Source organism: Notolepis coatsorum (genome assembly GCF_963971535.1).
Source record: "Notolepis coatsorum genome assembly, chromosome: 18".
In the NCBI taxonomy this organism is placed as follows: Eukaryota; Metazoa; Chordata; class Actinopteri; order Aulopiformes; family Paralepididae; genus Notolepis; species Notolepis coatsorum.
The window spans coordinates 74,243,458-74,786,799 of NC_140182.1; the positions used below are offsets into that span (position 1 = coordinate 74,243,458).

General features: G+C 44.5%; 5 protein-coding genes across 5 annotated transcripts; 3 read left to right on the forward strand and 2 right to left on the reverse strand.

Moving 5' to 3' along the window:
- Positions 1-142,596: 142,596 nt before the first annotated feature.
- Positions 142,597-275,903, forward strand: arsa (arylsulfatase A). Its single transcript, XM_084334891.1, has 8 exons — positions 142,597-142,926; positions 167,480-167,720; positions 169,125-169,343; positions 169,965-170,134; positions 181,948-182,072; positions 225,407-225,534; positions 255,587-255,689; positions 273,742-275,903. The coding sequence occupies exons 1-8, from the start codon at positions 142,691-142,693 to the stop codon at positions 274,035-274,037; spliced, it is 1,518 nt and encodes a 505-aa protein (XP_084191017.1). The 5' UTR covers positions 142,597-142,690; the 3' UTR covers positions 274,038-275,903.
- Positions 275,904-279,122: 3,219 nt separating this feature from the next.
- mapk8ip2 (mitogen-activated protein kinase 8 interacting protein 2) lies at positions 279,123-462,044 on the reverse strand (the record flags this gene model as incomplete). Its single annotated transcript, XM_084334289.1, has 14 exons — positions 279,123-279,195; positions 279,906-280,004; positions 280,091-280,161; positions 287,960-288,082; positions 288,928-289,037; positions 295,193-295,365; positions 300,024-300,099; positions 308,790-309,001; positions 312,354-314,580; positions 324,574-324,777; positions 338,652-338,730; positions 339,109-339,333; positions 388,213-388,318; positions 461,980-462,044. 14 exons carry the CDS (start codon positions 462,042-462,044, stop codon positions 279,123-279,125), a joined length of 3,843 nt encoding a protein of 1,280 aa, XP_084190415.1.
- LOC311244773 (gastricsin-like) lies at positions 394,794-430,880 on the forward strand (the record flags this gene model as incomplete). Its single annotated transcript, XM_084334460.1, has 9 exons — positions 394,794-394,849; positions 396,259-396,400; positions 397,957-398,074; positions 398,513-398,631; positions 403,945-404,144; positions 405,116-405,232; positions 406,616-406,763; positions 430,042-430,140; positions 430,716-430,880. 9 exons carry the CDS (start codon positions 394,794-394,796, stop codon positions 430,878-430,880), a joined length of 1,164 nt encoding a protein of 387 aa, XP_084190586.1.
- A 3,806-nt stretch (positions 462,045-465,850) lies between the features above and the next one.
- On the reverse strand, positions 465,851-472,416 carry LOC311245399 (zona pellucida sperm-binding protein 3-like; the record flags this gene model as incomplete). Its single annotated transcript, XM_084335242.1, has 8 exons — positions 465,851-465,915; positions 466,825-467,270; positions 467,981-468,063; positions 468,152-468,269; positions 469,905-470,082; positions 470,587-470,690; positions 471,306-471,436; positions 472,135-472,416. The coding sequence occupies 8 exons, from the start codon at positions 472,414-472,416 to the stop codon at positions 465,851-465,853; spliced, it is 1,407 nt and encodes a 468-aa protein (XP_084191368.1).
- A 28,966-nt stretch (positions 472,417-501,382) lies between these two features.
- On the forward strand, positions 501,383-506,863 carry LOC311245400 (zona pellucida sperm-binding protein 4-like; the record flags this gene model as incomplete). Its single annotated transcript, XM_084335243.1, has 5 exons — positions 501,383-501,680; positions 502,774-502,958; positions 504,555-504,699; positions 505,925-506,117; positions 506,695-506,863. The coding sequence occupies 5 exons, from the start codon at positions 501,383-501,385 to the stop codon at positions 506,861-506,863; spliced, it is 990 nt and encodes a 329-aa protein (XP_084191369.1).
- Between the last annotated feature and the right edge of the window lie 36,479 nt (positions 506,864-543,342).

Here is a 543,342-nt window from a genome sequence, read left to right on the forward strand (position 1 = left end):
CTTCATTCATCTTTATCTGTGATCGTATAGTTTTCTATTTCACCCTTCTCTCTGCATTGGTTTAGGTATTTTCAGATGTTCGGTTCAAGTGAGGGGAGACGGACAACGTGGTCAAAATCAACGGGCGGCGGTTGTTTATTAATAACACAGCTCAGGAATTAAAACAAGTACATCGTCTCTTTGGTTCAATCTAATTGTCTCTTTGATGTGGCAGTTTTGTCCATGATCTGATCAGCTAGGGCCGATCAGATCCGTTTCTCCGGTGGTGGTGTTGTTGTCTCTCGGGTTTCCCATGACAACACCGAGCCCTCTCTTAGTGGTTCGCTGGTCTGGTTGTCAAGACAACCTTGCTTTCGGATCCTGGGAGGTTTGGGAGCGCTTGGTTTTCATCTACCCTCGGTGGAGTCTGCTATGAGCCTCGGCTCGGTCATCTGGTCTCAATTGGCTCTCTGTGTCATCGGCTCTTCAGTAGCCTGAGTGGCGAGTCTCCCTCTGTCGGTGGAGGTTTTCAGCGCTCCAGCTGCGATGCGATCTCTGTCATCGTCTGTGTCTCCCTCTCGCTGTGTCAAGGCTCTGCTCTCGAGTTCTGTGTGTCTCTCCAGGTCCTTTCTGGTGTGTCTGTCTCCAGTCTCCAGGTTTCCTTCTGGTCTCCTCCTCCCGTCACCGAGTGTGTCTCTGTGTCCGTCGCCATCAGCCCTTTTTATCAGAGAGAGAGAGAGAGAGAGAGAGAGAGAGAGAGAGAGAGAGAGGGGGGGGGGAGAGAGAGCGAGTCCCTGCCTGCCTTATTTTGGTCACATTCCAGCAGAAACTTGTCTGCGGGTCTGGTGACAACATGTTTCGCTGACACAACCGTTTGGGTCTTCTGACAACGGTTTTCACAGTTTGAATCTGCTGACACTTTACTTGAAGAGGGGATCCGTTTCACTGAATAATACATCCTCATGCTTGTGACAAAATGTTTACATAGTGTAACTAGGAACCAGACTACTTTCAGACAGCCCAGACAACAAACCCTATATATCCGTCCTTTAATAGAACACTTTATTTACTGATTAAATAATGTGACCAATATTTGTATAGTTTTACCTTCTAGTATTTAAGAGTTTCTATTCTTTATTGTGACTAAGTTATGCCTACATGTAACTTTATTAGTTTTCTCTATATCCTTGATGCATTTTGAACACTTGGCCTCACTTGAGTGCTGCTGACTCATCTATCTGAGAGGCTCTTTTTACAGTCCGATTCACTCTGTCCCCTGACCACTCTGCCATGTCGTAACTTGAAAGTCCTTACTTAGGGTAAATATGACCTTTCTGATCTCAACGGCTATTCTGAGTTTGTTTTAGTTCTCAACGATAGCCAAAGTACATACCACTCCTTTCGGCCCGTCTTACTATAGTCCTGAGGGGTCAGTTTTATTGTCTTAAGGTCAGCCATCTGTTTCTGGGGAGTCAACCTGCCTCAAGCCTAGGGTCTCAAAAATAACTCACATGGGGATATCTAAATGGCCCTTCTCTCAATCAGCATTTTGTCTTTCTAATCATTACCTTGTACATTTCAATTGGCTATGTTCATGTTTTCATTTAGAAATATACGACACCCTCTAGTGGGAACAGATATATATGCAACTAAACAGTCACTGGTGGAGACAGTTATGTATGCAGGTAAACAGTTACTAGTGTAAACAGCCATATGTACAGTTAGACAGTTACTAACAATCCTACACAGAACCTCTGATCTCAACACTCCCACTTAGGTTTGTATTAGCACACTGGCTGACATCCTGGAAAAACATTTTACAAAGGAAATAATATAATCCCAAACACGTCAATAGGGTATGACAGTCAATATCTCCACATTAAAGGTGCTATGCATTATAAATGTCATTTTTCAGTCTCTAGCATTGTATTATAGTAATAGGAGTTCGTATCAATGTGTTTTTGGGCCTAAATACTATATTGGCGAATTCCTCAGCTACAGCCCATCCCCTCTTTGCCTCTAGTAAATCAGGTCATGTTGATTTGACGACCTGGTGCACGTCACAGGGCGCTGTTTATAGCGCACGGTGATGTGATTGGCTCTGTGGTTTTAGTAATGCCCGCCTCCATTCTTGCTACCTGCAGGGTGGAAGGCTTGTCCAGAAGATCACTAATCAGCGGAAGCCTGATGCGGTTCCCTCGGTCTTCGACAGACAGACCGGCGTTAGCTCTCGGGACTCGGGAGCGATCGCTAGCTACTTAGCACCAGCCGGGGCCGGCGTTAGCAACCGGGAGCGTCGTTGAGCATTCAGCCTGCTGGCTACCTAGATCCACTTCAACCAGCGTCGCGGAGCATTCAGCCTGCTGGCTACACAGCTTGTCGGTGTGCTAATAGCCTCTGCAAGCTAACGGTAGCTGGCTCCAGGCTATTAGCACATCGACAAGCTGCTGGAGCTCCCGACGCTCGGCTGGTTGAAGTGGATCTAGGTAGCCAGCAGGCTGAATGCTCCGCGACGCTCCCGGTTGCTATCATGTGCAGGTCCTCTTCTCAGACCTGTGTGGCAAAGCACTGCACACGCATCATGCAAGCTACACATCGCTGCATGTTTATCAATGGTGGCCCACTCGGTGCATCACAGTGGGCTACTATTGTGCTAACAACAACCGCGGTGTCCGGCTTGTCGGCCGGCAAGAGTGCTCGATTTGGGGTGGTTCTCTCCTCCTTGTGTGCCCCCGTTCTCGCGGGTGTCCTGCCGGGGAGCTTGTGGACGCGACAACAGCGGCGGCCGTAGCGTTAGTTAGCTCATAGCTATTGTGTACCACTAGCGTTACGGCGGGCTCGAGCACCCTACGGCTGCCGCCGCTGTCGCGTCCATGGGCTCCCCGGCAGGGTACCCGTGGGGACGGGGGTGTACAGAGAGGAGAGAACCATTTTGTGTCGGGCGTGCATGCCGGCCAGCGAGCCGGACGTCGGGATATGTTGTTAGCACAATAGCTACCAAGCTAAGCTATGTTAGCTTCTAACGGTGTATACACAATATGTACAACGACACAATGATTTACATTATTACAAATATGGTAACGTGGTTGTGGCTTTTACAAATAGTGGTAACATATATATAGATAGACAGTACTGCTACATCTCTATATTTATGACATACCATATTTGTATGTAACCTGAAACCTAATCTCTGACGGGGAGATGGGCGGAGCTATTTGGTGGGTGGCTGTCACTCAAAGCATTCTGCTAGTATGGTTGGAGCCAAGCCAATAATAGCCTGCTTTCATGAGGCTGAAAAATGCTGGTTTTGAGTACAAGATTAGAAATATAAAACAATGATTATTTTTGGAATAAAAATTACAGATGTGTTACATAGACTCACAGGAAGTGTGTAAAGTTGCCCAAATAGTGCTAGGAATAGCAGTGCATAACCCCTTTAAACATGACCCTTGCAAATCCCTTCAATTTAATTTGGAACAGGTTCCCTCATAGTATCTACTACTCTGTCGTCCATTGGACAGTAAACCGGTGTCATTCTTTCCCATCTGATGACATACCTGATGAGGTGATATTATTTATAATGACATGTTTACATCTATATTGATACATTGGGTTCCTAGCAATCACAATGGTCCCCTGGTTGTCCTCATAAACAACAGTCTCCATATATACACAATGTCCATCATTTTAACCGGCTTGAGTTCTGTGTGTCTCTCCAGGTCCTTTCTGGTGTGTCTGTCTCCAGTCTCCAGGTTTCCTTCTGGTCTCCTCCTCCCGTCACCGAGTGTGTCTCTGTGTCCGTCGCCATCAGCCCTTTTTATCAGAGAGAGAGAGAGAGAGAGAGAGAGAGAGAGAGAGAGAGAGAGAGAGGGGGGGGGGGAGAGAGAGCGAGTCCCTGCCTGCCTTATTTTGGTCACATTCCAGCAGAAACTTGTCTGCGGGTCTGGTGACAACATGTTTCGCTGACACAACCGTTTGGGTCTTCTGACAACGGTTTTCACAGTTTGAATCTGCTGACACTTTACTTGAAGAGGGGATCCGTTTCACTGAATAATACATCCTCATGCTTGTGACAAAATGTTTACATAGTGTAACTAGGAACCAGACTACTTTCAGACAGCCCAGACAACAAACCCTATATATCCGTCCTTTAATAGAACACTTTATTTACTGATTAAATAATGTGACCAATATTTGTATAGTTTTACCTTCTAGTATTTAAGAGTTTCTATTCTTTATTGTGACTAAGTTATGCCTACATGTAACTTTATTAGTTTTCTCTATATCCTTGATGCATTTTGAACACTTGGCCTCACTTGAGTGCTGCTGACTCATCTATCTGAGAGGCTCTTTTTACAGTCCGATTCACTCTGTCCCCTGACCACTCTGCCATGTCGTAACTTGAAAGTCCTTACTTAGGGTAAATATGACCTTTCTGATCTCAACGGCTATTCTGAGTTTGTTTTAGTTCTCAACGATAGCCAAAGTACATACCACTCCTTTCGGCCCGTCTTACTATAGTCCTGAGGGGTCAGTTTTATTGTCTTAAGGTCAGCCATCTGTTTCTGGGGAGTCAACCTGCCTCAAGCCTAGGGTCTCAAAAATAACTCACATGGGGATATCTAAATGGCCCTTCTCTCAATCAGCATTTTGTCTTTCTAATCATTACCTTGTACATTTCAATTGGCTATGTTCATGTTTTCATTTAGAAATATACGACACCCTCTAGTGGGAACAGATATATATGCAACTAAACAGTCACTGGTGGAGACAGTTATGTATGCAGGTAAACAGTTACTAGTGTAAACAGCCATATGTACAGTTAGACAGTTACTAACAATCCTACACAGAACCTCTGATCTCAACACTCCCACTTAGGTTTGTATTAGCACACTGGCTGACATCCTGGAAAAACATTTTACAAAGGAAATAATATAATCCCAAACACGTCAATAGGGTATGACAGTCAATATCTCCACATTAAAGGTGCTATGCATTATAAATGTCATTTTTCAGTCTCTAGCATTGTATTATAGTAATAGGAGTTCGTATCAATGTGTTTTTGGGCCTAAATACTATATTGGCGAATTCCTCAGCTACAGCCCATCCCCTCTTTGCCTCTAGTAAATCAGGTCATGTTGATTTGACGACCTGGTGCACGTCACAGGGCGCTGTTTATAGCGCACGGTGATGTGATTGGCTCTGTGGTTTTAGTAATGCCCGCCTCCATTCTTGCTACCTGCAGGGTGGAAGGCTTGTCCAGAAGATCACTAATCAGCGGAAGCCTGATGCGGTTCCCTCGGTCTTCGACAGACAGACCGGCGTTAGCTCTCGGGACTCGGGAGCGATCGCTAGCTACTTAGCACCAGCCGGGGCCGGCGTTAGCAACCGGGAGCGTCGTTGAGCATTCAGCCTGCTGGCTACCTAGATCCACTTCAACCAGCGTCGCGGAGCATTCAGCCTGCTGGCTACACAGCTTGTCGGTGTGCTAATAGCCTCTGCAAGCTAACGGTAGCTGGCTCCAGGCTATTAGCACATCGACAAGCTGCTGGAGCTCCCGACGCTCGGCTGGTTGAAGTGGATCTAGGTAGCCAGCAGGCTGAATGCTCCGCGACGCTCCCGGTTGCTATCATGTGCAGGTCCTCTTCTCAGACCTGTGTGGCAAAGCACTGCACACGCATCATGCAAGCTACACATCGCTGCATGTTTATCAATGGTGGCCCACTCGGTGCATCACAGTGGGCTACTATTGTGCTAACAACAACCGCGGTGTCCGGCTTGTCGGCCGGCAAGAGTGCTCGATTTGGGGTGGTTCTCTCCTCCTTGTGTGCCCCCGTTCTCGCGGGTGTCCTGCCGGGGAGCTTGTGGACGCGACAACAGCGGCGGCCGTAGCGTTAGTTAGCTCATAGCTATTGTGTACCACTAGCGTTACGGCGGGCTCGAGCACCCTACGGCTGCCGCCGCTGTCGCGTCCATGGGCTCCCCGGCAGGGTACCCGTGGGGACGGGGGTGTACAGAGAGGAGAGAACCATTTTGTGTCGGGCGTGCATGCCGGCCAGCGAGCCGGACGTCGGGATATGTTGTTAGCACAATAGCTACCAAGCTAAGCTATGTTAGCTTCTAACGGTGTATACACAATATGTACAACGACACAATGATTTACATTATTACAAATATGGTAACGTGGTTGTGGCTTTTACAAATAGTGGTAACATATATATAGATAGACAGTACTGCTACATCTCTATATTTATGACATACCATATTTGTATGTAACCTGAAACCTAATCTCTGACGGGGAGATGGGCGGAGCTATTTGGTGGGTGGCTGTCACTCAAAGCATTCTGCTAGTATGGTTGGAGCCAAGCCAATAATAGCCTGCTTTCATGAGGCTGAAAAATGCTGGTTTTGAGTACAAGATTAGAAATATAAAACAATGATTATTTTTGGAATAAAAATTACAGATGTGTTACATAGACTCACAGGAAGTGTGTAAAGTTGCCCAAATAGTGCTAGGAATATCAGTGCATAACCCCTTTAAACATGACCCTTGCAAATCCCTTCAATTTAATTTGGAACAGGTTCCCTCATAGTATCTACTACTCTGTCGTCCATTGGACAGTAAACCGGTGTCATTCTTTCCCATCTGATGACATACCTGATGAGGTGATATTATTTATAATGACATGTTTACATCTATATTGATACATTGGGTTCCTAGCAATCACAATGGTCCCCTGGTTGTCCTCATAAACAACAGTCTCCATATATACACAATGTCCATCATTTTAACCGGTTTTGACAGAACGCCCATTCTTCAAAAACACCATATTCAGTATAGAGAATACATTTCAATTACCTACTGCATTTTGAGCAGTATATTCATAACCTTATCTTCATCACTTCGAGCAGTTGCTCTAGATAAACACATTTGACATTGTCATAGCTAGAAACATATACTCAGCTTCACAGGCTGATAGTATCACTGTAGGCTTTAAGCCTTAAACCTTAGTTGTCTTTTCTGAAACACTGCTGTCCGTCTGCTGCACCTCTGGGATAACGAAAAACATATTGTTGACATAGTTCAATGGTTCTCTGTGGGGTCAACAAAAATACTATAACACTCTTACTCAATACAGAACATAGGTCAGGGCGAGTACAGGTAGTCTAACAAAATGAAGCTACCCACAGTTTATCTATACATCTCTTACTTCAGTCAAAACATCAAAGGACCTTTCCCACATATCTCTTCTGGGATATTTTTACACAATTGGCAGACTGTTCGAAGTCCATACCTATAAAATGGTTTAACCTGCCTAGGTCTTTCTATTGTTGTCTGGAGCGATGATCAAATCCTCCACTTCTGTATTTTAAACAACCTCTTTTGTATTTAAACACTGTAAATCACCCACCTCTGTACTTAAACATGGGGTTAACCATAAGATTCATTTCAGTATGTTAAACATGGTAACTCGTCCACCTCTGTACTTAAACATGGGACCCATTTCTATATTTTAAACATGGGATTCTACTCCTCCTTTCAGCATTTAAACAGCCATTTTCTACGAATCATACTTTGTATTTACCGTGGTCTTCAATACCCTCCTGGATTGAATACAACCATTTCCCTCCCACTGTCTGTCTGCCCTCTGGTAACTTGGTTGAATACATCCATTTCCCTCCCACTGTATGTCTGTCCTCTTCGGGGGACAATGTGGCCTCTCCAAAGGTCGGGTTTACCCCACTGACTACCCTGTAGCAGTACCCAACGGGGGTAGGTGTATTGTCCTCCTCGTCACTCCCTTTCCTGGCATAGCCTGTCAGACATTCTGGGGGTTTGTGTTCCCTTGGGGGATATGGACGTGACATCTCGTATCTTATCTTATACCTTCTCAACAGTAGGGTTGGGCATCGTTTGGATTTGAACGATTCCGGTTCCGATTCCGATTCTCCATATCGATTCCTGTTCTGAATGATTCTCGCTTCCGATTCTTTGAGGTGCAGGTCACAGCTTATTTCGCAGGAGATTTTTTTTAATTTTTTTTACTTTTTTTTCATACTATTCACATTTTCAGTTGACTTGATACAGTTTAATGTGGTTGCTGTACTGTAACTAGGGTATTAATTAACAAAGTAAATTATATATTTTTTTTTTAATAATCGAAATGCAGATATGTTACTTCCGGTTCCAGAACCGGAAGTTAGGAACCGGTTCCTAATTAGAACCGGTTTTCGGTGCCCAACCCTACTCAACAGTGATTGGAACTCTCTGTTTGCAAACTCGGTTTCGTGGTCGGATCTCAAACATCTTACTGTGCCATAAGGGGCTACGTCTGCCAGGAATTTCTCTGTGGCCTGGAGTGTGTCACTCTTTTCTTTGAGGAAGTAAACAAACACTGCACCTGTACACACGTCTGTAAAAGACTGTACATACCTAAAACCTCCTATGGACGCGTTGCTTACTGGGCCTGCTAGGTCCATGTCAATTAGTGCAAGTGGTACCATTTACTCTGTCTGTGGGATTTCTGTATCTCGGTTGGGTAAACTTCCCCGTTTTGTACATTGCACACTGACACTGCAATTTCAGTAAATCCTCGTAATTACAATGACCCATAATCTCGTGCCATGACTGAATACCGTGGCTGGCCGTCTCGCTACACACATCATTATTATCATCACACTGGTCGTTATCATTACACTCAGTTTTCAGATAATATATTCTCTGGTACATCTTTATGTCAAACCAGGTACCGTTAGGTTCTACAAGAACATTTTTACCTTTATCGAAGAATACCTTGGCGCCGCTTGCAGTAGCAGCTATTACAGAGAATAGTCCTTGTGGGAACGATGGTACGTATGCCCCTTACTGTCCGTGAGGCATACCTGTGCGTCTCCCCTCTCTTGCGCCAATCCATAGGTGCGTCTCCCGTCCGCTAGCTCCATGCAGTGCCTCTCTGGGTGGAAAGTATCGCCAAAGTTCTTGAACCGACTCCTGTTGTTGATGACATGGGACGACGCACCTGTGTCCAGTCCACGATCAGTCCCCTTCTCTTGGCCCGCTGCAGCTGGGCCGGTCCGGCGGGCATAAAAGGCACAGTCCAAAGGCACAGTCTCCTTGTTCTGTTATTCTCCGGGCGCCGTCTCGACCCGTCTCACGTTGATCGTCGTCGCCATCGATTCTCCGGGCGTCGTCTCGATTCATCTCACGTCGATCGTCGCCGCCATCGTGTCCGCTGTCGTCACCCCGTCCACAGCCGTTATCTTGTCCGTAGCCGCCATTTTGTCCGTGGCCTCCGTCTCATCTGTAGTCGCCATTTTGTCCATGGCCTCCGTCTCGTTCATGGCCGTCATCTCGTCCGTAGCCGCCATCTTGTCCATGCGTGTATCGCGCGTCCTGGTTATGTTTCTTCATGCACGCTCTGTCTGTGTGCCCCGTGGATTTGCAGAAGCTACACCAGACAGTCTTTGTGCATTCGCTTCTCCGATAACCTTTATCTCCGCATCGCCAACACGCCAGTTCTGTCGTGGTCCTGGTTCTCCGTCTTGGTGTCGCTTAGCACCCTCTCCCCCTCTTCCGCGGCGGCTGGGTGGGTGTCTTCTGAGGCCTTGAAGTTCCTTAACTTAGCCTTGAACTGTCCCAACGTCATGTCTGTTGAACCGTTGTTTTACCAGGAGTGTGAACGGTTTGTACAGCTCCGGTAGTCCTCTCATTATCATCGCCAACATTAGCCCATCGCTCGGTGCTTCTCCGGCACTCCTCAATGGTGTCGTGATTTGCTCCGCTCTGTTGACGTATTCGGTCACAGTCTCGGTGATCCCCTTCCTCAGGCCCGTTAGTGCTATGTAGAGGGCCACAACTCTGGGACTTCCTCGCCCGATGAAATGCTCTCTCAGTACCGCCAGGCTTTCTCTGCCTCTGTCTTTAGTGTCGCGTAATATCAGTCACAGGCTGGTGTCGTCGAGCATCGGCGCTAACTCACAGTAGACCTTGTCCCCCAGAGAACAACAACATGATTTGTTACGGCTAGCAAACAACTGCCTATTAGCAGAGCCCCGGGACATTTCACCAATCGAACAAATGGCAATGGATAGATATTTACATGCCCTACCTGCCGACGCACTTGGGAGAGTTTGGCGGCCGAACAACGCCTTCCCCCCAGAACAGTGACCAACAGCGCCCGGGCACGAAGGACCCGGATGTGCGGGTTACACAAGGTGGACCCCCAGGCTTCTACCGACCCCCTACCAGAGGAAGACTCCAGCCCTGTCAGCGAGGACAACGACGAGGGGGATCCCACTGCTGGCCCAGCAGAGGACAACGCTCCACCAGTCGACAACGGAGGAGAGGAGGCAGCACTCCACGGCGAGGAAAAGTCAGTCTGGGGAGATCTGTTCCCTGGCAACCGAACAATGAAACCCCACCCTTACCACCAAACAAACACTACCAGTGTTTTCCACAGACATGGTATGTCTATACTACTACCTACTATGCGAATATGTCTATACTATTACCTACTATACTAATATGTTTATACTACTACCTACTATTGTTACGTTCCACCTGGTCCTGCACACTTCCCCCCTCCTATTCCTGGACTTATCCCTCCACCTCACTTCCCTCCTCCTATTCACCCCACCTTCTCATGGACAATTCCCCTCACATACCCTTGACGCTCCTAGTGCACTTGTGTTTGTTTAGTCTGTATTCCTCTGTGTTCTACCCCTCTTGCTGACACTCCCTGTATGGCTGTTGCCCTTTGTGTTTCACTGTCTGGTTTAGGTTTATTCTTCTTGTCTTGTTAGTGTTATGTTCCCAGTATGTTTTGTCTCGTATTTGGGTTACTGTCTAGTCTTGTGTTTATCTGTTTAATCTAGTCTGTCAGTCTGTTTCCCATCCCAGGTGTCTCTCGTTGTAATCAGCCCTCATGTGTCTCGTTTGTCAATTAGTCTGTGTATATTACTCCTGTCTTCCCTGTTCCCTGTGTGCATTCATTGTTTCCTGTTAGTGTGTACTGTTTCCTGTTCCCATTCCTGTCGATGTCCTTGCTGTCGTTATTCCTGTTCCCTGTGTTTGTGCTCGTTGCTGCCTTTAGTTTGTCTTGCCTTGTTCATTTCACTCAGCCTGCTTTGCCATGTTTAGTCACTGGTCTGCCATGCCTTGTTATGTAAGTACTTGTAGTTTAGTGTTTTTGTTTGTTTCCACCTTTTGTTTACGTTTTCCCTCTTCAAGATTTTGCTGAGATGTTTTATTTTGTAGTGCTCCAAGTTTATGTTTAAGTAAAGCTCTTTTTTTAATCAATAGCCGCCGTGTCCTGCCTGCTTCCTCACGGCCCTGTCTGCGTTTGGGTCCTACCTTCAATACCACAACAACCATAACAACTATGCTAATGATAGGTATTTTCAGTTCATTACTGTCTAATATTTTACATCCAGCTCCTCTGGTCACCATGAGTACATAGGTCCCTGGAATGTGCCAGGAGGCCAAGCCAGGCAGGCACCTAGAAATACATTGACCTGTGTGACCTAACGCATGGCTGTATCCGGCCACAGGCCACTGAGGAGGAGCAAAGATGGACGTAATATCACATTCAGCAACAGCTCACATATAACCCCATATATGACCATATACGACCAAGCCTGATCATCTATTTATTAACCAGTGGCTCGCTAAATTTGGAACCCACATAGTATTTAAGCCATGATGTGTTTGTCATTCTGGAGCCTTGCAGCCCCCATGGAGGGCTGTGATCTCCAGGACTGTTCCTCGTTCTCCGTGTGTTCCTGTCAATAAATACCATCGATTGACTTCACATTTGTTTCCTGAAATCTCTGTCCAGCTGGCTCATCATATCAATCCAAATAACTCAGTTTTTATACTATCACTAATATGTCTATACTACTACCTAATATGCTAATATATACTACTACCTACTATGCTAATATGTTTATACTACTACCTACTATGCTAATATGTCTATACTACTACCTACTATGTTAACTCATTCAGCGCCATTGCTTAATGAGCCAGGGGGCTCTAGAACGCCATTGCTTTAATCAATGGGGAGACTGCGAGATTTGCGAGTGCTTAAAATATATCTTATATTATAGCTATGGGTCTAATACACCCGTCGATTGTCAGTGAGTTGCTTCCAGTCAACATGCACAAAACAGATTGTTTTTTCATCCGTACATTTCCGTTTAATACCGTTTTGAATATGAGTATAGTGTTGGTGATTCTTAGTAATCCCAGGAAAAGACGCGATAATAGCCCTTTAGTGGAATACACTAAACACGTTGTCATTTTTTGCCTGATTATCGAATGTTCCTGAAATCAACGCTAGATTATCATTATTATCCTTCCTTGTGCATACATGAAATGGCCCTCGTAGATTTTATATATAGAGTCCTTACCTGGTATCTGATGTAATGCAAAAGAAATAATCCAATTATCTGATCACCATTCCAAATACTGCTTGTGGAGGTCCGTCCCACATTGGTTTTCATTGAGGTTTGATTGACTGATTTGAAAATTGTACCTGTTCCCCCCCACAGGGTCGGTACCGACCCCTTTTGACATTATGATCATATAGGCATATTTTTATGAGTGATGAAAATAATTTGTGATTTTAAAATCAACCGTTTTCAAGTATTAACATCACTACTATGTCACAAAAGCATGTAGAATGTAAAACGTTAGGTTGGCAATAGGTTAGCAATAGGTTAAAAGTGTCCTTATATCGTTTTAAGTTTTCAATTTGCGATCGTCTATCCGACCCGGAACCGGAAATGAAAATGTTGAACCATGGGAATTGTAGTTTCTTTGCAGCCATTTTGTAGAGGAGATTCATAGCTGTCGGCCAGCGTTGAAATTTCTCCGATCTACACTTCCTGTCACATACTATGGTGGTTCAAAGTTCAGAGTTCTGAATGAATCATATCAATAATTGTTATGATTCGCGATAATAAGCCACAAAAGGTAACGTTTTTGACAAATATTGAAACACAGTCAGTTTCTCCACACTATTGTTAGCATGTAGGAACAATTAGATCTGAAATTTGTTTCAAAACGGTTACACTGTGGGGGAAATAAAAAAGTACAGTCGATTACAGTAAATATCAATATCTGTTATTATGCACGCCTGGTGATACTAAATCCAAATTGAACTTGGGCATTTGAAAGATACTATATGTATATATATATAAATGTGCGAATTGGCTATAATAAGGTAATGTATAAGCATATATTCTATATTCTATAATAATATTTCAAATTGCATTGGTCCGGATGGGAGAATTCAGTACTGTATATACAGAACCTTCGGTTTTATCATCTTCCCTTTATTAATTCCCTTAGATCTTTTGTACACATGATTTCAAGAGGGTACTGAACGAGGTCAGTGGCAGTTTTTTAAGTCTGGTCATTATTATCATGGTGTTATTCACTGTCAAAGATGAAAAGAAAAATCATAATTCATATTTTCCTTTGTTTCATCACAATTTAAGCAAGCCTAGTAATAGACACAATATTTCTGACACTGAGAATACATTCACTGAGGTCCATAGATGTACCTAGATACCAAGAATATGCAAATAGCCCTTGTAGAAGTGGAGCAATATTCCATTTACCTAGGTATACATTTTATGCAGATTTTCACCTGGGGTGGAACAGGTTAACAGATTGCAGAATGGGTACAATACAGCAGGGGTTCCCAAACTTTTCAGGCCGGGACCCAGAAAATAAGGCGTCAGAGAGCCGCGGCCCAATGCACATCGTCAGGCTTTTTTTTTCTTCTTTTTTTGCCAGGGGACCGATTTTTTAAGCCAAATATCACTTCAATCCTATTAAGTTAGTTCAAGTTAGTTATTCATTTATATGTGCTATTTATGAGAGGGCTAACTTGTTCCAAAATAATAATGATAATAATAATAGCCTCATTAAAATACTATTGTTGCTTCGGTTGTTTTCAGCGTTTTATGTGCATAATCTGTTATTTAGTTTGAAATGTTCGTTGAAATAAGTAGATTTTTCGTTTTTGTTTATTTATTAAGTTAATATAAAACTGTGGGATATTTGTGGATATCCTGATGAAGAATGTTCTCAGTCAACCGAGGCTTGGATAATAACAAGGTTTATTAACCAAACAGATAGATTACATAGAGAGAATGGCTGAGGGCTTCCCCCAGGTGATCAGCTGAAATGACCCAGGTGAGAAGACCTCGATAGATCTCGGGAGGAGATCTATATAGGTAACAATGGGGGGTGTGTGGTCCCATTTGATAGGTCAGATGGGGGGGGGGGGGTACAGGTTTGGGGAGAAAGGGGAGGGGAATGTCTTATTCCACAGAGAGGGGGGGGGGGCACAGGTAAGGGGATACAGGGGAGGGGAATGTCTTATTCCACAGAGAGGGGGGGGGGGCACAGGTAAGGGGATACAGGGGAAGGGAATATATTTACATGAGGACAATATATTATACCACAATACTCACTTTTCTCTGTTATAATGTGGGTGAGATTAATGTATAATATACCAGGATTGTTTGGAATATGTAAAAGTGAATAGGTAAAATAGAAAACAATTAAAATAATGAAAATTTTGGCCAATGTGATGTTGGTTGGCATAACAGTTTAAAATAGAATTATTTATATACATGATTCATGACATGATCGACTGGACTGCGGTCTGTGTTATTTTGATATCAGAGATGTGGGAATAGATATCACCCTTTTCTTTTATTAATCGCTCAAAATATCTATATCAATGAGTGGTCCTCAACTCTGATATCAAACAATAATTAACATAATCATTAGAAGCTATAGCTGGGCATATATCTTGGCATACCTTCAGTCGTTCATGTCGTGACTCAGGGGAGCTAATGTGATGGTTGTACATACAGGCATCGTAATAAACCAATTAAATACATGCACTGTCTCTGTGTGGTCAGAGTGCACAGGGTGAAAATCAAAATTGTGTGCATAATTATTAGGAATAGGATTTACACATAAGGCTAATGTGTACAAAAACATTTTAACAACCGTTAACCTGGTGGTTAATAAAAGTAACATGATTGATTATGGGAAACTGTTCAAAAATATATATGTATATATGCACATTTTATAATGATTCTTGATGAAATTACTTAGGATCCAGTTGTATTTAACCTGAGTTTGAGTGTCACTTTCATCTGTGATTGCCTCAGTTTTGTTGGTCTTTACTTAGAATCAGGCAATTTTCTCCATTTCTTCTCTATAAATGAGGAGATAAAACGTCTTATGCATCGCTTCTGTATGTAATTCTAGTGCATATACTATCAATGGTTCACCATACAGGTGCAAAACAACAACGTTACATGTCCTCTTCTATGAGAGAATAAACCAACTGATTCTTTCTTGTCTGACAATACAATTTTGTAACCTAAGTAATTCAAATGTGATGTAATACAGTAACACAGTAACATTTTAATAAATACATAATAATGTGGAAAATGTGGCGTTCAGATGCCTCTTGGTCCACAGGTCTCTGATGATGATGTTTCTCTTCTTGACGGTGCAGTCGGGAACATTCACTCCTCCATCATTCAGAGGGGGCTTACAGGAGGTCGCCGTCCACTCCCTGTGTACCTTGTCAAGGGTCACCGTTTTTGAATGTGTTGTGCTGGTTTCGCTGTCCTCTCCTCGTCATTGCGGTACCACTTGATGGAGGGCGAGGGCCCGCCGGTGTAGTGGCTAGTCAGTAGGACGCTCTCTCTCACCAGATGAGAAGCTTATCATCGGAATCCATCTTGATGGTCGGGGCTTTGGTTCCCATCTGCAGGTGATGGGTTTGGTCTGCCGTGGTCTGCAGTGCCGGGGTGGAGGCCGTCAAAGGTTGATCTCCTCTTCGTCAGTGTCTCCTTGGTCAGTCTCCTTCGTGGTCCCCTGCTCCACTTTCTTGGGGACGTCTGTGGGCTGGGTTGGATGGCGGCTCTCCCACGGTTGCTGTCGTCGGTTGTGTTCCTCCTTGCCTGGTCGCGCCGTCGTTCGTGGTTCAGGTCACGCGTCGTCTCACTCGTCCTGTCCTCTCACCAATTTATGATCTGAGGATGATAAAAAAAAAAACTGCCTTAGAAAACCTCCTCACATAAATGATTCAACGCCTTTCTGCTAAAGAGGAAAATCATTTAGGGTTAATTCAATTCATTGTGTAATACCATCATGCATTTGATATCGTTTGGATCCGATCTTTGCATGGAATCAGAACATTTCTCTTTATCTTTATAATCTGTGATGTCAAATTGAAGTTGATCTTACCTCAGGATGCGTGCGATGGGTGTACCTCAGGATACTTACCTCGTCACGACTTCTCTGGCTTTCCTCACACCTCTAGTGTGCTCATCCTAATTTAGCATGGGGAAAAAACATAAAATCTAGGCAGCCAGTTAATTTTGCATGAAAAACAATCATTCATCTTCTCGTCTACTCTTAAGTAGTATTAATTTAATTACCTCTAATATACCTTGTGCATTTTGATAATCATTGTGTAAATGATTATCCTGCTTTCAACTGATACAAATAAATCTAACCCTAGCTAACCTTACTGTCATTGTATTTGTCCTAATAAACTAACCTACACTGTAGCACTCAACACTTTGATGACCATTGTTACTCAGCTGATAGAGTTGTGCCCTTTTTGATGTCCTGTCATACAGAACCTGTGAGTCGCTTTTGGATAAAAGTGTCAGCTAAATGATCAATGTATGTGTATACCTTGTACATTTAGATAATTGTGCTTCAATTTGTGGTTGATATTTTGCAGTCATGGAAATGTATTAGTTGTTTAAAAGAATCATGCATGTTATTGGTTATAAGCAGAGAATAGAAGGAGGAGATTGTAAGTAAAGTTGTTTTCATCATTAATCTTTCATCTCGGGCACTTCTACTTTGTCTGGTTTTATTCAGATTTCATCTCTAATTCGTGTGCCTCTTGAAAAGAGATGATGAAAACGACTGGTTAGTTATTGTTAGTATGGGAATTAGGTAGATTTTCATGACTGCAACGTCATCACCTGTGTTTATACTATATTAACTAAGTGGTTCTCTGTTGGTCCACCAAGTCTGTGGTCAGATGTGTAGGCATACCCTGTGGGTTTCAAGTGCCCATCCTAAATAGTGTCTGCTATCGTCTCACAATTGATTTCCCTTTAGCTCCAAACTGCTTTGTTCTAATGTAGATTAACTCAGTCCCTTTCTGTCTCTTGATTGTCTGTTTGCTTCTTGTAAACACAATTTACATGTGGGTGTTTGGATGCAGATTTGTTTTAAATGGTCAATCGATTGTCTCTCAGCTCCACACCATCTTCGGTTGACATGCAAATTGTTGGAGTTTCAGTCTTTTGTGATACAAGTGTGTTTAAACACTGCTTTGTAATTCAATTTAGAGGTAAATCCGTCTGCCTCTCCTGATTGTCTGCTTGCTTCCTGTAAACACAAAAATATGTTAGTGACGCTTTGACTGTCTGGGTTGTGTTGATTAGAATCCTATTTAAAACTAGCTTTATGTGACTTATAATGTGTAAATTAAAGCAACATAAACATTCAAGTGATCTGAGATAGTTGTAATTTACTGTAACTGAGATGATAGTTGTGTATTGTACAGTTTCTACGTCAAATGTATATACTCTCTTTTCTTGACTCCTTTTGTATCACAAACAGTACTGAATTTGCAAATCTGGTATGTCATAAATGTATAGATGTAGCAGTACTGACTATCTGTATGTCATGTATGTCATATATGTCCTGATGAATTGAAAATGGGGGACCCTGATGTAAACAAGACAAAAGTCTTTCTCTGGTCTGCATCCCCTTAACAATTGTGTGTATTGAGCTGTACTGTATTGTACCCATTCTGCAATCTGTTACTAAAGTTTTCAATCAATCAATCAAAGCATCTATATGTATGATTTTCATACTCACCGGGGAAAGCTGTTCGTATATTATACGTGGACTTCATATACCTTCGGCCTCGGGCATATTAAACCTTACCGTTCGCCCAATGATAGTTTCATATTGCACTTTTGTATGACGTCATCAGCCCATGCGACGTTCACGCGTTGTCATTCGCCTCGGAAATAACGCTTTGCAATCCTGCATACTAGTTCCGCGAGCTCTCAATAGCCTGGAATTTACCTAAACCCAGCATTTTGTTACCGAATGAACGCGCCTGTGCATATGTGAAAACGTAAACAAACTGAAACGATAAAACTATACTTCCCAAATGGTCGTTCCCGTGGGCCGGTTTTGTTGGTTCCGGAAATTACTATCCTAGTTTGTCGCGTGAATTGCACCTCAATGTTATTCTCTGTATAACGGTACTCGTCTCCCTATGCTTGGCGCGATATCAGTCGGCATAATGTGCACATACAAACGAGACTTTAAACAGACAAACAAACATTAATACATATAAGTTAACGTGTGTATATATCTGACTGTTTTGGATCGCTGTTCGTTTAGTCGGCCAGCATCTGCTGCGACAAGGCATTTATCCCTTGATATATCTATACATCGTTATTAAAGTCATAACGACCGAACCTGACTTCGAAATTTACCAGCGATATATTAGATGTGAATATACCGTTTAATCATACTCTCGGTCTCTTCAACTCGCGACTAATGTCCTGTTTAATGTACTTTCTGCGACTGATGTCCCGTTTAATGTACATTCACGTACTCCCGGGACATCGCGTAATCATGTACTACTAGGACATCGCGTGATCATCTTCCCGCTATCTGTATGATCAATTGGTTAATTTAATCCAAATACATCGTTTTCAGGAATGGAAGAGATTGTGGGCTTAGTTTGAGGTTGAAACAATGAATATTATGACGCTACTCTGTTAAATCTAATTAGATTATAACAGCTTCTCGGTCCTAACTTCCCGCCTCTTTGCCAAAAGAATCACAGAATAGTTTCTAAGAGAGTAGCGTTTTCCAATGATATCACTCTAATAAGCTCACGTATCTTCTTTTGTTGCCAACAACCTTTACTGTGTGCCTTAGCTTTTGGTCGGCTCCGACTCGACCTGGAATAGCACTTCAACCTTTGTGCCTAAACTTTTGGGAATAGCACATATAACCCATCCTCTCAGAACCGCCTGATAAGGACCCAGGTGCACGCGCGCCCTGGTAACGATTCTCAATACAGATCAGATATATTAATGCACATTATTCTTACTCAGCCATGATCTCAATATTTGACAACATTCTGTAATATTCACCTGGCACAGAGAAAAGCGGGAAGGTTTTAATTCCTTGCCATACATTTTTGGTCGACCAGTCTATTATACTCACTTTTCTCTGTATAGCTGAAACAATACAGCACGCCGGTAGGACGCAAGAGTCCGTCACAAGTTCGTAGACGCCAATTGTGGGATATTTGTGGATATCCTGATGAAGAATGTTCTCAGTCAACCGAGGCTTGGATAATAACAAGGTTTATTAACCAAACAGATAGATTACATAGAGAGAATGGCTGAGGGCTTCCCCCAGGTGATCAGCTGAAATGACCCAGGTGAGAAGACCTCGATAGATCTCGGGAGGAGATCTATATAGGTAACAATGGGGGGGGTGTGGTCCCATTTGATAGGTCAGATGGGGGGGGGGGGGGGGGGGGGGGGTACAGGTTTGGGGAGAAAGGGGAGGGGAATGTCTTATTCCACAGAGAGGGGGGGGGGGCACAGGTAAGGGGATACAGGGGAGGGGAATGTCTTATTCCACAGAGAGGGGGGGGGGGCACAGGTAAGGGGATACAGGGGAGGGGAATATATTTACATGAGGACAATATATTATACCACAAAACCATATAGTCACATTTTAGAATACAATAGGATAGAATTTAATACAACTAGAAACACTGTCCTGGCCTGCTTCTAAGTTCAGTGGCCTGAAAAAACAAAACAAAAAAAAACGTCCTCCCTCCCGTGGCTACTCGCGGCCCACCTTTGGGTCGCGACCCCGACTTTGGGAACCACTGCAATACAGTACAGCTCAATACACACAATTGTTAAGGGGATGCAGACCAGAGAAAGACTTTCGTCTTGTTTACATCAGGGTCCCCCATTTTCAATTCATCATAACATATGACATACATGACATACAGATAGACAATACTGCTACATTTACAAATACAGTATTGTTTGTGATACAAAAATAGTCTAAAAAAGAGAGTATATACATTTGACGAAGAAACTGTAGCCTACATTGGAGGAGGTTGGGTAGGTCCGGTGGAGGGGGGGTGGGAAACTGTACATTGGAGGTGGTTGGGTGGGGGGGGGGGTAACTGTACATTGGATTATCGACGAAACCTTACTTGGTCCCAAGAAGAGGGTCTCGTGTATTATTGGGTTAGGACATTTACTGTAAGTCAGTGGTTCTCAAACTGTTTACACCAAGTACCACCTGAGAACGTAGCTGGCTCTCCAAGTACCACCATATGATCGACGTTAAAATACAGTCTATTCAGCTATGCACATGTAGCACCCTGAAAATATGGCTATTATTCAGAAGTGCTGACTTGCCTTTTATCTCCCCTTTGTGCACAAAGACATGTTGACTAGTTTCCATTGATATTCTCACGAACAATGACGCGGGTGTCTCCTTCTTCTACCGGCTGGAATATGGATTATAAACAGAAATTGGTTCATATTCGATCCACCCAGTTCTCTTCCTGTGGGGCTAGGTGCCAGCAGGGGGCGGCAGGTGGCAGGCGGAGCGTGGAGAGAGGCAGGCAACGAGGAAGAGGGACCTCTTCGGCGTGGGATGTAGCCGTGAACGGTCGCAGCTACAACAGGAGGTGCTTTGGAATAGCCCTGTTAAAGAAGTGAGCCAGAGAGCCCCGCCGGAGCGAGCGACGGGTGACGAGACATACTTGCTAGTGACGGGTTATTCTAGAAGTATCCGTGATAGTGCGTGAGTAAGAGAAACTGAACCCAAGGACTAACGTCCATAGGTAGCGTGTTATAGTAGCAGTGTGACAATATAAGTAGCATGCTGCTAACGGCTATATTGACTCCAGTGTACCCCGAGCGCGAGGCGCTGAAGAAGACCGGTGGTATAGTCAGCCACGTTGCGCAACAGTATAACCGTGTAGCAGGTGGGCTGTTTGGGACCCGGAGAGTAGCTTCAGTGTAAGGTAGGGCAAGTGTATGGAGGCGCGTCAACCCAGCGCCGGCTGTCAACAACCAGCATTCACCAGCGTTTCGACGTCTGCTCGGCTCCGGCGGTCGACAGCCCAGCACGGGAGTTCTTCGCCCAGCAGAGGTCGCCATCACCCAGCACACGCTCTCAGCCAGCTACTGCCCTCTGCTCCAGCCCCGCTTGCTAGCGCCCGCGACGAGAGCGTTCGACGCCATCTTGCTACCTGGACGGTGGTGGCATGGCGAGGCCGCCATTTTGGTTGAGTACAATAGGGCGTCAATGCTCCGGATCTATTACACAGTACACAGTGTGGTGCGGCCTACGGGCGAAGCTAATGGTTGCTAACTACAGTTCATAGGGGTACCCCATCAACATTACATGCCGGCATTAGCATAGGACTTTTGTTCTGGTACAGTTGGCCCACATTTTTGATTTCCTTTGAGTGTTATAACGTGTTGGTTCTTTAATAATAATTCCCATTTAAGTAACCCTTTCCCTGTGGGGAGGTTACAGACCTGGTGCATCATAAGTAAAGCCTTGGAGAGGTATTAGTCTTGCCATATAATTAAAGCCTGATAGAGGTATTACACATGGTACTGACCCAGACGTGGGTGATGAGTCAAACACATTGAAGTATATTATCCCTGATACTAACCCAGAGGTGGGTGTATAATATACGTGTCCATAAGGTATTGAGTTACACACGGAGCTATAGTAGGACTTCAGTCCATTCGACCACTCCTATTAAACCATTGTAACTGAACAGTACAATTAATATAAAGACTTAAATGGGGTTCTGTGTGCGTGTCCATTCCTGTGCCCAGTATTAACTCTTTTGGTGTGGGTAACGTATATATGATTAATCCCTTCCTACCCAACTCTCCCCTTTTCATTATAAGGTTTCTAGTGGTCATCAAGGGAGGGTACTGCTTGCGGGAGGAACGAATCTATTTATGCATATCAGTCACTAGGTGTGGGAGGGTTAACGGAGGTAATCAGGGAAGTGAGAGCGAGTTGGGGAGTACTGCTGACCGCCCCCGGAGAGGCGAGGAAGACCAGAGTACCAAACCAGGTTGGTAAATCCCGGGCCCCATTCACTCCCACTACCGGGCCCCAGGTTGACGCTCCAGGCACAAAGACGAGGGTGCAGTCAGACGGAGCTCTACTGTGTCCAGCTACCTTGTGACTGCCAGTAACCGTTCCCACTAAGCAGGGATAATCCACCCTGCTACACACAGTTCATGCAGGAGGCAAATGTATTCCTAATACCATTATTTATTGTTAACTTTTGTCAGACACAGCCACTGGGGCACCAGGGGCACGTGCCCCCCCTGAAATATCAGGTGCCCCTGAGGTGCCACCCCAGTTGAAATGTAATTTAATTGATTTTTTTTTTTTTATATATCATTTTTATTATAGTAAAAGTCAGATGTTTTCCTTTATAAATAGGCTATTTAGCCTATTATTAAACACAATTAAACAAAAAAAAAGTCTTAAAAGAAGTGTATGTTTGATTGCTGATTGGTGTGTGTTTGATGGCTAGTCAGAGCGTGACTGCGTGAGTGAGCGTGAAAAGTACAATTTATAGAGGGTCCGTTTGTCACCGTCAGGGATGGTAAAATGAAACACAAGGAGATGGACATACGAAAATTGTGGGGCAGGGGCACCTTCTTCACTGCTCCTCCAATGCCTCCTCCTGGTCCTCCAACATCTAACGTTGGAGAAACCAGCACCTCTGAAGAGCTTTCGGTAAGGTGCCATGAAGTCTGCCAAAAAGCGCCCGGTGTAACGCTTGGGTTCTCTGGCCCCGCCTGAGAACCACCCACCATTCTGACACCTGTCACTTGGCTTCCCTGTCACTTGTCTCCCTGTCACTTGTCACTTATTGTTTGGGTCTCCTGATTGGTTGTCACCTTGGTGCGCTTGGTATGTCTGGAATGTGGTGTTACTTAAACCCCTGTCTTTCTACTTCCAGTTGTCGGATCTTCTCATTCTCCTGCAGAGTACACGGCGGTACCGCAGACACTGGACGTTGCTGTCATTATTGTTATCATTATTATCTTCTCTCCTAGACGCCCTGCGTCAGTGTTACTATCTGTTGCTATTACTCTAGGTGTACCGTTCTACAAATAAAGAGAACCACCGTTAACGAGTAAACACCCTCTCTGCTTCTACTTATTACTCCACAACTGGAACCTACCTGTCTCCGTCGTAACAGCCCGGTGCAGGTGCATCTGTTAATGCAGCAGAAGCTAACGTGGCAGGTTAGCCATCATGATCCACACCGTTAAATGATCTCGGGACTGAGCAACCCAAACAAATGGTTTTACAACCATACCCTGCAAGCATTTTAGCGGGGGCAATGCCCAGTGTACTACTGACTGCGTTCAAACATGGATTAACTTTCGGCGCCTCCACCGCAATGTGAGAGAACTCGTTCTCAACGCTACGGAATGTTTTTTCGGACCACAGACGGACAATGCTCCACAAACGAAAGGCCCAATTGGTTCAGCTGCGTTTGAGAAAGATGTATAACTGAGTGGAAGGACACCATCCCGAGGAGGTTCAGTGCCACTCGCGCGCCTCCAACTCTTCTAATGGTAAGTCATAATGTTTTATTTAAGCCATGGCAGCCTTGGCCCTTATTATTATTAAGAATATTTTGACTTGTTAAGCCCAGCCTCGGGCTATTATTTAAGAATATTTATTGATGGCAATGGTGATAGTTGTACTGTAGCTACTTAAATATGCGTAGGCTTGTCACTTGTGATTTCGTTTTGCCGATGCTCTGACACGGTTGATTGAAAACTTTATTAACAGATTGCAGAATGGGTACAATACAGTGGCGTCGTTAGCCCTGGGCTTCCGGGGCTTTAGCCCTGGGCTTCCGGGGCTTTAGCCCTGGGCTTCCGGGGCTTTAGCCCCGGATGTTTTTCTCCTAGCCCCGGAGCTTTAAAAATCTTTTTTTTAAATGTGTTTACATTTTTTGTTTGTTTAAAAAAAAAGATTTAAGATGTCAGCATCCCCATTGTCTGTGCTGAATGTTTCAAAACACACAATTAGCACAACCACACACACAATTATCAGAACACCTCAGATCCTTTGCTAAATTAAACACTTGTCAAAACCATACACTAATTTATAAAAACTAAATTTTGTTACCATATGAAACACACGTTTCATATGACTTAATTCTGTTTGAACCAGTTACACACTGCTGTGCTTAACCTAAAACACATTTAGCAATTCTACTTCTCAGTGATTAGAGTACTGTAAGTGAAGTACGCAGAGAATGTGCAAATATACAATCAATTCACCAAACACTACACAAGACCAATGCTGTAGACTGATGAAAATATAATTTATTTATCTCCATATACCCAAATCAATGATGCAGACTGATGAAAATATAAATCTTCTCTCCATATAACCAAATCAGTCAACATTTCAACATGGAGAATCACAACAAAACATGTCCCGTTTTCATGCTACTATGTGCATAACTGTTAAAGTTAGAGGTTCTATGTAGGATTGCAAGTAACTGTCTAACTGTATTTAACTGTTTCCACTGACTGTACATAACTGTTTCCACTAGAGGGTGGTATAGGCGGAGCCACTAATGCTACCACCAGGTGGAGAGTATTTAAGGAGACATTATCTCTTTGCCTAGCTGGATCTGGCAAGATATTTTTTGTTGTGATTCTCCATGTTGACATGTTGACTGATTTGGGAAAATGGGAGAAAATGTATATTTTCATCAGTCTGCATCATTGGTTGTCTTGTGTAGTGTTTGGTGAATGTATTGTATATTTTCACGTTCTCTGTGTACAGTACTTCACTCTCCTTCCATTTTGGTTGAAGACAGGTGAACTCACCTGCTGCATTTTTATAGTGCTTAAACCTGATTGGTGTATCTACAATTAAGCAATGGTGTGTTTGTGCATCTGATGGCTGTGTTTAACCAATTGGCTCATATGTGTGGTAATTTGACATTCTGTGTCTAATGTAATGCAAGTGTGTTTAGTGTTTTGCAAATCACTGTGTGTATTGTTTTGCAAAAAGTGTGAGGCTGACATTGTGCTTATAGGGTGCAAATCTGGGCCTATGTTTTGCTCCTTGAGTGTAAGGTTTTGATAATTGTGTAATACTTTTGATTTGAGTGTTTATGCAATTGAAGAAAACTGTAAAGACTAGAGATGAACTGTTTATTTCTTTTGTAGGCTGTGCATTTGTTTGTTTGTTTATTTGCTTATGTGTATGATTCTTAACTGTGTTTTTATTTTGTTATTGGTGTATATGTGTGTATGTATGTACAGTATATGTATATATATATTATATATATATATGTATATATATGTGTATATATGTATATTTGTACTTCTGTTGGGGCCTCTTGGACCAGATCAATGTTTTATCTGGCTAAATAAAGGTTAAATAAATAAATAAGAAACTGATCATTTAGGCTCCGTTCCCCATACCTGGTTCAACTAAGTCGATCAAGATGTCATTATCCAGATTCAGTTAACCCGATGTTTGAAGCCGGGATTTTCCTGTTCCTCGAAGGTGGATTCAGTCTCGTTAACTCGATTCAGACTTGAGACCCAGGATAAATGCGCGCGGCCGCTTCATTTGAAAAGCCAGCACGTATCGATGGCAGAGATCCTGATTCTCTAATGGCATTGATTGATTAATTGATTTAAAACTTTATTGACAGATTGCAATACGGCTCAATCGCCTCGCCGACAAGTTAAATGCGTTATCTAGGCTAATTTTAAGTCCCTCATTACCTCAATCAATCAGATTATATTTCTTTAAACTTGCCTGCTGGATTGAATAATCAAATGAGATCTTGCTAGCGAAAATAATTAGTTAAACTGTTATACAGAATTACGATACGGCTCTCTTACTCATTGATTGATGTGTGGTCGATCTTTTATTTATCTCCACTGTGGTCTAACGGGTTGTTCTTTTGACTTTCACGCAGACGACCGGGGTTCGAAACCCTAGTCTTTTCCTTCTTTTTGCAATATAGGAATAATTCAATTTGGTGCACGTTGAGAGCTATATAAAGAATGACATCCTCAATGCATGTAGATTTATAATATTTTAACTTAAAACCAGGCTACTTTGGCGTATAATCATTAATATTATATTCAAAAAAATTATATTGGAAACACGGGGTTTCAAACACCAGTCGCTGGGTTGGCAGGGTTGAGCACTACCGCTGCGCCACTGTGCCAGATGGGATAAATTCATTGTTTATACATTAATGAACGAGAGACCCGTGTTTAGAATATTCTTTATTTTGAATGAAGTTTTATTTCTTTATCCTCATTCATTAATGTGACGTCAACGGCTCATTCAATTTCTCAAATCCGTCAAACAGCGCATCTCATCAGACATCTTAATCCCAGTTACAATTAAAATAACCACAAAGTCATAATGTGTACATCGCACCGAGCGAGCGCCACGGTATATATAACGTGCATTATTTAGGACAAAGTGAATTTAGTATCAGCATTTTGGGTCTATTTTACATTTCAAAAACCCCCTCTGGAAGAATGGAGCACAAAAACGTAATTCAGAATGGTATAATGCAGATCGTAGACTGTGGGAATAATTTCAGGAAACGGGCTGTCACTTCTTTGCGGGGGCGTGGCGATGGTTGATCCGGCTAACTTGAACTTAAACCCTGCTTTCGACCAGGCTCAAACTTTTGGATCTGTTGTCATGGTGATTTGGAAAATCCAGGTACGGGGAGCCGGAAAGTCCGGCTTAAGTCAGACTTAACCGAAAGTTATCCGGCTAAGGCTGGTCCTGTTAACTTTGAATTTTCTATGGGTACTGCCCAGATCCCTCTCATGGACATGGACCTCACTTTGAGAACCTCTAATGATTCTAGTTCTTCAGTATTCATCTCTAATTACTCTAAAATTGCGTATTTCTATGTTTAAAAAAAGAAAAAAAGAAAAGTTGTTTTCTAACCCTAAAAACGCCCCTGGTACAATACAGTACAGCTCAATACACACAATTGTTAAGGGGATGCAGACCAGAGAAAGACTTTCGTCTTGTTTACATCATTTCAATTCATAGTGACTGTTTGAGGTCTTGAATGGGAATGTATGCCCCCCCCCCCCCTGTTACCATATGCCCCCTGTTAGATTGGTTCTGGCACCGACTCTGGTCTGACAGCAGTGGAGGCAATACAATATTATGTATGAACCAATGTGTACCTTGCATTCATGCAAATACTTGAATCCCTTTCATGTCATGGGGCAACTTGATAATTGAGTGAGTGTAACCAGTTGTATAAATGTAAATAAGCACAGTACTGGTGGCATGTACAATATTTGAAACGATGCATGTACCTTTCACTCACATGCAAATACTTGAATTAATATGAATGAATAATGTCATGCCATGGCCCATGGGGCAACTTGATAGAGTGATACAATTAATTGAGTTTATTATTAATTTAATTTATTGAGTGATACAACACTTTAAAAACACTTGTACAGCACTACAATGGCTAACATGTTTTAGGTTGGTTAAGCCCTTGGGTGAACAATTATTGTTGTAATTAGGAATGTCTTTTGTAATGTCTGGCAATATAATTAAAACATTTTATTCTGTTTTTATTTTATTTATTCTATTTTATCTCTATTGTCTTGTCATTATTGTAATAAGTTAATGTCCTGTGATGTCTTATGTATTATTATTATTATTGTGTTGTTGTGTCTTTCATGTGAAAAAAAACAGCACCGTACAGCAGTGGTGCCAATAAAATATTTGCTATGAACCCCAATGGCTGAAAAGAGTTGTCTGGTCTGCTATTGGTAAAATAATGTAACCTAATATACTTACCTTTATACCTTATCTGCTACACTTTAGTCTACCTGTCTAGATAAACCCAACTTCCTTTATACTTACCGGTCATACGTAGCTATAAAAAAATAAATAAAAAATAAAAAATTTACTTCCTTTTTTTTTTCTTTTTTTTTTATATACTAGCTCAGCTCTCTCTCTCTCTCACACACAGCAAGCAATTGTCTTTCATTCTCTCTCTCTCACACTCTCACACACACACACACACACACACACACACACACACACACACACACACACACACACACCATGTTGTTGTCCATTGACAACTCACATAAGCAGGGCCGGACTGGGGAAATAATTCAGGCTGGGAAATATAGTGTGAAATATAGCTCCAGTCAGGCCACTTTCTAAGTGGGGGTGTTACTTTAAATGCCAGTGTTTGTGATGGGCATCACAAATTATTGTAAAAAAACACACAAAAAGTTAAATATTTTCAATATATCAAATGCAAAGTAATTTTTTCTGGGGGGGCATTATTACAGGCATAGGCATGTGTCAATGATTAGTAACAACACAGATTTTGATGGATTTTTAGTTTTTTTGTAATGTCAGATTTAACAACAATTCTTTTCAGAAAAGTGGAAGTATTTAATTTTGTATCTGACATTACAAAAAATCTAAAAATAAAAATGGTTATGATCAGGGCTGAAGTTGAATAAAAGATTTATGACTGTTTAGACTGCATTACTGTCACAGTGATCTCCTGGTTGTTCCCCACTTAGGTTATCTAACTATCGCGTCGCCGCAACTGGCCTGGCCTGCTTCTAAGTTCAGTGGCCTGACTGAAAAAAATTATAATAATAAATTATAATATATATATATATTTTCTCAAGTACCACCAGCAGTACCACCAAGTACCACCAGTGGTACGCGTACCACAGTTTGTGAACCACTGCTGTAAGTAAAATGATCTTATTCGAAGTAAATACACACAACACCGTGGATCCAATTATCAGTCTCTCCATTAACTCTTTCAATTGCAGGTTGACATGGCAATAGAACAGCACATCACAAGGTTACCTTAACACTTTGAGTGCCAACAACGAGATTTCTCGTTTGTTCATGCCGACTGTTGAGTGTCAACAACGAGAGATCTTGTTTTTTTTTATTAGCAATTTCCATTCATATTTCATCAATCTAGCCTCACGTTCCCACTGCAAACTCTCTCTGAGCTCCATTGGGAAAATACCGCCCCCTATCGTCTCTCCCTGTGGTACTGCACTCCTTTGGATTAGACTGAATTAAACTGTGGTACTGCTTCCACATTTCACTTCTCAGGCAAGTCACCCGAGACGATCTGATTCATTGTGGAGCCTCAGAACAGCGTTGAATCTGTGTTTCGACCACCCAGCGTTGGATCAATAAACACGATCGATATTTGGAATGGCGATCAGGAATTGGAATAATCTTTTTGGAGAACATCTGATCTAAGGTAAGGAATCTATTTGACCAGTCTTAGGATAATCAGAGCTTTTTTCACAGAGATATCAACGTGTGCCCTATGTGTGTGTGTGCGTGTGTGTGTGCGTGTGCTGATCAGGAAATCGATACTCGATTTTTCAGCCCGCTTCTATAGCGTGCATAAGTACACATATACTATCGATAATCTAGCGTTTATTTGAAAACGATTCATAAATAGGCCGAAAAATTACAACGTTTTTGTGTATTCCAGAATATTCCAGTAAAGGGCGTTTATCACAGAATCTTTATATTTCCCTGAAACTTAAAAAAACAAGAGTTTTTCAAAATGGTATAAAACGGAAATGAACCGATTAAAAAACTATCCGTTTCGACAATGTTGACTGCAAACAAGTCATTGATAAGCGACGGCCATATTATACACATAGCCATAATTTAAGATGTAGTTCATGCGTTCGCAAATATGAAAGCTCTATCATTGAAGTGGGCGTTGGCACCTGACCTCCGGCACGGAAAGTGTTAATGTGGACGTTCCCTTTAAAGGCAACAGTAGCCCAACGCATAAACATGTTACGTTATTGGTAAACCTTCGCCCTGTGGCAGCACTATAATATTATTGTGCACAACTGTGCTACTGTACTGGCGAACGCTCGCAGCACACACTTCCCAGCCTGAAAACGCTGGTAACACCATACACTCGAAATAAACAAAACTTAAGTGGGGCCCACACTTTATAAAGAATATCCACTATAGCTAAGCCGGCATTTTAAAATAATAAACCCCCCGTTGCAGCGCCATGTCATGGCTAGAGAACGTAGTGGCCCAAAACAGGACAGCCCCTTCACTCTGTCCCGAGCATGCTATCAATGTCAAAATAAACAGGTGATACTTCCCAACGCTGTAGGTGTGGAATGCACCTTTAATCGACTCCCCGCACGTGAGGGTCTATAGCCAAGGTGCTGATTAGCCCAGCGTACACAATGTCTGGGGCAGTTCAGCCGTAAAAGGTCCCGAAAGACCGTCACCTGTGGTACTCGAAGGCAGGGCTAGTCTGGCGGTCAGTAGGTGGTCTGTAGTGATGCCGTGGACGTCCAGTAGAGCCTCTTTGTGATGAGTCTTTCTCTCGCTGTAACAAGGGCGACGCGATGTTCTAAGCTAAATGCTACTTAAATACACTTTAGCTAAGCTAGTAGCCGGGTTGGCTAACCTCCGACTATACTTTCTAATACGCAGAGCTTAGCATTTGTCTTTGCATGACTATCTGCAGAACGTCCTCTTCTTCTTGGCATGGACTAGACACTATATACTTGGTATTAATAAACTTACGGCACGCTGCGTTATTTTTTCTGCTCCGGTGCACTTTTAGTATTTCCCTGGTTTTTAAAGTAGAGCTTTTTCTCCACACGTCTGCTCTCTTCCGCGTTGCTCCTACAGACCACCAGACTGACGCCAACCAGCTCCCCCTAGTGTTCGTCCTCCAAAGATGCTTTGAATGGCACAAGATGGACAGATTATTGAAACAGTCATAATGAACATAGCTGGTTCGGTTCTCCTAAGGGAACATATCTAAAAGTCTTAATCAGACACATTCAAGTGTCTACATATGCTAACAGTGGCCATTAGGGGCAGAGCCCCACCTAGTGTCACCAAAAAGAACTGCAGACAAATGTTAATCATTCTTAAAGATTTGCCTATTATTTGCTCAAATGTATTATGTATGGATATAGCATCTTACTAAATTGCATATACATTGTATTGGTATTTTAGTTTGTTTCATCTCTGCCTTGCTGTTTCAGATTGCGTCATTCTCCCGATTGTTAGGTCTCAAATAACATGAATGGGGCTAGCCCCTCTCTATCAATGCAGTGTGTACTGTACGTGGGAAAATCCAAGCGTGCATGCTCAGGGTGTTGTATCAATCACAGTAGACCACATCAATTTGATGGCAAGTGGGGCTCGGAGCCCCTAGCCCCACGTGAAACGTCATTTCGTATTTCAAAGTTGATTGGCTGGCGTCGGATTTCAATCGGCAAAGAAGCTTTTCATTGCTAACGGCAGCTACTGTAAACTACCTAGCTAGGGACGTTACGTGAAAATGAACAAAGTGGAGTATTTACTCGAGCACAGGTTTGAAAACCTGAATTTGGAGGAGAAAATGTCAATCAAACGTCTGGGTCCACACCAAGCCACTGGATATCGTTATAACTCAAATAGCTTGCAACGGTAAGCATAGGTAACCGTTAACATCCATCCATGAGAACAACCTAGAAGAGGCTTTTACTGAGACCGCCAGTCTGCTGAAAATCATCATAACAACTCCTATGATGACATCTGAGTCAGAAAGGAACTTTTCCACCTTAAAGAGGATAAAAACGTTTACTCGCAATACCATGGGACAGCCGCGACTTATCGCATTGGCCATGCTGTCCATCGAAAGCCAGTGCTGCCTTTCTCATCAAGTGAGCCCACAGCTTTGGTGAGTGATATTTTATCATCCTGATGTTATGGTCCTGATCCGTGCTTTGGCAATGCTGTTGAATCGCTTGATTATTGTAGTGTCATGTTTAACACATTCGGCGCCAGAACTCGCCAAACTAATTAACTCGGGTTGGGCGCCAGACCCGAGATATCTCTGGTTTTGGTCGTTTTTTCTTTTATTCAATATTTGTATTCATTATTCATCCACTGACCTCGGTGTTGCCATAGGAAAGGATTCTGAGTTCGCCAAAGTGCAATACCGGCCACATCCTGCTAGATGGCAGTGTCGCCCACCCTTTGAAACCTTATATCTCACCCTGTGTTACACTTAAATCCCTCCGGGCGCAAAATTTAGATGGAGCAGAGTAAAACGCTTTATCCGACCACTTCGAAACGCATCTGGCACACTCTATCCATAAGTTGTGGCACATTATGTCCGGGACCAGATGGACACCAATACTGGAAATCGCGATCAGACAATTGGAATATTCTTTTTGGAATAGCCCCGATCAAAGGTAAGGACTATTTGACATCAAATTCAGCTTGATCCAACAATGTTTTCATATCGATCCAGCTGATCAGTGTGTGTAGTGTTCAACACGAATGCCGTTACTGGCCATCAAAGCATAAAAAAATCCCCCCCCCCCCCCCCCTTTCATGCATTCATGATGAAACATAATACCTATTATATACATTTGATTTGGAAATAGTAGTGTGTCCAGGCATGAAACACCAACGCTTATAGTAGAATACACATAGCGCCCTATAATTCAGCTTTTCAGGAATTATCCCGGATCACTCCTAAACTATACTTACCGTAAATCCTCTAATAGAGGAGGGACCTCCAATAAAGGAGGGGCCTCTCATAATGGCCGGGGGTTTGATGCATTTAGACAAACACAGGCCGGTCTCTAATATAAGGTAAAAAAAAATATATATATATATTTTTCGTGCCGTGATATAGAATGAGATAAACTCTTGCCAATGGAAATCAAGTGCATTAACGTTTCCCTCTGGTTGCCTTTAGCTTTAGCGCTAGCCGCTAGCTAACGTTGTCATAATATCTAGATCTGTGGTGTCAGCTGGATGACGTTGACTTCGTTTGCAAACGTTAACGTTCGCTATCTATATGGCGTTGGCAGGAGAGGCTGGCGTTGTCCAGTTGACACATTACAGACCATGATGCTATGATAACGTTAGTAGCTAAAGCTACTGCATGTCAACAACTCGATTCGACTGAGGAAGTCGAGAAGGTACCACACGCTAAACCATCCCCGGACCCCCCAACCTATAGACAGTTCCAACTTCAGTGTGTGAATTACATTAATCCCACAATTACTCAACTGCACTCAATATTTAAATACCAATGCTAGTCTAAATAAATGTAGACAGACAATGTACGTATTAAAAAATAAAAATAATAATAATAAAAATAATAATAATAATAATAATAATAATAATAATAATAATAATAATAATAATAATAATAATAATAATAAAAATAATGCAATAAAAGTCTGAAAATGAAGGGATTATGTCCATGAGTTTTAGAAATTTTAGAAATTAAGGCCTGCCTCTTATACAAGCCTCTCTCTAATAAAGGCCTGGTGCTCTTTGCAGCTGAAGTAAATAGAAGACCTGTCCTATATTTGAGGATTTACGGTATATTCACCACGGGATAACGCGCAAACGTATGCATAAAAAAATATCTCTTTTTTGCATGTTCGACGGAAGAAAGTCACTGTCAAATGACCATAGTATTGTCTCCATAGCTATAATATAGAATATAGATATAGCTCTCCAAACATAGTGACGCACAGTGAAAATATGTTATGGAAACCTGGCACGTTAGCCACAAGGACCAGGCTAATGGCTGGCGCCCAATGTGTTAAAGACAAGGTAGTTGTCATAATGTGGTTGTCATAGAATCCATAAAAAGTTATCTATGTGTCCTTTGGTGTGGCCTTCAGTGGCGTTGAGCTCTATAATATCAGTTAATTTAATCCATCACAAAGTGCAAAAGAAATCACCAGAATGCAATAAATCAGCAATTTCATACATATACAGTAGGCAAAATAAATGTGAATAAACAATTAAATCAGCTAAGACAGTTACAAGTCGACACGGGTCGGAGATCATACTTTTAAATGCAGCAAAAGAAGGAAGAACCTTAAGATTCAGAGTCAGTTGGAAGGCATTCCAGGTGTTGAAAGCATCAAAGGAAAAAGCAGTTTTTCCTAGTTCAGAGCAAACTCCAGAAACCCCAAGAATTGTTTGGACAATTACAGAATAGAACACTGGAAATCTTCAATCTTCAATCTTCAAAAAAATCTTCAAACGGGGACTGACTTCGCATATAGACTAGGCATTTACAGCTGTTCCTATGTAAATCCGTGGTGCTTCCGCCCGCTCTGAAGTCGGACTCGGTGTGGATGACCACGCAAGCTGTTCTCGCACGAAACCTGCGCGTGTCTGCGTGCGCCCCTGGTGTGTTCCCGGCGCGAGCTGGGACTCAGGAGTGTGAGGCGAGCTGGGACTCAGGAGGGGTGAGCTGGGACTCAGGAGGGTTGAGCCGGGACTTAGGAGCGGTGAGCCAGGACTCAGGAGGAGTGAGCTGGGACTCAGGAGCACAAGGTGAGCTGGGACTCAGGCGCACAAGGTGAGCTGGGACTCAGGCGCACAAGGTGAGCTGGGACTCAGGAGCACAAGGTGAGCTGGGACTTAGGAGCACAAGGTTGCAGGTTGATATTATAACACGACTCCTCAGGCCATGGTTAGACTAGGTGTTTTTGTTTTCGTTTTGTTGCTGAATGAATACGTTTGCTGTCCCAGTTAAATAGAAATGCCGTTTTGACAGGAAAACGTGTTGCCCTACTGACAACGCTGAAAAGGTGTTTTCGTTTTGGATACTCGCCAAAACTCGCCGACAACGTGTCATGTAATCTGCACGGAGCCGTTGTTGTTCAACGCCCATGCGCAGTAGATACCGACATCTGCGTGCCCTCACCAATGTCCGGTGACGACAGAGCTGTCCCAAATAGCTGCAGCTACCATGTGTTGTCAAGTTATTGTTATAAGGACCCCAGTCCAAGCTACAACAGTCTGCATTCCCTTAACAATTGTTTGTATTGAGCCGTATTGTATTGTACCCATTCTGCAATATGTTAAATAAAGTTTACATCCATTGATTCTGCTAGCATTAACGATTGCATGAGCAGCTGGCTAAAGTGAGCTAACGTTAGCTATCAGACCCTGTTAGCTCAAAGCTCCTCTTTCAATCTTAACAAGCATTAAACAAAATGGCCCAGTCAGCTATTCACCTTTGTTTAATACATGAGGCGTTGTCTAATGTTATCTAGCTACTGATAGCTCCTGATATCATCAGTTTGGTGCTGGCTGGCTAACGTGAGCTAACGTTAGCTGCTAGCCACAATGCTATACTGTTGTACTGGCATATTCCATTCACGTTAGCATGTAGCTAACAACATCGGAGATCTTTTTGTGAGACTAAACTATCCGCTCTTGGTGGTCAATTGTGTTGATGTTAGTTTTATCAACAAATGAGAGGCAGAACACACAGTGAATGTATCCGTTTGGTTTATTGCACTTTTATTGCACTTTCTTTGTTGAAAAATAAGTGCTACATTGGCTAAATAGCTCACGGAGGCATTTAAAGATGGTGGCTTGTTGATTTTTTTGCAGGAAGTGTATTGGCACATCCAAGGTAACTACCTCCCCGTGCATGCTTGCAGTGCTGAATTCGAGACGCGATCCGTTGCGGTCTGACCACGCCTCGTTCTGACAAAACGAAAATGCTCAGGTCGCAAAAACAAATGTCTAACTCGCCTGTGCTACGTTGCGCTCTGGAAAGCGAAACGAACTAAACTAAACGAAATGAAAACACCCTGTGTGTAACCGACGCCTCAGTCTAATTGGTGTTGTCATACATATTCATGACAGGGCAGGTTAGTAGCCAGGTGTAGCACGTCTCTATTTCTGCCTTCACCTTGTTGGCCTGTACCCTGCTCTCCACCTCTCGTCTCATAGCAGCCCAATCTTGCTTAAAATATGTAAATAAAGTATGTATCAAACACAGGAGAAAGGTACATAATGTATGTTGTGTTATAGCCATAAGTAATATATTTATGTATTGTATAAGTAATATATTTACATTTTGTATCGTTAAGTCCCCCCCAAAGAACTGTGCGACCTGGAGTCAAACTAACAATGCTTGGGGTGGGGGCAAGTGTGCTCACCATTAGACCAAGCCACCCAACCTGATACAAACACAGCAATACTATGATGATGGTTTGTTTTAACGTTAAGATAGAAAGTCAGCATTTTAAGCGAGATCGGGCTGCTCAATACTACCAAGACAAACCCTAACCATACTGTTACCTTAAACTAACCATAAGCGTAACCCTAACCTTAACCACACTGTAACCTTAAACTAACCATAACCTTAACCCTAACCTAAAGACCACACTGGTACCTTAAACTAATAATAACCTTAACCCTAACCATAACTGTAATATTCATGCTTTGAATATATCTTTACTATATTATTCATGCTGTGAATATATCATTTACGACAGGCGCGCCAGGCGCACCTTGCTTATGTATACCTGACCAGGGGTCCTCACAGGCAGTTGGCTGCCAGCCGTGAATGGAGTTACACTCATGCTGAACGATGCTTACCTTTGAATAAACATATAAACGTTATCTCCTCGTCCTGAAGATTATTCTATTTAATCGAATACGACATAGTGTCAGAAGCAGGATCAACATGGATATCAACGGAGTCCCGTCGCCACGGATGAATTGGGATTCTCTGGACTTACCGGGAGAATGGAAGAAGTTCAGGCAGCACGCGGAGTTGATGTTTTCGGGCCCACTCAAGAAGAAAGGAGAGGACGAGAAATGTAGCTACCTGCTATTGTGGAGCGGAGAAAGAGGGAGAGACATTCACAACACATGGACTCTCAGTGCAGATGAAGCAAAGGTACTGAAGAGCTACTATGACAATTTCGAAGCATACGTACTTCCAAGGAGGAACACAATCTTCGCCAGGTACAAATTCCATGAGAAAACCCAGCAACCGAGCGAGTCATTCGAACAATTTGTCACTGCATTGAAACTACTGGTGAAAGACTGTGCATATGTGAACAATGATGAGATGGTTAGAGACCGCATAGTGTTTGGCATACACTCAGCAAAAGTAAGAGAGAAACTATTAAACGTAGGATCAGACTTGTCGTTAGACAACGCGATAGATATAGCTAGAGCCCACGAGCTAGCACAATCACAGATAAAGAGCTTTACTGGTGCCACGTGCAGCGCGCAGGAGCAGCTCGTGCACGAGGTGCACAGACATGAACAGAAGCATAGCGCTCAGAGATATCGCCCCAGAGCAGAGTGGACAGAGAGAGCGAACAGAGCGAGCGACACAGACACACGTAAGAACTGTGGATACTGTGGGGGTAGAGCTCACAAGGAAGGGGATAACTGTGTAGCTAGGGGAAAACAGTGCACGAAGTGTGGAAAATGGAACCACTTTGCCAAAGTCTGCAGGGCCGGTAGCTTCCAGAAAAAGTCAGTACACGAGATTAGCATGCGCTCTGAGTCAGGAGAAGAGTCAGACGAACTGTATGTAGACACCGTGACAGACAGACGGTTTGATGCAACAGAACAAGCGTTCGCAGACATACAAGTAGGAAAACAGGGCACAGAGCTTAAATTTAAGTTAGACACAGGTGCACAAGTAAATGTAATTCCTTTGAGAGAGTATCACAGTTTACAAGATAAACGCAAAATACAGCCTACCTCACGCAGACTGACAGGATATGGTGGAGAGAAGCTAGTGGTAAAGGGCACATGCACGTTAAAGTGTAAATACAAAGAGCGTGGCATGTTGTTAGACTTTTACATAGTAGACACTCAGGCACCCCCAGTTCTAGGTTTACAGGCATGCCTGAATATGGACCTCATTAAACTAGTATTGTCAGTGAATGCACACACAGATAAACAGTCCATCATGGAAGAATACCACAACGTGTTTAAAGGGATAGAACTATTCCCAGGAGAGTGTCACATCCATATAGACCCAGACGCCAAGCCAGTAGTCTGCCCACTGAGAAGGACACCGATCGCCCTGCGTGGCCGACTAAAGAAGGAGCTACAGAGTATGGAAGACACACAGATCATCATAGAATCATCGAACCAACGGAGTGGGTCAGTGCACTGGTCATTGTTGAGAAACCACGCACAGGCAAGCTCAGACTATGTTTGGATCCTAAGGAGCTAAACAAGGCTAGAGGACATCACACCCAGACTAACAGGCGCACGCTATTTCAGCGTACTGGATGCAAGGTCGGGATACTGGTCCATCAAGCTCTCCACAGAATCATCGAAGCTGACGACGTTCAACACACCGTTTGGACGGTACAGATTCCTACGATTACCATTTGGGCTCGCTTCTGCCCAAGACAAGTTCCAACGAAAAATCGACAAGACATACGAGGGACTGAACGGAGTAGCAGCTATAGTAGACGACATCCTTGTATATGGCGCGACCAGAGAGGAACACGATAAGAACCTACATGCAATGATGGTGAGATCACGGGAGAGAGGCGTTCGGCTCAACGCAGACAAGTGCACCATCGGAGCCACCGAAGTGAGCTACTTCGGGCACATCCTTTCAGCTGACGGCATGAAGCCTGACCCAGGCAAGATAGCTGCCATCAAGGAGATGGAGGCGCCAAAGAGCCGTGCAGAACTGGAAACCGTGCTAGGTATGGTCAACTATCTGGCGAAATTCGCCCCGAGCCTCTCCGAGATCAACGCACCCATGAGACAGCTGCTTAAACAATCGAATGAATTCCTGTGGGACGCGCAGCACGACGCTGCATTCCAAAAGATGAAAGACATACTTACCAGTGAACCTGGGCCAGTCCTCATCTACTTTGACCCAGATAAGGAGCTCAGCTTACAAGTGGACGCATCAAAGTATGGTCTGGGTGCTGTGCTGATGCAGGAAGGAAGGCCCATTAGCTACGCATCCAGATCACTCACGGACAGCGAGGTCAACTACGCACAAATCGAAAAGGAGATGTACGCAGTCCTTTATGGATTCAAACGTTTCCACCAATATGCCTACGGTCGCCATGTTATGGTGCAATCTGACCACAAGCCCCTGGAGTCGATCATGAAGAAGCCGATCGCCGCAGCCCCACCGCGGTTACAGAGGATGATACTGCAACTACACAAGTATAACTTCACGATCGTGCACCGCCCTGGGAAAGACATCCCAGTAGCCGACACGCTGTCCAGGAAATCACTCACCTCTCACGACGACGGTCTCAGTGAAGGGATGGACCTTCAGGTACACATGGTGTACAACAGCTTACCTGTACACGACGACAGGCTACAGGAGATCAGAGAAACGACAGACAATGACACACAGCTAAAGCTGCTCAGCCAGGCTATCCTGGAGGGATGGCCTGAGGAAAGAAAACAATGCCCCCAGAACATTACCGAATACTGGAATCACAGAGATGAACTATCCAAGACGAATGGAATAATTTTCAAGGGGGAGAAAATAGTCATCCCTACCAGCCTCAGAGGAGATATGCTGATCAAGATCCATGCAGGCCACATGGGAATGGAAAAATGCAAACTGAGAGCACGAGACATCATGTTCTGGCCTGGAATGGGTAGACATATAGAGCAAGTCGTGGAGACGTGCTCAATATGCCAAGAGCGCCGCCCATCAAACACCAAGGAGCCCATGATGCCTCATCGTATCCCAGACCGCCCCTGGCAGGTTGTAGGGACAGATCTCTTTAACTGGAACAACCAGGACTATGTTGTGACCGTCGACTACTACAGCAGATTCTTCGAACTAGACAGACTTCACAGCACCACATCGGCAGCTGTTATCCACAAGCTAAAGGCAGCCTGTGCCAGGCATGGCGTCCCAGAGACCATAGTCTCGGACAACGGACCACAATACAAGTCTAAAGAGTTCGAGGCATTCGCCAAGTCGTGGGAGTTCACACACGTCACGTCAAGCCCACACTATCCGCAAAGCAACGGACTAGCGGAGAGAACCGTGAAGACGGCAAAATCACTCATGGACAAGGCTAAGGCAGACGGAAGAGACCCGTACCTAAGCCTCCTGGAGTATCGTAATACCCCAGTCGACAACTTCAAATCGCCGGCACAACTGTTGATGAGCCGCAGGCTACGCTCAACCCTCCCGAGCACCAACCAACAGCTGCGGCCAGGGGTAGTAAGCCAAAAAGATGGACATAACAAGCGAGTGCAAAGACAACAGCACCAGAAGAAATACTATGACAGGTCAGCTAGACCGCTGCCCCCACTACATTGTGGTGAATCTGTCAGGCTACAAGAACTTGGACGCTGGAGGCCAGCAGTAGTCATACAACCAGCTGACACTGCGCGGTCATACCACGTTCGCACCCAAGATGGACGCGAATACCGCCGCAACCGCAGGCACCTGAGGGACACGAAAGAGGAACACTTCCAGGACAGCGACGGTATGCCGAGTCCAGAGAGCGTCGATCAACCGCCGGAGACCAACGACCCTGAACTGCCAGAGGACTCAGAAGAGAACTCAGCTTCATACTACACCAGATCCGGCCGAGCAGTGAAGCCTCGGGACATTTTAGACCTATAAATGTACAGGGTGCAGGCGGATCGCTGCCCTATTATAACACCATTTGCCCCAGTGAAAAAAAAAAAAAAAAGGGGTGGTGAAATGTAACAAATATTAATGTATGCTGAAATGATGACTTACTATATGTGTTGAATCTATGACCTACTTACCTTGCTTAATTGTCGATATTTTCCCATTGTGTTAGCAAGCTACTTCTACAAATAAGAACTGCATATGGTAAGAGTGTTGAGACACGACCAAATAAGCCATGAATACATACCTTATTCACAGCTGAAGTATTCAAATATTAAAGCAGGCTATCCAGAATAAGAGGGCACACAATACGAACTGTAATACCTTGATACATGAATCTTTATGTTTAACATATTAATCCTACCTGTTTACATTGCCTGGTCCTGACACAGGTAACGCACTTGTTATTGTTTACAAAGAAACTCTTACAGAGTATTGCACAACCATTCCTAATTTCAATTTTGTTCATAGCTTATTAAGCTTTCTCTAAAAGAAGGAGGATGTAATATTCATGCTTTGAATATATCTTTACTATATTATTCATGCTGTGAATATATCATTTACGACAGGCGCGCCAGGCGCACCTTGCTTATGTATACCTGACCAGGGGTCCTCACAGGCAGTTGGCTGCCAGCCGTGAATGGAGTTACACTCATGCTGAACGATGCTTACCTTTGAATAAACATATAAACGTTATCTCCTCGTCCTGAAGATTATTCTATTTAATCGAATACGACAATAACCTTAACACTTTGATCGCCATGGGTTAAATTCATAATTTACCATCCCTCGCCATATCTATTTGTCTATGGAGAAGTTCCCCTTCTTTGCAGGGCTATAACTTTTTAAATTCTATTGCTAAATTGCCATTATTATGGCCCATTCAATGTCCTATATGTATTGTTCAGGGTGTAGCAACGTTAAACTTTTTAATTCACATATTCATACTAAAATATGGTCTAAAGTATAAGTATGTTTTTATCGTTTTCTGCAGCTTTCTTCAGAACGTGATTTATAGCCCTAAATGCATTATATTGATGATCAAATACAGTTTGGTAGGAATCTGTGCGAGATAAAAAATGTCAACTGGATGTGCTTCTAGGAGTTACTACATATCATCTGATGATGACCGGATGGGCGGGGGATCGTTTATAATTCCGTGGGCAGCGTTAGATGATTCATCCAGAGTGGGTCATATGTTCATCATAGCAGTTTATATGGAACACGTTAGAATATAACGCTGAATCTTACCGTGGCTTCCTCGCGCCGCTGGCAGATGAGCGTGGAACAGAATTTTTTCTATTATGGGATGGAGAAATGCCCGATCCATTTCCAGGTTGTATAATAGTATATACGTCCAAATCATGTTGTTTTTTCGAGTTATTTGCACCGATCGATGTTCACTGTGTCAAGACGGAGTCTCTCTAACGATAGCGAGTGCCCGGACCACATATGGATGAGCACTACCAGTTCAAAGGGTCATTTCCGGTTGGCGATCTGCCGATCGGCCACCAGATGGCGCTCTTGAACCGCTAGAGAGTTGAGTGGAGCTTTGCAGTGTGTCTCAGGGCTCCGGAGGGGAAATATGATTTAGATCACAGATTTTTGAAATATTGACATCAAAGACGAGTTACGGCGTCTTCGGCAGAATGAGCATGGCTAGGAATGACGTCTAAACTCGTCATCGGCGATCATAATGTTAACCACACTGTTGCCTTAAACTAACCATAACCATATGTAACAAGTGTCAAATAAACATTGTTTTATTATTATTATGAAGGATTGAAATGTCACCAAATCCTATGTTTACAAATGTTTACAAATGTTATGATTTCTTTATACCAAAGACACTTTTATTTGAACCGTCACTTTGAGAAAGTTCACGTTCAAGAGCTTTGCCTTCCGGTTCAATTATTAGCGCGGTGTTAGAGGTAACCTTTTCCGGTTTGGGTTCAGTTTGCAACCAGCACCCAATGTGAAAGGTACATTGACTATTGTAGCGTGCAGCACTTTATGTATTATTATGTGTATATATATTCTGAATAAGAATTGAATGTTAACAAATGTATTTCCCCGTTGGTCACATAGTCAATTCATTGTTCTCTGTCAACAGACTTGACTTGGAATTGTAAATGTGACTCTGTTCCCTTGTGGTATTTCAACCACCATTTTGATACAGGTATGTGTGTTTTAAGATGTCGATCTATTGTTTAATTTGTCATTCACGTTTAATGCATTGCTAATAAGATTAGTATGTTAAATTACTATGTGAGATGTGGTTAAGCCATGCGGTCCATGTAATGGTTTTGATTCAATTTGCAACCAGCACCCAATGTGAAAGACTTGACTTGGAATTGTAAATGTGACGCTGTTCCCTTGTGGTATTTCAACCACCATTTTGATACAGGTGGCTCTCCATTGAAGAGCACCAGAAATAAATGACTGAACTGTTGTCCATTGGTTGCTGTGATTCTTCACATCACGTCACGCCCAGAACACAACGCAGAGAACACGTGTGTTAGCCAGACCTACACACAGAACATCCGTTACAGTGGTGCCTTGTGACCCGGATAAAGAAAAAGAACGACGACAGATCTTTCGCCAGGAAGGCTGCATCGTCATCTATTGCTTCAATCAATAAAAATGTCAGGTGGTTCCATGGACCGCGCCCAGGTAAGCCAGTGGGCTGATGAACAGTTTAGTGTACAGTTCACTGATTGGGCTGACATGGACATGGACAATTGGAATTGTAGAAAAAGAAAGAAAAAAAAAGTCATGTAAATAATGTTACCATTGAATGTGTAAGAAATTGATTTATTGATTGTATATAATGTGAATGTTATTGATCTGTTTGATCGATAATTATTTCATTCATTCAAGTTTTTTTTGCTACTACAGTATTGAGTATTCCAGTTTTTTTTCTTCTACTTTAGTCTCTGAGGGTTAGGAGCCTGGCAGAGGGTGGGACATACTTAGGTGATGGTGAGAATGCAGGTTAATTTGTGATGCAGGATTTATTTTTAGGGTAGTGGGTGTTGGTGGAAGATTTCTGTTTCTTCTTGATACACTCAGATGCTAGAGACCTCCTATTACAGGAGTGATGGCTCAGGAACGAGTGTGAGGGATGGAGCTAGAGACCAGAGCACTGGAGACCCAGTTTAATTTTTTTTTAAGCCAGTGGGTGTTGGTAATGGATTTCTAGTTATTTTTGATACTCAGATGCTAGAGATCTCCTATGGAGTGATAGCTCAGGAACGAGTGTGAGGGATGAAGCTAGAGACCGGAGCACTCGAGACCCAGGTACATTTTTCTTTTTGTTAGTGGGTGTCTATCATTTCTTTAATAAGTGCCAAGAATGGTGTGGCGTATCAGGCGTCGTGCTGGTCTAAGGGAATTCTGAGACTTGATCAATCTTTTTTATTCTCTGAACCTCTTATGGGGGGTGACTTTTAAGTCGACTGGGGGACTAGGTCCTTCTTTTCTTTTGTGCCAGTTTAGGTCAGTGGTAGACTATCTATTTATTCTTTTCTCTTTTTATTTCTCTCTTGCTCTGCTGACACAGGATGTTGGTGAAATTTCAGGAGGGGTGAATGTAACAAGTGTCAAATGAACATTGTTTTATTATTATTATGAAGGATTGAAATGTCACCAAATCCTATGTTTACAAATGTTTACAAATGTTATGATTTCTTTATACCAAAGACACTTGTAGTAGTTTTTGATAGAACATAAATCCTAAACTGTATTGAATCTTTTATTCCCAATAGAAAAGGTCATAAGATTAAGCTTTGATCAGAAAACAGCTGCCTTAGTTAGTCAACGCAAGAACCCTCACAACAGGTTGTGTGCCGGCTGTAAAAGATAAAGAAACTGTTTGAACAAGCTTCCTTCTTCCCCTTCGGGAGTGCTAGAACAAAGGAGCCACCTGGCTCCTTTAGGGTGGGACAGGAAGGAGTTCAGATAAGCCCTAGCTAACACAATGAGATGATGAGGTCACATGAAGTTGTTATCAGCTGCTTCGCGGCCTAGGGACACAAGGACAGTCAACTGTTCTGAGTAGTATGAAAAGTCTCAAATAGGAATTATAGTTAAATAACTTATGTGTGTTTACTGAGGTAGAATGTTTACCATCAATGTGAGACTGTTAGGCTGGAGCTTGGTAAATCATGGAGGAACATATTATTAATGAACGCTAAAGTATAAACTGTATAAAAGAGATATTGATGTAAGTAAAAAGAATGATTAGGCCTGTTAGCTATTCACTGAAAGTCAGCAGACTGTGTTACAGACTTAAATCCCCTGCAAAGTAAAACTAGTTTCACCTAGGGTGAAACTAGGCTTTATGGTATCAGACTGTGTTCAAATATGATATCTCTGTGTTTATGTAATCAATTGCAATTCGAATATATATATTGTGAGATCAATAACCCAAGTATTAGGTTGTTAGACAGTGTTTGTTCTTTGACTGGAAAACAAAGGAAATATAGAGTTGGCTGTGAAGCCAACCTCCTATTTCACATTCAAACTTAGTAGGGATTGGAGGAAAACATCTGATGATGTCACTTTGGTGACGTCACGCAGAGACTCCAGGCTTTTGATATAAGAGGGGGTGTGGTGACGATGTCGGAAAAGACTCTGAAACGAAACCACCAAGGAACCACACCCACCTCTTCACACGGGAGGAGACGACGCAGAAGCAGAGGAGCAGAACACAAAGAACATTTTGGAGGGAGAACAGACCTTTACCTTTGTTCATCAGCAACAGAACAAAGCCCATCAACAACTTATCAACTCTACTTTAATATTAGTCTGATATAAGGGATCTGTGGCTTAGTACTTGAATACCCTTATATCATTGCAGAATCCATTTTTCATTGTAATGACACTCTTAACTTTTAATTAAAACAGATGCTGTTTACCACCTTCTCCTCTCCATTTCTCCTGCTGCTCCGCTGGTCGTCAAACAAAGACCTCTTGGTCTTTGTTAAAAGTACTTTCCAGGGCTTTAAAGGTTTTAAACACAACATAGAGCAGATTAGATATTAGGTTCTGATTAAATCAGAACAATTAGCCCAGAAAAGTACTACACACTTTTATTTGAACCGTCACTTTGAGAAAGTTCACGTTCAAGAGCTTTGCCTTCCGGTTCAATTATTAGCGCAGTGTTAGAGGTAACCTTTTCCGGTTTGGGTTCAGTTTGCAACCAGCACCCAATGTGAAAGGTACGTTGACTATTGTAGCGTGCAGCACTTTATGTATTATTATGTGTATGTTAACAAATGATAATGTTAACTCGATAGTGTTGTGATGAATGGTGTGGTTAGTTTAGATGCACAATTGGATGTTTTAGCCGGTGTATTTCGCCGTTGGTCACATAGTCAATTCATTGTTCTCTGTCAACAGACTTGACTTGGAATTGTAAATGTGACGCTGTTCCCTTGTGGTATTTCAACCACCATTTTGTGTGTTTTAAGATGTCGATCTATTGTTTAATTTGTCATTCACGTTTAATGCATTGCTAATAAGATTAGTATGTTAAATTACTATGTGAGATGTGGTTAAGCCATGCGGTCCATGTAATGGTTTTGATTCAGTTTGCAACCAGCACCCAATGTGAAAGACTTGACTTGGAATTGTAAATGTGACGCTGTTCCCTTGTGGTATTTCAACCACCATTTTGATACAGGTGGCTCTCCATTGAAGAGCACCAGAAATAAATGACTGAACTGTTGTCCATTGGTTGCTGTGATTCTTCACATCACATCACGCCCAGAACACAACGCAGAGAACACGTGTGTTAGCCAGACCTACACACAGAACATCCGTTACACATAACCCTAACCATAACCACACTGTTGCCTTAAACTAATCATAACCCTAACCCTAAATACACTGTTGCCTTAAACTAACCATAACCTTAACCCCAACTCTCTATCATCATACAGTAGTATTGATATCAGGGTGGATGTCTTGGTCTAGTGGTGAGTACATCCCTCCCACCACCTTGTTAGTTTGACTCCTGATTGCTCTTTTATCCTTCCTGTGGTTGATTAAATACTTAATTTACATTTTCTGAGGAAGTCGTGTTGCATTGGAATATACTACATCATGTTTGGTGTCGTGCTGTCGGCCTGTGTTTTTACAATCTGCTCCACCGGTTATTTTTCTTTTACAAATAAAAGATTTGATGTACATATTGTACCCTACTATTTCACCAGAGATGGGACGACTCTGTGTTATCAGTGGAGTGGCCGTTGCTTTTTCTTCAAGAAAAACATCACAGCAGCCTCTATCCCCCACGGAAGTGGCTGATAACAGTGTGTGTGTGTGTGTGTGTGTGTGTGTGTGTGTGTGTGTGTGTGTGTGCGTGTATGTGTGCGTGTATGTGGGTAATGTGTGTGTGTGTTGTGTGTATGTGTGTGTGTAGGTGTGTGCGTGCGCCAAGCCATATCGTCTCTGCTGATGGCAGCTATTGATCTTCCTTGTTTGAAAGTGTCTGACTGTTGTTTGAACAGACGAGGTGTTTAACATGTAAATAGAAGCCTATTCATCACCACGCAGAAACAGGCTGCAATGATACTCAGATAAAGCACACGCACGCACACATCTATGCACAGAAACCACACACACACACATACACACACACACACACACACACACACACTCTCTCTCTCCCTCTCTCTCTCTCCCTCTCCCTCTCTCTCTCTCTCTCTCTCTCTCTCTCTCTCTCTGTGTCATGGGGAATGAGGACTGATACAGAAGTCACAGAGAGTTGTTGAGTAAACATGTATGGGTACTCCGAGTCCTCAGGGCCTTTCTGGCCAGGATGGTATGCAGAGCAGAGATAGCTGAGCACAGTGAGCGTTAGCCAAACACCATTTGTTGTAAACCCCTGGCCTCAGGAACCAGGAGTACGATATCCCATATCAGTTCACAGTGAAGGGAAGATAAACCGATGAAGGTGAACCTGAGACAGTCACAGTTTCTGTTGGTTGGATCCAGATTGTACGGCCCTTGATTGTGCGGCGAGGGGAACGGCTCCCGCCTACCTCCGGTCGATGGTCTCTAACTGCACACCCTCAAGACCCCTACGCTCTGCCTCTTCTGGCCTCAGACCCACTTCTATCCGGAGGGGGGGGGGGGGCTATTCTTTGTCCTCGCTCCACAAGGGTCCCAATTTTCTTCCATCGACAAAAAAACAAACATTGTACTGTCTTTTACTATCATGCACTTTTCTACTAAGGAATCGACCTTGCCTATATTACTACATACTATGCTAATATGTCTAGACTACTACCAGTGGCGGTCGGTGGGTGCTTCGCCACTAGGGGCGCTATACCAAACATTTTGCAAACATGTACAGTACCACGCAACAGACTCATGGCAAGACGTGAGCGATTCGACTCACGCTCACGGCAATGAATCGGCTCTTATGAACGAGTCGCTCAGCTGTTACTACAACAACACACAACCAGTCAAATAAAGTATAGTCTAGACTCTAATTCACAACTTGAAACACAATATATAAATAGAAAAGTTAGAAACAAAACTCGCCCCGTCTCCAAACACAGGCAGATCTCTCCCTCTCTCCTTCTCTCTCTCACACACAGCGCGACGTGGAATCGATTCGTTACACAATCAGACCTATTATATACCAAGAATAACTTCAGTATGAGTACAGGGCTGTACACATATTTTGCATATTGTTAAACGAGCCAAGGCTAGCTATTAAACTATCGATATGAATCGAAAATCTGGGACCCTGATGTAAACAAGACAAACGTCTTTCTCTGGTCTGCATCCCCTTAACAATTGTGTGTATTGAGCCGTACTGTATTGTACCCATTCTGCAATCTGTTAATAAAGTTCTCATTCATTCATTCATTCAAACATAGACGATATTGAACAAGCCATAATCCACGTATTTTCAATCCGAGAGAGCTGCAGTAGTTATCAATGAGCCATCGACACAGTCAGTGTGGTAACGCTATTATTGCATCCAAGATTGATACACGGCTGGCTAGGCAGTTGGTAGTCATAGTCTTGTGTTATAAAATAAATAAACAATCAGCAATGTCTCGCTTCATGAATGGCCAGCAGTAGCCTAACAGTACTGCTCCTAAAAAAAACTATTTACAAACGTTAACGTTAACCACAGAGAGAGAGAGAGAGAGAGAGAGAGAGAGAGAGAGAGAGAGCGAGAGAGAGAGAGACTCACTGTTTAGTTGACACGTCCAGGGCTTGCCTTGATAAAGTGTATAATCCACTGTTGATGTATTCCAGACCACTGTCCACTGTGTCCAGACTGCATCCGCCATATAGCTTGTTAGCCAAGTGTTAGCTTGTTAGCAGTTGGTCACACAACACAAGTACTTCATTCCTTTGTCCATTTCCGAATTCAAACTACCTGGCGTTCTATCGCCATGCTCTAAGACAAACTCTAACCTTAACCAACTTTGAAAGAGTGCCTAAGCTTAACAGTCTAAAGAACTTGCAGTCACGGCACGCTCAGCTGCATGCATCTCACAACAACACAAATCTCTACCACCAACGGAGGACCAACCTAGGAATAACCTAGAATTGGAACATTAGAAATTGGATTCGGCCAATCAGAGATTGAAATTCTGCTACGGAAAAAAATACTGGCGTCGGCCAATCAGAGAGCGTCTCCGCGAAATGCGGCTACAGAAATTCTTGACGCTACTGGCTAGACCGCTTCAAATCGCGGCCGGATTCCAACATAATAGTCATATTTCAACGCACAACGCGTTATGCACTGATTGGCTGTGACGGATACAGCGATCAAACTGTGACGCACACTCAGAGCGCTATCGTGTCTAGCCCGGGCCGAGAAATACGAAAAAATAAAAAAAACGTGATGTCACTTCCTGCTTAGGAAAACGAGTGTTTTTTTATTTGAGATAATAACGTTATATTGTGCATTGGAAATACAAACATACTTAAAATGAGTAAATAGTATTCATTTTAAACATGTTTATATTATTTATAGGGCTATAAAACAAAAAACTAAAAAGTTTTATTTTCTTCTTCTGTGATTTAACAGCAGGTGGGTCGGCGCCCTTGCGCCCCTAGTGGCAGAGCTACTACTACCTACTATGCTAATATGTCTATACGACTATCTACTATGCTAATATGTCTATACTTCTACCTACTATGCTAATATGTCTATACTACTAAATACTAGGCCATTCCTAACTGCAACCATCCACTCCCCTCTGCCCTAAAACAAGCCAGTGTCACACCGCTCATAAAAAAACCAACCATGAACCCCACCGTCTCTTATCTCCTTCCTTTCTAAAACACTTCAACGTGCTGTATCCAACCAACTCACTGATTATCTCTTACAGAATGACCTCCTAGACTCTAATCAGTCAGGCTTCAATCGGGTTGGAGGCGCGTATACAGCGATCAAACTGTGACGCACACTCAGAGCGCTATCGTGTCTAGCCCGGGCCGAGAAATACGAAAAAATTTAAAAAACGTGATGTCACTTCCTGCTCAGGAAAACGAGTGTTTTTTTATTTGAGATAATAACGTTATATTGTGCATTGGAAATACAAACATACTTAAAATGAGTAAATAGTATTCATTTTAAACATGTTTATATTATTTATAGGGCTATAAAACAAAAAACGAAAAAGTTTTATTTTCTTCTTCTGTGATTTAACAGCAGGTGGGTCGGCGCCCTTGCGCCCCTAGTGGCAGAGCTACTACTACCTACTATGCTAATATGTCTATACGACTATCTACTATGCTAATATGTCTATACTTCTACCTACTATGCTAATATGTCTATACTACTAAATACTAGGCCATTCCTAACTGCAACCATCCACTCCCCTCTGCCCTAAAACAAGCCAGTGTCACACCGCTCATAAAAAAACCAACCATGAACCCCACCGTCTCTTATCTCCTTCCTTTCTAAAACACTTCAACGTGCTGTATCCAACCAACTCACTGATTATCTCTTACAGAATGACCTAGACTCTAATCAGTCAGGCTTCAATCGGGTTGGAAGGGGGGGGGGGGTTATGGGTGGGGGGGGTTGAAGGCTAGTGAGAACAGGTGTGTTTTGAGGCGAGATTTGAAGGTGGAGAGTGTAGGGGAGTCTCTGAGGGAGGGAGTTCCAGAGTCGGGGTGCGGTGCGAGAGAAGGCCCGATCACCAAAGTTTTTGAGTTTGGATGTCGGACAGTGAGGGAGGCAGTGGAGGAGGACCGGAGGGAACGGGTGGGGCGGTAGGGAAGAAGGAGATCAGTCTGGTATGGGGGGGGCCAGGCTATGGAGGGCTTTGAAGGTGAGGAGTAGTGTTTTGAAGTTTATGCGTTGTTTGATCGGGAGCCAGTGGAGAGAGTAGAGGACAGGAGTGATGTGTTCACGGGACCGGGTGTTAGTGAGGAGGCGGGCGGCTGAGTTCTGGACCATCTGCAGTTTATGGAGGGAGCGGGAGGTGATGCCAGTGAGGAGGGAGTTGCAATAGTCCAGGCGGGAGGAGATGAAGGCGTGTATGAGGGATTCAGCAGCAGGGGGGAGAGGCAGTGACGGATTTTAGCAATGTTGCAGAGGTGAAAGTATGATGTTTTTACAATGGAGCGGATGTGGGGGTCAAATGAGAGGGTGGGGTCAAGGAGGACACCAAGGTTTTGGACTAGGGGGGATGGGGTGATGGTGGAGTCATTGATGGTGAGTGTGATGGGTCCGGATCTGCTGAGGGTGGTTTTTGTGCCGAGAGTTCAGTAATGCAGGATTCAATGTGACTGAGGGGTGGGCTGTGGGGGGATTATGTACTGATGTAGATTTGGGTGTCATCAGCGTAGCAGTCGAAGTTGATGTGGTATTTACGGATGATGTGACCAAGGGGGATAATGTAGCAGATGAAGAGCAGGGGGCCAAGGACTGAGCCTTGGGGGACCCCCTGTGTGACTGGGGAGGGGGAAGAGGTGTGGCCGGAGAGGGAGATGAATTGGTGTCTGTCTGTGAGGTAGGAGGAAAACCAGTCAAGTGCTGTGCCCTCAACACCCAGTTGGTGCAGCATTTGGAGGAGGATGGAGTGATACACTGTGTCAAAGGCTGCACTAAGATCCAGTAGGATCTGGATGTTGAGGGCACCGGAATCAGCGGAGATGAGGAGGTCGTTGATGACTTTAACCAATGCAGTTTCGGTGCTGTGAGCAGGACGGAAGCCAGACTGAAAAGGTTCGTAGAGGGTGTTGGACTGGAGATGGGAGTGGAGTTGGGAGGCAGCAATGCGCTCAAGTGTTTTGGAAAAGAAAGGTGAGAGGGTCGATGGATTTTATGTTACGGATTTTATGTTTGGAGTGGTGGGGTGGGTGAAGGGGAGCAGAGAAGAGGATGCAGTAGTGGTCAGAGGGAATGGGATAGGGTGAGGATTGGATATGGGTTGGGAGGCAGAGCAGACAAGGTCAAGTGTGTGGCCTTTGTTGTGGGTGGGAAAGTTGATGTATTGGGTGAGGCTAAAACAGTCAAGGAGGGAGAGGAAGTCAGGTGTGAGGTTTGAGTTAGGTTGGTCAACGTGGACGTTGAAGTCACCGGTGAGTAGGAGGCGAGTGGAGAGAGTGGAGGCTATAGTCAGGAGATCTGAAAGTTCAGTTAGGAAAGAGGGGTGAGGCTTTGGAGGGCGGTAAAGAAGTAGTGCAGTGATAGAGTTGGGGAGGGAGAAGGTGAGATATTCGAAGAATAACATGGGAGGGAGGTTTAGGTGCAGTTCAGTAATGGATAGAGAGTGTTTGAAAAACGACAAGGCCCCCCCCCTCGGCCAGAGAGGCAGGGCTTGGCGATGTAACTGTAGTTTGAGGGGGTAGCTTGGTTGAGGGAGTAGAAGTCCAAGGGCTGTTGCCAGGTTTCAGTGAGGAGGAGTAGGTCAAGGTTGTTGTCCAGTAGTAGATCAGAGATCAGGGGTGATTTATTTGAGAGAGAGCGAGTGTTCAGGAGTGCAAGGGAGATGGATGGGGGAGCAGGGAGGAAGGAGCGGAGGTTAGCGGTGCGGTGGGTGGGGGTGACAGGGGGGCGAGAGGTAGTCCAGGAAGAGGGGATGTTTGAGCCGTCAGGGAGGTGGAGAGTCCCGTGTCGATTTAGGCGGGGGCCTTGTGGATGTTGCTGCGGCGACAGTGAATGCCAGCGTTTCTGGCAGCAGTGGCAATGTCAGCAGGGAGACAGTAATTGTTATTGTACGAGTGAAGATCAGCATTAGTATATGAGAGTCGGCGGGGGGGGGGGGGTGAAAATGGGGGGAGTGAGAATCCAAGGGGAAAACGGTAGGAGGAGCAGAAGTCCAAGTTGGGTATAGGATAGGAGCAGGAATGGGTTAAAAATTGGTAGTAGCTGGTGGGTGTAGAGTTGAGGGAAACTAGCATTGGAGCAGGGGGGGGAGTGTGTTGTTGTTGTGATGAAGCGTGTAGTAGCCGGCTCCAGACCGAGCCCGTGTAGCAGGCCAACCTGACCGCGCCATACCAACAGCCAAGTCCAGCAGGAGAGTGAGAGCAGTAGTGTAATAAAGCCAACACTCACCCGTGTAGATGGTAACCTGCAGACCAGCATGAGGGAGTGATGACACCCTCACAGGAAGGGAGTAGTAGCACAGCACAGCCAGGCAGGCCAATGACCGCTCCTACCAAGTGTTTTACTGGGGTGTTTTAGGCACTCCAAGCACCAGGCGTACAATAATGTCCTCCCGCCTGTAATGGAGGGCACAGTCAGTAATATCAAGGTCCCCCCGTTCCCGGGTTCGTCACAATGCACAAATTAGATATCCTCCATATGATTCAGCAAAGAGAGAGAAAGGTAGTTCACAGAGGATGGAGTGTCCAAAATACTAGGTTCAAATCTTCCACAGTTTTACTGGCTTACTGTATGCCGTTCCGATAATCTTCAGCTTCACGCTACTAATAATATTCCTAATTCCAATGCAGTCACTGTTCGTCTATGTCTTCATTTACCACTCGGGAAACAGTTCGCTTGTCAGGCGCGTATTCTAATATCTTGCATCCTTTACTCACGGCGGGCGGTGTGGCGATAATGTCTCTCCTGTCTGAGGCTCCACCCGTTTCCACTGCGGGGGGAACACCGCAGTCGGCGATAGGAACTGGTTCCACTGGAGGAAAAGCACAACACAAAAGAGTCGCGTGTCCTCGTACTCCTACAGCCCCGCGTCCTCTGGTACCGTCCTCTCGACTCGCGTTTTCGTTCCAGGAAGCAGCAATAGCGCCGTGTGTACCAGCAATATCACCAGTCGGCGTCCTCAGGTTTCTCTTTCCCCCTCTGCTCCGGGTCTCGTCCTTCTGTGTCTCGCCCCCAGCTGACAATACTTGCCACCCTTTTGAGCGAGTTCGCGGGGTTCCAGGGCACCGCCCCTATGCGCCAGCCAGCCAATCAGCTTCCTCCAACGGCACAGCCTGTAACGCAAGAGAGGGAACTCCCATGGGTAGATCCCACCGCTCCATGAATACACACAGACACACACATACCCCCACCCGTGACAGTTACACACATATATTGTGATCGAAGTGAAATCATGGTTGGATCACAGCAGGATTGATACCATATAGGCCTTACCTTCACTAGGATGTACCCCGAAAAGAATATTCCAATTATCTGATTGCGAGTCCATGCAGTGCCTCTCCGGGTGGAAAGTGTCGTCAAAGTTCTTGAACCGACCCCTGTCGTTGATGACATGGGACGACGCGCCAGTGTCCACGATCAGTCCCCTTCTCTGGGCCCGCTGCAGCTGGGCCGGTCCGGCGATGCCCGCCGTCCGCGCTCCAAAAACGCAGTCTTCTTGTCTTGTTATTCTCCGGGCTGGTCTATTATTAAAAAAGGTCAGCAGAGGATCTACCTACTGAGAAAGCTGAACTCTTTTAATGTTAGTGCGAAGATCCTGAGCACTTTTTATAGTTCTTTTATTGAAAGCCTCCTAACTTTTTCTTTTATCTGCTGGTTCAGTGGCCTGTCCATTAAAGATAGGAACAGCCTACAGTATATTGTGAAAGTGTGCTCCAAAATAATTGGAGTAAAACAGAGAGACCTATGTTCTCTCTGGACGGACCAGGTGGTCAAGAAGGGGACGAGCATCACAAATCAACCCCTCCATGCTCTGTCTCAGCGGTTTTCACTGTTGCCTTCTGGCCGCCGTTATGACGTCCCACCAAGTAGGACCAACCGCTACGCCAAATCTTTTGTCCCCTCGGCTATCAGACTTTTAAACACAGACAGTAGTCATTTTAAGTAGCCTTTTGCACTTGGTTGTCTGTTTTTACTTTTACTTTTATTGCTGGATTGTATCACATGGAGTGTTTCTCTTTTTATTTGCCGTGCTGTCGTTGAGATGTTTTGTTGTTTGTTTGTCTTTGTTGCTTGTAAGCTGCAAATATGAATTGCCCCACGCGGGACCAATAAAGTTGTCTGAATCTGAATCTGAATCTGAAAGACCCCCTCCAGGTCCTGGTTGATGCGCTCCGTCTGCCCGTTCGACTGCGGATGGAACCCAGACGAAAGGCTGACGGAGGCGCCAAGACCGGCGGCAAACGTCTTCCAGAACCTGGAGGCGAACTGAGGACCCCGGTCCGACACGATATCCACTGGAAGCCTGTGGACCCGAAAGACATGCTGTATCACCAGATCAGCCGTCTCTCGGGCCGAGGGAAGCTTGGGGAGGGGAATAAAGTGAGCCGCCTTAGACAACCAGTCCACCACCACCAAAATGGGGGTGAACCCGTCCGAAAGGTGGAGGCCAGAAATAAAGTCCAGGGATACGTGCGACCAGGGCCATTTAGGAATAGGAAGCGGCCGGAGGAGACCTGCCGGTGCACGGCGAGAGGTCTTACTGCGCGCGCACACCGGACAGGCCGCCACAAAGGAACGCGTATCCCCCTCCACTGTCGACCACCAGAACCTCCTACGGATAAATTCCAGGGTCCTGGTAGCCCCAGGGTGGCTGTTGAGGGATGAGGCATGTGCCCACTGCAGCAAGCGTGAGCGTGCCGCCTTGGGCACATAAGACCGCCCCGGAGGGCCCCCACCAGGATCGGGCTCCCGTGTCAGCGCCGACCTTACCACCTTATCTATGCCCCAAGACACGGGTGCCAAAATCAAGGCCGGTGGAATAATGGGATGGGGCTTCTCCTCCCGACCAGGAAGATCAAACTGGCGCGATAACGCGTCAGGTTTGATGTTCTTGGAACCGTGCCTATAGGAGATGGAAAATCAAAATCGTGTGAAGAATAACGCCCACCTGGCCTGGCGAGCGTTAAGGCGTTTAGCCCCTTGGATGTAAGCCAAGTTCTTATGATCGGTCCAAACAATGAAAGGACGTGCTGCCCCCTCTAACCAATGTCTCCATTCCTCCAGTGCCAACTTGATTGCCAACAACTCCCGATTACCCACGTCGTAGTTACGCTCGGCTGGCGACAGACGGTGAGAAAAAAAAGCACACGGTGCACTTTCCCATCCTTTAAGCATCTCTGAGAGAGCACCACCCCCACCGCAATGTCAGAAGCATCCACCTCCACAATGAACGGAACCTCTGCATCGTGGCCAATACAGGGGCGGAGGTAAACCGACGTTTGAGATCGCAGAAGGCCGACTCCGCCCTAGGCGACCATTCAAAGCCAGGGAGAGAGGACTTAGTGAGAGCTGTTAACGGATCGGCTAAGGCGCTAAAGTTGCGAATAAAGCGCCTGTAAAAATTTGCAAAGCCCAAAAACCGTTGTACCCCCTTGAGCGACGAAGGCCGTGGCCAGTCCAAGACTGCACTCACCTTGGCTGGATCCATGTGAAGATCACCCTTCATCAACACAAAGCCCAGGAAGGAAACGGTATCAGTGTGAAACACACACTTCTCAGCCTTAACGAATAGTTGATGCTTGAGGAGACGGTCTAGCACCTCACGAACGTGCAGTTGGTGTTGCACCATATTGCGAGAAAAAATGTGGATATCATCTAGGTAAACAAACACCGACACCCCAATCAAATCTCGCAGCACGTCGTTAACCAGGGCTTGGAAGACTGCCGGAGCATTAGCCAAACCAAAGGGCATGACCAAATACTCATAGTGACCATTAGGCGTATTAAATGCAGTCTTCCACTTGTCTCCTTCCCTAATCCTGACCAGATTGTATGCATTACGTAAGTCAAGTTTAGAAAAGACCTGTAAGCACTCAAAGGCAGTGTCCATGAGAGGTAATGGATATCGGTTCTTCAATCCCCTATAATCAATGCACGGACGCTGACCCCCATCCTTTTTACCAACAAAAAAGAAGCCAGCGCCGGCAGGGGATGTGGAAGGACGTATGTGCCCCGCAAGCAATGCCTCCTCAATGTAGGTGTTCATGGCCACAGTCTCGGGGCGTGAGAGATCGAACATACGCCCGCGGGGCGGGGAGGTACCGGGTAGGAGATTAATGGGACAGTCGTATGATCTATGAGGCGGGAGTGCTTTAGCACGTGTTTTGCTAAAAACTTCCGCAAGGTCCCAATAAATCTCAGGAACCCCTATCAAATCGGGATTAGAGGGTAGGACAGAATCTGCGACGCTCCCCACCATCCTGGAGAGAGAAGAAGGAGACAAAAGAGAAGAGGGGGGGGGGGGGAATGGGCAAACTCTCGCAGAAGACCGACTTCACGTCGACCTCCGTTGAAAGTTCGCCCGTGCCCCAATTAATATGACGTCTGCAAGAAGCCAACCAGGGATGACACAACACCACAACAGAATAGGGGGAGACAATAACAAACAATTGAACCCACTCCCACCCCCCACCGCCATCCGGATGTGTACAAGAACAGTGCGTTGAGTGACGCTCCCACTGCCCAGGGGCTGACCGTCCAGGGCGTATAGGGATAGGAACCCCCAACTCCTCGACCAGGATCCCCCATTTCCTCACCAACCCCAAGTGTATAAAATTGCCCGCCGCCCCTGAGTCAATGAGAGCCTTAGTTCCCCTAACGTAACCCTCACAGTTAACCGCCACCTCCAAAAAAGTATGTGTGTCCGTAGGTAGTGCTGAGGTGAGCCCACCTGCTGGCGCTTTCTCAGGACCCGGCGGAGCACCTCCCCTTCCCAACTGGCGCCGAGTCGAGCCGGCCTGGTCCCGACAGCTGCCGAATCGATGACCGGTGCGGCCGCGCCGGAAACAGCGTCGCTCCTCAATGAAGCGCCGCCGCTCCTCGTCCGAGAGCGACAGCGCCCCAAGCTGCATGGATTCATCACCCAGTGGCCCACTCGTGTAATGCAGGAAGTTTTCAACACCGGGAGGAGAAGGGACACGTACCTGGGTAGTATCTTCACGCTCCCTCTCTCTCTCCCGATGTTGGTTGTCCATCCGAATGGCTGTGTTGATGAGCACTTCCAGCTGCTCCGGGATCTCACGCACGGCGAGCTCGTCCCTCATCCGTGCGGAGAGCCCCTGGACAAACAAGACAACACAGGGAATTTCCGGCCAAGCTGCCTCCCGAGTCACGATCCGGAAATCAATGGCGTAATCTGAGACAGTGCGGAGGCCCTGCCGGCAGGCGAGAAGCCGCCCACCGGCCTCGAAGATCGAGAGTACTCGGGAAGTATCGAAGACTCTTCTCAACTCCTCTGTAAAGGCGTCCACACTGTTGCAGATCAGGGGCGTTTTTAGGGTTATAAAACATTGGGGGCTTCAGCCCGCGGGGGTGGAGGGGGGCTCCCCCCCCCCCCCCCCCCCCTTTTTTTTATTTTTTTTTTTTAAACACAGAAATACGCAATTTTAGAGTAATTAGAGATGAATACTGAAGAACTCGAATCATTAGAGGTTCTCAAAGTGAGGTCCATGTCCATGAGAGGGATCTGGGCAGTTCCCATAGAAAATTCAAAGTTAACAGGACCAAATCATCAGTTTCTTATTTATTTATTTAACCTTTATTTTGCCAGATAAAACATTGATCTGGTCCATGAGGCCCCAACAGGAGTACAAATATACATATATACATATATATATACATATATATATAATATATATACATATACTGTACATACATACACACATACTGTATACACCAATAACAAAATAAAAACAGTTAAGAATCATACACATAAGCAAATAAACAAACAAACAAACAAACATTATGCACAGCCTATGTACAAAAGAAATAAACAGTTCATCTCTAGTCTTTACAGTTTTCTTCAATTGCATAAACACTCAAATCAAAAGTATTACACAATTATCAAAACCTTACACTCAAGGAGCAAAACTTAGGCCCAGATTTGCACCCCTATAAGCACAATGTCAGCCTCACACTTTTTGCAAAACAATACACACAGTGATTTGCAAAACACTAAACACACTTCCATTACATTAGACACAGAATGTCAAATTACCACACATATGAGCCAATTGGTTAAACACAGCCATCAGATGCACAAACACACCATTGCTTAATTGTAGATACACCAATCAGGTTTAAGCACTATAAAAATGCAGCAGGTGAGTTCACCTGTCTTCAACCAAAATGGAAAGAGAGTGAAGTACTGTACACAGAGAACGTGAAAATATACAATACATTCACCAAACACTACACAAGACAACCAATGATGCAGACTGATGAAAATATACATTTTCTCCCATTTTCCCAAATCCGTCAACATGTCAACATGGAGAATCACAACAAAAAATGATCTTGCCAGATCCATAGGCAAAGAGATAATGTCTAGTATTTTCTGTACTCTATTTACATTTTTTCAAAATTGTTTTTGTTTTACTGTAATTTTAACCTGTACTGGATACAGTATTTTATGTTTGTCTGATATTTGCTGAGCTTACAGTGTTATGCACATAGTAGCATGAAAACTGGGACATGTTTTGTTGTGATTCTCCATGTTGAAATGTTGACTGATTTGGTTATATGGAGAGAACATTTATATTTTCATCAGTCTGCATCATTGATTTGGGTATATGGAGAGAAAATGTTTTTTTAGCAGTCTGCATCATTGATTTGGGTATATGTAGATAAATAAATTATATTTTCATCAGTCTACTCTACAGCATTGGTCTTGTGTAGTGTTTGGTGAATTTCTTGTATATTTGCACATTCTCTGCGTACTTCACTTACAGTACTCTAATCACTGAGAAGTAGAATTGCTAAATGTGTTTTAGGTTAAGCACAGCAGTGTGTGTAACTGGTTCAAACAGAATTGAGTCATATGAAACGTGTGTTTCATATGGTAACAAAATGTAGTTTTTATAAATTAGTGTATGGTTTTGACAAGTGTTTAATTTAGCAAAGGATCTGAGGTGTTCTGATAATTGTGTGTGTGGTTGTGCTAATTGTGTGTTTTGAAACACCGGGCCCTGTTTTCAAAATCATGCTTAAGCAATCGGAAAAAAACTATTGTGTGTTTCATTATAATTATGTTTCAGTCTTCTCATAAAAGAAATATTCGATTTTTGGGTCTTTTCCTGCCTTTGGTCCGCTTTGCATTCACATCTCAAATGAACTGTAGCAGGGTTCACTTGCAAGAGTGAATGAGCTTTCACACCACCCCAAACCAACCGGACTATCCGAGGAAATTAACCAGGGTTCGATTAAAGCTTATTATAGTTTATCACAGTATCATGAGCATGTCTTTGTCAGTGGACACTGGACATGGGTATGGATGGCTCCAGGTGCTGCTGTGTTAAAGTGCACATCTTCAAGTCCACAAATCGGTGAATGAAAGAATGATAGGATCAAATGAAAACTACTTACTAAAAATGGATTAAAAGTACTAAAAACCAACAAAAAATACCAAACACTAACAAACATTCAGCACAGACAATGGTGATGCTGACATAAAAAAAAAAAAAGAAAAAAGAAGTAAAAAAAAAAAAATGTAAACAATTTTTATTTTATTTTTTTTTTAAGGTCCGGGGCTAGGAGAAAAACATCCGGGGCTAAAGCCCCGGAAGCCCAGGGCTAACGACGCCACTGTTGCAGATTGACGCCCCGCTCTCCCATTCGGCCGTAGCCCAGGAGAGTGCTCGACCGGTGAGGAGGGTGATGATGTATGCGACCTGGGATCTGGAAGAGGGGAATGAACGTTGCTGCAGCTGGAACACGAGTGAACACTGGGTGATGAACTCCCTGCAGGATGTTCCTCAATCCCAAGGCCATTACATATGGCCTTTGTCCTGTCATACATGTCCACTGCCATCTCTGAGGTGCGATAACCTTTGAGTGTGTCCTGCACTGTGCTTTTAAATAGTACAGATAGGTATTGAAGATGTGCACTTTAACGCAGCAGCACCTGGAGCCATCCATACCCATGTCCTGTGTCCACTGACAAAGACATGATCATGATACTGTGATAAACTATAATAAGCTTTAATCGAACCCTGGTTCATTTCCTCGGATAGTCTGGTTGGTTTGGGGTGGTGTGAACGCTCATTCACTCTTGCAAGTGAACCCTGCTGCGGTTCATTTGAGATGTGAATGCAAAGCGGACCAAAGGCAGGCAAAGACCCAAAAATCTAATCTTTTTTCTATGACTGAAACATATGTATATAATGAAACACACAATACCGTTTTTTCCCCCCGATTGCTTAAGCATGATTTTGAAAACGGGCCTGGTGTTTCAAAACACACAATTAGCACAACCACACACACAATTATCAGAACACCTCAGATCCTTTGCTAAATTAAACACTTGTCAAAACCATACACTAATTTATAAAAACTACATTTTGTTACCATATGAAACACGTTTCATATGACTTAATTCTGTTTGAACCAGTTACACACTGCTGTGCTTAACCTAAAACACATTTAGCAATTATACTTCTCAGTGATTAGAGTACTGTAAGTGAAGTACGCAGAGAATGTGCAAATATACAATAAATTCACCAAACACTACACAAGACCAATGCTATAGACTGATGAAAATATCATTTATTTATCTCCATATACCCAAATCAATGATGCAGACTGATGAAAAAATTTAGATTTTCTCTCCATATACCCAAATCAATGATGCAGACTAGTGAAAATATAAAATGTCTCTCCATATAACCAAATCAGTCAACATTTCAACATGGAGAATCACAACAAAACATGTCCCAGTTTTCATGCTACTATGTGCATAACACTGTAAGCTCAGCAAATATCAGAGAAACATAAAATACTGTATCCAGTAGGCCTACAGGTTAAATAGAGTACAGAAAATACTAGACATTATCTCTTTGCCTAGCTGGATCTGGCAAGAGCATTTTTTGTTGTGATTCTCCATGTTGACATGTTGACTGATTTGGGTATATGGAGAGAAAATGTATATTTTCATCAGTCTGCATCATTGGTTGTCTTGTGTAGTGTTTGGTGAATGTATTGTATATTTTCACATTCTCTGTGTACAGTATTTCACTCTCCTTCCATTTTGGTTGAAGACAGGTGAACTCACCTGCTGCATTTTTATAGTGCTTAAACCTGATTGGTGTATCTACAATTAAGCAATGGTGTGTTTGTGCATCTGATGGCTGGTGTTGGTGTTTAACCAATTGGCTCATATGTGTGGTAATTTGACATTCTGTGTCTAATGTAATGCAAGTGTGTTTAGTGTTTTGCAAATCACTGTGTGTATTGTTTTGCAAAAAGTGTGAGGCTGACATTGTGCTTATAGGGGTGCAAATATGGGCCTATGTTTTGCTCCTTGAGTGTAAGGTTTTGATAATTGTGTAATACTTTTGATTTGAGTGTTTATGCAATTGAAGAAAACTGTAAAGACTAGAGATTAACTGTTTATTTATTTTGTACATAGGCTGTGCATATGTTTGTTTGTTTGTTTATTTGCTTATGTGTATTGTTACAAAGGGTCAGATTAAACCGAATATATATATTTATTGTTTGATATCCCTTGTATAATATTTGTATATCGTTTGATATCCCTTGTATATTATTTGTATATATACACGGAATATCCCTTTACCTGTGTACAAACCAGAGTAATATTCGCTCTCCTATTGGACAGCGACCCCCAGGCGCCAACGACCAAGCCCCCAACGGCAAGTTCAAAGGCAACTCCGGGCATGTCGGTACATGCCCAGAGTCTGCGCAGTAATACGAGACAGAACTGAGGTTGGCACTAGATATTCACCTTACGTATAAATACGGCGCAGGTGTAAACAGCAGTAGTTCATCAAGTAGTTCAAGTTCAGTGTCCAAGCCTTCACCACGCATACAACGTGCAGTGAAGTGAGCAACCTTGCATCTAAATAGAGCATTGAGAACCGCGTGCGAATAGAATGCTAAAGTGTCAGAGTTTAACGCAGTAACGTTGAGTTCGACTTAATCTAATGTGAAGTAATAGTCGATCATTTATAGTGTATCGTGCGGCTACAGTTCTTCAGTGACCAGCATTACCATCGGTTCGTCGTGTATTTAGCTAGTGCACTTATCCAGGCTGTGCGGCCTAAATCCGTGCCCACACCCGAGGAGTCCTAGGCGAGAACCGTTGGATATGTACACAGGAGAATCTACACCGGCGACTGCAGAACCATTTCTGGTTGGATTATATTGCTTTGGGACCGTGACCACTGGAGAAGAGTACCGTCGATTCCACCGTCGTTTGGGATTTACCCCCGTGAGGATCATCACTCGGGCCCGCCTCTAGGAAGAGGCTGGCTAGCTGTCGTCAATGCTATTCGAGCATCTTGGATTACAACTGTTGCTTTGTCTGCTGATCAAGGGAGTACATGCACCGGCTCCTGTATCTGGAGCCTCGTTATTCCTCGTTGACCCAGACTTTGTACCCGAACATTCCTCTACCCCTACCGGCCTTACACCCCGGAGGGAACCCCCCAGTGTCTCCAGCTGGTACCGGTGTGGCCTATATAATTGCTATACCACAGGTGGCGTCAGCTTAGACCCATCCTAGTATTCATACTATTCTCATTGACTTATGCTCTTGACTGACTTTACGTGTGTTCTTCGCCATACAAGCGCGAGCCTAATTCTCAATCTGTAACCTAACGTTGCTTAATAATAATAAATAACCCTCCAATAGAACTTTATGTGTCAATGCCGTATTCTTGTGTGGGTGTTCACCATATATATCCATGTACTGTATGGCCAGTAATTAAAGTACATAACTAGTAGTGGTTTAATATATCACAATCTTTAATACAGTCAGGGTATTGTAACCCCTCAGTTACATGTATGATTCTTAACTGTGTTTTTATTTTGTTATTGGTGTATATGTGTGTATGTATGTACAGTATATGTATATATATATATTATATATATGTATATATACAGGGGCGGACCTTCCTGCAGGCGATATAGGCGGTCGCCTAGAGCGCCACCCAGAGGGGAGCGCCAACATTTTTTTTTTTTTTTTTTTTTTTAATTGTGCAGTTTTGGCGCCCCCCTCTAGATCTGCAACCATTATTTTTACATAAAACAAATTCTAACATAAGGGAAAATGAGCCAAAAATCTAAAACGGTCGGTCGGTCTGAGCCTCAGCTTTAGGTGTTCACAGTCAGAACATGCTAGAGCGCTGTGCATTGTTGGGTATCGGTCAAGTGTTTATAGAATTGAGTGTTGAGGAAAGAAAGACTAACGTTAGAGAACTATGAAGAGGCAAAAGCCATCTGGCCATCCAGTTTAAAAAGAGAAGAAAAGAAGAAGACGAGAAACTTGCTAAGGTGAAAGGTATGCAATTTTGTACAACTTCCAAGACATGCCACACCAAGAGCTGATGAAGCAAGCAGAGGCACTTGTACACACCTTAAACCATGGAGGGCAATCTGATTTGGATGGGAAGGAGCTGGCTCAGGAGTTGGACAATTTGATGTGATTGATGACTTTGCAGCGAGGAAGGCCAGAAGGATTGCACTGTAAATGGAAACCAGTAGGAGCTACAGGCTAACCTTGAAGTGTGATGATAGGGAGTGGAATGTAAATAGTTCTTTAGACAAAGTGAATTTGTAATTTTTATTTATTTGTTTGTTTATTTAGCATATTATATTTTGATTATATATGTGTAACATATTTTACAATACATAATTTTCTTTTAAAGCTAATTTGCACGTTATTTTATTGTTTGTTATTATTATTATTATTATTATTATTATTATTATTATTATTATTATTATTATTATTATTATTATTGTGTGTTAGCTAAGTTGTTTATTTGTTTTAATTCTTTAGTGTGCATTTTACATTTATTCTTAGCTCTTGTTCTTGCTTGTAAAAATTATAGGTGCAGTACTTTACTGTATAACTGTTAACCCTTTCACTGCCACACGACGGAGGGTTAACCCTTTACTATCACACAACCGATGGTTGTGAAAGGGTTAACCTTCGGTGTATTGTCGCAGTGAAAAGGGTTAACTGGTTGGTAGCGCGGCGATGTTTTGATTTGGGGGGGGGGGGGGGGGGCGGCACAGTGGTGAATCTCGCCTAGGGCGCCAAATGTGCTAGGTCCGCCCCTGTATATATATATATGTATATGTATATTTGTACTGTACTCCTGTTGGGGCCTCTTGGACCAGATCAATGTTTTATCTGGCTAAATAAAGGTTAAATAAATAAATAAGAAACTGGTGATTTGGTCCTGTTAACTTTTAATTTTCTATGGGGACTGCCCAGATCCCTCTCATTGACCTGGACCTCACTTTGAGAACCTCTAATCTAGTTCTATTTCATTCTGGCCTCCGCTCAGCGTCAGTTTGCACACAACTCACTCCAGTGACGTGCACTGAATAAAAACTTCACAATGTACCAGCTGGAGAATGTACCTGTCTGAAGAAGTCCACCATCATCCCTGTACCCAAAAAATCTACGCCCGCTTGCCTCAACGACTACCGCCCTGTAGCCCTCACCTCCATAGCCATGAAGTGCTTTGAGAAGCTAGTGAAGGGCTACATCTGTTCCTCCCTCCCCATCAACCTGGACCCTCTGCAATTTGCATATCGCCCCAACAGGTCCACGGAGGACGCCATAGCCCATGTGCTGCACACAGCAGCATCACATCTGGACAAGAGGCAGGGGAACTATGTGAGAATGCTGTTCATCGACTACAGCTCAGCATTCAATACCATAGTCCCCTCCAAACTCATAGCCAAGCTCAGGGACCTGGGCTTGAACTATGACCTGTGCCAGTGGGTCTTGGACTTCCTGACGGGCAGACCCCAGGTGGTAAGAGCCGGCAACTGCACCTCCTCATCCATCACGCTCAACATAGGGGCCCCCCAGGGCTGTGTTCTGAGCCCCCTCCTCTACTCCCTGTACACACATGACTGCGTAGCACAGCGGAACAACAACACCATCATCAAATTTGCTGATGACACAGTAGTGGTGGGCCTGATCTCTGCCAACGACGAAAGGGCCTACCTGGAAGAGGTAGAGAACCTGTCACAGTGGTGTCAGGAGAACTGCCTCTCCCTGAACGTCAGCAAAACAAAAGAGATGATTGTGGACTTCAGGAGGTCGGGGGTCAAGGACTACAGCCCCCTCAGCATCGACGGGGCACCGGTTGAGAGAGTGAACAGTTTCAAGTACCTCGGAGCCCACATATCCGAGGACTTGACATGGACCACACACATTGACAGTGTAGTGAAGAAGGCACGACAACGCCTCTACTTCCTCAGGCGCCTAAGGAAGTTCCAAGTCAGTCAGAAGATCCTTAGGAACTTCTACTCATGTACAATAGAGAGCATCCTGACCGGCAACATCACCTCCTGGTTTGGGAATAGCACTGCACAAGACCGTAGCAGACTACAAAGAGTGACACGTTCAGCCGAACGCACAATTGGAGGGGGGCTTCCCACCCTCCAGAACATTTACTACAAGCGGTGCAAGGGGAAGGCTAAGAGAATTATTAAGGACTCGAGCCACCCGAACAACTGCCTCTTTGAACTGCTGCGGTCAGGCAAGCGATACCGGAGTCTTAAGGCGAGCACAGAAAGACTCAGAAGAAGCTTCTATCCCCAGGCCATCAGGCTGCTAAACGAACAATAATCGCTAAACGAACAATAATCACTATGCAACAACCATCAAATGCACACAGCACACACACCCACACGCACACACTCACTCAAACAAACAACACACTGCAGCACCCACTCTCCACACTTTAGATCACACAAACACACTTACACTTTATATTTATTGATAAAGGATTTGCACTACAACTCATACACCTACTGTGAATTGTACCTAAATTGCACCTCGTCCCATTTCTCCATTTCTGCCTTGCACTATATAGTATTGTATATTAGTACACTGCACAGTATTGTATATTGTATGGTAACTACGTCTATTCTGCATCGAACATTGTACATATGTCTAAACTGAACACTGTGACCTTTTTTTTACTTCTAATTTTACTATGTTTTTATTTCATACTTATCTTGTCTTGCACAGTCTCTGGAGCGCAACAGTAAGAAGCATTTTGTACAAAAGTATTCTGTACTTCTGTATGACAACTATTAAAGAAACTTGAAACTACCTTTACATACCAACATCCATCTGACCACACCCCCATCTGCTACCTACATAAGCAGGGGTGGGGCCACACACTCATCTCCTTCTCAAATTTCATCCACAAGATAGTGCCTGTATACCAATCACTTGGCGAGGAAGAAATTATTAGCTGGAGAAAGGAAAACAGAAGAACAAGGAGATACGTTGACATTATATCTTTATTTTCTCTCTCACTATTTTCGAGAAAATATGGCGATATTGTCTTCGTCACTGGAGTGTCTGGAAGATGATGATCATTCTGACCTCCACCGGATTTTTCGTATTAGGGGCTCGCGCCGCTGATATACTCCCCGACTGCAGTCCTCCTTGCTGCGGCTGGATGGGTATTGGCCCTTCGGTCATACAGCTGGACTGTGGGAAGCACCGGCTGTTGTGAGAAATCGGTTGCTTCCGGGTGGGGTGAGTACTGTTTTGCTTGCGAGCACTGGTTGTCTGTTTATGCTATGGGGGTTAGCTGACAATTTTATGAACGCCAACCCCGGACTGGGGTCCTCTGCTCGGCTTCTTAAGCGACCATGACGCCCATGATTGTCAACCTAGTACACCCTAACGAGGAAATGTGGGCATAGGATCTTCATTATCGGGAGTTCCATGCTCATGTCGGCTGCAGCCCGGATGGGAATTTGTGCCGGCTCCGCTGTATGTCTGGTAAATCACTGTTGAAAACTGTGTTTGACATTTCTTTTTCTCTTCCCTCTTAGGATGGGGAGGGACTTGGACAGCGGCCTGTCTGAAGTGTGGCTTGTTATGTCGTTGTGTACAGTTCAGGTGATAGCTGCTTAGCTGGCGTGCTAGTTTGTGGCCTACTGTTGTTAGCCAGTCAGCTGTTAGCTGTGGCGCTAGCTCGTTGTGTTCACTAGGCTAGTAAACGTTAGCTTGTTGCTATCAGTCGGACGGCTGTTAGCTTAATGCTACACTGTTGAAACGTTACTGTGACTATAACATGCCTTAAACACTCTGACTACGACGTCATCTTTGACAGAGGATGTTAGTCGACCCTACACCCGGGTGCCAGTGCCAGCGAGGACTTCATCAACATGGAGAACGGCGGCTGGGTGGCGTAGCGGACATACCCTTGTCACCAATGCAGGAGATGCTGGGTTCAACTCTGTGTCCCGTTAACCAGTGTAGCTGTTCTCTCGGCCTGCGCTCAGGGTGAAGGTAGGAGTCCTGACCGGACTTTAAACACTTCTTCTTTTCTTCCCTTCTAAATGTTTTGTAATAACGATGTTTCCAAAACATGTGTTGCTGCAATACATTGAGGATACGACGCGTGTTGTGTGTGAATTGTCTTGTCACTGGTATAGCTTTTCTCTCTGTAGTAAATCGGCGTTGTTTTTTACGTGTGTAAAAATGAGCTGGTTTGGTTGTGATGAGAACATGTGTGTTCATGTAACGTTGTACCGTGGGTGAACTCACAACTAAGAGGGTTAATTAAACCTGTAAAGCTATGCTTAGTGACGTGATTGAGGAATGAATCTTTTTTCTCAGCCTGTGATGACAATGAACAGCATGTTCACACATTAACAGAGGTGCCTGTTCGCCTTGGTCGTATCAAGGGTAAGATAGGAGGGGTGACCCCCCCGGTTTCCCTGGGGCTTCCCCCCCCCCTCCTCTCAGACATGTTTGGTTACAATATATTGTGTCACTATGTTTGTGGGGATACGATGTAACCCTCAGCTTAAGTTGCTGGGGTTGTGCTTTCCGCTTGAGAAACTATTTTTTCCTAAAGAAAAGGTTGTTTGGTCACTTATCATGTGTGCTTAGCAAGGTCTGTGGCCATTACATAATCGAGGACTTCTGTCTTCTCTCGTTATGAAAAACGGCGTTCCTCTGTAGTAAGAGTGTACTTTTGCCATTTTTTGTTGTGATGAAGGGTTGTGTGTGTCGTTGTGATCTACAACTGGGTTAGGTTTGGAGGGAGTTTCCTGGTCCCACGCCCTGAAAGATTGGGCGCGTGCACAGCGGAAATTCCCCTGCCATAGCGTACGTCACTGAGCGCGTCTCTATTGGTAAGACTTCCGTGGGTTGTTCAGGTCCATGTTATGGATCTGTTTCAGGGAGTTGTCAGAGCTCCTCCTCACAAAGCTCCTCCTCAGGGAGAAGTGCCTTCTGTGAGTTCGGACTCTCCTCCTCAGATTGTCAAGGTGAGTAGAACTTCAAAAAAAAAAGGAGTTCTGCTCTATTGTGTGTGTATTCGATTCAATTCGATTATTGAGTGTGTATCGGTTCAGTGCCTCCTCCTCGGAGAGCCCTAACCCAAATGTTACATAGCTCAATGTTGCAATATTTCTTTTCAATCTATACAGTTCGCGTGGGAAGTCTCTCTGGGGATTCCCGTCTCCTCCCTGTGGCGAGGGTGGCGGGATGTAAAAATGCAAAAATAAATTACCCTCAGCTGCGTCACGTGGGATTCATGTCAGTCTGTGTTTCTTTCTTTTTTAAATAAAAAGAGGAGAGAACATGAAGCACGACGGCTCCTTGTCGTTCTCCCAGGCGACTTGGAGGAACAATGTCTGGTGTCTTGCTAGACTATCCATTGATGTGTTTGGGTCTCGACGCGTACATAGTGCTGGCTCGGGGTGTTTCTGATAAGAATCACGCAGGGGGCTAGTACGCCTTGGTTGCTCGTTATTAAAACAGCGTTTTTATAGGGCAACTGGGATGGAGTTTTGTCTCTTCCGAGCACCAGTTTACTAGGTTGTCTCGATGAATTCTCGTTCATATCTGGGGGATGTTAACGGAATAGATCAGAACATAGGTAGAGGGGTCTCACGCCCTTGGGGTGGGCCACTGAGCGCGGTACAAATGGGACCGTCTGGGTGGCGCCCTCTTTTCATGTTTTAGATCGACACGCATACCTACCCCCTCTCCTGGAGTGGGCATGTCGGCGTGGTTAGGGCATGGGACTGGTTCTGGTCGCGCTGGTCCAGGTCAGTTAACCCGTTGTCCGCCAGGGACGCAGATCTGCGGTTCTGGTACCCTGAGGGACTTGTGCTTTTTTCGGGGGGAAAAATGCCAGGTCGGCCCGGGTGTCACAGGGTTAGGCGTTATGGAGACCCTTTGTTGGGTACACGTTGTACCTGGCACTATCATAAGGGGCTGGTTCTCCTTTCTTTCGCTCCTCTCTCACGCATGGCGAAGAGGGGGCTGTTGGGGTGGTCTTCTGGACCTCCTCTGGTAACCCTGTGTGCTTCCCGAGCCGCCGGGGCCGGTCCGAAGTAATGTTTCGTTGAAACCGTAGGCCTGGGATAACCCTTTTTGGAAACTGTAACACTTGTACTGCGGTATAGCTGGTGTATACCTGCAGGTGTGTTTTTCGAGTTTTTCTTGGGGGGTTATAGGAACAACCACCGTCTGTGGTACCAAGAGGGTGGTTGATTCCCTGGTGTGTTGGAGCAGAGTCAACTCCCGGGTTACCCGGTTGAGTGTGCCCCTGCATGTTCATGACGTCTGCCAATCGTGTCAGCCTTCTCTGCCTCGACCCCTCTGGGTGGGTTTTTTTTGATGGAGGCTTTGTCATGGTGCGCAACAATGCCAGCATACGGCCCTTCCGCCGGGGTGCTGTTTTCAGTTGACCCCTTTGGTGCCTGTCTCGTCCGCAGTGCTCCAGGCTCGGGTCTACAGCCTGCTGCCTGGTTTCCCCGGTGCGCTGCCTGCTTCCGTTGCTTAACCTTTTGAGTGCTTTACGGCCATGCTGACTGCCTGTGTTGCAGGGTCAGTGTGCCAGGCGGCATACTAATGGGGGGAAAGGGCCCGCTCTTGGAGGGGCCCTGTCCGAATACGCTGGCGATGTGGGGGGCGGTGTCACTAAGTGACCGCCTGGTGGGGTCTTGATGCCTGGCGTCATTGACCTCTCCGGGCCCCCTTTTTCCAGGGGATCCAGTCCCTTCAGTGGGTCTGGGTCTTCCTTCGCGCTCCGCTGCTACGGCCTTGCCACAGGGTTGAGTTTGCTCTTGACCCCGTGATTTTGGGGGCAGTAACGAGGGTTGTTCCTTCCGTTCGTTCCCTGGTGGCATGCGGGTTGTGCGTGTGCGTAGTCGTGGGGTCAAGCCACGGTCTGCTCACCCTGTGCGTTGAGTTGCTTGAGTTCTTCTTCGCACGGTCAGATCCGTCTTCCTCCCGTCCTCCAATAGGGAGGGTATCCCTCCATTAGGGAGGGTCGGGGGGCTCGGTCCTCCCCGGTCTGATGGTTGTGGGGGGCCTCAGCGGGGTTAATTTGTCGAGCTTCTGGCTTCCGCTCAGCTCCTCTTGTGCAGACTGACGCTGAGCGGAGGCCAGAATGAAATAGAACGTAAGGTTATGTATATAACCAAGTTATATGAATTCTGGTGACGCTCAGCGTCAGGACGCCACTGCGGCCCTTTGATCTTTCCTTGTGGTGACATTTTTGGGAAGGAGATGATTTTTTTATTTTTTTTGATTTCACTGGAGTGAGTTGTGTGCAGACTGACGCTGAGCGTCACCAGAATTCATAGAACTTGGTTATATACATAACCTTACGTTCTTCAGTATTCGTCTCTAATTACTCTAAAATTGCATATTTCTGTGTTAAAAAAGATTACCCCCCCCCCCCCCGGGCTAAAGCCCCAGTGTTTTCTAACCCTAAAAACTCCCCTGACAACCTGGAGTATATCATAGGTTTACATAAAATCACATTTATTTTTTTCTGTGGTTGCCACCATATTTACTTGGAAGAGAAAGATGTGACACAAGTTACACAACACATTGCATCATGGGTCATATTTGGGGCTGAAGTGAACAGATGTGATCACTCACTCCAGCCTGCTCCCTCGAGGCTTGAGGGTGCGCTGTACTGAACTTGACCTCATCCATGTATTGGACAGACACTTTGTGATGTGAGAAAAACAATATCTGCTTTTGATGGAGATTCCCTGAGGAGCGAGGGGCTGAGGTGAGGGCAGAGAGGACAGAAATCACATGAATGGGTGTCTGTAAGTTTGTGGGGGCGATAGTGGCTCGGTAGGTAGAGCAGTCGCCTGGTTATCCGGAGGTTCCTGGTTTGATGCCCGCTCCTCCCGGGCCGCGTGTCGAAGTGTCCTTGAGCAAGACACCTAACCCCTAATTGCTCCCGATGAGCAGGTTGGCACCTTGCATGGTTGCCTCCGCCGTCGATGTGTGAATGTGTGAGTGAATGGGTAAAATGTGAGGAACAAATTGTAAAGTGCTTTGGATAAAAGCGCTATATACTGTAAATGCAGCCATTTACCATTTGTGTCTGTTTGCACCATATCTTGAAAAGTAATGGACGGATTCCCATGATATTTGCTGTGCACATTCATTTGGTGACCCCATACCATTTCCTATAGCTCCACCATCCACCATCAGGGCAACCTTTCCATATTCAAATGAGCAAATGGCCAAATTGGGAGATTGTTAGGCCTTGGTAACTAACAATGTTGTTTAAAATGTCTGCTGCAAATTTAAAACTATCAATAAACATTTAGGGTGCCTGTTTCAACCCAGCATTTCAACTTTGGTGCTGCTAGCCTTTCATTCTGTATGCATGCAATCTACTGTTGCCCCTTATCAGATCAGCACAATATCTAAGACATGCAGCGGGAGAAGGTGTCCTCCAGCTGATCAAGATAACTCAGATGGAAATAGTCATTAAGTCAACCAGTGTGTTCAGGTCACATAATTGACTGGAGCTGTTAACACTTTGATTGCCACGCATTATGCCCATCATTATACCCAGTCTGCCACCGCTGTAAGCCTATGGAGATGTTTACCTTCTTTGCAGGGCTATAACTTTTTAAATATTATAGCTGTATTGACATTACTATGGCCCATTCAACATCGGGTATCTATCGTTCGGGATGTGAGAACGTTATATTTTTTCATTCATACATTGTTGTGTTAATACCGTCGAGAATATAAGTATGTTTTTAAGCTTTTCTGCTGTAATTCCAAAAACGCAAGTTATAGGCCCTGAAGCATATGATAGATTATCGATTAGCGTTTCTTTCCTATACACGCTATATAAAAAAAATTCAAATGTATATGATCGGTATACATTATGCTTCATCATGCGTGAAGGAAAGGGGGGGGGGGGGGGCGTTTATATTTCCTTGATCGTCAGTAACGGCTTTATTTAGTATGGGTTGATATATTGATCAGATGGATTGCAAACAAAGAAATGGACAATCAAGCTGAACATAACGGTATATTCCTCTTACCGTTCGCTGATGAGACTGGAGGAAAGATATTCCAATTATTTGATGTCGATCTGCTAGATCCATTTCCCGTTTGTATGACGCAATAAACGCCGAAATCATATAGATGATTGCGTTTCGAAAGCGATCCCAATGCACGCGATTGTGTCTCTTGATCCACGTAACAAGATAGTACTGCCGGAGGGATTTCCTCGATGCACCAGCGCCACTTCCCGTTTGGTGTGGAGTGTAACTCGCCCGATCATCCACCAGGCAGCGGTATTGAGGCGTTGCAATATCAGACAGGGTGCCGCTGCAGTCCCCCAGGGTGGCTGGATGAATTATGAATGCCATGGCGAAAAAATGAAATATTGATCCCAACAACGAATTATCACGTTGTTGGCGACCAATGTGTTAATGATGACAGGCCTAATGTGTCTTTGCTCCGAAGTGAGCGTGGTCTGTGCCTATCAGTGTTTGAGTTAACCACATGTAGTAATTACATTTGAATATTAAGATATGTGTGTACCAATGATTGGCTTACACATCAATCAATCACCCCTGAATCATGGAACACCCTGCAGGGTATATTGACATTAGGTGCACTAGTGTCCATGGGTTGATTAGAGCACTGGTGACCAATCTGTTTTTAAATTGAGAAAAATATGAAATATATATATATATGTTTGACTGTTTTCACATTATCCTATTGTATATTATTTCTTAGTACAGTTTTATTTATTTGTATTCTTTATTCTTTTTTTTTTACGACGATTATGTGAATGTAAATGCTCGACAACTCAACAACAAAAAATGTAAGTGAAAAAAGATTGAATGAATGAAAATGTCCAAGCAAAGTGAAAAGTGATGATGAGTGAATATGACTTCTTATTCTCCTTTGTGTAATGTCAGAGGTCCAACTCCGTATCTTGTAGCAATATATATATATATGTAACGGATGGTATCGTGAAGCGCAGTCAAGAAGGGCTGGGGTGAGTAGCGGTGCTATGGGTTAAACTCACTCTCACATCCTCAAAAGACGCATAGACCCAGTACTTAAGAGTGAATTCACCTCTTGCGGTCTGTGTTGCTGCCTGCGGTGTGGGAGACTCCCACTCTGGGCATCGAAGTTTGATGAGGTGACGTTGTCACAACTGTTACATATATATGGCTCATGCACTGTATTACTAACTACACAAACCTAAAGCAAACAATCGCTGAGGTACAGTAGGTAATATTTAATTGAAAGCTCTCTTCCATCGCATGCCGCCTTTATACAAAAGTCTTTGAAAAGTTAATTTATAAACAACTGTCTAATTATCTCAGCAACAACAATATTTTATCACCTTCGCAATCTGGTTTTCGCTCCAATCATTCCACAACTACTACTTTATTAAAACTCACTAATGATATATTTTCTTCATCTTGTAATGGTAATCTGACTGGTGCAATATTTATTGATTTAACAAAAGCCTTTGATTTGGTCAACCATTATCTCCTATTAGACAAACTGTACGCTATTGGCCTCTCACGCAATGCCCTACTCTGGTTTAATTCATATCTGCACAATAGAAAACAGTGTGTTGCTATACAGGAGATCTGAATTGGCAGTACAGGAACGTGAGGTGCCACAAGGCTCAACATTAGGCTCGCTCTTGTTCTCAATATTTATTAATGATCTACCTCCCCTCAATTTTCACAGGTTGTAATACTCAACTCTATGCCGACAACACAGTGATATATACATCTCAAATTACCTGACCTCAAATTCAGTCAACACTGCAATCAAATTTCAATAAACTCGAATCATGGCTCTCGGCTAATAAACTTCTAATCAACAAAACTAAAACTAATACTATGCTCTTTGGGACCACCCGTAATCTTGCATCCAAAACCATTAATCAACCATTTAATATCACTTGTCTGGATGGTACACAACTGCATAGAGTTGATCACATTAAATACCTTGGTCTATGGCAGGGCTATTCAACTAAATTGTTCAGGGGGCCACATTGTCAGAAACCCAAGGGGCCAGGGGCCGGACTGCCACGGCGCCTCCCCGTGCTATGAATATATGTACACTTGACACAACACGCAACCACATTTTCACAACTTTTATTTAACTACATTGCAAAAGTAGTATACTTTTCAAAAAAAGTGCTTCATTTATGTGCCACATCTGTAACATCTCCTGCAAAAAGTGCTTCATTTATGACTGTGCAACAACTGCAACATCTCCTCTTCAACATTTCAATATAAAAATAAAATAAAAAACAAACAAGTGTATGATGTGCATCTGAACATTCTAACATCAACACTTGAACAAAAAAACACATTTATAGTGTAGCTGAGCTTATGAAAAAGTGCTTCATGTCTGTGCAACAACAGCAAATCACAGCATCTTATTAGCACTTATTGTCCACTCTTAACTCTCAAACATCAGGGGGGTGGGGGGCAGACAGGCCTAGCCTACATACACACATCTAATGAGAGCGATTGCACTTCTTTGACTGGGCAATGGCAGAGAAAGAGGGTTCATAGGAAGTGAGGGCTACCCGCAAACAGTGATGCAAATGCTCAAGGCACGGTTGCTTGTTTTAATGGCATTCATGTGAGAGAAACTGGATTCACAGGTGTATGTTGAGCCAAACATTGTTAGCACAGATATTGCCAGCGTTTTTATTTTGGGGAATGTCTTGACATGAATACACTTTATCCAAAATGTTGTGGTGGATTCATTCTCAAGTGCCTGCTTCAGAGCAGATGATGCTTGCATGTCAATTATTTCAAGTTGCAGGAGACCTTCATCAATGTGAAGTGATGCAAGGAACTCTTGTCCTTTTGTGGAAATAGCAGCTACATTGGCAAATGGGTTGCTCACAAAATGCATCAATTCTCTGGACATGTCAAATTCATCAAATCGACTTGCAAAGTTTTCCCTCAATTTATCAATGAAATCTGTAATTAATTGAGTGACTTTTGGCTCAATTGTGCGTGTTAACGTTGACATGAAAAGAAAAAAGTAAAAAATAAAAATAAAAAATAAATATAAAAAAATAAAAATAATTTTTTTTTAATTTTTTTTTTTATCATGTAATCTTTGGCGGGCCGGTCAGAATCATCCCGCGGGCCGGATCTGGCCCACGGGCCGCCAGTTGAATAGCCCTGGTCTATGGCTTGATTCAGAACTCTCATATAAATGTCACATTGATAATATTGTTAGAAAAGTCAACTTTAGTGCTGGTGTTCTCTACCGCAACAGAAAATGTTTCACACTCCCTGTCAGAAAGAAACTGGTTCATCAACTCATTTTACCCATCATGGATTACGCTGACTTAGTTTACCAAACTGCATCTAAAACCAACCTTCTTCCACTAAACACATTATTCAACCATCTATGCAGATTTGCTCTTGGCTGCCCATATTTGACACACCACTGCACCATGTATGAAAACCTTAATTTGCCATCTCCCACAGTAAGACGACAGCAGCACTGGTTACAGTTCATTTTTAAATGTATTCACTTCAATTATCCGCAATATCTCAAACAGTATATGGACCCTTTCACCTCTAGACATCAACTGAGACACTGTGCACAGCTATTTTTTAAAGTTCCAACAAATGTAACTACCTCAGTTGGCAAAAAAGCATTCATGTTCAAAGGTCCATCTGACTGGAATAATCTTCCAGTTCATATTCGATCTATAACCAGTGGCGAATATTTCTGGAAGCCAAGGGAAGCCAGGCTTCCCCAGAAATATGAACAGTAAAACATTTAAATAAAAATTAAAGATACAAATAAAAATTAAAATAATATTTTTTTTTATATAGTTTACAATAATAATCCAAAAAGAATCATTATTTTTTATCTCAGTGTTATAATTATTTTTTTGAATTTTCTCCCTCTTCTCCTTCTCACTCTCTCTAACACTGTCAGACTCAGAGACAGGGCCTGGCAGCGTGAATATTTGTGTTTAGCGTTTCTCTGATTGGCCAATACGCCCATGTGACCACGGCAGCGCAAGAGAGCGGCAGCGCGGAAATAGGCTGTCTATTGCCTCGCGCTGCAGCGCGGAAATAGGCTGTCTATTGCCATTCTCTAAGTCAAACTCTAACCTTAACCAGCTCCTTAACAGCGCCTAAACTTAACCCTTCTAACCTTAAGCAACTCCGAAACAATGCCTAACCTTAACCAACTCCGAAACAATGCCTAAACTTAACCGGCGAAATGAATGCACGTTAAAAAATATTGCCATTCTCTAAGTCAAACTCTAACCTTAACCAGCTCCTTAACAGCGCCTAAACTTAACCCTTCTAACCTTAAGCAACTCCGAAACAATGCCTAACCTTAACCAACTCCGAAACAATGCTTAAAGTTATGCCTAAACTTAACGGCGAAAGAATGCGAATGCACGTTAAAAAAATAAAAAAAATAAAAATTAAGGGATTCGAACTAGCCAGCAATGAGCCATAGGATCCACAGCCATGCAGCTTTGCCAATTGAGCTATTTCTGGATACTGAATAAGGGGCGGTTACTGGCATATAATGAGCTCTGCTCTGCCGCTCCGCGGCCGAGCTCCGCTCTGCTGCTGCCGCGTCGCCGCGGGGGCGTGGCTAGACGCAAGTTGGGCGTGGTTAGACACAAGTTGGTTGCCTTTAATATTTAGGCGGCCTGCGTGTCACTGCAGCTCAGGCAGAATAGAGAACATTTGCAGAGGGGGGAGGTGTCTTTTTCTAGCGTCCACATTGTGGTTCATGGTTGTGGACTCCACAACCAATTATTAGCCAATAAGATTCAAGCTTAATAAAGGGGTTGGGTTAATGTAACACGGGGCCGTCTGACAGCCAAGTAGTCTAGCGTCTTCAAATTTGCCGCTCTGGAGGCAGGCCAGTCCAGAACGTTTCCACCGATTGACCAATCAAATCACATTAAAAGCTAAACGTGACGACGTCATCGCCTCGGCCTCGCGGCCGTGTAAACCAAACGCGGAAGTGAAACTGCGTTGGGGAAAATATACACACGCCTCGCGGCCACGTTCAAATCAAAACAACAATACGTTTAGGCTGGAGGGAACCCCGGAGATAGCTAGCTAACGTTATGTGATTCTTAATGTCTAAACAAACAGCATTGTTTGATTGATTGAAATTCAGTTTTGCCAACTGAGGTATTTGTGTTGTGTGTGTAATATTCAGAAAGAGAGGGAGAGAGAGAGCGAGGGAGGGAGAAATATATTATATATATTATTTGGCTTAAATATGAAAAGAAATTATTAAAAAAAATGTATACTTTGTTTTTTTGGCATCCTCTGTTTTTTTACCCACGTGACGCCACTGTCTATAACATCCTCACAACTGTTTAAAACTGCGCTGTCCTCTCACCTTGAGATTACTTGTTCATGTTTCCACCAATAATAGTATAACAGATCTTTGAAGCAATCACTTGAATATGTGCTCTATGTTTTGTTGTTTGTTTGTCTTATGTTCCTCTTGTTTGATGTTGTTTGAACCTGTTTATTATAAATTGTATCTTATTTTGTGTTTGGTTTTTGTTTGTTTCTTTTTGTTTTGTTATGTTTAATACAGATAAGTAATTTATGTATTTTGTAAGCTGTGGACCCCCTTGAAAACGAGATGGTTCATCTCAAGGGGTAATTCCAAATAAAGAATTTCAATATATATATATATCAGACGGGGGGGTGTAGGCGCGGGGGTGAGTGGGGGGGTGGTGGGAGCAGCACATCGCCCCCTCCATGTCCGTTCCCATTACAACGGATGACAAGGCAGAATTCAAATGAGAAGAAAAGAAATTACCATTTATTTTTCAACAGCGACATTTGCATGAATATGGAAATATTGCAGTGTGAAACCATTACTTGCGCTTATACTTGTGGCAGATCATAATAAATTCAGAGTTGTTTTCCAATCGAGACGCCGCCGAGGCCTCTCGTGTCCCCGGGGGCGTGAGGATCCCAGAGCACATCTGATCTCAAGGTTAAAGGCACGGCACGCGGAGGAGACGGGCGGTAAATCTCAACATTCCTTCAGCTTTATTTCCTATCATCCCGCACAGCCACCCGTCTGGTGGAAAGATTGGAGGAGAGACGCGGTTAGTATACAGTACATTAGCTTAGCTCACATCTCGACAGATGTAGAGCGCTATAACACACAAGGGCACCGCAGCGATCCGGCGACACCTATTACCAGTAACATGTTACTGTTAATACATGTCATTGGCTTGCTGCAATGCCCTTGTGGGTTAGTTATCGTGCTACATGTATGCAAATGCATAACAGATTAGTAATGCGACCGGCAAGATCTAGAGCAAAGCCGCTTAATGGAACCAGCGTAGCATGTTGATTGCATTTAGATGTAAATAACATGGGTCTACACTAATGTAATACATTACAATATTTATGAGCGGGATATCTGAGTGGGTTATGATATAATAGGCTATGACACTTTGATCATAATGTAGCGTATGTTTTGATATACATGTTTTGATATACATTCTTAACACATTGAGTGCCAGCGACGTCATATCTCGTTTTATTAGCCCCCCCACTGAGTGCCGACGATGATTATTATCGTTTTATTTTTTTATTAGCGATCTGAATTCATATTTCATCAACCGAGTCTCCCGTTGGTACACCAGCCCCTACAGGAGCTCAGATTGGAAAAAAGCGCCCCCTATCGTCTATCCCTGTGTAACTGCAGGTCAGTCGCTTAGACTGACCTGGGATCTGTAGATCTGTAGAGGTGGAGCCAACTGGCTCCTTGTGCTGGCAAGCAGTCTGCTCAAGAGGGATCTGATTGCGGGACGGAAATTAGCCTGGAATAAATATTTACAGCAGCCAATAATCAATCAATAAGCGTGATCGATATTTGGAATGGCGATCAGGAATTGGAATAATCTTTTTGGAGAACATCTGATCTAAGGTAAGGAGTCTATGTTACCAGTCTTGGGGTAATCGGAGCTGTATTCGCTGATGTGTGATGTGGCTGTTTGGCTGTGATCGCTGATGAGGAAATAAGATAATCGATGTTTCAGCTCGCATCTATAGCGTGCATACGTACACATATACTATCGATAATCTAGCGTTTATTTGAAAACGATTCATAAATAGGCCGAAAAATGTAAACGTTTTTGTGTATTCTAGAATATTACAGTAAATGTCTTTTATCACGGATTCTTTATATTTTCCTTGAAAACGAGGGCTTTTCAAAATGCTATAAAACGAAATGTTGACTGCAAACGAGTCATTGATAAGCGACGGGCAGATTAGACACATCTTTTACGCTAACATTGAAGTGGGTGGCGGCATTCAAGGAGGTTCCGGGGCACCGAGCTCCGGCACGGAAAGTGGGGAGACCACCCACCTAAAATACAATTTTCCTGATTTGGGGCAATTTTGAGATTTCTGTATAATGTTTTCCCTTTACATGTCTTCTTTCAAACTAGTGACAAGAAAACTTAAAAAAAACACATTTAGTTACTTATTTTGCTTAATTTTGCATGATTACATCCATAAATGTGCACATATTGAATGGGGAAGTGCCTAATTTCTTTCATATATAAACATAAGATTTGCAATATATTTTTTCTTAGTTTATATGTACATAACAAACTGGGAAAGTGTCATAGTGATATCTATTCAAATATTTTTTTTGCCTATTAGGGGGTACAGTAATCGGTTGTGTTGTTTGTTACTACACTGTTACTACTACATCATTATTATTATGTTATTATGTTATTCAGTTATCAGGCATGTGTTTAGGTTGTCTATTACTAATGGTTTGATTGGGTGTTGTGTTTGTAAATAGCGGTTTAAAAAAAATTATGGCATTTTACAATACAGAACTTTGAAGGCGTTTTCCCAAAGGGTAGACATGTACCAATTCCCTAGCATCTACACACACCAAACTTTCCACATTTATTCATATCTATATCCTGCTTCTTTGTGCCATAGGGTTTGTTGATATGTCATACATAGCCTGATTTATAGACAATACAAAACTTTAAAGGCGTTTTTCTCAAAACGAGATTTTATGAGTTTGTATTACACATAAAACAAAAAATCTCAATTTCTCTAGTACCTCCACACACCAAACTGGCCATGTTTCCTCCTAGCCATATACCACAACTTTTAGCTAGAGGATTTTTTGATATATCACTCATCCAGATTTTTAGAACATTTTATACAAAAAATGTATGCAACAAATAGATTTTTTTATGACTAGGGGGTCATAAATTCCTGTTCGGGTGGCATATAAAAAAATCCTCTAGCAAAAAGTTCGGTATTTAATGTAGTAACATGAAAAACCATGAGAAAATATCTATATATCATCCATTTGTTCTAAATTTTGTCTGGGGTAACATGCAAAAAGGGGCCATTAAAATTATGCGACCAAAACATTTTTAATACTTCTTTTTTCTTTTTTTGACTATTCTAAACAATTAAGATGTTTGCAAATGATTTCATCCTTTATTATTTGTTTCCCCTATCTAGGTGGGTGGTCTCCCCTTAACACATTGGTCGCCAAGAACGACTTACGCCGTGTTTGCCCGCCATGCGTTGAACGCCAACAACGGCGTAAATAGTTTTTGGGATCAATATTTCATTTTTTCACCCTGGCATTCATAATTCATCCAGCCAACCTCTGGACTGCAGCGGGACCCTGTATGAGATTGCAACGCCTCAATACCGCCGCCTGGTGGATGGTCGGGCGAGTTACACTCTTGCCAAAACCGGAAGTGGCGCTGGTGCATCGAGGAAATCCCTCCAGCAGTAATATCTTGTTACATGGATCAAGACAAACACTATAGTGCATTTGGATCGCTTTCTAAACTTAATAATCGATATGATTTCGGTGTTTATTGCGGCATACAAACCGGAAATGGATCTAGGAGATCGGCGTCAAATAATTGGGATCTTTTCCTCCAGTCTCATCGGCGAACGGTAAGAGGACAGTAACGTTATTTTCAGCCCGATTGTTTATTCATTTCACTGCAAACCAAATCTGATAAATATATCAACCCATACTAAATAAAGCCGTTACTGACGATCAAGGAATTATAAACGACCCCCCCCCCCCTTTCCTTCACGCATGATGAAGCATAATGTATACCGATCATATACATTTGAATTTTTTAATATAGCGTGTATAGGAAAGAAACGCCAATCGATAATCTATCATATGCGTAAGGGCCTATAACTCTCGTTATTGATATGTACAATGAATCCTTCTGCTCTTTTAAATTGCCCCATACACTTACTCAGGCCACAATTTCCTTAATCTTGAAGAAGAACAGAGACCCTCTCTTATGTGGGAGCTACCGTCCTATAAGTTTGCTATCTGTGGATTTAAAGCTTCTTTCCAAACTACTATCTATGCATTTAGAATCGGTACTACCCTCTATTATTTCCCCAGATCAGACTGGATTCATAAAAAAACTGTACTCTTCTTTTAACACTAGACGGCTTCTTAATGTCATGTATAATCCCTTTTTCTTCAATATCAGAAGCTGTGATCTCTGAACATGCGGTTTACAGTCTGTATCTACTTAATTATTTTAAGTTGTACTTAAGTTATGCTTTTACATTATACTTACTTAATAAGTGAATAGTTCCAAGTCAATCAAAAACTATGAGTTTAATTTACTCAAAACATAAGAACACGTCACACAAACTCAAGACATTCAAGTTAGTAGAACTTTCATAGAATATTGAGTATACCCTACTCAATCTAATTAATTATTTTGAACATGCGGGTTTACAGTGTATCTGAGTCTTAATAATAAACACTGTTAGGACTATCTGCATCTTAATAATAAACACGACACGGACTCTGATGCAGTGTGCCACTACGGTTTGGACCATGTATACCATCATCACTATTACTACTGTCTGATTGAATCCTGCCACTCACTGCTGTTCACTACTACTACTGTTATCATTATTACTTGCACTTTGCACTTTGATGTTCTATTATTCTATTATATATGTACCTACCCTGCTGTACCCCCCCCCCCCCCCTTCATGCTGCTATGACACTTGAATTTCCCCAAGGGGATTAATAAAGGAACACTTGACTTGACAGCCCACAGTGTTTTTTTCCCTTAGTGTACAATGATGATGAGTTCCACCAGACGGTTCTCCTGCACTGCACGTCACTAGAACGATGTGCTGCGATAGGTCTGGCAGTGCGAGACTAGCAGTGGAGCTACCGTTTGTTTAGCCTGCTGTGTAGTATGTGCCTTTATTTACCCACTAGATCCTACAGTAGAACTCAGTACAGAGAGCTCAGAACATGGCTGGCAAATCGATACACACCGCCATCCCTCAAACCCGTTTTCAAATACATCTTTAGTTGAAAGTAAACTGGCCCTCAGTAGATGTCTCTACACAGTAGATATCTCTACACAGTAGATATCTCTACACAGTAGATGTCCCAAGGCATGAGGGACAACGGGGGTGAGACAGGGGTCAGCTTACAAAAGGATAAATCACTTGTGGAAAGCAGCTTTGCTCTGCTGCAGCAGATGACAGGCTGTGAGGGGACAGATGTGGGCCTGAGGGCCACATTGACTGTTTTATAAGATTACTGGGCAGCTGTGGATGAATGAACGAAAGGACAGGTCACAGTCACTAGACCTTCACAAGACTAGGAGAACCACCGTCTGGATATTATTCATGGTAAAAAAATATATAAACATTTCTTATTCCTTTCTCCCATCCCTAATTTAGTCATTATGCCAATTCCCTGATGGTTGTTGCGCTGCCCTACTGTCGGTCTTGGGAAGGTGTAGACTACCACGTGCTGCCCTACTGTCAGTCTGGGGAAGGTGTAGACTACCACATGCTGCCATAATGTTGGTCTGGGGAGGGTGTAGACTATACCATGCTGCCCTACTGTCAGTCTGGGGAGGGTGTAGTCTACCACATGCTGCCATAATGTTGGTCTGGGGAGGGTGTAGACTACCACATGCTGCCCTACTGTCAGTCTGGGGAGGGTGTAGACCAGTGATGTCACAGATTACTTGGGGGGGGGGGCTCCGGATGTAGGAGAGCCACAAGCAGCCTGCACGTTCCAGAGTGGTGACACAATCATGCTTTGACCAGAGGAGCTTAGATATAAGATATTACTAGACATGAATGAACTAAAATCAGGCTTGCCAAATTGGCATACATGGCAGATATTTTTGAGCATTTGAATGGACTCAATCGGAGTCTTCAGGCAGGGACGCGGGAAGTCAGTCAGAGTTGGGGGTGCGGAGATAAATCATATAATAACGTCATATGCGCATGCGCATCATTCGTGATTTTCCATTCATTGAAATGTCAAAATTTTACACCAGTTTTAGAACATTTTACACTACAACACACCGAAAACTTGAATAACAACATGTGGACAGTTCACACACGAAGTGCAGCAGTTTTTTTCCTAATCAGTAGAGGATGTATTGTGGATTTAGATGCTGCCGGGTAGCAACAAGGCACTTGAACTTTCGCGCAATGCATACAGGGTTGTATAACAGTTGAATATACATGAATAATCATAGGCTTCTAACAGTCAGCACTAGTGACAATTTAAACATTTAAAATGTTTTGTGACAGAATGAAGTGAACACACAGCAACCATATTAATAACGAGTAACTGGACTATATAAAAAAGCAGCCATTTACCATTTACCAATCAGGGGCTCGCCCGGGTCAGCACCACCAGTCGGAAGAGGACAGAACTGCAACTGCAAGATCCTGTTACCAGAGCTTCGGGGGAAGGCTGCCATCCAGTGCATCATCCATGGGGCAACACTGGCTCAGGAGGTAAGATTAGATACGATATTCCTTCATTGATCCCCTTGGGGAAATTCAGGAGGTAGAGCGGTCATCTGGTAATCGGATGGTTTCCTGGTTGATTCCCTCTCTTCCCGGGCAGCATGTCAGAAGTGTCCTTGAGCAAGACACTTAAACCCTCATTTCTCCCGATGAGCAGGTTGGCACCTTGCATGGTTGCCTCTGCCATCGGTGTGTGAATGTGTAAGTGAATTGGTGAATGTGAGGAACAAATTTGTAAAGCGCTTTTGCTATATAAATGCATGGTGCACCATTTACGATCCAGAGAGCCAGAGAGCCAAGGCATCAGGAGGAACCCAGGTGAGATGGCTTCTTCAAGTGAACGACGGCTGCTGATCTGGACCCTACAAAATAAACTGTGGTAGCAGGTTTGCTGCTGGTCCAGTCCAGGAACCCCTAGGCGTATGTGTGTGTGTGTGTGTGTGTGTGTGTGTGTGTGTGTGTGTGTGTGTGTGTGTGTGTGTGTGTGTGTGTGTGTGTGTGTGTGTGTGTGTGTGTGTGCGTGTGTATGTGTGTGTGTGTTTGCGTGCATTTCAGGTCTAGCGATGTTGCTTATATCAGGCTAGTAAGGGCTCTCTTCTTGCATTTTCATCATACTGTACTTAAATGTAGGATGTTGAATATGACAACAGCATTTTCACCATACTGTACTTAAATGTAGGATGTTGAATATGACAACAACATTTTTATCATGATTAATTCATAGTAGAGATTTAACAGAATTAAAGATTTAAAGCCTTCGATGCCGCCTGTACATTCCAGGGTACAATTGTCTTTCAACTCATAAGTGAGCCTAGTAGAGTTGATTCTAGATCCAAGTCCCTGCTAGATTGGATTCTCGTCACACATCCACATAGAATCTCAAACTCTGGTGTGTTACCCGATAGTTTCAGCGACCATTCTATAATTTTCTGCATTTGGAAGATAAAGCTACCACGTCTTCCACCTAAATTCATCAGGATAAGACAATGTAGGAATTTGAATACTGAGCCCTTTATTCAAGATATAACATCTATAAATTGGGACAGGTTTAAATTAATTCCGTTTGTTGAAGATGCATGGAATTTCTTCTATACTGAGCTTACTAATGTTATTGACCATCATGCTCCCTGGAAGACACTCACAGTCAAGGGTAGACACTTGCCCTGTATTAATAGTGAACTTATAAATCTGTATAAACAAAGAGATAAGGCTTGGGAAAAGCATCGCCTGACAAAGGACTCTGCCGACTTCAATGCATATAAACAAATACAGAACTTATGTACAACTAAAACAATCCAACAATTTCAAAGATTGTTTAAGCAATGATTTTAGCAATCCAAAACAGTTTTGGAAGAGAATCAACAGTATAACTAAGAAGTCAACTATAAGTCTTACTTATATTAGAATTAATAATGAAGTTGTCAATGAGCCCTCATCAATTGCACTTGCCTTTAATCAGCACTTTAATTCTGTCTGCAGACAAAAATATAATGACTCTTCCTACTCTGATGTGCCTCTTAATAACACCAGATGTAATAGCTAATTTTCCTTTAGAAGTATTCGTCCACTTGATGTTCAGAAGGTCATTGATGAATTAAGCTTGCGTACTAGCTGTGGTTCAGATGGTATGGAGATCAAGTTCATCAAACTCATGTTTTATCATATCCTTTGTCTGACTTATTTAATCTATCTTTAACAACTAATGAAACTCCATTAAGCTGGAAATGTGCCAAAGTCATTCCATTGCATAAAGGTTGTGATCCTTCCAGTGGCGGCCGGTACATTCTTCTCCATGGGGGGGCGCTATACCAAACATTTTGCAAACATGTACCACGCATTGGCATGTCACTGGCAGCGGACAGCTGACCAAGCGAACACTGACTCCCCACAACACTACCAAACCACCAACAACACACAACCAGTCAAATAAAGTACAGTCTAATTCACAACTTGAAACACAATAAATAAATAGAAAAGTTAGAAACAAACTTGCTCCGTCTCCAAACACACGCAGAGAGAGAGAGAGAGAGAGAGAAAGAGAGAGAGAGAGAGAGAGAGAGAGAGAGAGAGAGAGAGAGAGAGAGAGAGAGAGAGAGAGAGAGAGAGAGAGAGAGAGAGAGAGAGAGAGAGAGAGAAGGTTTTATGTACTGTAGAGCAATACACTCTGTACCGATCACAATACCACCAACCTGGTTGTGTGGCAATAAAGGAATCTTGAATCTTGGCAATGGTAATCATACAGTACATGTCAACAGTAAAGAACCTGAGGGCAGAGTGATAGACTACTGTGTCTAGTGGCTGAGAGAGAGAGAGAGAGAGAGAGAGAGAGAGAGAGAGAGAGAGAGAGAGAGAGAGAGAGAGAGAGAGAGATAGATAGAGAGAGAGAAGCGTTAGCTGAGTGGCTAACAGCGGCTAGCGTTAGCTGAGTGGCTAAGAGAGAGAGAGAGAGAGAAAGAGAATTAACTCACTTTGTTTAATTGAAACGTGGTCCAGCCGGAGGGCTTAATAAAGTGTATGTCCACTGACTGTCCCCCAGACTGTTGTCGATGTATATTCCACTGCCCACTGTCCAGACTCGAGACTGCATCACAACACACAGCATCGAACATCCGGCAAACTACCTGGCGATCTACCATCCACTTCTGCAAAATGCGGCTACGGAAAAGTACTGTCGTCGCCGCGTCGGCCAATCAGAGAGCGTCTCCGCGAAATCCGGCTACGGAAATAAAAAAAAACTGCTAAGGCTGCTTGCCTAGGCCGCTTCAAATCACGCCCGGCTTCCAACATAATACATCATATTTCAACGCACAGCGCGTTACGCACTGATTGGCTGCGACGAATACAGCGATGACGCACTCAGAGCGCTATTGCGTCTCGCCCGGGCGAGAAATACGGCTAGGGAGAAATGCGGCTATGCGCAGTGAGTCACTTCCTGTTCAGGAAAACGATTATTTTTTATTTGATATATTAACGTTATATTGTGCATTGGAAACACAAACATACTTAAAATGAGTAAATATTATTCATTTTAAACATGTTTATATTATTTATAGGGCTATAAAACAAAAAACAAAAAACAAATATGGTTCAAAACATACATCAGAGGGAGGAAATTCTATGTTAGACTAGGAGAGCACATGTCTGATATATTATATACGACAACAACTATGGAGTTGCACAAGGGAGTTGCTTAGGTCCTTTACTCTTCTCCCTTTACATGTTACCGCTGGGTGATATCATCAGAGAACATAATGTAGATTTCCATAGCTATGCGGATGATACACAACTGTACATATCTGCTGAACCAAATGATACAGCGATTAGCTCCATTACAGACTGCTTACTGGCAATAAATAAATGGATGAGTAAGAACTTCCTGAAACTAAATGAGAACAAAACTGAAATTCGAATTATCGGCCCCAAAACTAAAAAAGAAACGTTAATAAAGAACCTAGGAGGACTAACCCCTTGGATCAAATCTGAGGTCACTAGTCTCGGGGTTATCATAGATTCAAAACTGAACTTCAATTATCATATTAGCAAAGTAACGAAAACATCGTTCTTCCATCTCAGAAATATAGCAAAAGTACAACCATTTATTAATCAGAACGATGCTGAGAAGCTAATTCATGCATTCATATCTAGCCGGTTAGACTACTGTAATGCACTTTTCACAGGTCTCCCTAAGAAAACCACAGAGAGGCTTCAGCTAATCCAAAACCCCGCAGCCCGACTGCTAACTAGAACCAAAAGGAGAGAGCACATTAGTCCAGTCTTAGCTGCTTTACACTGGCTTCCTGTAACATTTAGAATTGACTTTAAGGTCCTTCTCCTTACATACAAAGCTCTAAATGGACAGGGACCTAGCTACATCACCAACACTCTAATAAATTACACGCCAGCAAGAACACTGCGATCATCAGCTGCTGGACTACTAGAGGCTCCCAGAAACAGTCAAAAGAGGATCGGTAATGCAGCCTTTATCAACTATGCCCCAAAACTGTGGAACAAACTACCCCAAAACATCAGGTAAGCCAACTCGCTAGACATCTTCAAAAGACAGCTTAAAACCTTAAAATCTCTTTGCTCAGGCATTTCAATGACTTACCTGCACTATTCTTACCCTGCCTACTTTTCTATGCTAATTTTATCTTATTTTACACTGCCTATCAAATTCATGTGTCGGTTATCACACTTTTTACTTCTTACTGATGACTATTTTTAAACTGAATCAACAATTTTTCACACTTTTTACTGTAACCTTGCTATTTAATTTTTTTACTGTTGTTGTATGTCCGTTCTATTTTATAATTTTTTCTATTCTATTATTTTTCTAACTTCTTACTGATGACTATTTTTAAACTTAATCATTTTAAACTACTTTATTATTTGTATTACTGAATAGAGAGCCTATTAGGATGCTAGATCCTAATGTGAAACACTGTGATTTACCATACCCTGCTATGCTCACCCATGCCTGTATTTTTACTGTTGTGAAGCACTTTGAACTGCAACCTCTGTATGAAAAGTGCTATACAAAAAAAGTTATTATTATTATTATTATTATTATTATTATTATTATTATTATTATTATTATTATTATTATTATTATTATTATTATTATTATTCTAGCCAATAAGAATAAGCAGCTCCAGAGATATTTGAGTTCCAGTAGTAGTGGCAAGTAAGGAGACGGAGAGGTGGTATAGCTATTGAACAATTGAATCCTCTTTAATAGCATAATTCAGAGCAGGCAGGAAAACAGAGTAAGCACAAAACAATATAAACTAAATAACAGGAATAGACAAGGAACAAGTACCGCCGCACTAGTCCTGGTACCGTCGAGTACTGGGTCTGCGAATCGTGAAGAGCCGACGAGGAACAGAAGAAAACAAGTTACTTAAGGTCAGCATTCCCAACATTCCACACGTACCACAGAGTGACAGCCAATCACAGGTGACATTCAATAATGCAATTACAGGGGGAAAGTGACAGGTGTCAGAATGGTAGCCGGGCTCTCAGGTCTAATAACACCAGAGAACCCAGAACGTTACAGTACCTCCCCCCGACGAACAGCACCAGACGTTCACCTAGGGGCCTCGGGATACAGCCGCCGGAAATCATCGATCAGGCTGGGATCTAAGATATCCCTTTGAGGCACCCAAGAACGCTCCTCTACCCGTACCCCTCCTAATCCACCAAGAACTGAAACCCCCTACCCCTCCGCCTACAACTCAGGATCCTCCGCACCGTGTAGACAGGCTGACCATCAATAATGCGCGGCGGAGGGACCGCAGGAAGTGGCGGGGACAAGGGCGATGAGAGGAATGGCTTCAACAGGGACACATGAAACGTCGGATACACCCTCATAGAGGCCGGAAGCCGCAGCCTGTAAGCCACAGGGTTCACCCGACGAACCACTTTAAAGGGGCCTATGAAGCGAGGAGCCAGCTTCCTGGATTCCACCCGGAGAGGGAGATCACGGGTGGAAAGCCAAACCCGCTGCCCAGGACGGAAAACCGGAGCCGGACGACGGTTGCGGTTAGCCTGCCGCTGAGCCTTAACCAAGGCCTTTTGCAGCGCCGCCCGCACCGTGTTCCACATCCTGCGACAGCGAGGCATGACTAAATACTCATAATGCCCATTGCGCGTATTAAATGCAGTCTTCCACTCGTCTCCCTCTCTAATCCTGACCAAGTTGTATGCATTACGTATGTCAAGTTTAGAAAAGACCTGTGCCCCCTGTAAGCACTCAAAGGCGGTGTCCATGAGAGGCAGAGGGTAACGGTTCTTAATGGAAACGTTGTTCAATCCCCTATAATCAATGCACGGTCGCTGGGTACCGTCCTTCTTTGCTACAAAAAAGAACCCAGTGCCGGCAGGGGATGTAGAGATATGCCCCGCGAGTAATGCCTCCTGAATGTAAGTGTTCATAGACACTGTCTCGGGGCGAGAGAGGGAGAACATACGCCAACGGGTTGGAGAGGTACTGGGTAGAAGATTAATGGGGCTTTAGCACGCGTCTTACTAAAAACATCCGCCAGGTCCAAATAGATCTCAGGCACGCCTACTAAATCGGGATTAGGAGGTATGACAGAGTCTGCAACGCTCACCACCATCCTGGAGAGAGAAGAGGGAGACAAAAAAGAAGAGGAAGAAGGGGCGGGTAAACTCTCGCCAGGGACCAACTTGACGCAGCTCCCCATTGAGAGTTCTCCCATTGCCCAATTAATATCAGGATTGCGTTCGGCTAACCAGGGGTGACCCAAAACAATTACACAGTGAGGAGACATGATGACGTAAAATTTTACCCATTCCCACCCACCACCGGCCACCTGAATGCGCAACTGTGCCGTTCTCTGGGTAATGATCCCATCACCCAGTGGCTGCTATCCAACGATTGGACCGGAATAGGCACCTTCAATGTCTCTAAGGAAATACCCCACTCCTTAGTCAACCCCACATGTATTAATTTCCCCGCTGCCCCCGAATCCACCAATGCCCTGGTTTTCCTGAAAGATTCCCCACAACCCACAGTGACCTCAAATAAGTGTGTGAATCATGGGTGAAAGGAGAAAAAAGCCCACCAGCTAATGTCTCTCCTGAACTTAGCGAGCCCCCCCGTTTCCCGACACCACCCGACAGCTGCCGAAACGATGACCGGTCCGCCCACACCGGAAGCAGCGCTTCTGCTCGATGAATCTTCTCCTTTCGGCGTCAGACAGCGACAGCGCTCCAAGCTGCATGGGCTCGTCACCCAGTGGTTCACCTGTGTACTGCGGGATGAGATCGACACCGGAAGAAGAAGGGAATCGTACCTGAGACGCTGTTGTTCCTCTCTCACGTTCCCTCTCCCGGTGCCGATTGTCCATTCTGATGGCCAGATTTATGAATTACTCGGGAAGTGTCGAATATTCTTCTTAACTCCCCGGTAAAGGCGTCCGCATCATGGCAGATCACCGACCCACTCTCCCATTCTGCCGTAGCCCGGCCGGTGAGGAGTGTAATGATGTAGGCCACTCGGGACGTGGCGGTGGGGAATGAACGTGGCTGGAGTTGGAACACAAGTGAACACTGGGTGACGAATTCCCGACAACCCTCCGGGGCTCCTCCGTAACGTCCAGGCGGCGTCAGCCTTGGCACCCGAACCTTCTCCTGGAACGCGGGATGCGTTTGCCCCCTCTCACTGCTGGAAGCCGAATCCTCTGGCGAGAAATCCGCTGTACACCGCGCCCCGGCAGCCGCCTGGCAAGCGATGTTGGCTGTAGCCAGAGCTGAATCCGCCGTCTCCTGGACAGTAACTTCACCCTCACTAAGTAGGGATAATCCACCCTTCTACATATGGTATGGATTACTTACTCTTTTTTTTGAACAAATGTTTTAAATGTTCCCTTTTTTAACATAAAACTAGACAAACAATACAGTAACAGTAAAAATCTGTGATAAATCACAGGACAATGACAGACATAATAATAACAATAATGTTAAAAAAATAAATGTAGATTAAAAGACATACAAATAATAAATACAATACAATACAATACATGTGCTCTTGCTCGCTCTTCCTCGCTCTTTCCTTCCCCTTCCCTCCCCCTCCACCCCCCCCCAGGACCCCCTCTTGGACTATACATCCACTATTCCATTTAACATCAGAAATTACAAGTTCATATGCTTCCCTTTATCTTCTCCACCACAGCTAACCAGATTGCTATGCTGGCTTCATTAACACCTAAAATTCGTGCAGTAGATATCTCTAGATAAATCACATCGAGATAGGTAAGAACCCATACCTTCCGGCGCATTTTATCCGGTTGAATCCAGCGTGACGCTATCAACTTTTTGGCAGCCGTAAGACCGGACAAAATTAGTCTCTTTACATGTACAGAGGTTAATAGCTGAGAAACATCATTCAACAACAATACAGATGGCAGTATAGGTATGGTCAGAGATAAAAATTCTGATAATTGAGTGGTTACTTTTTCCCAGAATATCTTAACAGGAGGGCATTCCCAATACATATGCATAAATGTACCAAGAGCACCGTTTAAACACAAAGAGCATCGAGGGTCTTGTCTAAGCCCCATTAGGTGCAAACGTCTAGGAGTCAGGTAAGTCCTATGAACAAAATTAAGATTAATCTGTTGGTGATCCGGGTTGCGTGATGATAGCCGAACGTTTGCCCAGACTTCATCCCAATCAAAATCTACTTCCAAGTTTGGGATATCCTTCCTCCAAACCGAGTCTAAGGGAAGGACATCATAAATTATGAGGACTTAAGTAAGTGACGATAAAAGTCAGAGACGAAGCCTCTCGATGTCTCCTTTTCATAAAATAATTTGTCAAATCTGTGGTGCTCAAGTGGAATCTTTAATGGGACTCTGTGAGCCTTTAAAGCTGCTCTTAATTGTAGATAGAAATAATGAGTGGAGCTGGTGAGGTTAAATTTGTTAGATATATCTTGATAACTGCAGAAACCATGGACATCGAAGATATCCCCCAATGTATGTATACCTTTCTTTTCCCATCTAGGAAATCTGATAGGTTGTTGTGCAATAATGAGTAAATTGTTATTAAATAGGGGAGAATGACTGTGCCATTTATGGTGGTTTGTACACTTTTGCTGTGTGTCACGCCATATCCTGATCACATGTGTAATAAGAGGGCCAAATCTCAAGTTGCATTGCTTAATTGATAAGTTGGTGTACACTATATCCTGCAGTCTATGTGGTGCCACTATGTTCTCCTCTAATGGTCTCCAGGATACAGATGCTTGAGAATCAAACCAGGTGATCAGTGGTCTTAAAGAGAACGCTTTAAAATAATAGTTGAAGTCTGGAAATGCTAAACCCCCATCGGCTTTGTTTCTCTGTGCAGTGGATCTTTTTATTTGTGGAGGTTTGTTGTTCCAAATTAATTTATATGCAGCGGTGTGTAATTTTTGCCAGTAACCAACAGGGGGGGTAACGGCAACATCGAGCTGAAGAAGTTAATTCTGGGTAATACATCCATCTTAACTATTGATGCTCGGGCCTGTAATGAGTTTTTAAATTTTGACCACCTGCCGAAGTCATTTGTGATCCTGTCTAGGAATCCGGAATAATTATACTTCACCGTTTGGCATATAGTGGGGAATATTTCAATTCCAAGACATCTAAAGTGTCCTACCATGGGTATATTTGCTGGGAGGCTGGTAGCCTTCGCAGTCACATTGAGTGGAAGGAAGGCCGATTTTGGCCAGTTTATCCTAAATCCCGATAAACTGCCAAAATCATCTATTACTTTGAGAAGATGAGGTAGGGAGGTGGTAGGGTTTTGCATGAACAATAATACATCGTCCGCATATAAGCTAATGTGATGCTGAGTTCCCTTAATTGAGATCGGCTCTATGGACTGGGATTGTCTTATGTACTGTGCCAAAGGCTCTAGGGATAGAGCAAATAGTCCGGGACTAAGAGGACAACCCTGTCTAGACGAGCGCGACACAGGAAAGTGTGGGGAGCAGAATTTACCTGTTAAAATCATGGCCGATGGATCTGTATATAGTACTTTGATCATATTAATGAACCCCTGTCCTAACCCCATCCTTCCAAGTACTGCCCATAAATAAGACCATTCCAACCTGTCAAAGGCCTTCATCGCATCCAAGGATAATACAGCTGTAGGAGGCGCGGCATCCTTGCTGGAATCTATCACATGCAGTAACCGTCTAATATTATCCGTGATCAGGCGGCCTCTTATGAAGCCTGTCTGATCAGGGTGAACTAAAGATGTCATATGTTTTTGAAGTCGGATGGCTAGTACCTTAGCGTACAGCTTGAGATCGGTTCCGAGGAGGCTTAAGGGTCTATAACTACCGCATTCGGTGGGGTCTTTATCTTTTTTAAGTAGGATAGATATGAGTGCCATATTGACATCCCTGGAGAAGTTCCCCTCTTTGACTGAGTATAAAATCATATCAAGTAATAGCGGTCCAATTACATCCCAACATGAGAGGTACAGTTCGGGTGGAATGCTATCCCAACCAGGGGCTTTACCACTTTGCAATTCAGATATAGCCTCCCTAAGTTCCTCTAGTGTAATAGGTGCATCTAACCGTTTAGCGTCTTCCTTTGAAAGTTTAGGTAAGTTAATTTGATCAAGAAATGTATCTAGTTTATTATGATCAAAGATCACTTCTGACTTGTACAGGTTGGAGTAAAACGTACGGAAAGTCTCGTTGATTTTTTTGGGGTCTGTAATAACAAGTCCCTGTTGGTCCTTAATATCAGCAAATTGTTCACTGGATCGTATCTTCATAGCTAGTAGGTGACTAGGTTTAGAACCATGAAAGTAATAATGTTGTCTTGTTCTGCGTATTTGAAATTCAGATTGTTGTCTTAAGATGGAGTTAATCTCCTTTTTCAACACTTTAATTTGAGACTCCAGTTGACACGAGTAGTTGCGTTGTAAAGAGGAGAACAACGAAGAGTGAAGCACTTCCAGCTCTACCAATTTGGATTGACGTTTCTTGTGGAGGTTGGAGGCAAAGACAGTAGTGTTTTCCTTGATAAAACCCTTTACCAATCTCCATAACGTTCTGGGGTCTTGTACCAAACACACATTAATCTGCAGGAATTCACTGAGTTTATTTTTGAATTGTAGATTGAATTCATTGTTTTTCAACAGTGTCGAGTTAAAGTGCCATCTTGGGGCTCGGGATGTCATTCTACTGAATGAGCCCTTTAGGAGTAAATAGTTGTGATCTGACAGTGCAATGGGCCCCATTTCTACGTCAAAGCTATCAAATAGTCTAGGAGATGCAAAAACATAATCTATTCTAGAAAATGTCCTGTGTCTTGCTGAGAAAAAGGAGTACTCTCGCGCCGTTGGGTTGAGCGATCGCCACAAATCATTTACTCCTGTATCCTTGGCCCAGGCCTGTAGTGCCGTAGAGGCATGTTTCTGGTCATAGGATGTGGTGATACTAGATTTATCAATCGAGGGATCCCAGATGGCATTAAAATCTGCACCAATTATAAATGAATACCCAGGGAGATCTAACATCGCTCTAGTGAGTGAAGCGTAGAAGTTAGCGTCGTAAAGATTAGGGGCGTAAGCCGCTACCAAAGCGATTTTCCTGTTACAGTAATCTATTTTAGCAATAGTTACTCGGCCATCTGCATCAGACCATACGTCCAACAATTTAATATTCAACTTCCGTTTCACTACTATAGCTACACCACAGGATTTAGTGCCAAAAGATGAGTAGCTTATGTTTTGATATATTTTATCCGCCAGCTTTACATTGTTAGCCAATAATAGGTGCGTTTCACTTAAAAGAGCCACATCAACCTGTTGTCTTTTCATCCATGTAAGCACACTTTTGCGTTTATGTTGTATATTAAGACCCCCTGTATTCAAAATCAAGATATTTAAATTAGCCATAGTCTAAACAGGTTGCAATATTCCTGTGTGTAATTCATCTGGGGTAGCCATTCATAATAGATATATATCCAACTGTTAAGGTCCTGTTGAGAGCTGAGCTTGAGTATAAGAACAAACATATGAAATAAACATACATATAATCCCCTATTCCCACCCCCCTCCCACCCTTTAAAGTACACAACCAGTATCCCCATATCGAGCAATTCAACCATAACACCCCTATGCAATTTGCCATAGGGTCTAAAACTATCAATTGTGAGGGTTCGCCTGTCCCTGGGACCTTCTCCTCTCCTCAACAGCCCCCACCCTTGCACAGACTTTCCTCTACTCCTCAACAGCCCCCACCCTTGCACAGACTTTCCTCTCCTCCTCAACAGCCCCCACCTTTGCACAGACTTTTATTCCTGGCCTTTGTGTTGTCTCCCATGTGTTTTAATTTTGTGTTATCTTTAGTCTTGTTCCCTTGTTAATTGTTTTATTTGTCCCTTGTATGGTGGTTGTTTACTCTGTCTAGTGTTCAGTCTTTTCTTGTGTGGTTAGTTTTGTTTGTTTCCCTGTTTATTTCCCCAGAGTGTTTGGTCTTGTGTTTCTCCCCATGTGTGCCTCGTTGGTAATTAGCCCTCCTGTGTCCCATGTCTTAATTAGTCTGTCTATATATGCTGTGTGTTTCCTGTCCTCCATTGTCGGTTCATTGTTTTGAGATCCCTGTATTGATGTTTCCTGATTATCCTGACCTTGCTGTTACCCTCGTCCTTGCGCTGTCATTCGTTCCTTGTCTCCCTGTTTCAGTAAGTCTAGTTTTTCAGTTTGTGTTATCATCTTTGTTTTCGTTTTTACAGTCTCGTTTTATTAGTATTTGTTTTGTAGATTAGTTGTGCCTTCCCCTACCAGCTCTGCTGTGGTTCCTCTGTTTGTTTTTGTACCTGCTCTCGTTTATGAGATTCTTTGTTTTGGTTGCTACCCTTTTTGAAGTAAAGACATTTTTACACTTCACCCCTGGCTCCACGTCTCGTTCCACTTGTCTGCCTGTTCTCTCCTCGTTCTGTTCCGCAATTGGGTCCTCAGACAACACTATCCATAACATCAATTCTACCATTAGTAGATTATTCTCAGTGGCTTGGCCACTCTCCCGTTAAATAAAAAAGGAGATACAATTTTTTAAAGATGCCTCAAAGATTAGAGTACATTCACTTAAACCTTATACGAACTTGGCTAAGTTTAAACAAACCGTAGAAATAGAAAGGAAAGGCATTGGAGCTAAATAAAAGATGCCTCAAGGAGTATTGTTATGGTTTGTAACCGACCCCAATCGCACAACACAAGACAGGTATGAGGGTAAGCCAAGAAACGGGCATTTATTGAAACAAAGGGAAACCGGCACTGTCCCGTTAAGGGAGAAACACAAAATACTGGAAATAACAAGAGGGGAAGGAACAGGCTAAGGGAACGCTAGGGGAAGGTTAAGGGAAACACTAAGGGAAGGCTAAGGGAACGCTAGGGGAAGGTTGGAAGAAACAGGGAGGAACTAGGAGGACCGGACGGGAGGACTAGGAGGAACTAGAGAGGGGAGAACTAGGGACAGAGGGACAGGTACTGGGGGAACATAGGGAACAGGTTCTGGGGAACAGAGGGCCAGGTTCTGGTGACAGAGGGACAGAGGCCCGCGGAGGCGGGCTGGGGACGAGGAGGACTAGAAAGGGGAGAACAGGGACAGAGGCCCGCGGAGGCGGGCTGGGGACAGGGAGGACTGGGAGGACTGGTGGGAAACATCAGGGCCGCTCTGCAGAACTCTCTCGGCAGACCTCCGAGGTGGGTAACGGCGGCCGAGAGGGAGAGAGGAGAGGGTTAAAGTACAAAGGGGAAAACAGAGCAGATGCAGGAGAGGTGACTAGTCCAAATACAAAAGTTATCAAAGTAAAAACTATCTTCGTGTAAAATACACAAAGAGCAAAGTTCCAAAAACAATCCAAAAGTGAATACTATCTTCGGTGTGAACAAACACACAGTGGGAGATGTAACGTCCAAAATAACTATCTAAGTGAGAACAAAAACAGAGTGGGAGATGAAATGTCCAAACCACAAACTAAGTGAGAACAAAAAAGGAGGCACCACGCTGGGTGAGTGACATCACAATCAAAACTCACCCAGGCGTATGCGTAAAGGCACAGGAACAGCAGCGGGACGGGGGCAAGAGGCATCACGCTGGGCGAGTGACATCACAATCAAAACTCACCCAGGCGTATGCGCAATGGTACAGGGACAGCAGCGGGCGAGGGCATCGCCACCGGGTGGCTGGCTGTCCGAGCCGAGGAACAGAGTGCTGGAACAGCGGCGGTGGCGACGGTGTCGTCCACCGGGTAGCCGCTGTCGGAGCCGAGGAACAGAGTGCTGGAACAGCGGCGGTGGCGAGGGTGTCGTCCACCGGGTAGCCGCTGTCGGAGCCGAGGAACAGAGCGCTGGAACAGCGGCGGTGGCGAGGGTGTCGTCCACCGGGTAGCCGCTGTCGGAGCCGAGGAACAGAGTGCTGGAACAACGGCGGTGGCGAGGGTGTCGTCCACCGGGTAGCCGCTGTCGGAGCCGAGGAACAGAGTGGCGCGCCACACCTTGGTGTGCGCGTCGGAACCGAGAGACGCATCGGGGTGCGTCTGCGAGGAGGAGTGTGCCAAGCACGAGGATCTTTGGAAAATGCGCGTTGGAGACTGGAGAGCGTGCCAAGCCCTTGAAGATGCGCGTTGCGCGCTGGTGACTGGAGAGCGTGCCAAGCCCTTGCAGATGCGCGTTGCGCGCTGGTGACTGGAGAGCGTGCCAAGCCCTTGAAGATGCGCGTTGCGCGCTGGTGACTGGAGAGCGTGCCAAGCCCTTGAAGATGCGCGTTGCGCGCTGGTGACTGGAGAGCGTGCCAAGCCCTTGCAGATGCGCGTTGCGCGCTGGTGACTGGAGAGCGTGCCAAGCCCGAAGGTCTAGGAGATGCGCGTCTGCGCGCTGAGGTCTGAAGTGGAACACTGGAATACCTCCCGTAGAGGATTAGAGAGCGCAGTACAGTGTCTCCCTCCAGGCAAACGGCGACAGGTGGCGAAGGCTTGAGCGCATCTGGCGCGCTGGTCTGGAGTGGAACACTGGAATACCTCCCGTAGAGGATTAGAGAGCGCAGTACAATGTCTCCCTCCAGGCAAACGGCGACAGGTGGCCAAAGCTTGCACCTCGTCTCACGCCGGAGATAAAACAGCATAGGCAGACAGAGGATCTCCCGAAAGAGTCTAGATGTTTAGAGAATATGACTCGGCAAGTATACAACACGACCCCACGCCGAAACGAGGGGAAGCGCCCTGGTATTTAAAGCCCACAGGGGAACTAATTAGCCTGCCACCACAGGTGCGAGAGGTAATTGATAATCGAACAGGTGTGGCCACTGAGAGTAAAGAACGAGAGGGTGGGGGCTAGAGAGAGTGAGTAGGGAATTCCTAACAGTAGGCTTAAAGAAGACAGAGAAAGTTGGTGAGCAGCGGACAAAACCTCACAGTACCCCCCCCCTCAACGGGAGCCACCTGGCGACCCAAAACAAATACAGACAGAGTGGCAGGGGGCAAAACAAGACAAAAACAAAAAGGTACTGGCCAAGCCAGCAGGGGAAGCCACCACAAGAGTGGGGCTAGCAAAAGAAACAGGGTCGCCGAGGGGTAACTAGGGTAGCAGAGGGGCAACAGGAGGAACTGGCCTAGAGGAAACCGGGCCTAGAGGAACCGGGTCAGGAGGAACTGGGTCCAGAGTACTAGTCTAGAGGAACTGGTCTAGAGAACTGGCCTAGAGAACTGGCCAAGAGAACTGGTCTAGAGAACTGGTCTAGAGAAACTGAGGGGCAAGCAGGGTAGCTAAGGGGTAACCATGGTAGCACCGGGAAAGGGCTCGCAGAGGGAAAGTTAGCTGCCAGGGCACTGATAGCTACAGGGCCTATGCTAGCTGTACTGCTACATCAACATAGAGGCTGCGCAAGCTGCCGAGCTAGGCTAGCAGAGGGAAAGGGTAGCTGCCAGGGCACTGATAGCTACAGGGCCTATGCTAGCTGTACTGCTACATTAACATAGAGGCTGCGCTAGCTGCCGAGCTAGGCTAGCAGAGGGAAAGGGTAGCTGCCAAGGCACTGATAGCTACAGGGCCTATGCTAGCTGTACTGCTACATCAACATAGAGGCTGCGCTAGCTGCCGAGCTAGGCTAGCAGGGGGAAAGGGTAGCTGCCAAGGCACTGATAGCTACAGGGCCTATGCCAGCTGTACTGCTACATAAACATAGAGGCTGCGCTAGCTGCCGGAGCTAGGCTGGCAGACAGGGCTGGACCAGCATGAGAGAACAAGCTAGCTGGAAGGACAGTCCTAGCTGTGTGAGATAAACTGACCTTGCTAGCTGAAAGGGCAGTCCTAGCAGTGGGAATACTGACCTTGCCAGCTGAAAGGGCAGTCCTAGCAGTGGGATAAACTGACCTTGCTAGCTGAAAAGGCAGTCCTAGCAGTGGGAGCAAACTGACCATGCTAGCTGAAGGGGCAGTCCTAGCAGTGGGAGAGAAACTGACCTTGCTAGCTGAAAGGGCAGTCCTAGCAGTGGGAGATAAACTGACCTTGCTAGCTGAAAGGGCAGTCCTAGCAGTGGGGATAAACTGACCATGCTAGCTGAAGGGGCAGTCCTAGCAGTGGGAGAGAAACTGACCTTGCTAGCTGAAAGGGCAGTCCTAGCAGTGGGAGATAAACTGACCTTGCTAGCTGAAAGGGCAGTCCTAGCAGTGGGGATAAACTGACCATGCTAGCTGAAAGGGCAGTCCTAGCAGTGGGGATAAAACTGACCTTGCTAGCTGAAAGGGCAGTCCTAGCAGTGGGAGATAAACTGACCTTGCTAGCTGAAAGGGCAGTCCTAGCAGTGGGAATACTGACCTTGCTAGCTGAAAGGGCAGTCCTAGCAGTGGGAGAACACTGACCCTGCTAGCTGAAGGGGCAGTCCTAGCAGTGTGAGATGCTACACAAAAAAGTGGAGGCCATGCAGAGGGAATTGGGTTAGCTGCCTGGCATGGCTAGCTACAGGGCCCATGCCAGCAGCAAGGGCTGCATAAAACATAGAGGCTGTGCTAGCAGCCGGGGCTAAGCTAGCAGACTGGGGCTCTGCTGAGGGACTGGGTTAGCTGCCAGGGCAAGGCTAGCTACAGGGCCTATGCCAGCAGCAAGGGCTGCATAAACATAGAGGCTGTGCTAGCAGCCGGGGCAAGGCTAGCAGACAGGGGCCATGCTGGTAGTAGAGGCCTAACAAGCTGCAGGGGGGTCAAACAGGGCTAACAGGGAAGCCAACAGGGCTAACAGGGGAGCTAACAGGCTAACAGGGGAGCTAAACTGGGCTAACAGGGAAGCTAACAGGGGAGCTAGAGGGGAACTAGAGGGAACAAGAAAAAAAAGGCAAACTCAACATACACCGTCTGTGCTGGCTGGGGTCGTCGATTTGGTGGGGTCGTACTGTTATGGTTTGTAACCGACCCCAATCGCACAACACAAGACAGGTATGAGGGTAAGCCAAGAAACGGGCATTTATTGAAACAAAGGGAAACCGGCACTGTCCCGTTAAGGGAGAAACACAAAATACTGGAAATAACAAGAGGGGAAGGAACAGGCTAAGGGAACGCTAGGGGAAGGTTAAGGGAAACACTAAGGGAAGGCTAAGGGAACGCTAGGGGAAGGTTGGAAGAAACAGGGAGGAACTAGGAGGACCGGACGGGAGGACTAGGAGGAACTAGAGAGGGGAGAACTAGGGACAGAGGGACAGGTACTGGGGGAACATAGGGAACAGGTTCTGGGGAACAGAGGGCCAGGTTCTGGTGACAGAGGGACAGAGGCCCGCGGAGGCGGGCTGGGGACGAGGAGGACTAGAAAGGGGAGAACAGGGACAGAGGCCCGCGGAGGCGGGCTGGGGACAGGGAGGACTGGGAGGACTGGTGGGAAACATCAGGGCCGCTCTGCAGAACTCTCTCGGCAGACCTCCGAGGTGGGTAACGGCGGCCGAGAGGGAGAGAGGAGAGGGTTAAAGTACAAAGGGGAAAACAGAGCAGATGCAGGAGAGGTGACTAGTCCAAATACAAAAGTTATCAAAGTAAAAACTATCTTCGTGTAAAATACACAAAGAGCAAAGTTCCAAAAACAATCCAAAAGTGAATACTATCTTCGGTGTGAACAAACACACAGTGGGAGATGTAACGTCCAAAATAACTATCTAAGTGAGAACAAAAACAGAGTGGGAGATGAAATGTCCAAACCACAAACTAAGTGAGAACAAAAAAGGAGGCACCACGCTGGGTGAGTGACATCACAATCAAAACTCACCCAGGCGTATGCGTAAAGGCACAGGAACAGCAGCGGGACGGGGGCAAGAGGCATCACGCTGGGCGAGTGACATCACAATCAAAACTCACCCAGGCGTATGCGCAATGGTACAGGGACAGCAGCGGGCGAGGGCATCGCCACCGGGTGGCTGGCTGTCCGAGCCGAGGAACAGAGTGCTGGAACAGCGGCGGTGGCGACGGTGTCGTCCACCGGGTAGCCGCTGTCGGAGCCGAGGAACAGAGTGCTGGAACAGCGGCGGTGGCGAGGGTGTCGTCCACCGGGTAGCCGCTGTCGGAGCCGAGGAACAGAGCGCTGGAACAGCGGCGGTGGCGAGGGTGTCGTCCACCGGGTAGCCGCTGTCGGAGCCGAGGAACAGAGTGCTGGAACAACGGCGGTGGCGAGGGTGTCGTCCACCGGGTAGCCGCTGTCGGAGCCGAGGAACAGAGTGGCGCGCCACACCTTGGTGTGCGCGTCGGAACCGAGAGACGCATCGGGGTGCGTCTGCGAGGAGGAGTGTGCCAAGCACGAGGATCTTTGGAAAATGCGCGTTGGAGACTGGAGAGCGTGCCAAGCCCTTGAAGATGCGCGTTGCGCGCTGGTGACTGGAGAGCGTGCCAAGCCCTTGCAGATGCGCGTTGCGCGCTGGTGACTGGAGAGCGTGCCAAGCCCTTGAAGATGCGCGTTGCGCGCTGGTGACTGGAGAGCGTGCCAAGCCCTTGAAGATGCGCGTTGCGCGCTGGTGACTGGAGAGCGTGCCAAGCCCTTGCAGATGCGCGTTGCGCGCTGGTGACTGGAGAGCGTGCCAAGCCCGAAGGTCTAGGAGATGCGCGTCTGCGCGCTGAGGTCTGAAGTGGAACACTGGAATACCTCCCGTAGAGGATTAGAGAGCGCAGTACAGTGTCTCCCTCCAGGCAAACGGCGACAGGTGGCGAAGGCTTGAGCGCATCTGGCGCGCTGGTCTGGAGTGGAACACTGGAATACCTCCCGTAGAGGATTAGAGAGCGCAGTACAATGTCTCCCTCCAGGCAAACGGCGACAGGTGGCCAAAGCTTGCACCTCGTCTCACGCCGGAGATAAAACAGCATAGGCAGACAGAGGATCTCCCGAAAGAGTCTAGATGTTTAGAGAATATGACTCGGCAAGTATACAACACGACCCCACGCCGAAACGAGGGGAAGCGCCCTGGTATTTAAAGCCCACAGGGGAACTAATTAGCCTGCCACCACAGGTGCGAGAGGTAATTGATAATCGAACAGGTGTGGCCACTGAGAGTAAAGAACGAGAGGGTGGGGGCTAGAGAGAGTGAGTAGGGAATTCCTAACAGTAGGCTTAAAGAAGACAGAGAAAGTTGGTGAGCAGCGGACAAAACCTCACAAGTATAGTACATTCACTTAAACCTTATACGAACTTGGCTAAGTTTAAACAAACCGTAGAAATAGAAAGGAAAGGCATTGGAGCTAAATAAAAGATGCCTCAAGGAGTATAGTACATTCACTTAAACCTTAAAAGAACTTGGCTAAGTTTAAACACATAGAAGAAATAGAAAGGAAAGGCAATGGAGCTATTGCAAAAGAAAAGAAGGAGGTTTAAATACGTATATGCAGTACGTCCACCAGGCCAGGGGTAGGCGATGTTCCGCTGTGAAGACTGTTATTTCCTCCGAAGGTGACCTATGCCATGTGTGTAGTCACAGAACACATGTTAAAGATCTAGAATATTCTATTTAATTTTAATAAAAGTGCCATTAGTCCATTGTATCAGGAGAGGGCGCTGTGCAGCAGCTCGTCTGATATTCTAGTATCTTCTGTAATGTTCATTATGTCTGACCGAAGCCTCCAATATGTCAACAACATGAACATGCTCGAAATGTCAATAGATCTCGAAGTCCATACAAATGTACACACACGGGGAAAACATCAAAATAATAATAAAAAATAACCTCCGGAGGTTGCCCAGTTATAGCCCAACACAATGACTTGCATAAAAATCATAGATAATTAAACAGAGCTAACGTTAATCTCCCCAGCCTTGGTGGACGTTCTATAGTTTATCAAAACAATTACAACGGACCAAACCCCCCTCATATCAGATGTAGCGAACCATTAAAATACGGTATCTAGACGATATCCAGCGACACATAGTTAACGGTCTAGGGTGACCAAACGTCCTCTTTTGGCCGGACATGTCCTCTTTTCACGCCCTGTCCGGGCCGTCCAGGGGGGGTTTATAAATGCATGAAAATGTCCGGCTTTCACGGACCGTTTGCATATACTTAAATTGACTGGCGCATTACACAGAATACTACGGTAATCTGTTGCGTGTGTGACGTAATCCCTGAGAAGCTTTGTGGGCGGCTCTACAACTACACTCACACACAAACAGAGGAAGAGGGGACAGAGTGGAGCGCAGCTCACATTCACAATGCCAAAGAATGTACTTTTACAGATGAACTGCAGAAGAAATTCCAAATGTACCGACCCGTCGGAACAAATGGGAGGCGAAGTTCACTAGTGCGTGCACTAAATCCGAAGCCAATGTGTTATAGCGCCCCACTCGACTCGATTGATGTCGCACATGAAGCACTCAAATCAAATCCAGTACTGTGGTGTTTCTACAGACAGGAGTAACCACGGAGCAGTGACAATATTCCCAATCATAATAGTACTTTGACTGGAAGATGGGTGGCATGCAAACAAAATGAATCGAGGTTAAATACACCAAATGAGACAGCAGAAACCATTGCATAATATCTCATTGAAACATGGCAAAAAAAAGTCTGAAAAAGATATTTGTTAACAGGATTTTATATTTTCTATTATTTCATATATTTTGTTATTTATTTTTGTCCAGTAAGACTTGAAAAGAGAGCTATTATTTTGTTACAGGTTGATTTTTAAGTAATTATTGTGCCATTGAGATTTGTCAGATAATTCTTGGCATAATCATCAAGCATGCTGATTGTTAACTTTGGTTTGGTGTGTCTTTGGTTATAGAGATAGTGTTGTGTTATATACAGTAAAATAATATAAATAATAATTGTATATCCATAGAGAGGAGGCATACTTTAAATATATTAAAACAATAATGCATCTTTGAGTAAACGTGCGTTGCTCATGGGACCTCGATTCAGTCGGGTGCAGTGCAACCAGTCTGTGAGCAGAAGCATGCACATGCACGGATGTGCACACGCGTGCACACAGGAATGCGCTGCACCCGACTGATGCGCCAACTCGCTAAGTACTACTTTGCATAACAATATGGCCGGTCATCAGGTGTGTTCAAATACGTTCTCAGATACATTCACACAAAACTTGTGAATGAAATGTGTTACATTCCATTCGTAGAGGCAATTAGGCACTGTCTTTAGTCTGTGCTATGCGAGGGAACATCTATGTGCATGCGCGGGAGCGCGCGCGCGCGCCGTCATTAAAACATAGTGCAACCAGTCGTCCCATGAGCAACGCATGCCTGAGTATCATTAAGTATCTCGAGGCTGGGGGGGCATGTCCTCTTTTTTGGAAATCAAAATATGGTCACCCTAGTTAACCTATTTATGAATCAAGGTTATCAAAATTTATATGACGCCGTTTGGTGTTTAAGCCATAACGAAGTATTCAGAAAAAACAGTATACTATAGCCTATATCCTCCCCGCTTAGACGAGGTGTCCTCCAGGTTCTTCAAGAAGGTTTCAGCTTCATCAGGCGAGGAAAAATACTTCCTCACTCAGTCTTTGTTGACGATGGACAGCTTCGCAGGATACCATAGTGTAGGTCTGAGACCTTGCCCGTAGAGTAGGGACATCACGTTCTTGTAACAGGACCGTTGTACCACAACTTCGGGGCAGTAATCTTCATAGAAATAGACTGGTTGCCCTTTGTATTTCAGATTACCTTTCTTCTTCCGTGCCTCTCGAATAATTCTTTCTTTTATTCCACTTTGATGTAGTCTAGCAATAACTACTCTAGGTTTGTTGTTGTTTCGGGCACCAATTCTGTAACATTGATCCACTTCAGGTGTCGTAGAGAGGATCTCCGACTAACACTTCTGCAACTAACACTTCTGCAAACGAGACATTGGATTGTTCGCAGCTCACTGATTCATCCAGACCTATTATGCGAATATTAGGTCTGCGGAATCGGTATTCGAGGTCGATTATCTTAGACTTTAGCTTCTCGTTGGTTCCTTCTATCTCCTCGAATCTATCATTGTAATTATTCAAGCAGGCTTCCACTACTTCTATACGATCGGTCTGTTCACCAACCGTTTCCAATAGCTTCCCGATTTTTGATTCGATAGATTCTCTGATAGCGTCAACCTTGTTGGTTAGGGAGCATAAACCTTCCGTTAAGGTCTTCTCCATTATCTTCATGGTGCCTTCGAACTTGAGCTGGGACCCTTCTATTAGCTTAGCAAGGTACTCCGTGTCGGTTGAACCGTCATCTTTCTTTGGATCGTTTGATTTCTTCGGTGGCATCGTGGTTCTTTCAGTCAATATAGTTAGTTGGAAACCTCAGGTGATATATACGTACAGGTTTAAACAAATTGGGGGTATAAAAAGAGGCTTTTAAAGGCAAAATATAAATAACGGGAGCGGAGCTGTTACACACAGCGTCTACTCCATACTCGAACCGGAACCGGAAGTCGGATTACTTACTCTTATAACTTATTACTATCTGTGGTAGCTCTAGTCTCCACCTACACAAATTGTTTTTGTGCTGTCCATTGCTCATGCGCCTTCACATGGTAGGCACATTAACTGTAGGTCAAACTCCCCAAACAAACAAGCACACCATTGATTAAATTGCCATATAAATCACATACAAAGATCTAACTATTACTCCTCTCTGAACATGAATATAAAACAAGAAGGTGATCTATTAACTGTGTAAACCTTATGCAATATTCATCATTGATATTTGAATACTTGAAATCTGTATGAACTGAGTAGTTAGTATCAAATGAAATACGATGGAACAGTTCCATGCATTCATTGAATAAACAACTATTTGCTCATTACCAGTATGGTATTGTTTAAATTGTACAGCTTTTTGCACATCTTTGTCAGGAAATTCCAACAATTCTGGACCTGAATGTACCAGTTAATTTGAATCATCTCTCTCTCCTTATGTCTAGTCAAGCCAGGTTGTGGAGGAGAGAGACAAGGATGAACAGGCTATAGACTACTTTGCCCATCCTGAGCCTGCTATGATGCAGATGTTTTTACATCACCACCCAAAACAAGATTCAGCCAAGAGGGAGTGAGTACACTGGTCCACTTGCACTGGTCCACTTGTCCATGGCACTTACTAACCCAGCTTTGTAGTGGTTTGGGGGAATAGTACAGTAGGTACGCATATTTAAGGGGACCGCAAGGATGGTGTACTGGTGGGTGGTGTCCGACCGATTATGGTGGGCCGGTCTGGGCCAAAAATGCCAGGGCCAATTTTTGGTCCCAGTCCAGCCCTGTCTGAAGTCCTCTCAATCGATCTTGAGCCCTCGCCCCAGACAGCTATTTTTGGAGTCCCACCAAATACTGAACAATTAAACACTCCTAACTCCATCATAATAGCGTTTACCACACTGCTAGCAAGACGTAGGATTTTGTTAGGATGGAAGTCACCTGCCCCCCCCCCCAAGGTAGCTATGTGTTATGTTCTTCTTAACGTTAGAAAAGATTAAGTTTACCCTTAGAGGATCTACAAAACAGTTTACCCAATACTGGCAACCGTTTATCACTTACTTTGAAAACCTTACAACATTACCCGCCAACTAAGCCCTGATTAGCTGGAAATAAAACCTGCATTTGAAAGCCCTGATAACTACGCACACCAATCATGGCCTGCGGTACCTGGGTGTGAGTGACTCCCTCGAACGCCATTTTAACTGTGACAACTCTTTTTAATTTTTTATTTATTTAATTTATAATATAATGAAGCATAGGCTAATTAATGTAGGACTGTCTGACTCTGCTGTTGGCTGGTTCTGTAATTATCTTGCTGACAGGACTCAATGTGTTCAGGCTGATGGTTTTTATTCTGATGTTTTATCTGTCCACAAGGGGGTGCCACAAGGTTCTGTTCTAGGACCATTGTTATTTACAATCTATATCAATAATCTAGGCAAAAATGTTCCAAATGCAAACTTTAATTTTTATGCTGATGACACTGTCATTTACTGTTGTGCTAATACGTTGACAAAAGCTCTGGAAAGTTTGCAAAATACGTTTAAAGAAATAGAATCCCAACTTCAGCAACTAAAGTGTGAGGTTCGCCTCTTCCCTGGACCTTTAATTCCTGTTCCCTGGACCTTTAATTCCCTGTCTCCTCACCTCACCAGCCCCCACCCTCGCGTTGTCGTTGTTTATTTATTGCGTTCCCTGCCTCGCTCCGTTCCTTTAAGGTACTGTGAGGATTCTGTGTTGATTGGTCCTTGCCGAACACACACTTCTAAGTCAAGTATCAATTACCATCACGCACCTGATGTGTGTTCTAATTAGCGCCCCAGAGGGCTTTAAATACCTGACTTCCCCTCCAGTCCTGGTCGGGTCGTTCTTTATTCTCTATTCCGTATCCTTATCTTATCTGTATCTGTATGCTGGTTCGTCTCCGGCGTGAGACGAGGTGCCAGCCATCGCCACCTGTCGCCGTTTGCCTGGAGTGGGACACAGCCGGTGCGCTCTCTAATTCTCTACGGGAGGTTTTCCTGTGTCCCACTCCAGACGTCTAGCCGGCGCGCTACTACTCCAGACGCACATCGCTCCCTATCCTACGGGGGGATGCGCGCTCTTCAAGCCGACGCGCCCCACTCCAGACGTCTAGCCGGCGCGCTACTACTCCAGACGCGCATCGCTTCCTAATCCTCTACGGGAGGATGCGTCTCTCCGAGCCGGCGCGCTCCACTCCAGACCCCGAGCCGGCGCGCTCTTCTAGCCGGCGCGCTACTACTCCAGACGCACATCGCTTCCTAATCCTCTACGGGAGGATGCGTCTCTCCGAGCCGGCGCGCTCCACTCCTGACCCCGAGCCGGCGCGCTCTTCTAGCCGGCGCGCTCCTACTCCATCCCTGTAAGCAGCTCTGGCCCTCGCCCTGTCCAAGGCCTTAACCCTGTTTTTTCTGTCCCTGTCTCCAGCCCGCCTCCGCGGGCCTCTGTCCCTGTTTCCCCTCTCCAGTGCCCCTGTTTCCTGCCCTATCCTTTGCCCTGGCCCTGTCCTTTAGCCTTAGCCCCTTAGCCTGCTCGCCTCTTAAAGGCACAGTGCCAATTTTCCCTATTCTTGTTTCCAGTATTTTGTGTTCTCCCTTAAAGGGACAGTGCCGCTTTTAGTTTGTATTCAATAAATGCCCTGTTCTTGGCTTACTCTCATACCTGTCTTGTGTTGTGCGATTGGGGTCGGTTACAAACCATAACAGTACGACCCGACCAGTCGACGACCCCAGCCAGCACAGACAGTGTATGTTGAGTTTGTCCTTGTTAGCTCCCCTGTTAGCCTGTTAGTCTCCCCTGTTGGCTTCTTTGTTAGCTCCCCTGTTAGCTTCCCTGTTAGCTCCCCAGTTAGCCTGTTAGTCTCCCCTGTTAGCTTCCCTGTTAGCCTCGTTAGCTCCCCTGCAGCTTGCCAGGCCTCTACTACCGGCATGGCCCCAGTCTGCTAGCTTAGCCCCGGCTGCTAGCACAGCCTCTATGTTAATGCAGCCCTTGCAGCTAGCATAGGCCCTGTAGCTAGCCATGCCCAGGCAGCTAACCCGGTCCCTCTGCATGGCCTCCACTTTTTGTGTAGCTTTCCCACTGCTAGGACTGCCCCTTCAGCTAGCAAGGTCAGTTTCCCCACTGCTAGGACTGCCCCTTCAGCTAGCAAGGTCAGTTTTCTCCCACTGCTAGGACTGCCCCTTCAGCTAGCAAGGTCAGTTTCCCCGCTGCTAGGACTGCCCTTTCAGCTAGCAAGGTCAGTTTTCCCCACTGCTAGGACTGCCCCTTCAGCTAGCAAGGTCAGTTTTCCCCCACTGCTAGGACTGCCCCTTCAGCTAGCAAGGTCAGTTTTCTCCACTGCTAGGACTGCCCCTTCAGCTAGCAAGGTCAGTTCCCCCACTGCTAGGACTGCCCCTTCAGCTAGCAAGGTCAGTTTCCCCACTGCTAGGACTGCCCCTTCAGCTAGCAAGGTCAGTTTTGTCCCACTGCTAGGACTGCCCCTTCAGCTAGCAAGGTCAGTTTCCCCGCTGCTAGGACTGCCCTTTCAGCTAGCAAGGTCAGTTTTCCCCACTGCTAGGACTGCCCCTTCAGCTAGCAAGGTCAGTTTCTCCCACTGCTAGGACTGCCCCTTCAGCTAGCAAGGTCAGTTTGCTCCCACTGCTAGGACTGCCCCTTCAGCTAGCAAGGTCAGTTCCCCACAGCTAGGACTGTCCTTCCAGCTAGCTTGTTCTCTCATGCTGGTCCAGCCCTGTCTGCCAGCCTAGCTCCGGCAGCTAGCGCAGCCTCTATGTTAATGTAGCGGTACAGCTAGCATAGGCCCTGTGGCTATCAGTGCCCTGGCTGTTACCCCTCAGCTCCTCTAGTTACCCCTCAGCTCCTCTTGTTACCCCTCAGCTCCTCTAGTTACCCCTCAGCTCCTCTGGTTACCCCTCTGCTCCTCTAGTTACCCCTCAGCTCCTCTATTTACCCCTTCTGCTACCCTGGTTACCCCTCAGCTACCCTGTTCCTTTGCTAGCCCCACTTTTGTGGTAGCTTCCCCTGCTGGCATGGCCCAGTACTTTTTGTTTTTTGCCTTGTTTTGTCCCCTGCCCCTCTGTCTGTGTTTTTGGGTCGCCCGGTGGCTCCCTTGGAGGGGGGGGTACTGTGAGGTTTGCCTCTTCCCTGGACCTTTAATTCCTGTTCCCTGTACTTTAATTCCCTGTCTCCTCACTTCACTAGCCCCCACCCTCGCGTTCGTTTGCTCTTCAGCAGCCACACCCTTGGACTACCTGTCATTATGTGTTTGATTGGTCTGGTGCCGAACACACACTTCTAGTTTCAAGTATCAATTACCTTCACGCACCTGATGGTTATTCTAATTAGTTCCCCTGTGGGCTTTAAGTACCTCGCTCTTCCCCTCTTTGCTTGTCGGGTTGTTCCGTATCATATCTCTATCACCAAGACTCCTTCGGGAGGTTCTCTGTCTGAAGGCTCCTATGGGAGTTTTCTGTTTCTGTCTGTTATGCTGTTTTCATCTCCGGCGTGAGATGCGCTCAAGCTTTGGCCACCTGTCGCCGTTTGCCTGGATGGAGACATTGTTCTACGCTCTCTAATCCTCTACGGGAGGTATTCCAGTGTTCCACTTCAGACCTCCGCGCAGCAGACGTCCAGACGCACCATCCAGACTTCCGCCGAGCCTGACGCGCTCTTCACCCCAGACGCGCATCCAGACGCACTCCAGACGCTCATCCAGACCTCCGAGCCTGACGCGCTCTTCACCCCAGACGCGCATCCAGACGCACACCAGACGCGCATCCAGACTCCGCGCCAGATGCGCCCTCCGTACCGGCGCATACTCCAAGCAGACGCGCACCACTCAGACCTCCGCGCCAGATGCGCCCTCCGTACCGGTGCGTACTCCAAGCAGACGTGCACACCTCAGACCTCCGCGCCAGATGCGCTCTCCGAGCCTGCGCCCTCCTACTCCTCCCTGTAAGCAGCTCCAGCCCTCGCCCTGTCCAAGGCCTTGACTCTGTTTCTCTCTCTCCCTGTCTAGTCCTCCTAGTCCTCCCTGTCCCCAGCCCGCCTCCGCGGGCCTCTGTCCCTGTTTCCCCTCTCTAGTCCTCCTAGTCCTCCCTGTCCAGTCCTCCTAGTCATCCTAGTCCTCCCTGTCCAGTCCTCCTAGTCCTCCTAGTCATCCCTGTCCAGTCCTCCTAGTCCTCCCAGTTCCTGCCCTTGTCCCTTGCCCTGTCCTGTTCCCTTAGCCTTCCCCTTAGCCAGCTCGCCTCTTAAAGGCACTGTGCCTTTTTCCCATTTCTTGTTTTCCAGTAATTTGTGTTCTCCCTTAAAGGGACAGTGCCGTTTTCTGTTGTGTTTCAATAAATGCCCAGTTCTTGGCTTACTCTCATACCTGTCTTGTGTTGTGCGATTGGGGTCGGTTACAAACCATAACATATTGATTATGATAGATTTCTGTTAGATTTCATTGCATAATTCTGTGCTGTGCTATAACGTTCTATTCTATTATCTATTAAGGAGGAATCAATAAAGGAATATCTTATCTTATCTCAGGTTTGGGCTGAGCCCTGAATGTTCCCAACGTCTGGCTACGCCCAGTGATGGGCAAGCTACTTGGAAAATGTAGCAAGCTACACTACAAGTTACTCTCGATTAAATATAGCTCAACTACAATGGAAGCTATCCCCAGAGAAATGTAGCAAGCTACACTACAAGAACATGACAAAAATAGCTAGCTACATCGGCACTACTTTTTTTTTTTTTTTTTTTACTTCGTGACCAAGTTTCCACCAAACAAATAGGCAGGAAAAAAAATTCTCAGTTTGATTGTTTATTATAAAACTGAAACAAGCCCTCGGTCTGGCTTTTTGTGTCATCCTTTTAACATGAACTTGTATTACACACTTCTTCAATATCTGAATTGTTTTACTTCATTTTACTAGTATTATGCTACCAATGTATATACTACTACCAACTATGCTAATATGTCTATACTACTACAGTATGTACTCAGAGTATAACACTCAAGCTTGACACTGACAAACAATACTACTTATCCTTGGCTGCTAGATATGTACCACTCCTACTGACTTGTTGTACACAATTTGTAAGTTGCTTTGAATGAAAGTGTCAGCTAAATGACCAAATGTATTTAAATATGTAACTCACAAAACATTCCATGGCCCCAAAATCATGTGGGGACCCCCCCTGGGGGTCCTGTCCCACAGGTTGAGAACCACTGCTTTTCCCTCTTTTTTTCTTTTCTCCACCCCAATAATATTGTTCATTTTTTGCCTACAGTGAAACATCATGATAGCAGCTATCTTAGTTAAAGCTGTTGACAAAGTGTACTGACTTGTGTGCTGTTTGGGAACTGTTGATTTTCATCAGCTCACCTGACTGTCCTCAAGTTAGTGCTGGATGTGTTGAGAGAGCAGCATATGTTTTAGCCGTTTTTTCAGTCAAACTCATACATGTGTCCTAGATAGGGCCATGGAGAGTCATTGTTGTTATTGACATCATCATCTTCATCAATGCCATCGAACCTCTCTGCCATTTCGCGCAGACTGGTTCATTTCATGTAATCAGTAAAATTGCATTCATTCAATACGTCTGTGTTTTGATTTTCACTTCCTGCTTTGCGGCTGGAGTCCCGCCCTATTCTGCCTCTGATTGGCCTACCCGTAATGTTTTGGTCTACCATACCCAATCATGAGTCGTCACTCATATCTAAACAAACCAACCAATCATAGTGGTTTTTTTACGGGGAGTTTTTTTTTCTCCTCGCAGATCTTCTAGTCTAGACTGTCTCTCCCGAAAGTAGCGTGTAACGTTTCTCGTCGCTACGTTACTACTTCGTTCTATAAATAGCTCCGCTACAGAGATCGCTACCCTGGTTAAAAAGTAGCGAGCTACCAGCACGCTACTGAGAATTGTAGTTAAGCTATGTAGCGTCGCTACTTGTAGCAAGCTACTGCCCATCACTGGCTACGCCCCAGGGCCCTCATTTATCAATGGTGCGTACGCACAGATATGTGCGTAAACCATGCATACGATAATTTTTAAGCAAAGTGTGGGACTTATCAATTTGAACGTGTGCTTGAGATTTTGCGTATATCTACGCACAGCTCAGACCGTGCGTACATGGCACCCAGTGGTAGAATATGAAGACTGCAACATGCATTAGTTTCAACACTGACGTGTTCTGTATGACCCGTAATTCATTATAGTTTTACAATAAACTATACAATAAACAGTAGTGTAATTATTGTCAAACCCATAAATAGCATTTGGAATAGGTCTTTCTTTCTGAATGAATGCAGCATGGTTTATCTATATAGCGTTATCGGAATACTACGGGTACGGGGTGCGCTGACTGCGCTCTGCTGGGAGTTGTTTTCAGATAGAGGCGGAGCAGTCTATTTGCCGAGAGAACATAGTGTTAGATGCTCGATAGGGTTAGTATTAGAAGCTCTATAGGGTTATAAGCTCTATAGGGTTATAAGCTCTATAGGGTTAGTATTAGAAGCTCTATAGGGTTATAAACTCTATAGGGTTAGACGCTCTATAGGGTTAGTATTAAAAGCTCTATAGGGTTATAAGCTCTATAGGGTTATACGCTCTATAGGGTTAGTATTAGAAGCTCTATAGGGTTATAAGCTCTATAGGGTTAGTATTAGAAGCTCTATAGGGTTATAAGCTCTATAGGGTTAGACGCTCAATAGGGTTAGTATTAGAAGCTCTATAGGGTTAGACGCTCTATAGGGTTAGTATTAGAAGCTCTATAAGGTTAGAAGCTGTATAGGGTCCTCCTTACCTCTGTGCATTTGTGTGTTTGTATGTGTTTCAACATGTATGCTAATTGTACAGTATGTGACACCATGTGCTGTTACAGCGTTAGCTGAAGTCACCCTTATTTGTGTGTGTGTGTGTGTGTGTCTGTCTGTCTGTCTGTCTGTCTGTCTGTCTGTCTGTGTGCGTGCGTGCGTGCGTGCGTGCGTGCGTGCGTGCGTGTGTGTGTGTGTGTGTGTGTGTGTGCGTGTGTGTGTGTGTGTGTATGCCTGATGGAGCGTCCTGCCAGAACAACTCTGATTTGATATCTCACCACAGGGACTGTTTGGAGTGTGAATCTCTTTCTGTGAGAGGGCACTTTCCTGCCATGATTCAACATCTGATCTCACAGCCTATGGGAAGCATGTGTGTGTGTGTGTGTGTGTGTGTGTGTGTGTGTGTGTGTGTGTGTGTGTGTGTGTGTGTGTGTGTGTGTGTGTGTGTGTGTGTGTGTGTGTGTGTGTGTGTGTGTGTGTGTGTGTGTGTGTGTGTGTGTGTGTGTGTGTGTGTGTGCGTGCGTGCGTGCGTGCGTGCGTGCGTGCGTGTGTTAAATCGTTGCTCTGTATAATAGCAGCAGTTGGTGCTATTATACATAACATATTCAGAGCTTTTTCTACCTGCCCATACCTGTACCCCCCCTCCCCCATGCTGTTATGACACCCAAAGGGGATCACTGAAGTAATATCTGCACAAAAACACCAGATGGTCTTTCTTGTCCACTAGGGGGCGCCATGAGATCAAATCTTTCCTGACTGGAATCTTGATACTAGATTTGTGTAGGGGAGCGTCTGCCCACCACCCAGTCCTGATGATGTCTGTAATTCAGAGAGTATTATGTCTCTGCTGGAGCTCAGTGATCATGCAGGGAACGTCAACATGCTCATCAGATCAGTGGCACATGTAGAGCTACACTTAGTACGGGTATTAGTGTGCATATATGACAGTGGCTTACACAAGGCTATATTTACGTGTATTTCACCTTTTTTTCTCCTGCTCTGTCTCTCACCTTCTCTCTCTCTCTCTCTCTCTCTCTCTCTGTCTTTTTCACACTCATTCATAACACTCGTGTCTTTCCCATGCAATACACAATCTCACAGGTGAGAGATTCTGAGGTGTGAAATCCCACCAGAGAAGGATAGAGAGAGAGAGAGAGAGAGAGAGAGAGAGAGAGAGAGAGAGAGGAGAGAGAGAGAGAGAGAGAGAGAGAGAGAGAGAGAGAGAGAGAGAGAGAGGGAGAGAGAGAGGGGGGGGGGGGGGAGGGGGAGGGAGAGAGAGAGCGAGAGATGGGGGGGAGAGAGAGATGGAGAGAGAGAGAGAGAAAGAGAGAGAGAGAGAGACAGAAAGAAATGGAGAGAGAGAGCACTAGGACTACTGTATTTTGTGTTAGTCAGGACCATGGACAGCGTCTGACATTCTCCTCTTGCTCTGAGCAGAGCAGTCCCTCCCTACGTACAGCTGCAAGTACTCCGTGTTGATAAATGCCACTTGTTCTATGCTCCACGCTCGTGGTACGATTTTAAGTATTTGCATACAGAACCGCCTCTAATTAACCATATAGGCGGTTCTGTATGTAAATACTTAAAATCGTACCACGAGCGTGGAGCATAGAACAAGTGGCATTTATCAACACAGAGTACTTGCAGCTGTACGTAGGACCTGTGAACGCATGTTTGATAAATCCCGATTTTTCTGACATTCTAAATTCTGTGCTTAGGAACAAAAATAGAACACTTTCTACGCATTATTGATAAATGAGGGCCCAGGAGTTCAGAATGTAGTGTCATGAAGTCAAAAGTACACTGTGCTTTTTGTAGAGCAAGCTGGATGTTGTGTACATACTAATGCTGTGTACTGCAATGCTACAGTGTAGGGAGGGACTGCTCTGCTGTCAGGACAGAGCAAGAGGAGAATGTCAGACGCTGTCCATGGTCCTGACTAACACAAAATACAGTAGTCCTAGTGCTCTTCTCTCCATTTCTTTCTGTCTCTCTCTCTTTCTCTCTCTCTCTCTCTCTCCATCTCTCTCTCTATATATATATATATTTCTCTGGTGGGATTTCTCACCTCAGAATCTCTCACCTGTGAGATTGTGTATTGCATGGGAAAGACACGAGTGTTATGAATGAGTGTGAAAAAGACAGAGAGCGATAGAGAGAGAGAGAGAGAGAGAGAGAGAGAGAGAGAGAGAGAGAGAGAGAGAGAGAGAGGAGAGAGAGAGAGAGAGAGAGAGAGAGAGAGATAGAGAGAGAGAGAGAGAGAGAGAGAGAGAGAGAGAGAGAGAGAGAGAGAGAGAGAGAGAAGGTGAGAGACAGAGCAGGAGAAAAAAAGGTGAAATACACGTAAATATAGCCTTGTGTAAGCCACTGTCATATATGCACACTAATACCCGTACTAAGTGTAGCTCTACATGTGCCACTGATCTGATGAGCATGTTGACGTTCCCTGCATGATCACTGAGCTCCAGCAGAGACATATACTCTCTGAATTACAGACATCATCAGGACTGGGTGGTGGGCAGACGCTCCCCTACACAAATCTAGTATCAAGATTCCAGTCAGGAAAGATTTGATCACATGGCGCCCCCTAGTGGACAAGAAAGACCATCTGGTGTTTTTGTGCAGATATTACTTCATTGGTCCCCTTTGGGTGTCAACTCATAACAGCATGGGGGAGGGGGGGTACAGGTATGGGCAGGTAAAAAAAGCTCTGAATATGTTATGTATAATAGCACCAACTGCTGCTATTATACAGAGCAACGATTTAACACACACACACACACACGCACACGCACGCACACACACACACACACACACACACACACACACACACACACACACACACACACACACACACACACACACACACACACACACACACACACACACACACACACATGCTTCCCATAGGCTGTGAGATCAGATGTTGAATCATGGCAGGAAAGTGCCCTCTCACAGAAAGAGATTCACACTCCAAACACACAGACACAGACAGTCCCTGTGGTGAGATATCAAATCAGAGTTGTTCTGGCAGGACGCTCCATCAGGCATACACACACACACACACACACACACACACACACACACACACACACACACACACACACACACACACACACACACACACACAAATAAGGGTGACTTCAGCTAACGCTGTAACAGCACATGGTGCCACATACTGTACAATTAGCATACATGTTGAAACACATACAAACACACAAATGCACAGAGGTAAGGAGGACCCTATACAGCTTATAACCTTATAGAGCTTCTAATACTAACCCTATAGAGCTTCTAATACTAACCCTATAGAGCGTCTAACCCTATAGAGCTTATAACCCTATAGCGCTTCTAATACTAACCCTATAGAGCGTCTAACCCTATAGAGCTTATAACCCTATAGAGCTTCTAATACTAACCCTATAGAGCGTCTAACCCTATAGAGCTTATAACCCTATAGAGCTTATAACCCTATATAGCTTCTAATACTAACCCTATAGAGCGTCTAACCCTATAGAGCTTATAACCCTATAGAGCTTATAACCCTATAGAGCTTCTAATACTAACCCTATAGAGCATCTAACCCTATAGAGCAGTGGTCACCAACCCGTCGATCGCGATCGACTGGTCGATCTTTGAGACTTTCCCTGTAAACATTTTTATAAATAATTTTTTTTTTTTTTTTTATCTTTCCCTGAGAGTCCACATTACAGTTCTACTTTTGTTTTGATGTGAAAAGTGATGCTGCACTTAGCACTGACTGCACTTAGCACTGACTGAGAAAGTACACATTACAGTTCTACTTTATAAAATGCTAATTGTAAATATGTTTGTCAATGTTAATAATATGAGAAAGTCCACAGTACAGTTCTATTTTTGTTTTGATGTGAAAAGTGATGCTGCATAAGATGACTGCACTTTGCACTGCCTGAGAAAGTGCATATTACAGTTCTACTTTGATGTTTTAATGTTGGACCAAAGCATTGCATGTAATTAGAATACAGGCAAATAAAAGTCAATTCGTTTAAAGTACAATTTTGGCTGTCTTTTTCTCTCAACGCTTCAATAGGTAGATCTTGCCTTCACCAAAGAAAAAGTGATCTTGGGCTTAAAAAGGTTGGTGACCACTGCTATAGAGCTTATAACCATATAGAGCTTCTAATACTAACGATATAGAGCTTATAACCCTATAGAGCTTCTAATATACTAACCCTATAGAGCTTATAACCCTATAGAGCTTCTAATACTAACCCTATAGAGCTTATAACCCTATAGAGCTTCTAATACTAACCCTATGGAGCTTATAGCCCTATAGAGCTTCTAATACTAACCCTATAGAGCGTATAACCCTATATATATTATAATACTAACCCTATAGAGCTTATAACCCTATAGAGCTTCTAATACTAACCCTATAGAGCTTATAACCCTATATATATTATAATACTAACCCTATAGAGCTTATAACCCTATAGAGCTTCTAATACTAACCCTATAGAGCATCTAACCCTATAGAGCTTATAACCCTATAGAGCTTCTAATACTAACCCTATAGAGCTTATAACCCTATAGAGCTTATAATACTAACCCTATAGAGCATCTAACCCTATAGAGCGTATAACCCTATATAGCTTCTAATACTAACCCTATAGAGCTTATAACCCTATAGAGCTTATACTACTAACCCTATAGAGCGTCTAACCATATAGAGCTTATAATACTAACCCTATAGAGCTTATAATACTAACCCTATATAGTGTCTAACCCTATAGAGCTTATAATACTAACCCTATAGAGCTTCTAACCCTATAGAGCTTATAATACTAACCCTATAGAGCTCCTAACCCTATAGAGCTTATAATACTAACCCTATATAGTGTCTAACCCTATAGAGCTTATAATACTAACCCTATAGAGCTTCTAACCCTATAGAGCTTATAATACTAACCCTATAGAGCTCCTAACCCTATAGAGCTTCTAACAGCACTGACTGAGAAAGTACACATTACAGTTCTACTTTATAAAATGCTAATTGTAAATATGTTTGTCAATGTTAATAAAATGAGAAAGTCCACATTACAGTTCTACTTTTGTTTTGATGTGAAAAGTGATGCTGCACTTAGCACTGACTGCACTTAGCACTGACTGAGAAAGTACACATTACAGTTCTACTTTATAAAATGCTAATTGTAAATATGTTTGTCAATGTTAATAATATGAGAAAGTCCACAGTACAGTTCTATTTTTGTTTTGATGTGAAAAGTGATGCTGCATAAGATGACTGCACTTTGCACTGACTGAGAAAGTGCATATTACAGTTCTACTTTGATGTTTTAATGTTGGACCAAAGCATTGCATGTAATTAGAATACAGGCAAATAAAAGTCAATTCGTTTAAAGTACAATTTTGGCTGTCTTTTTCTCTCAACGCTTCAATAGGTAGATCTTGCCTTCACCAAAGAAAAAGTGATCTTGGGCTTAAAAAGGTTGGTGACCACTGCTATAGAGCTTATAACCATATAGAGCTTCTAATACTAACGATATAGAGCTTATAACCCTATAGAGCTTCTAATATACTAACCCTATAGAGCTTATAACCCTATAGAGCTTCTAATACTAACCCTATAGAGCTTATAACCCTATATATATTATAATACTAACCCTATAGAGCTTATAACCCTATAGAGCTTCTAATACTAACCCTATAGAGCATCTAACCCTATAGAGCTTATAATACTAACCCTATAGAGCTTATAACCCTATAGAGCTTATAATACTAACCCTATAGAGCTTATAACCCTATATATATTATAATACTAACCCTATAGAGCTTATAACCCTATAGAGCTTCTAATACTAACCCTATAGAGCATCTAACCCTATAGAGCTTATAACCCTATAGAGCTTCTAATACTAACCCTATAGAGCTTATAACCCTATAGAGCTTATAATACTAACCCTATAGAGCAGGGGTGGGCAACTTTGTATATGGTGAGGGCCACAAAATGTCCACAATCAATCTGGGGGGCCGCATTGTTTATCGGCAGTCCCGCCAGTAGTACCCCATCACTCAAATAGCCACAAGGTATATAAACAATTATAATTTGTTGTAACTTTGTTTTTATTCCATTTCAAATGCATTTAGTAATGCAATTTCAACTTTATGAATTTACAGCTGAATTTAAAAGTATTGCTGTGTAACCCCAAATATATACAAAAATGATCAATTATAATTAAGGCTTCTAATAAAATAAATGTATGAACTTAAAGCCCACTGCTCAACAAACACAAAGCAGCATTCCTGCTGCATTTCACTACAACAGTCAATCAAAAGTGCAATAATAAATGATTTTGTTAAATGTATAAACTTTTATCCTGCTACTAAACAAAACATTATAACACTGAAATGCATGTTATGGATATGAAGCACTCAGGAATGTTTTGTTTAGTAGCAGGATAAAAGTGTATACATTTAACAAAATCATTTATTATTGCACTTTTGATTTACTGTTGTAGTGAAATGCAGCAGTAATGCTGCTTTGTGTTTGTGTTATTAGTGTTATCTGAACACTACAAAAGTAAACAAGTAAAGTGCAAGTAAAGTAAAGTGCAATACTACATGCCTCCCATTGACCCTTTATCAAACTGGCATGACATTCACCCTCGCCCCACAGTGGGTCAATAATGGTTATAATAATAATAATAATAATAATAATAATAATAACAATAATAATAATAATAATAATAATAATAATAATAATAATAATAATAATAATAATAATAATAATAATAATAATAATAATAATAATAATAATGGTCCCCTCTCTACACCTCTCCATCATCCCCCCCCCCCCTCTCTACATCTCTTCATCATCTCTTCCCCCCTCTCTACACCTCTTCATCATCTCCTTCCCCCTCTCTACACCTCTTCATCATCTCCTCCTCCCCCCTGTCTTTAATGAGACACTTGTGGTCTCTCCATTTGGCGCACAATAGCAGGAATGTCAACTTCAATGTTTGTGCATGCAATCTGCATCAGATGAAATAATGTTTAGAGCATCTAACCCTATAGAGCGTATAACCCTATATAGCTTCTAATACTAACCCTATAGAGCTTATAACCCTATAGAGCTTATACTACTAACCCTATAGAGCTTCTAACCATATAGAGCTTATAATACTAACCCTATAGAGCTTATAATACTAACCCTATATAGTGTCTAACCCTATAGAGCTTATACTACTAACCCTATAGAGCTTCTAACCCTATAGAGCTTATAATACTAACCCTATAGAGCTCCTAACCCTATAGAGCTTCTAACAGACATTAACAGACAGATAATACAATAAAGAGGTGGAGTAAGATAAAATGAAATATGAACTAAGTTGAGCACAATAGAATATAATATAATGATGAAATAAAATAAAATATAGGCCAGGATGTGATGGAGGAGGTGAGGATAGACTCGATGATGGCTGTGTAAAAGTGCACCATCATCGTCTTTGGCAGGTTGAATTTATTCAGCTGCCGCAGGAAGTACATCCTCTGCTGTGCTTTCTTGATGAGGGAGCTGATGTTCAGCTCCCACTTGAGGTCATGGGAGATGATTGTTCCCATGAAGCGGAAGGACTCCAGTGTCCACTGGGGGGTCACACAGGGTGATGGGGTTGAGTGGGGCTGGGTTCCTTCTGTAATCCACAACCATCTCCAGTGTCTTGAGAGCGTTGAGGGATTCTGACGTGCCGCGCTGTGACGTCCCACAGAGAGGACGGTCTGGCCTGTCTCCGTGTCGTCTGTCCTCCTTCAGAGAGGTGCCTGTCTCCGTGTCGTCTGTCCTCCTTCAGAGAGGTGCCTGTCTCCGTGTTGTCTGTCCTCCTTCAGAGAGGTGCCTGTCTCCGTGTTGTCTGTCCTCCTTCAGAGAGGTGCCTGTCTCCGTGTCGTCTGTCCTCCTTCAGAGAGGTGCCTGTCTCCGTGTTGTCTGTCCTCCTTCAGAGAGGTGCCTGTCTCCGTGTCGTCTGTCCTCCTTCAGAGAGGTGCCTGTCTCCGTGTCGTCTGTCCTCCTTCAGAGAGGTGCCTGTCTCCGTGTCGTCTGTCCTCCTTCAGAGAGGTGCCTGTCTCCGTGTTGTCTGTCCTCCTTCAGAGAGGTGCCTGTCTCCGTGTTGTCTGTCCTCCTTCAGAGAGGTGCCTGTCTCCGTGTCGTCTGTCCTCCTTCAGAGAGGTGCCTGTCTCCGTGTTGTCTGTCCTCCTTCAGAGAGGTGCCTGTCTCCGTGTTGTCTGTCCTCCTTCAGAGAGGTGCCTGTCTCCGTGTTGTCTGTCCTCCTTCAGAGAGGTGTCTCTCCAAGAGAGTTGAACTGAGCTTTTCTTCTACCCACCATGCAAACGGCTCTCTGTCTACTTTTAAATACCTTATTTTAAATAAGGGCAACCTCAATGGTTCTTTGAGCTTTAAATAAAGGTTTATAAAGGTTAAATAAAGGTGTGTGTGTGTGTGTGTTGTGTGTTGTGTGTTGTGTGTTGTGTGTTGTGTTCTGATCCTCCCTTTCTGTTCCAAAGTCATTGTAGAGAGTCCAGCCTGCTTATGTCATTGAATCCCCACACACATTCACACATACACACACAGGATACTGTTGTCCATAGCCAACCAATCAGGTATGGTTGGTGCAGATGTGAAACAGGTAAGTGGAAAGAGGAAAAAAAAGAGAAAGAGAGAGAGATACACGCACACACACACACACACACACACACACACACACACACACACATTATCCATACCAATGTGAATGTAGGTCAGGCCTGCTGTTCTGCAGAGAGAAGGTAAAGTGACGGTAAATCAAAACGATCTATCAGCCGATGCCACAGCAACGCTTCCCTGGGGCTGAGTGGTGGTGCTGGGCACATGGGCACACGCACACACACACACATGGACACACACACAGACGCACATATTGACACACACACATGCACACACACATACACACACATGCACACACACACACACACATGCACACATGCACATGTTACAGGCAGGGGTGCAGTCGTACTATCAGAACTGCCTGTACGCTGTTTGAATGACACCACGTGCACGCATGCTCCCGCGTGTACACACATACATGTTCCCTCGTGTGCGCGCAGAACGGATGATTATTATGCATAAATAGTAGGAAACATGTTTGTATAGGAAATTACTAGTTTTAGTTTAGTTTTTGTAAATATTGCCTTGAAATAGAGAAGCTGAAAAAGGTAGCAGGATGTAGCCTTCAATATATAAAGAAATTATATTGTCAACAGATATGGTTGAAAAACAAACAATGTTTTAAATGTAATTGTAGTTACAATTTCTTTAATTGAATTAACTTAAACTAGAAAAGTAAATACAAACTAAATTAACAATGTAACTTAGTTTACAGAAGGACAGTTTCCTTCTGAAGCACAACTTAATGCCTCATCCTTCCAGTCGGGACCATTTGTCACATAGTGAGAGCTCCACAGCTCAGGCAAACCCCCACAGTGCTTGTATTTTGGTTTTGCACTTCTCGTTCTTTGTTATGTTATTGGTATCCTATTATTATGCAAAGTCTAGGTGATAGATAAGTGCCGCTACTTGGCGCATGGCGCGACGAGTCGAGTGAAAGTTGTAAATGCATTTTTGTGTGCACGCGAGTGCACATCCGTGCGCGTTAGGGATGTCCGATATTATCGGCCGACCGATATTATCGGCCGATATCGGCAGTAAAATGTGATATCGGAAAATATCGGTATCGGTTTAAAAAAAATAAAAAACAATAACAATATTTGTTATAAATATATCCAGTGAAATTATTAGTTACCTGAAATTATTCAGTTTTTTGGACGGGGAAACCCTGCATATATCGGTATTGGTTGATATCGGTTGATATCGGTATCGGAAATTAAGAGTTGGACAATATCGGAATATCGGTATCGGTAAAAAAGCCAATATCGAGCATCCCTAGTGCGCGTACTTCTGCTCAGAAAACTGGTGGGACGGCGTGGTACCGCGTGGGACCACCACTGCAACACTGGAGGTACCAGGTTATGGCACCTGGTAGCAGATATATAGTACCTGGAACACATGTTACAGTTGTTTTAGAAGAAAATGGAGACAGTCTGTGATGTTTGTTCCACGAGTCATCTCTCACTTGTGAGAGACTCACCGCGCATTCCCCCTAGACACTCGTACCACTGTGTATGTATAATACTGTACATACATTAGCTTACTCCATATATACATATGTTATACTGTATACTACAATTCCAATCTGGTTAGATGACAACTTAACTTAAAAAGTACTGTGTACTTGTACTTGTACTTGTGCAATGACAATAACATGACTAATCTCTCATTCTCTCTTTCCTCCGCCGTCGGTGTGTGAATGTGTGAATGAATGGGTGAATGTGAGGCATAAATTGTAAAGAGCTTTGGATAAAAGCGTTATATAAATGCAGTCCATTTACCATTAGATATCTAATAGATAGACACATGGAGACAGACAGGCGGGCAGGCGGACACACACAGGCATAGATTAGGGTGGGGGGTGCAGGGGATATACATCCCCCTCAATATTGAGAAGAAGTAAATGTGTGTGTCCCCAAGAAATACATAAATAAAGACATTTACACCATAAATGTATGCAGAAAAGGCACAAATTGTTGCATAAAAGTACACCAGAATACAGGAAATGAAGAGTTTGATGCTCAATCTTTCCTGGGGGAGGACCGACCAGACCCCCCATTTAAAGTGTCCCCCACAATGTTGCAACCAACCCTACGTCCTTGCACACACACACACACACGCGCACACACACACACACACACACACACACACACACACACACAAACACAAGCTTGCCTGCACACACATGCCCATACACACACACACACACACACACACACACACACACACACACACACACACACACACACACAAGCATGCCTGCACACATATGCCCATACACACATAAACACACACACAGACACACATTTGAATACTTTATTTGGTTCCACAAATTATATTACATAAACAGGGAATCAAATGTATCGGGGCCAAGCAGCACTGAACACTTAAGGGTACACATAGCACCTCCTTCTCCACGTGGGTAAGCTGCCAATAATAGCTGAGACAGAGCAATATTTGGCAATTTGTTTGGCTTTTCTTTTAGACATTGCAGCAATTCTCAGACCGGTCATGGTGCATTTGTATACATGGCCAAGACTTCCGAATACAAGTACACTATATCTACACCTACAGTGTATACCCAAGGTCAGCCATCACATTGAGCAGTGGTTGGTATTTTATATACTTGTCCCGGAAGGCCTGGTCCATGTACAGATCAAAGGTACAGCCTACTTCTATGGCCAGCACCTCCCTGTGGCTGGTGTCAACAAAAACAACATCCGGTGTATTTGGTATGTTAGCAAAGACATCGTTGGTAAGGCCAAACCACTCTGGTTGCACTCTAGCATGTTTGTACACACACACACACACACACACACACACACACACACACACACACACACACACACACACACACACACACACACACACACACACACACACACACAAGCATGCCTGCACACACATGCCCATACACATACACACACACGCACACACACACACACACACACACACACACACACACACACACACACACACACACACACACACACACACACACACACACACACACACACACACACACACACACACACACACACACACACACACACACACACACACACACACACACACACACACACACACATGTACGTGGACACACACAGCCAGAGAGCCAGGTCATTTAAATGCAGGGTGGTGGTCTTCATTCCTTTCCGCCCCATTGAAGCGAGGCCCTGAGAATAAATAAAGAAATAAATACCGGGGCCAGTTGTGGACTAGCCGCTTACAAAATCATCTGTGACGTTCACTCCTCCTGGAGCCGCTGGCCTATGCGGCACTGAATCAGAAATCTACTTCTCTTCCTGTTTAGTTAATTGAGCGGGTGTCAGGTCTAATCACCAGCAGACACCACGCAAGGACACCAGAGGACAACAGCGCTGCTACAGACAGGCCCACACAGTCGAGTAGGAAACCTAACATTCGCTCAGGATATCTGCTTGTATGAATTTGATGTTTGCAGCCCATCCAGGTATATATCGTTAGTGAGGTCATTTAGTTAGGGCTAGTGCATATATATTTAACAGTTTTACAGGATGGTGCATCGATCAGGACACGAAGGAAGGTGAGGAGATGTATATTTCCTTTTGTGAAATTCTTGTCCATCAGGGTTTATTTTCTTTCTGCCAATATCCAGTTGTCATCACATTTATGTTTTATATATATTGACTTCTAACAATCTGAATCTTACAGGATGGATCCCACATAAATGAAATAATTATTCAAGTTAACGTTCACTTTCATCGAGTGTGTCTAACGGACTGAACTTCAACTCTCTAGCGTATTATCTTCACACACAACAAGACAACCGGCGTCTTAAAGGGAGAGTCTCCTAAATCTCCCAGCCTTTTGTACAGCCACACCCAAATGAGCAGGGCACATTTGCTTAAAATAAAAAAGGCTTAATAGTCAGATTCAGGGCGGTCCGGAACTCAGAGAGGTATCATTCCCCTCAGGTGGAAGAGATTCAAGATTCAAGATTGTTTATATTCATATGCACAGTTAAACAGACAGTTTGCCATACAATGAAAATCTTACTTTGCTAGTCTGCCCTTCACACAAAATCACACAATACTTAACTTAAACATATTTAAATACAAGCGAGTGCCAGAAAATAAGGTAAAAATGGATAAATAATAATATATACAAGGCACAGTGAGTAACATTGCACGTTCCGATCAGTATTTACATATAAATGGAGGTGACAGTGGGTCACAGCAGCAGTTAAAAGGTGTCTTTAGTGATTCATAGTTCAGGGGAAGGGTGACAGTGTGTTCACAGCAGTAATCAGGTCAGAGTGTCTGCCAAGGTGTGTGTGTGTGGGGGGGGGGGGGGGGGGGGCTAGGTGGAGGTGCTGGCATTCATGAGCCTGATGGCCTGTGGGTAGAAACTGTTAGTCAGTCTTGTAGTTCTGGCTTTCAGACTCCTATATCGCCTGCCTGATGGCAGGAGGTTGAAGAGTCTGTGTTGGGGGTGTGTACTGTCCTTAATTATGTTATGTGCTCTCCTGGTGGCCCTGGTAGAGTAAATGTCCTGTAGTGAGGGGAAGGCTGCTCCAGAGATGTACTGAGCAGTTTTAATCACTCGCTGGAGTGCCTTCCTCTCCTTAGCAGAGCTGGTAGCATCACCAGCCGAGCTACCGGTCGAGTGTACACACGTCCCTTTATGTTCACGTCAGCTGACCTGATGCGCCCCCATCATCGCTGCGGTGAGTCTAAGTCACGTGTCCAACAGGCCACAGGGCTCTAGGCATCTGTAGATCGACCGACATGACTACTGCTTTATCCAAAAGTTCAGAGGGAGAAAAGTGCCATTTCTGTCTGGTCTGTAGGCCAGGGAGGTATTCCCTGATAAATCTGGACCAGAATTGATCAGCGAGAATCTGTGAATGCCGCCAGCGTCTGCGGCTCAGGATCTCTGTCTCAGGATAAACCACTTGGGGAAGTGACCCATAAGGAGACTATTTGGAGTCACAGGGTCAATATCTGCAAGGTCAGCAGATACGTAACCCAATGGTTTCGAGTTGAGGATAGCCTCGACTTCCAAGAGGACTGTTAGAAGGACTTCTTCATGAACAGGTTGACCTCCTACGCAGGTGTAGAGTGCAGACTTGACAGAACGAACCTCTCTCTCCCACACTCCGCCAAAGTGCGGGGCTGCTAGAGGGTTAAAGTGGAACTTAATCCTATGGCGGGCAAGTTGTTTCTGCAGGGTAGGCTCCATGCTTGCGAAGGCCTCTCGAAGTTCCCGTTCTCCTCCTTTAAAGTTGGTCCCTTGGTCTGAGCACAACTCTGCAGGGGTTCCTCTTCTGGCGATGAATCGCCTCAGGGCCATCAGGTACGCATCCATATCCAAACTTCAGAGGAGATTTAAGTGTACCGCCCTGGTTGTTAGACACTTAAATATAATTCCCCAGCGTTTCTCATGGCGTCTGCCCACCTTTACTAATATGGGCCCAAAACAGTCCACACCCGTAGAGTGGAAGGCTGGTTTGTGTAATCGGAGTCGAGCAGCGGGAAGATCAGCTATTTTGGGGATGGAAGGCTTAGCTCTCCAGCACTGACATTCAGCACAAGCACGCTGGTGCCTGCAAATCGTCTCCCGCCAACGAATTATCCAGAATGACCTCCGCAGCTCAGCAAAGACTCGCTCCGGGCCAGAATGGTGCAGGTCACCATCGTACTTCTCGATGAGCAAGTCTGTGACAGGGTGGGAGGCATCCAGGACAACAGGGTGCACGGTCAAGTCATCTAAACGCCAGAGCCGACCACCCACTCTTATGAGGACCGTAGACATGTCTATTTCAGGAGCCAAGGTAAGTAAGCGACTCCTAGATGAGACGGGTTTCCCTGCTACAAGGAGTTTGTACTCTGTTGTTGAGCTCGCCGAAGGATGATTTCTTCTGCTTGGTGATACTCCTCAGCATTGGGCGAGGAATTAGAGGGGGTCTGGCCATGGAGTTCTTGAGCAGTGGCATCCATGAGCTCCTGCCAGGTGTTGTATGCCTTTCCATGCAGGCTGATAGAGATAGGTGAAGTGACTGTTACTTCACAGAAAGCTGCTTTTCGTAGCTCGACTTGGTCCTCAAGTGGTTCAGTGTTGGGTCGCTCTGGCCAGGTGTCTGAGCACTGGAGAAGGAAGGACGGTCCTTGTGACCATCGGTTTGGCTCTATAAGGGTTTCCAGGGTCTTCCCTCTAGTCAGATCATCTGCGGGATTATTCGCAAGAGTCTACATAGCGCCAGATACAATTTTCTGTTAACTCCTGTATCTCGGCTACTCTAGCTCCCATAAAGACCTTGTAGCGGCAGGACTGGGAGTGTAGCCAGGTTAGCACAGTCGTGGAGTCTGACCACAGCCACTGTCACAGTGAGTTCCTTCTCAAGGACGTGAGCTAGTTGTGCTGCCACAAGAGCTGCACAGAGCTCCAGGCGGGGGATGGAGTGCAGATGTCTTGGAGCCACTCGGGAATGAGCAACGATGAAGGACAGGTGTATCTGGCCCTCATTGTCTTCAGTTCTCAGGTAGGCTACGGCTCCATAGGCCTGCTCAGAGGCATCTGCAAAAATGTGCACTTCCTGAGTGGCGTCCTTTAAGTTGACTTCTGCTGGCACATATGCATGTGGAAAGGTAAGGCGAGGTAGGGACTCGAGCTCAGCCTCCCAGATTGAGCAGGCTTGCAGGAGTTCAGAAGGTAAGTTGGGGTCATCCCAACCACGCTGCTTATCCCACAGCTGCCGGATGATGAGTTTTGCTTGGGTGGAGAAGGGTATCAGGTACCCCAAGGGATCGTACTGAGAAGCTAAGACTCTATAAATGTTCCTCATAGTAGGTGCCTCATAGGTCACAGGTCTGTACTTGTAGCCTAAGGAGTCGGTTTCCCAATTCCAGCTGAGGCCAAGTGTTGATTCCAGAGGGTTGGACTTATCTTGTGCTAGCCATAGGTCCAGACTTTCAGATCTGGCTTCTTGGGGGAGGTGACTCAAGACACTTGTGTCATTACAGGCCCACTGACGCAGATCAAAGCCTGCCGATGCCAGAAGGTCCCTGATCCGATCTACCAGCTGCTTGGCTTCGCCAGTTGTACGCACACTCTGCAGGCAGTTGTCGACGTAGAAGCAGTTCTCAACGGAGAATCTCAGGTCATTTCCAGGCTGGCTTTAGTCGGCGACATGGCACTGCAGAGCATATGAGGGCAGGACCTGCCACTCAAATGTTCTTGGGGGCTCATCTACCTTTAAAACCTTTAAAAAATCACTGAAAGAGGAACTGCTAAAATCATATCTCTAATTAAAATTATAACTTAGGAATAAAATTGTCTGTATTATGTATCTCTGTTATATGTCAGTTAGTAGGTAGGTGTGTAAACCTACCCACGTTGTATTGTTTTGTTTTGTTTTTGTTTTTTTGTTTTTGTTTTTTTGTTATTGTTTTGTTGTTCATATTCTGTTTGTATCTGTGTTCAGGCTCCATCCAAAAGCTTTAAATAGCTTCTTGGGAGACCTGGCACATGCACACAATTTGCGACATGTTATCTGTCATGGGGCTACCCCATGCCCTATGCTGGTTGCCTCACAGTTTAGCCCTGGTCCCCACATGTGGTCATGCGGCCAAACATTTAGTTTAGGCCTTCAGCCTAGTTTGTTTTGTTATGTTGTTTTGTAATACAGACACATTGGTTTAAAGCATAACAGGTTATGTAGAATTAAAGTACATGCATTTGTTGATAAATACCATTTGTCTGTGCTCCCACTTGGTTCCTTGTAGGATCTCTGGCTGCCCAACCAGAACTGGGAGAGGCCAGGGCCTTTTCTGGAGGGGAGATTTGGAAGGAACCAAGTGTGGTAGAGTACAGGGGGGGGGGGATTTTCATAACGAGAGGGGAATAGGTTTATGAAGCGCCCTAAACACTGTTTAGTGTTTGGTTATGATAGATCATGATGGAGTAATGTATCCATGTTGTCCAGAGTTATTGGATGTGTAAATTGATGTCTGTATTGATTAATTGATTGTTTGTTTTTGGTTTGTCCCTGTAGGAGGAGCTTCCAGCATAAAGCCAGGGATGGAGGCTCCTCTCAGGGGGAAGTAATGACAGGCTTGGAAGCGAGACACAGCCGTACTAAGACCTAGGTCCCTTAGCCAAGGGCCTAGTTGTTTATATTTGTTAAAAGAAAGTTTAATCATTTTGTATTATTTTTGTATTTATGTTAAAATTGTTTTTTCCCGTTTTTTCCCACTGGGGAGCAAAAGAACAAATAGAATAAAAAACCAACCACTGGGTGATGGCAACCTGACTCTGACTGCATTTTTCCTTCGCATGGCCGCCTCCTCACAATTGGTGTCAGAAGTAAAGAGGACTACGAGCTTCAGGGATGCCTCGGAAAAGTCAACAGCAGCAGCAACGGGAACAACCATGGTCTACAGAGGAGGAGGCCAGCTTCACCAGGTTGACGCAGATGTTCGAGGTTTATACGCATTTCCAGATGGAACGGGATACACGGCAAGAGAGGGAAGCAGTCAGAGAAGAACAGAGGTTCAATGTTCTCAGACACCGGGTGACCCAGCTCCAGTTGGATCTGGAGGCAGCCAGGCCAGGCCCGTCAACAGTTTCAGCCAATGGGGTTCTAGCCGGAGAACCCGAGGTGGTGAGGTTGGAGGTAAGCTTTTTGTACATGGAGGAAGACGATGAGGAAGAGGAAGAGAGACTATATGCAGCTGACTACCTCTGGCAGTGGCTGCTCCAGCAGTGGGATGAGATGGAAGCTACTCCAGAGCTGGTTTCCCGCCTTACCGACAAGCTCCCCATCTACTGGTCACAGTGGACCCTAAAGTACCCAGCTTCAACTCCACTTGAGGAGTACCACCGGGCCATGAGGTTCCTGCTGGAGGAGAATGGGATTGGTGTGGATCCGCAGGCCCTGCCGTGTGAGTGCCACCTCCACTGTTCGGATCATCACTCCTGCAGGTTTTGTAGGGAGGGTCATACGTGGCCAGAATGTACCTCAGCCGCAGCTCAGAGATGGTGTGGTCACTGCCGTCGCATTGGGCATCATGTTAATGCCTGTGTTTACCACCATCCCTGGCCTGCCATGGAGGTCCCTGTACCTGACCTGGATGGACTGCAGGTTGAGGTCCAGGGGGTGGGGGAGGATAATAACTGCTCCAGCCCTGAGGAGAATCTTCTCCTTTGCCCCATGCTAGAGAAGGAGGCTGGAGTTGAATCGCAGAATGTGGGAAAGGAAGCAACAGCCGAGTCTCACCCTGAAGAGGACGATGCAGCAGTAGTAGGGGCTCGAACAGAAGAGGACGATGCAGCAGTGGTGGAGGCTCAAACAGAAGGTGCGGCAGTAATGGAGGCTCAAACAGAAGATGCAGCAGTGGCGGAGGCTCAAACAGAAGATGGAGCAGTAGTAGAGGCTCAGACAGAAGATGCAGCAGTGGTGGAGGCTCAAACAGAAGGTGCGGCAGTAATGGAGGCTCAAACAGAAGATGCAGCAGTAGTAGAGGCTCAAACAGAAGGTGCAGCAGTGGTGGGGGCTCAAACTGAAGAGGAAGTTGCAGCACCAGAGTGGGGGGGTGCTCCACCTCGCCTGGCAGAGCGGGCTGAGGACATTGGACTGCCACCAGTTTGTTGTTTCCCTTCACTTTTTGATAGAAGCTCTATGTCCCCTGGTGACCAGTACAGACATGGTCCTCAAGGACTTGGACAGAACTGGGTTCCATTTTTGTTAATTCCTCAGGTGTATCAATTAGTTAATTATATTGCTGGGGAATGCTGTTTTGTTGCTTGGTTTCCACTCTGGGTAACGGTAGGTTGGTCATTTCAGGGTGGGGGTGTATGGTGATAGAATGGGGAGCAAAAGAACAAATAGAATAAAGAACCAACCACTGGGTGATGGCAACCTGACTCTGACTGCATTTTTCCTTCGCATGGCCGCCTCCTCACATTATCACATGAGGATACTCGCATGTAAAATGTATCGTGTGTGTGTGTGAATAAAAATTCATTCATTCATTCATTCACAGGAACTTCAGCAGGGGGCGATCGTCAGGAAGAAGGCGTACTTGGTGAAACATTCCCTTGATGTCTCCACTAACTGCTATGGGATGTTCACGAAACCTCACCAAGACTCCAAGCAAAGAGGCACTGAGGGTAGGACCAGGAAGCAGATACTGGTTCAGAGTCTGCCCAAGATATTGATGAGAGCAGTTAAAGACTAAGGGCTAGGCCGACTGTCCCCTGGCGGGGGAACCAGGGCCGGGACCCGGCCACCTCACAGGAGATAGGGGCTCAACAGCCCCTCTGCGAAGCACACTCTCCTCCGGGCGCCGCCCAGGCACACCTGGCTGCCACGACCGTGGAACCAGAGATGCCCCACGACGCACGGAGGACACCACGATAGTGAAGCGCTGGTGGAGGGTAGCGTTGTAACCGTCTAGAGACCCTCCGACGGTAAAGACATTATCTCTTTGCTTTTTCTGAAATTTGCGAGAGAGAAAAACAAAGATACAATGTCACCGTAGCTCCTTTCCAACAACTATTTTGGCACTAAACTCTAAAGTGGTGTGTTACAGACACCTTTTCTGTGGTGAAAATAGGGAAGGAGCTGATGGTGTGGCCACGACCCCGCTTATATAGAGGAGCGGATGTGGATGTGCATGTGGAGAAAATTATTCATTATTAGATTGGATAAAGGGATAGTTCCACTAAGAGCAGAGCGTAAGCTATATGATATATAACCTAATCATCCAAATTTTGAACCTTCCTGAAACCTTCCGGTTTGTGATCGATTATTAGTTACTGGGTATGTCAAAGTACCTCATATTTGGTACCATTTTAAAGCTAACAACGAGGGCTTTCCAATGATATAAGATATGTGTATGATTATCATCATTATTATTGTTTGTACAGATTAGAAATAGCATCTATTGCAAAAGTTATTAATTAATTAATGAAAATAAATCTAATAAATAAAAGTTTACATATTATTCATAAAATAATTTTGTGCATGCCTAACAATGGGGGAAACCCCTGGGGATTGGTGTCAGTTTTGATACATCATGTTTAAAGCCATATAATTTTACCTGTTTACTATTTTTAAAACATTTTTCTACCCATGATTAACAGTAATAGTATAATCTCAATATATCTCTCAACATATTACTCATATTTATGAATTATAACCACTCAAACCTGTGTTTGTTTGATAGAACGTGTTTTTTCATCGAAAAAAACGGATAAATGTTGTTTTTGACCATATTTCCCATATTTTTTTTTGATAAATACCAATTAGAAATATCTCGACGAATTACCTCTGAATACGAATCAAAAGAAATATTAAAGATTCGATGACTAGTTCGGCCAGAAACGGCGTTGAGGCGAAACGTTAGTAAGTGCTCAACTGACTGCGGGCGGTTCGAAAAAACGGATAAATGTTGTTTTTGACCATATTTCCCATATTTTCTTTTGATAAATACCAATTAGAAATATCTCGACGAATTACCTCTGAATACGAATCAAATAAAATATTAAAGATTCGATGACTAGTTCGGCCAGAAACGGCGTTGAGGCGAAACGTTACTAAGTGCGCAACTGACCTAATATGCTGCGGGCGCTTCCATGTGTTGCTGCGGCAGGGATCTTGGGCTCGCCTCGCTGGTGGGACGAGAACCAGACCTGATCCGTCCAGGACACTTCCTCGTTGGCGCGCGCCGGCTATGGGGGTCTTGTTTTTCGGCGTGTGGCGCGCTGTGGACTGCGCGGTCCGGTTCGCCTCTGGTTCTGTCTTGAAAATCCACTCGCTCCCCCCCCCACCACCACAAAACCTGTGTCCGGAGTTTCAATGGCCGGCAGCCCGCCAGAGCCTAACTCACCTCCCCCTGAATTTTGGCAAAGTTATCTGTGGAGCGATGACGCCACCATGAGTTTTACATCGGTAACAGCACATCCCGGCAATTACAGGGTCCTTATCTCGTGGAATATGCAAAGGATGGCAAGATATATCGAGAATTGAACGAATAAGAGCAGATTTAAAAATGCTTAAAAATGCCGTTTTAACGTTGAAGTGGATGGGAGTAGAAAAAGGGACTAGGGATGAACGAGTCACTAATTCTGTAACTATTTTTCTAGAGTGTTTCATGTTATAAGCTTTTCACACAATGAACATATATGTAAAATTAAGATATTTACCCAATTTCATGAAATAATAATAAACACAGACACCGCTGTGCTCACACACACACTCAAAATATTTCAAAAAAGTAGAAAAAGACCCCAGGGGTGCACAAGGGTTAAGTGTGTGTTAAACATTTTATTCAGACTTATCCCGTTCTCTTCCTAGAGCCTTTTCATATCACTGATGTAATTGGCCCACAGACGTCAATCAGCTGCTCCGCTGACAGCATCACACCTGCATGCTGTACCTTGATGAGAGAATGAGAGAGAGAGAGAGAGAGAGAGAGAGAGAGAGAGAGAGAGAGAGAGAGAGAGAGAGAGAGAGAGAGAGAGAGAGAGAGAGAGAGAGAGAGAGAGAGAGAGAGAGAGAGAGAGAGAGAGAGAGAGCAGGACAGGGTGATGGCTTTTATCACTGGTGGTGGATGGGGGGAGGGAATAGCCAGGTAGGGACTGTGACAACAACAAGCTCTTTGTTTTGGGATGTGGGTGTAATGATGAAGCTTGCTTGCTAACCCTAACCCTTGCTTGTGATTGAGTTGAGGAGCTTTTCTCTGAATCGTTTTACAGAGAGAATGTGGGGAAAACAATTCATGTTTACAGAGTCAATTCAGTTCAGAAAACGAATTGACCTTTCAATCTCACAATGTCAACAAAACAAAAACTGCTTGGCCTTACTCCTAAACACACCTTACCCCTGCCCATTTTGACAATCTAGGATGGCTTAGAGTAGACGACATAGTACAGCAACTTGCAATGGGCCTGGTCTACAAGATACACTACACCACAAAGATACCCATGTACCTGTCGAAATACTTCCTAAAGGTCAGTGAAGTCCACGACCACAACACCAGAGGGAGTTCCACAAATCACATTCAACCCATATTCGGCTCAAACAAGGGACTAAACACGTTTCGCAATTATGCCACAATAATGTGGATTTATTTGAATGTGTAACTGTGAAGTACATATGGAAAAGACAAAAAATTTGAGTGTTACGTGTGTATATAGAGCACCTGGATCCAAAATAGAGGTTTTTAATGATAGTCTGGAAGACTTATTAGGAAATATTTATGAAAAAAAAAACATGTATAATTTGTGGTGACTTTAACATTGACCTGCTAAGCTCACCCAGAAACAAAACAACAATGGACGTTTTAGATGTGGTAATATAGCAGAGGGCTTTACCCATTTACCAAACCAACTAGAATAACAACAAATTCTGCTACGTTAATCGATCACATTTTTATAAATGTCATTGAAAATAGCATAAAAAGTGGGCTGGTGATCAATGACATAAGTGACCACTTACCTGTGTTTCTTACTTATGACTGTCTAATGAATACAGATAGGGAGGAGATAGCCTATATAGATATGTATGAAAAATAACTGATGAGGCAATAAACAAGTTTAGAAAGGATCTCCTTGAAGCAGACTGGAAGGAGGTTTATGTGGGAGAGGTGAATGCTGCATGAATGAATGAATGAATGAATGAATGAATGAATGAATGAATGAATGAATGAATGAATGAATGAATGAATGAATGAATGAATGAATGAATGAATGAATGAATGAATGAATGAATGAATGAAAACTTTATTTAACAGATTGCAGAATGGGTACAATACAGTACGGCTCAATACACACAATTGTTAAGGGGATGCAGACCTGAAAAAGACGTTTGTCTTGTTTCCATCAGGGTCCCCCCCATTTTCAATTCATATAGACATTTATGACATACACAACATACATGACATTTTATGGCATAGGGACATATAGGTATTTAGTACTGATACATTTGTGACATAAACGGTATTCAAATATACAGTACTGTTACCCCTAGATCCTGACAGAGTATATACATATGATGGGGAGGGGACTGTACATTAGGAGGGGGTGGGTGGGTGGGAGGGAAATATCCATACGGCGGGGAGGGAATATATACATGCGGTGGGGAGGTCTATTAGGAGGTGGTGGGGGTTTTGGGCATTTACGGTGGCCAGTTTCGAATTGCAGCCTCCCGTAGGTGCTCTTTAAGAGCAGTTTTGAATGTGGGTAGGGATTCACATTCCTTTACAGCTTTGGGTAGGGCGTTCCACATTGATGTGGCATAATTGCGAAACGTGTTTAGTCCCTTGTTTGAGTCCGAATCTGGGTTTAACATGATTTGTTGAGCTTCCTCTGGTGTAGTGGTTGTGGTATTCACTGACCTTTGGGAAGTATTTTGACATGTACATGGGTACCTTTAGTCGTATAGTGTATCTTGTAGACCAGGCCCATTGCAAGTTGCTGTACTCTGTCGTCTACTCTAAAGCCATCCTAGGTTGTCAAAGTGGGCAGGGGTGAGGTGGGTTCTGGGGGTAAGGTCAAGTAGTAGTCTCGACCAGTTTGTTTTGTGATGTTTGTAATTTTGTTTTTAAGCGCCCTTTGAGGTGCTTTGGTACCCATGAGGTGCATGCATAGTCGTAGTACCCTGAATGAGTGCTCCTGCCAGAGTCTTCAGGGTATTCTTGTTTTACCAGAGAGGAGATCCGGTACAAGAATCTAGTTTGTTGGTTGACTTTTTTTATTACATTGGATGCCATTTTGTCACAGGAAAGATTTGCCCTCTAGGATGGAACCCAGGTAGGTAATTTCGTCTTTCCTTGTGACAATATTGTCACCCACTGCAACTGAGAAGCTGTCGGTCTTGCTGAGTTTGTTATTTGAACCGAAGAGAATGGACTCTGTTTTGCCCATGTGTAATGATAGTTTATTATCAGCGAGCCATATGCAGATTTTGCCTAGTTCCGAGCTGAGGGTTTTTTCAACCTGCAACTTGTTCTTGTCAGAGACCAGCAGGGCTGAGTCGTCCGCAAACAGGAACAAGTTGCAGTCACAGGCTGACGACATGTCATTTGCATAAATTAGGAAGAGTAGCGGCTTTTATTCAAATATATCTATCATTGTATGAAAAACATTGTCCTAATGTATTATGTAAACAAAGAGACAAATAAGATTATAAAAAAACTTGAAAGAAGTGGCAAATGGCATTTGGCAAAAACCATTGAGAAAAACAATGACAGAGATGTGCAGAGTGGAGCAAAAGGGGGCAGCAGAGTGCTGCAGTCCATGTTTTTGGGAGAAGTCAGTATCAATGACATTATATCAACTCCAGACAGAATGAAGGTAGCAAAGGTTATCCCTCTCTTCAAGACGGGAGACAAACATCAATTTACTAACTATAGACCAGTGTCACTACTGTCACAATTCTCCAAAATACTTGAAAAGCTATTTGTAGAAAAATTAGACCAGTTCATTGAAAATAATATGTTACTGAGTCTGAGTGAGAGTCAGTATGGATTTCGGTCCAATAGATCCACTGCTTCAGATGTGACAGACATATAGTGGAGGACATAGCAACAGCTATGGATAACAAAATGTTCACTATAGGGGTGTTTATTGATCTCAAGAAAGCTTTCGATACGATAGACCATTCCATACTATTGTCAAAACTCATGTGAGGGAATAGTGCTAGACTGGCTAAAAAGTTACTTAATAACAGGCAACAGTTTGTGAACTTCGCTGGAAACGTATCTGAACATATGAACATTGAATGTGGAATTCCACAAGGTTCAGTTTTAGGACCTAAACTGTTTATTTTATATATCAATGACATATGTGAAGTGTCAAACTATTGAAATGTGTATTATTTGCAGACGACACACATTTTTACAGCTCAGGATATGATTTAAAAGCTTTAGCAAGCATTATCATGCAGGAAATGGATAAATTCAAGAAATGGTTTAAGGAAAATAAACTATCATTAAATGTGAAAAAAAAACTAAGTTTATGATCTTTAGCAAGAGAAAAAAAGAGGAAAATGTTGTATTGTCAATAGATGGAGTTAATATTGAAAGGGTTACAGAACTGCGTTTTTTGGGAGTATTGCTGGACGAAGGTTTGACCTGGAAACATCATATTGCACACGTAAGGAAAAAAATGTCTACGAGTATTTTTATTGTGAATAAAGTTAAATATGTATTAGATAACAAAGCAATGCAAACATTGTACTGTGCACTCATATTGCCTTATCTTAATTACTGTGTGGGAGTATGGGGTAACACCTATAAGAGTAATATAAAACCACTGTATCTCCTACAGAAGAGAGCTATTAGGATTATTTGTAAAGCAGGACTATCGAGAACACACCTAACATATTATTTATTAATTCTGGATTATTGAAATTGCAAGAGCTGGTTAAGTTACAGACATGAGTAGTTATGTACAAGGCCAAAAAGTAAAGCATTACCAGCCAATCTACAAAACAGGTTGTCCTCATATCACAAAATGGAGAGCATAGAAGGGAAGGTCATTTTAAATATCAGTGTTCACGGACAACCCTGAAACAGATGTGTAGTGGTGGAGTCAAACTCTGGAATTCTCTTTATAATGAGTTGAAGTACTGTAAAAATATTTTCCAACTAAAAAAGACTTTTAAAGACAGAACAATGAGAACAGCAGGTATAAATGTCTCTGTATCTGATTTTATTTATTTTTAGTTTTTTTCTTCTCTGTTCCATGCATCTGAGGTTCGTGACTCAGGTTTTTTTTTATTTTTTTTTATTGGTAGCTATAGCAATATTATTATTACCGTTATTATTGTTATTATTATTCATGGTCATATTACCATTATTATTATTATTGTTATCATAGTTATGGTAATGATTATTATTATATTATTATTATATGGTATGAAGCTGTAAGGTGCACTTGAGCTGACCATTATGTTCAAATAAATATGAAGTTTGGAAGGGGGCAGGAAACATAAGGTTTCTTCATCCTGCTCCTTTTCGGCCATGGGTGTATCATGTTAAAAAAAAGATGTTGGTGATATTGTGTAAAGATTAACTGTACCCCCATGTACGAAACAAAATAAAATTAATTAAATGAATGAATGCCCTACCCACAGCCGTAAAGGAATGTGAATCCCTGCCTTCCTTCAAAGCACCTATGGGTGCTGAAATTAGAAATTGGCCCCTGTAAATGTCAACCCCCCCCCCCCCCCCCCCCCCCCCCCCCACCCCCTCTAATGTACAGTTTCTTCCCCTTCGGATAATTTTTTTTTATGATGTTCTCTCTTTCTTTCTTTTTTGATCCACTTTTTTCTCCTCTTTTTCTATTTTTCTCCCATCCCAATTTCACTGTTTCCAATTCTCCCCTCCCCTGTCTTGAACGTTGCTCGCATATGCCCCCCACAGGTCGGTCATAGGGAGGATAGAAGCCTTGCATCACGTGTCCCCTCCGTACACGAGGAGGCAGCCTGTCACATCTTTTCACCTGCCAGCGCGGACTCTCATTGGCGAGGTATAACGTGTGGGAGGCTCAGACTACCCCCGCTATTTCCTGTCTCTGCTGTGCAGGCGTACCAACCACAACGTCCAGATTACCACCCATCAACTTCCACCCACTGACTCTGCCAATTGAGCCAGTATGACAGGCGGCCCGCCCAAGCCAGAGGCAACGCCGACAGCCGGATTTGAACCCGGTGTCTCTTGCGTTGGTGACGAGCACAATGTCCGCTGCGCCACCCAGCTGCCCGATGTTCTCTCTTTCTTACACAGTACCGTATATTTGTATGTCTTGTATGTCATAAATGTCTTGATGAATTGAAAATGGAGGACCCTTATGTAAACAAGACAAAAGTATTTCATCCTCTTAGCAGTTGTTTGTATTTAGCTGTACTGTATTGTACCCATTCTGCAATCTGTTAATAAAGTTTTCAATCAATCAATCAATCAATCAATCAATCAATCAATCAATCAATCAATCAATCAATCAATCTGCCTCTGGAATGCCATCAAACAGCAACCTCAGGCTCTAGGCAAAATAGCCCTGTTTGGTGCTGCACGTTGTTTACATGGTCTGGTAACATGTAACAAACAGAGATCTCCAAGCCCACGTAGAACTCAAAATACAAAGAAACAGGCTAAGAAACGAGGTAAACACCATGATCAAATCCGCAAAAAGAAATTTTATCAATGACAAAACAAAAACAAACCCTGTGAACTTTGGAAATTACTCAACAACCAACCACTATGCAGCAAAAAACTTAAAACCAGATTTACAAACATAAACATAAAGACAGAAAACACCCTCATACAGTATTATAGCAAGGGCTCTGGTGGACCTACTACATTTCCCTGCTGTCCGTGGTGTAGTTTTTAAAGATCCTTGCTCACGTGATTGGTGAACACGCGATCATGTGACTTTATTTCGCTTCCTCCTTGGTGCAGTTAGGTGTTTAATGAGTTCCCTCTTCAGTCGAGAGGAGTTCTCCCCGTGTTAAGGGCTTTCATTCAACTACCAGGCAGAGCTTGATTTATGACGGACGACGAACAATGAATCATAATATTCCCTTAGCGTTTTTATTTCTCCTCCTATTCTCCAGCCGCTTAACATTAACGTTCGCGTCGCCGCCAAATTTTGTTCTTCTTTTCGCGGATGATTTGGGATTCGGTGACTTGGGGTGCTATGGTCACCCCAGTTCTCTCACTCCCAACCTGGACCGCCTGGCGTCCCAGGGACTTCGCTTCACCGACTTCTACTGCACCAGTCCGGTTTGCAGCCCGTCCAGGTATAATTATTCTCATATAGCCATACCTCATTTTTGCATACAAAAGAAACTATTTATTTTGTACAGTACTTCATTGTACTAATATACTTTAGTTTTGTTGTATATTATATATTTTGTATAGTGTTTGGTCTAAGTTATTCTTTTTACTTTTTTACTGTATGAAGCACAATCTCAGGGGGCTCATACAGAACCAATACTTTCACTGTAATATGCATGATGTACCTTATAATGTTATTAGAAATAAAACAAAACTTGAAACGTATTATGCCTATGCGATGCCTGTATTGACATTTGTAGGATCATAATCCGACTGTCTGGTACAACTGCCCTACACTGTAATAATCATAGTAATAATAATAATAATAATAATAATAATAATAATAATAATAATAATAATAATAATAATAATAATCACACATATCTACCTCATAGACTACTCGTATAACTCTGTATGATAGCATGTATATCCACCTCTGTCTGTACAAAACTGCATATAATCCTTTTTACATATCTGTAGTAGGGCTGGGCGATACGGCCTCTAAATGATATCGCGATATTTTTTGGCCATATCACGATACACGATATATATCGCGATATTTTGACATTTCCTCTAAAGCACTTAAAAATGCTTGATTTAACTGTGTACCTACACTCTGTCTCCTACTGTGTACCTTCACTCTGTCTCCTACTGTCTACCTTCACTCTGTCTCCTACTGTGTGTACATTCACTCTATCAGCCTGTCAGTGTGTGTGTGTGTGTGTGTGTGTGTGTGTGTGTGCGTGTGTGTCCAATATGTTATTGTGATACATTTTATTAATTCACTGGTATATTCACCATGAGTATTTAAAATGCGTTTCATAATCAGATGATTTAATGATGCGGCATTCAGGCTGTAGGGAGGAAGAGTAAGGAAAGAGCAGGATGAGGAGGTATTTACAGAAAACAACCTCCATCTTTAGATTCCAACAGGTAGTTTATAGTGAACTATATGCAGGTTTATAGTGAACTATATGCAGGTTCATACTTTATAGTGAACTACATTTCATGACGTCGAGCCACAGCATTAACATTTCCTCTCAGAGTCACTTCAGCAACAAGGTCACTGGAACAGAGACGAGGCAGAAGTTATCCAACACGTCCACTATATAGAGTCAGAGAGGGATGGACCTCCAGAGGTACCAGACGGCCCTCAACTCTGATCACACACGCCCTAATGAGAGCCACTTATAACGGATTTGATGTCTTATTTCTTACTTATGTAAAGCACTTTGAACAGCAATCCCCTGTATGAAAGGTGCTATACAAATAAAGTTATTATTATTATTATTATTATTATTATTATTATTATTATAATGAACAAATAATTGATAATAGATAAGGATGTGTTCCTTGTGCTTTCAGCTAATGCATTGAAGACAAAACTTTATTTTAGAGATGCACCGATCCGATATTGATATCGGCCCCGATATGACTAAAATAGCTAGATCGGGTATCAGAGACAATTAAAAAAAGATTTTTTTATATATGTATAATTATAATTTTTTTGGGGTTATTTAATTTTAATAATAAATAACAATTCAGTACATTTATATCTATGTGTAAATTTGTTACATTTTGTTTCACTAAGTTAGGAAAGTAATGTTTTAAGTCAAGCCTGATGGTGCCTTGCACAAAACAATGATCCCAGTCTCTTCCACACAGTAAGGCATAGTTTATTAATTGAACAATGGGTATCGGATCGGTACTCTGTATTTATTTGATCAAATTGGCAAAGGAATTTCTCATCCCTGCTGAACCGCACTGCGCCGAACCAACCGTGAACCAAACCATGATTTTTGTGAACCGCTCGACCCCTAGTACACCCAGTTCATACGGTTCATTCATTTTAATTTCTAAATCAGAAATCACCTCCCAGTTTTTTTTGTGGACAACATGCACATGCACGCACGTACACACACACACACACACACATGCATGCAAGGTTTCAACATTGTTACATTTCTAGCACTGGGAACCTGTCTGTGCCTGCATTTACCACACGCTTTGCCCTCTGTAGTGTGTGAACCTACACAGGGTCTTGCGAGATCCTGCATGTTGTTTCAAAACCCTCTAAACATTCAATTACGTTTTCTCATACTGTAATCCGGCTGCGAACCGAGAGACACAACAAATAAACAGTTTTGCAACACAGTGTGCGGCTCCTTGACACAGTCCATCGGTATGGCAACAAGAAGACAGAAATGCTAAATGTGATCTAGCAGATGTGACTGTGATCTAGCTGAGATGAATGTGATCTAGCAGAGGTAAATGTGATCTAGCAGAGGTAAATGTGATCTAGCAGAGGTAAATGTGATCTAGCAGAGATGAATGTGATCTAGCAGAGGTAAATGTGATCTAGCAGAGGTAAATGGCAAATATGAACCATATGCGGTCTATATTGCTTGTAATTGAGATAAATTTAAAGAGATATTTCACTTTTTAAGGCGGCTGGGTGGCGCAGCGGACATTGCGCTCGTCACCAACGCAAGAGACACCGTCACACCGGGTTAGAATCCGGCTGTCTGCGTTGCCTCCGGCTTGGGCCAGCCGTCATACTAACTCAATTGGCAGAGTTAGCGGGTGGGAAGTCGAAGGGTGGTAGTCTGGTCGTTGTGAATAATTGTTTTTGTATGTTTTTTTGTGTGGACCCCAGGAAGACTAGCTGGTTGCCATGGCACCAGCTAATGGGGATCCGTAATAAAATCAAATCAAATCAAATCCTACAGGTCAGGTGGGGGCGCCTGCACAGCAAAGTCAAGAAAATGGCGGGGGCAGTGTGAGCCTCCCACACGTTACTCCTTGTCCAAATGAAAGTCCGCGCTGGCAGGTGAAAAGATGTGACAGGCTGCCTCCACATGTATCGGAGGGGACACGTGATGCAAGGCTTCTATCCTCCCTACAACCGGCCAGTGGGGGGCATATGCGAGCAATGATCAAGACAGGGGAGGGAGAATTGGCACGAGAGGTAAATTGGCATGGGGAGAAAAATCACAGAAAAAGGAGGAGAAAAAGTAGATAAAAAAAAGAGATATTTCACTTTAGTAGAACATGTCAAGTTTCAGTAGTCTTGCCTATAATGTAAGTGCATCTACAAGTAAGCTAGCAAGTAAGCCGAATTTCCCCAAGGGGATGAATAAAGTATCTATCTATCTATCTAAGCTGTCCACACCACCATTCCTCCCAGATGTCATACTTCTGAAGCATAAACAATATCTGTCATGCTTACTGTAAAATATGTGGCGGCTCCAGAGACAATGAATGGGAATCCGATTTTATGAGACACTAAAAATGTACGAGCTCTTACGCCCAAATGAGGTTCATACCCTAGCATTGGTAGAAGGTCTGCACCAGAATTAGAGCTCACACACACATTTTATGGCCTTGTAAAATCAGAATCCCATTCATTGTCTATTATTGAGCAGCTGCAGATATTACACCCCCAGTGACATCACCGATTGGACGGTTCTCTCTGATTTCTAACTTTAGCAGAGTGGTGCGCGTTCACAAATACTGTCTGAACTGTCCTGGGGCACAGGAAGAACATACTCTTATAACGGGTGGAATTCCCCTTTAAAGGGGAGGTACTACAATTTAATTTAAAATGGAATGCCTTTGATTTGATCCAAATGAAATGTACACATTGAGAACTCTCTCTCTCTCTCTCTCTCTCTCTCCGATTGTTGGGTTAAATAAAGCTTTTTTACTTCTGTATCCCTCCATCCCCCACAACCACACATTCAAACGTGCAATTTGAATTCAATTAAACTTCCACAACAAGAAAAACGGTTTCACTCGCTCTCCCTCTCTTAGGCCTAGACATGTTGAATGGTACTGTGATTACAAGATTAGAAGATTATAACCGTAAAATCAATCTTGAAGGTCAATACAGGCCATAGTATCACATAAAATTCACAGTAGGCTTGGGCGGTATGACGGTATTACGGTATACCAGGGTATTTAGAAATCCCGACGGTATTGAAAATCAATACCGTCAAAATCACAGATGCGTTTCAGTTTATATCACACTGAAACTGAGTTTTGACGTGGTTGGTTGTAGTGCACACACGCGCCAGCAGAGGGCGAGACCAGTCCTCACTAGTGGAGCGAGCCACGCAGAGCTGGTTGTCTACACACAAGAGGAGGAAGAGGAGGGGCTTCTGCGGGCTTCTGGCTACCATTCTGAGAGCTAACGATAGTAGTAGTGGATGCTGCAGGCTTCTGGCTACCATTCTGAGAGCTAACGATAGTAGTACTGGATGCTGCAGGCTTCTGGCTACCATTCTGAGAGCTAACGATAGTAGTACTGGATGCTGCGGGCTTCTGGCTACCATTCTGAGAGCTAACGTTAGTAGTACTGGACGCTGCGGGCTTCTGGCTACCATTCGGAGAGCTAACGATAGTAGTACTGGATGCTGCAGGCTTCTGGCTACCATTCTGAGAGCTAACGATAGTAGTACTGGATGCTGCAGGCTTCTGGCTACCATTCTGAGAGCTAACGATAGTAGTACTGGATGCTGCGGGCTTCTGGCTACCATTCTGAGAGCTAACGATAGTAGTACTGGATGCTGCGGGCTTCTGGCTACCATTCTGAGAGCTAACGTTAGTAGTACTGGATGCTGCAGGCTTCTGGCTACCATTCTGAGAGCTAACGATAGTAGTACTGGATGCTGCAGGCTTCTGGCTACCATTCTGAGAGCTAACGATGGTAGTACTGGATGCTGCGGGCTTCTGGCTACCATTCTGAGAGCTATCGTTAGTAGTACTGGATGCTGCAGGCTTCTGGCTACCATTCTGAGAGCTGTGTGTTAGTATATATCTATCTGTAGTACATATCCCTGGCCTGTACATAACTACTCTACTAGTTACACTGCTGGTCATTATGACTTACTACCATATGTCTTTATACCTGTATCACTGTACATATTAATACTACAACTGTATACATCTGATTCGCACTATACCCAAGTACTTAACCCCAGTAGCAAGACACTTAACCCCTAACTTCTCCCGATGAGCAGGTTCGCACCGTCGGTGTGTGAATGTCTTGAGTGAATGGGTGAAAGTGAGGCACAAGGATAAATGCGCTATATAAAAACATTCCATTTATCCTTTTATACTGTTCATTAAAGGTAGTGGATCGGATGGGTACTCGGTATCGGCCGATATCCAAAGCCCAGGTATCAGTATCGGGACTAAATTAAGTTGGAGCTGTGACTTCTCTAGGTTCTGGGCAGTAGGGTTGCACGATACATCGATACTAGAAAAGGTATTACGATAATAAATAATAATAATGTTACACCCGCTAAGTCCCTAGCGTAAGAAAGACCACTGAGAGTGCAGGTTTAACAATATTATTTATTCCAAAGTCCTGGTGGACAAAGACATGTAGGCCCACGTTGACCTCTTTCCAATGGACCCCAGTCAGTGCTAACAGGGCACTGAGGGGGTTATTTCCAGTCCTCTGCACACTGTGGATAGGATTCACTGCACAGCAAATAGGTTATATATCGTATTTGCTTTCGCGTCCCGCTCTGAGCCTTATGAGATACCCCTTATCTCCTATGATACCTACTGTATCTCCCACGAAACAACTACATGCACCCCACCTGTATGGGGCCCCGCCCCCATGGTGGCACCGCCCATATAACCGTGACTGGTCACCAAAACACCCTTCCTCTATTTTCGTCCCAGCGTAATGGCTGCGTGCACCATACGTTAACTAGCAGGATGAAAAGATTAAGGAAGGTTCGTAATGTTGAGGGCTTACCGGAGGATTGTTTTTCCCTGGATTCTCCGGAGCTTGTTTCGACGACGCATGAGACCTGTGCTGGTGGTTCCTCGGCTGACGGCGACGGACCGAGGGGCAGCGTACAAGGTTTGACTAACGGGTCGGCTTGTACAAAGGTGAGGTCTGTGTCAGTAGGGATCGATGTCGGTGTTGGTCGTGCTGTAGAGTATGTTTCGGCACCAGGGCCGGGGCGGCTTGGCGATCGTTCCACTGTAGTGGGCGATGTCCTGGCGATCCTGGAACATGCTGTTGACGCTAATGCTACTACTGCTTTTTCTGCTGACACTGATGTTGACGCTGGAATGTCTAATAATCCCCGCCGCGGGATTCCGCTTTTCCCTCCTCTTGCCAGCTTCATTAATGAAGGTCAGTCGGTGGTGGATGTGGGGGGGTTCGCTGAGCTCTATTTACCTTTTTTACGGGTGAAGGGGCTGACAACGGGGTGCAGGCCGGGGGTACCTTGGCTAAGCAGCCAGGTAGCTTCTTTTCTGTGCCCAGGCGGGGATGAACGACGTTTCGCCCGGCCGATGCTTGATAGCATATCGGCTCGGAGGGTGGCAGTATGGACGAATGAGTGGTATACTGCTGCAGGATGGCATTTAGCGGCGGCCAGTGTTATGGCTCAGCTGGCTACTTTCCTATCCAAGATGGCGTCGGGTTGTAGGTCTTTGGGTCCGACCGACATTGTAAACGTGATTCATGTTTGTGGTGTTATAGAGATCTTGACTCAGTCGCAAGCTATAACTGCGGGGAGGATTCGGATGCTATCGACTTTGGTTGTTAGGCATGTTTGGTTGGAGCAGTCTCCTCTTGGGGAAGAGGATAGGTTTTCTCTCCTCACGACTCCTTTTTCCACAGATAGTCTTTTTGGGCGTTCTGTGGAGGCGCAGGCGGTTATTGATCTGGGTCCTACACCACCTCACGCTGTGCAGCCAGAGGTGGGAGCACGGTCTCGTCAACGACTGTGGCGAGATCCTCGACAGGCGGCCATGTTTCCCCCGCCAGTGGTGCCCTGGTTGGAGAGTCAACAGAGTATCGCGAGGCCGACAGCCTTGGCGGCCGAGGGATCGGCCATTTTGGGTGATTTCGGGTTTGGTAAACCAACCCGTCGTCATTTTGCCGCGAGCTGCCCGCTCCCCGTTCAATCCGCTCTCTGTTATCCTCAGAAGCGGGGCTCTGAGCGTTCGCCTTTGGCTGCGGGCCGCGAACCTTCATTGAAGCGTATGCGGCCCCATTCTTCGCTTCTCATGGGGGCAGGGGCTGACACCCAGTTGATGGCTGAGCCTGGGTCTGTCCGTGAGAATGTTCTGTCGTCGCGTGGTTCCTACACCGCAGGTTGTGGGTGGGTGGAACCTGGTGTTACAGCTGCCACTAGCTCCAGTGGTCAGCAGGGGGACTCGGTGCCTCTTCTGTTGAATGCTCAGCAGGGGTTACCCCGGCTTCGCCCTCGCCAGGCGGGGTATCACGCTGTTGCCTCCCACTCCCGTCAAACCGGCAGTGGTCTGCAAAGGAGAGGCGAGCGTGATTTGAGTGGTAGCAATATCACTAGTGCAGGGCTTCGGCGTGTAGGAGCCCATGGGGTCCTCATGCCTTGCGTGTCTAGCTGCGGAACAACTCCTCAGCATGCGCTGGAGGGGTGTTCAGGGGGCGAGTGTGTGTCCACAAGTTTGATGACAGCTCCTCCCGTATCAAACCGGCCCTTTCTGTCGGGGTCCCCCCTTGGGTGCTTTGCACGACGGGGGGGACCGGGCCAACTATCTACTGTTCCTTGCGGCCCAGCGTCAGTTGACGGCGGGGGCGCTGTGGGATTATATTCACATATGGCGACGGGAATGCCCTGTGAGTCAGTGGATGCAGAGAACGTTAGAGGCGGGGCTGGTTTTGCAGTTCACACAGCCCCATCCTCCGTTCTCAGGTTTGGTGCCGACCCTATTATTAGGGTCAGACGCAGTGACAGCCCTGGCCGACGAGATCCAATCTCTGTTGGCGAAGCAGGCCTTCGTTGTGGTCCCGAGCGAGGACTCAATGTCAGGCGTCTACTCCCGTTATTTTCTGGTGCCCAAGAAAACAGGGGGGGTCAGACCTATACTGGATCTGTCCGCGTTCAATCGGTTGATTGTAGCGAGACCGTTCAGGATGTTGACCGTCCGACTCCTTCTGCTTGCTGTCAGGAGGGGGGACTGGTTCACCTCCATAGACCTGAACAGGGTTCCCACGGTACCTGGAAAACATGGAAAACATGGGATTCATTTTTTCATTTTCCAGGTATGGAAAGGCATGGAAACTGAGCAAAAGTGACCAATTACATGGAAATAGAAACAGTTGTCCTGGAAATTTTTATTGGATGATGTGTAATAAAATGTAACTATTGAGCACAGAATTAACATGAGTTTATAAAAACCCTTTACATGTGAACAGCTTTTACTGTAGATAGAAATGGATGATCCCATGTTGTAGAGCATGCTCTTGGCATCCTATATGGTATATTGTAGGGATGTCCCGATCGCCTTTTTTTGCTTCCGATCCGATCCCGATCATGTGATTTTAAATATCTATCGATCCGATCGTTTCCGATCCGATCTTTCACATTAGTAATCAATTTTGACGCATTTTTGTCAGAAACTGGCAGAGCGAGACAAGCCCATCTGTTGCCTATAATAGTCCGGGGCGCGAGAGCGGAGGCTTTTGTTATTACATTCACCCTGAGAAATGTGCTTCTGCTTCATATGAGAAATATTAAAAGTTTCAATATATGTTTGCACATTAGTATACATTCAGTGTTCGACTTACGTAATGGTCCATTCTGGTCTGAAACGCCGACGATAATCCTCAGTCACGTAACGTTATCCTCCAGGTGAAAAGTTAGTCTGAAAACTTCGCCTCCAGCCTAGGGGTGGACGGTATAAACGGTATACGGTATAAACGGTATGAATTTGCTCTACGGTATGGATTTTGAGTATACCGTGTAACCGGTAGTGCAGCTCTAAAATAGCAATGACGTCATGTAACCACAGCGCGACTATTTCACTCGCATTTGCCCCTAAAAATAGATAGAATTAGTCATAGATAATAGATATGTGCGAACTGGAAAAAGTTATTTAGGAGGCTTCGCGCAGTGGGCGTGCCAGCCCCTACCGCACGCATGTAAACACGGGTCTAGTAGTCTAGTGGGACGGGACACGGGAGCTGTCGGCGTCTCCCTGAGCTAACGTTAGCTTAGCTACCGTTACAAAATGACCCAGTCAACTATTCACTTTTAGTTTAATACATGATGGGGCATTGTCTAACCGAACGGTATCTAGTCGGCCAGCTACCGATAGCTCCTGACATCAACAAACGCTCCACAAAGTCTAGTACTAGAGACGTGTATGCTACCTGTTAGCTCACGTTAACGCAAGTTAGTTCACCGTTCAAAACGAAATGTCCCATTGAACTAAATAATTCACTGAGGCGTTGTATTAACGTTATATATGCAGTAGCTACAGATAGCTCATGATATCAATGTCTTATAACACTGATTCGATGCGTATTCGAGCTGAGGGCTTGCTAACGTTATAATACCAATACAATAGGGTCCAGGTGCAGCGCCGGAGAATCCTGGCCGTAGCTCTGCTCGAGGCTACTAGAGTATAGGTCCAGGTGCAGCTCCGGAGAATCCTGGCCGTAGCTGGAGGCTACTAGAGTACACACAGACAGTGGAGCTTGTTGCGTGGTGGCGATGTCTCGCAGATAATACCAGTACAAGTCTAATTATATAATATATATATTTTATAAAAAAAAAAAAAAAAAATTATATAAAATAAAAATTTTTTTTTATCAAAAACGATGATACCGTGATATATACCGTTACCGTCTATGCTTCAAATTATACCGTGATATACATTTTAGACCATACCGTCCACCCCTACTCCAGCCTGCTGCTTCATGAGTTTTTCCTCCACGCGGAATCTCCTCCTTGCAAACATTGCAACTGGCTTGACTTTCTATTTTAAAATGCTTAGTTCCAAACCTCTGACATTAAGTCTAGCTGCTCAAGTCAGTGGATATTAACCGTGTTTCGGGAGCGACGTGTTGTACTGTTGTTGTTGTTGTGATGTGGTCGAGCGTGTAGCGTGTAGCGTCTAAATTAAAGGGAATGTTTGTTGCAACGGTGAAAATTAAAGGGGAATGTGTTTGTTGTGGACAATGATTCTGCTCTGTGTGACAATAAATACATTAATGATGATATATTATATGTAATTTAAAACCAAAACTAAGGCCTCCGTATGAGTTTAAGACGTGGACATGGTCATGTTTGTTGAATAAAATTTTTCTTTTTTTGACTGCCGATTTTTATTATTTTTTCCCGATCCCCGATCCTCTGAAAAGCACGTGATCGACGCCGATTCCGATCACGTGATCGGATCGGGACATCCCTAGTATATTGGATGTTGGAATTTGATGCAGGCAACTTGGTGAGCCAAGGGAGCCTTGGCATCTACAGTGAAACTTGAGTGAAACTTCTTATGCAAGTTTATCCTCAAATGTAAGTAGCTGTGTTTTAACTGTGTGGTAAACCTGGGTTTATCAACGTTAGTTAGTAAGCAGTGCAATCTTGCTAACTAGCTAGCCAATGTTAGCTCTCATAACGAGCCAGTTAGCCAGCGCCAGGTACAGTAGCTAGCCAACGTTAGCTCTCATAACGAGCCAGTTAGCCAGCGCCAGGTACAGTAGCTAGCCAACGTTAGCTCTCATAACGAGCCAGTTAGCCAGCGCCAGGTATAGTAGCTAGCCAACGTTAGCTCTCATAACGAGCCAGTTAGCCAGCGCCAGGTACAGTAGCTAGCCAACATTAGCTCTCATAACGAGCCAGTTAGCCAGCGCCAGGTACAGTAGCTACCAACGTTAGCTCTCTTAACGAGGCAGTTAGCCAGCGCCAGGTACAGTAGCTACCAACGTTAGCTCTCATAACGAGCCAGTTAGCCAGCGCCAGGTACAGTAGCTAGCCAACGTTAGCTCTCATAACGAGCCAGTTATAGGCAGAGAAGCTCTTGGAGGGTATCAACAGATTCCTGTCACCTCTGGACCCCAAGAAGCTCCTGCAAATATCAATGGACGGCCCTACAGTGAATTGGAAGTTCTTAAGAATATTCCAAGAGGACAAGAGCAAAGAGGACCCAGATGCACCAAAGCTCATCAACCTGGGATGTTTTGGTCTGCATGTTGTGCATGGAAGTTTCCAGACCGGAGAGAGGGAAACAGATTGGAAAATCGGAGATGTGCTGAGAGCGCTTTGGCAGGTGTTCCATGACTCGCCAGCAAGGCGAGAGGATTTCAGTGAGCTGACTAAAACTGCAAGATTTCCTCTGAAGTTCTGTGCCACTCGATGGGTTGAAGACTTGCAAGTTGATGAGCGGGCAATCGAAGTGTGGCCAGCTGTGATGGCGTACATCCACAGCCACAAGAAACTTCAGAAGAGTAAAGTGCCAACATCTGCGTCCTACTTGACAGTCAAGAAGGCAACCGAAGACCCTCTTCTCCTGGCTAAACTTGAGTTTTTTTATTTTGTTGCAAGACAGCTGAAGCCTTTTTTGGAGGTATTTCAGACAGATGCCCCAATGGTGCCATTCTTGGCAAAGGAGCTCCAAAGCACCCTGACAGGCCTGCTGTCATGCTTTATCAAGAGAGAAGAGCTGGCAAAGATCAAGACACCTCTCCAGCTCACTAAACTGGACCCCCAAGAGAAGCAAATCCATGTCCCTCTCAAACACCTGGACATAGGATTTTCAACCAAGCAAGCTTTGCAGAAGGCATCTGAGACGCTCCAGCAAAATCCAGTGAAAATCGTGGAGTTCAAAAAAGAATGCGTCTCCTTACTCGCAATGACCTGCAAGAAAATTATGGAGAGAAGTCCTCTCATGTATCCAGCTGTGCGGCATATGAGGTCCCTTGACCCTGTGATGATTGTGACAGAAACCGAAAGTACAACAGCAATGTTTGAGAAACTCCTTCAGGTTCTCCTCAATGCTGGATGGTGCCCTGCCACAGAGTGTGACACAGTCCTTTCTCAGTATAAAGCATTCTCACTCGATGTCAACACAAACCACAAAGCAGAGTTCCAAGAATTTGTTTACAGCTGCAGACTTGATGAATTCTTCGGAAGATATCTCAGTGGCAAAGAAGAGTATGCAGAACTGTGGAACATCATGAAATGTCTCTTCACTCTGTCTCATGGACAAGCTGCAGTAGAAAGGGGGTACTCTGTTAACAAGGATATGCTTGTTGAAAACTTACAGGAGAAGACGCTAATAGCAATGCGCTTGGTCCATGATGCAATGGCTGGGCACACAGATGAAGCTCTTCCAAAAGACCTCAAGCAACACTGCAGAGGAGCAAGGACAAGATATGAGATGTATCTGGAAGACCAGAAGAAGTTGAGAGAGCAAACCACCAAAGAGAAGAAAAGAAAGGAGCTCTGCCAGGAAATCCAGAAGGTGAAAACAAAGCGGCAAAAAGTAATGACTAGTGCTGAAACAATGGAGAAAGAAGCACATGAAATGGCAGTCATGGCAGAGAAGAAGCACGATTTTACACTGCTGTCAAAATCAAATGCCTATCGGAAAGGGGTTGCTGATAAAAAGGAAGAGATGGCAGCTCTAGACAAAGCCCTGAAAGAGCTGCAAGAGTGTCAATAAGTTAAAGCAATGAGGTATGCGCAATAGCCTTTATGGATGTATGAAAGATTGTAATATTTATTGGTCACATAAAGACAAATATAACACCATTTTAGGTTATGGAGATGACCAATTTTAACTCAAAATAACATTCTGTTTCAGATCTTCAGACTGTAGAGAGGAGGAGTAAGAGGAGTGGAGAGGGGCATTGAGCATGACCTCAGAGTTGCTTTGTCTACCATCACCCCAGACTTTGAGACTCTTGTCAGGAGCAAACAACATCCCCAGTTATCCCATTAGTTCCCTGGCATGTTAAGCTAAGAAGTCTGATAAGGATATATTATTTTATTATTATTATTATTATTATTATTATTATTATTATTATTATTATTATTATTATTATTATTATTATTATTATTATTATTATTATTATTATTATTATTATTGTTATTGTTATTATTATTATTTTATTTCATTGTTTTTAGCCCTTAGTTGCACTTTTGTTGCAACCCCAGTTATTCCACTAGTTCCCCCAAACTTAGGTCTGTTATGTTAAGCTAAGAAATCTGCTAAGAAGCATATTATTTATTATTATTTTATTTCATTGGGTTTTTAGCCCTGGTTGCACTTTTGTTGCAACCCCAGTTATCCCATTATTTCCCCCAAGGGAGGCGGAAGAGAAGAGGCTGCGAAGATGGAAGAGGAGGATGACAGAGGAAAAGGGAGAACAGTGGAGAGGAGTTGAGAAGAGTAGGAAGAGAAGACAGGAGCGGACACGAGGGGAGGTGTGGAGAGAAGAGGACAGGATGAGATAGGAGAGGAGTGGAGTGGAAGAGAGAACATATATCAATCCCAGTGCTCATGTGTTCCAGTTCAATAAATTGTTGTTCATCTACAGCTTGTTGCATTATTTCATGCATTGATATTATCAATAAGACATCATCTCTAAGCATTTACAATGTAGTCTTGACTGGCACATCTTTTAAATCAAGTAACTAGTCAGGGGGTTGTGTGTGTGAGCGGAGGGGGGCGCGGATGGGGGCGGAAAACTTCAGGGGCCTATCACTTAATATGGTACCTGGAAAATCAGGAGGTAGTATGGAAAAAAAATTCGAGGCAAGCGTGGGAACCCTGCTGAAGGATGCGTATTTTCACATTCCTATTTTCCCTCCTCACAGGAAGTTCCTACGGTTCCTGTTTCAGGGCGTAGCGTACGAGTACCACAGAATGCCGTTCAGTTATTCTCTGGCTCCCCGCACATTCACCAAGTGCGTGGCGGCTGCTCTGGGGCCTTTACGTCGTCGGGGGATACGAGTCCTATTCTATCTCGACGACATTTTACTCCTCAGCCGTTCAGAGGAGGTTGCCAGGTCTCATACTCGGCTAGTGGTGGAATTCCTCACCAGCCTGGGTTTTGCTGTGAATTGGAAGAAGAGTACACCTCTTCCCAGTCAACGGGTGGAGTACTTGGGCTTGACATTGAGGTCGAGACCCATGCTTGCGACCCTCTCGGAGCGGCGTCGGGAGGATCTCCGTCGCGCGCTCGAGGGTCTCCATCTGGGAGGGACGGTTACGGCGCTGCAGGTGATGCGTCTGCTGGGCCTTATGTCAGCTGCTCACACGGTGGTTCCTCTTGGCCTCCTCTTTATGAGGAGGATACAGAGGTGGTTTCTCTCTTTGAGAATAGATCCGGTGAGGGGCAAAGGGAAATGGTTGACTGTTCCTTTTTTGATATGGGGAGATCTCGCCCATTGGAAGAGGCTGGGTATCCTCTCCATTGGGGTCCCCATGGGCAGCAGGGGCTCACACGTCACGGTCTTCACCGACGCCTCTCTCACAGGTTGGGGAGGGATGTGTCGGACCCATGCAGTGGGGGGCAGCTGGACAGGTCATGCTGGCCCGGCTACCCTGCATATCAATGTGTTGGAGTTGAAGGCGGTTCTTCTGGTCCTCAAAACGGCTCCACCGCCTGGTGGTAGGCAGGCACGTTTTGGTCAGGACGGACAATGTGACGGCGGCGGCGTATATCAACAGGCAGGGTGGGACTCGTTCCGCCCACCTGCTCCGGGCGGCGCGCGAACTGTTGCTATGGGCATCCCGCAGGCTGCGCAGTCTGAGGGCGCTCCACGTTCCTGGTACGGAGAATGTGGGGGCGGATATAATGTCTCGGGGCGGTCTTCGTCGCGACGAGTGGGAACTCCGCCCCGACATAGTCAGACAGATCTGGGATCGGTTCGGGGAGGCCTCGGTGGATCTGTTTGCGTGCCGACGTTCTCATAAGTGCCCCTTGTGGTTCTCGCTCAGTCGAGCAGATCATCCCCCCTTGGGGGTGGATGCCTTCTCGACCTTTCCGTGGCCGCCCGGTCTTCTGTACGCCTTCCCTCCGGTAGAGCTGTTGAGTCAGCTGTTGGAGCAGATACGGAGGGTCTTAATCCAGCTTCTGGTCGCTCCTCCTTGGGTCATTCCGTGGTCAGCGACGGCCCTCTCACAGCACAACGGAGTGTTTTTCCAGCCTCCGGTGTTGGGTCAACGCCTGGTGGTGTGGCTGGTGGGAGGGTGAGTCTGGAGAGGATGGATCCCTCGGTGGTTGATACCATCCGGTGTGCGCATGCTCCCTCCACTGTCGCGGTTTACGCGGGCAGGTGGCGTGCGTTCCAAGAGTGGTGTAAGGGGGGGGGCTGGGACCCAGTCTCCTGCCCCCTGGATGCTGTTCTGAGTTATCTCCAGTCTCTTCTTGGTAGGCTGTCAGCTTCGACGGTGAGGGTATATGCGGCAGCTATATCCTATCATGAAGGTTTTGAGGGGACTGTTTTGTTCAGCCACCCTCTTGTGAAGCGTTTCCTGCTTGGCGCTCGACGCGTTAAGCCGGTGCAACGCTCCTTGGCTCCGACTTGGGATCTTCAGTTGGTCCTCGGTCGGTTGTCCTTGGCCCCGTTTGAGCCTCTCGAGCAGGCGCCTTTGGGACAGCTGTCCTTCAAGACCGCGTTCCTACTGGCTGTCACTTCCGCTAAACGCGTAGGTGAGCTCTGTGCTCTCTCGGTACGTCCAGAGGGCCTGTCTTTTCGGACCGATTGCGGTGCCACTCTGCGACCTAATCCTGCTTTCGTGCCTAAGAATATCCGGAGTTCCTTCCGCTCCCGGGATATTGTGGTTCAGGCTTTTCGTCCTCCTCCTCACACTAGTGAGTTAGATGCGGGCCTTCACCTGTCATGTCCAGTCCGTGCTTTGGGGATTTACCTCAGCCGTACTCAGGACTTCAGGGTTACCGACCAGCTTTTTGTCTGTTACGGTGGGGCTCGTGTTGGTAAGGCACTGTCGAAGCAGCGCCTGTCCCATTGGTTGTGCGAGGGTATTACCCTCTGCTACACGTTGGCTGGGCAGGATCCCCCTGGGGGCATCAGGGCGCACTCCACTCGTGGGGTGGCTGCCTCTGCCGCTCTCCTGGGTGGGGCCTCGGTGGAGGACATCTGTGCTGCGGCTTCATGGTCCTCCCCGGGCCCCTTTGTAAGGTTTTACCTCATGGACATGACCGGGGGTTCTGTCTCCCAGGCGGTTCTGGGGTCTGTGGCCTTTCCTGCTTCCCGTCCTTTGGTCGGGTAGCAGGAGTGTATGGGTATGGGCCACAGTGTGTTGAGTCACACGTGGTTCCGCCTGTACGGTGTGTTCAAGGGGTTCTAGTTCCCTCTTGTTCGCATTCAGGTGGAGTTGACTGCGCCCCCCCTTCATTAGGAAGGATGGGGTGACAGGGCTCCCCGCACCCCTTGATGTGGGCTTACGGGTCCTCAGGGGGTACATTTGTCGGGTCTCGCGTCCGCTCTTCCCCATATCTCATAAGGCTCAGAGCGGGACGCGAAAGCAAATACGATATATAACGATAGGTTATGTAGATAACCTAGTTATATTAGTATTGGCTGAGCATCCCGCTCTGCGCGGCCCTGAGTTCCCTCTTGAGGGATCTTTTCCTGGGACGGGATTTGGCGAGGAAGGGTGTTTTGGTGACCAGAGTCACGGTTATATGGGCGGTGCCACCATGGGGGCGCGGCCCCATACAGGTGGGGTGCATGTAGTTGTTTCGTGGGAGATACAGTAGGTATCATAGGAGATAAGGGGTATCTCATAAGGCTCAGAGCGGGACGCTCAGCCAATACTAATATAACTAGGTTATCTACATAACCTATCGTTAAGACTTCACACAATGAAGGATACAATACTGTAGGTCAAGGCACTCAGGTGATTCAAGGCGTATCCTACACTTGTGTTCAAAGTCACAGCAACTATTCAACATTTACACACATGCTTAAAATCACTGCACTAGACTCGGACTAGACTCGAGTAAACACAAACATATAACAACGTGGGTTGATTGATTGATTGAAAACGTTATTAACAGATTGCAGAATGGGTACAATACAGTACGGCTCAATACAAAACAACTGCTATGAGGATGCAGACCAGAAAATGACTTTCGTCTTGTTTACATCGTGGTCCCCCATTTTCAATTCATCAGGACATTTATGACATACAAGACATACAGAACTGTGTAGTAGAGCTGCCGCGATTACCGCATTACCGCGGTATCGCTGTTACATCACGGCCACCGCAGAGTAGGCTGAATACCGCATCACCGCTGTTTTTTATAATAATAATAATGAAGTACCCTCCTCTGAGTCCTCTCGTTGGGCTTGCGGCTCTGCAGATATACCCTACTCTTCTATCGAGGTTCCAAGCGACCCTATTGGGTACCAGAAAAGTCACGTGAAACATTGCAGACCACTAATTGGTCAGAAGAGAGACGCGTCACACGTTGGGAGCGTCCTGCAGTTTTTTACTTCCTGAATGTCAGCCATTGATCAGAGCTCATCACAATACGGCTAATAACGTTAGCTTTAACTGCCCGCCGGAGTGGACTACCATCGCTCATCAGGAGTACTAAACGAGACATAATGATTTTACTGTCTGCAACGAATGTTATAATAAAAGCCCTTCGTTCTATACACTTGTCTGATTGAAAACTTTATTAACAGACCGCAGAATGGGACAACTCAGCACGCTCTGAGCAAAGAAAGGAACTGAGATGGTCCGGTAAATACGCTGATGTTATTGAACGTATAACTATATAATGGTAATGCCACAAAACGAATGCCTTTATTATAAAGTAGTAACTTTATAGTAATAATAATAAGGAAGGGTCGGGGGGGTAACCACCCCTGCCCGCGACACCGAGTGAACGGCGCACGACCAGAGGGGACACTTCGAATCCGTGTTTCGCTTTCAATAACTAATGCGTGCTTGCCGAATCCCAAACAATATTCATGCTGCAAAGTCATCCTCTAAAGATCGACATTTAGACTAGAGGCAGGCTATATGCTATAAAAAGTAGACTACTACAATTTAAAAAAAAATGCATTCAAAAATTTTTTTTTTTTTTTTGTGTGCGTGCGGTTATTACCGCGGCGGTAGGAATATTTTGCAAATCCGTGCGGTAAGGAAAACATCAATACCGCGGCAGCTCTACTGTGTAGTAAAAAGAGATCATAAAAAAGACATACATCCGAAGGGGAAGAAACTGTAATGTGTGCACTGAAATGTGTACTATATGTATCTACTATGTATGTATGTAAATAAAATAAAAAACATTTTTAAAAATGAAACGTAAGTCTTCAGGGGTAGGGCCCGACAAGCCTAGTGCTTCTCCCTAGCTCTTTTCGGACAATTGGACAATGCTGCAATAGCAGCTGGTAAAACTTTTTTTGATTTATGGAATGACTGTTGTTATGTGTCCAAAGCCCGAAATAAAAAATAACTGAACTGAACTGGGTAGGGATTCACATTCCTTTACGGCTGTGGGTAGGGCGTTCCACATTATTGTGGCATAATTGCGAAACATGTTTAGTCCCTTGTGTAACTGAGGGGTACAATTCCCTGACTGTATTGATAAGTATGGTATCATTAAACCACTACCGTCTTTATGTACATTCCTACTGGCCATACAGTACACAGGTATCTAATGATGAACACTTCCCCACAATGAATCGGTTCCACACAAAGCTGTATTTAAGTATTTATTGCAGCAAAAGGTACATAATATACTTTACTTTACTTCACTTTGAATGCGCTTATAAGGCAAAGGAATGTGCGTAGGCAAATCAATAACGAATGTCCATTCTCATATTACGCAGGAGGTAATCATACAACCTGAATCTTAGGGAATTATATCTATGGTACACTAGTAATATAGCGGGAGATACTGGAAGGGTCCCCCCGGTTGTAAGCCAGCAAGGGTAGAGGATCTGTCGGTAGTAGAGTCTGGGTCAACGATGATAAGGAGACTCCGAGTACAGGAGACGGTGCAATAAGATCTTGATCCACAGACGAATACAGCTGTTCTCCGTAGCATGTAGCTCCACATGGAAGAAAGCTAGCCTGCCTCAGGCTTCTGAGGGACAGACTCGACGTGGCTCCTCACAGGGTAAATCCCACACACTTGTGGGTGTCGGCGATTCTCCGCTCCATTAATTACAGGACCAAAAGCAAATATAATCCAGCCGAAAAGGGCTATGCAGTCGTCGGGTAGATAATCCAGTGTACATGCCCACACAGTCCTCGTCTAGGGCTCCTCGGGTGAAAGCGCCATGATAAGCAGCCCAGCCTGGATAAGCACTCTAGCTGATACGAGGAAAACGTTGGTGATGCTGGTCACTGTAGAACTTTAGCCGCACGATACACTATACACAAATAGACTATTACTGACTTAATAGAATAGGTCGCACTCGACGGTACAGCGTTAAACTGTGACAATTCAGTTATTAATTCGCACGCGGTCTCAATGCTCTATTTGGGGCCAAACAGGCCATACTTCACCGCACGTCGTATCGTGGGTGAGGCTTCAACTTTAGTTACTAAGTGCTTCTGTATTCACCTGCGCCGTATTTATACGCTTAGATGAATAAACTAGTACCAGCTTTATTCCTGTCTCATATCCTTGCGCAATACCGTTCATGTCCAGGCATGTCCCCGGCGGTGACTTTGAACCTGACTTTGGAGGCATGGCCTTGGCGCCTGTGGACCGCTGTCCAATAGGAGAATGAAATATTATGGTCTGTACTAGGCTAAAGGGATATTCCGTGTATATGTACAAGGAATATACAAGGGATATCAAACGATATACAAATACTATGCAATATATATCAATCAATAAATATATATATTCGGTTTAATCTGATCCTTTGTAACACCTTGTTTGAGCCGAATCTGGGTTGAACATGATTTGTGGAACTCCCTCTGGTGTTGTGGTTGTGGAATTCACTGACCTTTGGGAAGTATTTCGACATGTACATGGGTGTTACAACCAAGCATATATGATTTGCCCTAAGGCCTCAATAGTCACAGGAATATTAGGCCGTAAGGTGAAGGCTGTATCCTGTATCGTTTCATCCCGTTCCCACCTCGGCGGACTACACAATTTTCACTCTGGGTGAAAGATATATTGGTGTAGATTTAGGAATAAAAAGTTCTCCATTGACAAACTTGCCCGTTTTGCGCAATCATCATTTTAAAGTCGGGACTAGATCTTTCCTCGTGAACGGATACTTGATCACCACAGAGTTTTATTTGACGTAATTGGTGTGAGTTCGGTCACGTATCTTGCGCTCGACCAATAGCAGCTCTCTTTGTTGCCAAGTTACAGACCACCAGACATTGTGTAAACAGTAACGTGATGTTATCATGTCATCCACGGAGTACATCTCGACGAAAATGGACAAAAAACACATTCTAGCGTTCGCAAAATAGGCTTCTAAACATTGTTATATGCATATACGCTACTTGCTATAGGCAAGCGATTGAATTCAGCTGTGAAACGGGCCATAACGTAGGGCTGGACGGTATGGTCTCAAACTTATATCACGGTATAATTTGAAGCATAGACGGTAAAGGTATATATCACAGTATATTAATTTATCTTAAAATGTCTATATAAATGCTTCTGAAGGGGTAAAACACTGGTATGGCAGCTATTATTGTACTCTTGTATTACTAGGACATCAAGTTACTTCCATCTCTGAAAAACACTTGCTTCATGAAATACAATCAAATCAAGCGGCACAAAGTGAAAATAAAAACTACAGCAGGACAGGAGATTTCTTTCCATCAAACAACTCAAACACAATACAACTCCAACATAATTTAACTTTAGTGTACATGTTTGACAATGTAGAGAGAGAAAGAGAGAGAGAGGCGTCGTAGTTTTTTTTTTTTTTTTTTTATCTTTCTTCCCCTCCTTTTTCCCGATTTTTTTTTTCTCCCATCCCACCCTTCCTGGTTGTTGCGTACTTTCCCCTACTGTTGGTCCGGGAGACCGGAGACTGTCACATGCTTTCCTCCGACGCATGTGCAGCCTGGGGCAGGTTCTCACCGGGGAGAGTGTAACGTGTGGGAGGCCACACTATCTCTCCTTAGTTCCAACCCTTGCTGAGCAGGCGCCCCGACCGAACTGTAGGGGTCGCTGTCCACAACGCCCAGGACCCACCCTTCAGCTTTCCCACCCCCCGATACAGCCAATTGTATCAGTGTGAGAGGCCAGCCAAGCTGATAGCAACGCCGGGAGCTGGATTCAAACAGGCGAATCCAGTGTCTCCCGGTGTTGGTGACGAACGTAATCTCCGTGCACCACCTGCCCCCCCTGAGGCGTCGTAGTTGATGATGTCACACCAGGATTGTCAACACACAGAGTTGGAAACGGGAGCAGCCCCGATGGATAAAGCGATATAAAGAAACAAATAGCCAAATAAATGTGAAGTTATCTTTGAACCTCTGTTGTCAAGCCTCATCAATATAACCCCCCCCCCCCCCCCCCCTTTCCTCACTAATCGAACTGGTGCCGCAGAGTCACGTTAGAACGTTAGCTTAGTGGCTAACGTTAGCCCGTTGCTGTGCTAAAGCAAGTCTCCTCTCAGCCTCCTTGGCCAAATTGAAATGCCAAAACGATATGGCAAGGTCCGTGAGCAAGTGGAGAAAAACTCAGTACAATTAATAGGGCTGTACCGAATGCGTCGAAGCTTCGATCATAATGTTGACATTCAAATTCTAAATCAACATTAAAAAAAGTTTTTTTTTTTATATATATAAATCTTGTTTGTGTCTATTCATTCTGTTTAAACCAATGGGGGTTTTCTTCACAGTTGCAGATACAATTTAGGCTACACTAATATTATAGTATTATACTATAAGACGTCACGATCACTTTCGTACCAACCGTGCCCTTATTGGATGATTTATATTTGACGAAACTGATGAGTTATATTCATAAAAAAAAGACTAATTTAATCAGATTAATCACTTTATTCAAATGGAGGAACTACGTTTCTGTCGCCCGATCGTTGAGTGCCGGAAACGTAGATCTACGTTTTTCTCGCAGTATTTTTTTTATTCGCTATTGCCATTCATAATTCAGCGGGGCACCTTGTGCATGCTGTACTGAATATGTCTGAGCTGGCAGACGGTCTTATACCGCCCTCGAACGCCTTCGGCCATTATTGCACCCCGTTAGAAACGGGTTCGTTTCTTTTCTGTACCGAGCTGGGGCGGGTCCTAAACACTCGCCCACGCGCCGGTCTAAACAACATTGCATGCGTGCACAAGGAAGGATAATAATTATGATCTAGCGTTGATTTCAGGAAGATCCGATAATCAGGCGAAAAATTACAACGTGTTTATTGAATTACATAAACGCAGTTTTCGCATCTTTTCCCTGGAATGACTCAGAAGCACCCAAACTATATTCATATTCGGAAATGTACGGATGAAAAAATTATCCGTTTTTTGCACGTTGACCAGAAGCAAGTCACTGAGACTCGACAGCGTTATTAGACCCATAGCTATAATATAAAATATAGGTTTAGCTCTACAAACTACAACTACGTTTACATGGGGTTAATGGACGGCAAGGAAGGGGTCACTTCCCGGAAGGGGCGTGGCACTCAATGTGTTAAAGCGCTGGCACACGCGGCCATACGGCCCACAGCGACCTCTGGCACTGAATGTGCAACAGCCGTTGCTAGGGAAATAGCTGGGGGTGTCTTCCGGATTGAGTCAGACTAGGAAACAAAGCTGACGCGTAGACATGTTGACAGAGCTTGTTGGCGTTGTCTCCGGCTTGGGCTGGCCGTCATACTAACTCAATTGGCAGAGTTAGCGGGTGGAAGTCGATGGGTGGTAATCTGGACGTTGTGGACAGCGACTCCTACAGGTCGGTTGGGGGACGCCTGCACAGCAGAGACAGAACATGGCGGGGGTAGTGTGAGCCTCCCACACGTTACACCTCGCCAATGAGAGTGCGCGCTGGCAGGTGAAAAGATGTGACAGGCTGCCTCCTCGTGTATCAGAGGGGACACGTGATGCAAGGCTTCTATCCTCCCTACAACCGACCAGTGGGGGGCATATGCAAGCAACGTTCAAGATGGGAGGGGAGAATTGGCACAGCGAAATTGGAATGGGAGAAAAAATTGAAAAAGAGGAGAAAAAGTGGATACATTTAAAAATACAAACCTGAAAACAAAAGCACTTGAATGTTAAATAAAAGGACCACAGTAATGAGGCAGGAGGAACATATTTTTCTGCACTATAATGGTGAAATTGTAATAATAAAAAAAATTCCCCTAAAAAATATTCTGTGCCCCTAGTGAAAAAGCTTAGCGTACAGCCCTGCCATTAGAACCGTTGCTCGCGGAGTTTTCATTGCACATATAAACAGCGTGACTCGTGAGATGAGTTGTTACAGAGCTGATCCGCGCTGCTCTGTGTCTATTATGAAATTACAATTGCAATTGACAAGAGGCGATTGCGTAGGTTAAAAAAAACCTGGTGGTGAAGTAAGCGGTGCACGCATCTCATGTTACGAACGGACACACACACCACACGGACACACATCACGTATAGAAGCGACTGCTGACAACAGAAGCTATTTCTTTTATGAAAATTTGGAAAATTCATAAAGTTGGCTCCCAATTTCTTTCCACGCCAGAGTGGCTGAGTAGCCTCCGTAATTTACCAGCCAAAGAGGAAATCTACACGCCATTGGCGCTTGTTAATTTTGTTCCCTGGGGGTGCCGATGAGGATGGCTTCAGTCTTACTGCCATTTAGCTGCAGGGAGTTACTGCTCATCCAGTGGCGGATGTCGTCAAGGCATCTGGTAGCCCGTGTGAGAGCCAGGTGTGAGTCAGGGGAGGTGTGGAGGTAAATTAGGGTATCATTGGCATACGAATGGAACTCGATGTTGTGGCTTTGCAGTATGTTACCAAGGGGGAGCATGTAGATTAAAAAGTTAAACACGCTCCAATACTCATCATTTTACTAGTATTGATACTTTTAGAATATCCTGGAGATAGGCTGAGCCCAAATCTCTCTCTCTCTCTCTCTCTCTCTCTCTCTCTCTCTCTCTCTCTCTCTCTCTCTCTCTCTCTCTCTCTCTCTCTCTCTCTCTCTCTCTCTCTCTCTCTCTCTCTCTCTCTTTCTCTTCTGGCGGAGATGTAGACCCCAGACTCAGACACACTCAGACACCTTCAATAAACCCTGATTCTCCCACACCCTAACTCACACACTCCCATGTAATTTTATCCTGCCCCCTCCCTCTTGTATCTCTTCTTATGCTCCTCTGTCCCCTGTGTGCTACTGTACTTTGTGTTCCCCTATCCGTGTGTTGTCCTACTGTCCTATTCTCTGAATGTACTGTCTTGTCCTGCTGTGCCTTTTTGTATTTTTGTATTTTATATTAGGACATTGATTTTAAGCTTTGATTGTACAGCACTTTGGTTGGCTCTTGTGCTTTTAAATGTGCTATATAAATAAATTACTTGACTTGACTTGACACTCCTATCCGAGCTGCGGGATCATGATTCTTCAATCAATATCTGAAATAAAAAGAATTATAAAAGAAACTATTTTCTTACTGTCTTCTATCATGCACTCTTCCTACTATACTAATATGTCTCTACTACTATGCACTCATCACTGCAGCACTCACATTTAATCACTGTTTGATGGACACTCCGCTGAAAGAGTTGTACCCTCTCCAGGGCGTCTTTGCTGACCGGGCGCTACCAGACCCGCTCGGGGATCTACCCAGGAGTGTTGTACCCGGGGTCCATAGGGGGTCTCCCGCTGAATGAGACCACCATCGCCGAGGTGCTGAAGCCACTGGGCTACGCCACTGCTGCCATGGGGAAGTGGCACCTGGGCTTCGGGCCCAACGGGATGTACCTACCCACCCACCAGGGCTTTGACCATTATCTCGGGGTCCCCTACTCTCACGACATGGTCAGTGTACTGGTTGAGATTTAGACCATTTACTACCAACATGATGGCATTGGTTACTTAAGCCTACTTGTGAAATAATGAATTACTAGAAGTAGCCTACCTTTTTTTCTTTACCCTATGGTCGATTAGTACTTTATTTACATATTTTAAGCGAGATTAAATAGAGGTCAGATACCTACTGGGTGAAGTACAGCAATGTGCAAAAACAGCAACAATATTTGTGAGTACTGTTAACACTGGCTTTGGCAATGTAAACGTATGTTTCCCATGTCGAGAGAGAATTCCTGCACTATCCGCACCATATTGATCTCTGCTTGATTGTTGTTTTAACACTGGCTTTGGCAATGAAAACGTACAGTATGTACATTTCCCATGTCAATAAAGGCGAGAGAGAGATAAGCCCATGAACTGGTTAAAACAAATAGTTTTTTTTGTTGAAGCACAAAGGAGTCTGTGGCTAAGATTCAAATAGACAAAACTGTCTCATTCGAAAACGTTCCTGTGGTTAGTACTTTATTTACATATTTGATGCGAGATGAAATAAAGGTCTGATAAGATCAAATCAATATGTTGTCCTATTGCTTGCATCAACGAACCGTTTTGTATAATATAGAATATATTTACTCTTGTATAACATGGAAACATCAGACATTTCAAGCATCAACGATGTAACTTTCGGAATTAATGCTTTTGTTCCTGGAAATAACGTTGCCAATATCTAGCTGTTAGCAATGGCAGCAGCCGGCTAGCTTGCTCGTTGTGTTATGTCACGTATAGTAAAAACAATATCGTATGTTAACATGGGGGCGATTTTCGATTAGTAATGGAATAGTTCCCACACAGTGACTATCGAATAGTAATTGCCCATCCCTACTTGATATAGATATTTCCGTTTGTGGGGTCACTCTCGAGTCTCAATCACTTGTATTGGACGATTTGGTAATGTATCACCAACTCATTAGTAGGGATGGGTACCTTTCACATTTGAACCGATACGGTACCGGTACCTGTGAATCGATACCGGTACCTTTTTTCTGTACTTTAGTCTCTAAAAATGTAATTTACCTACCTCAGTCGTGAAAAAAAATCGAAACTTCAAATAACTACACTTTCGACCATTTTCGGCTTGCCATTGCCCCGACTGCTTTGTTGTTGAATCAAGTAAAATCCTAGGTAAGCGTATATTCTGCGTGTGAACGTTGACATGAAAAGAAAAAAGGTTTAAAAAAAAAATTAAAATAGTGTAAAAGTGTTTCGGTAAGTACCTTTTAAAAGTACCGAATTCGGTACCCATCCCTACTCATTAGTGAGTTACAAACATATATATATATATCATTGGTACTGATTGAGTTTCAATGCATTTATTCAAACCATTAAACCACTCCTCCCTCGTTCGTCCCCCAGGGCCCCTGTCACAACCTGACTTGTTTCCCTCCAGATGTCAAATGCCTGGGCTACTGTGATGTCGGCGTGGTAACCGTCCCCCTCATGCACAACGAGGCCATCAAGCAGCAGCCCGTCGACTTCCTGGACCTGGAGAGGGCTTACAGCGACTTCGCCACGAGTTTCATCACCACGTCGGCCAAGGCTCAGCAGCCCTTCTTCCTCTATTACCCCTCTCATGTAAGCAGCCCTTCTTCTTCTACTACCCCTCTCATGTAAGCAGCCCTTCTTCTTCTACTACCCCTCTCATGTAAGCAGCCCTTCTTCTTCTACTACCCCTCGTGGTCCTTCACGACAGCCACAATGATACAAATAATTATGGGTGAAATCTTACACTTATACACATACACTATCTCATATTGGTTAATATTGAGAATAGCTGACCGACCCAAGTAAAGGGTTCTGTTACGTAGTACACATGGCTCATTTCCGCTTCTGTCTAAAGCCGGCAGTAAATGGTGTATTTATATATCGCTTTTATCCAAAGCACTTTACAATTTGTTCCTCACATTCACCCATTCACTCACACATTCACACACAGACGGCGGAGGCGACCATGCAAGGTGCCATTTATCAGGAGTGGGAATCTAACTGGGAGCCTTCTGATTACCAGACAACCGCTCTACCTCCTGAGCCACTGTTGCCCCCAGTAGCAAGGGAATTAACTCTTGTTTGACATAAGATAAAAAAAACTGAATCAAACTTTGCATTAGCAAAATGGTTTTAAGCAGAAGAAAACTGTGCACAATTGTATCCATTGTTTTCATGACAAACCCTTCCCTCTTTACCCCCCTCCTCCAGCATACTCACTACCCCCAGTATGCAGGCCCGGGTGCAGCAGGGAAGTCTCTGAGAGGGCCCTTTGGTGACTCTCTGCTGGAGTTTGATACTACGATAGGAAACCTCCTCGCAACCCTGGAGCAGACGGGAGTGATCAACAACACGCTGATATTCTTCACTGCAGATAACGGGTAGGCTGGAGCTTCCGTTTCAACGTGTGTGTAGTAATACTCTTTCATCATCAGTCATAGGTCACATATTGTGACAAACCTTTTCAGTGCTTGTGCAGTACAAGCGACAGTGGCCCGGCAGGCCGAGCAGTCGTCTGGTTAGCCGGAGGTTCCTGGTTATATAAATGCACCATTTACCATTTACATACATTTGGATGAGGCGGATAGGGGCGACAGTGACTCAGGAGGTAGAGCAGTTGTCTGGTAGTCGGAAGGTTCCCGGTTCGATTCCCGGCCAGCGTCTCGATGTGTCCTTGAGCAAGACACTTAACCCCTAATTGCTCCTGATGGGCAGGTTGGCACCTTGCATGGTTGCCTCCACCGTTGGTGTGTGAATGTGTGAGTGAATTGGCGAATTAGAAGCATATGTTGCGCTTTGGATAAAAGCTGCAGTCCATCCATCCACATACATTTGGGTCTTTGATGGGCCTACTAACACACAAACTGTGTGATATATGACAACCCAGTCTGATTTGTCTGAGCTGCCTAGGTCAGAAAACATGTGATTCAACAAGCTAAAATCTACAAAATGGTGGCATACAAAAAAATTATAATAATAATTCAAATGGTTATCTAAAATAGGTTTCTGACAATTTTGGGAGAGAAGTAAAGCATCCAATTGCTGGATCTTACACCTCCATATTTGATCTGCAACGCCTAGTTTGACAGTTTGATCTGAATTTTGTGACAGTTCCGGAGCACAGATGGGTTTAGAGACATAGTGGTATTTTCAGAAAAATACTTCAAAGACATGTTTTGGGACCTCAGAGACATATTAACCTGTTGACAAGGACTATGTGACCTTTAATGAACCTGTTTATCGTTTAGTTTCAAATGACGATCATTTATTGCTTGGTCTCATGGAGACTATTGTAATGATTGAGTCGGCTAGGGTTTTGCACTGTGTGTGGTTTTCCAGAGATAGCTATTAACGTCTGCAGTTGTCTTCAGTTCAACTGGTCTTATTATTATTCTTTTAAAATTTAAGACATACAATTTCATGTCTCATGTCTCATATTTTTCAAATATGAGACATGATACATTGGTACAAATAACATTTCCTAACAACAACAACCCCCTCCCCTGCCCCTGTATATGCAAATACATATAAACATCAATATACACACACACACGTACAAATGTCGTAAGATGAGGTAAACCAGAATGTTTTTTTTTTTAAATAAATGTATTTACTTATTTATTTACCTTCGTACTGTACTATACTATTATGCACTTTGCTACTAAGGAATCTACCTTGCCTATATTACTACCTACTAGGCTAATATGTCTATATTACTACCTATTATGCTAATATGTCTATTATATTACTATTAGGGATGGGCATTTTAAATAAAAATCCAGATAGATTGATCACATAACAGAGGATATGGAGAGGGCTTCAGCGTTCTTGTTTTGTTTCAGGTAGGTGCTCTTTGGATTAAATCCGGGGTAGGATTCGTTTGTAAAAGAAAGGTTGAGATCCAAGGCAGCTCTACAAATTTTTTAAACATTATTTAGAAAAATATTTAAAAAAAACGACATGTTTCGGCCTACATGGCCTTCTTCAGGGTGTTGTAGCTGTGACAAGACAATACTGTGACTAAATAAAGAAAAAAGGAAAAAACAAAACTCGGAGTGACTAATTACAATGGGGGACAGCTGGTCCCAAATGAATGTAGGCAAAGCACATTCTCAACTTGACATAGTTAGAAGACAATCCACTTATAAGTTATGTCTACGTTGAAAGAATATACAATAATACTAAATAGAAATAAACAAATTTGTATATTATATATGTATATACACACACACACTCAAAATATTATAACAACATAGGGAAATGAGTCAAAACAAACATAGAATAGATCAATAATAATATTATATAAAATTATCAATTTTTCTTTTTAAAAACGATCAAAAACAACAATGTAAGAGCATTGAGTAATGCAAGACAAAAAATACTACTATATAATGTAATCTACTTAGCCTATAGAAGTGACAACATGTCCATAGAGTCATTTAAACATGCAAAGAGGTGGCCTGTAGTCTATCAAAATACAATAAATAACAATGTATAAATACAATAAATAAATAAAGTGTTCTACTGGCCTATAAAAATGATACCATGTCTATGGAATCATTTAAACCGGGGAGTGAGGTGGCCTGTAGTCTATCGATCCAGCGACTTTCTTTCTGGTTTAGAATTCTTTGTCTATTTCCTCCTCTAGACGTGAGTGGAACACTGTCAATTCCGATAGCTGTAAATAAAACAGAGGTACTTTGGTGAACTTCATGAATATGTTTAGCCATTGCATAATCCATGTTGTTAGTTTTGATAGCATATTTATGATCTGCCAGTCGATCAAATTGATCACATTGTTGGATTCTGATCAATCAGCCAGTATCACGTCTTCGTCTGTTTGGCTTGTGTTATCCTCTCCATCCACTGACCTCTGCGCTGTGTTTGTTTCTCTCCGACGTCTTCTCATACTGGCTGTACAATCCTTATCTCTCCCCGTTAATGCAATCCGCAACCATAATAATTCACCACCTTCGTAAGAATTCGACACCTTGACAGCATGATACCTTTCTTGGAAGAGCATTGTTTATTGAATAAACAGAACCTCATAATCAGATGGGAACCAATTCGTATTGTCATTGCCTTGTCGTTAGCCAAAAACCCTCCTTGTGTTAGCCGAAGCGAATGATGATGTGGCCCCCCCCCCCCTCTCTGTGATGAGAGGAGAGAGCCGCCTCAAAGTCGTTCTTCGCATATGTAATCACGCATTCTACAACAACAACGGCGGCGCGGCCGACGTTTAGCTTTTAGCTCCGCAGGATGACTTAAACGAGGCATAATGATTTTACTGCAACGAATGTTATAATAAAACAAAGCCTTTCTATACATGTGTCTGATTGAAAACTTTATTAACAGATTGCAGAATGGGTAAAACTCAGGGCTCTATGAGCAACGGAAGGAACTGAGCTAGTATGAACGCGTAATGCTTGCTACGTTCGGGTAAATAATATGCTGATGTTATTGAACGTGTAACACTAACTATATAATGTTAATGCCACAAAACGAATGCCTTGTTAATCATAAGTAGTAACTTTGATGCAGTAGCTTGTGTGTGTGGGGGACTGGGGACGGCGTTGTGCAGGTCGCGAGTGAACTTGTTTTTGTCTTTTGACGCTACACAAATTGATGGATATTTATCGGCTACTGCCATCGGCACATTCGAGCTTATCGGCCGATAGGCCGATTGCAGTCAACAAGGCACTTATCGGCCGATACCGATACCCGACCGATACATCGGTGCACCCCTAATAAATGGCTGCATTTATATAGGGATTTTATCCAAAGCGCTTTACAATTTGTTCCTCACATTTTACCCATTCACTCACACATTCACACCGATGGCAGAGGCAACCATGCGAGGTGCCAACCTAGGGCTGGGCGGTATAACGATAACGATAAATATCGCGATATATCGAAAAAAAAACAAAATATCGAAAAATCGTTTTTCTTTTACCTGCAACAGGGCAGTTTTAAAACCAGAGACAGTGGACAGACTTGTCTTTCTTGCCTGCAACTTAAAGTAATGGCTTTGCTTGTCCAAATGACAATACTGACCAAATTGAGATTTATCTTTCTCTTGTCCATTTATTTCGTTTGCTTTCTAATTTAAAATACAGTTTGAAACCGTCTGTACACAGTAGGCTATGTGTGCTAGCAGAGCTAGACTCCAGTCACCTGAGAACTGGAGTGTGAGGGGATGTAACACTAAAGATGGCGGCAACGACAAATAATTGCTGCAAAATAAACATACATCTGTTGTTAAAAAAGATTTTTTTAAATTTTTTTTTATTATTACTTATAACAATTTCGATAATTATCGATATCGAGAAATATGATAACATTATCATATCGTTATCGCGATATGATTTTTTGCCATATCGCCCAGCCCTATGCCAACCTGAACATCGGGAGCAATTCGGGTGAAGTGTCTTGCTCAAGGACACTTCGACAAGCTGCCCGGGAGGAGCGGGAATCGAACCGGGAACCTCTGGATTACCAGGCGGCTGCTCTACCTCCTGAGCCACTGTCGCCCCAAACATTATATATACCGGTAAACATATTATTCCAAACATTAGGCGTATAATATTACATGTTTTAATTTAATTGAAAGTTTCTAGTTTCTACTTATCTTATAAAAGGGGACCATGTTGTATAAAACCTATTTTGTGACTCACCCACTGAGTATCTGATTGGACTTTGTGGACAGCGACTCCTACAGGTCGGTTGGGTGACGCCGGTGCGGCGGAAACAGGAAGTATCGGGGGCAACGTGAGCCTCCCACGTGTTACTCCTCGCCACAGAGTTCGAGCTGCTGCGGTGAAAAGATGCGACAGGCTGCCTCCTCGTGTACCGGAGGGGACACGTGATGCAAGGCTTCTATCCTCACTACAGCCGACCAGTGGGAGGCATAGTCTAGCAACGTTCAAGACAGGGGAGGGAAGAATTGGAAATACGAAATTGGGATGGGAGAAAAATCGAAAATGGGGAGAAAAAGTGGATAAAAATAAAATAAAGTTTTCACTGTGCGTGAGATTGTTTGTAGAGCTAAATCTATATTTTATATTATTGCTATGTGTCCATTGTCATTGTCAATTGACAGTATAAACCTTCCCTTCAATATGCCATAACGAATTTTTTTTTTCATCTATACGTTCCCGTGTTATACCATGGTGAATATAAGTATATTTTTAGAGTGGTCTGGGGTAATTCCTGAAAGGCTGAGTTATAGCCTAAAACGTGAATCCTACTATAAGCGTTAGGCTTGGGTGGTATAATTTTTTTCATACAGTCATACCTTGCTGACATCACACCACGGTATACGGTATATGACGCTATGACGTTCATTTCATCAGTGTGGGGGGGGGGGGGGGGGGGGCGGAGCTAAGTTAACAATATACTCGTTATCACCATACATAAAGATTTTACCATAGTTGCAAGACGTTATAATGAAAGGTCTCGTTATCTTTCATTGTTTCTACATAAGCAAGCACACGTTAAATTCCTTGGCGACCCGTGTTACCAACAGACTGCAAAGCGCGCACATTCGAGACACACAAATATAAAACGAGTCATACGGAACGTATAACGGAGGCTGAAATTAGACCAATGTGACTCACAAACTCACGACAGAACTACACATACAGACGCACAAAATGTAATCTGCATCGATTAACTGATAATCAAAACCCAGCTTAAGCCGTTAAACCCCTGCCAATACGCACACACACAGTCGAAAAAAAAAACCATCAAATAACGGTTGTCGGCCAATCACGTATATAAACGTTGGCGGGGAATGTGTTAACTCATTGACCGCCGGGCATTAGACGGGCCCCGTTCTAGCACTGCCACGCTTTAAAAGATAGGAGTGCGTCACCTTGTTTGTAGCCATCATGAATGCATGAAATGGGGGGGGGGGGGGTCGTTTGCCAGTAACGGCATTCGTATTGAACACTAAAAACGCTTATCAGCCCGATCGGTATAAAAGCATTACCTGTGATCGGGAGTATTCCAAAAATAATATTCCAATTGTTTGATCGCCATCTGGTACATCCATTTGGTCCACGGCATAACCCACCACAACATATGGATTGGGGATATTTGACACGCTTCAATGGAACCGGGAGAACCGCTCCATTCGCCCGACAAAGACAAGTGAGCCCGGTGGCATTTGACCATTGCACAGGCCAAGATACAAGGTTTCAAAGGGTGCTCGATATCGCCGTCTAGCTGGATGCGGCCGGTATTGCACTTTGGCGATCTCAGACTCATTCCCTATGGTAACACCGAGGTCCCCGGATGAATAATGAATAAAAATATCAGAAAAACGATCAAATAACGTATATATGCGTGGTTGCCGTTCAGCGGTTGTCGGCCAAACACATATATAAACGTTTTTGGTGGAGATTGAGTTAACACTTTGTGCGCCAACAACGAGTATACTCGTTATTGCCCGCCAATCCTTGTGCGCCAACAACGAGGGAACTCGTTTTTGGGATCAATATTTAATTTTTTTGCCATGGCATTCATAATTCATCCAGCCTCCCTCCGGGACGCAGCTGGACCCTGGTCTGATATTGCAACGCCTCAATACCACCCCCCTGGTGGATTTCGGGCGAGTTACACTCCACGCCAAACCGGAAGTGGCGCTCGGTGCATCTGGGAAATTCCTCCGCCAGAGATATATTGTAACGTGGGTCTAGATACACACTCGAGTGCATTGGGATCGCTTTCGAAACGCAATAATCAATATGATTTCAGCGCTTATTGCGTCATACAAACAGGAAATGGATCTAGCAGATCGATGTCAAATAATTGGAATATTTTTCCTCCAGTCTCATCGGCGAACGGTACGATGAATCTAACGTTATTTTCAGCCCGATTGTCCATTTCTTTGTTTGCAATCAGTCTGATCAACGTATCAACCCATACTAAATAAAGCCGTTACTGACGATCAAGGAATTATAAACGACCCCCCCCCCCCCCTTTCCTTCACGCATGATGAAGCATAATGTATACCGATCATATACATTTGAATTTTTTAATATAGCGTGTATAGGAAAGAAACGCCAATCGATAATCAATCATATGCGTCGGGCGTTTTAGGAATTACTGCAGAAAACTCTAAAAACATACTTATATTCACGACGGTATTAACACGACAATGTATGAATGAAAAAATAGAACGTTCCCACATCCGGAACGATAGATACCCGATGTTGAATGGGCCAGAGTAATGTTGATATAGCTATAATATTTTAAAAGTTATAGCCCTGCAAAGAAGGTAAACATCTCCATAGGCTTACAGCGCCGGCAGACTGGGCCCAAAGATGGGTACAATGCATGGCGCCCAATGTGTTAAGGGCCATAAACTTATATACGTTTTTGGATAGTTTTTCCTTTTTTCCGATTTTAATATTCTATTCAATGTCACAGACCTGTATGTTGCCGTTAAAAGGCATACTGGGATCCTGAGGGTGCAGTACCGGCCATATCCTGCTAGTAGGCAGTAAACCCTGTTCTACACCGGGTGTTACGTTTAAACCGCTCCGGGCACAGTTTTTTAGTACAGGGAAGCCTAGGGCTTCACTCGATCGCATTGAATCGTTTTTGAGACAATCGATGCATGTGTTGTGCTGGATTATGTCGTGGACCAGATGCCCATCAGATGGACCAGATGGCTATCAAACAATTGGAATATTCTTTTTGGAATACCCCTGACCACAGGTAAGGACTATCTGACGTCAATTTCAGCTTGATCCAACATACCGATCCAGCTGATTGGCGTGTGTTGTGGTAATAACGAATGCCGTCACTGGCAATAGACATTTCCGTAATGAGGATGAAGCCACAGCCATCAGAACAGTCTGCCACTTTTATTCTTTTTTAATCTTTAAGCTTGTGCATCAAGATGTTGTAAACACAAGATAAGGCAAGTCTAACACTTGCCTTACTCCACTCCTTTTTGGCTGTTTGGTGGCAGCCATCTTGTGTGTCCCTCCTAACGAGCATTAGGTTCAACTGGGGATATGAAACAACACTCTGAACTCATTCTGCGCCATCGCTTAATGCGCCAGAGGGCGCTAGTACGCCATCGCTTTAATCAATGGGGGGACTGCGAGATTTGCGAGTGCTTAAAATATATCTTATATTATAGCTATGGGTCTAATACACCCGTCGATTGTCAGTGAGTTGCTTCCAGTCAACATGTACAAAACGGATAGTTTTTTCATCCGTATATTTCCGTTTTATACCGTTTTGAATATGAGTATTGTTGTGAAGGATCAGATTAAACCGAATATGTATATTTATTTATATATATATATTTAATTGTATTTGTATATCGTTTGATATCCCCTGTATATTCCTTGTACAATATGCATTGAATATCCCCGTTTCTACTAAACAGCCCATAATAGTTTCATTCTACCATTGGACGAGAACCTGGCGCCAGGTTGCCATACCCCTAGGTCCAAGTTCAATCGTGCCGCCTAACATGTCGAGGCAAACCCCCGGTTCCGCGCAGTAATATGTCGGGCGAAATACGTGTGGTACTATTTGTTCATAGCGCATATATATATGGCGCTCGTAAAGTAGAACTTTCTTTTAGTCCAGTTCTTTACCCTCCAACAGAGTGACAGACGCAAAAGCCTCCCCACGACGCACGTGCGGTGTAGTAAGGCCTACTTGGCCCAGAATAGGCATTGAGATATCGTGTAGATTAATAGTTGAACAGTCATAGTTTGGCACTGTACCGTCGAGTTGGACGTATTCTATTAAGCTAATAATAGTCTATTTATGTATGGTGCATCGTTCGGTTAGAGTTCTACAGTTATCAGTACCCCCATCGTTCCTGACGTTATCTGGACGCTTAACCAGGCTGGTCAGACCCCTAGTGGTGATTGCATCCGAGGAGCTCCGGGCCAAGAGCGACTGGACCTGTATATTGGATTACTCTACCCAGACGACGGCGAGCCTTCCACGGCTTGGATTATGCTTTGGGTGCTTTGATTATTCCATGGATAAAGGCCAACACTGCCGAGTGTTGGAATTACCCCCCGGAGAGGACTCCAGGTGAGACGGCGCTCTACACGTGAGGTCGCCTCACGTCTCTCCGTTGTGGACCGGCAGATACCGTTCCACAGAGGGTCCAGCTGTATTCGTCTGCGGCCCGAGGTTCTGTGGGCACCGTGTCCAAGACTTTGGATTCTCCCAAGACACCGTCGGCCAGATGGGATACCGCCAGCGGCTTCTCTAACCCCCCCCTCCTACTGTCTTACAACCAGCGGGACCCCCCCCCCCCTTAGTGTATCCAGCTATAATCATTTAAGTACCATCGCTATCGTTTCCTAAATATTCCAGGTTGTATACTTACTCCCTGCGCAACCAGAGATTGGACATTCAATGTTGATTTACCTACGAATACTCATTTGCCATAAAAGTGCATATTCCATATTTCAAATCATAAATGTAATTAAGTGATCGTTGTATACACCCTTTGCTGTATTAAACTTTCGATTTGGTACATTTGTGTTGGTTCGTTTCATCAGGTGGGAAAGTGTTCATCATACTTATATCTTGTACTGGGTGGCCAGAAGTTAAAGTACATGAGGTAGTGGTATTAAATATCATATCTAACAATACAGTCAGGGAATTGTACCCCTCAGTTACAAGTATAGTTTTGTCCCAGGATAAAACGCGATAATAGCCCTTTAGTAACACGTTGCCATTTTTCGCCTGATTATCGAATCTTTGAAATCAACGCTAGATTATCATTATTATCCTTCTTCATGCAAGAATGAAATAGGGTGGGGCTCCCCCGCCACCTCCTGCACTCAACGGTAAACAGCCACACACACACACACAGACAGCCGCGATCGCGGTAGAAAGAAATATCAGATGTTCAGTGCAGTGTTCTTACCTTGTCTCTGATGTAATGCAAAAGAAATAATCCAATTATCTGATCGCCATTCCAAATACTGCTCGTGGAGGTCCGTCCCACATTACCGAGCGTTACACATGAGCGGGCGGGGTTAGTGTACCATGCCATCGTTGTAAAGGCCTGCCTCGTCTGAGTATTTAAACCCCGCCCGCACGGCTCAGATCGGCCCTGAAAAGAAACTACACCATTTCTAATAGAGTGCAATACCTGCTGGAAGGCGTAGGCGGCGGTATTTGCCATTTTGCGAGCTCAGACCCATTCCCAATGATAACATCAGGCTGGATGGATGAAAATGAATGGATATAGCTAATAAAAGAAATAACGTTTAAAACCCGACTTTTCTCGTGATTGGCGCTGAACGTTTGGCGAGTTAACCAGACTTTTTCCGTGATTGCCGTTGAATGAGTTAACACATTGAGTGCCACGCCCCTTCCAGGAAGTGACCACTTCCGTGCAGTCCATTAACCCCATGTAAACGTAGTTGTACTTTGTAGACCTAAACCTATATTTTATAGTATAGCTATGGGTCTAATAATGCCGTCGAGTCTCATTGAGCTGCTTCTGGTCAACGTGCAAAAAACAAGATAATTTTTTTCATCCGTACATTTCCGTTTTATAGCGTTTTGAATATGAACATAGTCCGGCCGCTTCTGAGCAATTCCAGGGAAAAGACACGAAAACAGCGTTTTTCTTTATTTTTGTATCCACTTTTTCTCCTTTTAAATTTTTTTTCTCCCATCCCAATTACCCGCTGTGCCAATTCTCCCCTCCCCTGTCTTGAACGTTGCTCGCATATGCCCCCCACTGGCCGGTTGTAGGGAGGATAGAAGCCTTGCATCACGTGTCCCCTCCGATACACGAGGAGGCAGCCTGTCACATCTTTTCACCTGCCAGCGCGGACTCTCATTGGCGAGGTGTAACGTGCGGGAGGCTCACACTACCCCCGCCATTTCCTGTCTCTGCTGTGCAGGCGTCCCCAACCGACCTGTAGGAGTCGCTGTCCACAACGTCCAGATTACCACCCATCGACTTCCACCCGCTAACTCTGCCAATTGAGTTAGTATGAGGACTGGCCCAAGCCGGAGTCAGCGCCAGTGGTGCGTTCCTGAAATCAACTGGGATTGCACTCGCTATTTGCATATCAATAGCGCCGGTCGTCAGGTGTGTTAAATACGACCGGCGCTATTGATATGCAAATAGCGAGTACTTATCTGGGCTTGCACTTAGTGCACCCCCGTCCCATGAAGAACGCATGCCTGGTCAGCGCCGACAACCGGAGTCGAACCCGGTGTCTCTTGCGTTGGTGACGAGCGCAATGTCTGCTGCGCCACCCAGCCGCTTAAAAAAAACAGCGTTTTTGTGTAATTCAATAAACATGTTGTAATTTTTCGCCTGATTATCGGATCTTCCTGAAATCAACGCTAGATCATCACTATTATCCTTTGTCATGCACGCATGCAATGTGATTTAGACCGGCGCCCCCCCCCCCCCCCCCCTCCTGCAACCCAACGGAAAACAGCCAAACAGCTATAACACAGATAGCTTCAATCGCAGTAGAAATAAATATTAGATCAACGCAAGCTTTCATATATGGTGTCCTTACCTGGTCTCTGAAGTAATGGAAAAAAAATAATCCAATAATCTCATCGCCATTATCCACAGCGATCGTGCCTCCGACGTTGTTGGACATTGCTCTTAAACGGGCGGGCGGGGTCAGTAGTCCAAAGCATCCCTACAAGCGTGTGTTTTGTCGGAGTGTTTAGGACCTGCCCCCATGCCGCAGCTCGGTACAGAAAAGAAACCAACCCGTTTCTAACTGGGTGCATTACTGGCCGAAGGCGTTAGAGGGCGGTATAATACCGTCTGCCAGCTCAGACACACTCAGAACAGTATGCACAAGGTGCCCCGCTGAATTATGAATGGCAATAGATAATAAAAGAAATACCGTGACAGAAACGTAGATCTACTTTTCCGGCACTCAACCGTCGGGCGACAGAAACGTAGATTTACGTGAACGGCAGTCAATGTGTTAAGACCCACGATCATTACCTTGTTGGACGACTTTTGTTTTAGCATTTTGTACATTTTATTTTTTGTATATTTTATAGTGTTTGGTCTTTATTCTTCTACGTTTTACTGTATGAAGCACAATCTCAGGAGGCTCATACAGAACCAAGCATCTCACTATAGTGATGTGAGAAATAAAACAAAACTTGAACTTGACTGCATCTTGTTCCTCTCTCTCCCCGTCTCCAGACCTGAGCTGATGCGCATGTCTCATGGAGGGAACTCTGGTCCTCTGAAGTGTGGGAAGGGCACCACTTACGAGGGGGGCATGAGGGAGCCGGCCATCGCCTTCTGGCCTGGGACCATCAGACCGGGTGAGGAGGACAGTACTTCCTTTACTGTAAAGCATCTTACTTACTCGTAGGGATTGGTATATTTTTCAAAAACATACAATACATAATTGATTTTGTACCAATTCTTGGTATCTATATCGATTTTTAAGGTGTCAACAGGTATTGAAAGGTATTGGAAATCTAACTAAGTAAATCAGTCGACCATGGTCTGATTCTGTTTAGAAAAGAAAACCATGTACTGAAAAAAGTATAATTATTCCGCCGAAACCCGCAAAATTGTCCGTCGACTAAAAACACACTTCTTCAACCAATATCTGAAATTAATAAAAAAAAAGAAAAAAACTACTAACAGATTTTACTGTTATGCACTTTGCTACTAAGTAATCTACCTTGCCTATAATACTACCTACTATGCTAATATGTCTATACTACTATGCACTCAAGACTGTAGCACTCAGTCCTAGCCCTAGAACAATCCTTAGCTGCCAGAGCTGTACCCTTCCTGCTGACTGAATTTATAGTCCGATGGCTTAGCAATATTATGTGGACACGCCGGATAAAAGCACCACATTTTTCCCAGGTGTTCCCTGTGGTGTTATCATAGTTTAGACCATCTATGTGGGCCGGGTCTATTGGTATGACGAACAGGAAGTAAGGTGAGTGCCCGGCCAATAGGAATGGGGCTGGGGACTATGTATAGGAGGGGAGTTCAAGGTAACGAGAGAGTTAACTTACGTGATTGCGATGGTAAATAAATGACCAGATCAGTTCACAGTTGTGGTCTCACGTTATTCCAAGAATACGCGACATGGTGTCAGAAGTGCTGTGAAACAGACGGTCTACCTCGGAGGTGGAATGAAGAGGCTTCATGAGTGAAAAGGAGGAGAAAGAGCAGCCAGGTAGAAGCGGAGGTAGCATCATGGCTAACGTACCTGCGGCTACTTTCAACATCCAACCGCCTGAGCCCTTTGATTTCTCCAAGCCGCTCGAGTGGACTAAATGGATCAGGAGATTCGAGAGGTTCCGTCAGGCAAGCAATTTAACTGCAAACTCAGAAGAAAATCAGGTAAACACGTTGATTTACTGTATGGGAGATGAAGCGGATGATGTTTTGAGAGGCTTGAATCTCAGTGCTACAGACCAGCTGGAATACGGTAAAGTGCGAGATGGCTTTCAGTCTTTCTTTGTTGTGAAAAAGAACATTGTGTATGAACGTGCACGTTTTAACATGCGCAAGCAGGAAGCAAACGAGACTGTGGATGCATTTATTACTTCACTGTATGGATTAGCAGAGCACTGCAATTATGGGACGTTGCATGATGAGCTAATTAGGGACAGGATCGTAGTGGGACTGGCTAACACACATCTCTCAGAACGCATGCAGATGGAGAAAAATCTAGACCTGGAAAAAGCCATTAACATGGCTAGACAATCAGAAGAGATAAAAAAACAGCAACACACACTGAGGAGCGATGCCGGTTGTGTAAGACTCATGGATAGTGTTAGCTCTATGGACAGAGTGTTTAAAGGCAGGCAGCAGTATGACAAGCCTAGTTTCACCAAAAATAAGAGTTATGGAGCACACAGCAGCCAGAGTAAAAATCAAAACAGCTCACAGTGTTACAAATGTGGGGGCGGACCCCATCCTAAACACGAGTGCCCTGCAAATGAGGTCAGGTGCCATTCCTGTGGGAAAATGGGTCACTACCAGCGTGTGTGCCGTGCTGGTAAGGCTGTGCATGGTATTGAGGAAGAAGAGGAAAGGGGCTATTTTCTTGGCTCTGTGACATCTGAGCAAGAGGCATGGACTGCTGAGATAGGCATAATGGGGAAAAGCATCGTTTTCAAATTGGACACCGGAGCGGATGTTACGGCTGTGTCACAGACAATGTTTAACAGTATATTTTCCCATGCACAGCAGCCTCTTCTCCAGAAAGCAGAGAGACCCTTATTGGGTCCAGGACGGGTTCCGTTGGATGTGTCGGGTTTCGCCAGACTGCAGCTGAGAAAGGGAGCCAAACATACCACGGAGAAAGTCTATGTGGTCAAAAATCTGAGTACGCCATTGCTCGGGTTGCCAGCCATAGTAGCCCTGGGCCTGCTCATCCATGTCAACAGTGTGGACAAGGGGACCCTCAAGACGAGCTACCCAAAGCTATGCAGTGGGCTGGGTATGGTACGTAGATCATATCACATTAAGCTTACACCCAATGCTGTGCCGATTTCCTTGAAAACCCCCAGGAGAATTCCACTGCCGTTGGTGGGGAAGGTCAAGGAAGAGCTCCAACGCATGGAAAGGCTGGGTGTTATCAGCCGCGTGAAGGAGCCGACCGCCTGGTGCGCCGGCATGGTGGTCGTACCCAAGAAAGAGACAGAGAAGGTGCGTTTATGTGTGGACTTGACAGGCTTGAATGAGTATGTGTGCCGTGAAAAGTACAGAATCTCGGGACACTTGCGGGAGCGAAGATATTCAGCAAATTGGATGCCAACATGGGGTTCTGGCAGATTCCACTCACGAAGGAATCAGCCAAGTACACCACGTTCATTACACCCTTTGGCCGATTCCACTTTAACCGTCTTCCATTTGGAATCGCCTCAGCACCTGAACATTTCCAGTGCATGATGGCGGAGGTCATAGAGGGGCTAGAAGGGGTGGTCTGCCACATTGATGATCTATTAGTGTGGGGGCGGGACCAGGAAGAGCATGATGCTCGACTCCATGCTGTGCTACAAAGAGTGGAAAAAGCTGGCCTCACCCTGAATGTGGACAAATGTGAGTTCTCCAAGAGTGAAATGCTTTTCCTGGGTCACATCATCACATCGGAGGGCATCCGCCCTGACCCGAGGAAGACAAAGGCCATCACAGAGTTGGCGGAGCCTACGAACGTTACTGAATTGAGGAGTTTTCTCGGCATGGTCAATCAGCTGGGAAAGTTCATCCCTCAGCTGGCCGAGACTGATAAGCCGCTTCGTGACCTCCTCTCAAAGAGAAATAGTTGGGTCTGGGACGTGGACCAGGCTATGGCGTTTGAAGCGCTGAAGAAGGCACTGTGTTCTGCTCCTGTGCTGGCTATGTATGACCCGAACAGAGACACTAAAGTGTCAGCTGATGCTCATAGGGATACCTCATAGGGAAACATTTCTGCCTGGAGACCGACCACAAACCCCTACTCAGTCTACTTGGAGCCCAAGCACTGGATCTGCTGCCGCCAAGAATCCAGCGCTTCAGAATGAGGCTCATGCGCTACTCATACTCCATTGTGCATGTACCAGGAAAGTCACTTTGGACAGCAGACATGCTGTCGCGTGCACCTGTGGAGTCACGTATGTCTGCAGGAGATAAAGAGCTGATGGAGAGCACCAACATATACGTGGACTTTGTTCTCGAGAGTCTACCTGTCAGTGCCTCATACATGGAAAACCTGAAAGAACAGCTGAAAGCTGACAGTGTTTGCTCACGTATTATAACACTGTGCACAGAAGGATGGCCAGCGCATGTAAAAGAGGAACCGCTGTTGAAAAACTACTGGCCAGAGCGAGATACACTCACAGTGGAAGATGGATTACTGTTGAAAGGAGCACGGCTTGTAATACCAGCAACAATGCAAAATGATGTGCTGGCCAAAATTCATGAGGGACACCAAGGCGTGGTGAAATGTAAAGTGCGCGCGCATCAGTCTGTGTGGTGGCCAGGACTCGGGCAGCAGATAAATAACATGGTACTCAACTGCATGTATACAAGAGCGCCATAACCACAGAGAGCCACTCATGGTGTCTGAACGCCCTGAAAGACCATGGCAGAAGTTGGGGGCAGATCTGTTTGTCTTGGGAAGCAAGACATACCTGCTCGTTGTCGACTACTTCTCCAGGTATGTTGAGATTGCACTATTATCTCACACCAGGTCCACGACATCATCGTTCACCTCAGCTCAATCTTCGCCCGCCATGGCATTCCAGAGGTCCTGATGTCAGATAATGGGCCACAGTTTTCTGGACAGGCCTTCGCGTCCTTTGCAGCTACATATGGATTCAGGCATGTCACCAGCAGCCCGAGGTTTCCCCAAAGTAATGGCGAAGCGGAACGCGCAGTCCAGACAGTAAAAAATCTGCTGAAAAAGGCTGGAGATCCTTATCTGGCTCTACTCGCCTACAGAGCCACACCTCTCCAGAGTGGTTACAGCCCGACTCAACTTCTCATGGGCCGACGTCTCCGCACCACTGTGCCGACCATTCCCTCCCAGCTGGTTCCTGCGCTGCCGGACTGCAGTGCGTTCGCTCGGAAGGAGGAGAAGAGAGGCGTGGTGGATGCTGAAACTTACAACAAACGTCACCGTGCCAAAGCTCTCAGTGACTTGTCACCAGGAGAACAAGTATGGGTCACTGACGCTGAAGAGTCTGGGACAGTGCTCCAGAAGCACTCCACTCCAAGGTCATACTTGGTGGATCTACCTCAGGGGGTGGTGAGACGCAACCGCCTGCACCTGATACCTCTTCAGACATCTGAGCAGGACAGAGGTTCCCCACTACAGCACCAAACGCCAGAGCCAACTCTTGAGCAGGCTGAGCCAACTCCTGAGCAGGCTCCCATGTCACCGGGTGTGGTATCCCAAGCCGCACCTAAAGGGACTCTCACTCTCAAAACCCGGTCTGGGAGAACTGTAGTGAAACCTAATAGGCTTGACCTGTGAACTGGGGGGGGGAAAGGGGATCTGAAATTGTTTAAAAAAAAAAAAAAAAAAAAAAAAGGGCACAAATGTATAAGACAAATTAAATGTTATGTAAATATGGTATGTAGAATGTAAATGGTATAGTCTAGTATAAGGCACTATGAATAATAATGTTTGTGTTAACAGGGTTAAACAGGGACAGACCTTTCTACACAAGAGGCAGAATAATCCTCTAAGGTTTGATGAGACAAAGGCAGTCTACCCTTTTGTTCTCGAGAAAGGGGAGATGTGGTGTTATCATAGTTTAGACCAGGGCTATTCAACTAAATTGTTCAGGGGGCCACATTGTCAGAAACCCAAGGCGCCAGGGGCCGGACTGCCACGGCGCCTCCCCGTGCTATGAATATATGTGACCCGACGTGACCAAACCCGATTTGATCCGCTGAGAAACAAGTGCCAGAAAAGGAACAATTGTCTTGCTCTTCAGAAAATCGAAAAAAATCGAAATCTGTTTTTTTTTACATCTTTGAAATGTCAATAATGTGTTCTATTATTTGCTCTTATTTGCAAACTTAAATACAACTTGTAAATGAGGTAATTATTGTTATATAGTTCGACAGTATTGTCTCTCAATACTGTGGGAAAACTACAGGTGAGGGGATTTACGTGTGGGTCTGTCAGCTTAACAGGTACTTAAGAGGTGTTGAAACACACACAGCCAAACGCTCTCCTTTCTTAGCAGGGAGAAGAACAATGTTTATACACTTTATCTTAATGTTATAAGTTATAGCAACGCAACAAACGCAGTGTCCTGTCCATATAAAAAAGATTAAAAAAAAACGCGAGTCCGCGCGGGTGTATTGTCATTAAATTAAACAACATTAAAACACATTTAGAATGTCACGAATTTGATGAGCGAACGAATTTAATTCGAGTGAATTTATTGCAACCTAATGGTATAAGAAGTAAATTCATTCAATAGGGAAACTCAAAGAAAATAACAAACAAGTTATTATTATTATTATAGGATGCGTTGGTTGTTGTTGTAGACGAACGCGCGCTGGCAATTCATTTGATGACAAGACAAACGTCTTTCTGGGTCTGCATCCCCTTAACAATTGTGTGTATTGAGCTGTACTGTATTATTGCAACTTGGCTTGAATCCACAGCAATAAGCCAGATAAACAAAATTGTATTAACGCGATCCTCCGCCGTTTCCTCTCTCTCAGTGCTCCACTGTCCGGCTGGCTGCTCTGCCTGTCTGTCTGGCTACTCTGATCCAATCACATTCAGCGTTTCTCCCCCCCACCCACAGTCTGCGAATCAGAGCAGAGTAGGGCGGGTTTTCACGGAATGGAAAGTCTCTTTGCTTGTGAAGAGTGGCAGAAACCTTTCACTACCACACTACAGAAGGTTAACCCTTTCACTGCCACACTACAGAAGGTTCACTTGATTGATTGATTGAAAACTTTATTAACAGATTGCAGAATGGGTACAATACAGTACAGCTCAATACACACAATTGTTAAGGGGATGCAGACCAGAGAAAGACTTTCATCTTGTTTACATCAGGATCCCCCATTTTCAATTCATCATAGAAAATAATGTTATGAATGCCCGAAAACATTTGTGATGTCACAGTATAATGTCATAATCAAACATTCTAGAACATTTGTGTATCTATTCAACAATTCTCTCACAGCTACAGAAGGTTAACCCTTTCACTGCCACACTACAGAAGGTTAACCTTTAAATCTAAACATTTAAATGCTTATTGATGTAGCCTTTCCTTCAGCCAATACCTTGACCCCCAACATTACATGGCTTATGTGAGGCTTCCAACAAACCTTTCACTACCACACTACAGACGGTTAACCCTTTCACTACCACACTACAGAAGGTTAACCTTTCCTTATAATACATTTACATTTAGTAATTTAGCTTTTAGACTTACAAGGCAAATACTTCAACTGCCACAACAACTTGCCACAAGACAGAGTCATTGCCATAACAAAAGAGCCTGATGCAAGGTGTTAATGTCCCCAGAGAGAGGGGGGCCATGGAATACAATGCATTCTGGGTAAGGTTGTAGTTGATTAAATCACAGGTGTGAACCTCTCCACAAGTTCGAAGACCATTCATCTCTGAATGCGTTTACTGATATCTCCATGATTCATAGGATGTAGCTTGAAAAATATCCCACCAAAATGTTCAAGTGATGGCTTATTTTTAAGGTATGAATCTGTACTTTCACAATATGTAAAAAAAAAAAAAAATGAAGATCCCTCAACATGACCCTGAAGTCCATACCTGGTCACATATGTACACTTGACACAACACGCAACCACATTTTAACAACTTTTATTTAACTACATTGCAAAAGTAGTATACTTTAAAAAAAAAAAGGGCTTAATTTATGTGCCACATCTGCAACATCTCCTGCAGAAAGTGCTTCATTTATGACTGTGCAACAACTGCAACATCTCCTCTTCAACATTTCAATATAAAAATTAAATAAAAAACAAACAAGTGCATGATGTGCATCTGAACATTCTAACATCAACACTTGAACAAAAAAACACATTTATAGTGCAGCTGAGCTTATGAAAAAGTGCTTCATGTCTGTGCAACAACAGCAAATCACAGCATCTTATTAGCACTTATTGTCCACTCTTAACTCTCAAACATCAGGGGGGTGGGGGGCAGACAGGCCTAGCCTACATACACACATCTAATGAGAGCGATTGCACTTATTTGACTGGGCAATGGCAGAGAAAGAGGGTTCATAGGAAGTGAGGGCTACCCGCAAACAGTGATGCAAATGCTCATTTGTCAAGGAGGCACGTTGCTTGTTTTAATGGCATTCATGTGAGAGAAACTGGATTCACAGGTGTATGTTGAGCCAAACATTGTTAGCACAGATATTGCCAGCATTTTTATTTTGGGGAATGTCTTGACATGAATACACTTTATCCAAAATGTTGTGGTGGATTCATTCTCAAGTGCCTGCTTCAGAGCAGATGATGCTTGCATGTCAATTATTTCAATTTTTCAATTATTTCAATTTTCATTTTTTATTATCATGTAATCTTTGGCGGGCCGGTCAGAATCATCCCGCGGGCCGGATCTGGATGATTGCCAGTTGAATAGCCAGTTGAATAGCCCTGGTTTAGACCATCTATGTGGGCCGGGTCTATTGGTATGACGAACAGGAAGTAAGGTGAGTGCCCGGCCAATAGGAATGGGGCTGGGGACTATGTATAGGAGGGGAGTTCAAGGTAACGAGAGAGTTAACTTACGTGATTGCGATGGTAAATAAATGACCAGATCAGTTCACAGTTGTGGTCTCACGTTATTCCAAGAATACGCGACATTCCCCATCATCATAGCTTTCATTTTGGGGTAGGGACAACGTCATCATGAGGGATTTTAAGATGGCCGCCATGTAAAATCAAGGTTCTGCCAATTAATAAATATGTTGGTCCTAGCGCGCTCAATATTTGAGCGAACACAAAGGTATTGGTATCCCTGTAAACTAGAGAAGCTAAGCTTTCCATTGGTACCATTAAGTTCATTAAGTTCATTAAGCCCAACTGTTGGGAAGGGGGTTTTAATAGGCAATGATTCAAAATTATGTAAAATTTCCGCCTAGAAAAAACTGCCATGCTCATCTTCCAAAAGGTCCCTTGGCCGTTCACATGAATATATCAGAGTGTACATTGGTTTTCTAGGTACCCACAAGCCTCTTCTTTCCAGACATACCCACTTTGTCCAACTTGCATGCTATTTGGGGCAATAATCAAGCAGGTTTGTGCATGTGGTACACTACAAATGTGTCGAACATTCTAACAACTGCCAAAAATGTTAATGTTGGGTTAGGGTTTGTTGTTAGAATGTTGAACATAGAAGATCAATTTTGGTGTCAAACTATACATTTTCTGGGTCAATAAATGTGTTAATGCTATAAAGAATGTCACCAGATTAATATTTGTACCATTCTAACAACATATTTAAATGTTTTACTTGTCCTCTTAACATGCACATGTGGGCCCTTTTTAGGACGATTTGCCCACCAGCACTTTGGCGACCACTAGGGTGTGCATATTTTGTAATACAATATATATATCGAATTGAAGGCTTATTTGTTGCCTGTCGATAGCCCTTTCACATGACAAAATCCGTTTAGCAGTTCTCGAGTTACATGCCGGTATTTGAGGCTTGTGCAAAGTACACAGTATTGCGCAAAATACCACTCCCGACTCTTGGGACTCTAGTTCTGTCAATCATTTGGGGATCTCGAAAATGATTGTGGAGGGTTGTAGCCATTAGCCAATGAGTGTGGCTTTCCAATGATACCCCACGTGGGGATGTATGAATCAGGGATCTAGGTGAAAAACTAACAAGCGAAAACAGGAAGAGAAAAACAGCCGAATGAATTGAAGTCTATGTGAGTTTTTCATTGTACACAGTTTACCAAAATCACTCCTAATCACTCATTTCTGAATGGATCTTTATGAAATTTGAACATGTACTACATAAGGCTTCAGGCTATGGATCTCGGGGGTTGTTTAAGCCATACCACCTTCTGGGGAAATACTACCTACTAGTAGTTAGACAACTAACTACTACAGAAAAACTTGAGGGCGGCTAAGTGGCGCAGTGGGCAAGGCGCTCGCCACTAACGCAGGAGATGCTGGGTTCGAGCCCAGCTCTCTGCATTGCTACCAGCTTGGCTGGTCGTTCATACTAACACAATTGGCAGTGTTAGGGGTGGGAAAGCTGGTGGGTGGGGATTGGACGTTGTGGACAGCGACTCCTACAGGTCGGTTGGTGCGCCTGTGCAGCAGAATCAGGAAGTAACGGGGGCAGCGTGAGCCTCCCACACGTTACTCCTCGCCACTGAGAGATCGCGCTGTACAGGTGAAAAGATGCGACGGCTGTCTCCTCGTGTACCGGAGGAGACACGTGATGCAAGGCTTGGTCCTCACTGCAGCCGGCCAGTGGGAGGCATAGTCTAGCAACGTTCGAGACAGGGGAGGGGAGAATTGGCTAGGCGAAATTGGGATGGGAGAAAACATTTTTTTCCCCTACAACTCAAGGAATTTTTATGAAACATTCTGATATTTTCACAAGACCCGTCAAAATATCTCCATAACAGTTAAATACGGCTATATATAAATGTAACGAGTGATCCTAATAAAATGTCTATTCGATTCATGCATGTCTGACTTAACCTGCGCCCCCAAAAGTGGCCATTTTAGTTTTGGTTTTTGAGGACTGCATACCTTTTTTGCAAATCAAAATACTATACTTTATACTTATTGCACATGCATGAGCCTGGTCTCTTTTGAAAGATGACATTCTGAAGTTTATGATACAATAAAGAAAGATCACTTTTAGTGCTAATGAAATAGAGTAACATAGGTCTGAACTTGAGTTGTAGAAAAACTTGTTACTCAGAGGTAGTATTTCCCCAGAAGGTGGTATGGTTTAAACAACTCCCGGGATCCATAGCCTGAAGCCTTATGTAGTACAAGTTCAAATTTCATAAAGATCCATTCAGAAATGAGTGATTTAGGAGTGATTTTGGTAAACTGTGTACAATGAAAAACTCAGTTTTCTCATAGACTTCAATTCATTCGGCTGTTTTTCTCTTCCTGTTTTCGCTCGTTAGTTTTTCACCTAGATCCCTGATTCATACATCCCCACGTGGGGTATCATTGAAAGCCACACTCATTGGCTACAACCCTCCACAATCATTTTCGAGATCGATTGACAGAACTAGAGCCCCAAGAGTCGGGAGTGGTATTTTGCGCAATACTGTGTACTTTGCACAAGCCTCAAATACCGGCATGTAACTCGAGAACTGCTAAACGGATTTTGTCATGTGAAAGGGCTATCGACAGGCAACAAATAAGCCTTCAATTCGATAAATTGTATTACAAAATATGCACACCCGAGCCACTAGTGGTCACCAAAGTGCTGGTGGGCAAATCGTCCTAAAAAGGTCCCACATGTGCATGTTAAGAGGACAAGTAAAAAATGATGTAAATATGTTGTTAGAATGGTAAAAATATTCATCTGGTGACGTTCTTTTTTTTTTATCCACTTTTTATCCTCATTTTCTATTTTTCTCCCATCCCAATTTCGTATTTCCAATTCTTCCCTCCCCTGTCTTGAACGTTGCTAGACTATGCCTCCCACTGGTCGGCTGTAGTGAGGATAGAAGCCTTGCATCACGTGTCCCCTCTGGTACACGAGGAGGCAGCCTGTCGCATCTTTTCACCGCAGCAGCTCGAACTCTCAGTGGTGAGGAGTAACGCGTGGGAGGCTCACGCTGCCCCCGATACTTCCTGTTTCCACCGCACCGGCGTCACCCAACCGACCTGTAGGAGTCGCTGTCCACAACGTCCAATCCCCACCCACCGGCTTTCCCACCCTCTAACACTGCCAATTGTGTTAGTATGACGGCCGGCCAAGCCGGTAGCAACGCAGAGAGCTGGGCTCGATACCAGCATCTCCTGCGTTAGTGGTGAGCGCCTTGCCCTCTGTGCCACTCAGCCGCCTATCTGGTGACATTCTTTATAGCATTAACACATTTATTGACCCACAAAATGTTTGGCAGTTGTTAGAATGTTCGACACATTTGTACCACAAGCACAAACCTGCTTGATTATTGCCCCAAATAGCATGCAAGTTGGACAAAGTGGGTATGTCTGGACAGAAGAGGCTTGTGGGTACCTATAAAACCAATGTTCACTCTGATATATTCATGTGAACGGCCAAGGGACCTTTTGGAAGATGAGCATGGCAGTTCTTTCTAGGCGAAAAGTTAACATAATTTTGAATCATTGCCTATTAAAACCCCCTTCCCAACAGTTGGGCTTAATGAAAATGGTACCAATGGAAAGGTTAGCTTCTCTAGTTTACAGGGATACCAATACCTTTGTGTTCGCTCAAATATTGAGTGCGCTAGGATCAAGATATTTATTAATTGGCAGAACCTTGATTTTACATGGCGGCCATCTTTAAATCCATCATGCTGATGTGGCCCCTACCCCAAAATGAAAGCTATGATGATGGGGAACACGTGGGGAAAATGTGGCCTCACTGTCACTGTGTGGAAGAGACTGGGATCATTCTTTTGTGCAAGGCAACATCAGGCTTGACTTAAAACATTACTTTCCTAACTTAGTGAAACTAAATCTAACAAATTAACACATAGATATAAATGTACTGAATGGTTATTTTTTATTTTATTTCTTATTAAAAATAAAATAAGAAAATCCGATATATATATATTTTTTAACCGATACCCGATCCAGCTATTTTACTGATATCGGTGGCCGATACCGATACCAATATCGGATTGGTGCATCCCTACTTAAAACAACTTGGAAGGTATCGACTCCTGCAGCCACAAACATTCCACCTGATGTGAAGTCTCTTGATTTCTCTTCTCACTGCATCATTATAAGCTGCTTGACGTTTCTGTCTGCTTGCTTTTCTGCAGTTTGACCACAAGGTTGCAGTATAGAGTGGGATACAATTAGCTCTGAACAGAGACATCTTCTCTCCATCTGTACACACACCTACCTGAGAGAATGTTTGCTTGTACATACATTATTATTATTATTATTATTATTATTATTATTATTAATAATAATAAATAACATTATTATTAACCCATTCCCTGCCACCACTTTGATCATCTTATACCATTCTCTGCCAGTACTGTAAATCTATGGAGATGTTCATGCTCCCCGGACATGGAACATCTCTCCATTCTATGCCGCCCTTTCCACGAGAGTTTACTGCGGTCATCACGACTGCTGTATATATCCCTCCACAAGCAAACACCGCCAGGGCCCTGGCAGAGCTACAAGATCATCTCAACAAACATCAGATTAAACATCCGGACGCAGCGATGATCGTAGCTGGTGATTTCAATCAGGCGAATTTGACAAAAGTGATGCCGTCCTTTTTTCAACACATCGCCTGCTCCACAAGAGGAGGAAACACACTCGACCACTGCTACACCCCGTTCAGAGCCGGCTACAAGGCTGTAGCGGCTCCACCATTGACGGGAGCTACAAGCTCATCCGATCACGACTCCATTATCCTAATTCCGGCTTACAAACAAAGATCACGTGACGCCGTCGTGTCACGTGAGACAAAAAAATGTACCGACCAATCAGAGGCCACGCTTCAGGACGCGCTCGAGGATGTTGACTGGAATATGTTTCAAGGAAGCGCAAGTGACGTCAGTGAGTTCGCCAACAGCGTTGTCTGCTTCATCACAACACTGGCTAATAGTATTGTACCCACAAAGAAGGTGCGGTGTTCCCAAACCAGAAAACTGTGGGTGGACAGTACTATCAGAGCAGCTCTGAAATCCCGCACCACTGCCTACAACCTGGGCAGAGAGTCAGGAAACATGGACGAGTACAAGGCTTCAGTCTATACTCTGCGCAAGGCTGTAAAACTTGCAAAACGGACATATGCTGATAAACTGGAGACACAAATGGCACAAAACGACACAAGAGGCTTATGGCGGGGACTGAGGACAATAACTGACTACAAAGTCAGCACCCCCTCAATGGGGAGCGACGACGCCTCTCTCGCGGACAAACTCAACTCTTTCTACGCTCGGTTTGGTGTAGACAGTGGCGCCGCTAGCTCAACGGCTAGTGACGTCACTGGCGCGCCGGCTGTTGTGGAGGGGGGGGGGGGGCAACCGCGGGCCGGCGGGAACACTCTCTCGTTGTCGGAACACAGTGTGAGAAGAGCATTTATGCAGGTGAACACCAGAAAAGCTGCTGGCCCAGATGGTATAACAGGACGCATACTTAAGTCCTGTGCCAACCAGCTAGCCCCTGTGTTCACCGCCATATTTAATCAATCCCTGGCGGAGTCAGTGGTCCCTGCCTGCTTCAAGATGTCTACCATCATCCCTGTACCAAAGAAACCCTCCCCAACATGTCTCAATGACTACAGACCGGTGGCACTCACCTCTGTGGCCATGAAATGTTTCGAGAGGCTGGTCAAGGATCACATTTGTGCCTCCCTCCCCAGTGATATGGACCCCATGCAATTTGCATACAGGCCAAACAGGTCCACTGACGATGCGGTCTCCCAAGTACTGCACAGCAGACAGCACCCTCTCTCACCTTGACCGCCAGAAGGGGGGCTATGTGAGACTGTTGTTCATTGACTACAGCTCAGCGTTCAACACCATAGTCCCCACCAGACTGGTGGACAAGCTGATCGAGCTGGGTCTGAGCTCCGCTCTGAGCGCCTGGATACTGGACTTTCTGAGCGAAAGGCCCCAGGCGGTCAGGGTGGGGGGTCAGACCTCCAACACTATCACCCTGAGCATCGGGTCCCCCCAGGGCTGTGTTCTGAGCCCCCTGCTGTACTCACTATACACACACGACTGTGTGGCCAAGTTCAGCTCCAACTCCATAGTGAAGTTTGCGGACGACACAGTGGTGGTGGGGCTGATCTCGGACAATGACGAGAAGGCCTACCGGGAGGAGGTTGAGGTACTGGAACGCTGGTGCCAGGACAACAGCCTGCTCCTGAACATTGGTAAAACCAAGGAGCTGATCGTGGATTATAGGAGAGGACAGCAGGAGACACACACACCACTGAGGATAAACGGGGCTACCGTGGACAGGGTGAGCAGCTTTAAGTACCTGGGGGTCCACATCTCAGAGGATCTGACATGGTCAACACACATAGACTCAGTCGTAAAAAAGGCGAAGCAGCGCCTCTACCACCTGAGACAGTTAAGGAAGTTCAGAGTATCTGGGAAGATACTCCAGTCCTTCTACTCCGGAGCTGTAGAGAGCATCTTGACTGGAAACATCACTGCCTGGTATGGAAACAGCACGGCACAGGACAAGAAGGCCCTACAGAGAGTGGTGCGCTCAGCCGAGCGTACCACGGGTATTGCACTACCACCCCTGCAGGTTCTATACAACAAGAGGTGCAAATCCAGAGCCTGCAGAATAATGAAAGACCCACACCACCCCAACAACAGCCTGTTCATGCTGCTGAGGTCAGGCAGACGCCTGCGAACCCCAGCTACTAGGACAGAGAGGCTTCGGCTCAGCTTCTTCCCCCAGGCCATCAGAGCCTTGAACACTGAACTCTCCACACAAGCACACATGAGCACACACACGACACACACACTGTACACGCTCACACACTAGCAGCCACTTTAACATGAGCAAGCACACACTCATGCTGCACACGCCCACACTTATGGCCACTAAGGAAAGGTCACTTTAAAAAATAGTATGGTATAACCTGAGATTGTATAAAATAGCAATGTACAGAAAGACCCAGTGCCTCATCCGTAGCTAACAGTGTATTGCACTACCACAGGACCTAGCATGTCCTTCATGCTCTGTAAATAACTTATGTACAAATACCGATATGCCCTACTACAGGGTGTCCGCGGATCCTTAAAAAGTCTTAAAAGGTCTTAAATTTGTTTATCAATTATTAAGGCCTTAGTTTGTCTTAAAATGTCTTAAATCCATTTTCAGAGGTCTTAAAAATGCCGTTTGTCTTGATGTAAACAAGACAAACGTCTTTCTCTGGTCTGCATCCCCTTAACAATTGTGTGTATTGAGCCGTACTGTATTGTACCCATTCTGCAATCTGTTAAACAAAGTATTCATTCAACCAAAACCACAAAAACAAAACAACTGGATGAATGAATGAAAACTTTATTTAACAGATTGCAGAATGGGTACAATACAGTACGGCTCAATACACACAATTGTTAAGGGGATGCAGACCAGAGAAAGACGTGTGTCTTGTTTACATCAGGGTCCCCCATTTTCAATTATAGTGACATGACATTTATGACATACTCAACATAAATGACATTTATGGCATAGGGACATACATGACATACAGGTATACTATATAGTACTGTAGTGTTACAATTGTGACATATACGATATGCAAATATACAGTACTGTTACCCAGAGATCCTAACAGAAAATATATGATGGGGAGGAGACTGTACATTAGGAGGGGGGGTGGGGGGGGTTTGGACATTTACGGTGCCCAGTTTCTAATTGCAGCCTCCCGTAGGTGCTCTTTTTTTTTTTAAACTTTGACCAGTCAGCTGGTTCTTTTCGCGTTTATCGCTTTTTCTGGTCAAGTATGACCGACAGAAACAGGTTGAATGGGGTATAGATGGGGGGAAAGACACTCTGAGAAAATACGGCGAGTCCGGGAGTCGAACTCGTGTACCCCAGATCCGTGACGCGCACGGTTGTCCCCGACGCCGAAATAGCGTTCGAGGTACGCGGTGAGCTACTGGAGCTCCCCACCCCCCCCGTAGGTGCTCTTTAAGAGTGGTTTTGAATGTGGGCAGGGGTAAAGTGGGTTTTAGGAGTGAGGTTAAGCAGTAGTCTGACCAGTTTGTTTTGTGATGTTTGTAATCTTGTTTTTAGGGCCTTTGAGGTGCTTTGGTACCATGAGGTGCAAGCATAGTCGTAGTACCCTTGAATGAGTGCTCCTGTTGGAGTCTTCAGGGTATTACTATTCTTGTTTACCAGAGAGGAGATCCGGCACAAGAATCTTGTTTGTTGGTTGACTTTTTTGATACCCTGGGGAGGGTGGTAATAGTTATGTGTTTGGACAGTGGCTGTTGCACTTGCTGCTTGGCCCCTGGTATATTTTGTTATATTTGCTATTTATGTTTGGTCACCCCTTTGTTGAAATTCATCCAATCCAGTTACTCCTTAAGTTCAAGATTTTTAAGTTTCCAAGTTATGTTTTAATAAACATCTTTGGACCAATGTGTCTCTAAACTTAAACTAATTGGTGTCATTGCATGATTTTTGTCATTTTGCTATTGTGAAATTGGTATTAAATTTAATTCTGAGTGGCATTAAAAAGTCTTAAAAAGCATTAAATATGACTGGGCTAAACCTGCAGATACCCTGTACTATGTTACTTGTTCATTGCACAATGTTGTTTTATTGGATTATATTATATGTTGTTACTACTGTATTGCACATCGTTGCGGGCAAGACCACCCGCATTTCATTGTATACTTGTATGCCATGACAAATAAAACTCTTGACTTGACTTGTTCACCTTCTTTGCAGGGCTATAACTTTTTTAATTGTATTGCTAAATTGACATTACTATGGCCCATTCAACATCGATTACCTATCGTTCAGGATGTAGGAACGTTTTACTTTTTCATTCACACATTCATACGAAAATACCGTGTATAAATATGTTTTTATCGTTTTCTGCAGTATTTCCCAGAACGTGAGATATAGGCACAAATGCATATATTAGATCATCAAATGCAGTTTGATACCGATCGACCGATCGAATTTCAACTGTACATGGTCCTAAGGGTTATAACTGATCATGCGCGGGTGAACGGAGGGGGGGGGGGGGGGGGGTGTGTTTATAATTCCGTGATAGTCGTTAGATGCTTCATGTAGTATTGGTGATATATTGATCAGAGCAGTTTGTATCGAAAATGATAAACAAAAACGCTGAAACTCACGTCAGTGTCCTCGTACCGTTGGGCAATGAGAGTGGAGCAAACAGATCCCAGTTATGTGGTGGGGATCTAGGCGATCCATTTCCGGTTTGTATATTACTAATACACGCCCAAATAATGTAGATTATTGAGTTATGGCAAAGATCCATATCCACGGTGTGTGTATTGAGTCCCGGGACGCTAAAACGAGTGGCCGGACGGAATTAGGGGACGGACCGAGCTGCAACGGGCATTTCCGGTTTGGCAACTCGCCGATCAGCCACCAGGTGGCAGTATTGAAGCGTTGCAGAGTTGTGCTGAGTCCATCAGCATCTGACAAGGCTCCGTGAGTGGAATATGAATACCATGGCGAAAATATGAAATTATGATCAGAATCACGTCGTACGCCGTTATTGGCAGAATTCGCATGAACTTGAAACCCGTCGTACGACGTTATTGGCGGGAAAGGGGTTAAAGGGGAACTATTTTACTATTTCTTTCACTATTTGGGCAATTTTACACAATTCCTGTGAGTTTATGGAACACATCTGTAAGTTTAAAAAAAAAATCATTGTTTTGTATTTTTAATCAAGTACTCAAAAACAGCATTTTTCTACCTCAAAATGTTAAGCCGCTTTGAGGCTGGGCTCCGCCCATACTCGGAATGCGATTTGAGTGACAGAGAGAGAGAGATTATGCGTTATTATGCAGATGAGAAACCTCTGACGTCACAGATATGCTAAATTTCAGATGACTCACTTGAGTGAGGGACAATATTGTGAGATGAGAATTGGAAGAATGTGCCAAATTGAGAATTAGAGACATAGATCCTATTAACACTTCCTGCGCCAAAAACTTTGTAAAACGGGTTTCAAGTTCATGCGAATTCTGCCAGATCACGGCGTACAACGTTATTTTGATCATATTTCATATTTTCGCCATGGTATTCATATTTCCCTCACAGAGCCTTGTCTGATGCTGTGGGAGTCGGCACAACTCTGTAACGCTTCAATACTGCCCCCTGGTGGATGATCGGCGAGTTGCCAAACCGGAAATGCCGGTTGGATATCGGTGCGTCTCCTAAATATGTCCGGCCACTCGCATATCATTGCAGGACTCTAGCCACACACCGTGGATATGGATCGCTGCCATAACTCAATAATCGACATGATTTGGGCGTGTATTAGTATTATACAAACCGGAAATGGATCGCCTCGATCCCCATCAAATAACTGGGATCTTTTTGCTCCAGTGTCATCGCCCAACGGTAAGAGGAGGCTGACGTCATTTTCAGCGTGAGTGTTTATTATTATCCATACAAACTGCTCTGATCTATATATCACCCATACTACATGAAGCATTTAACGACTATCACGGAATTATAAACGACCCCCCCCCCACCGTTCACCCACGCATGATCAGTCATAACGTTTAGGACCATGTACAGTTGACATTTTTAATATAGCGTGGATCGGTATCAAACGGCATTTGATAATCTATATATGCATGTATGCCTATATCTCACGTTCTAGGAATTACTGCAGAAAACGATAAAAACATATTTATATTCTAGGCGGTATTTTTGTATGAATGTGTGAATGAAAAAGTTTAACATTCCTACATCCTGAACGATAGATAATCGATGTTGAATGGGCCATAGTAATGTCAATTTAGCAATACAATTTAAAAAGTTATAGCCCTGCAAAGAAGGTGAACATCTCCATAGACTTACAGTGCTGGCAGAGAATGGTATAAGATGATCAAACTCTGTGGCAGTTAATGTGTTAATATAAGTCCACATAGCTAGAAAATAATGCTAAACACTGGAAAAGGCCATTTATAAGATAGTTCCCCTTTAAATAACATTAAATGATGAGCAGGTTGGCACCTTGCATGGTTGCCTCTGCTGTCGGTGTGTGAATGTGTGAGTGAATGGGTGAATGTGAGGAACAAATTGTAAAGCACTTTGGATAAAAGCGCTATATAAATTCACCATTTACCATTTTGTTCAGTAATAAAATGTCCAAGATGTAACTATGGGTTGATTACTGGAATATGTAAATGGACTGCATTTATATAGTGCTTTTATGGAAAGTGCTTTACAACTAATGCCTCACATTCACTCATTCATTGCTCATTGGGAGCAGTTAGGAGGTCAAGTGTCTTGATCAAGGACATTTAGACACACACCCGGGAGGAGTCTGAATCGAACCGGGAACCGACCCCTCTACCTCCTGATCCACTGTCGCCCCCGAAGATTGTTATGACTGTTTATTATGCTGCACAAGAAATTACCTCATTGGCCATATCAGGGTGGAAAGGAATCCCAACCTGAGCATGACATACGAGCAAAATGGCCGCCGTTTGAATATCATCAGTTGAGGACATTAACATATTAGATTCTATTACATTAGAAATCTTTAATGTCTAACATATTACATGCCAGTGTGCATGAAGTAGGAATATGAGTGCAGCTTGAAGCCAGTTTGCCTGTGAGGTCTTTATGCAGGGGATTAGGGCATAATGACCCTCATCTGCACCCTCTGATTACACTATTTACTTTCTCATATTTTTATATTCAGCGTTAATTATATATATATATATTTTTTTATCTACGGTAATCTTTTTATTGTTTTAATTTTTTCCTTTACTCATTGACCGCCGGGAATTAGATGGGGCCCCGTTCTAGCACTGCCATGCTTTAAAAGATAGGATTGCATCACCTTGTTTGTAGAGCTATAACTATATTCTATATTATAGCTATGGATACAATACTATGGCCCATTTGACATCACCTATCTATCGTTCAATATGTGAAAGAAATAATGAAATTTTCCATCCATAAGTTCCTGTGTTATACCGTGGTGAATATAAGTATGGTTATAGCGTGGTCTGGGGTAATTCCCGAAAGGCTGAGTAATGGGCTTATACGTCAATTCTACTATAAACGTTGCCGTTTCTTGCCTGTACATGCTATTATTCCCAAATCAAATCTATATCATAGTTATTATGTTCCATCATGAATGCATGAAAGGGGGTGGGGGTCGTTTCTGATTATTTGATTGCCAGTAACGGCATTCGTATTGAACACTAAAAACGCTTATCAGCCCGATCGGTATAAAAGCATTGCATGATCAAGCAAAAATGTACGTCAGATAGTCCTTACCTGTGATCGGGAGTATTCCAAAAATTATATTCACATTTTTCGATCACCATCTGGTACATCCGATGTCCATTTGGTCCACGGCATAACCCACCACAACATATGGATCAGGGATATTTGACGCGCTTCAATGGAACCGGGAGAACCGCTCCATTCGCCCCAACAAAGAAAAGTGAGCCCGTGACATTTTACCGTTGCACAGGCCAAGATACAAGGTTGCAAAGGGTGCTTGATACCGCCATCTAGCTGGATGCGGCCGGTATTGCACTTTGCTGATCTTAGACTCATTCCCTATGGTAACACAGAGGTCCCCAGATGAATAATGAATAAAATGGTTGGCGTTCAACGGTTGTCGGCCAAACACGTATATAAGCGTTGTTGGCGGGGATTGAGTTAACACTTTGGGTGCCGGCCAGAAATCCGGAAAATGACTGTGGATTGCCAGGATTCCTGGGCGATTTTAGCATATCTCATGATCTTAGCGGAGCTATTTCTATATTTTATATTATAACTATGGGGAAATGGTTTGGCTCATTTGACGACGACAAGTTGATGTACACAATGAAAAAAAACGTTTGTTTCTGCATGTCTTCGTTCGTTCACAAAGTTAAAAAACACCAACAAAGGGTACAAATCCAGGTATATTCTTTAGAACAGGAGTTATGGGCTCTTTTATGAAAGGTGCGCCGCCGGCGACGCCGGGGTGATAATAGGTACTGAACGTGTTATAAAGCAATTTAGACTGGGATGGATGGATGGTTTGATTGATAGATTGTTTGATAGATTGTTTTATTGGTTTGATTGATAGATTGTTTTATTGTTTTGTTGGTTGTTTGATTGATTGATTGTTTTGTTTGATTGATTGTTTTGTTGGTTGTTTGATTGATTGATTGTTTTATTGGTTGTTTGATTGATAGATTGTTTGATAGATTGTTTTATTGGTTTGATTGATAGATTGTTTTATTGTTTTGTTGGTTGTTTGATTGATTGTTTGATTGGTTGTTTGATTGATTGATTGTTTGATAGATTGTTTTATTGGTTTGATTGATAGATTGTTTTGTTGGTTGTTTGATTGATTGATTGATTGTTTTGTTTGATTGATTGATTGTTTTGTTGGTTGTTTGATTGTTTTATTGGTTGTTTGATTGATTGATTGTTTGATAGATTGTTTTATTGGTTTGATTGATAGTAGGGCTGGGCGATATGGAAAAAAATCATATCGCGATAACGATATGATAATTTTATTTTATTTCTCGATATCGATAATTATCGAATTGTTATAAGTATAATTATATATTTTTTTTTTACAACAGATGTATGTTTATTTTGCAGCAATTCTTTGTCATTGCCGCCATCTTTAGTGTTACATCCCCTCACACTCCAGTTCTCAGGCTGCAGCTGGTTTAAAAGCTAAAGTAAACCAGCTTCTCTGCTGGCTGTGGCTCCAGAGGAGTTGAACAGTTCTGGCTCTGCTAGTTTATTTTCGATCTTTTGGCGCTTTTTTGGTGGACAAACCACCGCACATGTGCACTGTGACTCGTGACTGGAGTCTAGTTCTGCTAGCACACATAGCCTACTGTGTACAGACGGTTTCAAAATGTATTTTAAATTAGAAAGCAAACAAAATAAATGGACAAGAGAAAAAGAAATCTGAATTTGGTCAGTATTGTCATTTGGACAAGCAAAGCCATTACTTTAAGTTGCAGGCAAGAAAGACAAGTCTGTCCACTGTCTCTGGTTTTAAAACTGCCCTGTTGCAGGTATAAAAAAAAAAAAAAAAACGATTTTTCGATTTTTTTTTAATTTCGATATTCGATATCGATTATTAAAATATATTGCGATATTTATCGTTATCGTTATATCGCCCAGCCCTAATTGATAGATTGTTTTATTGTTTTGTTGGTTGTTTGATTGATTGTTTTGTTTGATTGATTGTTTTGTTGGTTGTTTGATTGATTGATTGTTTGATTGTTTTATTGGTTGTTTGATTGATAGATTGTTTGATAGATTGTTTTATTGGTTTGATGATAGATTGTTTTATTGTTTTGTTGGTTGTTTGATTGATTGATTGTTTTGTTTGATTGATTGATTGTTTTGTTGGTTGTTTGATTGTTTGATTGTTTTATTGGTTGTTTGATTGATTGATTGTTTTGTTGGTTGTTTGATTGATTGATTGATTGACAGTCCGACTGACTGACAGTCTGACTGACTGACAAACTTGAAATGCAGTAATACTATTATATCGATCAGGTTAGTAGATATTGTACCGATCAGGTATTATAGATCATGTGCATGCAATAAACTAAAAAAAAACATTTCGACTGTTTCTCATTCATGTACTGTGCATAATCTGCTCCTGTGTTGTAGACACTGTTGCTCTGTACCTACCTGTTTTCCAATTTATTCGTCCATACATGATAAACACATTCATAAAGTAATAATATCTTGTATTGATAATATATCAATTAGTTTCACCTGGAAATACTACTACCTTATCAACCACCATGCCTGGCGCTAATGAACAAGTAAGTTATAACTACTGGTGTAGGTCCAGAAAACATTATTATAAAATACAGAATACTTTACAATGCAGAAAACTTGAAACTTTGATGAAATGAAAAATTTTATTGCAAAATATGTTCAATAAACTGGGTGACAAGTCATCAGTACCAACCATTGTTGCTGTGCATTAGACACATATGCTGGTAACATTCACAGTATAAAATTATGGTAATTTACCAAGACAATACCTTATAAAAAGTGAACACTGGCTGATGATAACCAACCATTGTTTCAGTGCATTTAGGAGTTTGCTGGTAACATTCACAGTATAGGATTATGGTAATTTACCAAGACAATACCTTATAAAAAGTGAACACTGGAGGATAATCAACCATTGTTTCAGTGCATTTAGAAGTTTGCTGGTAACATTCACAGTATAGGATTATGGTAATTTACCAAGACAATACCTTATAAAAAGTGAACACTGGCTGATGATAACCAACCATTGTTTCAGTGCATTTAGGAGTTTGCTGGTAACATTCACAGTATAGGATTATGGTAATTTACCAAGACAATACCTTATAAAAAGTGAACACTGGCTGATGATAACCAACCATTGTTTCAGTGCATTTAGGAGTTTGCTGGTAACATTCACAGTATAGGATTATGGTAATTTACCAAGACAATACCTTATAAAAAGTGAACACTGGAGGATAACCAACCATTGTTTCAGTGCATTTAGAAGTTTGCTGGTAACATTCACAGTATAGGATTATGGTAATTTACCAAGACAATACCTTATAAAAAGTGAACACTGGAGGATAACCAACCATTGTTTCAGTGCATTTAGAAGTTTGCTGGTAACATTCACAGTACAGGCACGTCACATGAACTACAGGGCGTATCTTACTTGGTCTCTCGCATCGATGGCTGCATTGTCCATTGATAAATGGATGAAGCGCCAGATGATCTGTGGACCAAAAAATATCCAATACATGCTTCCAAAGTATATAAATAAGAGGCAAATGGACTGCATTAGAAAATTGTGGTATGTTACCTACAGTATATACTTTTATAAACTGGGTGACTGTCAGCAACCATTGGTTCTGTGCAAACGGTAAAAATGAGGGGGGAAAAAGATAAATAAAAAAATAAACTATATACACACACAATGCAAATTATGAATGGAGTCGATACAGCTAGATCGCTAACATAACGTCTCATCTGCAAGTGGTCCAAACATGCCTATGCAATATCGACAACCGTGGCCCAAATACATGTGTTCAACGCATTTGTCTTGTACAGAAAACAGTGCAACTACCCATACACTATACTATACTATACTATACTATACTATACTATACTATACTATACTATACTATACTATACTACACTATACTATACTACTCTCAGCTAGCTATACTATGTACCGGTACACATGGTTCTGTCTGTATCACACAATGATGGATTATTTAGAAGTAATCTGTACTTCTGTGTGCCGGATTATTTAGAAGTAGTCTGTACTTCTGTATGACAACTAATAAAGAAACTATTTAGAGAAATCCCTCTTTGTGTGGTACAGAGCGAAGCATTTGTCACGATGCAGGGGGACTTTGCACGATGTGCAAAAATATCTGGTCTCACTCCTGATGCCACGCCTACTGCAGACCCGACATTTCCTACACGGTAGCTTTCGCTTGGGGGTGGCTTTGTATGCAACCATTACATGCTTCACAAAGCCACCCACTAATCTGCTCTGCGGGTCCCCCAGTGGGGCCCTAGGGTCGTCACGCCCCACCTGCTCAGCCCCTGCCTCCTCCTCATCCCCACCCCATGCCTCCTTCCCTGCCTCCTCCCCTGCCTCCGCCTCCATCTCCGCTGTCACCCCAGGAATCTTCTTCTCCAGACCATCTGTGTAGGTCCGCGCCACAGCCCTGGTGAACCGGAAGAGGTTGTAGTAATGCCCTTGTGGGTGCTTTTTTTTGTACAAGACAAAAGCGTTGAACATACATATTTGGATCAGATACATCACAAACTTTTTGTTCCACTTTCCAGTCTTACGTTGTAACCGGATAGTACGAGATGTTCTGATCCAGCTGATCGACGCCGTTCATGAATTTATTGTACGACATGATTGATGACGGCTTGAGCATCTCCACCCTCAGCGCTTTGCCCTTCTTCTGCTTCTTCCACACCATCGCCATTTCCATGGTGTCCTCGTGGTAGCTGCTGATGGTCTTCACAATCCTCTTATCGCGCCATGCCACGATCAGGACCTCCTTGTTGTTGACCGCAATGCGCTCCCCCACACCGATGTCACGTTTGGTCACGTTCTTGATGATGGCTGGCTCCCCCCGGTGCTTCCTGAGGGTACCACAGACGTCGGTCCTCAACTGTCGGAGCCTGGCGGACATATGTACCGAGTTGTAGAAATTGTCCATGTACAACGTATATCCGGCCCCAGACAGACGTCCAAGCAGACCGACGACCGTGTCCCCCAGGAGCGAGCCTTCCCGACAATATGGCTTAAATGCAAAGCAATATCCTGTGCGTGATTCGCACAGGAAGTACGACTTGATGCCATAGTGGGTGGGCTTGTTGGGGTTGTAGACCCGGAAGGTCAGGCGGCCTCGCCATGCCATCACCCCCTCGTCAATGGCGAGCTCACGTTCAGGCTGGTACAGGTCCTTGCACCTCGCGTTTACATGGTCGACTACAGGGCGTACTTTACACAATTTGTCTCTAACTTCCAGGGATGTATTGTCCGCAAAGTGGAGGAATCGCCAGATCAATTGAAACCGGTTGCGTGGCATGGTCTGCAAGTAATATGGTGTGTACATCATGTCGTCAGTGGTCCACGCGAGGCTTCCGCAGGACACTGCTAAGGAAATTGAGTCCAAGGAACTTCTTCAGCTCCTTCAATGTGAGGGGCTTCCAAAGCAGTGCCCTGCTACTGGTTAGCGTGGGGTCCAGCCGGGCAATGGACTGATCAGCGTAGAGGTTGGTCTGGGCAACAATGGAATTCAGAAAAGCATCCGTCAGGAACAGATCCATCCATTTTGCAGGCCGGTACGATTTGAGTGCCGCGGCGTCCTGGAGCAACCCCGGTTGGGCTGTGAAGGGGATCCTGTGAGGCACCCAGCCCTCACGAGACCAGGCATTCTCCTCTTCCTGACGGATCGCAGCCCTGCTCTTCGCTCCTCCGCGTCGCACGCCACGACCTGTCAATTATACAAATATACTATAACACCCCTACTGTAGACAAACATTCATATGCCACGTAGTTACAAACTGTGTGAGTGAATGAGTGAGTGTGTGTGTGTGGGGTTCAGATGTCAGAGCTGGACGTGGTGTGGGGGTCAGAGGTCAGAGCTGGAAGTGGTGTGCAGAGTGAGGCCAACTTACCGCTCTTAGATGTGCGTTTCCGCCCTGCAACGGGTTCCGGCATGTCCAGACTAGCATCCAGTTCTAGAATCACATGATGTAATACATTACACTAGGGCAACGTATTGTCATTGTATTTACATGATATATATATATATATATATATATATATATATATATATATATATATATATATATATATATATATATATATATATATATATATATAGCATTATGTGTTATATTTTATGTACAATTACCTGCAGGAGTAGAATGTGATCCTATGTCGTTGCCAGTCTCTGCGTCACTCTCTGCGGGGTCTGCGCCAGAATCTGAATTGGATTAAATTCATTCAGTAAGTAAGTCTCATAAAACACAATAGTAATACATTTACATACATAAATTTAGTTAGTACATACCCAAGCATGTTGGTGTATCAGCCCCGGACTCTGTGTCAGATCCTGTAATGAACACAAAATAAATCAGCGGCCATTGTACATCAAAGCATGGAGTAGGGCCTCTTTTTTTTCTTTACAAGGGCTTGTGTGTGATGTGTGATATGCAGGCCTCGCCATAGTTCAAATGTGTTTGAGAGGGTTCATGCCTTTGATGTGGTGTGTGTGTGTGTGTGTGTGTGCTGTAATCAATGATATTGGGACTATGCTAAATTAAATAGCATTGATTACAACACACACACACACACACACCACATCAAAGGCATGAACCCTCTCAAACACCTTTGAACTATGGCGAGGCCTGCATATCACACACCACACACACACACACACACACACACAAGCCCTTGTAAAAAAAAAAGAGGCCCTACTCCATCTCACTACAGGCCATGCACCCCAACTTAGCACATGGTGGCATGCACAGCATGCAACTATATCACTTACATTGATAGCTACACACATCAAAGGGCGTGCACCTACACACACACACACACAACAAAGGCTGTGCACCCCAACTTAGCACATGGTGTCCTGCACAGCATGCAACTATATCACTTACATTGATAGCTACACACATCAAAGGGCGTGCACCTACACACACACACACACACACACAACAAAGGATGTGCACCCCAACTTAGCACATGGTGTCCTGCACAGCATGCAACTATATCACTTACATTGATGGCTACTAGGGCTGGGCGATATGGCCTAAATATGATATCACGATATTTTCTGACCTTTCGGCGATACACGATACGCATCACGATGTTTTTCTTTTTTTCCCCAAACAATTCATTATGAGGCTTACCAAGACAGTATTTGAGTTTGCAAGCTAACATTAAAGACCAAATAAAATACCCATGCATTTAGCATTTTTATATTATATATTAGATTTAGATTATTGGATTATTAGATTATATATATTGCATATATTTAGCAATGAGATATTATATGATTTAGATATGAAATATGATGAATTGAAAATGGGGGACCCTGATGTAAACAAGACGAAAGTCTCTCTGGGCCCCGTTCCCCGTACCTGGGCCCCGTTCCCCGTACCTGGATAACTGAGTTAGCCGGATAACTTTCGGGTAAGTCTGACTTAAGCCGGACTTTCCGATTCCCCGTACCTGGATTGTGCAAATCACCATGACAACAGATCCAAAAGTTTGAGCCTGGTCGAAAGCAGAGTTTAAGTTCAAGTTAGCCGGATCAAGCACAGCCACGCCCCCGCAAAGAAAGTGACAGCTCGTTTCCTGAAATTATTCCCACAGCCTAGGATCTGCGTTATACCATTCTGAATTACGTTTTTGTGCTCCATTCTTCCAGAGGGGTCTTTTGAAATGTAAAATAGACCCAAAATGCTGATACTAAATTCACTTTGTCCTAAATAATGCACGTTATATACACCGTGGCGCTCGCTCGGTGCGATGTACACATTATATGGTTATTCTAACAACGCGCAGCATTGCAAATGTGAATCCCGCGGGGATATTTTTAATGATTGAAACCTATCGCTCGTTTGGCTCTGATTCCTTTCATATTCTCCGCTGTGGATGTTTAATGGAGCGCCTGGATTGTGTTTCATTCAAGCATAAAATTGAAGTGTCTATGCGTGGATTGTGGATCTTGTCTCGTTCATTAATGTATAAACAATGAATTTATCCCATCTGGCACAGTGGCGCAGCGGTAGTGCTCAATCCTGCCAACCCAGCGACCGGGGTTCGAAACCCCGTGTTTCCAATATAATTTTTTGGAATATAATATTAATGATTATACGCCAAAGTAGCCTAGTTTCAAGTTAAAATATTATAAATCTACATGCATTGAGGATGTCATTCTTTATATAGCTCTCAACGTGCACCAAATTGAATTATTCTTACATCGCAAAAAGAAGGAGAGACTAGGATTCGAACCCCGGTCGTCTGCGTGAAAGTCAAAAGAAGAACCCGTTACACCACAGTGGAGATAAGTAAAAGATCGACATTACATCAATCAATGGGAAGAGAGCCGTATCGTTATTTTGTATAACAGTTTAACTAATTATTTTCGCTAGCAAGATCTCATTTGATTATTCAATCCAGCAGGCAAGTTTAAAGAAATATAATCTGATTGATTGAGGTAATGAGGGACTTAAAATTAGCCTATAGATAACGCATTTAACTTGTCGGCGAGGCGATTGAGCCGTACTGCAATATGTTAATAAAGTTTTAAATCAATTAATCAATCAATGCCGCTAGAGAATCAGGATCTCTGCTCTCGACACTTGCTGCCTTCTCGGCTGAGGCGGGCGCGCGCACTGATCCTGAGTATCAAGTCTGGCTTGAGTTAACGAGACTGAATCCACCTTCGAGGAACAGGAAAATCCCGGCTTCAAACATCGGGTTAACTGAATCTGGATAATGACATCTTGATCGACTTAGTTGAACCAGGTACGGGGAACGGGGCCCTGGTCTGCATCCTCCAGTCCACTGTTGACTGTTGTTGTATTGAGCTGTACTGTATTGTACCCATGCTGCAATCTGTTAATAACGTTCTCATTCATTCAGTCGGCAAACAGAATCATTTTGATTGACAGTCGCGTCTGCCAACTACGTCACATCGCTTGCACCCGCCCTGCTGTTCTTAGCACCAATCGGCAAGCGCGTATTAATTTTTTACTTCCGCCATTGGAGAGCTCCATGACAATAACAATGGCAGCGGTAGCTCGCCGCGGCCGACGTTTAGCTTTTAGCTCCGCAGAAGGACTAAACGACTGGAGGCATAATGATTTTACTGCAACGGATGTTATAATAAAAGCCTTTCCATACATCTGTCTGATTGAAAACTTTATTAACAGACCGCAGAATGGGCACAACTGAGTCAGCACGGGCTGAGATATGAACGACTAACGCTTGCTATATCTAGGTCGACCTCTGTCGTTGCTATGTAAATACGCTGATGTTATTGAAAGTGTAACTATATAACGTTAATGCCACAAAACGAATGCCTTTGTTAATCATAAGTAGTAACTTTTGATGCAGTAGTGTGTGTGGGGCGGCGCTGTTCAAAAGTGTCAACGTGTGGACCAGATTGACGCGACACAAGCCTCTTGGGCAAAACATCACGATATCCACGATACGTTTAAAAAGTGTATCGTTAATGAACTGTACCCGATATTTATATAATATCGTCATATCGCCCAGCCCTAATGGCTACACACATCAAAGGGCGTGCACCTACACACACACACACACACACACACAACAAAGGCTGTGCACCCCAACTTAGCACATGGTGTCCTGCACAGCATGCAACTATATCACTTACATTGATAGCTACACACATCAAAGGGCGTGCACCTACACACACACACACACACACACACAAGGCCATGCAACCTAACGTGTAGCACATGGTCATCAACTATCGATTTGAACATGCACGTAAAACAATATTCACATTGCATTAGTAAACATGACGTACCATTGCCCCCTCGACCACCACCGCGTCCCACGTCTGACTTGTGCGATGAATCAGACCCATAACACCTCCGACCCAAATCGAGATCATCGTCAGATGACTCCGGAGCTATAATATAATAAATGCATATCGGCGTTGGTTTGGCGAACTAACGTTACATATTCACAGTATACAATGAATCAATTAGCGTTAGGTAAATCATCAAATACACGTTTCACACACACACACAATCACATATAATAAATGCATATCGGCGTTGGTTTGGCGAACTAACGTTACATATTCACAGTATACAATGAATCAATTAGCGTTAGGTAAATCATCAAATACACGTTTCACACACACACACAATCACATATATATAAGACCGTGTAATTACCTGGTGGTTCCCAATCGGCGCTCCCATCAGATTCATGGGTGGTCGAATCGCTGTCCGCTGACTCGGATGAAGAAGCTATGACCACAGCGGCAGCCTTCCTCTTCCTCGAACTGCGTCGGGGAGAGCCGCTCCCGGTCCCGGGGCGAGACGCGTTGCTGGGCCCAGCAACGGTCTCACGGCTCTCTCCGATCGGAGCTACCAAAGTCGTTGGTGCTGCTGCTGGAGCTACCAAAGGTCCGGTCGTTGGTGCCGCTGCTGGAGCTACCAAAGGTCCGGTCGTTGGTGCCGCTGCTGCAACCGCGGGTCCAAATGCCAGCTTCGTTTGAACAAACCGATCCGCTGTCGGTTTGTCGCCTCGCTTACCTACACTACGTCTCCTCATACTGAACTAATAATCTAAATGGAACTACTAACTGATCAAACTACTATTACTACTACTGAAATATACTACCTAGACTACACACTAATCCCTCACAATAGTACTACTACTTAGCACGACTAAGTACTTTCTAAAGCACAGCTGAAACCTTACAATTATTCTGATACTACCACTATACTGTATAACACTATAAATATAGACTATAGGCTGATCTCAATTCAAATATCTCTCTCAATCTCTCTCTCTCTATCGCTCTATCTATCTCTCTCTCTCTCTCTCCCTCCAAAACCTCGTCGATTCTGGGATCGCGCAAACTTTTTATACCTGTGGTCACATTGGCCAGGTATGCTGGCCAATCAAATGCCAGATTCATTGTGGGGTACAATATTCACCCTCATGTGATAGTGTTAGAAAATAGGGGGACACTGCCACCTAGTGTAATTTGAGAGGAAATGCAGTTTCCTGTTCAAACTTTCTGCCAAAAGCTCTGCGGTGAAGTTCAGACGGGGAAAATCGAAAAAAGATGTAAACGGATCAAAGACGCTGTAAAGCGTCTTCGGCAACTTGAGCATGGCCGGGAATGACGCTGTAAAGCGTTTCCCGGCACCCAAAGTGTTAATTATATATATTTTCTTTTATCAAATCTTTTTATTGTTTTTATTTTTTCCTTTTTCCTTCCACATGACAAGACAAAACACAATACAGTAATAATAATAATAATAATAAACAACAATAATAGACAGGACTTCACATGACAAAAACAGTAGTAATAATAATAACAATGACAATAAATAGAAATAATAAAACGTAATATAAAATAAAATTAAGTTGCCACAGACATTACAAAAGACATTTCTTCCCCCACTCTCACCCCAGGACCCCTCAGGACCAACACCCGACCCCGCTTCGCTGCTAGATCATGGCCTTTACTTTCTCGGCCGCTGAGGCCCATAGTTCAATGTTGGATTGCCCAACTCCAATCACCCGAGCAGTAGAGATCTCCATGTAAATTACATCCAAAAGTGTCAAAGACCAATTGATCGTTGTACGTTTTTCAGGTTGTTTCCACCTCATGGCTATCAATTGTTTGGCTGCTGTAACTCCCGCTAGAATGATTCTTTTTTTGTTTATGGAGGCCGGTAGTAGTGATATATCATTTAGGAGTAGTGTTGCTGCTGCAAGTGGAATTGTTAGGTTACATATTTCTGAACGTTTAGTTGTTATAGATTTCCAAAAGCGAGCCACCGGTGGGTATTTCCAAAACATGCACAAAGTGCACCGAGAGTCAGCCACCAACCCCATAGCGCATAGTTTCCTAGCTGTGAGATACGTCCTATGAATATAATTTAAATGTATTTGCTGATTAGGGTTACGTGAAGCCAATGTGACATTAGTCCATATATCATCCCAGTCAAACTCGGGGTCCAATTCTGGGATGTCCTCTCGCCAAACTGTATCTAATGATTGTTTTTGTATGTGGATTTGAAATCTGAAACAAAACCCCTTGAGGTTGTTCTGTCTCTGATGAGCTTAAAAAAGGGTGTTTGAGCCCATGGAACCTGAGAAGTGCCACAGAACAAGTGACACTTTTTGACAATGACATCCTGAGTCGTTCCAATATAGCCGTATATACCTATTTTTCACATGTAATTATATGCTTCATTATTCAGTTGATGATGGACAATGACCGCCCAGAATGACAGAGTGGGTGAGAAGTGCCACAGAACAAGTGACACTTTTTGACAATGACATCCTGGGTCGTTCCTATATGACCATTATAAATCTTTAAACTGAACTCTGGAAAGACAGCTCTATGATGGCTCTACTTATAAAAAAATGGAACTGAGCCTTTAAATGTCTCCATAGAAAATGTCTGTGAAAAGCTGTGAAAAGGGAGTGAACCAGCGGAATGTGGGCCTCTGGAGAGGAGAGAGACAGAGACAGAGGAGAAAGAGCTGTGTAATGTTAACCCTTTCAGACGGGAAGGGTTGCTGGTTGAAGTCTTGAATCAGAAGAGGAAGGAGAGGAGAGCAGACTATAATGACTATAATGTAATGTAAACTAATGTAATATAGTACACCGAGTACTGTATTGTACCTGTAACCTATTGTACCTGTATATATCTGTATATGTATGTGGTGGGCTATGTAAGATATATTACGGCAGTCTGCCTCGTCCTCGTCTCAGAACGAAAGAGGCCCCATGCAGTAGGGAAGTGACCGGCTGGAATGCAAGGCCAAGAAGAGGGAGCTCTAGTCAGAGGGGCATTGTATTCTTATGAATTACTTGATTTGATATGTAACTGCAAAGTAACAAATAACTGAAGGAGGGATATGACACGTACTGTACAGTGATTGGAGCTATGTACTGATGATGGCGTGACGTGACGGACCTTATAAAAAGGGCCAACTGGCGAGAGCACAGGGGGATTTTTACACGGAGAAGGAGAGAGAAGAAGAATGGTGCCTACAGACTTCTTTGAGAGATTTTGAAGTTTTTACCAGTGTGTGACTTGGAAGACAAGATGCAGATGACATGTTTTGTTTTTATATAATCTTTTAAACTGTAATGGATATTTTTTATTTAGTCTTTTTCTGTAACTTCATTGAAATAAAGATGACTTTTTATAATCCATTGAGTTCTTGGACTGATCCCTGCCAGCAAATACCAGCCGCGCCCTGATTTCCTCTGAGGTGACTATGTCCTGAAATACAGATTGAATCAATTGACTGGTTAATGCTTTTCAGCTAAAATATATATATTTATATATGTATATGCTATGTACTGATAAGAAATACTAAGCATGTAGATGAGTGTTGTTTGCGGGTTCCGGTGTCTCTGTGTCCAGACTGACTGTCGAATGTGGGACCTCGACCGTCTGAATCACTGCAGGGTTCAAGACGGTCGGTTCCGTTGACGGAGGAGGAGGAGGACAGGAGGGGCCAGGGAGTGCAAACAATGATTACGTGTTAGTACAGTGGTAATACTTATTAAAAAAGTAGTAATACAACCAAGCTTTCAAATGAGCAGTATTACAAGCCCTTTCGTAAAATGATGATAATGATGATAATATTTTTATTACATGATATAATAGTTCTCCTAAACAAAATATTCGGTTTATTTCAAACAAGAAGAGATTAACAACTCTTCATGATTACATTTCATATCAACTGGATATCACAAGACCAGTGACTTGAAGTAATCTAGACAGAAATAGTAAATTGACTCGAGAACTTGGCGAGTTTAGCACCTCGCCGGGGGATATCGAGCGGCCGCAGGTTTATATCTCGAGTAGGTGATTGAGATGTATAGAGGCGACCTGTAGCATTCAACATGGCGTCCCTGGGTGGGCTGAGATCGGTAAGATAACAGCCAAAATAAAATAAACTAGAAATATTGAAAAAAAAAAAAAAAAACAGAGAACCGAGTTTTAGAATACACCAGTCAAAGGATATTGATCTGTAGGGCCCTCGATGGAGAGCAGTGGCAAATTAAAGGCATCTGCATAGTGGGGGCATTGCTGGTGGAGCGGTTGAGCCCGCAAAATTGGATAAAAAAAAAAAAAAGGGGTAAAGAAAACCCTCTCTCTAAAATGTCTGGCAGTTTAGAGAGACACTTTGTATGAGCGGAGTGTGGATGTGAAGCGAGCCAAAACGGCCGTTCACAGAAAGGCGAGGGCTCCCTAGCCCAGAGACACTTTGTATGAGCGGAGTGTGGATGTGAAGCGAGCCAAAACGGCCGTTCACAGAAAGGCGAGGGCTCCCTAGCCCAGAGACACTTTGTATGAGCGGAGTGTGGATGTGAAGCGAGCCAAAACGGCCGTTCACAGAAAGGCGAGGGCTCCCTAGCCCAGAGACACTTTGTATGAGCGGAGTGTGGATGTGAAGCGAGCCAAAACGGCCGTTCACAGAAAGGCGAGGGCTCCCTAGCCCAGAGACACTTTGTATGAGCGGAGTGTGGATGTGAAGCGAGCCAAAACGGCCGTTCACAGAAAGGCGAGGGCTCCCTAGCCCAGAGACACTTTGTATGAGCGGAGTGTGGATGTGAAGCGAGCCAAAACGGCCGTTCACAGAAAGGCGAGGGCTCCCTAGCCCAGAGACACTTTGTATGAGCGGAGTGTGGATGTGAAGCGAGCCAAAACGGCCGTTCACAGAAAGGCGAGGGCTCCCTAGCCCAGAGACACTTTGTATGAGCGGAGTGTGGATGTGAAGCGAGCCAAAACGGCCGTTCACAGAAAGGCGAGGGCTCCCTAGCCCAGAGACACTTTGTATGAGCGGAGTGTGGATGTGAAGCGAGCCAAAACGGCCGTTCACAGAAAGGCGAGGGCTCCCTAGCCCAGAGACACTTTGTATGAGCGGAGTGTGGATGTGAAGCGAGCCAAAACGGCCGTTCACAGAAAGGCGAGGGCTCCCTAGCCCAGAGACACCTTGTAAGGAGCGGAGACTGGATGGCTACCTAGCCCGAGGCTACGTGACACGAAGCCAGACGGAAGCTAACTAGCTCACCATCGGCTAACAAGCCAGTGCTAACACCCATGAGCTGGCTCTAGCCAGACGGAAGCTAACTAGCACTACATCGGCTAACAAGCCAGTGCTAACACCCATGAGCTGGCTCTAGCCAGAAGGAAGACCCAGGAGCTGGCCGTAGCCAGACGGAAGCTAACTAGCACTACATCGGCTAACAAGCCAGTGCTAACACCCATGAGCTGGCTCTAGCCAGACGGAAGACCCATGAGCTAGCCAGACGGTGCGACCCATGAGCTGGCTAGACGGAAGACCCAGGAGCTGGCCGTAGCCAGACGGAAGCTAACTAGCACTACATCGGCTAACAAGCCAGTGCTAACACCCATGAGCTGGCTTTAGCCAGACGGAAGCTAACTAGCTCGCCATCCGCCAACAAGCCAGGAGTGAACTGAATGCTAACTGGATGACAACCTCCAGCTCCAGGAGACGCTGAGGCAGCGGGAGCGGGAGCTCACGGCCCTGAAGGGGGCGCTGAAGGACGAGGTGGCCACGCACGACCGGGAGATCCGAGACCCTCAGGGAGCAGTACAGCACCGACATGGAGAGGCTGAGGAGCAGCATGGAGCAGGTGTCCCAGTCTCTGGCAGGTATCGAGGCAGAGCGGCAGCGTGTGAACACCTCGGTGCGCTCCCTGCAGCAGCAGCTAGAGGACTGCAGGGACGAGAGTGCCCACTGGATGGAGCAGTTCCACACCACCAGAGACGAACTGCGAAGCACCAAACAGGAGCTGCTGCAGTCTCGTCTGGAGAAGGAGGAGTTTGAGGAGGAGCTGAAGGAGCTGCAGGAGCGAGATCACTCCCTGCAGTGCATAAGCCCAGGACCACGTGGTCACGAGGAAGTGAGGCAAGCGAGAGCAACCTATATATCTCCCCGTGGTGAACACTCAGGGGTGAGAGTGACATCTACAAGGTCTCACAGACAATCACCAAACATAACAGTCACTAACCACCCAGTCTGGACCGATAACTCTGATACACCATGGTCAATCCTCACCTTCACTGGACCGTCATTGACGAACTATGGTAGATGGGAAACAAGCATGGTAACGGCAGGAGGCTCTTACTACCGAAACCTGAGGAAACAGGTAATGGAAAAAAGGACCAAAAAGCCCCTGAAACCAGGCAAGGCAGTAATCACAGAGTGTGATTATGAGGTGTTTCACGCGGAGAAAATTGTCCATGTGACACTAAGTCAAGACCAATACAAGGAGATAGAGTCCTCACACATAAACTGGGACAGACTGGTGTCCCGTATAAAGGAACTACTGCAGAAAAGGGAAATCTATGCTGGCCACGGTACTAAGGACATGCCCTACCGACTAGCCATAAACCTGATGTGGGGCAGGTCTCGAGGATATGGCCAAAGAGGCATATGGTTGGGGAAAGCTGTAATCAGCGCGATCTCAAGCCTAAGGAGTGCAGGGCACACGGAGATCCGTCTCATGATGGAACCTAGGGACCATGAGTCAATAACCCTGGCCGTGGATAGAGCCGGGGAGGGTGAGGAAGACGAGGACGATGAGCCTGCATTGGTACCTCTCACTCCCCCTCCGAACCCTAAGGGATCGGGACCCGTACCCAGGAAAGAAAGGTCCAACTCCCAGAACTCCTCCCGAGCAGCGGAGAGAGGGAGATCATCCACACCCAGGAGACCGACAGTACCGTTCGAACCTGAAAAGGCGGAACCTGCGCGATCTCAGGCCAGGAGTATCCATAGACTTCTAGGCCGTCCCCCGGACTCAGGGGACGACCCAGCAAGTAGCGAACAGGAGTATACTGACCTAAATCAGGACTCAGGAATGGAGGGAGACCGGGATAGGTCAAGCTCCAGAGCATCCTCCAAGTCTTCATCTCGATCAAGATCTAGGGAGAGAGTTCGGTACCCGAGGGGCGAACCTCCTAGACCTCGAAACAAGAGAGCGAAACCGGTCAAACTGAGACCTATAGGCAAGGGGCCTACTCTGAAAGGCACCACCTTTCAGTCACCCTCGGGCTTGACCTGGAGCTCAGGATTGGAGGACGTCTCCGAAGAGAGTGAAGGAGACTTGGAAGGAAAGAAAACAGGGGATATTATGCCAGCATATCCCGTGAGATGGGGAACGGCTCAGGCCTTAGCCCGGTCACCCGTGGCAGAAAAAGTGTTGTCTCACCCTGGGGTAACAGAACCATACAAGCATGCACACTTACATGCAGGCTATGACATACTACGTGAACAGGTGTACAAGCTAGACAGGGCCATGGCTGAAATAGCCAAGAGAGAAAGAAACTGGTTGAACGAGGCCCCGTCCATAAGCCCAACCCTAGCCCTGAGACACAGCACAGAGGAACACCGACCGGAAGTGAGCCCTCACTCCATACTAGCCCAATCTCCCGGAGACATTTACCGACCGAGAGGAAAGAGTTCACATACAGGCAGGAGTCTGCGTGACAGCACCCAATATGGAGAAAGCAACAAAGCACAAGAATTGTTAAGCAAAACCCAAGTGCTCAAAAAACTGGCCCCAGAAATGCTTCGAGGGGAGACCCAGGCTGCTTATATCCATAAGTGTGCTCAGATTTTCCATGGGTCACCTCTCTATGATGACCCGGAGGCCGCTCGCATTTTGAGACACCTCAAAGGACTGGAGGTCCCCGAAGGGGCTTCAATGGCCCAAATGATGGAAATGGAAGTAAGAATCCCCGGTCAAGATCCAGGGGAAAATATGGTGGAGAAACGAATCCCACAGGTGCGAGACGGGAGCTTGTCTCTCACTGTTGCAGCAGAATCAGTCATACGTGGAACGCCTAGGCAAAGATCAGGCTTACTGCTTGAAAAGCTATTCATCGGTGTACCAGGTGGTAACCGTCTTGCAGCCAAATGCGCAGCATGGTCCCGAGACCAGTTACGGACGGAATGCATGCTGTATGACCAAGTCAAAATGCTTTCTCAACACAAATACTGTAAAGATGTCCGTCTTTTCTCTAAACCAGAGTAGAGAGGACGAAAGAATTTGTAATCTATTTCATGCAAAGGGGATTTCCTGACAGCTACCATCTGGTAGGTTAGCACCTGTACCAACCATATCAGCTGCGCGAGATGTACACTCACCAGCGCCTATGGATAAAAATTGAGACTCTGCAAACTCTCGTCAAGCTTAGCACCTTGACGCGGGGGGACAGAGCGAGCATCAGGGTCTCTATATCCGACGGGCCTATCAGATTTGTGGGGACTCGGAAGCTTCAGCATACAGGACGCTGTGATGCTTGGGCGGCCGAGTCACTGGTTTATAGGTCTGTCAAAACGGATTGAAGGTTCTGGGGCTTAGAACATTCGTGAGTTGGGCTTTATGCTAATTGAATAGGTATCAAAAGCCGAAAGAATATGAACTGAAATAACTGCGGTCAGGGGCCTCTGGAGTAAAATTTATTACAGATTTGAGTTAAAACCTTACTCAAGTGTGATTTTATCAGCAAGCAATCCTCTCCAACCAAGACTCCTCCTAAGTGCTCGAGATCTGGAACAATGAGTGACGTAGAGGTCTGCAAAGCGCAGCAGACAGCCTAAGAGGTAAAAAATCTATCAGGAACAAGAGAGGGTTCATAAGAAACCACTTGAAGTGGCGTTTACTCGCGACTAATAGGGCTAGGGAGCCCTAAAGTCACTTGAACTTGAAGTAACTAAATGCTTACTTAAAGTCAGAACTTAAGTAGAAAAAACTCTACTTTGTGAATAGCAGGCTGAAATAGCCATTGCGAATAGCAGGCTGAAATAGCCATTGCGAATAGCAGGCTGAAATAGCCATTGCGAATAGCAGGCTGAAATAGCCATTGCGAATAGCAGGCTGAAATAGCCATTGCGAATAGCAGGCTGAAATAGCCATTGCGAATAGCAGGCTGAAATAGCCATTGCGAGCAGGCTGAAATAGCCATTGCGAATAGGAGCGAATAGCAGGCTAACTAGCCATTGCTAACAGGACGAGGCTACTCACATGATCGGACAGGTATATGATAACCTTGGACATGCCGGAAGCAGGAGGATGTTGGTATACCTGAGAACTAACAACATTCTCATACATAAAGCCAAACAAAGAGCGATAACAGTCCGAAAGGCCTGTGAACAATGTGCGCTGGTAAAGGTGCGCTGGTAAAGGGACAAAACCTGAACCAGTGCCGCATTCTTGGACAGGGGGGGGGGTCCCCCGGAGTCAGCGGACGACGCAGCGAATGGCAAAAAGGAATATACTGACTCAGGTCAGAAATCGGAAATGGAGGAAGACCGGGATAGGTCAAGCTCCAGAGCATCCTCAGGGTCCTCATCTAGACCTCCCAGACCTCCCAGACCTCCCAGACCTCCTAGACCTCCCAGACCTCCCAGACCTCCTAGACCTCCCAGACCGGACAGAGAGACATCGGCCTGGACCCAGGTTACAGGGCGACGAGAGCCCTGAATGGACCTGAAAGAGAGAAAAGGAATGAGTCCTCTGTGGACTGTATCTGTGATGTCCTGCGAGGCCTACGGACAGGGTCACACGACCAGGGCAACCACACTTCAATAGAGGACTGCTGCTACAATTCTCGGGGACCCGTGGGGGTCGCCCGAGAAGTGACAAATCAACCTACCTCAAACTATGGGAGAGATCCAAGAGGTCAGAGGGGGCGACCCCAAGACGACCAAGATGACCAAGATGACCAAGATGACCAAGATGACCAAGATGACCAAGATGACCGAGACGACAACAGCCTGGGTGCATCGGCCGGGAACAACAGATGCAAGTCTTCCCGCCGGATACCAAGCAACAACGTGACCCCTATCCTGTCGAGCCGTCCAGCCAGGGAACAACAGATGCAAGTCTTCCCGCCGGCTACCAGGGTAACAAGGTACCGAGATGGCAGAGGGGGTGTGGAGAGTCACAGCCACGTGACCCCACAATCGCCATCTCGTCCCCCAGTACAGACGCTATTAAGACAATGGAAAATGACCGCCCAGAATGACAGAGTGGGTGAGAAGTGCCACAGAACAAGTGACACTTTTTGACAATGACATCCTGAGTCGTTCCAATATAGCCGTATATACCTATTTTTCACATGTAATTATATGCTTCATTATTCAGTTGATGATGGACAATGACCGCCCAGAATGACAGAGTGGGTGAGAAGTGCCACAGAACAAGTGACACTTTTTGACAATGACATCCTGGGTCGTTCCTATATGACCATTATAAATCTTTAAACTGAACTCTGGAAAGACAGCTCTATGATGGCTCTACTTATAAAAAAATGGAACTGAGCCTTTAAATGTCTCCATAGAAAATGTCTGTGAAAAGCTGTGAAAAGGGAGTGAACCAGCGGAATGTGGGCCTCTGGAGAGGAGAGAGACAGAGACAGAGGAGAAAGAGCTGTGTAATGTTAACCCTTTCAGACGGGAAGGGTTGCTGGTTGAAGTCTTGAATCAGAAGAGGAAGGAGAGGAGAGCAGACTATAATGACTATAATGTAATGTAAACTAATGTAATATAGTACACCGAGTACTGTATTGTACCTGTAACCTATTGTACCTGTATATATCTGTATATGTATGTGGTGGGCTATGTAAGATATATTACGGCAGTCTGCCTCGTCCTCGTCTCAGAACGAAAGAGGCCCCATGCAGTAGGGAAGTGACCGGCTGGAATGCAAGGCCAAGAAGAGGGAGCTCTAGTCAGAGGGGCATTGTATTCTTATGAATTACTTGATTTGATATGTAACTGCAAAGTAACAAATAACTGAAGGAGGGATATGACACGTACTGTACAGTGATTGGAGCTATGTACTGATGATGGCGTGACGTGACGGACCTTATAAAAAGGGCCAACTGGCGAGAGCACAGGGAGATTTTTACACTGAGCTGGAGAGAGAGGAAGCAGATGCTTAGAGACTTTTTGGAGAGATGAGAAGAATGGTGCTCGACACGGGGCAAAAGCCGTCCATGATGAGATGTTTGGTTCTGTGCTTATTTTAAACTGAATTGGGTGCTTTCCACTTCAGTATCTTTTTGTAACTAGCTTTTTCTAATTAAAATTACCTCTTTATAAAAATGATTTGTATCCTTTCTTCTGACCAGACGACCGGACGGCCGGGTAAGCATTGAAATGAGCATTTGTAACTTCACCCCATGCATTTTTTATTAATGATGTAAAACAATATGTGTAAGTGGCTTTATCCCTAGCTATAATGGGGATATAACTATAACTATAGGCTTTATCAAGTAAAGTAAAAGGAGACCTATGATTATGCATTAAGGACTAAAGGTGGATTCTGATAAACCTGGTTTTATCACGTAATGCCATATAGTGATAATACGTGTACTATATTTTTGGGATTATCAAGTAAAGCCATACAGTGGTAATACGGCCAACCTAGTAGATTAAAGCAAAATAAATAAAAGTAAACTCTACGGCCAACCGAATAGATTAAAATAGAATAAAGTAAATACACCCCGCAACTCCAATCCATCAACTGTATGACTGGAGGGGACGGGGGGGTGTCTGTGTGTGAGCCGAGGTCGGCTGAGTTTAAGCCCTGAAGTTTATAGACACAATTGAGTCCTAGACGTCCCAAACTTCGCAGGACGCTGCTTGAAGCTGGGATTCGGACCAATAAGTTATGGGATAATCAATCTGACCTCGGTTTACGACCGGTACTCAACAGAACCCCATGTGCTTTGAGCGCTGCCCTTAGCTGTAAGTAGAAGTGAAAGGATACGCCGGGGAGGTCATAAAAATCTCTTAGGTCTTGAAATGCGCAGAAAGACTGGAGCGTTAATTATATTGTTTACACTGTTTATTATGAAAATAAATTCCATCATATTTGTATATTCAGATACAATTTTATTGCCTAGATTTATGTCTTTCGACTATTACCCTGCCCATACCTCCCCTCCCCCATGCTGCTATGACGCCCAAATCCCCCCAAGGGGGTCAATAAAGGAATATCTTATCTTAAGATGGTCAGATGACCTGGCTGTTGATCCAATAACATGTTATCAGAATACTTAGTCGGGTCCAGAATTGGAGTTAGCCAAAAAAAAACATCTAAAAAAGCCTGTACAGAGCATCACCAGGGACCCAGCATCTGGTGATGTGTAACTATATGGGTACCAGTCTCCAGGCTGTCGTCGACTGCAAAGGATTTGCAACCAAGTATTAAAAGTGACGATTTGATTTATGATTGTTAGTTTGTCCAATTACTTGTGGTCCCTTAAAACTTTTAATTCCTACACCGTTCACCTGATTTCGATGTAAATGCTCTCAAATGAAGCTGAAAGTCTGCACTTAAAGCACATCTTGATTGATTGTTTAAGAGTTGTTTAAGAGTCCTGAACAATGAACATTGAGTACCACAGAACACTGAACTATCCACACATAAGCACACATGAGCACACACACGACACGCACGCTGTGCACGCTCACACACTAGCAGCCACTTTAACACTTTAACATGAGCGGGCACACACTCATGCCGCACACACCCACACTTATTGCCAAAAGGAAAGGCCACTTTAAATTAGTATTAGCAACAGTAACAGTGTATTGCACTACCAAAGCTACCTAGGAGCTGATCGTACCTAGCATGTCCTATATGCTCTGTAAATAACGATGTACAGATACCGAGATGTCACACCATGTTACCTGTTACCTGTTATTGCACAATGTTTTTGTATTGGATTCTATTATATGTTGTACCCACTGTATTGCACATTGTTGCGGGCAAGACCACCCGCATTTCATTGTATACTCGTATGCCGTGACAAATAAAACTCTTGACTTGACTTGACTAATTTCAAGTCCATTGTGGTGGTGTACAGAGCCACAATTGTGGGGAAAAAAGTGTGTCAATGTATGTAGCTGACTGTATATGGGCACAGAACTCATACTCTACTACGTCATCCCCCAGGTGTGACTCATGAGCTGACCAGCACCCTGGACATCCTGCCCACCATGGCCAAGCTAGCAGGAGCCAAACTGCCTCAGGTGCAGCTGGACGGAGTTGACATGATAGACGTCTTACTTAGACACGGGAAGGTACTGTAGCAGGGACACCATACGTTGCACTCCATTAACACTGTCACAGATTGTATGATAATTAAGTAGATCTATAACAATCTGATCCGATCATACATTGCACTCTATTAACATCTGTCACAGATTGGAGGATAATTAAGCAGATCTAATTAAATGGGCACTAAAGCGTGTTGTCAGACAGGGGAGGTGGATTTATGAAGATGAAGTGAAGGGCAAACTATGTGTGACACTAGAGGTCTGTGGAACGAAGCTAATCACAGGTTACAGGCAGCTAATTTCACAGGTTATGGTCCTACCAGTGCTGGGTTACAGGCAGCTAATCTCACAGGTTATGGTCCTACCAGTGCTGGGATACAGGCAGCTAATCTCACAGGTTATGGTCCTACCAGCGCTGGGTTACAGGCAGCTAATCACACAGCTCTCTAGTCTCTGACCACAGCTGTTATCTCTGTACCTCTCTAGTCTCTGACCACAGCTGTTATCTCTGTACCTCTCTAGTCTCTGACCACAGCTGTTATATCTGTACCTCTCTAGTTTTTGACCACAGCTGTTATCTCTGTACCTCTCTAGTTTCTGACCACAGCTGTTATCTCTGTACCTCTCTAGTCTCTGACCACAGCTGTTATCTCTGACCTGAGGTCTGCTCCCAGCTGAGGAGGTCTAAGGAGTACCGATTCATGCTAGATCAATCTGTATCAAATGTCGGTACCTTTACATGTTTAGTACAAGAGTGTAATATACTAGATAAGAGGGAGCCTTTTCCACAAATATATATATATTACTGTCCCATCTCTTGGGTCTTTGGAAAGACCAGACACGAGGTCAGAGGAGTTTGATCATATTTCCTGAGGATGGCCAGATAATGTTTATATAACAATACATGATCATGCGATTTATTTTGTGTGGTGTGTTACAACAATAAATAACAATGTTCAGAAAAAATTACCGAATTCCATGAACTAATACCGGTATCGGTTAAAATGTGAGCAGTACCCAACCCTACTGGCCCAGTTGAGGTCCTGCCATGCGCCCTTAAGGTGTGTGCAGACCAACTCTGTGATGTGCCCCAAGGCACTGTTCTGTCCCCATTTTCATTCAGTTTGTATACCTCCGACTGTAATCCGACTGCCACCTGCGAACATTTTCGGATGATTCTGCACTCATTGGCTACATCCTCAAAGAAAACCTAGGTTACCAACAGGGGGTAGACGGCGTTGTAAAAATGTGGTTGCGAAAAAAAAAAAAAAATTAACCACTTAATTTTTAACACAACATTTATGTATATACTATATCTGTATACATGTATCACTGTGACTGTAATACTACAACTCTACATACTGTGACGAACCTGGTAGTGTTCAGGCTCGCCACGGTTCAAATACAAACAAATTTGAATGTCTACAAAAGAGCAATATCAATCAATACAAGTATTTATTGAATTCAGGGCAGAATCCAAAGGGGAAAAGCAAAAGAATGGTCGTGATTCAGTCTGAGGGTGAGGGTGATTCAGTCTGAGGGTCAAAAACACAAAACAGGCTCGCCGACAGAAAAAGGGATTGTTCACAATTTGGGGTAGTCGTCCAGTCCAGGGTCAGTACACAAGGGGGTATCTCAGCCAGTCCAGGGTCCAGTACACAAAGAACACCTACTCGACTTTACCTCTCCTATTACTTCCTCTCACCTTCACAACTCCAAATACACAATTTGTCTCTCTCTCAATACAACAACTCCAACCTCACCTCCGCTCAACTTACTCCTCTCTAACCTAGTGGTTATGTAGTGTGTGGGACTGGGTGTGTGCACGTGAGATGTGGGTGGACTAATGATGCGCAGGTGTGTTCTATCAGCAACCTAATTGACTCTACTCCTTCCGTGGCAGTATCTCCCATCCTTCACATATCCATGGGAGGAGCTCTGTCACAATACATCTGATTAGCATTATTACTCAGTAATACTAATGTATACATTTCATACCCAGCTTTATCACCTGTACATTGTATATTACTATTGCATGTTACATTTGTACTCTGGTTGGATGCCAAACTTCTTTTCGTTGTACTGTACTGTATAATGACAATACATTTTAATCTAATCTAACCAATGAGCTCATCATTGATTTTAGAAAGTTGACCTCTGTCCTGAGGAGGCTATTGAGGTGGTTTCCTCTTACAAGTACCTTGTTGTACATATGGATTGATTGATTGATTGAAAATGTTATTAACAGATTGCAGAATGGGTACAATACAGTACAGCTCAATACACACAATTGTTAAGGGGATGCAGACCAGAGAAAGACTTTCATCCTGTTTACATCAGGGTCCCCCCCCGGGGTGAGGTGGGGGTGAAACTGTACATTGGAGGGGGTTGGGTTTGGACATTTACAGGGGCCAGTTTCGAATTGCAGTCTCCCGTAGGTGCTCTTTGAGAGTGGTTTTGAAGGTGGGTAGTGATTCACATTCCTTTACAGCTGTGGGTAGGGTGTTCCACATTGATGTGGCATAATTGCAAAATGTGTTTAGTCCCTTGTTTGAGCCGAATCTGGGTTTAACATGATTTGTGGAGCTCCCTCTGGTGTTGTGGTCGTGGTATTCACTGACATTGGGAAGTATTTTGACATGTACATGGGTACCTTAGTGGTGTAGTGTATCTTGTAGACCAGGCCCATTGCAAGTTGCTGTACTCTGTCGTCTACTCTAAGCCAGCCCAGGTTGTCAAAATGTGCAGGGGTGAGGTGGGTTCTAGGAGTAAGGTCAAGCAGTAATCTGACTAGTTTGTTTTGAGATGTTTGTAATTTTGTTTTTAGCGCCTTTGAGGTGCTTTGGTACCATGAGGTGCAAGCATAGTCGTAGTACCCTTGAATGAGTGCTCCTGCCAGAGTCTTCAGGGTATTCTTGTTTACCAGAGGAGATCCGGTACAAGAATCTAGTTCTTTGGTTGACTTTTTTTATTACATTGGATGCCATTTTGTCACAGGAAAGATTTGCCTCTAGGATGGAACACAGGTATGTAATTTCATCTTTCCTTGTGACAATATTGTCACCCACTGTAACTGAGAAGCCGTCGGTCTTGCTGAGTTTGTTATTTGAACCGAAGAGAATGGACTCTGTTTCACCCAGGTGTAATGATAGTTTGTTATCAGCGAGCCAGGTGCAGATTCTGCCGAGTTCTGAGCTGAGGGTTTTTTCAACCTGTAACTTGTTCTTGTCAGAGACCAGCAGGGCTGAGTCGTCCACGAACAGGAACATGTTGCAGTCATAACAGGATAACAGGCTGGACTGGAAGGAGAACACAAGTGCCATCTTTAAAAGGTCTTCTCAGGAAGCTCTGGTCTTTTGACGTCAGCAGGTCACTCCTGCACTCCATGCTCCCCCATGGCAGGCGGCTACGGCTGCCCAAGACTTAGGTCCCATCACAGACTCAAGGCGGGATCCACAAAGAATGGATTGCGCGAAGCTAATTGCATCCGCGGATTCTGCTTTGTCTTTGTGAGCTATCCACTAAAGGACATTGCGCGATGAGATACCAGCGCAGACACGCCCAATATGTGTGGCTCGCGAGCAGTCTGCGCTCCTGACAGCGCTGTTGGCAGAAATGTGTGTGTTAAAATGTAGCGTGCTGTCAACGTTTAGCGCACTGTCAAAAAAACAACAACAACAACATTACAAGCGAACTAGACATCAAGATGGAAAGCAGTAAAAAGAAACAAACCTGCAGTTACAACCAAGAATGGCAAACAACACATGCCATTTCTTCTTAAACCCCAAAATGATAGCCAGATGGACAAAGTCACTGCAGCTGAGATAACAAGCGTCTATCACACTGTACAACACATTCATACAGGTCAGCCAACTGTGGTAGCAAGCTAGCTCCCGTCATTTTGCCAGACTCCGAAATTGCAAAAAAAATATTGTGTGGTCGTACAAAAGCTACATCCATAGTTATGGATGTGCTTGCACCTTCCTCAGTGGAGAGTGAATTAAAAACCCCAATGGTCACAGGTGCTTTCCATGGTTCTGAAGATGGGCAAACACGCTGGCTGCCAGTGCCAAGACGAATGTGGAGAGATATAATTTTGTATTTAACCTTTATCTATTCGGTGAAGACCAGTTATTCTAATTAAAAGATTTACATTATCTATCTGTCCCACCAAAATCTTACTGTTGTCCTGCTTTTGGACTTTTTGCATCTGGTCACCCTAGTGTGTGTGTGATTAAATACAAATTAAGCAAGCTCTATACATTACAAAGTAAACTAAATACAATACGAAATTAACGGAATACTAAAGAAAATAGATCTTATGAACAGTATCTAACTTGTTCGAGAAATATAAAGCCACATGCCGATAGCCTTCGCAACGCGTGATTTAGAAATAAGGCTAAGCACTAAAGGTAATTTCAAATGCTTAAGGTTCTGAGATGATCAATACAGTAAACATGTATTTTTGATAGGCGTGCTGATCAGCAGTAATGCAACGTCATGATTATTATTATTATGAAGTTATTATTAAATTAAAAATAACTCCTCTCCTTCACTAGAATATAATATAATTATGAAATCAAATATAGGCCAGGGATTTACAACTTAATAAAGAGATTGAATATATTAAATGGGATAGAAACTAAATTAAACTAAATCTAACTAAATTAGAGTGATGAGCTGAGCGCCTTTTCAGACAACCAATCACAGCTAATCATATTTACCGTGGCGCTCGTGACACATTGTAACCTGACACCGGAGTTGCCTGCCTGCCTACCCACAAGAGACGGGCCAGGATAAGTATGAGGGCAAGCGTCTGCTGGTTGGTGGTCATTGCGATTCGCGACAAAGCACAAATACACTAATAACTACACGAATACACTAATAAAAAGCTAATAAAAAGTAAAGGGTGAACTGTGGTGTCAGGCAATAACTATATATATAATTAATATACAATAAAGTGTATTAAAATATGCTATATGTGCAAAACCGCGGCAGTAAAATACGATACGTTTTTAACAGTGATACAAGATGGCTGTCGCTAGATTTCTTTCTCTCTGTCATCAGGTAGGTTGGTGAGTGACAGCTCGTTGCCATAGCTACAAAAGGCACGCGCTGCGTTTTTTCTTTCTCGCCGCAAGCGCTTCATCCCAGCACTACCAGCGCTCCGCCAGCGTTTTTCAGCTGGAAATGTGCTGTAGGTGGACGCATGCCCTTAATAACCATCTCTGCAATGGAGTTCATATCAAAATAACAATATCAACCCCCCTGAACAAATAGTTGGTGATTGCTTCAAGTCGTTTCTATCATCGGAATTAAATAATTATAATGATAATAAATACGACAATTATGTTTTGCATTTATAGTCATGACTCAATGAGCAATCTGAGCATTACCGCTCATATGTATAGTACTTTGTGTGACTCCAGATGATAATAATAACAATAAATGAAGACTTGATTCACATCAATTTGTGTGAATGAGTGAGTGTTATAGTATTTCTATACCTGTTCTCATTATACCCCCCACATAAAATCCAAAGGATAATTGTAGGCCGTAAGGTGAAGGCTGTATCGTTTCATCCCGTTCCCACCTCGGCGGACTACACAATTTTCACTCTGGGTGAAAGATATATTGGTGTAGATTTAGGAACAAAAAGTTATCCATTGACAAACCTGCCCGTTTTGCGCAATCATCATTTTAAAGTCGGGACTAGATCTTTCCTCGCGAACGGATACTTGGTCACCACAGAGTTTTATTTGACTTAATTGGTGCGAGTTCGGTCACGTATCTTGCGCTCGACCAATAGCAGCTCTCTTTGTTGCCAAGTTACAGACCACAAAACATTGTGTAAACAGTAACGTGATGTTATCATGTCAGCCAAGGAGTACATCTCGAAAATTGACAAAAAACACGTTCTAACGTTCGCAAAGTAGGCTTCTAAACAATGTTATATGCATATATGCTACTTGCTATAGGCAAGCGATTGAATACAGCTGTAAAACGTACGTGTTATTAACCATACTGTACATTTAAATCATATTGCCTTCTATCTACACCAACAACACAGCATTGCACACACCGATGCATGACGTCCTGTCGCAGAGATTATTCGATAAACCTCCATAAACATAAATGTATGCAGTACATTTGTATCAAAAACACTTTACCTTGTGATTCCCAACCTGCAATATATATTTTTTTTTTAAATCTTTTCCCCCCCTCCTTTTTCCTCCGTTTTTCTCCCATCCCAATGTTAGTCGTTATGCCAATTCCCAATCCCCTTCCTGGTCGCTGCGCACCTACCCCCTATGGTCGGTCTGGGAGAGTGGAGGCTATCACCAGTGTTGGGAAAGTTCACTTTCTACATGAACTAGTTCAGTTCACAGTTCACAATTTTTAAAATGAACTAGTTCAGTTCATAGTTCATAATTCATAATTCAAAATTGTTAACTAAAGTTCATGTTTTCAAAAATGAACTAATTTAGTTATTTTTAGTCCTTTTTTAATTATATTTTTTTTATAGATTTTTCACGTACAGTTACTTACATTACAAAAACACACATTGGGACAAGGGGGGGGGGGGGTCCTCCAGTTCATCTCTATGCCATCATCCACACCATAAGCAAGCAAAAACAAAACAAAAAGAAAAACAAGCAAAAAGGAAAGCAAACCAAGACAGGCACTGTACAGTATTGCACTTGCCTCGAGCCCATTCACATGTAGACATACATATATTTATTTTTTCCTATCCTAGGTCTGTCCATACAATGGGGCACTGGGCCTTTAGAAGGATCTGAGAAATTTCAGCAGGAAAATAGTCTAATAGTGGGGCCCACACCTCCTGAAAGGAAGCGTTGTTGCCTCTATGCATTGCACAGTGTCTTTCATGGGGTAGCACACCGAAGATCTCTCTATACCACATTTGTAAAAATGGAGGCTTATCCTTAATCCAGTTTATAAGAATGCATTTCCGGGCTGAAAGTAGAAGTTTATCAAATAGTTTGAATTGTAAAGGGTGTCACCCCTCCTACCCAACCCCCCCCCCCCCCACCCCCACCACCCAACCCACCCAACCACCTCCAATGTACAGTCCCCCCCAACCCAACCTCCTCCAATGTACAGTTTCTACGTCAAATGTATACTCTCTTTTCTGAACTCTTTTTGTATCACAAACTACTGTATTTACAAATCTGGTATGTCACAAATGTATAGATGTAGCAGTACTGTCTATCTGTATGTCATGTATGTCATATATGTTATGATGAATTGAAAATGGGGGACCCTGATGTAAAGAAGACGAAAGTCTTTCTCTGGTCTGCATCCCCTTAACAATTGTATGTTTGATTGATTGATTGATTGATTATTAACAGATTGCAGAATGGGTACAGTACAGTACAGCTCAATACATACAATTGTTAAGGGGATGCAGACCAGAGAAAGACTTTCGTCTTGTTTACATCAGGGTCCCCCATTTTCAATTCATTATAACATATATGACTGAGCTGTACTGTACTGTACCCATTCTGCAATCTGTTAATAAAGTGTTCAATCAATCAATCAATCACTTGGCCCCAGAACCTGGATAAACACTTAGATTCCCAAAAGTAGTGATAGACTGTAGGTACAAGTTTCAAGTTTCTTTAATAGTTGTCATACAGAAGTACAGAATACTTTCATACAAAATGCTTCTTACTGTTACGCTCCAGAGACTGTGCTAGACAAGATAGTATCAAATAACATAGTATAGCATGTAATTTAGAAGTAGAAAATGAGGTCACAGTGTTCAGTATAGACATATGTACAATGTTCGATGCAGAATAGACGTAACTGAGTTACCATATAATATACAATACTATGCAGTGTACTAATGTACAGTACTATATAGTGCAAAGCAGAAATGGGATGAGGTACAATTTAGGTACAATTTACAGTAAGGTGTACGAGTTGTAGTGCAATCCTTCATCAATAAATATAAAGTGTGGGGAGTGGGTGCTACAGTGTGTTTGTTTAAAGTGAGTGTGTGCTATAAAGTGTGTGGAGTGGGTGCTACAGTGTGTTTGTTTAAAGTGAGTGTGTGCGTGTGGATGTGTGTGCTATGTGCGTTTGATGGTTGTTGTTGTGTAGTGTTCATTGTTCGTTTAGCAGCCTGATGGCCTGGGGATAGAAGCTTCTTCTGAGTCTTTCTGTGCTCGCCTTGAGACTCCGGTATCGCTTGCCTGACCGCAGCAGTTCAAAGAGGCAGTTGTTCGGGTGACTGGAGTCTTTAATGATTCTCTTAGCCTTGCCCCTGCGACGCTTGTTGTAAATGTTCTGGAGGGTGGGGAGCCCCCCTCCAATTGTGCGTTCGGCTGAACGTGTCACTCTTTGTAGTCTGCTTCGGTCTTGTGCAGTGCTATTCCCAAACCAGGAGGTGATGTTGCCAGTCAGGATGCTCTCTATTGTACATGAGTAGAAGTTCTTAAGGATCTTCTGACTGACTTGGAACTTCCTTAGGCGCCTGAGGAAGTAGAGGCGTTGTCGTGCCTTCCTCACAACACTGTCAATGTGTGTGGTCCATGTCAAGTCCTCGGATATGTAGGCTCCGAGGTACTTAAAGCTGTTGACTCTCTCAACCGGTGCCCCGTCGATGCTGAGGGGGCTGTAGTCCTTGACCCCCGACCTCCTGAAGTCCACAATCATCTCCTTTGTTTTGCTGACGTTCAGGGAGAGGCTGTTTTCCTGGCACCATCCCGCCAGGACCTTGACCTCTTCCAGGTAGGCCCTCTCGTCGTTGGCAGAGATCAGGCCCACCACCACTGTGTCGTCAGCAAATTTGATGATTGTATTGCTACTCCGCTGAGCCACACAGTCGTGTGTGTACAGGGAGTAGAGGAGGGGACTCAGAACACAGCCCTGGGGGGCCCCTATGTTGAGGGTGATGGATGAGGAGGTGCAGTTGCTTGCTCTCACCACCTGGGGTCTGCCCGTCAGGAAGTCCAAGACCCACTGGCAGAGGTCATAGTTCAAGCCCAGGTCCCTGAGCTTGGCTATGAGTATGGAGGGGACTATGGTATTGAATGCCGAGCTGTAGTCGATGAATAGCATTCTCACATAGTTCCCCTGCCTCTTGTCCAGGTGTGATGCTGCTGTGTGCAGCACATGGGCTATGGCGTCCTCCGTGGACCTGTTGGGGCGGTATGCAAATTGCAGGGGGTCCATGTTGATGGGGAGGGAGGAGCAGATGTAGCCCTTTACTAGCTTCTCAAAGCACTTCATGGCTATGGAGGTGAGAGCTACAGGGCGGTAGTCGTTGAGGCAAGCAGGCTTGGATTTTTTGGGTACAGGGATAATAGTGGACTTCTTCAGGCAGGTGGGGATGACAGCCTGTTCTAAGGACAGGTTAAATATGTCAGTGAATACCGGGGCCAGTTGGTCGGCACAGACTTTTAGGACGCGGCCGGGGATGCCGTCCGGACCTGCTGCCTTCCTGATATTCACTTTTTTAAAGGTCCGCCTCACCTCATGCTCTGTTACCCTGAACACTGAGTCTCCATCAGCAGCAGACCCCCCCCCCCCATTGCCGTGGCTTGTGGGCTGGTGTTGTTATTACCAGCATCAAATCTTGCATAGAAGGTATTGAGGTCATTTGCTAAGGAGATGTCACTGTTCAGTTTGAGGGAGGCGCCTTTGTAGTCTGTCATCGTTTTGAGCCCCTGCCACATAGCTCTAGAGTCAGCCTGTTCAAACTGGAGTTCAATTTTATCCTTGTAGCGCCGTTTGGCCTCTGTCACTGTCCTCCTTACGTTGTATCGCGCCACCTTGTGGTCATTCATGTTGCCTGCCACTAGGCCGTCGTTGTATGCTTTGGTGCGCGCTCTCAGAGCTTCACGGACGGATTTGTCTACCCAGGGTTTTTGATTTGGGTAAACTCTCATTGTGGTAGTGGGGATTGTTTCTTCCACCAAAGTACGAACATAGTCCAGCACTGTCTCCGTGTAGAAATGAATGTTATCTGTGTCGCGGAACACGCTCCAGTCTGTGCAGTCAAACGCAGCCTGGAGCGTCTCCTCTGACGTCAAATCCCATTTCTGCACCTCTCGCGAGACTACAGGAGTGCTTTTGATTCTCTGTTTGTACTTTGGTGAAAGAAAAATGGCCGCGTGATCTGACTTACCAAAGCCACTAGCAGAATGAGCCTTGTAGCCACCCTTGAATTGCGTGTAACAGTGATCTAGGATGTTACCGCCTCTGGTGTTACAAGTCACATGCTGATAGAAGTCAGGTAAGACCTTTCTCAGATTGGCGCTATTGAAATCACCCACCACTATAATGGCGGCGTTAACGTTCGCCGCTTGGATTCTATTTACCTCGTCGTGGAGTCTGGAGAGCGCAACATTATGGCTGGCTTGCGGTGGAATATACACTCCGACCAGGACGATCGCCGTTAACTCCCTCGGGAGGAAGAAAGGACGACACTTGATGGTTATATATTCCAGGTCTGGGCAGCAGTGGTTCGATAATTCCTTCACGTTAGCTGGATCGCTCCAAGGTCTGTTTGACATTTCGAACATAAAGGAGATATTGAACGGCCCATTTTGTTAGTTCTTTTTTCAATACGTTGCTGCGAGCTATTATTTGTAAAAATGATTGAACCACAGACAGCAATCGGAATACTGGCATTTCCATAACGCTTTGCTGCCGCCCATTCAGTCCACACTAGTAGCAGCTGCAGCTTTCATCTCTACAGTATATTTTCAAAAACATGAGGAAAAACTTTGCTTGAATTGTCTTTATTATGAAAACTAAAACAGGACGTTTGCATATTCTCAATGTTGCTGTCGACGTCGATGTACGGACTTGCTTCTTCAAACCGGGTGGACAAAGTTTACAGACAAACGTTAGATTGTTTCCGTCTGAGTCAGTACTGACTTTAACGTTAAACTCTTTAAATGCTCATACGCCGACGTCTAGAGGTAGAGTCTGACTCTGAGCGAGTGCTGCTGCAGCTCTCTGCTTCTGCTCGCAGATTCCGCTGGTCCACTGTTGTTGTGAGGAGGAGTCTGATGACGTAGCAGGGGGTGACGGGCGCGTTGCCAGATCGGGTGGTTTTACACATAATTTTTTAGCCTGTTTACAGTGTGTTTTAACTGGGTTTTCGGCTGAAATGCATATTAAATCTGGCACATTTTTGAACGCCGTTATAATTAGGGATGATGGGTACCTTTCACATTTGAACCGATACCGGTACCTGTGAATCGATACCGGTACCCAACGGTACCTTTTTTCTGTACTTTAGTCTCAAGAAATGTAATTTACGGTACCTACCTCAGTCGTGAAAAAAAAATCCAAACATCAAATAACTACAATTTCGACAGTTTTCAGCTTGCCATTGCTCCGACTGCTTTGTTGTTGAATCAAGTCAAATCCTAGGTAAGCATATATTGTGCGTGTGAACGTTGACATGAAAAAAATAAATAAAAAACCGACGTGTTTCGGTTCGGTACCTCAAAAGTACCGAATTCGGTACCCATCCCTAGTTATAATAGAGTGCTGAGAATGAACGCACTTTTGAACTCCGTTACACAGCGCTGAGAATGAACGCGTTCTCAATTACGTTAATTTAGCGGATATACAGTACATTCAGTTCACGTTCGCCCAAAATACGAACGCGTTCAGGTACATCACTGGCTATCACATGCTTCCTCCGACACATGTGTAGCCAATCAACCGCTTCTTTTCACCTGGCAGCGCGGACTCTCACTGAGAGGGTGTAACGTGTGGAAGGATCACACTACCCCCCTTAGATCCTTTCCTCGCTGAGCAGGCGCCCCGACCGAACTGTAGGAGTCGCTGTTTACAACGACCAGGAACCACCCACCAGCTTTCCCACCCCTAACACTGCCAATTGTGTTAGTATGAACGACCAGCCAAGCTGGTAGCAATGCCGAGAGCTGGGCTCGAACCCAGCATCTCCTGCACTAGTGGTGAGCGCCTTGCCCACTGCGCCACTTAGCCGCCCTCACAAACACTTTTTTAAATAATTCAATTTGATTGATCTCCTCAATATGTAGGCCTACCAGGGTGGACAGTTATTTTCAAACACATCAAACTCACTTAACTCATTGACTGCCACACAGTTTTTCCATCTTTACTCTCTGGTGCCAGCGTTATTGACTATTTTCACTGTTTGCGGACCCATCGTATATTCTATATTATAGCTATGGAGCAGGGTTTCCGTTAGAAAAAATTGTTGCCGGTCTCCGTGACCTGCAAGATTTCAATCTACCGGACAAATGAGATTAATTCCGGTCATAGTTTATTGAGCTTTAAAACAATTGATAGGCAGGCTATATAAAGAATGTCATCCTCAAGGCATGTAGATTTATTTATTTACTAGGCTACTTTTGCGTATACAGTCATTAATATATTCCAAATAAAATAAGTCCCTCGATACTCCGTGCTGCTGCTGACTTGAAATAAAATAGACAGCGTATGTGGGCAGTCGGTCTGACACTAAACAGCAGTCTGTTATAATCACATTTTTATGAGCTAACGAATTCCGTTATATTGGACATTTGTATTAATTATATCAAGCGAAGAACTGAGAAATTTTGCAGAGAGAGACGGCAACATTATCGTGGGTTTGCGTGATGTATATCTCCACCTCCCAACGACTTGGTGCTGGTCATAATGTCCGGTGAAAACAACTCCCTCCAAGCACAACTTGACCACCCGAACCGTACCAAAACAGGCCAAAATTAAATAGCCCATGCGACGAACGATTCATTACATTCGTTTCATCGTTGCTCCACCAAGCAGCCGGTCCAACAATGAAAGCTGTTATCAGCGCGAGCCGGCCGCAGTTAGTTTGCAAGAAGCATCCAGCTGCAGACCCGCAGAGCAGCTTTCCAGGTCTGGGGACCGCACTGTGCCAGCAAAGCTGGTGGGTTCTGTGGGTCTGCAGCTGCATGCCTTCCGCAAATCCAGCAGCAAGCTCTCGCTGAGCGAAGCAACGACAACAAACGCAATGATTGTTTCGTTCATCGCATAGGCCACCCAACTCCAGCCCATCCAAATACAATTCAAATAATCAAACTGTGCCCAGAGGGAACTATTTTCACCGGACACTATGACCGGAGAGATTAAATATGTCGGACTTCAACAGATTTTGCCACCGGTAATTACCGGCTAACGGAAACGCTGCTATGGAGACAATAGTTCATTTGACCGGCACTATTTATAGTCCAACAGGGACAAAGCAGTTAATTTCTACATACCTTTGTTTGTGCCTGTTTCATAATAATCCAGGCTGGTTTTCTAGATTGTGACGTGAGATATAGTGTGTTTTGTGCAGCGTATGCGCAAATCTCGTGGCTGCTCGCCTGAAACCTATATTATTGCCAGATCAAAGGTAAACACATGACCTTGTTTCTTCACAAAGCCGGGGGGTGGGGGGTCGTTTTCTGACGCTGCAATCAGTACAAACGCATGTTTTAGGATGGGGGTTCGGTAAAATAGACGTTAAATAGACGTTACCTTTGTTAGAAGGTACTCCACTCTCGCTCCGAGTCCAAGTGTCTTGAATCAGAACAGGATCAATACATATAACGTTAGGTGGCCCTCATCTGTTGTCTTCTTCGTCTATACTATAGTCTGCTCGGGCCAGACTATAGATGGAGCCGAATAGGTTTCCTCATCGGCCGGTTTGACTATAGTATTTTCATGATTTACCAGAAGTGCTGAGTCCAACATAGTCTGGTGGAAACGCACCTTATCGTCCATAATTATCATCCATATAATCCATTTTGTATCCAATAGTTCGCTCTAGGCGATCGCCATTGTCGAACGTGTCCTGCTCAGTGCTGCTCGCTCCCTACTAGTAGAGTCCCTAGTGCTTTGGGTGCTGTGGAGCCACCCACACTAAGCTGGCCCATGCATGTTCATGAGGTAGGTGATACTGCCACCTGGCGGGATTCAATCGTCATTGCAGGTCCAATCCACACTCACAAGGCCCGTGCGAGTGCTTAGTATGAGAACATCGAAAAGGGAACTAAAAACAAGATATCTCGTTTTTGGCGCTCGACGCTTGGATTTCAAACATGAGAAATCTTCATACTCATCTTCATCTACATCTTCAAAATCATACAGCCTACCACATTTTTATTTCCCTCCACTGATGTGATCAGTGTTGCCAGCTTGACTGAGACCAAATAGCCCAATCAGAGCCCTGAGCCCGCCCAATTGTCATAAAAATAGCCCAATTTATTTTTTTACTACCGTTTATTAGAGGGTTTCTATGTCCGTCCGGTGTATGTATGTAATAATAATTATACTTCGTTTTTTTGTCTCAAGGTTGGCAAGTAGGTTGATATTTTGTTCAAATAACACACACACACACACACAGTTATGTCGAATACCACTACAATTCACTAGGTGGGAGGTTAACGCCACACAGACGCACAGAAGTTACCATTAGTCCAGTGGATATGCGAAGAAATGCTGCGCTTTACGATAAAAACATGAAACTTTTCTACCCATCGCTACAGTAGATGTGATTGACTTGTTTTAGACGCAATCCATTGTTTTAACTCGGGGTTGCTTTCCCACTCCCGCCTGTACGTTTTTGAATATTTCCCCCATTTCTACATTTTAGCTTGCTAGCAAGACTAGCCAGACGCTCGCTCCAGCACAAAATGTACAAGTGCTGCGTTGGTGTACATCATCATTTTGTGTCAGTCAATCTGGTCCCTCCCTCCCTGCGCCTTCTCCCTCATTTGTTATTGTAGAGTCGAGAATACCTGTCAATCATATTCATTCTAACTGGAGATGAGGATGCGATTCATTGTGGAGTCAGGTTTGTGAAAACATGTATGTAACTTTTCATCGGGGGGGAAATGAAACAATCATGAAATATTTGGAAATGTATGTTTTTATTAGTTCTTTTTTAGATTGAAGTTTAATTAATCAGTGAGAGAAACCTTGAATTTGTGAAAACATGATGATGATGATGATGATGATGATGATGATGATGATGATGATGATGATGATGATGATGATGATGAATGATTCTTAAAGTACAAGGTATGGAAAATGTCTTCACGAAACATTGCATAGGTGAACATTGTCCCCCAATCAACATACAGCGTTATTGTCACCACTAGATGTCTCTGTCTGACCACTAGCTACCGAGCAGTAATTGGACACCATAAAAGCAGGCAGACTCATCAGTCACACATTCCTAAAAAGTAAATACTGCTACTCCATGCATTGGAAGCAAGGCTCGTTGGTCTAGGGGCATGATTCTCGCTTTGGGTGCGAGAGGTCCCGGGTTCAAATCCCGGACGAGCCCTGGTTTTGAACCTAACAATAAGGATTTTAGAAGACAGACGTGTACCAGTACAGCCTAGGATATGGCAGTGTAGCAAACTGGACACATGTAAGGCACCAAAAAGACATACCTAGCTGTCCATAGACCTGTTAAGTCGCTGATGAAAATATGACAAAATGGAAATATCTGCACGCTTGTCTTATATATATATACCAGTTGTCCATGCAGTTTAGTAAATGCCAGTACCATATTAGAATCAGTACCTATGTTCAACCACTAGGGGAATAGTAGAGCATAAATCCAACCCTGCCATTATCCACAAATTACTGCTGCCAGGAATTCGAGGAGCCACGACTGCAGTCTGTTTCTTTTTTCCACAGTGGAAAAGAATCCCAGTAAATGATACTCTCCTGACAGGGAGAAGTGGCTCGTTGGTCTAGGGGTATGATTCTCGCTTAGGGTGCGAGAGGTCCCGGGTTCAAATCCCGGACGAGCCCACATTTTGAATCCTAAAGGCACAAAGGAGAAGGGGAAGGGTATATATTTTGGGTTTAAGTATCTGGTAGTACAGCAGCACGACAACAATAATATAAAATGAAATACAAATTAAATACTCGTTAATACACAATGTGCAACACACAGACTGAAGCAAAATTTTATTATTTTCTTACTTCCTGAAAAGCAAGATTTCTTTGTTTTGGAAATACACATAATTTTTTTTTCAGCTGATAAAACAGCCATTTGATCCACCCGGAATTTTTTTCTGATCTTCTGAAGTCACGTCTCATGCTTTTTCATCTCTGCCTCATTTCCTCACTGTATCACTGCACTCCAACCTTCCCACTTGATTGATGTTTTGTTTTGTTTTGTTTTGTTTGTGATTTGATTTGATTTGACATTAAAGATTCCAGAAAAACGTCAAGGATGCTACAGTAAATCAAGACTTATTTCCATTGTGGTCCTTGGTCTCAGACAGACAAGCAATACAAAACATGACTACAAATAACAATTTCACAGACAACAATGTATCAGACAACATTTTCATGCATTTTATAATCTAGTTTTTGACATTGTCGAGGACCCATGATTTGACTATTTTCTTAAAATTGTGTCCGCTACTAATGCTCGAACCCAGCATCTCCTGCACTAGTGGCGAGCGCCTTGCCCACTGCGCTACTTAGCCACCCAGCCCAACCTGCAAAATTTTTTTTTATCCACTTTTTCTCCCATTTTTTCTATATTTTTCTCCCATCCCAATTTCGTATCATCCAATTTCAACCCTCCCCTGTCACGAACGCTGTTTCTTGCCTCCCACAAGCCGGCTGCAATGTGGACTAAGTCATACATAGCACAAGTCCTCTCCGGTACTTGAGGTAACAGCAGTCGCATCTTTTCACCTGCGCAGCTCGATCTCTCAGTGGCGAGGAGTAACGCGCGCCGTGGGAGGCTCACGCTGCCCCTGACACTTCCTGATTCTACTGCGCAGGCGCACCAACCGACCTGTAGGAGTCGCTGTCCACAACGCCCGATCCCCACCCATCAGTTTCCCACCCCCTAATACGGCCAATGTGTATTAGTACGGACGACCAGCTAAACTGAAAACAATGTGGAGCGCTGGGCTCGAACAGGCGAGCCCAGCGTCTCCGCATTCGTGGCGAGCGCCTTGCCCACTACGCCACGTAGCCGCCCCCCAACCTGCAATATTAAAGATGCTGGTACAATCTTTGATCAAGATTGAGGTCGTACACAAAACAGTTCAGTGGATAGTATAATGACAAAAATAATAGACCCCCCTTTTGATCAAGATAGTTAATCAATCAAAACACTACACCATCCCCTTAATTTGGAATAATGTCAAACAATTTACAAATCAATAAGTTACTCATTAACCTTTTTATTTTCCATTTAAAGACAAAATAGAATGCAGGTACAAAAATAGATTCAAGAGGTTTATTCGTCACATATATACCTGGCCAGGTCCACGGACAACAGTTACGGTCTGGACAGCTCTCAGTTTATGAGCCTAGAAAGGGTTCCTATTCACAGAATGGCTTTCTGTCTACAGCCTGCCGGCTGTGGAACGCTCTGGCCAGGGCCATCCAAAACTCTCCAACTATTGCTGTCTTCAAGAGGGGTATGAAGCGACATATGCAACAATAGGTTGCAGTGGGTGCTTGGCCACCACTCTTGAAGAACAGGAACATGACATGCTGTAATGAGGCTCTTTCAGAAAATTGTGCTGTCTATTTTATCTACTTGTTGTATCTATCTTATCTTCTTAACTCTTTCTTTGTGATTTATTGTATTCTTCTTGGGACCATGTTGGAAACAAGTCGACAGACTTTCACATGTTATCCTTGTACCCCTTGTTTTTATACTTTTGTATAAATTGTATACTAAATAAAAATCAAATCAAATCAAATCATACACAAGTTTCAAATCCAACCCATACAGTCTGTAGCAAAGTAATAAATAAACAAAGATACGCAGATAAGCTGTTAGAAAGCGACATTTAGGGGGGGGGGGGTCGTGAAATGCTTGTTTCTGTATGAGCCCCTGAGAGTGTGCTTCATACAGTAAAAAAAAAGTAAGTAAGCAAAGAGGAATATTCAATATACATTAGAGTAAAATGAGTAAACACACAGTGAGGTGTTTGGAGAGATCAGTGTCAAACTGATCTCAACAAATACAAACAAATCACACTACTACTGTATAACCCTAATCCCCTCTCCCTATACATCCCAACCCCAGTCCACACGCTCATCCACCACCACACTTCCCAGGCAACACTGATGTTAATCATCCTCACCACTATCATCCTCCCATGTAGCCCTATCCTCCGTTTCCTTAGAAACATTTGCACAGTTTTGGCTTTGACAAAGATCTGTACATGGCAGTTTTGCAGACACACATGAACATCTTCCTGTCTCACATTTTCCTTGTTTGCAACCGCAGTGGACTACCTGCAACACACTATCAGGGTCCGGATTTGTAGTCATCCAGGCTACATGGGAGGATGACTCAGATGATAGTGGTGAGGATGATTAACATCAGTGTTGCCTGGGAAGTGTATATGGTATATATGTATATTGAATATTCCTCTTTACTTTACTTTTTACTTACTTACTTTTTTTACTGTATGAAGCACACTCTCAGGGGCTCATACAGAAACAAGCATTTCATCGTAAAGTACCTGTATTTTATTGTAATAAATAATAAACAAACTTGAAACTTGTGTATGTATGTGACGAATAAACCTCTTGAATCTATTTTTGTACCTGCATTCTATTTTGTCTTTAAATGGAAAATAAAAAGGTTAATGAGTAACTTATTGATTTGTAAATTGTTTGACATTTTTCCAAAATAACTCATTCTGCGCCAGTCACGAGAAAAGTCGTGTTAACTCTCCAACCGTTCAGCGCCAATCACGAGAAAACTCAGGTTTTAATAGTTATTTATTTTATTAGCTATATCCATTCATTTTTCATCCATCCAGCCTGATGTTATCATTGGGAATGGGCTGCGCTACGAGGGCCATTTCATGTATGCACGAGGAAGGATAATAATGATAATCTAGCGTTGATTTCAGGAAGATTCGATAATCAGGCGAAAAATTACGTGTTTAGTGTATTCCACTACAACGCTATTATTGCGTCTTTTCCTGGGATTACTAAGAATCACCAAAACTGTACTCATTCAAAACGGTATAAAACGGAAATGTACGGATGAAAAAACAATCTGTTTTGTGCATGTTGACTGGAAGCAACTGACTGACAATCGACGGGTGTATTAGACCCATAGCTATAATATAAGATATATTTTAAGCACTCGCAAATCTCGCAGTCTCCCCATTGATTAAAGCAATGGTGTTCTAGCGCTCCCCTGGCTCATTAAGCGATGGCGCTGAATGAGTTAAGGGGATGGTGTAGTGTTTTTATTGATTAACTATCTTGATCAAAAGTGTGTGGGTCTATTATTTTTGTCATACTATCCACTGAACTGTTTTGTGTATCTTTATAAAATTGTACCAGCATCTTTAATATTGCAGGTTGGGAATCACAAGGTAAAGTGTTTTTGATACAAATGTGCTGCATGCATCATGGATTGTGTTTATGGAGGTTTATCGAATAATTTCCCCGATAGGACGTCATGCATCGGTGTGTGCAATGTTGTGTTGTTGGTGTAGATAGAAGACGATATGATTTAAATGTACAGTATGGTTAATAACACATACGATATGGCCCGTTTCACAGCTGTATTCAATCGCTTGCCTATAGCAAGTAGCGTATGCATATAACATTGTTTAGAAGCCTATTTTGCGAACGTTAGAATGTGTTTTTTTGTCAATTTTCATCGAGATGTACTCCGTGGATGACATGATAACATCACGTTACTGTTTACACAATGGGCCTCATGCATGAAGCGATATTTCGTTCTTAACTAGCATTTCCTCTTACTTTGTTCTTACCTGGGATTCAGCAACGTTTTCTTATTGTTGCTTTTTTCTCAGGCAAGAACAAATTATAAGAGTGGTCGGGAGCACTCTTACCGAAATAAGAAATGCTTACCCCCCCAAAAAAAAGCCTACCATTGGTCAATTGCTCCCAAATACGACTTTAAAATCCCAGAACTTGTCAAAAATAATAATTATTATTATTATTATAACTTATTGCGTGTGTTATGCTTCTGAAATGGATTATATATTGAATATATGAGAACAGTTAGATGCTCTGGCCGCCCAGGCCGTACGCATAGAACGCATATCTTCTAGATCTATTTGCAGAGCCAGATGAGTGGCTGCTTAACCGTTTCAGATTGAGATGTATGCAATACTCTGGAGCATCAACACAGACACAACACATGCCGCAGTCGTTCAGTATTGACAAGCCCACGCACACACACACATGATAAGAGCGTACAGGGGGACACTGAACACAAAACTGCTCCAGGTAAGACCTAACTTTGCTGTTACTCCCGGAGGCGCAGAGAAGTGGGGCAGACTGGTGTCAATTCTGATCAGCGGTTTTTCAATAATGGAATATTCTCCGCGATGCAACGAAACGCACGTCTGGCATACCTCTGGCAACACCGCAAATCAAAGGCAATCGATCCCGCCTAGATATATTTGATTCCCTGTTTATGTAATATAATTTGTGGAACCAAATAAAGTATTCAAATGTGTGTCGTGTGTGCGCACTCGGACGTGCGCTAAGGCTGCCTCGCTAAGCCGTTTATTTATTTATATGTATTTATTTCTGGAGCATTAAATGCATTTATCCTCTCTGGTTGGATGGTGTATTGTACTTGTGCTGTATAATAACAATACATTTTAATCTAATCTCATTTTGAGATCAGTCGCAACTCGTAAACCGCTTCCTGTTGAATGGATCAGCATGCAATACCAGAAACTCTCAAGCTGTTTTGCATACACCTCACCTGCCTTATAAGGAGCATGCGGGGGCGTGACTCTATGCAAATGAAGTGAGCGTGAACGCACATTTGAGTTTAAGAATGAGTTGGATGCATGATGCACCCGACCTGGGTAAGAACAGATTTGGACGTTAAGAACGGCTTGATGAATGTGGCGGTGGCTTTTCTTATTGTTTCTTACAGACAGGTAAGCAAGAATATAGGAAAAAATAATAAGAGAGTATTGTTGAATGAGGCCCAATGTCTTGTGGTCTGTAACTTGGCAACAAAGAGAGCTGCTATTGGTCGAGTGCCAGATACGTGACCGAACTCGCACCAATTGCGTAAAATAAAACTCTGTGGTGACCAAGTATCCGTTCGCGAGGAAAGATCTAGTCCCGACTTTAAAATTATGATTGCGCAAAACGGGCAGGTTTGTCAATGGAGAACTTTTTATTCCTAAATCTACACCAATAGATCTTTAGCCCAGAGTGAAAATTGTGTAGTCCGCCGAGGTGGGAACGAGAATCGTTTTCTAGCCACTTCTCAGCCTTCACCATACGGCCTATTAGCTGGCCAAACATTATCAGTTCGCTCTCGAAATTATAATTAGCCGAAATTATAATATAGGCTATATCTCATTGCACACATCTTACATGATGAAGCGTCTGCTGAATAATTCTGTTTTGCCTCAATATATATATATATGTGTGTGTGTGTTGTGGGCAGGAGTGCGCAACTAACAAGATGATGGTATAATGAAATAGTAATAGTCTATTCTAGGCCTGCCACGATAACACATTTTGCTGGGCGATTAATTGCCCCCGAAAATATCGCGATAAGCGATATTATTGCGACCGGTTAGAGAATTTTTTTGAGAAATTTATTTCCCAAAACTTTTATTTTGAAGCCCACCGCTCCGTCTTTTCCGGTGTTTAAGACTTTTATTTTGAAGCCCACCGACCGGACCGGAAGTATTGTTGTGATTATCCTAGCCGACAACTTGTCTCATCCGGTTGTGTTTTTTAGTTTTAACGTTAGCTACTAACGTTAGATGCAGCTACTACAGGCAATCAACGATGAGGAGGAAGCGTCAAAGCAGTATTATAATAGAATAGCTGTGGTGCGTAGGCACTGCAGCACGACTCGAAAACGACCTGTTATAATAAATTAATTCATGTTTAACTTGTCCCCGTCTCCAGTCCTTTGACTAGCCCCACCCGTTCATTGTAAACAATGATGCATGTAATTGTATTAACGTTATTCTGTGTTATTCTAACGTTACACTACAAATAACGCTACTTGGTTAAAAGGAGCAACACTATTGAGAAATGTAGTTAAGCTATGTGGTGTTGCCCCACGGAGCTCATGTGCTGTGCTGTAGTAAAGCCAGCGGCCCGCCTCCCAACACGGACAGTGACTGACCAGGGGCACTGGTTCCGCCTCATTAAAACAAACGCGCAAATAGCAATTAATCGCGTCCGTCAAAATCATTGCATTCATTTAAATTATCGCGGCAATTAATCGATTTATTGCTTATCGCGGCAGGCCTAGTCTATTCCACTATAGGTATATAGTGTGCCGTGTGATGACAATACGTTTTAAATCTAATCTAATTTTGATCCATCGCAAAGTGCTTCGGCCCTTGCATTATAATGAGCTGACGTGCATGTGTGGGAACGTGAACATGATATCTGCCATGCGAGACTAGGCGAGGCTTGTTGTCATCTCTGAAGTGTTCGACTTTCTGACTTCTCCCCCGGCTGCAATCGTCTACTCTCGCTTGTTTTCGAAACAAGCCTAATTACTGCTGCCATGATCACCTGTAAAGAGGCCCATATTACCTCATTTAAATATGTGCAACGCAATGCTGACGGAACGCATGAGCAACCTCATTTCACCCGCTGCGCGTCCTGAGAGCGATATGCACCGGCTTTGTGTCGGGAAAAGCAGCGCAAACCCTTTATGGATCCCGCCCTAGGTTTCTTCCCCTCAGCAGCTCGCCTGTTAAACGAGTCAGGTGTCCCCCTGCTCCACCCCCCCCCCCCCTCTATGGCGAGCTGCTAGGGCTGGACTTTTGGACTTGAACTTTGTGCTGCACTGTATACATGTCCCCAACCACTGTACTTTTTTGTCTTATCGTTGTCTCACTGTTCTGTCCTGTTTTGCACTTTATAACTATTTATTATTATGTTATTCTTATTTTTGAAAAAAAATCATGCACTGTAATGTCGAATCTCGTTCCATTTGTACATATACAATATGGTGAATAAAGAAATCTGAATCTGAAATCTGCACGTGTTTTATCAAAGCAGCTTAGCAAGTGTCCTATTTTATGCCGCTGTCTGTTGGGTGCGTTTTCTTTTTTTAAAGCAAACGTTTTTATTGGTGAAGCAAGTTTGTACAATCACAAAGTCAGAATTATTCATTCACCCTTTTTTCCCTTTTTTTTGTATAATCTACCCCACCCATCCCACCCCCAAACCCACCCCACGGATCAACTGGTAGGGTTACATACATAACATGCAACAAGGGAAAAGGTTAAATTACAGACAATAATAACAATTGCTACTTACAATGATACAATTAAATTAAATTAAATAATACAAAATACAAAAGAACAAAGACAAATTAAATAATATAATAAAATAAAATAATAATAATAATAATAATAATAATAATAATAATAATAATAATAATAATAATAATAATAATAATAATAATAATAATAATAATAATAAACAAAAGATAACGAAATAAATCGGAGCGTGGAAGACCAAATTGGAGACACAAGGAGCTAAAACTGGAGAAAGTGTCACCGTCATATAGATCCTTGAAACTATTTATTCCGAGTCTGTTCCAGCGTGTAAAAGACGAGTCCAGAGTGGAGGGAACAAACGGGTGGTTATTACTAATAGGCCCCAAGACTGATGCTGAACAGAGTTTAAAGTGGCGACGAAACTGTATCCAAATCTTTAAAGTGGACAGAACAACAGGGTTTGAGGAGTGCCGGGAAGGAGAGAGAGGGAAAGAAGAGTAGACCAGAGCTGCCAGGGAGGATGAACGGCACGATTGCGCTTCTAAGCTACACCAGTCAGTTTCTGGGGCTTTCAACCAAAGAATAATTTTATGGATGTTGACAGACCAGTAATAGTGCATGAAATTAGGGAGCGCAAGTCCACCTGACCCCCTAGGTCCTTGTAGGATGGTTTTGCCTATTCTAGGGATCTTTCCCCCCCAGATAAAGGCAGATATTGCTTGGTCTATTGTGAGAAAAAAGGATTTGGGTAGAAATAGAGGGAGACATTGAAAGACATACAGGAATTTGGGCAGGATATTAATTTTAACACATTGTACTTTACCGGAGAGTGAGAGGGGCAGGCTGCTCCAACGTTGAAAGTCAGCTTTCATGTTAGTGATTAATGGGGGGAAGTTAGCTTCAAAAGTAGAGTTTAAGGTGTGGGTGATCTTTATGCCCAGATATTTAAAGCCTGATTGTGACAGACGAAAGGGAATTGAAGATTGTGTAATTTGTAAGGCTGAGTTGTTAATGGGGAAACATTCACTTTTATGAAAATTTAGCTTATAGCCTGAGAAAGAGCCAAACTGCCTTAACATAGATTTGATGTGAGGGATGGAGGTAAATAGGATGCGTCAAATAGAGCAGAAGGTCATCAGCGTAAAGGGAGACCCTGTGTTCGACTCCGTGACGGGTGATACCACGGAAGTGGGGCGAGGACTTGAGTGCAATGGACAGAGGTTCAGCGGCGACGGCAAACAATAACGGAGACAAAGGACAACCCTGGCGTGTCCCTCTGGAAAGTGGGAAATAAGGGGAGTTTATAGAGTTGGTAGTGACACAGGCCAAGGGGGCAGAGTAGAGTAGCCGGGCCCATGAAATAAATGTGTCCCCGAACCCAAATTTCTGCAGAGTCGTGAACAAGTATTCCCACTCCACGCGGTCAAAGGCCTTCTCCGCGTCCAGAGATATAATTACCTCAGGAGGGAGAGAAGGACCTGAAGTGTGTATAATATTCAAGAGTCTGCGAATGTTAGAAAAGGAGTGGCGACCCTTAATGAAGCCAGTTTGGTCCTCAGAAATAATCAGAGGTAAGATGTTCTCCAGACGCCTAGCCATCACCTTGGCAATGACCTTTCCATCGTTGTTAATCAGCGAAATTGGGCGATACGATCCACAATCTGTGGGGTCTTTGTCCTTTTTAAGTAGGAGGGAAATGGTTGCTTGGGTGAGTGTATGTGGCAGTGTCCCATTTTTCAGGGACTCGTTAAACATTTCCATCAGAAGCGGGGCGAGTTTGTCACAAGACTTTTTATAAAAACCTGCCTCATAGCCATCTGGACCGGGTGCCTTGCCACTCTGCATAGCATTGATAGCCTCCTTGATCTCCTCAATGTTCAATGGTCTGTCTAAATCCTTAGCCAGCTCCGGGTCTATAGACGGGAATTCTAGGTCATTTAAAAAAGTATCAATAGATATTCTGTCGGGAGGGGGTTCGGATGTGTAGAGAGTGGAGTAAAACACTTCAAAGGCCTTGTTAATGTCTTGGGGTTTCGAGACCATGTTATTAGAGCGATCCCTTATCTGTGAGATCAGCCTGGAGGCTGCTCTGCACTTGAGCTGATGTGCAAGCAGCCGACTGTTCTTGTCTCCATATTCATACGACAGGCCGCGGGAGTGGAGCAGCAGACCTTCAGCTTTCTTTGTGGATAATAGATCGAATTCAGACTGCAAATCCAGCTTCTTTTTATACAATTCAGGTGAAGGGTCTGCGGCGTACTCACCATCAAGCTGGAGAATAGAATCTGTAAGGTCCTGCAACCGCTTTCTCTGGGTTTTGTTCGCATGGGCTACATGGGAAATAATTTCACCACGCAGAACCACTTTTAAAGTCTCCCACAACAGTGAGTGAGATATTGAATCCGATCTATTGGTGAGTAAGAAGTCATCAATTGACTTTGAAATTTTGTCGCAAAACCCCTTGTCGGAAAGTAGCAAGGTATCGAATCTCCAGGGAGGGCGATCTTTTCTATTCAGAGTAAAGGAGATGTCCATTTGTATAGGCGCATGGTCTGAAATTACAATGGCTAAATAGTCAACTGAGCGGACAGAGTCTAACAGGGTTTTATCAATAAAAAAATTATCTATCCTGGTATAAGAGTGGTGTACATGTGAAAAAAAAGAAAATGCTTTTAATAGTGGGTTAGCAGATCTCCATGGGTCCACACATCCATTTTCCCTCATAAAGGCTGATAAGGACCTGGACATTTTAGAGAGTGTTGAGGGTCTTAGAGAAGAGCGATCCAAAACCGGGTCCACAACACAGTTCAAATCTCCCCCCAAAACAAGTTGGTGTGTGTTTAAGTTTGGGAGGGAGGAGAGGATCTTGTTCATAAAACCAACATCATCCCAGTTGGGAGCGTAAATATTGACTAAAAGCACTGGGGTTTGGAATAGAGTGCCCGTTACTATTATATATCTGCCATCCGGGTCAGAGATAACGTTAGAGGGTGTGAATTGAACTTTTTTGTTTACCAGTATCGCAACACCTCTTGCCCGAATATTAAAATTGGAGTGAAATACCTGACTGATCCAAGGCTTGTGTAGTCTAATTTGATCTGCTTTCAATAAGTGAGTTTCTTGCAAAAACATAATATCGGCCTTCAAGTTTCTTAGGTGAGCAAAAACCCTTGAGCGTTTGACTGGCCCGTTCATAGATTTGACATTCCACGTGATCAGTCTAACAGAGTTGTCCCTCCCATTATTAGATAAAGTCATGATTCAGTTCAAGATTTGAGTGGTCTGATTGTCCCATATACAGGCCCCCTGTACAGGGGTATTGTAGACTCCACAAAGTGATAAAGAAAAAACAAATAACAAATAAGTAACTATAAACATATGTATGTGTAACCACAACATCTGCAAAAACAACAATAACAACAGAAATTACAGAAATTACAGACCTTTCCCGGACCGCATATGGTGTCAGTAACCCCCAAAATAATCCCCTCCCCATTCCCATCCTAGGTTCCCTTCTCTTCTTCCCACATCTAGAGAACCGCAGGTAATCGCTACTAAACTTCCGGTGCATCCACAGACCTCAACCTAACCTAGAATCTAACCTAGAACCTAACCTAGAAACTAACCTAACCTAGAGGCTAGAACCCAACCTAGAAGTTAGAACCTAACCTAGAAGCTGACCTAACCTAGAAGCTAACCTAGAACCTAACCTAACCTAGAGTGTGAGCGTGAGCTCCCAATTTACTAAGAGAGAAAAAAAAGTATATATCAAAAAGCATTTAGCTGTGACAAGCGACACATTATAGAAATAGAAATAACTGAAAGATACTGAACTTGAATAACAACTCGAGATTTGTCGAGCAAAGAAAAGAGTACAGTCCAAGCCAGCTGTTAGCCAGCCTACGTTAAAGCTGGTGTGTAAACAAACCCAGACCGTTGTGTAATTACCTCAGTCATGCCAATGAGCGTTGTAGAATTACATTATAGAAATAGAAATAACTGAAAGATACTGAACTTGAATAACAACTCGAGATTTGTCGAGCAAAGAAAAGAGTAGGGGGAACATCAACCAGTAGGCTGGTGTGTTAACGTCATTCAGTCCAAGCCAGCTGTTAGCCAGCCTACGTTAAATCTGGTGTGTAAACAAACCCCGACCGTTGTGTAATTACCCCAGTCATGCCAATGAGCGTTGTAGAATTACATTATAGAAATAGAAATAACTGAAAGATACTGAACTTGAAAAACAACTCGAGATTTGTCGAGCAAAGAAAAGAGTAGGGGGAACATCAACCAGTAGGCTGGTGTGTTAACGTCATTCAGTCCAAGCCAGCTGTTAGCCAGCCTACATTAAAGCTGGTGTGTAAACAAACCCCGACCGTTGTGTAATTACCTCAGTCATGCCAATGAGCGTTGTAGAATGTCTGAGCAGCTGCGGGAGAGTCAAAGTACAACGTTTGGTCTTCGAAGTCCACGCGGAGGCAAGCTGGGTACAGAATTCCAAAACGAATGTCTTTCTTGTACAGTCGGGCTTTCACGTCGTTGTAAGCTGCGCGCTTGCGGGACAGTTCGACGCTGAAGTCAGGGTAGAGTGAGATCTTGTGGCCATGGTACCGCAGATCCTCCCTTCTCTTCCCAAAAACATGCTCCTTGTCCTGGTAGTTGTGGAAAAGTACGATGAACGCTCTGGGTCTGGGGTTGTTTCCTCCTCCGGCTTTATTTTCTTTCCCCAGCCTGTGGGCGCGAGACAGTATGAGCGGCGTGGGGAAAAAATTAGCACCACAAATCTCCGAAAACAATTCGTCATAAATTGGATTGGATCCGAGCCTTCCATTTTTTCAGGGATGCCGATCACTCTCAAGTTGGCTCTGCGCGAGCGGTTTTCAACATCATCCAACTTGTCGGCCAGCCGAGCGTTCTCCGTTTTGAGTTGAGCATATGCGCCCTCCATCTCGACGACTCTGTCGCTGTAGTCAGACAAGCCTGATTCGACGGAGGTGATCCGTTGTCCGTGTATATCCAGCGTGGATTTTATTGCCTCCAGGGTCCTATTCACCGGTGTGAGAGCTGAGTTTAGCAGCGAGGTGACCACTGCCGTCGTGTCGGTGAGTATGGCCGTACGGAGGTTCTCCAAGTCGCTGGGCAAGGCTGGCGTCGCTTTGGCTGGGGAAACAGGCATGTCTTTAGCCCCACTAGCAAGTTCAATAGCCCCACTAGCAAGTTCAATAGCTTCGAGGCTAGCAGCAGTTGCCTTCGACATTTCTCTTTTATCAATTCTCTTTGCTCTTCCCGTCATGTTGTGAAAACGTAGTGCAGTATTCGTCTTTTAGTCTTTAAAGTTTAGATGGTGCATTGTAGCATGTCGCTTGTCAAATAAATAAATAGTTTGCAAGTTGTGCGGGAGCCACTCTAAACACGTCTATCCCGTCGCCATGCTAAACCGGAAGTCTGTCGGGTGCGTTTTAACCTTTTCACTACCACACTACAAAGGGTTAACCCTTTCACTACCACACTACAGACGGTTAACTGTCTGTAGTGTAATAGTGAACGGTTAACCTTCTGTAGTTAGCAGTGTAAGGTTAACCTTCTGTAGTGTGGTAGTGAAAGGGTTAACCTTCTGTAGTGTGGTAGTGAAAGGGTTAACCTTCTGTAGTGTGGTAGTGAAAGGGCTAACCTGTAGTGGTAATGAAAGGGGTATGTTTCAGAGGACTAATGAGATCTGATCAGGAAGGCAGGTTCCATTATTGGCTTGACCCCTGACTCATCTATAGCTGCTAACATAGTACAGTCACATTATTGTTACATTATTATATACATTATATATTATGGCGCTGTCCTCTCCCCTTATTTTGTACTCCTTTGAGATGTGTATGCGTGTGCCTTTTTTCTACTGTCCTGTCTGTTGTCTGCAGTGGCGGCTCGCCACTGGGGGCGCTAGGGCGCCGCCCCCCCTGGTAAAGAGAGCAGGAGAAGAAGAAAATGTTTTATTTTTATTTTTAAAATATCAAATATTAATAATCGTTTTCCTGAACAGGAAGTGACGATTCTGTCTGATAAAGAACGTTCCATTACCGTAGCCGCATTTCTCCTGCCGTATTTCTCTCGGGCTAGACGCAATAGCGCTCTGAGTGCGCGTCACTGTTTCATCGCTGTATCCGTCGCAGCCAATCAGTGCGTAACGCGCTGTGCGTTGAATATGATGTATTATGATGGAACTCGGGCGCGTTTTGAAGCGGTCTGCAAGCAGCCGAGCGTCTATAATTTCCATAGCATAGCCGCATTTCGCGGAGAAGCTCTCTGATTGGCCGACGCGGCGATGCCAGTTCTTTCCGTAGCCGCAGTTTGCAACATGTTCGAGGCTGTGTGTTGTGATTCAGTCTGGAGTCTGGACAGTGGGCAGTGAGTGGATATACATCGACAACAGTCTGGGGGACAGTCAGTGGACATACACTTTATTAAGCCCTCCGGCTGGACCACGTTTCAATTAAACAAAGTGATTTAATTCTCTCTCTCTCTCTCTTAGCCAACTCAGCTAACGTTAGCTGCTGTTAGCCACTGAGCTAAATTTGCTTAACTAACGCTCTCTCTCTCTCTCTCTCTCTCTCTCTCTCTGTGCCTATGCGTGTGTTTGGAGACGGAGCGAGTTTGTTTCTAACTTTTCTATTTATATATTGTGTTTCAAGTTGTGAATTAGACTGTACTTTATTTGGCCAATGCGTGGTACATGTTTGCAAAATGTTTGGTATAGCGCCCCCTCTGGAGAAGAATTCAGGAGCCGCCACTGGTTGTCTGTCCTACAAAGTTTCTGTCTTTCACTCCAGAGTCAGAGGGAGGCGATGATGTTCTACCCAACGGACCCCAGTGAAACGTACAGCCTGTTTGCTCTCAGGCTGGGGAAGTACAAGGCCCATTTCTACACACGTGGTATGTACTATCTACTGTATGTCTGTGGTGGTATGTACTGTACTTTTGTATTGTGGCCGATAACCGATATTAATATTGCTGTTCTGGCCGATACCGATATTTACCGATGTCAATATCTCTGTATAGAAAACACTTTTTTATGATAATCAAATAGAGCTATTTTCCAAAACGCTTTTTTTTTTAACTTTTGTAACTTATTTTCATAAATTACTGATTTTCTTTTTTTATCTACTTTTTTCTCCCATCCCAATTTTTTCGTATCGTCCAATTCTACCCTCCCTGTGAGAGATTTGGGGTGCTTTTTCAATGTATGTGATGTATAGATTGGGGGGAGTGACCACAGCTAAAACGGTGCCGGGTCAGAGAGGTCGAAGTGCATGCGGACGGTGGAAGCAGGAGACGGTGGTTCAGTAGTGAGGCACACTGCCAGTGAGAGAATGTTTGTTGACATTCCTTGTGGGAACATCTGAGATTAGAGTGTACTGTAGGCCCAGAGCAGGAGGGAGAGAGGTTTATCTGAATGAAAGTTTAATGGTGTTAAAGGTTAACGCAGTTGTCATGACAACATGACAACCAGAAAGGGGTGGGCTATCATAGTTATGACGAAGATCCTATAAAGCTGACAGTGGTTCCGGGTAGGGCAGACTAGAATCTGACTCAGACTAGAATCTGACCAAGAGCGAGGAGGACTGAGATCACACAGACACTCTCTCCTCTCATTGAGAGAGAGGGGGGGGGGGGGGAGAATGCCACATCACCAGTAGCTTCGGCTACCACGAGGATGGTCTCGGCTAACGAAACAGGCCTGAACACTATTGGACTGAATAACAAAAGGACGATAGACGAACACACCGAAAGATCATTAGAATAGACTCTTCAAGGACGATACAATTTGATAACATCTGACAACATCTGATTATGAGGTTCTGTTTATAGCAATAAAACAACGCTTTTCCTCATAATGTATCTCACGGTGTCGAAGTGTCGAATTCTTACGGAGGTGGAGAATTAGGATGGTTTATGGATTGCACTAACGGGGGAGATAAGGATCTTATCTGCCAGTATCGGAGACGTCAGGACCATTAAAATGACACAACGCAGAGGAATTGGATGGAGGGCCAAACAGACGAAGACGTGATACTGGCCAGTTTGATCAGGATCTTACAGTTGGTGCCGATGACAGCCGGATTTGCAAGAGATTAAAACAACGGGAACAGTTGGTTGTTGATGACAGCCGGATTTGCAAGAGATAAGAACAACGGATAAAGACTTTTTCAATAATGGGGCGACAGTGGACAACAGTCATCAATGTGTGGGAGAATCATGATCGAAGCAAGGCCGGCCAGCCCTGGGAGAGAGCGTCGAGTCGAGCGGTCATGAGGCGGACCAGCGCTGTAGGAGAAACAGCGCTCCGGAGAAAGATGTGAGTTCACTGTGCACACATGGTTGTTTTGATCTTTTAAGCCAAATAAAAACGAACGAAGATAGTGCATCCGTAAATAAGTAGCGACAGAGAAGCCAGCTGTGATAATATGAGCAGAGAGCCATGGTGAAAATCGAGGGTGTTATCTACAGAGAATGAAAAGCAAACGAGGCAGGCTGCACAGTTTTGGTTTAAGGAGGGTAAATGCGAGATGAGGAAAGGGGGGGGGGCGCTTGAATCAGATCGAAAAAATGTTGATGGCGGGACTGTTTTCATAACAGAAGGAAAGTCGAAAGGAGATTGTACCAGTGTGTATTATGTCCGATCAGGCAAGAGTATTAGTCTGAGGAAGCGTCCCCTGATAATGGATAGGAAAGAGAGGAAAAACAGCTGTGTTTTTAGGCCTTGGAAGGAAGGGCAGCGTTCGTTTGTTGAGAGAGTAGCCATTTGCACCGAGTCAAGATGGCCGCAAAAGGGGCCACGAGGGGGATGATACAAGATGGCCGTGAGCCACGAGGAGATAACAACAGATAAAGAACCAGGAAGTGACACGTCAACTAAAACACCATCGAGGAGGAGTAGGTTGCCACCTAGTGGCGGAGGGGGGGTAGTGCTGGGGAGTTTTCATTACCCATAGGGGAATATTTAGCACAGAGAGTGGATTATTATTATAATAATAATATTAGATATAGAGTTTAATTATTAATTGATTAAATAAGAATTGCACAGAAAGATGGTGCAGTTATTTGAATGGGTTAATTATTGAATAAAGAGGGAGTTTGAATTCCAGTGGGGCCTTCTCACACCTAATAAATAGGCAGAGTCTTGAGGGGACACGTCACCAGAAAGAACTGGCGCGCGCTGGGGGTCACCCGTGGGACAAACGTAGAGCGCAGAGTGGGTATCGTTTAGCTGCTGGTGTCACGCCGGAAGACAACAAAACAGGGAACAGCCCTGTAGGATTAGATATGGGTGTGGAGAAGGTGGTAGACTAATAGCAAAACAAGGGAAGTCGAATGTACAGACGACTGCCGGTGTTGTGTTTCTGCTTTCAAGGGGGGAATGACACCGACAGCGATGGAGATGGCCAGGAGACAGACTGGAGGAGGAGGAAGCCGCAGGGGCCAGGCACCGACGCCTGGTACACAGATGATCCACGACGAGAGAGAGGAGACGGCGGCGGTGGAGGAGCAGATGTGGAGAGGACAGCCAGAGACACTGAGCAGGAGCAGACCAGGGGAGAAATTTTTGCCTAGGGGACCGCGCCCTGGGAGGGGGACCAGCTCAGGAAAGGAGCCGTCACTGAAAGGGGCCCTTGCCCTAGAAGACGGAACCGGCCCAAGATGGGAGGTGTACTGTAAGAGGGAAGGGAGCGCTCTGATTTGGACGTGGGGTACCTAATAGGGGGGCCGAAGGGTTTTAGGTGTGTCGTCTGAAAAGTTGCAATCTGTGTTTTTCTCTGTCTCTCTCTCTCCTCCATGACCGTGGTTTATCCTTTCTGGTTTGGGTGTGATGCGGGTAATGGAAAACAACAAGGCAAACAGCAGACGGCGGGGCCCTAATTGTTATGAGTCTATTTTTGGGTATAATTAATTGAAAAACCAAGTAGTCTTATGATTCTGAAGGTTGATTAAGAATCAAAGGGGGGAATGAGAGATTTGGGGTGCTTTTTCAATGTATGTGATGTATAGATTGGGGGGAGTGACCACAGCTAAAACGGTGCCGGGTCAGAGAGGTCGAAGTGCATGCGGACGGTGGAAGCAGGAGACGGTGGTTCAGTAGTGAGGCACACTGCCAGTGAGAGAATGTTTGTTGACATTCCTTGTGGGAACATCTGAGATTAGAGTGTACTGTAGGCCCAGAGCAGGAGGGAGAGAGGTTCATCTGAATGAAAGTTTAATGGTGTTAAAGGTTAACGCAGTTGTCATGACAACATGACAACCAGAAAGGGGTGGGCTATCATAGTTATGACGAAGATCCTATAAAGCTGACAGTGGTTCCGGGTAGGGCAGACTAGAATCTGACTCAGACTAGAATCTGACCAAGAGCGAGGAGGACTGAGATCACACAGACACTCTCTCCTCTCATTGGGGGAGAATGCCACATCACCAGTAGCTTCGGCTACCACGAGGATGGTCTCGGCTAACGAAACAGGCCTGAACACTATTGGACTGAATAACAAAAGGACGATAGACGAACACACCGAAAGATCATTAGAATAGACTCTTCAAGGACGATACAATTTGATAACATCTGACAACATCTAATTATGAGGTTCTGTTTATAGCAATAAAACAACGCTTTTCCTCATAATGTATCTCACGGTGTCGAAGTGTCGAATTCTTACGGAGGTGGAGAATTAGGATGGTTTATGGATTGCACTAACGGGGGAGATAAGGATTTTATCTGCCAGTATCGGAGACGTCAGGACCATTAAAATGACACAACGCAGAGGAATTGGATGGAGGGCCAAACAGACGAAGACGTGATACTGGCCAGTTTGATCAGGATCTTACACCTGTCTCGAACGCTGTTAGGCCATGCCTCCCACAAGCCGGCTGCAATGTGGACGAAGCCTTACATCACGTGTCCCCTCCGGTACTCGAGGAAGCAGCCGTCGCATCTTTTCACCTGCACAGCGCGATCTCTCAGCGGCGGGGGTCTGCGTGGGAGGGACACGCCGCCCCCGTCGCTTCCTGATTCTGCTGCGCAGGCGCACCAACCGACCTGTAGGAGTCGCTGTCCACAACGTCCGATCCCCACCCATCAGCTTTCCCACCCCTAAAGGCCTCTACATGCTACAGCAACTTCAAAGCAACTGCAACACAACATCGGCGCGATTTCAACGCGGTTGTTTTAGAGGGTCTTGTAGACTGTGTTGCGAGGACGTTGCGTACATGTCCCCCAAATCTAACCTAAACAGCCGTTGCGTTGATATTGCGTAGCAGTGATTGGTTGGTAGTGAATGGGGGCGGGGCTGTCATAGAATAATATTGGTCCCGCAGCGAGGAATACCATCCGCCATTGTTGTAGCCAGCAAGCTATGCTATCAATATTAGCTAAATAATTAGCATCATAGCTGGCCTTTTTCTGAAAACCCAAGCACATATTGTTCCATAGCATACGCCTTCAGTTGATCATGACAAATCCTCTCTTACCTTGACGATTAAAAAGCCTCCATAATTTAGTAAATAAAGCTGTAGCCAGCCAGCTAGCATTGATGCTATACAAAATGCTATCCACATTAGCTACATAGCTAACCAACTAAATACAATGGTATACTGAGGTAACATTAAATACAACGTTTGCTAGTCGAAATGACTGGACACACACAGGGACAAGTTAAACATCAATCAATTAATTTATTCCAACAGGTAGTTTGAGCTGCATGAGCCGATGTCTTTCTCTCCTCTCCATTGGAAACGAATGACGTTACCGTAACGTTAGCTCGAAAAGCACAGAAACGGGCGACAGAAGTTAAGCTGCTAGCAACAGACACTATAACACTTCCGGTCGGGGGATTTCAAAATAAAAGAGCGACGTCTAAAAGCACCGGAAATACGTTTATTTTGTACATTATCTAACGTTAACACGAACCTAAACTAACTTTAGTTAAACTAACTTTGCGCGTCGATGTTGCAGAAGCATAAAGGCAGAGTGTCTACAACACCGTTGCTTTGTTGATGTTGTGGTGCAGTTGCTTTGAAGTTGCTGTAGCATGTAGAGGCCTTAACACTGCCAATTGTGTTAGTATGAACGACCAGCCAAGCTAATAGCAATGCGGAGAGCTGGGCTCAAACCCAGCGTCTCCTGCATTGGTGGCGAGCGCCTTGCCCACTACACCACCTAGCCGCCCATAAATTACTGATATTTTTAAACTATTTAAGGCCAAAACATGTAAAGAAAATTATAAAAAAATGTAATACATTTTTATTTAAATTTTTTATCTGCCCATATCGGCCCTATCGTGATATCGGACCGATACCGATGTGTAAAAAAAACTGCCATATCGGCCGATATTATATCGGCGGCCGATATATCGTGCATCACTAACTGTACTGTATGTCTGTGGTGGTATGTACTGTATTGTATGTCTGGTGGTATGTACTGTATGTCTGTGGTGGTATGTACTGTATGTCTGTGGTGGTATGTACTGTATTGTATGTCTGTGGTGGTATGTACTGTATGTCTGTGCTGGTATGTACAGCATGTCTGTGCTGGTATATACTGTATGTCTGGTGGTATGTTACATCATGTCTGCTGGTATGTACAGCATGTCTGTGGTGGTATGTACTGTATGTCTGTGGTGGTATGTACAGCATGTCTGTGGTGGTATGTACGGTATCTGTATGTATGTAGTGATATGTACTAGGGGTGCACCGATATATCGGTCGGGTATCGGTATCGGCCGATAAGTGCCTTGTTGACTGCCATCGGCCTATCGGCCGATAAGCTCAAATTTGCCGATGGCAGTGGCCGATAAATATCCATCAATTTGTGTCGCGTCAATCTGGTCCACATGTTCAAACTTTGAAAAAAGTTTCAGTCAAGCGACGTGCACAACCCCACCCCCACACACACACGCTACTGCATCAAGGTTACTTATGATTAACAAAGGCATTCGTTTTGTGGCATTAACGTTATATAGTTACACGTTCAATAACATCAGCATATTATTTACCCGACCATAGCAAGCATTACTCATTCATATCTCTCACTTCCTTCCTTTGCTCAGAGAGCCCGTACTGAATTGTACCCATTCTGCAATCTGTTAATAAAGTTTTCAATCAGACAAATGTATAGAAAAGCTTTTATTATAACATTTGTTGCAGTAAAATCATTATGCCTCGTTTAGTACTCCTGCGGGGAGCTGGTAGTCTACTCGTGGGCCGCGGGGAGCTAACTTTATTAGCTACGGTAAGTTTGTTGTGGTTCGCTCGTATAAATCAATGGTGGACTTCCCAGAAGTAAAAAACGAATAAGCGATTGCCGATTGGTGGTAAGAACAGCAGGAGGTGGGTGCAAGCGGTGTGACGTAATTGGCAGAATCGACTGTCAATCAAAATAGTTCTGTTGTACCTGACGACACATGCATTGCAAACTCAGATTATGGAGATATTACTGGAGAACATGGAGCTTTGTTTGAGAGAGATACAGAGTGCTGTCTCTTAAACTCTTAAAACTCATAAACGTTTTAGTCTTTTTAGTCAAGTTAGTCTGTTAGGTTATGAAAGCCAGTGGGTATTGTATGACTCAGACTTCAGCAATAATCATGAGCATTATAAAATATATAAAAAACACACATGGCATGATGGAATACCATAAACATATTTCTTGATGTTTCCTTTTTTAAGTAAGTAAAGAGGCCTATGTTCATATCGGTGAGCACAATTTGTAACACAAAAAGAGAGACGTGTAGCCTATTTATTTATTAAATATTTTATTTATTCATTTTATTATTATTATTTTATTTGTTGCCATGCCTAAAATAATAGTCAAGCATAGGGCTAAAACATTTTCATAAACAATAATATAATTTTTTGTTATATGGTTATAATAAAAGCTTTTCTATACATTTGTCTGATTGATTGATTGAAAACTTTATTAACAGATTGCAGAATGGGTACAATACAGTACAGCTCAATACAACAACAGTGCTAAGACTGGAGGATGAAGACCAGAAAAAGACTTTCGGCTTTTTTACATAACGGTCCTCCATTTTCAATTCATCAAAACATTTAGAGACATACAAATATACAGTAGTTTCATAAAAAAATAATATATTACTTATTTTTTTTGCCACAAATATCGGTATCGGCCGATTGTGTTAGTTGAACAATCGGTATCGGTCGCACATTTCATATTGGTGCATCCCTAATATGTACTGTATGTCTGTGGTGGTATGTACTGTATGTACGGTATCTGTATGTATGTAGTGATATGTACTGTATGTATGTAGTGATATGTACTGTATGTATGTGGTATGTACTGTATCTGTATGTATGTGGTGGTATGTACTGTATTGTATTGTATGTCTGTGGTGGTATATGTACAGCATGCCTGTGGTGGTATGTACAGCATGTCTGTGGTGGTATGTACTGTATGTGGTGGTATGTACTGTATGTGGTGGTATGTACAGCATGTCTGTGGTGGTATGTACTGTATGTGGTGGTATGTACAGCATGTCTGTGGTGGTATGTACAGCATGTCTGTGGTGGTATATGTACAGCATGTCTGGTGGTATGTACTGTATGTCTGTGGTGGTATGTACAGCATGTCTGTGGTGGTATGTACCAGAGGTGTGGACTCGAGTCACATGACTTGGACCCCACCACCTCCTAATAGACAGTCTCCTCCCCACCGCATGTATATATTCCCTCCCCGCCGTATGTATATTTCCCTCCCACCCACCCACCCCCTCCTAATGTACAGTCCCCTCCCCATCATATGTATATACTCTGTCAGGATCTAGGGGTAACAGTACTGTATATTTGAATACCGCCTATGTCACAAATGTATCAGTACTAAATACCTATATGTCCCTATGCCATAAATGTCATGTATGTTGTGTATGTCATAAATGTCTATATGAATTGAAAATGGGGGACCCTGATGGAAACAAGACAAACGTCTTTCTCAGGTCTGCATCCCCTTAACAATTGTATGTATTGAGCCGTACTGTATTGTACCCATTCTGCAATCTGTTAAATAAAGTTTTCATTCATTCATTCATTCAAGTCACAAATTTGATGACTTTGGACTTGACTTGACCAAATCAAAAAAGACTTTGACTTTGACTTTAATACCAATGATGACTTGTGACTTCACTTGGACTTGAGCCTTTTGACTTGAGAAGACTTGATACCTTGGCTTCCCCCATGCCCAAAGATAAGTTATATTAAATACTGAATGGTTCGTTAGGTACTGCGTTATTTTTATGTAGATTGGTAGCGAGCTGCAGCGCAGTTCTCCTCTCCGGTCTGAGACCAATAGGGTCCAGCTGCAGCGCCGGAGAATCCTCTCACTGGGCAATCCTGTGGCAGCCACGAACCCTCTTTCTATAGAAGCAGCTCGGATGTTCAATCAATCAATCCAATAACACACGCTCGTCGCTCACTTAAAACAGCGCACCTCCCAGCTGCTATATAGAAAGTAGTAGGTTCGTGGCTGCCACAGGCTTGCCCCTTGAGAGGATTCTCCGGCGCTGCAGCTGGACCCTACTTGCGGAGACACGCTGTGCTGTGGGGTGTTTACTATTTGACCGTCATGGCAGCCCCCACTAGTCGCGTTTTTACAGATGGATATTGTCACAAGTCAATTTATCTTTTGTCGAGCCAAAGAAAAGATCGTTTTAGTTAAATGTAATTTGTGTCTTGGCTCAAAGATCATATCTTCTGCCCACTTTGTTTGAAACAATCCGACAGCATCCAATCAATTTGCGCCAGAGAAGAAGTAAGTTACGATGAATTGAAAATGGGGGACCCTGATGTAAACAAGACGAAAGTCTTTCTCTGGTCTGCATCCCCTTAACAATTGTATGTATTGAGCTGTACTGTACTGTACCCATTCTGCAATCTGTTAATAAAGTTTTCATTCATTCATTCATTCAACGTTAAGAACAACGGATCCAGTGGGAAATTATACCAAATATTGCTTCGTTTGCTTATAAAAACAATGTGGTGGTCAACAAAAAACGAATTGCAGAAAATCACAGATGGAGATGCAACAACTTCCAACTACATTTGAAGCTGCATAAATAACAGTATGTAACTTGGTTTATAAACAATCAGCAATGTCTCGCTTGATGAAAGCCTAACATTAATGCTACTCCTTAAAAAAATTGATTGATTGAAAATTGTAAGATTGCAGAATGGGTACAATACAGTACAGCTCAATACACACAATTGTTAAGGGGATGCATGCCAGAGAAAGACTTTCATCTTGTTTACATCAGGGTCCCCCATTTTCAATTCATCATGACACTTATGACATACAGCTATACAGTACTGTTTTATCAAGACATTTATGACATACAAGTATACAGTACTACATACAAGTATACATATATGCTGTTCACACTATATGAGCAAAAGAAAAATCTGATTTGGCCCACTTTTGCCTACAGTTTGCCTATACTCAAGTGACGTGATGGCGCCTGTGTGTGTGGCTTGCCGTCTGCCGCTGTCAGTTTTGTTCGTGTTTATACTGGTTTTGTCATTTGTCACGAAAAATGTCAACTCTCTACTGGTTTATGATCGCCAAGCACTGCTTGATATCCGGCTTGCTAGTGAAAATCTGGCCAAGTTTGATCTGGGACATAAAACCTTTCCTCCACCGCTTCTGGCAGGAATACCGGCTCACCTCTACCGGGCATCGGCTCCTCCTCCCCGGCTGAGGCGTATCAGACGCCGAGGTAAACGAAGCGGCCGACTGGTGAAGCTAAAAGCCTCCCTGAAACTTTCTCCCGGGTCTATATTATTGACTGGATATGGATCGAACCATCGCTTTGCTGTTTCCCGTCGCTCTCTGGAGCCTGTCGGCACCTGGCTGGTACCTGTCATCACCGGCGGGGATGAGGAGTTTCATGCGCGCAGCCGCCTCTGTTCTCCCCGACTCCACAGAGGAGTGGTAAACCCCCGCAGCCTCAGGCCTCTGGCCCGGGCACCTCGGACGGCTCGGCCGGTCCCAGCTCCCGCCAGGATAGCCCTGGTAAACGCTAGATCGCTAGCAAATAAGACTTTTATCTTGAACGACTTCTTCACCACCCGCAACTTGGATTTCCTGTGCATCACAGAGACTTGGCAGAGCGTTGGTGAGTCAAGCTCTTTTTCTGAACTTTTGCCACCTGCGTGCACGTATTTTAGCGCTCCACGGACGACTCCATTAAAAACCAGGCGCTCCAAACCTAAACCTGAGCCCTGGTTGAACGACAGCACTCGTGAAGCCAGACGAGAGTGCAGGAGGGCTGAACGACAGTGGAAAAAGGACAAGCTGCAGGTGTCTTTCGACATTCTGAGGGACAGCTGGTGTAGATATCAGCAAACTGTTAAGGCTGAAAAAACAAAGCATTTTTCTGATATCATTTTAAACAACTGCCACAAGCCTTGTGTTCTTTTTAAAACGATTAATTATATTCTTGATGTCCCCCAGCCTGTTTGTCTTGAAGCTTCCACTGAAACATGTGAGCTTTTTATTCAGTTTTTTATTGAAAAAGTTGCCAACATTAGAGCTAGCACGTCCACCCCTACTTGTGACCATTCTACTACTACTGCCACCTGCCCTGCCACGTTTAGCCAGTTTGAGCCTGTGTCCCTTGCTCAGCTAGAGGAAATTATTACCCATATGAAGCCCTCAGGCTCCCCCCTAGACGTCCTCCCCCCTCACCTTATCAAAGAGGTCAGCAGGGTCATAGGACCAAATGTCCTAACAATTATGAACAACAGCCTTACAGGTGATATACCTGTACATTTTAAACATGCTGTGGTGCAACCGCTTATCAAAAAGCCTAGCCTGGACGCCTCTGTCCTCTCTAATTTTAGGCCTATCTCCAAGCTCCCGTTTTTATCCAAAATCTTGGAAAAATTTTTACTTGTCCAACTAATGTCTTTTCTTGACACACATGGCATTCTGGAGGTCTTCCAATCTGGTTTTAGAGCACTGCACAGTACAGAGACTGCACTTTTAAGAGTTTTTAATGATATCCTTCTCGCCACTGACTCTGGTGACTCCCTTATTCTCGTACTTTTAGATCTCACTGCTGCCTTCGCCACAGTGGATCACAATATTCTGCTCTCCCGTTTGGAGCACTGGGTTGGCATTAAAGGCCAAGCCCTGGGCCCTCATTCATCAACGTGGCGTAGAAAATGTTCTATTTCCACACGTAAGCACAGAATGTAGAATCAGTGCACGCACAGAAAAAACGGGATTCACCACACGTGCGTACGCAGGTTCTACGCACACCTGTCATGATGAATCTCACCTTGGCCCTGCGCCGAGGCTCGTGCACTGTTTTAAGTATTTGCATACCAGAACCGCCCCGATTAACCATATACGGTAATGGAATACCCCCATGAAATGTGGAAAAATGGACTAAGCCGAGGGAAGCGTGTTATGTGACAGGCTGACAGACGTGTACACGTAGATGTCGGATATGATATCTATTAACCATTGCTGCCTGGGCAGCGCAAACACTAATAAAGACCGTGCTGGAATATGACTGCCTTTTCACGTTTTGTTTGATTAATACCCAGGGATTAAAGTTATCCTCAATTTTATTCCAAATCGCGACGGATTTTCCGTCAATTTTCTACCTGCTGCATATGATTTCTAGAGTCATACAATCTATTTTGATGTCAGTATTGGGTAGCCTATATAAACAATAATACGAGAGCATATACAAGAACAATGAATCTCACTGCCAATGATGTAGCGATACGCCATGTGTAGCCTGCCTATATGTGATCAATACAAACTTTAACTTGAATTCCATCATGTCTGTGTGCGGGTCACTGCGGGAACTCACAAGGCTGTTGTCACAATGTAAATAAGAACGTGCACTGAAAGGTTACAGTATGTAGTTGGTTGATTATTTGTATGACAGTCAGTAAACCCTTGCAAAAAGTATCCGTTTTATTTAATTAATTGAAAACATTCAGCATCGCCTTCCTCCCGGCATGCAGCAACAACATGTATCAGGCAAATGCGCATCGCAACATTGACTTAGTGGAATCCCTTTCTATTCACATAACTGCATTTGTGATGGAGCTTTGACAGCTACAGTAACAGTCTATTGCTCGATCCATCTCCAATATCACGATGGACCGTGCCGGTGGCAAAGACCCGAGGGTGGAGAGGATCTTGAATGAATTCCATCATCATATTTATATGTTGTGTGTCTGTCCACTATGTCTGTTACTTTGTTATCCCCCCCCCCCTATCTATGTAAAGCGACCTTGGGTCTCTTGAAAGGCGCTATATAAAATGAAGCTATTATTATTATTGTTATTATTATCACATCTGAGCGGGAGCTCACAAATAGACTGTTAGTCTCAGTGAAGTTTCAACGGAGGTCATCTATTCTAACCAACAAATTGAAGTAGAAAGCATTTCGTGACCAATCTTATTTGGAAACATGAAACACAAAATAATTCGCTTTTTATTTGAAACAATATTTAATCGCGTTTGGAGGTTGGTGTTTTGCGTCTGCCCCCCCGTGCCAAACAAGCAGGCCAACCTCTTGTTCACGTGTGAGCCCGTTATAATTACACTACTGTCGCTATTTTATAATGAACTATAATGAATTACGGGTCACACTAATGCACGGAAGCTTATTTCCGCCTTGAAACTAATGCAGAACTGAGGAGCGCTTATGCCGTAGTAACGATGTTCTACCACTGGGCGTCAGCTAAGTGTGCTCCGAGCTGTACGTACACATAAGCACGGAGTCAAGTTCAAGTTGAAATTGATGAATCCCACTCTTTGCTTAGAAATGGTCGTACGCACAGGTTAAGCACATATCTGTACGTAAGACACGTTGATGAATGAGGGCCCTGGAGTTTTTTAGATCATATTTGTCTGAGAGAAGTTTTTGTGTTAGCCTGGGCGACGCTGTATCCTCCACAGCACCTCTCCCCTGCGGGGTTCCCCAAGGCTCAATTCTCGAGCCAATTTTATTTGTGTTGTACCTGCTCCCCTTAGGGCCTATACTCCGAAAGCATGGCGTCTCCTTTCACTGCTACGCAGATGACAGCCAGATTTACATGCCATTAAAAAGAAACACTATCAACCCGGTAAAACCACTATTAGCATGCCTTGATGATGTTAAGGCATGGCTGGCATCAAACTGTCTTTGTCTCAATGACAGTAAAACAGAGGTCATGGTGTTTGGTCCCAGCAATGGTCATGTGCCTCCTCCTGGTGATTTGGGCCCTCTTGGGCTTTTTGTGAAGCCAACAGTCACCAACCTAGGGGTGAAATTTGATTGTGACCTAAAGCTGGACAAGCAGATCAATACTGTGGTGGGAAGGAGCTTTTTCCAGCTTAGGAGGCTGTCCAAGGTCAAACCTTTTTTATCCCGTTCCGTTTTTGAAACGGTTATCCATGCTTTTATGACCTCTCACCTTGATTATTGTAATGCCCTGTACGTGGGCGTCAGTCAGGCCTCCCTCTCTCATTTGCAGTTGGTGCAAAACGCCGCTGCCCGTCTGCTGACGGGAACGCGAAAGAGGGAGCACATTTCCCCTGTGCTGGCTGCCCTCCACTGGCTTCCTGTGCGTTTTAGGATTGATTTTAAGGTTTTACTGTTTGTTTTTAAATGTTTGAACGGCTTGGCACCGGGTTACCTCTCAGACCTGCTGGAACCCTATGTTCCTCTAAGGTCCCTCAGGTCCTCTGACCAGCTCCTCTTGGCCGTTCCAAACTCCAGGCTGAAGCTTAGGGGGGACCGTGCTTTTGCAGTGGCAGCCCCAAAGCTCTGGAATGAGCTGCCACTGCATGTTAGGCAGGCCCCCACTCTGCAGGTGTTTAAAGGCCAACCTCCAGCTTAAACCCTACTGATCAATTATGGGTAGTTTACATCATTGGTATATAATTTCATTATTTATTTTTTTCCATTTGACACCGGAAATGCCACTCTGAAAGAGTTAAAAAGGTCCACGCACGAATAACATGCACGCGCGAATCAAAAAAGCTTATCAAACGCCGACGTCACAACAGGACACAGGTGCATATTAATGAGCCGAATCTAATGTTGCTTTTCCACTAAAATAAAGTACTCAGTTTGTCTCCGTGTGGGGAGGCGGGGCTGCTGGTGATCAGCATGAGAGCTCCAGAAATGTCATGTGAAAAACTGCAGACCACTGATTGGTCAGAAGAGAGACGCGTCACTGTCTGGAGAGTCTGAACGAAAACAGAACGCCGCCATCTTTAATGTCTCGCGTAGGATGTCTTATGTATGTTTGCAGCACGAAACAAGTGCAATAAAAAAGGATACAGTCACTGTGTATTCTGCCTCATTTATTGATGAAACAAAACCGACATCAACACAATTTGCCACAGAGCGGAGAGTTTAGTCTGACAAAAAGATCGCTGATTAGTTACGCTTGTTGTTGGGGTTAGGGACGAGTGGTAACGTTAGTTAGCCTAATGCTAACGTTAGCAGATAGACACGAGAGGCTAGGTAACGTTAAAGCTTGTAGAATAGACACAATGAGGTAACGTTAGCGTTAGCATAATAGACACAACGAGAGTCTGGTTAATGTTGTTATTGATTGAATGAAAACTGTGTTTTACTCTGGCTTGCCAAGCTCATCATAGCCCCTTTCGTGACTGATGCACCGAGTGAATCCACAGTCACTTGCTCCTTAATAGGAAACCAACCTAGATTTACCATGAAGGACTGGTTCTGGCCGAACCGTTCGTTATACAAGTATCACAGAGACATTTCAAATGTACTCACAGTTGCACGAGGGTTTCGGACAGAGATACGGGATGGTTTGAAAGCTCTGCGTTGCTAATAAACATTTTAAATATTTTTTATAAACTGCTCAAAACGGCATTATTTCCGGCGTTGGCTGCCTGGTGTGATCACAGCGCATGCGCATCATGCACCCAACGCCGGAAATAATGCTCCGCCTCCTTGCTACTGCCTGTGACTCACAGAGCCCCCTGGTGACCAACACCTGTTGTGATGACATTACACGCGCACGTTATGAACCATTGATTAAAATATGCACGTGCGTGGTGATTGTGTTGGGCAGACAAAATGTTTTGATAAAAACGCTAAAACTGGGTCAATTTCAATACTTTTTTTTCCAATTCTTCATGAAAGTCACTGTTGGCCTAGTCCACATTGTTTATTGAACAAAAATACAACGTGGAGGTTGACCTTTAAATCACGCCTAAAAACACACTTATTTGCTCTGGCTTTTGTTTTTTAAACCGTTTTTTGAGAGATTGGCCTTTTTATGTGACACATTGTACTGTTTTATTATGTGTTTTTATTACATTTTTATGTTTTATGTTTTATCCTATGTTTGTGGACTTGTACAGCACTTTGGTCAACTTTGTTGTTTTAAATGTGCTATATAAATAAAGTGGATTGGATTGGATTGGATATAAGAGACATAGATCATAAGAAACAGAAATATATACTACATTCGAAGGGGAAGAAACTACATTGGAGGGGGTTGGGTGGGGGGGGGTTGGACATTTACAGGGGCCAGTTTTTAATTGCAGCCACCCGTAGGTGCTATTTGAGAGCGGTTTTGAAGGAGGGTAGGGATTTACATTATTTTACAGCTGTGGGCGTTCCACATTGTTGTGGCATAATTGCGAAACGTGTTTAGTCCCTTGTTTGAGACGAATCTGGGTTGAACATGATTTGTGGAACTCCCTCTGGTGTTGTGGTCCTGGAATTCACTGACCTTTGGGAAGTATTTCGACATGTACATGGTGGTAGTGTATCTTGTAGACCAGGCCCATTGCAAGTTGATGTACTCTGTACTCTAAGCCATCCTAGGTTGTCAAATGGGCAGGGGTAAGGTCAAGCAGTAGTCTGACCAGTTTGTTTTGTCATGTTTGTAATCTTGTTTTTAGTGCCTTTGAGGTGCTTTGGTACCATGAGGTACAAGCATAGTCGTAGTACCCTTGAATGAGTGAATGCTTCTGTTAGTCTTCATCAAGGTATTCTTGTTTACCAATGAGGAGATCCGGTATAAGAATCGAGTTCGTTGGTTGACTTTTTTTTATTACGTTGGTTGCCATTTTGTCACAGGATGGAACCCAGGTAGGTAATTTCATCTTTCCTTGTGACAATATTGTCACCCACTGTAACAGAGAAGCCGTTGGCCTTGCTGAGTTTGTTATTTTATCCAAGAGATAGAGAGAGAACTCGCACACGAATTAGGCCCTACCTAATTCTAATACCTAATAAACTACCTAATATATGAAATGCAGAGATGCCTTGTCATTTCAGTACAGATTTTTTATACCCCAAAATTGATAAAGGCTTATGGTAGACTAGTTAGTTGAACCAACGTCTGCTATTATGGATCATGTGCCATAGACTCATTAGACTGTATATACAGGGCAGGCAGACGTTAAATAAATGATTGGTCCAAGTGGGAAGACAATATGTTGGTTATTGTTATCCTACCTTTAAAATGGATATGGTGATCCTTATTCTTTTTTTTCTCAATATACTCCTGAACTGGTTTTCAAGCAGCTCTTGCCCAATTGTATCTAGTTGTAAGACTGATTCTGAATATTATTACTAGTGCTGTCAGGTGATTATAAAATTAATCTAATTAATTACAAGATTTGTAATTAATTAATCTAATTAATCGCATTTAATCGCATAACCATTTTAGGCCTGATATTCTATATTCTATAATCCTATTTCAAATGGCATGTGTCCGGATGGCAGAATTCAGTACTGTATCTACAAAACCTTCTGTTTAATCATCTTCCATTTATTCATTTGCTTAGATTTTTCAGGTCTGGTAAATTTGAGCATGGTGTTATTCAGTCAAAGATAAAAAAAAAAATGTATTGATATTCTCATTTGGTTCATTACAATTTACTCAAGCCTAGTAACAGACACAGTATTTCTGACACTGGGAAGTATACATTCCCTGAGATCCATAGATGTCCCTATCAGATACCAAGAACATGCAAATGGACTATATTAAAAAAAAGTCTGTAAATGTAAATGTGTATTCTACGTTCTTATGGAATGAATGAGATTAACAAATATTTAAATAAAAATAAAAATAAATTCTTATTTTTTTTAAATTAATTCTGAGTTAATTTTCATAACGCGATCATTTGCTGTGTAATTAATTAATCTAATTAACGCGATAAACTGACAGCCCTAATTATTACATTTATAGAAATTAGATTATGTTTTGCCAACAAGTTGATAATGAAACTTTTTGGTGAAACGCGTATTATGACTTGTTTAGGACTCGAAACTTAAAGGTTAGGACTTGGGACTCGACTTGGGACTTGTCAGTCTTGACTTGGGACTCGACTTGGGACTTGCCTGTCTTGACTCGGGACTTGAGTACCAAGAATTGCGACTGACTTGAGACTTGCAAAACAATGACTTGGTCCCACCTCTGGTATGTACTGTATGTCTGTGGTGGTATGTACTGTATGTCTGGTGGTATATGTACAGCATGTTTGTGGTGGTATACATGTACTGTATGTCTGTGGTGGTATGTACTGTATGTCTGTGGTGGTATGTACTGTATGTCTGGTGGTATGTACTGTATGTCTGTGGTGGTATGTACTGTATGTCTGGTGGTATGTACTGTATGTCTGGTGGTATGTACTGTATGTCTGGTGGTATGTACTGTATGTCTGTGGTGGTATGTACTGTATGTCTGTGGTGGTATGTACTGTATGTCTGGTGGTATGTACTGTATGTCTGTGGTGGTATGTACTGTATGTCTGTGGTGGTATGTACTGTATGTCTGGTGGTATGTACTGTATGTCTGTGGTGGTATGTGTACTGTATGTCTGTGGTGGTATTATGTACTGTATGTCTGTAGAGATGTCAACAATAAGAATAACCAGAGTGGTAGAAACCAGGTTGTTTTGAGACACTGTTTCCTGTTTGGTCGCCAGGCGCCTCCCACAGCGGCACCGTCCCGGACCAGGACTGCAACCTGTTCGCCATCATGAAGGCCCACGACCCCCCGCTGCTGTTCAACCTGGAGGCCGACCCCTCGGAGAACTACCCCCTGCGTCTGAACAGCAGGCCCGACCTCTGGGCCGTGCTGGACGAGATGCTGAAGGTCAAGGCCCGGTTCGAGGCCTCCATGGTGTTCGGAGAGAGCCAGGTGGGTAAAGGCCACGACCCAAACCTGGAGCCCTGCTGCACGCCTCAGTGTAGCCCCAAGCCCAGCTGCTGCCAGTGTTGACGGGGACACATCTCAGAGAGAACCGCTGACCCAGTGGTATGGATGAACCAGGTGAAACCTGTGTGAGGTGGAGGACATCGAGAGGATACTGGCTCTTGACGTTTCCCCCAAAGACTGCAGGAGTTGAAAGAGCAAAACATGACTTACCACCACGTCCAGCCCCTGGTGACTCTGGTGTTGAGAAGACCAATAATCGCTATGTCTTGTCTGAAATTCTCCTTTGCTCCTGACAATGGGTCTCATTCACCAACGGAATTAAGACAAAAGATCAGACACATTTTTGTCCTAGCGCCACTTAAGAAATCCGGCCGATTTTGGGATTCACCAACGGTCCCTTCTCCTGGAGCAGGATTTAGGAGCGCTGAAGAGCAGTCGTAAGTCGGACAGACTGGTGTGCGCCGTGTTCTTAAGGTCTTTATTTGGGAGGAATCATGGTGATTTCGTTCATGTCAACTCTACAGGCCTCCTTTGAATTAATTAATCATTAAAATAAATATGACTTTGTATGATAAAAAGATTTGTTTTCATTTAGTCATGCCTCAAGAGGCATTGTGATGTCCGAAAATAAATAAAAACACTACACCAACACTGCAAATGATAGTGGATAAATAACTAAAGCTAATCGCGTGGATATATCTATAATGGAATAGAGAGACTGTATTAATATTCTATATTTATACCATCTTGTTGCGCGCTCCTGGCCACCTGCCGCAGCGTGCACACGCACTGTATAGTCTACGTGTATAATGAATGAACAGTAGGCTTATATTATTCTAATTACTTGTTTCATTAGGAGATAATATATACTGTATGTGCTGCCCTATAGTTTGACCGCAATCGTTTGAGGTTTCAGTCAAGCGTACCACTATGGAATATACCACCCCTTACCAATTTCCTACATTTCTCATGCCAGTTTACTACATTTAATGCAGGTCGATGTCAACCAACACGCCGAGCAGCCTTTTGTGGGACACCGATGCGCAACGCCTCTGTGGAGTCTGGTCCGCTCACGCCAGACTCTGTGGAGATGTCACGCTAAGATGTGTAACTTACTGTACTGTACTGTAGTAGAACTCTGATGTAGTAGAAATGACTAATGTAGGGCAGCGCAGTATCTGTGATCTCCTAATAAAAAAAGTTATTAGAATAATATAAGCCTACTGTTCATTCATTACGCACGTAGACTATACAGTACAGTGTGTGTGTGTGCGCGCGCTGTGGCAGGTGGCCAGGAGCGCACAACAACATGGTATAAATATGGAATATTAATACAGTCTATTCCACTATAGATATATAGTGTGCTGTGTGATGACAATACATTTGAATCTAATCAAATTTTGATCCGTTGCAAAGCGCTTCCTCGCTACCTGGGGCAATGCCGACCCTCTTTTTCCGCACTGCCCTCGCATTATAATGAGCTGGACGGGCGTGTCTGTATGCAAATGAAGTAAACAGGAACGCGCGTTCAAGTTTGTGAATGAGTGACGTATCTCATTCTGGGCATCGCAGCTGTGATAATTTTGCCGAGTTAAGACAACCTCTCCATGCATGGTGAATCCGGGGGTAATTGTCGTCGACTTTCTCTTACGACCTTCCAAGGAGGTTGTCGTAAGAGAAATCGTATGACAATGTTGGTGAATGAGGTCCAATGATTGTGACTGATGGTACGTAGTAATGTCCTAGGATGAGAGTTGTTTTGCGGGGCTTCGATGTATCAATTGACATTCATACTGAAGTCTCACAAATGAGGCTCCTCAGGGAGAAAGATTAATATTAAGTCTCCTTTTTTAAATGTTTTTAACTGTGAATGTCTTTCATTTTAATGAGCTTGTATTGATTTCAAACAATAAAGACACAAACAATGTGTTTTGGACATCAAGCATATATTTTATTCATAAGACCAAACCCATGACAAGGCAGAGTGCTTTTTTTAAATGTTCTCTTTATTTCTTTCCTTTGAATTTTACAAGTCCTTGTTTTTACATTTTTCTTTTTTTTTCTTTTTTTTCTTTTTTTTCTAAGATATAAGATAAGGTTTGCTCTGGCACACACCGATTTGCTTTAGGATATACAGTGAAGAATCCCGTTTCACGTATTAAAGTCAAAAGTTTGGTTTAACTGTTTAATGTATTATTGTCGTGGCTATACAGGACTAGGAGGTTTGGCTTTGTGTGTGTAGCTATGGTTTCAGTAGAAGGGTTTGAACTAAGCTATAACAAGATAGAAAAACAAACACAAAACAAATACAGAGGTACATGATGTCAGAGAGATTGGTTTTGCACGTTTTGTTGGGAGCCATAACTAGAACTGGCAGGATTGCGATAATGGTTTTCCTCACGAGAGCCGACTCGAGTCGCTTAACTCGGCTTTAACAGCAGATTTGGACAGATACCCTGGTGTGTTGTCGTACAATGACATCACGTTTCACAAAATGTGCCCTAAAGTGTGCTGCTGAAGCCGGTGGGGGAGGGGTTATTGAGGACAGACAAAATCCCGTCTCTGTGATCGACGCCGAACAACGGTGAGGAAATGTAAGACGGGTTAAAATAAAATGACTGCAGAAGTTCGGTTTTTAGTTTATTTTCTCTCTCCTCCCCTTCAGGGATTTTATTTGGTTGTGATACTGAAATCGTCTAGTTTTTTTTATGTACATATTCATTTCAATAACATACTCAACATAAAGGACACGGCACTATCTTTTTGATTTCGCTATTGTATATATACATGATCTAACTCTGCAGAGATACACATGTAGATAACACTCTACCACGCTTCTGCCTACTACTCGACTGAAAAGAACTCGTAGTTTTATCTTTTTAGTTTTTTTTGCGGATCTCCGGCTCACCCTGTGATTGGCGGTTGAAGCTGGTGGACGCCGACGGGAACCCTGGATCTAACAGAAGGACGACCCTCGACGACCCTCACCAGCCCCTGAACCCTGGATCTAACAGAAGGACGACCCTTGACGACCCTCACCAGCCCCTGAACCCTGGGTCTAACAGAAGGACGACCCTCACCTACCCTCACCAGCCCCTGAACCCTGGGTCTAACAGAAGGACGACCCTCGACAACCCTCACCTACCCTCACCAGCCCCTGAACCCTGGGTCTAACAGAAGGACGACCCTCGATGACCCTCACCTACCCTCACCACCCCCTGAACCCTGGGTCTAAAAGACGGGACGACCCTCACCTACCCTCACCAGCCCCTGAACCCTGGGTCTAACAGAAGGACGACCCTCGACGACCCTCACCAGCCCCTGAACCCTGGGTCTAAAAGACGGGACGACCCTCTACGACCCTCACCATCCCCTGATGCCGAGGAGAGCCTCGAAAGCCTGCCGCTCCAGGCACAAGTCGGCTTCACCACTCCCACCGACCTCCCCTTCCCACGCCAGCTGTTCTACTGCAGGCTACAGTATGCTAAGAGTCACAGAAGAGGCTTCTGTATAAGAAGTAAATGAAGTGTAACCAATCCGAGCAGGTTTAAAAGCAGGGTGGGGTAGTATACGTGGAAACATACAGGTGTCTGTGTTAACAGACCGTTAAAGAGGCAGCGTGATGAGAGCGAAGTCCAACCAGGCATACGGTATTGCACAAGACGCCCCCCCCCCCCCCCCCCCCCCCCAAAGGCTTTATACTGTACATTGATGCTTTGGGGTTTTAATACCAAAGTGTTATTAGGACACCGACATACGCCACTCTTAACGAGGACGCTACTGAGACACGGCCGCTCGTCCCTTATCCCTCGTTGAAAATGTCAAGTCAAAAGAAAACCGAGACGTAGCGATGTCCGTGCAAAGTTACCTACGTGCGGCAGAGGTGGAAGAGTCAACAGTGATATTATGGCTTTTCGGAGGACCTTTGCGTTCTCCAACCTCGCTTCACCACCACCACCTGCCACTACCGACGCATGTGGCTCGCTGATCTGTTGGATTTGTCAAGTCTTGGATGCAAGATTTCTTGTCGAATCTCGTCGACACCCTCAACTTTAGAAGACCGGACAAAGGCGGGGAAAACCACGAAAAGTTGAAAAGTTCTACCATGAGGCGTGCTACTTTGCAGGCTGAAGAGAAGATTCGCTGCACCGATGGGATTAGATTCTACTGCTACCCGGTCATCTGACTTCCGTCCTGATGAATTCACTTCTCTCAACCGACGCAACGCGTTTATCAGTTGTCATTCATGTGAAATAGTTAGCCGCCAGACGGATAAAGGTCCCTGTGAGCTGTTTATTAATGGTTATCATCGTTTTTTGTGATCCTTTCCACCGACTGACAAAAATATCTTGGAACTTCTCAACAATCTCAAACCCTGCCCCCTCTTTTCTTGATCCTCCAATCACAACTGAGAAGAACCACCACCAACCTCTCTTGTTCCTAGTTGTTAGGGATTCTTAACATAGTCTGTACGAGGCAGTCTGTATGTCTACTCTCTACACGTATTCACACACGTTACATAACATGGGGGGGTTTAAGCTCAGACCACGGGACTATTTCACTGTACTCTCTCTCGCTCTCTCTCTCATCGGTAGAAATCAAATCAATGAGTTTGTCGAACAAATACATATTTACAGTTCGCCGACCGCCAAACGCATTAAATCTACACGATTCCCTTGTTACCTCAATTGTCACATATTGAGCTGCTTGCTGCCACTATCCTGCAAGGTGTTCATGTCTTTGTGTGTGTGTGTGTGCGCGTTAACCCTACTAGCCATGCATTGAAAAGTGAAATAGCGGTAGTAGGTATATCGTCGTTCTTTTGTTTCAAAACTCAGAGGGATATCTAAATGACCAGGTGCTCAGCCTCTTAACTTTTATATCATAGAAAAAGATCAAAGGAACAGGCAATCGATCTGCCGAGATGGGTGGGGGAAAAATAAACGGGGTAAATAAATGAACAAAATCGATCGAAAGCTTAGCATACTGTAGAACTGAAATTAAGATCCCAGTTTCAGAGGGATTTGCAGGGGTATTTTCTTTTTTACAATGGAGAGAAGAAGATGCCGCCAGCACCCCCTGGTGGCTAAGTTGATCAACATACACAAGCTGGGTGGAGGAGGATGATGGTTGTCGTAGCAACGCTTCCTACTCCAGGTAAATGTCCTCAGTGGGGCAGGCGTACTCCAGGTGCTCCTGGTAGTATTCCTGGAAGGCTTGTCTGGAAGGAGGAACAGACACTACAGTGTTAGCATCAGCGTGCAGACGTACAGATCATACACTTGTCTGTTGGCCAGACTTTAAAGGAACACGTCAACATTATGGGAAATGCACATACCATCTTCTCCAGAGTCGGACAAAAACACCCCTCTGAGTTTTAAGCTAGGGTAGTGATCCATATCAGCTTCTATTCATTTGTGCTAAACTAGGCTAGCTTGCAGACAGATAGCTTTCAACTGAACGCACAGTAGAGAAGCAATTGGTATCTATCTTCTTGTCTGACTGGAGAAGACGGTACACACATTTCCTATAATGTTGCAGTGTTCCTTTAATCACACGTGATGGCAAAAGGCACATGAACCTCCAGTATAGCTAATCTGTACAACAGATTTGGCAGAACGATGTGCCACCTACCAGATTAAGCCTTGTTAGTGCTACTCCACATGCCATGAGACAGCCTTCCCCTTCGCTTTGACTGACTGGCTTTGTTCTCCAGCTAGACTTGAGAGCAGAGGTTTGCAGTGAGGGTGCTCTTCAGTCCACTTTCCTCTCTCTCTTCCTCACTATTTTCCTCTCTCTCTTCCTCCCTCTCTCTCCATCCCTCTCTTCATCTCTCCCTCCCTTCCCCTCTCTCTTCCTCACTCTTCCTCCCGCTCTCCCCCTGTCGGGAGTTTTCTACTGTGTAATTGTTATCGTGACGTGGAAACTCACCCGACACATTCTGCTACACGCCGCATTGACTCCTGGGATACGAACACATGGCAGGCGAATCTGTTCAGCATGGGGTGCTTAGTGATGAAGCCAAAGTAACTGAGGAGAGCAGAACATAATCATTATTATAGGCAAGGACTGTGATGTCACCGTAATGTGTGTTCAGTTATATAAAAAATAATTACCAGTTGTTCTTGGGATGGCATCCACAGAAAGAGATGTTCTTCATCTGGAAGAAGTGACTACACCTGTCAAACTAGAGGCATAGAAAGACGGGAAGGGGGAGAGAGGGAGAGTGGGATGAGAAAGTTTGAGTCCACATTTCTCTCTGATCATCACACTTGTTATTTATGCTCAACTCTATTCTTTACATCCACCAACTGCTTCAGTGGAATGTTTGAGAGTTGGACGACATTCCCAGACAAGGAAACTATAAAAGAAGGAAGGGTCATCACGTCGCTGTGTAGCGTGTGAACGCACATTGGTGACTGCCAAGTGTGGAAACGTTCAGTTCGGCCGAGATGGAGTTGAATGGGATCAGTCATCTCCTCGTTTATGAGTCATTTAAACGTAATTTAAAGGTTCAGCAACATTTTCTTTTTATTATCTCCCATAGGCTTCAATAGAGCTGGCACCAAAGTATATATATATATACTATTGAATAAATATTATATTATTGTTCTCCATATTATTTGTCTCTTTTATAAATAAGATCCGAAAATGAGTTGAACATTTTCTTGATCGTTTAATTTCACAGCCTTGTTTATTAACTGTGTCCATGGAGACGATGATGAATGCAGCCATGAAAGTATGGTTTCCTTACGCAAAAAAGACACAACTCATAAATGTTCAGACAAGCTTAATTGTTGGTTATTACTGGTGATACTCTGAATACACTCAATTCAAAGTTATAGCCACAATTTCTTTCAAACTAATTTGGTCGCAGATGTCCGGATTTGGGACAGATTCTGTCTCTCTTGGACAGAGCTGCTTAGCAGGCTGTGTGACGTACAATACAGACATAGAAACAGCTCTGTGTAGGAGTGTGAGTCTGGATGATTTCAGTGAAATGTTTAATGTGTTCCTATAGGAAACGGCTGTTGCAGTGTTTGCTAATGTCAACAAGTGACAGAAAATCAAATGTAGTCCATTGTAGAATGCTGCTTTTATATTTGTTTATTGTCAAGTTGAAACCATCTATGAGACTGCTGACCCACCTCCTTCATTTACAATTACATTTAGTAATTTAGCTGACCGCTTTTATTCTAAGCGACTTACAAGTTGTGTACAACAAGTCAGCAGGAAGGGAAGGGTACAACTCTGGCGGCTAAGGGTCAGTGACATTGTTCGTCAAACAGTGTTGAACTTGAGTGCATAGTAGTATAGACAGTAGCAGAGTGCATAATAGTAGAAGACAGTACAAAGGTTAGCACCGGTAGTTTTTAGTTTTTTCAGATATTGATTGAAGAAGTGTGTTTTTAGTCAACGGTGGAAAATTGGGCAGATTTCAGCTGTCCTGACAGGTGGGAAGTTCATTCCACTGTTCCACACACCTCATGTTGTATGTAGTCTTTATTGTGTCACTAGTGGTGTATGGTACTTGGTAGTAGTAGTAGTAGTAGTAGTAGTAGTAGTAGTAGTAGTAGTAGTAGTAGTAGTAGTAGTAGTTAATAGTAGTAGTGTAGGTGTATATATCCGACGGTCTTTGAGTTTCGCACACCATTGAAGCAGAGTAGGTCATTAACGGGAGTCTGAACGCGCACGACAGGACCACAGTGTACCGTTTAGTATTTAATAAAGAAAAGAAAAACATAACATGTTAAATCGCTGTTCGCACGGTCAAAAACTATAACGCTACCCTCTACTCTGGGTTCATTCACAAAACTGCCGCTGCCTGTTACCCAGCTGATGCTAAGTAGTCACATGACATTCCTAACATTCTGACATTTCTCACATGACATTCCTAAGCCCTAAATTGGCTCCTACAAGTAGGTATGGTAGTAAGTCCACAGTCTGTTACGTCTCACTGTGTTAAAGGTGCAGTTCTACATTTACATTTAGTAGTAGTAGTAGTTTATTCGGCGCCTGCGCAGTAGAATCAGGAAGTGTCGGGGGCAGCGTGAGCCTCCCACGCGTTACTCCTCGACACTGAGAGATCGAGCTGCGCAGGTGAAAAGATGCGACTGCTGTTACCTCAAGTACCGGAGGGGACTTGTGCTATGTATGACTTAGTCCACATTGCAGCCGGCTTGTGGGAGGCAAGAAACAGCGTTCGTGACAGGGGAGGGTTGAATTGGATGATACGAAATTGGGATGGGAGAAAAATATAGAAAAATGGGAGAAAAAGTGGATCAAAAAAAAAAGTAGTAGTTTATTCAGTCATCATCTCACACAATACAATATACACAATCATTTAACAATATTAGATTTTACAGTGACTGAAAAGGTACAGACTGAAGCATAATGCTTATGTATGCCTGTCCTATATTCTTAACAAAATTAAGACTCAAACAGTATTCTAAAAGAAAATAGCAAAAAACTATTATTCACCTTTGTAGTTTTCAAAAATAGCTTTACAAACCAAAAGCAAATGACTCATTCTTAACTGTATATCAGCATTGTTCCACAAGTTAACCCCAATATTGGAAATACACCTCCTTTTAATCCCTTTCTTAGCTTTTTGAACAGTAAATTTACAAATATCTCTCAAATCATATTTTATTTCATGTATTGAGACAAAAAAAACTTTGCACCCCGTCTGGGAGTAACTTTGCTTTAGCTCTGTACATTATTTGCATAGTTTTATAATAAACCAAATCATTAAATTTCATAATATGAGACTTTATATTTATTTACATTCTGTCATTTAGCTGAAGGCGTTTATCCAAAGTGACTTACACGTTCTGTATGACAAGTCAGCAGGAAGGGTACAACTGTTACAGCTGAGTAACAATGTTCATCAAACAGTGCTGACACGTGGGTGCTGCAGTGTTGAGTGTTGTAGTAAAGACATATACCGGTAGTCTAGATGGAAACATAGGTTTTTTTCACCACCTGTTTTTTCTTAATCCTTGAAGTGTCTATTTTAATATTCTGCCAGGTAGCCGGTTGAAATAATGTTCCATGGGGTTTATTTTTAACCCTTTATTACACATATGCTGAACCAAAACCTGAAAAAGAAAACAGCATCACTTTTGAAGTTAACAATTATAGAGACAAATTAAAACATTTCCCCAAACAATATTGACCCAAGGAATTCAGTAAAATTGTTATTTTTAAGATTCAAACACATCTTGTTTCCCACTTTACTAAAATGTCAATTTGAGGTTAATATTGGAAATACAATGTTAATAAAGATTGTCTCCATGCTGTTATGCCCTAAATATTGTATATTTTGTATAAACAAGGCCAAAAGTGGAAGACGAATGTGAAAAGACTAATTCGTCCACATAGACAAAAATTAACACATTTTCCTATACAATTTGAAATCCAGTGAAATATGTTTTGTTAATGTTCAAACAAAGTACTATTACAGTACATCTTCTCTGTTGGCACAACATTCAAACCTAAACTACTAATCATCATCATGATCATCATCGCCAAAGAGATCGTCAAAGTCTATCTCTCCAATCTCCATCTCTTCCTCCTCCTCATCACACTCGTACTCTTTATCCTCCTCATCCACATTTTGCATACTCTGCCTCCTTATTAAGAGCTTCTTGCTCTTCTGACTCCGCTTTCTGGGCCAGTACCTCAACAAGAGGAGGGAGGATGGGTCCAACCGTCCAGACAGGCTCTAACACCCCCTCATCCATCATCTTCTCCCAGCCCATATCCTGATCATAGGGGCCTCTCAAATATTGGCTGGTCTGCTCTTTTGTAGCAGGCAACTCTGAAGTTGACTCGCTGTACATGTGGGATGAGACAGACCTTGGGAGGAGGCAGGCGTTCAAGGTCTACTTTTTTTGGATTTTGCATCCAGGACTTTATCAAGACCCACCATTTTCTGCAGCATCTTGGCCCGCACAGCATCAACTGACTTCATCCGACCATGGCCATACATAATGCAAGTGAAGGACTCCATCTCCTGTTGGAGCTCATCTGTCACCAGCCACAATGCACCAAGCTGACTGAAAGCCTTCTGGAATGTACCCAGCCTCCTCTCAGTCATGTACCAGCCCCCTCTCAGTCATGTACCACAGCCCCCTCTGTCATGTACCAGCCAGCCCCCTCTCAGTCATGTACCAGCCCCCTCTCAGTCATGTACCACAGCCCCCTCTCGTCATGTACCACAGCCCCCTCTCAGTCATGTACCAGCCCCCTCTCAGTCCTGTATACCAGCCCCCTCTCAGTCATGTATACCAGCCCCCTCTCAGTCATGTACCAGCCCCCTCTCAGTCATGTACCAGCCCCCTCTCAGTCATGTACCAGCCCCTCACTCAGTCATGTACCAGCCCCTCACTCAGTCATGTACCAGCCCCCCTCTCAGTCCTGTATACCAGCCCCCTCTCAGTCATGTACCAGCCCCCCTCTCAGTCATGTACCACAGCCGCCTCTCAGTCATATACCACAGCCCCCTCTCAGTCATGTACCACAGCCCCCTCTGTCATGTACCACAGCCCCCTCTCAGTCATGTACCACAGCCCCCTCTCAGTCATGTACCAGCCCCCTCTCAGTCATGTACCACAGCCCCCTCTCAGTCATGTATCACAGCCCCCTCTCAGTCATGTACTAGCCCCCCTCTCAGTCATGTACCACAGCCCCCTCTCAGTCATGTACCACCAGCCCCCTCTGTCATGTACCACAGCCCCCTCTCAGTCATGTATACCAGCCCCCTCTCAGTCATGTACCAGCCCCCCTCTCAGTCATGTACCACAGCCCCCTCTCAGTCATGTATACCAGCCCCCTCTCAGTCATGTACCAGCCCCCTCTCAGTCATGTACCACCAGCCCCCTCTCAGTCATGTACCACAGCCCCCTCTCAGTCATGTATACCAGCCCCCTCTCAGTCATGTACCAGCCCCCCTCTGTCATGTACCACAGCCCCCTCTCAGTCATGTGTACCAGCCCCCCTCTCAGTCATGTACCAGCCCCCGCTCAGTCATGTACCAGCCCCCCTCTCAGTGTCATGTACCACCATCCCCCTCTCAGTCATGTGTACCAGCCCCCTCTCAGTCATGTACCACAGCCCCCTCTCAGTCATGTACCACAGCCCCCTCTCAGTCATGTACCAGCCCCCTCGCAGTCATGTAAACAGTTTCCACTTGCTGTTGGTTGCAGCACGACACACATCTTGTGTGATCGAATAGACAAGCCTCTGAGTCTTCTCACACTTTTCTCCATCAAGCTCAGGTGTCCCTGTCAGCACCAAGTTCAGAAACCTTATCATCTGGGAGCAGCTCCTCCATCTTCACAGTGTTCAACTCCTGTGCAGTCGGGGGCCATGGCAGCTCCTTTGACTCTTTGAATGCCTTTTTAATGAGATCATGGAGGGTGAGGGCTGCATCGTGGAGCTAGTTTGCTATTTGACCACGGCATTGGCATGCATCGCAAGCTGATGAATGTGTCTGAACTGGCTGAGTCTCTGGGCCCTGACTGAGTACTGCAGCACTCTGCTGGAATACTACAATATGTCTCTTCTGAGGAAGACTGTACCAGCGCCTTCAAAGGCAAGGGAAAGGTGAATCCCTTGAGGAAGTTGCAGAAGAACCCTAGGTTCCAGGTTCGGCTTTCAGTCAGCTTGGTGCATTGTGGCTGGTGACAGATGAGCTCCAACAGGAGATGGAGTCCTTCACTTGCATTATGTATGGCCATGGTCGGATGAAGTCAGTTGATGCTGTGCGGGCCAAGATGCTGCAGAAAATGGTGGGTCTTGATAAAGTCCTGGATGCAAAATCAAAAGTAGACCTTGAACGCCTGCCTCCTCCCAAGGTCTGTCTCATCCCACATGTACAGCGAGCCAACTTCAGAGTTGTCTGCTACAAAAGAGCAGAACAGCCGATATTTGAGAGGCCCAAACCCTATGATCAGGATATGGCCTGGGAGAAGATGATGGATGAGGGGGTGTTAGAGCCTGTCTGGATGGTTGGACCCATCCTCCCTCCTTCTCTTGTTGAGGTACTGGCCCAGAATGCGGAGTCAGAAGAGCAAGAAGCTTGATTTGATTTGATTTGAAGTCTTTATTTCGAACATGCAATGAATACAACAAACAATAACAAAAAAAAGCTCTTAATAAGGAGGCAGATTATGCAAAACGTAACGTGGACGAGGAGGATGGAGAGTACGGGTGTGATGAGGAGGAGGAAGAGATGGAGATTGGAGAGATAGACTTTGACGATCTCTTTGGCGATGATGATCATGATGATGATTAGTAGTTTAGGTTTGAATGTTGTGCCAACAGAGAAAATGTACTGTAACAGTACTTTGTTTGAACCGTAACAAAACATATTTCACTGGATTTCAAATTGTATAGGAAAATGTGTAAATTTTTGTCTATGTAGGACGAATTAGTCTTTTCACATTCGTCTTCCACTTTTGGCCTTGTTTACACAATCTACAATATTTAGGGCATAACAGCATGGAGACAATCTTTATTAACATTGTATTTCCAATATTAACCTCAAATTGATCTCGTCCATTGGACTACATTTTAGTAAAGTGGGAAAATAGAGATGTGATCTAAACATTTTCAGCTTTTTTTGCATTTTCTTGTCCTGAAATAGAAGTGTTTGAATCTTAAAAATAACAATTTTACTGAATTCCTTGGGTCAATATTGTTTGGGGAAATGTTTTGATTTGTCTCTATTATGTTGTTAACTTCAAAAGTGGTGCTGTTTTCTTTTTCTTATTTTTCCAGTTTTGGTTCAGGATAGGTGTAATAAAGGGTTAAAAATAAACCCCATGGGACATTATTTCAACCTGTTACCTGGCAGAATCTTAAAATAGACACTTCAAGGATTAAGAAAAAACGGGTGTTGAAAAAGAAAACCACCCTATGCAGGTGGACCTATGTTTCCATCTAGACTACCGGTAATATTAGTATAGTAGGAAGAGTGCATGATGGTAGAAGACAGTAAGAAAGTCAGTAAATTATTTTCATTTCAGATATTGATTGAAGAAGTTTGCTTTTAGTCGACGGAGAAAGATTGGTCGGGTTTCAGCTGCCCTGACTGTGGTGGGAAGTTTGTTTTACACATGGTCTACGCACCATGTCTGCTGCTTGACGCGTCTCTACTTTCCCTAGCTGCATTTCTGCAGACCCCTCTCTGATTGGTTGAGCCCATTTCTGCAGACCCCTCTCTGATTGTTTGAGCGAAGCCCCTCTCTGATTGGTAAAATGAAGCTCGGGGGTAGACGCCGGCTTGTGTGGTGAGCACAGACCATCGCTGTTTCCCAACAGGAGTAAAGTCTGTAGCAATCCGAAGTGACATTGACCACCAGACTCTTTCTCTTAAGGCATTAACTGGGTTAATTAATATAAATGTTATATTGTAACTGTCTAGTTACACATTGGTTCCGAAACATGTATGTTCCAGGCTGCAATTAAAACTTTGAATCTGAGAGAGCTCTGGTCAGCGAAGCCGGCGATGCGAGCGATTATTATTGGTTTTTAATGACAAACCAATTACATAATCCAACTATTGTGTAAAGGCACACACAACATATTCCAGTTAACGGTATATTTTTTTAATGATTTGTTACGGCGTAATCAATACTTCCATGCGTATAAATTGCGTTCGCGATGTTTTGGGGGTATTCATCAGAAAACTCGGATCCGGGATTCGGCTCCCATCCGTCGGGCAAGAACTGTGGGTTTTCAGCCTCTCTCTCTGGAGCTTAACGGAGTTTCGATTCTTGGCTAGAGGAGCTTGTCGCGGCTCATGCGCATGCGCGCGCTCGGCCAATCAGAGAGGGGTCTGCAGAAATGGGCTCAACCAATCAGAGAGGGGTCTGCAGAAATGCAGCTACGGAAAGTAGAGACGCCTGCTTGACTGCTGCACGAGATACACTTCCTGTATGATCTAATATGGATCATTGAGTTCCTGAACTCCTCACCTCGTCCAGAGTGTCGTATTCATCCTCCAGGCTCATCACCAGTTTAACCCCTTGCAAGGTGATCTCCAGCTCACACAGAGAGGGGGGTCGCATGTGGACCGTCCGCTTCCTCGAGATGGCAATCTGACAGACGAGACAAGTAGTTTAGTTTAGTTTCTACATCCCCAATTAGCTACAGTATTGCAGTAGCTATTCTTCCTGGGGTTCACAAAAAAACTGTGACCGACATAACAAAAAGGACTAGTACACACACACAAACATAATACGTAAATCATGACATGACATTACAAGTAAACAGGACAAAGGACTAGGACACACACACACACACACAGACATAATACTTACATCATAATATAACGTTACAAGTAATCAGAACAAAGGACTAGAGACTTGGACTAGTACACACATAAGACAAGCTCCAAAATACAATAATCCAATATACAATAATCAACTATCTGAAATAGCTAAGGATACTTAACTGTACACACTATATGCCCAGTGCCCACACATTTGTTCATATACGCCTAATTTAACGGCTAAATAAATTGATGTTGATACATTATGATGTTGACAATGCATAGTCCAAATACAGAGTATTCTACCTCATAATTAAAACTCACTTTTACAATCACATTAAGAAAAACATAAAACAAAATTCTTTCATAAATTTCAATAGTTCTGTTCAATCTGTTCAAATATCCATTGCCAAAAGATGCTGTTTTGATCCAATTTTATTTTACTGTTTTCTTGTGTGATACGTCTAGGGAGTGAATTCCATTCATGCACAGCTCGTGTGTGTGTGTGTGTGTGTGTGTGTGTGTGTGTGTGTGTGTGTGTGTGTGTGTGTGTGTGTGTGTGTGTGTGTGTGTGTGTGTGTGTGTGTGTGTGTGTGTGTGTGTGTGTGTGTGTGTGTGTGTGTGTGTGTGTGTGTGTGAGAGGGAGAGAGACATTTCCTGTTTTCCACTTACCTTCTGCATGGCAGCACAGAGGATACCGTTGCCTTGGTGATATGGTACCTCTACAGAACCCAAGAACTGAACGCTGAAACTCTCCATCCATGCAGGATTCCTCCTCACCCCTGCAGTAAATACGCACACACACACACACACACACACAGAATCGCACAAAAGTATAAAATATTCAAGATTTTTTTGGAAGGGGGCGGAGCCATGCGTCATGGAGTAAGACGAGTTTCACAGCCGCTCTCATATACTTTGAAAAACATATCTTTTTACCCCTACAGTCTTTGTTTTATTTTAGGTTTTTATTAAGAATATCTACAGGTTAATCACTTTATAAACTTTTTTTGCGGATATGGCAAGCCGGTGGGCTGCTGTACGAGGCGTGGCGACGCCGGCATCCGACAGGACACAAACTAGCTCTTCACGGGCCGCAGCTGGCACGGAAGGGGTTGAACTAAGTGAAGCTAAAGCCATTAGCAAACTCATAACAACATCTACGGCATCAATAGGAAGGCAATTCACCAGGTACCTCGATGCCTTTCGTCGATCGGTGACGGAGGAGATAGCTATTGAACCGGTGATGGATGAGGTGGGGACACTTCACACAAGAGCATGCGGCTGCGGCACTTGGAGAGGGCCCTGACCGACAGGCAGACAGATCTGACCAGAATGCAGGCTAACCTAGCGAGGCCCGGTAAGGACCAAGAACGGAGGCAGTTTTGGTCGCTTGCCGGGGCCAAAGAATATTTGAACCTGGAGGATGACCTGGAGTGAATGCTAACGGCGTGGTATGGAACTGGCTATGGCCGGGCGGAGTGGAGCTAGGTTCGCTAACAAGTTTTGAACTTTTGTCATGCTGCTAGGCTTAGTAATAAAATAATCGTTTGTTTTTGACATTGATGTAACATTGGCTGGCAAGCTGGACGGCGGACTATGCAGATATACAGCATTGAGCTAACTGGCTACATAGGCTATTCAGCTATGGTTATTACATAAGCTAACCTCGTGCTCATTCAAGCTAACCGGACATGGACATGTGCTTGAACTGACATACAGCTCACTTTTTGGCTAGCGATAGGTAGCCCAACATTCCTGCTACAATGGTTATTGACCACACATTTTTTATTTTTAATACAAATATCTTGCTACAATATTTTGAACTATACTGTTAGCTCATGCTTAAACTAATATTTGTTTGGGATTGTTGATATGCCACTTTCATAGTGGGTGGTGATTTCAATGCGTGCTGGGACTCCATGATGGACAGATCCGGCCCCTCTGAAACATATGACCAGAAACAATCCTCTAATGCCCTTAGGACTTGGGCTCGTGATACTGGTCTTACTTAACACATTCAGTGCCAGACCCGATGATAGTCGGGTTATCTCGCCAGCGGTTGAGCGCCATACCCGAGTATAGTCGGGTTTTCTTCTTTTATTCGATATACAGTACCATGGCCCCTCAATGCATGTGTTGTGCCGGATTATGTCGGGGACCCAATGGACACCAATACTGGAAATCACGATCAGACAATTGGAATATTCTTTTTGGGATACCTCTTAGTAAAGGTAATATCAGAACTGCCTGGACGCCACGTGCACGCGCAGGCGCATACATGTTCCCTCGCGGTCGCACAGAACAGATGATTATTATGCATAAATAGTAGGAAACATGTTTGTATAGGAAATTACTAGTTTTAGTTTAGTTTTTGTAAATATTGCCTTGAAATACAGAAGCTGAAAAGGGTAGCAGGATGTAGCCTGTTTTAAATGTAATTGTAGATACAATATTGTAGTTACAATTTCTTTAATTGAATTAACTTAAACTAGAAAAGTAAATACAAACTAAATTAACAATGTTACTTACAGTTTATAGAAGGACAGTTTCCTTCTGAAGCACAACTTAATGCCTCATCCTTCCAGTCGGGACCATTTGTCACATAGTGAGAGTTCCACAGATCACGCAAACCCCCACAGGGCTTGTATTTGGTTTTGCACTTCTCTTTCTTTGTTATGTTAGTATGGTATCCTATTATTATGCAAAGTCTAGGTGATAGATAAGTGCCGGGTAGTGTAGTTGAAGACACCTGACGACCTGCGCTATTGTTATAAGACGGTGGGTACTTAGCGCACAACGAGTGGAGCGCATTTTTGTGTGCGTGCACATCCGTGCGCGACTGCGCGTACTTCTGCTCAGAAAACTGCTAGGACGGCGTGGTACCCCGTCGGACCACCACTGCATCACTGGTAAGGACTATATGACATCAATCCTACTTTGATCCAACAATGAATGATAAATGATTTCACATCGATCGCAACGATCATATGTAACATACTCAAAAACGTATGCCGTTGCTGACGATCAAAGCATCAAAAAACGACCCCCCCCCCTTCATGCATTCATGATGAAACATAATACCTATTATATACCTTTGAATTGGAAATAGTAGCGTGTCCAGGCGAGCAACGCGAACGCTTTTAGCTAAATTTACATATTGCTCCATAGCGCCGTTTTCAGGATAGCACGTTGTACACGTGAGCCAGGATCACTCTGAAACTATACAATATTCACTATGGTATAACACGCAAACGTGTACATGAACAAATTTATTATTTTTCACATGTTGACCGATGGATAGTTAATGTCAAATGAGCCATAGTATTGTCTCCATAGCTATAATATAGAAATCCCTATCTCTTAAAGCGGTGGCGCAGTAGGTACAAGGATAGTTAAAGTGGATGGCGCCCAAAGTGTTAATGACTACTCTTGCCTCTCAGCCAGACACAAAACTTTTTCTAGAATTTACTACTTATTCTCATCTCCTAATTTGTTTGATAAATTCGATGTCTCAGTGGTTCCCTTAGCTCTCTCGAATCATTCATCCTTGTTAAAAAAATTAAGACTTTTGTAGAAGAATTCAGAGAAAAACAAACGGAATTTTTGAGGATTAACATTGGCACGGTGGAAGACCCTAGAGTTCTGTGGAATGCAGTAAAGGGCTTTGTCATAAGTCATGTCACACTTTTAGCTTCCAACTTGCGTAAAACTCGTTTAAATAAACTAGAAAAATTGGAAACACTATACGCGGACCTATACGCATCATTGCAGATTAGTTACAATTAACAAATGAACGGAAGATAGTTAAAAAGGAAATAAATTCCATACTTGGACAAGAGTTTTTAATACATAGGACAAGACAAAATGATTACTTTCATGGTTCTAGACCCAGCCATTTACTGGCAATGATAATTCACGCGAATGATACATTTTCAGATATCGCTTCAATCAGGACACAACAAGAAGTAGTTACAACGGATTAAAAAAAGATCAATTACACTTTTAGAGATTTTTATTCACAACTGTATAGCTCAGAGGTAAATTTTGATCATTCCAAATTTGAAGAGTTTACTTGGCTTAAAATACCACAGTTATCCGAGGAGCAGGCCGGGGAATTGGGGAGACCAATCACTCTTATAGAACTCAGAGAGACAATTGTTGAGATGCAGAGGGGTAAGGCCTCCGGCTGGGATGGGATTCCACCTGAATTATACTTAGCATTCTGGGACCAGTTGGGCCCATTGTTACTTGAGATGATTGAATTCGCCATTGAACAGGGGGGATTCTATAGAGATGTAAATATGGCTTTAATTTCTTTACTACTCAAAAAGGACAAGGACCCCAATGACTGTGACAGCTATAGGCCACTGAGTCTTCCCGGGCCGATCTTAAAAGTCTGGCGAGGAAACATCCCAGAATTAGACTCTGAGTTTGACTGGGATGATATTTGGACTAATGTTGCATTAGCCTCCCGCAACCCTAATCACCAGCAAATACATGATATTCATAGGACGTATCTCTGGTGACCGACTCTCGGTGCGCTCTGAAGGCCACTGGCACTTATATGCACATGTTTTGGGATTGCCCACCAGTAGCTAGTTTTTGGAAATCCATAACAACTAAACTTTCAAACATAATTTATGTAACCTAACAATTCCACTTACGGTAGCAACACTACTCCTAAATGATATATCATTACTACCGGCATCCATACAACAAAAAATAATCATTCTGGCTGGTGTCACTGCAGCCAAGAAGCTGATAGCCATGAGGTGAAAACAACCTGAGAAACTCACAATGATTAATTGGTCTCTGACACTACTGGATGTCATTTATATGGAAATCTCTACTGCTAGTGTAATTGGGGTTGGACACTAGGCCAGCATTGAGCTGTGGGTCTCAGCGGACAAGAAAGTTAAGGCCACTATCTAGTAGCGGAGTGGGGTTGGGGTGTTGGTCCTGGGGGATGCGGGGGGCTTCTATACTTTAAGCAAGTGGCTTGTCCTTCCGCGTTCCCGTTTTGCGCTCTGATTGGCCACGCACGTTTCTGGTCATGTGACATGTGCGCCAATCGTGGGGCAGCAAGTTTTTGGATGGTTAAGCTTAGGTGCTCTTTCGAAGTTGGTTAACACATTCGGAGCCATTGGGATGCGTCTAATAAATCTCTAGAGGACCGGCAAATATAAACAGACATGGGGCTGTTTGTAGAGCTAAATCTATACTTTATAGTATTGCTATCTGTCCATTCTCATTGTCAATTGGGACCATAAACCGTCCCTTCAAAATGGATTAAAGAAAAAAAAATTCATCAATACGTTCTCATTTTATAGCGCCGTGAATATAAGCGTTATACGGCATTTGGTCTAGTATATTTCCTGGAAGGCGAGATAAAGGGCTAATAGTTACTAACGTTATATCCAATGGCATTTCCGTTATACAGATGCTACAGTTAAAACTCAAACTGCATATGATCGGCACGATCTTCAAGCATGTATGCATGAAAGGGGGGGGGGGGGGGGCGGGGGACGTCGTTTCTTATTATTGATTACCAATAACCGTGTTCGTCTAAGTAGCCACATAGGCCGATCATATCGTATCGTATCATAACAAGGTTCGATCGGGCTGTAATTTATGTGAAAAAGATCTTACCATGAGCCGGTTGGATCCCCTCGAGCATTTCCCCGTTATCGATCGTCATCTGGTAGATTGATATGTCCATTGGCTGATGATAAATCCCATTATTGCATAGTGAAATCCGCAATCCAAAACGTAATCCAAGCTACATGCTGCACATCCAGAATCCAGCTAACTGAAAACTCCATTGAAAGTAAAAAAAAAGAATGCTCCGTTCAGCCACAGCTCAGCTCAGTTTAGGGCGATAGCGCCCCTAAGAGGATCTGGCCGGTATTGCACTTTCTCGAATTTAAAGAGTAGGGTACATCTGCAGTGCACCTCGGCGACCTTGAATAGGTTATTAAAATGGAATAAAAGCAATAACAACTTGCCACGGATATATCCGTGCTTCTGTCCACAACGGGTGGAATCGAAACACGGAGATCTCCGTGGTCGGGCGCCATTGTGTTAAGGTTAGAGTTTGTCTTAGAGCATGGCGATAGAACGCCTGCCCTGATTCCAAACTCTAACCTTAACCAACTGCGAAAGAGTCGCCTAAGCTTAACCAGTGATAAACTAGGCGTTAGATAGTTTGCAGGCTGTTAGACCCGGAAATAGGCGCTGATCTTGCCGTCCCACGATTGGCGCACATGTCACATGACCAGAAACGTGCGTGGCCAATCAGATCGCAAAACGGGAACGCGGAAGGACAAGCCACTTGCTTAAAGCATAGACGCATCCGGGGGTCCTGGGGTGGGAGTGGGGGAGGAAATGTCTTTTGTGGTGTCTGTGATAATATAATTCGTTTTTATTTTTATGTTCTGTTTATTATTTTAGTTATTGCTATTGTCATTATTGTTATTGTTATTATTATTATTATTGTCCTGTGAAGTCCTGTTTATTATTATTATATCGTGTGTTGTCATGTTTTATGTTTCATGTAAAATAAAATAAAATAATCAAAATAAAAAAGGAATGTATCAAAAAATAAAAGATATTCAAGATTTTCTGCCACTCATTGAATTTGCAGATCTACATTTACAGGTCAGCAGGAAGGTTACAACTCTGGCAGCTAAGGGTCAGTAACATTGTTCGTCTAACAGTGTTGAACTTGAGTGCTACAGTCTTGAGTGCATAGTAGTAAAGACATATTATAGTAATATTAGCATAGTAGGTAGTAATATTAGCATAGTGGGTAGATTTATGTTGTACCATGTAGTAAAAAATAAAATTATATAAATAAATTATCTGCTAATTCTAATTGACCCAGGTCTGCATAACACAGAATAGCCAATTTCCCAGAAAGTGTTCCCTGTCTCACCCAGCAGTTCCTTGGACTGGCCTATGACCTCGTGGGCATAGAAGGCTGGGAATATGCCCCTCTCCCCGGTACGCATGTTGTAGCCTCTGTACCAGTAATCATCCTCCTCCTCCTCCACGTACAGAGGGTCGTCCACGTCCAGCTCCAGCTCATCTGCATGTCTGGGGATGAACCTGCAGGGGGCAGCAGAGAGGAAAGAGGGGGAAATACTTCACATTTTCACATTTAATTTAACATTTAAAGGGGAACTATCTTATAAATGGCCTTTTTGAGTGTTTAGCATTGTTTCCTAGCTATGTGAACTTATATTAATATGATCTATGTCTCAAAATTCTCATATTGGCGCATTCTTCCAATTCTCCTATCACAATATTCACCCTCACTGAACTGAGTCATTTGAAAATGTGATGATTTGTGATGTCAGAAAGACACCGCTGCATGTTAATGTTGAGATAGAAGATGAGCTGCACACAGTTCTGCTGCCCAGGCTCAAAACGGCTTGAGATCTTGAGGTAGAAAAATGCTGTTTTTGAGGACTTGATTAGAAATACAAAACAATGAATTAAAAAAATATATATATTACAGAGGTGTTCCATAGACTCACAGGAATTGTGTAAAAGTGCCCAAATAGTGAAAGAAATAGTAAAATAGTTCCCCTTTAACACATGTAACTATTCAAATTGCATCCTTGCTTGACATCCATTTTTAAGGTGCTGTAAGTGGTATTTTTTGGTTAAAATAAGTGTTAAAAACTCTACATTCCAACAGTTATCACTGATAGAGTGTGTCTGGTCAGTAACATGCGTCTCCCAGTCCCTCCACTCTGCAGTAAACGGAAAATAAATGTCCTGATCTCCTGATTGGATAAAGTGGGAACAGGATACCAGAACGTGTATTTCCTTTACTGCAGAGCGGAGGGACTAGGAGACCCATGTTACTGACCAGACACACTATATCAGTGATGGCTGTGGAGTGTAGAGCTATTATTTTAACATGTAGACCACTTACTTTAACAAACCAAAAAATACCACTTACAGCACGTTAAAAGGGGACGTCTGCTGGTTAAGTAATGTAAGAACCCTGCGGAGCTGAGGGGAGGAGCCGACATCCAGAGAGCAGGAGGGGAGGAGGGAATGGTGGGGGGGGGGGGTAGATGACATCATAGACTAGTGGTTCTCAAACTACGGGTCGCGACCCAAATTGGGGTTGCGGGTATTGGCAAAAAAATATATTTTTTATTTATAAACGTGTATTGATAACATAGTGCTGTAATAAAATTTTCTAATAAATATTGATGATAAAGTTCAACAACGTGTGCTTTTATTTTGATATTCCTTAATTCCATGTTGAAATTACACGATACATTAACACTTTGGTTGCCAAAAACTACTTAAGTCGTTTCTGGGCCTAAGTCGTTCAGTGCCAAAAACGACTTAAGTCGTTTCTGGGTAGTTTTTCCTTTTTTTCGATATTTTTATTCATTATCCACCCAGGGAGCCTGTTGTTACCATAGGAATGAGTCTGAGGTCCCCAAAGTGCAATACCGGCCGCATCCCGCTAGATGGAGGTATCGATCACCCTTTCTAACCTTGTATCTTCCCCTGTGGGACGGCCAAAGGTCTCGGGTTTCATTTTTCCTTGTCGGCCGAGGTGTACGGTGGTCCCGGTTCCATTGACGCGCGTCAAATATCCCTGATCGATATGTTGTTGTGGATTATGCCGTGGGCCAAATGGACATTGGATGCACCAGATGGCGATCAAACAATTGGAATATTATTTTTGGAATACTCCCGATTGCAGGTAAGAACGATCTGACGTAAATTTTTGCTTGATCGTGCAATGCTTTCATACCGATCGGGCTGATAACCGTTTTTAGTGTTCAATACGAATGCCGTTACTGACAATCAAATAATCAGAAATGACCCCCCCCGCCCCTTTCATGCATTCATGATGGAACATAATACCTATGATATAGATTCGGGATAATAGCGTATACAGGCAAGAAATGGCAACGTATATAGTGGAATCGACGTGTACTGTAGGGCTATAACTCATCATTTCATGAATTACCCTAGACCGCTCTAAAACCATACTTATATTCACCACGGTATAACATGGGAACGTATGGATGGACATTTTCTTTTACATATTGAACGATAGATAGGTGATGTCAAATGGGCCATAGTATTGTATCCATAGCTATAATATAGAATATAGTTATAGCTCTACAAACAAGTCCCTATCCCTATCTATCTAGTGGTGGCGTCGCTACAGACGGCTTCGTCTAATGGCTGGCACTGAAAGTGTTAAGTGTGGGGTCCCCAAAAAAAATCCTAAATAAAATGGGGTCGCGGTATGAAAAAGTTTGAGAACCCCTGGACTAGAGGGATGATGAAGGAGGAAGAAAGAGAGAGATCCTCCGGGACAGCCAAGTAACCCAGAATGCATTTCACACCCATTAACAAGGCCGAACGCTGTTTTAACGTACGACCTAGGACCATTATTATACTGTTTTAGATTCCAAATATGTGGTCAGTTCGTCCAAATAACGCCTGTTTGGAAATTTGTATTGAGTGGCTGAGACAGGACTGGGGTTGACGCCCAGTTTAACTGGGAATCCCTGTTCAACGTGAGGTTAACTATTGTAACCGATCATCCTCGATATGTTCCTTTATCTCCTACGGAAGCCGAGAACGGCCACGTCTTTATTTATTATTTTAGTGCTGTTTTCTCGTGATAACAGATTAATTTATTTCATTATCTCAATATAACAAAGTCTGTTTTCTCGTGATAACTGATTTCATTAATTTCATTATCTCGATATAACAAACATAGTTTTCTCGTGATAACGGATTAATTTACAGAAGACTTTTGTTTTGGTGGGATAATTATCCAGAGCCATGTGCAGAACTCGGAGATGATTGCAAGCTGGTTCATGTGATCACGCCGTCCTGATTTCAGCCTTCAAGAGCTGCCACTGGCCGTCTGTTGCTGTACTGAACAACTTACTGAAATAAATTAGTCCATTATCACGAGAAACAGACTTTGTTCTCTCGAGATAACGAAATAACAAGTCGTTATCACGAGAAAACGGACTTTGTTATATCGAGATAACGAAATAACAAGTCGTTATCACGAGAAAACGGACTTTGTTATATCGAGATAACGAAATAACAAGTCGTTATCACGAGAAAACGGCAATAAAATAATAAATAAAGACACAGCCGTTCTCGGCTTCCGTAGTCTCCCCAGTTAGTACCTACAGTAGATGAATCAATTTAGTGGACGTGACATGAATAATCTGGATAAAATCATTGATTTATTCGTCTGAATCAGATGACGTTAATGGCCATTTTGAGCCTCTCTTGGTCCATATGTGGCAGTCTTGGCACCAAGAGGATTCATCCTTTCAACTGGGCATGCGTTAGCCCCAGTCTTCCCCGTAGACCAGACCGTCTCATTTAACAGTGCTCGCTTCGACCTGTGTGGCCTATGCCGCCTTTGCAGACCACGTCCTTCGAAGGCTACTACCCGTGAATCGAGACACAGCTCCATAAACTCAGGAAAAGAAGGCTGCATTTCTCGTCTGCATTTGAAGGAGACAGACCGGGTCATGCCACTGTGACGCAATTGGACGCATGCGGTCTTCAAATGCAGCCTTCAAACGCTGCAATCCCCGGATTGAGACACAGCTTCAGACTCACACAGACAGACACACACAGGCACAATGAGACACAGCTACAGACTCACAGACAAACAGACAGACACACAGGCACAATGCGACACAGCTACAGACTCACACAGACAGACTCACAGACACACACACAGACAGACACACAGGCACAATGCGACACAGCTAGACTCACACAGACAGACACACAGACAGACACACAGAGTGTGGGGGACAGTGGCTCAGGATTCAGATTCAGATTCCTTTAATAAGCCATATGTGTAACCACATCAGTGCATGTGAGCGGATCGGAGCGTGAGCCGCGCGGGGAGCGGAGCGGGCGGTTTTGACGTGAGCGAGGAGTGGGTTTTAAAATGTGTCTGCGCGACGTCCGGAGCGAGAGTTCTCCTCCGCTCCAATCCACTCCAGGCCGCTCACAGTGGTTTAACACTGATGTTAATATACATGTAGTACAATGCCAAAGCAACAGATGGCGATGTACAAACATGAAGGCCATTTTCAACCAATGAGAAGGGTGAACCTGTGATATCCTGTTCAGGCTTTGTCACTCACTCCTATCGACGCCATTGTTGTTGTCGTTAGCTTACATGCTAACGTTAATGGCAGCGACCATAACATTGTGGCTCGGCTAGCTATCATCGCTTAATAGAGCTAGTGAATGGATAAACAACGTTATTTAACATTGCAGAATTGGTACAATTACAATGCGGCTCAATACAAACAATTGTTAAGGGGCCCAGGGGGTGTAGACTGTTGCATTGATCAGCCTGGCGGCTGAGGGGAAGAAACTCAGTCTGTGACGAGCTTTCACAGCTTTTGGGATCCGCAGCCTTCTCCCAGAGGGGAATAGGGTGAAGAGACTATGGCCAGAGTACAAATGTAACAGTAAAGTGCAACAGTAATATATGTACAGGTGATATGTGAAGCCCATCGAGGCAACTTGCTGTGATTTTGGGCTATACATATAAATTTGACTTGACATGTACAGAGTTGTAGCATTAATATGTACAGTGATACAAGTACAACATACGTACAAGATACTATGGTAATAGTCATGCAGTCATTGTGCCACTGACTGCATCACTGCTTGTAATTATATGATAGCACATGCTGATAATAAGTCCATGCAGGGTGTATTACCTGTAGACTGCCCTGTGTGTCTGGTCTCGTTCCTCTCCGTTGATCGTACAGGAGAACAGCCCAAAGGACTCTGTGCCTGTACAGGGAACAGACCACACGCTGTGAGGTCATTGACACTGATGAGATGCCCTGCAAAGTTCTGTCTTCAATCATAATCAAACGTTTCAAATGAGAGACTCATTCAATGAAGTTGTTTTTGTCTTTGTTTTCATTCTTCAACCTCCTGATGGCTGGGGATCCAATACGCTTCCTCTTTAACAGTCTAAATAAAAGTTAATTGGATTTGTCAGAAGAAAGATGGTTATAAAAGCCTTTGTTATAAGCCTTTCGTTATGCAAATCATCATTCGATGCGAATTCTCAGATCCAGAGCACTGATTGATGACAAATGTACTGGTAGGCCCAGCCTTCTCATTGGTCTTGTTATATAATCGTACTGGCGAATCGCGTCTTGCTCTTCGCCATCGAGATGTACCTCATCTCCAGTACCTACTGTACTTCATTAAACGAAAAAACAAATGCACCCAGCATCTGACCAAGCCCCGCCCCAGTGCCGTACTATAAAGCACTAGGCGTGGTCACCACTCGCCCTTCCTCTATTTCGTTTCCATCATGGCGGATGCTTGCACCCTGTGAACTAGCGTTATGAAAAGTATAGAGAAATTGCGCAATGTTGAGTTTTCGCCGGAGATTTGCCAACCCCTGGAATCTTCTCGGCATGTTCCAACGGCACGTCGGGTCTGTCCTGGTGTTTCCTCGTCTTGTGGCAGCAGATCGAGGGACAGCGTGCAAGGTTTGGCTATCAAGCCGACTCGTACCCAGGTAGGCTCTGTGTCACAAGGCATTAACGCTGGTGTTAGTAATGCTGCTTGTTGTTTTGTTAGACAACGAGTTGTGTGTCGGCGCCAGGGGCGGGATGTCTGGGTGAACGTCCCTCTGAGTTGGACGTTTTCCAGGCGATCTTGGAGCGCGCTGCTAACACTAATGCTATAATGCTGGGTCACTGTTTTAATGTTCCCCGCCGTGGGATGTCACCGCTTTTCCCTCCTCTTAACCCGTTCATTGATGAAGGTCAGTCGGTAGCTAATGTGGGGGGTTTTGCTGAGACTTATTTACCCTTTTTACGGGTGAATGGGTTGACAACAGGGCGCAGGGCAGGTGTGCCGTGGCTAGAGAGCCAGGTAGCATCGATCCTGTGCCCTGGCGGGGTTGAACGGTGTCCCACCCGGAAGCCGACGCTTGAGAGCAGGTCGGCCCGGCAGGTGGCAGTATGGACTGATGAGAGTTATACTGCCACAGGATGGAATTTAGCTGCGGCCAGTGTTGTGGCTCAGCTGACTGTTTTTCTGTCCACATTAGCGTCGGGTAGTGGGGCTACAGGACCAGCCGACGCTGAAAACATTTTGCATGTTTTTGGTGTTATAGAGATCTTGAATCAGTCGCAAGCTATAACTGCGGGGAGGATTAGGATGCTATCAACACTTGTTAATAGGCATTTCTGGTTGGAGCAGTCTCTCTTGGGGAGGAAGAAAGGTTTCTTCTCCTCACGGCTCCTCTTTCCGCGGAAGGACTCTTTGGTCGTTCTGCGGAGACGCGGGCGGTTGTTGACCTAGGTCCCACACCGCCTCACGCTATGCAGCCGGAGGTTGGAGCACGGCCTCGTCAGCGACTATGGCGAGGCCCTCGACAGTCATGTTTCCCCCGCCAGTGGTACCCTTGGCGTTGAGTCAACAGGTGTCCACAAGGCCGACAGCCTTGGCGGCCGAGGGATCGGCCATGTTGGATGAGCTCGGCTTGGGATGTACAAGCCGTCGCCGTCCTGCCGCGAGCAGCCCGCTCCCCGGTCACTCCCTCCCCCAACACCAGCGGAAAAGGGGCTCTGATGCGTTTCCTTTGGCTGCGGGCCGCGAGCCTTCGTTGAAGCGCATGCGGCCCCACGTTTCGCTTCTCATGGGGACAGGGGCTGACACCCAGTTGATGGCTGAGCCTGGGTCTGTCCGTGAGAATGTTGTTCTGTCACGTGGCTCCCTCGCCACGCGTTGTGCAATTGGTGAGCCTGGTGTTAAGGCTGCCACTGTCGACGGTGGTCAGCAGGGGGACTCGAGGCCTCTTCGAAAGAATGCCTAGCGCGGGTTACCCCGACCTCGCCTTCGCCAGGCGGGGTATCACGTTGATGCCTCCCACTCCCGTAAGATCGGCAGTGGTCTGGCAGGCGCGCGTGATTTGGGTGGTAGTAATATCACTGCAGGGCTACGGTGTGTAGGAACCCATGGAGTCCTCACGCCTTGCATGTGCGGCTGCAGAACAACTCCTCAGCATGTTCTGGAGGGGTGTTCAGTGGGGGAGCTTTTGTCACCTAGTTTGATGTCAGCTTCTCCCGTATCAAACCGGCCCTTTCTGTCGGGGTCCCCCCTTGGGTGCGATTGCCTCGGGGGTTGTATCAGGGACCGTTGTCCCGATTCCACGGAACGCCCTGCCCGCACGTTTGGCGGGTTCAGAGGCTACGCACAGCGGGAGGGACCGGGCCGCCTATCTACAGTTCCTTGCGGCCCAGCGCCAGTTGGCGGCGGGTGTGCTCTGGGATTATTATCACACTACAACAGTGCCATATGTCGAGGTGGATGGAGAGAACGTTGAGGCGGGGGCTTGTCTTGCAGTTCGCACAACCCCACCCTCCGTTTTCAGGTTTGGTGCAGACCCTATTTTCAGGGTCAGCAGCAGTGACAGCTCTGGCCGACGAGATCCAATCTCTGTTGGCGAAGAAGGCCGTAGTCGTGGTCCCGAGAGAGGGCGCGATGTCAGGCGTCTACTCCCGTTATTTTCTGGTGCCCAAAAAAACGGGAGGTGTCAGACCTATACTGGATCTGTCCGCGTTCAATCGTCTGATTGTGGCGAGACCGTTCAGAATGTTGACCGTCAAACACCTGTTACTCGCTGTCAGGGTGGGAGACTGGTTCACCTCCATAGACCTGAAGGATGCGTATTTTCACATCCCGATTTTCCATCCTCACAGGAAGTTCCTGCGGTTCCTGTTTCAGGGCATAGCGTACGAATACCAGAGGTTGCCGTTCGGCTACTCTCTGGCCCCCCGCACATTCACCAAGTGCGTAGAGGCCGCGCTGGAGCCTCTACGTCGTCAGGGGATACGAATTATTTTCTATCTCGACGACATGCTGCTCCTCAGCCGGTCGGAGGAGGTCGCCAGGTCTCATACCAGGCTGGTGGTGGAATTCCTCACCAGGCTGGGTTTTGCTGTGAACTGGAAGAAGAGTACGCCTCTTCCCAGTCAACAGGTGGAGTACTTGGGCTTGGTTCTAAGTTCAAGGCCCATGAGGGCAACCCTTTCGGAGCAACGGAGAGTGTCTATCCTCAACGCGCTCGGGGGTTTCCATCCTGGAGGGATGGTCACGGCGCTGCAGGTGATGCGCCTGCTCGGTATGATGGCATCTGCTCACGCTGTGGTCCCTCTTGGCCTCCTCTTCATGAGGAGGATACAGAGGTGGTTTTCCAGTATGAAAATAGACCGGGTGAGGGGCAAGTGGAAACGGTTGACGGTTCCCTTGTCGATACGGGGGGATCTCGCCCACTGGAGGAGGACTGGTATCCTCACCAACGGGGTCCCCATGGGCAGCAGGCGTTCACACGTCACGGTCTTCACCGACGCCTCCCTCACGGGATGGGGGGGACGTGTCGGACCAACGCAGTAGGGGGCAGCTGGACGATCCATGCTGCCCGGTCTGCCCTGCACATCAATGTGTTGGAATTGAAGGCGGTCCTCCTGGTCCTCAGACGGCTCGCCCACTTGGTGGTAGGCGAGCACATTTTGGTCAGGACGGACAGTATGACAGCAGCGGCGTATATCAACAGACAGGGTGGAGTACGCTCCACCCGTCTGCACCGGGCGGCGGTCGAGCTCTGGCTATGGGCGTCTCACAATCTGCGCAGTCTGAGGGCGCTCCACATCCCTGGCAAGGAGAATGTGGGCACGGATGTGATGTCGCGGGGCGGTCTAGACGTAGTCAGGCAGATCTGGGATCGCTTCGGGGAAGCTTCAGTGGATCTGTTTGCGAGCAGACAATCTCACAAGTGCCCCTTGTGGTTCTCGGTCAGTCGGGAGGATGATCCTCCCTTGGGGGTGGACGCCTTCTCAGTGTATCCATGGCCGCCCGGGCTTCTGTACGCCTTCCCCCCCTCACACCTGATAGGTCAGTTGTTGGAGCGGGTACGGTGGGAGCACAGGACCTTGATCCTGGTTGCGCCGGACCGGGGCACAGCTGTGTGGTTCCCGGTCCTGATCCAGCTATTGGTAGCCCCGCCGTGGCCTGTTCCTTGGTCATCGCAGGCCCTCTCTCAAGCGGCCGGGTCGCTGTGGCAGCCCCCTGTGCTGGGCCTGCCTCTGATGGTTTGGCTGGTGAGAGGGTGAGTCTGGAGAGGATGGACCCTTCTGTGGTTGACACCATCCGGAATGCGCGTGCTCCCTCCACTATCGCGCTTTACGCGGGTAGGTGGCGTATGTTCCAAGAGTGGTGTAAGGTGGGGGGCCGGGACCCCCCTGGATGCTGTCCTTACTTTCCTTCAGTCTCTCCTTGATAGACTGTCGGCTTCGACGGTGAGGGTATATGCTGCGGCTATATCCTCTTGTCATGAGGGGTTTGAGGGCGTTACGTTGTTCAGCCACCCTCTTGTGAAGCGTTTCCTGCTTGGCGCTCGGCGCCTTAAGCCAGTGACACGCTCTCTGGCTCCGAGTTGGGATCTTCAATTGGTCCTCGGTCGGTTGTCCAAGGCCCCGTTTGAGCCTCTTGAGCAAGCGCCTTTGGAACAGCTGTCGTTCAAGACTGCGTTCTTGCTGGCCATCACCTCCGCTAAGCGCGTGGGTGAGCTCTGTGCTCTCTCGGTGCGGCCTGAGTGTCTGTCTATTTGTTTCGATAGCGGTGCCACTCGGTGAGGCCTAATCCAGCCTTCGTGCCAAACAATATCCGGAGTTCTTTCCGCTCCAGGGATATTATGGTTCAGGCGTTTCATCCGCCTCCTCACGCTAGTGAGTTAGAGGCGAGCCTTCACCTGTCATGTCCGGTCCGGGCTTTGGGGATTTACCTCAGCCGTACTCAGGGCCTCAGGGCTACCGATCAGCTTTTTATCTGTTACGGTGGCTCTCGTGCTGGTAAGGCACTGTTGAAACAGCACCTGTCCCATTGGTTGTGCGAGGGCATTGCCATTTGCTACACGTTGGCTGGGCTGGCCCCCCCTGGGGGTGTCAGAGCGCACTCCACTCGTGGCGTGGCGGCCTCTGCCGCCCTGTTAGGAGGGGCCTCGTGGAGGACATCTGTGCTGCGGCGTCATGGTCCTCACCGGGTCCCTTCGTAAGGTTTTACCTCATGGACATTGCCCTCAGCTTTTTATCTGTTACGGTGGCTCTCGTGCTGGTAAGGCACTGTCGAAACAGCGCCTGTCCCATTGGTTGTGCGAGGGCATTGCCCTTTGCTACACGTTGGCTGGGCTGGCCCCCCCTGGGGGTGTCAGAGCACACTCCACTCGTGGGGTGGCGGCCTCTGCCGCCCTGTTAGGAGGGGCCTCGGTGGAGGACATCTGTGCTGCGGCGTCATGGTCCTCACCGGGTCCCTTCGTAAGGTTTTACCTCATGGACATGACCGGGGGTTCTGTCTCCCAGGCGGTTCTGAGGTCTGGAACCTCTCCTGCTTCCCGTCATTCGGTGGGGTAGCAGGGGTGTGTGGGTGTGGACCACAAGGTGTTGTGTCACATGTGGTCCCGCCTGTGCTGTGCGTTTGGAGGTTTCTAGTTCCCTCTTTTTCACACTTGGGTGGAGTTGACTGCCGCACCCTCTTCACTAGGAAGGAGGGGTGACGGGACTCCCCTCCCCCCTGATGTGGGCTTTCGGGTCCTCAGGGGGTGCATTTGTCGGTCCTCGCGTCTGCTCTGTCCCCATATCTCGATGGCGAAGAGCAAGACGCGATTCGCCAGTACGACTATATTACGATAGGTTATGTATATGTACTGGCTGAGCGTCTTGCTCTTAGCGCGCCCTGAGGTCCCTTGGGAAACTTTTCTGATGGAAACTTTTTCCGAGGAAGGGCGAGTGGTGACCACGCCTAGTGCTTTATAGTACGGCACTGGGGCGGGGCTTGGTCAGATGCTGGGTGCATTTGTTTTTTCGTTTAATGAAGTACAGTAGGTACTGGAGATGAGGTACATCTCGATGGCGAAGAGCAAGACGCTCAGCCAGTACTCATATAACTATAACTGGGTTCGAGTCCCTGTGATCTAGTATCACTAAAGTTACAGTGTGGGTTCGAGTCCCTGTGATCTAGTATCACTAAAGTTACAGTGTGGGTTCGAGTCCCTGTGATCTAGTATCACTAAAGTTACAGTGTGGGTTCGAGTCCCTGTGATCTAGTATCACTAAAGTTACAGTGTGGGTTCGTGTCCCTGTGATCTAATATCACTAAAGTTACAGCAATATGTACTGTGAAGTATGTTGGGAATTACAGGAGTATTACTGAATAGAGAGCCTATTAGGATGCTAGATCCTAATGTGAAACACTGTGATTTGCCATATCTTGCTATGCTCGCTCATGCTTGTATTTTTTATGTCCGTTCTATTTTATAATTTTTTTTACTATTTTTAAACTGAATCATTTTAAACTATTTTTACTATTTGTGTTACTGAAAACTGTAAGCGGAGAGCCTATTGGGATGCTAGATCCTAATGTGAAACACTGTGATTCTACCTGTCTATCTTTTTATGCTCGCTTATGCCTGTATTTTTTACTGTTGTGAAGCACTTTGAACTGCAACCTCTGTATGAAAAGTGCTATACAAATAAAGTTATTATTATTATATACATAACCTATCGTTTTGGCTAGTTGTCATATTAAACAATGTTGACAGCCTTGCCTCCAAGTTGCGACAGAAAATTGGCTTCCTATACAGAAACAGAACCAGGAAGAGAGTTGTCGAAGCTGTTTTCTTATCAGTCCTGGACTATGGTGATGTAATTTATAGGCATGCGGCATCAACCCTTAACTTAAATCCCTGGACTCTGTATATCACTCTGCCCTCAGATTCATCAATAGATACAACACTCATCACTGCGTCCTTTATGAGAAGGTTGGTTGGCCCTCCCTGACAGAGAGGTGTAATTGGAATTTTGGAACCTATGGAACCCGTTCTATTGACTGGCCGGTCCTTAAGGTCCACTGAGTTTGCTCGGAACAGGGTGAATCTGCATTTTGCTATGATGCCCTATAGCTCATGGAATGAACTCGAACAGTCATTAAAGCTTGAGATTCTCCCCTCTGTTGCAGAGTTTGAAACTTTGATCTCCAAACTTTATCAAGTTGTACATGTTTTAATTGATTTGTTATCCTTGCTCTTTGCCTGGTCTTGTTGTCTCTTTGTTAAGATATGCTATTTTATTTGTTTTGCTAATTTCTATATGTAGACTCGACGTGACTGTAAATAAGGGAAACCTCAGTTGCTTTTCGAGTTTAAATAAAGGTTTGAAATGAAAATGAAACATGCATCACTCATGTTCAAGTCCCTGAATTGGACATTTCAAGGAACATTTCCAGGAAGCATTAGTGTTTTGTCATCATGCCAGCTGATGCACCGTGAGCTCATCACTCCGTTAGCCGTTATCTCCCTTAGCGTTGTGTCACCAATGTAATAAAAAAAAGTAAACCAACGAACAAGATTTTTGTACAGGATCTCCTCTCTGGTAAATAAGAATACCTTGAAGACTCTAACAGGAGCACTCATTCAAGGGTTCTATGACTATGCTTGCACCTCATGGTACCAAAGCACCTCAAAAGCCCTAAAAACAAGGCTACAAACATCACAAAACAAACTGGTCAGACTACTGCTTGGCCTTACTCCTAAAACCCACCTCACCCCTGCCCATTTTGACAATCTAGGATGGCTTAGAGTAGACAACAGAGTACAGCAACTTGCAATGGGCCTGGTCTACAAGATACACCACACCACTAAGATACCCATGTACCTGTCAAAATACTTCCTAAAGGTCAGTGAAGTCCAGGACTGATTGATTGATTGATTGATTGAAAACGTTATTAACAGATTGCAGAATGGGTACAACACAGTACAGCTCAATACACACAATTGTTAAGGGGATGCAGACCAGAGAAAGACTTTCATCTTGTTTACATCAGGGTCCCCCATTTCAATTCATCAGGACATACATGACATACAGATAGACAGTACTGCTACATCTATACATTTATGACATACCAGACCACAACACCAGAGGGAGTTCCACAAATCACGTTCAACCCAGATTCGGCACAAACAAGGGACTAAACACGTTTCGCAATTATGCCACAACAATGTGGAACGCCCTACCCACAGCCGTAAAGGAATGTAAATCCCTACCCTCCTTCAAAACAGCTCTCAAAGAGCTACGGGTGGCTACAATTAGAAACTGGCCCTGGTAAATGTCAACCCCCCCCCCCCCAACCCCCGCCAATGTACAGTTTCTTCCCCTTCGGATGTATATTTTTTTATGATCTCTTTTTCTTACACAGTACCGTATATTTGTATGTCATATGTCTTGATGAATTGAAAATGGAGGACCCTTATGTAAACAAGACAAATGTATTTTTCTGGTCTGCATCCTCTTAGCAGTTGTTAGTATTGAACTGTACTGTATTGTACCCATTCTGCAATCTGTTAATAAAGTTTTAGCATCACAAGGTTCCCCAGCAGGGCGCGTGTGTCAGTGGTTCTGACTCACTGGAGGAGCGAGAGGTGCTGTTGACGAACACGTTGAGGAACTTCTTGGAGAAAGGTAAGTCGGCCTCCGGGGAGGAGTCTTCTGAGGAGCTGAGGAGTTCAGGCCGCACCCCCTCGTCGTCACTGTGGCGATAGCCCAGCTCGCCCGTCCCCAGGACGTCCTCGTCGCACAGCGGCGACAGCTCACTGTCATCGCTCAGTACAGACGTGCACCTGAGAGGACAAATGTCAACACTTGTCACTTGTCACAGCAACACTACGCCAGACGCTCGATCAGAGGTTACTGACATTACAGGCCCCAAAGGCCCCCCCTGCGTCCATGGAAATATTCCATTAGATTAGATTACCGGTATATACAATTAGATTAGATCATTACAGGTTATTAAACTGGGTATAAAATATATTGGGTGCAGTGCTAATCAGATGTATGTCGTTGGAGTATTACTATGTACAGTGATACAGGTATAAAGACACTATGGTAGTAAGTCATACTGGCCAGCAGCGTAACTAGTAAGAGTAGGTAAGGCATATGTACAGATTATAGAAATAGTATCTACAGTTATGTAAAAAGTAGTGCTGTCAGGCGATTCAAATTGCATGTGTCCAGATAGCAGAATGTAGTACTGTATCTACAAAACCTTGTTTAATCATCTTCCATCTATTAATTTGCTTAGATTTTTCAGGTCTGGTCAATTTGAGCATGGTGTTATTCACAGTCAAAGATAAAAAAAGATGTATTGATATTCTCATTTGGTTCATTACAATTTACTCAAGCCTAGTAACAGACACAGTATTTCTGACACTGGGAATACATTCCCTGAGATCCATAGATGTCCCTAGAATCAGATACCAAGAACATGCAAATGGACCATATTTTAAAAAAAAAGTCTGTAAATGTGTATTCTACGTTCTTATGGAATGAATGAGATTTAAAAAAATATATATATATAAAAAAAAGAAAAAAAAAAGTTTGTAATTAATTTTGAGTTAATTTTCATAACACGATCATTTGCTGTGTAATTAATTAATCTAATTAATGCGATAAATTGACAGCCCTAGTAAAAAGATTTTGTGCAGGTATGTACAGACGGGATAGATATATATATATACACGGTAAGAATAAATATATATGGTATATACAGCATTATTGTACATGCTATCGTACAGAGTTATATGGGTTATATGCAGGTGTAGAAGTAGGTATATAGGAGGATTATATGCAGGTATATTCAGACATATATGGATATGTATTATATGCAGTAAATATATAATATATATACAGCCCTGTTGTACATGCTATCATACAGAGTATATGTGTGTCTGTTGTCATCACAGCTCGGTCAGTAAACACTCCAATGCAGTGACTTCAGTTTATAATACTTGACATCATAAAAGTCACTCAAAATGTACTTTTCCCATTACATTAGTCCACAAATATTTACAATTGATTTCCTTTCCGTCATATCTACAGAAAGTGGCTATTGTTGTATTTATATAATATTCATTGATTTGTGTTATTTATTTAGTCAAGTAATTACTTGTCTTGGTGTTTTGTGATTGAAGCATTCTGTAATTGATGTTTTCATAATTTCCTATGATCTCAATCCCCACCCCCTCACTGAGGCCCCCTTGTGGGCCACTGAAACACTGCAAGATAGAACACCAACAACTGAGAAATACATTAAAATCATATCGATGGCTGCATAAAAAAAGTGGGAAAAAACCTGCGAGGCGCTAATACCTGGTTGCTATTGTTAACACATAATATAGTAATATAATCCCAAAATAGTGTATTGGATTGGATTATCCTTGGTATTGGAAGATCCTTAACTCATTGGACGCCACTCACGAGAAAAGTCGGGTTAACTTGCCATGCGTTGAGCGCCAATCACGAGAAAAGTCGGGTTTTAATCGTTATTTCTTTTATTCGCTATATCCATTCATTTTTCATCCATCCAGCCTGATGTTATCATTGGGAATGGGTCTGAGCTCACAAAGGGCAAATACCACCGCCTACGCCTTCCAGCCGGTATTGCACATAATTGAAATCCCTCCCCCATGGGCTGTGCATCGATCTAACAAGTCCGGTCCATGTTTTCCTTCTCGGGCAAGACTAACGTTATAACACATGGATTTGGGACACTCGAGCATATAACGTTGGATCAATAAACACGATCAATATTTGGAATGGCGATCAGGAATTGGATTAATCTTTTTGCAGTACATCAGAGACCAGGTAAGGACTCTATGTTACCAATCTTGGGTTGATCAGATGTTTCTTTTGCCACCATCGGAGTGTGTGTGTGTTTCTGCCGTTGGCACGGCACGGAAAATCGATTTTTCAGCCCCGCTTCTGTATCGTGCATGAGGACACATATAATACCGATAATCTAGCGTTATTTTCTGAACGATTCATAAATCAAGCGACAAATGGCACGATTTCTAAGGAAATATATTGAAGTGCGGTTTGCTCGAGTTTCTTGAGATTAGACAGAACGCTCTGGAAATATACTCATATTCATCATGGTATAAAACGGAAATGTATGAAAAAATTATCTGTTTTGTGCATGTTGACTGGAAGAAACTCACTGACAATCGATGGGTGTATTAGATCCATAGCTATAATATTTTAATTTTTATCTACTTTTTCTCCCCATTTTCTATTTTTCTCCCATCCCAATTTCGTATTATCCAATTCTACCCTCCCCTGTCTCGAACGTTGTTAGACAATGCCTCCCACTGGTCGGCTGAAATGTGGACGAAGCCTTGCATCACGTGTCCCCTCCGGCACGTGTCTTTTCACCTGCACAGCGCAATCTCTCAGTGGCGAGGAGTAACGCGTGGGAGGCTCACGCTGCCCCGATACTTCCTGATTCTGCTGTACAGGCGCACCAACCGACCTGTAGGAGTCGCTGTCCACAACGTCCGATCCCCACCCACCGGCTTTCCCACCCCCTAATACTGCCAATTGTATTAGTATGAACGACCAGCCAAGCCGGAAGCAACGCCGAGAGCTGGGCTCGAACCCAGCATCTCCTGCGTTAGTGGCGAGCGCCGTGCCCACTGCGCCACTTAGCCGCCAGCTATAATATTTCATATAGTTTTAGCACTCGCAAGTTTGGCTTTCTCCCCATTGAACAAAGCGATGGCGTTCTACCCAGAAGGTAAACAGCGACCCCTAGGCGCTGAATGAGTTAAAGAAATAACATTCTCCAAGAAAACAACACAAAAACAACACTTTCTCAAAAAAAAAAATTTTTTCAGAGAGGAGGTTTTGCTTTTTGGCCATCGATATGGAAAAACGTGCATTTAGCATTTTTATATAACGCAGTGGTGGATACAATAAAGTTCTATGATGATATATATATATATAACATGCTTGCTATTTGTACTATATAAGTAGGAAAGATAGAGACCATATTTTCTTCTGTGCACAATAAGGGTAAAATAAAACCTGTTTGGGTCAGAACACAACCCTGTTACAATATAACTGCAGATCACACACTTGTTGTTACTGTATGTATGTACCACTGCCCAGTGCCCACTGCTCCCTTCTAGCTCCTACCTCCTGAGGCTGACCAGCTCCAGTGTCGTGTTCTCATCCACCACCAGCGTGTACTTCATGGAGTCGTAGGCCAGTCCGTTTTCGTCGGCCCGCGGCCTCAGAGCCACCAGGTCCCTCTCGCACAGGGGGAGGTCCAGCTCCGACAGGGGGAGCTGCCGCACGCTCTCATCAATGGGTGGTGAACTGTCCAAATACAAGTCGCTCCCCCCGTAGGACGACTGCTTCCTCAGGCTGCTCAGGAATGGGGAGGAGTCCTCTTCCTCCTCTTCGTCATTGTCCGTGGAGTAGGTGAGGCTGAAACAGCGGTTGGTCTGGGCCGTGGGGATGTCCAGCGTCAGGCTGTGTTTCACCTCTTTGATGCGCTCCAGCGACGCCGTGGAGCGGCTTGAGGGCTTGGGCTCCGTCTCCCGCCCCTCGTCTTTGTCGCTGACCGCGCTCTCGCTCAGGCTGGGCGAGTCCAGCTCCTTCCTGTCCTCCAGCATCGTCAGGTCGTTGTCGGGCTCCACGGCGTCCTGTCTGTCCTCCCCCTCCGGTCTCCTGGTGTTCTTGGAGGTTTTGTCAGCGTCTTTAGCGGCGTGGCTGTGGCTGGAATCTGCAGCTCCTCTTCCTATGTTGACGTAGCGCTCCAAGATAACCGGGGCGATGGTGTCGCTGGTGGGGTTGCTCATGTACAGACAGGGAGGCTGTGAGCTCCTCTCCCTCTTCTCCGCCTCCTTCCTTTCCCGTCTTAAGCCTTTACCATCCTTATCCACTACCTCTGAGCCCGCCATTCCCGACTGCTTCCCTTGCTCCTCTTCGTTGAAGCCGTCTGCCTCGATGTCCGAGGAGGGGGAGATGGTATCCGAGACGGACACCTTCCTTTTGAAGCAGTCTTCGGGGCAGGTGATTGGGTAAGACCCCTCTGAGATCATCTTGTTGACCAGGTTGCTCAGCAACCAAGGCGAATCCGAGTTCTCACTCAGCTCATCCTCGCTCTCCGATTCGGAATCCCCCTCGCTGGTGCCGTCGTAGTCATCGGCGCTAGGCATGAGCCTGGGCCCCACGGGCAAGTAAAAGGAGCGCTTGAAGCTCTCCAGGCTGTGATCGGGTTCTATCTGTAGCACCATCTGTCTGGAGAGGCTATCCTCGCAGCGCTGGGCCGGGGGTAGAGTCTCATCCGGGTCTGCCTGGTGCTCGTAGGGCAGGTCATCGACACTCTGGAGACCCATCAGAGCCAGGCCGTCGTCGTAGGGCACCAGGGGCAGAGGGGAGTCACCCGAGGACGGGGTAGCCAGGGTGGGGGAGGGTAAAGGTGACGGCGACAGCAGGGGGGAGCCCTCTTTGATTGGGTCGGGCTGGCCCAGCAGCAGGGATGCTTTCAATCCCACGATGCCGCTGTCCTGCTCCAACTCTGTGTCCGGGTCCAGCTCCTGGTCGGACGTGGGCGAGCTGGCCTCCTCGATGGAATTTGTGAGGTGGGAGGAGCGTCCGCTGCTGCTCTCGTCGCTGGTCAGGTCAAGCTCCGTCTCCGAGATGGAGGAGATCATGTTGGAGACCAGATGACCCCTGCAGGCGAACGCCACCTCCAGCTCCCCCTCAATGTCGGAATCGGACCCCGGAGAGCTCAGGTCCTGGTCCGGGTCGGACGTCACGTAGCCGTGCTTGTTCATGTCAGCTATCCCTGGGTCCGAGGACGGAGAGGTGGAGTCGTTCCCTGCCGCGTCGTCGGCCGCCGCTGCCGTGTGGGTGTCCGAGTCTCGCGACCGGTCAAGAACGTCAGAGCGACTGGAGGATATGTAGCTGGAGAAGGAGGCGGGCTCAGAGGGCTCGATGGAGGGGAACTCCACGTACGCCGAGCCGTGGTTCTCCTTGCACACCATGTCGTAGGTCTCCTTGCACATGAACTCCACCTCAAAGTCCTTCTCCAGCTCCTCGTCGGACAGGGGCGTGTCGGCGCCGTCGCCGTTGCCCCCGATGGGCGCCGTGGATGACAGGCAGTGGCTGGTGCCGTCCGCATCGTTCTCGGGGTCCATCGTCGACTCGCTGGTGACCGTGTAGGTGTCGGTGTTGTGGCGGGACACGTGTCTGTGGTTGTGGCGGCTGTTGAGGTCGTGGTCCACCTCCGTGTCAGAACACTGGGAGCGCTCATCCACGGAGGGAACCCTGGAGGTCTGATGGACGGGAGGGTCGGTCACGGGCTCGCCAGGGTCGCCGGTGCAGGGGTGGGATTTATGCTGACCGAAGGAACCTGCGGGGCGTAAACAAGAAAGTGTAGAGGTTAAGGAGAGAGGGGGGGGGGGGTTGGAGAACGGAATGAGGAAGTGAGGGGATAAAGGTGAGAGGAGGTTAGTTGCGAGGGGAGACAGAGCCGGGGGGGTCAGCTGTGGAGACGGCATGAAGAGAGAGGAGTAGTGAGAGAGGGCGGGGAGAGAGGAGACACGACGGAGGAGGCTTTCAAATTACAGTTCACTTCAGTTATATTTCGTACTAGCTCCGCGCTCTGCTCTATGGGAAATCCCCTGTTGCCTAGGGCAACCTGAAAGAATTCCGCTACAATGCACCTGCACCTGTCCGGCCACGCCCACTCTCGCCCATGCACTTAAGCGAGGGGTGTAACCGTACTTCCGCCCTTCCCTATTCTTTCACTCACGTGTGTTTTGCTACAGGCACACGTCAGCAGTGATTATTCATGTATTTAGTTTCGGTTTTTGTGTTGCTATTTTTTGTCAAAATGGCATCACCACGGGACCTGGGAAATGCCAGCGGCCAATGTCGCGACCTCCTCCATGCGCCACGGGAGCTCCCTAATCCCACGCTCATGGCGAGGGGGTGAGCCCCAGCGGCATGCGGAGCTGGGTGTGCGCCGCCCGGTTGCGGCGCAAGCCCCCCGCCTCTGCTTGCTCCCACCAGCGGTGGTGAAGAGGCTATGGCGGGTTGTCTGACGAAGCTCTTTGCAGCGTCGGGGCAGCCCCCCCCTACCAAGTGGGTTCGGATTTTTTGCTGTAACGAGCATGTTCACTGTGTATTTTGGGTATTTAATTTCAACCTTTATTTAAAATCGTAAGCATCTGAGGTTTCCCTCATTTACAGAAACGACGATTGTACAAAATGTAAACAGTACATAATAAAACAATATTCACAGAAATTTAAACACCAGAGTAAAAATTTTAAAACGTTTCAAAATCATTTAAAAAGATCAACTAAAACAGTTACAGGTAGTCACACAATGGTCTGAAATCATACGTTTAAACATTCCAAGGGAAGGGAGAACCTCTAATTTCAGAGAGAGTTGAAGGACATTTCATGAGTTAGAGGCATCAAAGGAAAAGGCTGACTTCCCTAGCTCAGAACAAATTTGTCCATCCAGTCATTCGATCGGGTATGCCTCGTCGAAATAAGTAATGAGGGCTCGCTGTCCTTTCTGTTTTGAAACAGCTAAAGGCTGGCGAGTAGCGTTCTTGTGTGTGAGGTGGGTCACTGGATTCATGTGGGAACGCGTTTTTAAACCAACACAGACCCTGAATCCGCGATTGGTATTGCTATTATGTGTTAACTTGCAAAAAGCAATGTATATTAGCACATGACCAAGGGCGCTCCACCTCTCCCCAACCCGTCTGTGTTACTTTACGTGATAAGGTGAAAAACATGACGGGCGACAAGCTTTCGCTTATGAAACAGAGCCATGGGCTCTGGGTAAACGCGTCTATTAAACAGACGTGGTCTGGCCCGCGGTTTGGTGGTTCGCTGTTGTGTTGATTGTTCAGAGCAATAAAGAGAGCACACGCTTATATGTGTCTTTTCATTTGTAAACACAGTGCATGGCTAGCGGCGCCGCTTCCCGTTTCACCTCATACATGTTTTTGTGTTTATGTGAGGCTGGTTGGGGGGGGGGGGGGGTGAGGATAAACCCTCCCCTTTGGGATGATTATATCCCGGGTAAAATACTGACGACGGAGGGGGAGGACGCAGCTCAAAACAAGCGCGCCTTTTTTATTCTGGGATCCTTTGTGCGCATTAGCGTCATTACGCTAGTACCGGATTCCGCCCCATCAGCTCTGTCGACGTCAGGGCAAATATTTGCATATCCTGTTCGTCATGGGGAAAGGGGGAGGGGGGGGGGGGGTGGGAGAGGCTCCCCATGCCCACAACGGTAGGGCTGGGGTTCCCGGCCATTGTAAAACGTCACAGGCACCCAGGTCATTGTTTGGTTGAAACAAACATGTAGCAATGTCACCCAAATATGTTTGAACATGCGCCTGAAACGGGATATAACGAGGGTTATTCTGTAACCCTAGTCATATGAGTCCTCAGGCTTTGTATGTAAACCCTGTGTGACCATTGAAAACGTTGCAGGCTTTCGCGTTTTCGTTTTCTTATTGGCCCAAGAGATATATCGGTGAATTGAGATCTGCGTGGCAGGTCCCGACTCACGTTGTCAATTGGGAGGTCTCTCCGGGATAAACCTGGCGTCTTCCCCTCTCGTGTGAGCAGAATTTGTGACAGATGGTTTTTTCCCCAGGCTCTGTATATAAAACTCGTGTCAGCGTCCTTTCGGGGACCGGTCCCCTCCCGGTTCTACCCAGATGGGGGGAGAAACGTTGTGGGAGCTCTTTCTTGTCAGAATTCGCCCGCCACCGTTCTCAGGTCTTGGCGCTTGGTCTTGGCGCTTGGTCTTACGGGACCGGTATCAGCGCCTGGCCCGGGCGTGTTCTCAGGTGTTTATTTGAAACAGCCTTTTTTGGAGAGGCAGTTAAATCATTTTGTGTCCTGTACTGTGCAGGACAGTGATGCAACAGTAGCAGGACAGTGGATCACAGTGATTAAACAGTAGCATCACAGTGATGTAGCAGTACAGTGATGTAGCATCACAGTGATGTAGCAGGACAGTGATGTAGCATCACAGTGATGTAGCAGGACAGTGATGTAGCATCACAGTGATGTAGCAGGACAGTGATGTAGCAGGACAGTGATGTAGCAGGACAGTGATGTAGCAGGACAGTGATGTAGCATCACAGTGATGTAGCAGGACAGTGATGTAGCATCACAGTGATGTAACAGGACAGTGATGTAGCATCACAGTGATGTAGCAGGACATGATGTAGCATCACAGTGATGTAGCAGGACAGTGATGTAGCATCACAGTGATGTAGCAGGACAGTGATGTAGCAGGACAGTGATGTAGCATCACAGTGATGTAGCAGGACAGTGATGTAGCATCACAGTGATGTAGCATCACAGTGATGTAGCAGGACAGTGATGTAGCATCACAGTGATGTAGCAGGACAGTGATGTAGCAGGACAGTGATGTAGCAGGACAGTGATGTAGCAGGATAGTGATGTAGCATCACAGTGATGTAGCAGGACAGTGATGTAGCAGGACAGTGCTGTAGCAGGACAGTGATGTAGCATCACAGTGATGTAGCAGGACAGTGATGTAGCAGGACAGTGATGTAGCAGGACAGTGATGTAGCAGGACAGTGATGTAGCAGGACAGTGATGTAGCATCACAGTGATGTAGCAGGACAGTGATGTAGCAGGCTAGTGATGTAGCAGGACAGTGATGTAGCATCACAGTGATGTAGCATCACAGTGATGTAGCAGGACAGTGATGTAGCAGGACAGTGATGTAGCAGGACAGTGATGTAGCATCACAGTGATGTAGCAGGACAGTGATGTAGCAGGACAGTGATGTAGCAGGACAGTGATGTAGCATCACAGTGATGTAGCAGGACAGTGATGTAGCAGGACAGTGATGTAGCATCACAGTGATGTAGCAGGACAGTGATGTAGCATCACAGTGATGTAGCAGGACAGTGATGTAGCATCACAGTGATGTAGCAGGACAGTGATGTAGCATCACAGTGATGTAGCATCACAGTGATGTAGCAGGACAGTGATGTAGCAGGACAGTGCTGTAGCAGGACAGTGATGTAGCATCACAGTGATGTAGCAGGACAGTGATGTAGCAGGACAGTGATGTAGCATCACAGTGATGTAGCAGGACAGTGATGTAGCATCACAGTGATGTAGCAGGACAGTGATGTAGCAGGACAGTGATGTAGCATCACAGTGATGTAGCAGGACAGTGATGTAGCAGGACAGTGCTGTAGCAGGACAGTGATGTAGCATCACAGTGATGTAGCAGGACAGTGATGTAGCAGGACAGTGATGTAGCATCACAGTGATGTAGCAGGACAGTGATGTAGCAGGACAGTGATGTAGCATCACAGTGATGTAGCAGGACAGTGATGTAGCAGGACAGTGATGTAGCAGGACAGTGATGTAGCAGGACAGTGATGTAGCAGGACAGTGATGTAGCAGGACAGTGATGTAGCATCACAGTGATGTAGCAGGACAGTGATGTAGCAGGACAGTGATGTAGCATCACAGTGATGTAGCATCACAGTGATGTAGCAGGACAGTGATGTAGCAGGACAGTGCTGTAGCAGGACAGTGATGTAGCATCACAGTGATGTAGCAGGACAGTGATGTAGCAGGACAGTGATGTAGCATCACAGTGATGTAGCAGGACAGTGATGTAGCAGGACAGTGATGTAGCATCACAGTGATGTAGCAGGACAGTGATGTAGCAGGACAGTGATGTAGCAGGACAGTGATGTAGCAGGACAGTGATGTAGCATCACAGTGATGTAGCAGGACAGTGATGTAGCAGGACAGTGATGTAGCATCACAGTGATGTAGCATCACAGTGATGTAGCAGGACAGTGATGTAGCAGGACAGTGATGTAGCAGGACAGTGATGTAGCAGGACAGTGATGTAGCATCACAGTGATGTAGCAGGACAGTGGATCACAGTGATGTAGCAGGACAGTGATGTAGCATCACAGTGATGTAGCAGGACAGTGATGTAGCATCACAGTGATGTAGCAGGGCAGTGATGTAGCATCACAGTGATGTAGCAGGACAGTGATGTAGCATCACAGTGATGTAGCAGGACAGTGATGTAGCAGGACAGTGATGTAGCATCACAGTGATGTAGCATCACAGTGATGTAGCAGGACAGTGATGTAGCAGGACAGTGGATCACAGTGATGTAGCAGGACAGTGATGTAGCATCACAGTGATGTAGCAGGACAGTGATGTAGCATCACAGTGATGTAGCAGGACAGTGGATCACAGTGATGTAGCAGGACAGTTAAAGGTGTATTCCACCCAAATAGTGTTAAAGGTTATAACCCAAATGTGTCTTCCCCGAATGATTTTAAAGGTGTATTCCACCCAAATTGTTTTAAAGGTTATAATACAGTAGCAGGACAGTGGATCACAGTGATGCAACAGTAGCAGGACAGTTAAAGGTGTATTCCACCCAAATGGTTAGCAGGACAGCCCCATCACAATGTGCAGGTGTGTACAGTAGCAGTACAGTAGCAGTACAGTAGGTGTACAGTAGGTGTACAGTAGCAGTACAGTAGCAGTAGGTGTACATTAGCAGTACAGTGGCAGTACAGTAGGTGTGCAGTAGCAGTACAGTAGGTGTACATTAGCAGTACAGTGGCAGTACAGTAGGTGTGCAGTAGCAGTACAGTAGCAGTACAGTAGGTGTACATTAGCAGTACAGTAGGTGTACAGTCACAGTACAGTAGGTGTACATTAGCAGTACAGTAGCAGTACAGTAGGTGTACAGTAGCAGTACAGTAGGTGTACAGTCACAGTACAGTAGTAGTACAGTAGGTGTACATTAGCAGTACAGTAACAGTACAGTAGGTGTACAATAGCAGTACAGTAGGTGTACAGTAGCAGTGCAGTAGGTGTACAGTAGCAGTACAGTAGCAGTACAGTAGGTGTACATTAGCAGTACAGTAGGTGTACATTAGCAGTACAGTAGCAGTACAGTAGGTGTACAGTAGCAGTACAGTAGGTGTACAGTCACAGTACAGTAGGTGTACATTAGCAGTACAGTATCAGTACAGTAGGTGTACAGTAGCAGTACAGTATGTGTACAGTCACAGTACAGTATGTGTACAGTAGCAGTACAGTAGGTGTACAGTCACAGTACAGTAGGTGTACAATAGCAGTACAGTAACAGTACAGTAGGTGTACAGTAGCAGTACAGTAGGTGTACATTAGCAGTACAGTAACAGTACAGTAGGTGTACAGTCACAGTACAGTAGGTGTACAGTAGCAGTACAGTAGGTGTACATTAGCAGTACAGTAACAGTACAGTAGGTGTACAATAGCAGTACAGTAGGTGTACAATAGCAGTACAGTAGGTGTACAGTCACAGTACAGTAGGTGTACAGTAGCAGTACAGTAGCAGTACAGTCGCAGTACAGTAGGTGTACATTAGCAGTACAGTAGCAGTACAGTAGGTGTACAGTATCAGTACAGTAGGTGTACAGTAGGTGTACATTAGCAGTACAGTAGCAGTACAGTAGGTGTACAGTAGCAGTACATTAGCAGTACAGTAGGTGTACAGTAGCAGTACAGTAGCAGTACAGTAGGTGTACAGTAGCAGTACAGTAGCAGTACAGTAGGTGTACAGTTGCAGGGCAGTTAAAGGTGTATTCCACCCAAATGGTTAGCAGGACAGTGGATCACAGTGATGCAACAGTAGCAGGACAGTTAAAGGTGTATTCCACACTCTCAGGACCCATACGAGGCTCCTCCCACTCTCAGGACCCTCGCTCCCATTGGCTGATTTGGGTCACGTGACCGTCACAGGGTCATGTGATCGTCCCACCCAATGGCTGAATTGGAGTATTGCACTGCGGGATTGATTGATTGAAAACTTTATTAACAGATTGCAGAACGGGTACAGTACAGCTCAATACACACAATTGTTAAGGGGATGCAGACCAGAGAAAGACCTCAATGCAGTACCGTTACATTTGTGACCAGGCATGTGCACACATGGGGCCATGGGGTGCTTGAGCACCTGCCTTTTTCAGCCTCATCCAAAAAGTGCCCTTTTTGAATAAAAATTAAATAAATGTTTTTTTTACCGTTACGCATATAGACTGCCCTTCCAACTGAAAAATGTCAGGATAGAATCAAAATATTAGGTAAAGAGAGAGAGATGCCCCATATTCCATTGCAGTTTGCACGGCCTCCTCAGCGTGCCTCTCCACGGACCTATATATTTTATGCATAGCGTGGGTGGTGATGATGATGATGATAGAAACCGCTGTGGCCCATACAGTTGAATGCTGGTATTACACTCACTGAGGGACACGAAGAAGTCAAGTCCGATGGGATTTGGGAATCTCAAATACAAATCGGGATTGGAATAAAAATTGCATTTATATTAAACAATACAGAATATACAGCACTTCTTGGGGTCTGTAGGGTAAGCACTTATTCCCTCCCCCCTGAACATTTATGGAGATGTATGGGCCTTTTAGGTCAGTGATAAAAGTGTCTTTCAAGGATAAGTGAGCTCCTGCACTGATTATTATAGTTCAATATTCAATATTTGATCACCAAAACCCCCCAAAAAGCATAAAAAGGGCCCCCCCTGCCCGAAAAGGGCCCTTAAAAATCGGTTAATATATACACACAAGTGTAGTGCCCTTTTCAGCCTTTGAGCACCTGCCCCTCTAAAGTCCTGTGCACGTCCCTGTTTGTGACATACAGTAAATATATACAAGGGTGAGGCTTGGTCTCTCTGTGTTCTCTCTCTCTCTCTCTCTCTCCCTCTCTCTCTCTCTCTTTCTTTCTTTCTCTCTCTCTCTGTCTCTCTCTCTCTCTCTCTCTCTTTCTCTCTCTCTCTCTCTCTCCCACGGGCCGAATATTACCCCGATCCTTGCGAGATTAAATCCACGTGTACCTCTCGGTGTGCCGAAGCTTTTCCTAAATCACTTCCATCATCGAAAACGAGGGGAAAAGGTCGGCGCGCGACCCTGAAAATGTTGCGTGATTTTAAATACGCTGTATTAAGTGAGCCTATTATAGGCTCCATGCGAGCTTTTTACCGTGGGTACATCTGGTCGTCCGCAACTTTTACCCATTCACATGTAGCCCCGAAAACGCTTAGAAAAGGAAAGTTGAAAGCGTGGAATAAACTCGCCGAAACGGTAAAGTGTCCCACGGGCGCGCCGTGATTCCGATCCGCGTGAAAATATGCACGGCCATAGAGGAGACCGTGGGACACCTTTTTGCAACCGAATATGTGTCTCGAATTTGCTCCCACGCGGCGCGCAAAATTGCGCGCCCAGCCTAGTGAATGAGAAAAGCCTGCCCCTAGTGGAGCAGGACAGTCCCTACACAATTACAACAGTACAGGACACAAAATGATTTAACTCCTACTGCTTTTTTGGGGCCAGCGCGCCCTGGTCTGTCCAATGGCAGAACCGGCTTTTTATGCGGTCGGCCAGGAAGACGTTTTTTTTATCTCTACCGAGCGCCAGCTCACTAGGCCAGCTCGAGGGCTCGCGTGCATCTCCGGGGGGAAATAACGGGGCAGATCAAGCGTCGGCAGGGGGGGTTTCACGCCCGTTAGGTGGGCCACCGGGGGCTGTGCGTTCGCGTATACAGACCATCTTGGTGGCGCCTCCTGTGGTGTTTTGATCTAAACATGTACCTATCCCCCTCTCCTTTGAAGAGGTGCGGCAGCGTAAAAGGGCACGGGACTCATCCTGGTCGCGCTGGACCGGATCAGTTCAACCCAATGTCCGCCGGGTCACAGATATATGTTCTGTTAAACCCGAAGGGCCCTGAGCTTTTCCGGGGGGGAAATGCCAGGGCGGGCCGGACGCCACAGGGGCTGATGTCATGAATGTTGTGTGCCATAAGTGTCACTACGAGTTGAAAGTGGGGGACCCCGATGTGGACAGGACAAACGTCTTCCTCTGATCTGCTTCCCCTTAACAGTTGTGTGTATTGAGCCGTACTGTATTGTACCCTTTCTGCAAACTGTTAAGTAAAGTCTTCTTTCTCCATTCATTCACCCGACCCCTCCCTCCTTGGAGTGCTGCTTATTAGCCCCCTCTAGGCACTCCTGTGTAGTTCCCGGTCCTCCAGGCACAGGTTGAGCCTTGCTCTTGTTACCTGTTGGCCTGGGTTAACCCATTTTAGACCTGAAACACCTTAACTGCATTGTATAACCTGTGTATGCGCGCAGATGTGTTTCCCGGATTCAGTGGGTTAAGGGAGCAACTTTTCGGTTTTTGGGGTGGTTGTCTCCCTGGTATGCCGGTAGCAGAGTCAACTCTCTGGTAGAGCCCGGGTTTGACACCGCTCCTCGAGAAGATGCCCCCGCATGTTTTATGATGTCTGCCAATTGTGTCAAACTCTTTTCCCCGACCCCGCGGGATTAATAGACTGGCGGGGTTAGGGTTCGTGGCGAGGTCGGTTTACTGGCGGAGTCCGGGTCCGGGACCCCGACCCCGCGAGGTTTGTGACCCCACGAGATTGTGACATTGTGCACTCTGCTCTCACTCACTGAGGACCACTAATTGTCTTCCGAATAACGACTAGGGAAGAGCGGAAGTACGGTCACACCCCTCGCTTAAGTGCATGGGCGAGAGTGGGCATGGCCGGACAGGTGCAGGTGCATTGTAGCGGAATCCTTTCAGGTTACCCTACACAACAGGGGATTTCCCATAGAGCAGAGCGCTCGCTAGTACTCATATAAGCAGAACAGGTCTACTTCACTTCACGTCATGGTAACTACACGTTCTCTCTACGCGTTCATGGAATGAGCTCTGAACGACATGGTAACTACTAGGGCTGACCCCTATTAGTCGATTAGTCGACTAATCGGTCGAAAGGAGCCGTAGTCGACTGCCAACCTCTTAGTCGAATACAAAAAAAGATATTATTAAAAAAATAATCTTATTTTTTTATATCATTCTTTCCAAAAGAAAAGAGGCCTAGAAGAGTGGCTAACGCTAATGGCACGCATACCAGAGGCTAACTGCCTAAGAAAACAGGCACAGGGGCACTGAAAGAGGATTTCACCCATCTAATGAACACACTAGACTAGACAAATATCAAGATGTATCCATCAGTGGACCAATTGCATGCTTTTGCAGAGGACAAGAAGCCTTCAGTCGACTCCTTCAGACATTAAGCACCCCCCACAGCCCAAATGGATTGATAAAAAAAATAATAATATTATATATTTTTTTTTTTTTTTACCAATAGTCGACTAACGGCAAATTTTGGCCAATCATAGTCGACTATCCAAATCCTTAGTCGGGGACAGCCCTAGTAACTACACATTCTCTCTACACGTTCATGGAATGAGCTCGGAACATTGGAGGCTCGGCTGCTTTGTTACCGTATTCGGGCCGCTCCCGCCTGTTGCCCTCCACGTCGCAGAGGAGGGGCCTGCGCGGGGACTGGGGGTGCCCGCCCTCCCCTGCCTGTTTGGGGGGAGTACCTTTGCTCTGGGACCCCGGCGCCTGGGAGATGGGAGCGGCCGGGCACTGGCCCGTCACGTGACTGCCGTCCTCCAGACACTGGTGAGTTGGAGACAGACGGCCTGGAAGCAGAGCAGTGATGGGAGTTAAGTGATGGAAACAAAGCCTCAAATCGTTAAAGTGAAGTACAGAGTGAAGTACGCATTAATCCAAGATACACATCAATGAGGTAGAGACAATGAAAGTAACAACAGCTTAAATAACTACTAGCAAGATATATAGAGAGAAGAAGGGGAATGTACAACATCTTGACTACGCGGGCAACTATGTCAGGATCTTGTATGTGGACAGCTCGGCCTTTAACACCATCCTTCCACCCATCCTGGAGCACCAGCTATCCCTGCTGCAGGTGCCGGCCTCCACTCGCAGGTGGATTACAGACTTCCTGTCCAACAGGTCTCAGCAGGTGAAGCTCTAGGTCCACCAGCACCGGTTCCCTCGCAGGGCTGCGTCCTGTCCCCACTACTGTTCTCCCTCTACACAAACAGCTGCGTTTCTCTCCACCCCTCGGTCAAACTCCTGAAATTCGCTGATGACACCACCCTGGTGGGCCTCATCTCCAGGGGGGACGAGTCGGCCTACAGGAGGGAGATCGAGAGGCTGCAGAGTTGGTGCAGCTGCAACAACCTGGAGCTCAATGCTCTTAAGACAGTGGCGATGGTGGTGGATTTCCAGAGGAAAGCTGGGAGGCACCCAGGTGGCCTCTGTGGGGTCATGCCGTTTTCTGGGCATGACCATCTCCCGGGATCCGAAGTGGGAGCTTAACACCATGGCCCTGCTGAAAAAGGCCCAGAAGAGGATGTTCTTCCTCCGGCAGTTGAAGAAGTTCAAACTGCAGAGGACCATGATGGCCTAATTCTACACGGCCATCATTGAATCAATCCTCACCCACTCCATCATCTCCTGAACAGAATACTTTTATACAAAATGCTTCTTACTGTTACGCTCTGGAGCGTAACAGTAAGAAGCATTTTGTATAAAAGTATTCTGTACTTCTGTATGACAACTATTAAAGAAACTTGAACTTAAACTTGGTTCCCCGCTGCAGTGGCAAAAGATCTCGCCAAGCTGTAGCGCGTGTTTCGCTCTGCGGAGAGGGTGATCGGCTGTCCCCTGCCCTCCCTCAGGTGCCTGAACGACTCCAGGGTGCTGAAGAGGGCAAAGAAGATCATGGCCGACCCCTCCCACCCCAGCCTTTTCACCCTGCGGATTCCGAAGGCTGTGAAAGCCCGACACAGACTGAGCTTTTTCCCCTCAGCTGCCAGGCTGATCAATGACTTTGCTGCAGTAAAACGAAAGAAATTCTGGCCAAAGACAGTACAGGCCTTGGGAATTGATTGAGTAATAGTAGGGTCATCTGTGGCACTTCCGTGACCGTGGAGAGCGAAGGTCCGTTTTTCAATGGATTTGTCATCTAGGAGGGTTAATAAACAAATTTAGCCAGGGTGTATTTTTTAAAAAGGCGGGGCAAATTTGTGAGAGACCAAAATCCTAAATGGCTGCCGTGGAAATTAACCTTTTAATGGTTTGACCTACAATGATGCACAATATATGGTTTCAGAGCTTATTTTGATCAAGGAATACATATTTGGTGTTTATATAATGATTTGACCTATTGTTGACCTTCAAATGCAAGATGGCTGCCAATTTTGAGCTCCAAAATGGATTTTTTTTCAATATCGTCACAGAGCCTTTATATTATCTCTGAGGTCAATAAAGTCAATGTTTGTGTGTAAACAACAGTTACTGATTTGCGGTTTTCCATTAAATAGGGTAGGCTACTGAGAATATGGTGTCCAGTTCATACCATCACATTTTCATAATGAACGAAAAATTATTTTGCACTATAGCCTAACATAAAATAGTATTCTGTATGCAAAGCTAGCAAGGTTAGTTGCTTGAGCCGAATTTAACCCTTGTGCGCTACTTATTTATTTATCTTACTTTGGTGTTAACAAAAACTCTGAGTCCAAATGTACCACCTCACTGGACAGCGCACTACCACTGCTATCAACCTGGGCGTAAATGTCCATGGCATGACAAGGAGTAAAGATCTGGTAGACACTCTGCACAAGAGTGGTGTCTCCATCAGCTATGCAGATACACTGCTCCTCTATGACCACTGGGCTCTGATGGATGTGGAGCAGAAGTGTGTAGAACTGACAAAGGTTTGCCAGTACAGATGCCCCCCTGGTAGCAAGAGTGAGCCACCTGCTCGTCCCAGGGTAGATCCACCAGTGGATGGGTCAGCTCCGCAGCATGCTCGCTCTGTGATACATGCACTGTCTCGTGTAGACAATCATGGTACAAGACCACCACCTGAAGAGCAGCGTGTGCCAGGATACAGTGGTGCCCAGTCCTGCTGTCATCCACCACCCAACAAGAGCAAGCCTTACTACCACACAACATACAATGAACCTCCAAGCAAGTCAGTAGTGAGTGACATCATGGTGAAACATGTGGAGGCCATGCGGCTGAAGAATATTCCATTCTCCTTTCTTGTTGGTGACCTGCCCACCTACAAGACGATCACTCAGCTCAAGGCGGATAATCCAGAAATGTTCAAGGACATCATCCCAATCCTCGGAGCTTTCCACCAGCTGATGTCCTACATCTATGCCATCTACAAGAGATTCAAGGGCTCTGGAATGGCAGACACTCTGGTTACAGCAGGGGTAGTAGTGGAGGGGTCGGTAGACCAAGCACTACGAGGAAAGCACTACAGACGGGGCGTGCAGTGCATCCTGCTCTTGAGAGAGGTTCTTATCCCAAATCAACTGTCAAAGATTCTTGAGCACAAAGAACTATCGGAAGACATCAAGGAGAACCTCAACATTCTGCGGAATGCACTGACTGAAACTCAAGAGGCTCTACAGACAGCTTACTGTGATCTTGAGAATGATGGCGACATGAAGGAGCTGATCAACAGAGTTTATGAGAAGCCTGGCACAGACATGGGGGACTTTTGGGTCTCGTTCTTGGAGATGTCTGACCCACTTGTACAATGTCTTGATGCATGTCAAGCAAGAAATGGCTCTGAGTACCTATCGTCAACCTACAACATGCTGCTAGGACTGATGGAATACGACAACCATGACTTGGGAGGTGGTTGCCAGACTACTGGGCAATGCTCTCTTCACTGCCAGATGAACAAATGGAGTTCTTCAACGATCACTTTACCCAGTCGATGACAGGGCTACCCTACTCCTGCCAGCCCCTCAATCTTTGGATAGAAACAACTATGAATCTGAACTCAAAGCTAAAGCAAGAAAATTTAAAGAATGAGAAACAACTGTTCTCAACAACAAGGAATGCAAACAACATTGCAAGGGTGAAGTGTGAAGCGGGGCCTCCAGTGCCAGCGTCGTCACAGGAAGCATGTCGAATGCCAGCCAGCGAGGATGCAGAAGGATGAGCAAGCAGTTCAGGACCTGCAGGCATGCATGAGGGATTTTGAAGCTGATCCATTTGACATCTCCTCACCTACACTGAGGTCACTACAGTCTGGCCTCGTCGCCTCACCAGAGTTACTGCATGACCTTAAGACTGCAATTCCAGATGGCCAAGCTCAGGTTGAGACTTTTCTGCAAGAGCGGGTGTTCACCAAGATCAAGCCTCTTACTGCAACCATCCACAGGAATAAGAGATGGAATTTTGCAAATGAAAAGAGCTGCGCACCTTCTGGTGCTCATATGCAGGTGGCCCATATGGAGAGATCAGGACTAGCGGCCCTGGTGGACCTAGCAGAGAGATCTGGTATGATACAACTTGAATCATCCCTTGAGAGAAGAGTGACAAAGGAGTGCCTTTCACTCTTCAATGTGGATGGGTCAATGCGCAAGACTGTGAAGAGCAAGTTGTTAGAGCTTTTCACCCTAGAACCAGTTCCTGAGGAACTGCAGAACTACGTGAGCCTTGTAGACATGGGTCTGATATGGCGGCTTGCCACCCCCACACCTGAGGACCGAGAGGCTAGGAAGCGGGATGGTTCTACCTGCATAAAATCTGCGCAATCATCTTCCCACGCCATGCCAATGCTTACCTCATCATTCTCATAAACGACAAGTATGACCTTCCCTTCAGCATCAAGGATGATGAGCATGATGATGAGCAAAACATCCACACGTCCCAAATGTTTTCCTGAAACCCGAAGACAGGTTCCCAGGTGCTGCTGAATTCAGTGAACTCATGGTCAACTCAGGAAACAAGGTCAGATTGCAAAAACTTGTGAAAGAACAACTGGAAACACAAGTTGGTCAAGTGCAGGGTGATATCATATACTGTGAGGGAGAAGTGTCAACCAACCTCAGCACTGGCATCGCTAATGGAGAGTATGTCTTCAAACATCCAGAGGCAGATACAATGCTGCTCTCCGCCTATGCAAAGGTGAGGACCACCAACTACACTGGACCTGTTGTTCTAGACTGCGGAGACACAGACGTGTTTGTCAAAGCAGTTTATGTCTCGCAACAAATCAGAGGTGATCTGCTGATCAAGCGCAAGAATGCATGTATCAACTGCCATGCAATGCTCTCTGAAGAGGTTGCAGACATCATTATACCTCTCCGTGGCAGTCACCACACCTCAGGCTTCTATGGGCATGTAAAGAAAAAGGTGTTGGAGAAGGTGATGGTTGTTCCTGAGGCAAGAGAGCTCCTGGGACGAGTGGGTGATAGTCTGGAGTTGAAAGATGAAGTGAGAGCAGATATAAAAGCATTTGTCCTCTCAATTGTTTACGCTGAGAGTGCAGATGTTACGTGTGGCCAGGCCAGAGCTTCCAAGTGGCACAAATTGAAGAAGAAGTGTACGATTCGTCTCCCACCTGATGAGGACTCCTTGGATCTTCATGTGAAAAGGACAAACTACATTACATATTGCCAGCTCCATTACAACCTTCAAGAACATCCTTCCCCAATTGGTCACGGCTGGGAACTAGTGAATGGGAAATGCCGGCCAGTGCGTCATACCCTTCCCCCCTTGCCCCAGCAGCTCACATCTCATGACTGCTCAGATGAAAGTAGCAGTGATAATGAATGGAGTCAGTGTGGAGAATCAACCGATTCTGATGAAGAATAGTGATTCTGTCTCCCGTTCTCATCATCCATCAACAACAAGTTGTTACATTATATCATCTGCTTAGCTTATTTTATATCCATCCCTACTCTGTATTCTGTGTTTTCTACCAGCCTTTTCTCTCCACCCTTATTTCCTTTCTTTTTTAATATTGTGATGTGAACATTAGTGTGTTTTATTCTAACAATTATATTTTCAGTTTGACATTACATGGTTCAGTTGCTGTGTCAGCCAGAGGGAGATGCTGTTGCCTCCAAATCTGCCCTTAATTAGGCTACTAGTTGATCAATTATTATTTTGGAGTGCTATTTGTTGAAGCACCATAGTTATACAAAAGTTACAAAACATATATTAAAAAAAAGAAGAAAAAAAACACCTCCCTTTTGACTGTTCACCGTGTCGTGGTAAGGGAGCTTGAGTACCTCAGTGAACCCTGAGAGCTATGCCAGTAGGAGGAAAATCCTAGCAGGTTTTACCAAACCGGACAGGTCTAGGGTGAGAGGTCAGACAAAGCAGTCAGACAACCTTGTGGAAACAGCATCTGGGGCCAATAACCCACCCTGCTGAAGCAAACAGGGGTGATCATGTCTCCAACTTTCACAGATGGATGGAGTATGGTGGAAGATAGCCACCTATCCCCTCTGTCCATAACTCAACTCATCATGAGCAGAGCTTTCATTAGAGCTAATATGAAGGCTCTGTGACGATTTTGAAAAAAATCCATCTTGGAGCTCAAAATTGGCAGCCATCTTGCATTTGAAGGTCAACAATAGGTAAAATAATTATATAAACACCAAATATGTATTCCTTGATCAAAATAAGCTCTGAAACCATGTATTGTGCATCATTATAGGTCAAACCATTAAAAAGTTAATTTCCACGGCAGCCATTTTGGATTTTGGTCTCTCACGAATTTCCCCCGCCTTTTTAAAAAATACACCCCGGCTAAATTTGTTTATTAACCTTCCTAGATGACAAATCCATTGAGAAACGGACCTTCGCTCTCCACGGTCACGGAAGTGCCACAGATGACCCTACTATAAAGCGCTAATTCACAGTGACTAGGATTTTAACGATACACCGATACTAGAAAAGTATTGCGATACCCATTGCCGCTAAACTAACTGGATAGTTGATGATGATACATACAGGCTACTCTTTTTGACATAAATTAGGCTAATTAGCTCGCTTTAACAATCCTGATTCCTGAGCCTATTTTATTGAAAATGAAGTTTTGATTTACATTTACATAATATTTTTTATAATCTCATCTCCTGTGCTGGCACAAGAGATATGATGCATAATAATAACACATATAAATATTAGGGATGTCCGATATTATCGGCCTATATTATCGGCCGATATCGGCATTAAAATGTGATATCGGAAAATATCTGTATCGGTTTAAAATTTAAAAAAAAATTGTATTTAATTTTTTTATTATTTTTTAAACAAACACATAAACAAACATGACAACACACGATTAGATATACAAGCATTGTTAACAGTGCACATCAAATTAAATCACAGTTTAAATAAATGTCTTATACAAGATATTAGGGCTGGGCGATATAACGATAACGATAAATATTGCGATATATTTTAATAATCAATATCGAAATAATTTTTTTTTTTTTTTTTTTTTTACTTTTTTTTTTATGTATTTTTTTGACCTGCAACAGGGCAGTTTTAAAACCAGAGACAGTGGACAGGCTTGTCTTTCTTGCCTGCAACTTAAAGTAATGGCTTTGCTTGTCCAAATGACAATACTGACCAAATTGAGATTTATTTTTCTCTTGTCCATTTATTTTGTATGCTTTCTAATTTAAAATCCAGTTTTAAACCGTCTGTACACAGTAGGCTATGTGTGCTAGCAGAACTAGACTCCAGTCACGAGTCACGGTGCACATGTGCGGTGGTTTGTCCACCAAAAAAGCGCCAAAAGATCGAAAATAAACTAGCAGAGCCAGAACTGTTCAACTCCCCTGGAGCCACAGCCAGCAGAGAAGCCGGTTTACTTTCGCTTTTAAACCAGCTGCAGCCTGAGAACTGGAGTGTGAGGGGATGTAACACTAAAGATGGCGGCAATGACAAAGAATTGCTGCAAAATAAACATACATCTGTTGTTAAAAAAATAAATAAAAAAAATGTATATACTTATAACAATTTGATAATTATCGATATAGAGAAATATGATAACATTATCATATCGTTATCGCGATATGATTTTTTTCCATATCGCCCAGCCCTACAAGATATGCCCCTAATACCTGCTATCTATTCCCCTACACAATTATGCTCTTGCTCGCACCCCCCACCCTGGACCCCCCAATGGATAATCCATCCATTCTCATTCGCTCTTAACCAGACACTACCATTATATGCTAGCTTTGATTTTCTCCACCACTTCTAACCACATTGTCAATTTGGATTCATTGAGACCCAAAATTCGTGCTGTAGATATTTCTAGATAAATCACATCGAGATATGTAAGAATCCAGACCTTTCGGCAAATTTTTTCCGGTTGAATCCATCGTGATGCTATCAGTTTTTTAGCCACTGTAATACCAGATAAAACCAATCTCTTTAGCTGTGGATGTACTGCATACTCAAAAACACCATTCAGCAGTAATACAGAGGGGTGTACAGGTATATTCAGAGTTAAGAGATTTGATAATTGCTGGGTCACTTCTTTCCAGAATATCTTAACTGGTGGGCAGTCCCAGTACATGTGCATAAATGTCCCCTCATCCCCATTTGTACATAAGGAGCATTTGGAGTCTTGTTTAAGACCCATTCTGTTCAGTCTTATAGGAGTCAAGTATGTCCTATGGATATAGTTAAGATTGATTTGTTGATGGTCCGGGTTCCTTGATGCAAGTCGAACATTTGCCCAGGCTTCTTGCCACTCAAAATCTATTTCCAGGTCTGGTATATCCCTCCTCCAAATAGAGTCTAGGTGGAGGGTTTCATACGAGGCCGTTAGTAATTGATAAAAATCTGATACAAAACCTCTCGATGTCTCTCTTTCATAGAAAAAATTGTGGTATCTGTGGTGTGCAATTGGTATCCTTAATGGAACACTGTGAGACTTCAAACATAACAATAATTGTGCGTAAAAAAGATATGTGGAACCGGTGAGATAAATTTCATCATAGCTACAAATACCCTGTTTGTTGAAAACATCTCCTAATGTATGTATGCTTTTCCCATCTAGGGAATCTTATAGGTCGTTTTCTAATCAGGAGTGCATTGTTATTGAATAAGGGAGTATGATTATGCCATTTATGTGGGTTAGAATATTTTATATATTTTTAGAATATATCCACTTAAAATAGTGGAAAAAATTTGGAATTGCCATCCCTCCGTCGGCTTTGCTTCTCTGTGCGGTGGAGGGGGTAACGGAAGCATTGAGCTGATGAAGTTGATTCTAGGTAAGACATCCATCTTAACTATTGAAACCCGTGCCTGTACTGAGTTTTTAAGTTTTGACCACCTGTCAAGGTCGTATTTTATTTTATTTTGGATTTCTATGTAATTGTGTTTCACCGTTTGGCTTATGGTAGGGAACACTTCAACTCCCAAGCATCTAAAGTGTTTAACCATTGGTATTTCTTCTGGAAGACTTGTATTCTTTGCAGGGGCGTTCAGTGGAAGGAAAGCCGACTTTGGCCAGTTTATTTTAAATCCCGAGAGGTCGCCAAAGTCATTAATCAACTTGAGAAGATGAGGCATTGCGGTGTTAGGGTTTTGCATGAACAGTATTACGTCGTCCGCATATAGACTAATTTTGTGTTGTGTGCCCTTGATTACGATTGGTTCTATGAGTTGGGATTGTCTTATATATTGTGCTAAAGGTTCTAGTGATAAATCGAATAGTCCGGGACTAAGAGGGCAACCCTGTCTAGAAGAGCGTGATACCGGAAATATTCCGGAGGTGATTATACCTGTTGTAATCATGGCCGATGGGTCTTTGTATAATACTTTAATCATATCAATGAATCCTTTTCCTAACCCCATCCTTTCTAATACTGCCCATAGATACGACCATTCCAGCCTATCAAAAGCTTTCATTGCATCCAGGGACAGCATCGCCTTGGGTGTGGTGTCGTCCTTGCTGGCATCTAGTACGTATATTGATCGTCTTATGTTGTCAGTGATAAAACGGTTTCTTATGAAGCCAGTTTGATCCGGATGAACTAAAGACGTCATATGCTTTTGAAGTCTGATGGCTAATACCTTAGAGAACAGTTTGATATCGGTTCCGAGGAGGCTTACGGGTCTATAACTACCGCACTCAGTGGGGTCTTTGTCTTTTTTAAGGAGGACTGTTATGAGTGCAATATTGTCGTTCTTATGAAAGTTCCCCTCCTTGACTGAGTATAAAATCATATTAAGTAATAGGGGTCCAATTATGTCCCAACATGAGAGGTACATTTCTGGTGGGATACCGTCTCTTCCAGGAGCCCTACCACTTTGCATTTCGGATATGGCCTTCCTGAGTTCCTCTAGTGTGATTGGTGTTTCTAACTGTTTAGCATCATCCTCTGAACGTTTGGGGAGGTTAATTTGATTAAGATATGTGTCCATTTTGTTTTGATCGAAGGTCGTTTCTGATTTATACAAGTTGGAGTAGAATTCTTTGAATGTCGCGTTTATTTCTTTGGTGTCTGTTACAAGTCCTTGTTGTGCTTTAATGGAGGTTATATCTGCAAATGTTGCGTTAACTCTTAATCGCGTAGCTAGTAGGTGACTTGGTTTGGAACCTTGAGAGTAATGCTGTTGTCTTGTGCTACGTATTTGTACTTCAGATTGTTGTCTGTAAATGGCGTTAATCTCTATTTTTAGTAAATTAACTTGAGATTCCAGTCGAGCCGAGTCGTTATATTGTAAAGAAGTAAATAATGTAGAGTAAAGCGTTTCTAATTCCGCCAGTTTTGAGCATCGATTCTTGCGTATTTTGGATGAAAAGCTATCCGTGAAATCCTTGATCATTCCATTTACCGACATCCATAATATTCTAGGGTCCGGCACCGAGTTCACATTCTCTGGTAGGAATACTGAAAGAGCTTCTTTGAGTTGTGTAATGAATTCCTTGTTATTCAGCAGTGTTGTGTTAAAGCGCCATCTTGGGGCTCGGGATGATAGTACACCAAATGATCCTTTTAGGAGTAAATAACAGTGATCTGATAATGCATTGGGTACCATCTCCACTTCATAGTTATCAAATAGTCTCGGTGTTGCGAAAACATAATCTATTCTGGAGAGTGTTTTAAGTCTTGCTGATCGACAAGAGTACTTCCGGGTCGTGGGGTTGAGTGATCGCCATAGATAATTTACACCTGTATTCTTTGCCCAATCCTTTAACGCATTAGATGACTTTTTTTGTTCGTTGGAAAAGTTGGGATAAGATTTATCCAACCCACGGTCCCAAATGGCATTAAAATCCGCACCAATTATACATGAGTATTCTGGAAGGTTTAACATTTCCCTAGTGAATGCAGTGTAGAAATTAGTTTCGTATAGATTTGGGGCATATACCGCTACCAACGCTATTTTCCTATTCTTGTGTATAATCTTAGCTATGGTTATCCGACCATCTGCATCAGACCATACTCCCTTCAATTCAATATTCAATTTCCGTTTCACGACTATAGCAACTCCACGGGTTCTCGTTCCAAAGGAAGAGTGACTAATGTTATGGTATGTGTTGTCCGCTAACGTAGCTTTGTCTCCCACTAAAATGTGCGTTTCGCTTAAGAGAGCCACATCAACCTGTTTGTTTTTCATCAATGTGAGCACGCTTTTGCGTTTATGTTGATTATTTATTCCCCCAGTGTTCCAGATCATTATATTCAAACTAGCCATAATCTATACATATTGATTTGTATTTGTTGGTAATATTTCTGGAGTGCGAATTCACAATGGATTTACATCCCACCGTTGAGGTCCCGTTGAGAGCCGAGAATAAAAACATACATATATACAAAAAAAAAAACCTGATCCCCCCTCCCTTACAGAGTCGTACAAGGTACCTATTTGATACCTCCTTCGCGTACAACTTCTTCCTTGCCTGCACCTCCGGTCTGCCCAGAATGAGCAATTTATCCTAAGCTTTCCTATGTATACCATAGAATCTTTTAATTCTAATTTAATAGAATGTCACCTGTGACCAAGCCTCTCTTCCGTTAATGTAATTATAACAGAATGAAAATTATACCTCAATTGGTATACTCATTTAAACCTCTTTTTTTTTTTAAACCTTCTATTAACATTTATTGGTTAGAACATTTCAGAATAAAGAAATAAAGAATAAGAAATAGTGATGTTTAGAATTAGATATCGAAAACCCATATAATCCGGGAATATCTACTTAAATTTTTTTAAATACCTTTGCATGTTTACACATCTAAACGACAAGGAGAATTTTAAATACTTGTATGCAGATCGTCCCCCGTCATGCGTGATCATTAATCTGTTATGGTGGTCGTTGTTCTTCACATCTATTTCCTGATCAAGTTTGTTATTTCACGGGGCCATCATTGAAAAAGGTATTGTATTCCAGAGTGCTGCCCGCCGCTCGTGACTTGCAGATTGATGTTTTAATGTTCCAGTACATTCTTCGTGCCATAGAACAATAACAATCCAGTATATTCCAGAATATTCCGTTATGACTCATAGCCTTCATGTAAGAAAAATAGAGTCGAAAATTCTAGAATGTTCCAAAATGGTCGGTATCAAATTAAGATCTGCATATTACCGTGAATCTATATATATATATGGTGTTTAGCGTTTTATATCAAATGACTTATTTCTCATTGTTGTCAAAAGTTTGTATGTTGCCGTTTTTGATGTCCATGCAATTGTAGCGTTTTCCATGAAAGATGAGTCTTATCATCCACTTTTTATATTCTTCATGTAATCTTCTGCCGCCTCAAGCGAACGTAGCACGAATCTCTTTCCTTCTCCCTCAACTATGGAAAGATTAGCCGGATACCGTAAGATGGGGTGGAAACCTTTCTCATATAGCCGGTTTACTACACCCTTGTAGCGGGCCCGCAGAGTTATGGCTTGTTTGCACATATCTTCATAGAACCACACTCTTTTCCCTTTGTACATCAGTTTCCCCCATTTATTGCGTGATTCCCTGATAATCGTGTCTCTTGTTGCAGTTTCCCGTAGACTAGCAATTATCACTCTTTCCTTGTTGTTATTATTGTAGTTTTCAGATCCAATTCTGTAGCGTTTGTCCACTATCTGTAGTTAAAATTTCAGAACCTAGGATTTCAAATAGCACTGCAGCAAACTTGTCATCTGTGCAGATGACTGATTCATCCAAACCCACTATACGGAGATTGAATCTGCGGGCGTGCCGTTCTATTTCTAGCAGATGGATCAAGTTTTCCTCCTTGTTGTCATGGATTGCCTGCCGGAGCTGTTTGTTTTCCAGTTGTATTTCCTTCGATACTTCGGCGATAGCTTCAGATAGTTCCTTATTCTTCTCCTCTTGCTTCCGTGAGTATTCGATCCCAGTATTTGCAACCGCCGTTATGCGATTGGATTGTGCTACAACCTGTGTCTTGATATATTCAAATTTAGCCTCTATGGCTATCTTAAATGCGGTAGCATTAATCTCGGCTCTTTCCACAGCTTTAGAAATATCAGTAACCTTGTCGGTTAAGATCTTCATCATATCTGTCATCAGCGTTTTGAAGTCGGGTGAAATACTCTCCATGACTGTCTCGGCTGAGGTCGTTTGGATGTTAGAATCCATGCTATTGTCGGGCTTTTTATTCCCTGTGGAACATGTCACTGCGCCGTCTGCCGTTGGAGAATCTGCTTCACGGCTTTTTGAGTTATCTTTCTTTGCTGGCATGTCGCGTTTGACTGTTGATATAGTTAGTTGAAGGTCTTAGTTAATATATAAGTCGAGGTTTAAACACATTAGTGTTGTATAAAGTAGGTTTTTAAGCGAAATTAACAAAAAATGGAGCGGAGCTTGTGACAGATGCGACGTCACATACTGTCGTCAAACCGGAAGTCTTTTTTTTTAATTTCTTTTTACATTTCTATAGAAATTATGTCCGATATTATCGGCCTACCGATATTATCGGCCGATATCGACATTAAAATGTGATATCGGTTGATATCGGTATCGGAAATTAAGAGTTGGACAATATCGGTATATCGTTATCGGTAAAAAAGCCAATATCGAGCATCCCTAATATATATATATATATATATATATATATATATATATATATATATATATTAGCAATATTGATCAGCAGCTGTAACAATTTTATTTTTATTATTTAAGTTTCAACACCGTCAAAATATTAATAAAAAATAATCGTATAAAGATTGTTCCATGTTCTGTCATCGAACATTATATTCCATTACTTTTCCTTTTTTTTGTATTTTATTTTTTTATTATTTTTTAAACAAACATATAAACAAACATGACAACACACGATAAGATATACAAGCATTAATTAACAGTGCATATCCAATGAAATCACCATTTAGTTAAATGTCTTATACAGGATATACCCCTAATACCTGTTATCTAGTACCCTACACACATATGCTCCAGCTCGTACCCCCCCCTCCCGGACCCCCCATTGGATAATCCATCCATTATAACTTGTCCATTACTTTTCCTGATATTTTAGATTTTTACCATGGTATCGTTTCAGAACCGGTATTGTAATACTTAGGCTGGTATCAGTATTTTGGTATGGTGATACTTAGGCTGGTATCGGTATTTTGATATCATTATACTTAGGCTGGTATCTGTATTTTGGTATGGTGACAACACTAATAGTGACAGGAGTTTCTTAGTTAAATAAATAGTCCTGACCTTGTGAGGCAGGGTTGCGTAGGGAGTCCTGCCAGCTTCCTTTCTTTGGAGACAGACTGCTGTTGTTGTTCAGAGAATCCTGAGAGGCAGAGATGTTAACAAGCTTGTCATGTAGTGTTTACTGTGTTTAAGGGGATGGTAAACATTACTAATCATAACTGACATTACGATAATCATAACTAGTACTACCCAACGCATACTATAGTCTACCCATATAACTCTGTATGATAGCATGTACAATAGTGCTGTACTGTATATACCGTATATATACATTTATATTTACCTTCTATATACCTACTTATACACCTGCATATAACACATATAAGTCTGTATGATAACATGTACAATAATGCTGTATACTGTCCAAACGTATTTCCCTTGTACTGTACATGTGCTGTATAATGACACTACATTTGAATCGAATCGAATCTAAGCTACTCTACTCTAGTCTACTGACCTGTGAGACGGCCGTGGTGAGGTTCAGCGTGGTGGGTCTGCTCTTCAGAGTGCCCAGGGTAGGAGAAGGAGGAGGCGAGGCCGAGGGGGAGGGAGGCGCGTCCTCATCTTCGTCCTCCTCCTCATCCTCTTCATCATCGTCGTCGATCATCTCAAACTCCTGGAAGTCGTCCTGGAAGGAGCAGATCGGGTGGTGCATCTCACTCTTCTCCAGAATGAGACAGTCCTGATGGAGTGAGAGGACAATGGTGAGAGACAGTGTGTGTGTGTGTGTGTGTGTGTGTGTGTGTGTGTGTGTGTGTGTGTGTGTGTGTGTGTGTGTGTGTGTGTGTGTGTGTGTGTGTGTGTGTGTGTGTGTGTGTGTGTGTGTGTGTGTGTGTGTGTGTGTTTGGTGTTTGGTGTGTTGTGTGTGTGTGTGTGTGTGTGTGTGTGTGTGTGTGTGTGTGTGTGTGTGTGTGTGTGTGTGTGTGTGTGTGTGTGTGTGTGTGTGTGTGTGTGTGTGTGTGTGTGTGTGGATTAATGCCAGATAGGGATAAAAAGGAATATTCCCTGTTTTTATGGTGTCAGCCGATTTCACCGACAGGCACTACTGTAGTGTTGTAGCTCTGACAGTAGAGGAGAAATTCATTGACATAACAACAACCGTTGTGATTGGAGAATCAAGAAAAGAGGGTGGGGGGGCGGCTAAGTGGCGCAGTGGGCAAGGCGCTTGCCACTAACGCAGGAGATGCTGGTATCGAGCCCAGCTCTCTGCGTTGCTACCGGCTTGGCTGGTCGTTCATACTAATACAATTGGCAGTATTAGAGGGTAGGAAAGCCGGTGGGTGGGGATTGGACGTTGTGGACAGTGACTCCTACAGGTCGGTTGGTGCACCTGTACAGCAGAATCAGGAAGTATCGGGGGCAGCGTGAGCCTCCCATGCGTTACTCCTCGCCACTGAGAGATAGCGCTGTTCAGGTGAAAAGATGCGACAGCTGCCTCCTCGTGTACTGGAGGGGATACGTGATGCAAGGCTTGGTCCTCAATGCAGCCGACCAGTGGGAGGCATAGTCTAGCAACGTTTGAGACAGGGGAGGGGAGAATTGAAGGGAGAATTGGCGAGGCGAAATTGGGATGGGAGAAAAAATAGAAAATAAGGAGAAAAAGTTTAAAAAAAAAAAAAAAAAAAAAAAAGTGGGGCTTGAGATCAATTACTGTAGGATACTGTAGCATTTTTCATTTATTTTTTCATATTTATTTGAACAGGAACTTCTAAGAGGAGAAACAGAACTGGGAGAGAGAGCACATGGAGGCACGCTGTGTTCACTGAACGCACTGCAGGGAGTTAAACACACACCCACACATGCATGCTAACACACACACACACACACACACATACACACACACACACACACACACACACGCACAGCAGTAGGCTGGGGCTTTGGTGTCTTATCGCTACAGAGTGCATATAAACAAGAGTGGATTCTGCTGATATCTTACTTTCTGTGGCAGAGAGAGAGAGAGACAGAGAGAGAGAGAGAGAGAGAGAGAGAGAGAGAGAGAGAGAGAGAGAGAGAGAGAGAGAGAGAGACGGAGACGGAGAGAGAGAGAGAGAGAGAGAGAGAGAGAGAGAAACAGAGAGATGAGAGAGAGAGAGTTCAGTGAAACAGGAGTTGATCGATAAGGCCTCGTGGGTATCAGTTGGTTTACAGGAATATGGTAGCCTATGTATAAAGATTCTAGTTTTAAAAGCCAACTGTGTGTGTGTGTGTGTGTGTGTGTGTGTGTGTGTGTGTGTGTGTGTGTGTGTGTGTGTGTGTGTGTGTGTGTGTGTGTGTGCGTGCGCATGTGTACATGCGTGTGCACACAGACTTTATGTATCAGACTCTCAGCATTTCTAAATGCATTAATGGAGTGTTTGTTTTCATATTCAGCAGCAGTAGGATACAGTAGCTTCTCCATACCCACCCTGATGACTAAAATATACCTGGTCACCAGTGATGTACCTGAATGCGTTGGCATTGTCCAACACCTCTCCCGAAGGCTAATTGGTCATGTCCGCTTCCATTCAATGTGCTAGGCTAGGCTAACGTGCAGCCAGATAGCTTTCTACTGAACGCACAGAGGAAACTGGTATCTATCTTCTTGTCTCTCTCTGGAGAAGACGATGAGCTAATTTCCCCAAATGTTGGCATGTTCTTTTAAGTTAAGGAATTAGTCTAAATATAATTGTAACAATTGTTCCTCTCTCTCCCCTTGTATTGAACATGCCTTTGTTGGACGGCATAACACTCAACACATTCTAAATTAAATATTTCCTACATAAAATTCAAAATCCAGAGTGGCAAGCCTCCTTAAAATCGTCTCAAAGATAATCAGCAAATCCATCAACCATTTCTGGAATGTTACACCACAAATATGTTGAGAATGGCCAATAAAACCATAGAAGATGTATTATACACAGAATGCCAACTGCTACCCTCACATAGACTCTTCAGATCACATGTATTACACACAGAATACTAGCTGCTACCCTCACATAGACTCTTCAGATCACATGTATTATACACAGAATACCAGCTGCTACCCTCACATAGACTCTTCAGATCACATGTATTACACACAGAATACATAGGCGCTTCAGATCCCCAAGTGGAAACTGACAAGATTAAAAAATGTATTTGTACCACATTCAATAAGCCTACTTAACAAGCAGGATAGAAACGTGATCGCAACCTACACGGTTGCAATATAAAAGGGTTGTGCAATAAGAAATAACCTTGGACTTATGGGACTGTGCCACATCAAATTAATGACGTTGGTTGGGAGGGAGGGTAGGGGTTAATTACATTGTTTCTCTGATGTATGTATGCCTGTCTATGCTGTAACATGGTTGTCTCTCTGATGTCTTGTCTGTATGTCTGTCTGCTGTAACATGGTTGTCTCTCTGATGTCTTGTCTGTATGTCTGTCTCTGCTGTAACATGGTTGTCTCTCTGATGTCTTGTCTGTATGTCTGTCTCTGCTGTAACATGGTTGTCTCTCTGCACACGCTCACACTATGGACACTTTACAGAAGGAAATGTCACTTTAAGAATAGTATAGCTTGAGATTGTATAATATAGCATTGTATAGCAGTGTACATAAAGACCCAATGCCTCATCCGTAGCTAACAGTGTACTGCACTGCCACAGGACCTAACATGTCCTACCATGCTCTGTAAATAGCTCATGTACAGATACCAATATGCAGGGGTGTAGCTCCAGATTCTGGGCCCCATGAAAGAATGTATTTGTAGGCCCCCAGTGAATGCGAGCGCGCACGAGCGGAATTTTTTTTTGCCATTTTTTTTATTAATGAAAACGCATAATATGGTTTTTACCTATACATTCGGATCAGCAGTTCAGCACCTGCACTGTTGGTGGGTGAGCCTAGTAAAGGATGTCGCATTGCGTTCATCTTCAATGAATGGACCAATGCAATAGTCTACCAAAGCCCCCCCTCTCTCTCTATATATCTCACACACACACACACACACACACACACACACACACACACACACACACACACACACACACACACACACAGTATCAATGAGAGCATCAATAATACACCTGAGTGATGTCTAGTAAAAAAAAAAAAAAAAATTTTTTTTTTTTTTTTTGGGGGGGGGCCCTCAGTGCTGGGCCCTTGGAATCATCCTAAGCTACCCCCCCCCCCAGCTACGCCCCTGCCAATATGCCTACTTTGTTTACTTGTTTATTGCACTATGTCGCTCTATTGGTTGGACTCTTATTATTATTACTTGTATTATGCACATCGTTGCGGGCGAGACCCCCCGCATTTCACTGTATACCTGTATGCCGTGACAAATAAAACTCTTGTATCTTGTATCTTGTATCTTGTATCTGATGTCTTGTCTGTATGTCTGTCTTTGCTGTAACACGGTTGTCTTGTGTTTTTCCTTTTTGTAACGCAGTATTGTATGTTCTGACACAAAACACAAAACAAAATGTCTATCAACAGACAATACAGAATTATCTTATCTTATCTTACCCTGCCTGGCTACCTGCACCTGAATAACATCTCAGACTGATAAATCCAAGATTAGGTGAAATATTGTCCATAATATGCCCCTAACACGTGAAACACAACAACGTAATTTCAAACTGTGGTTCTGGATCCAACTCAGGAAAGGTTGCGTTCGCCAAAGAGCACAGTCCAATATGAGCCAATAGTCCTGACTTTCTCTCAGTCACACCATACCACACAGACACAATCTTTCTCTCACAGTCACACTGTACCACACAGACACAATCTTTCTCTCACAGTCACACCGTACCACACAGACACAATCTTTCTCTCACAGTCACACTGTACCACACAGACACAATCTTTCTCTCACAGTCACACCGTACCACACAGACACACTCTTTCTTTCACAGTCACACTGTACCACAGACACAATCTTTCTCTCACAGTCACACCGTACCACACAGACACACTCTTTCTTTCACAGTCACACTGTACCACAGACACACTCTTTCTTTCACAGTCACACTGTATCACAGACACAATCTTTCTCTCACAGTCACACTGTACCACACAGACACAATCTTTCTCTCACAGTCACACCGTACCACACAGACACACTCTTTCTTTCACAGTCACACTGTACCACAGACACAATCTTTCTCTCACAGTCACACCGTACCACACAGACACACTCTTTCTTTCACAGTCACACTGTACCACAGACACACTCTTTCTTTCACAGTCACACTGTATCACACAGACACACTCTTTCTCTCACAGTCACACTGTATCACACAGACACACTCTTTCTTTCACAGTCACACTGTACCACACAGACACAATATTTCTCTCACAGTCACACCGTACCACACAGACACACTCTTTCTTTCACAGTCACACTGTACCACAGACACAATCTTTCTTTCACAGTCACACTGTATCACACAGACACACTCTTTCTTTCACAGTCACACTGTACCACACAGACACAATATTTCTCTCACAGTCACACTGTACCACACAGACACAATCTTTCTCTCACAGTCACAATCTTTATTCATCTTGTGCACCAACAACCAGCAATGTTACATCACTACAGTACACCCCCACTCCCCCATGTCTGCATTGAATGTGTGTGAGAGAGAGAGAGAGAGAGAGAGAGAGAGAGAGAGAGAGAGAGAGAGAGAGAGAGAGAGAGAGAGAGAGAGAGAGAGAGAGAGAGAGAGAGAGAGAGAGAGAGAGAGAGAGAGAGCACACAGCAGGGGCTGGATATATATTCTATCCACTTTGCATTTGAACAGCACAGCAGTTTCTCCATCTTCTTGAATCCCTCTCAGGGAGCTGGTGTTTTAATGGTGGCATCAAAGCAGAGCACCCACCCACCACTCATCCACCTGCCACCATACTGCTGACGCCTGGAGAAGCCTCTTAACGCCATGGCAACAAGACCAAACAATCTATATAGGACATGTGACGTCAGTCACAACGCATGTGACACCGGCCGCATCTCTGGTGAACATTTTCATTTTTCTTTTGTCATTTATAATCATGTCGTGTGATTGAAGGCTTTGTATTCTAATCTATGACCAGAGATGAGCATATTCAATTAAAAAGCTGTCATCAGAACGCTTTGAAGGAAACTACATTTTCAAGAAGAATAGAATAGAATAGAATAGAATAGAAATACTTTTATTATCCCGTGGGAAATTTGACACTGCAAATCACTCAACATTTAAACATTTAGACGGGACAGGTCACAAGTTAGATTAATAACACAAATCAAATCAAGTTGCCTAGGATAAGAGTAGAGTAAAATAGAATCAAATGAAATGAACTAAAATATACAGAAAGAAATACAGTAAGAATATACTGAGCATGGGGGAAGCAGTGTAAACAATTTGGTCAATATAATTATAATTTAAATCTAACTAAATGAAATATATATTCCAGTATTCACAGTGTCACAAGGTGCAGTATGCTTCAGGTAGTGTATTGTCCTCCTTGGGTTCCTATAAGTCCTAGATCAATGTCTGGCAGCCGTCGCTGCCCCCTGTTGTGGAGCCTGGAGGCCGCTAGTCTGCGAGCTCTGCCGCTCTGTGCTCAGTGATGCAGTGAGGCACAGTGATGCATTATATAGTCTGATGGCTGTTGGAATGAAGGACTTCCTGTGCCGTTCAGTGCTGCATTTGGGTAGTGTGAGCCTAGCACTGAACATGCTCCTCCTGTCAGCCAAGTCTGTGTATAGTGGGTGGGTAGGGTTTTCCCTGATGGCCTGGAGCTTAGCAAGGCTCCTCCTCTCCGCCACCCTCGCTAGAGAGTCCAGCTCCACCCCAACCACGCTGCTGGCCTTCCTGACCAGCTTATCCAGCCTGGTTGTGTCCACTGCTCTCAGTCCGCTGCCCCAGCAGGTCACAGCGTACACGAAGGCGCCCGCCACCACCGACTCATAGAACATCCTCAACATCCTTGTACAGACATTGAAGGATCTCAGCCTTCTGAGGAAGTAGAGTCGGCTCTGGCCCTTCTTGTAGCCTAGATTTATCAGTCCTGTCCTGTGTTGTCTATCCTGTCCTGTCTATCCTGTCCTGTCGGTCCTGTCCTGTCGGTCCTGTCCTGTCGGTCCTGTCCTGTCTATCCTGTCCTGTCGGTCCTGTCCTGTCTATCCTGTCCTGTTGGTCCTGTCCTGTCCATCCTGTCCTGTCGGTCCTGTCCTGTCTATCCTGTCCTGTTGGTCCTGTCCTGTCTATCCTGTCCTGTCTATCCTGTCCTGTCTATCCTGTCCTGTCGGTCCTGTCCTGTCTATCCTGTCCTGTCGGTCCTGTCCTGTTGGTCCTGTCTGTCCTGTCGGTCCTGTCCTGTCTATCCTGTCCTGTTGGTCCTGTCCTGTCTATCCTGTCCTGTCTATCCTGTCCTGTCGGTCCTGTCCTGTCGGTCCTGTCCTGTCTATCCTGTCGGTCCTGTCCTGTCTATCCTGTCCTGTCGGTCCTGTCCTGTTGGTCCTGTCTGTCCTGTCTGTCCTGTCTGTCCTGTCTGTCCTGTCGGTCCTGTTGGTCCTGTCGGTCCTGTCGGTCCTGTTGGTCCTGTCTGTCCTGTCTGTCCTGTCGGTCCTGTCGGTCCTGTTGGTCCTGTCTGTCCTGTTGGTCCTGTTGGTCCTGTCTGTCCTGTTGGTCCTGTCTGTCCTGTCGGTCCTGTCCTGTCTGTCCTGTTGGTCCTGTTGGTCCTGTCTGTCCTGTTGGTTCTGTCTGTCCTGTCGGTCCTGTCCTGTCTGTCCTGTTGGTCCTGTCTGTCCTGTTGGTCCTGTCTGTCCTGTCTGTCCTGTCTATCCTGTCTGTCCTGTTGGTCCTGTCTGTCCTGTTGGTCCTGTCTGTCCTGTTGGTCATGTCTGTCCTATCTGTCCTGTCTGTCCTGTTGGTCCTGTCTGTCCTGTTGGTCCTGTCTGTCCTGTCTGTCCTGTTGGTCCTGTCTGTCCTGTCTGTCCTGTTGGTCCTGTCTGTCCTGTCTGTCCTGTCTGTCCTGTTGGTCCTGTTGGTCCTGTCTGTCCTGTTGGTCCTGTCTGTCCTGTTGGTCCTGTTGGTCCTGTCTGTCCTGTTGGTCCTGTTGGTCCTGTCTGTCCTGTCTGTCCTGTTGGTCCTATCTGTCCTGTCCTGTCCTGTTGGTCCTGTCTGTCCTGTCCTGTTGGTCCTGTTGGTCCTGTCTGTCCTGTTGGTCCTGTCATGTTGGTCCTGTCTGTCCTGTCTGTCCTGTTGGTCCTGTCTGTCCTGTTGGTCCTGTCTGTCCTGTTGGTCCTGTCTGTCCTGTCTGTCCTGTTGGTCCTGTCTGTCCTGTCCTGTCCTGTTGGTCCTGGACCATCTCACTACAGAGAGGAGGACTGAGGGGCTGACCAGGGCAGCTGGACCAACTCACTACAGAGAGGAGGACTGAGGGGCTGACCAGGGCAGCTGGACCAACTCACTACAGAGAGGAGGACTGAGGGGCTGACCAGGGCAGCTGGTAGAGCTCCGCGGTATTGATTATTTCCTTACCGCACAAATTTGCAAAATATTTCCTACCGCCGCGGTTATTACCGCACGCACACAAAATAAAAAAAAAAAGTTTGAATGCATTTTTTTTTTTAGTAGTAGTAGTCTACTCTTTATAGCATATAGCCTGCCTCTAGTCTAAATGTCTATCTTTAGAGGATGACTTTGCAGCATGAATATTGTTTGGGATTCGGCAAGCACGCATTAGTTATTGAAAGTGAAACACGGATTCGAAGTTTCCCCTCTGGTCGTGCGCAGTTCACTCGGTGTCGCGGGCAGGGGTGGTTACCCCTAACCCCCCCGACCCTTTCTTATTATTATTACTATAAAGTTACTACTTTATAATAAAGGCATTCGTTTTGTGGCATTGACATTATATAGTTATACGTTCAATAAATCAGCGTATTTACCGGACCATAGCAAGCAATACTCTATTCATATCTCAGTTCCTTTCTTTGCTCAGAGCGTGCTGAGTTGTCCCATTCTGCGGTCTGTTAATAAAGTTTTCAATCAGACAAGTGTATAGAACGAAGGGCTTTTATTATAACATTCGTTGCAGACAGTAAAATCATTATGTCTCGTTTAGTACTCCTGCGGCGCGATGGTAGTCCACTCCGGCGGAGAGTTAAAGCTAACGTTATTAGCCGTGTTGTGATGAGCTGACATTCAGGACGTAAAAAACTAATACGCGCTTGCCGATTGGTGGTAACACACTGCATGACGCTACAACGTGTGACGCGTCTCTCTTCTGACCAATCAGTGGTCTGCAATGTTTCACGTGACTTTTCTGGTACCCAATAGGGTCGCTTGGAACCTCGATAGAGGAGTAGGGTATATCTGCAGAGCCGCAAGCCCAACGAGAGGAGGGTAATTTATTATTATTATAAAAAACAGCGGTGACGCGGTATTCAGCCTACTCTGCGGTGGCCGTGATGTAACAGCGATACCGCGGTAATGCGGTAATCGCGGCAGCTCTAGCAGCTGGACCAACTCACTACAGAGAGGAGGACTGAGGGGCTGACCAGGGCAGCTGGACCAACTCACTACAGAGAGGAGGACTGAGGGGCTGACCAGGGCAGCTGGACCAACTCACTACAGAGAGGAGGACTGAGGGGCTGACCAGGGCAGCTGGACCAAGTAACTCACTACAGAGAGGAGGACTGAGGGGCTGACCAGGGCAGCTGGACCAACTCACTACAGAGAGGAGGACTGAGGGGCTGACCAGGGCAGCTGGACCAAGTAACTCACTACAGAGAGGAGGACTGAGGGGCTGACCAGGGCAGCTGGACCAACTCACTACAGAGAGGAGGACTGAGGGGCTGACCAGGGCAGCTGGACCAACTCACTACAGAGAGGAGGACTGAGGGGCTGACCAGGGCAGCTGGACCAAGTAACTCACTACAGAGAGGAGGACTGAGGGGCTGACCAGGGCAGCTGGACCAACTCACTACAGAGAGGAGGACTGAGGGGCTGACCAGGGCAGCTGGACCAACTCACTACAGAGAGGAGGACTGAGGGGCTGACCAGGGCAGCTGGACCAACTCACTACAGAGAGGAGGACTGAGGGGCTGACCAGGGCAGCTGGACCAAGTAACTCACTACAGAGAGGAGGACTGAGGGGCTGACCAGGGCAGCTGGACCAACTCACTACAGAGAGGAGGACTGAGGGGCTGACCAGGGCAGCTGGACCAAGTAACTCACTACAGAGAGGAGGACTGAGGGGCTGACCAGGGCAGCTGGACCAACTCACTACAGAGAGGAGGACTGAGGGGCTGACCAGGGCAGCTGGACCAACTCACTACAGAGAGGAGGACTGAGGGGCTGACCAGGGCAGCTGGACCAAGTAACTCACTACAGAGAGGAGGACTGAGGGGCTGACCAGGGCAGCTGGACCAACTCACTACAGAGAGGAGGACTGAGGGGCTGACCAGGGCAGCTGGACCAACTCACTACAGAGAGGAGGACTGAGGGGCTGACCAGGGCAGCTGGACCAACTCACTACAGAGAGGAGGACTGAGGGGCTGACCAGGGCAGCTGGACCAAGTAACTCACTACAGAGAGGAGGACTGAGGGGCTGACCAGGGCAGCTGGACCAACTCACTACAGAGAGGAGGACTGAGGGGCTGACCAGGGCAGCTGGACCATCTCACTACTGGAGCTACAGGTGAGCTTGTTATCATTACCCAGACAAGCCAAACTGTGACACACACACACACACACACAAACTAAAGTTAAATAATATATTTTTTCTTTTTTAAGAAAAAAGTATTTAAAACCTTTTTGATTTTTTTTTGCAAAATAATAATAAAAAAATCTATATTTATCGATAATTTGGTCCCGATTTATTGATTCTTCCAAATGGCATATCGTCTCAGCCTTAGTTCTGGTTGTCCCCTAGACAGCAACCGTAAATACATATGTACAGTAAATGGTAAATGGTGCATTTATATAGTGCTTTTATCCAAAGCGCTTTACAATTTAGTTCCTCAAATTCACCCATTCACTCACCGACAGCGGAGGCAACCATGCAAGGTGCCAACCTGCTCATCGGGAACAATTAGGGGTTAAGTGTCTTGCTCGACCTCCTGAGCCCCTGTCGCCCATGTACAGGACCGGTTGGACCCGTGACAGTAGAGTGTACATGGTCACCAACCCGTCGCCCATGTACAGGACCGGTTGGACCCGTGACAGTAGAGTGTACATGGTCACCAACCCGTCGATCTTTGAGACTGTCCCTGTAGATATTTCCATGAAAATTAAAAAAAAAAAAAAAAACATTTTTTTTTTTTTTATCTTACCCTGAGAGTCCACATTACAGTTCTACTTTTGTTTTGATGTGAAAAATGATGCTGCACTTAGCACTGACTGAGAAAGTACACATACAGTTCTACTTTTGTTTTGATGTGAAAATGATGCTGCACTTAGCACTGACTGCACTTAGCACTGACTGAGAAAGTACACATACAGTTCTACTTTTGTTTTGATGTGAAAGTGATGCTGCACTTAGCACTGACTGAGAAAGTCCACATTACAGTTCTACTTTTGTTTTGATGTGAAAAGTGATGCTGCACTTAGCACTGACTGAGAAAGTACACATTACAGTTCTACTTTATAAAATGCTAACTGTAAATATGTTTGTCAATGTTAATAATATGAGAAAGTCCACATTTCAGGCAGGCAGTTTTCCATCATTTCGCAAAATACGACCTATGCACCGATACATCATGAAGAGGTTTGACCTATAACTACGATGTAGGCGCCATGTTATCTATCAATAAGGTCATGAAAAGATGCGTCCACGAGAGGACAAGAGCGTATAGCATGATGATGACAGCGTTATCTAGCCTGGACGGCATGGGTGGGTGGCTGGGTGGGGAGGGTTGGTGGTTGCTATAGTGAAAGCTGCTGTAAATCTGAGTCGTCTCCCAGGGAGGATCGATCCCCTGCGGTGTCAGATTCCCAAGGACACCCCATCCAGCCCTGTGACTGACCCTGGACTCAACCACCGGAATTACGCAAGCACAACTCTTCTGCTGACACGGGGGGTTCTCTCTCTCTCTCTCTCTCTCTCTCTCTCTCTCTCTCTCTCTCTCTCTCTCTCTCTCTCTCTCTCTCTCTCTCTCTCTCTCTCTCTCTCTCTCTCTCCAGCTCACAATGCAGAGACCATACTTTACACAGGAATGCTTGTTTCAAACCTTTATTTCAACTTGTAATGACACTGAGGTTACTCTCGTTTACGGCGACGACGAGCTTACAAAACAGGTTCATCAGCAATTTCATACATATAGACACAATATTATGCACTGCTGCAGTCAGGCAGGCGCTACCGGAGTCCCATGGCCAGTACAGAGAGACTCAGAAGGAGCTTCTATCCCCAGGCCATCAGGATGCTCAATGACAATGACACTATGTAACAACCCATCATCTACACACGATGGCGCCATCTACACTCACTGCACACACATCCCATGTACACACTCACTTTAAACAAACTCACCTACCACTCACTTTAGACACTTTAACACACTTTATATGTATCCATTATTAAAAAGATTTGCACTACATCCATACCTCATTTGCTCCCTACCCTAAGTTTTGTACAACATCTCATTTCTGCATTGTACTTCACTGGTACTCATTTTACTCTGTATTGTATATGTATATTGACTTTACTTACTTTTACTTACTTCTTACTTTTTTTTTTTACTTACTTTCTTTTTTACTGTATGTAGCACACTAGCACGGGCTCTTTCAGAATAAGCATTTCATATAAAGTATTCTGTATTTTGTAGTGACATAATAAACAAACTTGAAACTTGAAAACTATACTGTACTTCCAAACACATAAACTCAAACGTCTTTCAAATGAATCGTTTAGAGCAGTGGTTCTCAACCTTTTTTGCGTCAACGCCCCCCTAATCTAATGTCCATGTTCCATAACACCTCCCTATCTGACATCCATGTTCCATAACGCCCCCCTATCTGATGTCCATGTTCCATAACACCCCCCTATCTGACGTCCATGTTCCATAACACCCCCCCTATCTGACATCCATGTTCCATCATGTTCCATAACGCCCCGCTATCTGATGTCCATGTTCCATAACACCCCCCTATCTGACGTCCATGTCCCATAACACCCCCCTATCTGACGTCCATGTCCCATAACACCCCCCTATCTGACGTCCATGTTCCATAACACCCCCCCTATCTGACATCCATGTTCCATCATGTTCCATAACGCCCCCCTATCTGACGTCCATGTCCCATAACACCCCCCTATCTGACGTCCATGTTCCATAACACCCCCCCTATCTGACATCCATGTTCCATCATGTTCCATAACGCCCCCCTATCTGACGTCCATGTTCCATAACACCCCCCTATCTGACGTCCATGTTCCATCATGTTCCAAAACGCCCCCCTATCTGACGTCCATGTTCCATCATCATGATTATCAGCTATTAATGTTTCTATACATTTTTATGGATTCAGATGTTTACTCATTTGACCTTTTACTACCACATGTGTACAAATTAAGGTACAGGTATCGGCAAGGTAATAGTGCGAAAGACGCAAATATAGGCAAAAAGATTCGATCTAACAGACATGACATTAGTAACGAGGAGGTGGGTCACACTGTGACAGACATGACGTCAGCAACAAGGAGGCGGGTCACACAGTGTAAGAGACATGACATCAGCAACGAGGAGGCGGGTCACACCGTGTGACAGACATGACGTCAGTAACGAGGAGGCGGGTCACACCGTGTGACAGACATGACGTCAGCAACGAGGAGGCGGGTCACACCTTGTGACAGACATGACATCAGTAACGAGGAGGCGGGTCACACCGTGTGACAGACATGACGTCAGCAACGAGGAGGCGGGTCACACCGTGTGACAGACATGACATCAGCAACGAGGAGGCGGGTTACACCGTGTGACAGACATGACATCAGCAACGAGGAGGCGGGTCACACCGTGTGACAGACATGACGTCAGCGACGAGGAGGCGGGTCACACCGTGTGACAGACATGACATCAGCGACGAGGAGGCGGGTCACACCGTGTGACAGACATGACGTCAGCAACGAGGAGGCGGGTCACACGGTGTGACAGACATGACGTCAGTAACAAGGAGGCGGGTCACACAGTGTGACAGACATGACGTCAGCAACGAGGAGGCGGGTCACACGGTGTGACAGACATGACGTCAGTAACAAGGAGGCGGGTCACACAGTGTGACAGACATGACGTCAGCAACGAGGAGGCGGGTCACACCGTGTGACAGACATGACGTCAGTAACAAGGAGGCGGGTCACACCGTGTGACAGACATGACGTCAGGAACGAGGAGGCGGGTCACACCGTGTGACAGACATGACGTCAGCAACGAGGAGGCGGGTCACACCGTGTGACAGACATGACGTCAGTAACGAGGAGGCGGGTCACACCGTGTGACAGACATGACGTCAGTAACGAGGAGGCGGGTCACACCGTGTGACAGACACGACATCAGTAACGAGGAGGCGGGTCACACTGTGTGACAGACATGACGTCACCAGAGAGTTAAATGGGACAGTGGAGAACTAGACAGAAGACAAGAGATGATGTTCATTGTGTATTTTATTATTGCTTTTACTATTATGTTGGATTGTGTTGTAAATACTGTGTTTTACTTTTAATGCTTCTGTTCTAGGTGTATGGTCGGTCTTGCCAAAAGGACTACAGTTTGCTGGCTAAAACTGACACATTTACTGTCCTTTTTAAATGAAACTGAAACTGAAACTGAAGATGTTCCTTTATTGATCCCCCTTGGGGCAAATTCGGCAAATAAAATTTAAATTAGATCTGAATATAAAAATATGGGGAAGAAATAAACAGTGTAAACAATATAATTAACTCTGAATATAGAAATATGAGAAAAATAAACATAACACAATAAACTACATGAGAAATGTAAACAAAGGTGCAGATGAGGGTCTCTATGCCCTAACGGTTATCTTATACGTTACAATAAATATAGGCAATACATCATTTTTATCTGAATATATATACTATGAGTAAGAGTAAAAGTAAAACAGTATACAGAAGGTGCAGTATACACAAGGTGGTACCCTAACTGGCAAGTGAGAACAGGATACCAGAAAATGTATTTTGTTTACTGCAGAGGGACTGGGAGATCCATGTTACTGACCAAACATTCTATATCAGTGATGGCTGTCGGAATGTAGAGCTATTATTTTAACATGTAGACCAGTTTCTACGTCAAATGTATATACTCTCTTTTTTAGACTCTTTTTGTATCACAAACAGTACTGTATTTGTAAATCTGGTATGTCATAAATGTATGGATGTAGGCAGCAGTACTGTCTATCTGTATGTCGTGTATGTCATATATGTTATGATGAATTGAAAATGGGGGACCCTGATGTGAGCTGTACTGTATTGTACCCATTCTGCAATCTGTTAATAACGTTTTCAATCAATCAATCACTTACAGCACCTTTAATACAACTCACAGCATATACTTGACTGTAGACATGAGTGTGCGTATGCCTCTGAGTTAGAATGACATCATTTTGGTATTCAGGCTATTAGCTGTGTCACTGTTTCAGCACATCAATTCCTGGAAGCACACGGTCACTGGCGCATGTTCAGACACCATTCTCAGCTGCTAACCTGTGGGGAGTGAGGAAGCAGTCGCTGTACAGCTGGTAGGAGTGAAGCAAGCAGTGAATAGCAGTCACAAGAGAAAGAGGAGGAGGATGTAAAACGTGTGTTTTAGAGAGACGGACGGATTAGACGGATGAGTCCCGTGAAGTACTGTACGCAGCCATGCCGTTTTGACATCATGACAAATGTTTCTGCCTCTTTCTCTCCCCCCTTTCTCTCTTTCTCTCCCCTCTTCCCCCCCCCCCTTTCTCTCTCCCTCTGTCTTTCTCTCCCCCTCTTTCTCTCCCCGTATTTCTCCCCCCTCTTTCTCTCCCTGTCTTTCTCTCCCCTCTTTCTCTCTCTCTCCCCCTGTCTTTCTCTCCCCTCCTTCTCTCTTTCTCTCCCCCTGTCTTTCTCTCCCCTCCTTCTCTCTTTATCTCCCCATGTCTTTCTCTCCCCTCTTTCTCTCCTCTCTTTCTCTCCCCCTCTGTCTTTCTCTCCCCTATTTCTCTCTTTCGCTCCCCTCTTTCTCTCCCACTCTGTCTTTCTATCCCCTCTTTCTCTCCCCCTCCATCTTTCTCTCCCCTCTTTCTCTCTTTATCGCCCCGTCTTTCTCTCTTTCTCCCCCCCCTCTCTTTATCTCCCCTATTTCTCTCTTTATTTCCCTTCTTTCTCTGTGTCTCTCCCCCTCCATCTTTCTCTCCCCCTCTTTCTCTCCCGTTTTTCTCTCCCCCTGTCTTTCTCTCCCCCGGTCTTCCCCCCCTTCTTTCTCTCTTCTCTTTCTCTCCCCTCTTTCTCTCTTTCTCTCCCCCTCTGTCTTTATCTCCCCCTGTCGTTCTCTCCCCTTTCCCTCTTTCTCTCCCCTCTTTCTCTTTCTCTCCCCCTCTGTCTTTCTATCCCCTCTTTCTCTCTTTCTCTCCCCTTCTGTCTCCCCCCCCCCCCCCCTGCGGCTTTAAAACCCAATCTCCCAGTATCAGGTAAGATCATAGGAGATTTACGCCGAGACCCATGAGTTGTGTTGATTAGCTCTCTAAACATGGCCGCCCCTGGTGATTGATGGCATGGGTAAGATGCCTCCATCTATCAGTGACGTCATGCTGCCTCTGTAAATCTCCACACTCAAGAGAATCTCAGAACCACAACACAGACACCATCAATCTCTGGCGTCTTGCTCTGTCACACAGCCTGAATAATACATGTGTGCAGGGGGGCTCGATCAGCGCTCAGCAGGGAGACATACACATTAGACAGAGGCAGGAAGAGGAGGGTGAGAGACGGAGAGCTCCGTGGAGAACAAGGAGACGACAAGCAGTGACAAAGAAGGGAGGGGCTCAATCTTTTCTGAGTGCCTCTGTATTGTGAGTGGACCTACTGGTGCAGTGTGGGTAAACTATGGACTCCATGGTCTCCACATTAGATTAGATTCAAATGTATTGTCATCATAGATAGAGCACAAGTACAGTACAACAGAAAGATGTTAGGCATCTAACAAGAGTGCAAATGTAACAGTAAAGTGCAATAGTGATATACAATGGACAGGTGATTAAACTGGGTATAAAATATATACCTCTATATTTACATTCACTCATACATTAACTTTTTTTAGCTACTGTCTACATTGTATATAGTCCTGTATACTGTCCATATGTTACTTTATGTTTATAGTGTACTATGTTACTTTATGTTTATATTAGATCTTGTTTTTTTATATACACCGTGGGAAGGGGGAAACGCAATTTAATTTCTCTGTATGTCTTACACATTACGAGAGGTGACAATAAAGCAGATTTTGACTTTTGACTGATATAAATGAGTACTTCTGAGTAATAAATGGGGTGACAGTGACTCAGGAGGTAGAGCAGTCGTCTGGTAATTCGGATGTTCCCGGTTCGATTCCCGCTCATCCCGTGGCAGTGTGTCAAAGTGTCCTTGAGAAAGACACTTAACCCCTAATTGCTCCCGATGTGCAGGTTGGCACCTTGCATGGTTGCCTCTGCCATCAGTGTGTGAATGTGTGAGTGAATGGGTAAAATGTGAGGAACAAATTGTAAAAGCGCTTTGGATAAAAACGCTATATAAATGCAGCCATTTACCATTAAACTGGGTATAAAATATATATATATATATATGTACAGAGTTGTAGTATTAATATGTACAGTGATAAAGGCAAATAAATTCAGTATAATAATCAACTCACAGTAATCACCATCAATATACAATGACATTGGCTTTGGGTTGCTCACTAAGGTCCAATGTCAACCGTATGCATGCTGGTCTCTCCTGGCTCACAGTTGAAAAAAGGTTATCGTCTAACTCACTTGTATTGTGTAAATCAGTCATTAACAGCAAGACTCCATATTTTGTGTTTGAGCAACTTGTTTACAGAAGCTCTATACAAGACCATAATACAAGAGGGGCCAGAAATGGTCAGTTTGTACTCCCTCGACTTAGAACCAATGCTTTAAAGCGGTCTTTTATTTATAGGTGCATAACACTCTGGAACAACCTACCTAGTTATCTCTACACTTTTAGTAAATCGATTTTTAAAAATAAACTCAAATCTCAATTACAGCTGTTGCCTTAATGTGTATTGCATGTGTATGGGTTTTTGCCTATTAGCCTACAAGTTCTCATTTTGTGTCTTTAAAAATGGATATTTATTGTTAATTGTTTTGTTTTTTATTTCTATCTATAGCATCTGTGAAAGTAGCTTATTTGCTATATACTAAATCCTTGTTTTTATCTTTTGTATTGATCTATGCATTAACTGTTTTATGTATTGTGTTGTGTGGACCCCAGGAAGACTAGCGGGGAGCCATGGCACCAGCTAATGGGGATACTTAATAAAAACAAACAAACATAGTTTACACAGATTTCACAAATGAAAAAGTGGGAAAACACTGAACTAAGGTGGGTTTCCCCTCTCCGCTACAGGCTACACCCTGTAGCTAACAACTACAAATCAGACAAGAAAGAAAATAATCAGCAATGGGGGACTGTATTAATATGGCTGCCATTAATGACTCAGACCTCCTAATCTACCCAACGATGCAAATTGTTTTACACATGCTGTTAGCTAGCTAGTGTTAAGAGCTACAATTAGCAATAGCTACCAAGTAGGAGTAGGTTCTCTGAGCACAGCTCTAGGCTATTTTTCAGCAACATACATTCACACCTGAGAGCTGCCCAGTACCACAGTTTGACACTGTTGGCCACTGAGCAGCTCCACTGGAGCAGTTGGGGGTTAAGTGCCTTGCTCAAGGGTTAGTATTAAGGGACGCAAGAGTGTTATTCATTCACTTCCCCGTCCAGTTTTTTCCTGCCGCTCCAGGAGATCGAACTGACGACCTTCCGGTCACAAACTAGCTTCTCTAACCTTTAGGCCACCGCTACCCTCAACGTGCTAATGCTTGCTAATAGCTAAAGCACAAATTAATGGAGGCGGATACGGACCATAGGCTACCTGTTGACCAAAAACACCTGAGCTTTAAGCTAGGCTAGTGGTCTGTATCTGCTTCCATTCAGTTGTGCTAATCTAGGCTAGCTTGCAGCCGGATAGATTTCTACTGAACACGCAGAGAGGAAATCTTCTTGTCTGACTCTGGAGAACACGGTAAGCGCATTTCTCATAATGTTGGCATTTTCCTTTAAAGGGGAACTACGCCCAATTTCAGAATTCATACACGTTATTCCTCCTCCACAAACATATTAGTGAAAATTAGCAACTCTCTCCCAAATAAAAACTAGAGTGCTAAAACCCAAACGTGTGATGTCATCAAGTATAAAGTCTAAAGCTGCTCCATAGACTTGAGAAAGATTGTATAGAGAGCACTAAGAGCACCCAGGGGAATGTTCTGAGTTCATAGCTACAGTATATTTTCTTTTTCAGATCTAAGATCAGTACTATAGAATAAAGCCGAAAACAACCATTCTGTGGGTCCACAAAATCAGCCTCACTGGAGCAGCTCCAGACTTAGTTTATACCTGATGACATCACAAGTTTGATTCTTATGTCTCTGGTTTCTGGCTTTGGGAGAGAGAGTAGCTCATGTTCACATATATTGTGGTTAAATAACATGAAAATAACATATTCAAATTTATAATTTGAGGGGATGCTCCCTCTCAATCACATGGAAATAGCCCAGTCTCGAAAAACGGTTCCAATTACATGATAGAGATGATGTTTTCATGGTATATTAGGACATTTTGACTGTAATAAGATCTCTTAAATACCATTGATAACATCCTCATGGGAGTTATCTCTAATAGCCTGTCTTGGAATCCAGGAAATAGGATGTTTGAAGATCTGACAGCATGACTTAATAAGCCAGTTTAAGTCCCTGAGTGGTGTGTGTGTGTGTGTGTGTGTGTGTGTGTGTGTGTGTGTGTGTGTGTGTGTGTGTGTGTGTGTGTGTGTGTGTGTGTGTGTGTGTGTGTGTGTGTGTGTGTGTGTGTGTGTGTGTGTGTGTGTGTGTTACCCATACAGCTGTGATATGAAGCAAAGTGTAGTGGTACATATTAGGGGTGGGAATCACCAGAGGCCTCACGATACTTGAGTCACGATTCAATAGTATTGCGATACTAAATATGTTGCGATATGCTTAGTATTGCGATATTAATATTGCGATATATTGCGATTTATTAACTTTTTTCAACTGCAAAGTAAAACTTTGTCAACATGTTTTATCTATTAAAATAAAGTTCAGTCTGTTCATCTCACTTCAATAATCGCAGCAAATGGGATTTTCTCAAGCAGACAGATGTAAACACTGTAATCTGTGTTGCATGTACCTGACAAACTGAACTGTTTGTATTACAGTCATATTCCAACTTAACTGAATGCACATGTGTGCGTGTGTGTGGACTACTGTACTATTACAGGTATTGAAATGAACAATGCAACTTCCTTATACAAAAAATATATATAAAAAAATAAAGAAAAAATGTATTTAATGAATAATTAAATATCGATACTTGGCGTCCCTGTATCGATACAGTATCGCCACACAAAGTATCGCGATACTACTACGTATTGAATTTTTCCCCCACCCCTAGTACATATACAGCTGTGATATGAAACTAGCAAAGTGTAGTGGTACAAATACAGCTGTGATATGAAGCTAGCAAAGTGTAGTGGTACAAATACAGCTGTGATATGAAGCTAGCAAAGTGTAGTGGTACAAATACAGCTGTGATATGAAGCTAGCAAAGTGTAGTGGTACAAATACAGCTGTGATATGAAGCTAGCAAAGTGTAGTGGTACAAATACAGCTGTGATATGAAGCTAGCAAAGTGTAGTGGTACAAATACAGCTGTGATATGAAGCTAGCAAAGTGTAGTGGTACAAATACAGCTGTGATATGAAGCTAGCAAAGTGTAGTGGTACAAATACAGCTGTGATATGAAGCTAGCAAAGTGTAGTGGTACGTATACAGCTGTGATCTGAAGCTAGCAAAGTATAGTGGTACATATACAGCTGTGATATGAAGCTAGCAAAGTGTAGTGGTACGTATACAGCTGTGATCTGAAGCTAGCAAAGTATAGTGGTACATATACAGCTGTGATATGAAGCTAGCAAAGTGTAGTGGTACAAATTACAGATGTGATATGAAGCTAGCAAGGGGTAGTGGTACATATACAGCTGTGATATGAAGCTAGCAAAGTGTAATGGTACATATATAGCTGTGATATGAAGCTAGCACAGTGTAGTGGTACTGTACATACAGCTGTAATATGAAGCTAGCAAAGTGTAGTGGTATGTATACAGCTGTGATATGAAGCTAGCAAAGTGTGTAGTGGTATGTACAGCTGTGATATGAAGCTAGCAAAGTGTGTAGTGGTATGTATACAGCTGTGATATGAAGTGTATACAGCCGGGAACCAGCAAACTGTTCATGCGTCTCTGTATGTGTGGATCAGAGGGGGTTAAACGTTGATCTTGACAGGGCCACGCAGATTAAAACCCTGAACCCCATAACGAATGGGAATTAATCAGAGCCGGGGACTGGGGCGGGAGGATAATCCCACTGTTTAGATTGGCTGTTCGTCCTCAAGATCAAAGGTACACCGTCTGACACTAAAAGCCCAAAGCCACTCTCTCATCTCCTGGTGCTGTGTGTGTGTGCGTGTGCGTGTGTGTGTGTGTGTGTGTGCGTGTGCGTGTGAGCGTGTGTGTGTGTGTGTGTGTGTGTTCATAATACAGATACCACAGTTGTGACAGAGGGGATCACTGCTGATGACCTGACAAACTGTCATCCACACTATTGCCAAACGCACCATCAAACACATACAAATAAGCTCTCTCTCTCTCACTCAATTGCACACACACACCCATCCCCCTTTTGACCTGTGTCCATGCTGTATAATGCAGTATATAATGTCCATTAAGTCAGCAGGATTACTTCCTTTTGGGCCAGCGACAAGGAGCTGGTCAGTAATGTGATGTAACAAGGTCTGACATTACTGGCTCTGCTCCATGTTGCTGCTGTACTGTATGTCAGAGGACTGCTGCTCTGCTGATGCGTGTGTGTGTGTGTGTGTGTGTGTGTGTGTGTGTGTGTGTGTGTGTGTGTGTGTGTGTGTGTGTGTGTGTGTGTGTGTGTGTGTGTGTGTGTGTGTGTGTGTGTGTGTGTGTGTGTGTGTGTGTGTGTGTGTGTGTGTGTGGGAGAATAAAGCTATTGGTGTTTATGACCTTGGCTCCAAAATAAAACTCTCTCTGAACTCTCTCTCTGTGTACTATGCCAAGCAGCTTTTCATAGATCCAATGTAGAAATATATAATTCTCTCTCTCTCTCTCTCTCTCTCTCTCTCTCTCTCTCTCTCTCTCTCTCTCTCTCTCTCTCTCTCTCTCTCTCTCTCTCTCTCTCTCTCTCTCTCTCTTTTGTTGGTGGATTAATGATGCAGAAGCAAAACATCCAGCACAGATTTATGTCATAAGCTTAATACCAGAACACCCAGGTCTTCTCTCTGATAAGTCCCCATGCAGCCAACCAGGCGAGGAGAGAGAGAGAGAGAGAGAGAGAGAGAGAGAGAGAGAGAGAGAGAGAGAGAGAGAGAGAGAGAGAGAGAGAGAGAGAGAGAGAGAGAGAGAGAGAGATGTTTTGTTTGGCTTTGGCAATGTAAACGTATGTTTCCCATGTCAATAAAGCCCATTTCAATTGAATTGAATTGAAAAGAGAGAGAGAGAGAGAGAGAGATGAGAGAGAGAGAGAGAGAGAGGAGAGAGAGAGAGAGAGAGAGAGAGAGAGAGAGAGAGAGAGGGGATAAGAGTGAAAATAGACAAAAAGGGAGAGAGGGAGAGAAAGAGAAACAGAGTTAGAGAGTGAGAGAAGGAGGAAGAGAGAGATAGAGAGAGAGCAAGAGAGAAAGCTATATATGGATAAAGATAGAGAGAGAGAGGGACGGTGTGAGAGAGAGAGAGAGAGAGAGAGAGAGAGAGAGAGAGAGAGAGAGAGAGAGAGAGTTGAATGAAGAAGGGGGGATGTGGAGAGAAAGAGGAGGCAGAGAAGAAGAGATGAGGGAACCTGAGCATAGCAGTGAGGAGAGATGGGGAGAGACAGAGCCAGGGAGGGAGGGAGGGAGGGAGGGAGGGAGGGAGGGAGGGAGGGAGGGAGGTTGTCTCTCTGCATAGCAGCAAACTGCACTGGGTCACCCACCCTCTGCTGCAGACTTGGCTTCAAGCCACAGTCATAAAACATTTACATACAGGAGAGAGACAGAGAGAGAGAGAGAGAGAGAGAGAGAGAGAGAGAGAGAGAGAGAGAGAGAGAGAGAGAGAGAGAGAGAGAGAGAGATGTGTGAGGTGGCAGTTGTTTGAAGCAGCGTCATTTACGTCTGTTGGACCACGTGGGATAGTACCGCTAATGACGCTCATATTAGCATTATCACTTCATAATAAACTATCTACTGGTGGCGCTGGAATGATTCATTCAAGGGTTTCATCGCACTTATTGTACATTAAAGTTACAGCTATTTAATAAACCTAAGCTTGTTTTCCACTGATATGTAAGATACAGGGAGTATCAGGGGAGACATAACACAGAAGCGCACGCCAGTGCACTAGGGCTGCTGCAATCGTGATGTTTTCAAATGATTATCTGTCTGACAAATAATTGCGATTATTGATCTAATTGTCACATTCGGCTCAAATCCAAAGCGTGCCCTGATTGGTGTGCAATGAGATGTTGCTCACTGCATTCCAATGATAAGTGTCTGTAAAAAGGGGTTTGTGCACACACACACACTAGGGCTGTCCCCGACTAAGGATTTGGATGGTCGACTAGGATTGGCCAAAATTTGCCGTTAGTCGACTATTGGTCGACTAAAAGAAAAAGAAAAAGAAAAAGAAAAAAAAAACATTTATTTATTTTTTTATCATTCCATTTGGGCTGTGGGGGTGCTTAATGTCTGAAGGAGTCGACTGAAGGCTTCTTGTCCTCTGCAAAAGCATGCAATTGGTCCACTGATGGATACATCTTGATATTTGTCTAGTCTAGTGTGTTCATTAGATGGGTGAAATCCTCTTTCAGTGCCTCTGTGCCTGTTTTCGTAGGCAGTTAGCCTCTGGTATGCGTGCCATTAGCATTAGCCACGCTTCTAGGCCTCTTTTCTTTTGGAAAGAATGATAATAAAAAATAAAAAAATTATATTAACACTATGATCGCCAGGGGACGAGTTTAAGACGTCATTCCTAGCCATGCTCATTCTGCCGAAGACGCCGTAACTCGTCTTTGATGTCAATATTTAAAAAATCTGTGACCGAAATCATATTTCCCCTCCGGAGCCCTGAGACACACTGCAAAGCTCCACTCAACTCTCTAGCGGTTCAAGAGCGACCATCTGGTGGGCCGATCGGCAGATCGCCAACCGGAAATGAGCCTTTGAACCGGTAGTGCTCATCCATATGTGGTCCGGGCACTCGCTATCATTAGAGAGACTCCGTCTTGATACAGTGAACATCGATTGGTGCAAATAACTCGAAAAAACAACATGATTTGGACGTATATACTATTATACAACCTGGAAATGGATCGGGCATTTCCTCCATCCCATAATAGAAAAAATTCTGTTCCACGCTCATCTGCCAGCGGCGCGAGGAAGCCACGGTAAGATTCAGCGTTATATTCTAACGTGTTCCATATAAACTGCTATGATGAACATATAACCCACTCTGATGAATCATCTAACGCTGCCCATGTAATTATAAACGATCCCCCGCCCATCCGGTCATCATCAGATGACACGTAGTAACTTCTAGAACCACGTCCAGTTGAAATGTTTTATCTCGCACCGATTGCTATCAAACTGTATTTCATCATCAATATAATGCATTTGGAGCTATAAATCAAGTTCTGGAGAAAGCTGCAGAAAACGATAAAAACATACTTATACTTTAGACCAGTGGTTCTCAACTGGTCTAGCCTCGGGACCCAACATTCTTTCTTAGTCATTAAGTCGCGACCCAAAATTTTGAACCACTATGGATTTATGTAAAAAAAAAATATTTGCAGTAATACGCAATCTTTCAAAACATGAAATAAACACAAAAAAGTGCAACAAAAGTGCAACTATTGCTAAAAACCCAATGAAATAAAAGAATAATAAATAATATATGCTTCTTAGCAGATTTCTTAGCTTAACATAACAGACCTAAATTTGGGGGAACTAATGGGATAACTGAGTTTGCAACAAAAGTGCAACTAGGGCTAAAACCCAATGAAATAAAATAATAATAAATAATATGCTTCTTAGCAGATTTCTTAGCTTAACATAACAGACCTAAGTTTGGGGGAACTAATGGGATAACTGGGGTTGCAACAAAAGTGCAACTAGGGCTAAAAACCCAATGAAATTAAATAATAATAATAAATAATTATGCTTCTTAGCAGACTTCTTAGCTTAACATAACATACCTAAGTTTGGGGGAACTAATGGGATAACTGGGATTGCAATAAAAGTGCAACTAGGGCTAAAAACCCAATGAAATAAAATAATAATAAATAATATGCTTCTTAGCAGATTTCTTAGCTTAACATAACAGACCTACGTTTGGGGGAACTAATGGGATAACTGGGGTTGCAACAAACGTGCAACTAAGGGCTAAAAACACAATGAAATAAAATAATAATAATAATAAATAATATATCCTTCTTAGCAGAATTCTTAGCTTAACATGCAGGGGACTAATGGGATAACTGGGGATGATGTTTGCTCCTGACAAGAGTCTCAAAGTCTGGGGTGATGGTAGACAAAGCAACTTTGAGGTCATGCTCAATGTCCAATCTGTTCCTCCGCTTTGTCTTCAGCTGGACCAGAGCTGAGAAGCCACTTTCACAAAGATAGGTAGTGAAACAAAAAGTAAAAAAAAAAAAGGGTTTTTTTTTTTTTTTTTTACACACACATCCGCGACCCACTCAAAATGGCCCCGCGACCCACTTTTGGGTCGCGACCCACCAGTTGAGAAACACTGCTTTAGACCATATTTTAGTATGAATATGTGAATGAAAAAGTGTAACGTTGCTACACCCTGAACAATACATATAGGACATTGAATGGGCCATAATAATGGCAATTTAGCAATAGAATTTAAAAAGTTATAGCCCTGCAAAGAAGGGGAACTTCTCCATAGACAAATAGAGCTGGCGAGGGATGGTAAATTATGAATTTAACCCATGGCGATCAAAGTGTTAATAATTAATTAATAATAATTAATACTTTTTTTAAAAATTATATTCGACTAAGAGGTTGGCCAGTCGACTACGGCTCCTTTCGACCGATTAGTCGACTAATCGATTAATATGGGTCAGCCCTAACACACACACACACACACGCACACGCACACACACACACACACACACACACACACACACACACACACACACACACACACACACACACACAGAAACAGCACCTAACCTCTCCACGGCCTTTCATGCAGATTTAGGCCATTGACATGCAGATGTATCTGTATCTATGTCATACAGATGCAGTCATTAGTTTTCCTAACCATTTTGCCGTGACGAGCACACGGTGGTCTAACGGCATGGGAATTAATTAGGAAACCAGGTTGCTGTTCTGTTTTATGCCGCCAGGAGGCGCAAAGTCGATGCTTTAATGCAGATGACTGATCAGTGGAAATGACATCTGGTCATAAATCAATATTTTTCAGAGTGTTGTATAAAATTAGCGATTTTAATTTCAAACGTATTCAAGTATTAACACCATGAACATGTCACAACAGCATGTAGAATGTATATTATCATCAATACGTTAGTTTAGCAATAGGTTAAAAGTGTCATTAGATAGATTTAACTTTTGCGACCATTTTGGAAATTTTGAACCATGGGAATTGTAGTCTTTCTGTGGCCATTTTGTAATAGACATCGTTAGCTGTCAATCCGCGTTGGAATTTTTCCAAACTACACTTCCTGAAGGGATCTATGGGGTTCAAGGTTCATAGTTCTGTATGAATTTCTTTAATAACTTATTATTCGGGATAATATAACACAAAAGGAAAAGTTTTTGACAAATATTGAAAGGCTTTCAAGTTTCTCTTCCCTATTGTTAACATGTAGGAACAATTAGATCTGAAATTAGTTTCAAAACGGTTGCACTGTGGGGAAAATTAAAAAGTACAGTAGATTACAGTAGATTTCATTATCTGTTCTGCATGCCTGGTGATACTAAATCCAAATTGAACTTGGGCATTTGAAAGATAATATATGTATATATATAAATGTGCGAATTGGCTATAATAAGGTCATTTATAAGACCCCTATTGGGTCCTACTAATCACCCCAAAGTACCAGAAAATACCCTAAAGTATCCCAAAATACCCCAAAGTATACCCCAAAATACCCGAAAGTACCCCAAAATATACCCAAATATACCCCCAAAGTACCCCAAAATACCCCCAAAGTACCCCAAAGTACCCCAAAGTATACCCCAAAATACCCCAAAGTACCCTAAAATACCCCAAAGTATACCCCAAAATACCCCAAAGTACCCCAAAATACCCCAAAGTATACCCCAAAGTACCAGAAAATACCCCAAAATACCCCCAAAGTACCCTAAAATACCCCAAAATACACCAAAATACCCCAAAGTATACCCCAAAGTACCAGAAAATACCAGGAAATACCCCAAAATACCCCAAAGTACCCTAAAATACCCCAAAGTATACCCCAAAGTATACCCCAAAGTACCAGAAAATACCCCAAAATACCCCAAAGTACCCTAAAATACCCCAAAATACCCGAAAGTACCCCAAAATACCCTGAAATACCCCAAAGTATACCCCAAAGTACCAGAAAATACCAGAAAATACCCCAAAATACCCTAAAATACCCCAAAGTATACCCCAAAGTACCAGAAAATACCCCAAAGTACCCCAAAATACCCCAAAGTACCCCAAAGTATACCCCAAAATACCCCCAAAGTACCCTAAAATACCCCAAAATACCCCAAAGTATACCCCAAAATACCCCAAAGTACCAGAAAATACCCCAAAGTACCCTAAAATACCCCAAAGTATAACCCAAAGTACCAGAAAATACCCCAAAATACCCCAAAATACCCTAAAATACCCCAAAGTATACCCCAAAGTACCAGAAAATACCCCCAAAGTACCCCAAAATACCCCAAAGTACCCTAAAATACCCCCAAATACCCCAAAATATACCCCAAAAGACCAGAAAATACCCCAAAGTACCCCAAAATACCCCAAAGTATACCCCAAAATACCCCCAAAGTACCCCAAAAATACCCCAAAATACCCCAAAGTATACCCCAAAGTACCAGGAAATACCAGAAAATACCCCAAAGTATACCCCAAAGTACCAGAAAATACCCCAAAGTACCCCAAAATACCCCAAAGTACCCCAAAATACCCCAAAGTACCCTAAGATACCCCAAAGTATACCCCAAAATACCACAAAGTATACCCCAAAATACCCCAAAGTACCAGAAAATACCCCAAAATTGCCCAAAATACCCCAAAATACCCTAAAATACCCCAAAGTACCCTAAAATACCCCAAAATAACCCAAAGTATACCCCAAAATACCAGAAAAAACCCCAAAGTACCCCAAAATACCCCAAAGTATACCCCAAAAGACCCCAAAGTACCCCAAAATACCCCAAAGTATACCCCAAAATACCCCAAAGTAGGGCTGGGCGATATGGCCTAAATATGATATCACGATATTTTCTGACCTTTCGGCGATACACGATACGCATCACGATGTTTTTCTTTTTTTCCCCAAACAATTCATTATGAGGCTTACCAAGACAGTATTTGAGTTTGCAAGCTAACATTAAAGACAAAATAAAATACCCATGCATTTAGCATTTTTATATTATATATTAGATTTAGATTATTGGATTATTAGATTATATATTGCATATATTTAGCAATGAGATATTATATGATTTAGATATGAAATATGATGAATTGAAAATGGGGGACCCTGATGTAAACAAGACGAAAGTCTTTCTCTGGTCTGCATCCCCTTAACAATTGTATGTATTGAGCTGTACTGTACCCATTCTGCAATATGTTAATAACGTTTTAAATCAATCAATCAATCAATAAATAGGATTTTAGCATTTTTATGAAACTACTGTATATTTGTATGTCTCTAAATGTTTTGATGAATTGAAAATGGAGGACCCTTATGTAAAAAAGCCGAAAGTCTTTTTCTGGTCTTCATCCTCCAGTCAGTCCACTGTTGTTGTATTGAGCTGTACTGTATTGTACCCATTCTGCAATCGTTAATAATGTTTTCATTCATCAATCATTCAGCCGGCAACAGAATAATTTTGATTGACAGTCGAGTCTGCCAATTACGTCACACCGCTTGTACCCGCCCTGCTGTTCTTAGCACCAATCGGCAAGCGCTATTATTTTTTTACATTCCTGAATGCCCTCCATTGATTTTAACGAGAGCAGCTCAGCTCGACAACGACAACAACAACAGCTCACCGCGGCGGACGAGTGATTACTAGCACACCGCAGCATGACAACGAGGCATAATGATTTTACTGCAACAAATGTTATAATAAAAGCCTTTCCATACATCTGTCTGATTGAAAACTTTATTAACAGACCGCAGAATGGGCACGCACAACTCGGCACGGACTGAGATATGAACAGTAACGCTTGCTATCTATGTCGTCATCGGACGTTGCTATGTTTGGGTAAATACGCTGATGTGTAACTATATAACGTGTAACTATATAACGTTAATGCCACAAAACGAATGCCTTTGTTAATCATAAGTACTAACTTTGATGCAGTACTAGTAGTGTGTGTGTGGGAGCGGCGTTGTTCAAAAGTTTGAACGGGGTGGACCAGATTGACGCGACACAATCCTCTTGGGCAAAACATCACGATATCCACGATACGTTAAAAAAGTGTATCGTTAATTAACTGTACCCGATATTTATATAATATCGTCATATCGCCCAGCCCTACCCCAAAGTACCCCAAAATACCCCAAAGTACCCTAAAATACCCCCAAATACCGCAAAATATACCCCAAAATACCAGAAAATACCCCAAAGTACCCCAAAATACCCCAAAGTATACCCCAAAATACCCCAAAGTACCCCAAGAATACCCCAAAGTATACCCCAAAGTACCAGGAAATACCAGAAAATACCAGAAAATACCCCAAAGTACCCTAAAATACCCCAAAGTATACCCCAAAATACCCCAAAGTATACCCCAAATACCAGAAAATACCCCAAAATTGCCCAAAATACCCCAAAATACCCTAAAATACCCCAAAGTACCCTAAAATACCCCAAAGTACCCCAAAGTATACCCCAAAATACCAGAAAATACCCCAAAGTACCCCAAAATACCCCAAAGTACCCCAAAATACCCCAAAGTATACCCCAAAAGACCCCAAAGTACCCCAAAATAGCCCAAAGTATACCCCAAAATACCCCAAAGTGCCCCAAAATACCCCAAAGTACCCCAAAGTATACCCCAAAATACCCCACAGTACCCCAAAATACCCCAAAGTACCTCAACATATCCCAAAAAACCGCAAAGTGCCTGGAAATATACCACAAAGTACCACAAAATACCTAAAATGAAAAACTAAAATGTGCACATTTTGTGTAATAGTGTAATAGTGTGTAATAGTGTAATAGTGTGTAATAGTGTAATACTGTAATACTGTAATAGTGTGTAATAGTGTGTAATAGTGTAATAGTGTGTAATAGTGTGTAATAGTGTAATAGTGTAATCGTGTGTAATAGTGTGCTAGTGTGCTAGTGTAATAGTGTAATAGTGTGCTAGTGTGTAATAGTGTAATAGTGTAATAGTGTAATAGTGTGCTAGTGTAATAGTGTAAAATAGTGTAATAGTGTAATAGTGTGCTAGTGTATAATAGTGTAATAGTGTAATAGTGTGCTAGTGTGTAATAGTGTGTAATAGTGTAATAGTGTGTAATAGTGTAATAGTGTAATTGTGTGTAATAGTGTGTAATAGTGGAATAGTGGAATAGTGGAATTGTGTTATAGTGTAATAGTGTGCTAGTGTAATAGTGTAATAGTGTGTAATAGTGTGGTAGTGTAATAGTGTAATAGTGCAATAGTGTGTAATAGTGTAAGACAGTATTACACACTATTACACTATTACACACGATTACACTATTACACTATTACACACTATTACACTATTACACTAGCACACTATTACACTATTACACACTATTACACACTATTACACTATTACACACTATTACACTATTACACACTAGCACACTATTACACTATTACACTAGCACACTATTACACTATTACACACTATTGCACTAGCACACTATTACACTATTACACACTATTACACTATTACACACTATTACACTATTACACACTATTACACTATTACACACTATTACACACTATTACACTATTACACACTATTACACTATTACACACTATTACACTATTACACACTATTACACTATTACACTATTACACACTATTACACTATTACACACTATTACACTATTACACTATTACACACTATTACACACTAGCACACTATTACACTATTACACTATTACAAACTATTACACTATTACACACTATTACACACTATTACACTATTACACACTATTACACTATTACACTATTACACACTATTACACTATTACACACTATTACAGTATTACACACTATTACACTATTACACTATTACACAAAATGTGCACATGTTAGTTTTTAATTTTAGGTATTTTGTGGTACTTTGTGGTATATTTCCAGGCACTTGGGATATGTTGGGGTATTTTGGGGTACTGTGGGGTATCTTGGGGTATACTTTGGGGTATTTTGGGGTACTTTGGGGTATACTTTGGGGTACTTTGGGGTATTTTGGGGTATACTTTGGGGTATTTTGGGGTATCACTATTACACAAAATGTGCACATGTTGGTTTTTCATTTTAGGTATTTTGTGGTACTTTGTGGTATATTTCCAGGCACTTTGGGGTATTTTGGGATATGTTGGGGTACTTTGGGGTATTTTGGGGTACTGTGGGGTATTTTGGGGTATACTTTGGGGTACTTTGGGGTATTTTTGGGTATACTTTGGGGTATTTTGGGGTACTTTGGGGTATTTTGGGGTATACTTTGGGGTATTTTGGGGTATTTTGGGGTACTTTGGGGTATTTTCTGGTACTTTGGGGCAGTGTGCGATCCATAGCATGATCTTTGGGTGAGCCGCGTCGGGGGGGGGGGGGGGGGGTTTGCGGCGCGGCGCGCCTCTCAGCGAGGAGTGCTCAGGAGTGGGACTGTGTAATCGCAGACGTTACTAGTCTGTAGCCTGTAGTAGGTAGAGAGTAGAGTTAGGCCCCGTTTAGACGGAAACGCTAGCAGGTGAATCCGCAAAAATATTTTTTCGGATGTGCCTTTCGTTTATACGGAAACAGCGTTTTTACGGGGTGAAACCGCAAAAAATTTTGACTACCTTCCAGGGTGGAATTCCTAGAAACGCAAAAGCTTTGCGCTCTCGTCTAAACTGTTAAAACGTATAAATCTGATAAAACGATGACGAAAGGGTTGTCACGGCTCTGGTCGCGCGTACTGCTTACGTCACAGGTAGCAGGTATGCGCCAGTAGCCGAGACGTAAACAAAGCAAGTATGTCTGACTTATATCAACGGAGATCACCTGAAGGCTACATTGGCAGCACTTTTAACCCTTTCACTGCCACACGACAGAAGGTTAACCCTTTACTATCACACAACCGGCTGTCGTGTGGCAGTGAAAGGGTTAAATACACAAGAATCTGTCCCGCGGCGTGAGTGGACCCACTGTCTGTGAGTGACTCTGCTTTGGTGCAATCACATTCCCCATCCACAGTCTGCGAATCAGAGGCAGAGTAGGGCGGGTCTTCACAGCACGTCATGTGACATATGCGCCAATCGTGTGACAGTGGGGCTCCGTCGTCTCGAGTCGTTACAGCGTCGTCTGCACGCAGAATTCCATCCCAAAACGCTTGTCTAAACGCAAAAATTAAAAGTGAAACCGCAAGATGACTTTTGCGGTTTCTGTTCACAAAACGCTCGTCTAAACGGGGCCTTAGAGTAGACAACTCACTTACCGTCCGGCCGTCTGGACGGTCTGGGCTGGGCTTCCACAGCACATTCCATGATAAAAAAATTCCGATCGTTGTAATACTAATAATAGTCCCCACGGCCACCGGAGCAGCACCAAAGTGTAATTGCGCCTGTAGATGATCCGATTCCCGCCTCCTGCTGCTCTGTCAGCTTCACTGTCTTCGTGAAACCAAAATTAGTTAGGCTTACTTGTTTTCGTTTAGACATTTTACTGGCTGTCAAAACGATCACTGTCTGTGTCAACAAGTAACAGCCACAGCACAGGTTACATACAAATTGGGTCAAGTTTGATGTGTGCCGTGCAGGCTGCAGCGCCGCCGCGCTCCGAATGGTAATTGCAAGAATAGCATGCATGTTGCCATATTACGTGTGAATTAGTGCGCAAATCATTAATCATACATCCAAAATAGCATACGTTTATTATTATACACGATGATGATACAGAAAATTACAGAAAAATGAGAAATGCATGGCAAAAGTAGCATTTATTTTCAGTAATTTAGAGACCCCCCAAAAAATCGCAAATCAAGTTTGCAGGGGAGCTGATGTCTGATCTAGGGGAGCTATAGCGGACCGAGCTCCCCTCGTGGATCACACCCTGCTTTGGGGTATACTTTGGGGTATTTAGGGTATTTTGGGGTATTTTCTGGTACTTTGGGGTATTTTGGGGTATACTTTGGGGTATTTTGGGGTATTTTGTGGTACTTTGTGGTATATTTCCAGGCACTTTGGGGTATTTTGGGATATGTTGGGGTATTTTGGGGTACTGTGGGGTATCTTGGGGTATACTTTGGGGTATTTTGGGGTACTTTGGGGTATTTTGGGGTACTTTGGGGTATTTTCTGGTATTTTGGGGTATAATTTGGGGTACTTTGGGGTATTTTCTGGTATTTTGGGGTATACTTTGGGGTACTTTGGGGTATTTTGGGGTACTTTGGGGTATTTTCTGGTACTTTGGGGTATACTTTGGGGTATTTTAGGGTATTTTGGGGTATTTTCTGGTACTGTGGGGTATACTTTGGGGTATTTTAGGGTATTTTGGGGTACTTTGGGGTATTTTCTGGTACTTTGGGGTATACTTTGGGGTATTTTAGGGTATTTTGGGGTATTTTCTGGTACTTTGGGGTATACTTTCGGGTATTGTAGGGTATTTTGGGGTACTTTGGGGTATTTTGGGGTACTTTGGGGTATTTTCTGGTATTTTGGGGTATAATTTGGGGTACTTTGGGGTATTTTCTGGTATTTTGGGGTATACTTTGGGGTACTTTGGGGTATTTTGGGGTACTTTGGGGTATTTTCTGGTACTTTGGGGTATACTTTGGGGTATTTTAGGGTATTTTGGGGTATTTTCTGGTACTTTGGGGTATACTTTGGGGTATTTTAGGGTATTTTGGGGTACTTTGGGGTATTTTCTGGTACTTTGGGGTATACTTTGGGGTATTTTAGGGTATTTTGGGGTATTTTCTGGTACTTTGGGGTATACTTTGGGGTATTTTAGGGTATTTTGGGGTACTATGGGGTACTTTGGGGTATTTTGGGGTATTTTAGGGTACTTTGGGGTATTTTGGGGTATTTTCTGGTACTTTGGGGTATACTTCGGGGTATTTTGGGGTATTTTAGGGTACTTTGGGGGTATTTTGGGGTATTTTCTGGTATTTTGGGGTATACTTTGGGGTATTTTAGGGTATTTTGGGGTGTTTTGGGGTACACACTATTACACTATTACACTAGCACACTATTACACTATTACACACTATTACACTATTACACACTATTACACTATTACACACTATTACACCATTACACACTATTACAGTATTACAGTATTACACACTATTACACTATTACACACTATTACACTATTACACAAAATGTGCACATGTTGGTTTTTCATTTTAGGTATTTCGTGGTACTTTGTGGTATATTTCCAGGCACTTTGGGGTATTTTGGGATATGTTGGGGTACTTTGGGGTATTTTGGGGTACTGTGGGGTATTTTGCGGTATACTTTGGGGTACTTTGGGGTATACTTTGGGGTATTTTGGGGTACTTTGGGGTATTTTGGGGTATTTTGGGGTATTTTCTGGTACTTTGGGGTATACTTTGGGGTATTTTATGGTATTTTGGGGTATTTTCTGGTACTTTGGGGTATACTTTGGGGGTATTTTAGGGTATTTTGGGGTATTTTGGGGTACTTTGGGGTATTTTGGGGTATTTTCTGGTACTTTGGGGTATTTTGGGGTATACTTCGGGGTATTTTGGGGTACTTTGGGGTATTTTAGGGTACTTTGGGGTATTTTCTGGTACTTTGGGGTATTTTAGGGTACTTTGGGGGTATTTTGGGGTATTTTCTGGTATTTTGGGGTATACTTTGGGGTATTTTGGGGTATTTTGGGGTATTTTAGGGTACTTTGGGGTATTTTGGGGTATACTTTGGGGTACTTTGGGGTATTTTGTGGTACTTTGGGGTATACTTTGGGGTATTTTGGGGTACTTTGGGGTATTTTCTGGTACTTTGGGGGATTTTAGGGTATTTTGGGGTATTTTCTGGTACTTTGGGGTATACTTTGGGGTATTTTGGGGTATACTTTGAGGTATTTTGGGGTACTTTAGGGTATTTTCTGGTACTTTGGGGTGATTAGTAGGACCCCTCCTATTCTATATTCTATAATAATATTTCAAATTGCATTGGTCCGGATGGAAGAATTCAGTACTGTATCTACAGAACCTTCTGTGTAATCATCTTCCCTTTATTAATTTCCTTAGATTTTTTGTACACATGATCTCAAGAAGGTACTGAACGAGATCAGTGGCAGTTTTTAATGTTTTGGTCATTATTAGCATGGTGTTATTCACTGTCAAATATGAAAAGAAAAATCATAATTCATATTCTCCTTTGTTTCATCACAATTTAAGCAAGCCTAGTAATAGACACAACATTTCTGACACTGTGAATACATTCCCTGAGGTATAGATGTCCCTAGATACCAAGAATATGCAAATGAGCCTTGTAGAAGTGGAGCAATATTCCGTTTACCTAGGTATATATTTTAGGCGGATTTTCAGAAAATATTCCACGGGTGGAACAGGTTAAGAACTTCTACTCATGCACAATAGAGAGCATCCTAACTGGTAACATCACCTCCTGGTTTGGGAATAGCACCGCACACGACTGCAGCAGACTACAGAGAGTGGCCCGTTCAGCCGAACGCACAATTGGAGGTGGGCTTCCCACTCTCCAGGACATTTATAACAAGCGTTGCAGGGCCAAGGCTAAGATAATAACCAAAGACTCTAGTCACCCAAACAACTGCCTCTTTGAACTGCTGCGGTCAGGCAAGTGCTACCAGAGTCTCATGGCCAGTAGGAAGGAGCTTCTATCCCCAGGCCATCAGGATGTCCAATGACTCCATGTAACAACCCATCATCTACACTCATTGCACACACATCCACATGCACACACTCACTTTTAAACAAACACTCACCTTAAAGGAAAACTCCAACATTTTGGGAAATTAGCTTATTTAACATCTTCCCTGGAGTTAGACAAGAAGATACATACCTTTTTTGTCTCTGTGCGTGCATTTAGCTTAGGGAACAGTCGCTCCGTTAGCATAGCTTAGCTTCATCACTGGAAGTGAGGCAGATCCGGAGCCTTACAGTGTATAGTTTGATTGATTGATTGAAAAGTTTATTAACAGATTGCAGAATACACTCCAAATACAACTCCAAAACGTTCATGTAAACATGTTGTGACCTGTGTATTCACCACGTGGAGAAATAAAAAATAATTGAATTAGACAATTACGTTTTATAAGCAAATATACTCTGAACTATTTTTTGGCCCAACCACTCCTCCCTGAGCGCAGCCAGTGATTTCAACGTGACGCCGTGTTTGTTTACATTCTCATTCATTCAAAAGATCCGAACCGATTGAAGTTTATGGATACCATGACTTGAAATCCTCTTACCTTGACGATTAAAAGCCTCCCCAATTTAGAAAACAGTAATCCAATGGCTGGTATATTGTTATACCAGACGCTCTGAGCTAACCGGAGCTAACGCAGAACAGGAGGATAGTAAAGCATATATAATGACTTCCTTTCTGGGGTTGTCAAAATAAAAGTGCAACGTTTATAGCAGCGGAAAACGTTTATTTTGTACATTATCTAACGTTAACACGAACCTAAACTAACTTTAGGTTAGTTGTAACGTTAGTTTAGGTTCGTAGGTTGAGTGTGGACAGGAAGGGGCGAACCATACACACATATTCTGGGGATGTCAGAAGATAAGACACTACTGGGAAGAGATAGGAGGGATAATAAATGAAATAATAGGATACGAAATACCCCAGGGAGGCCAAGTGTTGTATTTGGGGAATCTGTCACAGGAAGGAATCCAAGGGGAAGACAAATATTTGATTAAGATATTGATAGTGGCAGCCAAGAAAGCTTTAACTAAACTGTGGTACAAGGTAGAAGTGCCGACAAAGGATCAATGGATAGAGTTGGTAGAGGGGATACAGGAAATGGAGAGAATCACACATCTGCTGAGGCTGCAAGAAGAAAAGTTTGAATGGAAATGGGGAAAATGGGAAGAATACAGGAGGGGAAGTAACGACATCACAGAGGTTTGAAAAGGATACAAGGAAATGAATAAAAATGTAAATAAATAATGCAAATGTAGAATGGACCGAAGGACCCATGTAACACTTTTTCTTTACTCATTTTTTGTCTATTTGTTTTAATTTATGTACTGTGTATTGTCTATGAATGTTGTCTATGTATGTTGTTGAAAAAAAGAAAATAAAAATGTAAGTGAAGTTTTTTTCTTCAAAAATGGCCAAAATTGACAGCTCTGAGCTCAGGCCTGCACTGCACTACTGCAGTAATGGCTGCAGTACAAACTGGTGAAACATTCTGCGCGGGTTGACCCGGGATTAAATAAATAATAGCCAATCAAAATAGGCTATTAACGTCATCTAAGCACGGTCCGTGCAGTTAAACTATTGCCATTGAATGGGGGATTGAATGATTGACAGCATTGTGATCCAATCAGAGAATGGTTTCTCTTTTTTGCGGCTCTGCGGCTCTGCAGCTAGACGGAGGTTGAATGATTGACAGCCTTGTGATCCAATCAGAGAATGGTTTCTCTTCTGCGGCTCTGCAGCTTGTTTACAAAATAATTTTTATCTCAGTTTAAGAAGCTAACTTGTTGGAGCTAACGTAGCTAAAGGGCTACCACCGCAGCTACCAGGCCCAGGGTGGAGTGTTTTGTTATTGTTCATGAACTTATTGTGCATCGTTTGATGATATATATATATTTTTTTATCTCAGTTGAAGTAGTGTAATTGACGTGATTGCCGGCTTGGACTGTGTAAGCTAACTTGTTGTAGCTAACGTGAGCTAATAGCTAAGTCATCGAAACGTTCACCCAGAGGAAGAAGAAGAAGAGGAAGATGGGATAGGTGAGCCCACAGCTTTGGTGAGTGCACTGCTTTGGCAATCGCTTGGGTGACTGTCTGATAGCTCCTTATATCCGTTTGGTGCTGGCTGGATAACTAATGTGAGCTAACGTTAGCTGCTAGCCACAATGCTATACTGTTATACTGGCATATTCCATTCACGTTAGCATGTAGCTAACAACATCGGCGATCTTTTTGTGAGAATAAACTATCCGCTCTTGGTGGTTAATTGTGTTGATGTTAGTTTTGTTTCATCAACAAATGAGAGGCAGAACACACAGTGAATGTATCCGTTTTGGTTATTGCACTTTTATTGCACTTTGCTGAAAAATAAGTGCTACATGGGCTAAATAGCGCACGGAGGCATTTAAAGATGGCGGCTTGTTGATTTTTCCCCCCCTCACTCTCCTCCCTCTCTCTCCTCCCCTCCTCCTCCTCCTCTCCTCTCCTCCTACTCCTCTCCCCCTCCTCTCCTCCTCTCCTCCTCTCCTCTCCTCTCTCCTCTCCCCTCCTCCTCCTCCTCACCTCTCCTCTCCTCTCCTTAATCAGAGTTTCCAACGCTATAGGTCTATATGACAGGCGTTGTACTCTTAAACAGTAATGTATATTTGTAGATCTGGTATGTCATAAATGTCTGGATGTAGCAGTACTGTCTATATCTCTGTATGTCATATATAGATGTAGCAGTACTGTCTATCTGTATGTCATGTTATGATGAATTGAAAATGGGGGACCCTGATGTAAACAAGACGAAAGTCTTTCTCTGGTCTGCATCCCCTTAACAATTGTGTATTGAGCCGTACTGTATTGTACCCATTCTGCAATCTGTTAAATAAAGTTTTCATTCATTCATTCATTGTCCTTGTGTTACATAAAACCCATCTGTGGCCTTGTGCAGAGGAAGGTGGTAAATACATGTTAGATATTCCAATGTACAGTTTTGCATACCATTGACTCAGAATGGTCTGTTTTATTGAAATCGTCACAGCAGTATAGTTTGTTTATACTTCAGAAGTATGATATTTAAACATGGTCCCCAAAATGAATGGAAGCCAATGAGGAGCCTGACACCTGGGAGGAATGGGGGTGTTGCAGTTTCCGTTTCCGGTTTGGGCGATCCGCCGATCGGCCACCAGATGGCGCTCTTGAACCGTTGGAGAATTGAGAGGGGATCAACAGTAGATCTCAAGTCTCCGGGGGAGAAATCTGATTGCGATCACAGATTTTTTAAATATTGATCTCAATGACGTGTTACGGCGTCATTGGCAGAATTAGCATGGCGGGGAATGACGAGTTTAGGCGTCCTTGGCGATTAAAGTGTTAATATGGAAGAGGCCTAGAAATTCTATTTGTACTGTTCTGAAGGTCCAGATTAAAACATAGTCTGCTTTATTATTTTGTATAACTTATATATTGTTTAAATATATAAGATATATATCTTCACGTCATCTGTTTTACGTGCTCGTATTTATCATTCGCCTTTTGTATATGTTCCATTCTTAACGCCGTAGGCGCCAGCGCGCGCCCCTCTAGACATGTTCAGAACATGCCCAGGCAAGAGCAGAGAGAGCGTATTGATCTGTGTGGGTGAACAGACTCAGTCCACGGAAAACTAACATAAAGTGTGTTGTGGAGAAGTAACGTTTGGCGCAGTTGTAAACGGACAGAACGTATCGTTATAGAGAGCCGAACGGCTAATTAGATACAACTATAAGATTGTCGAGCCACTATTGGCACAGTATAGTGACTTGTGTGAGCGAAGTAGCGTTGAGAGACCCTTTGAAGACTTTCTGCGGGTTAGCCTTAAGTACAAACGGGGCTAACTAGCTATCACCCTTGCCAACGGGCTTTTGGACTAATAGCTATTAATCCTGCCATCGGGCGCTAGGAATACAAGGACCGGTCCGTACGAGACCCTTTCCTCCCCAGCGACGACCGGATTATCCTAAGTGTGTCTGCAGCCCTCTGGAGTAGGAACTCCAGAGGACCACCGTCTCCATCCACCATCTTGCTTTTCCCTGTGCTGCGTGATTCTTCTCCATCCACTCCACGCTTCAATGGTCGAGTACTAGTAGTTAAAGACTATCGTTACCTCTGACGTTGTTGCACTGACATTCTATTATTAAAGGAGAGCTGTGTTGTATAATATGTATGTTCACTATTACTATTAAAATGCTTGGTCAACTTGTATCCCTGTCCCTGCGCCGTTAATAGAGTGTCCGCCATTTTGTGTACCTGTAATGTCTGGCTAATTTAATATTCTGCATTAGTGGTTTAATCTAACATATCAATACAGTCCGGGTTGTGTAGCCCCTTAGCTACAATTGGTCCTTCGAGCCGGAGGGTATCAGTAATAATAATATTAGTGATAATATGGCCAGCGGCGGACACTCCCCAACCAGCCCTCCCCCCTCACCGCGCCCTAGGCGCCAGCGTCAGCCCCCTCCCTACTTGGAGGGCTACGCTGTAGATTTACCTCATAGCTTATCCCAGAGCATGCTAAGCAGGGATAACCTTAGTAGCCCAAGCATGCCCAACCTTACCGAAGAGTCAACCCTAGATGTAGAGACCCAAGCTAGTTTAAGTGAAACTGACTTAGCTTACAGGGGGGGACAAGCGGGGCATGACTTGACTGTACCCATAGAACACCGCGCCCCCGAGATGGACCTCGGAGCGCATGAAAGTAAAGAACACTGCGCCCCCTAGATGGACCTCGGAGCGCATGAAAGTAAAGAATACCGCGCCTCCGAGATGGACCTCGGAGCGCATCAAAGTAAAGAGTACCGCGCCCCCGAGATGGACCTCGGAGCGCGGGAGAAGACAGAGTACAGCGCCTCCGAGATGGACCTCGGAGCGCGTGAGAAGACCAGGTCACCGCCAAGCCCGGCCAGCTCCAAATCACCATCCTCAGCGTCCTCCCCAAGCGGAGCCGATAAGAGGCTAGCGCAAGTCCTGATCGCCACAATAACCGCTTCCGCGGAAAGGGATCGCCTCCAGGAGCAAAGAGAGAGTGAGCGTGACCGCCTCCAGGCGCAACGAGAGAGTGAGCGCGAACATATCAGACTGGAAGAGAGGCGCCTCCAGGCTAAAGAAACCATAGAGCGAGACCGCGCCAATGCGCAGCGCGAGGCAGAGCGAGACCGCGCCAATGCGCAGCGCGAGGCAGAACGAGACCGTCTACAAGCACAAATGATGGCGCAAGCGCTCCAGAATGTGACTCCCCACTCTTCCACCCGGAGCTCCCGGAGATCATCACGCCAAGGGTCGAGGGCACCCTCCCCTCCCCGACAAAGCTACATGGGAACCCGCCTAAGGGAAGAACCTGCTTGCGTTGCAGAGCAGCTAGCCGAGCGACTACAAAGCCTGACTGAGGACGAGGGAGGACAGAGGGCCCGCCCGCACTACTCCATCTCAGACCAGGAGGCACAGCGCAGCCCCGGTCTCAGTCCCGACACGCTGCGTCATGAACCCCCAACACGTCCCAGTGGGGAGTTCGAGCACCAGACGGCACTGAGGAATAGTGCCTGGGAACCCACCCCCTGGTTCCCGCCCAGCACGAACCAACGACCCAACGTACAGGGAGACTCGCCGCGGATGCCTCTCCCCCCACGTGCGTCAGTGTCACAGCCATCCATGGCACCCTACATTGGGACACCCACATTCCCAGACTTCACAAGAGAAGACCGAGCGCAGTATACCAAGCTGCGTATGTGCCTAGAGACAATCATGTCAGCAGTACAGGACGAGCCATACAAGTACGCCATTCTCCTTAAGCATCTCAAGGTAACTAGAGCTCACAACATTGCGCTGGCATACTCCAATTCACAAACTCCCTATTCTGACGCCCTGGCGGCCCTCGACGGACGTTACGGACGTACGTGGGACTATGTCATTCAGGAGATACGTGAGATCGAACGTCCCCCCCCGGCTAGAGACAACCGAGCCCTGGACGACCTATCCGTCAAAGCACAGTCCCTAGTAGGGATGCTCGGGTCCCAGAGAGAGAAGGGGAGGTACGAGCTGTACGCCAACTCCAACGTGGAGCGCATATTGGAGAAGCTCCCCCCATTCCGCCAAGAACGCTTTCGGCGGCAACGAAACTACCGTGACCCGAATGGACCAGAACAGTCACTGTTGGATCTTGCTGACTTCCTAGCCAGAGAGGTTAGCAGTCTAAGAATCGACACCTTCGCATGGGGTGGCTCGAACTGTAAAGAGGGACCGAGGAGGGCTAAAGACCAAAGTAGGCCCATCACAGTGATGCACCAGGCCGAGTCGGTATCACGACAGAAGAGTCACAACCCCCCCGCCAAGGGGAAATGGAAGATCGCATGTCAATACTGCGACAACGAACACTGGCTGTCACAGTGCGACGCATTCAAGAAACTGACCACCGTCGAAGTAAGTCAGTGGATTAAAGCTAACCGCCGCTGCTTCCGCTGCGCGCGCGGCCACATGGCAGCAGAATGCCGCCTTAAGAAGAAGTGTGGCAAGTGTGACGGCGCTCACCTCGAAGCACTGCACAAGAGCAACAAGCGCCCACCAGCTCCACAAAGCAACTCGAGAACAGAAGTACTCTACATCGACCCCGCGAAGAGTGGGAGCTCCAGAGTGCTCCTCAAGGTAGTACGAGTACTCCTCAGTCACGGGGACAAGGTACTCGACACCTACGCCGTCCTCGACGACGGGTCGGAGAAGACACTCCTCCTCGCCTCCGCCGCGACCCAGTTGGACCTGCGGGGCCCAGAGGAGACCATGACCCTCCGTACCATTCGTCGAGATTTAAAGACAATCAAAGGTGAAAACGGCTCGTTCACCATTGCAGCGATCGACCAGCCTGAGAAGCGGTACGCCATCAGCAAGGCGTTCACAAGCTACGACATAGGTTTGTCACGCTACGATTACCCCATCCCACAGCTGAGGGAAAAGTACGACCACCTACGCCAACTGCCCATACCGCTTATCAGCGGCGCTACGCCGACCCTACTCATTGGCTCCGACCACGCGGACCTCATTGTCCCAACTGATGCGGTCCACATCGGACCCAGAGGATGCCCAGCCATGGTTAAGACCCGACTGGGGTGGACGCTCCAGGGCCCCCTCTCCGGGCCTTCCAGCCAACCAACATCCACACGCTGCCTTCACACCAAGGCGAGCGACACAGACAACACTCTCCTACAGCACGTTGAGAGGCTATGGACACTAGACGCGCTGCCATTCAAGAACGAACCAAGGAGGACAAGTATGCCATCGCTCTACTAGAGCAGAAGACTACGAGGGTCGAGGTCGACGGAGTGCTAAGATACGCAACCCCACTCTTGAGGTGGGAAGGGATGCCCACTCTGCATGTACCTAAGGGAGCGACGCACCACTACCTACAGAGCACTGAGCGGCGCCTCGCCAAGGATCCCCCACAAGCAACGATCTATCGCACCGAGATCGAGAAGCTGGTAATGGCCGGCCACATAAAGAAAAACGATGACCACGAGGCAGAAGGGACGACAGAGTCCTGGTACGTGCCCCACCACAAGGTCACCCACAACGGAAAGAACCGCATTGTGTTCAATTGCAGTTATCAGATTGGACAGCAGAATCTGAATAACCTACTACTGCCCGGCCCGACACTCGGACCCTCCCTCCTCGGCGTCCTGATACGCTTTCGTCAGGACAAAGTGGCCATCAGCGGCGACATCAAGGGGATGTTCCTACAAGTTCGACTGATGGAGGAAGACAAGCCTTTACTGAGGTTTCTGTGGAGGTAGAGGCTCGACGACGAACAACCCTCGATATACCAATGGGAGGTACTCCCCTTCGGCACCACCTGCAGCCCGTGCTGCGCCACGTTCGCGTTACAGAAGCACTTGGCCGAAAACCCCGGAGCTGACGATGATGTCCGACACAGTGTTGAACGAAGTTTCTACGTGGACAACTGTCTACAGAGCGTATCAACGCCAGAAGAAGCAGAGAGCATCCTAATGAAGCTACGGGCTTCGTTAGCCAAAGGTGGATTCGACCTCCGACAGTGGGCCAGTAGCGACCCTCAAGTTCTCCAACACCTCCCTCCAGAGACTAAAGCCGCTAGCAGCGAGACCTGGATGGCGCACACCCCAGGCGAAGCGCAAGAGATGACCCTGGGCCTCGTCTGGCACTTCAAGACGGACTCGCTTCACTACCGACACACACCTCTGAGGACGGATCAAGAGACGTCCACGACTAGAGTAACCACTCGGCGGAGTGTGTACCGAACACTCGCCAGCCAGTATGACCCCATGGGGTGTATTCTCCCCTACACCACACGGGCGAAGATGCTGGTAAGAGAACTGTGGGCCAAGGAGCAGGGCTGGGACGACCCCATACCCGAGCACCTAGCCACCACATGGAGAGAGTGGGAGGATGAACTTGTCTTACTCCGCGAGGTTGCCATCCCGCGGAGTTACTTCCCCCCTACCGTGCGACTGGAGACATGTCAGATAGACCTGCACGTCTTCAGCGACGCCTCTGAAGTGGCGTACGGATCTGTGGCCTACCTGAGAGCTCGAGAAGAGGGAGGAGAAGTCCACGTAGCCTTCGTCCTGGCCCGCTCGAGGATAGCTCCCCGCAAGCAGCAGTCGATCCCGCGACTAGAGCTCTGCGCAGCTCTGGTAGGCACGCAACTCGCCAAAATGGTGCAAAGTGAACTCACCATACCGGTGCGTGAGATCATCCTATGGTCAGACTCCATGACCGTGATCACCTGGATCCAGTCCGCCTCCTGTCGGTACAAAGTTTTCGTCTGAGTCGGAGTAACCGAAATCCAAGACCTGGTAGGAGCGGAATGTTGGAGATATGTTGACACCAAGCAGAACCCGGCGGATGTCATCACACAGGGGATGTCCCTAGCCGACCTCACCCGTCCTAACTCATACAGTGATGGCCCAGAATTCCTCAAGCTCCTGGAGGAGAAGTGGCCTATCTCCACACCGCGTGAGGCGAACCAAGACGAGTCAGAAATAAAAGGGTCCATGTTCTGCGGGCTGAGTCAAGCCCCGGCTCCAACGGGCCCGGACCTAGACGACTGTCAAACTCTGGAGAGTGCCCAGAAAAGGACATTTCTATGGCACCACCCGGAGCTCCCCCCCACCACAGACCTCGATGCATCTGCCTACAAGGAAGCGGAACTTCTTGTGCTGCAGAGGGCGCAGAGAGACTCTTTCCCAGAGGAAATGGAGTGTTTGATAAGGGCAAAGCCAGCCCCCTCAGACAGTCGACTCCTCACATTAGCCCCAGAAATCGACGCCCAGGGCCTCATCAGGGTGGGTGGTCGGTTGAGACGGGCCCCGGACTTGGCCGAGGATGTTAAGCATCCCATCGTCCTAAGCAGCCGACACAGGATAACAGATCTGATCATTCAGAAATACGACGAGGTGGTGTGCCACGCGGGGACCGAGCGAGTCTTTGCGGAGATCCGACGGCGCTTCTGGATACTCCAAGGGAGAGAAGCTGTACGCCAATTCCAACGAACTTGCCCGACCTGTCGCAAGTGGAGGGCACAGCCTATTATCCCGAAGATGGCAGACCTGCCTCCCTGCCGCCTCCGACTCGGCGAGCGGGCCTTCCATTCCACGGGCGTGGACTGCTTCGGCCCATTCAACGTCAAGAGAGGAAGAGGAACAGAGAAGTGGTGGGGCATCGTGTATAAATGCATGACCACCAGAGCTGTTCACATTGAGCTCCTCCAGTCGATGAGTACGGACTCGTTCCTCATGTCATTCCGGAGGTTCCAAGCGAGGAGAGGGACCCCCTCAGTGCTATTGTCAGACCAAGGGACAAATTTCCGAGGAGGAGACACGGAACTGAGAGCGAGCTTCCTGAACATGGGTGAAGAACTCAAGACTCGCCTTGCTCCGGCGCAGGTCACCTTCCAGTTCAATCCTCCGAATGCCCCCCATTTCGGGGGAACGTGGGAGAGAGAGGTCCGATCAATAAAGACTGCTATGTACACCGTACTTGGAGCCCAGACAGTGGGCGATGAAGTCCTGGCTACGGTCCTCACCGAGATTGAGGGAGTTCTGAACTCCAAGCCCCTCGGCTACGTTTCAAGCGACGTAGCTGACATCGACCCCATCACCCCAAACTACCTCTTGATGGGGCGGCTGGACCCTGCCCTTCCTCAGACTGTGTACAGACAGGATGAGAGGAACGAACGGAGAATGTGGAGACACAGCCAAGTACTGGCCGACCAGTTTTGGGCCCGCTTCCTCCTACACTACTTACCCTCCCTTCAAGCCCGTCAGAAATGGGTGAAAGACAGGGACAACCTGACCGTGGGGACCGTCGTGATGATCATAGACCAGTCACTACCCCGAGCTACGTGGTGAGCAGAGTGATCAATGGCTCGGATGGGAAGGTCAGAGCGGCAGAGGTCATCGTACAAGGGCGGACTTATATCAGACCAGTAGCTAAGTTGATAGAGCTTCCTGCGTTCCCTGACCCCCCTGACGACAACGATAACCCACGACCTTATAGATTACTTCCAACTTCCCATAGCCCATTATAGAGAAATTGACTTGACCCTTAATCTTAATCTGTGCCCCACATTTTTATTTGCTAATTAGGTTCAGACTAATTAGGGGGCGGCTGTTCTGAAGGTCCAGATTAAAACATAGTCTGCGTTTATTATTTTGTATAACTTATATATTGTTTATATATATAAGATATATATCTTCACGTCATCTGTTTTACGTGCCAGTATTTATCATTCGCCTTTTGTATATGTTCCATTCTTAACGCCGTAGGCGCCAGCGCACGCCCCTCTAGACATGTTCAGAACATGCCCAGGCAAGAGCAGAGAGAGCGTATTGATCTGTGTGGGTGAACAGACTCAGTCCACGGAAAACTAACATAAAGTGTGTTGTGGAGAAGTAACGTTTGGTGCAGTTGTAAACAGACAGAAAGGCAACGTATCGTTATAGAGAGCCGAACGGCTAATTAGATACAACTATAAGATTGTCGAGCCACTATTGGCACAGTATAGTGACTTGTGTGAGCGAAGTAGCGTTGAGAGACCCTTTGAAGACTTTCTGCGGGTTAGCCTTAAGTACAAACGGGGCTAACTAGCTATCACCCTTGCCAACAGGCTTTTGGACTAATAGCTAGTAATCCTGCCATCAGGCGCTAGGAATACAAGGACTGGTCCGTACGAGACCCTTTCCTCCCCAGCGACGACCGGATTATCCTAAGTGTGTCTGCAGCCCTCTGGAGTAGGAACTCCAGAGGACCACCGTCTCCATCCACCATCTTGCTTTTCCCTGTGCTGCGTGATTCTTCTCCATCCACTCCACGCTTCAATGGTCGAGTACTAGTAGTTAAAGACTATCGTTACCTCTGACGTTGTTGCACTGACATTCTATTATTAAAGGAGAGCTGTGTTGTATAATATGTATGTTCACTATTACTATTAAAATGCTTGGTCAACTTGTATCCCTGTCCCCGCGCCGTTAATAGAGTGTCCGCCATTTTGTGTACATTTAATGTCTGGCTAATTAATATTCCAGTAGTGGTTTAACCTATCCTTTAAATACAGTCAGGGTCGTGTAGTCCCTTAGCTACATGTACATTTAGAAATTCTAAAACGGAAAATAAAACAATGACCACGATCCAACAAAATAAGTGTTATTATCTCATATAATCGCAATCACACCATTATTTGATGACTGCAGCAGCCCTACAGTCCACAGCAGTCCACTCCAATTCAACAAAGCCTTTTTTGTTTTGTTTTATATCTCTCATTCCTTCTTAGCGTTCAACTTAATCAAATGTTAATCAAAGATAATGAATGTCTGGAGCTCTGAGCCAACCTTCACTGATGTAATGACAGGGGCATCTGGGTAGTGTAGAGTGTAACGGTCCAAGCGCTCGCCTACCACTGCAGAAACCCTGTGTCCAATTCCTGAAAAGAAGTGGCTGGCGACTCCACATGAATGAACCGACAGTAGGGCAGCATGTGGTAGTTTACACCCTCCCCAGACCGACAGTAGTGCAGCATGTGGTAGTCTACACCCTCCCCAGACTGACAGTAGGGCAGCATGTGGTAGTCTACACCCTCCCCAGACCGACAGCAGGGCAGCATGTGGTAGTCTACACCCTCCCCAGGCCGACAGCAGGGCAGCATGTGGTAGTCTACACCCTCCCCAGACCGACAGCAGGGCAGCATGTGGTAGTCTACACCCTCCCCAGGCCGACAGCAGGGCAGCATGTGGTAGTCTACACCCTCCCCAGGCCGACAGTAAGGCAGCTCGACGACCAGGGGAGGATTGGCTAAAACGACTAAACTTTTCTACCTATCTCACTCACCTAGCGGTACTAGCTGCTATGTAGCACCTAAGGTGAGCAGTCAGCCCTAGCAATTGCAACAGATACACTCTCTGATTCTGAATACAAATGTAGGCACTTGACAAGATAAGTCATTAGACAGAGCAATTAACCAGAGAGGCGTACGAAATTCAAATGAACAACGGCCTATTATATAAAGAGTACCAGTATGTGTACAAACACTTGAATCATGTGTACACTGTGTACTGTGACGGACGGACGGACGGGGGGCTTGCGTATTCAACTGACATCCTAAACACCTGCAAGACTACAGATAATCACCATGTCTTACAGTACCGTTCTCTCATCCTCCAATCATATTCCTCCTCCCGCAGAATTTAAACTGTGTCTGACAGCATTCAGTATCTGAGCTGACAGCTGTATTCTTGTGTTTGTGTATTTGTGAGGGACAAAATAAGAGAGAAGAGAAGGAACGAGACAGAGAAGGAACCGAAGATGACGAGTCTCACCTTCTCATATGGATCCGAGTCGTAGTTGAGTCCGATCCCGCAGTCATCTGTGATTTCAGACAGATCCTCGTCGTCAAACTCCTCTAGACTGATGTCGTGGGCTGGCCTGGAAGCGAAAAAAAAAAAAAAAAAAAAAAAAGTAAATTCACCACATATTCTCTACAAGAAAATTGCCTGTTGCAACAATAACTTATCTTGTTAGCCTGCTCCATCGCTGGCCCCTCCAGAAGGGAGTCCACCCAGTGAGCCTGGGCCCACACATGGGGAAGCCCTCTCTGAACTACGGCCTGTCACTCTCTATCTGGGTCTCGGACTTGTGCACCACACGCACGCACGCACGCACACGCACACGCACACACACACACACACACACACACACACACACACACACACACACACACACACACATACACATACACATACACACACACACTACTGCTTGATGCATGTCTTCAAACGACCACCTGACTTGAGCAGTGCTGCTGAGTGTGGGCCTCCCTCAAACGACCACCTGACTTGAGCAGTGCTGCTGAGTGTGGGCCTCCCTCAAACGACAACCTGACTTGAGCAGTGCTGCTGAGTGTGGGCCTCCCTCAAACGACAACCTGACTTGAGCAGTGCTGCTGAGTGTGGGCCTCCCTCAAACGACCACCTGACTTGAGCAGTGCTGCTGAGTGTGGGCCTCCCTCAAACGACCACCTGACTTGAGCAGTGCTGCTGAGTGTGGGCCTCCCTCAAACGACAACCTGACTTGAGCAGTGCTGCTGAGTGTGGGCCTCCCTCAAACGACCACCTGACTTGAGCAGTGCTGCTGAGTGTGGGCCTCCCTCAAACGACCACCTGACTTGAGCAGTGCTGCTGAGTGTGGGCCTCCCTCAAACGACCATCTGACTTGAGCAGTGCTGCTGAGCAATAGTCTGAAATCTACAATCAGGAAAAAGTAGATTGTCAAAAAACTTCACTATATAAGCTAATAAATCACAAGTTGGAGACTGTGTATCGCCATCAGAACTTCCATTTACAGTCCCCGGCCGAGAAGCGGTTTACTCTGCAACGAGTTCTCCTGATTAGTCTCCATCTCGTCTCTGCCCCATTCGCTCCAGCAGGCTCCTCTCGGCTCCACAGCAGCAGTCGGTTGAGAGGCGTGTGAAGCTGAAGAAAGAAATGCTGCATTGCAGCTTTTCCAGCGAGGACAGGACACTCCACACATCACCTATGGATGTTTACAGCTGGCGTTGCACAGCGGGGGCTTGTTCTGAGTCGTACAGTACGGCAGGCGGGGGCGGGGGCTTGTTCCAAGCCTTGTTAGGGACACTTGATAGCAGATACTTTTTTATTTTTGCTACAAAGAGCATCAGATGATCCTGATGGCAGGTTCTTTAATTACCCTCCTGAACTGATGCGTTTGGCCTACACTCGCTGCATACAAATTGAGAGCACATTGGTTCCAAAAAACCTTTCAGAGATTAAATAGTTCAAGTTTAAGTTCAAGCTTTGTATTATTTGCGGGCGGCTACGTGGTGCAGTGGGCAAGGCGCTCACCACGAATACTGGAGACTGGGCTAGAACAGGTACGCCTCCCTGTTCGAGCCCAGCGCTCCACATTGCTTTCAGTTTAGCTGGTCGTCCGCACTAATACACATTGGCAGTATTAGGGGGAGGGAAACTGATGGGTGGGGATCGGGCGTTGTGGACAGCGACTCCTACAGGTCGGTTGGTGCGCCTATGACTTTTCTATATGGTCACTGACACGTTAGGATGTGAGATCTACAACACGTTTGGTTCTGCTTATGAGACGGTCAGGCGAGAATAAAAACAGAGAAAAGAAGCAGGATGACTTCATGGTCGCGAGACACTCACTGGGACAGAGGTGAGGGAGGGAGTCTAGGTTGTTGATTGGATATCGCAGATAATAGGATAGCTTGCTGATGCAGCTGTCGACCTACACTTTCGGAACAGATAAAAAGGCTCTGTTTTGCAAGACCGCAATGTTGTGAATTATAATATTAAAACTACCGTTTTTTGGTAGGGACATGTCCCTAGCGTCCATATAAAAAACTATGCATATGACAGTAGGTGTGATCTATACTGTTGGTCGCACGTAAAAAAGCAAATAAAAAAATGCTGATGTAGGTAAATACGAGGATAAGTGTGTTTTGATTAAATCAGTATCATTCACAAATATTATATAGTGGGGGAAATATGTAGTGTATTTTTTATATAAACCAAGAGGCCTTATCAGAATCAGAAAGGTCTTTATTGCCAAGTAGTTTTCACATACAATGATTTTATTCTGATATATTGTGCTGCATCAACTCTGTGACATCCAGGGTAATAACGCCATGGGTCTATGAGGCTACAGTGGTTTTCCGTTTAAAGCTCAGAGTATAAAATCAATTAATGGGCAGAATCCATATTTCACTACAACAACAACAGCATCGTCATATATTGTATTATACACATCATTCGATTTTCAGACAATGACATCCACATCAGTTCTAATACAGTGAAGATATCTTGTCAAATATCTCATATAAACACCATTAAATGTGCCTTATTGTCATTCAGAGGCCTGATTATACTGTGTGTTCTAAGTGTTGATATTAACTCATTCAGCGCCAGGGGGCAGGGCGCCAGGGGGCGCCACAGCGCCATCGCTTTAATCAACAAGGAGACCCAAGAAATGTATATATCTTATATATCTTATATTATAGCTATGGGTCTAATAACGCCGTCGATTGTCAGTGAGTTGCTTCTGGTCAACATGCAAAATACATTTCCGTTTTATACCGTTTTGAATATGAGTATAGTTTTGGTGATTCTGAGTAATTCCAGGAAAAGATGCGATAATAGCCTTTTAGTGGAATGCACTTATCACGTTGTAATTTTTCGCCTGATTATCGAATCTTCCTGAAATCAACGCCAGATTATAATTATTATGTCTCCTCGTGCATACATGAAATGGCCCTCGTAGCGGGCCGCTCGGCCCCCCCCCCCTCCCCCCACCGGAGCCAACGGTAAAAAGCACAACACGGTCCACACAGATAGCTTTGATCGCGGGAGAAAGAAATATCAGATCAACGCAAGATTTTATATATAGTGTTCTTACCTCGTCTCTGATGTAATGCAAAAAAAGTATCCAATTATCTGATCGCCATTCCAAATACTGCTTGTGGAGGTCCGTCCCACATTGTCCGGCATTGCATATGAAGGGGGGGGGGGGGGGGGGGCAGCATCGCAGATGTATTGTTGTAAACGCTAGTCCTGCCCGAGTATTTAAACCCCGCCCGCATGGCTCAGATCGGTCCAGAAAAGAAACTACACCATTTCTAATGGAGTGCAATACCGGCTGGTATTGCACATCGTAGGCGGCGGTATTTGCCATTTTGCAAGCTCAGACCCATTCCCAATGATAACATCAGGCTGGATGGATGAAAAATGTATGGATATAGCTAATAAAAGAAATAACGATTAAAACCCGAGTTTTCTCATGATTGGCGCTGAACGGTTGGCGAGTTAACCCGACTTTTCTCGTGACTGGCGCAGAATGAGTTAAGTGCCAACACAAAATATATAAAACGTTCTGTGGAAAGTTTCAGTTGCAGCCACATTGATAGGCATGACCTTGGGGTTGGTATTACAGTACAATGTAAAAGGTACCTAAAGGGTATCTAAACTATATACAGTACGTATAATGATATAATGAGATGGTGCTGAAACTGCAACACAGGATTTTCAATGGCACAGTCTATGGAAAAACAATCTAAATATCATCCTCGGAATGGTAAAACTAAAAAATGATGTATTATGTATATTCTGTGTAAAATATACTCAATATCCATACTTCACTGATGTTGACTGGTGAAAACGAGAAACTTTGTTTGGCGAATCAGATTTGATTATGGATAGAATTCTGATTTACCAATTGTCACCAGTGTAGTTTTCAAAATCTAATAAGATAAGATAAGATAAGATATTCCTTTATTGATCCCCTTGGGGTAATGCGGGCGTCATAGCAGCATGAGGGAGGGGGAGGGGAGCTACAGGTATTTGTAGGGTAATAGTAGAAAGATGTAAATATAGGGAATACAATTAGATCGGAATATAAAACTACAAGAAAAGTAAACAGTGTAAACAAAGGTGCATTTGAATGGTTTCCATGGCTCCTGTGACCATGGTATTTACTGTATTTACCACATTTTACTACAAGACACAGCGGTGATATTTGCCACAGTGAGGTGAGTGGTCATGGTACCGTACAGAAGCATTAGGTAAGTGCTTCACTACAAGTGAAGTGAAGTTAATACAGCAAGTATATGAAACAGTTATAGTTTGCCATACAAGACTGGTATGGATGGAGTGTGTTTGTCGTAATGCCTTGTGATTGCCCTGGCTGGCATCCCGCTGGATGTCGACGATGCTATCACTATGGACGCTGTTCATGCGCCTCGTGTTGTTTATTCTGTGGGAGGTTAAGGTCACTGGGAGTTAAGTCAGTGTTGTTCCATTGTGAGCCTGTGACGCTCATTGAGACATATAATGTATACAAATAAATGTACTTGACTAAAACCAAATGTGTATCAACTGGCCACAGTTAAAGCGTGAGTAATCTTGCAGTATTGTTCTGTTCACCGTATATGAAGATTGACTGCTGCTACATTGAGCAGTAGACTAGTATTTGATCCAACTAAAATAGTCTCATTCAGACGCAACATACTCTCCCTGATACCCTCCACCCTCTCCTCTGATATCCTGTCAACTCTACTCTTGAGTGAGACTTTCTCTGCTCTCCCCTCAGATACGACAACCTCCACCCTCCTCTCAGCCCTCTCTACCTCCTTCGACAAGCTCTGCCTCCTCGCCAGGAAGCCTGCCAGCCGCTCCAGACCCAGACTGTGGCTGATGAATGCAGTTAGAGAAAAGAAAGACGGAGCCTGAGAGCTGCAGAGAGGAAGTGCAAAAAGACCCGCCTCACTGGTGACATCACTACTTGTCATGACCTCAGTCGGGACAGCTGAAACCCGCCCAGTTTTCAGCCGTAGACTAAAAACACACTTTTTCAATCAATATCTGAATTAAAAGTCAAACAAAACACGAAACTTCTTACTGTTTATTACTATTATGTACTATGCTACTATGTCTACACCACTATCTACTATGTACTACGCTACTATGCCTATACTACTACCCACTACGCTACTATGTCTATAATACTATGCACTCAGAGTGTAGCACTCAAATTTGGCACTGCTGGATGAACACCACTGACCCTTAACCTTCAGAGCTGTGCCCCTCCTGCTGACTTGTTGTACACAATGTGTAAGTCGCTTTAGATAAAAACGTCAGCTAAATGTAAATGTTCCCTTTACTGAATAATGTGCAATCTTATCACGTTATCGTAAAGGAAATTGGCTGTGTGTGTGGGGGGGGGGGGGGCAGGTCTGTTTGATGTTGCTATCACAGGAACGGTGGGTGTATACTAGATAGTGGTAAAGTCAAGTCAAGTCAAGTCAATTTTATTTACATAGTACATTTCTAAGCAGCGGCAGCTGGCACCAAAGTGCTTCACAGGCAGGTTGATAAGAGACAAAAATATTACGATGCAAGATATAAAATGAATGAACAATGAATGTAATAAAAACAGGTAGGACACAGTAAAGCAAAGAAGATAAAAAGGGGCCAGGATTCTAGTGGTGATTAAGTGGGGGGGAAGGCCAGGGAGAACAAGTAGGTTTTTAAAAGTGATTTAAAAACCTGCAAGGTCTGGGCGGCCCGTATATTGAGGGGGAGGCTGTTCCACAGTCTAGGCGCTGCAGCGGAGAAGGCTCTGTCTCCCCTAGTCTTGAGCCTAGTTCTAGGCACCACCAATAGCAGCTGGTCGGCTGATCTAAGGGATCTGTGGGGGGTGTGGCGGTGCAGGAGCTCGGATAGATAGGGAGGAGCCGTGCCATTGAGTGATTTAAAAACATTTAGAGCTAGTTAAAAATCTATCCTAAAACGAACAGGCAGCCAGTGGAGCGAGGCCAGAACTGGGCTGATGTGCTCATGTTTTTTTGCTTTGGTGAGGAGGCGTGCGGCTGCATTCTGCACCAGCTGTAGGTGGCGGAGCAGGGATTTGTCAATGCCTGTGTAGAGGGCATTGCAATAGTCGAGGCGAGTGGTGACAAAGGCATGTATCACCGTCTCTAGGTTGTTTTGAGAGAGGTATGCCGTTGTCTTCGCCAGGAGTCTGAGGTGGTAAAAACTGTTTTTGTCAAAGATAACCCCGAGGTTCCTGACAGAGGTGGAGAGGTTTGGACCCAAGGGACCAAGTGCGTCGATGAGGGGGGCCGGGGGGCACTATTAAAAACAATGACCTCTGTTTTCCCTTCGTTCAGTGTCAGGGAGTTTTTCAGACATCCAGCACTTGATCTCTAAAGCCAGAACATTGAGTCTGGAGTAAAAGGGAGCTGAGGGTCACCTTGTCTGGACTGTTATGATGCGACTGTTGATAACAGACTGATATGGGGCTGACAGGTCAGTATATAAGGCCTGCTCTGATCCCAGTGCAGGCCTATCCGACCAGGAGTACTGCAGGGATCATGAAGTGTCTCATCGTTGTTTTGGTCTGTGCTGTGCTCACTGAGGCGCTCATCCAGTAAGTCACCTCCATCTCTACCTCTAAACTAGATGTCACTTTCACCTCAGAGTTGTTCTAGAATTATCCAAACCCTAAAACAAACAAGTATTGCAAAAAATTGTGGGAGCTAGATTAGATAATAAGTCTTACTGACCAGCAGCATAACTAGTAAGAGTAAGCGACTACTTTTATTGTCTTTTATCCGGTTAACATGCAACGGCCCGTAACATGCAATGGCCTGTATATACGACGATTTGCCCACCAGTGCGATACAGCACTTTGCGAGCGTCTACCGGCGAGGGTCTGCATTTTTTATAAAACATATAATATATAGAATTAAAGCCAAATTAAATCCGTTCAGCGGTTCACAAGTTACATGCCGAAATGTCAGGTGTGCGACTTTGTACATGCCAGTGTCAGATTACCACCCCTGACTCCGAGGCTCTGGAACTGTCAGTCATTCGCCGATTGCGAAAATGAGCCAATGAGTGTAGCTTTCCAATGATACCCGATATGTGGTTGTGCGAATCAGGGATCTAGGTGAAAATTTACGAGCGAAAACAGGAAGTGAAAAATACACGGAATGCATTGCCGTCAATGAGGAAATGGATTACTGGAGAACTCTTTTTTTTTACACAGTTTACCAAAATCGCTCTAAATCACCCATTTCTGAACGGATCTTTATGAAATTGTGACCTTTTACTACATAAGACTTCAGGCTATGGACACCTTTTTCCAGCTTATACCAAGTTTTTGGGATATTATTTCTTTGGATATTGCAACTACTACAGAAAAACGTGAGTACACAAGTACAAGTACAACTCAAGTTCAGCCCTATGTTACTCTATTTCATTAGCACTAAAAGTGATTTTTCTTTATTGTGTAAGGAACTTCAGAATGTTATCTTTCAAAAGAGACCAGGCTTATGCATGTGCTATAAGCATAAAGTATAAAGATAAGCTTTGCAAAAAAAGTATACAGTCCTCAAGTTCAAGTAAAACAATGGCCGCTTTTCTGGGCGCATGTTATGTGGTTAAACCTATTCTTATGTCTGCAATGATTGCATTGTTTTTATTCTGTCAACTGATTTTATGCCTATGTTCATTTTATACTAATTGCTGTGGGGCACTCTGGACTGCAGTCCATGTGTGAAAAGTGCTATATAGATAGTTATTAATATTTATTATATTGTAAAAAATGGATGTATTGAAATGTCTGTAAGTCTCGACGACATTGAAAATGAGGGTGACCTCAATTGTCCTTTCGAGAAATCGAGAATGAATAAAGGTTTGAAATGAGTAGGTTAGGGATATGTACAGATAATAGATATGGTATCTACAGATATATAAAAAGGATTATATGCAGGTATGTACAGACAGACGTGGATAGGTACCACTCCGTGCATGTTTGTGTGGTCGTTTTCCCAGGATCCCTCTGGTGAAGCATAAGTCTATGCGTGAGGCTCTGAGAGAGCAGGGGACCCACCTGCCCTACCAGGACCCGGCCCTCAAATACCAGACGGAGTTGGCGGGCTCCGGCGCCACCGTGTACATCAACAACTACGCTGATGTGCGTAAGGAGTCCCTAGTTAAAGCAACTACCGCTGCTAGTGGTACGCCCCAGGACCTCAAGTCACATACTGGTGCTTTTCCATTGTTATTTACTTTCTTATCTCACTTTATTTGTAAACAATATGATTAACTCTGAATATAAAAATATGAGACAAATAAACAGTGTAAACAATATAATTAAATCTGAATATAAGAATAAGAGAAAAAGAAACAATGTAAAAAATATAATTCAATCTGAATATAATAATATGAGAAAAAAAAACAGTGTAAATGATATAATTAAATCTGAATATAAAAATATAAGAAATGTAAACAGTGTAAACAAATGTGCAGATGAGTTGGTTGAATGGTTTTCATGGCTCCTGTGATCATGGTATTTGCTGTATTTTCCATATTTTACCTTTAAATACGAGACACAAAAAGCAACTACTGCTGCTAGTGGTACGCCCCATAACCTCAAGTCACATACTTGTGTTATTCCATTGTTATTATTATTTTTTTATCTCACTTTATTTTATCTTTGGGTGACTAGTCCTCTAATGCCTCTAGTGCTCTTAACTGCTGAGCTGGTTCTCTCGTTAAACACATTTCATTTGTACTGTTGACCATGTGTTAACATACATAACGACCAATAAGGAAACATGACTTGAACTTGACTTGACACATTGTGGATAATAACTGACTAAGGCTATGTTCACACTGCAGGCGGAAATGGCCCAAATGAGATTTTTTGTTTTGCTCACATGTGACTCAGATCAGATAGTGTGAACAGCACAAATCCTCATGGAATCTGATCTTTTCAATTCTGATTTGGGCCACTTTCATATGTGGTCCTGAATCAGATACAGGTCAGAATTGCTTGCAATGAGACCTCAGTCTGAACAGTCATGTCGGAATTCATGCGACTTTTACGTCACTCTGGATTGACATTCATCACAATTCTGCACTGGCGGGAGTCACTCTGTGAATACAAACATGGAAGACAGTTGTGATGGAGGTGGACAGTGGAGGGACAGGGAGGTATTTACCATATTATTTGTGATGATACTTCTGTGGAAGCAAAGACGTGTGCACATGCGGGTCAGTTCAGGAGCGTGACCAGTTCACACTGGAATCATTGGCCACATTTAAAAAATAATGTGAACAGTCAAACAAAAAAAAATCTGATCTGAGCAATGAATCAGAATTTAGCACTAAGGCTTGATCCATACTTCCTCAAACCTCTTTCCCGCTAGCAATCTGACAATGGTGGTGCAGTGGTTAACACTGTCACCTCACAGCAAGAGGGTCCTGGGTTCGATTCCTGCTTGGGGACCAAGTCTCCGGATTGCCAGGTACCCAGATGGGGTATCGCCCGGGCCTTTCTGTGTGTCGCCCATCTTATGTGTGTGTTTTCTGCATGACAAATGAAGACTTCTTCTTCTAGAGACGGAATTACTGTAGGCGATTTGGAAATCGGAGCACGGCAGATGACAATTGGCAAACCTGATAATATACAGAGTGCGTCTTTGTTTTCCTATTCCTTATTGTTTTCATTGTGAATGTGCTCCAAAGACCACCTACTACGGAGCCGTTAGCATCGGCACTCCGCCCCAGTCCTTCCAAGTGCTGTTTGACACCGGCTCTGCCAACCTGTGGGTGCCTAGTGTCTACTGCAACACTGAGACCTGCAGTAAGTAATAACTCCTGTCGGCACAGCCCCGGCAGCACAGACACATGTTGGGCGTCAACTCATGAACAGCATCATCTTCTATCTACAGTTTACATTTTACATTTTGTCATTAGTAATATAGGCAATATATAATATCTACTGTGACTTTCATCTGCTTCTGACCATGTTCACATTCCTATTCAGTTATGGTCCTAAAAGTAAGTACACACACACACACACACACACACACACACACACACACACACACACACACACACACACACACACACACACACAGTGTAATTACATGCTTCCATTAAGATGGTAGGTCTTTTGGGAACATCGACTACCATGTAAAACTAAGTACATAAATTCTGATGATTAAATTATGTATGGTAATGTGAGGTCAAAAGGCTCTACAGGCTTAAGGACGTGTATCCTGCTCTATGCTCTTCTCAGACATGCACAGAAGGTTCAACCCCAAGAAGTCCTCAACCTACAAGGCCGATGGCAGGTCTTTCTACCTGCCCTATGGATCTGGGAGTCTTCAGGGTATCTTTGCATATGACACCGTCAATGTAAGTCTGAGTAATTGATTGATTGAACATTTTATTAACAGATTGCAGAATGGGTACAATACAGTACGGCTCAATACACAGAATTGTTAAGGGGATGCAGACCAGAGAAAGACTTTCGTCTTGTTTACATCAGGGTCCCCTATTTTCAATTCATAACATTTATGACATACATGACATACAAATATACAGTACTGCTTATTTACAGACAGAGTTTCTAAAAGAGAATATATACATTTAAGGGGGGGGGACTGTAGATTGGGGGGGGTTGGGAGGGGGGGGGGGGTTGAAACTGTAGATTTGGGGGGTTTGGACATTTACCAGGGCCAGTTTCGAATTGCGGCCTCCCGTAGGTGCTTTTTTAGAGCGGTTTTGAAGGTGGGTAGGGATTCACATTATTTTACGGCTGTGGGTAGGGCGTTCCACATTGTTGTGGCATAATTGTGAAACGTGTTTAGTCCCTTGTTTGAGCCAAATCTGGGTTGGACATGATTTGTGGAACTCCCTCTGGTGTTGTGGTCATGGTATTCACTGATCGTTGGGAAGTATCTCGACATGTACATGGATACCTTAGTGGTGTAGTGTATCTTGTAGACAGGCCCATTGCAAGTTGCTGTACTCTGTCGTCTACTCTAAGCCATCCCAGGTTGTCAAAATGGGCAGGGGTGAGGTGGGTTTTAGGAGTAAGGTCAAGCAGTAGTCTGACCAGTTTGTTTTGTGGTTTGTAATCTTGTTTTTAGTGCCTTTGATGTGCTTTGGTACCATGAGGTGCAAGCATAGTCGTAGTACCCTTGAATGAGTGCTCCTGTTAGAGTCTTCAGGGTATTCTTGTTTACCAGAGAGGAGATCCGGTACAAGAATATTGTTCGTTGGTTGACTTTTTTGATTACATTGGTTGCCATTTTGTCACAGGAAAGATTTGCCTCTAGGATGTAACCCAGGTATGTAATTTCATCTTTCCTTGTGACAATATTGTTACCCACTGTAACAGAGAAGCCGTTGGCCTTGCTGGGTTTGTTATTTGATCCAAAGAGAATGGACTCTGTTTTACCCAGGTGTAATGATAGTTTGTTATCAGCGAGCCAGGTGCAGATTTCTGCCGAGTTCAGAGCTGAGGGCTTTTTCAACCTGTAACTTGTCCCTGTCAGAGACCAGCAGGGCTGAGTCGTCCGCGAACAGGAACAAGTTGCAGTCACAAGCTGATGACATGTCATTTGCATAAATTAGGAACAGTAGCGGTCCTAGTATGCTTCCTTGTGGAACACCACAGCTCACTGGGAGGGGGGGGGGGGGGATAATGTACTGTTTACCTCCACCATCTGTTCTCTCCCCTCCAGGTAGGATTGCATCCAGCTCGCTGATGAACTATCAAAACCAATCGCTTTAGTTTGTCAATCAGAATGGAGTGATTGACAGTATCGAAAGCCTTTGGGAGGTCCAGCATGACCATGCCGCAGTATTTGCCCGTTTCCACCTCTTGTTTGATGTGGTCGTTCAAATAGAGAAGGCATGTGTCAGTGGAGTGGGATGTTCTGAAGCCAGATTGGAATTCGTAGATTAGTTAATTTCTTTCGTGGGGTTTCGACCTGTTCGTAGAATTTTTTTCCCATGACTTTCGAGATAGAGGTAAGAATAGAAACAGGGCGGTAATTGCCTGGGTCTAATTTGCTGCCTTTTTTGTGCAGGGGGGTTACTCTCGCAATTTTGAAGTCTTTGGGGACGTGTCCCTGTTTTATGGAGAGGTTTATTATGTGGGTGATGGCGGCTGCTAAGTCTCTGAGGAATTTGGAGGGGATATTGTCATGGCCAGTGGCCTTGTTAGGTTGGAGGGTGCTCAGTTTTTTTAGTACTTCATCTGTTCTTACCGTTTCAAGTTTGAAGTCGTCTTTGCGGACCCCTAGGTTTTTCTAGAAGGCTATGATGTGTTCTACCCCAAAATGCCCTGAGTGGGAGGGTAGTTTATTAACAAAGTTTCAAGTTTCTTTATTAGTTGTCATACAGAAATACAGAATACTTTTGCATGAAATGCTTCTTTCTGTTTTGCTCCTGTGTGCTAGATAAAATAACAAGATAAAATAGTATAATATAAGTATAAAATAGAAAGTCAAGTACATAAACAAGTGTAAACTAAACAAAACAAAAATGTTCAATATACATATATACAGTATATGTACAGTCTATACAATGCAGATACAGTACAGTGTAGAAATGGTGAGGTATAGCTTAGCTTGTGGTGCCACCTTGTGGTGGTGAGGTGCAATGAGGTGCATGAGATTGATGCCAATAAATGGGTGCTACAGTGTGTTGTTTATTTAAAGTGAGTGTGTGCGTGTGGATGTGTGTGTTGTGGGTGTATTTGATGGTCTGTAGTCTGCTACGGTCTTGTGCAGTGCTATTACCAAACCAGGAGGTGATATTGCCAGTCAGGATGCTCTCTATTGTGCATGAGTAGAAGTTCTTGAGGATCTTCTGACTCACTTTGAACTTTGATCGCCTAAGGAAGTAGAGGCGTTGTCGTGCCTTCTTGATAACACTGTCAATGTGTGTGTCACCAGTTCCCATATTACAACTGCACCACTGGTGGCGGCCCGTGCTTTGTTTTCAATCTGATGTGTCTCAGGAACGATTACAGTAGATCAAGCATCTGGGTAAGTATACTTGCCCTGATGCCTCAGTGTATGTGTAAAAAGGTCATGGTGCAAGATGAGGAGATATAATTATGCCCTCTCAGTTATATTTGCCCTATATATATTTATATGAAATGCTTCAGTTTAATTAAATATATATTGTACGTTAATAATAATATTTACATTTATATATTCATAATTACATTATAATTATATTACATTTATAAATATATAAATGTAAATAGTATTATTATTATTAACTTAAAAATATATATTTAATTAAACATATTAAGCATTTCATATACAAATTTAAATGGCTATAGGCTATTTAACTCACCAGAACTAACCCGTGGAACGGTTTCCTTGCATTATTATGCTATTATCATTATATTAGTGAAAGATCTTTTTTTTTTACTTTTGGGAAATACATTTCTCAAACAAAAAAAAGTCTCTCAAAACCGCAATAATATCTCTTATCGCAATAATTTTGGGGACAATTAATTGCCCAGCAAAATTTGTCATCGTGACATGCCTACTGTTCACTCTCTCAACCGGTGCCCCGTCGATGCTGAGGGGGCTGTAGTCCCTGACCCCCGACCTCCTAAAGTCCACAATCATCTCTTTTGTTTTGCTGACGTTCAGGGAGAGGCTGTTCTCTTGACACCATCCCGCTAGAACCTTTACCTCTTCCAGGTAGGCCCTCTCATTGTTTGCAGAGATCAGGCCCACCACTACTGGGTTAAGTAATTGGCCACATCCAGCTTGTCTGTGATGAGAGTGTTTTCTGTCTTTATGTTTATGTTTGTAAATCTGGTTTTTAGTTTTTTACTGCAGCCTAGTTGGTTGTTGAGTAATTTCCAAAGTCCACAGGGTTTGTTTTTGTTTTCCTCGGTTTTGTCATTGATGAAATATTTTTTTGCAGATTAGATCATGGTGTTTACATCGTTTCTTAGTCTGTTTCTTTGCAACACATGGGCTTGGAGATCACTGTTTGAGCTTTTGGTAAGCTTTGACTGACTTTCAGAGAATTTTTTCTCTCTGGTTTTCATAGCGGTCAGTATTTCTGCGTGCATCCATGGTCTCAGCACGATTTTTAACCCTGGTGGTTCTTAGGGGGGGCATGTTGTTTAGTATTGTTGAGAATTTGGTTTTGAAACCAAGCCATGTTTCTTCAACTTGTGTAACACTGAGCTCATCTGACCAGTCTCTCTAGCTCTTGGTTAAAGGCCTCACTAGAGTAATGGTTACCGTTAATAAACATCTGTCTGATTTCAGCCAGTTTGGGTCTTAGGCTGTTAATGTTCAGATGGAAAATGTGCAGTCCGTTTGAATTAATTTTTTTGTTGATGTCTCCGGTTGTGAAGTACTGTTCCTCTGTGTTCGGTTCAGTAGTGCGGGGGGGTGGCTTTGTTGCTTCCCTCTGGTGGTCCAGGTGGGGGTAGGGGGGTCCTTTGTCCTGGGTTGATTCTGCTAGCTGCTGTGCTGCTAGCTAGCAGGCTATCAGGCGATGTATTTGTCCCGTTGGTTGAGTCCCGCGCCGTGCTGTGCGCCATGGTTGAAACCTCCGGTTCCTTCCTTCTCGTTGCGGCCTCTTGTGTGTTCATTTGAAAAGGCGACGGTGCAGGAATGTTGCCGTTGGTCGTGTTGTTCGCGGCGGTGTCCACCACTGCTTGCGTTAATAGCCCGAGTTGTCTCACTTGATTTCGAGTGGTGACTGGGCCTGGGTTCTGCTGAATATCTCCTGAGAAAAGCAAATATAAGAAAATCATCGATCTTCTATCAAACCTGCCTGACGGGGGTAATTTCTTGCATTCCGGATTTGAGGTTAACACGCTGTATATTGCCACGATCCCAATGGCTGGATGTTTCCACTCCGAGCCATTTAAAAGGGTAAAAGTCGCAATGGGACTCTTTTTTTATGCTTTCGCTTCTTTCCACTTCTGTCTGGTGTAGTTTCAGTAATCGTACATTATGCTTTAGTTGAAACTAGATAAGCCTCAAAGACATCAGACCAACAGACATCTATCATCCCAGTGGTTTATTAACAAGGACTACGGTCTCCTAATGCTGTCATGCCCCTCTTCGGGGCTGTACCAAAAACCAAAATCTGACAATAAATCTAGGAGTTAAGTGTTGTAAACTACTGGATCGGCTGGGTAGTATAGAGGTCTAAGCACTCGCCTACCACCAGAGACTCTGGGTTCGATTCCCTCTGGCTTGGTCAGTCACTCCTACGAACACAATTTTGGCAGTGTTCGCGGGTGGGAAGCCAGTGGGGTGTGAGTCCTGGTCATTGCAACAGCGACTCCTACTGGTCGGCCTGTTCAGCAGGGAAGGGATCTGGGGGTGATAGCATGAACCTCTGCACGTGTTACTCTCTCCCAGTGAAACTCCTCGCTGTCAGGTGAAAATAAACGGCTGGTGACTCCATTATGTATCGGAGGAGGCGTGTGTTAGTCTACACCCTCCTCAGACCAACAATAGGGCAGCGTAGCGACCAGGAAGGGAATTGGCATAATGACAAAAATTAGGGGATGGGAGAAAAAAAGATAGAAAGGGTCAAACCCTTTAGCCCAGCTGGTTAGAGCGGCCGCCAGTGGATTCTATGGTCCCAGGTTCAAATCCACTCGGTTACAGTATAATACACTAATAACATACAACAGCCCACCGTTCTGTTTCTGATTGGCAGGTCAGTGGCATAGTGATCGACAACCAGGAGATTGGTCTGAGCACTAGTGAGTCTGGTGAATTCTTCATGGAGGCCAAGTTCGACGGCGTCATGGGCCTGTCTTACCCGTCCCTCTCGGCTGGAGGACAGACACCAGTCATGGACAACATGATGTCCAAGAACCTGCTGCCGGACAATATGTTCTCTTTCTACCTTTCCAGGTCCAAGTACACTGTGTACCTGCTACTACAAGTAGCCTACTGCTATTCTTGAAGCGAATCACGCTGTACTAAGCACAGGCTTGGAGAGTAATGGGTTGGATACTACATGATTACAGTAATCTGAAAATGTATCCAATTTAAATTTAAGTTACAATATTCCAGGGGGTTATTTATTGCACCTTTTAAGCAGATCATCACTAATCTTAATTTATTTTATTATACTTAAGTATATCTTCTAAAAGTATACATTTGATCTGTTTCAAAAGTATACTAAGGTTGTGTTAAATTGAAACCACGTAAGGTGTACTTTGTATGTTAAAAGTACTTCAGATATACGGAAAGGATATTTATCAATCGTTTTTTTTATCATAATCAAATCAAATGTATTTGTAAGGCCCGACAACACAAGTTAATGTCGCCATGGGCCGGACACGTCTTCTTTAAACAAGTCAAGAAGAAACATCAATAAATCAAGAACAAAACAAAAAACACCATGAAATCCAAAATAAAATGTAAAATAAATAAATGCAACACTCCCAGACATACCCCACGCGAAGGTAAGGAAAAACTCACAAAAATAGCAATAGGAACATATTAAATATATATAAAAATATAACACTTTTAAATAATAGGTTTACTACAAGTTTAGTAAGTTAAGTATCACTTTTTAAGTGTACTTAGATTACACTTACAGCATATGAATAACTACACATGTGCTTTGAATTAGTACAGTGCAGGTATACCCTTCAGAAACTTACATACTGGTGGAAATATACTTTCGGCACGCAATATACTTTCAGTAAGGAAACATATTTGTTTGACTTGGGTTACGCTGACAATGTCAGCAGAAGTGTTTATGCCAACACCAAGGTTAACAGAGTGTGATGAGGAGTGATGGGGAGTGATGAGGAGTGATGAGGAGTGCAGTGTGGGTGTTTACACTACAGTTTGTGTTGTGTTGTGTTGTATAGAGGAGGACAGCAGGGCAGTGAGCTGTCTTTCGGAGGAATGGACTCCAGAAAGTACGGGGGTGATATGTACTGGACCCCGGTCACCTCTGAGAACTACTGGCAGATCGGCATTCAAAGGTCTGAACCTCTTAAACCTTTATACGCCAAACAGCAGTATGGTTGTAATATAAATTAGAAGATTACTTTATTATCAATGTCAAAGGGAATTGAAATTTGTCTTTTCGCATATCCCTCCTACACATACACACAGTCCTCATATCCCTCCTAGTTACACATACACACAGTCCTCATATCCCTCCTAGTTACACATACACACAGTCCGCATATCCCTCCTAGTGACACATACACAGTCCTCATATCCCTTCTAGTTACACATACACAGTCCTCATCTCCCTCCTAGTTACACATACATACAGTCCTCAAAAAAAAAAAACCTAACCCTAACTAACTTTACTGTCATGCACTTGTCCTAATAAACTAACCTACACTGTAACACGCAACACTTGATGAACATTGTTACTCAGCTGATAGAGTTGTACCCTTCTTGCTGTCTTGTCGTACAGAACTTGTAAGTCGCTTTGGATAAAAGCGTCAGCTAAATGACTAAATGTAAATGTAAATGTAAATATCCCTCCTAGTTACACATACAGTCCTCATCCCTCCTAGGTATACACACAGTCCTCATATCCCTCCTAGTTACACATACACACAGACCTCATATCCCAGTTACACATACACAGTCCTCATATCCATCCTAGTTACTCATACACACAGTCCTCATATCCCTCCTAGTTACACATGCACACAGTCCTCATATCCCTCCTAGTTACACATACACACAGTCCTCATATCCCTCCTAGTTACACATACACACAGTCCTCATATCCATCCTAGTTACTCATACACACAGTCCTCATATCCCTCCTAGTTACACATACAGAGAGGTCAGAGTGCAGGGTCGCCCGCAGTGCAGCGCTCCCCATGGAGAAGTTTTGGGGTTCAGTGCCTTGCTCAAGGGCACGTAGGCAGAGATAGTGGGCACCGTAGATGTAATACCAGCCACCCTTCAGTGACCAGCTCACAGCTGGAATACACCCTCCTGTCAGTGGCGGGGATCGAACCAGCGACCTTTCGGTTACTGGCCGGCCTCTTTACCTCTAGGCTATCCTGCCTCCGAGGATAAATTGCAAGCAGTAAATTGCTAGATACTGTCACAATGTGAGTAATAGTTGCACTTACTGCTTACATTTGTTTGATTCTGTTCAAGACTTTTCATAATATTCTATCGCAGACATCTTGGTCGGTGAATGACAGGTTATTGTAATCAAATAAAAGGCCATTAGCGTCTAATGACAACCGTGGGCCAATGAGCTGTGGCTCTGCGCCGTATTAGTTGACACGAAGAGCCATGAGGATACTATGAATGAACAATCTTTCTGCACAAGGGTCTGAATGTAAGAGGAAGACTTGATGATAACTGTGTGTGACAATGATCTGCAGCTTCCAGATTGGAGACCAGAAGACTGGCCTGTGCTCTCGGGGCTGCCACGCTGTAGTGGACACTGGAACCTCCATGCTGACGGCCCCTGCCCAGATCCTGGGAAGCATCATGCAGGCGGTCGGAGCCCAGGAGAATGATTATGGATGGGTAAGGCCACACACACACACACACACAGTATTCCACTGCATCCTAATTTCACCAGTATATGCCAGTATGACATATATCATGCCAGTTAGGGTACCTTATGTATACTGCACCTGTGTAAATGGTAAATGGTACATTTTATATAGCGCTTTAAAATGTTGTTCCTCACATTCACCCAGTCACTCACACACCAACGGCGGAGGCAACCATGCAAGGAGCCGACCTGCTCATCTGGAGCAGTTAGGGTAAGTGTCTTGCTCAAGGACACTTCGACGTGCTGCGCCCCCAAGTGAACCGGGAACATTCTGATTACCAGACGACCGCTCTACCTCCTGAGTCACTGTCGTCCCACGTATCATGCCAGTTAGGGTACCTTATTTATACTGCACCTGTGTATAGTGTATACTTTATTTACTTTAGGGATGCACGATAATTATCGGGCCGATATCAGCAATTATGACGTCATCCCGATAAACCCGATAACGTTATTGATAGCTCCGATAATATATAATATATTTTTTGGTAAAAAAAAATGCGGTGTGGGTGAATTGGGATGAAGGGCGTTTGTTTTTACTGTAGGCTCCTCCCGTTTTGCCAGTACAGTGGTACGACTGATAGCGTGTGGTTTAGGAAGAGGGCGTTTTACACAAATCCAGCGCTCCCTTTCTTGGCCGTGACGTAGCCACGTAAGTTTCAGAGGCAGCGCGGATGTAAACAAAGATGGCGTCAGTAGTGTGGGAATAGTTTCAGAGGAAAAAGGTTTGCTTGCTATTTGTAACAAATGCAATGCAGAAGTTCCACGAGGAGGGAAAAGGGCAACAACTTATAATACATCCAACCTAACAAGTCACCTGCAACATCACCACGATGGTGTGTTAAAAGCCTACGACGACGCGCGAGCAGCTAAAGCTTATTGCTCCGTAGTAGTTAGGTTAATTTGCACCACCAAGCACTGCTTAAAAGCTAGCGGCTTGAGCCCTTGGGTCATTTCTGTCAAACTTCTTTAATTTAGCAAACGCCTCGTCAATAGGTACAAACTTTATCAGTCAAAACTGTTGTCTTGGCTTTGTTTTGTGCATAGTAGTAACTAGGGCTGTCTTAAATACTTCGAAGCTTCGTTCGATGGCACAAGCTTCGAACATTAAAAAAAAATCGAAGTAAAAAAAAAAGAAAAAAAATTATTAATTTCTTTTCAATTTTTTTTTTGTTTTTTTTTACTTCGGTGTGTGTGTGTGTGTGTGTGTGTGTGTGTGTGTGTGTGTGTGTGTGTGTGTGTGTGTGTGTGTGTGTGTGTGTGTGTGTGTGTGTGTGTGTGTGTGTGTGTGTGTGTGTGTGTGTGTGTGTGTGTGTGTGTGTGTGTGTGTGTGTGTGTGTGTGTGTGTGTGTGTGTGTGTGTGTGTGTGTGTGTGTGTGTGTGTGTGTGTGTGTGTGTGTGTGTGGCATGGGGCCATTGGGTGGGGCCGGGGGACAAACTGGAGGAAAGTAACCCAGCTCAGCACTGCCCAAATTATATCATCACTATTGCCTGTTTGAAGGATATCATCCTCAAACACATATACACCACCTACACGCCTATTCTCAGTCCTTGCCCCACAATGGTGGAATGAACTACCCACCCCAGTTAGGACAGCCGAATCCCGTCCAATCTTTCGCCGTCGACTAAAGACGCACTTCTTCAACCATTATCTGAAATAAAATTTAAAAAAATAAAATAAAAAAAATCTAACCCTAACTAACCTTACTGTCATGCACTTGTCCTAATAAACTAACCTACACTGTAACACGCAACACTTTGATGAATATTGTTACTCAGCTGATAGAGTTGTATCCTTCCTGATGACCTGTCGTACAGAACTTGTAAGTCGCTTTAAAAATAAAAGCGTCAGCTAAATGACTAAATGTAAATGTGAATGTAAATGCCTTGTAGAATTCCACACATAAGAAAGAAAGATACTGGGATGAATAAACAAAATAGGAAATAAAATGTAGAAATGCATGCAATACATAAATAAATATGAATCTCCATATATGAAATAGAACATTTAGATAAGGTGCTACTGAGATGTTTTGGTGAGTTCTTTGTTTTTTTGTGGAAGTAGCCCTTCTTAAAAATGCATGAACATTCACTGATAATTGGTCTGTAGTGGAGTCTACAAGGTCTACATTGCCGGACCTTGTAGACTGACATAATTCTGTGCATAGTTTAGTCTACACAGGCCATATTTCAAATAATCTAAATCTTACTTCATTCATCTTAAACATTCTTGATTTGGGGGATTGGTAGTCTGAAATCTGAAGTTGTTCAAACGACAAGAGCGATCCACCTTGAATTAAATCACACAGCCGTGTTGGCTGCGTCACAGTCACGAAAGGGGCTACTTAATTCATTAATCCAATCCACTTTATTTATAGAGCACATTTAAAAACAACAAAGTTTACCAAAGTGCTGTACAAGTCCCACAACATAAGATAAAAAAAAAAAAATTATATCGTTGATGCTTGTCTGAGCTTCCATGTTAATGTATGCTTTTGTTTTACCTAACTCATTCTGCGCCAAACACGAGATTTCTCGTGTTTCAAATCCAACCGTTGAGCGCCAAACACGAGATATCTTGTTTTTATATCCTTTTTCCGATTTTCCCATTCTAAACACTTGCGCGGACCTGCCTGTGTCTCCCTGGCACCGTTGCCTACGTTATAATTGCAATGGCGATCGAATCCCAACAGGTGGCAGTATCGCCTACCTTTTGAACGGGGTCTCTCAGTTGTCTTTCAGTGCCTCAGTGCCTCGGACTGCAGGAATCCCCTCCCCCGCAAAGTGAGCAGCACACAGCCATCTGTCACCGATTTGCTCGCCTGAAACCTATTGTTTTCCGTATTCTAGCCAGGCCCAATGCACACCGGTAATGGCGATCACGATAGAACTACTGGGATTATTCATTTTGTAGTACCTTCTGACAAAGGTAAGGTCTATTTTAGGTCTATTTTACCTAACCTAAAACATGCTTTTGTATTGATCACAGTGTCGTATTTTACCGAACCTACATGCTTTTGGTAACGATTGCAGCTTCGTAAAATGACCCCCCCCCCCCCCCCATGATGACTTTGTGAAGACACATCTATATGGTATATGCCTTTGATTTGGAAATATAGGTTTCAGGCAAGCAACCCGAACGATTTGCACATATGCATATAACACGTCATATCTCACAATCTAGAAAACGAGACTGGATTATTTTGAAACAGGGCGATGTTTAGCGTGGAATAGCGCACAAACGAAAGTATGTAGAAATGAACTGGTTTGTCGCTGTTGGACTATAAATAGGCGGCTAGGTGGTGTAGTGGGCAAGGCGCTCGCCACCAATGCAGGAGACGCTGGGTTCGAGCCCAGCTCTCCGCATTGCTATCAGCTTGGCTGGTCGTTCATACTAACACAATTGGCAGTGTTAGGGGTGGGAAAGCTGATGAGTGGGGATTGGACGTTGTGGACAGCGACTCCTACAGGTCGGTTGGTGTGCCTGCGCAGCAGAATCAGGAAGCGACGGGGGCGGCGTGTCCCTCCCACGCAGACCCCCACCGCTGAGAGATCGCGCTGTGCAGGTGAAAAGATGCGACGGCTGCTTCCTCGAGTACCGGAGGGGACACGTGATGTAAGGCTTCGTCCACATTGCAGCCGGCTTGTGGGAGGCATGGCCTAACAGCGTTCGAGACACGGGAGATACGAAATTGGGATGGGAGAAAAATTGAAAATGGGAGAAAAAAGGAGATAAAAAAAAATAGTGCCTGTCAAATGAGCCATACTATTGTCTCCATAGCTATAATATAGATTATACAATGGCATGCAAATATCTTGATTCTGATTGGCTGAAACAGTCAAGCTAGCCGTTGTTATTTCGTATAACACACTCCACGTGACCCCAGATCCCTCCCACAACCGAATTACCTCTTTTTTTTTTTTTTTAATGAGTCTGAATGAGTCCGCCATAGATAGACAAATGGAAGTATGAATATATTTTGAACGAATCCTCCAAAAAAGATAGTCAACTGGAATATGTTAGTTCGTTACACACCACATGTTGGATTATGTAATTGGTTTGTCATGACCCATTGTGAAACAAAAGAAAAATAGCGGACTTTTAAAACAAAAACAAAATGGCAGTCTATTTTTTTATGATATTTTTTTGTCAGACTTGGATCTACTATTGGATCTACTTTCTCTGTGGGTGGTTTTGTGAATAAATCTCCATTATGCTTCAATTACTGTGTGTTTATTCAATTGTATAGCAGCACACCGTTTATGTACAAAGCTCCTCTGTACATAAACGGCCAGCAGGTGGAGAGGGTAGACAGTTTTAAATTCCTCTGCATCACCATATGTGATAATTTAAAATGGGAAGTTAACACCAGCCTCATAATTAGCAAAGCCCACCAGAGGCTCCATTCTCTGCGCCAGCTTAAAAAGTTTGGTGTGTCCAGGGAGGCGATGCTCAGCTTTTACAGAGCCACTGTGGAGAGTGTCCTTACCTTCTGAATGACTGTGTGGTAGTAGGTACGGAAACACCACCGTCCATGATAGGGGACATCTAGAAAGAACTGTACGCACAGCGTCAAAATCATCGGCTGTGCGCTCCCCTCTGTGGCCTCCATTTATGCCACACAAATCAGGCGGAAAGGGGAGAAGGTGATCGGGGACCCTTCTCACCCTGCTTACGACCTCTTTAACCCCCTTCCCTCTGGCAGAAGACTCCAAAGTCTCAGATGCAGGACATCCCGTTTTAAAAACAGTACATATCCCGAGGCTGTCCGTCACCTGAACTCAAGTACAAATGTACAGGCACTTTGCACCACAAGGGCTAGCACCAGCCGACATGCACTTTAAGGCAATATGCACTTTAAACTGGAACACTGAGCAATTTATTTTAGGTACTATAGCATTTTTTCTTTTTAATTGTTTGTGTACAATTTGTGGGGATTGTATTGCATGTATTCTTGTGTTTTTATATTGTATGTTTTTATAATGTCTGTACTGTATGTGGCACCAAGACAAATCCCAATCAACCATGTGTTGAAATGGCAATAAAGTTTTCTATCTTCTATCTATCTATAAGGTTGGGTGAATTCGGCCATTGTATAAAAGCATTACATCACTTGAAGTTGTGTGTTATACTCATTAGATCACTCCTAGGGGGGTCTAACGACCCTCCGCTGCACGTCGGGCCGCCAGGGTTTAGAAATTAGGGAGGTCCATTTATTTTTTTGGCCCAGACCGGCCCACCATAATTGGTCGGACACCACCCACCAGTACACCATCCTTGCGGTCCCCTTAAATATGCATACCTACTGTACTATTCCCCCAAACCACTACAAAGCTGGGTAGTAAGTGCCATGGACAAGTGGACCAGTGTACTCACTCGCTCTTGGCTGAATCTTGTTTTGGGTGATGTAAAAACACCTGCATCATAGCAGGCTCAGGATGGGCCAAGTAGTCTATAGCCTGTTCATCCCTGTCTCTCTCCTCCACAACCTGGCTTGACTAGACATACGGAGAGAGAGAGATGATTACAATGAACTGGTACATTCAGGTCCAGAATTGTTGGAATTCCCTGACAAAGATGTGCAAAAAGCTGTAAAATTTAAGCAATACCATACTGGTAATGCGCAAATAGTTGTTTATTCAATTAATGCATGGAGCTGTTCCATCTTATTTCATTTGATACTAACTACTCAGTTCATACATATTTCAAGTATCCAAATATCAATGATGAATATTGCATAAGGTTTACACAGTTAATAGATCACCTTTTTGTTTTATATTCATGTTCAGAGAGGAGTAATAGTTAGATCTTTGTATGTGTGATTTATATAGCAATTAAATCAATGGTGTGTTTGTTTGGGGAGTTTGACCTACAGTTAATGTGCCTACCACGTGAAGGTGCATGCTCAATGGACAGCACAAAAACTATTTGTGTAGGTGGAGACTAGAGCTACCACAGATAGTAATAAGTTATAAGAGTAAGTAATCCATACCATATATATCCTAATAGTTACCTTATTACCATACTTGGCTGAAAATAAACGTTGCTGCCTGTTGTGAATGTGTTTTTCCCTGTAGGCTAATACATAAGTAGTAGGGATGCTCGATATTGGCTTTTTTACCGATACCGATATACCGATATTGTCCAACTCTTAATTTCCGATACCAATATCAACCGATATCAACCGATATCAACCGATACCGATATATGCAGGGTTTCCCCCCCAAAAAACGAAATAATTTCAGGTAATTAACATTACATATCTCTTGTTGTGGAATTAACACAACATTATGCATACTTTTGACAATAAATAAAATCAGAATTTGTTCTTACTTGCTTGCCTGGGTAAATAAAGGTTCTAGAAATGTAAAGAAAATAAATAAATTAAAATAAATTAAAATAAATTGAAAACCGATACCGATATTTTCCACATTCACATTTTAATGCAGATATCGGCCGATAATATCGGTAGGCCGATAATATCGGACATCCCTAATAAGTAGGCATACATTTTTGCAGTTGGGCAAAAATTAGCAGTTGAGTAGGCTATGTGCTGTGTTTTTATGTCTTCCATCGAGGACCACCTTGGAAATAAGTGTTTTAATGAATGCTTTTAGGTGATATCCTCAGGAATACAAATTGGTCAAGATAATTAATTTTTATGATGTGTTTTTAATTTCCAAATACAAATCTAATCAAATCAAAAAAGCAGTTTTTGCAGTTGAGCTACAGGTGTTTTTCATGCATCTTTATCAAGGGAACCCTTATCCTAATGATTTTTTAAATAATATTATGATGATACGATATGGACCTAGTAGTTGGGTCATCTGTGGCACTTCATTTCTCAATGGATTTGTCATCTAGGAGGGATAATAAACAAATTTAGCCGAGTGTATTAAAAAAAAGAAAAAGAAAAAAGGCTGGGACAATTTGTGAGAGACGAAAATCCAAAATCCAAAAAAATACATGGTACCAGCCCCCTCTCAGTCATGTACCAGCCAGCCCCCTCTCAGTCATGTACCAGCCAGCCCCCTCTCAGTCATGTACCAGCCTCCTCTCAGTCATGTATACCAGCCCCCTCTCAATCCTGTATATCAGCCCCCTCTCAGTCATGTACCAGCCTCCTCTCAGTCATGTACCAGCCCCCTCTCAGTCCTGTATACCAGCCCCCTCTCAGTCCTGTATACCAGCCCCCTCTCAGTCATGTATACCAGCCCCCTCTCAGTCATGTACCAGCCCCCTCTCAGTCATGTACCAGCCCCCTCTCAGTCATGTACCAGCCCCCTCTCAGTCATGTACCAGCCCCCTCTCAGTCATGTACCAGCCCCCTCTCAGTCATGTACCAGCCCCCCTCTCAGTCATGTACCAGCGCCCTCTCAGTCATGTACCACAGCCCCATCTCAGTCATGTACCACAGACCCATCTCAGTCATGTACCAGCCCCCCTCTCAGTCATCTACCAGCCCCCTCTCAGTCATGTACCACAGCCCCCTCTCAGTCATGTACCAGCCCCCTCTCAGTCATGTACCAGCCCCCTCTCAGTCATCTACCAGCCCCCTCTCAGTCATCTACCAGCCCCCTCTCAGTCATCTACCAGCCCCCCTCTCAGTCATGTACCAACGCCCTCTCAGTCATGTACCAGCCCCCTCTCAGTCATGTACCACAGAGCCCCTCTCAGTCATGTACCACAGCCCCCTCTCAGTCATGTACCACAGCCCCCTCTCAGTCATGTACCACAGACCCATCTCAGTCATGTACCAGCCACCCTCTCAGTCATGTACCTGTACGACTGGTGGGGGGGTGCTTAGTAAGAGATGTGATTGGGCCAGCCCAGTGTCAGTCAGTACTAGTGGGCCGCTGTCCCAGCCTAGTAGTGGGCCGGTCGTTGACCAAACAAAAATAAATAAATAAAAATAAATACATTTTTTTATAAAAGTTTTTTTTTTTTAATTTTTAATAGTTACAAATAGTTACCGAGGTCCAGACCTTGGTGACCTCATAACTGGCTACGGCCATGCTAGGCATGATCTAATGAGTATAACACACTCCTGCGTGTGATGTAATGCTTAACTCATTCTCTGCCACCACTTTGATCATCCTAAACCATTCTCTGCCAGCGCTATTTGTCTATGGAGATGTTCACCTTCTTTGCAGGGCTATAACTTTTTAAATTGTATTGCTAAATTGACATTACTATGGCCCATTCAACATCAATTATCTATCGTTCAGGATGTAGGAACGTTTTACTTTTTCATTCACACATTCATACGAAAATAGCGTCTAGAGTATAAATATGTTTTTATCGTTTTCTGCAGTATTTCATAGAACATGAGATATAGGCATAAATGCATATATTAGATTATCAAATGCAGTTTGATACCGATCCATGCTATATTAAAAATGTAAACTGTACATGGTCCTAAACGTCATGACTGATCATCTGCGGGTGAACGGAGGGGGGGGGGGGGGGGGGGGGGGGGGTCGTTTATAATTCCGTGACCGACGTTAAATGATTTATGTAGTATGGGTGATATATTGATCAGAGCAGTTTGTATCGAAAATGATAAAGAAAAACACTGAAGCTCACGTCCGTCTCCTCGTACCCGTTGGGCGATGAGAGTGGAACAAACAGATCCCACTTATGTGGTGGGGATCGAGGCGATCCAGTTCCGGTTTGTATAATACTAATATACGCCCCCAAATCATGTTGTTTATTGAGTTATGGCAACGATCCATGTCCACGGTGTGTGGATTGAGTCCCGGGACGATAAACAAGTGGCCGGACGGAATTAGGGGACGGACCGAGCTGAAACGGGCATTTCCGGTTTGGCAACTCGCCGATCGGCCACCAGGTGGCGATATTGAAGCGTTGCAGAGTTGTGATGGCTCCCGCAGCATATGACAAGGCTCCGTGGGTGAAATATGAATTCCATGACGAAAATATGAAATCTACCAGCCCCCTCTCAGTCATCTACCAGCCCCCCTCTCAGTCATGTACCAACGCCCTCTCAGTCATGTACCAGCCCCCTCTCAGTCATGTACCACAGAGCCCCTCTCAGTCATGTACCACAGCCCCCTCTCAGTCATGTACCACAGCCCCCTCTCAGTCATGTACCACAGACCCATCTCAGTCATGTACCAGCCACCCTCTCAGTCATGTACCTGTACGACTGGTGGGGGGGTGCTTAGTAAGAGATGTGATTGGGCCAGCCCAGTGTCAGTCAGTACCAGTGGGCCGCTGTCCCAGCCTAGTAGTGGGCCGGTCGTTGACCAAACAAAAATAAATAAATAAAAATAAATAAATTTTTTTATAAAAGTTTTTTTTTTTTTTAATTTTTAATAGTTACAAATAGTTACCGAGGTCCAGACCTTGGTGACCTCATAACTGGCTACGGCCATGCTAGGCATGATCTAATGAGTATAACACACTCCTGCGTGTGATGTAATGCTTAACCCATTCTCTGCCACCACTTTGATCATCCTAAACCATTCTCTGCCAGCGCTATTTGTCTATGGAGATGTTCACCTTCTTTGCAGGGCTATAACTTTTTAAATTGTATTGCTAAATTGACATTACTATGGCCCATTCAACATCAATTATCTATCGTTCAGGATGTAGGAACGTTTTACTTTTTCATTCACACATTCATACGAAAATAGCGTCTAGAGTGAGGAACCAGCTGACTTGATTAACACTTTGGGTGCCGGCCAAAAATCCGGAAAATGACTGTGGGTTGCCAGGATTCCTGGACGATTCTAGCATATCTCATGATCTTAGCGGAGCTATTTCTATATTTTATATTATAACTATGGGGAAATGGTTGGGCTCATTTGAAGACGACAAGTTGATGTACACAATGCAAAAAACCGTTTGTTTCTGCATGTCTTCGTTCGTTCACAATTACAAGTTAAAAAACGTCAACAAAAGATAAAAGTGGAGGTAAATTATTTAGAACAGAAGTTACAGGCACTTTTATGAAAGGTGTGCCGGCGGGGTGATAATAGGTACTGAACGTGTTATAAAGCAATTTAGACTGGGATGGATGGATGGATGGTTTGATTGATTGATTGTTTGACAGATTGTTTTATTGGTTTGATTGATAGAATGTTTTATTGTTTTGTTGATAGTTTGATTCATAGATTGATTTGTTTGATTGATTGATTACTTTGTTGGTCATTTGATTGATAGAATGTTTGATTGTTTTGTTGATAGTTTGATTCATAGATTGATTTGTTTGATTGATTGATTACTTTGTTGGTCATTTGATTGATAGAATGTTTGATTGTTTTGTTGATAGTTTGATTCATAGATTGATTTGTTTGATTGATTGATTACTTTGTTGGTCATTTGATTGATAGAATGTTTGATTGTTTTGTTGATAGTTTGCTTGATAGAATGTTTGATTGTTTTGTTGATAGTTTGATTCATAGATTGATTTGTTTGATTGATTGATTACTTTGTTGGTAATTTGCTTGATAGAATGTTTGATTGTTTTGTTGATAGTTTGATTCATAGATTGATTGGTTTGATTGATTGATTACTTTGTTGGTCATTTGATTGATAGAATGTTTGATTGTTTTGTTGATAGTTTGATTCATAGATTGATTTGTTTGATTGATTGATTACTTTGTTGGTCATTTGATTGATAGAATGTTTGATTGTTTTGTTGATAGTTTGCTTGATAGAATGTTTGATTGTTTTGTTGATAGTTTGATTCATAGATTGATTGGTTTGATTGATTGATTACTTTGTTGGTCATTTGCTTGATAGAATGTTTGATTGTTTTGTTGATAGTTTGATTCATAGATTGATTGGTTTGATTGATTGATTACTTTGTTGGTCATTTGATTGATAGAATGTTTGATTGTTTTGTTGATAGTTTGATTCATAGATTGATTTGTTTGATTGATTACTTTGTTGGTCATTTGCTTGATAGAATGTTTGATTGTTTTGTTGATAGTTTGATTCATAGATTGATTGGTTTGATTGATTGATTACTTTGTTGGTCATTTGATTGATAGAATGTTTGATTGTTTTGTTGATAGTTTGATTCATAGATTGATTTGTTTGATTGATTACTTTGTTGGTCATTTGCTTGATAGAATGTTTGATTGTTTTGTTGATAGTTTGATTCATAGATTGATTTGTTTGATTGATTGATTACTTTGTTGGTCATTTGATTGATATGCCTGGCGCTAATGAACAAGTAAGTTTTATAACTACTGGTGTAGGTCCAGACAACATTATTATAAAATACAGAATACTTTACAATGCAAAAAACTTGAAACTTTGATGCCATGAACATTTTTATTGTAAAATATGTTCAATAAACTGGGTGACAAGTCATCAGTACCAACCATTGTTGCTGTGCATTATATGCTGGTAACATTCACAGTATAGGATTATGGTAATTTACCAAGACAATACCTTATAAAAAGTGAACACTGGAGGATAATCAACCATTGTTTCAGTGCATTTAGGAGTTTGTTGGTAACATTCACAGTATAGGATTATGGTAATTTACCAATACAATACCTTATAAAAAGTGAACACTGGAGGATAATCAACCATTGTTTCAGTGCATTTAGGAGTTTGTTGGTAACATTCACAGTATAGGATTATGGTAATTTACCAAGACAATACCTTATAAAAAGTGAACACTGTGATGATAACCAACCATTGTTTCAGTGCATTTAGGAGTTTGTTGGTAACATTCACAGTATAGGATTATGGTAATTTACCAAGACAATACCTTATAAAAAGGGAACACTGGAGGATAATCAACCATTGTTTCAGTGCATTTAGGAGTTTGTTGGTAACAACATTCACAGTATAGGATTATGGTAATTTACCAAGACAATACCTTATAAAAAGTGAACACTGGAGGATAATCAACCATTGTTTCAGTGCATTTAGGAGTTTGTTGGTAACATTCACAGTATAGGATTATGGTAATTTACCAATACAATACCTTATAAAAAGTGAACACTGGAGGATAATCAACCATTGTGTCAGTGCATTTAGGAGTTTGTTGGTAACATTCACAGTATAGGATTATGGTAATTTACAAAGACAATACCTTATAAAAAGTGAACACTGGAGATGATAACCAACCATTGTTTCAGTGCATTTAGGAGTTTGTTGGTAACATTCACAGTATAGGATTATGGTAATTTACCAAGACAATACCTTATAAAAAGTGAACACTGGAGGATAACCAACCATTGTTTCAGTGCATTTAGGAGTTTGTTGGTAACATTCACAGTATAGGATTATGGTAATTTACCAAGACAATACCTTATAAAAAGTGAACACTGGAGGATAATCAACCATTGTTTCAGTGCATTTAGGAGTTTGTTGGTAACATTCACAGTATAGGATTATGGTAATTTACCAAGACAATACCTTATAAAAAGTGAACACTGTGATGATAATCAACCATTGTTTCAGTGCATTTAGGAGTTTGTTGGTAACATTCACAGTATAGGATTATGGTAATTTACCAAGACAATACCTTATAAAAAGTGAACACTGTGATGATAACCAACCATTGTTTCAGTGCATTTAGGAGTTTGTTGGTAACATTCACAGTATAGGATTATGGTAATTTACCAAGACAATACCTTATAAAAAGTGAACACTGTGATGATAACCAACCATTGTTTCAGTGCATTTAGGAGTTTGTTGGTAACATTCACAGTATAGGATTATGGTAATTTACCAAGACAATACCTTATAAAAAGTGAACACTGTGATGATAACCAACCATTGTTTCAGTGCATTTAGGAGTTTGTTGGTAACATTCACAGTATAGGATTATGGTAATTTACCAAGACAATACCTTATAAAAAGTGAACACTGGCTGATGATAACCAACCATTGTGTCAGTGCATTTAGGAGTTTGTTGGTAACATTCACAGTATAGGATTATGGTAATTTACAAAGACAATACCTTATAAAAAGTGACACTGAGGATAACCAACCATTGTTTCAGTGCATTTAGAAGTTTGCTGGTAACATTCACGTCACATGAACTACAGGGCATATCTTACTTGGTCTCTCGCATCGATGACTGCATTGTCCATTGATAAATGGATGAAGCGCCAGATGATCTGTGGACCAAAAAATATCCAATACATGCTTCCAAAGTATATAAATAATAGGCCAATGGACTGCATTAGAAAAGTGTGGTATGTTACCTACAGTATATACTTTTTTAAACTGGGTGACTGTCAGCAACCATTGGTTCTGTGCAAACGGTAAAAATGAGGGGGGAAAAAGATAAATAAAAAAAAACTATATACACACACAATGCAAATTATGAATGGAGTCGATACAGCTAGATCGCTAACATAACGTCTCATCTGCAAGTGGTCCAAACATGCCTATGCAATATCGACAACCGTGGCCCAAATACATGTGTTCAACGCATTTGTCTTGTACAGAAAACAGTGCAACTACCCATACACTATACTATACTATACTATACTACAATATACTATACTATACTATACTACACTATACTATACTACACTCAGCTAGCTATACTATGTACCGGTACACATGGTTCTGTCTGTATCACACAATGATGGATTATTTAGAAGTAATCTGTACTTCTGTGTGCCGGATTATTTAGAAGTAGTCTGTACTTCTGTATGACAACTAATAAAGAAACTATTTAGAGAAATCCCTCTTTGTGTGGTACAGAGCGAAGCATTTGTCACGATGCAGGGGGACTTTGCACGATGTGCAAAAATATCTGGTCTCACTCCTGATGCCACGCCTACTGCAGACACGACATTTCCTACACGGTAGCTTTCTCTTCGGGGTGGCTTTGTATGCAACCATTACATGCTTCACAAAGCCACCCACTAATCTGCTCTGCGGGTCCCCCAGTGGGGCCCTAGGGTCGACACGCCCCACCTGCTCAGCCCCTGCCTCCTCCTCATCCCACCCCCTGCCTCCTCCCCTGCCTCCTCCCCTGCCTCCGCCTCCGCCTCCATCTCCGCTGTCACCCCAGGAATCTTCTTCTCCTTACCGTCTGTGTAGGTCCGCGCCACAGCCCTGGTGAACCGGAAGAGGTTGGAGTAATGCCCTTGTGGGTGCTTTTTTTTGTACAAGACAAACGCGTTGAAGATACATATTTGGATCAGATACATCACAAACTTTTTGGTCCACTTTCCAGTCTTACGTGTAACCGGATAGTACGATATATTTTGATCCAGCTGATCGACGCCGTTCATGAATTTATTGTACTCCAGGATTGATGTTGGCTTGAGCATCTCCACCCTCAGCGCTTTGCCCTTCTTCTGCTTCTTCCACACCATCGCCTTTTCCATAGTGTCCTCGTGGAAGCTGCTGATGGTCTTCACGATTCTCTTATCGCGCCATGCCACGATCAGGACCTCCTTGTTGTTGACCGCAATGCGCTCCCCCACACCGATGTCACGTTTGGTAATGTTCTTGATGATGGCTGGCTCGCCCCGGTGCTTCCTGAGGGTACCACAGACGTCGGTCCTCAACTGTCGGAGCCTGGCTGACATACGTACCGAGTTGTAGAAGTTGTCCATGTAGAGCGTATAGCCGGCCCCAGACAGACGTCCAAGCAGACCGACGACCGTGTCCCCCAGGAGCGAGCCTTCCCGACAATATGGCTTAAATGAAAAGCAATATCCTGTGCGTGATTCGCACAGGAAGTAGGACTTGATGCCATAGCGGGTGGGCTTGTTGGGGTTGTAGACCCGGAAGGTCAGGCGGCCTCGCCATGCCATCACCCCCTCGTCAATGGCGAGCTCGCGTTCAGGCTGGTACAGCTCCTTGCACCTCGTGTTTACATGGTCGACTACAGGGCGTACTTTGCACAATTTGTCTCTAACCTCCAGGGAAGTATTGTCCGCAAAGTGGAGGAATCGCCAGATCAATTGGAACCTGTTGCGTGGCATGGTATCAGAGTAGTACGGTGTGTACATCATGTCGTCAGTGGTCCACATCTGGTCCACGCGAGGCTTCCGCAGGACACTGCTAAGGAAATGGAGTCCGAGGAACTTCTTCAGCTCCTTCAATGTGAGGGGCTTCCAAAGCAGTGCCCTGCTACTGGTTAGCGTGGGGTCCAGCCGGGCAATGGACTGCTCAGCGTAGAGGTTGGACTGGGCAACAATAGAGTTCAGAAAAGCATCTGTCAGGAACAGATCCATCCATTTCGCAGGCCGGTAAGATCTGAGTGCCTTGGCGTCCTGGAGCAACCCCGGTTGGGCTGTGAAGGGGATCCTTTGAGGCACCCAGCCCTCACGAGACCAGGCATTCTCCTCTTCCTGACGGATCGCAGCCCTGCTCTTCGCTCCTCCACGACCTGTCAATTATACAAATATACTATAACACCCCTACTGTAGACATTCATATGCCACGTAGTTACAAACTGTGTGAGTGAATGAGTGAGTGTGTGTGGGGTTCAGATGTCAGAGCTGGACGTGGTGTGGGGGTCAGAGGTCAGAGCTGGAAGTGGTGTGCAGAGTGAGGCCAACTTACCGCTCTTAGATGTGCGTTTCCGCCCTGCAACAGGTTCCGGCATGTCCAGACTAGCATCCAGTTCTAGAATCACATGATGTAATACATTACACTAGGGCAACGCATTGTCATTGTATTTACCACCATCACCACCAGACCAGGCCCTGCAGCAGCCAGTCACCACCAGGCCCAGGCCCTGCAGCAGCCAGTCACCACCAGGCCCAGGCCCTGCAGCAGCCAGTCACCACCAGGCCCAGGCTCTAGCAGCAGCCAGTCACCACCAGGCCCAGGCTCTAGCAGCAGCCAGCTACCACCAGGCCCAGGCTCTAGCAGCAGCCAGTCACCACCATGTACAATTACCTGCAGGAGTAGAATGTGATCCTATGTCGTTGCCAGTCTCAGCGTCACTATCTGCAGGGTCTGCGCCAGAATCTGAATTGGATTAAATTCATTCAGTAAGTAAGTCTCACAAAACACAATAGTAATACATTTACACATACATAAATGTAGTTAGTACATACCCAAGCATGTTGGTGTATTGGCCCCGGATTCGGTTTCGGAGTGTTCTGCTGTGTGAACACAAAATAAATCAGCGGCCATCAAAGCATGTACATGTGTGTGTGTTGTAATCAATGGAATTTTACATATGCTACACAACCATGCATTTAAATATAGGCCTCGCCATGTGTCCATGCCATTGTGTATGTGTGTGCTGTAATCAATGGAATTTGCATATAGAGGCCTCACCATGTACTGCGAAGTTCAAAGGTGTTGGAGAGGATGCATGTCTTTTGATCTTGTGTGTGTGTGTGTGTACACACACTGCACACACACACACACACATACACACACACATCAAATGGCATGGGGTGAGGCATCTACACACACACACACACACACATCCATGTAACTAAATGTAGTGGCCTGTACATGCCTACTATATCCTATATCATTCAACTATCGATTTGAACATGCACAAAACAATATTCACATTGCAACATACCAATTACCACGTCGACCACCACCACCACGTCGTATCATGCCCAGCATGCAACTATTATCACTTACATGATAGCTACACACTTCAAAGAGCCACTTCAAAGGGCGTGCACATGCACACACACACACACACACGCACACAAGACAACCTAACTGTAGCACATGGTAGCGTGGCCTGTACTGCATGCCTACTATATCCTATATCATTCAACTATCGATTTGAACATGCACAAAACAATATTCACATTGCAACATACCAATTACCACGTCGACCACCACCACCACGTCGTATCATGCCCAGCATGCAACTATTATCACTTACATGATAGCTACACACTTCAAAGAGCCACTTCAAAGGGCGTGCACATGCACACACACACACACACACACGCACACAAGACAACCTAACTGTAGCACATGGTAGCGTGGCCTGTACTGCATGCCTACTATATCCTATATCATTCAACTATTGATTTGAACATGCACAAAACAATATTCACATTGCAACATACCAATTACCACGTCGACCACCACCACCACGTCGTATCATGCCCAGCATGCAACTATTATCACTTACATGATAGCTACACACTTCAAAGAGCCACTTCAAAGGGCGTGCACATGCACACACACACACACACACGCACACAAGACAACCTAACTGTAGCACATGGTCGCGTGGCCTGTACTCTACATCCCTACTATATCCTATATCATTCAACTATCGATTTGAACATGCACAAAACAATATTCACATTGCATTAGTAAACATGACGTACCGTTGCCCCGTCGACCACCACCGTGTCCGACTCCCACGTCTGAATCGTGCGATGAATCAGACTCATACCTCCGACCCAAGCCGAGATCATCGTCAGATGATTCCGGAGCTAGAATATAATAAATGCATATCAGCGTTAGGTTTGGCAAACTAACGTTACATAGTCACAGAATAAGCGGTAGGTAAATCATCAAATACACGTTTCACACACACACAATCACATGCATATCGCCGGCGTTGGTTTGTCGAACTAACGTTACATAGACAGTCACAGTATGTAAATCATCAAATACACGTTTCACACACACACACAATCACATGCATATCGCCGTTGGTTTGTCGAACTAACGTTACATAGTCACAGTATGTAAATCATCAAATACACGTTTCACACACACACATATATATATATATATATATAAGACCGTGTAATTACCTGGTGGTTCCCAATCGGCGCTCCCATCAGATTCGTGGGCGGTCGAATCGCTGTCCCCTGACTCGCATGAAGAAGCTATGACCACAGCGGCAGCCTTCCTCTTCCTCGAACTGCGTCGGGTAGAGCCGCTCCCGGTCCCGGGGAGAGACGCGTTACTGGGCCCAGCAACGGTCTCACGGCTCTCTCCGATCGGAGCTACCAAAGACGTTGGTGCTGTTGGTGCTGCTGCTGCTTGAACAACCGCGGGTCCAAACGCCAGCTTCGTCTGAACAAAGCGACCCGCCGCCGGATTGTCCCCTCGCTTTCCTACACTACGTCTCTTCATACTGATCTAAATGAAACTACTAACTGATCAAACTACTATTACTACTACTGAAATATACTACCTAGACTACACACTAATCCCTCGAATAGTACTACTACTTAGCACGACTAAGTACTTTCTAAAGCACAGCTGAAACCTTACAATTAGTCTGATACTACCACTATACTGTATAACACTATAAATATAGACTATAGGCTGATCTCAATTCAAATCTCTCTCTCAATCTCTCTCTCTCTCTCTCTATCGCTCTATCTATCTCTCTCTCTCTCTCTCCTCCAAAACCTCGTAGATTCTGGGATCGCGCTAACGTTTTATACCTGTGGTTACATTGGCCAGGTATGCTGGCCAATCAAATGCCAGATTCATTGTGGGGTACAATATTCCCCCTATTGTGATAGTGTTAGAAAATAGGGGGACACTGCCACCTAGTGAAATTTGAGAGGAAATGCAGTTTCCGGTTAAAATTTTCTTCCAAAAGCTCGGCGGTGAAGTTCAGACGGGGAAAATCGAAAAAAGATGTAAACAGATCAAAGACGCTGTACAGCGTCCTCGGCACCTTGAGCATGGCCGGGAAAGACGCTGTAAAGCGTTTCCCGGCACCCAAAGTGTTAAAGGGGCGTGTTTAAAACGGCCATTTTGTTTTGTTAAGTGGCCCCATTAAGGGCCAGGTGTTAAGACAGCACTAATTAGTGATAGAGATTTAAAGGCTTGCTGGTGTAGCGTCAGCGAAGCGTCGAGAAACGAAGAGGGACAAAGAGGAGGAGGAGTTTTCCTGGAGTTATTCGCCGAGGGATCCACCGATCCACCTAGTGCTAAGTACACCCTAGTCCTATCTTACACTCCACTCTGAAAAATCCCCCTTTCCCTCCCACTCTGCTATTTCTCTACTTCCTCCCTGCCACTCTTGACAAGACAATGTGTCTCATACCTATATCCACAATCTGCTCCTCTAGAACAGATTTAACCCACCCACGGCAGTTTGCTAGCAACCCGGCTAATCTCTCCTACCCTCCTACAGCCACTAATACACCTGTCACAGTATGGGGAGGCTTATGGAATTGTCAATCAGCAGTCAAGAAAGCTGACTTCATTACTGCCTACGCCCATAGTCTAAATCTGCAGCTCCTGGCTCTAACTGAGACCTGGATAACCCCCAATAACTCATCAACACCTGCAGCATTATCTACAAACTATAACTTCACTCACACACCTCGACCTTCCAGACGGGGTGGAGGCACTGGCCTCATGACATCTCCTTCATGGGCTACAAACGTAACACCACTCCCAGAACTGTCACTCTCCTCTCTCGAATATCATGCAGTATCTGTCTCTAATCCTTTCAATCTCACCATTGTTACACTCTACCGCCCTCCAGGTACACTCGATCACTTCACAGATGAGCTGGACATGCTTCTTAGCTCCTTACCGGAAGATGGTACCCCTCTCCTTCTATTGGGCGACTTCAACCTGCCTGACTCATCTCAGTCAGTCATAGTAGTCTCCCTCCTACAATCGTTTGACCTGACTCCCACTGCCATGCCTCCCACCCATAAAGCAGGCAACTCCTTGGATCTCATATTTTCCCGTAACTCCAGCATCATTAACACCACGGTAACTCCCCTACATGTATCTGACCATTCCTTCATATCCTTCTCACTAACTCTCATGCTTAACCGAAAGGTCTTCACCCCAACTCAAACAGTCTCACTCAGACGCAACCTGCCCTCCCTATCCCCCTCCACCCTCTCCTCTGACATACTATCCTCTCTACCTTTGAGTGACACCTTCTCTGCTCTCTCCACAGAGATGGCAACCTCCACCCTCCTTTCAGCCCTTGCAACCTCCTTCAACAAGCTCTGTCCCCTTGTTGAGAAACCTGCCCGCCGTTCCCCACCCAGTCCATGGCTGACAGATCCAGTGAGAGAACAAAGACAGGTCCTGAGAGCAGCTGAAAGGAAGTATAGAAAGTCACGCCTCACTGCTGACATCGACACATATCACAACCTCTTGTTAACATTCTCCAAAACCATCACTAATGCCAAAGCTTCTTTCTTCCACCATAGGATCGAGGCCTCTGCCAAGAATCTTCGCAAACTGCATGTTACCATGTCCTCCCTCCTCACTCCCCCCCCACCCCCCCCTCCCTCATCTTTCTCTGCCGAAGACTTTGCGATCTTCTTTGAGGAAAAAGTGGAGAACATCCGCAGCTCCTTCTCCCAACCCCCACCCATTCCAAATGCTGAATCGAGAACCTCATCCTTCACTCTGTCATCTTTCTCTCCCATTACAGAAGCAGAGACCCTGACACTGGTAACGTCGAACCGTCCGACTACTTGCCAGCTGGACCAGCTACCCTCCCCACTCCTCCAGACCATAGCACCAGACATCCTCCCATTCCTAACTGCAACCATCAACTCCTCACTCAACTCGGGGGTGGTCCCCACCTCCCTAAAACAAGCCAGAGTCACGCCGCTCATAAAAAAACCAACCCTGAACCCTACCGTCATAGGCAACTACCGTCCTGGCTCTCTTCTCTCTTTCCTTTCTAAAACACTTGAACGTGCTGTATCCAACCAACTTACTGCTTATCTCTTACAGAATGACCTCCTAGACCCTAATCAGTCAGGCTTCAGGACTGGTCACTCCACAGAGACAGCCCTCATTGCGGTCACAGAGGCACTTCACTTAGCAAAAGCGAAAGGCCTCTCCTCTGTCCTGATTCTCCTAGATCTATCTGCAGCCTTCGACACAGTCAACCACCAGATCCTCCTTGCGGCCCTCGCAGGAATGGGAGTGGCTGGCTCTGCGCTGACATGGCTGTCATCATACCTCAATGACCGCTCCTACCAAGTGTCATGGAGAGGGACCCTGTCGGCCACCCGCCCCCTGCGGACGGGTGTCCCCCAGGGCTCGGTTTTAGGACCCCTTCTCTTCTCCCTCTACACTAAATCACTGGGTAACATTATCACGTCTCATGGCTTCTCCTACCATTGTTATGCCGACGATACTCAACTCTTCCTCTCCTTCCCTCCCTCAGATATCCACGTCTCTGAGCGGATCTCGGCCTGTCTGTCCGACATCTCCGCCTGGATGACGTCCAACCACCTCAAACTGAACCTAAGCAAAACAGAATTGCTCCACCTTCCGGCCAAATCCTCCCCCCTAACCGACCTTTCAATCACAGTCGAGAATGCAGCTGTGACTGCGTCCCCGACCGCCAAGAACCTTGGTGTTGTCCTCGACGACCAGTTGAACTTCTCTGCTCACATCGCAGCGACGACCAGAAGCTGCCGATTCCTCCTGAGCAACGTCAGAAGGATCCGCCCCTTCCTGACAAAAGAAGCCACCCAACTCCTCGTCCAATCAACAGTCATCTCCCGCCTCGACTACTGCAATGCACTGCTCGCTGGCCTCCCGGCCACTGCCACTAAGCCTCTTCAACTCATTCAGAACGCAGCGGCCCGCCTGATCTCAAACCTACCGAAGTCGGCCCATGTCACCCCACTTCTTAGGGACCTGCACTGGCTCCCCATTGCTGCACGAATCCGCTTCAAGGCCCTCGACCTAGCATACCGTGCGGCAAAGGGAACCGCTCCCGCCTACCTCCGGTCAATGGTCTCTAACTACACACCCTCAAGACCCCTACGCTCTGCATCTTCTGGCCGCCTCAGACCTACTCCTATCCAAGCTCCGGGAGGGTCATCAAAGAGAAGTCGCCTATTCTCAGTCCTTGCCCCACAATGGTGGAATGAACTACCCACCCCAGTTAGGACAGCCGAATCACGTCCAATCTTTCGCCGTCGACTAAAGACGCACTTCTTCAACCATTATCTGAATTAAAAAAAAAAACAATAAAAAAAAAAAATCTAACCCTAACTAACCGTACTGTCATGCACTTGTCCTAATAAACTAACCTACACTGTAGCACTCAACACTTTGATGAACATTGTTGCTCAGCTGATAGAGTTGTGCCCTTCCTGATGGCTTGTCGTACAGAACTTGTAAGTCGCTTTGGATAAAAGCGTCAGCTAAATGACTAAATGTAAATGTAAATGTAGAGTATAAATATGTTTTTATCGTTTTCTGCAGTATTTCATAGAACATGAGATATAGGCATAAATGCATATATTAGATTATCAAATGCAGTTTGATACCGATCCATGCTATATTAAAAATGTAAACTGTACATGGTCCTAAACGTCATGACTGATCATCTGCGGGTGAACGGAGGGGGGGGGGGGGGGGTCGTTTATAATTCCGCGACCGACGTTAAATGATTTATGTAGTATGGGTGATATATTGATCAGAGCAGTTTGTATCGAAAATGATAAAGAAAAACACTGAAGCTCACGTCTGTCTCCTCGTACCCGTTGGGCGATGAGAGTGGAACAAACAGATCCCACTTATGTGGTGGGGATCGAGGCGATCCAGTTCCGGTTTGTATAATACTAATATACGCCCCAAATCATGTTGTTTATTGAGTTATGGCAACGATCCATGTCCACGGTGTGTGGATTGAGTCCCGGGACGATAAACAAGTGGCCGGACGGAATTAGGGGACGGACCGAGCTGAAACGGGCATTTCCGGTTTGGCAACTCGCCGATCGGCCACCAGGTGGCGATATTGAAGCGTTGCAGAGTTGTGATGGCTCCCGCAGCATATGACAAGGCTCCGTGGGTGAAATATGAATTCCATGACGAAAATATGAAATATGACCTTGAAACACGCTGTACAGCGATATTGGCAGACAATGCATGGCGGGCAATAACGCTGAACAGCGATTTTGGCAGGTAATGGGTTAAATATACGATGGGAAAACAGCGTGGCAGTCAATGAGTTAATTAACGAACGTGAGATAATCCAACAAGCAGATCCAATCCAATTACCAGACTGTTATGCTACCTGGATAGCTAGCTATGTACAAAGCATGCCTTTCAGCAGTGTAACAGTTAATAGGGTCCCCTCTCAATACACTACAGTACACAGTGTAATTGCCGGAAAGGGACAATATAATTTTTTGAGACAAAACGATATTTGCATAATCTATTCATAAATACAAAAAAAGATTTATATAATTGAACAACTATTCGAATATTTAAAAATCGATACCCATCCCTACCAGTAATGGTGATTAACAAACTGGACGAGTTAGGGCATCCCATTGACTTTCTCTACCACCGTGTCTGTGTTGTTCGTTCCCTAGTACATGGTGGACTGCAAGAAGGTGTCCAAACTGCCAACTCTCACCTTCGTCATAAGCGGCGTCCCTTTGCCCCTGTCTCCCTTGGCCTACGTCTCGCAGGTGAGTCACATGTTCCGTCTGTGAATGTTGAATGAGTCAGTAGTCGTTGGGCTCATTAACACTTTTAGCGCCAGAGGTCGCTGTGGGCCGTGTGCCAGCGCTTTAATGAATGGGGATACATGCCGGTGTTTGCAGTAGCCCAAAACAAGAATGGCTACAAATAAAGGCTAAATTCTGAATAGTACAATAATAATAATACATTTCGATATAACAAGCGTGACCAAAAGGAAAGCCAACACTAGGAAATGAAAAAGCAGTTGACACTGCGAGATTCAAATTTAAATAGACTCAGCCTTTCCATAGGCACAGCTGCACTGAATCAGTTGCAATCAAGCCCACACACCTGCCGACCCATGAGGCAATTAACCACAGAGGCCAGTGATTGACAGCTATCCCTCACAGGGAGACGAAATAAGGCAAAAACCATGACAATACCGGGGTGTGATGTCAGAAAGGTATGAAGGTATGAAAGAAATGATACCGCCCAAGCCTAACGCACGCAAACACAACACTGTGTACGTACTACGTATCTTACTGTGCAGAAATGTATGGCCATTATCTGTCTCTGTGCGCAGCGCTACGAGAATGGGGAGCAGTTCTGCACGGTGGATATAAACCCCACATACCTGCCCTCCAACGATGGCCAGCCGCTGTGGATCTTTGGAGACGTGTTCCTGAGGGAGTACTACTCCGTTTACGACCGCGCCAATAACCGCGTCGGTTTCGCCACGGCCGCGTAAACCTCACCGCGGGAGGCTGAGGATGAACACTATAGTAGGGAGGTTGAACGTTTTTCTCGCAGTCACCAAAATAAAAAAACATATACTTTTTTTTGTTTTTGTTTGTTTTTTGTTCAAATCTTTATTTAAACTCTCTCTCTTTCTCAACCACACAACTCCAACTCCTTACTCCGCTCAACTTCCTCCTGACTAACCAAGTGGCTTTGTAGTGTGTGTGTGTGTCGGGAGTGTGTGCATGTGAGGTGGGTGTGACTAATTGCTGTGCAGGTGTACTATATCAGTACTAATCAGCTACCTAAGTGACAGATATATCTCCCATCCTTCACGTATCCAAAGGAGGGGGGAGGAGATCTGTCACAGTACTTAGTCAAATTTAGACTTGGTTAAACACAGGTGTATTACCCAAACAGGTACAAGTAAATCAAGAGTTATAGCGGATGACTCAATGGAGACTGATTGATTGATTGATTGAAAACTTTATTAACAGATTGTAGAATGGGTACAATACAGTACAGCTCAATACACACAATTGTTAAGGGGATGCAGACCAGAGAAAGACTTTCGTCTTGTTTACATCAGGGTCCCCCATTTTCAATTCATCAGGACATATATGACATACATGACATACAGATAGTCAGTACTGCTACATCTATACATTTATGACATACCAGATTTGCAAATACAGTACTGTTTGTGATACAGAAGGAGTCAAGAAAAGGGAGTATATACATTTGACGTAGAAACTGTACATTGGAGGAGGTTGTGTGGGGGGGGTTGGGTACATTGGGATATTGACAACCATACTGGGTAATTTACATTGGAGGTGGTTGGGGGGGGGGGGGGGGGGCGGGGGGCACACTGTATAAACAAGTAATACTGTACATTGAGGGGGGGGGGGGGGAGGACATTGGCCTGATGTGTCCCCAGGGAGCTCCAGAATCCAGTGAGACATCTTTATAGTCTTTATAGTGGAGAGAAAGGGATTCTGCTTGAATGGCCCAGGTATTGGATTGGAGGGGGGCCAGGAGGGGGGAGGGTGGTATCAGGTGAGACAAAAGGTGAATGGGGGAGGGTTGGAACATGACTGGGAGATTGTTTGAGGGGTCGGGGGGGGGGGGGGGGGGGGGGGGGGTGATCATTATTCCACAATAGCAAGATGCAGATTTACCCTGTTCCAAGCAAACGAGGGACCTTCCGGCCACTAGGACAGGTTCCATAGGCCAAATCAATGATTTAAATAGCATATTCCACCTCTGTGAGATGGTCTACAACATAAACAAATCTAAAAGTTTGTCTTTAGTGGTGAAATAAAGAAATAATAATTTTGTTACTGCAACTTCCTGTAATCACTTGACCCGCTATAATCCATTATAATTGATCATGGAAAACAGCCTTTTGAGAGGATTCTAAATATCAGCAGAATGCTCACACCGCTTTTGCCGCATTGAATTCCAAATAGGTGACGGCACACCCATCGCCTTTTGGTTAAAAACTCAAAAGTCCCAAACGGGAAGAATAATCCAATTTTGTACAGTTGTAGTCCAGACTTGGGGCAACATTTGGATGCAAATACCTCGTTGTCAGCTCCTATTTAAGGGGAGTAGCCATTTGAATTAAAAACTGGCATTTTGACAGGCATTTCTCCAACAAATGAACAAACGCCATCTTGTCAACTAAAAACACATTTCTTCAATCAATAAATGCTTCCTTGCCTGTATTACTACTTACTATGCTAATGTCTTTACTACTATGCACTAAAGACTGTAGCACTCAAGTTCAATACTGTTTGACGAATATTGTTACTTAGTTGCCAGAGATGTACTCTTCCTGCTAACTTGTTGTACAGAACTTCGTAAGTCACTTTAGATAAAAGCATCAGCTAAATGACTCGATGTAAATGTAAGAGAGCACTTGAGCAGGCTGACGGTTCACTCTGAGGGGTAGGTATAGGCTGAACGAGGTCAGAGAGAAAATCCTCACATCCTAAATAGAATAGAAATCCTTGAGTTAATAGTGATTTGGTCACAGTTGAATTTTGTTTGTGCAAATTAAATGAATTTATCTCAACGCTGAGAGAGGAAACTGCTTGAGCAAATCAGTGTACTGTTGTTCACAGGCATAGATATACAACACTAGATGGCTTACCCGCGCTGCTGGCCAACGGAGACCGACGTTGCCACATGGCGGCCATCTTGCGAGGGTGGAGCACGCCCACTCATAACATTCATGTCTATGGTGCATGCATTATTGAAATAACCATAGCTTGCTCAATTTTCAACCATTTGGTTTGTTAAAAACGTCAGAGATGTAGTTATCATAATGCATACTTATAATGGACTTTGTTATGAAAAAAAAGTTAATTATAAAAATAAATTCTTCCAAGCAAGAATCATAGCCACGTTAATAACGTTTGTAATAAACTAAACCGTTTGTAAATCCATCAAGATTTCAACGAGTTACGAGTATTTTTGTTTGTACAGATCATCACCTTAAAGCAGTAGTCCACCCTCGCAAGATGGCCACCGGTGAAGTATGCGGGAGACTCCGCCTTGAGCCATCTAGTGTTATATATCTATGTTCACAAGGGCCTGTTATCATTCCAGCCGAGGGCCTGGGCTGAGAGGCGTGATTACACAAACAAGCCGCATTTCTCGGAGACGCTCTCTGATTGGCACTGACTGACGCTCTCTGATTGGCCACTGACGCGTTTGCCCAATCCGTGACGAGCTGTGTCTTTGCCCATTTCCACGCCTGCAAACTACCTGGCGTTCTATCGCCATGCTCTAAGACAAACTCTAACCTTAACCAACTTCGAAAGAGTGCCTAAGCTTAACCGTCGAAAGAACTTGCCGTCACGCTCTAAGACAAACTCCAACCTTAACCAACTTCGAAGAGTGCCTAAGCCTAACCAGTGTAGAAACAGGCGTCGGCCAATCAGAGAGCGTCTCCGAGAAATCCGGCTTGTTTGTGTAATCACGCGGCTGAGAGAGCATGAAGGAGACTTCTTCTAATTACCCATTTGTGGATTGTGTGTGTGTGTGTGTGTGTGTAGGTGTGAGTGTAGTGTAGGTGTGCGTGTAGGTGTGCATGTGCGTGCGTTCCTAATTACTTTCCTTGACTGACATTGGGATAGTGAATGCCATTTTAGATTGCTTACTAGCCTGGGACATAATTACTCTGTTCCAAAATTCAGAGACCTTGCCAGCAGATGCCTTTGTGTAAATGTTTGTCTGATTAGGGTGAAAGTGCATTAATGGCTCGTTGGATATTCACTGTAGTGACACATTTTCACAACAACATGGTATTAGTGTTAAGCCTCTGATCAAGTTCTGTAGGCGGGACTAAGGCCCCGTTTAGACGGAAACGCTAGCAGGTGAATCCGCAAAAATATTTTTTCGGATGTGCCTTTCGTTTATACGGAAACGGCGTTTTTACGGGGTGAAACCGCAAAAAAGTGAGACTACCTTCCAGGGTGGAATTCCTAGAAACGCAAAAGCTTTGCGCTCTCGTCTAAACTGTTAAAACGTATAAATCTGATAAAACGATGACGAAAGGTTTGTCACGGCTCTGGTCGCGCGTACTGCTTACGTCACAGGTAGCAGGTATGCGCCAGTAGCCGAGACGTAAACAAAGCAAGTATGTCTGACTTATATCAACGGAGATCACCTGAAGGCTACATTGGCAGTACTTTTAACCCTTTCACTGCCACACGACAGAAGGTTACCCCTTTACTATCACACAACCGGCTGTCGTGTGGCAGTGAAAGGGTTAAATACACAAGAATCTGTCCCGCAGCGTGAGTGGACCCACTGTCTGTGAGTGACTCTGCTTTGGTGCAATCACATTCCCCATCCACAGTCTGCGAATCAGAGGCAGAGTAGGGCGGGTCTTCACAGCACGTCATGTGACATATGCGCCAATCGTGTGACAGCGGGTCTCCGTCATTACAGCGTCGTCTGCACGGAGAATTCCACTCCAAAACGCTCGTCTAAACGTAAAATTAAAAGTGAAACCGCAAGATGACTTTTGCGGTTTCTGTTCACAAAACGCTCGTCTAAACGGGGCCTAAAAGTACCTCCTATGGTCACACATGCACAAACCTGCGTGCGCACACACACACAGACACACACACACAGACTTATGCCGAATATGTGTGTGTGTGTGTGTGTGTGTATTACGTTACCATTGACTGAAGGAGTGCTCGTTGTCTTTGTCAATGTAACATAATAAGGAGACAGTAGCCAAAGTAACCAAACAAAAGATATTTAATTTATAATTACCATGGTTTTGTAACGAAAGGGTAACATAAAATAACGAACAAACAAAACACAGGACGGTACAAACAGGATCAGCAACAGACACAGGGGTAGACAGAACAGTTATACATGAGGGAATGACAAGACGAGACACACCTGGGTTGATTACAAATGGGTACACCTGGGAGTGAAACGATAAGGACTACAAGACCAGGACAGGGAACTACAGCTAGACATAACACATCACACTAGGAACACCTGATCAGGGCACAAACATCCCCCACACGTAACACCCCTGTACCCAAATGTATGTCCATAACCCCAAGGCGTAATGGGGGAATGAACATAAAAAAGAAGAAAAAGACAAAAAAATAAAACAATAATAATAATACTATCAGTTAAAAAAATATTTAATAATTATACTAACAGTACCAGTTGGGACGGCCGTACCCCCCCCCCCCCCCCCCCCCCCACAGCGTTCACCCTATGGTGCCTACACCATACTTTCCACAATTTCACTTCCCATAAATATATATATATATACTGAGGCATTACTCAGTAATGTAATGGTTAATGTTACTACCGGACTATCGTGCCCGTGGGCAATTCCCCCCCGGCCCCACACGCTGGGTGCGCACACGGCACACAACACCCCCAATACATTCCACATGACATTACAGCCTACAGTAATTATAGCAATACAAAATACAAATAAGGGAACCAGTGGTCCGAAATCCGGAGGCTCCCAGATAATTTCTCGTCACTCCTGATCCCTGAAAAACAGAACATCATTAGCATCCAGCAGGATCAACAGAGCAGATAAAAAACTACCCCGACTACAGCCGCGACAGCGCGTCGGCCAACACATTGTCCTTGCCCTTGATGTGAACAACGTCAACATCAAAGGCCTGCAGGAAAAGGCTCCAGCGCATTAATCGCTGGTTCGTATTCCGCATCCTGCCTTTAAAAACCAACGGGTTGTGGTCGGTGTATATTTTTATCGGCACGTGGGATGAACCGACATACACTCGACATACACCTCGAAATTATTTATGATTTCGAATTGGATAACTGAAAACAGACTAAAATTAAATGTAGCAAAAACAAAATGTCTTATACTCGGCTCTAAATATGCCTTAAAGGTCAACCTCCACGTTGTATTTTTGTTCAATAAACAATGTGGACTAGGCCAACAGTGGCTTTCATGAAGAAGGGGGAAAAAAAGTATTGAAATTGACCCAGTTTTAGCGTTTTTATCAAACATTTTGTCTGCCCAACACAATCACCACGCACGTGCATATTTTAATCAATGGGTTCATAACGTGCGTGTGTAATCGTCACAACAGGTGCAGGACAACAGGGGGCTCACCAGGGGGCGCTGAGAGTCACACAGCTAGTGGCAGGCAGAGAGCCTTGCTACCATAGATATATGCTTGCTACTACTAGCCGAATGGAAATGTATCTGTTTCACCTCACTATTGCTCTGTGATTATATCCATCCATCTCTAAAGCTAACCACTATTTGTAAAAGCCACAACCACGTTACCATATTTGTAATAATGTAAATCATTGTGTCGTTGTACACATATTGTGTTTATAACGTTAGTAGATAACATAGCTTAGCTTGGTAGCTATTGTGCTAACAACATATCCCGACATCCGGCTCGCTGGCCGGCATGAACGGCCGACCCAAAATGGTTCTCTCCTCTCTGTACACCCCGTCCCCACGGATGCCCTGCCGGGGGGCCCATGGACGCGACGGCGGCGGCAGCCGTAGGGTGGTCGAGCCCGTAAAGGCTAGTGTTACATGATAGCTATGAGCTAACTAGCGCTGCGGGCTCCGGCGCCCTGCGGCCGCCGCTGTTGTCGAGTCCACAAGCTCCTCCGCGGGGACGGGGGCACACAAAGAGGAGAGAACCACCCGCAGGGACGGCGGGCTATAGGCTAACGTCAGTGAGTGTAGTGGTCCCGACTGCGTGTAGCAGGGACGGCGGAGATATAGGCTAACTGTGATGCACCGAGTGAGCCACCATTGATCTAGTACTATGACCCGGACGGACATAAGGCATACGTTTCCTGAAGTGACGTCACGGCCGTGCTAGGTGCTAGCGTCTGATAAGCTTTTAGATTCGGCTCATTAATATGCACCTGTTGACCTGTTGTGACGTCGGCGTTTGATAAGCTTTTTTGATTCGCGCGTGCATGTTATTCGTGCGTGGACCTTTTTAACTCTTTCAGAGTGGCATTTCCGGTGTCAAATGGAAACAAATAAATAATGAAATTATATACCAATGATGTAAACTACCCATAATTGATCAGTAGGGTTTAACCTAGAGGTTGGGCTTTAAGGTCGGAGCATAGACTGAGTCTCTCATTACAAGACGCTGGTATTGAAAGTGAAGGAGGCCAAATTGTTGGGTGTAACTATTGACAAGGCACTACTTTGGTCTACCCAGATTAATAACATGGTTACCAGGATGAGTAGAAACATCTCCATAATAAGAATAAATGCCTACCTCCTAACAAATACAACAATTAAAATGGTAGTACAATCTTTAGTCTTGTCCCATCTTGACTACTGCCCAGCAATTTGGTCTAGCGCGTCAAAGCAAGAGCTTAGTAAACTCCAGCTCACTCAAAATAGAGCTGCCCGACTCACTCTTCACTGCTCTATAAGGAATAGTGTGGAGGGAATGCATGCTAGACTGTCGTGGATGAGGGTGGACGAGAGACTAGCATGCAGTTTGATTAGGTAAACCCACTCAATTGTATTCTATGCTTTTATCCACCAATGATAGACATGACCATAATACCAGACATGCTTCAAGTAGTCGCTTCACCCTACCTCTGCCTAGAACCAACGCTCTAAAGAAAACTGCAATGTGTATAGAGCCATAACATACTGGAATAGGATCCCATTACATATTATACGGACGGAAAACAAGGACAGTTTCAAAAAGAAACTCAAAGGAGCCATAATCCGGAAGGAAATTAATATATGTCATGCATGAGTGTAGCTGCAGCCATGTTATCCAAAACTTCTTCTGATTACTTTGTGTGTTTTTTCTTTCTTTTTAAAGGTATGGTGAAATTGATGTTTTAGTAACATTGATGAGCATTCTAAAAGCAATTCTTAAAAAGATTCAATTTTAAAAACAATCTTAAATTGTATTTAACACTGTATTTTGTATTTTGTTTTGTTTTTTTGTTTTCTGTTTCTTTGCTTGCATGTAATTTTAGCCATCTTAATTGTTAGTTTCATTGTGTATTGTATGTTGAGTACTGACTTTTAATAATTCTGTTTTGCAATAATTGTTTTTGTATGTTTTTTTGTGTGGACCCCAGGAAGACTAGCTGGTTGCCATGGCACCAGCTAATGAGATCCGTAATCAAATCAAATCAAATCAAACCTCGAAATGGGAAAGAGCCAAAATTAGAGCCAATGCTTCCTTTTCGATCGTCGAATAGCTCCGCTGGTGTCTATTAAACTTTTTGGGAAAATAGGACACCGGATGTTCTATACCACCGCCATCGTCCTGCAGAAGCACAGCGCCTGCGCCCGGCTCGCTAGCATCCACAGCCAACTTAAAAGGCTTCGCAAACATGGGTGCTGCGCGGACAGGAGCACTGACCAGGATGGACTTTAATTGCTGAAACACAAAGGTGCACCTAGGTGTCCACTGAAAACTACCGCTGAGAAGTTTCTGCAAAAAACCCTGTAATACCCCATCATCCCCAGAAAGCACCGGAGGTCCCGACGTGTAGCAGGCTCTGGAAAGCCAAGTATCGCCTCCACCTTGGAGAGGACAGGGCGGACCTCCCCCCGCCCCACTACCTTGCCAAGATAGGTGACGGTCGCCCTGCCAAACTCACACTTGGCCAGGTTTAAGGTCAAGTTTGCCTGGCCAAGCCGGTCAAAAACCTCCCGCAAGCTAACCATGTGCCCCTCCCAGTCGTCGGAATAGATCACGAGGTCATCGAGGTAGGCCTCACAGTTAGCTACGCCTGATAGCACACGATTAACCAGCCCCTGGAAAGTTGCGGGCGCATTACACATACCAAACGGCATTACCGTATATTGTAGGAAACTGTCAGGGGTCACGAACGCAGAGATTAATTTAGCACGGTCAGTAAGTGGCACCTGCCAGTATCCTTTCAATAAATCCAGCTTAGTTACATAGGACGCGCCCCCCACTCTGTCGACAGTCCTCCATTCTGGGCAATGGAAAGCTATCAGGCTTAGTCACATTATTTACACGGCGAAAATCCATGCAAAACCTATCCGTTTTGTCCGACTTATCAACCAATAAGCAGGGCGAGCTCCATGGGCTGAAACTGGGCTTGGCGATATTGTTAGCGAGCATGTACTCAGCCTCTTTCTGCAACCGCGCCCGCTTATATGGATTCACGCTAGGGATGTGCATCTCCATCACTGAGGCCGATGCGATGCGCATCTCGATACGTTGCCAACGATACGATACATTAACGATACATTTGAAGCACCGGGCGATGCGATACGATTCACCCCTGTTGAGATAGTTTTATACGATTTGATTCAACATAATGCGATTCGGGGCGATACGATGCGATTCAACACGATGCTAAATAATGATACAATTCTATGGTATGACATAGGATTTGGTTTTATACTTTATATGCAGCAAATCAAAAATTAACAAAAAAAAAAGTGCTTTACATATTTGGTTCTCTCTACTAGTACTGCGCATCCCATTATGCTGTTTCTTTTTTACCTTAAAAAAACACTTGGACCTTTCACAAACAGGCCTTTTCACAAGTCCTTTGTAGTAGTGTTCTCTGTCTCCAGTTTACAGTACACTTTTATAACACCTCACAGCATGTTGATGTGGCATGCTGGGGGGGCTACATCAACTCGAGGGACACCAACAAACTGAACAAGCTGGTGAGGAAGGCTAGCTCCGTGGTGGGAGTCGAACTGGTCAGACTAGAGGTGATGGCAGAGAGAGGGATGAGAAGGAAGCTGGTCAAGATGAGAAGCACGTTCAGCCACAGACTCATACCCCCCGACACTCAACTAACCGCCTCGGACAGTCCCTCATACCAGCGGCCATCAGGCTCCACAACAGTGGGCAGGGACTGCTGCCAGACATCCAACTAGAACTAATAGGAACCCAAGGAGGACAATAAACTACCTTATGCATACCTTATGTGCACCTTATGTGCACCTTATGTGAATACTGCACCTTATGTGAATACTGTGATACTGTGAATTCTGTATATTTCAGTTAGTTAGACAGTAAATTATAACACTACCTCATGCATACTGCACCTTATGTGACTGTGAATACTGTATATTTCAATTAGTTAGATAGTAAATTATATTGACTTATTTGTTTACACTGCGTGTGTTGTTTTTACTACCTGTACCCCTTCCTCTACATACTCTGGCAATACCTGGCCAGGGTACTCCTGGGTCCTAGTGCCCCCCAAGTTACAATATATGTTATGTGTGCACATGTATTTTATATGTTAATAAAATTGCATTCATCTATAGTCCTAATTCTGTCACTGGTTGATGTCACAAAGAAGGGTGTTGTTACGTATGGGGGTGAGTAGTAGTGAGTCCAATGGTGGAGGAGACAAGGAGAGTCGGAGATAGGTAGCTATTTCTAAGGATGTGTCTTTATTAAAACACACAGAGCAGCGATAATCCAGGAAAGACGCCGGGCGCCAACAGAGAGAACAGGCAAAAGTAATATAAGTGCATCGCGAGTGGCTCAGCAACCTCTGACCAGCTCCTTCCCACACAAATGGTTTTCTGAAGCCTCGACAACAAACAAGGGAACAGAGAAAGAATAAGTAGTCACCAACCAAACATTCCAATCAATTAGCAGTGACAGCAAATTGACAGCACAGTGACAGCAACAGTGGAGAGTACCAATCAGTGACAACACAGGAATGTGGGCGTGACAACCAAAAAGCAAATACCAACCACCAGGTGAAAACATTCCAGACTGACAGCTGGGTTCCCGGGAGAGGGAACCCAGAACGTTACAGGTATATCTAAAAGCTGTCTACAACATTTGTAACAGGTAGGCGGCTAGGTGGTGCAGTGGGCAAGGCGCTCGCCACCAACGCAGGATATGCTGGGTTCGAGCCCAGCTCTCGGCGTTGCTACCAGCTTGGCTGGTCGTTCATACTAATACAATTGGCAGTATTAGGGGGTGGAAAGCTGGTGGGTGGGGATCGGACGTTGTGGACAGCGACTCCTACAGGTCGGATGGTGCGCCTGCGCAGTAGAATCAGGAAGCGACCAGGGCGGCGTGTCCCTCCCACGCAGACCCTCGCTGCTGAGAGATTGCGCTGTGCAGGTGAAAAGATGCGACGGCTGCCTCCTCGAGTACCGGAGGGGACACGTGATGCAAGGCTTCGTCCACATTGCAGCCGGCTTGTGGGAGGCATGGCCTAACAACGTTCGAGACAGGGGAAGGTAGAATTGGACAATACGAAATTGGGGACGGGAGAAAAATTGAAAAATGGGGAGAAAAAGTAGATACAAAAAAAAAACATTTGTAACAGGTGATGAAAAAGTCAACAAATAATTAACTGTATTAGACATTTGTTAATGATGAATAGGCTTCACTTTAGATTAGGGCACACAATAGCATCTGCAAATGATTTATAGATGTTTTATGAATGTCTTAACAAATCATTTGTTGAACATGAACAAATAAATGGAGGTACAGTAGGGGAGAACGGGGGACGTTGTCACACGGGTAGGTTGTCACATTCATTATATTTCACCACCAGAGGGTCCTGTCTCCCATACTTTGATATTTAAATGTCCAGAATTGGGGTCAGAGTTCACCTACATTGTCATATTTGGAGTGAAACAGCTGAATTTGAGGTGTCCATTTCATGTCCATTTGTAAATATTCCGCTCCTCAGTATTTTTCTTCTAGGCTTTTTAGGTTTATAATGAAACAATTATTACCCATAAAAAGTGTGAATGGATAGCTATAGTTTAGATTGTTGTTAGCTAGCTAACTAGTTGTTAGATGGCTGTTAGCCTTGATGCTATCAAGACATTCCAGTTGGGGTTGGTCGTCACATTTTATTTGGGGTTGGTTGTCAGTCACATGTTGTGTAGGCTATTATTGTTATTTATTTTGTTGTTGTTATATATATATAAATAATAATTGTTATTTATTTTCGATTTATTGTGTTCTTATTTTGTTATATAGGATAGCCTAAAGATGTGTTTCCTGTTTATGTTCATGTTAAGATGCATTAAGTTATGTATTTGTCAACTTGTCAATGCAATTAAACTTTCAAATTTTGTTCTGCCTTCTTGTCTTCTTTTTAAGAGTTTCCCATTAAAACACAAGATGACAACCAACCCCATAGTGTGTGACAACCATCCCAATGATGGGGTTGGTTGTCACAATGTGTCAGAGTGTCTTTGATAGGTGATTCACTCTTTGTTACAATACGTTGGAAAATGAGAGGGATACACATTTCAAGCCAAGCTTCAATTTAATGTAGGAATGACTATTGAAAGATGTTTTGATGATGAGCAATTCACACTAGAGTAAAAAGTGTGACAACTATCCCCATTCTCCCCTAGTAGTTTTTTCATATCCATTTTTCAAAGCATCTACAAATGTGTTACTACACATTAAACAACATTATTTAATGATGAACAAATCAAGTACAAACAATGTTGATAATGAGTTATAAATAATGTAGAACTAATTTGTAAATGTTATACAAATATAGTTATAAATGATTTAATAATGAATTATGAATGTATATAAATGGTTTGTTCATGATTAGTTCATTATCTACAAATACCTTATAACTTATAAGTGAGTGTTATTATAAAGTGTTACCAACTTATTTTGTGAGTTCTGACTTTCCCCTTTTTTATGCTTTTATACGTACGAATCTGCGCCTGTTATGAATCCAATTATTCTCATTGTTTCCTCCATGTCTCCATTGTTCCTCCTCTGCTGTCCTTGTTACCGCCGTGCCTACAGACTCCATTTTGTTTATCGGATCATTCGCTAAATGTTTGGAGCTCTCTCTTGCGGCCCCCGCAATGTGTGTCACAGCAGACTGTGTCCCCGTTTCCCCTGAACTGCAAAGTGAGGCCCTGAGAAATGTGTGTCAGAGAGGAAAAGCTGCAGACTCTGAGGTCGCTTTCACACAGGGGCTGTTTGGTCCGGACTATCGGACCAGAATTCGATAGTCCGGTTTTTTGGGTTTGTGTGAATGCGCGTCGAACTCGGTCCGCGGACCAAACACGCAAACTCTGGTCCGCCTGAAAACGTAGGTCTCGGTTCGCTTCATCGGACCAAACGCGGACCAAACGCGGACCAAACGTAGGAAGTCACCTGATAAACCATCTTGGGTATATTATTACCGCGGCGCGGCATTCACTGCAAAACAAGCACACTGCATCTATCTATCTATCTATCTATCTACTGTGCATCTTGGGGTAGAAGGAAGAAAAAAAACACAGCTGTTATTATTATTAATATTACCGCGGCGCGGCATTCACTGCAAAACAAGCACACTGTGTAAACATGTCTCGTGGACAGACTTGGGGGGCAGAAGACCAAATAAAACAGCTGCTTGTGGGGAATGTGGGCACTCACAAAAACAACGAGGTGTACAAGTTGTTTAGCGAGAGGATGGCGGTAATGGGAATTATAATCGAACGATGGATCAATGCCACGTCTCTGCTACTATCACGCTTCACGCAGTTTGTGTTGACGCGCATTTCACTTCCTGAAAGGGAGGGATTTCCACTCTCCATTGTGTCCAATAGACGAGCGCCCTTTTCGACCGCATGACATTGTTCAGAAAGTTCGGTGCGCTTGACAAATTGCTATGTGAACGCAGGCGAACCAAATGAAGAATGCAACAATGATGCAACTTCACCACCAGAACCGCACCGAGTCCACCAAAACTATATGTGAAAGCGACCTGAGTAACATCCGCCCCAAGCGCCTGTCCCTCTCCTCCTCTGAAGGGTGAAAACACTGACCTCAGACCAGTCGGAAGGCCTCTCTCTCTGCTCTCTTTTATTTTATTTTTTAAATAATTTTTTTCACTAGATTTTTTTCTCCCTGACCTGACCTGTAGGCGTCGCTGTCCACAACGCCAGATTACCACCCTTGATTTCCCTCCCGCTAACTCAGCCAAACGAGTTAGTATGACGACCGGCCCAAGCCGCAGGCAATGCTGACTCCGGGAGTCGAGACCGCAGCCTCTTGCATTGGTGACGAGCACAATCTCTGCTACGCCATCTGACCGCCCTTCTCTGCTCTCTTTGAAGGGTGAAAACACTGACCTCAGATCAGTCGGAATCTCTCTCTGCTCTCTTTGAAGGGTGAAAACACTGACCTCAGACCAGTCGGAAGGCCTCTCTCTGCTCTCTGTCTGTCTTTCTCTCCTTCACCTTCACGTGTAGGTTGTCTGTCCTCTTCCTCACCCCTTTCCTTCTATTCCTCCTCCTTTCCCTTCTCTCTCTGACTTGTCCTTCTTATGTCCCCATATATACTGTATATGTATATTTATTCTCACTGTATATATATCTATCCACACCTGTCTGTACTTACTGTACCTGCACATAATCCTTTGCTTTTACACATCTGTAGATACTATATCTACATCTGTACATATCCTACTCTTACTAGTTATGCTGCAGCCTGCTGGCCAGTACTACTATTACTACCCTACCATAGTATCTCTATACCTGTATCACTGTACATAATATACTTCAACTCTGTACATACATCTGACTATACTCAGTAATACTAATTTATATATTTTATAGTTTACTGACCTGTACATTGTATATTACTATTGCAATACTGTTACATTTGCCAGACTTATTTTTGTTGTACTGTACTTGTGCTGTATAATGACAATACATTTGAATGTAATCTAATGTAATCTATTACATAGAAGTTGAAATCCACATTTGACCGCTGATCTGTAACAGGGCGTGCCGCTCCTCCACCTGCTTAGGGTTGAAACGATTGGCCGGTGTCCATCGCACCACACCGTGTCACCTGACCCTGCTTAGCCGGCGGCGCAGTGACTCTGCCCCCCACTCCACATGGGGTCCCGCATAAGTTATGAGCCAAGGAAGGTAGCGGAGGAAGGTAGCGGAGGAAAGGAGCGGAGGAAAGGAGCGGAGGAAAGTAGCGGAGGAAGGTAGCGGAGGAAAGGAGCCGAGGAAAGGAGCCGAGGAAAGGAGCAGAGGAAAGGAGCCGAGGCTCCTGACAGGAGGAGAGAGAAGAGCGTCGCTCGCCCCGACTGTCTCCTTGGTGGTGAGGGTGAAAGGCTGGTGAAAGTCTGATCGATGGCATTACATACAAAACCTAATAGAGGATGAATGAAGTTTCCATTGACAGGGTCTTAATGGTCAAATCAGTTCAGGTCATATGTGCCACAGGATGGTTCTTTTGAGATTCAAGGTTTCTGATTTGTTAGTGGTGGGACGTCTGTAGATACTATATCTATATCTGTACATATCCTACTCTACTAGTAATACTGCTGGCCAATATAACTACTACCATACTGTCTTTACACCTGTATCACTGTTGTACATATATTACAACTCTGTACTTCACTCAGTAGTACTAATTTGTATATTTTGTACCCAGTTTAATCACCTGTACATTGCATATTGCTGTTACACTTTATTGCTACACTTGCACTCTGATTGGATGCCAAACTTATTTTCGTTGTACTGTATTTGTGCTATGATAACAAAACATTTTAATCGAATCGAATCAACTCGAATATAATCTAACAGGAAAAGGACATACATTAGGGGCCCTTTAACACATTGAGCGCCAGATGGCGCTGTGGGCGTATGGCCGTTTGTGCCAGAACTGTAATGCAATGGGGGTAGATGCCGGTGTTTGTAGTGCTAAAACTATATTATCCGTGGACAGGGTGAGCAGCTTTAAGTACCTGGGGGTAGGGCTGGGCGATAAAACGATAACGATAACTATCGCGATAAATTATTTCCTCGAAATAAACATGAAACGTAGTCGCAAAGTTTCGATATATCGATTTTCCAAGCTTGGATATGAGCACACACGCACTAACAACCAATCAGTGAAGGAGATGGCAGAGAGCGAAGGAGACCCGGAAGGAGACCCAGAGGTAGGACTCGACAACAACAAGGCTTGCTAGGATAACTAGCTTGCACGGCGCTATATTATATATTTACGTGCCGAGTATGTGTGTGGCGTGAATTCTGAGGCCACGTTTATAGTAGTGTGGGGTAGGGCTGGGCGATATAACGATAACGATAAATATCGCGATATATTTTAATAATCGATATCGAATATCGAGAGAAAAAGAAAAAAAAATTACCTGCAACAGGGCAGTTTTAAAACCAGAGACAGTGGACAGACTTGTCTTTCTTGCCTGCAACTTAAAGTAATGGCTTTGCTTGTCCAAATGACAATACTGACCAAATTCAGATTTCTTTTTCTCTTGTCCATTTATTTTGTTTGCTTTCTAATTTAAAATACATTTTGAAACCGTCTGTACACAGTAGGCTATGTGTGCTAGCAGAACTAGACTCCAGTCACGAGTCACAGTGCACATGTGCGGTGGTTTGTCCACCAAAAAAGCGCCAAAAGATCGAAAATAAACTAGCAGAGCCAGAACTGTTCAACTCCTCTGGAGCCACAGCCAGCAGAGAAGCCGGTTTACTTTAGCTTTTAAACCAGCTGCAGCCTGAGAACTGGAGTGTGAGGGGATGTAACACTAAAGATGGCGGCAATGACAAAGAATTGCTGCAAAATAAACATACATCTGTTGTTAACTCTTTCAGTGCCACTCACGAGATTTCTCGTGTTTTTTTATAGGTGGTTGCTAGCCACTCACGAGATTTCTCTGAATTATTATTATTATTTTTTTTTTGCGATCTGAAAAATTATTGCATCACCCGAGCCTACCCGAGTATTGCCGAGCTGCGCCGGTGATCACTGTGGAAAAAAGCGCCCCCTGTCGTCTCCCAGATGACATAAGTGATTTTGGAATGGACTCAATGAAAATGAATGGGGGAAAAAATCCGGTACTCCACATTTTCCAGTTCACTGATCCAGCCGGGGTTACTAGAGTTCATTCTGGAGCCTCAGATCCCCGCGGATCATGGAGATCCACTGTGTCGCGTTGGATCCATACACGTATCGATTTTTTCGAATGGTGATCAGGAATTGGAATATACCAGTTGGATACCATCTGATGTCAGGTAAGGACTCTATGTTATCAGTGGTAGGATAATCAGAGTAAGTTTGATGAAGTTATAAGCTGTTTTGTGAAATGTCTTCTTTCGGTTTCAATGTAAAACTCCGAGAGGAAATCAACGAGGCGATTATCCGCGCGCGGCCGTAATGTGCGTGCGTGCACGTATAATATTGATCATCTAGCGTTTATTTGAAAACGATTCATAAAAAGGCCGACGAATATCAACGTTGTGGAATATTCCACTAAAAGACGATTTTCATAGAATGCTCCAGAATGAGCTGTTTTTTATATCAAAACGGGGGCTTTTCTAACTGCTCTGAAACGGCAACGACGCGATAAAAAAACAATCTGCCTTCACAGCACTGTCTGGAAAATAGTCTTTGATAATGCGATGGGCAGATTAGACACATAGCCATAATTTAAAACATAGATTAGGCGATATTAACGTTAACATTGGCGCGGATGGTGGCATTCAAGCGGTAAAATGGAAAACCAGGCGTGGCACTGAAAGAGTTAAAAAAAAAATTTTTTTTTTTTTTTTTATACTTATAACAATTCGATAATTATCGATATCGAGAAATAAAATAAAATTATCATATCGTTATCGCGATATGATTTTTTTCCATATCGCCCAGCCCTAGTGTGGGGTATACAGTGGACGTCGTTTCAATATATTGGGGCGGAAGAGAGTATTTTAGGGTAATTTAGTACATACATTGTCATGAGATACTCCGCTTGTCGGCTAACTGCTAACGTGCGCGGACTGATGACGACATCAACTCGACTCGAGACATTCGCAGCAGCAAAACAAGTCTATTATATATATCTATGCTATTAATAGCCCGTCCATCGCCGCCGGGCATAAGAAGTTAATTAAACTTGACAGACATTATATCGACGATAATTATCGATATCGAGTTATATGAAAATAATTTTATAATTTTATCGCGATAACGTTTTTGGCCATATCGCCCAGCCCTACCTGGGGGTCCACATCTCAGAGGATCTGACATGGTCAACACACATAGACACAGTTGTAAAAAAGGCGAAGCAGCGCCTCTACCACCTGAGACAGTTAAGGAAGTTCAGAGTATCGGGGAAGATACTCCAGTCCTTCTACTCCGGAGCTGTAGAGAGCATCTTGACTGGAAACATCACTGCCTGGTATGGTAACAGCACGGCACAGGACAAGAAGGCCCTACAGAGAGTGGTGCGCTCTGCCGAGCGTACCACGGGTATTGCACTACCTCCCCTGCAGGTTCTATACCACAAGAGGTGCAAATCCAAAGCCTGCAGAATAATGAAAGACCCTCACCACCCCAATAACAGCCTGTTCCAGCTGCTGAGGTCAGGCAGACGCCTGCGAACACCAGCTACTAGGACAGAGAGGCTTCGGCTCAGCTTCTTCCCCCAGGCCATCAGAGCCTTGAACAATGAACACTGAGGGTCACAGAACACTGAACCCTACACACACAAGCACACTTTAGCACACACACGACACACACGCTGTGCACGCTCGCACACTAGCAGCCACTAGAAAGCACTCACTCATGCTGCACACGCCCACACGTATGGCCATAAAGAAAGGTCACTTTAAAAATAGTATAGTAACAGTGTATTGCACTACCTAGGGACCTAGCATGTCCTTCATGCTCTGTAAATAACTATGTACAAATACCGTGATGTCCCACTATGTTACCTGTTTATTGCACAATGTTGTCTATTGGATTCTATTATATGTTGTACTACTGTATTGCACATCGTTGCGGGCAAGACCACCCGCATTTCATTGTATACTTGTATGCCGTGACAAATAAAACTCTTGACTTGACTTGACTGACTATATTAAATATTATAGCTATGGATCTAATAACAACGTTGATTGCCAGTGAGTTTCTTCCGGTCAACATGCAAAAAACAGATAATTTTTTCATCCAGACTGTAGAGAGAACACACTCACAGTTCATACAGACTGTAGAGAGAACACACTCACAGTTCATACAGACTGCAGAGAGAACACACTCACAGTTCATACAGACTGTAGAGAGAACACACTCACAGTTCATAGACTGTAGAGAACACACTCTCAGTTCATACAGACTGCAGAGAGAACACACTCTCAGTTCATAGACTGCAGAGAGAACACACTCTCAGTTCATACAGACTGTAGAGAGAACACACTCTCAGTTCATACAGACTGTAGAGAGAACACACTCACAGTTCATACAGACTGTAGAGAGAACACACTCACAGTTCATACAGACTGCAGAGAGAACACACTCACAGTTCATACAGACTGTAGAGAGAACACACTCACAGTGCATACAGACTGCAGAGAGAACACACTCACAGTTCATACAGACTGCAGAGAGAACACACTCACAGTTCATACAGACTGCAGAGAGAACACACTCACAGTTCATACAGACTGTGGAGAGAACACACTCACAGTTCATATAGACTGCAGAGAGAACACACTCACAGTTCATACAGACTGCAGAGAGAACACACTCACAGTTCATACAGACTGCAGAGAACACACTCTCAGTTCATACAGACTGTAGAGAGAACACACTCACAGTTCATATAGACTGTAGAGAGAACACACTCACAGTTCATACAGACTGCAGAGAGAACACACTCACAGACAGTTCATACAGACTGCAGAGAACACACTCTCAGTTCATACTGTAGAGAGAACACACTCACAGTTCATACAGACTGCAGAGAGAACACACTCTCAGTTCATACAGACTGTAGAGAACACCCTCACAGTTCCTACAGACTGTAGAGAGAACACACTCACAGTTCATACAGACTGCAGAGAGAACACACTCACAGTTCATACAGACTGCAGAGAGAACACACTCACAGTTCATACAGACTGCAGAGAGAACACAATCACAGTTCATACAGACTGCAGAGAGAACACACTCACAGTTCATACAGACTGTAGAGAGAACACACTCACAGTTCATACAGACTGCAGAGAGAAGAGAACACACTCATAGTTCATACAGACTGCAGAGAGAACACACTCACAGTTCATAAAGACTGCAGAGAGAACACACTCACAGTGCATACAGACTGCAGAGAGAACACACTCACAGTTCATACAGACTGCAGAGAGAACACACTCACAGTTCATACAGACTGCAGAGAGAACACACTCACAGTTCATACAGACTGCAGAGAACACACTCTCAGTTCATACAGACTGTAGAGAGAACACACTCACAGTTCATACAGACTGTAGAGAGAACACACTCACAGTTCATACAGACTGTAGAGAGAACACACTCACAGTTCATATAGACTGCAGAGAGAACACACTCACAGTTCATACAGACTGCAGAGAGAACACACTCACAGTTCATACAGACTGCAGAGAACACACTCTCAGTTCATACAGACTGTAGAGAGAACACACTCACAGTTCATACAGACTGCAGAGAACACACTCTCAGTTCATACAGACTGTAGAGAGAACACACTCACAGTTCATACAGACTGCAGAGAGAACACACTCACAGTTCATACAGACTGTGGAGAGAACACACTCACAGTTCATACAGACTGTAGAGAGAACACACTCACAGTTCATACAGACTGCAGAGAACACACTCTCAGTTCATACAGACTGTAGAGAACAGAACACACTCACAGTTCATACAGACTGTAGAGAGAACACACTCACAGTTCATACAGACTGCAGAGAGAACACACTCACAGTTGGAGCTGTCTGTGCGGCGGAAGGGATTTCTACAAAAGGACTGTTCATTGATGTCGTCAATGAAAGGAAAAGCAGGGATACAGGAGTGTTGTACACCAAACATATCCAACCACTTCCTGTATGTGTCTGGTTCTCTGAGAAAAAAAAACGTCTAACTATTTGGCATGTAACATACAGTAAGCACACACACACACAAACACACAAGGGATGGTTGCTGCATTTTAATCACATTTAACCAATTTTTTTCATGGTGATGTCATCTATAGTGATCAGGAAGGCAGTGACTTATTCAGAAGATCAATATTCACACAGTCAGTCAACCTCCATCCATCTCTAATGCTGCCTCACACACACACACACACACACACACACACACACACACACACACACACACACACACACAGTGTGAATACTGTGAATATATTTTTCAGTTAGTTAGATAGTAAATTATATTGACCTATTTGTTTACACTGCTTGTGTTGTTTTTACTACCAGTACCCCCCTTCCCCCATGCTGCTATGATGCCTGAATTTACCCAAGGGGATCAATAAAGGAATATCTTATCTTATCTTATACACACACACACACACACTGAGTCATATGTTTTAACCAAACGAAGCACCCCGTCTATTGTCTGTGCGGAACCGGTCAGAAGTCCTCCCTGCAAACACGCTTTGTTCTTGCTTCGTTGTGGCTTCACATTGAATCGTGAAATCAAATGGATTTCTGGAAGCTTAGCCGAAATACAAAGATGCTCATGCTGTCAAATACAGTAGGAAGGATTACCACGTCACTGATGCAAACAAACCACACGATTATATAAAACTGACCCGTTTGATTCATTTTGAGGGTGGAAATCACGATTACTGTCAGGGGGGTCGTTATAGAAAAGAGAGAAAAAGTAGAGAGAGGGGAAAGAATGAGGCAAAAACAGAGAGAGAGAGAGAGAGAGAGAGAGAGAGAGAGAGAGAGAGAGAGAGAGAGAGAGAGAGAGAGAGAGAGAGAGAGAGAGCATGTTTAAACTAAATGGAATGAGCGTGTTTGATTTAAGCCTCTTACCCCATGGTAACCATGGCCACCAAGGGATGGAGAGGAGATAGCAGGAGGCTATTAGCACTGCTCACTTCTCCACTCAGATGTGGACCAAATAGAGCCAACAGTCAATCAGAGGATCACAGGAGGTGAACTAGGAAACAGAGACAGGGGTGGGTAGGAGTGTGTTGTGAAAATAAAATGTCCACGATACATCAAAATACATGCAATACAATTCCTGCAGGTTACAAATATTGATGTTTATACTAACTGTAGCCGGTGTGATCTTGTCTGCGTTGTGTTTTAGTCGATTCGACCCCTGTTAAGGGATCGCCCTGAGTGGGAGTTGAACCCCGGACGCCGGCGTCGCGGGCGGCATCACAGACCACTAAGCAAGAAGTGAATTCACTGCTTGCTTCCGGGTCTGGATGCCTCTGGGGAGTGAGTTTACTTGCAGTACCGCTTACCATCCACAGCCACGTCACTACTTGTACCCGTGACTGCGGATATACTGCGGTACCTCCGTTACACTCACCCCACTAAACTCACACCACCCAGGGCATCCGGGTCTAACGGCACCACATGTAGCCGGTGTGATCTTGTCTGCGTTGTGTTTAGTCGATTCAACCCCTGTTAAGGGATCGCCCTGAGTGGGAGTTGAACCCCGGACGCCCGCGTCACGGGCGGCATCACAGACCACTAAGCAAGAAGTGAATTCACTTCTTGCTTCCGGGTCTGGATGCCTCTGGGGAGTGAGTTTACTTGCAGTACCGCTTACCATCCACAGCCACGTCACTACTTGTACCCGTGACTGTGGATATACTGCGGTACCTCCGTTACATAACCTCACCATCAAGACCAACCAAATGAGGATGTAGTGGCACTGTCAACCCTTCAAACCCTCACAGTGTCTGTAACTGAGGGGTACAATTCCCTGACTGTATTAATCAAGTATTGGTATCATTAAACCACTACCGTCTTATGTACATTACTGGCCATACCGTACACAAGTATATCAGATGAGAACTCCTCCACAATGAAACGGTTTCCACACAAGTACTCGTTTAGAATATTTATTACATCAAAGGATACAAATATACTTTATATTGAATGCGCTTATAAGGCAAAGAATGTGCGTAGGCAAGTCGATACTGAATATTAGGAATTATCTAGGGAATAATGGTAGGGGAGTTACTACCGGTTGTAAGCCAGCAGGGGGAGGCAATGCTCTATGCAAGTCAATGGTTCCACAGGGAGCTTCAATAGGCACCTGGAGACGGTATATTGCTCCCTGGCTCAGCGGGGAAAGGCAGCTGTACTCCCAGTGTGCGCGCCGCACAGGTGAAGCCGTGGAGTCTCTCCTTGAGACGGGCTCGAGTGATGTCCTCACGGGCATGTGTAGATCCCACAGCAGTGGGTGTAGACGGTTCTCTGCTCCAGCAGCCACAGTCAAAGCAATGAAGAATAATAATAGTAATCCTGCCGGAAAGTGGCTCTGCAATCACCGGTGTAAATCCTCCGTGGTCGCGGTGGTCCACAGTTGAACTTGACGTTACTACTATCCAATTTGCACGCGGCTATAAGTGCTCTATGTAGACGCACAATTACTCACTCCACGTGGTCTTTGACTCGTAATGAAGGCTTTTACTAGTAAATAGCGAACGATACTTTGAACAAACGAAGTAGGATAAGACGACTCTATTTGAGGCAATACGAGCCCTACTCTACCGCACGTTGCATAGTGGGTGAGACGTCACTTGGGTAACTGAACAAGACTGAACTCCAACTCGAACTGAAAGGAACTGAAAAGGAAGTTCTGTATTCGCCGCGCCATATTTATATGTACGGGAATAATCAAGTGCCAGCCTGCTCACTGTCTCGTAGCCCTGGGCAGAAGCGGGCCGTTGAGACAAGTCATGTCGGTAGCTTTCAAGTCGGCTCTAGGGGTAAGTCACTGGCGCCTGGTGGGCGCTGCCCAATAGGAGAACGAACTATTATGGGCTATAGTAACTACTAGGTTAAAGGGACATTCCGTGTATATGTACAAATACATAAGGGATATCAACGACATACGAATACTATTCAATATATATCCATAAATAAATATATATATTCGGTTTAATCTGATCCTTCGTAACAGTGTCCATACTTCAAAACCTCTGTGTCCATCCTTCAAAACCTCACAGTGTCCATCCTTCAAAACCTCTGTGTCAACCCTTCAAAACCTCTGTGTCAACCCTTCAAAACCTCACAGTGTCCATCCTTCAAAACCTCTGTGTCAGGCGGTCAGGTGGCGTAATGGAGATTGCGTTCGTCACCAACCCCGGAGCGGCTGGATTCGCCTGTTCGAATCCAGCTCACAGCTCCGGGGTTGTCACCAGCTTGGCTGGCCGTTCACACTAATACAATTGGCAGTATTAGAGGGTGGGAGAAGCTGGCGGGGTGGGTCCGGGTCGTTGTAAACAGCGACTCCTACAGTTCGGTCGGGGCGCCTGCTAAGCGCGGATAGGATCTAAGTGGGATAGTGTGATCCTTCCACACGCTACGCCCTCTCAGTGAGAATCCGCGCTGCCAGGTGAAAAGAAACGGTTGATTGGCTGGACGTGTGTCGGAGGAAGCACGTGGTAGCCTCCACTCTCCCAGACCGACTGTGGGGGGTAAGTGTGCAGCGACCAGGAAGGGGATTGGGAATTGGCATAACAACTAACATTGGGATGGGAGAAAATCGGAGGAAAAAAGGAGGGGGAAAAAGATTAAAAAAAAACTAAAAAAAAATCTGTCAACCCTTCAAAACCTCACAGTGTCCATCCTTCAAAACCTCTGTCCATCCTTCAAAACCTCACAGTGTCCATCCTTCAAAACCTCAGTGTCCATCCTTCAAAACCTCAGTGTCAAGCCTTCAAAACCTCAGTGTCAAGCCTTCAAAACCTCAGTGTCAAGCCTTCAAAACCTCAGTGTCAATACATTGAAAGGTTGTATTGAATATTGTCATATATGTATTTTATCGCCCCCAGCCCTAAATACATCTACCAATCTACACTCACATGGTAACATTATCTTCAGATGGCTTGTATCCTATTCCTTTTCGGACAAAATAATGTTTTTTATTATTTTATCTCACTTTATTTATTTTTTACATTGTTATTTCTTGTTTCTATTTATTGTTCGAAATAAACTATTCATTCATTCATTCATTCATTCATTCATTCATTCATTCATTCATTCATTCATTCATCCAACACACAAGCTCACTATCACTGGTTTCATCATCACACACACACACTTACTTGCTTAAAGGGATATTTCACTTTAGTAGAACTTTAGTTTCAGCAGTCTTACCTCTATGTAAGCACATCTACCAGTAAACTAGTGACCACTGCTGGCCCTGTTGTCTGCTTTCAACGCCACCATTCCGCGCAGATGTCAGGCTCCTCATTCACTTCCATTCATTTTGGGGAAATATCATACTTCTGATGTGTAAACAAAACTACTGCTGTGAGAGAGACCATTGCGGTCATGCAACATACAACATGATGTTGCATGAGCATGTATATTTATTTTGTATTATAATTTTTTTTTATGTTTAAATATCAACATTATCTGGCAATCCTCAGTAAATACTATCAAACTCCTCTGATGTCAGACCAGATATGAGACGCGTGCACACACACACACACACACACACACACACACACACACACACACACACACACACACACACACACGGAGAATGGCTTAAATGATTTTAGAATACTTCAGCTAATGAAGTTAAATGTTTATTATCATCAACTATCCAGTTAGTTTTTATAGTGCAACGTTTTTCTACTTAAACATTAATTGAACCAGTAGAGAGAGAGAGACGGGCCCCCCCCCCGAGCACATTTTAATGCTGTGTGATGTATTGCAAATGTTATTGCTGTCATCTTGGCCAGGTATCCCTTGCAAAGGAGATCTTGTATCTCAATGGGACTTCCTGGTTAAATAAATTAAAAATAATAATAATAATAATTTGCGATATTTTCTTTTTTTGTGATTTGCTAATTGCATCATTTCAAATCGCGATTTCGATTTAAAATCGATTAATCGTTCAGCCCTAGGCTAGAGTGTGCTATGTGTCTTTGTCTTGCACAGAATGTTTGTGGAGTGGTCACCCACGGTTACGTGTTGCCCCGAGATGTCAGACCACGGCACACAAGCCACTCTCCAGTCTCCACTGGGCATATTCAGAACTAAACAAATAGCTTGCCGGCAAAAATGGTTGTCGATAAAGTCAATTAGACTTACCGTGGTGACGTGACGGATCTCTCATGCCGCAATGACTTCCTGGCACTGTGATTACATTAAAAAGAAAAAAGACAATTTCTCCAGTCGTTACCAGGGCAACGGGCTGTCAGTGTGTAATCAGACAGGGGTTTTTATATTCAGGTTTAGAACAGCCTTCGATGCGAGAGCCGTGCCTTGCTGCTGTTGTTTGTACGGAGAGGGACACAAAATAGTATTTTTCCACACTTTAATGTGATTACAGCACTAGGAATCCCCCCCGGTGTGAAAGATGAGACACCCGTCACCATGGTGAGACCATGGTAAATTATGATGAATTGAAAATGGGGGACCCTGATGTAAACAAGACGAAAGTCTTTCTCTGGTCTGCATCCCCTTAACAATTGTGTGTATTGAGCTGTAGCCTACTGTATTGTACCCATTCTGCAATCTGTTAATAAAATGTTCAATCAATCAGTCAAATTGACTTTATTGACGACTGGCAAGCTATTCGTTTATTTCTCAGTGTGCTGCTCTCAGACCCTATGCAGCTAGTTCCCCAGGTCTGACATGGCAGGCTAGGTTATCTGCTGCCTATAGTTCCCCAGGTCTGACATGGCAAGCTAGGTTAGCTGCTGCCTATAGTTCCCCAGGTCTGACATAGCAGGCTAGGTTAAATGCTGCCTAACTGGAAGGAAGATTCTATACATTCTGTGGAAAGTTGACAGTTGGTCAAACTCCACCTCAAGTGAGAAATAGTTCCTATACTGATCATTTGAAAATGGCAAGATTAGCTAAAAAGAAAACAAATACCTTTGATACAGAAAAATATATTACGTAGAATAGTATTGCTGTATAGGAGTGACAGTGGCTCAGGAGGTAGAGCAGTCGTCTGGTAATCCGGAGGTTCCTGGTTCGATTCACGCTCCTCCCGCGCAGCTTGTCGAAGTGTCCTTGAGCAAGACACAAGACACCCATAATTGCTCCCGATGAGCAGGTTGGCACCTTGCATGGTTGGCTCCGCCGTCTGTGAGTGAATGTGTGAGTCCATTTAGTCTGTTTATAATTCAGAAGTATGATATTTAGACTTGGTTTAGACAGACAGTGAATGAGAAGCCTGACACCTGGGAGGAATGGTGGTGTTGACAGCGGACGACAGGGACAGCAGTGGTCACTAGCTAACTTGTAGATGACTTTATATAGAGGTAATAATACAGATCTTTGATATGTACTACTAAAGTGAAATATCCCTTTAAGGTAGGGCTGGGCGATATATCGAGTATTAAGAGGTTAACCTTCTGTAGTGTGGTAGTGAAAGCATTAACCGTCTGTAGTGTGGTAGTAGTGAAAGGTTAACCTTCTGCAGTGTGGTAGTGAAAGGTTAACCGTCTGTGGTGTGGTAGTGAAAGGTTAACCTTCTGTAGTGTGGTAGTGAAAGCATTAACCGTCTGTAGTGTGGTAGTGAAAGGTTAACCTTCTGTAGTGTGGTAGTGAAAGGTTAACCTTCTGTAGTGTGGTAGTGAAAGGTTAACCGTCTGTAGTGTGGTAGTGAAAGGTTAACCTTCTGTAGTGTGGTAGTGAAAGGTTAACCGTCTGTAGTGTGGTAGTGAAAGGTTAACCGTCAGTAGTGTGGTAGTGAAAGGTTAACCGTCTGTAGTGTGGTAGTGAAAGGTTAACCTTCTGTAGTGTGGTAGTGAAAGGTTAACCTTCTGTAGTGTGGTAGTGGAAGGTCATGGAGGTGCATCATAACTAACTAATCGGTTATTGCCAAAAGCAAAAATGTCTAATCGATTAGTTGTCAATTAGTTGTTGCAGCCATAGAATGACCACCGACCATGGCTCAGGAGGTAGAGTGGTCGTCTGGTTACCCGGAACGTTCCCGGTTCAATTCCAGCTCCTACCAGCAGCGTGTCGAAGTGTCCTTGAGCAAGACACTAACTGTTCCCAATGAACAGGCCGGCACCTTGTCTCCGACATCGGTGTGTGAATGAATGGATAAAAGTGCTATATCAAAGCAGTCCATTTACCATTTAGAATAGAACCCCTAACCCTGGCAGTGTTAGCACCATGCTCTACCTATTGAGCGACACGGGGAACAAAACCTCTAACCCTGGAAGGTCCGGTGCCATACTCTTCCTATCAAGCTACTAAGAACCACTCTCTTGCTGTTATATTTCCACACGGTCCTATCTCTCCAAACAAATACTACTCAAATAAAGCTAACCAAAAAATAAAAGGCATACAGGAAAGAATTTAGTGGAGTAAGAAAATTACTTATTCATGGAGCAGAACTGTACTATATTCACATTACAATAACAAAGGAATACAGCGTTCGCTTTGATGGTAACTAATTACCAGGGCTGCAATTCCCAGGGGTTGACGAGACAAAGGCTGAGTAGTATTGTCCTCCATACTGAGGTCACTGCCTGCATTGCCATGCTTTGATCCTCCTGACGGGATCTACCACTGACACGGAGCCTGAAACTGGACAGCTTGCCGGTTTATGAACTACATTTCAAGTGTTTTTATGTTACATAGAAGGCAGAAGACAGCAAACAGACGTGCAGGTCTGTAATTCAAACCTTCTCAGATTACAGGACCCCTACACACACACACACACACACACACACAACCATTCACCAGATCCATTTAGCTGTTGTCTCTACGTTTCTCCTCTATTCCCCTCGTTTTGATATTGTTGCTGATTACTGCCCAGCCTCTGTCACGTGTTGTTTTGTTGTTGTTGTTGTTGTTGTTGTTGTCGTTGTTGTGACATAGTTCCATTGTGGCTTCTTCCCCTGCTTCTGAGTCTATGGATGTCAAGGTCGTTCTCAATGTTATTTACACGAGGAAGCGGTTACCATTATCTTTAATGACCAATAGGGTCTGAGAGGACCCGCCTGGCCCAGGCCTGCTAATGGGATTGCATTCTGGAGTGCTCGCTGCCGGGAGACTGGGAGGGAGGATTGTTATCGTGAGTCACATGCTATACAGTATGGCGCTATGCATCAGAATGGTGATGCTCTGCTTCCTGTTTGTCTCAGCTTCCTGGTGCTATACCAACACATTCTCATCGGAAAACATAAATAAAGTACTAATCGACCACAGGAAGAAGAAAAAAGGTACATAATGTACGTTATGTTATAACCATGAGTAATATATTTACTTATTGTATAAGTAATGTATTTCGTATCTGCAAAGGTCCAAAACAAACCAGCGCAACTTGGAGTGGAACTAACACAATGATTGTGGTCGCAGGCGAGTGCTCTCACTACTAGACCAAGACACCCACCTACCTACCCTGAGTCCCTGATGCAAACACAGCAATACTATGATGTTTCATTTGAACGTTTAATAGTTATGGTTAAGATAGAAAGTTATGGTTATGGTTATGGTTAGGGTTAGGGTTAAGGTTATGGTTAGTTTAAAGTAACAGTGTGGTTAAGGTTAGGGTTTGGGCGAGGCTTTCAGAAAATTGTGTCTTGGTAGTCTTGAGGTAAAGGCACTTGCCTCCCATGTGGGTGTCCTGGGTGCCTGTATTTATTTCTAAACCCAAACGGTGCATGCTTCCGCGTTCGCCTTTTGCGCTCTGATTGGCCACTGATGTTTCTGGTCGCACCAATCGTGTGACGGCAAGTTCTTTCCCCGGTTAAGCTTAGGCACTCTTTCGAAGTTGGTTAAGGTTAGAGTTTGTCTTAGAGCATGGCGATAGAACGGTTAGGGTTAGGGTTAGGGTTTGCTGCTGGTCGAGGCGGAAATGGGCGTGTCACGCGATTGGGCGCACATGTCACATGACCAGAAACGTCAGTGGCCAATCAGATTCGCAAAACGCATGAACCGTTTGTGTTTAGAATAGACGCGTCCCGGGTTCATTCCCCAGCAGGGGAGTTCAAATATTTTCTGAAAATGTTAAAAGTTAAAGTTTTTTTGAATATGTAATATAATGTACTTATTTGTAAATATGTCAATATATTACTTATTTGGAATACAGACACATTGTACATTTTTGTAAATACATCAATATATTACTTATGGCTATAATATAACGTACAATATGTACCTTTTTTCTGTGGTGGATAAGTACTGTATTTACATATTTTAAGTGAGATCGGGCTGCTCTACACAATGACACAGGGAGGTCCTTTGCTTCCTTCTCTGCTTCACAAAAACACACACACACACAAACATAAAACAGCTACGTGTGAATGTCTTACAGCTACAAGTGCCCTGTAAAACACTACTTCGAATTTATTTCGAACATAAATTTAAAACAAATTTAATAAATAAATAAAAATGTATAAAGTAATAAACAGTTACCAGATAATACTAATCATCATCATCATCATCATAATAATAATGATGATGACGACGACGACGACGATGATGATAATGCTGCTGCTGCTGATAATAATAATAATAATAATAATAATAATAATAATAATAATAATAATAATAATAATAATAATAATAATAATCATATTCATAATAATCATAATAATAATCATCATAATAATCATAATAATCAGCATCATCATCTTATCACAACCACCACCACCACCACAAGTAGTAGTAGTAGTGTTGGTGGTCGTGATAGTAGTAGAAGTATACAATTGTGGCCTAATGAGATTTATCATGCCATGGAAATTACAACAAAGCCCACAGCAGTGAAATCCAACACATCCCATCTGCCACAAGTAGGTTTGAAGCCTGGGGAACAAGATGTGAATAGTAGGGTCAACACAGGTCATGTGATCTGTGCCCTCAACTTCATGATTAACCTGTTATTACTTTAAGACAGCATTATCAAGTCTAGTCGTGAGAGGGGAAATCCATGTCCATGCCTTCTAACCTCACTGCAACAACCTTGGAAGTGGAAGGGAGCATGCCTTCCCAAAACACTGCCTGAAGACCAAGACGACCACATATTATGGGACTCAAACACAATCGTCTTTAGGCAAACCACGCATGGACACAACAGGGTCCGTTTCAACATAAGATGGGCGTCATGTACAGTACTGTAGCCTGGGGTTCAGCAACCTACTGTACTCTGGCCAGGCTTCGTCTCTCGACAGGGCGTGGGCCTCACTCTCTCTCCGAGGTAATTGAATATGGGAGAATGCGCAAGGCGGGCAATTGACGTGACACCATTTGCCCTCCCTCTCACTGTTTCCCGCTATGTGCTCTTCGAATAAAAACGACGATATGCTCATTTGTGTATTATTTTCATAATGTGAATAATATGCCACAATAAGCGAAAATAAACAAAAACAATTCTCAGCATCAGCATCTCTGTGATCTAAGCATGCAGTGGTGAGCAGTGGCTGCAACAAGGCGTAAGAGGAGGAAGACACTATAGGCCCGGCATATTAAAAATATCTATTATGTCCCGCTTTATGCACTTGAGTTTTACACCAGTCAACAGCAGTACCTATGGTACAACCTCGTATCATATCTCTCGCTGTGTCCTTCTCTCCACACCTCACTGCATTCGCCTGCTCGATGGATGCGAATGCCCAGCCTCTCTCTCTGCTATGGCGGCGTGTGTTGAAGCTCTTACCTGCAGCCGGGAGGAGAAAGGGAATGGAAGGTGGAGAGGGAAAACATCTCGGCCCTATCCGCCATCTTCCTCCAGAAATGACTCGAAGTGACTGCAAAGAGAATCACAGAGGGAGCGCACAGTCCATGCACGGTCGGAGAGCGACAGACGGACGCGATCACAGACAGCTTTTTTCTCTCTCTCTCTCTCTCTCTCTCTCTCTCTCTCTCTCTCTCTCTCTCTCTCTCTCTCTCTCTCGCCCCCCCCTCTCTCTCTCTCTCTCGCTCTCTCTCTAGATGCCCCTGGCCGCAACCTCACCAAATCAGATAAGCATGCTCAGCACCATCAAATCTGTATTGAACTATCCACTCTAGGGGAGAGAAAAAAAATCAAAGCGGAGATGTTCAGAGAGAGAGAGAGAGAGAGAGAGAGAGAGAAAGAAAGATAGCACGACACCGTGGGAGATCAAAGCAGCAAAATCCTGTGTTCTCCCGGTACCGTCCAACCCGGCAGCCATATACAGCCGCAGTCCTGCCTCGCCAAATCTGCTGCTGTGATGCTGTGATGCTGCTGTCTAGGACAGAGAGCGGCGACAGGCCAGCAGTGCAGGGAGGGAGGGGGAGGCGGGGGGGGCAGATGGAGCGTCAGTGCCTACTGCCTACCGTATATAGGAATTACAATCCGGTAAGAGTCTTCTTCCGAGTGCTTCTTCCGTCTTACCGTAAGACGGAAGAAGCAGGCTGCCATGATCTAATGTATGGGCAGAGAAACAGAGGCCGGTGGGAAATAATAATAATAATAATAATAATAATAATAGTGCTAATAATAAAAACTGTATTTGCGTATTATAGCACCTTTCATACAAGAATTGCAGCTCAAAGTGCTTCACAGCTGTAAATAAAAAATTATAATAATAAAAAGCACAACATTGGCAGATCAAGAGCAATGCATAAAGTGCAAACATAAAACGACCCCCCTTGTGGAAATCCACATTTATCAACCCAGTATTTTAGATGTTTATTAGTTCTGTCCGAGCCATAGGTATTTCTCGTACCCTGCTGCATATCTACAGATAATAATAATAATAAATTAATAATGGCAGAAAAAAATATCTCGCTGTCAGTGTCAATCAGTGACCTATTGGGGAAAACAGCCATTGGCTATAGGTTGGATTGATTGATTGATTGATTGATTGATTGATTGATTGATTGAAAACTGTATTAACAGATTGCAGAATGCACAGTAGGCCTACAGTACAGCTCAATGGATCACCATCCAACCATGGCTGATGGTATGTTAAAGGTGCTGTTACAATAAGTGTTCTATCTATGTTAAAACAATAGCTCTACATTCCGACAGCCATCACTACCAGTCTGGTCTGTAACTACATGGGTCTCCCGAGTCCCGGTCCCTCCGCTCTGCAGTAAACACAAAATACATTTGCTGGTGTCCCGTTCCCACTTTATCCAATCAGGAGAGAGAACTGCACACTGCAAAAATGGTCTGACAAAAAAAATAACGAACTAGTTATAAGCAAATGTGTCCTTGAAATAAGTAAAATAATCTACCAGTGCACTGCAGTAGCACGTTTGGCTTGGCAAGAATCGTAAGTAAAGAGATCTAGGGGTCTCTCTCCTGAATGGATAAAGTGGGAACGGGATATTTTCTGTTTAGTGCAGAAAAGAGCGGAGGCACATAGGGAGAGACCCACGTTACTGACAAAACACTGTATATGATGGCTGTCGGAATGTATCTATGTAACACTTAATTTAACATTGTGAAAGAGAAAGGTTCAAGAAAATACGCTCGCTACTGATATACACTGAATGCATTATTATTGTATAGTACGTGCGATTGCGATGCCAGGACAGGGAGCAGGTCTCGTGTGGCGCTGTCCACTCCCTGTGGTGCTGAAATGGATTTGGCGCTGGGTGTACATTACAATAGTGCAATGAGATGTATGAACACGAGGGGGCGGTAAATGCTGCGAGACTAAATCAAAATCCCAATTTGGGGGGGGGGGGGGGGGGGGGTTGTCGTTAGATAGTATGGATAACTCATACTGTAAGATAAATGGATAGATATGTTTTTAGAATATGTCTTTAAATATGTCTTTATTTGTCATGGAGATTAACTCACACATGCGAGATGGGCGACACATGGAATTGATTGGGTCACTGATGAAATGTCTCTCTGCACTTGACCCAAATGTGCAGGTCTTCTGCATGTTTTTCCATTGGGTTTACTGTACTGTATCTCCTGTTCTGGAGGGGAAACCCTTGTGAGCACAGGGAGAACATGCAAATTCCACACAGAAAGGCCCGGGAGATACCCCACGGTGGTTCCCAAAGCGGCAATCGAACCCATGACCTTTTGGTTGTGAGGCGACACCACTACAGCACAACACCCCCTCTATTTATTTGCCCACTTTTGTGGAAATGTGTCCATTTTCTCTATGGTTGCAATCAAGAAGACAACACAGTACAAACACCATACAGGCACAAAATACATTGGCCCAATACATAGAAAAAAGAAAAACACAAGCAGACCTTCAGGTACCTAAGCAGTATTATGGTTAAAATTAAAAGCTAAGAATTCATTGGAGCAATGGCATGTGGGATAAAATACTGGTATCTTTATCCAACATTTTTAATTAGTTTTTGGGGGCTAGGGGAACTCTATAGCACCTTCCAGATGGAAGTTTGTTAAACTCACTGTGATGCAAAGGATCAGACAATATTTGCAGAGCTCACTCACTTTTGTTTCCCCATGACTTCACTGGCCATGTTAACGATCCTTGCCAGTTTGTTCTTATTCTTGGCCCCCAGGTTGATATATAAAAAGTTATAACACTTACAAGACGTGTGTATACCAGCTCTAGAATATCCCTACTTACAGAAGACAAGATAACAGAAGAGTGAAATTCATTATCAGAATAAAGTCTCCCACTGTGCGGACTACCAATTCATTAAATAGTATTGGTAAATTCACCATAAATGTCATGTTTGGAGAAAGTGGTAATATATACATGCCCCCCCCCCCCCCCCCCCCCTCTTCCTACTCTGTAATTCCATGATAATATGACAGTTTAATACATCTGCTTGTTATGCACTTGCACTCAAGTTCGAGCTATCTAACCGACCTAGCTGCCAGGTGTGCCCTTCCTGCCTACTTGTAAGTCTCTTTGGATATAAGCCTCAGCTAAATGACCAAATGTAAATAATTTTTATTGAATTAGTACAACTTGGACACAGGCATGCACAGTAGCTTCTATGTATTGTACATCTATTCTATACAGGATGTGACTGGCGTTGCTTAGGCTGGAATTGAGTGACTCCTCAATGGCCATGGTGCAATTTATTCTTCAAAGAAGAGATATATTTGCAGAAAAAAGTTTGAAAACTGTATTTTCTCAACAGTATCTTTCCTTAAGACTTGAGGAAATGCATCCTCCTCCGTCACATGTTGTTGTGCCATAGTTCCATTGTGGCCTCTTCCGCTGCTTTGATTCCAGTCTGGATGTCAATGTTGTTCTCAATGTTATTTACATGAGGAAGTGGTTACCATCATCTTTAATGATTAATAGGCCTGGCCCAGGACTGCACACACAACTTTTTAATCATGTTCACTTAGCTGAATTTAACACACTGGAATAAGTGGACTCACTTTCACATTCATTAACTCAGTTTAACTCTCAAACCAAATGTATTTGTGCAAAAAGGCCCGTTTGCAGTCTTAAGACATGCAAGAGAGTATATGCATAGCAAATCAAAGCGGTTTTTATGTAGTTTTGTTTTTCATGAAATGCCCCTTTAATTAAGGATAAATAAGACAGTGACGGACCATTGGAAATATTTATTTGGATGGTAATGACAAGAGGCCGCATCTGGAGTTACTCAGCCATCCACTCTCCAATGACGATGGGACCGATGGCCACATGACCTTCCCATTCGATAACTGAGAGGGGAAGAGAGACAGTCATTTAGTACACCTAACTAGCGCCGTTATAGGTGCACAGATTTATAAAATGTGACATTTATAGTTAAAGTTAGTTCAAAGTAAAAAATATTAAGGTAAAAAATATATACTAGTATGCACTAAGGAATCAACCTTACCTATTATTACCTACTATGCCAATATGCACTCAAGTCTGTATCACTGTTTGACAAACAATGTTACTGACCCTTAACTGCCATAGTTGTACCCTTCCTGCTGATTTGTTGTACAGAACATGTAAGTCGCTTTGGATAAAAGAGTCAGCTTAATGACTAAATGTAAATGTTGGTGTAAATTAGTTTGACTATGGCCACCAGTGATGTCATCGGGACACCTTATCAAGGTTGTAGAATTATAATTAATTATAAGAATCCTTATGTTGGGTTAATTACAGCTCCATGAAATGATAAGGTAGCAGTCCCTATAAGACAAGGTATTGCTATTTTTTCATCCACATAATTTCATCAAGCTGTAATTAACACAACACAAGGATTCAATGTCCTCGATCACATCACTGGTGGCCATATTCACACTCACTTACTCTCAATAACCATCAAACTAAACAAACTGTTTTTGGATGTGCGCAAGATTGTGCGCAAAATAAAATCAGCATTGTTTTAAATTTTTTTTGAAGTGTCCCTTTAATTTCTTTTTTTAATTTCACCCAAAGAAAAAGACAATGCAGATTTTAATGTAGTTCAGCTCTATGATAAGAAATCAAGGTCTTTATTTTTGGAGGGAGGGTACAAACGATATGACATTGTAAAAGCTTACTTCTGGTGGGATAGCATATCCACATATACATCGAACATACCTTGTGGTTGACCTTTAGCGGACACATCACGGCGATTCCTTCCATATCCAGTATACCCATAACCAGGCTGCTCCGGAGGGCTGTAGCCACCGGACTGCGGTACATTCTTTTCGCTACCGCTAGTACGGCGGGGAGGCTCGCGTACTGGTGGAGGGTTGTATCCACCGGACTGCGGGCGGGGAGGCTCGCGTACTGGTGGAGGGCTGTATCCACCGGACTGCGGTACATTCTTTTTGGTACCGCTAGTACGGCGGGGAGGCTGCCGTGGAGGTCTGTATCCACCGGACTGCGGTACATTCTTTTTGGTACCGCTAGTACGGCGGGGAGGCTCGCGTGCTGGTGGAGGGCTGTATCCACCGGACTGCGGTACATTTTTGGCACCACCGCCGCCGCCGCCACCACCACCACCACCGCCGCCGCCGCCACCACCACCGCCGCCACCGCCAGGTTCAGTAGACATGCCACCGCAGGAATCACAAACTCCATGGCTTCCACTCGCCTCCTTCCACCTGGGGGGGGGGGGGGGGGTTGTAACAGTCACTTAATGTGCCCATTATATTTTTGTGTTATTAGTTAGTTGCAGTGCCACGTTTGGTCACCAAGTGGCACTCCATTGTTTGTACCTGCAACAGGTTTAACTTGAGCCAGTGACTCACTTCACTTCCTGTCCGGTAGTTATCTAGTAACGATGTGTGGCTAGAGTCTGTGAAGCCATTATTTGATCTACATTGAATTAATATAAAACAACCTCCGATTAGCCACTTGCTAAGCTATCCTGGTGCGGTTATTTTCATGTTGACATCACACAGCCAGACACGTTACAGGTTATAGAGCCAGCGTGTGAAGAAGGATCCTCCAAATACAGTTTCACATAAAAAAAAAAGTGCTGTAAGACAGAAATAAAAACTAGTTTTAAGTTTTCAAATATGTGCTTGAAACAAGTAAAATAATCGAGCAGTGAAGTAAGCAAATTTGGCTTTGAAAGATTTCTTGAAATAAGTAAAAAATATCTAGGGTTCTCTCTCCTGATTGGATAAAGTGGGAAAGAGATACCAGAAAATTTATTTTGTGTTTACCGCAGATTGGAGGGACTGAGAGACCCATATTACTGACTAGACACTATATCAGTGATGGCTGTCGTAATGTAGAGCTATTTAACACTTATTCCAACAAAAGAAATACCACTTACTGTTAATATGCACACACACTTACCCAGCTATATAGGAACAGGCTCTGTGTTCTTCATCGATGTTGAAAGTGGCACTGGTTGCTTTCAGGTGACAGGTAATGTAGAGCTATTGGGACAAGGCAGATTGTTGTTCATTGAAGTGATATTGCGGTTTGATGCAGAGGAGGAAACTAGACAGTGCTGGAAGTCCTTACCTCGCCACTCTCACTATTCTGGAACCTGAAGGCCTCCAACTGAAACTGGAGCTTATTGTCAATGGTACGATCCATGAATTGGGAGGTGGAGCCTGTTATCTGAGCATCAACCAGACAGCTGTGGAGAAAAAAACATCAGTAAGCAACTATTAGGAATGTCTGATCAGAGTGTGTCTGACTCCCACCTAAACTGCACACACTACAACGTATAACACGCCGGTTAGGGTACCTTATGCATACTGCACCCGTGTATACTTTTTACTCGTAGTATATATTTAGATTCTAGTGTTTATTGTAACCTTATCGTAATGTACAATATAACTGATGGGGCATACAGACCCTCATCTGCACCTTTTGGTTATTTATATTGTTTACACTGCCTATTTTTACTTTCTACTGTACTATAATTTTATTGCCTGTATTTATGTATTCTACCATTACCCTGCCCACACCTGTACCTCACCTCCCCCTCATGGTGCTACGATGCCCAAATTTCCTCAAGGGGGATCAATAAAGAATATTGATCCCCTTTGAACCAAACCACTATTTAAACAACTGCAACTACTCACAATTTATGAGGTCAACAAGTACCAAACAGGTGTTCTTATGTATAAAGTAATTACTAGTCTTCCTTCATATTTACCCAACTTCTTTCAAAGTTATTTTGAGTTCAATTCTCATCACGCACATCTCACAAGAAATAATGACTTGCGCATTCCTTTCTGTAGGACCTCTGTTGCCAAATTCTCATTTGTCTATCAAGGTGCAGTGATGTGGAATGAATACAAAATCTAACAGAAACATATTCCATTTTAAATAAATTTAAAAGCAAGCTTAAAAAAGAACTACAGATCCTGTAGTCTTTAGTATCCATGTGTATTTGTGAGTAGTCTTTTTATTTCAACATTATAATTGTTGTATAATGCTGTATTGTATGTATCTGTGTATGAGAGAGGGATATGCGCATGTGTTTGTGCATAATGTGTGTGGGGGGGGGGGGGTGTTCTGTGTAGTTATCCTATATAGGTTTAAGAGGGAAGTTCGCTTATAAGCCCTTGGGCTTTTTGACCTTTCCTGCACATTTTAACTGTTCTTTTATTCCAGAATGTATGTTTGTAAGTGCAAATAACAATAAACAAATAAAAGGAATATCTTATCTCTTTTGTTGTCGCAAAGGTTTCAGCATTCCAAACATCAGTCACTTGTGCACCTACCTCAAGCTCCGCCCTCTTCCCTTGACCCTCGACTCACAACCGTTTCTTTCCTCAGACGCAAACCGTTGCGATTGGAGGATCGAGAAAGGGGAGGCGGGGTTTGATCAGGTAAATTGTTTTGCACACAGTCACTCTTTAGTGGCTACATTATGAGTCATCACCGATTTAGGGAGAAGTTTGAATATTCATTCATTCAAACCTTTATTTATTCTCAAAAGGACAATTGATTTTCAATGTCATCGAGACATACATTTCAATACATACATTTTTACAATATAATAATAAATAAATATGAACCATCTATATAACACTTTTCATACATGGACCGCAGTCTAGTGCCCCACAGCAATTAGTATAAAAATGCATAAAATCAGCATATAGTTGACGGAATCAAAAACAATGCATAAATTGCAGACAGAATAGGTATAAAAGACAGTACATAAAATAAAATAAGTACAATGTTGCTCGAAGGCATGTGAACCCCCCTGAAACAGCCAGTCCCCCAAACATCAATCCCCACCATTAACATTTTGACATACCCATGGTTCTGAATGAAGCGATACTGGGGACTGGAATTCACATCAGCGGTTGCGGTTGCCACGCAGCTGTCCACATACACACGCAGGGGCACGTGGCTGTACTGGATAACTGTGGCCTCGATGTTAATCATCTGCCCCAAAAGATACTGGTTGACTGGTCTCTCAAGTTGCCAGTTTTCTGTGCCAAGAAATTGTGAAATGATTCTTCATTAAACCAGCCAAATACAATAGCATTGTTTTGAAATGTCCTTAAAAAAGGAGCTGCCAGTGTTTTTGGGGGGTTGGGGGGGGGTGGTCTACATGTTAAAAGAACAGCCATCACTGATAGTGTCCGGCCATGAACATGAGTCTCCCAGTCCCTCTGCTCTGCAGTAAACACAAAATACATATCCAGTTCCCACTTTATCAGATTGCAAAAATATGAAATAAAAACTAGTTTTAAGCAAATATGTGATTGAAACAAGTAGAAAATAATCTGCCAGTGCAGTAAGCAAGTACAAATATTTAGGGTTCTCTCTCCTGATTGGATAATGTGGGAACAGGATACCAGAACATGTATTTTGTGTTTACTGCAGAGCGGAGGGACTGGGAGACCCATGTTAATGACCAGACACTATCAGTGATGGATGTCTGAATGTAGAGCTACTTAACACTTTAACAAAAATGTAATTCTTTCACCCACCTCTCATGAGTCTCAGGGTGAAATACAGGAACTGCTGAGCCACCTTGGTAGCAGAAAACGGTGTCCAGGTTGGGATGAGCGGCAGACTGCTCACATTTGCCTGCCTAAAGTGAGAAACACTTTGTTACCATTCCAAAAAAATCACTCCTTAAAATAGTGGTTCCCAAACTTTTCAAATCAGGCCCCACTTGTGGTAGTTGGAAATATTTTCGAGCCCCACCTAACCTGGTCCCCACCTAGAATAAATGTTAGGTAATTTCCTCTACTACTAACAAGACTAGATTAACACAAGACACAATTATAGTTTTATATTTTATTTGAAAATGAACAAAAGCTTGGCAAATTAGTGTGCCACTGAAATAATTTAAAATGTAGTTGTAGGCCTACAGTAGGATAGGAGATTTCTTCTCCTTCAAATTATAATAATGTGCCCTAATAATTTGCCACCTTTTGGTGGCAAAACGTATTTAGGCTTCTGAATGTGCCCTGTATAAAGAATAACACCGGACAGTCATTTCATTTTTGTTGACATTGGCCTTTTATCCGTTTTGGTAGGCTAAATTAATATTACCTGCACTTTGGGAACCACTGCCTTAAAGCAACAGACATTTTCAATTTGTTTTGGTAAACCTTACTTACTGGCTCCCGTTTCCACGGAATCCAATGACATTTTTAGTTAGTCTGGCCATTACCTGTCATTGACGCTCTAGTCTACACACCTGGGGTAGTAACATTCCACAGTCACCGCAGCGCCGGTAGTCCTTACCACGGGGGAGTCCCCCCTCTGTTGCGGTTCATAGTACAGGACAAAAGTGTAGGTGAGGTAAGGGACGAGGTCGTGCACAGTCATCTGGCGAGGACATAAACAGGAGCACGTGAGGAGTGGCACAGTAGCACAACACTTCAAAACATTTACCCCGGATTTGTTCAAATCACAGTAGGAATGAGCATTGTAAGATAGTTTTGCATGGTCTGCCGATACAGAAATGAGTTGTGTTGGAACACAATTTTGCGTTACAAGGACAACCATGTTACAGCAGAGAGACAGGACATCACATCAGACACCCATGTTACTGTTACAGCAGAGACAGACAGGACATCACATCACACACCAATGTTACTGTTACAGCAGAGACAGACATACTGGACATCAAATAGACAACCATGGATGTTACAGGCTAGCAGAGACAGACGGATAAACAACCCCTTCTTTCCCTCCCAACTAATGTCATTAATTTGATGTGGCACAGTCCCAAAAGTCCAAGGTTATTTTGTATTGCACAGAAGTTACTTTAACACACAATATTGTATCCATTACTAAAGATTTGCACTACATCCCTATACCGCATTTTGCATTATGGTTGCATTTTGTACATTGTATATTGTTGCCCTTATTCTTTTTTTTTTTTTTTTTTTTTTTTTACTGTGAAGCACAATCTCAGAGGGCGCCCCCAGAACCAAGCATTTCACTGTAATGCACCTTATATGTGACTAAACAAAACTTGAAAACACTTAACAGTAGGAATGAGCCTCGGCCTCCATGCATACCTGCGATTGGCTGCCACATCCTTGCAAATCAGATTCAAAGATCAACACCTGAGCACCTTGGTCCTCCCCGACGGCCGCGCAGGTTCCCAGCCTGAGGTCATTGCCATCGATGAGTTTGCCATCGCCAAAAAAGTTCTTCTGTACCTCCACGTGGGCCATGTCCTCCCTGCACTCCACGGCCACTGGGGTGGCGGTGACAGGTGAGCTCAGTTGAAACGGCACGTTGGGCGTGGGCTCGGCCGTGGGGTCCACGGGGTAGGTCCAGGTGAGCGGGATCTCCATGACCTGGTGGGATTGCTGGACAACTGATGGATCTTGGCTGTATTGGGTTTCCACTGATGGATTTTGGCTGTATTGTTGCCCGTCACACAAGAAGCAGCCGAGCGCGGCCACTGCCACGAGACGAACAGCGGTCCACTCCATCACCACAACAAGTGCAGGGTTCACCTGGCGTTGTGAAGACGTTTGTCAAACGTGGGGCTCACTTTTATAACGTTGGGAGTGTTTATGGTCCCGCCCCTTGTGTTTGAGGAGCATAGACATTAGCCAATGAAACGAGTCGACTGCGGTTGTACATCAGGAGTTGTGACAGACTGACAGTAATATAAAACGACTACATCTTTGAGGAGTGACCTCCATAAACAAATAAAATCCCCCAAATGATTGTGTTTTACCTCCCCTCCCCCATGCTGCTATGATGTGTACACGTGTTGTCACGTAGGCTATCTACTCCAGTTGGAAACAGTTGGAACTGTTCGTTCGTTCACAAAAGGTTATCTAGTCCCGGCTTGAGTGAGGTCTTTGTGCCCCAAATGGGCCACGTCAAACTATTAATTTAGCCAATGTACATACAGCAGGATGTATTTAGACCAGCACTGTCTGACTAAAATCAATGGTCAGATGTGTGTTTATTATACATAATGTGAACACACTGCTTTCATATAGTAGTCAAAAAGTTATTCAGTGGTAGGGGTAAAATCCAGAATTTCCCCAAGGGGATCAATATCTCTTATCTTATCTAATAGAAGGGGGGGAAAACTCCTCTATGAAGTTTTCTCATTATTATATTACTTATTTGTTCATCTCAACAATATATTCATATAGATATTTAAATTTTAAAAAACTATCATCCCAAGTAAAACAACACAGGATACAGCCTCAGAGAGGGAGATGCATGTGTTACTGAATCCTAGGTGTTGTGTATTGTTGACAGGGCTACCCTTGGGGAGCATCATTTATGTGTAGTCCACAAAGGAAGGCAAAACCACCAGTGTAGGTTAAATACATTCCTCAAAGACATGAGGAAATAATACATTGATAAATATATTGTTTCAACAAACACACACACACACACAAAACAAATTGTACAAGATATCAGTGTTTAAAACAATATTACAGTGGCCTGTATGGTGATTTGCACCTTTGGTAAAATGATAAGACGTATATGCTTTAATGGGACTTCTATTTGCCAAAAAAGTTACAAAGACTCGCCAACGTTTGTCAAAAAGCTATCTATTTATTATTATGTATTATTTATTAAACACTTTTCAAAGCTTGAAACTCGAATAGGCTTCAAGTTGACATAGTGCGTTAGAGACCAAGCCTGTAGCACAGCTTTAGACAACGGAGTGGAACTTGTCCATACAAGAAGGTGAGGCTTTCATATAAGCCACCACATTAAAGTGACTGATTTATTAAAAATAAAACTTTTGGTGATGTATCGGTATCAGCCAAACCATTTAGGACTTCTGTACCCTTTTACGTAACCTGCTCATGTTGACCCGAACAGTGAAAGGTCACAATGACCCCTTCAAGGTTCCCATCTTGTTCAAACAAGTTTGACATTTTGCCAGTGACCGTTTCAGTTGCATTTAATGCCGGCCACATTGTTTGTCAACACGGCAAATTACTACATGATCATAATAAGTTTGCCATCTTGATTTCTACAAACACACACCTGTGTATCGTAATAACTCGGCCCTACAAAAATGAGTAACATCAGTTATTATAGTGTGCCTCTGTAGGGCAGTACTGATATTGTTTATTATCATTGGTACATACATACACAAGTAGGGATTACAGATGTAGTGGTATACATACACAAGTAGAGGGATTACAGGTGTAGTGGTATACACACACAAGTAGAGGGATTACAGATGTAGTGGTATACATACACAAGTAGAGGGATTACAGATGTAGTGGTATGCATACACAAGTAGAGGGATTACAGATGTAGTGGTATACATACACAAGTAGAGGGATTACAGATGTAGTGGTATGCATACACAAGTAGAGATTACAGATGTAGTGGTATACATACACAACATACACAAGTAGGGGGATTACAGATGTAGTGGTATACATACACAAGTAGAGGGATTACAGATGTAGTGGTATGCATACACAAGTAGAGGGATTACAGATGTAGTGGTATACATACACAAATAGAGATTACAGATGTAGTGGTATACATACACAAGTAGAGGGATTACAGATGTAGTGGTATACATACACAAGTAGAGGGATTACAGATGTAGTGGTATACATACACAAATAGAGGGATTACAGATGTAGTGGTATACATACACAAGTAGAGGGATTACAGATGTAGTGGTATACAGTAGGGATTACAGATGTAGTGGTATACAGTAGGGATTACAGATGTAGTGGTATACATACACAAGTAGGGGGATTACAGATGTAGTGGTATACATACACAAGTAGAGGGTACTCTGCTGTACAAAGACAAAAGGCAGTAACATGCGTTTTGCTTTTGTAGGGCAAAACCGAAGGTTTCATCCAAATAAACGTTCATATTAAACCCTTTTAAACCTGAATGAATGAAAACTTTATTTAACAGATTGCAGAATGGGTACAATACAGTACGGCTCAATACACACAATTGTTAAGGGGATGCAGACCAGAGAAAGACGTTTGTCTTGTTTACATCAGGGTCCCCCATTTTCAATCATATAGTGACAAATGACATACATGACATCATGACATTTATGACATAGGAACATACATGACATACAGGTATATAGTACTGTTACATTTGTGACATATATGATATGCAAATATACAGTACTGTTACCCAGAGATCCTAACAGAAAATATATACATATGATGGGGAGGAGACTGTCTATTAGGTGGGGGGGGGTTAGACATTTACGGTGGCCAGTTTCAAATTGCAGCCTCCCGTAGGTGCTCTTTAAGAGCAGTTTTGAATGTGGGTAGGGATTAATTTTTTTTTACGGCTGTGGGTAGGGCGTTCCACATTGTTGTGCATGGCATAATTGCGAAACGTGTTTAGTCCCTTGTTTGTGCCGAATCTTGGTTGCACATGATTTGTGGAACTCCCTCTGGTGTTGTGGGCGTGGTATTCACTGACCTTTGGGAAGTATTTTGACATGTACATGGGCACCCCGGTCGTATAGTGTATCTTGTAGACCAGGCCCATTGCAAGTTGCTGTACTCTGTCGTCTACTCTAAGCCATCCTAGGTTGTCAAAGTGGGCAGGGGTGAGGTGGGTTCTGGGGTTCAGGTCAAGTAGTAGTCTGACCAGTTTGTTTTGTGATGTTTGTAATTTTGTACATGGGTACCTGAGTGGTGTAGTGTATCTTGCCCTTTGCAAGTTGCTGTACTCCGTCGTCTACTCTAAGCCATCCTAGGTAGTCAAAGTGGGCAGGGGTGAGGTGGGTTTTAGGTAGGGATGCACCGATCCGACTTTTTCAGTCCCGATACCGATACCTGGGTTTGGGTATCGGCCAATACCGATCCGATACCCATTGTTCAATATTTTTTTCAAAAAAGCTTAAAAAAAAAAATATAAATCCACATTTTTATTTTATTTTATATTAAAATATATTTTGTTTTTAAGAATTGTAAAGGATAGGCGGCTGGGTGGCGCAGCGGACATTGCACTCGTCACCAACGCAAGAGACACCGGTATCGAATCCGGCTGTCAGCGTTGCCTCCGGCTTGGGCCGGCCGTCATACTGACTCAATTGGCAGAGCCGTCAGGAGGGAAGTCGATGGGTGGTAGTCTGATCGTTGTAAACAGCGACTCCTACAGATCGGTCAGGGCACCTGCACAGCAAAGACAGGAAAATGGCGGGGGCAGTGTGAGCCTCCTACACGTTACTCCTCGCCAAATGTATCGGAGGGGACATGTGATGCAAGGCTTCTATCCTCCCTACGACCGGCCAGTGGGGGGCACATGCGAGCAACGATCAGGACAGGGGAGGGAGAATTGGCACGAGAGGTAAATTGGGATGGGAGAAAAATCACAGAAAAAGGAGAAAAAGTAGATTAAAAAAAAAGAATTGTAAAGGATCACAAGTGTGTTTTTGATGTGTTGTTAACAAAGACAGAAAATAAACTTCATTCATTCAATTAATAAACTGTATGCCTTGGGGCGGCTGGGTAGCGCAGTGGACTAAGCGCCTGCCTACCACTGCAGAGACACTGGTATCGAATCCAGCTGTCAGCGGTACCTCCGGCTTGGTCGGTCGTCCATACTAACACAATTGGCAGTGTTAGCGGGTGGGAAGCCGGTGGGTTGTATCCTGGTCGTTGTAAACAGCGACTCCTACAGGTCGGTCGGGTGCCTGCTCAGCGAGGAAGGGAACTGGGGGAAGTAGTGTGATCCTCCCATGCGTTACGCTCCCCCAGTGAGAGTCCTCGCTGTCAGGTGAAAAGAAGTGGCTGGCTGACTCCACACATGTATCGGAGGAGACATGTGATAGTATCTATCAACCCTCCCTAGGCCGGCAAGTGGGGGGAAATGCATGCAATGACCAGGAAGGGAATTGGCATAACGACTAAATTGGGATGGGAGAAAAATACAGAAAAAGGGGGAGAAAAAGTAGATACAAAAATAAATAAACTGTATGCCTCACTGTCACTGTGTGGAAGAGACTGGGATCATTCTTTTGTGCAAGGCAACATCAGGCTTGACTTAAAACATTACTTTCCTAATTTAGTGAAACTAAATGTAACAAATTAACACATAGATATAAATGTACTGAATTCTTATTTCTTATTAATTTTTTTTTAAAGAATCCGATATATATATATTCTTTTTTACCGATACCCGATCCAGCAATTTTACTGATATCGGCGGCCGATACCGATACCAATATCGGATCGGTGCATCCCTAGTTTTAGGAGTAAGGTCAAGTAGTAGTCTGACCAGTTTGTTTTGTGATGTTTGTAATCTTGTTTTTAGCGCCTTTGAGGTGCTTTGGTACCATGAGGTGCAAGCATAGTCGTAGTACCCTTGAATGAGTGCTCCTGCCAGAGTCTTCAGGGTATTCTTGTTTACCAGAGAGGAGATCCGGTACAAGAATCTAGTTTATTGGTTGACTTTTTTGATTACATTGGATGCCATTTTGTCACAGGAAAGATTTGCCTCTAGGATAGAACCCAGGGCCCTCATTTATCAACAATTCTTAGAAAGTGTTCTATCTTTGTTCTTAAGCACATAATTTAGAATGTGTGTACGCACAAAAAAAACAGGATTTATCACACAGGTCGTACGCACACCTGTCTTGATAAATATCACTTTGATCCTACGCTGCAGCTCGTGCCCGGTTTTACGTATTTGCATACCAGAACCGCCCTGATTATCCATATATGGTAATGAAACACCCCCATGGGATGTGAAATAATGATATAACTGACCCGAGGGAAGCGTGTTATGGAGAAATACGAGACAAGCTGACAGACATGTACACGTACGGTGATGTCGGATATGATATCTCTTAAAGACCATATTAACTAATAAAGACCGTGCTGCATATGATTGCTAGAGGCCTCTCGGACCAACAGTGGGGGGGGGGGGGGGGGGGGGGGGGTGCGCAACAACCAGGAAAGGGGTTGGGAATTGGCATAACGACTAACAGTGGGATGGGCGAAAAATCGGAAAAAGGAGGGGGGAAAAGATAATATTAAAAAATAAAAAAAAGAATACCAACTGAAAGGACTTTGTTCCCACTAAAAACAGCACGGTAGGTTTTGTCAGTCTACAATCTCACAATGACTAACGTTAGCATACAGCTGCCTAGCCTAGCCAACTGCCTAGCCTAGCCAGCTGCCTAGCCTTAACATGGTGAAACACGTCTTGTTTTTAGTGCCTTTGAGGTGCTTTGGTACCATGAGGTGCAAGCATAGTCGTAGTACTCTTGAATGAGTGCTCCTGTTAGAGTCTTCAAGGTATTCTTGTTTACCAGAGAGGAGATCCGGTACAGGAATCTAGTTCGTTGGTTGACTTAGTTTTATTACATTGGATCCCATTTTGTCACAGAAAATATTTGCCTCTAGGATGGAACCCAGGTAGGTAATTTCATCTTTCCTTTTAAGATAAGATAAGATATTCCTTTATTGATCCCCTTGGGGAAATTCAGGCATCATAGCAGCATGGGGGAAGGGGGGGGGGGGGTACAGGTAGTGAAAACAACACGAGCAGTGTAAACAAATAGGTCAATATAATTTACTATCTAACTAACTGAAATATATATTCACAGTATTCACAGTGTCACATAAGGTGCAGTATGCATAAGGTAGTGTTATAATTGACTATCTAACTAACGTTAGGTTATGACTATAACCAAGTTCTGTTAATTAGGGGTGACACTCGGCATCACTCATGCACTCCCTCGCGTACGTGCATGCGTACTGAATAAATTCCACAAATGTACCTTTAATACCAGTATTCGTCTGACCACACCCCTCGTTAGCTTACCTTCATAAGCAGGTGTGTGGTCACCTGCTCTCCTCCTTCCCAAGCTTTCACCACAAGGTGAGGTCAAGGGCTGCAGCGGCGTCGGATGCCGAGCGTCACCCCTAATTAACAGAACTTGGTTATAGTCATAACCTAACGTTCTGTATCATTAGGGGATCAGCTCGGCATCACTCATGCACATAGGGAGGCCGAGCGGAGCCACCGGCCGACAAATACACCCCGCTGAAGGCCCCCCACAACCATCAGAACAGGGAGGGCCGAGCCCCCCCGATCCCCCCTAATGGAGGGCACCCCCCCTATTAGAGGTTTCCCGGGAGGGCGACGGACCCGACCGTGCGAAGAGGCACTCAAGCAACTCAACGCACAGGGTGAGCAGACCGTGGCTTGACCCCACGACTACACACACGCACAACCCGCATGCCACCCGGGAACGAACGGAGGGAACAACCTCGTTACTGCCCCCAGAATCACGGGGTCAAGGGTAAACCCAACCCCGTGGCAAGGCCGTAGCAGCGGAGCGCGAAGGAAGACCCAGACCCACCAAAGGGACTGGATCCCCTGGAACGGGGGCCCGGAGAAGTCCATGATGCCAGCATCAAGACCCCACCAGGTGGGCACTTAGTGACCCCACCCCCCACATCGCCAGCGTATTCGGACAAAGGCCCCTCAGCCGAGCGGGCCCTGTCCCCCCAATAGTACACCGCCTGGCACACCGACCCTGCAGAACAGGCAGTCAGCATGGCCGTAAGCACACAAAAAAGGATAACCAACGGAAGCAGGCAGCGCACCGGGGAAAAGACCAGGCAACAGGCTGTTAACCCGAGCCTGGAGACTGCGGACGAGACAGGCGCCAGAGGGGACAGCTGAACACAGCCGCCCCGGCGGAAGGGGCGCATGCTGGCGTTGTTGCATGACCAAGCCTCCATTTAAAAACCCCCACCCAGAGGGGTGGAGGCAGAGAAGGCTGACACGATTGGCAGACGTCATGAACGTGCAGGGGCACCCTCAACCGGTTAACCCTGCCCCAACACACCAGAGAACCAACCACCCAGTCGTTACCCTATGCGGTGGTTGGTCCCATAACCCCCCAGGAAAAAACTCCAAAACACACCTGCGGCACTGCCGCAGTAACCGTGTTCCAGTTTACAACAGGGTTATCCCGGGCCTACGGGTCAACGAAAACATTACTTCGGACCGGGCCCGGTGATACGGGGAGCACAGGGTCCCCCGAGGAGGTCAAAGACCACTCCAACAGGCCCCTCTTCGCCACGCGTAAGAGAAGAGCGCAATAATGGAAAACCAGCCCCAACACCCCGTACTTGGTATTCCCAGGAGGTCACCCAACCAAGTACTAACCAAGACCAACCTGCGTGGCGGCCGAGAGCCGACGAGATCGGGCGTGTACAGGTTGGCACGGCCGTAAGCCATTACGACAGCGTAGAATACAATGTACCCAACAAGGGTTCCATAGCGCTTAACCCTGCGACACCCGGACCGACCTAGCATTTTTTCCCCTGAAAAAAGCCCAAGTCCCTCAGGGTACCAAAACAGCAGATCTGCATCCCTGGCGGACAACAGGTTTAACTGATCCGGACCAGCGTGACCAGAACCAGTCCCGTGCCCTAACCACGCCGACCTGCCAACTCCAGGAGAAGGGGCAGATATGCGTGTTGATCTTAAACATAAAAAGAAGGCGCCACTCAGACGTTTCGGTGCGAACCGCGGCCGGCGGCCCACCCCCAGGGCGTGAGACCCTTCCACATATGTTCAGATCCATTCCGTTATCATCCCCTGATATGAACGAGAACCCGTCGACAACCACACAGGTCGTCGGAAGAGGAAAACCCCCATCCCAATTGCTTTATAAAAACGCTGTTTTAACCCCAAGCAACCAAGGCGCGCCAGTCAGTTACCTAATGTCCAACAGAACATCCTGAGCTAGCACTATGTGTGCGTTGGGCATATCCACATCAATAATAGGCTATTTAGACCATCTTATTGAATCCCCAAGACGCCCAGGGGAACGACAAGAGGGGCGGGATGCAACCAACTCCATGAATGAATGAATGAAAACTTTAACCAACAGATTGCAGAAAGGGTACAACACAGTACGGCTCAATACACACAATTGTTAAGGGGAGGCAAACCTGAGAAAGACGTTAGTCTTGTTTCCATCAGGGACCCCCATTTCCAATTCATATAGACACATCCAACTCTTTATAATAATAAAGAAGAAGCATCACCCGTATGAACCCAACTGCACAGCTGGGAGTAAAAAACCGTTTACATGTTTTTACATCCAGTCACTCCTTTTGTAAAAGAGTAAAGACCGGACCTTCCCAGAAACCTTCCCACATGAGTCGTAGTCATGAAAAAGACATGCCAACTGTGAGTCATGTGACCAACTGACTCAAGTTTACACATAAATCGAGCGTAGCAGACCCATAAGCCCTACGCTCTAACTCGACACCTTAACACTCTGTAACTCATGGAAGGCGTCGCCATAGCAACATCGCTATGACGGGGGAAACCCTGCACACGGCTCCTGTTTGTAATAGGAGTCGGCAGGATAACCCTCCCCCCCCTGCCAAGACGTCCTAACGGCTCGGCCCTGACTGGCTCAGCAGAATGAGATAAAATCTCCTAAACCAATCAAGTGGGAAGGAGGGGTTTATTCGACACCCCCTCACAAAAAACCCTTCTTTCCCTACACACAAAAACAACTGTAGCATTTTGAAACCTCCGGTAGAAATGCTAATGTATAGCATAAGCTAATACAATGCCCGCTACCCACAAAATGTGAACAGGATTTACAACAAAACAAGTCGCATGCGTGTGAATCCTACACCCGTTGACTATGTCATACATAGCAAAAACGCTGACCGAGAGTAACGGCTAGGCCGTGGAACGTGTGTGTACGAGTATTACTGCAACTAACACAACAGCATTGTGGGACACAAATACTTTGTTTAAGCAACGGAATACCACCAGTTTCTACCTGCATGTGGAGCGTCAGGCTAATAGAACCTCCTACGACTGAGTGTATGTTGCAGACCTTGCTTAATCTTGTAACACAACACGACTCATCTCACAACGTAAAAGTGCAGATTCATATTTACGCAACCCCACCATATGATTTGTTGAAGAAACACACAGTTTGTTTGGCCAAAAACATAGTCCCCCTTATATCGGGGAACTTTTTATTGTATATTTTGGCACAAAAACACAATCATAAAGGGGCCGGGGAGGGTGTAAAGGAGAGGGGACACAGAGGGAAAAAGTCACTCTCAGCGGCGTCTGCCACATCGCGCCGCTCGAGTCTTGCCACCCCGAGGAGCCCCGGAGGGACGGTAGGTAACTGTCTGCTGGTCTCGACGTTCCCTACCGTCTCCTCCGGTCGTGGATGGGCCGGCGGTAGCAGAAGCGCCGTCTCTTCTCCTGGCCTTCTTGGAGGGGCCAGCAGCGGCGGTAGAGGCAGTGGTAGGGACGACGGAGGCAGCTCGACGTCGTGGAAGCCTTCTGACTCCACCGGCAAGGACGGGAGGCGGAAAATGGGGTTGAAGAATGGATCTCTCCTCTCCCATCTCTCTGCACGTTGAGGTCATCAACCGCAGGGCCTTCCCGAACAGACCAGCATCGGAGAGGGTGGCCGTCAGAAGAGGGGCTCTCTTCTTCTCTGGCACACAGGCCTGCTCCAGCCAAAGATGGCGCTGGCTCAGGGTGGCCAGGGCGCGCTCTTTCCCCATGGCTATGGCCAGCACCTGGGTAAGGTGCAGGACAGCTCCTGCCGCCTGGGTGATCTGATCGCATTTTACCTCGGTCAGATCCATGCCGCCCGTCATAATCCCCGATACAAATCTAGCTAGGTGGGCGATGTTAGACGCCGCAGCCAGCGATTGTGTACCAGCGATAAATGACTGGTCACCCCAATATGCCAATCGCCTAGCCGATCTTCCATGGAGGACCGGCTTGCATAATGGCTCCCACACCACATCCGGACAGAGGAGAGCGGCCATCGGACTATCAAGCCGAGGCACGCCCTCCCTCATACCTTTGACTAACCCCGACACCCGCGTAACTGGTACGTAGGTGGGGGTAAGTCCCATGATGTGAGACACCGCCTGACCCTGACGAACATAGGTCCCCATTGAGGGGAAAAATGGGTAGACAACATCAGCCCCTCTCACCGGGTGACGCTGCCAGAGATGACCTATGAGATCGTCAGGGACAGGAGCAGGCAATGGCAGCGGCAGCGGCACGCCGTTTGCGGCGGCGGCTACCGCCATGAGCTTGGGAAACAAAGCCTGCAGTTCCCCCTGCAGACCTTCCTCCACCGAACCCGCATCCCTCACATGCAGCAGGCTGCGACTGGTCAAGGAGCCACAGTCTGATGTGGCCGATAGTAGGGCATCCTGCTGATGAGGCCAAGGTGGTTCCTCGACATCTTCGAACAAGGCGTCCCGCGGAGCCATTTCTCCCCCCTCCGGTGTTTCCTGGACAGGAGGGATACTCTCCTCCACAGGACCTTCAAACAAGAATCCGTCCGACTCTTCCATGAAGTCCTCAGTTTCCATTGAAAATCCAGAGCCGGACGCATCCTCTCTGGTCTCCAGCAAGTCCCCAAACCCAGGCCGTTCGCGCCTGCATGCCACCATCTTGCGACGTGAACGGGCAGACGCGAAAAGTTTGCGTCGCAAATCCTCCAGCTCCAAAACAACCGCCCGTTCACCAACGGACGATTCCCTGGAACCAGAGGAACCAGAGTCGAGATCAGGCCATCGCTGGAGCGACGGCACCGACTCCTCGGCTCTTCGGAGAGGCAAACTATCCACCGGCTGTCTCCTGGGCTGGGTCGGCAACCATGAAAGTGGCAACAGCCCAGCACCAGAACGCACGACGGAGGCGGGAATGGAGAACCGCTGGTGAAGAGTAGGTCTAGCAGGTCTACTCTCCGAAGAATACATTATGACTTAGCTTTTTCTATCGAATATTTATGAGAGAAGAAAAAAACTAAGCACAATGTAAACTCGTCACAACTCTTTTCAACTTTAACAACACGTCAAGTGGGGTACTACCGAGGCACTTCCTTGTGGTGAAAGCGAGAAGGAGGAGAGCAGGTGACCACACACCTGCTTATGAAGGTAAGCTAACGAGGGGTGTGGTCAGACAAATACTGGTATTAAAGGTACATTTGTGGAATTTATTCAGTGCGCGTGCACGTACGCGAGGGAGTGCATGAGTGATGCCGAGCGGATCCCCTAATGATACAGAACTGAAATATACATTATTCATTATTCACAGTATCACAGTATCCACATAAGGTGCAGTATGCATAAGGTAGTGTTATTGTCCTACTTGGGTTCCTATTAGTTCTAGGTCGATGTCTGGCAGCAGTCCCTGCCCACTGTTGTGGAGCCTGATGGCCGCTGGTATGAAGGACTGTCCGAGGCGGTTAGTTGAGTGTCGGGGGGGTATGAGTCTGTGGCTTCCTTGTCACCTTCACCTAATATGTTTTGATCTGGTCAGGTGCGCTGTCACCTAATATGTTTTAATCTGGTCAGGTGCGCTGTCACCTAATATGTTTTGATCTGGTCAGGTGCGCTGTCACCTAATATGTTTTGATCTGGTGAGGTGCGCTGTCACCTAATATGTTTTGATCTGGTCAGGTGCGCTGTCACCTAATATGTTTTGATCTGGTCAGGTGCGCTGTCACCTAATATGTTTTGATCTGGTCAGGTGAGCTGTCACCTAATATGTTTTGATCTGTGTCTGGTTAGGTGTGCCGTCACGCGTCACCTAATATGTTTTCATCTGTCTGGTCAGGTGTGCCGTCACCGAATATGTAATTTTTCGGCATCTGTGTCTGGTCAGGTGCGCCGTCACCTAATGTTAATATGTTTTCATCTGTGTCCACTGACCACTGACACACACAGTGGGGGATGTTTTAAAAATATAATTTAATATATAATATAATATAATATAATAATTTGTGCTTCACAAAGAAATTTGGTCAGCAGCCGCCACTGTCTCACATAATAAATTAACTCATCAGTTAAAGTTAGATTGATTTAGAAAATCGACAATCTGGCAAAAGCATACATTTCTTAACTCAATGGGTTATTTTTAATGTGTCTGGCACCACATTTTTCCAAGTGGATTGGTTCCAGGTACAAACTTTGTCAGTGCTGTGAAGCCTTGGGTCACAGCAACTTTTACCTTGTAAAGTAGTCCTGCTGTATGACTGCAGCATTTCCCTCTGTTGGCCATACAGTCACAGTTAACACAACATTATGATGGTTATTTATGGTCTGCGAGTATCGGACAGGTCCTTTTAGAATGATGTGTTCAACATTATCTGGCAGAGTGTGCAATATTTGGCCAACCCATCCAGAGCTCAGATCATTTTGACCCTCTATGAGAGACCTGTAGTTGGCATTTTGTTGCTCATCACAAGCCAGGCGATTAAGGAAATAATCGTGAATACCTAGAAGAAAAAAAACATTCGTATTAGTAAAATGTTTTACTAATGTAACTGGTCACGTTAGCATATTAGCTAGCTACACAAAGGTTACTTCATCACGTGAAATGCAGCTGATTAAGTGGTAATTTTTTTTCTCTTTCTGGCTATTGACAACCGATGTCTAAATAATAATGTAACCAGCAACGCGGGAAGGGGGGGTGCTGAGGGTGGTGCAGCATCCCCACCTGTTGGCAGGGAGTTGTAACTGCATGGTCAAAATGTTGACAAATGAAATCAATAAAAAACTTTTCTTTTTTGAGTTAGGATTTACTGTAAGCAGTCTAAAACATGGTTGTTTTTTAAATGATTGAAATCCACCCTCTGTTTTTTTTTATGATATTTTCTGTGTATCTGATTCTGACCTGATGCACAAACACAGCGCACACACATCGCGTGACGTGGATTGGGCGCGAACAGTGGTGCGTTATTGAAATCATCTGGGGTTGCACGCACCTAATGGCGCCACGTGCACGCGCGCTCCCGGCGCGTACGCGCGCTCCCGCGAATGCGCATTTAATGTCCCCTCGCTTGAGCACAGACTAAAGACAGTGCCTAATTGCCTCTACGAATGGTATGTAACACATGTCATTCACAACAAGTTAGGTGTGAATATATCTGAGAACGTATTTAACACACCTGGGCCCTGTTCCCCGTACCTGGTTCAACTAAGTCGATCAAGAGTCACATTATCCAGATTCAGTTAACCCGATGTTTGAAGCCGGGATTTTCCTGTTCCTCGAAGGTGGATTCAGTCTCGTTAACTCAAGCCAGACTTGAGACCCAGGATAAGTGCGCACGGCCGCTTCATTTGAAAAGCCAGCCGGCATTGATTGATTAATTGATTTAAAACTTTATTAACATATTGCAGTACGGCTCAATCGCCTCGCCGACAAGTTAAATGTGTTATCTATAGGCTAATTTTAAGTCCCTCATTACCTCAATCAATCAGATTATATTTCTTTAAACTTGCCTGCTGGATTGAATAATCAAATGAGATCTTGCTAGCGAAAATAATTAGTTAAACTGTTATACAGAATAACGATACGGCTCTCTTCCCCATTGATTGATGTATGGTCGATCTTTTACTTATCTCCACTGTGGTGTAACGGGTTCTTCTTTTGACTTTCACGCAGACGACCGGGGTTCGAAACCTAGTCTTTCCCTTCTTTTTGCAATATAGGAATAATTCAATTTGGTGCACGTTGAGAGCTATATAAAGAATGACATCCTCAATGCATGTAGATTTATAATATTTTAACTTAAAACTAGGCTACCTTTGCGTATAATCATTAATATTATATTCCAAAAAATTATATTGGAAACACGGGGTTTCGAACACCGGTCGCCGGGTTGCCAGGATTGAGCACTACCGCTGCACCACTGTGCCAGATGGGATAAATTCATTGTTTATACATTAATGAACGAGAGACCCGTGTTTAGAATATTCTTTATTTTGTTGTTGTTGCACCGAGCGAGCGCCACGGTATATAACGTGCATTATTTAGGACAAAGTGAATTTAGTATCAGCATTTTGGGTCTATTTTACATTTCAAAAGCCCCCTCTGGAAGAATGGAGCACAGAAACGTAATTCAGAATGGTATAATGCAGATCCTAGACTGTGGGAATAATTTCAGGAAACGCGCTGTCACTTCTTTGCGGGGGCGTGGCGATGGTTCATCCGGCTAACTTGAACTTAAACCCTGCTTTCGACCAGGCTCAAACTTTTGGATCTGTTGTCATGGTGATTTGGACAATCCAGATTCGGGGAACCGGAAAGTCCGGCTTAAGTCAGACTTAACCGAAAGTTATCCGGCTAACTCAGTTATCCAGGTACGGGGAACGGGGCCCTGACGACCGGCGCTATTGATATGCAAATAGCGAGTACTTATCTGGGGTTGCACCACATGCAACCCCGTCCCATGAAGAACGCATGCCTGGGCGCGAAGGATCACGGTTGAGGTTGAACAGTAATGGGTAACTTACTACTTGTGTCTCAAAACATTTCTAAAAATAAAAGAATATATGATTTCTTTAATGACCCCAAAGCCAAACAACAAAAATACAGTAGACTCGGAGTCCCTGCCGGTGTACACAGACGCCTGTCACTCTAGCAACCCAGAGGAGAGAACCTCAGAAGCTCAGCACCAGCAGCTAACGTTAGCTAATGAGGATTTAACAACTGCAGGGAAATTTAGGGAGCATGAGCAGTCCCATCAACACACAGAGGCTGTCAACAAACTGGCAGCATTAAAACGAACACAGATTAATGCGCTGCTCTCACAACAAGTTGTTGCCAAAGACCAAAATACTGCACAGACTGTTGTTTTGGAGCTGGCCTTTCGGTCTGTGAAGTTCTGGACTCACTGGACATTTGTGTTATCATGAGGGAGTTTATTTCCACCACCCATGAGCACAAGACTACCTTCGGTGTTCTACCGTCTTCTTGATTAAGGTAGGCAAATATGTTTTTATTATCTCTCCTGCACCATGCATGCTCACTTATTTGATCTTAGTCACAACAATATATATATGTGCAGCTGGCGGCCCGACGTCACTGTCTTAGTACTGACATGTTTCAGCACCAATCCATGACGATTTTTGTTGTACGTAGTTGTTGAAACAGAAGCCATGATGCAGCCTTTCTGAGGCAATTGCATGGCTAAATCATTTTATTTTATGATTGATTATAGCCTATCATTTAGTAAGAGAGAGAGAGAGGGAAAGAGAGATAGAGAGAGAGAGAGAGAGAGATAGAGAGAGAGAGAGAGAGAGAGAGAGAGAGAGAGATAGAGAGAAGAGAGAGAGAGAGAGAGAGAGAGAGAGAGAGAGAGAGAGAGAGAGAGAGAGAGAGAGAGAGAGAGAGAGAGAAAAGTCCAGTTACTCGTTATTAATATATATGTTCAATTCATTCTGTCACAAAATTGTGTAAATTGTCACTAGTGCTGACTGTTAGATGCCTATTATTATTCAGGCCTATTCCTCTGTTATACGATCCTGTGCGCAGTGCGCGAAAGTTCAAGTGCCTTGTTGCTACCCGGCTGCATCTAAATCCACAATAAATCGTCTTCTGATTAGGAAAAAAACTGCTGCATTTCGTGTGTGAACTGTCCACATGTTGGTATTCAAGTTTGCTGTCTGTTGTAGTGTAAAATGTTGACCTTTCAAATGAATGGAAAATCACGCATGCGCATATGACGTTATATTATGAGTTATCTCAGCAGCCCCAACTTTGACTGACTTCCCGCGTCCCTGTATGTAACGTTACAATTTGAATAACGTTAAGATCACGATCCATACGGTACCTTCATCAGTAACTGGTCTGTGATTTACATGCAAACCCTTTGTTTACTAGCTAGCTAGTCACATTATAGCATATTAGCTAGCTACACAAACGTTACTTCATCACATGAAATGCAGCTGATTAAGGTAATTTTTCTTCTTTCTGGCTATTGACAACCAATGTCTAATTGTTTTGTACAATTTGAATAACGTTAAGATCGCGATCCATACGGTACCTTAATCAGTAACTGGGGGCCACTCGAACGTCATCAATCCAATGCTGTGGTCAATGCTATCACAACTTATCAGGCAGCAGCAGACACCGCAAAGCAACCACAGTAATGGGGGCGTCGCTAGATGGCGAAAAACACACAAATTGGTCGGCGGATTCGTGTTATACCTTTCATACAATAATTGCAGCTCAAAGTGTGTCACAGTAGCTTATTTTTGCCACAATAGCAAAACAAATTCACAAAATTGGCAGATCAAGAGAAATGCATAAAGTGCAGAGTGTAAAATAAGTATAAAACGAGCATCAAAATAGAACATTAAATCACATAGTTCTTCACACATTAGGATCTACCTCTCTACCGACTGCTCCCCCAGAAAGCGACCAATAGTTAGGGCAGGGGCGTAACTATGGGGGGAGACACATAGGACATGTCCCCTGCATGTTTTCAGAATGCAGTTATTGTCCCCTGCACGATAATAAACGGTGACGCAGCGTGATAGGACCACATGGAAAACGGCTGCTTGTCCATCTCTGAGCCATTTGTCATGCAAAGTCAAGTAGCCAAGTGAGCTACTACCGACCACAGTTGTCTTTGCATAACAACAGCCCAGTCTTCAGGTGTGCTCAAATAGGCTACATAGCTAGGTTCAATGGCGCTGCTCCGACCGGCCGCCTTTCTGTTAGCTCCGTCGAGACTGTGCTTACTTTTGTTAATTTTTATAGTTTTAAGAGTTTTATTTGCACCAACTGTTGGTGCATTATATGTGTATGACCGTCAGTCACTAATTGACATTGGATTAAGGAAAACTTACCGACTGGATTGCTCTCTGGATCGGATTGCTGAACAACAACAGTGGCCAGCGGAGATCCTTTGTTGCGGCCGAAGCAAGGAAAAGGGGCGACGGCGAGGTAGAAGAGCCGGCGTCCGAAACAGATTGAGATCCAAGCGACACAGAACCACATTGCCCAGCATATTGTTGGCCAATGTGCAATCAATAAGAAACAAACTGGACGACATCAGAGCACGGATCCAATTCCAGAGGGACATTCGGGACTGCAACGTCCTCTGTTTCACAGAGACTTGGCTGTCTCCAGATGTCCCAAACCATGCAATAGAACCGGCAGATCACTTCTTCGTTCTCTGTAAGGACCGAACGGCAGAAGAATCACTAAAGACGAGAGGAGGCGGCATTGCTTTCATGGTAAACAATGAGTGGTGCGATATAGGCAACGCAAAGGAATTGTCTAACCACTGCTCCCCAGACCTGGAGTATATCACCATCAAATGCCGACCCTTCTTTCTCCCGAGGGAGTTAACGTCCATCATCATGATCGGAGTATACATTCCACCACAAGCGAACACTGGGGCCGCACTTTCAAAGCTACACGACGAGGTAAACAAACTACAGATTGACGCTGCCATTTTGGTTCTGGGCGATTTCAACAACGCGCGTCTTAAAAAGGTGTTGCCGAATTTCTATCAGCATGTGACCTGTCCCACCAGAGGCGAGAACATATTAGACCATGTATACTCGCAATTTAAGAATGGGTACAAGTCACAGGCTCTTAGTCCATTCGGTAAGTCCGATCACGCCGCCATATTTCTTTTGCCAAAATATAAACAAAGTCTCAAGCGAACGCCGGTAGTATCGCGAGAGGTTAATCGTTGGACTGTGACGTCAGAGGAGACACTCCAGGCTGCACTTGAATGCACAGACTGGAATGTATTCCGTGATAACACAGCCAATATTAACGAATACACTGAAACGGTGCTTGACTTTGTCTGTACTCTGGTAGAAGAAACAATCCCCTCTACCACAATTAGAATCTACCCAAATCAAAAGCCCTGGGTAGATAAATCCGTCCGTGAGGCTCTGAAAGTGCGCACCTCAGCCTACAACACCGGGCTTGTGACAGGCAACATGGATGAACACAAGACGGCAAGATACAACGTCAGGAGAGCAGTAATAGAGGCAAAACGGCTTGAACAGGCTGACTCTAGAGGTATGTGGCAGGGCCTCAGAACAATGACAGATTACAAAGGCACCTCCCTCAAACTGAACAGTGACATCTCCCTAGCAAATTATCTCAATACCTTCTATGCGAGGTTTGAGGCTGTGAATAACAACACCAGCCTACAAGCCACGGCAATGGGGGGGGGGGTCTGCTGATGGAGACTCAGTGTTCAGGGTAACAGAGCATGAGGTGAGGCGGACCTTTAAAAAAGTGAATATCAGGAAGGCAGCAGGACCGGACGGCATCCCCGGCCGCATCCTAAAAGTCTGTGCCGACCAACTGGCCCCGGTATTCACTGACATCTTTAACCTGTCCTTAGAACAGGCTGTCATCCCCACCTGTCTGAAGAAGTCCACCATCATCCCTGTACCCAAAAAATCTACGTCCGCTTGCCTCAACGACTACCGCCCTGTAGCTCTCACCTCCATAGCCATGAAGTGCTTTGAGAAGCTAGTGAAGGGCTACATCTGTTCCTCCCTCCCCACCAACCTGGACCCCCTGCAATTTGCATACCGCCCTAACAGGTCCACGGAGGACGCCATAGCCCATGTGCTGCACACAGCAGCATCACACCTGGACAAGAGGCAGGGGAACTATGTGAGAATGCTGTTCATCGACTACAGCTCAGCATTCAATACCATGGTCCCCTCCAAACTCATAGCCAAGCTCAGGGACCTGGCCTTGAACTATGACATCTGCCAGTGGGTCTTGGACTTCCTGACGGGCAGACCCCAGGTGGTAAGAGCAGGCAACTGCACCTCCTCATCCATCACACTCAACATAGGGGCCCCCGAGGGCTGTGTTCTGAGCCCCCTCCTCTACTCCCTGTACACACATGACTGCGTGGCACAGCGGAACAACAACACAATCATCAAATTTGCTGATGACACAGTAGTGGTGGGCCTGATCTCTGCCAACGACGAGAGGGCCTACCTGGAAGAGGTAGATAATCTGTCACAGTGGTGTCAGGAGAACTGCCTCTCCCTGAACGTCAGCAAAACAAAAGAGATGATTGTGGACTTCAGGAGGTCGGGGGTCAAGGACTACAGCCCCCTCAGCATCGACGGGGCACCGGTTGAGAGAGTGAACAGTTTCAAGTACCTCGGAGCCCACATATCCGAGGACTTGACATGGACCACACACATTGACAGTGTTGTGAAGAAGGCACGACAACGCCTCTACTTCCTCAGGCGCCTAAGGAAGTTCCAAGTCAGTCAGAAGATCCTTAAGAACTTCTACTCATGTACAATAGAGAGCATCCTGACTGGCAACATCACCTCCTGGTTTGGGAATAGCACTGCACAAGACCGTAGCAGACTACAAAGAGTGACACGTTCAGCCGAACGCACAATTGGAGGGGGGCTTCCCACCCTCCAGAACATTTACAACAAGCGGTGCAGGGGTAAGGCTAAGAGAATCATCAAGGACTCCAGCCACCCGAACAACTGCCTCTTTGAACTGCTGCGGTCAGGCAAGCGATACCGGAGTCTTAAGGCGAGCACAGAAAGACTCAGAAGAAGCTTCTATCCCCAGGCCATCAGGCTGCTCAACGAACAATAAACACTATGCAACAACCATCAAATGCACACAGCACACACACCCACACGCACACACTCACTTTAAACAAACAACACACGGCAGCACCCACTCTCCACACTTTAGATCACCTAAACACACTTTATATTTATTGGTAAAGGATTTGCACTACAACTCGTACACCTTACTGTAAATTGTACCTAAATTGTACCTCATCCCATTTCTGCTTTGCACTATATAGTATTGTATATTAGTACATTGCATAGTATATTGTATATTGTATGGTAACTCAGTTACTTCTATTCTGCATCGAACATTGTACATATGTCTATACTGAACACTGTGACCTCTATTTTTACTTCTATTTTACATGCTATACTATTTTATTTCATACTTATCTTGTCTAGCACAGTCTCTGGAGCGTAACAGTAAGAAGCATTTTGTATAAAAGTATTCTGTACTTCTGTATGACAACTATTAAAGAAACTTGAAACTTGAACTTGAAACCCCTCCCCTCAAAGTTTGGTGTGAAACTGTGAACGATGGTCTGTGTGACTGAGATTGCCATGAAATGCAACAGCATTGCTTGGTGTCTGTGAAATATCTGTCTGTCTGTCTGTCTGTCTGTATTTAAATGCCTCTAGGCTGTTGTGTTAAAGTTAGAGGTTATATATGATTGCTAGTAACTGTCTAACTATGCATAACTGTTTCCACTAGAGGGCGCTATAGGCGGAGCCGCTAATGCTACCGCCAGGTGGAGGGTATTTAAGGAGATGTCTCCTCCCCCTCTATCTCTTCCCACCTGCCTCTCACGGAGAAGAGAACTCATGTGCTGCTGTGTGCAATTGTAAATAATAAACCACGCCGATTAAAGGCTGAAGGGAGAAACCATGTCTCATGAACATATTATTGTCGCCCCATAGCCAGACTCTGTCAACAGGTTATGGGCCCAGATCACGCAGGGGCGAAATAATAAGGGTAGCAAGCTTAGCTGAAGTATAGGCTAGTTTAGCGCCGGGAGCACCGCATGGCTAGACGCTAGGCCAACAAGAGCTAAAGCTACGCCCACCATCAAAAGAGCAACATGGAATCCAACACGACGATCCTGCGCGTTAAGAGGAAGCGGGGCACCGACCCCACCGACACGCTGCTGCTGGCATGCAAGCGGACCCGCCCGGAGAGCAGCGTGCAGAGCCCCGGGGAGGCGGCACCGGGGGAGACGGAGCCTGCTGAGCCCAACGGAGGCGAGGGGGAGAACCCTGTCTTCAAACTCGTGGCGACAAAAGGAAGGAGCAAATGGCCCTCATTCAATGGAAAGGCAGAGGACTATGAGCTCTGGGAAGAGCGCATGTTATGCTGCATGCACGGTGTGGGACTGAAGACGACGATCTTGACGGCCCCCACGGGAGACCTGACGGCGGAAGCACAAGCCCTGGACGACAAGCGTAATGCAGATGCATACTGTGAGTTAGTACCACTGCTCGACGACACAAGCTTGGGGCTGATATTCCGTGACACTAAAGACAAAGGCAGAGAAAGCCTGGGAGTGTTGAGAGAACATTATATTGGGCAAGGAAGACCCCGAGTCGTGGCCCTCTACATAACACTAACAGCACTGAAGAAGGGGCACACCGAGACTGTGACCGAATACGTCATCAGAGCTGAGCAGATCATTACGGGATTGAAGAGTGCAGGAGAAGCACCAAGCGATGGGCTAATGATGGCGATGGTGATGAGGAGACTACCGGAGCTGTACAAACCGTTCACACTCCTGGTAACACACGGTTCAGCGGACATGACGCTGGGAAAGTTCAAGGTCAAGTTACGAAATTTCGAGGCCTCAGAAGATATCCACCCTGCCGCCGCGGAGGCGGGAGAGAGGGTGCTGAAGGGAGAAGACCAGGCCCACGACAGAGCTGGCGGCCATCGGAAAGGTAACTGCACAAAGACTGTCTGGTGTAGCTTCTGCAAATCCACGAGGCACACAGACAGAGCGTGCATGAAGAAACGCGACCAGAGCGCGCAATACGCGCATGGACAAGATGGCGGCCATAGACAAGATGGCGGCTGTGGACAAGATGGCGGCGACGGTCGACGTGAGACGAATCGAGGCGACGCCCGGAGAGTAGCGGGACAAGAGGGCTTCATCCTCGGGGCGCAGTCAGCGTACGTCACCAGGTCAACGCAGCTGCAGCAGGCCCAAAGGAAGGGACTGATCGTGGACACAGGTGCGTCGTCCCACGTCATCAATGACAGGAGTCGGTTCAAGAACCTTGACAACACTTTCCACCCGGAGAAACACAGCATGGAGCTGGCAGACGGGAAGCGCACCTACGGGTTGGCGCAAGAGAGAGGAGACGCACAGGTATGCCTCATAGACAGTGAGGGGCGCCGGTGTACAGTGACGTTAAAGAACGCTCTCTACGTACCCTCGTTCCCACAAGAACTATTCTCTGTAAGATCTGCTACTGCAAACGGTGCCAAAGTGTTCTTCAATGAAGGTAAACATTTTCTTGTAGAGCCTGACGGTACACGATTTAACATAAAGGTGTACCAGAGAATGTATTATCTGCAAACAGAGTGTAATGACAACAACAAGTGTAATGATAATGATATGTGTAATGTGACTGTCAGTCACGATATTCAGACATGGCATGAGATTATGGGTCATTGTAATTACGAGGATTTACTGGAACTGCAAGCAGTGACAGAATGCATGCACATTGAAGGTGAAAAGCGTAGACCTGACAAAGAATGTGTAGTGTGCATAAAGGGGAAGTTTACTCAATCGAGAAACAGAAATCCCACAGAAAAAGTAAAGGTACCACTTGCGCTAGTTAACACAGATCTAGCCGGTCCAGTAAGCAACAAGTCCATAGGAGGCTTTAGATATGTACAGTCTTTTACAGATGTGTGCACAGGGGCAGTGTTTGTTTACTTTCTCAAAGCAAAGAGTGACACACTCCAGGCCACGGAGAAATTCCTGGCAGACGTAGCCCCTTATGGTAACATAAGATGCTTGAGGTCTGACAACGGAACCGAGTTCACAAACAGAGAGTTCCAATCACTGTTGAGAAGGAACAAGATAAGACACGAGACGTCATGTCCATATTCCCCACCCCAGAACGGAGTGGCAGAGAGGGAATGGCGCACTATTTTCGAAATGGCTAGGTGTAAGCTAGTAGACAGTAATTTACATAAGAGTCTATGGCATTATGCGGTGCAAGAAGCCGCTTACACCAGAAACAGGTGCTTTAATAAGCACACAGGCACCACCCCGTATACAGCACTGACAGGAAAGAAGTGTAATCTAGCTAGAATGCACCAATTTGGATCAGTGTGTTATGCTTACCTGCAAGACAGAGGAAAGCTCGAGTCCAGATGTGAAAAAGGACTCTTTGTAGGGCACGACAAAGGAAGCCCCACTTTCCTAGTTTATCATCCCGGTAAAGGGAGAGTGCAGAAACACAGGCTAGTCAAGTTTGTCACAAAGACAACATGTGAGAACGAGACACAGACAGAGGAGCCAGAGCTGGACTCCAGAGTAAGGTGTGAAGAAACAGAGACACCTCAGCCCAGTGTACTTAGCACGGTCGTGCAGACAGACAGTCAGCAACCCCCAGAGGGCGATGACAAGGAGCACCCGAGGGTGACGTCACGTGCCCCAAGCAGTGGGAGGTATCCCTCAAGGGAACACAAACCCCCAAAGTATCTGACAGACTATGCCCGGGGAGAAAGTGATGAGGATGACAGTACACTTACCACCATTGATTACTGCTACAGAGTAGTCAGTGGGGTACCTCAGACCTTTAAAGAGGCCATAGTGTCCCCTGAATCAAGTAAATGGGAGAGAGCAATGGATGAGGAGATGAGGTCCCTTGAGGACAACCACACATTTACTGTACTCTAACCAAGTTACCAGAGGGCAGACAGACAGTGGGAGGGAAATGGGTGTATTCAATCAAGGAGGGTATTGAAGGCCACAACAAGTACAAAGCGAGGTTCGTAGCTAAATGTTTAAATACTGAAGGAGGGTACTCCATGTTTAAATACGGAAGGAGGGTGGCTACATGCTTAAATGCAGGAGGAGGATACTCCAGGTTTAAATACAGAAGGAGTAGATTCCACGTTTAAATACCGGAGTGGATCCCATGTTTAAATACAGAAATGGATTCTATGTTTAAATATAGAAGTGGATGATTTACCAGATTCAAAATGCTTTAACTAGGACATTTTCTAGGCATGGACTTTGAACAGTCTGCCAATTGTGTAAAAATATCCCAGAAGAGATATGTGGAAAAGATCCTGAAACGTTTTGACATGCAAGAATGTAGATCAAGGGAAACACCATGTGATCAAAAACTAGACTACCAGGAGGATGCTCAGAAACTGACAGATGTAAAAATGTACAGAGAAGCTGTGGGTAGCCTCATTTATTTGACAACATGTACTCGCCTTGACCTATGTTTTGTAGTGAGCAAATTGTCACAGCATTTTGCTGACCCCACAGAGGAGCACTGGATTACAGCAAAACATGTTTTTCGTTATCTCAAAGGTACAGCAGATAAACAGCTGTGTTTCAGAAAGAGCAGCGAGGTCTTAGGGCTTAAAGCCTACAGTGATACAGACTGGGCAGCTGACACCACAGATAGAAGAAGTACCACAGGATATTGTGTGAGTTTTAACTCAAACAGCTCACTGGTTTCATGGAAAACAAAGAAGCAGCCCACAGTGGCACTATCAACTTGTGAAGCCGAATATATGGCTCTAGCTATGACAATACAGGAATGTATTTATCTAGAACAACTGCTCGAAGGAATGGATACCTATATAAGAAGACTGTTGTTTATGAGGACAACCAGGGAACCATTGCGATTGCTAGAAACCCTGTGTGCCGACAGAGATGTAAACATGTCGATATAAAATATCATTTCATCAGATCTGTCATCAGAGAAGAAAGAATGACACTGATTTATTGTCCAACAGACGACATGGTAGCAGACGCTATGACGAAACCTGCTTCCAAACTGAAATTGAAAAGATTTGCAGAGGTCATGTTTGGTGTGTAAATATTGCCTGCTATGTAGTATTGACTGCCATATTCTTTTTGATGATTCTGAATGGCATTATTTTCTTTGAAAATTGTTTTTGGAGAAGTTGTACAGTGTACTAGACAACCCTAAGTGGGAGTGTTAAAGTTATAGGTTATATATGATTGCTAGTAACTGTCTAACTATGCTAGTAACTGTTTCCACTAGAGGGCGCTATAGGCGGAGCCGCTAATGCTACCGCCAGGTGGAGGGTATTTAAGGAGATGTCTCCTCCCCCTCTATCTCTTTCCACCTGCCTCTCACGGAGAGGAGAACTCATGTGCTGCTGTGTGCAATTGTAAATAATAAACCACGCCGATTAAAGGCTGAAGGGAGAAACCATGTCTCATGAACATATTATTGTCGCCCCATAGCCAGACTCTGTCAACATGTTGTTTTATACATTGTAGATAATAAATAGCGCTATATCTCTCTCTCTCTCTGTCTCTCTCTCTCTCTCTCTGTCTCTCTCTCTCTCTCTCACTCTCACACTACGCAGTACGCACGTTCCGAGACTCGCGCAGCATTATGACTTGAAGTGAATTGAAGTGTGTATATATTTTTGTATATAGAATTAGGTCGCTTTCACACAGGGGCTGTTTGGTCCGGACTTTCGGACCAGAATTCGATAGTCCGGTTTTTCGGGTCTGTGTGAATGCGCGTCGAACTCGGTTCGCGGACCAAACAGTCGAACTCTGGTCCGCCTGAAAACGTCGGTCTCGGTTCGGCTTCATCGAACCAAACGCGAACCAAATATAGGAAGTGATTATTATTACCACTGCTCGCAACACTCACTGCAAAACAAGCACACTGCATCTAATCTCTCTATCTATCTATCTATATATCTGTGCATCTTGGGAAGAAGGAAGAAAAAACGCAGCTTATTATTATTACCGAGCGCGGCTTATTATATTATTAATAAAACAGCTACTTGTGGGCACTCATAAAAACACCGTGGTCTACAAGTTGTTTAGCGAGAGGATGGTGGTAATGTGCTTCAATAGAACAATGGATCAATGCCATGTCAAAACTCGGCTCCGCTGATCTGGAGGGCTCCGCAGTCTACACACAGACACACACACACACGCGCGCGCGCGCACACACGGGATCGCAGCCACACACACATTTCCACTGTCCAATAGACAAGCGCCCTTTTCGACCGCGTGACATTGTTCAGAAGGTCTCGGTCCGCCTGACAGATATCTGTGTGAATGCAGGCGAACCAAATGAAGAATGCAACAATGTTGCAACTTCACCCCCAGAACCGCACCGAGTCCACCAAAACTATATGTGAAAGCGACCTTATACAATGGCAAGCAAATTTCTCGATTCTGATTGGCTGAAACAGTCAAGTTACACGTGGGTATTTGTTTTTTTTTATCCACTTTACACGTGGGTATTTGTTATAACCAACGCTCTTGGTCCCAGGACCCGCCCACAACCGAATTACTATCACTCCGCCATGCAAGTTTTTAGAAGTGAAAGCAAGATGGCGGACAATAAACATTATGAAAGGATATGGTGATAGGGTCATAAAGACCAGTGTTCGATGCTCATAGCAACACTGTTTGCATGCACGCTAATGACGCCACGTGCACGTGCGCTCCCAGGCGAGTGCGCGCGCTCCTGCGCATGCGCATAAATGTTCCCTCGCATAAGGACAGACTAAAAACAGTGCCTAATTGCCTCTACGAACGGAATGTAACACCTGACGACCGGCGCTATTGATATGCAAAGTAGCCAGGTGGGTACTGCGAGTTGGCGCATCAGTCGAGTGCAGTGCATTCCTGTGTGCACGCGCGTGCACATCCGTGCGTGTGCGTGCACCGCTTCTGCTCACAAAACTTTGGTTGCACGGACCTCGTCCCATGAGCAACGCATCACTGAAAAACAATTCTGTCACGGCGAATGTGTTAGTTTCTTAAACAATGTTGGATGATGTAATTGATGGGTCATGAGTCATTGTGGAACAAAATAAAAATTGCGCGAATTGATTGATTAATTGCAATTTTTATTTTTATTTTTATTTGTACCTACTTTCTATAGAAGCAGCTGGGAGGTGCGCTGTTTTAAGTGAGCGTGTGTTATTGAATTGATTGATTGATTGATTGCTAATTTTATTACTGTCCACCTTGTTTCCAACTGGTTAAGTTTAGGCACTCTTTCGAAGTCGCTCTCTTTCGAAGTTGGTTAAGGTTAGAGTTTGTCTTTAGAGCAGGGCGATAGACCACCAGCCCTGATTCCAAACTCTTCGAAAGAGAGCGACTTCGAAAGAGTGCCTAAACTTAACCAGTTGGAAACAAGGCGGACAGTAATAAAATTAGCAATCAATCAATCAATCAATTCAATAATCCACGCTCACTTAAAACAGTGCACCTCCCAGCTGCTTCTATAGAAAGTAGGTTTAATCTTTTTTTTTAAATACCCTCTTATAGGGCAAAGAAAACTCCTTTTTTAAATTAGTTTTACCTACTTTCTATAGAAGCATCTAAGAATGAAGTTCTATAGAAAGTAGGTTCAAAACAAAAGAAAAGTTGGATGTGTTAGTTTGTTGGATGTCTTAGTTGAGAGACAGTGAGAACAGTTGGATGCACTTCTGAGCTGCTTCCACATGGAGACAACTTCTCTTTTTTATTTTTTGGGAACTACTTTTTCTGCGGATGGTTTTTTCAATAAATCTTCAATTAATGTGTGTTTATTGTATAGCAATAAGGTTGGATGAATGCGCCAGTTGTATAAAAGCCATTATACAATGGCCGATGTCATCCAACCTTATTCATATACAATAAACACACATTAATTGAAGATTTATTGACAAAACCATCCGCAGAAAAAGTAGTTCCCAAAAAAAGAGAAGTTGCCTCCATGTGGAAGCAGCTCGGAAGTGCATCCAACTGTTCTCAGTAAGACATCCAACAAACTAACACATCCAACTGTCTCTCAACTAAGACATCCAACAAACTAACACATCCAACTGTCTTTCAACTAAGACATCCAACAAACGAACACATCCAACTGTCTTTCAACTAAGACATCCAACAAACTAACACATCCAACTTTTTTTTTAACCTACTTTCTATATAACTTCATTCTTAGATGCTTCTATAGAAGGTAGGTAAAACAAAAAAAAAATTGTTTCTTTGCCCTATAGGGGAAACAAAGAAGTTTTCTTTGCCCTATAGGAGGGAATTATATATATTTTTAAACCTACTTTCTATAGAAGCAGCTGGGAGGTGCGCTGTTTTAAGTGAGCGTGGATTATTGAATTGATTGATTGATTGATTGATTAAAGCATTACATCACGCTAACGACCACCCCTAGGCATGGTCTAATTCTCACAACCCACGACTGCACGTGGTGTAAAAGCCATTACACCACGCGCAGTCGTGGGTTATGAGAATTAGACCATGCCTAGGGGGGGTCTAACGACCACCCCTAGGCATGGTCTAATTCTCATAACCCACTCCTGCGCATGATGTAATGCTTTAACAACTCACCAAAATTTACTTGCACAACTGATTTTAAGAAAAAATCTACGAAAAGGGGGGGCCCCCGCCCTTCACCCCCCCTACCCCCACCACCCGCGACCATACAACTATACGTAGCACCCCTCCACCACTGACCACGCCCCCAAATGTGTCCCCTGCACCACTGACAACAAACTTACGCCCTTGAGTTCAGGGCATTTGATTGGCAACGGCAGTCAGCAAATAGTAAGTAAGTCAACATGGACCCACCTATTATAAAAGTCTGCACAATTTTACCCACACTTCTCACAGCATTTGTTGAACATTTCAGATCACTTGTCTGAAGCCGTCAAGCCACGGCGATGAAGTGGATCGCGGCTTGCCTGGTGACGGTGGCAACTCTTGGCTGTCTGTCAGATGCTCAGCGTCATAAGAACGTGCGGGAGCCAAAGCGGCCACGATACAATCCGCCGGTGCAGCCACAAGTTCTGCAGCCACAAGTTCCGCAGCCACAATTTCCACAGCATGCAGAACCGTCTACTTCCTGTGACGTATACGAGCCTCACAAGATACGTTGTGGCCACGAAGGCGTCTCCCAGTCGAGATGCGAGGGATGCAACTGCTGCTTCGATGGACAAATGTGCTACTATGGAAGAGCTGGTAAATGTTTCTCCTTGTTCTCCGTAAAATTGTCACAATACCACACTTGTTTTTGCGGTGTGAGTCCTATAGGTTTGCTTGCATGCTGTTTACAGTGTGTGACTGTGTGATTGATTGAAAATGTTATTAACAGATTGCAGAATGGGTACAATACAGTACAGCTCAATACATACAATTGTTAAGTGGATGCAGACCAGAGAGACTTTCGTCTTGTTTACATCAGGGTCCCCCATTTTCAATTCATAACATATATGACGTATACATGACATACAGATAGACAGTAGCCTACTGCAACATCTATACATTTATGATATACCAGATTTACAAATACAGTACTGTTTTGGATACAAGAGAAAACGTCTAAAAAAGAGAGTATATACATTTGACGAAGAAACTACATTGGAGGAGGTTGGTAGGTAGGAGGTTGGTAGGTGGGGTGAGGGGGGGGGGTAGGTGGGGTGGGGGGGAACTGTACATAGGAGGTGGGGGGGGGGGGGGGGGGGTAACTGTACATTGGATTATCGACAAAATCTTACTTGGTCCCAAGAAGAGGGTCTCGTGTATTATTGGGTTTAATAGGACATTTATTGGTCAATTTAGCATTTATTGTCTGACTCTTAACCACCAAAACCTGCACGGACTACAACGTATGGCCTTGGTACCTTGTGTATACTGCACTTTGTGTATACTGTGTATACTTTTATTCTTACTCGTAGTATATATTCAGATTCAAATTCATTATTGCCTATATTTATTGTAACGTATAATATAACCGATACAGCATACAGATCTTCATCTGCACCTTTGTTTACACTGTTTATTTTTCTCATATGTATATGTTCAGAATTTATTATATTGTTTACCTTGTTTATTTTTTCTTCATATTTTTATATTCAGATCTAATTGTATTGCCTATATTTATGTCTTTCTACCATTACCCTGCCCTTCCTCCCCTCCCCCATGCTGCTATAAGTCCGAATTTCCCCAAGGGGATCAATACAGGAGTATCTCATCTTATCTTATCTTGTCTTACTCTTATCTTATGTTGTTTTCTACCAGTGACGGTATTGGTTTTCTGTTGTCTTGCTGCCAGTGACTGTCCAGTGCACCAAGGATGCCCAGTTCATCGTGGTGGTCGCCAAGGACGCCACTCTGCCCCAGATAGACCTGAGCTCAGTGACCCTTCTTGGAGAAGGTGCAGGATGCACTCCCGTGGACTCCAACTCTGCCTTTGTCATCTACCAGTTCCCTGTCACTGCCTGTGGCACTCTCATGACGGTAGGGTCTTCATTTTGTTCAGATTTGTGCAACGTTTTGTAACGAAGCGATGAAGACTGAAACACTGTCGACTTACTGCAGGATAACGCTGACACTGTAATTTATGAGAACCGGATGTTGTCCACAACCCAAGTGCTTGATGGGCCTCGTGGACTAATCACCAGGGACACCACCTATGAGTAGGTGATCTTATGTTTGCTTTCATCACCGAATTAAATTCACGAGTTAAAGGAGCTTTAAGTGGTGTTTTTTTGTGGGTCAGTAACATGGGTCTCCCAGTCCCTCTGTTCTGCAGTAAACACAAAATACATGTTCTGGTATCCTGTTCCAACTTTATCCATCAGGAGAGAGAACCCTAGATATTTTTTACTTATTTCAAGAAATCCTGGCAAGCAAAATTTTCTTACTTCACCTGGTAGATTATTTTACTTGTTTCAAAGACACATTTGCTTAAAACTAGTTTTTATAGGGCGGGTAGCGCAGCGGACTAAGCGTCTGTCTACCACCACATAGACAGTGGGATCGAATCCAGCTGTGGTGCTTCCGGGTTGGCCAACCGTCCATACTAACACAATTGGCAGTGTTAGCAGGTGGGAAACCCGGTGGGGTGGGTCCTGGTCGTTGTAAACAGTGACTCCTACAGTTCGGTCGGGGCGCCTGCACAGCAAGGGAAGGATCTAGGAGAGGTAGTGTGACCTTCCACACATTACACTCCCCCAGTGAGAGTCCGCGCTGCCAGGTGAAAAGAAGCGGTGGGCTGGCTACACATGTGTCAGAGGAAGCATGTGATAGTCTCCGCCCTCCCAGACCGACGGTAGGGAGTAGAGTGCGCAACGACCAGGATGGGGATTGGGAATTGGCATAACGACTAACATTGGGATGGGAGAAAAACAGAAAAAGAAAGGAGGAAAAAGATCATTAATAAAAAAAAAAATGTTTTTATTTCATTTTTGTCAGACCATTTTTGCAGTGTGGAGTTCTCTCTCCTGATTGGATAAAGTAGGAGCGGAATGCTAGAAAATGCATTTTCTGTTTACTGCAGAGCCATGTTACCAACCAGACATTCTATATCAGCGAGTGTAGAGCTATTATTTTAACATGTAGAACACTTGTTTTAACAAACCAAAATGGCACCTTTTTTAAATAACCTTCTCCAGAGAGAGACAAGAAGATAGATACCAGTTTCCTCTCTGTGCGTTCAGTAGAAAGCTATCTGGCTGCATGTTAGCCTAGCTTAGCACAATGAATGGAAGCAGACATGACCGGTTAGCCTTTGGGAGAGGTGTTAGTTGGACAATGCCTAGGCTAACCGGTCATGTCCGCTTCCATTCATTGTGCTAAGCTAGGCTAACATGCAGCCAGATAGCTTTTTTACTGAATGCACAGAGAGGAAACTGGTATCTATCTTCTTGTCTCTCTCTGGAGAAGACGGTAAGCTAATTTCCCAAAATGTTGGCGTGTTTCTTTTAAAGGCTGTGATTTATCATCACATTCATTATGATCAGCTCAATAAATACAAGGACAATCAATAACATTTACATCAAACCACTTCCTGACCTTGGAGCGTATACATTCTTTCCCAGGGTTCTCTTCCAGTGTATATATGTTGGCACCTCAGTTGAAGCTCGGGTCATTGAGGTCCAGTTGCTTCCTCCGCCTCCAGATGTCTCGGCCCTGGGACCCTTGCGTGTGGAAATTAGGCTGGGCAACGGACAATGTCATACCAAGGGATGCGACGAAGGTCAGTGTGTCATGGTTCTTACTTGGTTTGGTAGTCCTGTGATTCGACAGCTGTTGTAAGGAGGAAAAATTATTCATACATCCTTACATGCATATCCTGTACACTGTTCCAAGTCACTCTATAAGCCGTAAACGGCCTATGATCAGGGATGTGCACAGGTATGGGCTATTGTTGCCCTGGCAACAGCCCGTTTACTCTGATTGGCTGAGTTTTTCCGTTTTTCTTTTTACATAAAAAATTAACAAGCAGCTCCGCTGTAAATACAGGGAAGGGCAAGAAGACGCAACGACACTGGTCCCCCCCCCTGGTGCCCCCCTGGTTGAAAAATGTCACGCTAAAGTGCCCTTTTGAGTGGCGAAAACGAGAGGACGTGCCCCATTGGTGCCCTTCCAATGGTCTAAACTTGACCATGTGCCCCCACAGTTAAAAAATATTTTATACTTTTATATATATAAGGGGCAATAGCCCCTCCAAATGTCTGTGCACGTCCCTGCCTATGATATATAATCAACGAAGGAGATGTACCTTATGGACTAATAAACAATAGTCGAGACACAGTACAGTACTGTATATGCGTCTATAAAAGCGCACATGTCAGAATTTACATGTTGAATATGTATCAAGTAATATGACTCTTTGTCTGTGAGAAATATTAAATATCATTAAATATTTATTTTGCACTTTGTTTTTTAGAAGCTGTTTTGAGTTGAGCCTTTTATTGTAGTGCGTTTATTTTCATGACAGTTTCCATTTGTTTTATTTGAAATGTCATTAGTCCATTACTACACATAAACTCCCTTAGTGGAGGTTTATTATTATTATTAAATTATTATTATTATTATTATTATTATTATTATTATTATTATTATTATTATTATTATTATTATTATTATTATTATTATTATTATTATTATTATTATTATTTTTTACACATTTAAGTTCTGTATATAAACTTTGGCTTATTTCAGTTTTTAACTCTTTATTTAGTGTTCTGTTTTTTGGACTTTATTTATTATCTACTCATGAGTCATTCCACCTGTAAAGGTTGTTTTTGTTGTTTATTCCCCCCCCCCCCTTCTCCTTAGTGTCTGCCTAGCAGTTTTGTCGTTATTCATTATGAATAACTTGAATCCCTATTATCTGTTAAGTGACCCAAACACCCGCAGCCCTCTCTCACCTTCGGCTGCCCCAGCGTAACCAATCATCTCTCTCCATCTTCGAGCAGAGGAGGTGGCCTACAGGTCCTTCTACTCCAACGACGACTACCCTGTCACGAAGGTACTGAGGGAACCTGTGTACATAGAGGTCCGCCTCCTGGAGAGGACCGACCCCAATATCCACTTGACTCTGGAACGATGCTGGGCGACGTCAGACCAGAGACCCGACAGTCATCCTCAGTGGGACCTGCTGATTGACGGGTAAGAGGAAGTGCTGGACCACTGACTGCACTCCCGAGTTACATGGAGCTTGGGGGGGGGGGGGGGGGGGGGGGGGTGTAAAGAGAGCGTGCAGGGGAATAAATGAAATGAATGTTGATTAGAGCTACGTAGCTAAGCTGCCTACAACCACTTACCTGTACGCCAACATTCATTCATGCGCTCCCTTTCCCCTCTTCCCCCTCCCCCACTCTCTCCCATGAGCTCAAAATACTGGTGTGTTTCAGTGGTCTATAGCAGGTTTTATCTTGATATATATATTCTTTTTTTCATTCATTCAACCTTTATTTAAACTCGCGGGATACTGACCATTGCCTCATTTTCGATTTTTATAATGGAAATCTATTACAAAATGTCTAGGCAGTTTTAATGGAAATTATCTGCTCCTTTTATGCCAGTCTACAATTATGCCAACTTAGTCTATTTTGTGTCTACATGAATGAATGAATGAGATATATCAAACATAGATTTATCAATCATAGATTTGAATGAATGAAGTATATCAATATATCAAATATATATGTCTTTTGTCGCCCCCCCCCCCCCCCCCCCCCCCCAGATGTCCCAACCGCAACGACCGTAATTACCTGACGTCTTTGGTCCATGTGGATGAGTCATCCGGACTAGAGTACCCAACTCACCACAAGCGTTTCCATGTTAAGATGTTCACCTTTGTGGATCACACCACTGGACCCCTGCGAGAGAGGGTACTGCACACGCTCAATTGACCCATCTCAAACCCTGCCCTCTTTTTTTTCATCTGCTTTTTTTTATTTATTTTTTTATCCTCCAAACACAACTGTTTAACTCGGATAACAATTTTTTTCTGTTTTTAAATATTTCCTTATTTCCTATACAGGTGTTTATCCACTGTAACGTGGTCGTGTGCCAGCCCACTGCCTTAAACTCTTGTGAATCTCGATGCCGCAGACAGAGTGAGTAATACATTGGCATGATCGAAAATATCAATAGGTTGTTTCCCTGGAGCTGGGTAGACATTTTGTTCAGTTTTATATTGGTATGACTATGATTTATGGTATGGTGACCATGCCAACCAGCCGATTGGTTGCATCTGTCCGAGTGTATGTGTGTTTCTAACATGCTTCCTATCATCCTTCCTATGCTTTCTATCATCCTTCCTATGCTTTCTATCATCCTTCCTATGCTTCCTAACATCCTTCCTATGCTTTCTATCATCCTTCCTATGCTTTCTATCATCCTTCCTATGCTTCCTAACATCCTTCCTATGCTTTCTATCATCCTTCCTATGCTTTCTATCATCCTTCCTATGCTTCCTATCATCCTTTCTATGCTGCCAACATCCTTCCTATGTTTCCTTTCACCCTTCCTATGCTTTCTAACATCCTTCCTATGCTTTCTATCATCCTTCCTATGCTTCCTATTATCCTTCCTATACTTCCTATCATGCTTTCTATGCTTCCTGACATCATTTCTATGCTTCCTGACATCCTTTCTATGACTATGATTTATGGTATGGTGACCATGCCAACCAGCCGATTGGTTGCACCTGTCTGAGTGTGTGTGTGTTTCTAACATGCTTCATATCATCCTTCCTCACCCTTCCTATGCTTCCTAACATCCTTCCTATGCTTTCTATCATCCTTCCTATGCTTCCTAATATCCTTCCTTTGCTTCCTAATATCCTTCCTATGCCTCCTAATATCCTTCATATGCTTCCTAACATCCTTCCTTTCTTAATATATGGGTCAGGACCCAAAATGGGTCGCCAGCCTTCTTCTGGTGGGTCCCCACATGACAACCGTAGTAATACGTTTGTGTTTCATATGAGCCTGGGTCCCACAACAAGAAAAAAATGTGGGTCCATGAAAGGTTTAAAGGAACACGCAAACATTATTGGAAATGCACTTACTTTCTTCTCCAGAGTCGGACAAGGAGATGGCATACCTATTTCCTCTGCGTTCAGTAGCCTTGCTTAGCACAAAATAATGGAAGCGGATACGGACCACTAGCCTAGCTTAAAACTCCCATAGAGGTGTTTTTGGCCAACAGCTAGGCTAGCTGGTCCGTATCCGCTTCCATATTTTTGTCTGACTCTGGAGGAGATGGTAAGCGCTTTTCCCATAATGTTGGTGTGTTCCTTTTAAGAAACCGTGATTTAGAGTAGTGTTTCTCAAACCTCCTGGAATTAGGGACCAATAAACTGTCTTTTTGTCTCTGGGACCAGCAAGCAATGATTTTTTTTTTATCAACTTTTTCTCCCATTTTCTATATTTTCTATATTTTCTCCCATCCCAATTTTGGATCATCCAATTCAACCCTCCCCTGTCACGAACGCTTTTTCTTGCCTCCCACAAGCCGGCTGCAATGTGGACTAAGTCATACATAGCACAAGTCCCCTCCAGTACTTGAGGTAACAGCAGTTGCATCTTTTCACCTGCGCAGCTCGATCTCTCAGTGGCGAGGAGTAACGCGTGGGAGGCTCACGCTGCCCCCGACACTTCCTGATTCTACTGCGCAGGCGCACCAACCGACCTGTAGGAGTCGCTGTCCACAACGCCCGATCCCCACCCATCAGTTTCCCACCCCCTAATACGGCCAATGTGTATTAGTACGGACGACCAGCTAAACTGAAAGCAAATGTGGAGCGCTGGGCTCGAACAGGCAAGCCCAGCGTCTCCAGAGTTTGTGGCGAGCGCCTTGCCCACTACGCCACGTAGCCGCGTCCAGCAAGCAATGATATTACTGCCCTCAGGGCCCACTTCCATACAAAACAGACTTTGTCTCTAGCAGATAACTTGAGTTTGAGAAACACTGATCTAGAGGAAAAAGTCAGACATCTACACAGTGCCATATTGTGTTTCTTATTGCTCTGACTGCAACTGACAAACCACCTATATTCTTTACAGGGAGAGATGTTAAGTCCGTCGATCACCAGATGCCTGGCAGAAGCGAAACGGTCACCAGTGGAGAAGTAATCTTTGTTGAGCGTCAGCCAAAGGACATCAAATCCTAGCTTTGTCATCACTACTCGCCATGCTGACGTTAAAGTGAGGGGCTTGCAAATAAAAGTTAAAGTCACAGAGTGAGTCTGTTCTGTTTTTCATAGAATAGAGGCCCGTTTGTGTACTTCTCTTTTATCCAACATGGCTGCCTGTAACCATTGGGAACCACTTTGGAAAGAAAATCCCAGATTTTTTGCACAGTCAAACCTTTATTTATTCTCAAAGACAATTGAGGTCACCCTCATTTTCAATGTCGTCGAGACTTTACAGACATTTCAATGCACACATTTCTACAATATAACAATAATAAATATTAATAACTATCTATATAGTAATTTTCACACATGGACCGCAGTCCAAAGTGCCCCACAGCAATTAGTATAAAATTAACATAGGCATAAAATCAGCACACAATTGACAGAATAAAAAACAAATTGCAGACATAAGAGAATAGATATAAAAGTAGTGCAATGTAAACGTGCAGACTTAAGAATAGGCATAAAATCAGTACAGTGGTAGAGTAGTTTTGGATATTACTGTGACTTGTTTACAAGATCCAGTCATAAGACACTTGATTCATAACATTTCCATTGATATATTTCTCATAGAAATGCATAGCAACCATTGTTTTGCACATGGCAAATCACTGTCTCTTCCAACATGGAGGAAACAAGAGGTATTCTAAGGATTCTGTGAAAATCCTCTTAATAAATCACGTGATGGGAATCATGATATTTGGACAGTATACCGACAATGTACATGTACATTTTACATCACATATACATAGTGGTGGAAGAAGTACACAGTTCCTTTACTTAAAAGTAGAAACCCAGATAAATGAGTACTCTGGTAAAAGTCCTCTTGCTATTGAATGTACTTAAGTATCTATTGAATGTACTTAAGTATCTAAAGTAAAAGTATGCATTCTACATGACATTTGTGTATTCCATTGCATGGGAGCGTTCAATCCTCGATCCATTATGTGGTCCAGTTATGCTGCTCTGATTAAAGGTGATGTTAAAGTGCTATGTGGTCGAGTTCTTCTGCTCTGATTAAAGGTTATATTAAAGTGGTATGTGATCCAGTTACGCTGCTCTAATGACGTCTTCTTGAAGTTGACAGGCTTCAAATGTCAAAGTATATAATCTTCATACATTTTGTCCATGCTTTCTATGCAAAATATTTTTCTTCAAAGTAACTAGTAACTGATGGGTTCAGATAAATGTAGTGGAGTAAAAAGTACAAATACTTTCTTTGAAATGTAGTGGACTAAAAGTATAAAGTTCCCTAAAATGAAAATACTCGTGTAAAGTACAAGTAGCTCGAAATTGTACTTAAGTACTTTCCACCACTGTATATACATACTATTTACATGTCTCCACATACATTAGAAGGCTGCATTCTTATATTTCTATCATTTGTCTGCTTATATATGTACCATCATATTCCACTTGTCGTATAACTAATCCTGTGGCTGCAACTAACTGAATCCTCTTTTTCACAAACCATTATACCAAACCTCTGGGTTCTCACTAATGTGTATCAGAATGTCCCTCTACACATAAATAAAGCACACTCAATGGGATATCTTGTGAACTTTGTCATGCCTTTATATTGGACCAATTAGGAAAAATGCTAATTCTATCCATAACAGGTAATTACTTAAGGTTTGTTGATTTAGATTCGATATGATTCAAATGTATTGTCATAAGTACAGTACAATGAAAATAAGTTTGCCATCCAACAAGAGTGCAAATGTAACAGTAAAGTGAAATATATAATATATAAATTAGTACTACTAAGTAATAGTGCTAATCAGATGTATGTACAGCATTGTATTAATATGTACTATCAGTTACCAACCCTGCTTCCGTTCTAACCGGAGTAATAATACAGGATATAATATACAGGATTCTTAATAGGGAAAACATTTTTCCTATTAAGAATCCTGTATAGCACCTTTCATACAAGAATTTCAGCCCAATTGCAGTGCTTCACAGCAGTGATGTAGGCATAAAATTAGCATAAAAATGTAGACGGGCATAAAATGAGAAGATAATTGATATTAAAACCTGGAAAATTTGTAATATATGTCTGTCATTAAAATCTATGAAAAATATTGTAATAGGTTTGTTATTGATTGATTGTAATGATTTGACCTTCTGGGCCGCAATCTGAATGGTCTGTATAGATTCTATGTTCTCTCCTTGTGCTCGAGCACTAGATGCTTCTAATATTAGGACCTCATGAAAGGACAGCTTCCACTCATATTGTGATTAACTTGCGATTAACAGTGAAAAAACACAGATTAAGCACTTCAGGAAAAAACATGAACAGCAGAGTAACCATAAGTTTAAATTTGGACCAACAGCCCTGATCTACACATATTCTTATAAATATCTTGGTTTCATCTTTAGTGAGTACATGAGCTTCATAGAAGGAAGGAAAATAATGTGAGTCAGCAGGAAGGGCGCTAGGGGGTGTGTTGAGTAAAATGAAAGTGTGCACTGACCTTGGGTTTTCAACATTTACACAATTATTTGATTCAATGGTGGGTTCTGTTGTATTTTATGCTGCTGGAGTATGGGGTTTTGATGATGCACCTGAATGTAATGCTATCCAGAACCGTGCCATGAGATACTTCTTGGGAGTCCATAAATATACAGTACACCAAAAGGGGCTATAGAAGGGGACATGGGTTGGGACTCATGCTTGGTCAAGCAAAAAGGTGAAATGGTTAGGTTATGGAACCGCCTGGTCCAACTGCCAAATGACAGGGTGACAAAAAAGATATTTAACTGGGACAGAGCACACGGTCATCCCTGGTCAAGAGAGATGTCCATGATTATTTCTTCTGCTGACTTAAGTATGATTTTTATGAACAATCTGCAGTGTAAGGTTCACATAATTAAAACAAAATGAGGCGCATGGGGTTCCGTGGGCTCAAATGCTGCATCCACACCCCCTTTTTAAACTCATCAGAGACAGAACAACCTCTAGGGGTTTTGTGTCCGATTTCTATACACACTCTTACTCAAATCCACAAACAAAAACCTATCATTAGATATAGTTTGGCGAGAAGACATCCCAGAATTGGACCCTGAGTTTGATTGGGAGGATGTCTGGACTAATGTCACGTTGGCTTCCCGTAACCCGAATCACCAACAAATACTGTTATGGTTTGTAAGCGACCCCAAAAGCACAACACAAGACAGGTATTCAATGTTAGCCAAAACAAGGGAGTAATTTATTGTCTTCAGAAAATTGCAACACTTCCCCTTTAAGGGGTAAAAATGAAACCCATAGGCAAAAAACAGTCCAGTAAACGAGGAATTCAGAACGTCCCCTTTAAGGGTGAATGTCAATAGGCCCGAAGGCGAAAGAGCAGCGTCCAGTGACGTAGAATATCCAAACGAATCTTCAGAGGATTAACGTAACAAGCCCGAAGCGACCTGCCTGGCTTGTTGGGGTGGGAACGATGAAAATCAGAGAGCAGGGCAGGATCCAAGATGAGCTGGCGGGAGACCCAGCTACGCTCCTCGGGCCGTACCCATCCCAGTCCACCAGATACTGGAACCCCCTTCCTCGGCGCCGGACATCCATAAGCCGGCGGACCTTCCACTGGGGATGACCATCAACCATCTTGGGAGGAGGCGGAGCTGGAGCTGGAGGCACAAGGGGACTGTGAGAGACGGGCTTAACCCGGGACACGTGAAACACAGGATGGATCCTCATGGAGGCAGGACGTTTTAGACTCACCGCTGTGGGGCTGAGCACCCTTCCGATCTCGAAGGGTCCGACGAACCGGGGGTTCAGTTTCTTGGCAGTGGATTGAAGCGGGAGGTCCTTGGAGGATAGCCACACCCTTTGTCCTGGTTGGTATGCCGGCGCTGGTGTCCGACGTCGGTTATCTCCCCAGCTGGCACGCTCCGTCGCCCGGAGCAGAGCAGCCCTGGTGACCTCCCAGACGCGACGACACCGGTTGAGATGGATCTGCACGGAGGGAACTGCCACCTCCGACTCCTGCGCTGTGAAGAGAGGGGGTTGGTAGCCCAGAGATACCTCGAATGGCGAGAGGCCAGTGGCGGAACTGACCAGGGAGTTGATGGCGTACTCGACCCAGGGGAGGAACCGGCTCCAGGATGCAGGCTTCTTGGTGGCAACACACCGGAGAGCAGACTCCACACTCTGGTTCATCCTCTCCGTCTGCCTGTTAGTCTGTGGGTGATAACCAGAGGATAGACTAACAGAGGCCCCCAATCCCTTACAAAAAGCCTGCCATACCTGGGAGGTGAACTGGGGCCCCCGGTCCGAGACGACGTCCTGGGGAAGGCCATGGAGAACACGTGGCTCATCAGGAGGTCCGCCGTCTCAGGAGCCGATGGAAGCTTGGGAAGGGCCACCAGATGGACCCCCTTGCTGAAACAATCCACCACCGTTAGAATGACTGTGTTCCCCTGGGAGGGAGGCAGACCAGAGACAAAGTCCAATGCCACATGGGACCAGGGGCGGCTAGGAATGGGGAGTGGCTGCAGCAGACCGGCGGGTGCTTGGTGAGAGGCCTTGCTGCGGGCGCAGACTGTGCAGGCCATCACAAACTCCCTGACGTTGTTCCTCATGGTGGACCACCAGAACCGACGAGCCAGAAAGGAGAAGGTGCGGTGTATGCCTGGGTGGCAGGCAAAGCGGCTGGTGTGGCCCCATTGAAGAACCCGGGACCGGACAGCGTCAGGGACGAACAGGCGACGATAAGGTACGTTGCTCGGAGCAGGATGGAAGCGCAAGGCAGGTTTGACCACGGTCTCGATGCCCCAGGTAACAACTCCCACCACCCTGGCCTCAGGGAGGATGGGAGTCGGATCCCCGGTAGTTGGATCCTCCTTAGTGTGTAGCCGGGACAGGGAATCGGCCTTTGTGTTGCGGGACCCAGGGCGGTAAGTCAGCGAGAAGTCGAACCGACTGAGGAAGCTGGCCCACCGTGCCTGCCGACCGTTGGGGGCACTTGGATGCGCGGATGAACGTCAAGTTCTTGTGATCAGTCCAAATGGTGAATGGTTCCTCTGCCCCCCCCAGCCAATGGCGCCACTCCCCCAAGGCAGCTACCACTGCCAACAGCTCCCGGTTCCCGATGTCATAGTTCTTCTCAGCAGGAAGGAACCGGTGAGAATAGAAGGCGCATGGATGGACATTCTGGTCTGACGCTGACCGCTGAGACAGGATAGCCCCCAATCCAGTATCCGAGGCATCCACCTCCACGATGAACTGCCTCTTGGGGTCGGGGTGGAGTAAGACCGGGGTGGTGGTGAATCTGTTCTTGTGGGAATGGAACGCAGAGCAGGCAGCTGGAGACCAGTCGAATGGCTGGGAGGGGGAGGTCAGCTTGGTGAGAGGTTCCGCCACGCGGCTGTAGTTCCGGATGAACCTCCGGTAAAAGTTTGCAAACCCGAGGAAGCTCTGTATCTCCTTCCGAGAAGAGGGCTCCGGCCACTCTACCACGGCCTGGATCTTGCGGGGGTCAGCTCGGGTCTGGCCCCTCTCCACGATGACGCCAAGGGAGTCCACGGAATCGGAGTGGAAACGGCACTTCTCCGCCTTAATGAAGAGTTGCTTGCGGAGGAGGCGTTAGAGTACCCGGCGTACATGCTCCTCGAGGGTCCGAGAGAAAATGAGAATGTCATTGAGGTAGACCACCACAAACTCATCGAGCATGTCGCGAAGGACGTCATTCATGAGTGCCTGGAATACCGCCGGGGCGTTGCTGAGGCCAAACGGCATTACCAGGTATTCATAATGACCCTGTGGCGTCTTGAAGGCGGTCTTCCATTCGTCCCTTCTCCGGATCCGGGCCAGATGGTAGGCGCTCCGGAGGTCCAGCTTAGTGAAGACAGTGGCTTGGGTGAGGGGTTCGAGGGTGGAACTCATGAGCAGAAGGGGATACTTGTTCTTAATGGTGATCTCGTTATGTTGGCGATAGTCAATGAAGGGCCAGAGGCCTCTGTCCTTCTTCTTCACAAAGAAGAGTCCAGCTGCCACCGGGGAGGATGAGGGCCAAATGAAACAACTAAACAAAATCAAAATATAACTCAAACAAAATAAATAACTAAACAAAAGCCAAACATAACTCAATTTACATGTTCGAAAAGGAGTAGGAAGAAGTATACACTTATTTAATCCTACCCCTTTTCCACTACTCAAATGAGTGTACTAATTTATAACATTTCAAAACAAATATATATATGCAAAACAAAACAAAAAAAAACGATATATGTAAAACATGAAAGAAATAAAATAAAAATGTAAACACCCGTGAATATCAGCTTCTCAGCTTGTTGACCCGTCAACAACGCCTGCTGGGCAACTAGGGCATCCACCGAGGCCTGGAGTGGCTGGACCTGAGACTGGAGGCCCTGCACCGCAACGGCGGCCACCTCTAGCTGTTGGGTGTGGGAGTTTGTCAATTGGATCTGGTTAATCAGGGTTGTCTCTAATACACTGTCTGTGCTGGCTGGGGTCGTCATCTTGGCCAGTTCGTACTGTTATGGTTTGTAAGCTACCCCAAAAGCACAACACAAGACAGGTATTCAATGTTAGCCAAAACAAGGGCGTAATTTATTATCTTCAGAAAATTGCAACACTTCCCCTTTAGCTCATTGGCTGCCAGCTATTATCCTTATCAAATCGAATCAAATCCACATTATAGGTATTATGTTCCATCATGAATGCATGAAAGGGGGGGGGGGGGGCGTCTAGTTTTGTACCAACGGATTTCCAGTTCCGCGTTCGCGTTCTGCGATCTGATTGGCCACTGACGTTTCTGGTGCGATCTCAAGATTCAATCGTTTTATTTCAAACCACAGTGTTAGTTTGGCTACATTTACCATTGTCCGGCAATCGGATCTGATTGGCCACTGACGTTTCTGGTCATGTGACATGTGCGCCCAATCGCGTGACGCGCCCATTTCCGCCTCGAACAGCAGCAAACTACCTAACGCCTAGTTTATCACTGGTTAAGCTTAGGCGACTCTTTTGAAGTTGGTTAAGGTTAGAGTATGGAATCAGGGCTGGTGTTCTATCGCCCTGCTCTAAGACAAACTCTAACCTTAACCAACTTCAATGTTTTAACTAATTTTGATTTAAATTGTATAATTCCCATTTAAAAATGTTTTACCATGGTATGTTTGGTATCCTTTTTTTTCAGCACAGTCTCACATATATGACCTGACAGTTAGTTTTCATACTGTATAATACTGTATATACTGTATACTGCATAATGTACAACACAAAAACGGATTGAGAAAATGTGTTCTTTTTACTATGAACCAATGCAAACATATTCAATCAAGCATATAAAACAGTGGAAATGCACCCTCAGGTAGCATATTTACATAAACAAAAGAGAACAGGACAGAATTCAATTCAAAAACAATTATTTTCTCCATACACAGGTAATAAACCCAGATGAAATTTAGATTCTCAACTGGAAATTCTCACCATCATGCTTTTTTAGAAAGAGTCAGTAAAAAAGTAAGTAAAAGTAAAAAAAAGGTGCATCATTATGGAATGTAACTAAAGTAATGTGCAATAAAAATACAGTAAAAAAGTAAGTAAAAGTAAAGAGGAATATTCAATATACATATATACACTATATAGACTACACACATATATGTGTGTGTGTGTGTGTGCGACATTATACTGTGCTGTACTGTGCTGTTCTGTATGTGCTCAACTGTGCCACGCTTCGAAACAGTCTCTGTCAATGACGACACAGAGGGCTACATCACAGCACTTGCATTTCCAGGGAGTCAGGCTCCTTTTCCCCCTGCTGTGACACTGCTGGCAGATCCTGCGGCCATGTGTGGCTTTCTGTCTGACGTCCTCTGTAGGTGCGGCGATGGGAACAGGGACATGCTCTGACTTCCTGTCAAGAGGAGCTAGTGTGATGTCCACGCCACACAACTCACGCACCATCTCGCACATGAAGTCCTTGTGAGTCATGTGTGCCTCCTGTTTTGCCTCACTGATTTCACAGTGGAGGATGTAGGCGTTGGTGCTCGCGATGTCCATAAAGTGGAAGAACATGGTCCGGTACCAGCGGGCAGTTCTGCGGTGTGTGGAGTAGTACTGGATCAGCTGGTCTGAAAGGTCAACTCCGCCCATATGCTTGTTGTAGTGAATGATGGGGTTGGGGCAACGAAACGTCTTGACCATCCAGTGCCCATCCTCCTTCAAGATTCAAGAGTTTTATTCATCACATACATACCAGGCATACAGTGAAATGCGGGTGGCCATGCCTGCTTCGATTGTGCAATAATACAAAATAATAAAATAGACATAATAAACAGGTATAAAAATACATAAAGCATATACCTTTACTCTCCTCTGGACCGTGTCTGTAGGTTGAAGGACCGCTGGGTGGATGGTGGAGCACACGGACACCTAGATAGAATAGAATAGAAAAGAAATGAATCATCCACAGGGAAATTTTACACTACAAATTTTACACTACAAAAATTAATAATAATAATAATAATAATAATAATAATAATAATAATAATAATAATAATAATAATAATAATAATAATAATAATAATAATAATAATAATAATAATAATAATAATAATAATAATAATAATAATAATAATAATAATAATAATAATAATAATAATAATAATAATAATAATAATAATAATAATAATAATAATAATAATAATAATAATAATAATAATAATACATCAATTAGGTATAGCACTTTTCCAAATGCTCAAAGACGCTTTACAGAGCAAAATAAACAATACAGTTTTAGTAGAAAAATATTATACCTGAATGAGATCGACAAAGGCATCATAGGACAGCCCGAGTTCAGTTGTCGGCATTTGTCTTTTGCCGACGTAGACGCTGAAGTTCAGAGTGTAGCCGTTATCGGAGTCCGCCAGCACAAACAGCTTGATCCCCCGTTTTGTTGGCTTGTGCTTCATGTACTGGGTAGATAGATAGAATAGTTTATTGATTTAGAATGGAATAACATATATACATTTGAACACAAGATGAACAGGTATACATATCACCATTTACCAATAGGATTAAAATAAACACAATAAAGCCATAGGCTTGTTTCCATTGCGGTCCTTCATCATTGGTGTCTGTGGATTTGTGAACTGGTGTGTGGACGTGGTGTTTGTAGTGTCAGGATGTCAGGATGTGTGGTATAAAAAGAAAAAAATACCTGGGTCATGCCAGTATGCGCCTTTGTGGCCACCATTCTCTCATCCACTGCCAGGTCCTTCTTTGGGTGGTAATGGACCTTGCAGGAATCACGAATTTCGTTCATCAGAGGCTTGATCCTGGACAGAACAAAGTCACGAATAAGAATAACAAAACAAATTGCCTAATAATAAAATAGGCCTAAGAATAAGATAATAATAGAGTACGTACCGGGACAGCTTATCATGCTGCGGTGTTCCCTTTTTGGCATCATTGGTGTCATCATCCACTGGATCGCTCATGTGGAGGTTCCATAGGATCGACCTGAAGTCAAAGTCAGCTTTATTGTCGCTTCTCATAACATAGGACATAGGACACTATAAACATAAGTAACATATGGGACACGATGTACATACACTATACAGGACTATATATTATACCTGAATCGGTCCCTGAACATGACCATCCTTGGAAATGCCACAGATAATATGTGGTATACTTTCCAGTAGTCCTGGAGAGATGGCAGATGGAGGAGCGCCGTGTACAACAGCAAGCCGATGAATTTGGACATCTTATCTGCGTTGACATCCACCCACTTGTGCTTCTGGCCCAGAGCCTTCCTTCTCGCAACATACTTGTTAGTGTTGTCAGCCACAGTCTTCATTGAACCTAGGGAGAAAAACAACATAAACAGATATTTAGGGGAGTATGCTGCGTGGGCATCAAGCTGGGGTCCTGATGGTCTGCGGGGCATGAACCGGCTGACTGGCGGGGCTTGGTCAGGATCCTTTTCAGTGTTCCAGGGTGTCAGATCTGCCTGGGCTGGAGGTCTTCGCCTGGCCTTGGTTGTAGGCTGCGCACGTCTGCAAATAAATGGCACACACATTGTACATATAAAACATTGCTCATTTATCACACTACAACACTCTGCACAGTGCACACACACTGTATATACGCTCTCAACATTCCATTCGGTATATATTGCAAAGTCTGCAAACTGAGTAATAATAAAAAAAAAAAAAAGCTATAAACAGCCATAATAAGTCTGTCTCACCTGTCTGGGTCTGACCTGGACCTGGCTTGGGTCCTTCCGGTCCATGTTCCAGGTAAATCCTCATCGCTGTAGACATGTAAACACATTATTTTCAACTTTTATGAACAGTTTTATAAACAAAAGCACTAACTTCCATAATAAGTCTGTCTCACCTGTCTGGGTCATTTGACCTGGCTGGGCCCCGCCTCGCTGGGCCTTTCCGCCTTGTCCTTCCGGTCGTTGGTCCAAGTTGTTCTGGTATCTCATTGCTGTAGACAATGACATGTAAACACATTATACTTTTATGAACAGTTGAACAGTACATCATACAGCAAGCAACCCTTTTATTTAGTTTCTTACCTGGTCCTGATCAACACAAAAGAAGTGACCACCCCACCCCAGTTGTGGCCATCAACACAAAAGAAGTGACCACCTCACCCCCCACCCCAGTTGTGGCCATCAACACACACACACAGTCCCCCCCATTGTCCTTGTGCTCACACTCTCAACATTCCATATTTAGTTTCTTACCTGGTCCTGATCAACACAAAAGAAGTGACCACCCCACCCCCCACCCCAGTTGTGGCCATCAACACAAAAGAAGTGACCACCCCAGTTGTGGCCATCAACACAAAAGAAGTGACCACCCCACCCCCCACCCCAGTTGTGGCCATCAACACAAAAGAAGTGACCACCCCACCCCCCACCCCAGTTGTGGCCATCAACACAAAATAAGTGACCACCCCACCCCCCCACCCCAGTTGTGGCCATCCACACACACACTCTCAACATTCCATTCTGTATATTGCAAAGTCTGCAAGCAATAAAATTAAAAATTAAAAGCAATAAAAGTCTGTCGCACCAGTCTGGATCATGCATGGCTTCCCCCCTGTTTCCTCTGCTGCTCCCAGGCTCATCGTCGCTGTGTACAATGACATGTAGAAATACATTATTTTCAACTAAGACTAAGTGTTTTATTCAAACGTTGTACATGTGTGGCGTTTCCCAGACAGAACAGTAATGAGTGAGACAATAAAGACAATTTGTACCTGTCAAGGACAAAGGATGGATCAGCGTCAGATTCTTCAGACACTTCTTCTATTTCAGAGCCAGAGTCCACCCCGATTAGTGCATCCAATTCTTCGTCATCATCGTAATAATCATCCCACTGGGAGACGGCTCTCAGACGCGGTTCAGCTCGCCTCATGATGCCAAAAGTAAATGGGTCCAAAAAAGTCAAAAGATACTCAAAATTGCTCCAACAAACTCCGAAAAAGTGTGGCTGCTGTTGTTATCCAAAGGATGCGGATGAATGAATGAAAAGGTCTAGAACGTTCTACCAGACTGTAGAGCTGAGTCGGCAGCTTCCGTTTCCGTTTACCATGTGATGATGCGACCTTCCTAACCAAAGTTCCTAAACAAATTCAAAATAATCTGGCACATTTTACGCATGCGTAAAAGTTTATTTAGCATGAATTGAAATTATCCTGGTTCAGTTATTTATTGTTTTATCAACACCAAATCAAAAGTAGCGTGTAACTTCCGGTCTTATCATTCAAACTACATCGAAATAAACCTGGAAAATGACTACAATTCCCAGGCAGACCACGCCAAACAATTGACGCCTGAGAGTTGGGACGCCGGTGAAAGAAACAGGTGTCACACGATTGGCGCGACCAGAAACGTCAGTGGCCAATCAGAGCGCAGAACGCGAACGCAGAACTGGAACTTGGTAAAAGTAATCAGGCGGTGTTACGAATGGCGCGTTTCATTGGCATGGTGGAGTGTGGAACCCAATTGCAGCAGATAACGGAGAGATAATTAACAGGAAGCAGGAGACGGCGTTGTGACGATAACAAGGTTTACTCAAAACAGAAAACAAGGAAACACGACTGACACAGGTAACATGAAACAATGAACCAGCAAGTGTATGCTGGCCCAGAACACTTAAATACAAACACCAATTAGAGACAGAGGGTAATTACTAACAGGACACAGGTGTGGTAGACAGAACTAACAGAATACAGAGAACACAGGGGAAAACAATAACAATTGTACAAACTGAGACATACGAAACTAAAACACATTTACAAAACACAGACAGTAGGGACACAAGACTAACACAGTGGAAATAATAAAGACAACATAGACAACGAATATATCAAACATAAATGACAGCAAATAATGTTAATCAGGTGAGTGAGCTGAGCCCACCGGTTGGCAATGTTGTAGTGTGAAGTGGTGTCTTGAAGGGGGGTTGTGAATGTCCGAAACCTGGACCAGCCGAACCGGGAGGAGGGTTGCCGTCTGGTCCCGCAGGACCGGGGGAAGCGTTACAGTACCCTCCCCTCGATGGACGACTCCCAGGCAGCCGGCCAGGCCCCCCAGGAACGGGCAGGGTGGGAGGGTGGAACGCAGCGCCGGCGAAGAGGGGCTGGGGGAAGGGGGGTTGAGGAACGGGACTCGTGGGAACTGGGTCGGGGGGAGGCGGTTGACGAGGAGGGCTGGAGCTGGGGGAGGTGGAGGAGGAGGAGGTGGAGGAGCTGGAGACCCCAGCGGCAGGACCCGGTGCAGGACCCGGTGCAGGACCCCCGACTGGGGTCCCTCCGGCAGTAGGGTCCGGCGTCGCTCTCCGGGCAGACGACACTCCGGTGACGTGGCCCCGAAGATAGTCCCATAGTGAAAGACCGTCTCCCGGAACCGCCCAGGGAGGAGGAGACCCTGACCAGGGCGGCGAGGGGGACCTGCGGTCCCGGGAACCCCGTCTCCCCCTGGGGCTGTGGCGCCGGGATCCGCGCCCCTTCTTGGACGCTCCCCTGCGGACCAGGCGACTCCCCACCCAGGGATCCGGAACAGGAGCGGCCGCGGCGATAGCACCCAATGTCATCGGCGCCGCTGGGCCGGCCACTCCGTCCCACGGTGCCAGACCCCGAGCGGCCGCCCGGTCGGCACCCATGACCATAGCCCCCAAAATGCCGAGCCGTCTCCGTTCTTCTCTGCTGGGTTCCGAAATGGCTGGTTCATTCTGTTACGGATGGCGCGTTTCGTTGGCATGGTGGAGTGTGGAACCCAATTGCAGCAGATAACGGAGAGATAATTACAGGAAGCAGGAGACGGCGTTGTGACGATAACAAGGTTTACTCAACAGAAAACACGACTGACACACAGGTAACATGAAACAATGAACCAGCAAGTGTATGCTGGCCCAGAACACCTAAATACAAACACTAATTAGAGACAGAGGGTAATTACTAACACGACACAGGTGTGGTAGACAGAACTAACAGAATACAGAGCACACAGGGGAAAAGAATAACAATTGTACAAACTGAGACATACGAGATTAAAACACATTTACAAAACACAGACAGTAGGGACACAAGACTAACACAGTGGAAATAATAAAGACAACATAGACAACGAATATATCAAACATAAATGACAGCAAATAATGTTAATCAGGTGAGTGAGCTGATGCCAGATCTGACACATCTGGATCAGCCCACCGGTTGGCAATGTTGTAGTAGTGTCTTGAAGGGGGGTTGTGAATGTCCGAAACCTGGACCAGCCGAACCGGGAGGAGGGTTGCCGTCTGGTCCCGCAGGACCGGGGGAAGCGTTACAGGGGGGGTATTTTCGGATTATTTGATTGTCAGTAACGGCATTCGCATTGAACACTAAAAACGGTTATCAGCCTGATCAGTATGAAAGCATTGCAGGATCAAGCTCAAATTGACGTCAAATCGCCCTTACCTGTGGCCGGGAGTAATCCAAAAAGAATAATCCAATTGGTGGTTGCCATCTGGTATAGCCAATGTCCATTTGCTCAATGGCATAATTCACCACAACATATGGATCGGAGATATCCGACGCGTTTCAATGTAACCGGCAGAACCGTTCGTATTGCAGACAAGGAAAAATGTAACCCGAGACCTGGGGCCGTCCCACATAGAAAGATACAAGGGTAGAAAGGGTGCTCGATACCGCCGTCTAGCGTGATGCGGACGGTATTGCACCTAGGCATTCTCAATTCCCAATGTTAACGCAGAGTCAGTGGGCCTGTAATGAATAGAAATATCGAATAAAAAAAATAACGATCAAATAACGTATATATACACATGGTTGGCTTTCAATCAGTGGTGCAGTGCTGGGCAACCGCGGTCAAACGGCATTTGGGCTTCGAAGTGCGCGCATCCTATTATTATGCAAAGTCTAGGTGATAAGTGCCTAGACTTTGCATAATAATAGGATACCGTTTGGCCTCCGCCCATATTACGACTGCACCCCTGCTTTCAATGGTTGTCTGACAAACACGTATATAAACGCTGTCGTCGTCCAATGAGTTAAGGGGTAAAAATTAAAACAACCTGTAGGCGAAAAACAGTCCAGTAAACGAGGAATTCAGAACGTCCCCTTTAAGGGTGAATGTCAATAGGCCCAAAGGCGAAAGAGCAGCATCCAGTGACGTAGAATATCCAAATGAATCTTCTAGTCAGGTTCACTATATACTTTCGTCGGATTTTCTTGGGGATTTGCAATACTATACATTTTTGGAAAGGGAATTATATAAGGAATCAGAAAATCCATGTTTACATTTGCCCAGATGTCTATAAGGCGGCCATATTGGAATTTCCAAAATGGCCACCGTAAAATGTAGGTTTTGTAATATCTCGGCTTCTAAATTAGCTAGAACATTGATTTGAACTTCTAAACCTACATTTTCAGGGTCAAGGAATCCAATGGTGGTAGTTACAAAGCTTCTACATTTTACATTAACCCTTCGATGCATGAGTGGGTCGAAAATTACTGGGAGAAATGCTAAATGCATGATTTCTTTTTAAGTATACAAAAACAAATAGATTTTATTATCTTTCATCAAATAGTCTATAATAAATCATTATCATATATACATGTAAAATATCTATAAATTCAGCAAAAGGCCAATACAAAAGGCCAATACAATTATAATCTGATGCGAGCCCCGCCCTCAAAGGTGCAAGGCCACACCCTATAGCAATGGCCTTGTTCTTCAGACTTCTCTTCAGATATTCTCCTAATATTTGTTGTGGACCACACATAGCCTACTATATGTGAAGTGTCATCCCTCAACATTATTCTACCCAGCATTTGATACATGTACCTTTGACATGGCCCTCTATGAGAAGGTGGTGCAGCTCCTAGATGCCAGACCTGACCTGAAACAGATGGTTGTTCCCAGACTGGGTGAGCTGCATGTCGTCATGGCTGCCCTCAGAGCTCTTGGTGCCTCCATGGAGAATTCGGGTATAGATGATGCCTGGATGGAAGCAGATGTGTATGGTCCTGCCACAACAAGGCAAATCCTGAAATGCACACACTACAAGCGAGCTCTCCATGCCCACATCTACTCATATGTAGCACTCTATGAAATGGCTCTAGAGGAATTCTTCAAGGACAACCCACAACTGAAACGTGTGTGCCTGAAGACAACAGAGGGAGTAGAAGCTACCTGCTCGGTAGGTATAGACATCAAGGCTGAATCTGTGAAGCAAGTCAACAGCACCCTCATGGAAGCCTTGACCACTGCTGAATTCATCACAGCATTCCAAGAATGGGAGGAACAAAAATCCAGGCATGCAATGTTCAAGGCCATGATGAGCTACCTACATCGGGTGGAAACAATCCTGTTCTTCGTAGCAGCAACTCTGAATGCTGACCTTGAACTCCATCTGCAGGCTGGAGAAGCACTGAGCAAGCTGTTCTTTGCAATGGATCGCATCAAGTACAAAAGACTCTGGCCAAGATACATTGCAGACATGCATGACTTGAGGCTCAATCACCCTCAGACCTGGGAGGAACTATGGGCAGGTAATATATCAGTCACCAAGAGTGTCATTCCCTTTGTGTCTGTTGGGGCAGACCACGCATGTGAACATCTGAACAAGCTGATGAAGATTCGCTCTGGGATTATTGGCATCTCTAACAATGCCAATGCCAGGCAGAGATTTTTCTTGGTCACACCAGAACTTTCACATCTGTCGAAAGAGTTCAAGAGTCAATTTGACATGGAAGCTGACAGAACCACGCAGCACCATGAGCTTGGGCCAAGTGCAGTCAAGAGGGCACATGGTACAATCGACAAGATCAAGGCAGCCATACTGTCATGGAAACCCCTTTACTACTGAAGGTGACAGGCTGCACAATGTAATCACGCACGCCTACATCCCAGATGAGTATGTACCACATATCTTGAATGCTGATGTCACTGGCCAGAAGTTGTATGAAGACTATGTGTCAGAGCGGATCAATGGAGATGTCAGCCTCTGGGCCCCTGTAAAAAAAAGAGAACAATAAGATGTTCCTGTCTGGGAACAAGAAGATTACAGTGAAACTCAGAGACAATACTGTGGATTTGAAGGAGACCAAGGACCTGTTTGCAAGGCTGATGATACTTGCCAGATCAAACCGAGACATCAACCAGAAAGAGGCCATAGGAAACTATGAATTCACTCTGACACCAAGGGCATTGTTCGCTCCTGATGGAACAATCCTGCCATGCTATGACAAGTCCAAGTTAATCCATCTCCTTGAGAAATTGACAAGAGAAGATATGCCCCATGAAGATCCTCAGCTTCCTCAAGCTCGAAGTACTACCCACCAGGATGCAATGGATACAGGATTCACAGACCCCACATCTACTGATCAGCCAATTCGAAAGCACTGGTGGATGGCATGGTGCTTGTGCAGAGGCTGAGCACAAAACTAGCCACTGTAGTGACAGTCAAGGATCTGAGTGGCTGCTTCAATGACAGACTGATGTCACTAACACGAGATTATGATGAAATAATCCTTGTATTCGACACATACAGGACAGATTCTCTGAAGAGCGCAACCAGAGATAAACGAAGACAAGGAAAAGCTATCCAATACCAAGTCAGAGATGACACCAACATCAAACACATCCCACTGAGCAGGTTCCTCTCTCATGACCAAACAAAGGCCGATCTGACTGACTATCTTGCAGCCAAAATGCTAGAATACAACAGGGGATCCTCCAAGCTGATCATCACGTCAGCTTCTGGGCACACTAGGAGCAACAAAGACCTACTCTTTGAAGGAAATAACCATGAAGAAGCAGACACACTGCTGATCCACCAAGCTGTGCTGGCAACACACCGGAACCCAGCTGATGCACAGTTGATGTTCTTCTCACCAGATACAGACGTTCTAGTGCTAGTCACAGCAAACTATGATCTCTTGCTGAAGAACACATTGATTTCGATGGCCTCTGGTGTTGTGCAGATTGAACCACTGTGGTGCGCTCTAGGAAAAGAAAGAGCAAAGGCTTTGCCAGCTTTCCATGCATTCACTGGGGCCGACAACACAGGGAGGTTCTCCCGTATAGGCAAGGCAACCTGGCTCCAGATCTATCTCAAAGCAGATGAAGACATTATCAATGGTTTTCAGATGCTTTTGGATGAAGCAGAAGTGAAAGAAGGAATGCTGTCCACACTGGCTTCCTTTGTATGTGCAGCCTACTCACCCAAGGGTATCAACATCAAGACAATCCCTGAACTGCGATGGCATCTCTTCTGTAAACACAGGGCAGAGAGTGACAAGCTCCCTCCAACACATGGAGCTCTGAAGCAGCATATCTTGAGGGTCCATGTACAAACCAGGGTATGGGCACAGGCAGCCATTGCTCTGCAAGATCCGCAGCTGGACCCCCTGCACAATGGGTACTTCAAAGATTCAGATGGCATGAAGCCAACAACCACAGAGGTCCTCCCAGCCCCGAAGGCCATCATTGAGATGGTCCAATGCAGATGTAAAACGAACTGTTCTTCTGGAAGATGTTCCTGCAGAGCTAAAGACTTAGCCTGTACTGACATGTGTCAGTGCAGTAGCCAGTGCCAGAATGACGATGATTCCTATGCTGTGATGGATGAAAGTGATGATGATGGTGATGATGGTGTATAGATGTGTATACATTCACATAATCTATCACGTAATAGTCTAATGAAGAAGGTTACTTCTTTTCTGTGGTCATGATACTGAAGTTGATGTCAGTTGCCAATCAGTTAATGTCAATTATCTGTTAAGTCCTCAATAAAAGTTATGTTAACATGCACTTTGGTGAGTTCTACCTCGTTTTTGTTGGCACCATTGGATTAATTGACCCTGAAAATATGGGTTTAGCAGTTCAAATCAATGTTCTAGCTCATTTAGAAGCCGAAATATTACAAAACCTACATTTTTGGCGGCCATTTTGAAAATGCACCCGGGCAAATGTAAACATGGATTTTCTGAATCCTTATACAATATCCTTTCCAAAAATGTATAGTATTGCAAATCCCCAAGAAAATCCGACGAAAGTATATAGTGAAGCTGACTACACAATTTTCGACCCACTCATGCATCGAAGGGTTAATGTAAAATGTATAAGCTTTGTAACTACCACCATTGGATTCCTTGATCCTGAAAATGTAGGTTTAGAAGTTCAAATCAATGTTCTAGCTCATTTAGAAGCCGAGATATTAATAAACCTACATTTTACGGTGGCCATTTTGGAAATTCCAATATGGCCGCCTTATAGACATCTGGGCAAATGTAAACATGGATTTTCTGATTCATTATACAATTCCCTTTCCAAAAATGTATAGTTTTGCTAATCCCCAAAAAAGTCCAACGAAAGTTTAAATCACTTTATAATGAACCTGACTATTCAGAGGATTAACGTAACAAGCCCGAAGGCGATAGAGCAGAGTCCAGTAATGAAGAATACATGAAACAGTCCAGGGAATCCAAAACTCACTGGGCAAACTGCCGATAGACAATAGGAACCAGGGAAACACAGACGGGGATAGTAACAGGCATTGCTCCCGAGAACACAGGACCTCCAGGTAGAAAGCACGACATTCCTCACCAGAGAAAAGAGACGAACTGGCAACGAGTGGATGGCAGTCTGCATACTTGAACTCTCCTGACGAGCTGATTGCAGCCATCCTCAGGTGCGTGAAGCTGATTGCTTGGCTCTCCCCCGTTGGGAAGCGTGCAATGCTGGCCCAGCCCTTACAAATACATTTTAATTATATTAGAATGTATCTCACACCTAGGAAGCTTTGTACTATCGGTTTGGTGGCTGACTCTCTGTGCACCCTGTGCGCTTTGAGGGCCACTGGCACTTATATGTACATATTCTGGGAATGTCCACCAGTGGCTCGTTTTTGGAAATCCATAACCACTAAACTTTTGGGCATATGCGACCTGACAATTCCACTTTACGCAACAACACTAAATGATATCTCCCTGCTACCAGCCTCCATACAACAAAAAATACTCATTCTAGCGGAAGTTACAGCATACAGCAGCCAAAAAATTTATAGCCATGAGATGGAAACAACCCGAAAAACGTACAATCAATTGGGCGTTGACACTCTTGGATGTAATTTATATGGAGATCTCCACTGCTCGTGTGATTGGAGTTGGGGAATCCAACATTGCATTGTGTGTAACGTTTGGGGTTTCTATCCTCTCTCAGGAGTGGAAGGAACACATTTTGTAATGTCTGTGGCAATTTAATTGTATTATTATTTTATATTCCGTTTTTTTTTTTATTATTATTTCTATTTATTGTCATTGTTGTTATTATTATTATTATTATTGCTGTTATTGTCCTGTGAAATCATGTCATTATTACTGTATTGTGTTTTGTCTTGTTTTATGTGGAAGAAAACATTTTATAAAAACATTTGATGAAAAATTTAATCTATAAAATGCATGCCTTGTACTTTTCTCTTAAAAAAATCTAGCCTCCCAAAATGTTTGAGAAATAATGCATTTCTCCCCATTCTACCACTGCAATTATATTACCACATTACTGTAATGGCTATATATAACGGCTACTATAATGAAACTAGCTTAGAAGAAAGGTGACAAAAAGAATGTTTAGGCAACAGTAGCCTATGGTGATTTAGATTCAGACTAACGTCATAGAGTAGCAAGAGTATGGGGTGACAGTGGCTCAAGAGTTAGAGCGGTCTTCGGTAATCCCATTCCGATTCCCGCTCCTCCCTGCAGCGCGTCGAATAATAATACATCGGATTTATATAGCGCTTTTTCAAATGCTCAATGATGCTTTAAAGGATAACTCCACTATTTTGGGAAATTAGCTTATTTAACATCTTCCCTGGAGTTAGACAAGAAGATGCATACCTTTTTTGTCTCTGTGCGTGCATTTTAGCTTTGGGAATAGATGCTCCGTTAGCATAGCTTAGCTTCATCACTGGAAGTGGGGGAGGACAGTAGCCTTACAGTGCCTTACAGTGTATTGCAAGGTCTGACATTGACCAAACTTGATATGCATGACCTTGGTGGGCTCTAGGTCAACTCCTGAAAAGGGGGTCAATGTCAGACCTTGCAATCAAAAGTTAGGGGCGCACTGAAATTATGGCAAGGGTTATTAGCCCCCTAACTTTTGATTGCAAAGTCTGACATTGACCCCATTTTCAGGAGTTGACCTAGAGCCCACCAAGGTCATGCATATCAAGTTTGGTCAATGTCAGACCTTGCAATACACTGTAAGGCACTGTAAGGCTACTGTCCTCCCCCACTTCCAGTGATGAAGCTAAGCTATGCTAACGGAGCATCTATTCCCAAAGCTAAAATGCACGCACAGAGACAAAAAAGGTATGCATCTTCTTGTCTAACTCCAGGGAAGATGTTAAATAAGCTAATTTCCCAAAATAGTGGAGTTATCCTTTAACAAGACAAAACAATATGTTACGCACCCCAGTAAGGGGACGCAACACAAGGCCACAGACACGTTAGGTGAGGGTGCAGTGACACAAAACCACGGAAAGATTTGCAAAATAATAGTATTTATTTCACAACCAAAAACAGCAACACAGAGATCAAGGAGGACTTCCTAGTGGCACCAAATAAAATACAAAAGGAAATGAAAACCCACCTCCCCTTTACAGGCGCTGAACAGCCAAAAGTACAGGTGGTGGTGCTCACTCTAAAGCTGGTGTCTTTAACACTTTCCGTGCCAGCAGGGGGTGCCAGAAATAGGCGCTTGAGTGCCAACACTGTAGTCAATGGAGGGCGATCATATTTGCGAACGCATAAACTATATCTTAAATTATGGCTGTGTCTAATACGCCCGTCGCTTATCAATGACTTGTTTGCAGTCAACATTGTCGAAACAGATTTTTTTTTATCGGTTCATTTCCGTTTTATACCATTTTAAAAAACACTTGTTTTTTGAAACTTTCAGAAAAAGAATATTCTGCAGGAAGCGCGTTACTGTAATACACAAAACACGTTGTAATTTTTCGGCCTATTTATGAATCGTTTTCAAATAAACGCTAGATTATCGATAGTATATGTGTACTTATGCACGCTATAGAAGCGGGCTGAAAAATCTATTATCTTATTTCCTGATCAGCACACACACTCACAGCCACACACACACATGGGACATGTTGATATATAGGTGAAAACAGCTCTGATTATCCCAAGACTGGTAAAATAGATTCCTTACCTCAGATCAGATGTTCTCCAAAAATATTATTCCAATTCCTGATCTCTATTCCAAATATCGATTGCGTTTATTGATCCAACGCTGGGTGGTCGAAAGACATATTCCACGCTGTTCTGATGGTGGGCAATGAATGGGATCGGCTCGGATTACATGCCTGACAAGTAAAATGTGGAATCCGGATTCTTTTTTCCCCATCCATTTCATTCAGTCCAATCCAATGGGGTGCAATACCATCCGGAGAGATGATAGGGGGCGGTATTTTCCCTGTTCGAGCTCAGACAGATCCCCACTGGTAACGTAAGGCTAGATTGATGAAAAATGAAGAAATCGATAATTAAAAAAATAACGATTAAAAACTAGATCTCTCGTCGGTTGGCACTCAACGCATGGCATGAACTAACGAGTTTCTCGTGGCTGGCACTCAAAGTGTTAACATCAGGTCACCTACATGATGCAAAAATGTAGACCCAGGGTATCTTCCTGTCCTCAATGTCCCTGTCTGCGAAACAAAAGATTAATATATAGGAAAAAAGGAATCACCATAGGCTGGGTGACAAGGGAACAAATATACAAGGGATTAATACAGAAATGTACAACAACACCAAAAGATACAACGCTATAGACAATGGCGCAAATAACCAGAGCTTTGACCAGCTCTCACACACAATGAGCTCACACAGAGCTTTGACTAGCTCTCACACCAAAATAGGCTCACAGAGCTTTGACCAGCTCTGACACTAAATTAGCTCCAACAGAGCTTTTACCAGCTCCGACACAAATGTACCCTAAGAACCAGAGCTTTTACCTCTGAATAGCCAATGCTCTATATCCCTCTAAAGAGCCACGGCTCTATACCAAACGACACAAAGAATTATCACCAAGACACAGAGAGACACCCACCACCACAATGAGCCAAAAGAGCTAACTAACACTGCACAAAATGGGATATATAAAAGGGAGAGTGGATGTTGATTGCAGATCAGCTTCAGCTGCCGTTGCACTGGGGTGAGTTGCTGATTGACCAGCTGCTGCTGCAACTGGGAGACACCTGAGAATGGGATATGTTACACAGGAGAGAGACAAAAACAGAACCAAAACATGCCTATATACACACACACAACTGAAAAACATACATAACCCCCATATACAGTAAGGGGACGCAACACAAGGCCACAGACATGTTAGGTGAGGGTGCAGTGACACAAAACCATGGAAAGATTTAATTCACAAAATCAAAACACAGCAACACAGAGAGCAAGGAGGACTTCCTAGTGGCACCAAATAAAATACAAAAGGAAATGAAAACCCATCCTCCCCTTTACAGGCGCTGAACGCCCAAAAGTACAGGTGGTGATGCTCACTCTAAAGCTGGTGTCTTTAACATCAGGTCACCTACGTGATGCAAAAATTTAGACCCAGGGTATCTTCCGGTCCTCAATTCTCCCTGTGTGCAAAAACAAAAGGTTAATACATAGAAAAGTAATCACCATAGGCTGGGTGAACAGGGAACAAATATACAAAGGGTTAACAGAAATGTGCAAACTATAATGACTTAAACACAATACAATGAACCAGCGCTTCAGGTACCAGCTCTACACCATTCCTAATGCCCAAAAGGCCACAGCTCTACACAAGATACACAACACGAAAGACACAGTTTCTACTGTAAAGATTAACACAAAAGATATTTCCTATACTAACAACAATGCAAGTACCAGAGCCTTCACCAGCTCTACCAAAGGTACCCTAAGAGCCTCAGCTCTATTACCAGAAGACACAAAGGGAGTTACCACCAAAGACACAGACAGAGCTCTACTTTACCACACAATGAACCAGAGAGCTAACTAACACTGCACAAAATGGGATATATAACGGAACGTAAACCAATCCCGGTCACCCTCTTTATCTGGGAACGCCCAAACCCAACTTCGGTCACGCCCCATCTTGCGCGGCATTCTGGATCTTTCCTCACAGCCCCACCAGATTTTGACGTCGAAAGGTAGGTGATATGAAATCATACTTATTTTAGAGTATATATATCAAATTTCATGAGTATTCATCTATATTTAGTCATCTAAAGACTACTAGATGTGAACATTTGTACCACTGCAACGTTATAATTGTTTGAATGTGTTCGGGGCGACGCTGTTTCCCAAGTAAAAGTAGCATCCTGTTCCTTAAACATGAACTCCCACTCGCCCCAAGATGAAGTCAGATCGTTTGTTTATGTTGCTAGCATATATAGCCAGTGTTTTGTCCGACGAAATGTGTTGTACATTTGTAATCTTCTTAATAAGAGATCTAAGTTTGTCTGAAGTAGGGTGACCAGGTAGTGATGAACTGAGGTTGCGCGAAAATAATCGAAGGGAGAACAATAATTGTCGCGGGGAAAATAATGAACTGGTTTTCTCTCTCTCTCTCTCAATCTCTGTATAAAAAAACATCTGAAGCATAGACAGACAGAGTGACAAAGTCCAGAGACAGCACAGCAGACATGGTAGGTTTGTGTGTGTGCTTGTTTGTTTCTCTACAGGTGAATGGAGGTGTGTGTGTGTGTGAGGCTGCCATGCTGAACTGGGTGAAGGTAAGGTTGTGTGTGTGTGTTTGCATGTCTGGTAATATTTCGGCATAATCATTTTGGTTTCATGCTCATTCATATTCAAGTTCATTAACAATAGGCAAGATCTTCTTGATACCTTCCATTGTTCTTTTCATCGGAATTTCACTCATATCCAACAAACCATAGCAATAAACTAAATTCATCATTGAGGTCAACAACCTCCTTATCCATATTCAAAAAACAATTCAAATCTAATTTAATTTCATCATAAATCACTCACATACAGTAAGTTCCCTCCTAGCACTGTTTTTTTTTTAATAATGTGCTAAATAAATCAAATAAAATAAACTCGTCAGTCGTACAATAATAATAAAGTTCATATTATTTTACTTTCTTGTTTAAAATATTTGTGTGTGTTTGCAGAGCATGCCTAATATCCGGCAAATGCGGAAGAGGGAGAGGAAGGTGCGTCTGTGGGCCCCGGAGGCCATGGACCAGGCCGTTGCAGAGGTCAGAGCAGGCAGGTGGAGTGCGAGGCGGGCAGCCACGTTCGAGGTCCCTAAGTCCAGCCTGATCCCGGACACCATTGACCGTGGGAGGGCAGCCTGCGCCAAGAGGGGGGCCATAGAAGACTACTTCAAGCTCCTCACCACCACCTTGGAGGAACATGGGCTGAGGGAGAAACCCCGTCATATTTACAACTGTGACGAGACAGGGTTTCAGATGGACTCCAACCGGAGGAAGGTCGTTGTGCCCCGCTGGACGAAGCACGCCTACAGGCAGGCCCAGGGAACCAGGGAACACATCACGGTCCTGGCCTGCCTCAAGAGTTCACCCGAAGATCTGGAAAGGTCAGGAGGAACACCACCAAGGCCCGCCTGCTCACCGCCCAGGAGATGACGGATGCCATCGACGAGACAGAGGACCGCGCCGCCCGCGCCGAGGCAGGAGCTCTGGCCAGGGCAGACCGACAGCGGCAGCGGGCTGAAACATCAAGGACTCCCACAACCTCCTCCCGTACCCCGCGTGGCGGCTCTCTCCACAGCCGCAGAAGAGGAGTGTATGAATGAAAAAATGTTTAAATATGTATGGTGTGCTGTAAATAGTTGATATTGTTCTAAGTTATGTTTATTATATTTTTTATATATTGTTTATAAAATGTTAAAAAGTGCTGGCTGTTGTGTTAAATTTGTCATATTTTTGTTGAAAACACATGTACTCTCAAATGTTAATGTGACAAGTGATTGTGATTAATATTTTGTTTGTTAGACAAATAAAATGGGGATGTTGTTTCCTCCTGAGATGAGATGGTAGACAAACGCTTTATACACTACCTTCCAGTTAACAGTAGATGGCAGCATTGATTTTAAAGGATGAAAACAGGTTCAAACAAAAGAACTCCATTTTCCAAGATCTTTTTTCACAGTTCACAGGTCAGCAGGTCAGTAAAAGGTGATGAAAATGCGATCTGAACACAGGAGCGTTAAACTATGAATGCGCCCTCACGTCACCTCAGTACAGTGACCGTGAATGGCCACCTAATTATCATAATTAAAGTGCATCATTAGCATTATGTTTGTTGTCTACTCTAAAGGGAACTAAAATGGTACAATTAAGTTTTTAAATGTTATCCGCATATATAGGACAAATAAAACAGCGTTATTTTGTAAAAAAACTCCAATGAAAACGGCGCAAGGTACGTAATATTCGCTATTGTTATGCAAATGTGATAGAATCCTATAAAAAGGTGGACGCACTTGGGCAGGGCCGGACTGGGGAAATAATTCATACCGGGAGATATAGCGCGAAATATAGCCCCAATCAGGCCACTTTTTAAGCGGGGGTCTGGGGGTCCCCCACCAGGAAATATTTTGTTACAAAGACTTAATTTCCTGCATTCTGGTGAATTCTGGTGAATCACAAACTAATGAGCCAACAATTGCTTAGTACAATGTACTGTTATGTACCTCAAATAAAACTGTTGTGGCACTAGCAATGCTACTCTCTCCACCTTCAAAAAGAAAAAAGCAAGAGCACAACATATTTTTCTATTTACTATTATAATACAGTTAACCACTCTCTCCTGTAAGGGCCTTTCTTTTTCTTTGTTTTATCCCTCTCTCCTCCACCCTTTCTCTTTCTTCCACTGTCCATCTTGACATCAACGTTAATTGACTTTCGCTCTACTGTATCTCTCCCGAGTCCCTCGCAACCCCCTCCAATGTACAGTAAAAATGACCAAGTATGGTCTTGTCAATATCCCAATGTACAGTGTTGCTTGTACAGTTGTACAGTGTCCCCCACCCACCCCTCCTACCCAACCTCCCCCCCACCCACCTCCAATGTACAGTACCCCCCCCCCCCACCTACCCAACCTCTTCCAATGTACAGTTTCTACGTCAAATGTATATACTTCTTTTCTGGACTCTTTTCGTATCACAAACAGTACTGTATTTGCAAATCTGGTATGTCATAAATGTATAGATGTAGCAGTACTGTCTATCTGTATGTCATATATGTTACGATGAATTGAAAATGGGGGACCCTGATGTAAACAAGACGAAAGTCTTTCTCTGGTCTGCATCCCCTTAACAATTGTATGCATTGAGCTGTACTGTACTGTACCCATTCTGCAATCTGTTAATAAAGTTTTCAATCAATCAATCAATCAATCAATCAACCTGGCTCATTGCCTGGCTGTTATTCTGCATCTGAGTGCCGTCTGCCATTCCATTCGCCGCCTCCGCTGTCAATCAGTTGTATCGCCTGGTCCCGCCTCCACCAATCACAAGCGGCAGCACGGCTCCATTGTGATCCGCGTGAGGGAGAGGGTCAGATAGTTCTCCAACTCTGTCGCAGACAGTGAAATCCTGGTTGTTCCCCACCCACCTAGGTTATCTAACTATCGCGCCGCGCCGCCGCCACAACTAGAAACAATGGCCTGACAAAAAAAAAAAAATTAATATAATTTTTTTTTTTTTATCTGTGCAGGCCAGGCCACCGGGAAAACTCCCGGTGCTCCCGATGGCCAGTCCGGGCCTGCACTTGGGCACCATGACGTTAAAGGGAGAGTGGATGTTGATTGCATATCAGCTTCAGCTGCCGTTGCACTGGGGTGAGTTGCTGATTGACCAGCTGCTGCTGCAACTGGGAGACACCTGAGAATGGGATATGTTACACAGGAGGGAGACAAAAACAGAACAACCAAAACATGCGTACAGTATATACACACAACAGATAACATACATAACCCCCATATACATATACATAAGGACACCGTCCGTAACACAATACAATACATTACAGTTTTAGTAAAGAGAAGAGCGGAAAAAAGGTGAGAGTGGAAGAGGTTCAAGGGTAAAAAGGTGGGTTTTGAGGGCGTGTTTGAACAATGAAAGAGTGTCTGCATGACGGATATGGTTGGGAAGGGCGTTCCAGAGGGTGAGGGCAGATGCAGCAAAGGCCCTGTTGCCCCAGGTCCGGAGCTGAGTTCTGATGGGTTGGAGGAGGTTAGCATCTGCGGACCTGAGGCAGCGGGTAGCCGTGTGGTGGAGATGGAGGTCAGAGAGGTAGGAGGGGGCCAGGTTGTTGAGGGCTTTGAAGGTGATAAGTAATATTTTGGACTGAATCCTGTACATGATGGGGAGCCAGTGGAGGATGGGGGTGATGTGGTCCTTGAGCAAGCCACTTAACCCCTAACTGCTCCCCATGAGCAGATTGGCACCTTGCATGGTCGCCTCTGCCGTCTGTGTGTGAATGGGTGAAGGTGAGGCATGAATTGTAAAGCACTTTGGATAAAAGCTGTTTTGAGGGGAGGGGATACTTTCAGTTTTTGTTTGCACAAAAACACTGAGTTTCACAGCTCCGTTGTTGTTTTGTGTAACTGTAGGTGTTACAATTGCCCCTCCTCTCCCCACATTAATATATCTGTGGTGTAGGGTAGACAACTGCAGCCTATCAAAGAGATTGATTGATTGATTGATTGATTGATTGATTGATTGATTGATTGATTGATTGATCGATCGATTGATTGATTGATTGATTGATTGATTGATTGATTGATTGATTGATTGATTGATTGATTGATTGATTGATTGATTGATTGATTGATTGACAATTTTATTAACAGATTGCAGAATGGGTAAAATACAGTACGGCTCAATACACACAATTGTTATGGGGGTGCAGACCAGAGAAAGCTTTCGTCTTGTTTACATCAGGGTCCCCCATTTTCAATTCATAATGACATTTATGACATACACAACATACAGATATACAGATATATATCATGACATTTATGACATACAGGTCATACAGATATACAGTACTGTTACATTTATGACATACAAGATATACAAATATACCATACTGTTTAACAGAGATCCTAACAGAAAATATATACATTCGAGGGGGAGGAAACTGTACATTAGGAGGGGGTTGGGTGGGTTGGACAAGGGGATGTTTATGTATCAATTTAGTTAGCTGTTAAATTAGGCGTGTATGAACAAATGTGTACAGGGCTCAAGGCATATAGTTGTGTAGTTAAGTATTCTTAGCTATTTCACATAGTTGATTATTGGATATTGGACAATGGAGCTTGTTGTAAATTCCCCACTATTTTGCCATACTGTGTATTATTATTTCTATTCAGGCATTACTTTGGACAGCCCAGGGGGTATTCTTGTTCCTAGTCAGGCATCTCTCCAGACAGCCCAAGGGTCCTTAGTCTGGTAATTAAATACAGGTGGTGAATTGCCGGCACCTGTGTTTCCATTTGCAGACTGAGAGTGCGTCCTTGAGGAAGTAAGTTATCACCGCCTCTACAAGACGACAGCGAAGGTGCCACCGCACAGCAGCTGCGGTCACTCAGCCCGCAGACCGAGTTTGCAGCTACAGGTGACCAGCTCCACACTGCGCTCTGACCCCCTCCCTGCCTCTCATTGCCAGGAGCAGTCTATCAGACGCGACACTGGGACCTATCACCGTATGCTAACACCCGGCCTGACCAGCGGGAAGTGTGTGTGGGGCTCACATCGCCATCCCCTTCAGAGCAGAGCCACCACAGTCGGAGCCTAACAGGTGGCACCTCCGACACAAGAAGACCTTGTTCTACCATGCCCCTACGCCTTCCACCACCATTGTCACATCATAGTCTGGGCGTCCCACCCAGCCGGTCACCATGGTCGAGCTCACTGCCACTAATACCTCTGCTGTGCCCAACAACTGCAACGTTACAGTCTCAACCCACAACCTGTACACACCGGGCCAAAGGCAGCAAGCCTACATGTCGACTCAGTCTCTACCGCCGACAGTAACCTCTGCACCGCTGTTCGGGGCAGCTCCGAGGCCCCCAGCCCCCACCGCGATGAGTCTGACTTCCAGGTGATGCAAGCAGTGGGTCACGTGGGCCAGCAAATGCCAACGGTACCAAGTTACCAGCCTACCTACCGGTCAAACCAGCCTGTGTCATCGATTGTGGAGAGCACAGACCCGGTATGAGTTTACGCCAATGAGATCTGCATATCAATATACCACAGCTACGCCTGCACAGCCTATCAACTCCAGACTGCAACAGCGCTCTACCCTGCACAACGGGTCGGTTACCCACTGCAGCTGCTCTCCAGCCAGTGGGCCAACATACAGCAGGTGCACCTCAGCAGTCTACCCATCAACTACCCTCCTGGACAGCGGCATCTTCACCATACACAACCGCTGTCGCAGCAGCGAGGGCATATCAGCCTCCACAAATCATCCCTGCTCAGCAAGTGCATCAAGCACTGCTGCACCAGCTGAGCCACCATCAACAACCAGCATATCAGCCTCCACAAGTCATCCCTGCTCAGCAAGTGCATCAATCGCTGCCGCACCAACTGAGCCACCATCCACAACCAGTGTATCAGCCTCAGCCTGCTCCATCGACTCAGCCAGCCTATGGTGCATCCAACACCCGGTCCAGCACCCTATTATTCTGTAGCAGTTCCACCGGTCCAGTATGTCCGTCAGCCCCAGTATACATCACTACAGGATCCATACGCTCTCCAGCCTCCCAGGCTGCCAGTCCCTGTACCTAAACTGCCTAACCTGGTCCATGACAGTGAGAGAGAATTCACGGACCTTAAGATGGCGCTGGACCACCTATTCGATGCCCACACTGAACTTTCTGAGCACTACAAGTACTGTGTACTTATGGAGCAGCTGGTTCTAGATGAGGCTAAGCTGATAGCCCAGTCCTGCAGGCATTATGCGCAACCCTACACCGCCGCCATGCAGACCTTGCAGCGGCAATATGGACAGAGACATCAGCTTGCACAAAGCGAGATTGCCGCAATACTGAACGCTCCTGATCTCAAAGCAGGAGATACCAAAGCCTTCCAGAGCTTCGCCCTTAGCATCAACTTGCTAGTGGGAATGCTGACATCGCTGGAAGGACCTAACGGGATGGAAGTCATGTTGACCGGCCATGTGGACCGGCTCCTGTGTAAGCTCCCTACGCAAGTGAGAGACGGCTTTGTGGAGCACCTACAGGCTCGACGTCGCCTCGACACGACCAGCCTAAACCCGTACGACCTTCGAGACCTCGCTGACTGGCTCAGGGTAAAGGCCGAAGCTCAAAGACTGTCAGAGAGAATGGCACAGCGCCATCGGATGGAAGGGACACAGTTCCCTAAGAGAGACAAGCAAGTACCCCCACCCAGACCTCGCAACCAGCCTTTCTCTGTTTATCATGGCTCCGACAAGCCTGAACAAGACAGCCGTCAGCCTGCTGAGACATCTCGATCAGAAGCCAAGAAGCAGAAGTTCAAGAGGATGTGTCTCTTCTGTAGGAGTGCCGAGCACTACCTATCACAGTGTCCAGACATTGTCCTATGCTCGCCAGGAAAGGTTGCGAAGTGGATAGCAAATGGCAAACGTTGTCATCATTGTGGTCGTACCAGCCATGAGCAAGATGCCTGCACCTTGAGGAAAGCATGCAGTGAGTGCCAGGAGGTCCACCTCAGAGTTCTCCATGCCATTGCCAAGCCAGGCCCCCGCTTCTACCTCATCACACCGAAGGAGGGCGCCTCGCTCTCCAACTCCAGACAAGGAGGAAAGGTGTACCTTAAGGTGGTACCAATCGTCATTACTAACGGGAGCAAGTCACTGCACACTTATGCGATCCTAGACGATGGAGCTGAACGCACGATACTACTGCCAGCTGCCGCTCGACACCTGGACCTTAATGGCGAAGCGGAGTCCCTCGCACTGCGGACGATTCGCCAAGACGTGGCTCGCCTCACTGGCAAGTGTGTAGATTTCCATGTGGCCTCCCTGACTCATCCTTCTGAACAGAACCTGGTGAAGGGTGCCTTCACAGCGGGTCGACTAGCCCTGTCAGAGCAGTCTTACCCTGTGACTGCACTTCAGGAACGCTATCGCCACCTAAGGGGGCTCCCATTGCAGGACTTCAGTAAAGTGCATCCACTACTGCTAATTGGTGCAGACTGCACCCATCTGATCACCAAGAACACATCAGATTCTGCCCCAAAGGTGGACCCGCAGCAGTTCACACAGCGCTCAGCTGGGCACTCCAAGGCCCAGATGGTCTTGCGTCGCATGCTACTTCATGCTACTTTACCTCTCAAGTCTGCACCGGACGACCTCTATCAACACGTTGAACGTCTCTGGCAGCTTGATGTGCTTCCTGTACTCTGTAGCACCGAGAGACAACTGGTAAAGGATCCAGCCAAGGCTAAAATCTATGGAGCAGAGATCCAAAAGCTCATCGATGGAGGTGTTACCAAGCTGGGTAAAGAAGAGGTGACTAAGTCTGATGAGTCATGGTTCATCCCCTATCACCTTGTCCACCATAATGGGAAGGACTGCTCCTTCACCTATCGCGGCCTCTCCCTCAACAAGCAACTTCTTCCAGGCCCAACCCTCGGACCATCGCTCATCGGGGTCCTCCTGCGATTCCGGCAGTACACCGTCGCCATTAGTGGGGACATCCGAGCGATGTTCCATCAAGTTCGTCTGCTACCTGAGGACCAGCCATTGCTGCGGTTTGTCTGGAGAAACCTGCATAGGGAAGAGCAACCGGACATGTACCAATGGCAAGTCTTGCCATTTGGGACCACAAGCAGCCCCTGCTGCGCAACATTTGCACTGCAGAAGCATGTCAAAGATCATGTGGAGGGAAACGAGGACATCCTGCAGTCCATAGAGCAGTCATTCTATGTGGACAACTGTCTCCAGAGCCTTTCAACGCCAGAGGCTGCCAAGCACCTTGTGGACAAGATGCGGCAGTGTCTAGCCTCGGGAGGATTCGAGATCCGGCAGTGGGCGAGTAACTTCCCATCCGCTGTCTCCCATCTGCCCTCCACCGCTAGATCGGACAGCACAGAGCTATGGCTTGTAGAGAAGAACACTGACCCCCAGGAGCCGGCCCTGGGCCTGATTGATTGATTGATTGAAAAGTGTATTAACAGATTGCAGAATGGGTACAGTACAGTACAGCTCAATACATACAATTGTTAAGGGGATGCAGACCAGAGAAAGACTTTCGTCTTGTTTACATCAGGGTCCCCCATTTTCAATTCATCATAACATATATGACACACACGACATACAGATAGACAGTACTGGGGGACCCTGATGTAAACAAGACGAAAGTCTTTCTCTGGTCTGCATCCCCTTAACAATTGTGTGTATTGAGCTGTACTGTATTGTACCCATTCTGCAATCTGTTAATAAAGTTTTCAATCAATCAAACTGCTACATCTATACATTTATGACATACCAGATTTGCAAATACAATACTGTTTGTGATACAAAAAGTGTCCAGAAAAAGAGTGTATATACATTTGACGTAGAAACTGTACATTGGAGGAGGTTGGGTAGGTGGGGTGGGGGGGGGGGCTGTACATTGGAGGTAGGGGGGGTTGGGGGACACTGTACACTGTACATTGGAATACTGACAAAGCCATACTTGGTCATTTACTGTACAACTGGGTTAGGACATTTGTAGGGGCCAGTTTCAAATTGCAGTCTCCCGTAGGTGTTCTTTGAGTGTTTTTGAAAGTGGGTAGTGATTCACATTCCTTTACAGCTTTGGGTAGGGCGTTCCACATTGATGTGGCATAATTGCAAATAATTAATTTAGTCCCTTGTTTGAGCCGAATCTGGGTTTAACATGATTTGTGGAGCTCCCTCTGGTGTTGTGATCGTGGTATTCACTGACCTTTGGGAAGCATTTTGACATGTACATGGGTATCTTGGTCGTGTAGTGTATCTTGTAGACCAGGCCCATTGCAAGTTGCTGTACTCTGTCGTCTACTCTAAGCCATCCTAGGTTGTCAAAGTGGGCAGGGGTGAAGTGGGTTCTAGGAGTCAGGTCAAGCAGTAGTCTGACTAGTTTGTCCTACGGTGGCATTGTCCAACTGATCAACTTGGCTACAAGTCCAAGCCTTTGGAGAGTGGGATTCCCACCATGCGCTATGTATACAGGGTGCTAGCCCGCCAATATGACCCTCTCGGAGCCATCATTCCCTACACAACACGGGCCAAGGTTATAGTCCAGAAACTGTGGGCAAAGAACAGGGACTGGGATGACCCAAATCTCCCGCCGAACATCCTTGAGGCCTGGCTACGCTGGGAAAGGGAACTCCCTGACTTGGCGAACATCTCCCTACCGCGAAGCTACGCACCGCTGGAGGTCGCCACAGAAGCCACAGACTACACTCTCCACATCTTCTCTGATGCCTCTGAACAGGCGTATGGCTCGGTAGCCTACCTCACAATGAAGAGTAATGACAGAGTCCACGTCTCATTCGTTATGGCAAGGTCTAGGGTGGCCCCAAAGCGTCAGCAGTCGATGCCACGGTTAGAGCTCTGTGCAGCGCTGGCAGGAGCCCAGCTGTCCTCCCTGAT

Bases quoted from the DNA above. Each gene is read 5' to 3' on its own strand.
- arsa (XM_084334891.1), top strand. From the start codon at position 142,691: ATGAATCATAATATTCCCTTAGCGTTTTTATTTCTCCTCCTATTCTCC. The intron at 142,927-167,479 runs GTATAATTATTC...TACCCTCTCCAG, and splicing joins CCGGTTTGCAGCCCGTCCAG to GGCGTCTTTGCTGACCGGGC. The intron at 182,073-225,406 runs GTGAGGAGGACA...GTCATCCCCCAG, and splicing joins GCCTGGGACCATCAGACCGG to GTGTGACTCATGAGCTGACC.